Consider the following 473,048-nt stretch of genomic DNA (forward strand, 5'->3'; position numbering starts at 1 on the left):
AGGTAGAAGTTAGTAAGCTGAGCCTCTGGTGGGCACAGCTATCCTGTGCTCCTGGCGTCCATGGTTTCTGAGACCCAGACAGGGTCTGATACAGACAACAACCTTTTCCAGCCCCCCCCTTCCTCTGACCCTAAGCAGAAGGCAGACTAGGGCCCCACTGTGCTGGATATTGGCATAAATGTTCCTGTTTTTTTCCTGAGTCTGCTGAGAGTCACCAAAATCACCACATGAATGAGTGGTGGATAGCAGTTGGCTGGGGGGAAAATCCACGAGGGCCAGTCTCCTGGGTAGACACTCCCACCCTGGGGCTGCCCTGACTCAGGGGAAGTAGAAAATCCTCTGGGGCCAGAGAAAGCTGAGCAGGCACCCGGTTCTGCCAACACCAGTGGCTTCTGTGGGATCAGGAAGGTTCTGAGCAGCAAGCAAAAAATTTTGATGCAGAAAATAACATCAGACCCCCTGGGTGGGGACCTGAAAAAGACCACCTGCAGAAGCAGGTTGAACCCTAACAGCCCTGCTGGCCTGATGTGAAGGACAGAAGGGAGTGCCTGTGACATTTTCCATGTGGCCAGGAGCAATGACAATGGGGACTATTCCTGTTTTCTGGGAATTTCCCCCAGCTACGGCACCCGGAACCTAGAAAGCAAGAGAGGCAGCAACTGAGGAGGCACAAGGAGCAGAGGACTCAGAAAGGGAACAGGCTTTCTTAGCTTCACCAGGAACAGCTTCCAATCAGATGTCAATAGTGGGCTGAGTCTCCAGCCTGGGAGACCTTGTGGGAACAGAGATGAGGCAGAGAGTCCAGGCCTGAGAATTCACCAGCAGGAAGAAGTGGCGGCAGCAGCAACAGCAGCCACTGAGCTGAGGATGGAGACCCCAAGCATCTCTGTGGATGTAGGAATGGAGAGGGTGGCACCTGGACCTAAATGGGAACACTCAGGCCCCACACCAGTGTCCCCTTCTAGAAGGTGGTCTACTAACCAGCAGGACTTCTGGTTCCCATGAGCACCCTTCTTTCTGGGAAGACTCTCAGGCTGGGAGTTCTGTGGAAGGTGAGTCTGTTCCCTGGTGGGTCTCCCTGGGTTCGTCTGGCTGGATAGGGTTGGACTAGGTGCTCCTCCAACCTCAAACACTCAGGGAGAGCAGTCTGTGGTGTGTGGACTGTGTGTATTTGTGTTTTCGTGGGTTTGTGCAGTTGATTGTAGCAACCTGAGGCCTTGTGGATAAGTCCAACGCTAGGGTCCAGGTTTAGGGTTTGTATTTGGCACACATCTAAGCCAGGTCCCCTGATCCACCTTTTATCAGGAAGAAATTGGTATGTTGATCTTCATCTCTCTCATCTTTTTGCCTGTCAGTTGGTTTGGAACTTATGTTTGGTGACTCGGGAAGAGTTTATAAACATAATTTGCTGTTTCTCTATGTTGTTCTTTTTTTCTGAAATTACCCTCTTCCTCCCAAGAATCTCTGGCTGCCTGTTTTTGATGACCATGAGGAAAGTGGACTTCCTACCAAACTGTTGACCACCACACAAGCCTGTGGCTGCTCTCAGAGCCCAGTGATAGTAAACTGGGAACATCAAGTGTGGGCTGCATGTGAGAATTGACTTCTCTACAGAATTGTCTTGTCTTTGTTCAGTTTTCCAAAGTCTTAAGTGTTGTTCCCTGATTATGTTTTTAAAAAGATTTCATTTGTTTATAGAGAGAGGGGAAGAGAGGGAGAAAGAGGGAGAGAAACATCACTGTGTGGTTGCTTCTCATGTACCCCTGACTGGGGAACTGGCCCAAAATCCTGGCACATGCCCTGACTGGGAATTGAACAGATGACTCTTTGGTTCACAGGCTGACACTCTATCCACTGAGCTACACAGGCCAGGGGTGTTCTCCAATTATTGCCTAGAGTTTCTAGCTGTTTCCTTCAATTGGATGGCTCGGTAGGAACTCACTCCTATAGATCAGAAGCAGAATTCCCATCCCCCCTCAGAAGCAGCAGACCACCCTGCACACTCGCAGACCCAGCCCTGTTCTGAGTTCTAGAGAATCCCAGTGGGTCCAGTGCCTCTGAGCCCCTGCCCACCAAGGAAGAAAGTGTGGAGAACATCAGAGGCACATATTTGTTAGGAGACACACAAGCCAGGGTAGATACACTTTGTAGTTCTAGATACATGAGAGCAGAAACACATGCCTAGAGTCGGCTCCTTTATCAGTAAAATAACAGCACACAATACGGCAAGGGAAAAAACAGGATTCATTCTAAAATTTCAGTTGGAGGTAATACTTTACAAGCCATGTAGAATGATGAGAAATATAAGCTTAGTCCAAGAAGACTAAGACTATTTGTTTTTTGTTAAAGAGATTGAATGATGGAATTAAATTTGTTTTTTATTAATGGTTTATTATTTTTCTTTCTTTCTTTTTTAAAATTTATTTATTTATTATTCAAGTACAGTTTTCTGTTTTTTACTCCCATCCCAGCTCACCCCCCCAGTACTCCCCACCTCCGTCCCATATCCACCCCCCCCTTAGTTGTTGTCCATGTGTCCTTTATACTAGTTCCTGTAAATCCTTCCCCTTTTCCTTCTGAAATTTCCTCCCCTTTTCTCTCTGGTCACTGTCCCCCAGATCTCTATTTCAGTGTCTTTGTTTTTATTTTGCTTGCTTGTTTGTTTTGTTATTTAGCTTCCTGTTAAAGGTGAGATCACATGGTATTTGTCTTTCAACACCTGGCTTATTTCACTCAGCATAACACTTTCCAGTTTCATCCATGCTGTTGCAAAGGGTAGGAGCTCCTTCTTTCTTTCTGCTACATAAAATTCCATTGTGTATATGTACCATAATTTTTTGATCCATTCATTTACTGACAGGCACTCAGGTTGCTTCCAGCTCTTGGCTGTTGTAAATTGTGCTGCTATGAACATTGGGGTGCATAGGTTCTTTTGGATTGGTGTTTTAGGGTTCTTAGGATATAATCCCAGCAGTGGAATTGCTGAGTCAAAAGGCAGGTCCATTTTCAGTTTTTTTAGAAAATTCCATACTGTTTTTCACAGTGGTTGTACCAGTCTGCATCCCACCAACAATAAATGAGTGTCCCCTCTTCTCTACATCCTCTCCAACAGTTGTTGTTTGTTGCTTTGTTTATGATGGCCATCCTGACCAGTGTAAAGTGTTATCTCACTGTGGTTTTGATTTGCATCTCTCTGATAGCTAGTGATATTGAGCATCTTTTCATGTGTTTCTGGATCTTCTGTATGTCCTCCTTGGAGAGATGTCTGTTCAAGTCCTTTTCCCATTTTTTAACTGGGGTGGTTGTCTTCTTAGAGTGGAGTCGTGTAAGTTCTTTGTATATTTTGGAAATTAAACCCTTGTCTGAGGTGTCATTGGCAAATACGTTTTCCCATAAAGTTGGTTGTCTTTTTATTTTAGTACTGTTTTCTTTAGCCATGGAAAAGCTTTTAATTTTGATGAGATCTCATTTGTTTATTCTTTCCGTTATGTCCCTATCTCTGGGGGACATATCAGTAAAAAAGTTGCTGCATGAAATATCTGAGATTTTGCTGCCAGTGTTCTCCTCTAGGACTTTAACGGTGTGTCATGGATTACATTTAAGTCTTTTATCCATCTTGAATTTATTTTGGTGTATGGTGTAAGTCAGTGCTCAAGTTTCATTATTTTGCACGTAGCTGTCCAGTTCTCCCAACACCATTTGTTGAAGAGGCTATTATTAATGCATTTTATGTTGCTGCCCCCTTTGTTGAATATTAATTGGCCATAGAGATTTGGGTTTATTTCTGGGCTATCTATTCTGTTCCATTGGTCTGTGTGACTGTTTTTATGCCAGTACCAGGCTGTCTTGATTACAGTGGCCTTTTAATACAGTTTGGTATCGGGTATTGTGATCCATCCTACTTTGTTCTTCTTTCTTAAAATTGCAGCTGCTATTTGGGGTTGTTGATGGTTCCATATAAATTTTTGAAGTGTTTGTTCTATGTCTGTGAAGTATGTCATTTATACTTTAATAGGTATTGCATTGAATCTGTAATTGCTCTGGGTAGTATGGACATTTCACTGATGTTAATTCTTTCAATCCATGAACATGGTATATGTTTCCATTTGTTTGTGTCTTCCTTAATTTCTTTCTTCAGTTTTGTGTAGTTTTCTGAATACAGGTCTTTTACCTCCTTGGTTAGGTTTATTCCCAGATATTTTATTTTTGTTTTTGCTATATCAAATGGGATTTTTTTCTTGATTTCTGGTTCTGCTGTTTTATTGTTGGTATACAAAAATGCCTTTGATTTCTGGATATTGACTTTGTAACCCGCTGTTTTGCCAAATTCATATATTAGGTTGAGCAGTTTTGGGGTAGAGTCTATAGGATTTTCCATGTACACTATCATGTCATCTGCAAACAGTGGCTGTTTTGTTTTCTCCTTTACCAATGCCTTTTATTTCCTTTTCTTGTCTGATTGCTCTGGCCAAAACTTCCAATACTATATTGAATAGAAGTGGTGAAAGTGGACATCTTTGTCTTGTTCCTGATCTTAGTGGAAAAGATTTTAATTTTGCCCATTGAGTATGATGTTGGTTGTAGGTGTCTCACATATGGCCTTTATTATGTTGAGGAATGCTCCCTCTATTCCCACTTTGCTGAGTGTTTTTATCATAAATGAGTGTTGTACCTTATCAAAAGCTTTTTCTGCATCTATTGATATGATCATGTGGTTTTTGTCTTTGCTTTTGTTTATATGATGTTTCACATTCACTGATTTGCAAATATTTAACCATCCTTGCATTCCTGGGATAAATCTCACTTGGTTGTGGTGAATGATCTTTTTAATGTATTGTTGGATGCAGTTTGCCAATATTTTGCTGAGGATTTTAGCATTTATGTTCATCAGCAATATTGGCCTGAAGTTTTCTTTCTTTAATGTGTCTCTATCTGGTTTTGGAATTAGGATGATGCTGGCTTCATAAAAAGAGTTTGGGAGTCTTCCATCATTTTGGATTTTTTGGAATAGTCTGTGGAGAATAGGGCTTAGCTCTTCCTTAAATGCTTTGTAGAATTCTCCTGTGAAACCATCTGGTCCAGGCCTTTTGTGTGATGGGAGTTTTTTGATTACTGCTTCAATTTCATTTGCCGTTATTGGTCTGTTCAGGTTTTCTGCTTCTTTTTCATTGAGTTTTGGAAGGTTATATTTTTCTAGAAATTTGTCCATTTCACCTAGGTTTTCAAATTTCTTGGCATACAGTTCTTCATAATATTTTCTTACAATCCTTTGTATTTCTAGGGGTCATTTGTAATCTCTCCTCTTTCATTTCTGATTGTGTTTATTTGGGTTCTCTCTCTGCTTTTCTTGATGAGTCTCTTTAAAGGCTTGTCTATTTTTTTAATCTTTTCAAAAAACCAGCTCGAGGATTCACTGATTTTAAGAATTGTACTTTTAGTCTTTATGTCATTTAACTTTGCTCTGAACTTGGTTATTTCCTTCCTTCTACTTGCTCTGGGCTGTCTTTGTTGTTGTTCCTTGAGTTCTTGCAGGCGTCGGGTTGGGTTGTTTGTTTGAGATGTTTGTATCTTCTTTAGGTAGGCCTGTATTGCTATAAACCTCCCTCTCAGGACTGCCTTCACTGTGTCCCATAAATTTTGGGTTGTTGTGAGTTTGTTTTCATTTGTTTCCAGAAACGTTTTGATTTCTTCCCTAATTTCATTCTTGACCCATTCGTTGTTTAATAGCATACCATTTACTCTCCATGATTTTGGATGTTTTGGGTTTTTTCCTTGGGGTTGGTTTCCAATTTCAGTCCCTTGTGGTCAGAGAAGATGCTTGGTATGATTTCAATTTTCTTGAATTTGTTGAGGCTCATTTTGTGTCCTATCATGTGGTCTATCTTTGAGAATGTTCCATGCACATTTGAAAAGAATGTGTATTTAGCTTCTTTGGGATGAAGGGCTCTATATATATCAGTTAAGTCCATTTCATCTAGGGTGTTGTTTAATGCCACAATATCTTTGTTGATATTTTGTTTGGAAGATCTGTCTATTTTTGATAGTGGGGTGTTAAAATCCCCTACTATAATTGTGTTGCTGTCAATATCTTTCTTGAAATCCTCTAAGATTTTCTTTACATATTTGGGTGCTCCTGTGTTGGGTGCATATATATTTAAAATGTAATGTCCTCTTGGTGGATTCTTCCCTTGAGTATTATGAAGTGACATTCTGGGTCTCTCTTTATGGCCCTTTTTTTGAAGTCTATTTTGTCTGATATGAGAATTGCTACCCCAGCTTTTTTTTCTTCTCTGTTTGCTTAGAAAATTTGTTTTCAGCTTTTCACTTTTGGTCTGTGATGATCTTTTATCCTGAGGTGGGTCTCTTGTAGGCAGCATATGTGAGGGTCATGCTTTCTTAACCATTCAGCTATTGTGTGTCTTTTGATTGGAGCATTTAATCCATTTACATTTAAGGTTATTATTGATAGGTACTTATGCATTGCCATTTTTGTACCTGTGTTCCTCTCTGTCTCTTCCTTTTCCTTCCTTTCCTTAAAGCAGTCCTTTTAGTATTTCTTGTAGGGCTGGTTTGGTGGAGGCACATTCTTTTATACTTCTTTTGTCTTGAAAGCTCTTTATTTGGCCTTCTATCTTGATTGAGAGCCTTGCTGGTAGAGTAGCCTTGGTTGCAGGCCTCTGGTTCTCATTTCTTGGAATATTTCTTGCCATTCTTTTCTTGCTTGAAGTGTTTCCATTGAGAAGTCAGTAGCTAACCTTATTGGGGCTCCTTTGTATGTTACTTCTTTTTTCTCCCTTGCTGCCTTTAAGATTCTTTCTTTGTCTTGAATTTTGCCATTTTAATGATGGTGTATCTTGAAGTGGGCCTCTTTGGGTTCCTCTTGATTGGGACTCTCTGTGATTCCTGGATTTGTCTGACTTTTTGTCTCATCAAATTAGGGAAATTTTCTGTCATTACTCTTTCAAATACATTTTCTGTCTCTTGTTCTTCTTCTCCTTCTGGTATTCCTATTATTTGGATAATATTACATTTCATATTGTCTTGCACTTCTCTTAATCCCTCTTTATTCTTTCTGAGCCCCTTTTCCTTTTCCTCCTCTTTCTGTGAGATGTTTTCTACTTTGTCCTCCAACTCGCTAATCTGATCTTTTGTCTCATCAACTCTACTTTTAATACTTTCTACTGTGTTCTTCAATTCAGAAATTGTATTCTTCATTTCCTCTTGTCTGTTGCTGATAATTTCTATTTCCTTTTTCATGTTGATATAGTTTGCAGTGAGAGTGTTATAGCTCCCCTGTAGTTTCTGGTAGCTCATTGTGAGCTCTTTGAACTTCATAATAACCAGTGCTTCGAATTCAATATCTAATAGCTGATTTGCCTGTATTTCATCTAACATTCTTTCTGAAGTTTCTGCTTTTTCTTTCATTTGGGGATTGTTTCTTTATCTTCCCATTGTTTGCGACTCTTCTTGTTTGTCTCAGCTTCTAAAATTGATCTGTTCTGACTCCCTGGGTTTATAGTGTGAAGTTCTGTGGTATAATACCGGTGAATTTCAGTGGTGCAGAATCCTTCAGGTATCTTGATGTTCTCCGCTTCCACCTACTCCTTTTTTCGTGTGTGTGTGTAATCAGTTGGAGGTGGAGGGAAAATGGTTTATGACAGCACAAGAGTATTTTATGATATTTACAGTCACAGCCAGTAGAGAAGAGATAGACTATCTTTAGGTTATATATAGTGTTAACCGTAATCTTCAACCCAACTTGCCACTTTTATGAAAGGATGGACAAAAGATAATCCTCTTGTGGTGGAGGGAAGGCTTGTGAGTTGGAACTAGAAAGCAGTGAGGTTGCAGACGGTCAGATTTTGAGGTAAGGTGAGAGTAAGGAATAATAAATAGGTGTAGTGTGTGAGCAGATAGAGTTAATTACTCCAGTAATAGAATTCAGGAACTTGTAAAATGGGCTAAGCTGTGGGGGATTTGTTGAGACATATTTAGAATTATATAGAACAGCTATCATTTACAATAGTTTTAGAGCGACAATCATATGACTGACTCTATGAGATCCGTCTGAATAGGGGTTGTAGAGCTTTAGGTAGTGCGCTAAAGGAAAACAAGAGGCGTGAGGTATAGAAATTCGAAATACATTGTGGAGGAAAAAATAGAGGAAACCCGTCAAATAACACAATATAACCAATCAAGACTAAGAAGCCTATACAGAAGGAGGAGGAATACAAAGATACTATTAGAATAAAAAAGAGGTGAGAATGATGAAAAAATAATACAAGTATGCAGCAACTTGTGGCTTCTCTGCTACAGCAAAGTGAACTTTGTCTCTCTGTCTCTATTGTTGAGATGTCGCCTCTTTGGGTCCCACTCTGGTCTTTTCACAGTTCCCAGTTGTTCGTGTCTTTGGTGGGTACAAGAAAACAAAGTAACAAACAAAAAAAAAGAAAACAGCACAAAAAAAAGGCAGGAGAAGGGAGGAAAAAGCGATAAGTTTGGGAAGAAGGGAAGGAGGACTAAAACAGGAAAAAAAGAAAGGAGAGGATCAAAGTATTGAAAGATAAAGCAATAATAAAATTTAAAATATATAAGATTAAAAAAAAAACAGAAAGCCACAAAACAAAACAAAAAACCTTCCCATGTTGGTTTCAAAGTGTCCAAACCAGTTTTTCTGGTTGCAGCAGGACCTCTCTGTGGGCTGGGTTGCCAGCATGTGCCAGCCAGGCTACCAGACTGGGATGTGGGCGCCTGCTCACAGGCCAGGCTGCCTGGGTCCCTTGGTCTCTGGCACAGTACTTCCTCGCGGCCGGGCTAGGTGGGAAGCAAGCCAAGCCATCGCAGGAGAGCACCTCAGTACACTTTCAAAAAAAAACAACAAACAAAAACACCTCTCCAGACAGCCTGCTTCTCAGCCCAGCCCAATCACCAGCCAGACTGGTGGCAGCAATGCGCCTCTGAATTCTCCGGGGCTGGCAACCATAGAGTCACAGAGTCCGCAGATGAACACGGCCCCCAGCTCGCTGCGCCACTCTCTGCTCTCTGTGTAAACTCAGTCAGACAGGCCTCTGCCTGGCGCTGCCCAGACAGGGAGGGAGCAGGCTGCTGACTGGCGCTGGTCGACTGCCGAGGCCGCTGGGTGTCCTGGCTTCCAAGGAGGAAGCCTCAGGCCCTGGTCCCAGACCAATGTCTCTGAACCTGGACTGTCACGACGCAGAGTTAATTACTCCAGTAATAGAATGAACTCGGCCCTTTGTTCTTGCCACTCTCCACTCTCTGTGTAAACTCAATCAGACAGGCCTCTGCCCGGCGCTGCCCAGACTGGGAGGGAGGAAGCTGCTGACCCGGGCTGGTCACCTACCAAGCAAGGCTGCCTTGTACCCCGGCTCCGGAGGAGGATGCCTCCCGCTGGGGTCCCAGACTCGCCGCAATGGCGGTAGCACTGGGGCTGCCTGGCCTCGGGTGCCTGCCCCGCTGTTGATCCTTTCTCCACTCAACTCCCCATACACCACTGACCTGCCACTGACCAGGATCTCAGCACTCAGCGTCGGTCACAGTCGCTGCTCTCCCAACTTCATAAATACTGTGGATCTATTAGTTGATTGCGCTGTTTTTCAGTAGCTCAGCCAGGATTTTCACGCACCTGTACAGGAGCTGGAATACGCTCTGTCCTACTCCGTCACCATCTTCCTATTTTGCATTTTACGGATTCCTTTGACTATTCAGGATCTTTTGTGGTTCCATAGAATTTTAGAATTTACTTTTTAAAAAATTTTTGGAAACCTTACCATTAGAATCATAATAAGGATTGCATTTAAATTTATTTATAAATTTTCCAGCTTCTTGTTACTTCTAGTTTCATAACATTATAATTGGAAAAGACATGGTTTTAATTTCTAGAGTATGTTGAGACTTATTACCTAAGTTATGGTTTATCCTAGAAAATCTGACTTCCATCCAAGATGGAGGCTTGGATAGATACAATATGCCTCCTCTCACAACCAAAAGAAGGACAACAATAAATTTAGAAACAATAAACAGTGAGAACGGACAAACAGAAAATTGAACTGTATGGAAGTCTGACAACCAAAGAGGTAAAGAAGAAGCATTCACCAGACTGATAGGAGAGACAGAGATGGGTAGTTAGGGCTGAGAGGACTCACAGTAAGGCAGTGGCTGGCTGACCAGGCAAGGTGGTGGCTGGCAGAGCAGGTGGTCCCACATTCACATGTGGATAAACTGGGAGGAACAGACCGAGCTACCCAGGGTTCCAGTGTGGGGAACTAAAGCCTCAAAACCTCTGACTGAAAAAACCTGTTAGGGCTGAGGCATTGAGAGAAACTCCCAGTGTCACAGAAGAGTTTATTGGAGAGACACATAGGGTATTAGAATGCACACAAACCCACCCATCCAGGAATCAGTACCAGTAGGGCCCAATTTGCTTGTGGGTAGAGGAGCAGGTTAATGAAAGCTGGTGGAGAGGTGAACAAGTGGTACTGTTCCTTCTCGGAGCCCTCTCCTAAATACAGCAACATGGGTTGCCCTGCCCTGGTGAATACTTAAGGCTCTGCTCCTTACTATGTAACAAGGCATGCCCAGAAAAAAAATGGCTCAAATGAAAGAGCAGATTAAAGCTACAGAAAAAGTACAACTAAGCAATGAGGAGATAGCCAACCTATCGGATGCACAGTTCAGAAAACTGGTAATCAGGATGTCTGCAGAATTGGTTTAGTATAGTCACAAAATAGAGGAAAATGTGAAGGCTATGAAAAGTAAAATAAAGGAAAATGTACAGGGAACCAAGACTGGTGGGAAGGAAACCGGGACTCAGATCAATGCTTTGGAACAGACAGAAGAAATAAACATTCAACCAGAACAGAATGAAGAAAAAGAATTCAAAAAAATGAGGAAAGGCTTAGCAACCTCTGGGACAACTTTAAATATTCCAACCTCTGAATCATAGGGGTGCCAGAAGGAGAAGAGGAAGTGCAAAAAATTGAAAACTTATTTGAACAAATAATGAAGGAGAACTTCCCTAATCTGGGCAAGGAAATAGACTTCCAGGAAATCCAGAAGCTCAGAGAGTCCCAAAGAAATTGGACCCAAGGAAGCACAAACCAAGGCACATCATAATTACATTGCCCAAGGTTAAAATTAAGGAAAGAATCTTAAAAGCAACAAGAGAAAAGGAGACAGTTACTTACAAAGGAGTTCCCATCAGAGTACCAGTTGATTTCTCTAAAGAAATCTTAGAGGCAAGAAGGGGCTGGAAAGAAGTCATCCAAGTCATGAAAGGCAAGGACCTATATCCAAGATTACTTTATCCAGCAAAGCTATCATTTAGAATGGAAGGACAGATAAAGGGTTTCCCAAATACGGTAAAGTTCAAGGAGTTCATCATCACCAAGCCCTTAGCCTATGAAATGTTAAAGGGACTTATCTAAGAAAAAGAAGATAAAAAATATGAACAGGAAAATGACAACAAACTCACAACTATCAACAATTGAACCTAAAAACACAAACAAAAATGAACTAAGCAAACAACTAGAGTAGGAACAGAATCACATAAATGGAGATCACGTGGAGGGTTATTAGCGTGGAAGGGGAGGGGGCCATGGAGGAAAAGGTACAGTATAAATGATAGGTACAAAATAGACAGGGGGAGGTTAAGAGTAGTATAGAAAATGTAGTATAGAAAGAGTATAGAAAGAGTAGTATAGAAGCCAAGGCACTTATATGTATAACCAATGGACATGAACTAAGGGGGTGGGGAATTCAAGTGGGAGTCAGTATTCAGGGTGGAGCATGATAAAGGGGGGAGATGGGACAATGGTAATAGCATAATCAGTAAAATATATTGAAAAAAATTTGGTGTGCTTGAGGAAAATATGTATTATGTTACTGTTGGATAAAACATGCATATTTTTGCCAGGTTCATTTGCAATATAGTGTTTTTCATATCTGTCAGTTTCTTATTAATTATCTAAATGCTATAATATTGTTGAGAGTACAGCATTATAGTTCTCCACTCTTATTAATTCTTTCTTATTGTTTCATATATTTTTTCCTTTCCTTCTCTTTCTCTTACAGTCTTCCTTTGTGATTTGATGGCTTGTGGTTGTTTATTTTGACTCCTTTGTCACAATCTTTTGTGTATGTACTATAGGTTTTTTTCTTCGTGGTTAGCATGAGGCTTACATAAAATATCTTATACCCATCATTTTTATTTTAAGTTGATAAAAACTCAAATTTGATAATGTGAAGAAATTTTATTTACTTGTCCTCACACTATATAGAGGTACCAATGTAACAATTTACATCTTTATAATATTGTGTATCCAAAAATAAATCATCGTAGTTATGGATATTTTGAATATCTTTGCTTTAATTTTCTTTGCTTGTTTTGTTTGTTAGGTTTTACTTGTAGGGGAGATCATATTTGTTAATCATGGATATTTGTTTAGTTATGGATATTTTAATGTATTTTTAACATTTAAAGTGTAGTTATGAAACATTTAACAGCATTACAATATTGGAGGATCTCAATTCAATTGCATAAAATCACAAGGAGTTTTACTCATTTACATGTTTTTTTAATGATGTTGATTAACATAATTTTATTTTAGTTTGAAGAAGGCCCTTTAATGTTTCCTATAAGGCAGATCTACTGGTGATGAACTGCCTCAGCTTAGTTGTTTGGGGAAAGACTATTTCTCCTTCATTTCTGAAAAACAGCTTTGCTGGGTGTTATTCTTGGTTGACAGATTTTTTCTTCGATACCTTGAATATATCATTTCTCTTTCTCCTGCCTGAAAAGTTTCTGGTAAGAAATGCACTGATACACTTATGGAGGCTTTTTACATATAATAAGTCACTTTTCTCTTGCTACTTTTAAAATTGTCTCTTTGTCTTTGAATTTTGGGCAATTTAACTATAAAGTGAATCACTGTAGCCTTTTTTAGTTTCTACCTACTGGGTCCATTGGGCTTCATGAAGCTGAAAGTATATTTTGGTCCCAGAACATGGGAAGTTTTCAACCATTATTTTTTTTTTAATGTACAAAATAATTTATTTGTACTGATCTGTGTTGCATATACCTGAATAGTATATGTTATTTGTTTTTTAAATATATTTTATTGATTATGCCATTACAGTTGTTCTATTTCCCCCCTTCATTCCCCCCCACCCTGCACACCCCCCTCCCCGACATTCCCCCCTTTAGTTTATGACCACATGTCTCAAGTTCTTTAGATTCTATATTTCCCATACTATTCTTGCCCTCCCCCCTGTCTATTTTCTACCTACTGTCTATGCTACTTATTCTCTGTACCTTCTCCCCCCTTCTCTTCCTCCCACTCCCCTGTTGCTAACCCTCCATGTGATCTTCATTTCTATAGTTCTGCTCCTGATCTAGCTGTCCTCTTACTTTGCTTTTGTTTTAGGTGTGGTTGTTAATAACTGTGAGTTTGCTGTCCTTTCACTGTTCATATTTTTATCTTCTTTTTCTTGGATAAGTCCCTTTAACATTTCATATAATAAGGGCTTGGTGATGATGAACTCCTTGAATTTGATCTTATCTGAGAAGCACTTTATCTGTCCTTCCATTCTAAATAAAAGCTTTGCTGGATAGATCAATCTTGGATGTAGGTCTTTGGTTTTCATGACTTGGAATACCTTTTTCCAGCCCCTTCTTGCCTGTAAGGTCTCTTTTGAGAAATCCACTAACAATCTGATGGGAACTCCTTTGTAGGTGACTGTCCCCTTATCTCTTGCTGCTTCTAGGATTCTCTCCTTCATTTGAATCTTGGCTAATGTAATGATGATGTGCCTTGGTGTGTTCCTTCTTGGTTCCAACTTCTTTGGGACTCTCTGAGCTTCCTGGATTTCCTGGAAGTCTATTTCCTTTGCCAGAATGGGGAAGTTCTTTTTTATTATTTGTTCAAATAAGGTTTCCACTTGTGACTGTTCCTCCTCCCCTTCTGGTACCCCTATAATTTGGATGTTGGAACGTTTAAAGATGTCCGGAAGGTTTCTAAGCCTCTTCTCATTTTTTTGAATTCTTGTTCCTTCATCCTTTTCTGTTTGGTCATTTTTTTCTTCTTTCTGGTCCACTCCTTTGATTTGAGTCCCAGTTTCCTTTCCATTACTATTGGTTTCCTGTGCATTTTCATTCATTTCAATTAGTTTAGCCATCATATGTTTCTCTAATTTGTGACTAAAATCAACCAGTTCTGTGAGCATCCTGATCACCAGTGTTTTGAACTGTGCATCTGAAAGTTTGGCTATTTCTTCATCGCTTAGATTTGTTGGCTTTGGGGCTCTAAGTTGTTCTTGAGCCATGTTTTGATCTGTTTGTGCCTGTTACATATGAGGAGCAGAACCTTAGGTATTCACTATGGTGGGGCCACCCAGGTCGCTGGTTTATGATGCTATATGTGGGGGCGGGGTCAGAGAGGGACAATGGTGGTCTCCTCTGCTGCTTCTTGCCACTGGGGCCTGCACAGTCTGTCTCACCACTCCCTCTTTCACTGGTTTATCTATGCGTGAATATTTGACCATTTTACCATGGTCAGCCCTCAGTGAATCCACCGCCTTGCGCCCTCAGTGAGTTTGCCCGCTATTCCATACCTGGGATTCGCCCACGTCTGCCTGCATGCCTGGGTCAGGCGCCTGGGTCGGTCAGGTGGATCTTTCCTGCCTGACCCCGCTCTGCTGCTGGCTCTACCCCTCTTACCAGTTTGGCTGAATGGGTCATTGTTGTCGGGCTTCTGTATAGTTCAATTTTCTGTGGTTTGGCTGCGTTTTTGTTGCTAAAACTTTGTTGTTTTTAAACTTGGTTGTGGGAGAAGGTGTAGTGCTTCCACCTACGCCTCCATCTTGGCGGAAGTCTCCAACCATTATTGTTTTAAATAGACTTTCCAAATCTTTTGTTTTTTTCCTTTTGGCATTCCCATAATGCTCTTATGTGTTACTTGATAGTATCTCATGAATCCTGTAGGCATTCTTCACTTGTTTACATCCTCTATTTATCCTCTGACTGCATAATTTTAAATAACCTATCTTCTAATCCCCTGATTCTCTCTTCTGCTTGACTGAGTCTGCTATTAAAGTTCCCTATTAAATTCATTAGTGTATTTATTATGTTCTTCAGCTCTATGATTTTAGTTTAGCTTTTTTTATAGTTTCCTTTTTGTTGAACTTCTTTAAGGGGATTATTCTAAAGTCTTTGTCAGACAATTTATAGATCACCATTTGTAGGTGTAGTTTTTAAAGCATATTAGTTTTTTTTGTAGTGTCATGTTTATCCAAGTCTTCATGATCTTTGATTCCTTGTGTTGGGATCAGTGCATATAAGTAAGCAGTGTTTATTCCAGACTTTAAAGGCTCATTTTATCATGGAAATGTTTTTAACAGTCAGCTCAGTTTGGAACAGAAGACAGACAGAAGACTAGGTAGCATTCATGGGGGTTTGGGAGCACATTATCAGGGTCTATGTTGGAAAAGTTAACGCCTGTGTTCTGAGTTTGGTGGTTGGATGCTGGCTGAGTTGTGTGATTTTCTGGGTCCACTAATTGGGCTTTCTGATCAGGCCAGGCTCCTGACTGTTCTCTGGGGCTTGATGGGTCCACTTGCTGATCTTTGCCATCACCTCCTGTTGGGTGATGTTTCAGGCTGTATTTTGGAGTATGGAGGTTCCACTGGTTGGATTCTGCAATGTGTCAGGGTTACAGGCTATGTTGGGCAATGGGTCCTGTGTAGGGAATGTTTCAGGATGTAGTCCCTATCCTGATGTTGCCTCTGGATAGGCTTCCTGTTCAGCTGGGTCAACACGAAGGGCTTCACAGTCATACTGGGACTTAGAATGTGATCTGAGATCTTATGAGGCCAAATGTTGTTTCCTGAAGTTGGCAGGGTTACAGGCTTGGCTTCACAATAAATAAAATCGTTGGCTGTGCTCTGCTGTTGGACATGGTAACTGGCCAGATTTTCTGACTTGGGAGGGCCTCCAACTGCATGATGTAGTTGGATGGGGATAGGGACTTTTCCACATTGGGTGGTGTCACTTTCCTTGCTCCCTCACTGGGCGGGTTATAAGCTATACTCTATGATTGAGTGAGTTTACTGGGTAGATTCCCTGAATGGATGAGGCCACAGGCTGTGTTAGTCAATAGGACAGCATTGTAAGGTGGGCTCTCTCACTAGATGGAGTTATAAATGTGGTCCCATATATCACCTGAACCATAGGCTTGTTGGTATAGCTGCTGGGGTTGTCTGGTTAAGCATTTTAAATGGCAAGGACTGATGCAACACTCAGCAGTTGAATGGGTCTGGCACATTTGTTTTTCCAGTTAGCCAGAGTACTAGAATGGACTTCATAGTTGGTATGGTGTGACTAGGAACCCAAATCAGGTAAAACTGCCAACTGAGCTCTCTGTCCAGATAGTATGAGGGGCTATAGTCTGTGGAAGAGAAGAACCACTAGTGGGGCTTTCTCTTTAGGGACTGGTATATGCAGAATGCAGTCCACCAAGGTCTGAGTGCTGGGCACCATTAGCCCCACTTTTGCTTGAGTTTCTATTAGTCATCTAGTAGCCAGAAACCACCTAGCCTAATGCCTAACTAAACCATACTACTGAATGACATGGAGATGTAGAAAAGATTACAACCCTTGAATCCTGAAATCTTTGCAGTGGCACCAACCTATGTCATTCCCACCTTTTCCAGAGACACGACATTGCTTTCAACTTACTATTTTCAGTAAAGAAGACTTCAGTTGCAAAGCCTTCCATCTGGCCTTTTCTAGGAGGATCATTGTTATTTCCTAGGTTAAGAAATGATAGGATAAAAAACCAGGTTGGCCAACTGCTATGAGTGTCCTGACTATACCTCTGGGAGCTTGGGAAATGACTGCTGAATGGCTGCATGGATTGAATGAACTCAGTGTTAGGTGGACATTACCTTACTTCCATAAGTGTATTGTAACAGGGGCCATTATGCTGTTTGGGGTCCTCAGATATCAATTTAGATACTCTATTAATAACACTTAAAATTTCTGTGTATTTTCTTTGTCTTGAACTTGGTTACTTGAATAATTGGCCATAGGTATCCTTGTTGGAGAACTCAGAAAATTATTACTGTGTACATTTGCATGATCCTTTCTTATAAGAACTCCTCTCATTTCCATCCTACGGGGCAAGTATTTACTGAGGTGTGGAAAGTGTGCAAGGAATGTTACCTTTTCATTGAGGTAGCACTTGAGCCATCTGATCATCTATTTTTAGTCTCTTTTGATGATAGATATGAAACAATGTTCTCTTGGCTGCTCTGTCTTGTGTGTAAGAACATCATCTTCTATTAGCTATTTCCTTAGACATCTATAGGCAGGGATCCCTGGTTGTTGTTTAAGTTGTTGCCATTACAGAGATTTCTCATCTTTCTCTGACAGTTTATTGCTGCCTTGCATCTTCAATTATTCTGGAATGTTATCATTTCATTCGCTACTAGGGAATCCAGCTTTTACATGATTCCTACATTATTCCAACCTACAGAGGACAATCCCACCTGAGCACCTCAGGGATGTAGGTGTCCCGTCAACAGTGCATTCATTATGACTTTTTAAGGTGGTGTTTCTGAGACCTCATGAGGGCACAGTAATCTGATGGATGGGTTTTCCAGCTGTAGAATTAGAGCTGTGTCATCTTCCTAAGGCTTTATCTCCCTGTTTTTTGTCATCTCTGTCAGGTCTGGCATTTGTTCCTTCCACTTTACCTAGTGTGCACTGTGCTTTGCAGCAAGCCCCTAAGAACTACCCAGAAACATAGTAGAGTCATAGACTTTGAACCTTGTCAAGCTAATTAAACTCTGTGGCCAGGAGAGTGTAGCTGCATCAGTAGCTCCCCTCCTAACCAGTGTTACATTCTAAGATTGTTTTTCTGGGATCCACTCCCACACACAATCTCTTAGCACCTGTTGGTACATGTGGACACTTCTGCAGCTGTACTGGAGTAAACCATGTCTGCAACGGGCAGGCTCATCTAGCATATTCCTAGTTTGATTATGATGAGAAAACTCTGCTTATTCTTAGTTTGGACAGAATGGAGGTAGGAAAGGGATCTGCCTACCAACAGAGACAGGGGGACCTTTTGCTGGCCTATGAGTTCAGCGCATCTACCTGGGATACCTCATTCTGAGCTTCAGGGTTTCATGCTTTCTTTATCAGGGCCTCGACTTTGACTTAACAGGCCACCCTGAGCTTGGATTTCAGTCTTCTCTGAAGTTCTGTCATTCTTAAAATTAGGACCTGTGGCAGGCTTTCTTTACTGTCTGCTTTCCAGCTGCAGGTGATAATGAATATATTTAAGCCTGTCATGTACTTCTTTTAATACATTAGTGAGCTTAAAAATAGCCACCAAACTATACAGTTATTATTATTACCATTTCTTCCTTTGTTAATGCTAGACAATTGTAACAGGTAGTATACCTGTTCCCCTATATCTCATTTGGGTGAATATTTTTGCATCCACACTGCTTGAGCACCCCAGATATTGTCAATATTCTCCATGTACTCTTCTGGCTAGACAGTGATCCAACTCAGAATTCCATGCTTATAGCTGGCTGGCTAAGACCATTACGTGCCAAGTTTCCTAAAAACAAAGCTGGTATAAAGTCTTTTATGTAAGTGATTTATTGTGAGAATTCTCTCAGGAGGAGGGTAAGGGAAGCAGGATACTAAGGAGGGGAAAGCTAAGCAAGGATGTGGCTATAGTTGGACAACAGCTCTAGTCTGATTCTCTGGGGAGTACAGAAACATGAATTACTGCACATAGTTGGTTCAAACTTGGAGTGAGAACCAGTCCCCAGGCAAAAATGATGTAATGTTCAGGTGAACCTGGATCCATTTGGCCCAAAGCAATACTCCGGGGAGAGGGGGCATTGGCAGCCAATCCTCATAGCAGCAGGGGGATAAGAAATTTGCCAGAAAGTGGGACTTTTCAGGGTACAAACAGTATCCACCACACCAGTGAACTGTTCTAATTTGTCTCCTGAATAGCGAAGATTTGTTTGAAATTCTTCTTAAAATCATCCAGAGTTAATTTTGCATCATTGCACTGGAAAAAAAAAAGATAATGACACTCTTTATCAGTTTCATTAGACACTTTGCAACTGACAATGATCAGGACTCTTAACCAGGTTAAGTCTAAAACCACATGCAGCTAAGAGTAACTTGTTTCTCAAGAGTGTGATTACTTCTTGATGACGAGACAGAAATGGGAAATCATTACTACTCTTAAGGACTCTTACTCCTTATATTTGGGTTGTCTCTTTAAGTGAGAGTTAGAAAAATAATCTAAGATCTTAGTAAAAATCCAATATCACAGAGGTCTATGTACAACCAGTAACTTTCCTTTCACCTTGTCACTTCTATGCCCCTCTTGTGTCCCCTGTTAAGTATATAGTTCACTCACATGCAAAGGACTCTGCAGTTGAGATTTATGAGAGGTCCAATTGTGTATATTTGGGGAGAGACAACAAGAACAACAACATGACTTTAGGACACAATCTTCTTAGGTTTGGAGTGTGGAGGGAGCAACTGTTCTCAATGGGCACCTGACACCTTTTCAGAGGAGAATGAGCCCTCAGGGGCATGGGGTACTGGTTATAGAAACACCTTCTGACTCACTGTTACTCTCCCCAGTGAGCTTAAATCCTGAATTTAAAAACTTACTCACTTCTTGAACCCTTGCTTATATAGGCTTGTCCTAAGAGAAGGGAAACTCTAAAATTTCCCAGCACCAGGAAATGAAGGCAGAGTGACTTAATTGGAAGGAAAATGAAGTGGAAGCAGGGGAGCCACTTACACTGGGGATAGGAAATAATTTGTACATGGCCTGCACAAAACTTTCCACAGAGCGGTAGTTTTCCTTGAGTAGACTCTCCTTGATTTTGTCCAACTTTCTAAGTTTCTCTAGGCATTGAGAAGCCTCTTTAGCCTGGTGAGAAATATATCAATAAGAGAGTTACTGTCAAAGTGCAATGGCTGCCTTCTGTGGATTCCCATCAAATCCAGCAGAAATCCAAGGTGAAGATAAAAGCAGCTCATGCTCTCCCTCCCAGGGGCTTCAGATCACAAATCCCACAAGTGCCCATGTCAAGGTCAGATAACATCATGGTGGCCCATATTCATGGTTTGTTATTGTTACTCACATAATTTTCACATGGAATATTTGGGAAAACGTTGCCCTCTAAATGGTCATAGACCTGTAAGAGGAGGAACTGACATTTCTGCAGAAAAAAAGGAGGCAGTGAATGACAAACAGCTAGGAAAGAAAGAGCCCACAGGCATGCCCAGACACACGCATTCCCACACCACTCTTCTGGAAGTTTCCCCAAACTGGTATTGCTCTAGGACACTAACATGTAATGGCCAAGTTTTTTTTTCCCTGCAGAAAAGTTCTGGGGAGTTTTCAGCGTGGTTCAAGTGTGGTCAGAGGATGGGGCAACTGTTGACACCCTTTCTCTCATCCTGTGACTATTTGACTTCTCACATGAGAGCGGAAAGGAAAAGACTTGGGGTTTGAATCCAACTCACCAACATCTTCTGCTCATGCCCTATCGCCTTCTCCAGGACCGTAGATTCTGTATAACGCTGCTCATTTCTTGGTAGATCATTTACTTTGCAGAAGGTACACCGCCAATTGACCCTGAGATGTCAGATAGAAGTGAGAAAGCACAAAGCCTAGAACAGGTACAGTCCCTATGTCTCCCACTGCTCTCCTTTCAGGAATGGCCAGTAGGCACAGCAGGAGGATGAAGGAAGGGGACACCACCCAGGGTCTCCACGATTCTCATGTGATGATCCTCCTCCCATAGAGGGTGAACCCAGGGGAGAGCGGCTGGACAGTAGCACATCTGACTGTGTTAGGGTGGGTTGTGGGTTTTCCTTTCCCCATCTGAGCTTCTGGGAGTACAAGGAGCCCTGTCCACCAGGCCTGAGTGCTGGAGACTGGACCTCAACCTGTGGGGAATGGTCCTCCATTAGCCTGTTGAGAACATGGGAAATGAGGAACCAGTCCAGGATCCTGCCTTTTCCAAATAAGCACAGAATACAAACAGTCGGCATCGCTACTCCTGAGAACAGGAGTCTGTGTTAGGAAAGTTCTGGAAAGGACAGTAGCAGTGTGAAGGCAAAGGATGCACCCACCAGCTTCAGCCTCCCAGAGGAGAGAGTAGAACATTCCCCTCCTGCTACCAGCATCTTTCAAAAGCCTCTGGGATCATACTGCTGGATCCTATATCTCCAGCCCCACTCTGCCCCCATCAGGAAACAAAAATTAACACCGAAGGGGGAGTGTACATGGCAGGAGGATTTGTCTATAAAAGGAGACAGGGGGCTGCATCTCACAAACCTCTTCCTGAGCACAGGTGGGAGATGACAGTCCCCATGAAAGAAGCTCTGACAAGTTTCACAGTGGAAGAGCTTTCCTCCATCCCGGCAGATCTTGCATTTGTCTGAGTCTTTGCCCTAGAAGGTAAACAATGACATATCCATGGGCCCCTGATGACCACCAGTGCTGTGGGAATCTAGGACTCACGGCCTTTGTGCAAACCTGCAGGGACTCATGTGTTTCACTGAGCTGAGCTGTGAAGGAAGAACACTGAATGGGGGTTTCAGAAGAAGGATTCTTTCTCTGCCATGAAGTTTGAGAGGAGTGGTTGTGTATCAGACCAGGGAAGTTTTGCCTATAAAACCAGAGATTCTAACACAAAGGCAGGCAACAAAACAAGGAGATGATTTAATGGGGAACTGAATCTTTTATTGCCTTGCAGAAAAAACAAGTTTCTGAAATTAAGTATTAAATCCATTTGTCTACACCACAATGCCTGGAATGAGTCATGGAAAGGTAGAATATTGAGAAATTAATAAGATGGAAAAAACTTCTAAGAAAGTGCTGATCCCCCCTTATTGGCTCTAGGCTCCCTGTGAGTTGAAGTTGAAGGGTTTTGTAGGGGTCCTGGACTGTGGATTCTCGGCCTGGAGGGCTCCTAGCCCTGTGACAGTTACTTTGGGTTGGAAAGACCATGACAGAGATGACCAGGTTGTGCCTGGGAGGATGGAGGTCTTTGGCTCTGGAAGCCTGAGGAAAACGCCCCATGACTCAAGGCACGTAAGGTACGGAGGCTTTGTCTCTGTGTGGCCAGGGAGTGTGGCAAGTGCTTTGTTCTAAACACACAATGGGGGTTCCCTGCCCAATCAGCTGCAACTGGATTGCTTACCAGTCTGAGTATTTGCCCAATAACCAGATTTTATTTCATTTGGAAAAGAGAAAATTGGACAGTATTTGAATCCCACTTCTGTGGCATAATTCCTACTCATTAAAACCAAATAAATGTATAGAGCAGATACGAAGATACACTGTGTTATATACAGGTACATGTATTCATGACAAAAACCTGTCCTGTGATTGAGCTTTTTGCTAATGAAGAAAACACAGTGTAGGGACTTATATTAAAGCTTAATGTTAGGTACTGCTATGGCATCTGGTAACAGTGAGATGGTCTTGGATGGCCTATCTGCATGTTCCTCTCCCCACCATGCTACCCTGGATAAGGTTCCACAGCTTAAAATGCTCCTTGTCAAGGGACCAAGTGTCACCCTGCCCATCCTGGAATATCAGTTCCCTCTCAGCCATGGCATCTTTCAAACAAGCCAGACACAACTTCCCAGGGAAACCAGGGGGCCACTTCATCCTTCCCAGCCCCTGGTGGTTCACTTGAGTCCTGAGGACCACCTTGGTGACACCTGTGTGCCTGGTACTCTCCTTGTTTCTTAGTCTGGGAGTATATATGAATAATAACACCTGTCAATCCATCCATTTACCCACCGGCAAATGCCATTATTTTCCATCCCCCAAAGTACCAGTGTATATTCTTCCCTTATCAAGGGGATGAAGAGGAGGTGATTACAACAGAAAACCACTTTTTAAAAAAACATAAAAATCAGCATTTACATGTGAATGAGGAACCTTCAGGAACTATACCTGCCCTGGTTGCTTTCCTGGTTCTGCCTTCTGAGAGAATTCAGACAGTTTGAGAACCATTTGGGGGTTGTTCTCTCCCAGACAGAAACATTCTGTCTATCCCATGGTCTGTTGAAGAAATTCTTCCCTCCCTGTGACTGTCTAAGGTGACACAAACGAGGTTGGCTTGGGGACTGGCCCCCCACCATATATGAGTCCTGGTGGGAGGGAAGTAGGCTGTTGAACAATAGGAGGAGGCAGGGGTGACAGCATCCATTTTTCTCTACTGTGACCCCGTCTGCTTTCTCTAACAATGTGTAGTGTACGTCATCTCTCTCCTGGGGTTACTCCCACAGCCTCACTGCTTTATCACTTTCCTTCCCATCCTTCTCCTTGTACAACATTTAAAGAGAGTCCTCAGGTTTCTATCTTTGGCCATTCAGGTGGCCGCAGATGGTCAAAGCACTTTCAAAGATGCAGTTACATCAGTCTAGCTTCCAGCTGTCCAGCCTATCTCTTTCCTTTGTGCACATACTGTGCTCACCCAGCATCTCCTCATGAGCCCTTGAATCACACCCCAAACTCATGCAGTCAAAACTTAATTTGTTCTTCTGTCCCCACATGTACTTCATGTTCTTTTTTTTTCATGTTTTTTCTTGATGTTTCCATTTCATAAAATATATGGTTTCCTTCACAAATCTGAGAATCTATCCCTGGTCTATACTCTTACTCATATCCCAAACCCAATCTATCCCTCCTTCTTCTCACAGTAATTTTTAAGCTCCCTTTGTTAGTTCCTTTGTACCAGTAGGATCCACTGCATACGAGTATCTGAGACCCTAATGAATGGTTCCACCTTAACACATAAAGAAAATTTTTCTAACAATCTATATTATATCTTTTTTTAAGTTGAGATTATTCTTTTTTATTTTTATTGATTATGCTGTTACAGTTTTCCCAATTTTTTCTTCTTTGTATATCCTCTGACCTGCACCCCCCAACCCTCCAGCATTCCCCACTGCCTAGTTCATGCTCATGGGTTGTACATATAAGTTCTTTGACTTCTCTATTTCCTATACCATTCTTAACCTCTCCCTATTTTATGCCTACCAATTATGCTTCTTATTCCCTGTGCCTTCCCTCCCTCTATTTTCCCCCTCCCATTCCCTACTGAAAACCCTCTGTGATGGCCATTTCTCTGATTATGTTCCTGTTATAGTTGTTTGCTTAGTATTTGTTTTTGTTGTTTTGTTTTTAAGTTCAGCCGTTGATAGTTGTAAATTTGTTGTGATTTTAATGTTCATAGTTTTTGATCTTCTTCAATTTCTTATATAAGTCCCTTTAACATTTTATATAATAAGGGCTTGGTGATGATGAACTCATTGAATTTTACCTTATCTGGGAAGCACTTTATCTGCCCTTCCATTCTAAATGAAAGCTTTGCTGGATAGAGCAATCTTGGATGTAGGTCCTTGTCTTTCATGACTTGGAATACTTCTTTACAGCTCTTTCTTGCATGTAAGGTCTTTTTTGGGAAATCATTTGATAGTCTTATGGGAACTCCTTTGTAGGTAACTGTGTCCTTTTCTCTTGTTGTTTTTAAGATTCTTGCTTTACCTTATATCTTCGGTAACTTAATAATGATATGCCTTTGTGTGCTCCTCTTTGGGTTCAACTTCTTTGGGACTCTCTGGGCTTCCTGGAAGTCTATTTCCTTGGCCAGGTTGGGGAAATTTTCCTTCATTATTTGTTCAAATGCGTTTTTAACTTCTTGCTTTTGTTTTTCTCCTTCTAGCACCCCTATAATTTGGATACTGGAATGTTTAAAGTTGTCCCAAAGGTTCCTAAGCTTCTCTTCATTTTCTTGAATTCTTTCATCTTTTTTTGTTCTGATTGCATGTGCATTTCTTTCTTTTGTTCTGAATTGTTGATTTGAGTCCTTGTTTTCTTCCTGTCATTGTTAGTTCCCTGAATATTTGGGTATCCTTCATTTGTTTTTTCATTTTGTGGCCAAGCTCAATCAGTTCTGTGAGCATCTTGATTACCAGTTTTTTGAACTATGCATCAGATAGGTTGACTATCTCCTTATTGCTTGGCTCTTTTTCTATTTTAGTTTTGTTCTGTTCTTTCATTTGAGCCATATTTCTTTGTCTCGGTGCACCTGTTAAGTTGCAAGGGGGCAGGGTCTTAGGTATTCACCAGGGCAGGACAACCCTCTTTGCCATGTTGTGTCACCGTCTGTGGGGGAGAGGTCAGAGAGGGAACAATGCAGCTCACTTGCTGGGCTCTGGCCCCACTTTCCAACAAACTTTCAGTTGAGACTTGGAGTTTCTCCCACCATGGCAATCCTCGCCATAGTCCACAGTCAGCTCTGAGTCTTGGTTTCCCATTCAGCCAGCCCTGCCTGCTTGGTCCACTGACTTACCCTGAGTTCTCTCAGCCAGCCCCCATCTCACCAAGCAGTTCAATCAGCTGTCTTGCTGTGGGTCCCTTCAGTCAGCCTCACCTGTGTGGTCTGTCACCTTGCCATGGGTTCTCTCCATCCAGCTGTCTGCCCCATCTCCCTCCTACCAGTCTGGTTGGTTTGGTTGACTGTTTCTTTAATTCCTTGGTTGCTGGAGTTCCATGCAGTTTGATTTTTCTGGCACTTCTGGTTGTTTATTGCTTTTAGATTGATTGTTATCCTCCTTTTGGTTGTGCAAGAAAGTGAAGGATTTCTACCTATGCCTCCATCTTGGCCAGAACTCCTCTGTATTGTATCTTGATTAATAACACACAAAGATCAGAAATGCCCTTCTTGACACCAATGGGCATGATAATTTGGAACACATCTATTTTATTTCTCTTAATGTAGAAAGTAATAAAAGATGAAAAGTCACTAAGAATTATTTTAATAATTTTGCTGGAATTTTGGATGAATATTCTTACCTTGGGGGAATCAGGATTCTGGTTATTTCTTTTGATTTAGAAATATCTATATATGAGAAAATGCAAGCCCCAAGGAAAGTCTTGCCATAGCTGCCATTTAGGGAGAATGGAAGAATAACATGGGAGAATCCTGAATGACATGAACAGCGGGAACTGAGACTGTTCAAATGTCTTTAGGTGATTTCAGTACAGCATAAATTGATATTGAGCCTGAGCAAATGTGGTTATTAATGAATGAGGATCTTAGAAGTCATTGTTGAATTGGTCTGTAATGTTTGCTGAAGAAAATTTCATGAACAGGTGTGAGAACATTCTTGCTGGAACACTTGCCTTCTTCTCCCCATGAAATGTGGCCATTGGTAGTATGATAGGACCCTCTGGGTCTCCATCTATTTTTAGGGTCCTGGGAAACATGCATGTATCCCAGGGAAGATATCCACCACTTCCTACAGCTGTTTCAGGGCCTCACAACAAAGATAAAATAAATCCAAGGTCATTGGTACTGTTGTTCTTCTTCTAGAAGGCCACCCTCATTTCCCTTTCTTCCAAATCTCAAGATGGCATCTGTCTGCCTTTCCACAAGAAACTGACTGCTGCATACTACACTTGCATTTCTCTTGTATGTTCTTTAAGTAGAATGATTTGACCTCCTTCTCTTTAGGTAGCCTCAGTTTTCATCTTCACCCAGGGCAGAGAGGTCATGGACAAATGTGATCCACTGGAAAGTGACCTGAGAAATGGTCATGTTGCTGCCTGCCTCTTGGGTATCCCAGGATCCCCTGCTCCTAGTAGTTATTCTTCCATGGTAGACAATAAAGGTGAAACAATCCTTGAGGCTAGGGATGTTATTTCAATATTCTTTAATGGATATTAAGCATTTTATGCACTTAATAACTATATCGAATGATTAAATGAGTATTGTTTCACTTAGAGAAAGAGATTATCACTATTTTTTAAAACATATATTGGCATACAATAAATGATTATTGTGGCTGAATATAATAGATTTTTGTCTTAGACAACACAACAGTTGTCACTTAAAGTATAAGTGGCCCTTATTAGCACAAGAAGCTGTGGAGTGGTGCCAAGAATGACACTGAAGTTTCCAGAAACCTGGGGCTCCATTAAAACAGAAGTTTTGGACTGAGATAGTAGTGGATCCTAAGACCTGCCACTTTGGGAAGCTTCTGTCCTTGATCAAGGAAACACAAAATATATAAACAATTGAGTCTTTCTGCCAACATTTGTGCCCATAGATAAGGATGGAACCTCTGGGCTGGAAGTTGCTAGCTCCTTTAGGTAATCCAGATTAAGTAACCCTTGACAAATGGAGAATGGTAGAGGCACTACTCTTTAAAGTAATCATTGACTAGGTCCAACAGTAATTTCTCTTTACTAAACACAGTGGATGAAATGTCCCAACATCTGGTTATTTAAAAAATCCAGAACATCAGATAATGCAAAGGCCCGATCTCACATTCCCAGTGCTAGATGAAGTCCCAGTGACCAGCTCTGTGTAAGCTAATGTAGAATTCTGTGGATGTTCTGGGCTGCCATTTCTACCTGAAGTGTGTGAGAATGGCACCTTGCACCTTCTTCTCCTTCTCAAGTTCTCATTCATACCCAATGTTGTAAAAACTACCACTTTGTCCTGAATCTATACTGCATATTATGTTTTTTTTTTTTTGTTGCCTTTACGGTCATCTTCCACAGAGGGAGAAACTACTTTCGCAAATAGAAAGGAGTCCTGCTTAGCCTCTGAGGTGGAGCTAAAGGAGGGCATCAAAGTAAACAATTTTCCAGGTCAGCCCTTCACACAGGCTACATTCATCTCCCAAGAGTTCTCTCCCCAACAGCACCATCCTCATGAAAAATTTGCCAATAATTTCTGCTTGAGAAAGAATTCTGTATGTCTGTTCATATATTTTATTGAAGGATGAAAGAGTATGTAAGTAATCAGAGAAGAAATATACTCTTAGTTTCCTCTTTCATAAAGTAGTATATGGTTCATATATGTCCCAAGATAGATTGTCTATTATGTGGGTTCATCTGGATGATAGGGAGCAAACTTTACTCCATCACATTTCATTAAAGTTAGAAAATAGTAACCTTTAATAAAAAATATGAGATTGAGTTGAAAATAACCTTGTGACATTATTAAAAATATTTTTGTGTATTCCATAATTATGTTTGCTTAGTAGGTTTGACACCCTTACATCTGTGTAACTAAAACACTTCTTTGAGGCTATTTTGATGGAACCTTATCATCCCAGCCTCAAATGGTCTACAGTTCACAGATAACCTTGCATACAACCTAATGTTCAATGGAGTAACTCTGAAGGCATGCAAAATAAATAAAATGGAATAAAGACAGGGAAGACAATGTTAATTATGCCACTATGAAATCATAAAAAACATGCTGTACATGTAAAATGAGTTATGTAATAAGAACTTATATAAAGTAATAATCACCTCTTTATTTGTACAGTCTTTTTCTGGAGGCGTAGGTAGAGTTCCATCCTGAAAGATAAAAATATATAAGTGTATGGAAAGTCTGTATTTAAGTTTTGTGGGTCTTGCATTCCAAACTCCTCATAAATATTTCTGTGTGTAAATGAGAAGCCTCTTCTCTCTCCTCACCTGTTCTTCTCAAAGTAAAAAATGGTCCCTAGAAAATAATCTTCAAAACGTTTTCCTTGCTCATGTGCTATTTTCCTAAGTTTTTCTTCACAATCTCTTTGACACTTCTCACTATTCCTTTCCATTCCCACCAGTGTCACTCACACTTGCATCCTCACACCAGGGCTTTTCAACTGACACACGTGTCCCACACCTGCAGAGTGTCACATACTCTGGACAATGCTGAGTACCTAACCATGGACAAACCTCCGGGGGGTCAAGAGAGACAAAGGGAATGCATGGAAGGATAAGAATAAAACAGTGTAGTGAGGGCCTAAGTAGTGAGTTCAGGGGGCCCAGGGAAGCGGTGACCAGGGCAGCTCAGTCAGGGAACAGTCAGACAGGAGTTACCTGGGAGCTGAGCATTGCCGGTTGACTATACGTTTCTTGGGCTGAAAAACAGTGAAGTCAGTTCCCGTCCCCATGTTGTCTGAAATATGTCACTTCACAGCTCAGGAGACTCTCTGGTTCTGCATTGTCTATGTTATGATTTTAAACTCCTTATCTCGGCGTTAACTCCCTACACAAACAACTGCAATTGAGGGATTATGCTGTGTCGCACACAATCCCTCTACCTCGAGTCACAGAGTCATGGTAATTTTGCTCTTGGTTTTTACACCACTCTTTTCTGGAGTGTCTTCTGGCCACTTGTTTGACTGCAGACTATCTTCTTTCTTTCTGTGCCTAATGTTGTCTATAAGCACCTGGGACAGAACAACCTTTCCATCCTCAGTACCCCTCCATCCACCCAGACAGAGCCCCTTTAAGAAATCAGTGCGCTCCCTTGTACTGAGGTATGAACTTGGGGGGCCTCTTCCTGGGGAAAGGATAAAGTCCGGGACCTCAGGCTCCAGCCACAACTCAACGTGTATTTGATGAGCAAATAGTGACCTCATCTTTGACCAAAACAAGAAACCACACCTACTGCCCCTGTCACTGGAATACCTTCATCAGGTCTTCCAGGGTCCTCCCACCACAGTGCAGACTCTTTCTCCAGTCATCTGATGCTTCGTAGCCTCCTTTGACTTCAAATTCACTGAGGGTGAAGGAACACATTTCTTTCTTTGTTATGCACTTCGTGGTAGTTCCTGAAAGATATGGGTAAGTTGTTCCTGAAACCTTTGATCTCACAGCTCAGATGTTGACCTCCCCCAGCACTGGATCTGAAGCCAACATATTTGGATACAAGATCTGATAGCGGAGAGCCTGGCCTCCTCTTTCATACTTCCAAACCCCCAATCCTGCAAGACCCCTTTAAATACTTTTCTTGTTTTGGAGGAAAGTCTTAAGTGAGGGCTCTGCTGCTCACAATGGCTTTATGGCAACATCTGTGTCTTGTGTTACAACAATGTTCTTCCAGTTTAATGGTATTATTGAGAAGAAATTTTTCCATACTTGAAATCATGGGTAGCTGACAGTAAAATAATTGTGAAATATTATTAAATGGACAGTTTAACTTTTATATAAAAGATAGTTATATATTGTACTTAACAACATTTTCCTAAAGAAAAGGAAATCAAAGCAACAATGAGATAGTACACCACACCCAATAGGATGGCCATAATAAAAGAAGAGAATCACGATTGTTGATGAAAATGTAGAAAACTTGGAGCCCCGAGATTTTGCTGTTGGAAATATAAAGTAGTACATAACTGTGCAATATAGCTTGGTTTTTACCCAATAAGCTACACGTAAAATTACCATTTAATTCTGTTATGCCACTATGGAGTATGTACCAAAGAAAGTTTAAAATATGTTCACAAAAATCTTTACACAAGTAAAAACATCTGTGCTATTTAAAAAGTGAGAAAACCCAAACTGATAGATAAGTGCAAAATTGTATATCCATACAATGGACTAATGTATTATAAAACAGTAAAAAGAACTATAATACAAGGTACCATACATATAAACCTTGAAAACATCATGCTGAGTGAAAGAACCAGTGACAAAAGGCACAGTTTTTATGACTCAATTGATATGAAATGCTTAGAATAGATCAATCTGTTGGTCAGAATGTAATTAATGATGGCTCACAATGGGTGATGGGGTGGGGTAGAAATTGGCATTGACTGCTGAGACACATGGGGTTTCCTTTAGTGGGGGGAAAATAACCCTCTAAAATTTGATCATAATGATGATTTTACAATCTTGTGAATGAACAAGACAAATAGTTAACAGTGAATTCCATACTTAAAATGGTGAAATGTATGTGTGACTTATATCTCAATGAAGCTGCTTAAAAGATAGCTATGATGCAAGCACTTAATTATATTAATTGTTCACATAGCCATATTAAGAATAATTTGATAAGAAGTTCAAAATAATTATTTAAAAGATTTATAGTTTCAAAAGCACAAAATATTTTACATTCATCATGTAAATTAATTCTCAATGTCACACCAGGAGGCAGATTTGTAATGATTACCCATTTCTTAGATGAGAAGTTTCAGGCTCAGGAAGGTTCCAGTCTTCACAACGTCACTCTCAGTAGAGCTGAGGCTGGGATCAGGTTTTCTGATTCTAAACTCTGTGGTCTCCTCACTGCATCTAACACCCTGTCTTGGTGGTGATTACCCAGATGGGACACAGGATGTGAACATGGAGGCTGAGGGCCTCTACCCTGTTATATCTGATTCAAAGTGAAAAATGCAGTATTTTCTACCCATAGACTGATGATCCTGCATTTTTCTTTGATTCTTTGGGCATCCTCATGGACACATACACGTGGGGGTGAGCACTTAATATGAACCACTGCTTATAGTGTAAAAATATCACCCTGGCTGTTGTAGCTCAATGGATTGAGTGCCAGCCAACAAACCAAAGGGTTGCCGGTTTGATTCCTAGTCAAGGCACGTGCCTGGGTTGGATGCCAGGTCCCCAATGGGGAGCACATGAGAAGTAACAACACAGTGATGTTTCTCTTCCTCTGTTTCTCCTTCCCTCCCCCCTCTCTTAAAATAAATAAATAAAAATTTAAAAAGTTAACAATCTTTAAAAATGTAAGAATATTATTTTAGGGATCCCTCCTTCTTCTTTCAAGTCACAGTGGGCCTGTATTCCTTTAACAACAGGAAGTACACATGGGTAATTTCATTATATCATGTGATTCCTTCTTGTGGCAGCTGCAAATTAAAGTAAGCCATGAAACCAACCTCGTTCCATTTTCCTCTTAATTAACAGCCCCATCGTCCCGTTACAAGTCACAGGAAGTAATTCATCTTGAAAATTCACAGGCACATCTGGCTGCTGTCCTGTCCCTGAAAAAGAAGATTCTTCATTCTGTCTCATATTTCAATTGCACATGGAAAACTTTCTACCATTTTGAGGTCCTTTTGGTGAAGTCATGGAAGTATTTAGGGAACTTTATTCCACAAATCTCCAGAGTTTCAGAGTCTTTCTTTAACTGGCATTTTTGATACATAATCACAGAATGTCTACCTTCATTGTGTCTCTCAATCTCCACCCCCCAACAATCAGAATGCTTTAGCTGGGACAACTAGCATCGATACAACTGTCTTAGTTCCCCATGCAGTCAGCCCCCCCGCTAATTCTTGCGTGACAGTGATGCATACAGCTGCTGTCTTGGGAGAAGTGAGCTCTGCAGCTGGGCTATTTCCCTGCACTTAGGTCGTTGGAGACAAAGTTTGAGACTGTACCTGCCTCATCCTTTGTGAGCTCTGACTCAGGAGCAGAGAGGGCAAAGATGGGGTGACCTAATGGAGATGGTATCTACTTTCTATTTGTGTTCACTGCTTCACCTAATTTCTTCCCCATAACAGCCTTCTCTAAAAAGGGGAAGCTCAGGAAAGGGGAAGCTCAGGAAAGGGGAGCTCAGGAAGCTTTAAAGCAACCTGCAAATTTCATGGCTGGCTGGATTATTTGCAGTCTGAGGAATGGTGTGTGCTTTATCAAAAACTACACTCAATGCTCTGATCATATAATTTTAAGACTTAGTCTCCTCCTATGCACATAATTCTCTGTTATGGCTCTTTGGTAATGTAAGTCAGCTGTCCCCAAGGAAGGCAGAAACGGATTAGCTTCTTCCTGCATTGTGAACAGGACCAAAGGTGGGGTAGGGTGGGGTGGCAATAATGGTGTTATCGAGGCCAATTCTGAAAATTCTGGATTCTGTTCTGACCCTTGCTGGAAATGATGCCTCATTCTTTCCCCAACCAGCCTGGAAGGCAGAATCATCAGAATGCCCAGACTATTGGATTTAATTGTTGTTATGATTTTTTTAAAAGGCCTTTGCACTTTCTATGTCTGACTTTTCTGGATGAAAAGTCTGAGTGACAGTAGGAGATTATGGAAAGAAAGATAAAGTTGGACCCAGTAGAAAGACACACATTGGTTTCATGTCAGTGAAGGAAGAGCAAAGATCCAGGCACCTGGAGGAAACAGCTGGAAGCTATGGGAGGTGGAGAGGCATTATGACATCTGTCATTCAGAACAGCCCTGAATCCTCTCCACAAGGAAACCAGCTGGTCCAGGTCTCCCACTACATAGATGCTGAGTCTGCCACTCAGCATCAGACACAAGGAAATAGGGGCTGGTGCCAGCATCTGCACATCTCACGTGGAGTGTCTTTGGACAATGTCCCCACACTGATTCTCAGTCATTCAGTGGTGAGTTATAGTGGTGACAAATGCCATCTGGACATTATGAACAAAGGTCAGATAGGAGAGACTGTCCTGTTCCCACCTCTTTACAAACCCCATCAATGATGAACAGAACTGAGAACTATAAGGAGTACAGGTGTTCAGGGGCCCACCTTATCCCTGGCTGCTATATCCCCCTTAAGAGCCTCAACAACTGTAAATGCCTCTCTTTCATGGCCACTGTGCATGCCTTGGGATTGTACCTCTTGTGTGAAAGCCAGATCTCCACTTACCTCCCATGCAAACACAGTGACTTGCACTGGAAGGGATGATTATGGGGGACTTAAAACAATTGTAGTTTAGGAAGTTTGTTAAATACTGAAGGAGACCAATTGAATAAATTTGTCCTAGCTTCCAGCAGTCCCAGTAATCATCATGGCTGGTGGAGTGGTGTCCTCAGGGGGAGACTGCCAGGATCTGCTGTGCCTGATCAGTTTGTTGGGAGGCAATTCTCCATGGCTTGCCATGTGCCCCAGAGTATCTTTTCAAGGATGTGTGAATAACAAACAGTTCTGGAAGCCAGAGCTAATGTAGCCCTCCAGGTCAGAAGGCAAATTTGTTTCCTGACCTGTATAAAACAGAGAATGTCTCCCTCTTTAGAAATATCTCAGGATAATAAAGTCTTCCTCCTCTTCTCAGAAGAGGTTTTCTTTAGTACCAGGGTGATGGTCATGTTCTGCCTCTTTATAAAAATTTAGATTTTTCCAGAGGATAATTTAATCAGAACTGATAGAATAATATACTTAATACTTGTACATCTCATTATAAATTTTATCTCAGAAGAAAAAGAAAAGAAATACAAACATTGAAGCCTAGTTAATAATGCACACACTAAAGTGTTTGGAGGGAAGTGTACTATTGTTTGCAACTTAAAAATGTTTCAAATTTAGGATGGTTAGTGAATAAATAGGGAAATGGATAGATGGAGAGAAATGTGATAGAGCAAGAATAGTACAAGTTCATTGTGAATCTATGTTTACTGTAAATTTTCCCATGTTATTGGTAGCTTAAGATTTTTCAAAATTAAATGGTTGGAAATAGATTTTGGTGAGAAAGAAGCTTACTAAGAAAGAAATGACAGTTAAAATACAAGGAAAACATCCATCAGCCTTATAATAGGTTCTAAAAGACAATGCAATAGTCATATCAGTATATTAAGGAGAAATAAGTATTCACCTAGAATTTTTAATCTTGAAACAATTATTTCAAAATAAAGGCTAATTTTCCAGCAGAGTGTATGCATTATCAACCTAATACACACAAACAAACTAAAAGAGGAAGCCAAAATGGGAAGACAATGAAACAGTCACCAAGAAAGAACAAGAGAATTCTCCAGAAGAAGAGCTAGATGAAATGGAGGCAAGAAATTTATCAGGTATATATTTTAAACTAATGATTATAAGGATGTTCCACAGTGTGAAAAAAGATATGAAAACCATAAAAAAGAACAAGTCAGAAATCAGGAAAGCAATATCTGAAATAAATAATAAGTTGGAAGGAATAAACAGTAGGTTAGATGAAGCAGAAGAATGAATCAGTAAATTGGAAGACAAAGTAGAAGAAAACACCAAGGCAGAGCAGCAAAAAGAAAAATAAAATAAAATAAATTAGATGAGCTTAAGAAATATTTTGGATAATATGAAGTATAACAACATCCACATCATGAAGATACCAGAAGGAGAAGAGAGTGTGCAAGAGATTGGGGTCCTATTTGAAGAAATAATTACTGAAAACCTCCCTAACCAAGTGAAGAAAAAAGACAGTACCAGGAAGAGTAGAGGGTCCAAAACAAGATGGATCCAAAGAGGCCCACACCAAAACACACCATAATTAAGTTGGGAAAGCTTAAAGACAAGAAGAGGCTGTTAAAACCACAAGAGAGAAGCACTTAGTTACCTGCAAGGGAGCTCCCATTAGACTGTCATCTTATTTCTCATCAAAACATTTCAAGCCAGAAGGGAGCAGAGTGAAATATTGAAGGTGATGAAAAGCCAGGACCTAAAACCAACACTACTTTACCCAGCTAGATTCTCATTTAATTAAAGGAGAAATAAAGAACTTCCCAGACAGGAAAAGGCTAAAGGAGTTGTGTACACAAAACCAGTACTACAACAAACATTAAAGGACTTGCTTTTAAAAAAAGAAAGAAGAAAAAAAGAGGAAACTAGTCAAAAATAACATGGCAATATATACATATCTATTAATAATCACTTTAAATGTAAATGGCTTAAATGCTCCAGTCAAAAGGAGATATGGGGGAACTGAACGGACAAGAAAACAAGATCCAGGTATATACTCCCTAAAAGAGACTAAAAATAAAGGGAGGAAAAAATATTTATGCAAATGAAAAAAAACCTAGGGGAGCAATGCTTATATTTAAAAAATAAGCTTTAAAACCAGGGCTATAGTAAAAGATAAAGAAGGACACTACATAATGACAAAAGGAAAGGTCCAATTAAAAATATCATACACCACAATCAAGTGAGATTCATTCTGGGAATGCAAGATTGGTACAATATTTGCAAATCATTAAACATGATACACCACATAAACAAAAGGAAGGATAAAAACCTTCCTTTTGATTCATGTCATGACATGACATGAACATATTGATAAATGCAGAAAAAGTGTTTGAGAAAACCCAACACCCAATTGTAATAAAACCTCTCAGCAAAGTGGGAATAGAGGGACTTACATAAACATAACAAAGGCTGTATATGACGAATCTACTGCCAGCATCATATTTACCAAGCAAAAATTCACATGCTCCATAAAGATGGGGAACAAGACAGGGGTCAATTCAACATAGTACTGGAAGTCCTAGCCACAGCAATGAGTCAGGAAGAAGACATAAAAGGCATCCAAATTGGAAAGGAAGAAGGAATACTGTCATTATTGGCAGATGACATGATACTGTACATAGAGCACACTAAAGATTCCACCAAGAAACTACTAGAAATGATAAATAAATTCAGAAAAGAAATAGGGCACACAATATCCAGAGATCAGTTTCATTTTTATTTGCCAATAATGAACTAACAAAAATGGAAATTAAGAAATCCCATGATTATTTTCTAGAAGAAAACAAGACAGTAAAACTTTGGACAGTGCTAATAGCGGTTTTTTTAATCTGACATATCTCCTGAGTCAAAGGAAACAAAAGAAAAAATAAACAAATGGGGCTTTGTCAAACTAAAAGTGTTTGCACTGCAAAAGAAGCCATCAACAAAACAAAAAGACAATTCACAGAATGGGAGAACATGATCACCAATCATGTGATAAGCAGCTAGTACCCAAAATTTATAAAGAACTTGCAAAACTCAACACCGAAAAAAAACAATCCAGTTAAAAAAATGGGCAAAGGGCCTGAAAAGAGAATTCTCCAAAGAAGACAAACACATGGTCAATGGATATATGAAAAGATGTTCAAAATCACTAATCATTAGAGAAATGCAAATTGAAACCACAATGTGATCTCACTTCTCACCTGTCAGAATGGATATCAATAAATCAACAAACAGTGCATGGTGTCAAGGATGTGGGGAAAATGGGAGTCTCGTGCATTGTTGATGGGAACAAAGATTGGTACAACCACTGTGGAAAGCAGTACAGAGATACCTCAAAAATTAAAACTAAGTTTGTCTTCTGACTCAGTGTTCACACTTCTGGGAGTATATCTGAGGAAACCCAAAATGCGAAAGAAGATAAGCATCCCTATGTTCATTGCAGCATTATTTATAATTGCCAAGATATGGCAGCAGCCCAAGTGTCTCTCAGTAGATAAGTGGATAAAACAACGATGGTATATTTACACAATGGAATACTATCCAACCATAAAGAGAAGAAAATTTTACCCTATTTGACAGCATGGATGAATGTGGAGAACATTATGCTGAGTGAAATAAGCCAGTCAGAGATAGACAAATACCACATGATTTTGCTCATATGTGGAATCTAATGAACAAACTGAACTAACGAGCAAAATAGAGATAGACTCATAGAAAGACAGCAGGCTGGTGGCTCTGGGTGGGGGGGATTAAGGGGTGAAGGGATCAAGCAAAAATGAGTCTCGTGTCCTGAGACTCAGGGACATGAAGGACAGTATGGTGATTTTGGGGGCAGGGGAAAGGGTATATAAGGCATATAAATAGTAATGAAAAAATACAGTTTAAATTTTTAAAAAAATATTCATATCCTATTAGTGGAAACTAATCAATGAATCAAACAAGCAAGCAAAATATAACCAGAGACATTGACATAAAGAATAAAGTGAGAGTAACCAGAGGGAGGTGGGGAAGAGGGTAAGGGTGGAAAGAAGGGGAAAATCCTCAAGGAACATTTATAAAGGACCCATGGACAAAGCCAAAAACAGGAATGATTGAGATGGGAGGTGGGAAAGGGTGAGAGAGGGAAAGTGGAGACAACTGTTTGGACAACTATAAAACATATATTTATATATTCATATCCTGTGCATATTAGCATTGTGAGCACTCGATTCTAAGGAGTCGAGGATATTAATCACTGCGCAAGAGTAACATGTTTTATTTGTCACAGTGAGCAACCAAAAAAACCTTCTCAGAGGAAATTCACTAATGAGAAAACAGGAAAATCTTGAACAACCATGCAAATCATGACTTGCCACCAGGGCACTGGGTGCTCTTCTAAGTCAAGTGTCTTGGGGATTAGTGATGCTCCATTTCCTGTCCCCAGAGCAGAGACTATTCACCGCTCTGTTTGAACCTGACCTCTCTACACTTCTCCCTCTTCCTCTTCTCACTCCATCTATTGCCATTTCACACTTTCTTCATCTGCTGTTTCTTTGCGAGAGGAAGTTGGCAATCTTGTGTTGAAGATAAAGACACTCCTCCCGCCCCCCAACCACCTGTGACCCTTGAGCTGTTTGCAAGGCTGGGAAACAATCTCTTATGTCTGAGCCATAGACTGACTTTAAAATCACCCTTTAGAGCAGTTTGCCTACACTGAGACACAAGTTATAAAGTACACTCCCTAAAAACTGAAGTAACCTTACATTTTACATGGATAGACATAGTGAGGTATTACAGGAAGTTTATTATTGACAAAATTGTACTTAGGTAACATAAAGACCAGGTAACACTTTTATTAGTTTGGAGGTATTCTCCTAGTGTTTTCCTGAACAGGAATGTTTCCAATATCCTGAGTAGGAAGGTTGGTTTCCCTTCCTACTTTCTCAATAGGAGAAGTTTCTGTGCCATAAATAAGTAGGAGAAGTCTGTGCCCTAAAGAACTGCAGATCTTTTTACCACTCATGCTGTCCATAGGATTAGGGAAATACCATTTTGATACCCATTTCAAGTTCCACTTTAACCAAAAAAATGCCAAATCCAGGAAGCTAGTCTTATACTTCTTTTTATCTCTATAAGGCTTTGTAAAACACCTCAAAACATTTATGTAACTGTGTTTTCTTATCTAGAAAGAGGGGTGACCACATCCATCCTGTTTACCCACCACAGTTGCTATAAAGAAAAAAGTAAGATACTATTTGCAAAGGTCCTTGAAAGTCACTATACTTGTATGTCATGACTAGCTGAAGAATTCTGTCAAACACAACAATTTGGATTTTAAAACATTTTGTCTATTTCTGTTAATACTACATGAATGAGTTGTCTTTTGACACTATTCAATGTTTGTTATTAGATGACAATGATCTTCCAATGAAGAAATACTTGTTTTTCTCTTCTCTTTGGAGATAATTGTATAAATCCAATACTAAATAGTCATGCCAGTTAGTTAATTTTAAGGCAAACTTATTACTTTACTAGCCTATTTCTACTATAGAATCAATATATGGGTTCATATACAATATTAATAGGAACCATCAATAAGTAACATCTTCTTCAAAAATACAAATACAGTGATTTCTTATTGCCTTACGCATCCCAAAATGGTTAAGTAAAATACAAAAATTAGGACCCAGGATAAACTGGATCAGTGGTGCAACATGAACTCACAATAGATGTCCCAAGAAACAGTAGTTCTTAATTGAGATTTCTGTAGCCCAAGCCTTGAGCTCCCACCTCCTTACCAGTTTTCCTCTTCACTGCTGGGGTGGAAGCTTTTGGAGGTTCTTCTCCACCTTCACGTCTTGCAGAGTCATCACTGATGGTCACTGCACAGAGGACAAAAACCTATTAATGTTTCATGTTGGCCCAAGAGACAGAAAAGCCACCTTCACTCTACCTCTGATCCCCATCCCCATTCTGCCTCTTCTTTCATTCTCATTTTAATTCTTCACTTTCCTATTGGCTCAAACAATTTCCACTAATTATGCCTGGTGATGGCATGTTTTTACAACTCACCTTGTTTTTAAGTGTTCCTTTTTCTCTCATCTAATGAATATTTTGGCTCTTTGATCTTTCTTTTCTTTAACTCCTATATCCATCACTTTCCTCTCTTGCACAGAAATAGTCTGATATCAATACTTAAACTTAATGGGGAACTCAAGAGTTGGAAAATTTTAGTTTGAGGTAAATAGTTAATAAGCTTAGTAGGTAATGCATATGTTGATGCTATTGTTTCAGGAACTGCAGGTACAGCCCACCCTGGCTCCTGGAAGAGATAGATAGATGACTTCCTAGGGCACAGCTAAAGACCACCACCTGGGGCACAGCTAGAGCTATCTCAGCCATTATGTTCCAGGGAGAGACAGATGCTTACTTTGGGACAGCTAACAGCCCAGGTGAGAACGCAGATGGTTTTTTTTTTTAATCTAATTTTCTCTGAATTTCAAAACTCTTCACCTGTACTGTTCTTTGTTATAAAAAGGCTCGCATGAAAGGAAATATAAAATGTAGTCTGGTAGGACACAAACCCACAGTCTTCACAGATCACCAACCATCTGAATAAAGCACCCATAAAAATTCAATCCCTGTCTCTGCTTATTGGGTCTGATAGGTGACAGGCAGCACAAAGGCATGCTTTTCCAGTTTCAAACTGACTATTTCTTTTTTTTTTTTCCAATTACTTGGGGACACTTTTCTGCTGAACTTGCTGCATAAGGTGCTCATTCTCTCCCTTTCTTACCTCTAACCAAGGCTACCAGGCCACACACACACACAGCAAGCAGCACATTCATAACTGTAGTGCCAACCTGGAGAGCTCAGATAAGGTCTCAGACTCCTAAATCCATCATGTCACCACACCCAGGTTTGTCAGAGACACCTGAAGGCTGCAGCCATGACTTTGAGATACATTTTGCTTTTTGGGGAAGTTATATGTGTGGAAAACCAGACAGTGACTTAGTACCTCAGTGTGGGTACCACATAGAAACTTCTTAAGGAACTGAAGTGTGACAAGGACCCCACACATAGTAGCTCCACCAGCAAAGAGACCAGATTGAAACTGCAGTTACACGGTGCCCTCCCTTTTGAACTCTGGGGCTGTGAAAATGCAGCAATGGAGAGGAAAGAGGAGGCTATGGGGTCTCTGGTGGTGGGATGCAGTGAGAGTCCACCACACCTGTGAAAATCAGAGATCACAACTCAGTGTGGGATGCTTTCATGGTTTGCGCAGCAGGCTGAAGAGTTCACTATAAAAACTCAGACTAAGAAACCATGATGATGCAACAGGGTTTCTGAGAGTGACAGACAGCAAATGCACAAAGGCAATTGCTGACTGCAGGGAAGGAGCAGGGATGATCAAAACAGAAATATTGCTGACTGGATTAGGAAAGAGAATCAGTTTTCCCATTCTCAAGTCTGTGGGGTGCCCCACCTGCATTGTGAGCTAAGAGAGATCAGAAATTTGCACAATGAGGGGTTTTCTGAGCAGAGAGATCAGAAATTTGCACAATGAGGGGTTTTCTGGGCCCCGCACAGGTCAGTTTGCAAGCAAGTTGGGACCTATGTGGAATAGAGAGCCCTAGACTATTATCTCCTGAAAAGCCTCTAGGCTAGGAGTGAAATAGGCAAGAGTTGAGTGCCTGGGATACTTTGCAGCAATACAAAACCCCTCACAGTCTAAAATTCCAGGGAAGGAAAGAGAGTGCCCATATCCCTCCTGCAGTGTTGCAGGCACCACATCCAATAGGAAAACTCTGCAGAACAGCCTTGCCAGGTCCAAGATTATTCCACTGGGTATATTTCCACAAAGGGAAGAAAGAGAAACTCCAAACAAGGACTTTCAGTCTAAGAATTTTGGACGATATTGCCTGGGAGCAGGACAGAGAGCTTAGCCTCTGACTGAGGGCTTGGAATGAGGATGGTCTAGCTCCCACCTGCAGTAGAGTCTTGTCTCAACCCCAAAGGAAGGCCCCTTTCAGTCTATTCCCTCAAGGCCAGAGCTGATGAGTTCTGGCTTGTAAAGGGGAAAGTTGAATGTGTCCATTCTGAACCAGCAGTGAGCCCCCCTGAAGAAATAAGTGCTGGAGTCTCTGACAAAGACTAAAGGGGTTGGCTTTGAGTAGGGGTTACTATCCCCTCACTGAATGACCTACAGTCTCTGCTAGCCTTATCTCAACAAACCTGATTGTTGAGTAAGCTATCTCAGCTTACAGACCTGTCAAATGCTCTGGAGAATAACCAGGCAACCTAAGGAAAGGGCAGAAAGTTTAAGAGCAGGACGTTGACCTCAGAGAGCTTTGGCTCCTATACAGAGCTGCTACCAGCTCCAAGTAAGAAAGAGCTGACTCTTTTAAATGGACTATCCCCTTACATGCATAAGCAGGTCCAGTACACATAGACACAAGTGATGAATGGCCCGGTAGCTATATAGGAAAAACCTAGGGCTGGTTTCATGCAATATCTTAAAAGTGATCTATTTTTGAACCCCACCCAACTAGAATCAACAAAACCAGTGATGGATGCAAGCCCACACTGAAGCTTATACCAACTAGCAACACAATCAGTATATCCAAAGGGAGATTGCCAGTGGCTCCAGATGCTTCCGGGAACAAAGCCACATCAAGGGGCAGCAACTGCATAGCATCCTACACATGGAGATTAATGGTTACTTTTATAGTTTCCCAGCCTTAGAAGATAACTCTACCCACAAAGAAGCCATCAGCATTTAAAACAACTACAACTAGAGGGTCACAGAATTCTCAAGAGACACTCCTGAACCATGGAATTCAGGTGATCTGAAGGATTGAACAACTAACCCCAGAAAGACACCAATATCATAAAACAATCAAAGTATATTCAAGAGACATAGCACATCTACCTAACACACAGAGATCAAATGGAGTGACAAAGAAAAATGTCCCAAGAAATCCCGACAAAAGGAATGAAAAGGAAGCAACACAAATATCATATGCAGAGTTTAAGATAATAGTTATAAGGATGTTCAAACACCTTAAGGGAAGAATAGATGATCTCAGTGTGAACTAAAACCAGTCAGAAATGAAGATTATAATATCTGAAATGAAGAATTCACCAGAAGGCATCAACAATAGGTTATATGAAGCAGAGAATCAACTCAGTGAATTAGAGGACAAGATGACAGTATCTACCCAAAGAGAAAGTGAAAGATAAAAGAGACTTAAGAGAAATGAGGAAAGTCTAAGGGACCTTTGGGATAACATCAAGCATAACAATGTCTGCATCATTAGAGTGCTAGAAGGAAATGAGTGTAAGAGTGTAGAGAATTTATTTGGAGAACTAATGGCAGAAAACTTTCTTAACCTGGTGAACGAAAAGGGCACACAAAGCCAGGAAGGTCAGAGAGTCCCAATAAAGATGAACTCAAAGAAACTTACAGCAAGACACATCATAATTAAAATGGCAAAGCTTGAAGACAAAGAGAGAATTTAAAAGGGAGCAAAAGAGAGATAGTCAGTTACATACAAGGAGCACCCATTAGAATCTCAGCCAATTTCTCAATGGAAACACAATAGGTCAGAAGAGACAGGCAGGAAATATTCAGAGTAATGAAAGCTAAGAACATGCAGCCTAGATTGTGTTACCCAGCAAGGCTATCACTTAAAATTGAACACCAAATAAGAACTTCTCAGACAAAGTAAAGTTAAAAGAGTTAATTATCACCAAACCAGCATTTCAAGAAATGTTAAAGGACCTTTTATAAGAAGAGCAAGGAATAGAGTTCTACAGGCTAAGAGTAAGTGTTGGAGGAAAATATTCCATGCAAATGGAAACAAACAAACAAAAAAGGAATGTAGCAATCTTTATATCTGACAAAATAGATTTCAAAATGAAGGCCTTAAAAAGAGACAGAGAGGCCCTGGCTGGTGTAGCTCAGTGGATTGAGCGCGGGCCTGCGAACCAGACAATCGCGGTTCAAATCCCAGTCAGGGCACATACCAGGGTTGCAGGCAGGTTCCCTGCAGGCCAGATCCCAGCAGGGGACGCACAAAAGGCAACCGTACATTGATGTTTCTCTCCCTCTCTTCTTCCCTTCCCCTCTAAAGATAAATAAATAAAATTAAAAAAATCCCTTAAAAAAAAAAAAGAGACAGAGAGGAGCACTGCATAATTCTTAAGGATTCAATCCAATAAGAGGACATAACCCTCGTAAACATATATGCCTCCAATACAGGAGCACCTAAATATATAAAATAAATCTTAGGGGACTTAAAGAAAGATATCAACAACAATACTATCATAATAAGGGATTTTGTTGTCCCACTGTGGATAGATCTTCCAGGCAAAAAACCATCAAGGATATAATGGCACTAAATGACACACTAGATCAAATGGACTTAATGTATATTTAGAGAACATTTCATCCCAAAGTTGAAATATATACATTATTCTCAAGTGCACATGAATCACTCTCAAAAATAGACTACATGCTAGGCCACAAAACAAGCCTTAACAAATTCAAGAAACTTTATATCATATCAAGCATTTTCTTGGATCAGAATGGCATGAAATTAGAAATTAACCTCAATAAATAGACTCAAAACAGTCAAATACTTGGAGGCTAAATAGGAAGTTATTAAATAATGAATGGGTACTCAATGAGATCAAGGATGAGATTTAAAAAAAGTTTCCTGGAAACAAATGAAAATGAACACACATCAACCCAAAATCTATGGGACAAAGAATAGTGGTCCTGAGAGGACCTATCTCAAGAAGCAAGAAAAATTTCATATATAAAAAAAATCTAACACTACACCTAAAAGAATTAGAAAGACAACAGCAAACAAAGCCCAGAGCAAGCATAAGGAGGGAAATCAAGATCAGAAGGGAAATCAATGACATAGAAACAAAAAACAATAACAAAACCAAAAAAATACAGAATATTAATAAAACTGGGAGCTTGTTCTTTGAAAAGATAAACAAGATTGACCAACCTTTAAACAAATTCATCAAAAAAAAGAGGAAAGGACCCAAATGAATAAAATCAGATATTAAAGAGGCAAAATAACAACTGATATCAGAAATACAAGCTATTGTAAGAAATTACTATTGTCAACTATATGCTAAGAATTTCATCAACCTGGGTGAAATGAACAAATTTCTAGAAACATACAATCTTCCTAAATTGTATCATGAAGAAGCAGAAAACCTGAATAGATCAATAACAATGAACAAAATGAAAGCAGTAATTAAAAATCTCCTGGCACACAAAAACTTTGAACCAGAGGGTTTAACAGGCAAATTTTACCAAACATTCTGAGAACTATTATCAATCCTTCTTAAACTATTTCAAAAAATTCGAGAGGAAGTAATACTTCCAAGATCTTTCTATGAGGCCAGTATTATCCTAATTACAAAACAAGGTAAAGATATAACAAAGAAAAAGAAACTATAGGCCAATATCCCTAATTAACATGGATGCTAAAGTCCTCAATAAATATTAGCAAACTTAATCCAGCATACATCAAAAAGATCATACACCACAATCAAGTGGGATCTATCCAAGGGATGCAAGGTTGGTGCAATATTCCCAAATCAATAAATGTAATCCATCACATGAGCAAAATGAATCACAAAAATCACATGATCATATCAATAGATGCAGAAAAACATTGATAAAATACAGCACTCATTTATGATAAAAGCCCTTAGTGGAGTGGGAATACAGGGATCATACTTGAACATAATAAAGGCTATATATGAAAAATCTACAGTTAACATCATTCTCAATAGGCAAAAACAAAAAGCACTCCCTTTAAGATCAGGAGCAAGACAGGGATGTCTGTTTTCACCACTCTTATTCAACATAGTTCTGGAAGTCCCAGCCTCAGTGATCATACAAGAAAAAGAAATAGAAGGCATCCAAATTGGAAAGGAGAAAGGAAAGCTGTCATTATTTGCAGATGACATGATATTGTACATAAAAAATCCCAGACTCCAAAAACCTATTAGACCTATTAAATGAATTCAGTAAAGCAGCAGGTTACAAAGTTAATACCCAGAAACTGATGGTATTTTTATATATCAGTAATGAACTGTCAGAAAGAGAAACTAAGAAAACAATGATATTTACTATTGCAACTAAAAATAAGGTACCTAGGATTAAATTTAACCAAGAAAGTAAAAGACCTATAGAAAACTATAGGCCAAAGAAGAAAAAAGTTGAGGAAGGTACAAATAAGTGGAAGAAAGACTTCCAGCCAAGATGGAGGTGTAGGTAGACACACTGTGCCTCCTTGCACAACCAAAAGAAGGAGAACAACAATTTAAAAACAAAAAACAACCAGAACTGAAATAAAATCAAACTGTATGGAAGCCTGACAACCAAGGAGTTAAAGAAGACACATCCATCCAGACCAGTAGGAGGGGTGGAGACAGGCAGCCTGGCAGGGAGAACTCGCAGCAAGGTGGTGGCAGGAGGGCCAGGGATGGGCAAGATGGCACTGGCAGACCCAGTGAAGTGGCAGATCATGGAGTGGGGTGCTCAAGGCAGAAGTAGGCAGACCCAGCAAGGTGGCAGATTGCAGACTGCAAAGTCTCACATTTAGGTGCAGTTAAACTGGGAGAAACAACTGGGGAGCGGGCAGACTATGCAACCCAGGGCCCCAGCGCAGGGAAACAAAGCCTCAAACCATTGATTGAAATCACCTGTGGGTGTTCAGGTGGCGAGAGAAACTTCCAAACTCAGGAGGGTTTGTTGGAGACACCCAGAGGGCCATAGAATGTTCACAAACCCACCCGCTCGGGAATCAGCACCAGAAAGACCCAATTTGCTTGTGGGAAGTGGGAAAAGTGACTAAAATCCCATAGAGAGTGAAGCAAGTGCCGTTGTTCTCTCTCAGACCCCTTCCCTATATACAGTGTAACCACCCAGTGATACGGGTTGCCCTGCCCTGGTGAATACATAATACTCCACCCCTCACTACATAAAAGGTGTGCTAAAAAATGGCCCAAACAAAAGAACAGATCAAAGCTCCAGAAAAAATACAACTAGGTGATGAAGAGGTAGCCAACCAATCAGATGCACAATTCAAAACACTGCTAATCAGGATGCTCACAGAATTGGTTGAATTTGATTGCAAATTAGATGAAAAAAGAAAGGTTATGCTAAGTGAAATAAAGAAAATGTATAGGGAACCAATAGTGATGGGAAGAAAACTGGGACTCAAAAGAATGGTGTGGACCAGAAGGGAGAAAGAAACATCCAACCAGAAAAGAATGAAGAAACAAGATAATTCCAAAAAATGAGGAAAGGCTTAGGAATTTTCAGGACATCTTTAAATGTGCCAACATCCGAATTATAGGGGTACCAGAAGGGGAAGAGGAAGAGCAATAAGTGGAAAAGTTATTTCAACAAATAATAAAGGAGATCTTCCCCAATCTGGCAAAGGACATAGACTTCCAGGAAGTCCAGGAAGATCAGAGAGTCCCAAAGAAGTTGGTCCCAAAAAGAAACATACCAAGGCACATCATAATCACATTACCCAAAATTAAAATGAAGGAGAGAATTCTAGAAGCAGCAAGAGAAAAGGAGAGAGTTACCTACAAAGGAGTTTCCATAAGGCTGTCAGCTGATTTCTCAGAAGAGACCTTACAGGAAAGAAGGGGCTGGAAAGAAGTATTCCAAGTCATGAACAGCAAGGATCTACATCCAAGATTGCTCTATCCAGCAAAGCTTTCATTTAGAATGGAAGGGCAGAAAAAGTGCTTCCCATATAAGGTCAAATTCTAGGAGTTCATCATCACCAAGCCCTTATTATATGAAATGTTAAAGGGATTTATCTAAGAAAACAAAGATAAAAATATGAACAGTAAAATGACAGCAAACTCACAGTTATTAACAACCACACCTAAAACAAAAACAAAAGCAAACTAAGCAAACAATAGAACAGGAACAGAAACACAGAAATGGAGATCACATGGAGGGTTAGCAACAAGGGATTGCTTTGGGGGAGACAGGGTGAAATGGTACAGAGAATAAGTAGCATACATGGTAGGTAGAAAATAGAAAGGAGGAGGGTAAGAATAGTATAGGAAATAGTATATAAAATAGTAGAAGCCAAAGAACTTATATGTATGACCCATGGACATGAACTAAAGAGGAAGAATGTGGGTGGGAGGGGGTATGCAGGGAAGAGGGGAGTGAAGGGGGAAAATAAGACAAATAAAATAATCAATAAAATATATTAACAATTAAAATAAATAAGAGGAAGCATATACAATGATCATGGACTGGAAGAATTAACATAATTAAAATTATCATTGTAAGCAATGTATATATTCAACACAATACCTATTAAATATTAATGACATATTTCACAGAACTAGAACAAATACTATATATATATATATATATATATATATATATATATATATATATATATAAAAGACTTTGAGTGTACTTAGCAATCTTGCAAAAGAAGAACAAAGCTGGAGGTATCACAACTTCTGATATCAAACTGTAGTGTAAGGCCACTGTAGTAAAAACAGCCAAGTACTAGCACAAGAACAGACACATAGATCAATGGAATAGAAAAGAGAGCTCAGGAATAAAGCCATGCCTGTATAAGCAATTAATATTTGACAAAGGTGGCAGAGCATACAATGGAGCAAAGAAACTCTCTTTAATAAATGGTGTTAGTAAAACTGGACTTGTACATGACAAAAAATGAAACTAGAGCACCAGTTTAGACCATACACACACACACACACACACACACACACACACCCCTCAAAATGGAAAAAGACATAAATGTTAAGTTGTAAAACCATAAAAATCTTAGAAGAAACATAGGGAGTAAAATCTCAGATAATCAACCTAGAAATATTTTTGATAATATATATCCTAAGGCATTGGAAACAAAGCAGAAAACAAACAAATGGGATAATATCAAATTTAAAAGCTTTTGTACAGCTAAGGAAACCATCAACAGGATGAATAGGGAACCTATTGATGGGAGGACATTTTTGCCAATGATACATCTGAGAGGGTTTTATCTCCAAAATTACAAAGAGCTAATACAGTTCAATGCCAGGAAGACAACCAACCCAATTAAGAAATAGATGAAATACCTGAATAGACACTTCTCCAAAAAGGACTTACAGAGAGGGCCTGTAGACACATGAAAAAATGCTCAACATCACTAACCAGCAGAGAAATGCAAACTAAAACCTCAATGAGATATCACCTCACACTGGTCAGAATTTCTGTCAATAAATCAACAGACAACAAGCATTGGAGAGGATTTGAAGAACAGGAATCCCTAATGCACTGTTGGTGGGATTGTAGATTGGTGCAGCCACTATGTAAAGCAATATGGAGTACCCTTAAAAATTAAAGATGGAACTCCCTTTTGACCCAGAGATTCCATTTCTGGAAATATACCCGAAAGATCTCAAAACACTAATACAAAAATATATGCACCTTATATTCATAGCAGCCATATTTACTATACCTAAGATTTGGAAACAGCCTAAGCACCCATCTGTGGATGAGTTGATAAAAAAGTTGTGGTACATTTAAACAATGGAATACTATGTACCAGTAAAAAATGGAAAACTCTTACATTTTGCAACAGCATGGAGGGACCTGGAGAAAATTATGTGAAGTGAATTAAGCCAGTCAGTGAAAGAAAAATATCACATGATCTCACTTACATGTGGTATCTGATGAACACAATAAACTAAAAAACAAGATAGTAAGAGAAGCTTAGATATATAGAACAGATTGACAGGTGCCGAAAAAAGTGGGGGTGGGGTAAAAGGTGAAGGAATTAACCAAAGAACATTTATGCACAACCCAAACCATGGACATGGCCAACAATGGGGGATTGGCTTGGAGTGGGAAGAAGGTGGAGCTAGGCGACAGAGGGGAAGGGGAGAAAAGTGGAAAGAGCTGTTAACAGGCTAAACAATTTTAAAAAACCTCAAACATAAAAAAAGTAACAACCCTCAGTGCCTTCTTCATCATGACCTAAATCAGACAATCCTCTCTCTGCCTAGTCCACTCTGTACCAGTTCTTCATTCACTGTTCTTTACTCATTCTTGACAAAGCTCTTTGAGTCTCCCCTCCAATTTTCTATTTATTGATATTTGTTTCCCTCTGTATATTTCTGTATTTATATGTATTTCTCTACATATTTATCATAGTACACAAGACCCAGCAGGGTCTATGTTGAAGCAAAACAGGTGCCCAGGACACAAGAAGGTGCTGAGAGCTTCTTTCATGCATCCCAGGGTCTCCCTGCTTCTCTCTAGACCTGACCCTGCTTCTCTACCTGATTTTTTGTTATATATTCTTTGTACTGTTTCCTGCTTTATCTTATTCCATTTTTGTTTCTAGTGCATCATTGTTGTTACTGTGCCGATTTACTTTGCATTTATCTCTTCTGTTTCAGACTTGCTCTGGGAGTTCTTTATCATGTAGGCCTGTACCTAGACCTTGTTCTTATTCATAAGTATTTTATTTGCTCCCTGCATCAATCAAAGTCCAACAGGAAAATGCAAAGCCTTCTAAGCTTTCAGAGCAGAGGGAATTTAATCCAGGGAATTAGTTGCACAACTAATGGAAGAGCTGAGAAGTCCAAGTGCAATACACCAACCCAAGGAAGGGTCAACAGAAAGCTATAGAAGGGACCAAAGGTGAGCTCACATGCCAAGGTCACCATGTAGGTAGAAGCTGGACCATGGCTACTGTGCTTGGTGGGAGGCAGAGCCATGGGAGATGCAGCTACTGCCAGAATAACTCCCCAAGAGAGTGATGGGGCAATACCAGGCTTCTTCCTTGTTCCCACTCTGCAGTCTCTTGCTAATGTCTCCCAGGTTAGGGATCCAACAGTAAATAGTAGCAAGAGACTGGCAAGCAAGTCTGCGGGCGTCAGTGGCCAGAGTTAGAGGACAGAGAAGAGCAGTAAATAATAAGGAGTTAATCCCTGACTAAACCACCCAGGACCTGCTCACCCTCTTCCCCATGGTGAACCCTCTCTGCTCATGAATGATTCCATCAAAATAATCCCACTTTGTTCCAACCAAGCTCAATAGTTTATAAATGGATAAACATTATTTTCAGTTCAGCTTGATTTTTTTATTTACTGCTCTTTTTCTAAGCAAAGTAATTTATGTAAAAGTGATTTGATAATTAATTCCCACAATTTTAACATAGAACCTGTGCCATGCTACATGTTTTGCATCACATCCACAGTTCCTTGGAGCCTCCTCTTCTGGTGGAGGGAAGGTAGCATGAGATGCAGAGTTTTCCATTCCTGTGCATGTCACAGTCAACTGTCCCTGCTGGGTCAGACTCTTGGGCACATTTATTGGCGGTTTGCTGGGCATCATATAAGTTATAATGTCATTGCTTCCTCTACCCCCCAACCCATACACACACATTGAATCCCTTCTCTGCTCATTACTACTCACAGTTCCTTCCTCTTGCCCCTCCTGTTCCAACCAGTGGCACTAGTGGATAAACTGTTAAGAATATGGGTTGGTATATGTTGAGTATACTATATTCTTAAATGTTAACTATTTTTATCTTCATCCAAGTATATGCTTAGTGATTTTGAGAGAGAAAGGGAGAGAGAAAGATATGGACTGAGAGAGAAAGAGATGAAGACAGAAAAGAGAGAGAGAGAGAGATCACTCAGTTGACTCCTGTAAGTGCCCCAAGTCAGGATTAAAACCACAGCCTAGGTTTGTGCCCTGACTGAAGATGGATTGAGCATACAACTTTTTGCTGCCCAGGAAAATGCTCTAAATCAACTGATCCACTTTGCCAGAGCTTAAATATTAGTTTTTTGACCAAATGTAATTAGCTAAAAGTATAATAGTGTTTTCAAAATCATTTTGAAAGGTTTTCCTTTAATAAAAATGCATTATTAATTTAGAACATCTTTTCTTCAATAACACATCCCAGTGGAAGCCATGTAATAATGCCTTCCAGGGTGTTTAGAGCAGCTCCAGAGGGTTTGCATAGGAGGTACATGGTGTTCATGGTCCTGTGTGAGGAACCCAACAGGTGAGAGACCCTGGCCCAAGAGGAACACAATCATCACCCCTATCTCATTCTTCTCACTGCAGTACTGGCCACCACTGGATGTGATATCAAAGCAAGGCTGCAGCCAGGGTCAAGAGAGACAGAGGCAGAGACTGTGGAACCAGGTGCATGGGCAATAGGTCCAGGTCCAGGTTGGCAAGAGGTGGTAGCATGTACATCTAAGGAGTATGGAAGGAGAGACCCTCCCAGCAACCAGCAGAATGAAGGCTCTGTTATCTAAATCCTCAGAGAAACTGAGGATGCAAAGAATGACTATTATGGGCAATCAGTACTAAAAAGAAACTGCCTTCACACACCACAGCACATGCCAGCATCGAGCACAAAGAGCAATTGATCACAAAACAGTTACTAGGACCACTCCATTGTAATCTGAGGGATGTGGGCTGTTCCAGGGCAGGCTGTGATACAAATAGTCAGCAGTTCTTCAGGGAAGAAATTAGAAACTTATTTAAGAAAATGAAGTATAGGCTGTGCTGTTCTCCCCTAGTCCCACTTAAATCTTTACAAAGCAGGATTTAAAGATCCCCTCCCTCAGGTATCACAGAGCCCATTTGGACCAGGAGGATCATACCTGACTCTTGCCATCAGCTGCACCCCTGGCCTCAGTCAGACCATCTTACTGAGATCATTCATGAGCCACTCAGTACCTGCAGATGGCTTTTCATGTCACTCATTGCCATAATGAAACTATTTTTATCCCCAAAGATGCCCCTCACTGGTAGCCTTACCTTACTTCTTACAAAGTCTTGTCTCATTCCTAGGTCCCTTAAAAAAAACCCTGCCTCTGCATGTCTGTTTCTCTATCCTGTTGGCTTTTCCATGAGGTGTAGTATCTGAGTCTCCTGCACATCCTCCACCTCCTGGTGGTCTTCTTTCTCTGTGTTTCTCTCTACATATATTTCCCTATTTATATCTCAGGTTTCTGTCTTTGCATGAGACTGTGGTGTGCACGGGGTTTGAAACACAGGCTCTGGGTTCATCTGGCCTATTTGACCCCAATCCAACTGTATACATGACCTCTCTAGATTTCAGTCTCCTTTTTGCAAATGGGCTAATAGTAATAATACTTCCCAAGGGCATCTGTGAACACTATGTTCAATAAGTGAGGTATTAATTTTATGGTTGTTTTATTGTGTCCTTTAACCTTTTCTCCTGCCTTTCATTTTCCTTCCTTTTCTCTCTCAAAATACTCTCATCCCCTCCTCCACATCTTACCACTTCCTCTCTTCTCTTTATATATGATTGCCCATCTCCTTGAATATGCTTGGTCTTGAACAACATCTATAATAGTTCCTTAATCAGCCATCATTAAGTGTTTGCTATTTAATGTTGACTTTGGCTCCATAGTTTCTTATGCTTCAAAGCTTCACACTGATATTCTCCTACAGGGTCTTTCTAAATCAAAATGACTTCCAGGTCATCATTCTCATTAAATCTGGTTTCCTCGCTCATTGAGTTCCTGTTCCTTTGTATTGGTTATTGAGTCAATGGTCTCTTATCACAGCTACTCCTCTGGAATCAGCCCCTGGTCAGACTCTCACATGAACACCCCTCCCTAACTTCTCCATCCTCCTTAACAGTTCTCCCCTGATTCCCCAAATCCACTCTGGCCTCAAGGCCCAACTCCCTTTCTCCTTTCATCTTAGCAGATGGGAATTGATTTTCATCTGGTTTCAATCACCTTGTTCAAAGCTTGATTGGATATCATGCATCTCATTTTCTTCTGCTTTGCTTTTTGGAAAAATCTTTTTGTCTGGTATCTCTGAAGAGAGGGCAAGAGAAGAAGACAATTAGAGATGGCCATCAAAAATAGTCACATCACCTCAATTACACATTAAAGGATTTCCAGCCCTTGGGTCACTCAGTGCTCAGTGGGTCCTGATCTTGATGGTAAAGTTCCCCCTTCCTCCCTGGGACAGAAAAGAGAACCCCCAACAAAGAATCATTTGTGCTCCCCACACAGAAAGGAGTCACTTGAATGTCAGAACAAAGAAATTGTGGAGCCCTGGCTAGGGCGGCTCAGTTGGTTGTGGGTTGGCCCATAAACCAAAAGGTAGCAGGTTCGATTTCTGACCAGGGTGCATATTGAAGGCAACCAATGGATTTTCTCTGTCACATGGATGTTCTCTCTCTTTCTCCCTCCTTTCCACTCTCTCTAAAAATCAAAAATTAAAAAAAAAAGCTGTTGTGGAAATGTCACTTTTTGCTCATGTAAAAGGATTCCATTGGCTGAGAAAGCATATATAAACATAAATAATGCTGTTCATTTTTAAATGTGTTTGCTGAGCTGTTTAAATTGTAAGAAAGAAACAGAAGAATTTCCATGAGACAGGATAAAGATTCTATAGCAGTTCACGTGTACAGAAATGGAAAAAACCCAAAAACTTAAAAAATTTGGCTGGATAAGAGTAGGTTTTGAGGCTGGTGTGGCTCAGTGGACTGAGTGCAGGCCTGTGAACCAATGAGTAGGTTTCGGCTTGGTTAAGTCAAGGAGAATGAGTGCTTCCCAAAGAGACAAATAAGAGGATGTGAGAGCAACTAGATGCATGCCCAAGGGGGTCCCAGATCCCAGAACAAAAAAAGGACCCTCTGAAGCTGTGAGCAGAGAGTGAGTATTACACTGGAGGATGTCCCAAGAGGCCTCATCAGGGACCTGAATGCTGACAAAGAGGGGAGAACATGGCAACAGCCCATGGCCCCTGCATGGAAGTCACCCAGTAAACATTGGAGGAAGAAAATAACCCAAAACTCCCTGGGGTAGGTTTCTGCAGGGAGGCCAGAGTGGACCCCAAAGGAGCAGTGAGCCCATGTGCCTCAGAGCTGATGGCAGGGGCACCTCCTGGAGCAGTAAACCTGTGCTTATAAACCTTATAAATGTGTACTTCTTCTTACTGGGTAGCAAATAGCATGAAATTCTTTAGGTTTAGAAGCCAGACTTTCCTAAATCTCTTTTCAAACTTGTCTCTCTTGAATCAGCTCCTACAGTCTGCCTCTCACTCTGACATGATCTGATCTGTGCTTGTTCTGCAGACACGGGACCTTTCCCATTCTGCCTGTTCCTGCACCAGCTGCACTCATCAGTGCACACAGTCCTCTTCCTGCAGTTCTCCATGGTGACTTGGGGATCTTTGTGAGACAAAAACCCTTTTAGGATAAAAAATGTTCTAGGCAAGTCAATCAAAAAATTTTGAAGAACCTTTTGTTTACTGAGGACCAATAAAAAAAATACAAAAATTATGCCTACTGGGGAAAGAAGGAGAGAATCAAACCAGTAGTTTTTGTCTAATATCAAAATAACCCCACCTGTGGAAGAGTAATTGCTTTTGTGATTATTTGACTGTTGATCACATGTGTTGTAGGGAATGTGTTAATAAAACCATTTCTTTTTCTTTCAGAGCAAATCGAAGTTAATTTTCTTGCTCATTACTCTGGCAACCTGGTGAAGGTGGCCTCTCTTCTGTGTTACTAGGCCAACACTGAGTTTAGAGTTAAAAATGAGCAGTGACACTAGGTAGGTAAATTGGGTGTGTACTAGCAGGGACTAAATGCAAACTCTAAGCCATTTTTGGTCTTTCTCCAATGTGGTGGCCCTTGCAAGTTGGCTCTTTACTCATGGGGTTGTGGAAGGTTATGACTACAGAGTTGTCACACAAGATATTCACTGGCATGGACATGGTGTGGCTAAATCAGGGTGTATCCTGCACCCACAGCTAAGCTGTCACCCAAGGCAGGTAGTAGTCAACCTGGTGGACTGCTGTGTGGACCGCTGCAAAGGGTCTCACAGGAGAGTAGCAACAGATGCTGTCTATTGGGATGTTGTGTCTCTTGTCAATTGTCCTTCTCAGTAAATGTTATGACAATGTGGCTCTGGTTGTCCTGTGAGTCTAAATGCTTCCTTAAGCAGAACCAAGATGGGCATTATACTATATCCATTATATTAGAAGCTTTGAGAAGCTCACAGTACGTTTGTTTTCCTGACTGTTATATCCCCGCTGCCCAGCACTGTGTGTGGCACATGGTAGAGGCTCAATATATACCTGTGGGAAGAAATTGGCCCTGGACATCAAAAAGTAGGTAATAAACCTAATTACCTTCTTTGAAGATTTCATAAATATGATTTAAATCAGGGTTTCTTTTCAAGGTGAACTCGTCGAACAGTATTTTCAGAAGGGATGGTTTAAATTTCTCCTGTGCTTCAGTGAGAACTTTGTGTACAACTTCTTCAATGTGATGACCTTTTTCAAAAGTTTCTTTAGACACCTTAAAAAACAGTGAATGGGAAAAATATAAATACAGACTTCCAAGTTACAAATGAGCCCTAGGAAGCGAATTTGTTGTAATGTGTTACAACTTTCCTGCATTGGTATCTTCTCATGCACAGTTTTAGAATTTGTATTTACTTGAATGGCAATGCTGTGGAACAACTAAATCCTTCCTCCTTGAAAACCCATTTCCTAATCCTAATTTACATTAGATGGAAGAAGGAGAAATTTAAAGAACAAAATGGGTTCACAGTTAAATGAGGTGTAGCCTTTGGAGAGCCTGGCCAAAATTTTAGGAATCAACTTAGCAGGTGTTCTATTGACTGGACAACCCTGTCTCTTTCACAGGAGTGACTGAGGCTGAAAGGGCTCAGGGAAGCCAAGTGGTGATTTTCCCTTCCTGTGAACTTTTCCATAAAGTATGCCTATTCATAGAAAAAGAGTAAACTTGTATTTCCACTTACATATTTTGTTGGAATGAACCTAAATTCCAAGACTCCAGAAGTACCAATAGAAAGTTAAAAAATAGCAAAGGAAACTGAAAACTTTTGGAGGAACAATAGCAAGCATTTACTTTCAAATTTGTCCTCACAAGACATTAAATCTCTGGAGATTTTAATGTTCTCACATCAAAGTATTTAAATTGAAAATAGTTGTTTATTGAAAGAACTGTTGTGTCAACTATGATTTCATTAAGTGAAACCATTAAACTTACTCATCTATTCATTAAAATTGCTTTTAATTCCTACTTTATACTATATTATGTATACAAACCCTACAAGGCATTATTCATCTGTGGACCTAGCCTATCTCCACAGCTATTCACCCAACTGTAGGGGGCACAATGGAGCACTGTTACTTCAGTCCGGAGCAAGGCTGTCAATAACGATGCATGCTTCTCTTCTCCCTTCTGACCCTGTAGACCACTTACAGCAGTACATGAGAAGGCCCCCACTCACAAGAGACTCCTCAGGTGTCTCGTTGTGCTCTGATGTTTAATTCCAAACTATCAAAGCAAAGCTTAGTTTATGGTTAGTTAACTACAATGTGAAAAAGTAAACCTCACTTACATCATACATTTCTCTGGTGATGAAGTCATGGTCATGCAGAAGTTGAAGAAAAGGATATGATTCTCTGATTGCATGTGAAATTGCTACCTTATGCATTTTGAAGAGCCTCAGTGCCACTCCCTCTATGATGTTGTCTATGTTCTGGGCTTCTGCAGACATCCTAGTGAGAAAGGATATCATGATAAAGTGGTCATCAAAATATTGATATGCTGCAACAATTTATATATGAAAGATAGGCTGTGAAGAACCATCCTATATAAAATAAATGGTCCTGAGTAGAGATTAGAACACATAAAATTGAAGCAATAAACAAAGCTATAATAAAGTGAAGCATGGTGGATTAGAAAGATGTTCATAATTAAAAATTTCCAATAGCTCTGTCATAACCAGAGCTATTGTAAATTTATTGTCCTAAACATATCAGATTTTTTTTGGAAAATATTTTGATGTGTACAAAATTGAGATGGAGTAAACAGGTCATCCATAGAGGAATAAGACAATAGAATAACAATAGAATTTAAGCTTAAAAATATATCTTAATTAACAACTAAAAAATAAATCTCAAAAAGTTAAAAACCAGGTACTCCCTGTCTGACTTACAGAGTTAAGAGAAATGCCATCCTGAATTATAAAACTAGTTCATAAATGATAAGATGTGGCTTAATAATGATATGATAAGGCATACATTAAAATTTCACAAGAATATCAATCATTTCTTCCAGGACTTATGTTTGAGTTAATATAAACCTGTCTGTGCTATTGGTGTATATGTCATGAATATGTTTAGTCATCTGAACTTCAGAAATTGCTACTGTTTGTTTTGTGAAAGTAGTTGTAAACCTGAGTATGTAATTCTGTTTCTTAGTTGATCATTTTAACGCTCTGAGACTAATGTTTTACTAGACATTTTGTATTCCTAAAAGTCATTAAGACTCATAATTTTTCTTTTTCTCACCAGAAGAAAATTATTGCATCTTCCCAGTACCCAACCTGCATTAGGAAATAATATTGTCACATTATTTTATCAAATTCTGTAGAAAAAAACCAAGATTATGGTTCAAGATGTCAAATAGGGGATAAGCTTTTGTCTTTCCTCTTATTAAAAATGCATGAATAGAATTGGAGAACATTATGGTAAGTGATATAAGCCAGATGGTGAAAGACAAATACCATATGATCTCACCTATAAGTGGTACCTAATCAACAAAACAAAAAAGTGAGCAAAATAGAACCAGAGACATGAAAATAAAGAACAAACTGAGAGTGACCAGAAGGGAGGGGAGCAGAGGATAATTGGGGAAAAAAGGGGAAGGGTCAAGTCAAGGAATATGTATAAAGAACCCATGGACAAAGACAATGGGGGGACAGATTGAAAATGGAAGGGTGTGGGTAGGTCAGGGTAAAGTAATGAGGAAAAATGGGGACAACTGTAATTGAACAACAATAAGAAATTTTAAATAAAGAATGCAGGAGGTTATTTCATGCTGGTCAAATGTGCACTTTACCAGTCTATATGGCAGAAGTAATGATCTATAAAAATCTTTCAGGATATTTCTTTTATGATTAATAACTTCAGCATACTATCCAAGAAATCTTTGCCTACCCCAATTTTATAGAATATTCAAAAGCCAACATGCCCATATCTAGATTTTCTGTACTGTAACATTGATCTATTTGTCTATTCTTATGTGAATATCACATTTGTTTGATAACTGTAGCTTATGAAACTATTGAATTCAATTGGAAAAAGATTGTCTTGAGTTTTCTAGCTCTTCTGATTTTCATATAACTTTAGAATCAATTTGTCAATTTTTGCAAAGAGCATCTTTTGTGCATTTATTGGGCTTGCATTTAATATATAGGTAAGTTTACTGAAAATTAATATCTTAACAACATTGAGTTTCAATTTAACACATTAACACTCTTTATTTTTGAAGTTTTCCTTAATTTTAGTTGGCAATATTTATAAATTTCTGTATGGATATAAAGTACATATTTCCTTAAAGTCATTCTTTTTTTTTGAAATTCAACTTCTCTTTTTAAAGATTTTATTTATTTATTTTTTAGAGAAGGGAAGGAAGAGAGTGAGAGAAACATCAATATGTGGTTGCCTCTTGTATGCCCCTTACTGGAGACCTGGCCCACAACCCCACATGTGCCCTAGACTGAGAATCAAACCAGTGACCCTTTCATTCACAGGCCAGCATGCAACCACTGAGCCAAACCAGCCAGGGCTCCTTAAACTTATTTTTTTATGTTACTTTAAATAGTATTGATTTTAATCTGTTGTTACTATTGTATAGAAATTTTACTGGTTTAAAAATATTAACCATGTATCCATAACTTTTCTAATTCACCTGTGAGTCTTCCTGAAGTATTACTGATTTCCTTTGAAGTTTATAGAAAACAGTCTTGTCATTAACACAAACAATAAAAACCTTTGACATTTTGCTTTCCAATAATTTATTTTTCTTGTCTTATTACTGTGGTTAGGACTTTTACTTCAATCTTGAAGAGAAGTGATGAGATCAGACTTCCTTGCTCTTTTGTCCATTCTTACAAAAAAACTCAAAATAATTTATTATCATTATTAAGTATAAGATTTGTTGTACATTTTGTATGTGTATATAAAATGAGTCTGAGAAAGTTTCCGGCTATGGCTAGTTTATGAAAGTTTTACCAGAAACAGATGTTGAATTTTATCCAATTTATCCACTGAGATGTTCATACGGTTTTCCTTCTATATTTTTAACAATGAATCTCATTGATGGACTTTTGAAGTCTTTTCATAAGTGGAACATATAACCATAAGTCTACAAACATTGAGAAAATTCTTCAATATAATAATGAAACACTAATATTTTTTAAAAAGTTATCTTATGAGAAACATAGATAATGTAAGAAACAGAAAAATATTTTCCCCAAAGTACAATTTTTATAGAGACATCAGATTTATATTGCACACTTTAATGCTAAGGAAATATAACTGCCATAGAAAGAGATAGTGGTTTTATATATTTTAATGATTTAGAAGTGAAAAAGTATGTAAATGGTTGTACAATAAGACTGAGGAAATATTACACAAAATTAGGGAGAGATTAAAATGGGAAGATAAAAGTCACCTTGAGAGAAAATATAAGAGACTAAGGCTTAACACACACAATTTAATAGCCATGTAATTGGAGTTGAGACAGCTAAACAGAGGAAATAGAGATGAGAAGCACATCAAGGGAATCATTTAAGGAGATACCACAGAGTACAAGAATTTTTTGAAAGAACAAAATTGGTTATTTCACACAAATGAATTTTAAAAGAACTTGAAAAACAAAGAGAAAGACGTAATGCTTCCAAGAAGAACTTAGAAACAGGAGCCCTGTGGAGGAGTGATGGAGCATAGCTGAGATGGCTCTTCCACAGCAGTGGCTGTAGAGCCAGGCTTTCAGATCTCAGAGTGGATCAGGTCAACCTCACACATTGGGGCTCAGACACTTTATGAAAAACCATTCTGGATATTTTCCCTAATTTTCATTATTTACTTTATATACATAAACATTTATAGTTTTTAAAATAAAAATTTACAAATTCTCTTAAAATTTTCTGCAACCCCTATTTTACTTTTTGGCTTGTTTCCTACCTAGCATGTTTTTCCTTTCTTTCCATTCACATTAGTGTCCCCACCTCTGCTACCTAACTCATTCAAATTAGTTTGCATGGATTCTTCCCTAGGTCCTCCAAAAGCACATGATTTAATCTCCCTATATCTATATCCTAACAGCATCTTCCATAATGTTTTTTCATATTATATTATGTTATTATATGATTTTTCTTTTTCTACATCATACTTTTTTTCTGCAGTGCACAGAGGTGGGCAAAGTAGGGGAAAATGGGACATCTCTGATAGTGTCAACAATAAATATAAAGTTAAGAACAACAGCAGTTACTAAAGTGATTGAAAAAAATTTAAAAACTTACACTGTCAATAAAATAAACCTTTAAATATAAAGACTCATGTTAAAAATGGAGAAAGAGATACCATGCTAACACTAGATTGAATGTGGGAGGTAGGGGTGAGTAGGGCAGAGGAGAATAATGGGGGGAAATGGGGACAACTGTAATTGTACAGTAATAAAAAAATTAAAAAAGGGTAAATGGAGTAGCTATATTATTTCCATACATATAAAAATTCAGAACAAGAGGAATTATGAAGGAGCAAGAGGGCATTCCATATGAAACAGGGGTCTGTTTTCCAAGGAAACTTAACAACCCTTAACATGCACTTACCTAACACACACCATCAAATTATATAAAGTAAAAATCAAAAGAACTACAAGTAGAAACAAATAAGTCTACTACTAGAGTGATGATTTTAACACCCTCTTTTAGTAATTTGAAGATCTACCAGGCAGAGAATTAATAGAAGTATATTTGATCTGAGCATTTCTGTTTATCAAGTAGATCTATTTGACATTTATGGAATATTCCATTTCACAACACTAAATACACATACTCATCATCATCACAGGAAATAGATCTCACTGTTAGAAGCTATTGTGAAAAAAGAAGAAAGAGGGAAATAGTCAAATGAGATTGAGTAAAGATGGTTAAATATTAGAAAATCTCCTTGTGTAATTTTATTGCAACAAGAACAAAAGCATAAAAAGTGTTAGTTATATTCATAAATTACTTAAGAAGGAAATTTGGAAACATCTAGCAGCTATTTTTAAAAAAACGTATGGAGTAGAAGAAGCTACCACAATATACAGTCTCTAAAATCATCAAATACTGCAATAAAATGATGAGACCATTCAAATAAAATAACACAAGCAAATCATTACTACAATTTACATATATGAGGAAGAAAGCTCCCAAAATTGAATTTATTGATAAAAATAGTGATTTGTTCTTACATGTTGATATTCAGTCACTTTCCAAGTAATCTTCATTTGATGCAATACACATATCAAGATTTTTTTGCACTGCTCAAAAACAGTTTTTGAACTCATCAATTTTTATGTCTTTAAGTGCTTCTGCTATTTTTTGTTTCACCACTTCCACACTGGCAAAATGTTTTCCTCTGAGGACTTTTTTCATCAGGGGACACCAGGGGTGAGTAGGGAGGGTGGGACATGTGGATCATGTCAGTTTTGGTCTAAACTCCTGAACACTCAGCGCAGTGTGGGCAGGTGTACTTATAAATCACCCATTAAGAAATGGACAGATGGGTTGAAAAAGTCTTCAAAAAAAGCTCATTGAAGCCCAACACAGCCTCTCACACCACCAACTGGTACACTGATGCAGATGGGTTCCTAGAACACTCACCTGTGGGAGAAGCCTGTACTATAACGGGTATCCACCCTCCAGAAGATAATCCCAGATTATTTTGGGTCCCCCCTCATTAATGTTTTAGCTAATGCAATAAGATAAAAAAGTGAAGTCATTGATATAAATGCTAAAATAAGATATATTATATGACATATAATTATATGTGAAGAAATTATAGAAACCTAAATTGAGTCACAAAGAACTAGAAAAAGATTTTTCCAAGCAGCATAAATTTTAAAAGGTACAGAAACAAACATTTTAACTGTTACAACATATACTGAAAAGAAATGAAATAATACTTCAAACTCAAAAGTAAATACATATGCATATGTGTACAAACATTTAGAAGTTATGAACCTATATGAAAGAAGCTATGATGTGTTATTGAAAGAAATTTAAAAATATTTAAGCAAATGGGGATGTAGAAGGTGCCTCCAATTAGGAAAACATAGCAACTTTAAAATGTCAATCCTTCTGAAATTATTATGAAAATGCGATGCACTTGCAATTTGTAATCCCATTTATCTGGATAAAGAAATTACAAATATATATGACAAAAAATACCTGAGCCAAGCAAAATATAAAAAGAAATTAGTAGAGAAGACTTAATATGTATAAATGTTAAAAATTTGGTAAGATAGTAAAAGAATATAGAAAAACATTCTCAACACATAGACCTAAGGGTTACTATATCTAATGCACAAAGACTACAGCCCATTGAAAAAAATGTGACATATAATGCCAAAGAAAATGGACCTGAACAGTCACTTAGAGAAAATAAAATTTAAATGTCCAATAAATATATGAATGCATATAAACTAAAACATCAATGGGAAAGTGTTTGTCACCCAGTAGGTTAGAAATACAATTTCATAAGTGACAATGCAGCATGGGAGAAGATTCAGAGAAGTGGACAGGAATTGATGGTGTGAGCATGAATTGTAGTAGCCAGTGCTGCATAAAAGTGAAAATGAGATCGCTTTTTAAAAAACATCCAGGAGAAAATATTTGTGACTTTGGGTTATAGACAGAAAGGTAGCTGTCACACCAAAAGCTTGATCCATAAAAGAAAAAAGCTGATAAACTAATAAAAATATTTAATCCTTTGTGCTTCAAAACACCACTGAAAGATGGGGAAAAAACACCAAAAACAACTAGTGCCAGAGCAGAGAATGAGAATCTGGGCTTGGCCACTGACAAGGAGTTCTGCTGGGAGCAAGAAGGAAGGAGAACTTGTAAAGGGTCAGGCAGGGCTGGAGTGAGGGGTCCCAACACATAGTCAGATTCCCCCTCAGGATACACGGTAAAGTTTCAGGCCAAGAAGCTAAAGAAACCATGTCAAACATCTCTGAAAAGTAGAGCAGAATTGCCTGAATGCTCACCATTTGGAGCTGGCCATGGCAGTTATGATAAGGCCCAGAGAACACAGAGGGAGCAGAAAGCTGGGCAGTCACTTTGTCTCAGGAAAACATACCTCAACTCTGGCCACAGCTGGGGACTGATTTCCTAGACTTTACACAAACAGAGGGCTATGGTTGGGAGATGAAGAAACTCATGGACTCAGCATTTCAAAAAATTAGTAGTAACAAAAAACCACAAGAGCTACTAAAAATTAAGTAGTTGGTATAGAAGAAAATTTGAGACAACCATTGTAAACAAAAAGTAAAAAGCTAAAGAGATGATTTATTAGGGAACAAATAAAGCTGTGAAGGCTAAAGTTGTGCCCATGGAAGGAGAGTTTTACCCCCAAATTTAAAAAATACATTTTGTAGATATTAGAGAAGAAACTTTTCCTGATACAAAGGTAGAATGGACTCTGTCCCCTCACTAAACAAGAACTCTGGTTAAAGACAGTGTATGTGGAATTCACCAGTAACTTTCAGCATAGCTTTTATTTATTTGTGATAACGAGTATGTACCTATCTTATAAAATCAATATTATAAGTTTTTACTCTAATTTGAAAACTTTAACAAAATAGAAGTTGCCATAAAAATTAAAAGACAAGAAAGCGCATATATATAAAGTCCAAAGTATGTAGCAAACTCTCCCTTATCATTAAAGTAAGGACAATCACCTCAACTGATTACACTGGCCAAAAAGAAACCAGCAGTTCATAGAAGAGGCAATTTAAAAGGCCAAAACACATGAAAACCTGTTTAACCTCCCGTGCAATCAGAGAATACAAATTAACAGGCTGCATCCCTTTATCCAGCTCCTTTGTGAAGTCTGGGTATGGAGAGATGGCTGTAGTAGGAGAATATAGTGGTTCATACACTAGGAAGGCAATTTGAAGGTTCTACAAATACTTAAATTTAGGACCCTTCCCCTCAACAATTATAACTTTTAGTTCCTGACACAAGACAAATACCTATAAGCAAAGCATGAAAAATAAATAATGGCTATTAATGCAGTTTTTTGGTAACAGCAAACAACTGAAAACAATATAAATGGTTTAAATGGAATATAATTTAAAAACAATGGACTATTGACTCTGTGGAATAGTTTGCAGCTTTAATAAGAATGAGATAGATCCATTATTAAAAAAAACTAACTAAGCAAACTAGAATAGAAGCAGAATCACAGAAATCGAGATCACATGGAGGGTTATCAGCACAGGGTGTGGGGAGAATTGGAGAAAAAGTACAGGGAATAAGAAGCATAAATGGCCCTGGCTGGTGTAGCTCAGTGGATTGAGCGCGGGCCTGCAAACCACACGATCATGGCTCGATTCCCAGTCAGGGCACATATCTGGGTTGCAGGCCAGTTCCCAGCAGAGGACACACGAAAGGCAACCATGCATTGTTTCTCTCCCTCTCTCCTTACCTTCCCCTCGAAAGATAAATAAATAAAATCTTTTAAAAAATACTAGAAGCATAAATGGTAAGTACAAAATAGACAAGGGGAAGTTAAAACTAATATAGGAAATGGAGAAGCCAAAGAACTTACATCCATGATCCATGAACATGAACTAAGTGGGGGAATGATGGTAAGAGAGGGGTTTCAGAGCAGATTGGAATAAAAGGGAGAAAATGGGATAATTATAATAATATAACCCATAAAATATATTTTTAAAAAGAATGAGGTAGATCCATGTTTATTAATGTAAAAAACCTCTAATAATTTCAATATTAATAATAAAAATGTAAAATTCAGAACAGTGTATACAATATAATCTCATTCATTTAAAAAATGCAAGACAGAGATTACGCATTTAGGAAAACAAGTCATGTGTAAACACATAAAAGAGACATAAAAGGCTGTATCCACAACACTCAGCAGGCCCAGGGGGAAGTTACAGGGGGTGGGCGGTGAATGGGACTTATTCCCTCTATATACATCCATGTCATTTGACATTTTTATGACCAACAATGTATAATGTACTTTTTGTATTAAAAAAATTGAACGATTAAACATATTAAGTAATGTTATTTCTGACCCATTAGTAAAGAAAGATAGAATTTCTAGCTTTTTTCTTATCAGAAGTAGAATCCATCCAGAGCAGAAAATGAAGGTACAAATGAAACACTCAGCTTGCACTGGTCTTTGGCATTTTGGTTCTTCCTCTTCCTTTGACTACCTTAGATCAAGATTCCTGGAGGAAGAACCAGACTCCCAGTCAGAGGTGAAAATAGGCCTGGTGCTGACCTATCCCCAGGTCAGGTAAGAGACCAAGGTACCCAAAGTCAGATGTTTAACCAGAATTGTATATTTTCTAAAGTACCTAGGTGAAGGTGGAAGGGTCAGAAGGAAATGAGAGGTCTCAGAGGTCATGAGAAAATAACAAATAGCTGCCTCAAAGTCAAAATGGACAGCTGAGTATGGATGGGCAGTCAGTGGAGCAGTAGGTATAAGACAAGAGTCCTGGGGGCTGTGGCAGCTACACTCACACCAGTGGCTGTCCCTCTGCAGTTTAAAGATCCAATGTCCTCATCATGTGCTTCTGCACATGAGTGTACTTATAAAGTTGGAGGAAGGTCCAGGTTTAGACGAATGAGAAGCACTAAAGCAGTAGCACAGCCAGAGAGAAAGTTAAAGAAAGGAAGATAAAGACTGACCTGCTGCTGAGGTCTCTGCCCCCACTGGCCATGGCAATTCTCCGGGCTCTGCCAAGACCTCCAGTGTCCCCAGCCTGGTTTCAGTGTGGCTGTCCAACCCTGAGCAGGAAGTGTGTGAATTGACTCAGCCAAGAAAGCTCCACCCAAATGGGGAAAAGAGGAGTGAAAGTAACATTCTAAGTGTTGTGAAACACTGCCTGCTCCCTTCTATAGCCCTACTGTGGTTCTCTGCCATCAGGACATGTGTCCGCAGGAACAGAGGCCAAGAAGGGTCAGTCAGAACCTGGAGGCCAGGGGAGGGGGACCTCCAAGGAGAAGAGAACCAAGTCCTCAGGAGTTCCCTTGTTTGTGCAAAGACACCAAAAACATCTGTGAATTGCCCTGTCCTCAGCTGCTGCAACTTTCTAAGAGGGTACAGAGGAACAGAGTTAAGTCTCCATGTTCAGACACAGGGCTGGAGAAGCACCATTCTTAGGGTGATGGTTTCCACGTTTGTTCTGGGAGTCCAGCTTCCTCCGGCTGGGACTAGGGATTCTTGCCCAATTAAATTTAAGATACAAAAGACTTCCGCCAAGATGGAGGCGTAGGTGGAAACACTTTGCTTCCTCACACAACCAAATCTAAAAACAACAAAGTTTTAACAACAATAAAACACACCAAATCACAGAAAATTGAACGATACAAAGTCCGAAAACAACAAACCGCTCAGCTAAACTGGTGAGAGGGGTGAAGCCAGCAGTGGACTGGGTTGGGCAAAAACCATCCCCCGCAACCCGGGTGGCCCACAGATCCCAGGTGTGGGGTAGCTATGGGAAGGTGAGGCGAGGCTGTCTGTCTGAGGTAGCGCATTTGCACACAAATAAACCAGTGAAGAGACGTGCTTTGAGACAGACTGTGCAGGCCTCGGAGCAGGGCAGCGGGTTCGCACATTTGCGCTCAGATAAACAGGCAGGAGCAAGAAGTGAGGCAGACCTGGCCAGCGGAGAGGACTGCCAGTGCTCCCTCTCTGACCCTACCCCCACATAGAGCTTCACAAACCAGCCACCTGGGTGCCCCCGCCCTGGTAAACAACTAAGGCGCCTCTCCTCATATGTAACAGGCACAAACAGATCAAAACATGGCTCAAGAACAACTCAGAGCCCCAGAGCCAATAAATCTAAGCGATGAAGAAATAGCCAAACTTTCAGATGCACAGTTCAAAACACTGGTGATCAGGATGCTCACAGAACTGGTTGATTTTAGTCACAAATTAGAGGAACATATGAAGGCTACACTAATTGAAATGAATGGAAATGCACAGGAAACCAATAGTAATGGAAAGGAAACTGGGACTCAAATCAAGGGAGTAGACCAGAAAGAAGGAAAATACGACCAAACAGAAAAATATGAAGAAACAAGAATTCAAAAAAATGAGGAGAGACTTAGGAACCTCGAGGACATCTTTAAATGCTCCAACATCCAAATTATAGGGGTACCAGAAGGGGAAGAGGAACAGTCACAAGTGGAAACCTTATTTGAACAAATAATAAAAAAGAACTTCTCCATTCTGGCAGAGGAAATAGACTTCCAGGAAATTCAGGAAGCTCAGAGAGTCCCAAAGAAGTTGGACCCAAGAAGGAACACACCAAGGCACATCATCATTACATTAGCCAAGATTAAAATGAAGGAGAGAATCCTAGAAGCAGCAAGAGCTAAGGGGACAGTCACCTACAAAGGAGTTCCCATCAGACTGTCAGCTGATTTCTCAAAAGAGACCTTACAGGCAAGAAGGGGCTGGAAAGAGGTATTCCAAGTCATGAAAACCAAAGATTTACAACCAAGATTGCTCTATCCAGCAAAGCCTTCATTTAGAATGGAAGGACAGATAAAGTGCTTCTCAGATAAGATCAAATTCAAGGAGTTCATCATCACTAAGCCCTTATTATATGAAATGTTAAAGGGACTTACCTAAGAAAAAGAAGATAAAAAAGATGAACAGTGAAAGGACAGCAAACTCACAGTTATCAACAACCACACCTAAAAAAAAAGCAAATTGAGAGGACAGCTATATCAGGAGTGAACCATAGAAATGAAGATCACGTGGAGGGTTAGCAACAGGGGAGTGGGAGGAGGAGAAGGGGGGAGAAGGTACAGAAAATAAGTAGCATAGACAGTAGATAGAAAATAGATAGGGGGAGGGTAAGAATAGTAGGGGAAATATAGAATCTAAATAACTTGAGACATGTGTTCATGAACTAAAGGGGGGGAATGGTGAAGGGGGGTGTGCATGGTGGAGGGGAATGAAGGGGTGAAATAGAACAAATGTAATGGCATAATCAATAAATTTTTTAAAAAATCCAAAAAAATATTTTAAGATACAGGGGAAAGTTCTACCCTCTCTTCATCTCTGTTTTTCCTTTTTCCAAAGGGGCAAAAATCAATCTGGACAGATTCCATACACTGGTGAGGACATATTTTTCCCAGAGTGCAGGGTCTCAGTGTGTCTCAAATGCTGCACACACACAGCAGGGCAAAGGGGACAGTCTCTCTCCCTCCATACGTCCCTACCTCACTGGTCATTGTAAGTAGAAAAATCCGTAAGCTCAGCCTCTGCTGGGCACGGTTGTCCTCTGCTCCTGGCCTCCATGGTTCATGGGCCCCAGACAGGGTCTGATACAGACAACACCAGCCTTTTCCAGTGGTCTCCACCTCTCTCCTCTGTCCCTCAGCAGCAGGTAGACTGGGCCCCCATTAAGCTGGGTGTTGGCATAAATGTTCCTGTGTTTATCTGAGTCAGCTTAGAGTCACCAAGATCACCATGTGAGTAAGAGGCAGATAGCAATCAGCAGGCTGGGAAATCCACAGCTGCCAGCATTCTTGGCAGCACTCTCACCCTGGGGCTTGCCTGGACAAAGGGAAGGAGAACATCCTGTGGGGCCAGAAAAAGCCGAGCACATACCCCACTCAGTGAACAGCAGTGGTTTCTGTGGGATCAGGAGGCTTCTGTGCAGAAAGCAAAGCTTTTTGATCCTGAAAAAACATCAGACCCACCTATGCCAAGAACCAGATGACATCAGGAAGAAAGCTGGTGTTTGGAGCTTCGCCTTTCCCGCCTTTAGCTTGCCAGTGTGTTTGGAGCTCAAACACAGGTTGGGAGACGTGGGGAGAGTTTATACACAAAACTTAAGGTTTCTTTGTGATGTTCTTTTTTTCTGAGATTATCCTCCTTCACCACAGAAAGCCTGGTTGCCTGACTTTGCTGACCAGGAAAAAAGTGGACTTTCTACCACAGTGCTGACCACTCCACAAGCAATCAGAGAACTCCATCAAGAATAGGACATCATTTCAAATCACATGTGTAAGAATTTCCAGCCCTTGGGTCACTCAGTGCTCAGTGGGTTCAAATGCTGGTGGTAAAAGTTTCTTTTCATCCTTGGGACAGAAAAAAGGACCCCACACAGAAAGGAGACAGTTGAATGTCAAGACAAAGAAATTGCAGATCCCTGGCCAGTGTGGCTCAATTGGTTGTGTACCTTGGCACAAAAAAAAAAGTTGCTGATTCTATTCTGGACCAGGGCACCTACTGAAGGCAGCCAATCAATGTTTCTCTTCCTCTCTTCCCCTCTCCCTAAAAATCAAAAATGAAAATTAAATTTTAAAAAAGCTGAAGAAATATTATGAAGTTGTTGCTCATGTGAAAAATAATTCGGCCAACCAGGAGAGCATATATTAACATACAGTGTTATTTACTTTGAAATGTGTTTGTTGAACTACTCAAACTGTAAAGAAGTAACAGAGGAATTTCCCTGGGAGAAAAATAAGATTCTATAGCAGTTCGCATGTACAGAAATAGAAAAAACCCAAAAGCTTAAAAAATATGGCTGGATAAGAGTAAGTTTTGAGGCTGGTGTGGCTCAGTGGACTGAGTGCAGGCCTGTGAACCAATGAGTAGGTTTCAGCTTGGTTAAGTCAAGGAGAATGAGTGCTTCCCAAAGAGACAAATAAGAGGATGTGAGAGCAACTAGATGCATGCCCAAGGGGGTCCCAGATCCCAGAACAAAGAAAGGACCCTCTAAAGCTGTGAGCAGAGAGTGAGTATTACACTGGAGGATGTCCCAAGAGGCCTCATCAGGGACCTGAATGCTGACAAAGAGGGGAGAACATGGCAACAGCCCATGGCCCCTGCATGGAAGTCACCCAGTAAACATTGGAGGAAGAAAATAACCCAAAACTCCCTGGGGTAGGTTTCTGCAGGGAGGCCAGAGTGGACCCCAAAGGAGCAGTGAGCCCATGTGCCTCAGAGCTGATGGCAGGGGCACCTCCTGGAGCAGTAACCTGTGCTTATAAACCTTATAAATGTGTACTTCTTCTTACTGGGTAGCAAATAACATGAAATTCTTTAGGTTTAGAAGCCAGACCTTCCTAAATCTCTTTTCAAACTTGTCTCTCTTGAATCAGCTCCCACAGTCTGCCCCTCACTCTGACATGATCTGATCTGTGCTTGTTCTGCAGACACAGGGGACCTTTCCCATTCTGCCTGTTCCTGCACCAGCTGCACTCGTCAGTGCACACAGTCCTCTTCCTGCAGTTCTCCATTGTTATTTGGGGATCTTTGTGAGACAAAAACTCTTTTAGGATAAAAAATGTTCTAGGCAAGTCAATCAAAAAATTTTGGAGAACCTTTTGTTTACTGAGGACCAATAAAAAAATACAAAAATCATGCCTACTGGGGAAAGAAGGAGAGAATCAAGCCAGTAGTTTTTGTCTAATATCAAAATAACCCCACCTGTGGAAGAGTAATTGCTTTTGTGATTATTTGATTGTTAATCACTTGTGTTGTAGGGAATGTGTTAATAAAACCATTTCTTCTTCTTTAAGAGCAAATTGAAGTTAATTTTCTTGCTCATTACTCTGGCAACCTGGTGAAGGTGGCCTCTCTTCGGTGTTACTAGGCCAACACTGAGCTTGAAGTTAAAAATGAGCAGTGACATGGGATTATATCCTAAGAACCCTGAAACACCAATCCAAAAGAACCTATGCACCGCAATATTCACAGCAGCACAATTTACAATAGCCAAGTGCTGGAAGCAACCTAAGTGCTCATCAGTAAATGAATGGATCAGAAAACTGTGGTACACTTATGCAATGGCATACAATACATCAGAAAGAAAGAAGGAGCTCCTGAAGGAGCTCCGGCCCTTTGTGACAGCATGTATAGAACTGAAGAGCATTATGCTAAGTGAAATAAGCCAGGTGGTGAGGGAGAAATTCCACATGATCTTACCTTTAAGTGGAACCTAATCAACAAAACAAACAAACAAGCAAAATATAACCAGAGACATTGAAATTAAGAACAATCTGACAGTAACCAGAAGGGAGGCGGGAGGGGATAATGGAGGTGAAGTGGGGAGGGTTTTCAGGAACAAGTATAAAGGACATATGGACAAAACTGAGGAGGGGTAGAATCAAGGGAGGGAGGTGGAGGTGGGAGGTGGAAGTGGTTTAGGGAAGTGATGGGGTGTAAATGCAGAGAACTGTACTTGAACAACAGTAAAATAATTATTAAATAAATAAATAAATAGATAAATAAAAGTATATATTTTCACACACAAAAAAACGAGCAGTGATGGTAGGTAGGTAAATTATATGTGTACTAGGAGGAACTGGATGTGAACTCTAAGCCATTGATCTTGGCATATAATTGTTCATAGTAATTTTTGCAATCCATTGTATTTCTGTGGTATAAGTTATAATCTCTCCTTTTTCATTTTGTTTATTGGGTTTTCTCCCTTTTTTGCTTGATGAGTCTAGTTAAAGGTTTGTCAATTTTGTTTATCTTTTCAAGGAACCAGCTCCTGGATTTAATTATCCTTAGAATTGTTCTTTTATTCTCTATGTCATTTAATTCTGCTTTGATCTTGGTTATTTCCTTTCTTCTACTTGCTCTGGACTGTCTTTGTTGTTGTTCCTCCAATTCTTGTAGTCATTGGGTTAGATTGTTTATATTAAAATGTTTCTATCTTTTTTAGGTAGACCTGTATTACTATGAACTTGCCTCTCAGGACTGCCTTCACTGTGTCCCATAAGTTCTAGACTGTTGTGAGTTCATTTTCATTTGTTTCCAGAAACTTTTTGATTTCTTCCCCAATCCCATTCTTGACTCATTTCTTGTTTAATAGCATGATATTCAGTCTCCATGAGTTTGAGTGTTTTGGTTTTTTTCTCCTTGAAATTGGTTTCTAGTTTTAGTCCCTTGTGGTTAGAGAAATTTCTTGATATCCTTTCAATTTTCTTGAATTTTTTGAGGTTTGTTTTTGTGTCTTATCATGTGTCTATCTTTGAAATGTTCATGTGCACTTGAAAAGAATGTGTATTTTGCCTCTTTGGGATGAAAAACTCTCTATATATTTCAGTTAAGTCCATTTGTTCCAGGACATTGTTCAGTATTGCAGTATCTTTGTTGATATTTTGTTTGGAAGATCTACCCATTTTTGACAGTGGGGTATTAAAATCCCCTACAGTAATTGTGTTGCTGTCAATATCTTTCTTAAAGTTTTTAAAGATTTTCTTTATGTATTTGGGTACTCCTATGTTGGGTGCATATATATTTACAATGTTTATGTCTTCTTGATGTATTCTTCCCTTGAATATTATGAAGTGATCTTCTGGGTCTCTTTTTATGGCCCCTTTTTTGAAGTGTATTTTGTCTGATACAAGTATTGCTACCCTGGCTTCTTTTCCTGTCCATTTCCTTGGAATATTTTTTCCCACCCCTTCACTTTCAGTCTGTGTAGGTCTTTTGTTCTGAGGTGGGTGTGTCATAGGCAGCATATGTCTGGGTCACAATTTCTTATCCATTCAGCTATTCTATGTGTTTTGATTGGGGCATTTAGTGTATTAACATTTAAGGTTATCACTGATTGGTACTTATTCATTGCCATTTTTTCATGCCTGTGTTCCTCTCTCTCTCACTCTTTTTCTTCCTGTTCTTAAAGCATACCTTTTAGTATCTCTTGATAAGCTGTTTTGGAGAAGGTAAATTCTTTGAGGCTTCTTTTGTCTGGAAATCTCCTTAGTTGGCCTTTCATTTTAATTGAGAGGCTTGATGGATAAAATAGTCTTGGTTGCAGGCCTCTGGTTCTCATTACTTGGAATATTTCTTGTCATTCTCTTCTCTCTTGAAGCGTTTCCATTGAGAAGTTGCTAACCTTATTGGGGCTCCCTTGTATGTTATTTCCTTTTTCTCTTTTGCTGCCTTCAAGATTCTTTCTTTGTCTTGGAATTTTGCCATTTTAATTATGATGTGTCTTGAAGTGGGCCTCTTTGAGTTCCTCTTGATTGGGACTCTGTGATTCCTGGATTTGTGTGACTTTTTTCTCATCAAATTAGGGAAGTTTTTCATCATTACTTTTTTCAAATAGGTTTTCTACCCCTTGTTCTTCTTCTCTTTCTGGTACCCTTAATATATGGATATTTTTGTGTTTCATGTTGTCCTGCAGTTCCCTTAACTCTTTTTTATTCTTTCTGAGCCTCTTCTCCTTTTCTTGCTCTTTCTGGGTATTTTTTTCTTCCTTGTCCTCCAGCTCACTGATTCGATCCTGTGTTTCATCTAGCCTGCCTTTGATTCCTTCTACTGTGTTCTTCAGTTCAGAAATTGTATTCTTCATTTCCTCTTGGCCCTTGTGGTTGTTCCTATTTCCTTTTTTATGTTGATATAATTTGCAGTGAGTTCATTGTAGTTTCCCTGTAGTTTTTGGTAATTCTCACTGAGATCATTGAGCTTCCTGATAACCATTGCTTTGAACTCATTATCTGATAGTTGACTTGCCTCTTTTTCATTTAGCATTCTTTCTGAGGCTTCCTCCTTTTGTTTCATTTGGGTATTGTTTCTTCATCTTCCCATTGTTTGTGAGACTCTTCTTATCAGCCGCTTCTTCTTAAGTGGATCTGTTCTGACTCCCTGGGTTTATGATGTGAACTTCTACGGTAGAAGACCTGTGAGATTCGGTGGTGCAATCTCCTTAATCCCCTGAGTTCGCTGATCTTGGGCTGTCATTTATGTTGTCTCTCTGTGTGTCTTTGGGTTTGGGTCTTTCTTTGGTGGGTCCTTCCCTCCAATTGGTTAACTGAGGGTCACTGTCCACCACATCTTGTATTTTGATGTGCAGGTGTGGACAGGTTGTACTGAAGCTGGTTCTTCTGTCTGTACATGGTTTTGAGGTTTATCTCTTGCTCTTTTCAGTTTTTTTCTGGGTAATTTCTCCACCATTTAGTTGTATTTCCAGATTAGTCCTGGGTTGAGGTTATTGTGGCTTCCACTCCCTCCTTCATCTTCTTCCATTGTTATCTGTTGGTGGTTCCTTTGTTGGTGGATTTCCTCTCCCAGTGGGTATACTGGTATTTACTGCTCCCACCTACTCTTTCATGTGATCAGTTGGAGGGGGAAAGCAAAATGGTTTAAGACAGTGAGAGTGTATTCTATGGTATTTAAAGTACCAACCTGTAGAGAAGAGATAAAAATTCTTGGAATATGTATAATGTTAACAGTGATATTTCACCTGCCTAGCCACTATTTACAAAGGGTGGAAAAAGTTAAAACTCTTGTTAGTTGAGGGGAAGAATTGTGAGTTGGATCTCAAAAGCAGAGAGCTCATGGGAGGTCAGATTATGAGGTAAAGTGAGAGTAAAGGATAGAAAATAGGTGTAGTGCATGAGAGAATAGAGTTAACCACCACAGTAATAAAGTTCAGGAAACAGTGAAATGAGCTAAGATCCAAGAGAGGTACTGTGTAGTATTTACAATTGTATGGAACAGCAATTATTTACAATAGTAATGGAACAATGATCACATGACACATCTTATTCAGATCTGTGATCTGAATAACAAGAATAGGATGTACAGAACCTAGAGTAGTGTGCTATTGGAACACAAGTGAATTGAAAGATGGAAAATTAAAAATACACTATGAAAGAGAGAACAAGGGAAACCAGTCAAACAATGCAATTTAACATATGAAGCAAAGAAGACTAAACAGAAAGAAGAGAAATAAAAAATACTAATAAAATAGAAGATGTAAGAATAATGAAAAATAATAATAATACAATATACAATAACTTGCAAGTTCTCTGGAACAGCAAAGTGAAATTTGTCTTATTGTCTCATTTATGGGGATTACCCCTCTTTGGGTCTGACTCTGGTCCTTTCACAGCTCCAGGTTTTACAGTCTCACTTGTGGAAATATAAAAAAAATAATTAAAGGAAGAAGAAATGAAAGAAAGAAAGAAGAAAGGAAGGAAGGAAGAAAGGAAGGAAGGAAGGAGGGAAGGAGGGAGGGAAGGAGGGAGGGAGGGAGAGAAGGAAGGAAGAAAGAAAGAAAGAAAGAAAGGAAGGAAGGAAGGAAGGAAGGAAGGAAGAAAGAAGAAAGAAAGAAGAAAGAAAGAAAGAAAGAAAGAAAGAAAGAAAGAAAGAAAGAAAGAAAGAAAGAAAGAAAGAAAGAAAGAAAGAAAGAAAGAAAGAAAGAAAGAAAGAAAGAAAGAAAGAAAGAAAGAAAAATTTTTTTAAAAAGACCTTCTGCTGGCTTTAAACAAGCAGGCCAGTTCTGCTGGTCTTCCTGGCTGCAGCAGGCTGAGCAGATTTTGATTTTGCTTTTCTCCCATTTTGATCTGCACTCTTCGCAGTTGCCCAGCCTTCAGCCCAGTTCCTCAGTTCACTGCCTGGCCCCCAATGCCCTTCTGCGCCCATCCTATGCCTTCAGTCCATTGGTTGCACTGTCCTTGAGGTGTACCAATTAGGGGCAACTCACACACCACTTTCTCACTCTTCACTGTCCTAGGTGCCAGTGACTCTCAGAGTCTTTTCAGGGTAGTTCAGCCCCACACTGAGTTAAGTTTTTCTGGGGATTGCTAATCCCTGAGCCCTGCAGCTGTCCTCTGCCAGGGGTGTCTTCACCTTTTTATTAGAGTCAGTTGGCCCTGTAAAGTTGGGTTGCCACCGTGGCTGCTACAGCTACCATGGTGGATGTGGGCACACACCTCCTCTCTTGTTGCACCCTGGGCACTAGTGTTGGGCACAAGGTGCCTCCGGGCACTGGGGTCAGGTGCACTCTGTCCCCGGGGATGTGGGCATGAGCACTCAGCCTCTGCTGCCGTGGGAGCACAGGGGCTGTGGCTGGGAGGGTATAGGCCCTGGAGGCAGAGCAGCTGCTGCAGGAGAATTCCCCCAAAGGCCACTGAGTTCCTCTTTTTTTCCTTTTCTTTTTGAAAAATTCCTCCTATTCAAGCCTATTGCTCCAAACAAGTGCCTGGCCTCTCACACAGCTCGACTCTCCAACCAGATGGGACTGACGGGGTCAGGGTCCACTGTGGCCCAACTTCTCCCAGCCAGTGTCCACAGTCTCAGGGGGTTCACACTGCCCCTGTGTGTTTGCCACTTCATCCTTATTCCCTCCCTGAGACTTCAAGCATCCAGGTCCTTCCTGGTGCTTCTCAAACCTTGTTTGGCAGGGGCTGGGGGGAGCTGTTGACCTAGCTCTCTCCCAGAAATCCTGCAGCAGACCTGGAGGGTGCTGGGCCTGGGGCTGCAGTGGCCCTGGTCCCTGCACTGGACCCAGGGACCTTATTGTCCTGAAGTGCTCTCCTTACCATCTGATTTTTCAATGTCCTCTATTCTTTTTGGCCTCTGATCTTCATATATGTTGGGATACTGTTTGCTGTTCACTATGTTCCTCAGAAGATCGGCGAGGTGTTTCACCCATGCACAGGGGGAAGTGGACTCTGCTCCCACCTATCTCACCTCCATCTTCCCCTAAGTCTCTATTTTAGTTTTATTTAAAATCTCGTATTTTAGTCTTCCCTTCTCTTACTCCATTTTGCCTTTTTCCTTCCCTTTCTTATTTTCATTTTATTTACTTTTAGTAGTCATTTCCCTAATTTATTTCACATAAGTTTGGATTTTTGCATTTCATATTTAGTGTATAACAGCTTTATTGAGATATTATTCACATACCATATGATTCAACCATTTATTTTCTAATTTAATTTTTTATTGTTGTTGAAGTACACTTATTTCCATTTCCCCCCACCACAGCAAACACCAATTCCACCTGTAATCCTTCCTCCCTTTGACATTGCCCATGGGTCCTTACACATGTTCCTTGATGACCCTTCTCCTTGTCCTGCGTTATCTCCCTCCCCCTTTCATCTGGTTACTGTTAGTTTGTTCTTTATTTCAATGTATCTTGTTATATATTGCTTGCTTCTTTGTTTTGTCAATCAGATTCCACTTATATGTGAGATCATATGGTATTTGTCTTTCATTACCTGGCTTATTTCAAACAAGCACAGACTAATAAAGGTAGAAAAGGATAAGGATATTATTAAAAAGGGGAAAAGAATGTGAGATGACTAATGAAAAGTAAAATGGTTTTGAGAGGATATGTGGAGGATAAATAGTAAGAGTGAAGAGCAGTAACAAGTATTATGCTTACTTGCAATTTAAATTTTAATTTTCCCCTTTATTCCTTCTTACTATTCCTAAACAGCAGTCACTGGGCCAGAGGATGAAGACCTGAGGCACCTCTGTGGATGCAGGAATGGAGAGGAAAGGGCACCTGGACCTAAATGGGACCACTCAGGCCCCACACCAATGTCTCCTTCTAGGTGGCCCATCAACCAACAAGACTCCTGGTCCCCCTGTCCTCTCTTCTTTCTAGGGAGACTCTCAAGATGGGAGTTTTTTGAAGGGTGATCTGCTCTCTGTTGGGTCTCCCTTGGCTCATCCCACTGGAGAGGCCAGGGCTGTGTGCTCCTCTGAGCTCAAGTGCACAGGGACAGGGGTCTATGGAGTTTGTGTGCCTGTGTGGTTGGAGCAGTCTGAGCCCATGTGTAAATATAATTCTAGGGTTCAGATTTAGGGATTCTTTTTTGGCACACATCTAAGCCATGTGCCTTGATCCAGTATTTAGCAACAAGAAAGATGGTATTTTGATGTTCATCTGTCTAACTTTCTGTTAGTTGTTTTAAAACTATGTCAGGATACCTGGGGAGAGTTTACAAACAGAATTTGAGGTTTTTCTCTGTGACTTTCTTCCTTCTGGGATCCCCCCCCCGCCATAGTTGCCCTGGTTTCTTCCCTGGCTCTGCTGGTCAGAAAAAGAAGGCCTTTCTACCAAAGTTTAGGTCACTCACACAAGCCTGTGGCTGCTCTGAGTCAGGTGATAGTACACAAGAAATATCTTGTGCTACCTGCATGTCAGGTTCAATTTACCTCCAGTCACCCATGTTTGTTCACTTTCTGGGGTCTCAGACAGTTGTGCTCTGTATATTGTCCAGAGCTTCTAGATGTTTTTTGCAAACAACAGGTTTGGTAGGAGATCACATATATTAATCAGAAGCAGAACTCTCACCCATACTTGTAAGCAAAAAAGAACTGTCCACTCCCAGGTCCAACCCTGTTCTGGCTCCTGGAGATGCCAGTGGGTCCAGTACCCTGAGTCCCCTGCCCACCAAGCAGGAGAGATGTTGCTGTGCAGAGCATCAGAGGCACACCTATGTTTGGAGATACACAAACCAGGCTAGATACACTTTGTGCTTCTGTGCTCATGGGAGAACAAACATGCCTCCTTAGAGTGGGCTTATTTATAAACAATATTACAGAGTAAATAACATGCTTGCAGAAAAAAAGAAATTTATTCTAGAATTTCAGTTACAGTTCATATTAAAACCATCTATACATATGAGACATATAAGTTGTAGCTGAAAGCTTGAGATCGTTCGTTCTTTATCTATATTAAAGAAGCAGGTTGAGTTATGTTTGTTGAATCTGGTTTTTGTTTCAAGAGATTATGCAGCCAAATCTTTCAGAGGGATTTGGGTCACAGCCTTCTCTCTACCCCTTTCCTGCTTTAAATTCCCTGTGCATGTAATAAAGGAAGAAAGAGCAGCCAACTGGGTATAGTGGACAGTTCAGGTCATTTTTTTAAAAAATGCACAGTATTAATTACGTTCTTTTTATTTTAGCCCGAGGAAAGCCCATTAGCATTTCTTCTTCTCTTAAATATAATCTTCCTTTCTTTGTTTTTTTTTATTTATTGAATTTAGAGAGTGAGAGAAGAAAGGAGCAAGAAAGAGGGTAATTGATGTTCCACTTATGTATGTAAGCATTGGTTGATACTGATATGTGCCCTGACTGGAGCAATCAAACCTGCAATGATGGTGTATTGGGATGATGTTCAATCAGATTGAGCTAGTAGGCCGTTCTACTGGTGATGAATGCCCTCAACTCCTCAACTGGCATTTGCTTGGATAGATCTATTTCTCCTATAATTCTATAGGACAGCTTTGCTTCACTAACAGTTCTTTGCTTTCAATATTTTCCAATATCATTCACTCTCTCTTGACTTGCAAAGTATCCATTGTATTTGATAAATCACTTTTCTGTTGCTGCTTTCCAAACTGTCTTTAAATTTTGACAATTTAGCTCTAAGTGGTGTTAGGGCATCCCTTTTCAAGTTGAACCTATTAAGCTTTTGGGCTGAAAGAATATGGCTTTCTGTATCTCTCCCCAAATTTAGAAATTTTCAATCATTATTGCTTTAAATAGACTTTTTGTTCCTTTCTTTTTCTTATATGTTCCCTTGATCATGTCTCCTAAGTCCTGTGGGCAGTCTTTACTCTTTATCTTTCTCCTTTGCTCCTCTGACTAGATAATTTCAAATAACCTATCTTCGAGCTTACTGAATCTTTCTGAAGCTTAACTGAGTTTGTTTTTGAAGCTCTCTATTAAATTCTTAAGTGCAGTCATTGTCTTCTTTTTTAAAATATGTATGTATTTATGTATGTATATATGTATTTATTTATTTATTTATAGAGAGGGGGAAGGGAAGGAGAAGTAGGGGTAGAGAAACATCAATGTGTGGTTGTGTGTCCCCCACTGGGACCTGGCCTGCAACCCAGATATGTGCCCTGACTGGGAATCAAACCGGCAATCCTTTGCTTCACAGGGCTGTGCTCAATCCACTAAGCTACACCAGCCAGGGCTCATTGTCTTCTTTAGCTCTAAGATGTCTGTTTGTCCTTTGAATGGTTTTCTTTTTGTTGCCGAACTCCTAATTTTGCGTATGTACTCTTTTCTTTTTTAATTTTGTTGTCTGTGTGTTCTTGTTTTACTTCCTGAATAGCAAACACTTCTGTAAAATTCTTCTCAAATTTCTTCTCCAGGGTAATTCCCAGTAAAAACAAATCTTTGCACTGAAAACAACAAAAAAGATAATGACACTTATTATCATTGTCATTAGACATTTTGTGATTTGGAATGATTGCAACACTTGCCTAAAACACTTAAATTACGTTAACCAGGTTAAGATTAAAAACTCATGTGGCTAAGAGTAATTTTTGTGTCCTAAGTACACAATTATTTACTCTTAACTAGGCAGACATGGAAAATCATTACCATACTTGGAGATGCTTACTCATTTGGTATGGATTCTTTATCACTAAAGTAAAGTAAAGACTTGACAAATCTCGAGTCTTTGTAACAATAAAATATTACAGATGTCTGAGTACAATCAGTGATACTTCTTTCAAATTGTCACTTGTATTTCTCTCTGGTGACTTCTGTTAACTATACGGTTCATTTGCATACCAAGAAACCTGGAGTCTGAACTTTCTGAGAAGTTGGATTAATAATATTTGGGAGATGATAAGAAGCACAATATGACTTTAATAAGCACAAATAAGTACAATATGACCTTAGGACACAATGTTCTTCTCATTTTATTTGGAGTAGAGAGGACTCACTGTTTTCAGTGGGCACCTCTTACATTTGAAGAGAGGAATGAGCTCTCAGGGGTCTGAAATTTTGGTTGTAGGGAAACCTATGGGCTCACTGCTATGCTTTATCTTGAGTTTTAAAAGTCACTCACTTTTAGAAAACTTGCTTGTATAGGCTTGTTATAGGGTGAGATAAACTGTAAAATTTCCATACACCAAAAAATGAGGGCAGAGTGACTAAAATGAGGAAGAAATGAAATGGAAGCAGGAGAGACACTTACTTTATTAAATGCCTTGTGATTCTGAAAGATGAGGCGCATGTCCTTCATAAAGCTCTCCACTTTGGGGTAACATTGCTCGCGTAGCTTCCTTCCAATTTCTTTCAACATCTGAAGATTTTTCATGCATTCAAAAATCTCTGGTGTCTGTGAAAAAAACTATTATTGAGAGAGTTTCTGAGACAGTGCAATGTCTGCCTTCTGTGCATTCCTGCAAAATCCAGCCAAAATGCAAGGCAGTGATAACAGTAGCTCATGCTCTCACTCCCATGGGTTTCAGACCACAAATCCAACGAGCACACATGCCAAGGTCAGGTCATATCATAGTGACCTGTAATCATGATCATGATTTGCTATTATTACTCACATAATTATCTTGTGGCATCTTCTCAGAACAGTCATTGTCTGAATGGCAGTAGATCTCCAAGAGGAGGAACTCACATTTCTGCAATAGGAGGATTTGAATGAAAAGTAACTTTGAGTGAATGATCACGTCTGTATGTCCAGGCAGAGGCATGGCCACACTAGTTTTCTGGCAGTTTCCTCAAATAGATTGGGCTCTGAGAAACAGACATGTATTGGTGGAGCAATTTTTTCTGCAAACCCGTCCTAGCGAGACTTCAATGTCATTGAGACCTGGTAAGCAGCTTTTGGTGCTCCCTCTCACCTTTTGACTTCTCACATGTAAGTGGAAAAAAGAAGCTTTGAGGTTCAAATTCAACTCACCAGCTGCTCTTCAGGACCCATCTGCCTTGCCAGGACCTCAGATTCCTTGTGACACTGAAGATTTCCTGAAGACTCCTTTATCCTGCAGAAGGTGCAACTCCACGGCCTCCTGAGAGGTCTGGAATAAGTGAGTAAAGCAAAGTCTCAGAAACAGCCACCATTCCTATGGCTGCCACTGATCTCCTATTAGGAAAGGCTGATGGACATGGACTGAGAATGAAGGAGACACTCCCCAGACTCCCCAGAGTCCCTCCCATGTAGGGCCTGAGATAATGACCTTCCTTTCATCAAGGGTACCAACTGGGGGACAGTAGGTGCAGGGTGGTATCAAGGTAGTGGTGGGCTCTCCTTTCCCCACTTAAACTTCTGGGAGCACAAGGAATCTTGCCTACTGGGCCTGAGTGCTGGAGACTGGACCTTAACACCTAGGGGCCTAGGATCTCAATCAACCAACTGAAAACATGGCAAAAAGTTCATGTTGTTTGCCTTTTCTAAATAAGCACAGAACACAGACAGCTGGCTTTCCCACTTCCATAAACAGGGAGTCAATACTAGGAAAGTTCTAGAATGGAGAGTAGTAGTCTGTGGGCAAAAGACTCAGCCACCAGCCTCAGCCTCCCAGGTGAGAAAAAAGAGCATTCACTCCTGCCACCAGTCTTTCAACAGCTCCCAGGATCATATTGCTGGGCTTGTACATCTGGCCCATTCTGTCCCCCTCAGGACACAAGGAAACCCACCCCCCCACGGAGAGTGTACATGGCAGGAGGAGGGGCCCCTAAAGGTGAGGGGGACCTGCAGCTCACAAACCTCTCAGTCTGCACAGGTGGGAGGTGACAGTCCCCATGAAAGGATCTTGAACAAGTATCACAGCGGAGGAGGTTTTCTCCATCCCGGCAGATCACACATACACCTGGCTTTTCAAGCTAGAAGGTAAAACAATGTACCCATTCTGAATGCACAGGCTCTTGCAAACCTGGGAGAACAATTATGTGCTTCTGAGTGGAGATTTCAGAGGAAGAATTCTTTGTCTGCAGTGAAGGAGGGGCCTGTGTACCAGATCACACATGTTGTCCCTAAAACACAAGAGATTCTAACACAGAGAGACTCACAACTAAACAAGATGATTATTTTTATAAAAATATGAATTATTTATTAACTTACAGATAAACCAAATCCTGAAATAAGGTGTTAAATCCATTTGCCTACAACACAATGACTAAAACAATTCATAGAAAGGCGGTATATTGAGAAATTAATAAGATGGAGCAAACTTCTAAGAAAGCTTGTCATCCTGTTTTCTTGTTTGTCAACTCTCCATGAGTTGAAGGGCCTGGCAGGAATTTCTGGACTATGGTTTGTGGGCCTGGAGGGCCCCTGGACCTGTGACCGTGCCTCAGATTTGAAAAGACCCTGGCAAAGATGACCGGGTGATGTCATGAAGGGTGGAGCTCTTTGGCTCTAGAAGCCACAAAGAGATGCCCCATGACTCAGCTTGGTATGTAAATGTGGAGGCTCCCTCTCTGAACACCCAAGGAGTATGGCAACTGCCTTGTTTTGTAAACAGACTGGTGAGCCCCCCCATCCCACAATCAGTGAAACTGGATTTCTTACCAGTTCAATCTGTGGCCTTTAACCATTTATAATTTAATTTACAGAAGAGGATATTTGACAGTATTTACATTCAAGTCTTGTAGCATAACTCCTACTTATTAAACCCAGATAAATTTATAGAGAAAATATGAATATATACTGTGTTATATGTAAACACATGTATTCATAACAAGGAAATGGACTGTGACTGAGACCTTCGTTAGTGAAAAAAAAAACGTGGTGTAAGGACTAACATTAAAATCCAATGTCAAGTGTTGCTGTGACATCTGGTAACTCTGAGATGGCCTCAGACAACCTACCTGCATGTACCCCTCTTCACTCTGCTCTCCCAGACAAGGTCCCACAGATAAACAATGCTCCTAGTCCAGGGACCACCAGTAACCCTGCCTATCCTGGAATATCAGGTTTCAGTTCCCTGTCAGCCCTGGAATCTTTCACACAAGCCAGACACAACCTCCCATGGAAACCAGGGGACCACTCCTCACTGCCCAGCACCTGGTTGTCCACTTGGTTCCAGAGGGCAGCCTTGGTGAGGCCTGCAGGGGGGGCACTGCCTTCCTTCCTTGGTCTGGAAGTAGATGTGACTGATAAACACCTGTCCATCCATCTGTCCAGTGACAGATGCCATTACTTGCCATCCCCCAAACTGTCCATTCAACATCCCTCCATTATCAATGGGATAAAAAGGAGGCGATTAAAATAGGAAGCCAGTCATTGAAGGCACAGTAAGCCATGAATAGGGAACTCCAACTGTGAACACTGTGTGAAGCACTCTCTAACACCACCGAAACACAGGCCAGTTCAAAATAATGGGTGATCCTCAAAATTTCAGGTATGGAAATATTCAAGTACCTCAGAAAAAGAAAGAAGAGGGGTAAAAGAAAAATTTTAAGATAAATAAATCAAACATGAAGTCACATTTTATAAAAGGATATTCAGCATTTACATATGAGTCAGGGACTATTAAGAAGTATACCTGCCCTGGTTGCTTTCCTTGGTCTGCCTTGTGTTGAAATCCACACAGTTTGAGAGGCACATGGGGATAGTTCTATCCCAGACACAAATATCCTAACTCGTGGTATTGGAGAAACTCCTACCCTCTTGTGACTATCCGAGGTGACATAAATGAGAACGGCGGGCCACAGCCATTGATCGGTGCTGGGTGGGAGGGAAGTGGGTCATTGAGGAGCAGGAGGAAACAGGGATGACAGTGTCCAACCTTTTCTTCTATGAATATTTTTGATTACTCTAAACACAAGTGGTGTGCCATTGTTACTGTAAAACAGTCAGTAGGTATGCCAGGGAGCCTCCCACGTTGGCCAAGATGGTGTGAGTGGGAGGTTCTTACACTGAGCTTGGAAAAATTAGCTAGATAATTGGATAGAAAAAAGCCCTCTTCAGTCTCACCTATAACTGAAACCTAATCAGCAAAACAAACAAGCAAGCAAAATATAACCAGAGACAGTGAAATTAAAAACAGACTGACAATAACCAGAGGGGAAACGGGAGGGGATAATGAGGGGAAAACAGGGAAGAATTTTCAGGAACATGTATAAAGGACACATGGACAAAACCAAAAGGGGGTAGGATCAAGGGTGGGAAATAGGGATGGCTGTAGTAAGGGGGAGTCAGGGGGTGGGGGAGGAAGACAACTGTACTTGAAAAACAATAAAAAATGTGGAAAAGAAATAAAAGTTATTAAATAAAGTGCACAATAATACAAATAAAGAAAGCCCTTCACCCTGCACTTACCCCTAATCTTGTGCTATATTGAGAGTAGGACCAGGCAAAGGCAGACCCATGTGTCACAGAAGTTTAAATGGTGCAGCAGAAGGTGCTAGACCAAAGAGACAAGTCAGTCTCATCTGGGAAAAGATGATTTGGAATGAACCCACTCAAGGTGCATGAAAGTTTGGGGATTTGATTGGTCATTTTGAGAAAGCACCTGGTTGTCCCACACCGTAGCTAATGTAATCCCAGGGGACAAGTTCTCTCTCTCTTGCTCTTGATGTGCACTCACAGGTTGGACTTTCCTGTTCTCTCTGGCCTTAGCCACATTTCCTATGGCCTCCATGAAGGAGTCAGTCTCCCCCTTATTCTCTCTCCCTCTCTCTCTCTTTCTCTTTCTCTTCCCCACCTGGTGGTACACTCACCAGTGTGTTCGCACACTCTCCCCTAGAACTGCCTTACCAAGCAGCCCTAGTAGCCACACAACCCATGGCCATGTGGGCTCTACTCACAGGCTACAGATGGGAGAAGCTGGGAACATGCTAAACTGCTTGGATGGGGACTAAGACCACTGAGCAGCCACCTGAGGGTTCCAATGGAATGTACTTGAAAACAGAGCAGGTATTCTGGACACTGGCTTTTCTCTTGGCCTTGCTGATGACAGTTGGACTTTTTTTCAGGGAAGAAAGAGATGGTTGGTGAGAAAGGAGCCCGCCATTCTCCAAGGTCATGTAGCACCTGAAGAAATTCTGTGCCTTTATAAGTCAATGCTGAATTGGCCTGAAATCTGCCTCACGAATTTGGCCTTTGTAGCAACAGGTAGCTGAACCTCCATTTTTGTTCAGTTACTCCATCATTCTCCTGGGTTTACTTCATCAGCCTCAGTCCTCTATCTCTTTCCTTTCCAGTTCTTCTTTTCCTCCAACATTTTGAGAGAATCCTCCAAGTTTCCATCTTTGGCTATTTGGTCGGCCCTAGGTGATCAAATCTCACTGAAATCCACAGTTACATTGCTATGTTTGCAGCTCCCGAATGTCCAGCCTGTGTCCTGCCTTCCTGCATATCCCTGTGCTAACCCAGCATCTCCTCCCAGACCCTTAAACCACACCTTAAAATCATGCAGCCGAAACTTGTCCTAATACTCACTACATGTTCTTTCTTGGTGCTTCCATTTCATAAAACGTACAACATTGACCACAAGTCTGAGCATCCATCCTGGGTCTATTGTCCTACTTGTGTTCCAAATTCTATCTGTCTCTATGCCACGCAGTACTTTGTGAGCTTCTTTTGATTGTTCCACCACCCATGTAAGGTCCACTGCATGCAGAGATGCTGAGACCCTAGTGAGAATTTGTACCTTAATACATAAAGAAAAGTGGTTTGTTTTTCAAAGTCTATACTATATCTTGGTTGAGTACACAAAGATCAGAATATGCCTCTTGAAACAAATTGGCAGAGGAATTTGGATCATAGCTATGTCATCTCTCTCAGCGCAGAAAGGAATAAAAGATGAAAAGCCTCTAATAATTATTTTGAATCTTGTTCTTCACTTTTCAGTGAAAATTCTTGTGTTGGGCAAATTTAGATTCAAGTCATTGCTTCCGCTTTTAAAAATATTTATGCATGACAAAAATCAAGACCCAAGGACTATCTTGCCATAGCTCCTGTTCAATTTTCTGGGTGAATCTTGAATCACAATCACAAAGGGGGCTGAGACTGCTCCAGCATGGAGGCCTGGAGACAGACAGTTTCCTTCTCACTGTAGGGACTCACAGATTACCATCATTGTTCTCCAGGTCATGGTAACCCTCTTCCCAGAAGAACAAGGAAATAAAAACTGTAACCAATGCATAATAATGTTGCATCCTTAATCCTTAATCAACTTAAGGCCCATTTCTCTTTGGCTCTTTGTTTCTTATGCCAGCTGCACATATTAATTGCCTGAGGATAGTATATAAAATGCTAGCATTCTGGTTCCAATGTAAGAGATTCTGATCAACTAGTCTGGGTTGAGGCACAGGCATTGGTGTTCTTATTAACTTGTAGAATAAATAACTTGTGCAACAGAATCATCTAGAAATTTTAAACAATCATACTGTCCAAGTAATAGTTCAGACTGACTAAATAATATTTCACAGATCATAGGATTCAGACAATTTTTTTCAAAGTCTTCAGGGGATTCTAGTAGAGCCTAAGTGGAGTTTTGGAATGAACCAGTGAGATTAGTAATGCTTGAGGATATTATAAGTCAATGTTGAATTGGCCTGTAATATGTATCCCAGGAAAGATTATTGTTAACAGGAGTGAGGGTGCTCTTGCTGGAACAGTTGCCTTCTTCTCCCCGTGAACTCTTGTCCACTGGTAGTATGACTTGGGGTCCTGGGAACCAGGGAAGTGTCCTAGAGAAGATATCTATAACCTCTTGAAGCTCTTCTGGAACATCACACCAACAAAACATGAATCCAAGGTCTTTGGTACTATAATTTATCTTCCAGGAAGTCACCCTCCTCCCCATTCAACCAAATCCCAGGATGAAACCTGGCTGACTTCACAGGAAACTGCCTACTGTGCCCTACACTTGCATTGCTTGTGAACATTCAGTAGAATGACTTGGCCTTCTTCCATTGAGGCAGCCTCAGCTTTATCTCCAATGAGGGAAAAAAGGTCATAGACAAGTGTGATCCACTGAAAAGTGACCTGAGAAATGGTCATGTTGCTTCCTGCCTTTCTGGTATCCTAGAAACCCCTGTTTTCAATAGTTACTCTTCTATGGTTGACAAGGAAGTTGAAACAATCCTCGAGGTCAGGGATGTTATTTCAACCTTCTTTATGGACGTTGGGCATTTCCATCCACTCAGTAACTATATGTTGAATGAATAAATAAATGAGTACTGATTCACTTGGGGAAAGACATTACATGCTAGTTCTAAGTAAATATTGGTATATAATAAATTGTTGTTTCAGCTGAGTATACCAGATTATTTGACAACACAGCAGTTGTCACCAGAAGGTATAAGTGGTCTTCACTAGGAGATAGAAACCTCTCATGTGGTGTTGAGTGCCACACTGAAATTTACAGAAACTGGGGGTTCTATCAGCAAGAGAATTTAAGGGTGGCAAGAAGACCCACCAAGGTAGTAATACTTGTTCAGACTGGCCATTTTGACTCACTTCATGGGAAACTGTTTCTTGTTGCTGCAAAGTGTTGGACCCATGGATAAGAATAGAATATGTTGGTTGGAAGTTGCCAGCTCTGTTAGGTAATCCAGATAAATTAACTCTAGACACATGGAGAATGGTAGAGACAACGCTTTTCAAAGTAGCCATGGAATAAAGTATATTAAATATATGTTATCTTCTGTAAACCCATTGGAAGAAAAGTCCCAAAGGCTGATATCTAGTTCCAAACTTGCAGATCATCAGATAATGTAAAGGCCTGGATTTCAAATTCCAAATGTCAGATGAAATCCCAGTGGCCAGCTCTGTGTAAGCTAACATAGAATTCTGTGAACATCCTGGGTTGCCATTTCTACCTGAAGTGTGGGAGAATGGCACCTCTCACCTTCCCCTTCTTCTAATGTTCTCATTCATACCCAATCTTGAAAACACTACCACTTTGTCCTGAATCTATACTGCACATTATGTATTCATTCGTTGCCTCCACAGCCTTCTTCCACAGAGGGAGAAACCACTTTCACAAAGGTGAAGCCAACAGGGGACATCAAAGGGAACAATTTTCTATGTCAGCCCCACACCTAAGCTACATCCACCTCCCAAGAACTCCTTCCCCAACAGCACCATTCTTATAAATGACAAGCAGTTGCCAACTGATGAAGAGTTCTGTGTGAATGTTTTATTGAGTAATGGTGGAGAGTGTAAAAAAGTAAGAATGAATTCTGGTATTGAGTTGAAGATGACCCTGTGACCTTATTAAGAATTGTTTTTATGTATTCAATATTTTGACACCCATACAATATTTTTAACTACAACTCTTCTATGAGTTTATTTTGATGGGTCCTTATTATTTGAACATCAAATGGTTTAGCATTCACAGGTAACCTTACATACACTAATGTTCAGTGGAGCAGCTATGAAGAGTGCAAAATAAATAAATGAAATGAAATAAAGTTAATGGAGATAAAATGAAACAAGGATAATCACACAATTGAGAAACCATAAAAAATATGCAGCACATATAAAATTGGTTATGCAATAAGAACTAGTATAAAAGGATAATCACCTTTTTTTTCCTGCCATATTTTCTTGGTGGTATAGGTAGCTTTTCTTCCTGAAAGATAAGAAGATCCAAGTATATGCTTAGCCTGTGTTAATGTTTGTGAATATGATATTAACCTCCTTGTAAATATTTCTTTTAGACATCACATTATCAGCTCAAAGGGAAACAATCTCTCTCTCTTCACCTGTATTTATTCTTGAAGTCATCCATGGAACCCAGAAACTCATACACAGAACCTGTTTCCTTGCTTTGTGCTTTTTTCACTAAGTTTTCAGAGATTTTCCCTCACAGTCTCTCTGACACGTCTCCCCTCCTTTCCATTCCCACCAATGATACTGAGACCTGCCTCCTCACCCCAGGGCTAGTCAACCAACACTCATGTGTCCCCACCCACAGAGCGTCAGACACTCTGGATAATGCTGGGCACATAAAGAAGGACAAACCCCAGAAGGGTCTAGGGAGACAAAAGAAATGCATGGAAGGATAAGAATAAGACAGTGTGAGAAGGGCCTCAGTAGTGAGTCCAGGAGGCCCATGAAAGGGATGACCAGGACGGCTCAGTCAGGGAACACTCATACAGGAGCTCATACAGGAGACATTGGAGCTGAAACTTGTAGGTCAGTGAAGTTGGTTCACATCCCCACATTGTCTAAGATACTCTTTTAAATATGTCATGTCACACCTCAGGAGACTCCCTGGTTTTGCACTGTCCATGTTATGAGTTTAAAATCCTTATCCTGGCATTATGTCCCTCAGCAAAAAAAAAAAAAACCCGCAAAACAATTTATAGATTATGCTGTATTACACACAATTCATCTACCTCATCCCATGGGCCTAGTTAATAGTGGTTCTGGTTTCTATTCCATTCTTTCTCTGGAGTGACTTCTGCAGATGATCGTCTCTCTTCCAGTGCCTAAAATTGTCTGCAAGCACCAGGATCAGAACAACCTATCCCTCCTCAAGCTCCTAAACCTACCTGGAAGGAGCCCCTTTGACAAACTGATATGCTGCCTTGTACTGAGGTGTGAGGGTCAGGCAACTGTCTCTTAGGAAAGCATGAAGTCAGAGGCCCTGGGGCTCTAGAGATAACTCAACATATATTGGGTAATCAATCAGTGACCTTATGTTCAACCACAGCAAGGAATGTCACACCTCCCGCCCCTCACTGAAATACCTCCATCAGCCGTTTTAGGGTTTTCCCTCCACAGCGCACAGTGTTCTTCCAATTACTTGAACTTTTATAGCCCCCTGCAGCTTCAAATTCCTGGAGGGTGAACCAACGTCCATCCTCTGTCTTTATGCACTTCACCGTGGATCCTGTAAGACCAGGACAAGTTGATTCCTGGCACCTCTTTGTCCTCAGAGCTCAGACACTGGCCTCCCACCACCCTGGATCAGAAGTTACCCAATTTGGGCTCAGGATCAATATTAGGAGAGTCTGACCTTCCCTTTCATACATCAGAATTCCCAAAACCCATCTACATATCCCCTTCAAGATTTCCTGTTTTGTGTACACATATCTTTGACCTTTATGAGACAACAAAAACAAAAAGTGATTATTAGCATCTGCTCAACATTATATAAGTATTACAAAATCACCTACAAGGAAAAAAAATATGGCTTTGCACAACAAGACAATTTCAACTTGCTATTGAATTCTGGAGGCAGAAAACAGGCCAGACTCTCTGATGGCCCTCGGACAGTGTGGAGGCAGAACCTCACCATGGGCTGAGACCTCAGGTGGGCTGCTCAGAATGGCACCAGGGCAACATCTGTGCCCTCCATTACAGCAGCTTCCATCTAAGTTTAATGGCATTACTGAGCAGTGATTTTCCATCCCTGAAATCATAGGTAGCTAGCATTAAATAACTGGGAAATAGTATTCAGTGGAAAATTTAAGTTATACATAATAGACAGTCATAGTAACATTAATCATTAGAAAAAGGAAAGTCAAATCCACACTGAGATACTACATTATAAGCACTGGGATGGTCATAATGAGAAAGACAGACAATAGTAAGTATTGGTGAGAATGTAGAGGAATTGGAGCCCCAAGACTTTGCCAGTGGGAACATAACCTGGTGCAATACTGTGCACCAGTTTAGTTTTTCCCCAATAAGTTCAACACTAAGTATATATCCAAAATTTTTTTAAAATATGCTCTCACAATCACTTTACATGAATGTTCAAAACAGCACTTTTCATATAGCCAAAGAGTGAAATCTCCAACAAATGGATAAATAAACAAAATATGGCACATCCAGACCATGCAATGTTATGTTATTTGGCATCAAGAAGGAAGAAATATAATGCATGTTACTACATGGGTGAACGATGAAAACATTATGCTGTGTGAAAGAACCAGTTACAGAAAGGCACATGTCATATGAGCTAATTGATAAGAAATGTTTAGATAAGCCAGTTTATAGGCCAGAAAATAGATGATCGGTTGCTTAGGTTTGGGCAGTGGGGTGAGGTAGAAGTTGCCATTAACTACAGAGAAGCATGAGTTTTGCTTTAGTTTTGCTGGGGGACAAAATGTTCTAAAATCAGATTGTGATGGTGGTTGCATAATATTTTCAACATACAGAAGATAGAAGCAAACAAAAACCCAACCATGAATTCTACACCCTAAGTGGGGAACTGCACTATATGTGAGTTATATCTCACTAAAGCTGTTTAAAGAACTAGTTATGATACAATTGTATTAGTTGGTTTTCACTATCCAGTTTAAGAGAAACCCGATATGAAGCTCATCATAGTAGACAATTATTGAAAAGCTTTATAATATTAAAATCACAAAGCACTTTATATTCATTATATAAACTAACTCTCAAAAGTCACAGCAGGAGGCAGGTTTGTAATGATTACCCATTTCTTAGATGGGAAGTTTCAGGCTCAGGAGGGTCCCAGTCTTCACATTGTCACTCTCAGCAGAGCTGAGGCTGGGATCAGGTTTTCTGATTCTAAACTCTGTGGTCTCCTCACTGCATCTAACACCCTGTCCTGGTGGTGATTACCCAGATGGGACACAGGATGTGAACATGGAGGCTGAGGGCCTCTACCCTGTTATATCTGATTCAAAGTGAAAAATGCAGTATTTTCTACCCATAGACTGATGATCCTGCATTTTTCTTTGATTCTTTGGGCATCCTCATGGACACATACACGTGGGGGTGAGCACTTAATATGCGCCACTGCTTATGGTGTAAAACTATCATCTGAGGGATCCCTTCCTTCTTTCAAGCCACAGTGAGGCCTTCAATTTGACTGGAAATTCACATGGGTAATTCCATTAATTCTTGTGATTCCTTTATAAAAGTATTACAAATTAAAGTACACCATTAAACACACCTTCTTCCAACTTATTCTTATATAGCATGCCTTTCATCTCTCCACAGGTCATGGGAAGTATTTCAGAGTGAAAATCTACATATTCTTCTTGGTGCTTTTTTGACCCTGAAAGAGAAGTTTTTCATTCTGTTTCATTTCACAATTGGACATGTACAACTTTCTCCCATGTCGAGGTCATTTCTATAAAGTCATAAGAGTACTTAGAAAACTTTATTCCATAAATTTCCAGTTTCAGAGTCTTTCAGTCGTATTTTTGATACATAACCACAGAATATCTACCTTCATTACACCTCTCAAACCCCCCCACCCCCGCCAAATCAGAACGCTTTAGCAGAGACACCAGGCATTAGTATAACTGTCTTAGCTCCCCATGTAGTCAGACCCCTTGCTCTTAAGTAATGGTGACACATACAGCTGCTGCCCTGGCAGAGATGTTTCACTCTCAGTAGGCTGCTCTGCATTCTCTTTCTTCCTTGACATGTAGCTTTATGGATTTGTGATTGGATCTGTTATTGTAGTAAATATTAGCTGTACTTCTTTCCCAAGGTGGTCTTATAAATCTGGCATTGAGAAGGCAGCTGTGTCACTTGGCTGCTTCCCAGAATGACTTCATGAAATAGAGCCCTCCTCTCCCCTTTAAACTGTATTGTGTTCCAGTCATTGACTTCTTTGGGTTCATTTGTCAGAGCCATTAGCCTAATTAACACAAAAGTAGAATACAAACTATCTTAAATTATTGCAAATTTGAATTTTACTATAAAGGATAGAGCAAAAAAAGTAGAAGTGATCTTTTGTAGAAAAACTGTTCATTTTGTAATCTTAAACATTTCTTTTTTTTTGTAAAAAAACATTTGTTTTTTTTATTGTTGTTCAAGTACAATTATTTCCATTTTCCCTTCAAGACTACATCCTACCCCTCATGTATCCATGTATCCTTTATATATGTTCTTGAAAACCTCACCTCCTTCCCCCCTCTACTATCCCTCTCACCTCTCCTCTGGTTATTGTCAGTTTGTTCTTCATTTCAGTCTCCGGTTTTATTTTGCTTGCTTGTTTGTTATGTTGATTAGGTTCCACTTATACGTGAGATCATATGGTATTTGTCTTTCACAGCCTGGCTAAGTGAAATAAACCATGAACATTTCTCATTTGCTCTTACCTCTTTTGCAATGTATGTTTCCAGATGTAGGTGGCTTTTTAAAGTTCATAGACTCTACCAAGTAAAAGGGAGAAAACAGTTATTTGTTTGCATCAGTCTTACAAACTCTATGACAACTCACACAACAGATAGGGTTTGTGATCATCTCAATGCAGAAATGAGCATTTTCCTCTTTGCTACAACTGAACCCAGTTCTGGTGCTCAGGGTCAAACTGCTGGGATCCTGCCCTGCTCTCCTGTTTGCTCTCCATGTGAGTTTGTAAATGACCTTCAATCATTACTCTCTCCAGGGTCCTCATCTATAATGCTGGGATAACCTAGGCACCCTATTTCCCTGTTAAGGTTTTTGTGAAAACAAAATGAGCCTTTATTTACAAAAGCCCTGTGAAAATCAAAATGAAAACCAATAGTTGAAATATCATTTGGATTTAAGATGTTGGTCTGAGCCAATTTTTTCATTAATAATTCAATATCAGCACCAATTATTCTTTGAAAATATTTTAAGTTTGGTACTAATGGTAATATTGTACACAAATACAGAAATACTGTGCTCCTATTCTCTGTGAAACACAAAGCATGTTTGTAGAGACTAAGTATATTATCAGCATTAATGGGTCTTTAGCATTAATAGATATGAATGACGGTGTATAGTAAGACTGCCATTTACTAGTGTAGTGTATTATTACTACATTTTTAATATATCAATTGATTGGGCTCATCTAATTAAATCACAGTTTATAATGCCTCTTGCTTAGCCCTATTTTCCAATAGAGTCAAGGAAGTTCCATGCTCGAAATGGTGTCCCACAAGTAATCAATCAATGTATATGGAGAATGTCAGAGTAAGATTCATCAGGAATACAGAGCTCTGGATTTAGACTCTGGATTTCTATTGCCCGGAAATAGAATCTTAGTCTTCCCATCTGGTGCAATTCAGAATCCTGAACTAGTGGGTTCTTGGATCTCTCTTCCTTTCAAGGTTATCCCTGCACAAGAGAATGGGACATTTCAGGTGTCTCAGTGTATGACCAAAGCACCAATTAAGCATGAAATTCCCTAATAAAACTTGGAAACATCTTGCTTGAAAATCCATGTATATCATGGCCTGCACATAGTCCACCTGGTCTGCACGCTAAATCACCTGCCTTTTAGGTTAGTGATGCTCCATTTACTGTCCCTATATGAACCTTCAGTATATCCATTCTCTGTAATGTCAGAGACCAGTCACTGACAAGGGGCTTCCCTGCTCTATTTGAGTCTTACCTTCCTACACTTGTCTCTCTTCTACCTCTTACCCCTTGTATTGTCATTTCAATATGTCAACAGCTCTTAACTCTGTAGCTCTCAGTTCAGGTTCCTACAGCCTACATCTTGATCTCCAACTTCCTTAGCAGGTTTTATTTTCAGTGCTGAGGTGGAGGCCTGGCGGGGGGGGGGGGGCTTGTCTCCATCCTCAAATTCTGTGGCGGCCTCACTGATGACCACCACACAGAGGAGCAAACTCCCTAGAATTTCAGGGTGGCATCAAGGAGCCCACAGATAGGAAACACCCTTAAAGACAGCACTAGGAGGACCTAAAAGCTGACTGAGATTACTATGGTCTGGGCCTAAATGTGTGTGGCCTACAGGTTGCTCCAGGTCCTACACAGAAGGTACGAGATTTGAACACAGAGGGCAGCTGTGCCCATCCTGCAGCTTTTCTTACCCCACAGTCACCGTGTCTCCCACCTTTATTCTCACTCTACCTCTCATCCCCACCCCCATTCTACTTCTTTCCTTTACTCACTTTCTATTACTTCCGACTTCATTCTACCTTTCATTTTTTATTATTTGAACAAAACTAAATATCTATTAAAAAGAAATATACACAAAGCCTAATTTTAAATATGGAATCAAATTATATATTTTTAATATTATTTGTTATTTTTATTGAATTTATTAGGGTGATGTTGTTTCACAAATCTGTACCTGTTTCAAGTCTACACATCAATAAAACATCATCTGAACACTGCATTGTGCACCATGACCCCAAGCAAAGTCTCTTTCTTCACTTTCCTTTTGGTTCGGCCCAATTTTGCTAATTGTGCCTGTTTCAGGTGAAGGAGAAAGTATCTCTTTATATCTCTCCTTGTCTTCATGTTTAGTTTTTTTCTATTCTTTTTCATGACTATCTTGACTCTCTGAATTATTTCCCTTTTTTTAACTCTTATCCCAATACCTTCCTCTCTCTAAAATCAGAAATATACTCTCTGATATCAACACATAACATTACCTCTTCTGTTTTAGATATTTTTCCAATTACTGGGGATAATTTTCTGCTAAAATTGCTGCATAAGGCTCTGGTGTCCTCCCCTTCCTACCTGTAAACCAGGCCAGCAGGACTGGCTCCGCGGGCCCTATGACATGTCCCAGATACCTGTCTGGTACTGACATGAACATCACACATTTTTTCAGTTAGCCTTGCCTATTATGTCAAATGCCTGGTTACAGTCAGTCCATGCTTGGGTTTCCCATTTGCCTCCTGAATTAAAAAATGACTTTTCCTTCATTATAACCATGGGATTTACACAGCAAGAATTGATTCGATTTCCATGGTGGGGTAGCTCTGTTCTGGACCAAATTATAATTAATGAAGAATTTCATTTGTTTCCCCAAAGGGAGTGAGGATCTTTACTACAATTAAGCCCTTCTCCCAGGAATCCCACTGCAGGGAAAGCTCCCTAACCCTTGTCTTCCCTGTTGCTCAGCTGTGTTCTTCTTTTAACTCTGGGTTTTTTATTTTTACTTTTGTCTCTACTTTTCAGAGGATAAGCCTATTTTAATCTGAGAGGGCTTCTGGTCCATTTTCATCACTGTGGACAATTACCTTTCAATGGCATTAAGAATAGCCCTTTGTGCCTTCTATGTGGTGACTGTCTCCTCCAATCAGACAATACTTGGTCCTCTCTCTTTCTACCTGGTCCACTCTCTACCATTTTTTCACTCATTGTCCTTGACATATTCTTGACAAAGTTCTCTTGGTGTTTCCCCATTTTTCTACTTATTGATATTTATTTCTGTGTGTCTTTTTCTATTCATACTTATTTCTCTACACTTATTATATCACTGTGCACCAGGGCCCAGCAGTGTCCAGGGTGAAGCAAAGTAGTTGTCTACAGCACAGGAGGTGCTGACAGTGAGATCCTCTTCACAGGCCTTTGGGTTCCTGCCTCACCCTAGACCTGACCTTGCTGTACCCTATGTGAACCTTCAGCTTATCTATTCTCTATAATGTTTCCTACTTGCTCCTATTTCATTTCTTAATTGTTTTTGTGACCTGTGAATGCCCCTTCTATATCATTTTTGTCTTTATATTTTCTCGATCTTAAATATACTCATCATTACTGGAGTTATACTCTTGTGACTGTGTCCACCACACTGAGTCTCTCCACTTGCCCATTCCCCTCCACACTCATCCAACCCAGACACTCAGTCTTTCCTGCTGGGTCAGACTGTTGGGCACATTGTTCATTTGCTTGTTGACTTTCTAGTGCATCATTATTGTCAGTGGTTGTATCAACTATAGCATTTATCTCTTCTGTTTCAGAGACTTGCTCTGAGAGTCTATTATCAGATGTGGCTGTACCTAAACCTCATTTGATTCCTAGATATTTAATTTGCTTCCTGCATCAATCAGGGTCCAGCAGGAAGATACCATAAGAAGCTGTCTAAACCTTAAAGCAGAGGGAATTTAGTCCAGATGATTAGTTATACAGCTGATGGGAGAGCTGAGAAGCCCAAATGGAAGAATGTGGCTGCTCTCAAAATGGTCAAGAGGAAGGTATGTGAAGGAATAAGGGTGAGGTCTGTGCCAAGGTCATATCTTAAGGCCACTGGGTAGGGACAGGCTGGATTGTGGTTGGTCTGCTTGGTGGGAAGTGGTGTCATGGGGGACATGTAGCTACTGCCAGGGTTGAGGCGCAAGAAAGTGACAGCATGATTTCCTGGTGCTCCCTTGCTTCCACTCTCTAGCCTCTAGCTGGTATCTACTAGGTTAGGAACTCAGCAGGATGCAGTGCATGGGCGCTGGCAAGCAAGTTAGCAAGGGTCTGTGGCCAGAGTTATAGGGAAGAGCAGAGAAGAAAAAGATAAGGAATGAATCTCTGAGTAAACCACCTAGGACCTGCACACCCTTATCTCCACATTGAAGCTTCTCTGCTTGATATCAATATTGTCAACCCATCCCACTCTGTTCCCACCAACCCCAATAGTATATGAATGCATAAACATGCTTTTCATGCAGCTTGACTTTTTTCACTTAGTGCTATTTTTCTAAGCAAAGTAATTTATGTAAAGTAGAATTTACAAAATTAACTCCCACAACTTTAATATAGATCTTGGGCCCTGGTGAATTCTTATGCGCTATCCATAATTCCTTGGAGCCGCCTCGTGGAAAGAGGAGCACGAAACACAGCATCTTCCACTCCTGTGCTTGCCACAGTCAATCATCCTGGATGAGTCAGACTCTTGGACACGTTTATTGGTGGTTTGTTTGCAATATTTGGGTTATAATGTCATTGCTTCCTCCCCACCACAGCCCCCTACACACACACACACACACACACACACACACACACACACACACACACACGGTGAAACCTTTTTCTGCCCATTACCCATCACTGTTCCTTCCTCTCACCCCTCTGTGCCCACCAGCTCACTGGTAGATGAAGTACTAAGAATATGATTGATGCATGTTGGATGTTTTATATTCTTAAATATTAACTTTTTGAGTAAATGCGATTTGCAAAAAGTTTCATGGGGCTCTCAAAAATCATTCTGAAAAGATTTTTAAGTAAATATGTATTACTAATTTAGAACATGCTTTCTTCAATAACACATCCCTGTGGAGGCTACATAATATGCCTTCCAGGGTGTTTTAGAGCAGTGCCAGACCTGTGGCCCCAGAGATGATGGGAGAGGGTCTGCATAGGAGGGACATGGTCTTAATGGTCCTGTGTGAGGAACCCAACAGGTGAGAGTCCCTGGTCCAGGAGGAGGAAAATCATCACCCCTATCCCATTCCTCTCACTGCAGTGCTGGCCACCACCGGATATGATGTTGAAGCAGGGCTACAGCCAGTGTTAAGACACTGAGACAGAGGCAGATGACTGTGAAACCAAGCGCATGTTCAGTAAGTCAGGCTCAGGATGGCAGGAGGTGGCACCACATACATTTAAGGAATGTGATAGGTCCGAGCTTTCCAGCAACCAGGATAGTGAAGACTCTTTTATCTAAATCTTTGGGGAAACTGCAGAAGCAAAGAATGACTATTCTGCACAATCAGCACTGAAAAGAATCAGCCCTCCACCCCTGCTCCCAACAGCACATTCCAGAATAAGGCAAGAGCAAATGATCATAAAACAGTTACTAGAAACACACCATTGTGATTCCAGGGCAGACTTAGATATGAGTTTTCACCAGGTCCTGGGGAAAGAAAATAGAAATTTATTTCAGAAATTGAGTTACAGGCTGTGCTGCTCTCCTTAGTCCCATGTAAATCTTTACAAGGTTTGATGACCCCCTCCTCCAAATATCAATATAGATCCCACCTGAACCTGGGGGTTCCCCTATGACATCTGCTACACTGCTGGCCTCAGCCAGGCCATCTTACTGAGATTGCTCACAGGCCACTCAGTAAGTGCAGATGGCCTTTCATTTCACTCAAAGCCACACTGAACTTTTTTTTTAGAGCAGCCTTTGACTGGTGGCCTTACCTTACTTCCTACAAAACTCGTCTCATTCCCATGTCCATTCACACCACACCCCCTTCCCTCTGCATGTCTGTTTCTCTGCCTTGTTGGCCTTTGCATGAAATTCAGTATCTGATTCTCCTGCACTTACACCAGTTCCTGGTAGGTTTCTTTCTGTATGCTTCTGTCTCCATATATTTCCCTATTTTTGTCTCAGGATTCTGTTTTTTCCATGAGACTATCTGGTGTGCACAGGGTTAGGAACACAGGCCCTAGGTTCAGAATATCTGGGTTCATTTTGCATGTCTGATCCCAAGCCAACTACATATATGGACGATCTAAATTTCAGTCTCCCTTTCTGTGAATGGGCAAATAGTGATATTTCCACCCCAGGGCAGATGCAAGCACTAAGCACACAACTGCCTGAGGAAATATTCAGTAAGTGAGCTCTTAGTAATACGGTTGTTTTTATTGTGTCATTAACCCATCTCGTATTTCATTTCCCTTCCTTCTCTCTCTCAAAGTACAACCATCCCTCCTCCAAATCTTACCACTTCTCCTCTCCTCTCCCCATGTTGCCTATCTCCCTGAATATTCCTGCTCTTGAACTGCATCCCCTATATTTAAATAAGTCCTGCCTTCTGTCATCACCAAAAATCTCCTATTTGATGTTGACTCTGTGCCCACAGTCTTAGCCCTTTACAGCTTCATATTGATCTTCTCCTACAAGGTCTTTCTAAATCACAATTACTTCCAGGTCAGCATTCTCATTAAATATGGTTTTCTGACTCACTGGGTTCCTGTTCCTTTGTCTTGGTTATGGAGCTCATGGTCTCTTATCATAGCTACTTATCCAGGATTGACCTCTGGGCTAATGCTCATATATATACCCCCCACTGCCTTCTTCAGGCTCCTTAGCACTTCTCTCCCAACTCCCAAACTTTACTCTGGCCTCAGTGCCCACCTCTTGACATGGATCCTGGCCTGCAGGATCCATGTATGTTGAGGCTGCTTGTGAATAAAGACAGACTACAGAAATCCTGTGGGAAAAAAGGGACAGCACGGCTGTTCTCTAAGTGAGAGAGAGGGTCTTGACCCCTCCTGGACAGGCTTTTATTGTTTTCCTGAATACATTACATGGAGGGTAGTCCTTGTTTACTATGCACAGGTTCGCATTAGGTGGTTACCTTTTACAGACAACAAAGGAGAAGATGTTTCTAATGCATCAAAGAAGAAGGGTATTTGCAAATGTGAAAAGGAAGGTGGTTGGACTAGTAACACTCCATACTTGGGAGGTTTAGCTTAGATTTTCGGAAGTTGCAGTAAGCCTTTCTGCCTCAATTCAGGATGAGGGAGTTTTTGCAAAAGCAAGCCTCAAAGCAGCCTAGGTACAATGCAGGCTGATTCCCCACAGGAAAACCTCTCCACAGGCATGTTCCTGTGTGCCAACTTGCTCCCCACTGGTTTGCCACGTGGGTGCTGAGCTACATTTCCATGCCATGCAAAACTGTTCCCTACAACCTCTCTTTCTCCTTTCCTCTTAGCAGATGAGAATCCGTTTTTATCTGGTTGCAATCACCTTGTCCGAGGCTTAGTTGGATATCGGATCTCCCCTCATTTTCTTCTACATCACTTTCCAGGAAATTTTTTATGTTTGGTATCTCTGAGAGAAGGCAACAGAAGACAATTAGAGATCTCCATCCAGAATAGTGACATCACCTCAAATTACACGTTTAACAATTTCCACATGTGTTGTGGAGAATGTGCTAATAAAACCTTTTCTCCTTCTTTAAAAGGAAATTTGTCTTTGGGTTAATTTTCTTGCTCATTACTCTGGAAGCCTGATGAAGGTGGCTTCCCTCTGTGTTACTAGGCAACACTGGGTTTAGGGTGAAAAATGAGCAGTGACAGTATGTAGGTAAATTCCATGTGACCTGGGAGGGACTAGGGACTAGATATGAACTCTAAGCCATATTTGGTCTTTCTCCAATGTGGTGACTCTTGTAAGTTGGCTTTTTCCTTAAGGGGTCTCTGAAAGTTATGATCATAGAGTTGTTTCACAAGATCTTTTCTCCCATGGGCATGGTGTGGCTAGAACATGGTGGATCCCACACTCATAGCTAAGCTGTCACTTGAAGCAGGTAGTACTTGACTTGGTGGACCTCTATTAGGGGTCCCACAGAAGAGCAGCAACTGAAGCCACACTTTAGGGATGTTATACTTATTGTCATTTGTTATTCTAAATAAATCTGATGCCATCGTGTCTCCACATGTCCTGTGAGTCTAAATGCCTAGTTAAGCAGACCTCCTGGTGGGTGTTATACTGTAGCCATTACATCATAAGCTATGGGAGACTCATGACATGTCTGTTTTCTGAACTGCTGTAGCCCCACTGCCCAGCATGGTGTTTGGCACATGGTAGGAACTCAATATATACTTGTGGGAAAATATTGGCCCTGAACATTAAAAAGTCAGTAATAAACCTAATTACCTTTTTGGAAGATTTTGTAAATGTAATTTAAACCAGGATATTTCTTCACAATGAACTTGCTGAACAAAGTATCCAGAAGGGGCAAGTCAAATATCTTCTCCAGGTCACTGAGAATATTGTATATGACTTCTTGTATGGAAATCTCTTTCTCAAAATTTTCTCGATACTCCTTAAAAAATAGTGAAAGGGGAAAATATAAATACAGAAGATCCCTAGAAAGCAATTTAATTTTTAATGCATTGCAGTTTCTCTGGATAGTATATCCTGATGTAAAATTTTAGAATTTGTTTATATTTGTATCGATACTAAGTAGAACAACTAAATCTCTCCTCCTTGAATATACCCATTTCTGAATTTGATCTCCTCACCCTCATTTACAGTAGATGAAAGAAGGAACAATTTTGAAGAACAAAATTAGGTTCAGGTTAAGTGATATGTAACACTTGCAGAGCCTGGCCAAATGATTTAGGAATCGACAGAGCAGGTGAAGAGTGGCTGTTCCACTGACTGGAAAACCCTCATCCCTACTGCAGAATGACTTGGCCTGGTAGGGCTCAAGGAAGCCAGGTGGTGCTTTTCCCCTTGCTGTGAACTTTGTCATAGCATAAGCCTTTTCACAGGGAGAGAAAGGACTTGGATCTTTGTATCTCCACCTACATCTTTTAGTAAAATTAACCCAAATTCCAAGACTCCAGAAATACTAACAGAGAAGAAAAAAATGGGAAAAGGAACTGAAAATTCTGGAGAAACAATAACAAGCATTTACTTTCAAATTTGTCCTAACAAGACATTTATTCTCTGGGGACTTTAATGTTCTCAGATCTAAATATTTAAATTGGTAGTCATTGAAATTAAATGTTGTGACAATTATTATTTTATTAAATGAAATCACTAAATTTATTCATCCATTCATTAAAATGACTGTTTTTCTAATTTGTGCTATATGGTATATGTAAATCCTACAAGGCATTATTCATCTGTAGGTCCAGCCTTTCTCCAGGGCTATTCACAAAACTCTGGGCACCATGGGGCACTTTTCCTTCAGTCAGAAGCAGCACTGTTTCCATTAATGCCTGTTTCTCTTCTCCCTTCTGACCTTGTAGGAATACTTACAGCAGTACGTGTGAAGGACCCCATTTACAGAAGACTCATCAGTTGTCTCATGATGTCTGACTCCAAAATATAAAAGCAAAACTTAGTTTAGCACTGTGTAGAAGATACTGACAAAGTAAACCTCACTTACTTTATATTTTTCACTGGTGATGTATCCACGGTCGTGAAGAATTTCAAGAAAAGGAAATGATGTCTTTATTGCATTTGAAATTTCCACCTTATACTTTTTGAAGAGCATGGCTGCATTGTTCTTAACACTATTCTGGGCTTCTGCAGACATCCTAGAGAGAAATGATACCATTTCATGATAAAATGGTCAGCAAGATTTTGATATGCTATAACATTTCATATATGAAAGAGAGGCTGGGAAGAACCAATCTATATGAAATAAGTGGTCATGAGTACAAATTAGGACAAATAGAATTGAGGCAATAGACAAAACTATAGTAAAGTGAAGCATGGTGGATTAAAAAGACATGGTACATTTACATGATGGGATACTACACAGCAGAAAGAAAGAAGGAGCTCCTATCCTTCACAACAGCATGGATGGATCTGGAGAGCATTATGTTCAGTGACATAAGCGAGGGGGTGAAAGAAAAATACCATATGATCTCACCTATAAGTGTAACCAAATCAACAAAATGAACAAGAAAGCAAATTATGACCAGAAACATTGAAATCAAGAACAAACTGACAGTAAATAGAAGGGGAGAAAGAGGGATAATGAGGGAAAACAGGGGAAGGATCGTCAAGGAACATGTATAAAAGACACATGGACAAAGCCAAAGCAGGTAGGATTGAAGGTGGGAGACAGGGATGGGTGGGGTGGGGTGAGTGGAGGAGGAAAAATGGAAATAACTGTACTTGAACAACAATTAAAGAGAGAGAGTGAGAGAAGAAAGACATACATTGTATTGAGAAGTTCCAGTCTATCATAAACAAAGTTATCGTAAAGTTATTTTGTTTGCATTCCTTTCTTTGTTTTCAAACAATAGTTTATTGGTTATGCTATTAAAATTGTCCTAATTTCCCCCTATTTCCCCCTTCTATCTAGCACCCCCCAATCCCTCAGGCAATTCCCCCACCATTGTTCATTTCAGTGGGTCATGCCTATAAGTTCTTTGGCTCCTAAGTTTTACCCATAAGTAAGTTTTTCAAATACAATTAAGGATACAGCCAAAATCAACCAGCAAAATAATCTCTGGGAACAAGTGTTGAGAGGAAAACATAACGAGTTTACAAAAGAAGACTGGCAATCACCACCTTAACCAAGGGACCAAGGTGTTCAGGGTGTTCTGGTCCAACATCCCTGGTGATAGGTCAGGCTGACATCTCCCCTGACAGAAGTGATGAGAAGACCACTGCTCCTCAGGGAATTCTTTCATGAAACACAAAATGCCAGTCTAAAAAGAATCAAGACCAGCAAAAATTGAGCCACGTTTTACAAAATGCCTGACTAGTACTTTTCAAACTCTCAGGGTCATGAAAAACAAGGAGAAACTGAGGAACAGTCACAGACCATAGAACTGGTGACAGGATGACTGAAGGCAACATGGTATCCTGGAGTCAATCCTGGAACTCAGCAAGGACTTTATCGGAAGAACCGTTAAAATTTTAAAAGTCTGCAGTTTCAGTAACACGGATGTAGCAATGTAGGTTTTTTTGTTTTGATCAATGTACCACAGCAGTGTAAGAGCATAACATCACAGGATGTGAAACTAGGTGTGAAGTGCACAGAAATTTCTAGAGTATCTTTGCAACTGCTCTATAAATGTAACATTATTTCCCCTAAAAGTTTATTTGGTTTGCAGGCTGGCACTCAGTCCACTGAGCCAGACCAGCCAGGGCCCCCTAAAAGTTTATTTAAATAATCTTTGGGAGTGAGAACAGCAGAAAATGTAGAAAACAGGGCCAGAAACACCTCGGACACTGAGAATATTAGATACACTTTTTAAAAATATGTGTGAGTTTCTATATTAAGAAAGAAAACATACAGCTAATATCAAGCATAACGGCCCAATGAGAAAAGCTTTCTCTTTGGACCTGGGCTCAAGATGCAGATGATTATTAGCATTACTTGTGCTCACCATAATCCTGGAAGTCCTGGCCAACACAATAAGCAAAGAAAATTAAATAAGTGTAAAGATTATAAAGAAACAAAATTGTCACTATGTGTACATTATGTAAATTTTTATATATTGCCGTATAAGTTAGTAAAATTAGAAAGTGGCAAAGATTTTTATTTTTTTAAGATTTTATTTATTTGTCTTTAGAGGGGAAGGGAAGGAGAAATGGAGAGAAATATCAATGTATGGTTGCCTCTCGTGTATCCCCCACTGGGAACTGGCCTGCAACCAAGGCATGTGCCCTGACTGGGAATCGAACCTTGATACTCTGGTTCACAGGCCCGCACTCAATCCACTGAGCTACACCAGCCAGGGCAGATTAATTTATTTTTCTATCTTAGAAGCAGGCAGCTAGAAAGTTGATTTTAAATTATGCAAATTTAAGGGCAAAAAGTATCTATGAATAAATGTACAGAATGAGTATGAAACGTCTAGAGACACTATTACAGTTGGACCATTTTCTTCCCTCTTAATTCCCCTCCACAGTGCACCCCCTTTCCACCTGCATTACCCACCCTATTTCCTTCATGCCCATGGGTCATACATATAAGTTCTTTGTCTTTTCCATTTTTTATACTATTCTTAATCCCCCCTTGCCTATTTTGTGCCTACCATTTATGCTTCTTATTCCCTGTACCTTTTCTCACATTCTTTCTCCCTGGTCATAACCCTCCATGTTATCTCCATTTCTGTAATTCTGTTCTTGTTCTACTTGTTTCCTTAGTTTGTTTTTGTTTTTTTAGGTTCCATTGTTGATAGCTGTGAATACGCTGTCATTTTACTGCTCATAGTTTTTGATCTTCTTCTTTTCCTCAGATAATTCCCTTCTACATTTCATATAGGGCTTGGTGATTATGAACTCCTTGAACTTGACCTTATCTGGGAAGCACTTTATCTACTCTTCCACTCTAAACAGTAACTTTGATAGAAAGAGTAATCTTGGATGTAGGTTCTTGCTTTTCATTACTTTGAATACTTCTTTCTAGCCCCTTCTTGCCTGTAAGGTTTCTTTTGAGAAATCAGCTGATAGTCTTATGGGCACACCTTTGCAAGTAACTCTTTCCTTTTCTCTTGCTGCTTTTAAGATTCTCTCCATCTCCTTCTCTTTAATCTGGGGTAATGTAATTATGATGTGCCTTGGTTTGTGCTTACTTGGCTCAGATTTCTTTGGGACTCTTTGAGCTTCCTGGATTTCCTGGGAGTCTATTTCCTTTGGTAATAGACTGTGGAAATTCTACTTCATTATTTGTTCAAATAAGTTTTTTATTTCTTGCTCTTCCTGTTTTTCTTCTGGCACCCCTATGATTCAGATGTTGGAATGTTTAAAGTTGTCCCATAGGTTTCTAAGCCTCTCCTCATTTTTTGAATTCTTGTTTCTTCATTCTGTTCTGGTCAAATGTTTATTTCTTCCTTCTGGTTCAAACTGCTGCTTTGAGTCCCAGTTTCCACCCCATCACTGTTAGTTCCCTGGGCATTTTCCTTTAATTCAATTTTCATAGCCTTCACTCCTTTCTCTATTTTGTGACAATATTCAACCATTTCTGTGAGCACCTTGATTACCAGTGTTTTGACTGTGCATATGACATATTGGCTATCACTTCATCATGTACTTATATTTTTTCTAGAGCTTTGATCTGTTCTTTTATTTGGGACATTTCTTTACATTTGCATGCCTGTTACTTAGTAAGGGGTGGAGCCTTAGTTATTCACCAGGGCAGGGCAACCCACATTTCTGCATTTTAGTGCAATATGGGGGTGGGGTCTGAAAAAGAACAATGTGACTTGCTGGGCTCTTAAATGGCTTTTAGTCATTTGTTCCACTACCCACAAGCAAATTAGACCCTTCTGGTGCTGATTCCCAGGTGGGTAAATTTGTGTATGTTCTAAGACCCTGTGGATCTCTCCAACAAACTTTCCTGTGATGTGGGAGCTTCCCATGCTGCCACAAACCCCACAGCTTTTTTCTTTCAGTGGTTTTGATGCTTCATTTCTCCACAATGGAACCCTGAGTTGCCTGATCTGTCTCACTCCTTCATTGTTCCTCCCAGTTTATTTGCACAGAAATGTGGGACCACCTGCTCTGCCAGCCACCACCTCACCTGGTCCACAAGATGCCACCTTATTCTTCATGGTCCTCTAGCCACTGACTTGCCACAAGTACTCTCTGCCCCAGCTGCCCATCTCCTCCCCTCCTACCAGTGTGGTTGAATGCATCCTCTTTAACTCCTTGGTCGTCTAAATTCTGTACAGTTCAATTTACTGGCAGTTCTGCATGTTTTTCTTTTTAAATTTTTTTTTGTGCTTCTTTTGGTTGTGGGAGGAGACACAGTGTTATCTACCTACACTTCCATCTTGGCTGGAAGTCTCTATAGGATATTTTTTCAAACTATGCATATACCATACTAATAAGATAGAAAACTCCATATCATAACAATGCCAATTCTCGTCCACTTGATTCACTAATTCATTATAATCCTAATATAAATCCCAACAAGATTTTGACAAGCTGGTTTGGACATGCAAAAGGACAGGGTACTTTGTAAAGGGAAAGAGAATGGGAAGATGCACTCTGCCAGATGTCAAAGTTCATATGAAGCTGCTGTCACTATGACAGTCATTGTGGCACTAAGAGAGGCTCTTATAGGCCAATGGCAGGGGAGAGAGAGCGCAGAGCAGACCCGGCACATGTGGCCCCTGGGTAATGAAAAGGGCAGCAGAGCAGAGGGCAACAGGATGGATAACCAAATATGGCACCTCAGAAAAACTGACAAGAAAAACGATAAGTCCTTCAAACTGTATATTAGATGCTAAGAAATTCAGTCTCAGATAAGGCAGAAAATATTTTAAAAGATTAATCCAGATGAGGATGGTAGAAATGTCAAGAATGAGTGAGGAAGGCTGCACAACCATGGCAGGCAGGAGAGAAAGAAAGTGAAGGAACATAGACACCAACCTGCAGACAGAGTTCACTTTCAGGAAAATCCCAGGAGCCGAGGAAGAAATCCAAAAACACTTAATGTCACACAAACACCTACATAAATAAAGCAACAGTGTGCAGATGGCCTGATTTATAGTAACAAAACGTGGTTTAAAGTTGAGTTTGCAGAGCTATGGAAGAAAATTAAGACCACACTCAAAAATGAACAGAATTAATTATTTCAAATTAGAAATGACAAGAAACCAAAAAAAGAGCTAATATGAAAATAATTGTCACAGAGGTAACATTTGGGAGAACCATTCTGAACACAAAGTAAAATACTAAAGGAATAAAAGTTTTGGGGCCATAAACAAAGTTAAAGACAAGAAAAGTATATGTATAAAATTCAAACTAAGCAGCAAACTCTTCCTTGTCATTAAAGGAAGGACAATCACCTCAACTAATAGCAGTGGCCCAAAATAAACCAACAATTCAGAGAAAAACCAATTTAAATGGACAACAGACAGGAAAATCCATTCAACCTCCCATGTAATCAGATAATACAAATTAACAGGCTGTGTTCCTTTATCCAGCTCCTTTGTGAAGTCTGGGTGTGGACAGATGGCTCATCAGCCAATGGTAGGAGAATAGAGATTCAGCCTTTGGGGGAAAAAAGGCTACTTAGCAAGATCCTCAGGATAAACAAGTGAGTGTTATTACCCTCAACAATTTCACATTTCTGTTTTTGAAAGTAGACAAATACTTGGGTACACACAGAAACATAAAGAAATATAAAACTGTATTTCAGAATTTGTTGGTATAAGAATTATGGTATGTGGATTCCATGCAGTAGTTTGTGGCCATTAGGAAGAATGAAAAGGATCCTCCTGATGATTGACAGGAAAGGATTTCTAGCTTTTTTCTTGCCAAATGTGTAAACCTCTCCAGGGCAGGAAATGAAAGTACAAATGGAACACTCAGCCTGCACTGGTCTTTGGTATTTTAGTTTTTTCTCTTCTTTTGACTCCCTTATCAAGATCCCTGGAGAAAGAACCAGACCCCCAGCCTGAGACCAGAATAGGCCCAGAGCTGACCAAACACAGGTCAGGTGGGAGACCAAGGCACCCAGACTTAAAAGTTGGATGTTTGGCCTGAATTTACATTTTCTAAAGTACCTTCTTTGAAATGACCTAGGTGAAAGTAGAGGAGGCCTGAGGGAAAAGAGAGGGCACAGAGGTCATGAGAAAATAACAAATCACTGCCTCAAAACCTCAGGAAGCACAACCCAGTCAAATGGCTCCACAGCAGAGCAGTAGGTGTAAGACAAGAGTCCTGTGGGCTGTGGCAGCTGCTCTCACACAGCAGCTGTCCCTCTGTAGTTTAAAGACCTGCTTCTCTCACTACATATTCCTGCATTTCCCTACACTGCACATGAGGCTTCTTGTAAACAGAGGTAAGATCAAGGTTTAGAGGACTGTCTCTAATAAATAGCAGGCAGTGAAGCAGCAGCGCTGCCAGAAAGTTAAACTGACCTGGTGTTGAAGTGGCTGCCCTCAGTGGCCATTGTCCTGCCCTTGGCCCTTGCAGAACCTCTCACGCCTCTGGTGTCCTCTGCCTGGTTTCAGTGAGACTGCTCAGCTCTGAGCAGAAAATGTGTAACAGACTCACCCTGAGTGCTCTCCACCCAAATGGGGAAAAGAGAAGTGAAACTAACTACTGTGTGCTGCCCTTTCTGCCTTTCCCTTCTATACCCCATAGAGGTCCTCAGCCATCAAAATATGTGGCAGCAGGAATGCAGGACAAGGAGGGACAGCCAGGCTGTGGAAGGTCAAAGTGATGGTCTGCCACAGGGTGCAGAACCAGTCCTCTGTAGTCCCCTTGTGTGTGCAAAGACACAAAAAACATCCTGCGAACTCACTGTCCCCAACTGCACCAAACTGCTAAGAGGGTGCAGGGCTTCCATGTGCTGGGAATGAACCTGTGTTGCCCCTCATCCATGTGGAGACGGCTGTCCAGAGAGAGGGAAAGACAGAAACTTCAGATCTTCACTCAGGCCCTTGGAGAGGCTGGAGCCAAGTGAGCTGGCCCCAGTGTTTGGACAGAGGGCTGGAGAAGCACCATCCTGAGAGCAATGGTTTCCACATTTGGTCCCTGAGTCTGACTTCCTCTGGATGAAACTCTAGGTTCTGGCCCAGTTGAATTTAAGATACAGGAAAGGTTCTACCCTCTCTCCATGAACATTATTTCTTCCCCACTAAGGAGTGAATATGGATCACATTGGGACAAATTCCAGGACACTGAGGAGGATTTCTGAACCAGTGGGCAGGGTCTCAGGTGCTGCACACACAGGAACCCCCCCACCTTCCAGACTGGTAAGCAGAGCCTCTGGAGGACACAGCTGCCCTGTGCTCCCAACATGCATGGGACTCGTGGCCCAGACACAGTCTGACAGAGATGACTCCTGCCTTTCCAGTGTCCCTCCTCTCTCTCTCCTCTGTCCCCAGGCAGCAGGAAGACTAGGCCAGCACCACACTGGGTGTTGGCATAAATGTGCCAGCTTTTCCCTGAGTCTGCTTAGAGTCACCAAATCACCACGTGAATGAGAGGCAGATAGCAGTTGGTTGGGTGGGAAATAGTCATGAGTGTCTTTTTGGCGATATAGTCTTTCCTGTAAGGCAGCCAGGCAACTGCTCGGTTAGCTGCCTGCTGAGCAGCCTGGCACCAAGGAGTAGACAAGAGCCACGCACAGTAACTACGCTATGCATTCAACTTTTATTGAGTGCAGGTTCACTCAAAGTAGACCCTCAGCATACGTTAGTATCCTACTCAGATGCTAACAGTCTAAGAGGAATATAACACACACACATGGCAATCAATGGGAGATAATAAACTCGAGTCCCAGAGTCTCAGTCTGCAGGTAGGAGAGACAGCACAGTAGGCCAGGGGGTTGCCATTGTCTAGAAAGGAAGGATCTCAGGAGTCAGGTGGGCAGCAGGGCCAGCTAAGTCCTCAGTCCATCAGGGCAGAGCCTTTGGTGGCTGTTGCTGAGAGAGAACAGCGTGGTGGGGAGCTGCACTCTGGTGTGTGGAAATCGGCTATCTCAGCTGTGGTCTGGAGCCTGCCTCAGTTCCACCTTGAGAGTGGTGCACTCCACCCTTCTGGGTACTTTCCATAAATGTCTTGGCACCCCTAATGCCAAATGTGGAATCTCCCCTGGATCCTGGCTATGGGTAGTCCCATTCCACTGACACAGCTCCTCTGACTATGTGTGCAGATGTCATAAGTGTGTCCTTGCCACACATTTCTGCTCTGACCACAAGGGCAGACCTGTCTCCTTGCCATAAGCATTTCCTCTGACTTAGGAAATTTTCCTCTGGAACCAAAGTGTGGTGACTGACTGATAGCCATTTTAGTTGACATAAGTGACTCCATTTTGTTTTATATACTTTCTGCTTTCTATATTCTCTGTGCTTTGTTATACTTTATATACTTTGCTGTATATGCTTTATGGTCCTAACTGCACCAATGCCATTTTACTCGTCCTGCTCTCCACAGAAATCCACAGCTGCCTGCCTCCTGGGTGGCCACTCTAACACTGGGGCTGCCCTGGCTCAAAGAAAGGAGTCCCTTTCCTGGCACCAGAGAAAGTGGGGCACACACCCCACTCAGTGAACAGCAGTGTATTCTATAGGATCAGGAGTCCCCTGTGGAGAAGCAAACATTTTTGATCCAGGAAACAAGGTCACAGCCACCCGGGTTAGGAACTGAAAAAGACCATCTTCAGAACCAAGTTGGACTCGCTAACAGTCCTGCTTGGCTGACTTGAAGGAGAGAAGGAAGTGGCTGGGGCATTTTCCATGGTGGCAAAGAGCAATGACACATGGACAATTCCGGTTTCCAAGGAAGTTGCCTAAGCTATGTGGCCTGGAAACCTGGAAAGCAGGAGAGGCAGCAAAGGAGGGCCACGGGACAGAGAATGTAGTGATGGGATGGGCTTCTCTTGTTCACCAGGGGCAGCATCTAAACAGACATCAAAAATGGGCTGAGTCTCCAGCCTGGGAGACCCTGTGGAGACAGGGGCTTGTCCCTGAGATGTGGCAGGGAGTCCAGAACTGAGGATTAACAGGCAGGAGGAAGAAAGCAGCAGCAACAGCAGTCACTGGGCTGACGATGGAGACCAAAGGCACCTCTGTGGATGCAGGAAAATACAGAGTGGCACCTTGACCTCAGAAGGAACACTGAGGCCTCACACCAGTGTCCTCTTCTAGGAGGTGGCCTATCAACCAGCAGGACTGCTGAGCCCCCTGCCCTCCCTTCTTCCTGGGGAGACTCTCAGGCTGGGAGTTCTGTGAAAGGTAGGTCTCCTTGAGCTCATCCTGCTGGAGAGGCCTGGGTTTCCTGTTCCTCCAAGCTCAAGTGCACAAGGACAGTGGTCTGTGGGTTGTGTGAGGGGTGGAGAGTGGTAGATTGGAGCAGCTGGGCCTGTGAATAAATCCAATGCTAGGGTACAGGTTTAGGGATTCTTTTTGGCACACATCTAAGCCATGTCCCTGGATCCAGCTTTTATCAGGAAGAATGCTGGTATTTTTACTTCCATCTGTGTCACCTTCTGCCTGTCAGTTGTCTCAGAACTCATGTCAGGATACTTGGGGAGAGTTTATTCACAAAATTTGAGTTTTTTCTGTGACTTTCTTTCTTCAGGGTTTCCCACCTTTACCCCAGAGTATGATTGCTATGGTTTCTTCCTGGCTCTGCTGAACACACACAGATTGTGGCTTCTCTCAGAGTCAGCTGTCAGTAAACAGGAAACATCTCATGCTGCCTGCTTCCTTGGTGCTCTTTGCCTCCAGACTCACCCCACTTTTGTTCACTTTGCAGAAGTCTCAGACAGTCGTTCTCTGAACATCATCCAGAATTTCTAGATGTTTTCTGTAAGCAACAGGCTGGGTAGTAACTCACTTCTATGGATCAGAAGTAAAACTCTCCATCCCTGCTCATAAACTGTGGACCAGCACTGTCCACTCCAAGGCCCAGCCTTGTTCTGGTTTCTGCAGACCCAGTGGGTCCAGTGCCCCTGAACTCCCTGCCCATGAAGGAAGAGAGATGCTGCTGTGCAGAGAATCAGAGGCACGTATTTATTAGTAGAAGAAACACAGCCAGGCTAGATACACTTTGTATTTCCGTGCTCACTGATGCAAAAAAACACACGCATACTTAGAGGGGTGGCCTTGTTTCACAAGCAAAAGAACACAGCAAATAATATGCCTGGAGGAAAACCATGGCTTATCCTAGAATTTCAGTTGGAGGTAATCCTTACAAACCAGCTATACAGAAGAGGATATAAGTTGTTGCTGAAAAGCTTAAGAATTTTTTCCATCTTAACGAAGGAGGTTGAATTATAGTTGTTGAATCTGGTTTTTGCTTCAAGGACCTATTCACACACCATCTCTTTCCAAGGGATTTGAGTCACAGCCTCTCTCTCCCCCTTTTCTGCTCTAAATCCCCTGTGTGTGTAACAAAGGAAGAAAGACCAGCCAACTATGTGTAGTGGAGAGTTCAAGTCCTGTTTTTTTTTAAATTTTACACTGTTAATTACATTCCTGTTATTTTAGCCTAAAGAATGCCCTTTAGCATTTATTTCTTAATATAATATTTATTTTACTTAAACTTTTGATTTACTAAATTGAGAAAGAGAGCATGAAAGACAGAAATTTGTATATTGTCCTATCTATCTATCTATCTATCTATCTATCTATCTATCTATCTATGCATTGGTTGGTTCTCCTATGTGCCCTGACTGGGGGGTTGAACCTGCAATGCTGATGTGTTGGGACGATGCTAAAATGAATTGATCTGCTATGCAGTTCTACTGCATGGTAGCTCAATTCAAGCTCAATTCAGTTCTAGAAGTTAAATACCCTCAGCTTCCATTTGCTTAGATAAGTCTGTTTCTCTTTTAATTCTATAGAAGAGCTTTGCTGAGTACTAATCTTCAGTAGCAGTTCTCTGATTTCAATATTTTCAATATGTCAATCACTTTCTAATGACTTGCAAAGTATCTGTTCAAAAATTGCTTGTAATCTTATGTTTTATGTGAGGGTTCTGTTTTATGTGGCAAGTCATTATTCTCTTGCTACTTTCAAAACTCTCTTTTTGTCTTTGAATTTGACGATTTAGTTATAAAGTTTGTCAGTATAGTCTTTTAAAGGGTAGGGCAGGGGAGGGTAATGAAGAAAATGGGAGCAACTGTAATTGAACAACAATTTTTAAAATTTCAACATTTGAAAAAAATAAAGTTCAACCTATGTGGGCTTTTGACTATAGAAATATAAATGACCATTTCTCTCCCCAAATTAGAAAGCTATTAATCATTAGTGCTTTAAATAGACTTTTTGTTCCTTTCTTTTTCATTTTGCCTTCTAGGAGTACCATGATGCATATATATTTCCCTTGAAAATGTTTCCTAAGTCCTGTGGGTGTTCTTCACTCTTTTTCATTCTCCTTTGCTCCCCTGACTGGATTATTTCAAATAACCTATCTTCTAGCTCATGGATTCTTTCTTCTGCTTAACTGAGTTGATGTTGATGCCTTCTATTCCATTCTTCAGTGTAGTCATTGTCTGCTCTGGAACTAAGGTGTCTCTTTATCTTTTTGATAGTTTATTTTTCTTTGTTTAACTTCTATTTTTTTTCATGCATTGTCTTTTAATTTAAATTTGTTGTCTATGTGTTCTTGTTTTGTTTCCTGAATATCAAACACTTTCTTACAATTCTGCTCAAATTCTGCCTCCAGGTTAATTACCATTAACTAGAAAGCATGATTCTGAAAATAAAGACACTTATTATCATTGTCATTAGACACCTCACAATTTGAAATGATCTCAACTCTTGCCTAAAACCCTTAAATTACATTAACCATGTTAAGATTAAAAACTCACGTGGCTAAGAGTATTTTCTGTTTCCTAAGTGCAAATTATTTACTATTAATGAGGTAAAATTGGAAAATCTTTACCGTGCTTAGGTACTCTTATTCATTTGGTTTGGGTTCTTTACCTTAGTGATAATCTAAAAAGTAATCTAAAGTCTTTGTAACCATAAAATATTACAGATGTCTAAGTACAGTTAGTGATATGTTCTCAAGTTGTCACTTGTATTTCTCTGGTGACTCCTGTTAAGTATATGGTTCATTTACATACAAAGCAACCTGGAGTCTGAAATTATTCAGCAGTTTAGATTATTAATATTTTGGGAACAATAAGAAAGGTAATATGACTTCAGGACATATTACCAAATATATTACTATATATTTGGTAATTTAGGACAAAATATCAACAAATATATTACAACATTGAACAATGTCCTAGATCAAGAGGACTTAACTTATATATAGGGAGAGAGCCTTTCATCTCAAATAAGTAAAATACACATTCTCTTCTAATGCACATGCAACATTTTCAAACATAGACCCCATAATAAAACACAAAACAAACATCAACAAATTCAAGAAAATTGAAATTATACCAAGCATTTTCTCTGACCACAAGAAACTGAAACTAAAACCCAACCTCAACAAAAAAACTCAAAAACACTCAAACTCATTAAGATTGAATAGCACACTATTAAACAATGAATGGGTTAAGAAGGAGATCAAGGAAGAAATCAAAATGTTTCTGGAAACAAATGAAAATGAACTCACAACAATCCAGAACTTATAGGACACAGCAAAAGCAGTCCTGGGAGGAAAGTTCATAGGAATACAGGGATACCTAAAAATAATAGAAACATTTCAAATAAACAACCTAACCCTAACCTACAACAACTTGAGGAACAACAACAAAGACAGCCCAGAGCAAGTAGAAGAAAAGAAATAACCAAGATCAAATCAGAATTAAATGACATGGAGATTAAAAGCACAATTCTAAGAATCAATAAGTCCAGGAGCTGGTTCCTTAAAAAGATAAACAAAATCAGCAAGCCTTTAAGGAGAAAAAGAGAGAGGGGCCCAAATGAACAAAATCAGAAATGAAAGAGGTGAGATTACAACTGATACCACAGAACTACAAAGGATTCTAAGAAATTACTATGAAGAACTATATGCCAAGAGATTCGAAAATGTAGGTGATATAAACAAATCTAGAAATATATAATCTTCCAAAACTGGGTGAAGAAGCATAAAGCCTGAACAGACCAATAAGAGCTGATGAAATTGAAGCAGTAATCAAAACACTCTCTACATACAAAAGCCCTGGACCGGATTGTTTCAGAGAAGAATTTTACAAAGCATTTAAAGAGAGCTAACCCCTATCCTTCATAGACTATCTCAAAGAATTCCAGAAGATGGGAGACTCCAGGTAAAGAAATAAAAAATCAAAAGAACTCCAGGCCAATATCACTGATAAACTTAGATGCTAAAATCCTCGATAAAATATTGGCAAACCCCATCCATCAATACGTTAAAACGATCATACACCATGATCAAGTGAGAATCATCCCAGGGATGCAAGGATGGTACAATATTCACAAATCAATAAACTTAATACAGTACGTAAACAGAATGAAACACACAAATCACATGATGATATCAATAAATGAGGAAAAAATATTTGCTAAGGTACAGGATCCAATTATGATAAAAATGCTCAGTGTGAGAATAGAGGGAGTGTTCCTCAACATAATAAAGGTCACATGCGAGAGACCTACAGACAACATCATACTCGATGGCCCAAAACTTCAAGTTTTCTCACTAAGATCAGGAACAAGACAGAAATGTCTGCTTTCACCACTTCTATTCAACATAGTACTGGAAGTCCTAGCCACAGCAAAAAGACAAGAAAAAAAATAATAAAAGGCATCCAAATTGGAAAGGAGGAAGCAAAACTGTCATTGTTTGCAGATGATATGATAGTGTACATAGAAAACCCTATAGACCCCACCAAAAATCTACTCAATCTAATAAGTGAATTTAGCAAAACAATGGGATACAAGGCCAATATTCAGAAATCAAAGTCATTTTTGTATATCCACAACGCAATATCAGAAACGAAAATCAGGAAAAAAATCTTATTTGATATAGCAACTAAAAAAACAAAATATTTAGGAATAAACTTAACCAGGGAGGTAAAAGGTCTGTACTCAAAAAACTATACAACACTAGAGAAAGAAATCAAGAAAGACACAAACAAATGGAAGCATATACTGTGTTCATGGATTAGAAAAATTAACATCATAAAAATGTTCATACTACCCAAATCAATTTGTAGATTTAATGAAACAGTTATTAAAGTACCAATGGCACATTTCACAGATATAGAACAAAGACTTCAAAAGTTTATATGGAACTATAAACAACCCCAAATAGCTGCAGAAATTTTGAGGAAAAACAACAAAGTATGAGGGATCAGAATACCTGGTATCAAACTGTATTACAAGTCCACTGTGATCAAAAGAGCCTGGTAGTGGCATAAAAACTGACACAAAACCAAAGGAACAGAATACAGAGCCCAGAAATAAACCCAAGATTCTGTGTTAAATTAATATTTGACAAAGGGGGCAGAAGCATAAATGGAGTAAAGATAGCCTCTTTAACAAATGGAGTTGGGAGATCTGGACAGCTACATGACAGAAAATGAAACTGGATCACCAATTTACACCACAAACAAAAATATATTCAAGGTGGATTTAAAAAACTTAAATATAAGTTTTGACACCATGAAAGTCGTAGAGGAAAACATTGGCAAAAAATCTCAGACATTCCATGAGGCAATATTCTCACTGATTTATCCCCTAAGCAAGGGACATGAAGACAAGAACAAACAATGGGACCTCATTTAATTAAAAAAGCTTCTTCATGGCTAAAGAAAACAGCATTAAAATGAAAAGAGAACCACTATATAGAAAAACATATTTGTCAATGATACCTCAGACAAGGGTTTGATTTCCAGAATACATAAAGAGGTCATAAGACTCCAGCCCAGGAAGACAAACAACCCAATTAAAAAAAAAATAGGCAAAAAAGTTGAACAGACACTTATCCAAGGAGGACATACAGAGGGCCCAGAGACATATGAAAAGATGCTCAACATCACTAGCCATCAGAGAGACGCAAATTAAAACACAATTGGATACCACTCCACACAAGTCAGAATGACCATCATAAACAAAGTAACAAACAACTAGTGTTGGAGAGGATGTGGAGAAAATGGAACCCTAGTGCACTGTAGGTGGGAGTGCAGACCAGTGCAACCACTGTGGAAAACAGTATGGAATTTCCTCAGAAAACTAAAAATAGAACTGTCTTTTGACCCTGACATTCCACTGCTGGAGTTATATTCTAAGAACTAGGGAATACCAATCCAAAAGAACCTATGCACCCCAATGTTCATAGCAGCACAATTTACACTAGCCAAGTGCTGGAAGCAACCTAGGTGTCCATCAGTAAATGAATGGATCAAAAGCCCATGGTACATTTACACAATGGAATACTACACAGCAGAAAGAAAGAAGGAGCCTCCACCCTTCGAAAACAGCATGAATGGAACTGGAGAGCATTATGCTAAGTGAAGTAGGACAAGTGGTGAGGGACAAATACCATATGATCTTACCTTTAACTAAAACTTAATCAACAAAACAAACAAGCAAGCAAAATATAACCAGAGACATTGAAATTAAGAACAATCTGACAATAACTGGAGGGGCAATGGGAGGGAATAATTGGGGAAAGGAGGAAGGGTTTATAGGAACAAGTATAAAGGACACATGGACAAAACCATGGGAGTCCTGGAAGCAAGGGAGGAAAGTGGGGATGTCTGGGGTGTGGGGAGTAGAAGGACGGTGTAAATGCAACAATTGTAATTGAACAACAATAAAATAATTTTAAAAAGTAAATAAATAAAATCCATAAGCAGGTCCTTGCATAAGGATGATAAAAAGAGAAAAAGAAAAATTAGTAAGCTGAGCTTCTGCTGGGTACTCTTGTTCTCTGCTCCTGGCCTCCATGCTTTATGGGACCCAACAAGCTCTGACACAGGTGGCAGCAGCCTTTACCTTGTCCTCTCACACTCTTTCTCCTGTGCCCAGGCAGCCAGCAGACTAGGGCACCACCATGCTTGGTGTTGGCATAAATGTGCCAGCTTATCCCTGAGTTTGCTTAGAGTCACCAAATCACCACATAAATCAGAGGTGAATAGCAGTCATCTGCGTGGGAAATCCACAGTGGCCAGTCTCTTGGGTGACAGCCATATACTGGGGCTGCCCTAGCCAAAGGGCATGGGACACTTTTGTGGGGAGAGAGGAAGCTGGCACAAACCTGAATCCTGGAACAGCAGTGGTTTCTGTGGGATTGAGAGGGCTCTGTTCATAATGAAAAGGTTTTAGATACAGAAAACAATGTCATATGAGGCCAAGTTAGGACCCAGAGAAGACCATCTTCAGAAGCAGGTGGATCCCCCCAACAGTCTTGCTGGGGACTGATATGAACAGAGGAAGTGTTTGGGGTATTTTCCCAGGTGGCAAGGAGCACTGACAACAGGGACCATTCCTGTTTTCAGGGAAGTTCCCTGAACTGAGGCCTGGAAACCTGGAAAGGAAGAGAGGAGTTACTGAGGAGGAGCACAGAGTAGAGGACTTGGGGAGGGGACAGGCTTCCTTAGCTTCCCCAGGAGGAGCTTCCAATCAGACATCAGTAGTGGGCTGAGTCTCCAGCCTATGACATCCTGTGGGGACAGAGGTTGGTCCCTGAGATGGTGCAGGGAGTCTGGACCTGGATTTCAAGGGGAGAAATAAGTGCAGGGGCAGCAACAGCAACAACTGGGCCACAGGATGAAGACCTGCTGCACCCCTGTGGATGCAGGAATGCAGAGGGAGGGGCATTTGGACTTAGTGAAAACACTCAGGCCCTGCCTCAACGTCCCCTTCTAGGAGGTGGCCCATCAATCAGCAGGGCTCCTGGTTTCCCTGACTCTCTTCTTAGGGACATTCTCAGGCTGAAAGTTCTGTGAAAGGTGAGTTTGCACCCTGGCAGGTTTCCCTGGGCTCACCATGCTGGAAAGGCCAGGACTCTGTGCTCCTCTGAGCTCAAGTGCACAGGGACAGCAGCAGCCTCTGGGATAGTGTGTGTGCAGGCTGTAGATTGGAGCAGTCAGAGGCCATGTGGATAAATCCACTTCTGGGGTTCAGATTTAGGGGTTATTTTTTGGCACACATCTAGGTCATGTCTCTTCGTCCAGATTTTACCAGAAAGAATGCTAGTATTTTCAGGTTTCTTTATGACCTTCTCCTTACTGGGATTACCCTCTTGACTCACAGAAAGACTGGTTGCCTGACTTTGCTGACCAGGAAGAAATGTGGACTTTCTACCAAAGTGCTGACCACCTCTCAAGGCTGTGGCTGCTCTCAGAGTCCGGTGATAGTACACTAGCAACATCACATGTTTGCTACCTGTGAGATTTGACTTCCTGCAGAATTGTCTTGTTATTGTTCACTTTCTTGAGTTTCAAGCTCTGTTCTCCAAATATTACTCAGGGTTTCCAGCTATTTTCTGCAAGAAGATGGCTCATTAGGAAGGAACTCACTGCTACAAATCAGAAGCAGAAAGCTTTGTACTTGCAAGTAAGCAGCAGAACAGCTGTGCCCATTCCCATGCTCAGCCCTGTTCTGGCTTCTGGAGATCCCAGTGGGTCCAGGCCCCTGAGCCCCTGTCCACCAAGCAGGAGAGATGCTTCTGTGCAGAGCATCACAGGCACATATTTGTTAGGAGAGACACAAGCCAGGCTAGATGCACTTTGTACTTCTGTGCTCCCTGGAGCAGGAACACACAACTATTTAGAAGGGTCTCCTTTATAAACAAAATAAGACAGCAAACAATAAGTCTGGTGAAAAAAACATGGTTTATTCTAGAATCTCAGTTGGAGTGAATACTTTACAAACCACCCATAATGATGAGACAGATAAGTTGTTGCTGAGAAGCCTAAGAATATGTGTTCTTTGCTAAAGGCAGAGATTAAATAACGGTTATCAAATTTGGTTTTACAAGCAAACAGAATAAAAACAAAGACACTGAAATAGAGAACAAGTGGGCAGCGACCAGAGGGGAGAGGGAAGGGAACTTAAGGGGAAAAAGGGGGAGGGATTTTGAGGAACAAGTATGAAAGACACAGAGATGAGGACTGGGGGGGGGGGATGGGAGAGAGGGGGGAGACCGGGTGGGGGGGCGGGTGGGATGGGAGAAATAGATTTAAAAAAATGTACTTGAAAAGTAACTAAATAAAATTTAATATTAAAAAAATTTTGGTTTTAGTCTGAAGGATTTATTTATAAAGCTGTCTCTTTCCAGGGCTTTCAGGCCACAGCCCTCTCTCTACCTCCTTCTGTTCTCACTCCCTGTGCATGTAACCAGAGAAGAAAAGACCCAGGTGTATGTGTAAAGGACACTTTGGCCTATTAGGAAACACAGACACAGAGTTCAGTCCCTGCACTCTGACATGGGCCTTTGTCAAGACTTGCAGAGACATTTCCCCACTCAGTTTACACAGAGACAATCAGAGAATACCAGGTCCCCTCCTCTCACACAGAAGGTGCTTCTCTCCAGCAACGCAGAGCAGCATGTGAGCTGACACCCAGAGGAGCCCTCTGGGGGGTTTGGGTAATGGGTCATTACGAAGAGCCCCAGGACCTCAGGAGCTCCAGGTCCTGCAGCCACACACACCCCCAGGTAAGACCAGAGCTGAGCTCCCCAGCATCTCAGCAAACAGCCCACATCTGAGACTAGGTAAATGGAACAGACAAGTATGACAACTTAGTGACCTTTCTTGTTCTTGGCTGTCCAGTGGGGTGGGGTGGAAAATCTCTTTTCTAGCATGATGACCACTTAGCCTTTATCTCCACAGCACAGGGCAATGGGACCACAGTCAACCTGCTCCATTGAAAAAGCTCCAGGATCTATAGCTCCTCCGACTGGCCTGAGACTGTTCCATTCCTCCTGTTAGACAGCAGGGACCACCTGTGGGGTCCTCTGGGTGGGTGTCACCAGTTGGTCATGTTTTCTCTGGCCATCTAGCCTCCTATCCCCAGTTTCTTTGGGTGGACAACTTACACTCTCTGTGTGAGGTGTGAAGGGGCCATTTATGTAGACCCTGGCCCCTCAGCAAGCCTGGCCAGCCAGGTTGTTTTGGGACATTGGGCTCTGAAGTGAACTTTGTTAAGAGGTTAAAACACGGTTGGAAAACACTTGATCAGTGTCACATTGGTGCGCAAGTATTATCTCCCTTTTTATAGATTGTCTTTTCACTTTGTTAATTAGTTTTTGTTGTTGCTGTTCAGAAGTTTTTTAGTTTGATGTCATCCCAACTGATTATTTCTGCTTCTGTTGCTCGTGCTTTTGGTGTCACTTATGTAAAATCACTGTAGGGACCAACATCAAAAACCTCTCCCCAAATTTTCTTCTAGGAGTTTTATGGCTTCAGGTCTTACATTTACATCTTTAATCCATTTTGAGTTAATTTACCTTAGTAGTGTAAGATGGAGTCCAATTCTATTCTTTTTCATATGACTACCTACTTTCCCTCACATCATTTATTGAAGAGGCTGTCCTATCCCCATTGAATATTCTTGCTCCTTGTCCAATATTAGTTAACTGCACATACATGAATTAATTTCTGGGCTCTCAATTCATTTGCATTTGTCTATGTGTTGTTTTAATGCTAGTACCATACGATTTTGATTACTATAACTTTGTAATGTAGTTTTAACCAGGAAATGTAATGTCTATAGCTTTGCTTGGGATTCTCAAAATCATTTTGACTATTCAAGATCTTTTGTGCCTCATAAGAATTTTAAGATCTTTTTTATTACTGTAAAATTATCCATTGGAATCATGATAGGGATTACATGTCAATGTATTTGTGAATTTCCCAGCTTTCCACTTCTTACTGTTTTCTAGTTTTATAATATCATGGTTGGAAAAGACACAGTATATTTTTTATCTTCTTCAGTGTGTTGAGACTTACTTGTTACCTAACATATAATTTATCCCAGAAAATGTTTGTGTCTCCTTGAGGAAAATGTGTATTTTGTTACTGTTGGATGAAATCTTCTGTATCTATCCCTTAGGTTCATCTGGGTTATAGTGTTGTTCATAGCGGCTGTTTTCTTATTAATTCTCAGTGATCTAGCCACTGTTGACAGTGGGGTATTAAACTTCTCCACTATTATTCATCCTTTCCTATTGTTTTTGTATAGATGTTGTTCCTGTCTTTCTTTCTTACTGTCTTCTTCTGTGATTTGCTCATTTGTGGCAGTATACTTTGTTTCACATATCATAATCTTTTGAGTGTGTACTATAGGTTTTTACTTTGTGGTTAACATGATGCTTAATAAAATATCATATATTTGTAATTTGTATTTTAAGTTGATAATTTGAATTCAATAACATAAAGAAACTTTATAGTTTTACTTCTCCCCACTCATATTAAAATTATAGAGGTCAGAATTTACATTTTTTATCCTGAAGTCAGGATATGCCAATTGACACAAGGAGGGACAGGGAAAGAGAGAAAGAGAGAGATGTGGGATAGAAACAATGATGTGAGAGAGAAAAATCAATCTGTAGCCTCTTGTATGCATCCTGACTGGAACCAAACCTGCAACATAGGCAGCTGCCCAGGCGAAGGACCAAACCTTCAACTTTTTCAGTTCATGGCATGATGTTCCAGCCAATTGAGTCACACAAATCAAGGATACATCTTTTTAATATTGTGTATCCAGTAATGAATTATTATAATTATGGATATTTTTAATGCAGTTGCTTAACTTTTAAAGTATAGTTGTAGTGGATTATGTAACACCATTACAATATCAGAGAATCTAATTTCAACTGTATATTCACAATCACAGGGAATTTTATTCACTAATAGGTTTTTATTATGTCAGTTAACATCCTTTTCTTTTAGCTTGAAGGAAGCCCCTTAACTTTTCTTATAAGACAGGTCTACTGGTGATGAATGCCTTCAGCTGCAGTTTGTTTGGGAAAGTCTATTTTTCCTCTATTTGCTAAAGACAACTTTGCTGGGTACTCTATTTAGTTGATACACTACCTTTCAGTATATTGAGTATATCATTCCTCTCTCTCCTGCCTGAAAAGTTTCTGTTGAGAAATCCACTACTGTTCTTATGCGGGTTTTTCATATGTGATAAGTCTGTTTTGTCTTGCCACTTTTACAATTCTCTCTTTATCTTTGACTTTGGACAATTCCGAAAGTCCATTTTGCTCTGTGCATGGTAAATTTTCACCATTATTGTTTTAAATAAACTTTATATTTATTTTACTCTTCTCCTTATGGGGTTCCCATAATGTTCTTATAGTTTTTTTATTAATACCTCATAAGTCCTATAGGCGTTTTTCACTGTTTTACCACTTTGGCTTATTCCTCTGACTGCATAATTTTGAATTACCTTTCTTCTAGTTCCCTGAATCTTTCTCCTGCTTGACTGAGTCTGCTGTTAAAGCTTACTATTAAGTACTTCAGTGCATTTAATGTATGCTTCAATCTAGGATTTTTGGTGGTGTTTTTGTAATTTTTTTCATTGTTATACTCGTTTTTTTTTTTTTTTTAATTTAGTTAGCTGTCTGTGGGATCTTGTACTTCACTGAACTACTTTAAGAGGATTATTCTAAATTCTTTGTCAGGCAGTTTATAGACTTCCATATTTTAGGGTAGTTATTACAGTTTATTAATTTTCTTTTGTAGTGCCATGTTTGCCCAAATATTCATGATCCTTGATTCTTGTGTTGGTATCAGTGTATATAAGTAAGCAGTCTCCTCTTCCAAAATTTACAGACTTCCTTCCTCGGGAAAATGGTTTCATTAGTCAGCCCGGTTTGAAACACAGGACAGTGAAGATGATAATATCCATAGGAAGATGAATGTTATCAGGGTCTTTGTTGGGAAGGCCATTGCCTGTGCTCTGAGGGTGATGGCTGGAAGCTGCCTGAGCTGGGTTTTGGTGGGTCTGCTGATTGGGCTCCCTGATCAAGTCAGGCTGCTAGCTGTACTCTGAGGCTACATGGGCTTAGCAAGCACCTATAGTTGAGTGATGTGTCAGGCTCTGTTTCATGGTGGTGCCTTGACTCTGAAAATGGTCAGGATTACAAGCTGGGCTTTACAATAGATCCTGTGTGGGTGGAGTTTCAGACTGTGTTCCCCAGCTTGATGGTGTCTTTGGCAGGATTTCATGTTTGGTTGAGGCAACAAGAAGAGCTTCATAGTCATAGTGGGCATTTGGAATGTGATCTGAAATCTGGTTAGGACAATGGTTGTTTCCTGAAGTTGGCCAGGTTAGAGGATGGGCTACAAAATAAGTTACCATATTGCTAGCTTTGCTCTGCTGTTGGGTGTGGTTATTGGCAAGATTCTCTAGTTGAGAGGGACCTCTAGCTGAGTCCTGCAGTTGGGTGGGAATAGAGACTATTGCACAGTTGGGCAGCATCACTCTCCTGACCCCCTCATTGGATGCTCACACAAACTATGCTCTATGATTGTGTGGGCTCATTGACTAGCTCCATGAATGGGTGAGGCAACAGTCTGTGTTAGTCAATTGGACAGGGTCATAGCCTGGGCTGTCTTGCTAGATAGAATTATAGACCTGGCTCCATATATCAGCTGAACCATAGGCTTGTTGTCAGGACTGCCAGAGATCTCTACAAAGCCTTGAAAATGGCCAGGGATAAAACTATACTCAACAGTTGAGTGGGCCTGCAAATTTGCTTCTCTGGTTGGCCAGGGTAGTAGAATGGTCTCTAGGGTTGGTATGGTGTGACTATGGACCCAATTCAGGTAAAACTGCCAACTGAGCTCTCTGGTCAGATGGCATGAGTAGCTCTGATCTTCAGAAGAGCAGACCACTAGTTGGGCTTTCTCTTTAGGGACTGCTACAAGCAGGATGCAGTCCACCCAGGCCTGAGTTCTGGGTGCTAAAGGGCTCTCCTTTGCTAACATTTCTACTAGGTATGTAGTAGCCAGAAATTACCTAGCTTTTTGCTTAAGCCAGACTGCTGAATCACATGGAGATGTAATGGGGATTACAACTCTGGCATCCTCAAATTTTTGCAGGTGGCACCAACCTATGCCATTCCCTCTTTCTCCAGGAGTATGATATTGCCTTCAACTTATTCTTTTCACCAAATAAAACTTAAGTTTCAGAGCCTTCCATCTTCCCTTCCCTAGGACAGTTGTTATTTCCTAGGTTAAGAAATGATAGGGTAAAAAACCAGGTTGGCCAACTATGTGTGTCCTTATTACACATTTAAAATCTTGGGAGATGACTACTGGGTGGTTCCATGGATTGAGTGGACTCACTGTTTGATGGACATTACCTTATTTTTATAAATGTCCTCTAACAGGGGCTATTATGATGTTTTGGGTTTCTATATACCAACTGAGATGTTGTATGAAAAACTCTTAATATTTCTGTGCATATTCTTTGTCATGCATTTGGTTATTTAAATAATTGGCCATGGGTCTCCTTGGTGGAGAACTCAGGGAATTATTACTGGCTACAATCTGCACACTCCTTTCTTATAAGAACTGCCCTCATTTCCATCCACAGATTATGGGGCAAGTATTGGCTGAGGTCTGGAAAGGGGGCTAGGAATGCTAACTTTTCATTGAGGTAGCACTTCAGCCATCTAATCATTTACTTTTAGTCTCTTTTGATGATTTATATGAAGCAATGTTCTGTTGGATGCTACTCTTGCCTGTAAGAACACTATCTTCTATTAGCTATTTCCTTAGACATCTATGGGCTTGGATCCCTTGCTGTCATTCTAAACTTGCTGCTCATTACAGAGATTATTTATCTTTCTCTGAAAGTTAAATGCTGCCACGTACTTTCATTTATTCTAGAATCTTATCATTTTCCTTTGCTACTAGGGAATCCAACTCTACATCATTCTTACACTATTCCAAACTACAGAGGACAGTCCCACCTGAGCATTGCAAGGATGCAGGTGCCCTCTCAACAGTGCATTTCTTACACCTATTAAGGTGGGGTCTGTGAGGCCTCCTGAGGGCACAGTTATCTGATGGATGGGTTCTCCAGCTGTAGAATTAGAGCCGTGTCATCTTCCTAAGGCTTTATTACCCTATATTTTTGTCATCTCTGTCAGGTCTGGCATTTGTTCCTTCCACTTTACCTAGTGTGCACTGTGCTTTGCAGCAAGCCCCTAAGAACTACCCAGGAACATATTAGAATCGTAGACTTTGGACCTTTTCAAGCTCATTAAACTCTGTGGCCAGTAGAGTGTATCTGTATCAGTAGCTCCCCTCCCAACTAGTGTTACATTCTAAGATTGTTTTTCTGGGATCCACTCCCACACACAATCTCTTAGCACCTGTTGGTACATGTGGACACTTCTGCAGCTGTACTGGAGTAAACCATGTTGGCAACGAGCAGGCTCATCTAGCATATTCCTAGTTTGATTATAATGAGAGAACGCTGCTTATTCTTAGTTTGGACAAGATGGGGGTAGGAATGGGGTCTGCCTACCAACAGAGACTGGAGATCCATTTGCAGGCCTGTGGGCTCAGAAGGAACTAGAGTTCAGAGTTCTCAGGTGCATCTACCTGGAAAGCCCCATTCTGAGTTTCAGGGCTTAACGCTTCCTTTATCAAGGTCTTGACTTTGACTCAACAGTCTTCTCTGAAGTTCTGTCATTCTTAAAATTAGGGACTGTGGCAGGCCTTCCTTACTGTCTGCCTTCCAGCTGTAGGTGATAAATAATATATTTAAGCAGGCCATATACTCTTTTTAATACATTAGTGAACTTAAAAATAGCCACCAAACTATACAGTTCTTATTATTGCTATTTCTTCCTTTGTGAATGCTAGACAATTGTAACAGGTAGTGTACCTGTTCCCTGTATCTCATTAAGGCAAATATTTTTGCAACTGCACTGCTCGAGCACTCCAGGTACTATCAATATTCTGCCTTTAATCATCTGGCTAGACAGTGATCCAGCTCAGAACTCCATGCCTAGGGCTGGCTTGCTAAAACCATTATGTTAAGGTGGGTTCCCTAAAAGCAAAGCCTGAAATAAACTCTCTTGAATATGTGATTTATTGTAAGAATTCTCTCAGAAGGAGGAGGGTAAGGGAAGCAAGATACCATGGAGGGGAAAGCTAAGTAAGGATGTGCTCACAGCTGGACAATAGCTCTAGCCTGAGTCCCTGTGGGGGCAGCGACACAATCACTGAACATAGTTGGATCAACCTTGGGGATGGGAATCAATCCCCAGGCCAAAGACATGTAACTTTCAGGTGATTATGGATTTATTTGCCCAAAGAAATACCCTGGGAATAGGTGGCATCGAAGCCAACCTGCATAGCAGCAGGGGGATAAGAAATCTGCCTGACATGAAAGACAAATACCATATGAACTCACCTTTCACCAGAACCTAATCAACAAAATGAACAAGCAAGTAAAATATAACCCAAGACACTGAAATTGAAAGCAGGCTGCAGTGACCAGAGGGGAGAGGGGAGGCAATAATGGAGGAAAGGGGTGAAGGGTTTACAGGAAGGACTCTTAAGGACACATGGACAATAACAAGGCGGGGTGGACAAGGGGGAAGGAAGTGGGGGGGGGGCTAGGGTGGTGGGAAGGGTTGGGGAGGAAGAAAACTGTAGTTGAATAACAATTAAAAAATAAGAAATCTGCCTGAAACCAGGACTTTTAAGAGCATGAACAGTATCAACTACATCAGTGCAGTTCTAATTTGTTTCCTGAATAGCAAATTGTTCTTTGAAATTCTTCTTAAAATCATCCTGAGTTAATTCTGCGTCACTGCACTGGAAAAAAAAACAAAGATAATAACACTCATTACCAGTATCCTTAGATACCTTGCAACTGACAATGATCAGGACTCTTAACCAGGTTAAGTCTAAAAACATGTGCAGCTGAGAGTAACTTGTTTCCTAAGAGCGTGATTACTTTTTGATGACTAGACAGAAATGGGAAATCATTGCTACTCTTGAGGGCTCTTACTCCTTAGGTTTGGGTTGTCTCTTTCAGTGAGAATTAGAAAAGTAACTTAAGATTTTAGAAGCAATCAAATATCACAGTTGTCTAAGTACAACCAGTAACATTCCTTTCACCTTGTCACGTCTATGCCCCTCTTGTGTCCCCTGTTAAGTACATAGTCCACTCACATGCAAAGGATTCTGCAGTTTGGGATCTCCGTGAGTTCTGATTGAGTATATTTGGGGAGAGGCAAGAACAGCAACATGACTTTAGGACAAAATCTTCTCATCAGGTTTGGAGCAGGGAAGAAGTGACTATTCTCTGTGGGCACCTGACACCTTTTCAGAGAGATGGGCCCTCAGGGGATGGGGTTCTGGCAGCAGGGAAACCTTCTGACTCACTGTTACTCTCCCTTGTGAGCTTAAATCCTAAATTTAAAAACTTATTTCCTGAACCCTTGTTTATACTGCCCTTCATGAGAGAAACTCTAAAATTTCCCAGCACCAGGAAATGAAGGCAGAGTGACTTAATTGGAAGGAAAATGAAGTAGAAGCAGGGGAGCCACTTACACTGGGGATAGTAAAGAATTCGTCCATGGCCCGCACAAAACTTTCCACAGAGTGGTAGTTTTCCTTGAGTAGACTCTCCTTGATTTTGTCCAACTTTCTAAGTTTCTCTAGGCATTGAGAAGCCTCTTTAGCCTGGTGAGAAATATATCAATAAGAGAGTTACTGTCAAAGTGCAATGGCTGCCTTCTGTGGATTCCCATCAAATCCAGCAGAAATCCAAGGTGAAGATAAAAGCAGCTCGTGCTCTCCCTCCCCAGGGCTTCAGATCACCAATCCCACAAGTGCCCGTGTCAATCAAGGTCAGGTAACATCACACATTGATGGTTTGTTATCGTTACTCACATAATTTTCATGTGGAATATTTGGGAAAACTTTGCCCTCTAAAGAGGCATAGACAATTAAGAGGAGGAATGCACATTTCTGCAAGAGAAAGAGGCAGTGAATTAAAAACAACTTGGAGAGAAAGAGCCCATAGGCATGCCCAGACACACACATGCCTACACCTGTCTTCTGGATGTTTCTCCAAACTGGTATTGCTCTTGGACACTAACAGGTAACAGGTAAGTATTTTCCTGCAAACAAGTCTGGTGAGTTTGCAGAGTGGTTGGGAGACATCAGGAAACCAGGCACCGTTTGGCATCCACCCCCTCATCCTGTGACTGATTGACTTCTTACACATGAGGAGAAAGGAGAATGCTTAGGGTTCGAGTCCAACTTACCAACAGCTCTTCAGGCTCCATAAGCTTCACCAGGACCTCAGATTCCCTGTAATGTTGGTGACTTGGAGGATTTCTTGTTAAGCAGAATGTACACTTCCAACCACTCCTGAGATGTCAAATATAAATGAGCAAGGAAAAGACCAGAGACAGCCACTGTCACTATGGCTACCACTGTTCTCCTTTCATGAATGATCAGGAGGCAGACCAGGAGATAAAGGGGAAACCTCCCAGGGTATCCACAATCTTTATGTGATGACCCTCCTCCCATAGAGAGTAGCCATAGGGGGTGAGTGGGTGGAGGGCTATGTCAGAGTGAGTGGTGGTCTCTCCTTTCCCCATCTGAGCTGCTGTGAGAACCAGGAGCCCTACCCACCAGGCCAGAGTGTTTGAGACTGTGCCCTAACTCCTGGAGGCCTGAGGTCTCCATTAGCCTTTTGAGAACATGGCAAAATGAGGAAACCAGACCATGTATCCTTCCTTTTCTAAATAAACACAAAACACAAAGACCTGGCATTTCCACTTCTATAAACAGGAGTCTGTGCTGGGAAAGTTCTGGAAAGGACAGTAACATTATGAAGACAAAGAACCCAGCCATTGGCCTCAGCCTCCCAGAGGAGAAAGAACATTTCCCTCCTGCTGCCAGCATCTTTCAACAGCTCCCAGGATCATACTGCTGACCCCTGTACCTCCAGCCCCACTCTGTCCTGGTCACAACACAAGGAACAATCCTGCAGGGGAGTGAGAATTGCAGGAAGAAGGGTCTATAAAATGAGAGAGGGGGTCTGCATCTCACAAACCTTGCAATCTCCACAGGTGGGATGTGACAGCCCTCATGAAAGACTTTGTGACAAGTAGCACAGCCAAAGAGCTTTCCTCCATCCTGGCAGATTACACATTTGTCTGAGTTTTCCACCTACAAGATAAAACAATGACCACATCCCCATTAGCTTCTGACAACCAGCACTGTGGGAATCTAGGACTCATGGCCTTTGTGTGAGCCTTCAGGGACTCCTCTGTGTTTCACTGAGGTGTGGAGGGAGAGCATGGAATGGGGGGTTCAGAAGAAGGATTCTTGATCTGCCATGAACTTCAAGAGGGGCCTTTGTGACCAGACTGGAGAAGTTTTTTCCTGTTAAACCAGAGACCCTAATACAGAACCACAGGCAATGAAACAAGAGGATGATTTCATAGAAATCTGAAACATCTTATTAACTTGCAGATAGAACAAGGTTCTGAAATAAAGTGTTAAATCCATTCACTTACACCACAGTGACTAACATTACTGTTAGAAATGTGGTATGTTGAGAAACTAATAAGATGGAATAAACTTTTGAGAAATCACTGCATCCTATGTTCTTGGCTGTAGGCTTCCCATCAGTTGAATGGCCTGTTAGGGCTTCCTGGACTGTAGATCCAGTATCCAGAGGGACCAGGGCCTGTGACACTGCCTTAGGGTTGGAAAGACCATGACACAGATGGCCAGGTAGTGCCTGGAAGGATAGAGGTCTTTGACTCTGGAAGTCTGAGGAAGATGCCCCGTGACTCAGCTTGGCATGTATGGTTTGGAGGCTCCATCTCTGCATGGCCAGGGAGTAGCAATTGCTTTGCTGTATGAACAGTGTGGAGGTCCCCTTCCCCCACCAATGCACTCAACTGAAACTGTACTACTACCTGTCTCAATATGTGACCTTAAACTACATTTAATTTTATTTGCAGAAGATAAAATTTGACAGTATTTGCATCCAAGTCTTATAGCACAACTCCTACTCATTAAACCCAAATAAATGTATAGAGCAGATATGAAGATACACTGTGTTATATACAAACACGTGTATTTATAACAAAAAACTAGCCTGTGACTGAGCCCTTTGTTAATGAAGGAAATCAGTGTAAGGACTAATATTAAAGCTCAGTGTGCCATGACATCTGGTAACATTGAAATGGTCTTAGAGGGCCTGTCTGCATGTGCCTCTACCCACCCTCCTCCCCTGGACAAGGTCCCACAGCTAAATAATGCTCCTTGTCAAGGGACTACCACTGACCTGCCCATCTTGGAATATCAGGTTTCAGTTCTCTGTCAGCTGTGGAGTTTTTCACACAGACCAGCCACAGCCTCCTATGGAAAAACAGGATCCCCCTCACCCTCCCAGCCCCTGGTTGTCTACTCAGTTACCTAGGGCAACCTCAGTGAGGACTGTGGGTCTGCCTCTGCCCTTCTTCCTCAGTCTGGGAGTAGATGTGACTAGTATCACCTGTCAATCCATCTGTGCAATGATAGATGCCATTCCTTCCCAACCCTCAGATGTCTGGTAGACATCCCACCCTCATCAATAGGGTGAACAGGAGGGGATTACAACAAAACAAAAGCCACTTTCTGTATGTTTTTAAAATGAAAGTCAGTATTTACATATGAATGAGGAACAATCAGGAACTATATCAGCCCCTTTTGCTTTCCTGGTTCTGCCTTCTGAGAAAAGCCAGGCAGTTTGAGAACCACTTGAGAGTTGTTCTGTCCCAGATAGAAACATCCTGTCTATCCCATGGTCTATTGGAGAAATTCCTCCCCTCCTGCAACCATCTGAGGTGACACAAATGAGATTGGCTTGGGGACTGGCCCCTCCATTGATGAGTGCTGAGTGGGAGGGAAGTGGGCTGTTGAGGAGCAAGAGGAGGCAGAAATGACAGCGTCCACCTTTCTCTACTGTGACCCCTTCTGCTTTCTCCAAAAACGTGTGGTCTGTGCCATCTGTCCTGGAATTATGCCCTCAGCTGCACAACTGTGTCATTTTCCCTTCCTGTACTTTTCATCTTCCAACATTTAGACAGAATCCCTCAAGTTTCCGCCTTTGACCATTAAACAGGTCCCACATAGTCAAATTGCTCTCAAAGCTACAGTTCCATTGCTATGTCCCCAGCTCCCAGTTGTCTAGCCTGTCTCCTGCCTTCATGCACATCCCTGTTCTCACCCAGTGTCTCCTCCTGGGCCCTTGAATCATACCCCCAAACTCATGCATTCAAAACTTAATCTGTTCTCCTATCCCCACACCCACTACATGTTCTTTCTTGATGCTTCCATTTCATAAAACTATACCTTCCACAGCAAACCTGAGAATCCAGCCTGGATCTATACACTTTTTCTTACTGCAAATTAAAACTATCCCCACTCCTTCTCACAGTAATTTTTCAGCTTCCAGTGTTGGTTCCATTGTCTCTGTAGGGTCCATGGCAAACAGGGATGCTGAGACCCTAATGAACTGAGCCACCCTGATAAGTAAAGAAAAGTGGTCTGTTTTTCAAAGTCTGTGTTATATTTCAGTTAACAATACACAAAGAACAGAAAGGTCTTTCTTGAAGCCAGTGGGCAGAGTAAGAGTAATTTGGTACACAGCTATGCTGTTTCTCTTAATGTAGGAAGTAATAAAGATAAAAAGCCACTAAGATTTATTTGGAATCTTATTCAGGAATTTTGGGTAAATAGTCTTAACTTGGGGGAATCAAGATTCTGGTGATTTCTTTTAATTTAAAAAAATCCATATATGAGAAAGTGCAAGTACAAAGAATGTTGGGCACCACCCTGCCTGGTTTCAGAAGCTGTAACCCCCGCACCCCCACACCCCATGCCCATGGCTAAGGCTAAGTGAGGGACTTTGGGCCACAAGCCACTAAGGAGACAAAGCTTATCTCCCTGGCAGGAGCTCTGCTTCTGCTCCTTTTTCTTTACCCTGCCTGGCCCCTAGTGCTTGATTGGTTAGCCAATTATGGGTAAGATTACCCAAGAGAGGAATGACCTAAAACAGGCACAATTATGGGGAAGGCCCAGGGAAGGACTTGGGGGCTATAGCAAAAAGGGGTGATGGACCCTTGCCCCACATCTTTGACATAGCCTGAGTCGTCATTCTGTATGTGAGAAATCTCCTAATCTCTGGGCTGCCTTACTTCCCTTGCCTGACTTAACCCTGAAACAATGACTGAGGATGGTGCAGCCCTGCGCTGGAAAGGACAGGTTCCCCAGGCCTAAGAAAGAATGTATAAAATCTTATGATACCCGCTTTGCTAAGAATGCTCTCAATTAAATGTTAAGGGTCCAAGCAAGAAATGTGTTTGTTTCCCAAAGTTTTGTAGCCCTTTAGCTAACAGACCCTGACTTAGAATGAGCCATCATTGTTCTTTGTATTCTACTTATTGTTTAATCCTTACTGCCTGACAATGATTAAAAAACTTTACCTACCATATTTCTGTGCACACTGAGTCCAATAAAAACTTGTCAAAGCGAGGGTTGGCACACTTTTCTCTGGAAAGAGTAGCTGAGCCATCCCTTTCCCGCCACAGGACTCAGTAGTCTGTGTGAATTTGTCTCATATCTCATCCATAAGGCCAGGGACCCTTCGGGTTGGTCCACGTGTCACCAAAAGAGATCTTGTCAAGAGCTGCCATTCAGTGTTCTGGGAGAATCCTGAATCACATGTGCAGTGGGTGCTGAGACTGCTCCAGAATGGAAGCCTGGGCATAGTTGTTCCCTTCTCCTCACTGTAGGTTCTCACAGTCCCTCTCACTCTACAGAAAGTGGTGGCCCTCTTCCCAGAAGGACAAGGAAATAACAAACATAACAGGTGCATAAAAATCTTGCATCTCCAATCTTTTAATCAAGACCAGACTCTTATCCCTTTGGCTCTTTGTTTTCTAGCCCATCTGCACATTTGAATTGTCAGAGGAGAGCATATAAAGTAATGTCCTGGTTACAGTGTCTGAGATTCTGATCAATTGATTAGGGTAGACCTTAGGTATTGGCATTCTCCTTGAATCATAAAATGAGTAGCTTATGTATGAAAATCATCTGGAAACAGTTTAACAATTCTAATGTTCAAGTCATAATTCAGAATGGTTAAACCAACATTTTGTCTAGAGTTGGATTCAGGCAATGTCATTTTCCAAATGTCTTCAGGTGATTGCAGTACAGTCTAAGTTGAGATTAGGACTGAGCCAGTGTGGTTACTAATGCATGACGATCTTATAAGTCATTGTTGAATTGGCCTGTAATATCTATCCTAGGAAACATTATTATTAACAGGAGTGAGGGTACTCTTTTTGGAGCAGTTGCTTTTTCCTAACCACAGACTGTTGATTACTGGCAGTATGACAGGATCCTCTGGGTCACCATCTCTTATTCAGGGTCCTGGAAACCATGCACATGTCCCAGAGAAGAATCCACCACCACCCACAGCTCTTTTAAGCCACCACCCAAATGATAAAATGAAAGTAAGGTCCTCCATACTACAATTCTTCTTCCAGAGGGTCACACCCCTCTCCATCCATCCAAATCCCAAGATGACTTCTCGCTGACTTTTCACAGGAAACTGACCTCTGCACACTACACTTGCAGTGCTTTTGTACCATCAGTAGAATGACTTTGCCTCCTTCCCTTCAGGCAGCCTCAGCTTTTATCTCACCCAGGACAGAGAGGACATAGACTAATGTGCCCCACCGGAAACTGACCTGAGAAATGGTCATGTCACAGCCTGTCTCTTTGGTAATCTAGAGTCCCTGCTCCCCAGTAGTTATTGTTACATAATAGGTAATTGAAGTTGAAACAATCCTGGAGCTCAGGGAATTATTTCAATCTTCTTCATGGACATCGGGCATTTCTATGCACTCAGCAACTATGCTAAATGAATAAATAAATGGGTATTGTTTCACTTAGGAAAAGAGAACGTTTGTTATCTTTTTAGTAAACATTAGCATATAATAAATGGTTGTTCTGTCTGAGTATTTGAGATTACATGACGATACACAGCAGCTGTCACCAGAAAGTTTAAGTAGCCCTCACCTGATGACAAGAAGCTGTCATGTGGTGCCAAAATTGACAATGAAGTCTCCAGGAACCAGGGGCTCCATCATCAAGAGAAAATATGGGGAATACAGAGGACCCACCCATGTAGTAATGTATCCTGAGATCTGCCAGTGTGAGTCACTTTGGTTCTTGATCAAAAGACAGACGGTATATGAAAAAATTAAACCTGGTGCTACAAAGTGTTGCACCCAGTCATAAAGACAGAACCTGTGTGTTGAAAGTTGCTATTTCCTTCAGGTAATTCAGATAAAGGAACTCTATATCCATGGAGAATGATAGAGACTTTAAATTAGTCACTGACTACATACAACAGTAATTTTTCTTTACTAAACCCAGTGGATGAAATGTCCCAAGGGCTGGATGTTCAAAAGACCCAGAACATCAGATAATGTAAAGTCCTGATCCTCACTTTCCCAGTATTAGATGAAGTCCCAGTGGCCAGCTCTGTATAAGCTAATGTAGAATTCTGCGAATGTACTGGTGGCCATTTCTACCTAAAGAGTACAAGAAGGCACCCTGTACCTTCCCCTTCTTGTGAAGTTCTCATTAATGCCAGATGTTGTGAAAATTACCACTTTGTCCTCAATCTACAGTGCATATTACATATTTTTTGTTGCCTCCATGGTCTTCTTCCACGGAGAGACAAACCACCTTGACAGATAGAAAGGAAGCTCAGCCCCTAAGGTAGAGCCAAAGGTGGCATCAGAATAACAATTTCCAGGTCAGCCCTTCACACAGGCTACATCCACTTCCCAAGAATTCCCTTCCCAACAGCAACATCTTCATGAAAGATTTGCCAGTGATTTCTGCTTGAGAAAGAATTCTCTATGTATTTGTTCATTTTATTGGAGGATGAAAGAATATATAAGTAATCAGAGAAGAAATATGCTCTTAGTTTCCTATCTCATAAAGTAGTATATGGTTTTATATTTGTCCCAAGATAGATGATCTACTAGACGGGTTCATCTGGATGATGGGGAGCAAACTTTTTCTTCATTAGATTTCATTAAAGTTAGGAAATAGTAACTTTTATCTAAAAGTCTAGGATGGACTTGAAGATGACCCTATGACCTTGTTAAGAAAGGATTTTATGTATTCCATAATCATGTTTGCTTTGACAACTTTGACAACTTTCAACATTTACATGTACAGCTAAAACTCAGCTATATGAGATCTATTTTGATGGCTCCTTATCATCCCCATCTGAAATGGTTTACAATCCAAGATAACCTTGCATACAACCTAATGTTCAATGGAGCAACTCTGAAGGCATGCAAAATACATGCAAACATACCTATGTATGTACATACATAAACAAATAAAGGCATAAGAGAGAAGAAAAAGAAACAATGTTAACTATGCAACTGAGAAACCATAAAAATGATGCAGAACTTAGTTATGTAATGAGAACTTATATAAAGCAACACTTACCTTTTTTGTAGTGGGAGGTGGATGGATATATTTAAGCTGAAAGATAAAAAGATCCAAGTTGATGCTTAGTCTGTGTTTAAGTTTTGTGAGTCTGGCATTCCAACCTCCTTATAAACATTTGTACACAAATGTCCAACTGTCATCTCAAAGCCCAGCTCTCTAACTGAGGAACCAACTCCCTCTCCTCACCCGTTTTTCTAGATCCACCCACAGAACCCAGAAACACATCTTTAGAATACTTTTCCTGCTCATGTGCTTTTTCACAACTTTTCAGAGGTTTTCCTTCACAATCTCCTTGGCACCTCTCACCCCCTCTGCATTCCCACCAGTGCCACTGAGACCTGCCTCCTCACACCTGTGCTATATAACTGACATGCACAGGTCCCACACCTACAGGGTGTCCCTCCCTCTGGACAATGTTGGGCACATAAAGGACAAACCCTAGGGGGGTCTATAGAGACAAAGGGAATGCATGAAAGGATAAGAATAAGACAGTGTGAGAAGGGCCTTACTCCAGAGTTTAGGGAACCCAGGAAAAAGGTGACCAGGGCAGGTCAGTCAGGGAACATTCAGACAGGAGTGACATGGGAGTTAAGCCTTGCAGGATGACTATACATTTCTTGGGCTGAAAGACACTGAAGTCAGTTCAAGTCCCCACGTTGTCTGAAATACTGTTTTAAATATGTCATATCAAACCTCAGGAGAATCCCTGGTCTGCAGTGTCTGTGTTTTGAGTTTCAACTTAACATTAAATCTCTCTGCCAACAATACCAATTGATGGATTATGCTGTATCTCACATAATCTGTCTATCTCAACTCAGATCATGTCATTTGTGGTTCTGCTGTTTACACCACTCTTTCTCTGGAGTGTGTTCTGCCCACTTATTTGACTGTAGACTCTTCTTTCTTTCAGTGCCTAAAGTTGTCTGCAAGCACCTGGGTCAGAATGGCCTTTCCCTGTTCCAAGCCCCTTCATATATACCAACAGAGCCCCTTTGACAGATGGGTGGGTTCCCTTGTACTGAATGTGGGGCACCTCTTCCTCTGAAAAGGATAAAGTCTGGGGCCTCAAGGCTCAAGCCACAACTCAGCACATATTGGGTGAGCAAATAATGACCTCATCTTTGACCACAATAAAGAAAGTCACACCTGCCCCTATCACTGAAATACCTCTATCAGAAGTTTTAGGGTTTTTCCACCACAGGTCAGGCTGTTCCTCCAGTTATTTGCTTTTTCATAGCCTGCTCTGACTTCAAATTCCCTGGGAGTGAACCAGTTTCCATCTTCAGTTCTTATGCACTTCCTTGTGGCTCCTGTAAGATGAGGTGCGTTAATCCTGACACCTCTTTGTCCTCAGAACTCAGAGGTTGGCTTCCCACCACTTTGGATCTGACATCACCCATTTGGGTTCAAGATCAGTAGCAGGAGCTTCTGAATTCCCCTTTCATGTTTCAGGACCCCTTAACCCAGCTTGTAAATTCCCTCCAAGAAGATTTGCTGCTTTAAGTTAAAATCTCAGTAGAGGCCCTGCAGCTCACAATGGCACTAACGCAACATTCATGTCCTGTGTTACAACAATTTCTTTGACTTTCCCATCACTATTGAGCAGATATTTTTCTATCCTTGAAATCATGGGTAGCTGATACTAAAATAATTGTGAAATATTAATCAGTAGAATATCTAACTGATATGTAAGAGACACTGATATATAAAAGACACTTAACAACATTATCATTAGATAACAGGAAATTAAACCACAATTAAATTCTACAGTCTAAGCACTAGGGTGGCCACTACAAAAAGACTGACAATAACAAGTGTTGGTGAGAATGCAGAGAAATTGGATCCCTCAGGTTTTGCTGGTGAGAACTGAACTCATGCAATACTTTGAAAAACAGTTTGTTTTTCTCTCAATAAGATACACATAGAAGTACCATATAATTCTACAATTCCACTCCAGGGTATATACTAAAAAGAATTTGAAAAATATCTTCACAAAAACCTTTGCATGAAATGGTATTATTCATGATAGGTAAAGAATGAGAAAACCCTAACTGAAGGATAAATGCAATATTGTATATTCATAATAGGCTCACATATAAAATAAAAAGAATGAAATATGATGCATGGCACTGTATGTATGAACCTTGAGAACTTCATGCTAAGTGAAGGAACCAGTGACAGAAAGGCAGATGTTATGTGAGTCAATTGAGATAAAATGCATAAATAGGCTGATTTATACATCAGAACATAGATTAATCGTTGCTTAGTGTGGGCGATGAGCTGGGGTGGGAATGGGCACTGGCAGCTGAGAGGCATTGGGTTTCCTTTAGTGGGGACAAAATGTTCTAAAATTAGAATGTGATGATGGGTTTATAATCTTGTGAATGGCCAAAATAAAAAAAAAACATAACAGTGAATTCTACACTCTTAATGGTGATTTATACATATGTGAGTTGTATCTCAGGGAAGTTGTTTAAAAATAGTTATGATACAAACATTTATTTATATTAGTGTTCTCATAATCATATTAAAAATAATCTCATAGAAGTTCATCATATATACAATAAGTGAAAAGTTTTATAGTGTTAAAATCACAAAACACTTTATATTCATATGCAAACAAAATCTCAAAGTCACAGCAGGAGGCAGGTTTGTAACTATTACCCATGTCTTAGATGGGAAGTTTCAGGCTCAGGAAGGTCCCAGTCTTCACATTGTCACTCTCAGCAGAGCTGAGGCTGGGATCAGACAGAGCTGAGGCAGACAGAGCTGAGGCTGGGATCAGGTTTTCTAAACACTGTGGTCTCCTCACTGCATCTAACATCCTGTCCTAGTGGTGATTACCCAGATGGGTACAGGATGTGAACGTGGAGACTGAGGGCCTCTTCCCTGTTATATCTGATTCAACGTAAAATGTGCAACATTTCCACCCAGAGACTGACATTGCTGCACTTGTTTTTGGGCATCCTCAGAGGCACGTCCACATGGGGGTGAACATTTAATATGCACCACTGCTTACAGTGCAAAAACATCATCTTAGGGATCCCTTCCTAATTCTTTCGAGCCACAGTGGAGCTTCAATTCCTTGAATGACAGGAAATTCACATGGGTAATTCCATTACTTCATGTGATTCCTTCACAGAGGGGTTGCAAATTAAAGTAAACCTTGAAACCTACCTCGTTCCAGTTTCCTCTTAATTAACAGCCCCGTCTTCTTTTTACAAGTCACAGGGAGTATTTCAGCTTCAAAATTTACAGGCACATCTGGCTGCTGTCCTGTTTCTGAAAGAGAAGATACTTAATTCTGTCTCCTTTAACAACTGCACATGGAAAACTTCCTGTCATGTAATTGTTGTTTCTATAAAGTCATAGAGATACTTGGGGAACTTTATTCCACAAATCTGCAGTTTCAGCCTTTCTTTCAGTGACATTTCTTTCACGGACATTATGGTTTCAGATACACAACCACAGAATGTCTACCTTGATTTCACCTCTCAAACCCCCACAATCAGAATGTTTTAGCAGAGATACCAGGAGTCAGTACAACTGTCTTTGCTCCCCATGCAGTCAGCCCCCGATACTTATGTGACAGTGACACATGAAGCTGCTGTCCTGGCAGAAGGAGCTCTGCAGCTGGGCTATTTCCCTGCAGGTAGGTTGCTGGAAGCAAAGTCAGGGGCTGTATATGCCTTTTTCTATTTGAGCTCTGACTCAGGAGCAGAGAGGATAATGATGGGGTGACCTACTGGAGATTGTGTCATTTCTGTTTGTGTTCACTATTTTGCATCATTTCTCCCCCACATCAGCCTTCTCCAAAGCTAAAAGAGGAGCCCAGGAAATTCTAGACAATCTGCAAATTGCATGGCTGGCTGGACCATTTGCAGTCTGACAATGGTGTGCCCTTTATCAGAAGCCACACCCAATTCTCTGATCATCTAACTTTGTGACCTTGTCTCCTCCTGTCCACACCCTTCTCTGTTAGGGCTCTTTGGGCACTGAAGGCAGCTGTCCCCAAGGAAGGCAGAAATGGGGGACCAGCCCCTGCCTGCATTGTGACCAAGTCAAAGGTGGTGGGGGATCATTGTTCTTATAAAGACCAACTCTGACAATTCTGGATTCTGTTCTGACCCTTGCTGGGAATGATGCCTCATACTTTGCCCAACCAGCCTAGAGGGTGCAGTTTTCAGAGTACCCAGGTGATTCAGATTTAATTTTGATTTTATTTTGTTGGAAATGCTTTTACCAGGATTGTATATGATTCTTGTTGAAGAAAAGTCTGAGTGATAATAGAAGATTATTAGCAAGAAAGAGGAAAGCGCAGCCATTAAAATAGTACACACAGGTTTCATAACAGTGAAGGAAGAGCAAAGATCCAGGCACCTGAGAAGGAAACACCTAGGAGCTATGGGAGGTGGAGAGGTATTAATGATATCTGTCTTCCAGAGCTGCCCTGAGTCTTCTTTCTAAAGGAACCCACCTTGTCCAGGTCTTCTACCACTTGGATGCTGAGTCTGCCACTCAACATCAAATACAAAGAATCAGGGGCTGGTGCCAGTATCTGCACAACCCATGCAGAACATTGTCTCTGGACAATGTTCACACACTGATTCTCAGTCATTCAATGGTGAGGTGTGGTGGTGACAAATGCCATCTGAACATCATGGCCAAAGAGGTCAGAATGAAGAGACTGTCCTGTCCCCACTTTTTTCCAAACCCCATCAGCGATGAACAGAACTGAGAACTGTAAGGTGGGCCCTAGGCTGCTATATTCCTCTTAGGAACCTCAACAACTGTAAATGCCTCTTTTTCAGGGCCACCATGGGTGTCCTTGGGATTGTACCTCTTGTGTGAAAACCAGGCCTTCATTTTCCTCTCATGTGCACACAATGACTTGCACTGTAAGGGAGAATTATGGGAGGGTTAAAATAATTACAGTTTAGGAAACTTGTTAAATACTGAAGGAGACCAATTGAATAAATTTGGTCCTAGCTTCCAGCAGTCCCAGTAATCATCATGGCTGGTGGAGTGGTGTCTTCATGGGGAGACTGCCAGGATCTGCTGTGCCTGGTCAGTTGGTTGGGAGGCAATTCTCCATGGCTTGCCACGTGCCCCAGAGTATCTTTTCAAGGATGTGTGAATAGCAAACAGTTCTGGAAGCCAGAGCTAATGTAGCCCTCCATGTCAGAAGGCAAATTTGTTTCCTGATCTTTATAAAACAGAGAATATCTCCCTCCTTTGAAATATCCCAGGATAATAAAGTTTCTCTCCTCTCCTCAGAGGAGGTTTCTTTAGGTTCCAGGTTGATGGTCACATTCTGTCTCTTGATAAAGATTTGCATTTTACAGGTAAGTAACTTAAACAGAATTGATAAAATGATGTACTTAATACTTGCACATCTCATTATAAATTTTATCAGAAGAAAAGAAAATTCAAATATTGAAGTCTAGTTAATATAATATACATGCTAAAGTGTTTGGAAGGAAGTGTACTGTTGTTTGCTACTAATAAATTTTTCAATTTTGAGAATGGTTTTTTAATAAATAGAGAAATGGATAAATGGACAGAAATGTGATAGAACAAGAACAGTACATGTTAATTGTGAATCTATGTTTATTGTTAATTTCCCTAACTTTTTGGAAATTTTAAACTTTTCATAATTCAATAGTTGGATAGAGAGGTTTTGGCAAGGAAAAAAGCTTATTAACCAAAAAGTGACAGTTAAAATACAAAAGAATATTTGCCAGCTACACAATAGATTTTAGAAGATAATGCAGTAATCATATCAGTATATTAAGGAGACAGAAATGTTCAGCTAGAATCTTTAATCTTGATAAAAAATTATTTCAAAATAAAGGTCAATTTGCACCTACCACCCTCGGCAGTGTTACCACCGAGACACCCTGACCAAAAGAATGAACAATTTTTTCAGGTAGAAAAGGTGACACTGAACAAAGAAACAATGATGAGTACACAAAATGATGAAAGATTCATGGAAGTAAATAGTGACTACAAAATGATAATAGTTTCAAAATTTATAATTAAAAAGATGAGTAACCAAATGTAAAACTACAGTAGCTTAATGATAAAGACGGGATGTTTGATTAGAAGAAATCCGTGCTAACTCCTTGACATCTTTTGAGATTAAGGCATGTTTAAAAAGATTACAGAAATTTTTCTCCAATTTCCACACCAAAAGAGAAAAAAATGGAATGTAGAATTTTATCTTAATCAACAGATAACATACAAGAGACACAAAAATACACAAAAGGTGTGATTAACAAGAATATAGATATATTAGTCCACATACGTCAGGGATCATAATTAAAGCAACAAATAAAAAATATCTATTAAAAGATTAGAATTATCAGAGAATATTATAAAAATCTGTTTCATTACCAGAGGCATAAAACAAAGTTGCATAACAAGGTTTAATGAAGAGGTAGAAGAATAGAAAACATAAGTTAATGTAACAAAGTTAGCCATCTGAAAAAAGAAATTTGAAGGCAAAAAGCAAATGAAGAAGAGCACTCTGTAACTATAAAAGAAGACATCTAGTAAGTGATTATAACCATAAATAGTGTCAAAGTATTTAAAGTAAAACAACAGTACAAGAAAGAATTGGCAAATATTCAATCATTTGGAAAATTTAACATATCACTATATACAAGCCTGATGGACCAAGGACGACTTATTATGGTGGATCCCATAGATTTAAACAGTGGGTTTTAGAAAAAATATGTATACAGGGAGATGTCACTGCCAACATATAGTTCAAATGTATATTATTTTAAAGGGACTTAAAACATTTATAAATATCAATCACACATTAGGTTCCAAAAGAACTCTCAACAAATTTTAAAGAGTTAATGAAGTCAGCTCTTCATATGGTATTCCAGATACCTACTTTTAATTCTTAATTTACTAATATCAACATTGCTGGAGATGTCATAGTCCAGATAAAATACCACAGTTCATAACTTCCCTAATAGCTGGCAGGACCACCAGTTTAAGATTTGATGAATAAGAATCCCAGATGATGGCAGAGGAGGTGGAATTTACAATAACCTCCTTCTAGGAACAAACTGGAATGCCAACTAAATTGTAGAAAAATATCATGAATAACCAACTGAACAATAACTGAAGAAAAGCCTTATAACCCAGGAGTTATTAAAGAAACCACATAACCACAAATAAGAATGGTAGGAAGTCTAGCAGTGTGAGACACCTGGCTGGGCTTTCACAGGCGGCAGCTCGAGTTCCAAAGGAATATTTCAGTGGTGAGAGGGTGTCCCCAAGGTCAGCACACCAGTATATAGCACCAGACCTGGAAAAGGCCCCAAATAACATCTGCGTACATGAAAAGTAGCATGGTTTCTGTGTGCCAGGGAGAAATGGCTAGAAACATAGAGAGCCTCTTAGTGGGCCAATGCAAAAAAAATTTGTTTGCAGCCACTTACTCTGGGCCCTGACAGAGGGAGGACAAAGTAAACTAAAGCCTCATGAGGAGAGTCTGGGTTTGGTGGCTCTGGGGAAAGACCTGAAGGGTCAGCCTCCAGCAACCCTGTGCTGCATCATTCCCCACAATGCAGAAGTCACCTTTCTCAGGCAGTGCACTCCCTTCCACATGACATCAGCCTGAGGGAAGTGATAGCCACACCTGCAGGAATCCCTCTTGCCCCACCCTGTGAGGCTTAAGCTGGGCTGCTAAGGAGTACAGATCAAGGCACTTTCAGTGATTAAGCTTAACAGAAAGCCTGCAAGAAGAGACAGATGGTTGGGAAATCTGAGACTTTAGTAGACCCTCCCACAGGTCCCATGATGGTAAAAGCTGGCTTTGAGGTCACCCTGGGTGTTTTGGCACACACCCAGGTCAAGCAGAAAAAGCCATGATGTGTAAATTACTGATAATTTCAAACATTTTGCCTAGGGCCAGTCACAGTCAGCATGTGACAGTGTGACATAGGTCTACACCAGAGTCTGTAAAATTTCTCAAATACATAGAAACAAACACAAAAAGTCAGCCAGAAAAAGAATAAAATAAACAAGCTCCAATGGAAAGAACAAAAGAATTCTCCATAAGAGCAAAATGAAATGAAGGCAAGCAAGTTATCACACGTAAAGTTTAAAGCAGTAATTATAGAATGCTCAGTAACATAAAAAAGACATGGAAACTATAGAAAAGGACAGTCAGAAATAAAGAATGCTATATCTGAAATAAATAATACACTGAAAGGAATAAACAGTAGGTTAGATGAAGCAGAATGTTGAATCAGTGATTTGGAAGACAAGACAGAAAGAACACCCAAGGAGAGCAGCAAAAGAAAAATAAATAATGAATGAATTAATGAATGAATGAAACTGAAAAGAAAGAAAGAAAGAAAGAAAGAAAGAAAGAAAGAAAGAAAGAAAGAAAGAAAGAAAGAAAGGGAGAAAGACAAAACTAAAATATTTTCCTCTAAGATGAGAAACAAGACAAGGTTGTCCACTTTCACCACCTCTATTCAACATAGTATTGGAAGTTTTAGCCACAGCAATCAGAAAAGAAAAGGAAATAAAAGGCATTGAAATCAGAAAGGAGGAAACAAAACTGTCACTGTTTGCAGATGACATGATAGTGTACATGGAAAATCCTATAGACTCTACCCAAAAACTGCTCAACCTAATAAATGAACTTGGCAAAACAGCAGGACACAAAGTCAATATCCAGAAATCAAAGGCATTTTTGTATACCAACAATGAAACAGTACAAGCGGAAAATCTTTAAAAATCACATTCAGTATAGCAAAAAGAAAGGTGTCAAATACCTAGGAATAAACCTAACCAAGGAGGTAAAAGACCTGTATGCAGAAAACTACACAACACTGAAGAAAGAAATCAAGGAAGACACAAACAAATGGAAACATATACTGTGTTCATGGATTGGAAGAATTAGCATCATCAAAATGTCTATACTACTCAAAGCAATTTACAGATCCAATGCAATACCTATTAAAGTACCAATGTCATATTTCACAGACATAGAACAAACACTTCAAAAATTTATATGGAACCATAAACAAGCCCAAATAGCAGCTGCAATTTTGAGAAAGAAGAACAAAGTAGGAGAAATCACAATACCTGATATCAAACTGTATTACAAGGCCACTGTAATCAAAACAGCCTGGTAGTGGCATAAAAACAGGCACATAGACCAATGGAACAGAACAGAGAGCCCAGAAATAGACCCAACTCTCCACAGTCAACTAGTATTCAACAAAGGGGGCAGTAACATAAAATGGAGTAAAGATAGCCTCTCCAACAGATAGTGTTGGGGGAACTGGACAGCTATGTGCAAAAAAAATTAAACTTGAGTACGGACTTACACCATACACCAAAATAAATTCAAGGTGGATAAAAGACTTAAATATAAGCCAGGAAAACATTAAAGTCCTAGAGGAGAACATTGGCAGGAAAATCTCAGATATTTCACGCAAAAACATTTTTACTGATATGTCCCCTAGAGCAAGGAATATAAAGGAAAGAATAAATAAATGGGATCTCATCAAAATAAAAAGCTTCTGCGTGGCTAAAGAAAACAATATTAAATTAAAAAGACAACCAACTGTATGGGAAAATATATTTGCCAATGATACCTCAGACAATGGTTTAATCTCCAAAATATACAATGAACTTATATGACCCCACTCTAAGAAGACAACTAACCCAATTTAAAAAATGGGAAAAGGACTTGAACAAACACTTCTCCAAGGAGGACATACAGAAGATCCAGAGACATATGAAAAGATGCTCAATATCACTAGCCATCAGAGAGATGCAAATTAAAACCACAATGAGATACAACTTTACATCCGTCAGAATGGCTATCATAAACAAAGCAACAAACAACAAATTTTGGAGAGGTTGTGGGGAAAAGGGGACCCTAGTGCACTGTAGGTGGGATTGCAGACTGGTACAACCATTATGGAAAACAGTATGGAATTTTCTCAGAAAAATAAAAATCGACCTGCCTTTTGCCCCAGCAATTCCACTGCTAGGATTGTAACCTAAGAATCCTAAAACATCAATATCAAAGAACCTATGCACCACAATGTTCATAGCAGCACAATTTACAATAGCCAAGAGTTGGAAGCAGCCTAGGTGCCCAGCAGTAAATGAATGGATCAAAAAATTATGATACATTTACACAGTGGAATTCTATGCAGCAGAGAGAAAGAAGGAGCTACTACCCTTTGCAACAACAAGGATGGAACTGGAAAGCATTATGCTGAGTGAAGTAAGCCAGGTGTTGAAAGACAAACACCATATGATCTCACCTTTAACAGAAAGCTAAACAACAAAGCTAACAAGCAAGCAAAATAAAAACAAAGACACTGAAATAGAGGCCAGGGGTCAGTGACCAGAGGGGAGGGAATTTATGGGGGGAAAGGGGAGGGAATTAGAGGAACAAGTATAAAGGACACAGGGACAATAACTAAAGGGGGTGGAAATGGAAGGGAGGTGGGGAGCATGGGGCAGGGTGGGCTGGGATGGTAGAAATAAACAGAAAACTGAAAACAGAAGAGGAAAAAAAAGAAAATGTTTTATAGCCATAACCCACTGTTAAGGATGAGTCTGTTTATTTCCACATTGCTGCCATAACAATTTACTACAAATAGTGGTTTAAAAGAACATAAATTTAGTCTACGGCCATACCACCCTGAACGCGCCCAATCTCGTCTAAAAGAACATAAATTTATTATTTTACTATAATGTCAATAAGAATTCTGGCACTGCCTTACAGGGCTAAAATCAAGTTCTTTTGCAGACTTTAATTCCTTTCTGGAGGCTTGGGGGACGATTTGATTCCTTGATTTTCCCTGCTTCTTATGGCCACTCACAGTCCATCATCCCTTCTCCATCTGCAGAACCAGTAATATTGCACTTCTCTGACCATTCCTCTGTAGTCACTTCTTCTTCTCTCCACAGCCAAGAAAGGCTCCCCACTTTTTAAGGCCTATGGGAGTGTATTTGGGCCATCCAGGTGATCCAGGATAATCTCCCCCATCTTAAGGTCCATGGTTTAATTATATCTGCAAAGCCCACTTGCCATGTGAGATAACACATTACAGGTTCCAGGGATACAACATGGACATCTTGAGGAGCCATCATTCTACCAACCACAGTATTGTGAATAATAATAATGATGATAAAATAGGATTATAAAACTTATTTCCCATATCCGAAGCAAGTAAAATTTTATTCTTACTTTTTTTCTTCTTTTTAATTCCTGGAGTAGAGTTGTTTTCAGGATTCACAGTACCTACAAAGTAACAGGTGGTAGTGAGAAAACAGAAAAGAAGAGATGAAAGTTGCACATATTAGCATGATTAATATTGCAGGAGGGTTGAGTTTTAAAGGGTGTGTGATTTATTGTTTTTCTCTTTCTTTAAAAGGAACTGAAAACCCACTACACTGAGAAGTATGACTTCACAATTGGCCCTGGGTCTTCCTTCATTTTTCAATATCGCTTTAAAAAATTCTCTTAAATCCCATTACACTCAGCAGTAAGAACAGGCATCATATCCTGTTTAGATGGTAGTATTTTTATGAGGGAATCTGTGCAAAAGTTCATATAAAATTTCCCATCTAAACCTGAGACACACTGGAGGACAGGCATCCATAAAAAATGTGTGCTGGGGGTGGTAGCTTTCAAGATGGATGCCTAGTAGGTGGAAGCTACACTAAACTGCTCCTAGCTAGCTCTGAATTTACAGATAATTATAGAGAAATTAATGAGAACAACCAACTGAAGTCTAGCTTCAGGTGATCTGGAAGATTGTGCCACTGAGCACAAGACATCTCCATTATGAAGCCATAATTCCCAGTTTGGGAGTCATAGCAGATCTATCTAATACACAGAGACAAAATGGGAAGATAAAGAACTATGCCCCAAGTTAATGAAGTAAAGAAAATCCCCAGGAAAATAATCAAATGAAATGGAAGTAACCAAAATACCAGATGCAGAGTTTAAAACAATGGTTATAGGATGCTCAAGGACCTTAGGTGAAGAATGGATGATCTCCAAACTTCAATAAAGAGAGAGTAAGCATTAAAAAGGACATAGAAACCATAAATAATAACCAACCAGAAATGTAGAATACAATACCTGAAATGAAGAATATATTATAAGGAATAAATAGCAAATTAGATGAAGCAGAGGATCAAATCATTGATTTAGAAGACAAGATAATAGTAAACACCTAAGCAGAGCATCAAAATGAGAAAAAAATTTTAAAGTTTTTATTGTTGTTCAATTACAATAAATAGTCCCAATTTTTACAATAGGCCCAATTTTTCTCCCATTACTCTCCCCTGACCTACCTACTCACCATCTCCCACATTCAGTCCTCCCCGCTCCTTATCTTTGTTACTGGGTTCCTTATACATGTTCCTTAACTGGACCCTTTCCCTTCTTTTGCTTATTATCCCACTTCCCTTCTTCTCTGGTTATTGTCTGTTTGTCCTTTTTAAAAAATTTTATTGTTGTTCAAGTACAGTTGTTTACATTTTCCCCCCACAACTTCCACCAACCCCAGACATCCCCACCCTCCCCTAAATCCACCCCTCCTTTTGGTTTTGTCTATGTGTTCTTTACTATTGCCCCTGAAAACCCTTCCCCCTTCCCTCATTGTCCCCTCATATCTCTCTTCTGGTTATTGTCAGATTGTTCTTAATTTAATGTCTCTGATTATATTTTGCTTGCTTGTTTCTTTTGTTAATTAGGTTCCACTTAAAGGTGAGATCATATGCTATTTGTATTTCACTGACTGGCTTATTTCACTTAGCATAATGCTCCCCAATTCTATCCATGCTGTTGCAAAGAGTGGGCATTCCTTCTTTCTTTCTGTTGTGTAATATTCCCTTGTGTAAATGTACCAACTTTCTTGATCCACTCATTTACTGAGGGGCACTTAGGATGTTTCCAAATCTTGGCTATTGTACATAGCACAGCTGTGAACATAGGAGTGCATGAGTTCTTTTGAATTGGTGTTTCAGGATTCTTAGGGTGTATTTCCAGTAGTGGAATTGCTAGGTCAAAAGGCAGTTCCATTTTTAATTTTTTGAAGAAATTCCATACTGTTTTCCACAGTGGCTGCACCAGTCTGCATTCCTGCCAACAGTGCACTAAGGTTCCCTTTTCTCCACATCCTCCCAAGTAGTTATTGTTTGTTGACTTATTAATGAGAGCCATTGTGACAGGTGTGAGATGATAACACATCACGGTTTTCATTTGCATCTTTAGGATGGCTAGTTATGAGCATTTTTTCTTATGTCTATGGGCCACCTGTATGTCCCCCTTGGAGAGGTGTGTATTCAGGTCTCTTGTCTATTTCTTAATTGGTAAAAGGTGAAAGATTTATACAATCTGAATTGGATTGCTTGTCCTCCTTAAATTGTATGAGTTCTGTATATATCTTGGAGATTAAACCCTTGTTCAATGTATCATTGGCAAATAAATCTTCCCATCCAGTTGGTTCATTTTTCATTTTGTTGGTGTTTTCTTTAGCCGTGCAGAAGCTTTTTAATTTGTTGAGGTCCCATTTGTTTATTCTTTACTTTATGTCCCTTGCTAGGGGGGGCATATTGGTGAAAATATTGCTTCATGAAATATCTTAAATTGCCCCACCTATGTTCTCTTCTATGACTTTTATGGTGTCATGACTTATATTTAAGTCTTATCCATCTTGAGTTTATTTTTAAGTATGGTGTAAGTTGGTGATCGAGCTTCATATTTTTGCATGTACCTGTCCATATCTCCCAACACCATTTGTTAGAGAGGCTATTTTTATTTTATTTTATGCTCCTGCACACAGGGGAGGAATCTTGTGGTCCAATGTGGCTGATAGCCTTTGCATCCCTGTTCCTGGGCACCAGATGTAGCAGACCCTGGCCAGCAGAGTCTGCCTGTTGTGGATGATGACGAGAATGAATGCACAGATGACAACAATCCTGTGGGGGAAAAGGAAATGGCACAACTACTCTCTCAAGGGGAGAGTGCCTATGGATGCCTCAGCCACTCCCTCAAGAGGGGAGCCCCTAGACCCTTGCCTAGACAGGCTTTTATATTGTTCCCTCAGGTCTTACATCAGAGAAAGATTTATTACCTATTACATAGAATATTATTGTCTATATTTTATGTATAATCAAGGAGATGAAAATAACACGCAGAGGGGGATGGCGGTGAGCTGATTAGCTCTGTCCTTGGGAAAATTCATAGAGGCTTTGGATATAACCTGGAAGATAAACTATATATATTTGTTGTTTTAAACCAGGGTGAGGGAGTTTTAGCAAGAGCAAGCCATAACAATCTGTATGCACTTTTAGGCCTGATTCCCACAGGAAAACTCAGTTTGACAATCTGGCTCTTGCCCACCACGTTGCTTCTGTAGGTTTTCCATACAGAGCTGAGTCACATTTGCCAGACTAAAACAAACTGGTCCCCTGCAGTCCAGTAAGACCACAGAGACATGAGTTTATTTCTGGGTTCTCTATTCTGTTCCATTGATCTATGTGTCTGCTTTTATGCAAGTACCAGACTGTACTGATAGCAGTGGCCTTGTAATATACTTTGATATTAGGTGTTGTGATCTCTCCTACTTTGTTCTTCTTTCTCAAAATGGCTGAAGCTACTCGATGTCATTTATGAATCCATATGAATTTTTGAATGTTTGTTCTATATCTGTGAAGTATGTCATTGGTACTTTAACACAGGTTGCATTGATCTATAAATTGCTTTGGGCATTTTGATGATGTTAATTCTTCCAATTTATGAACATTGTTTTTGCTTCCATTTATTTAGTCTTCCTTAATTTCTCTCTTCAGTGTTGTGTAGTTTTCTGATTATGGGTCTCTTACCTCATTGTTAGGTATATTTCTAGGTGCTCTATTTTTCTTATTGCTGTAGAAAATGGGTATTTTTTCCTGGTTTATGTTCCTGATCTTTCATTGTTGGTGTGCAAGTATGCCTTCAATTTCTGAATATTGACTTTCCATCGCACTGTTTTGCAAAATTCACTTCTTAGATTGAGTAGTTTTTTCATGGAGTTTATGAGGTTTTCTCTGCACACTATCTTGTCATCTGCAAACTATGACAGTTTTACTTACTCCTTTCCAATTTGGATGCCTTTTATTTCTTTTTCTTGTCTGATCGCTGTGGCCAAAACTTCTAATATTATGTGATTGTGTTTGTTCATCTAGAAACAAGAGTAACACTGTCCATCCTGCTTACCTTTCAGAGTTGCTGTAAAGAAAAAAGTAAGACACTCTTTGCAAAGGTCCTTTGAAAAGTCACCACATGTTCATGACTTGCTGAAGAACCCTGTAGAAAAAATACTCTGGGTTTCAAAATACCTTACGCATTTCAGCTAACACTAGATATCTGGAGGAGTTGACTCTTGACACTATTCAAAGTTTGTGATCAGATAACAATGTGACCTTCCAGTAGAGAAATATTTGTTTTTCTCTTCTCTTTAGAAATAATTGTATAAACCCAATACTTTATAGTTGTATCAGTTAATTTTAAAACAAGCACATTACTTTGCTAGCCTATTTCTACTATATGATCAACTTACACATGCATATATTAATAGGACCCATCAATATATAGCCTCATCTTCAAATATATAAATAAAACTATTTCTTGTCTTGCACATCCCATAGTAGTCAAGTAAAATGCAGAAAATGGGATTCCAGAATAAACTGGATCCTTAGTGTAGAATCAACTCCAAACAGATGCCTCATGAAACAATATCTGTTAATTCAGCTTCCTGCAGCCCAAGCCTTGAGCTTCCACCTCCTTACCAGGTTTCCTTTTCACTCCTGAGGTGGAAACTTCTGGGGCCTCTTCTCTGTTTCTCCTTTCCACGGAGTCCTCATTGCTGATCTCTGTACAAAGAAAAAAAAAAACCTTAGTAGCCCAAGGAGCCCATGGACAGGAAAACCCATGACAAGAGCACTAGGAAGACTGAGGAGCTAGTTAAGTCCCGCAGGTCCCCCTGGTCTGTGCCCTAAGATGTGGGCCTGGCAGGTTGTTCCAGGTCCTACACAGAAGGTACTGAGATTCAGGCACAGAGGGCAGTGGTGCCCATCCTGCAGCAATTCTTACCACACAGTCACCCTGTCTCCCACTTCCACCCACATTCTACCTCTTCTTTCTTTCTCATTTTAATTCTTCATCTTCCTGTTGGCTCAAACAATTTCCACTAATTATGCCTGTTGATGGCATGTCTTTATAACTCTCCTTGTCTTCATGTGTTCCGCTTTCTCTCCTGTAACGAGCATCCTGGTTCTTTCATTTTCCTCAACTCCTACATCCCTCACTTTCTTCTATTGCATAGAAACAGTGAGATGTCAATGCTTAAGTCAACCATTTCTGTTTTGATATTTTTCCAATTACTGTGGACACTTCTCTGCTGAACTCACTGCATAAGGCACTGGTTCCCTCCCTACCTTCCTCTAACCCAGGTCACCAGGACAGCCTCCCTGGATGCTCTGACATGTCCCCAGACCCTTTCCCAGTACTCTGATTTACATCACACACTTTCAGTCAGCCTTGCCTATTATGGCAGATGCCTGGTTACAGCCAGTCCTTCCTTGGGCTTCCCAATCAACTCCTGAGTTAAAAAATGGCTTTTCCTTCTTTATGTTTGCTGGATCTGTAGGGCCGGAATTCACTGGGATTCCAGGGATCAGTAGCTCTGCTCCTGGACCAAATTGCAAAAATGCAGAATTTCACTTGTCTCTTCAGAGAGAGTGAGCCTCCTCACTACAATTAAGCTCTTCTCTCCGTGATTCCACTGCAGGGAGAGCTCTCCCACCCTCTCCTTTCCTGCTGGTCTACTGTCCTTCCTTTGTGCCTCTTTTAACTTTTTTTAAATTAATTTTTACTTTTCGGAGGAGAGGCCTATTTTTATCTGAGAAGGTTCTCCGGCTATTTTCTTTACTGTGGACACCTTACCTTCTCAGTGGAATTAGGATAAACCCCTTCTGCCTTCTTTGTGGCGACTGTCTCTTCCAATCGACAATGCTTGGTCCTCTCTCCACCAGTTCTTCATTCATTGTCCTTACTCATTCTCAACATAGTGCTCTTGGTGTCTTCCCATTTTTACTATTTATCGATATTTGTTTCCCTCTATATCTTCTTCTATTACTACTTATTTCCCTACACTTATGATAACATTATGCACCAGGGCCCAGCAGGGTCCAGGGTGAAGCAAAGTAGCTGTCTACAGCACAGGAGGTGCTGACAGTGAGATCCTCTTCACAGGTCTTTGGGTGCCTGCCTCACCCTGAATCTGACCCTGCTGTGCCCTATGTGAACCTTCAGTTTATCCATTCTCTGTAATGTTTCCTACTTTCCCCTATTGTATTTCTTAATTATTTTTGTGACCTGTGAATGCCTCTTCTATATCAATTTTGTCTTTATGTTCTCTCCATCTAAGCATTCCCATCATTACCAAGGTTATACTTCTGTGACTGTGTTCATCACATTGAGTCCCTCCACCTGCCCATTCCCCTCCACACTCATCCAACCCAGACACTCAGTCTTACCTGCTGGCTCAGACTGTTGGGCACATTGTTCACTTGCTTGTTGACTTTCTAGTGCAGCATTGCTGCCAGTGGTTGTATCAGCACCCATTTCTGCAGAGGCTTGCTGTGTGAGTCTATTATCAGATGTGGCAGGATCTAGACCACATTTTGATTGATAGATATTTTATTTGACCCCTGCATCACTCAGGGTCCAAAAGAAAAATAAAATTCAAAGCTCTCTAAGCTTTAGAGAGAAAATTTAGTCCAGATGATTAGTTATACAGCTGATGGAAGAGCTGAGAAGCCCAAATGGAGAATGTGGTAGCGGGCAAAATGGTCAAGGGGAAGGTATGTGACGAGCTAAGGGTGAGGTCATGTCCCAAGGTCACCAGGTAGAGAGAAGCTGAACTATGGCTGGCCTACATGGTGGGAAGTGGTATCATGGGGAAGATGCAGCCACCGTCAGAGTTGAGGCCCAAGAAAGTGAGAGCAATATTTACCAGCTTCTCCCTTACTCCAACCCTCTAATGTCTTGCTACTGTCTACCAGGTTAGGAACCCAGCTGGATACAGTGCAATGGAGCTGGCAAGCAAGTCTGCAGGGGTCTGTGGCCAGAGTTACAGGGCAGAGCAGAGCAGGAAACAAGCAAGGAATGAATCTCTGAGTAAACCTCCCAGGTTTACTCAAACCCAGGTTTACTGCATACACTCTTCCCCACAGAGAGCCTCCTCTATTCATTATTGATCCCACTGACCCATCCCACTCTGTTCCCACCAACTCCAATACTTTCATTGCAGCTTGACCTTTTTTATTCAGAGCTATTTTTCTAAGTAAAGTAATTTATTAAAAATGTGATTTACAAAATTAATTTTCACAATTTTAACATAGAACTTGGGCTCTGGTGCATTCTCATGCAATATCCATAGTTCCTAGGAGCCACCTCTTGGAAAAAGGACATGAGACACAGCCTTTTCTGCCTCTGTGCATGTCACGGTTAACCATCCTAGATGGGTCAGACTCTTGGACACATTTATTGGTGGTTTGTTTTCAATATTTGGGTCATTGCTTCCTCCCCACCACACCCCCTATACACACATACACACAGTGAAACCCTTTTATGCCCATTACTTATCACTGTTCTTTCCTCTTACCCCTCCTGTTCGCACCAGCTCACTTGTTGATGAAGTAGTAAGAGTATGGATTGATGCATGTTGGATGTTTTACACTCTTAAATATTAATTTTTTGAGTAAGCATGACTCGTGAAAAGTATAAAGGTGCTCTCAAAAATCATTCTGAAAGGTTTTATTTAAATCAAAAGGTATTACTAATTTAAAACATTCTTTCTCAAATAACACATCCCTGTGGAGGCTACATAATATGCCTTCCAGGGTGTTTGAGAGCAGTGCCAGGCCTCCAGCCCTGGAACTGAAGGGAAAAGGTTTGCCCAAGATTCACATGGTGTCTGTGGTCCTGTGTGAAAGATCCAACACATGAGAGACCCTGGCCGAGGGGGAACACTCATTATTTCTACCCCACTCTTCTCAGTGCAGTACTGGCCACTGCTGGGTATGACTTCAAAGCAAGGCTGACCCAGTGTCAAGCAATACAGAGGCAGAAGACTGAAAGCAAGTGCACGGGCAATAGGTCCAGGCCAAGGATGGCAGAAGCTGGCAGCACATGCAGGAGGTAGGGAAGGGCCAGCCCTCCCAGCAACCTGGAAAATGAAGACTCTGTTATGTAAATATTTGGGGAAACTGCAGATGCAAAGAATGACTATTCCAGACAATCAGCCCTCATCCTCCGCCCCCCACAGCACATGCTAGAATAAGATAAGAACAGCAGTTACTAGAAACACACCAGTGTTATTCATGGAAAATGGGCTGCTCCAAAGCAGGTTTAGACATGAGTTTTTACCAGATCCTGGGGGAAGAAATAAGAAATTTATTTTAGAAACTGAAGTACGAGCTGTGCTGTTCTGCCCTAGTCCCATGTAAACCTTTACAAGGTAAGACTTGATAATCCCCTCCCCCAGGTATTAATACAGATCTCATCTGGACCTCAGGTTCCCATGTGACTATGGCCATCCACTACACTGCTGGCCTCAGCCAGACCATCTTACTGAGACTGTTCAGAAGCCACTCAGTAACTGCAGATGGCTTTTTGTGTTACCCAAAGTCACCATGAACTATTTTTTTAGAGCTGCCTTTGACTGGTAACCTTACTTTCTACAAAATTTTGTTCTCTCTTCCCCACTTCCCTTCATACCACATCATGACTCTGCATGTCTGTTTTTCTGTATTGTTGGACTTTTCATGAGATTCATTGTCTGATTTCCTGCACTTCCTCCAGCTCCTGGTATTCTTCTTTTTCTGTGTTTCTCTCTCTCATGTTCCCTATTTTTGTCTCAGGCTTCTGTCTTTTCTATGAAACTATCTGGTGTGCACAGGGTTGGGAACAAAGACTCTGGGTTCAGAATATCTAGGTTTATCTTGCCTATTTGACCCCAAGCCAACTGCCTACACAAGTCTCTCTAGATTTCAGTCTCCTTTTTTGCACATGGGCAGATAGTGAGACTACTCCCCAAGGGCAGCTGTGAGCACCAAGCCCACAACTGCATGAGTAAATGTTCAATAAGTAAGCTCCTAATAATATGGTTGTTTTATTGTGTCTTTCACTTTCTTCTCCTGTCTTTCTCTTCCTTCTCTCTCTCTCAGATTATAACCATCCTCTCCTCCACATCTTACTACTTCCCCTCTTCTCTCCTCATATGACTGCCTCTTTCCTTGAACATTCCTGCTCTTGAACAGCATCCCCTATATTTAAATCAGTCCTATTTTCTCTCATCATCAAGGATCACCTATGTGATGTTGACTGTGTGTCCACAGTTCCTAGTCCTTCATATCTTCACACTGATCTTCTCTCACAGAGTTTTTCTAAATCACAATTACTTCCAGGTCAGCATTATTATTAAATCTGGTTTCCTGACACTCTGGGTTCCTGTTCCTTTGTCTTGGTTATGGGGCTCATGGTCTCCCATCACAGCTACTCCTCCAGGATTGGCCTCTGGGCCCATGCTCACACAAATCCTCCCCACTACATTCTCCTCCACAGTTCTCCCCAGATTCCCAAACCTTGCTCTGGCCTCAGAGCCCACCTCCCTTTCTCCCTTCCTCTTAGCAAATGAGAATTTGTTTTTATCTGGTTGCAATCACCTTGGTCAAGGCTTGGTTGGGCATCAGATTGCCCCTTGTTTTCTGCATCAGTCTCCAGGAAATCTTTTATGTCTGGCATTTCTAAAAGAAGGCAAGAGAAGAAGACAATTAGAGATTGCCATCAGAATAGTGACATTACCTCAAATTACAAGTTTAAGAATTTCTACATGTGTTGTAGAGAATGTGTTAATAAAACCTTTCCCCCTTCTTCAAAAGCAAATTTGAGTTTGGGTTAATTTTTTTTCTCATTACTCTGGAAACCTATGAAAGTGGCCTCCCTCTGTGTTACTAGACAACACTGGGTTTAGGGTGAAAAATGAGCAGTGACAGTTTGGAGGGAGGTTGCATGTGGCCTGGGAGGGACAAAATATAAACTCTAAGCCATTTTTTGTTTTCTTCCAATGTGGTGACTCTTGTAAGTTGGCTCCTTTCTTGTGGGATTGTGGTAAGTTATGATTATAGAGTTGTTACATGAGACACTGACTCCCATGGGCATGGTGTGGCTAGAACATGGTGGATCCCACACTCATAGCTAAGCTGTCACTTGAGGCAGGTAGTACATGACTGGATGGACTGCTGTGTGGACCTCTATTAGGGGTCCCACAGAAGAGCAGCAACTGATGCCACACTTTAGGGATGTTTATACTTATTGTCATTTGTTATTCTAAATAAATCTGATGCCATTGTGTCTCCACATCTCCTGTGAGTCTAAATGCCTAGTTAAGCAGACCTCCTGGTGGGTGTTATACTGTAGCCATTACATCATAAGCTATGGGAGACTCATGACATGTCTGTTTTCTGAACTGCTGTAGCCCCACTGCCCAGCATGGTGTTTGGCACATGGTAGGAACTCAGTATATACTTGTGGGGAAAAATTGGCCCTGGACATCAAAAAGTCAGTCATAAACCTAATTACCTTTTTTGAAGATTCTGTAACTGTCTTTTAAATCAGGATAGTTCTCCATGATGGCCTTGCTGAACAAAGCACCCAGAAGGGTCAGGTCAAATGTCTTCTCCAGTTCGCTAAGAATATCATATACAGCTTCTTGTACAGAAATCCGTTTTATAAGACTTTCTCGAGACTCCTTAAAAAATAATGAATGGGAAAAATATAAGTACAGAAGAGCCCCAAGAAAGTGCTTTTATTGTTAATGTATGACAGTTTCCAGAGATAGTATCTTCTGATGTAAAAGTTTAGAATTTGTATGTTCATATGACTACTAAGTGGAACAACTAAATCTGTCTTCCTTGAAAATATCTGTGAATTTGATCTCCTTATCCTCGTTTACAGTAGATGGAAGGAGGAACAATTTTGTAGGACAAAAATAGGTTCAGGTTAAGTGATGTGTAACACTTGCAGAGCCTGGCCAAATGTTTTAGGAATCGACAGAGTAGGTGATGAGCTGCTGTTCCATTGACTGGAAAACGCTTGTCCCTTCCCCAGGACAGACTCAGCCTAGAAGGGCTCAGGGAAGCCAAGTGATGCTTTTTCCCTTCCTGTGAACTTTGCCATAAAGTAAGCATATTCATAGGGAAAGAGAAAACTTGTACTCTGCATTTCCACTTAAGTTTTTTGCTAAAATTAACAGAATTCCAATACTCCAGAAATACCAAAAGAAAAGAAAAAATAGGAAAGGAGGTGAACATTGTGGTCTTCCCACAATGTTGAGTTTCTCCACAACTGAACACTGTGAAAAAACAACAGCAAGCATTTACTTTCAAATTTGTCATAACAGGACACTTATTCTCTGGAAACTTTAATGTTCTCAGATCTAAATATTTAAATTGATAGTCATTGAAATGAAATGTTGTGACAATTATTATTTTATTAAATGAAATCATTAAGCTTATTCATCCATTCATTAAAATTACTGGGGTTTTTTCCTATTTTGTGCTATATTGTATATGTAAATTCTACAAGGCATTATTCATCTGTGGGTCCAACCTATGGTGAGTAGTCTCCAGGGCTATTCACCAAACTCTGGGGGCACCATGGGGCACTGTTCCCTCAGTCAGGAGCAGCACTGTTTCTAAGAATGCCTGTTTCTCTTCTCCCTTCTGACCTTGTAGGAACACTTACAGCAGTACATGAGAAGGTTCCCACTCACAGGAGACTCCTCAGTTGTCTAGTTGTTCTCTGACGTTTGACTCCAAATACTTCAGAAAAAAACATAGTTTAGTACTGTGTGCCAGATTGTGACAAAGTAAACCTCACTTACTTTATATTTTTCATTGGTGATGAATCCACGGTCCCGGAGAATTTCAAATAGAGGAAATGCTTTATTTATTGCATTTGAAATTTCCACCTTATACTTTTTGAAGAGTTCGCCTGCAGTCTTTTTAAGACTGTTATATTTCTCCTCGTATTGTGCAGACATTCTAGAAAGAAAGGATATCATGATGAAATGGTAGATCAATCTTTGGCTGTAGGTCCCCACTTTTCACAACTTTGAATATTTCTTGCTAATCCCTTCTAGCCTCAAAAGTTTCTTTTGAGAAATCAGCTGATGGTTTTATGGGAACTCTTCTGGATGTAACTAATTTTATAGGCTTAATATTTTACACACGAAGGACAGGCTGAGAAGAACTAACCTATACAAAATAAGTGGCCATGAGTAACAGATTAGAACAAATAGAATTGAAACAATAGACAAAGCTACAATAAAGTGAAGCATGGTGGTTTAGAAAGATGTACATACTATTGGAAAATTCCAGTTCGTCGTAATCAAAGGTATTGTAAAGTTAGTGTTATTTTTGTCTTTTAAATTATATTTTATTGATTATGCTATTACCTTTGCCACATTTTCCCCCCTTTGCTTCCCTCCGCCCAGCACCCCCTAATCCTTCAGGCAATCCCCCCACCATTATTCATTTCAATGGGTCATGTGTAAAAATTCTTTAGCTACACCATTTCTTATACTGTACTTTACATGCCCATATCTATTTTGTAACTACCTATTTGTACTTCTAAATCCCTTCATCAATTCACCCATTTCCCCGTGCCCCCCTCCCTTCTGGCAACCATCAAAACATTCTCCAGATCCAAAGGTTCTATCTCTGTTCTTGTTTGTTTAATTTGGTTTAAGATTCCATTGTTGATAGATATACATTTATTGCCATTTTTATATATTTTAATGATTATGCCATTACAGTTGTTCTATTTCCTCCCTTCATTCCCCTCCACCCTGCACATCCCCTCTCCCATTCCCCCCCATTAGTTTATGTCCATGTGTCACAAGTTCTTTAGATTCTATATTTCCCATACTATTCTTGCCCTCCCCTGTGTCTATTTTCTACCTACCATCTATGCTACTTATTTTCTGTACCTTCTCCCCCCTTCTCCTCCTCCCACTCCCCTGTTGCTAACCCTCCATGTGATCTCCATTTCTATGGCTCCACTCCTGATCTAGCTATTCTCTTAGTTTGCTATTGTTTTAGGTGTGGCTGTTAAATAACTGTGAGTTTGCTGTCCTTCCACTGTTCATATTTTTTACCCTCTTTTTCTTAGATAAGACCCTTTAACATTTCATATAATAAGGGCTTGGTGATGATGAACTCCTTGAATTTGACCTTATCTGAGAAGAACTTTATTTGCCCTTCCATTCTAAATGAAAACTTTGCTGGATAGAGCAATCTTGGTTGTAGGTCTTTAGATTTCATGACTTGGAATACTTCTTTCCAGCCCCTTCTTGTCTGCAAGGTTTCTTTGGAGAAATCAGCTCAGCTAACCGTCTGATGGGAACTCCTTTGTAGGTGACAGTCCCCTTATCTCTTGCTGCTTCTAGGATTCTCTCCTTCATTTTCATCTTGGCTAATGTAATGATGATATGCCTTGGTATGTTCTTTCTTGGGTCCAACTTCTTTGGGACTCTCTGAGCTTCCTGGATTTCCTGAAAGTCTATTTCCATTGCCAGATTGGGGAAGTTCTCCTTTATTATTTGTTCAAATAAGTTTTCTACTTGTTGCTGTTCCTCTTCCCTTTCTGGTACTCCTATGATTCAGACGTTGTAATGTTTAAAAATATCCTGGAGGTTCCCAAGCCTCTCCTCATTGTTTTGAATTCTTGTTTTTTCATTCATTTCTGTTTGGTCATTTTTTTTTCTCCCTTCTGGTCCACTCCCTTGATTTGAGTCCCAGTTTCCTTTCCATCACTATTGGTTTCCTGTGCATTTCCCTTCATTTCAATTAGTTTAGCCTTCATTTGTTCCTCTAATTTATAAGTAAAATCAACCAGTTCTGTGAGCATCCTGATCACCAGTGTTTTGAACTGTGTATCTGATAGGCTGGCTGTCTCTTTGTCACTTAGGAGCTCTGGGGCTTTGAGCTGTTCTACCTGAGCCATAATGTTTTGGTCTGTTCGCACCTGTTACATATGAGGGGTGGAGCCTTAGGTTTTCACCAGGGTGGGGCAACCCAATCACTGGGTTGTGATGCTGTTTGTGGGGGCAGGTTCAGAGAGGGGCAATGGCATCTGTTCTGCTCTCTCTCGAGTTTTGGTCCCCTCTGCTGTTCCCACAAGCAAACTGGGCACTGTTGGTGCTGGTTCCCAGGTGTGTGGGCTTGTGCACCCTCCAGGATCCTGTGGGTCTCTCCAACAAACTGTGAGCCTGGGAGCCTCTCCCGGGCTCTTGATCCTGAAAGTTTTTCCAATCAGTGCTTTTAGGCTTTAACTCTCATCACTGGGGCCCTAGTTTGCGCAGTCTGCCCCACTGCTTGCTCCTTCGCCTGGTTTATTTGAGTGTAAATGTGTGACCATGGTCAGCCAGTCACCTTGCACCCTCACTGGGTCCACCTGTTGCCACCCCACACCTGGGATCTGCCAACCACTGCCTGCGCACCTGGGTTGGTTCAGCTGCTTTTGCCTGTACCACCCCTCTCCCCCAGCCACCAACTCCGCCCCTCTTACTGGTCTGGCTGAATGGTTCGTTGTTGTCAAACTTCCATACAGTTCAATTATCTGTGTTTTGGTTGCATTTTTGATACTGAAATTTTGTTTTCTTTAAATTTGGTTGTGTGAGGAGGCACAGCATTTCCACCTACGCCTTTATCTTGGCCAGAAGTCCAGAATCATTAATGCCTTTTTATTGTTCATAGTTCTGATCTTTTTTAACATAAGTCTCTTTAACATTGCATATAATAACAGTTTGATAATGATGAACTCCTAGAGTGTTTTCTTTTCTGGGAAGCTCTTTGTCTGCACTTTGATTCTAAATGATTACTTTGCTGGGAAAGCAGTCTTTGGCAGTAGGTCCCTGCATTTCACAACTTTATATATTACTTGCCAATCCCTTCTAGCCTGAGAAGTTTCTTTCGAGAAATCAGTTGACAGTTTTATGGAAATTCCCCGGGAGGTAACTAACTTCTTTTCTCTTGCTGCTGTTAAGACTCTTTTTTTAAAAAGATTTTATTTATTTATGGACTTCCGCCAAGATGGAGACGTAGGTGGAGGAACCACCTTGCCTCTGTGCACAACCAAATCTAAGAACAACTATTTTTCACAACAATCACAACCAAGCCACACGGAAAATCGACAATACGGAGTCCAAAGACAACTAAATACTCAGCTAAACCGGTAAGAGAAGCGAAACCAGCAGCGGAGCAGGTTGGCAAGAAAAAATCCCCAAACAGGTGGTGCGCGGCGCTGATCGCAAGCTGGCTACCAGAACGCACAGGGAAGAGGCGCGGGGGCGGGGGGGGGGGGGCTGTCTCAGTCGGTGGCGCGCATCTGCGTGAGGAGAAACCAGTGAGAAGGGAAGCCTGTGCGGGGCAGCAGGCTCGTACAATTCCGATCGGATAAACAAGCCCAGGGCGAGTGGTGTGACTGGACGGGCTGGGCTAGCGGAGAGGACCGCCATTGCTCCCTCTCTGACCACACCCCCACACACAGCGTCACAAACCAGCAACCTGGGTCGCCCCGTCCTGGTAAACAACTAAGGCTTCGCTCCTCTTACTAAACGGCACGAATAGACCAAAAACGGCTCTAGGACAACTCAGAGCCCCAGAACCCATAGATCTAAGTGATGAAGAAATAGCCAGTCTTTCAGATGCACAGTTCAAAACACTGGTTATCAGGATCCTTACAGAACTGGTTGATTTTAGTCACAAATTAGAGAAACATATGGAAGCTAAACTAATTGAAATGAATGGTAATACAAAGGAAACCAATAGTAATGGAAAGAAAATTGGGACTCAAACCAAGGGAATGGACCAGAAGGAAGAAAAAAATGATCAAGCAGAAAAGAATGAAGAAATAAGAATTCAGAAAAATGAGGAGAAGCTTAGGAACCTCCAGGACATCTTTAAACGCTCCAACATCCGAATTATAGGGGTACCAGAAGGGGAAAGGCACAGCCACCAGTGGAAAACTTATTTGAACAAATAATAAAGGAGAATTTCCCCAATCTGGCAATGGAAATAGACTTCCAGGAAATCCAGGAAGCTCAGAGAGTCCCAAAGAAGTTGGACCCAAGAAGGAACACACCAAGGCACATCATCATTACATTAGCCAAGATTAAAATGAAGGAGAGAATCCTAGAAGCAGCAAGAGCTAAGGGGACAGTTACCTACAAAGGAGTTCCCATCAGACTGTCAGTGGATTTCTCAAAAAAGACCTTACAGGCAAGAAGGGGCTGGAAAGAGGTATTCCAAGTCATGAAAACCAAAGACCTACAACCAAGATTGCTCTATCCAGCAAACTTTTCATTTAGAATGGAAGGACAGATAAAGTGCTTCTCAGATAAGACCAAATTCAAGGAGTTCATCATCACCAAGCCCTTATTATATGAAATGTTAAAGGGACTTACCTAAGAAAAAGAAGATAAAAAAAGATGAACAGTGAAAGGACAGCAAACTCACAGTTACTAACAACCACACCTAAAACAAAAGCAAACTAAGAGGACAGCTAGATCAGGAGCAGAACCATAGAAATGAAGATCTCATGGAGGGTTAGCAACAGGGGAGTGGGAGGAGGAGAAGGGGGGAGAAGGTACAGAAAATAAGTAGCATAGACAGTAGATAGAAAATAGATAGGGGGGAGGGTAAGATTAGTAGGGGAAATACAGAATCTAAGGAATTTGAGACACATGTTCATGGACTAAAGGGGGAAATGGTGGGGGAGGGGCATGCAGGGTGGAGGAGAATGGAGGGGGGAAATAGAGCAAATGTAATGGCATAATCAATAAAAAAAAAGATTTTATTTATTTATGTTTAGAGGGGAAGGGAAGGAGAGAGGGAGAGAAACATCAATGTATGGTTGCCTTTCATGCATCCCCTGCTGGGAACTGGCCTGCAGGGAACCGGCCCACAACCCCAGTATGTGCCCTGACTGGGAATCGAACCGCAATTGTCTGGTTCACAGGCCTGTGCCCAATCCACTGAGCTACACCAGCCAGGGCAAGACTCATTTTTTTATCTTTAACCTTTGACATTTTAATTATGATGTTACTTGGGGAAAGGGGGTCTCTTTGCATCCATCCTGTCTGGGACTCTCTGTGCTTCCTGGACTTGCATATCTATTTCTTAAACCAAATTGAAGAAGTTTTCTTTATTTTTTCAAATAGATTTCTAATTTCTTGCTCTTTCTCTTCTCCTTCTGGCAACTCTGTGATGTGAACTTTGGACCTCTTGTATTGTCCCAGAGGTTGATAACACTATTGTCATTTTTTGGATTCTTTTTTCTTCTTATTTTTTTAATCATTTTTTGCTCCCTTATGTTCCAAATCATTGATTTGCTTCTCAACTTTATTTATTTATTTTTATTTTTTTTACTGTCGTTCAATTATAGTTGTTTGCATTCCCCCCTCCACCATTCCCTCCACCCCAGCCAAATCCCCCTCTCTCCCTTGTTTCCATTCTCCCACTTCTTTTTGACCTTATGACCTGTATAGTAATTCCTGAAAAACTTTGCCCCCATTATCTCCTCGAACCTGTCCTCTGGTTACTGTCAGATTGTTCTTACTTTTATTGTCTCTAATTATATTTTGCTTGCTTTTTTCTTTTCTTGATTATGTTCCAGTTAAAGGTGATATCATATGATATTAGTCCCTTACCACCTAACTTATTTCACTTAATGTAATGCTCTCCAATTCTATCCATGCCGTTCGCAAAAGGTAGAAGCTTATTCTTTCTCTCTGCTGAGTAGAATTCCGTTGTTTAAAAGGACCATAGTTTTTGATCCACTCATTTACTGATGGGCACTTAGGTTGCTTCCAGCACTTGGCTGTTGTAAATTGTACTGCTGTGGACACTGGGGTGCAGAGGTTCTTTTGGATTGGTGTTTCAGGGTTCTTAGGTATAGTCCCAGCAGTGGAATTGCTGGCTCAAAAGGCATTTCCATTTTTAGTTTTCTGAGGAATTTCCATATTGTTTTCCACAGTGGCTGAACCAGTCTGCATTCTACCAACAGTGCAGGAGGGTGATTCTCAGCTTTTTTTAATCTAAGCTCAAACCCACACAATTGCTATTTCCCTGTAAATTGTTCTTTATTTCAGTTAGTGTATCCTTTGTTTCTGCCTGGATCTTTTTTCTGTTGTTGAGGTCCTCACTACATTCCTTGAGCATCCTTGTAACCAATGTTTTGAACTCTGCATCTGATAAATGCCTTATCTTCATTTCACTTAGCTCTTTTTCTGTTGTTTTGATTTGCTTTCATTTGGGACATGTTCTTTGTCTCCTCGTTATGGCTGCCTCCTTGTGTGTGTTTCTATGTATTAGGTAGAGCTGCTATGACTGCCCTTCTTGGTAGTGTGGCCTAATGTAATAGGTTTCCTCTAGGGCCCAGTAGCATAGCCTTCCCTATAATCCAAGCTGGGTACTTGAGGTGCAACCTTTGTGTGGGCTGAGTACACCCCCCACTTGTAGTTGAGCCTTGGTTGCTGTAGGCAAGTCAACAGGAAAGATTTACCCAGGCCAGTCAGCTGCAAGGATTGGCTGTGACCACTTAGCAACACCCTCCACCTTCCATGGAGGATCAGCTGTGCAGAGACAGAGAGGTGGTGCTCCAAGTGGTCTGTAGCTGTCCACTGGGTGTGCTGGCCCTAGGGTTTCCTGGGTGGTACAGGCCAAGGTCAGGGCCCACCTGGGCCCACGTCAGGGTGTAAGTTTGTCTGGGACCATCTTTTGAGCTACAAAGCAATCTAAGCTGGCTGCTGCTAGCGCTGGGCTTGGAAATTCCCAGGTGAAACCAAATTGTGAATCCAAGCTGGCTGCTGTTAATACTGAGCCTGGGGCTCACTGAGGCCAACTATAGCTTGTTTTGTTTCATTTTGTTTTGTTTTGTTTTGTTTTGGGAGGCTGTCTTTTTATGTTTTTTATTTTTAATGATTTTCTATTGTTTTAATTTTATTGTTGTTCAAGTACATTTCTCTGCCTTTTCCTCCCATCTCTCCCCTCAACCCCAGCCATTCCCACCTCCCTCCCCTGATTCCAGCCCCCCCTTGGTTTTGTTCACATGTCCTTTATAGTTGTTCTGGAAAACCCCTTCACCTTTCCCCCTCCCTTTATCCATCTCCTCTGCTTGTTTGAGAGTATTTAGGAAGTTGCAAATCATGAGCCAAGACAAGTCATTCATATGATAATCAGCTTGGGTGAGCCCATAAATTGGGTGGGGTATGGTCTCTGTGGATCTCCAAGGTGGGTCAAACAATGTTAGCCAGGTTGATGGAGCCTCAGATATGGCATCAGCTTGCTGGTTCTGTGTGCAGAGGGTTTAGAAAGAGGACAATGGTCTCTGTTCACCTTGATGCCAGACATTTCAGTCTCTACTTGTATACCACTGGTGCCTTTCAGGCTGCTATTCCAGTCCTGGAGCGCAGGGAGGGTGAGTCTGAGTAGGTGAATCCATGTGTGGGTTCTTTAAGAGGAACTGCTCTGGGCTCCAGACGTTTCTTTAACTAACTTAATCCTGCTGGTTTGGGCAACTGGAAAGCAGGGGACTTATCTTCCTGGCACTGGAACCCTGGACTGGGAGGCCTGGTGTGGGGCTAGAACTCTTCACTCCTGATGTATCCCTCCTGAATTTTTACCCACCATACATGGGTGAGGTACCAAACTGTTCCGTGTCTGTATCTGTCCTACCAGTCTGGATGAATGGGGTTTCTTTAATTCCGTAGTTGTCAGACTTCCATTCAACTTGATTTCTGACCTTTCCGAGTTATGGTTTTCCTATATTTTCATTGTAATTTTAATGTGGTTTTGTGAAGAGGTAAGCCATGTCTGTCTACACATAGATCTTGACAAGAAGTCTCAACTTAATTTGCCTTTAAATATACCTGGACTTTTTTTTGGTGAAAAGGAATTATTTATTCAAGTTATACAGACTTCAGAGTAATGACTTAATGTCTTCATCAAAATCCCAAAGTCCCTTAAAACACCCACAAACACACACTGTCCTTCCTTCCCCCCTTTGCCCAGTTTGAGGTACTGTATCTCAGGAAAAGAAATAGAAGTCCGTGGCTCAGGCAGTTCCCAGTTCTTCCCAGTAATATGACCTCGGCTGGTAGGCCTCCCTTCGTTCCCAGCACGATCAGCTATGTCATCCGGATCTCCAGTTCTTATTCCAAAACCCCATGGCACAATCTCATGGCCCACCAGCAAGAGTTCTTTCACCCTTTTCCTTCCTCCAGTGTCCATCCTGCATTCTTCGGAACTGCTAAGAGAGAGCTCTGAATCACTGCTAAATTTTGCTTTCCAGCTTCCTAACCCATGTGGCAAAGGGAGAACCAAAGCTGCATGATTCTCCTCTACCAAAGCTGAGTGGCAGTTCTCTGCTAAAGCTGAATGGTGATTCTTCCTCACATGGCTGCGGAGGTCCCCACCCTGCCAAAAGTGCATGGTTCTCTCCTCAGTGGCTGCCATGTCTGGGTTTAAATCTCCACACAAATCTTCCATACCTGGACATTTTAAAAAACATTTGAACTTGTACAAATTGAGATGAACTAAACAATCATCCACAGAGGAATAAGAAACAATGGGATAACAATAGAATCTAAACTTTAAAATGAGTATTAATTGAGAACTAAGAAAAAATGAATATCAAAAAGATAAAAAGAAAGTGCACCCTCTTTCACTTACAGAGTTAAGAGGAATACCAACCTGAATTATAAAACTAGTTTATAAACAGTAAGATGTGGTTTAATAGTGATATGCTAAGGCATAAACTGATATTTCACAAGAATATCAATAATTTTTTCCTGGGACTTCTGCTTTGCACCAATATATAACTGTCTGTGCTATTGTTGTATTTAATGAATTGTTTTAGGCACCTGAATTTCAGAAATGGTGGCTGTTTTCTGTGAAATTAGTTGTCAACCTGAGTCTGTAATTCTGCTTTTTCTGGGTCAATTTATTTTTCTGATCCTAATGGTTTTTTATTTTATTTAGATATTTTTCAAGTACAGTTTTCTATTTCTCCCATCCCAGCCCACCCTGCCCCATGCTCCCCACCTCCCTCCCATTTCCACCCCCCTTAGTTATTGTCCCTGTGTCTTTTATACTTGTTCCTCCAAATCCCCCCCCTTTTCCCCCCTTAAATTCCTTCCCCTCTCCCCTCTGGCCACTGTCCCCTTGTTCTCTATTTCAGTGTCTTTGTTTTTTTTTTCTGCTTGCTTGTTTGTTTTGTTGTTTAGGTTCCTGTTAAAGGTGAGATCATATGGTATTTGTCTTTCAACACCTGGCTTATTTCACTCAGCATAATGCTTTCCAGTTCCATCCTTGTTGTTGCAAAGGGTAGGAGCTCCTTCTTTCTCTCTGCTGCATAGAATTCCATTGTGTAAATGTACCACAATTTTTTTGATCCATTCATTAACTGACGGGCACCTAGGTTGCCTCCAACTCTTGGCTATTGTAAATTGTGCTACAATGAACATTGTGGTGCATAGGTTCTTTGAAATTGATGTTTTAGGGTTCTTAGGATGTTTTAATAGACATTTTGTATTCTTAGAAGTCATGAAGACTCATAAGCTTCCTTTTTCAAACCAGAAGAAAATTATTCTCTCTTCCCAGTATCTGACATGCATCAGGGAATAATATGTTACACTATTATGTCAAATTCTGTAAAAAGAAGTTTCTGGTGAAAGATTAAAGATTGGAGAAAAATATTTGTTTCCTTTATTATTAAAATGCCACTGTTGGCCAGGTGGCTAAGTTGGTTAGATCACCCACACACCAAAAGGTTGCAGGTTCAGTTACAGGTTCACTTCCAGATCAGGGTACATGCAGGTTTGGCCCCAGTCAGCCACATACCAGAGGCAACAAATCAATGTTTCTCTCTCACATCCATGTTTCTCTCCCTCTTGTTCTTCCTCCCTTCCCTTCTCTCTAAAATAAATCAAATCTTTTAAAAAAGAAAAATGTATACAGGTTCTGAAGAAATTACCAAGAAACATATTATTTAATCATGTGTCCTAAAAACAGAAAACACATTTTCTTTACAATTTTCTTGAAATGCATATCAATACACACTATAATCCTGGTTGCAAAAAAAGTCTCAAAAAGTTATAATTAGTAGAAGCTAAACAGACTGTATGTGGGGGAAATAAAAACACCCAGAGGTTTTATAAAACAAAACAAAAAGCATTCTGTTAGGTAAAATAAAAATGAAACTTGTAGTTAGAGACTATTTTGAAAAAGAAGAAAAAAAGGAATTAATAGACTGAGATTGAGTACAGATGGTTGATTATTGGCAACCTCTTTATATAGTTTATTATGATAATATATAAAAGTAGAACAGTACATAATTTTAATTGTAAATAACTGTAAAAGGGAATTTGAAAACACCTAGCAGCTAGTTTTAGAAACACTATGTGAAATACAGAAAAGTTGACACAATATAAAGTCTCCAAAAATAACAAATACCGCACTAAACATTGAAATGATAGTCATTCAATTACAAAAGGTGTATTGATATGTATACACACACACATATATATATATATAGTGACAGGCAAAAGTAGCTTTACAGTTGTTCATATGAAAAATAATGCAATAATTAATAGATATATAATAAATATAATAATAAATAAATATGTAATACAATAATATATGATACATGATAATAATACAAGAAGAAAATCTGTTTTGTGTACTCACAACTTCAAACCTATTCTTGCTTTCTATATATAAACTAATGAAATAGGATAAGAAAATGCAGTCATTGGTATAAATACTGAATAAAATACATTATATGTTGTGTAATTATATACAGAGAAACCATAGAGGCCTAATCAAAATCCCTAATAACTAGAGAAAGAATTTGCCAAGGAACATGAATTAAAAAAACAGGTATATAAAACTAACAGATTTTATTTACAACTACATATTGAAAACAATAAATAATATTTGAGCACAATAGTAAATACAATGCATATATTCACAAGTGACAGAAAATTAAGAACCTATATGAAAGAAACTATAATGTCTTATTGAGGAAAATTTAAAAACATTTAAATAATGGAGATATAGAAGGTGTCTTCAATTAAGTAAACATAGCAATTTTTAAATGTCGATCCTTCTAATATTGTGGTGCACTTGCAATTTGTAATCCTACTAAAATTAAATGAAGTAACTTAAAAATGTATATGTGAGAACAAATACCTGAGTGAAGCAAAGTATAAAAAGATTTAATAGGTTTAAGTGCTAAAAGTACAGTAAAATACTAAAAGAAAGTAAAAAAAATATTTTTGGCACATGACTAAGGTTAATGTGTCTGATATGCCAAGGCTCCAACTTATTGATGAAATACAACTTCTTAAAATTGAATTTATTGGGGTGACGGTGTTTAACAAAATTATACTGATTTCAGGTGCACATTCTGCAACACATCATCTGTACACTGTATTGTGTGTTAACCACTCAAGTCAAGCTTCTGTGAATGACCATTCATCCCTGCTATAACCCACCTCCCTTCCCCAGGCATGAAGTCTTCCTCTTTATTTTCTTTTTTGCTCAATCCCTTCATCCAGCCACATCGACCCAAGAACTGTCAACCTCTTTATTTTGCTTGTTAGTTCATAAAGTATGACTTATGATGCCAAAAAAATGGACCTGAACAGGAAACTTAGGGAAAACTAAAATGTCCAATAAACATATGCATTCATAAAAGATAAGCATCCCTTTTTGCCTACTAGACTGGAAAACCTAACTTCATAAGTGACAAAGCAACATTGGAAAAGATTCAGAGAAGCAGACATTCATTGCTGGTATGAGCAGAAATTGCTAAAGACTGTTCAGAAAAGATATGCAATAAATTCAAAGATATAGTCCATAATGGTCCAGCAGTCACCCCACTTTGGGAAACTAGCCTATGGAAAGAAAAACACCAGTTTGCAACTTATAGAAACTAGAGCTCCAGAACTTTCAGTGGTGCCTTATTTCCCCCTCAGAAGAAAAACAAGTTTTTACAGAACTCAAGGGGCCCAAAATAGTCCAGCTCTTCTCCCCTCTCCCCTAGCTCACTTCCTCTGGCCAAACCTACCTCTCTGCTCTTCCTTGACTACACCAGGCACATGTGAGCTCTAGAAACTTAGTGTTGTCTCCCCTGCATAGTGTGTTCTTTATTCAGATAACCATGTAGTGAACTAACTGCCTCATCTCCTTAAGGTCCTTGTTCCATGTCACCTTCTCAATGAGACCTGCTTCAACCAATTTATTTGAAATTAAAACTTCAGCCCCTTCACCCTGACCTTATACTCCCAATCCCTAATTTAGCTCTCTCTCTTCTTTTTTCTCTACCATGTCTTATCCTTCCCTAACATACTAAGTTAATTACTTCTGTATTTTATTTAGAATTTATTTTCTTATTGTCACTCTTCCCCCTAAATATATATAATGCCATTAAAACAGAAATTTTCATCTGTATTATCTATTAATTTTCTTGGGTACTAGACATACATGGCACAAGTAAATTATATACCCATAGGTACAAAATTATTTATTGAGGACTTCCGCCAAGATGGAGGTGTAGGTGGAAACACCTTGCATCCGCGCACAACCAAATTTAAGAATAATAAATTTTTAACAACAATAAACACAACCAAACCACACAGAAAATCAACAATACAGAGTCCGAAAACAACGAAATGCTCAGCTAAACTGGTAAGAGGGGCAAAGCCAGCAGCGAAGCGGGTTGACCAAAAAGATTCCTGACCAAGTGCTGCACAAGCAGCTGAAGGCGCAAATCACAGGTGTGGGCTAGCAAAAGGACAGACACAGGGAAGAGGCGCGGCTGGCTGTCTGTGGCAGATAAACCAGTGAAAAGGCGAGCATTGAGACCGCACAGGGCAGGGCAGCAGGCTCGCACAGTTCCTCTCGGATAAACAGGCTGGGGCGAGTGGCGGAATGGACTGGGCTAGCATAGAGGCCACCATTGCTCCCTCTCTGACCCCACCCCCACATACAGTGTCACAATCCAGCAACCTGGGTGGCCCCGCCCTGGTAAACAACTAAGGCTCTGCTCTTCATACTTAAAGGCACAAACAGACCAAAAATGGCTCAAGAACAACTCAGAGCCCCAGAGCCAATAAATCTAAGCAATGAAGAAATAGCCAAACTTTCAGATGCACAGTTCAAAACACTGGTGATCAGGATGCTCACAGAACTGGTTGATTTTAGTCACAAATTATAGGAACATATGAAGGCTAAACTAATTGAAATGAATGGAAATGCACAGGAAACCAATAGTAATGGAAAGGAGACTGGGACTCAAATCAAAGGAGTAGACCAGAAGGAAGGAAAAAATGACCAAACAGAAAAGGATGAAGAAACAAGAATTCAAAACAATGAGGAGAGGCTTGGGAACCTCCAGGATATTTTTAAACATTACAACGTCTGAATCATAGGAGTACCAGAAAGGGAAGAGGAACAGCAACAAGTAGAAAATTTATTTGAACAAATAATAAAAAAGAACTTCCCCATTCTGGCAAAGGAAATAGACTTCCAGGAAATCCAGGAAGCTCAGAGAGTCCCAAAGAAGTTGGAACCATGAAGGAACACACCAAGGCACATCATCATTATATTAGCCAAGATTAAAATGAAGGAGAGAATCCTAGAAGCAGCAAGAGATAAGGGGACTGTCACCTACAAAGGAGTTCCCATCAGACTGTCAGTGGATTTCTCAAAAGAGACCTTACAGGCAAGAAGGGGCTGGAAAGAAGTATTCCAAGTCATGAAAGGCAAGGACCTACACCCAAGATTGCTCTATCCAGCAAACTTTTCATTTAAAATGGAAGGACAGATAAAGTGCTTCTCAGATAAGACCAAATTCAAGGAGTTCACCATCACCAAGCCCTTATTATATGAAATGTTAAAAGGACTTACCTAAGAAAAAGAAGATAAAAAGTTGAACAGTGAAAGGACAGCAAACTCACAGTTATCAACAACCACACCTAAAATAAAAGCAAACTAAGAGGACAGCTAGATCAGGAGTGAACCATAGAAATGAAGATCACGTGGAGGGTTAGCAACAGGGGAGTGGGAGAAGGAGAAGGGGGGAGAAGGTACAGAAAATAAGTAGCATAGACAGTAGATAGAAAATAGATAGGGGGGAGGGTAAGAATAGTAGGGGAAATACAGAATCTAAAGAACTTAAGACACGTGTTCATGAACTAAAGGGGGGAATGGTGGGGGAGGGGTGTGCAGGGTGGAGGGGAACGGGGGGAATAGAACAAATGTAATGGCATAATCAATAAAAAAGTTTAAAAAATTATTTATTGAAGCATTGTTTCAGTAGCAAAAACCAACAATAAAAACTTAATATGACCACCAAACCTGAAAACAATCTGATTCTACATTTGAATAAGTGGTTTAATATATTATAGTAAATCTATACTAGTGGAATATTACATACCTATTTATTTGCACTAATTTAGATGGAAGATCATAGTTTTTTTTACAAAATTCATTACAAGAGTAAACATTTATTTAGAATAATAAATCACAACTGATTATAAATTCTTAAAAATCAGGCAAATACTATAAACATAACATCTAAAAGTAACATAGATTTGTACAAATTAGCTGCCTGAAACAACTCTCAAATAGTTTAGTCTTACATTTTTGAGTTCTTCTTTTTTAATTTTATTGTTGTTCAACTACAATTGTCTGTGTTTTCCCCTCACCCTTCCCTCCCACACCAGGCAGCCCCACCTTCCTCCCCTGATTCCACTCACCCTTGGTTTTGTCCATGTGTTCCTCACCTTCAGGAACAACTGTTCCTGAAGTCACCTTCCCCCTTCCTTCCATCATCCCTTCCCACCTCCCCTCTGATTACAGTAAGACTGCTCTTAATTTCAATGTCTCTTGTTATATTTCTCTTGTTTGTTTGTTTTTGTTGATTAGGTTCCACTGAAAGGTGAGATCATATGGAAGATCATAGTTTTATAGGTTAACAAAAACATCAAGTTCAGATTAATATATTATGGCCTCATTTTTATATAAATCAAAGTAATAACATACTGTGTGTAAACTTTGAAACAAATGTTAGAAAATGTGTAGAATGCTACACCTGCGGCTGTTAACACTGGCTTAGTGACAAATGTTGGGTTCCACCCAGGACCCTCCAGATCCTTCTTTCAACTTCTTTTTGGTAACATCAATGGAAATAGAAATAATAGATCCAACAGAGCAAAACTTTAAGTATATTTAATACCTCGCACCTTACAAAATAATATTGTTTTTATAAAACAGCAAGGAAACTTAAAATATTAAAAACTGAATTTTCAAATTAAAAATAAAGCAAAGGAAAATAATTAAATTCTCATAATCAAACCAATGGAATGCAAGACTGCCACTGAAAACTATAAAACATTGTACAGAAAAATTAAAGGTCTAAATAAATAGAAACATTAAATATTTTAGATTGGAAAACTCAAAATTTTTTAAATTTGTATTTATTTAATTCAGGAGGGGAGAAGGGAAAGAGAAACAGAGGCAGAGAAACATCAATGTTTGGTTGCCTCCTGATTGGCATTACTGGGGACCTGGTCTGCAACCCAGGCATGTGCCCTGACTAGGAACTCAACTGGTGATTCTTTGTTTCACAGGCCTGTGCTCAATTCACTGAAATACACCAACCAGTGCCCCCACAGGTTTCTTCAGTCAGAGGTTTCCATATTCAGAGCCACAACACAGTGATGTAGGTTGCCCTGCCCTGACAAATAACAGAGGCTTCACCCATTATTAAGTAACAGGTGTGCAGAGAAAAAAAATATGGCCCAAATGAAAGGACAAATCAAAGCTCCAGAAAAAATACAACTAAGTGAACAAGAGGTAGACAACCTATCAGATGCAGAGTTCAAAACACTGGTAATCAAGATGCTCACATAATTGTTGAGTATGGTCACATACTAGAGGAAAAAGTGAAGGCTATGAAAATTGAATTAGAGGCAAATGTACAGAGAACCAACAGTGAGGGAAAGGAAAGGGGAACTCAAATCAATGGTTCTGACCAGAAGGAAGTAATAAACATTCAACAAGCACAGAGTGAAGAAAGAAGAATTCAAAAATATGAGAGGCTTAGAAACCTATGGGACAACATTAAGTGCTCCAACATCTGAATCAGAGGGCCGCCAGAAAGAGAAAAAAAAAAGCAAGAAATTGAAAACTTATTTGCAAATATAAGGAAGGAGAACTTCCCTAATCTGGCAAAGGAAATAGACCTCCAGGAAGTCCGGGAAGCCCAGAGAGTCCCAAACAAGTTGGACCCAAGGAGGAACACACCAAGGTACATCATAATTACATTAGCCGAGATTAAAGAGAAGGAGAGGATCTTCAAAGCAGCAAGAGAAAAGGAGACAGTTACCTACAAAAGAGTGCCCATAAGACTGTCAGCTGATTTCTCAAAAGAAACCTTACAAGCACAAAGGGTCTAGAAAGAAGTATTCAAAGTTAGGAAAGGCAAGGACCTACCACCTAGCTTACTCTATACAGCAAAGCTATCATTTAGAATGGAAGGGCAAATAGAGTGTTTCCTAGATAAGATCAAGTTAAAGAGTTCATCATCACCAACCCCTTATTACATGAAATACTTCTTGTCTAAGAAAAAGAAGATGATCAAAACTATAAAGAGTAAAATGAGAGCAAATTTACAACTATTAACAACTTAGCCTAAAAACCAAACCAAAAACTAAACTAACAACTAGAACAGAAAGTGAATCACAGAAATGGAGATCACATGGAGGATTATCAGGGGGGAGGGGGAGATAGTGCAGGGGGGAAAAGGTACAAGGAATAAGAGGCATAAATGGTAGGCACAAAATAAACAGGGGAAGATTAAGAATAGTATAGGAAATGGAGAAGCCAAAGAAATTATATATACAACCCATGGACCTGAACTAAGAAGGGGTGGGTATCTAAATGGAGGTGGGGTACAGGTTGGAGGCAAATAAAGGGAAAGAAAAAAATGAGACCACTGATTAACATAATCAATAAAATATACTTAAAAAATAAAGCCATAATCTGAGAAATGAGAGCAAATGAATAATCCCATCAATCAATGACCATAGGTGTCTAGTGTGGTGGGGAGAGTTTTTAAAAATCTGAATACCCTCAACTTGCATGTGCTATATCACTTTCTGTTGATAAAACATGAAAGTTGGGAAAAGCATTTAAATATTATTAATCATTTAGGGAGTGAAAATAATGTAAGAATTTATTATGCAAAGTAAAGCTGAAGGAGAAACCAGGGAGTTATTTAACACAGAAGCTACGTTTGACTTCAAGGTGCTTTTTATCCCAGAGAACCAGATCCTTGGGGTTGACCACTTTAATATGCGAGGGATAGAACAAAGTCTAGTCCACACAGGATAGATAGTCTGATGGGAATCCAGGCGAGATGAAGGGAGGGCTTATGCCCTCAGGTACCTTGCTGTAGCAAAAGAAATCCTGTCCAAAGTCTCATGCCTTCACTGCAGGGCTAAATTTTACCCATGTGTAAGTTTTTCAAATACAATTGAGGATACAGCCAAAGTCAGCCAGCAAAATAAGCAATATAATCTCTGGGAACAAGTGTGGAGAGGAAAACATAACAAGTTTGCAAAAGAAGACTGGCAATCACCACCTTAACCAAGTGACCAAGGTGAACATCCCTGGTGATAGGTCAGGCTGACATCTGCCCTGACAGAAGTGGTGAGAAGGCCACTGCTCCTCAGGGAATTCTTTCATGAAACCCATAATGCCAGTCTAAAAGAAATCAAGACAAGCCAAAATTGAGCCACATTTTACAAAATGCCTGACTGGTACTTTTCAAACTCTCAGGGCCATGAAAAACAAGGAGAAACTGAGGAACAGTCACAGACCATAGAACTGGTGACAGGATGACTGAAGGCAACGTGGAATCCTGGAGTCAATCCTGGAACTCAGCAAGGACTTTATTGGAAGAACCGTTAAAATTTTAAAAGTCTGCAGTTTCAGTAACACGGATGTAGCAATGCAGGTTTTTCTGTTTTGATAAATGTACCACAGCAGTGTAAGAGCATAACATCACAGGATGTGAAACTAGGTGTGAAGTACACAGAAATTTCTAGAGTATCTTTGCAACTTCTCTATAAATGTAACATTATTTCCCCTAAAAGTTTATTTGGTTTGCAGGCTGGCACTCAGTCCACTGAGCCAGACCAGCCAGGGCCTCCTAAAAGTTTATTTAAATAATCTTTGGGAGTGAGAACAGCAGAAAATGTAGAAAACAGGGCCAGAAACACCTCGGACACTGAGAATATTAGATACACTTTTTAAAAATCTGTGAAAGTTTCTATATTAAGAAAAAAACCTACGGCTATCATCAACTATAATGGCACAATGAGAAAAGCTTTCTCTTTGGACCTGGGCTCAAGATGCAGGGGATTACTGGCATTACTTGTGCTCACCATAATCCTGGAAGTCCTGGCCAACACAATAAGCAAAGAAAATGAAATAAGTGAAAAGATTATTAAAAAAACAAAATTTTGCTTTTTATTAAAAAACTCTCTCACCTGGATTTGTGGCAAACATTTACTGCAAAGTAACTTCCTAAAATCCATGCTAAACCTTCCAAAGAGGAGGGTAAGGGGTTCAACCACTTTTGCCCTTTTCATTTGCAAATATCCTTCTTCTGTGATGTGATTAGCTGCATTGGCTCTTTTGTTTTCTGTAAAAGGTAACCACCTAAAGCGAATTTGTGCATAGTAAATGAGCATCAATCATCATGTAATGTGCTGAGAAACCCAATAAAGGCCTGTCATGGGAAAGGCCATAGTTTTCGCCCCCCTTGAGAGAAAAAGCCATGCTGTCCCTTTTCCTCCACTGGAATCGGTAGTCTCTGTGAATGTCTCATTTTATCCATAACGACATAAACACTGTGGGCCTGTGTCTGAATCACCCACGTTTCTGCATTTTTGTGCAATATGTGGGTGGGGTCTGAGAAGGAACACTGGCTTGCTGATCTCTTGGCTGCCTTTCAGTCACTTCTTCCACTACCCACAAGCAAATTGGACCCTTCTGGTGCTAATTCCCAGGTAAGTGGGTCTGTGTATGTTCTAGGACCCTGTGGGTCTCTCCAACAAACTCTCCTGTAAGGTGGGAGCTTTCCATACTGCCACAAAACCCACAGCTTTTTTCAGTCAGAGGTTTTCATGCTTTATTTCCCCACACTGGAACCCTGGGTTGCTCCATCCATCTCACCTCCCCATTGTTCCTCCTGGTTTATCTGCACAGAAATGTGGGACCATCTGCTCCTACCAGCTACCACCTCACCTGGTCCTCTAGCTACCACCTTTCCTGGAGTCCTCTCTGCCACAGCTGCCCACCTCTCCCCTACTACCAGTCTGGATGAATGTTTATTCTTTAACTCCTTGGTTCTCTAACTTCCATATACTTCAATTTTATGGCAGTTCTGCATATTTTTGGTTTTTTTAATATTTTCCTGTCTTTCTTTCAGTTGTGGAAGGAAGCACAGTGTTACCTACCTACAATTTCATCTTGGCTGGAACCCTCTAAAGAATGTCTTTTATGCCCTAGCAGGTGTAGCTCAGTGGATTCAGTGCAGGCCTGTGACCCAGAGTATTGCAGTTCGATTCCCAGTCAGGGCACATGCCTGGGTTGCAGGCCAGTTCCCAGCAGGGGACACATAAAAGGCAACCATACATTGATATTTCTCTCCCTCTCTCCTTTCCTTCCCCTATAAAGATAAATAAATAAAATATTTGAAAGAAAAAAATTTTTAAAGAATATCTTTTAATTAATAGTATGCATATACCATATTAATGAAATAGAAAACTCAATATTATCATGATGTCATTTCTCCTGTGGTTGATCCCCAATTTATTACAATCCTAATATAAATCCCAACAAGATTTTGACAAGCTGGTTTGGACATGCAAAAGGACAGGGTACTTTGTAAAGGGAAAGAGAATGGGAAGATGCACTCTGCCAGATGTCAAAGTTCATATGAAGCTGCTGTCACTATGACAGTCATTGTGGCACTAGAAGAGGCTCTTATAGGCCAATGGCAGGGGAGAGAGAGCACAGAGCAGACCCGGCACATGTGGCCACTGGGTAATGAAAAGGGCAGCAGAGCAGGGGGCAACAGGATGGATAACCAAATATGGCACCTCAGAAAAACTGACAAGAAAAATGGTAAGTCCTTCAAACTGTATATTAGATGCTAAGAAATTCAGTCTCAAATAAGGCAGAAAATATTTTTTAAAAATTCACCCAAATGAGGATGATACAAAAGTCAAACATAAGTGAAGTAAGCTATACAACCACAACAGGCAGGAGAAAAAGTGAAGGAACACAAATACCAACCTGCAGACAGGGTTCACTTTCAGGAAAAGCCCAGGGGATAAGAAAGACGATCAAAAACAATGTCACATACACACCAACATAAATAAAGCAACAGTGTGCAGATGGCCTGATTTATAGTAACAAAACGTGGTTTAAAGTTGAGCTTGCAGAGCTATGGAAGGAAATTAAGACCACTCTCAAAAACAAACAGAATTAATTCTTTCAAATTAGAAATTATAAGAAACCAAAAAGAAAAAAAAAGAGCTAAACTTAAAATAATTGCCAAAGAGAAAAAATTTGAGAGAACACAATAAACTAAAGGAATAAAAGTTTAGGAGGCATATAAAGCTGTGAGAGCTCAAGTTACATCTATGAAAAAATAATTTTCCCCAAAATTTGAAAAATAAAAAGTTTTACAACATATTGGAGAAGGAAGTATGTCTGAAATAGAGATGAAATTGAATCTGCCACCTTAAAGATCACAAGAACTGTGTTTAACTAGAGCTGCATAGAATTCACCAGTAACTTTTGGTATCGCTTTTATTTATTTATAATAACCAAGGTGTATCCATCTTATTAAATTAACACTATAAGTCTATACTCTAAATTTCAAGCTTTAATATGATAGAAGCTACCATAAACAAAGTTAAAGACAAGAAAAGTATATTTATAAAGTTCAAACTAAGCAGCAAACTCTTCCTTGTCATTAAAGGAAGGACAATCTCCTCAACTAATAGCAGTGGCCCAAAATAAACCAACAATTCAGAGAAAAACCGATTTAAATAGACAACAGACAGGAAAACCCATTCAACCTCCCATGTAATCAGAGAATACAAATTAACAGGCTGTGTTCCTTTATCCAGCTCCTTTGTGAAGTCTGGGTGTGGACAGATGGCTCATCAGCCAATGGTAGGAGAATAGAGATTCAGCCTTTGGGGGAAAAAAAGGCTACTTAGCAAGATCCTCAGTATAAACAAGTGAGTGTTATTACCCTCAACAATTTCACATTTCTGTTTTTGAAAGTAGACAAATACTTGGGTCCACACAGAAACATAAAGAAATATAAAACTGTATTTCAGAACTTGTTGGTATAAGAATTATAGTATGTAGATTCCATGCAGTAGTTTGTGGCCATTAGGAAGAATGAAATGGATCCTCCTGATGATTGACAGGAAAGGATTTCTAGCTTTTTTCTTGCCAAATGTGTAAACCTCTCCAGGGCAGGAAATGAAAGTACAAATGGAACACTCAGCCTGCACTAGTCTTTGGTATCTTAGTTTTTTCTCTTCTTTTGACTCCCTTATCAAGATCCCTGGAGAAAGAACCAGACCCCCAGCCTGAGACCAGAATAGGCCCAGAGCTGACCAAACACAGGTCAGGTGGGAGACCAAGGCACCCAGACTTAAAAGTCGGACGTTTAGCCTGAATTTACATTTTCTAAAGTACCATCTTTGAAACGACCTAGGTGAAAGTAGAGGAGGCCTGAGGGAAAAGAGAGGGCACAGAGGTCATGAGAAAATAACAAATCACTGCCTCAAAACCTCAGGAAGCACAACCCAATCGAAATGGCTCCACAGCAGAGCAGTAGGTGTAAGACAAGAGTCCTGTGGGCTGTGGCAGCTGCTCTCACACCAGCAGCTGTCCCTCTGTAGTTTAAAGACCTGCTTCTCTCACTACATATTCCTGCATTTCCCTACACTGCACATGAGGCTTCTTGTAAACAGAGGTAAGATCAAGGTTTAGAGGACTGTCTCTAATAAATAGCAGGCAGTGAAGCAGCAGCGCTGCCAGAAAGTTAAACTGACCTGGTGTTGCAGTGGCTGCCCTCGGTGGCCATTGTCCTGCCCTTGGCCCTGCCAGAACCTCTCACGCTTCTGGTGTCCTCTGCCTGGTTTCAGTGAGACTGCTCATCTCTGAGCAGGAAACGTGTAACAGACTCACCCTGAGTGCACTTCACCCAAATGGGGAAAAGAGAAGTGAAACTAACTACTGTGTGCTGCCCTTGCTGCCTTTCCCTTCTATACCCCATAGAGGTCCTCAGCCATCAAAATATGTGGCAGCAGGAATGCAGGACAAGGAGGGACAGCCAGGCTGTGGAAGGTCAAAGTGATGGTCTGCCAGAGGGTGCAGAACCAGTCCTCTGTAGTCCCCTTGTGTGTGCAAAGACACCAAACACATCCTGCGAACCCACTGTCCCCAACTGTACCAACCTGCTAAGAGGGTGCAGGGCTTCCATGTGCTGGGAATGAACCTGTGTTGCCTTTTGTCCATGTGGAGACAACCGTCCGGAGAGGGGAAAAAGAAAGAAACTTCAGATCTTCACTCAGGCCCTTGGAGAGGCTGGAGCCAAGTGAGCTGGCCCCAGTGTGTGGACAGAGGGCTGGAGAAGCACCATCCTGAGAGCAATGGTTTCCACATTTGGTCCCTGAGTCTGACTTCCTCTGGATGAAACTCTAGGTTCTGGCCCAGTTGAATTTAAGATACAGGAAAGGTTCTACCCTCTCTCCATGAACATTATTTCTTCCCCACTAAGGAGTGAATATGGATCACATTGGGACAAATTCCAGGACACTGAGGAGGATTTCTGAACCAGTGGGCAGGGTCTCAGTGTGTCCCAGGTGCTGCACACACAGGAATCCCCCCACCTTCCAGACTGGTAAGCAGAGCCTCTGGAGGACACAGCTGCCCTGTGCTCCCAACATGCATGGGACTCGTGGCCCAGACACAGTCTGACAGAGATGACTCCTGCCTTTCCAGTGTCCCTCCTCTCTCTCTCCTCTGTCCCCAGGCAGCAGGAAGACTAGGCCAGCACCACACTGGGTGTTGGCATAAATGTGCCAGCTTTTCCCTGAGTCTGCTTAGAGTCACCAAATCACCACGTGAATGAGAGGCAGATAGCAGTTGGCTGGGTGGGAAATAGTCATGAGTGTCTTTTTGGCGATATAGTCTTTCCTGTAAGGCAGCCAGGCAACTGCTTGGTTAGCTGCCTGCTGAGCAGCCTGGCACCAAGGAGTAGACAAGAGCCACGCACAGTAACTACGCTATGCATTCAACTTTTATTGAGTGCAGGTTCACTCAAAGTAGACCCTCAGCATACGTTAGTATCCTACTCAGATGCTAACAGTCTAAGAGGAATATAACACACACACGTGGCAATCAATGGGAGATAATAAACTCGAGTCCCAGAGTCTCAGTCTGCAGGTAGGAGAGACAGCACAGTAGGCCAGGGGGTTGCCATTGTCTAGAAAGGAAGGATCTCAGGAGTCAGGTGGGCAGCAGGGCCAGCTAAGTCCTCAGTCCATCAGGGCAGAGCCTTTGGTGGCTGTTGCTGAGAGAGAACAGCGTGGCGGGGAGCTGCACTCTGGTGTGTGGAAATCGGCTATCTCAGCTATGGTCTGGAGCCTGCCTCAGTTCCACCTTGAGAGTGGTGCACTCCACCCTTCTGGGTACTTTCCATAAATGTCTTGGCACCCCTAATGCCAAATGTGGAATCTCCCCTGGATGCTGGCTATGGGTAGTCCCATTCCACTGACACAGCTCCTCTGACCATGTGTGCAGATGTCATAAGTGTGTCTTTGCCACACATTTCTGCTCTGACCACAAGGGCAGACCTGTCTCCTTGCCATAAGCATTTCCTCTGACTTAGGAAATTTTCCTCTGGAACCAAAGTGTGGTGACTGACTGATAGCCATTTTAGTTGACATAAGTGACTCCATTTTGTTTTATATACTTTCTGCTTTCTATATTCTCTGTGCTTTGTTATACTTTATATACTTTGTTGTATATGCTTTATGGTCCTAACTGCACCAATGCCATTTTACTCGTCCTGCTCTCCACAGAAATCCACAGCTGCCTGCCTCCTGGGTGGCCACTCTAACACTGGGGCTGCCCTGGCTCAAAGAAAGGAGTCCCTTTCCTGGCACCAGAGAAAGTGGGGCACACACCCCACTCAGTGAACAGCAGTGTATTCTATAGGATCAGGAGTCCCCTGTGGAGAAGCAAACGTTTTTGACCCAGGAAACAAGGTCACAGCCACCCGGGTTAGGAACTGAAAAAGACCATCTTCAGAACCAAGTTGGACTCGCTAACAGTCCTGCTTGGCTGACTTGAAGGAGAGAAGGAAGTGGCTGGGGCATTTTCCATGGTGGCAAAGAGCAATGACACATGGACAATTCCAGTTTTCAAGGAAGTTGCCTAAGCTATGTGGCCTGGAAACCTGGAAACCAGGAGAGGCAGCAAAGGAGGGCCACAGGACAGAGAATGTAGTGATGGGATGGGCTTCTCTTGTTCACCAGGGGCAGCATCCAAACAGACATCAAAAATGGGCTGAGTCTCCAGCCTGGGAGACCCTGTGGAGACAGGGGCTTGTCCCTGAGATGTGGCAGGGAGTCCAGAACTGAGGATTAACAGGCAGGAGGAAGAAAGCAGCAGCAACAGCAGTCACTGGGCTGACGATGGAGACCAACGGCACCTCTGTGGATGCAAGAAAACACAGAGTGGCACCTTGACCTCAGAAGGAACACTGAGGCCTCACACCAGTGTCCTCTTCTAGGAGGTGGCCTATCAACCAGCAGGACTGCTGAGCCCCCTGCCCTCCCTTCTTCCTGGGGAGACTCTCAGGCTGGGAGTTCTGTGAAAGGTAGGTCTCCTTGAGCTCATCCTGCTGGAGAGGCCTGGGCTTTGGGTTTCACCAAGCTCAAGTGCATAAGGACAGTGGTCTGTGGGTTGTGTGAGGGGTGGAAAGTGGTAGATTAGAGCAGCTGGGCCTGTGAATAAATCCAATGCTAGGGTACAGGTTTAGGGATTCTTTTTGGCACACATCTAAGCCATGTCCCTGGATCCAGCTTTTATCAGGAAGAATGCTGGTATTTTACTTCCATCCGTGTCACCTTCTGCCTGTCAGTTGTCTCAGAACTCATGTCAGGATACTTGGGGAGAGTTTATTCACAAAATTTGAGTTTTTTCTCTGTGACTTTCTTTCTTCGGGGTTTCCCACCTTTACCCCAGAGTATGATTGCTATGGTTTCTTCCTGACTCTGCTGAACACACACAGATTGTGGCTACTCTCAGAGTCAGCTATCAGTAAACAGGAAACATCTCATGCTGCCTGCTTCCTTGGTGCTCTTTGCCTCCAGACTCACCCCACTTTTGTTCACTTTGCAGAAGTCTCAGACAGTTGTTCTCTGAACATCATCCAGAATTTCTAGATGTTTTCTGTAAGCAACAGGCTGGGTAGTAACTCACTTCTATGGATCAGAAGTAAAACTCTCCATCCCTGCTCATAAACTGTGGACCAGCACTGTCCACTCCAAGGCCCAGCCTTGTTCTGGTTTCTGCAGACCCAGTGGGTCCAGTGCCCCTGAACTCCTTGCCCATGAAGGAAGAGAGATGCTGCTGTGCAGAGAATCAGAGGCACATATTTATTAGTAAAAGAAACACAGCCAGGCTAGATACACTTTGTATTTCCATGCTCACTGATGCAAAAAAACACACGCATACTTAGAGTGGTGGCCTTGTTTCACAAGCAAAAGAACACAGCAAATAATATGCCTGGAGGAAAACCATGGCTTATCCTAGAATTTCAGTTGGAGGTAATCCTTACAAACCAGCTATACAGAAGAGGATATAAGTTGTTGCTGAACAGCTTAAGAATTTTTTCCATCTTAACGAAGGAGGTTGAATTATAGTTGTTGAATCTGGTTTTTGTCTCAAGGACCTATTCACACAGCCATCTCTTTCCAAGGGATTTGAGTCACAGCCTCTCTCTCTCCCTTTTCTGCTCTAAATCCCATATGTGTGTAACAAAGGAAGAAAGACCAGCCAACTGTGTGTAGTGGAGAGCTCGTCATGTTTTTTTTTTTAATTTTACACTGTTAATTACATTCCTGTTATTTTAGCCTGAAGAATGCCCTTTAGCATTTCTTTTCTTAATACAATATTTATTTTATTTAAACTTTTTATTTATTCAATTGAGAGAAAGAGAGAGAGAAAGGGAGCAAGAAAGAAATCTGTATATTGTTCCATTTATTTCTTTACTTACTTACTTACTTACTTACTTACTTACTTACTTACTTACTTATTTATGCATTGGTTGATTCTTGTATGTGCCCTGACTGGGGGTTGAACCTGCAATGTTGGTGTGTTGGGATGAGGCTAAAACGAAATGAGATACCATGCAGTTCTAGTGGTGAGGAATACCCTCAGCTTCCATTTGCTTGGATACGTCTATTTCTCTTTTAATTCTATAGAACAGCTTTGCTGAGTACTAATCTTCAATAGCAGTTCTTTGCTTTCAATATTTTCAATATGTCATTCACTTTCTAATGACTTGCAAAATGTCTGTTCAAAAATTGCTTGTAATCTTCTGGGGGCTCTGTTGTATGTGGCAAGTCACTATTCTCTGCTTCTTTCAAAACTCTCTCTTTGTCTTTGAATTTGACAATTTAATTATAAATTTTGTCAGTATAGCTTCTTTAAAGGGTAGCGCTCGGAGGGTAATGGAGAAAAATGGAAGCAACTGTAATTGAACAACAATTTTAAAAATGTAAACATTTGAAAAGAATAAAATTCAACCTATGTGGGTTTTCAGACTATAGGAATACAAACGACCATTTCCCTCCCCAAATTAGAAAGCTTTTAATCATTACTGCTTTAAATTGACTTTTTGTTTTTTCCTTTTTCATTTGCCTTCTAGGAGTACCATGATGCACATATGTTTTCCTTGAAAATGTCTCCTAAGTCCTGTGGGTGTTCTTCACTCTTTTCCATTTTCCTTTGCTCCCCTGACTGGATGATTTCAAATAACCTATCTTCTAGCTCACGGATTCTTTCTTCTGCTTTACTTAGTTTAATGTTGAAGCTTCCTATTCAATTTTTCAGTATAGTCATTGTCTGCTTTGGATCTAGGGTATCTCTTTATGTTTTTGATAGTTTCTTTATCTTTGTTGAACTTCTAATTTTGTTCATGCATTGTCTTCTCAATTACTTGTGTTTTCTATGTGTTCTCGTTTTATTTCCTGAATAGAAAACACTTTCTTAAAATTCTGCTCGAATTCTGCCTCCAGGTTAATTCCCAGTAAGTACAAGCCATGGTCCTAAAAAAAAAATGACAAAAATAATGACTTTATTATCACTGTCATTTGACACTGTGTGACTTGGAATGATTGCAGCTCTTGCCTAAAACACTTAAATTACATTAACCAGGTTAAGATTAAAAACTCATGTGGCTAAGAGTATTTTCTGTTCCCTAAGTGCACAATTATTTACTATTAATGAGGCAAAAATGGAAAATCACTACCGTGCTTGGCTACTCATTCATTTGGTTTGGATTGTTTACTTTAGTGATAATCTAAAAAGTAATCTAACGTCTTTGTGACCATAAAATATTACAGATGTCTAAGTACAATCAGTGATATTTCTTATAGATTGTCACTTGTATTTCTCTCTGGTGACTCCTGTTATCTATATGGTTCATTTACATACCAAGCAATCTAGAGTCTGAAATTTCTGAGAAGGTGGATTCATAATATTTGGGGGATGATAAGAAGGTTAATATGACTTTAGGACACAATTCTCTTCTCACTTTGTTCAGAGCAGGGAAGACACACTGTTCTCAGTGGGCACCTCTTGCCTTTGAAGAGAAGAATGAACTCTCAGGGGTCTGACATTTTGGTTGCAGAGATACCTAGGGACTCACTGCTATGTTCTATCTTGAATTTTAAAACTCACTCACTTTTAGATATCTTGCTTGTATAGGCTTGTTATAGGGTGAGATAAACTATAAAATTTGCATACACCAAAAAATGAAGGCAGAGCAACTTAATGGAGAAAAAAAGGAAATGGAAGCAGGAGCGACACTTACTTTATTAAATGCCCTGTGATTCTGAAAGATGAGGCGCATGTCCTTCATAAAGCTCTCCACTTTGGGGTAATGCTGCTCACTTAGATTCTTTTTTATTTTATTCAGCATCATAAAATTACTCATGCATTGATAAGTCTCTGCACTCTAGTGAAAAATAAATAATGAGAGAATTTCTGATACAATGCAATGTCTGCGTTCTGTGCATTCCTGCAAAACCCAGCCAAAATGCAAGGTAATGATAACAGCATCTTGTGCTCTCACTCTCATGAATTTCAGATCAAAAATCCCACAAGAGTACATGCCAAGACCACATAACACCTTGGCAACCTATAATCATGGTTTGTTATTATTACTTACACACTTATCTCGTTGCATTGGTTCCAGAGAGATATTGTCTGAATGGCAGTAAATCTCCAAGAGGAGGAACTCACATTTCTGCAAGAGAAGGAGGATTTAAATAAAAAGTAACTTAGAGTGAATGATCACATCTGTATGTCCAGGCAGAGGCATGGCCACACTAGTTTTCTGGCAGTTTCCTCAAACAGGTAGAATTCTGGGAATCAGACATGTAATTCCAAAGCTATTTTTTCTGCAAGTGCTAGTGAGATTTGAACGTGGTTGAGACCTTGGAAGAAATGCAGACAGTTTTTGGTGCTCTTCCCCTACCCTTTGACTGTTTGACTTCTCACATGTGGGTGGGAAAAAGAAGTTTTGGGGTCAAATTCAACTCACCAGTTGCTCCTCAGGCCCCATACACCTTGACAGAACCTCAGATTCCCTATGACATTGCTGACTTCCTGAAGACTCCTTTATCCTGCAGAAAGTACAACTCCACGGTCTCCTCAGAGGTCTGGAATAAGTGAGTAAGGCAAAGTTTCAGAAACAGCCACTGTTTTTATGGCTGCCACTGTTCTCCTTTCAGGAATGCTGGATGGACAAATACTAAGAATGAAGGGGTCACTCCCCAGAGTCTCCAGGTCCCCCATGTAGGGCCTGAGACAATGACCTTCCTTTCATCAAGGGTACCAACTGGGGGACAGTAGGTGCAGGGTGGTATCAAGGTAGTGGTGGGCTCTCCTTTCCCCACTTAAACTTCTGGGAACACAAGGAATCTTGCCTACTGGGCCTGAGTGCTGGAGACTGGACCTTAACACCTAGGGGCCTAGGATCTCAATCAACCAACTGAAAACATGGCAAAAAGTTCATGTTGTTTGCCTTTTCTAAATAAGCACAGAACACAGACAGCTGGCTTTCCCACTTCCATAAACAGGAGTCAATACTAGGAAAGTTCTAGAATGGAGAGTAGTAGTCTGTGGGCAAAAGACTCAGCCACCAGCCTCAGCCTCCCAGGTGAGAAAAAAGAGCATTCACTCCTGCCACCAGTCTTTCAACAGCTCCCAGGATCATATTGCTGGGCTTGTACATCTGGCCCATTCTGTCCCCCTCAGGACACAAGGAACCCCCCCCATGGAGAGTGTACATGGCAGGAGGAGGGGCCCCTAAAGGTGAGGGGGACCTGCAGCTCACAAACCTCTCAGTCTGCACAGGTGGGAGGTGACAGTCCCCATGAAAGGATCTTGAACAAGTATCACAGCGGAGGAGGTTTTCTCCATCCCGGCAGATCACACATACACCTGGCTTTTCAAGCTAGAAGGTAAAACAATGTACCCATTCTGAATGCACAGGCTCTTGCAAACCTGGGAGAACAATTATGTGCTTCTGAGTGGAGATTTCAGAGGAAGAATTCTTTGTCTGCAGTGAAGGAGGGGCCTGTGTACCAGATCACACATGTTGTCCCTAAAACACAAGAGATTCTAACACAGCGAGACTCACAACTAAACAAGATGATTATTTTTATAAAAATATGAATTATTTATTAACTTACAGATAAACCAAATCCTAAAATAAGGTGTTAAATCCATTTGCCTACAACACAATGACTAAAACAATTCATAGAAAGGCGGTATATTGAGAAATTAATAAGATGGAGCAAACTTCTAAGAAAGCTCATCATCCTGTTTTCTTGTTTGTCAACTCCCCATGAGTTGAAGGGCCTGGCAGGAATTTCTGGACTATGGTTTGTGGGCCTGGAGGGCCCCTGGACCTGTGACAGTGCCTCAGATTTGAAAAGACCCTGGCAAAGATGACCAGGTGATGTCATGAAGGGTGGAGCTCTTTGGCTCTAGAAGCCACAGAGAGATGCTCCATGACTCAGCTTGGTATGTAAATGTGGAGGCTCCCTCTCTGAACACCCAAGGAGTATGGCAATTGCCTTATTTTGTAAACAGACTGGTGAGCCCCCCCATCCCACAATCAGTGAAACTGGATTTCTTACCAGTTCAATCTGTGGCCTTTAACCATTTATAATTTAATTTACAGAAGAGGATATTTGACAGTATTTACATTCAAGTCTTGTAGCATAACTCCTACTTATTAAACCCAGATAAATTTATAGAGAAAATATGAATATATACTGTGTTATATGTAAACACATGTATTCATAACAAGGAACTGGACTGTGACTGAGACCTTCGTTAGTGAAAAAAAAAACGTGGTGTAAGGACTAACATTAAAATCCAATGTCAAGTGCTGCTGTGACATCTGGTAACTCTGAGATGGCCTCAGACAACCTATCTGCATGTGCCCCTCTTCACTCTGCTCTCCCAGATAAGGTCCCACAGATAAACAATGCTCCTAGTCCAGGGACCACCAGTAACCCTGCCCATCCTGGAATATCAGGTTTCAGTTCCCTGTCAGCCATGGAATCTTTCACACAAGCCAGACACAACCTCCCATGGAAACCAGGGGACCGCCCCTCACTGCCCAGCACCTGGTTGTCCACTTGGTTCCAGAGGGCAGCCTTGGTGAGGCCTGCAGGGGGAGGCACTGCCTTCCTTCCTTGGTCTGGAAGTAGATGTGACTAATAAACACCTGTCCATCCATCTGTCCAGTGACAGACGCCATTACTTGCTGTCCTCTAAACTGTCCATTCAATATCCCTCCATTATCAATGGGATGAAAAGAAGGTGATTAAAATAGGAAGCCAGTCATTGAAGGCACAGTAAGCCATAGAATAGGGAACTCCAACTGTGAACACTGTGTGAAGCACTCTCTAACACCACCAAAACACAGGTCAGTTCAAAATAATGGGTGATCCTCAAAATTTCAGGTATGGAAATATTAAAGGACCTCAGAAAAAAGGAAGAATAACCATGAAAAATAAAAATTTTTAAAAATAAATAAAACACAATGTTACATTTTTTAAAAGATAATCAGTATTTATATAAATTAGGAATTTTAGAAAGCATATCTGCCCCTGGTTGCTTTCCTGGGTCAGCCTTGTGTGAGAATCCAGTTTGAGAACCACTTGGGGGTAGTTATATTCCAGATACAAACACCCTGACAACCCCTGGGATTGGAGAAACTCCTACCCTCTTGTGACCATCTGAGGTAACAGAAATAAGAATGGCTTGGGGACTGGCACACCCATTGATGGGTGCTGAATGGGAGGAAAGTGGGTCACTGAGGAGCAGGAGGAAACAGGGATGACAGTGTCCAACCTTTTCTTCTATGAATATTTTTGATTACTCTAAACACAAGTGGTGTGCCATTGTTACTGTAAAACAGTCAGTAGGTATGCCAGGGAGCTTCCCACATTGGCCAAGATGGTGGGAGTGGGAGGTTCTTACACTGAGTGTGCAAAAAGCTCACCAGATAATTGGACAGAGAAAAGCCCTCTCCCCTGCACTTACCTCTAATCTTGTGCTAGATTGGGGGTGGGGCCAGGCAAAGGCAGACCCATGTGTTGTAAAAGTTTAAATGGTACAGCAGAAGGTGCTAGACCAAAGAGACAAGTCAGTCTAATCTGGGAAAAGATTATTTGGAATGAACCCACTCAAGGTGCATGAAAGTTTGGGGATTTGATTGGTCATTTTGAGAAAGCACCTGGTTGTCCCACACCGTAGCTAATGTAATCCCAGGGGACAAGTTCTCTCTCTCTTGCTCTTGATGTGCACTCACAGGTTGGACTTGCCTGTTCTCTCTGGCCTTAGCAACCACATTTCCCACGGCCTCCATGAAGGAGTCAGTCTCCCCCTTATTCTCTCTCCCTCTCTCTTTCTCTCTCTCTTTCTCTTTTCCCTACCTGGTGGTACACTCACCAGTGTGTTCGCACACTCTCCTCTAGAGCTGCCTGCTGCCTGACCAAGCAGCCCTAGTAGCCACACAACCCATGGCCATGTGGGCTCTACTCACAGGCTACAGATGGGAGAAGCTGGGAACATGCTAAACTGCTTGGATGGGGACTAAGACCACTGAGCAGCCACCTGAGGGTTCCAATGGAATGTACTTGAAAACAGAGCAGGTATTCTGGACACTGGCTTTTCTCTTGACCTTGCTGAGGACAGTTGGACTTTTTGCAGGGAAGAAAGAGATGGTTGGTGAGAAAGGAGCTCGCCATTATCCAAAGTCATGTAGCACCTGAAGAAATCCTGTGCCTTTATAAGTCAATGTTGAATTGGCCTGAAATCTGCCTCACGAATTTGGCCTTTGTAGCAACAGGTAGTTGAACCTCCATTTTTGTTCAGTTACTCCATCATTCTCCTGGGTTTACTTCATCAGCTTCACTGTTCTATCTCTTTCCTTTCCAGTCATTCTTTTCCTCCAACATTTTGAGAGAATCCTCCAAGTTTCCACCTTTGGCTATTTGGTTGGCCCTAGGTGATCAAATCACTCTGAAATCCACAGTTACATTGCTGTGGCCATAGCTCTCAAATGTCCAGCCTGTCTCCTGCCTTCCTGCATATCTCTGTGTTCACTCAGCATCTCCTCCCAGACCCTTAAACCACACCCCAAACTCATGCAGCTGAAACTTGTCCTAACACTCACTACATGTTCTTTCTTGGTGCTTCCATTTCACAAAATGTACAACATTGACCACAGGCCTGAGCATCCATCCTGGGTATATTGTCCTACTTGTGTTCCAAATCCTATCTGTCCCTATGCCACACAGTAATTTTTAAGCTGTTTTTGATTGTTCCATCACTCATGTAGGGTCCACTGCATGCAGAGATGCTGAGACCCTAGTGAGAATTTGTACCTTAATACATAAAGAAAAGTGGTTTATTTTTCAAAGTCTATACTATATCTTGGTTGAGTACACAAAAATCAGAAATATGCCTCTTGAAGCAAATGGGCAGAGGAATTTGGATCATAGCTATGTCATCTCCCTCAGTGCAGAAAGGAATAAAAGATGAAAAGTGACTAACTAATAATCATTTTGAATCTTGTTCTTCACTTTTCAGTGAAAATTCTTGTGTTGGGAAAATTTAGATTCAGGTCATCGCTTTTGCTTTTAAAAATATTTATGCATAGACTTCCACCAAGATGGAGGCATAAGTGGAAACACTTTGCTTCCTCGCACAACCAAATCTAAAAACAATAAAGTTTTAACAACAATAAATGCAACCAAACCACAGAAAATAGAACAATACAGAGTCCGAAAACAACATACCGCTCAGCTAAACCGGTGAGATGGGTGAAGCCAACAGTGGAGTGGGTCGGGCATAAAAGATCCCCTGCCTGGGCAGCACACAGGCAGACGACCAGGTGTGGGGTAGCTACAGGCGGACCCAGGGAAGGCATGGCACAGCATGGCATGGCTGGCTGCCTGTGGTTGCGCATTTGTGTGCAGATAAACCAGTGAAGAGACTAGCATTGAGACAGACCTCGCAGGCCCTGGCGCAGGGTGGTGGCCTGCACATTTGCACTCAGATAAACAGGTCGGGGCAAGCAGTGAGGTGGACCAGGCCAGCATAGAGGACCCCCACATACAGCGTCACAAATCAGCAACCTGGGTGGCTCCGCCCTGGTGAACATCTAAGGCACCTCTCCTCATATGTAACAGGCACAAACAGATCAAAACATGGCTCAAGAACAACTCAGAGCCCCAGAGCCCATAAATCTAAGCAATGAAGAAATAGCCAAACTTTCAGATGCACAGTTCAAAACACTGGTGATCAGGATGCTCACAGAACTGGTTGATTTTAGTCAAAAATTAGAGGAACATATGAAGGCTAAACTAATTGAAATGAATGGAAATGCACAGGAAACCAATAGTAATGGAAAGGAGACTGGGACTCAAATCAAGGGAGCAGACCAGAAGGAAGGAAAAAATGACCAAACAGAAAAATATGAAGAAACAAGAATTTTAAAAAATGAGGAGAGGCTTAGGAATCTCCAGGACATCTTTAAACGCTCCAACATCCAAATTGTAGGAGTGCCAGAAGGGGAAGAGGAACAGTCATGAGTGGAAACCTTATTTGAACAAATAATAAAAGAGAATTTTCCCATTCTGGCAGAGGAAATAGACTTCCAGGAAACTCAGAAAGTACCAAAGAAGTTGGACCCAAAAAGGAACACACCAAGGCACATCATAATTACATTAGCCAAGATTAAAATGAAGGAGAGAATTCTAGAAGCAGTAAGGGATAAGGGGACAGTCACCTACAAAGGACTTCCCATCAGACTGTCAGCTGATTTCTCAAAAGAGACCTTACAGGCAAGAAGGGGCTGGAAAGAAGTATTCCAAGTCATGAAAGGCAAGGACCTACAACCAAGATTGCTCTATCTAGCAAAACTTTCATTTAGAATGGAAGGGCAGATAAAGTGCTTCTCAGATAAGATCAAATTCAAGAAGTTCATCATCACCAAGCCCTTATGATATGAAATGTTAAAAGGACTTACCTAAGAAAAAGAAGATAAAAAGATGAACAGTGAAAGAACAGCAAACTCACAGTTATCCACAACCACACCTAAAACAAAAGCAAACTAAGAGGACAGCTAGACCAGGAGTGAACCATAGAAATGAAGATCACATGGAGGGTTAGCAACAGGGGAGTGGGAGAAGGAGAAGGGGGGGAGAAGGTACAGAAAATAAGTAGCATAGACAGTAGATAGAAAATAGATAGGGGGAGGGTAAGAATAGTAGGGGAAATATAGAATCTAAAGAACTTGAGACACGTGTTCATGAACTAAAGGGGGGAATGGTGGGGGAGGGGTGTACAGGGTGAAGGGGAATGAAGGGGGGAAATAGAACAAATGTAATGGCATAATCAATAAAATAAAAATATATTAAAAATATTTGTGCATAACAAAAATCAAGACCCAAGGACCATCTTGCCATAGTCCCCGTTCAATTTTCTCTTTGAATCCTGAATCACATTCCCAAATGGGACTGAAACTGCTCCAGCTTGGAGGCCTGGGGACAGTTTCTTTCTTCTCACTGTAGGGACTCACAGATTACCATCATTGTTCTCCAGGTCATGGTAACCCTCTTCCCAGAAGAACAAGGAAATAAAAACTGTAACCAATGCATAATAATGTTGCATCCTTAATCCTTAATCAACTTAAGGTTCCTTTCTGTTTGACTCTTTGTTTCTTAAACCAGCTGCACATATGAATTGCCTGAGGATAGTATATAAAATGCTACAGTTCTGTTCCCAATGTAAGAGATTCTGATCAATCGGTCTGCACTGAGGCACAGACATTGGCGCTCTTGTTAAGTCACAGACTGAGTAAGTTGTGTAACAGAATTATCTATAAAGTTTTAAACTGGCTGTCAGGTATGGTGGCCAAGGGGTAAGGGGCTAGTCATACAAAGTTTTAAACAATCACAATGTGCAAGTAATAGTTTAGACTGATTAAATTACAATTTCATAGAGGGAAGAATCTAGGCAATGCTATTTTACAAAGGTCTTCAGATGATTCTAGTGCAGCCTAAATGGAGATTAGGTTTGAGCCAGTGTGGTTAGTAATGCATGCAAATATTATAAGGCAATGTTGATATGCCTGTAACATCTATCCCAGGAAAGATTATTATTAACATGAATGAAGGTACTGTTGTTGGAACAGTTTCCTTCTCCTCCCTAGGGACTCTTGGCTACTGGCAGTATGACAGGACCTCTGGGTCTCCATCTATCATTCAGGGTCCTGGGAACCAGGCAAGTGTCCCAGAGAAAATATCTACCACCTCCTGAAGCTCTTCTAGGGCATTGCCCTAAAAATAAAATCAACCAAAGATATTTAGTACTGTAATTTTTCTACCAGAAGGTCACCCTTATCTTGCTTCCATCCAAATCCCAAGAAGGCACCTGGCAGACTATTTACAGGAAACTGACCACTGTGCACTACACTTGCATTGCTTGTGCATGTTCAGTAAAATGACTTGGCCTCCTTCCCTTGAGGCAGCGTCAGCTTATATCTCCAGCCAAGTCACATATGTCATACACAGATGTAATCTGCTGTAAAGTGACCTGAGAAAGGATCATGTCACTGCCTACCACTTGAGCTCCCTAGAATCCCTGCTTCCAGTAACACTTCCATGGTAGATAATGAAGGTGAAACAATCCTTGAGGTCAGAGATATTTCAATCTTCCTTATGGGCATCTAGCATTTTTATGCACTCAACTGTATGTTGAATGAGTAAATAAATGAGTATCGTGTCCCTTGGGAAAAGTGATCACATGCTATTCTTAAGCAAATCTTAGCATATAATAAATTATCATTTTGGCTGAATAGATAAGATTATTTGACAACACAGCTGCTGTCACCAGAAAGCATCAGTGGCCCTCATCAAAAGATAAAAAACTGTCATGTGGTACCAAGTGTCACTCCAAAATTTAGAAAAACTGGGGGTTCCATCAGCAAGAGAATTTCAGGGAAGCAAGAGGAACCGCCAGGTAGTAATGTGTGTTAAGATTTAACACTTTGAGTCTCTTCATAGAAAAGTGTTCCCTGTTGCTACAAAATGTTGGGACCATGCAAAAGGATAGACCCATTGTTGGAAGTTGCCAGCTATGTTAGGTAATCCAGATAAGGTAACTCTAGACATATGGAAAATGGTAGAGATATTGCTTTCAAAGTAGTCACTGAATAAAGTATGTTAAATATATTTCATCTTCAGTAAACTCAGTGGATGAAAAGTCCCAAAGACTGATAATTAGTTCCAAATTTGCAGATTGTCACATAATGTAAAGGCCTGGAGCTCACATTCCCAGTGTTAGATGAAGTCTCAGTGGCCAGCTTTGTATAAGATAATGTAGAATTCTGTGAATGTCCTGAGTGGCCATTTCAACCTCAAGTGTGTAAGAATGGCACCTCGCACCTTCCCTTCCTTCTCAAGTTCTCATTCATCTCATTCATCCCCGAACTTGAAAACACTATCACTTTGTTCTGAATCTACACTGCATATTATGTGTTTGTTGCCTCCACAGCCTTCTTCCACAGACGGAGGAACCACTTTCGGAGATAGAAAGGAGGCCTGCTCAGCCCCTGAGGTAGAGCCAAAAGGATGACATCAAAGTAAATAATTTTCTAGGTCAGCCCCCCACCTAAACTATATCCATCTCTCAAGAGTTCCCTCCCCAACAGCAACATCTTCATGAAAGATTTGCCAATAATTTCTGCCTGAGAAAGAATTCTGTAGGTCTCTGTGTATATCTTATTGAAAGATGAAAGAGTATGTAGGTAATCAGAGAAAAAAATATGCTCTTAGTATTGTATCTCACGAAGTAGTATATGGTTTCATATATGTCCCAAGATACACCATTTACTAGACAGGTTCATCTGAAAGATGGGGAGCAAACTTTATCAGACTTCATTAAAGTTGAGAAATAGTAACCTTTATCAAAGAAATCTGGGATTGAGTTGAAGATGACCCTGTGACCTGATTAAGTGTTTTTGTGTATTCCATAATCATGTTGGCATTACATTTGACACCCTAACAATATCTTTAACTACAAGAGTCTTTTTTGGTGGTTCCATGTTTGAACATCTAGTGGTTTAGCATCCACAGATAACCTTGCATACAAACTAATGTTCAATGGAGCAACTCTGAAAATGCAAAATAATGAGGTGAAATAAAGGTAGGAGAGACAAAAAGAGGAAACAATGATAATCACTAATTGAGAAACCATAAAAAATGTGCAGTACATATCAAATCAGGTAGGTAATAAGAACTAGTATAAAAGGATAATTACCTTTTTTTTCTTGCTATATTTTCTTGGTGGTGTAGGTAGCTTTTCCTCCTGAAAAATAAAAAGATCCAAGTATATGTTTAGCCTGTGATAATGTTCTGTGAGTCTTGTATTAACCTCCTTGTAAAAATTTTTTCTGGACATCATACTATCAGCTCAATGGGAAAAATTCTCTCTCTCTTCACTTGTACTTATTGTAGAATTTATCCATGGAACCCAGAAAATCATTTTTAGAACATGTTTCCTTGCTCGTGTGCTTTTCCCCTAAGTTTTCAGAGATTTTTCTTCACAATCCCTTTGAAACCTTTCCCCTCCTTTCCATTCTCACCAGTGCCACTCACCTGCCTCTTCACACCAGGGCTATTCAACTGACACACAGATGCCCCAAACCTACATGGTGTCAGACACATGGATAGTTTTGGGCAGACAAAGAAGGACAAACCCTTAGGAATGCCCGAAGAGACAAAGGGAATGCATGGAAGGATAAGAATAAGACAGTGTGAGAAGGGCCTTACTCCAGAGTTCAGGGGGACCAGGGAAGGGGTGACCAGGTCAGTCAGGGAACATTCAGACAGGAGTGACATGGGAGCTGAGCCTTGCAGGTTGACTATTGGTTTCTTGGGCTGAAAGACAGTGAAGTCATTTCAAGTCCCCACATTGTCTGAGATACTGTTTTAAATATGTCATTTCAGACCTCAAGAGACATCCCTGGTTCTGCATTATGTTATGATTTTAAACTTTCTAGCCTGACATTAAATTCCAGTGCATACAATCCCAGTTAATGGATTTGGTCAAACAATCCATCTACCTCAACCCACAGAGCTAAATTGATCATGGTTTTAGTTTCCATGCCATTCTTTCCCCAAAGTGCCTTCTGCCCACTTGATTGAATGCAGACAGTCCTCTTTGTTTCAGTGCCTAAAATTGTCTGCAAGCACTTAAGTATGATCTTCCCCTCCTCAAACTCCTGAACCTACCTGGAAAGAGCCCCTTTGACAAACTGATATGCTGCCTTGTACTGAGGTGTGAGGGTCAGGCAACTGTCTCTTAGGAAAGCATGAAGTCAGAGGCCCTGGGGCTCTAGAGATAACTCAACATATATTGGGTAATCAATCAGTGACCTTATGTTCAACCACAGCAAGGAATGTCACACCTCCTGCCCCTCACTGAAATACCTCCATCAGCCGTTTTAGGGTTTTCCCACCACAGCGCACAGTGTTCTTCCAATTACTTGAACTTTTATAGCCCCCTGCAGCTTCAAATTCCTGGGGGGTGAACCAACGTCCATCCTCTGTCTCTATGCACTTCACCGTGGATCCTGTAAGACCAGGACAAGTTGATTCCTGGCACCTCTTTGTCCTCAGAGCTCAGACACTGGCCTCCCACCACCCTGAATCAGAAGTTACCCAATTTGGGCTCAGGATCAATATTAGAAGAGTCTGACCTTCCCTTTCATACATCAGAATTCCCAAAACCCATCTACATATCCCCTTCAAGATTTCCTGATTTGTGAACACATATCTTTGAGCTTTATGCAACAACAACAACAAAAAGTGATCATTAGCATCTACTCAACATTATACAAGTATTCTACAGTCACCTACAAATAAAGAATGTGAGTTTGCATAACAAGATGATTTCAATTTGCTATTGAATTCTGGAGACAGAGAAAAGGCTAGACTCTCTGATGGCCCTGACACAGTGTAGAGGCAGAACCTCACCATGGGCTGAGAACTCAGGTGGGGGCCCTGCTGCTCAAAATGGCACCAGGGAAACATCTGTGCCCTCCATTACAGCAGCTTCCATCTAAGTTTAACGGCATTACTGAGCAGTGATTTTCCATCCCTGAAATCATAGGTAGCTAGCATTAAATAACTGGGAAATAGTATTCAGTGGAAAATTTAAGTTATACATAATAGACAGTCATAATAACATTAATCATTACAAAAAGGCAGGTCAAATCCACAATGAAATCCTACATTCTAAGCACTAGGATGGCCATAATAAGAGATGGACAATAATAAGTACTGGTGAGAATGTAGAGAATTTGGACCCCCAAGACTTTGCCAGTGGGAACATAAACTGGTGCAGTGCTATAGAAGGTAGTTTATTTTTCTCAATAAGTTCAATAGAGAAGTACCATATAACTCAGAAATTCCACTCCTGAGTATATACCCAAAAGAATTTTTGAAAATACATCACACAAATATGTTATGAGAATGTTCAAAATGGCACCTTTCATAATAGCCAAAGAGTGGGAAAACTCCAACAAATAGATAGATAAGCAAAATACCATTCCATGGCATATGCATACCAGGGTATAATAATATGTTATTTGGCATCAAGAAGAAGGAAATACATAATACATGTTACTGCATGGGTGAACCATGAAAACATTATGCTGTGTGAAAGAACCAGTCACATAAAGGCACATGCTATATGAGTAATTGATATGAAATGGCTAGATAGATCAGTTCATAGGCCAGAAAATAGATTGGTGGTTGTTTCGGTTTGGGCAGTGGGGTGGGGTGGCAGTTGGCATTGACTATACTGAGAGGCGCGAGTTGTCCCTTAGTGGGGGACAAAAATGTTCTAAAACTAGACTGTGATGATGGTTGCACAATCTTATGAACTTAGAAAAGAAACAAACAAACAAAAACCCAACAATGAATTCTATACTCTAAGTCACAGGTGACAAACACAAGGCCTGCGGGCTGAATCTGGCCCTCCACCTTGTTTTATCCAGCCTGGCACCTTGTTTCTACTGGGCCACAGCGCTGAGCTCTTGCTTAACTGTTAAGGAGCAGTTTCATTTATACAGTCCTAATATTACATTCGGCCCTTTGAAGGCAACCACAAGGCTGGTGTGGCCCCTGGTGAAAATGAGTTTGACACCCCTGCTCTAAGTGGTGAATTGTATGAGTTATATCTCCGTTAAGCTGTTTAAAAACATAGTTTTGATGCAGACAATTATATTAATTGGTTTTCACTATCCATTTAAAGTGAAATCTCCTATTAAGTTCATCACAATAGACAATTATTGACAAGCTTTCTAATGTTAAAATCACCAAACATGTTATATTCATTATGTAAACTAACTCTCAAAGTCACAGCAGGAGGCCGGTTTGTAATTATTACCCATGTCTTAGATGGGAAGTTTCAGGCTCAGGAAGGTCCCAGTCTTCATACTGTCACTCTCAGCAGAGCTGAGGCTGGGATCAGGTTTTCTGATTCTAAACTCTGTGGTCTCCTCACTGCATCTAACACTCTGTCCTGGTGGTGATTACCCAGATGGGATACAGGAGATGAACTTGCAGGCTGAGGGCCTCTTCCCTGTTATATCTGATTCAAAGTGGAAAACGCAGTATTTTCCACCCGTAGACGGACGATCCTGCACTTCTCTTTGATTTTTTGGGCAACCTCACAAGTGCTGCCACATGGGGGTGAGCACTTAATATCCACCACTTCTTAACCTGTAAAAATATTATCTTAAGGATCCCTTCCTTCTTCTTTCAAGCCACAGTGGGCCCTCAATTTCTTGAATAATGGTTAATTCACATGGATAATTCCATCAATTCTTGTGATCCCTTTGAATAAATATTACAAATTAAAGTACACCATTAAACTCACCTTCTTCCAACTTCTTCTTATGTAACATGCCTTTCATCTCTCCACAGGTCACAGGAAGTATTTCAGAGTGAAAATCCACAAATTCTTCATGCTTTTTTGAGCCTGAAAGAGATTTTTTCATTCTGTCTCATTTCACAATTGGACATGTACAACTTTCTCCTATGTTGAGGTCATTTCTATAAAGTCATAGGGGTACTTAGAAAACTTTATTCCACAAATCTCCACAGTTTCAGAGTCTTTCAGTGGTATTTTTGATACATAACCACAGAATGTCTACCTTGATTTCACCTCTCAAACTCCCCACAATCAGAACGCTTTAGCAGAGACACCAGGCATCAGTATAACTGTCTTAGCTCCCCATGTAGTCAGACCCCTGATTCTTAAGTGATGGTGACACATACAGCTGCTGCCCTGGCAAAGAAATTTCACTCTCAGTAGGCTGCTCTGCATTCTCTTGGCTCTCCACATTCTTCACTGCATTCTCTTTCTTCCTTTACATGTAGCTTTGCACATTTGTGCCATTCTGATGATTTATGTATTCTCTGAGACAACACAGGTTTTCTCTCCCATAATCTTCCCTTCTCCTGAGTCCTCTCTAGGTTTTCAGCATCCACATTTTTACTCCCAAGCAGCTCAAGGCAACCTAGGCTTTTTCTATCATCCTCCTTAAAATACTCCAGTGGCTCTGGCCACTGTCCAAAGGCACTGACACATTTTTAGGGATGTTTTATAGCCACAAGGCACTTATAAGAACCAAAGTCTCTATTATTTCCATATGTTGCCCTATTTATTACAAATAATGGCTTAAAACAATGTGTATTTGTTATCTAATCAATTTCATTTAGAATTCTAGCACTGCCTCAGGGTGCTAAAATCAAGTTTTTAGCAGACTCGCATTCCTTTCTGGAGGCTGTAGGGGACAATCTGTTTTCTTTATTTTTCCTGCTTCTTAAGGTCCCCCATATTACCTAGTCCTTTCTCCATTTGCAGAGCCAGTGATATAGTGCCTCTCTGACTGTTCCTCCAGAGTCACTTCGTCCTCTCTCCACAGCCAAGAAAGGCTCCCCACTTTTTAAGGCCTGTGGGAGTGTATTGGGGCCATCCAGGTGATCCAAGATAATCTCCCCCATCTCAAGGTCCCTGGTTTAATCAGATCTGCAAAGTTCATTTGTCATGTGAGATAACAGATTACAGGTCCCAGGGATTATAACATGGACGTCTTTGAGGAGACTTGGTTCCACCTACTACAATGTTATAAATAATAATAATGATGAAACTCTGGTATTTAAAACTCATTTCTCACATTAAAACCAAGTAAAATCTTATTCATTCTTACATCTTTTTTTCTTGGCCTTTTGTGAAGTAAGGGATTTTCCAAGATCCACAGGACCTAAAAAATAACAAGTGGTAGTGAGAAAACAGAAATGAATAAGTAAAAGTTACACATTTAGGATAATTAATAAATGATGCAGGTGCTTAAGTTTATTGGATATCTGATTTCGTATTTCTCCCTTTCTTCTAAAGAAAACTAAAAACCTACTTATTTGAGAAGTAGGAGTCCAGAACTTTAAAAAACATCTTAAATACCTCTGTACTACAGTTTATGCAGGAATAGTAACAGGTTTTCCATCCTGTCCAGGTCTTAAGATTTTCATGAGATGTCAGCTGGGTCCCCTAAGAGGAGAGCGACTACATTAATTGTTCTCAATGTCCTCAGGGTTTGGAAGCAAAGGAAAATGCAGCCAGTACTCTATAACCAAACAATCTGTAAAACTTATAACTCCTCACATTGTTGAAGGATTTAGAACATAAAGATGTGGTGATGATTATTTCTTTCTCTTCTCATCCGAAGGAAAGAGATCATTATGAAATGAAGCAAAGACCCACAGTCCTCTAGCTCTTATACAGAATGTTAAAAGTTTTGAAAACAAACATTATTTTCATAGGTTTTGAGCTAACTAACTTGGAAGTGAATTTGCACTTAGCTGCCATTAATCCATCTAAAATTTTTATAGATCACACCTCATGTGAGTTCACATATTTTATAAAAACATTAATGTATTTGAGAATGAGATTCTGCCCTAAATGTTATTGGGGTCTTTTGTAACAAATAGGACATAAACCACAGCATCTCTCTAAAACAATAAAACAATACTTCTGGCTAAGATGGATGCATAGGTAGACACACTGTGCCTCTGCACACAACCAAATAAGGACAACAAAACTTTAGAAACAAAATAACAACCAGAACTGACAGAAAATTGAACTGTATGGGCATCAGACAGCCAAGGAGCTGAAATAGACACATTCATCTAGACTGGTAGGCAGGGCGGAGTCGGGCAGCCTAGCAGAGAGGGTCACAGCACAAGAAGCGGTGACATGGGGCGCACAAGGCACCCTGGGTGTGCAAGATGGTGGTGGGCAGAACCTAGACACCCAGGCAGCAGTTGGAAGAACCCAGGCATGGGGGTGGAAAGAGGCAGACCCAGCAAGGGAGCAAGTGTGAAGGTGGCTGGCTGACTGGGTGGTCCCACATTCCCATGCAGATAACTGGGGAGGGAGACAGACCTCAGAACCCAGGGTCCCAGTGCCAGGAAATAAAGCCTCAAAACACTGATTGAAAACACCTGTGGGAATTGATGTGCAGGGAGAGACTCCCAGCCTCACAGGAGAGATCTTTGTGAGACCCACAGAGTCCTAGGACATACACAAGCCCACCCACCTGGGAGCCAGCATCAGAAGGGCCCAGTTTGCTTGGGGGAAGCAGCGGAAGGGTGTGACAGAGAGCCAAGTAAACACCATTATTCCAAGCCCCCACATACAGCATCACAACCCAGCAATCTGGGTTGCCCTGCCTTGGTGAACACCTAAGGCTCTGCCCCTCACTATTTAACAGGTGTGACAAGACAAAAAAAAATGTTAGAAACAGAAGAACAGATCAAAGCTCCAGAAATAATACAACTAAAGCAACCAAAAGATAGCCAACCTATCAAATACACAGTTTAAAGCACTGGTGATCAGGATGCTCACAGAATTGGTCAAATTTGGTCACAAATTAGATGAAAAAATGAAGGCTATGCTAAGTGAAATGAAGGAAAATGTACAAGGAACCAATAGTGATGGGAAGAAAGCTGGGACTCAGATCAATGGAGTGGACCAGAAGGAAGAAAGAAACAACCAAACAAAAGAGAATGAAGAAACAAGAATTCAAAAAAATGATTAGAGGCTTAGGAACCTCCAGGACATCCTTAAATATCCAAATTATATGGGTACCAGAAGGGGAAGAGGAAGAGCAAAAAGTGGAAAATTTATTTGAACAAATAATAAAGGAGAACTTCCCCAATCTGGCAAAGCAAATAGACTTCCAGGAAGTCCAGGAAGCTCAGAGAGTCCTGAAAGGTGGGCCCAAGGAGGAACACACCAAGGCACATCATAATTACATCACCTGAGATTAAAATGAAGGAGAGAATTCTAGAAGCAACAAGAGAAAAAGAGACGGTTACTTACAAAGGACTTTCAATCAGACTGTCAGCTGACTTCTCAAAAGAGACCTTACAGGCAAGAAGGGGCTGGAAAGAAGTATTCCAAGTCATGAAATCCAAAGACCTACATCCGAGATTGGTCTATCCAGCAAAGCTTTCATTTAGAATGGAAGAACAGATAAAGCGCTTCTCAGATAAGGTCAAGTTAAAGGAGTTCATCATCACCAAGCCCTTATTTTATGAAATGTTAAAGGGACTTATCTAAGAAAAAGAAGATAAAAAACATGTACAGTAAAATGACAGCAAACTCACAATTATTAACAGCCACACCTAAAACAAAAACAAACTAAGCAAACAACTAGAACAGGAACAGAACCACAGAAATGGAGACCACATGGAGGATTAGCAACAGGGGAGTGGGAGGAGAAGAGAGGGGGAAAAGGTACAAAGAATAAGTAGCATAGATGGTAGGTATAGAATAGACAGGGAGAGGGCAAGAATAGTATGGGAAATATAAACTCTAAAGAACTTAAGACACATGGGCATGAAGTAAAGGGGGGAATGTGGGTGGGAGAGAGTGTGCAGGGTGGAGGGGAATGAAGGGGGGAAATAGGAGAACTGTAACAGCATAATCAACACAATACATTTTTAAAAATTTAAAAACAATAAAACATTATTTGAATGTGGTTTCAGAGGTTTTGAATAAAGGATTTTGGATGTTTTCTAGGAGTCCAGACTGTTATTTCTGCTTCTTTTGGTAAATTTACATGTGATGTATAAAGATCCTTAAAAACTCATAGATACAGAGAGCAAACTGATGGTTACCCACCAGTTATCTGGCCTAACTTTTAGGTTCTTTTAAATATAACTAGGTGGGAAGATGGCGACGGAGTAAGATGGAGCGGATACTAGCTCCTGTACTCATGGGTGAAAATCCTGGCAGATCTATGGAAAAACAGCACAATAAACCATCGGTTACCCAGCATTTATGAAATTAAAAGACCAGAGATTGTGACCGACGCTGAAACACCAGACGGCAGCAGAGTCAGCTACTGGAGCTGGGTCTCACGCGGCCCCTGTACTGCCGCCAGAGCAACAGGCCTGGGAGCCGGGGCCTCAGGTACGGAAGCCGGACACTCCAAGCCCCTGTGACGGTCCTGGGAGACAGAGGAGTCAGGAACCAGAGCGGGGACACCCTTGTGCCGATGCCATAGCTACTAGCCTGGGCAACGGAAGGGTCAGTTGCAGGAGCTGGGACACCAAAGGCCCCTGTGACGCCGCCATAGAGACAGGCCTGGACCCTGAGGAGCCAGCTACGGGAGCCGGGAAGCTCTCAAATCCTGTGTCGCTGCCATAGCGACGAGACTGGACGCCGGGGAGCCAGGTACGGAAGCCCGGACACTCCAAACCCCTGTGATGCAGCTGAGGAGCCAGCTAGGGAGCCAGGAAGCTCTCAAATCCTGTGCCGCTGCCATAGCCACGGGACTGGACGCCGGGGAGTCAGGTACGGAAGCCAGGACTCTCCAAACCCCTGTGACGCAGCTGAGGAGACAGCTACGGGAGCCGGGAAGCTCTCAAATCCTGTGCCGCTGCCATAGCGACGGGGCTGGACGTCGGGGAGTCAGGTACGGAAGCCTGGACACTCCAAACCCCTGAGACAGCCCGGGGTGGCAGAGGATCCCTCTACGGGAACTGGGAGGGTCACAACCCCTGTGCTGCTGCCATAGCAAGGGGATTGGACACTGGGGAATCAGGTACGGGAGTTGGGACTTTCTAAGCCTCTGTGCCACTGCCATAGAGACAGGACTAGACGCCGGGGAGTCAGGTACGGAAACTGGGACACTCCAAGCCCCTGTGACGGCCCTGGGCGGCAGAGAGAGCCAGATACGGGAGCCAGGACATTCCCAGCCTCTGTGCCACTGCCCTAGTAACGGGCCTGGGTGCTTGAGGAGGCGGCTACTAGAGCCGGGACATTCAGCAGTGGTAGGCGACCAACGCAGAGACCAGTGTGAGGACCAGCGTGAGTGTAGGTGGAGACGAAGAACATCAAGAAACTTCAAGGAGTCTGTACCACTGAACTTCACAAGGAACATACCACAGAAGTTTACACCATAAAACCAGTGTTTCAGAACAGATCAATTTTGGAAGCAGAGACTAACAAGAAGAGTCTAAAACAATGGGAAGACAAAGAAACAATCCCCAAATGAAAGAAAAAGCAGAAACTTCAGAAAGAATGTTAGATGAAATAGACGCTGATCAACTATCAGACAGTGAATTCAAAGCACTGGTTATTACGAAGTTCAAAGAGCTCAAAGAGCTCACAGTGAGCTACCAGAAACTACAGGGAAATTATAATGATCTCTCTGCAAACTACAGCAACATCAAAAAGGAAATGGAAACCATCAGCAAGAGACAAGAGGAAATGAAGAATACAATTTCCGAATTGAAGTACACAGTAGAAAGTTTCCAAAGTAGGATAGATGAAGCGGAGGATAGGATTAGTGAGTTGGAGGACAGGGTAGAAAGCATCTCACAGAAAGAGCAAGAAAATGAAAAGAGGCTCAGAAAGAATGAAGAGGGATTAAGAGAAATGCAAGACAATATGAAACGTAATAATATACGAATAATAGGAATACCAGAAGGAGAAGAAGAAGAACAAGGAATAGAAAACGTATTTGAACGAGTAATGAGAGAAAATTTTCCTAATTTGATAAGAGAAAAAGTCTCACAAATCCAGGAATCACAGAGAGTCCCAATCAAGAGGAACCCAAGGAGGCCCACCTCAAGACACATCATCATCAAAATGGCAAAATTCCAAGACAAAGAGAGAATCTTAAAGGCAGCAAGGGAGAAAAAAGAAATAACATACAAGGGAGCCCCAATAAGGTTAGCTACCGACTTCTCAATGGAAACACTTCAAGCAAGAAGAGAATGGCAAGAAATATTTCAAGTAATGAGAACCAGAGGCCTACAACCAAGGCTACTTTACCCAGCAAGGCTCTCAATCAAGATAGAAGGCCAAATAAAGAGCTTCCAAGACAAAAGAAGTCTAAAAGAATATGCCTCCACCAAACCAGCTCTACAAGAAATACTAAAAGGACTGCTTTAAGGGAAGGAAGGATAAGAGGGAGACAGAGAGGAACACAGGTACAAAAATGGCAATGAATAAGTACCTATCAATAATAACCTTAAACGTAAATGGATTAAATTCTCCAATCAAAAGACACAGAATAGCTCAATGGATAAGAAAGCATGACCCACACATATGCTGCCTACAAGAGACTCACCTCAGGACAAAAGACCATCACAGACTAAAAGTGAAAGGCTGGAAACAAGTTTTCCAAGCAAACGGACAAGAAAAAAAAAGCTGGGGTAGCAATTCTCATATCAGACAAAATAGACTTCAAAAAAAAGGCTGTAAAGAGAGACCCAGAAGGTCATTTCATTATACTCAAGGGAAGAATCCACCAAGAAGACATTAACATTGTAAACATATATGCACCAAACATAGGAGCACCCAAATATATCAAGAAAATCTTAGAGGACTTCAAGAAAGATATTGACAGCAACACAATTATAGTAGGGGATTTGAACACCCCACTATCAAAAATGGACAGATCTTCCAAACAAATTATCAAAAAAGATATTGTGGCATTAAACAACACCCTAGATGAAATGGACTTAACTGATATATATAGAGCCCTTCATCCCAAAGAAGCTAAATACACATTCTTTTCAAATGTACATGGAACATTCTCAAAGATAGACCACATGATAGGACACAAAAGGAGCCTCAACAAATTCAAGAAAATTGAAATCATACCAAGCATCTTCTCTGACCACAAGGCACTGAAACTAGAAACCAACCCCAAAGAAAAAACCCAAAGCACCCCAAAACATGGAGACTGAATGGTATGCTATTAAACAATGAATGGGTCAAGAATGAAATTAGGGAAGAAATCAAAACATTTCTGGAAACAAATGAAAATGATCGCACAACAACCCAAAACTTATGGGACACAGTGAAGGCAGTCCTGAGAGGGAAGTTTATAGCAATACAGGCCTACCTAAAGAATATAGAAACATTTCAAACAAACAACCTAACCATACGCCTGCAAGAACTTGAGGAACAACAACAAAGACAGCCCAGAGCAAGCAGAAGGAAGGAAATAACCAAGATTAGAGCAGAATTAAATGACATAGAAACTAAAAGCACAATTTTAAGGATCAATGAATCCAGGAGTTGGTTCTTTGAGAAGATAAACAAAATAGACAAGTCTTTAAGTAGGCTCATCAAGAAAAGAAGAGAGAGGACACAAATAAACACAATCAGAAATGAAAAAGGAGAGATTACAACTGATACCACAGAAATAGAAGAGATTGTAAGAAATTACTATGAAGAACTGTATGCCAAGAAATTTGAAAACCTGGGGGAAATGGACACATTTCTAGAAAAATACAATCTTCCAAAACTCAGTGAAAAAGAAGCAGAAAATCTAAATTCACCAATAACAGCAAAAGAAATTGAAGCAGTAATCAAAAAAACTCCCATCACACAAAAGCCCCGGACCAGATGGTTTCACAGGAGAATTCTACAAAGCATTTAAGGAAGAGCTAACCCCTATTCTCCACAGACTATTTCAAAAAATTCAGAAGAATGGAAAACTCCCAAATTCTTTTTATGAAGCCAGCATCATCTTAATTCCAAAACCAGATAGAGACACAACAAAGAAAGAAAACTTCAGGCCAATATCGCTGATGAACATAGATGCTAAAATCCTCAACAAAATATTGGCAAATCGCATCCAACAACATATCAAAAAGATCATACACCATGATCAAGTAGGATTCATCCCAGGAATGCAAGGATGGTTCAATATTCGCAAATCAGTAAATGTAATACATCATATAAACAAAAGCAAAGACAAAAATCACATGATCATATCAATAGATGCAGAAAAAGCTTTCGATAAGGTACAACACCCATTTATGATAAAAACACTCAGCAAAGTGGGAATACAAGGAGCATTTCTCAAAATAATAAAGGCCATATATGAGAGACCTACAGCCAATATCATACTCAACGGGAAAAAACTAAAAGCTTTCCCACTAAGATCAGGAACAAGACAAGGTTGTCCACTTTCACCACTTCTATTCAATATAGTATTGGAAGTTTTAGCCACAGCGATCAGGCAAGAAAAGGAAATAAAAGGCATCCAAATAGGAAAGGAGGAAACAAAATTGTCACTGTTTGCAGATGACATGATAGTGTACATGGAAAATCCTATAGACTCTACCCAAAAACTCCTCAAACTAATTGATGAGTTTGGCAAAACAGCTGGTTATAAAGTCAATATCCAGAAATCAAAGGCATTTTTGTATACCAACAGTGAATCAGCAGAAGCAGAAATAAAGAGAAAAATCCCATTTGATATAGCAAAAAGAAAAATAAAATATCTGGGAATAAACCTAACCAAGGAGGTAAAAAACCTGTATGCAGAAAACTACACAGCCCTGAAGAACGAAATCAAGGAAGGCACAAACAAATGGAAACATATACCTTGTTCATGGATTGGAAGAATTAACATTATCAAAATGTCCATACTACCCAAAGCAATATACAGATTCAATGCAATACCTATTAAAGTACCAATGGCATATTTCACAGACATAGAACAAACACTTCGAAAATTTATATGGAACCATAAACGAGCTCAAATAGCAGCTGCTCTTTTGAGAAAGAAGAACAAAGTAGGGGGGATCACAATACCTGATATCAAACTGTATTACAAGGCCACTGTAATCAAAACAGCCTGGTACTGGCATAAAAACAGGCACATAGACCAATGGAACAGAACAGAGAGCCCAGAAATCAACCCAACTCTCTACAGTCAATTAATATTCGACAAAGGGGGCAGTAACATAAAATGGAGTAAAGATAGCCTCTTCAACAAATGGTGCTGGGAGAACTGGACAGCTACATGCAAAAAAATGAAACTTGAGCACAGACTTACACCATACACCAAAATAAATTCAAGGTGGATAAAAGACTTAAATGTAAGTCATAACACCATTAAAGTCCTAGAGGAGAACATTGGCAAGAAAATCTCAGATATTTCACGCAGCAACTTCTTTACTGATATGTCCCCTAGAGCAAGGAATGTAAAGGAAAGAATAAACAAATGGGATCTCATCAAAATAAAAAGCTTCTGCGTGGCTAAAGAAAACAGTATTAAATTAGCAAGACAACCAACTGTATGGGAAAACATATTTGCCAATGATACCTCAGACAAAGGTTTAATCTCTAAAATATACAAAGAACTTACACGACTCCACTCTAAGAAGACACCCAACCCAATTAGAAAATGGGAAAAGGACTTGAACAAACACTTCTCCAAGGAGGACATACAGAACATTCAGAGACACATGAAGAGATGCTCAATATCATTAGCTATCAGAGAGATGCAAATTAAAACCACAATGAGATATCACTTTACACCAGTCAGGATGGCTATCATAAACAAAGCAACAAACAACAAATGTTGGAGGGGTTGTGGGGAAACGGGGTCCTTAGTTCACTGTTGGTGGGAGTGCAGACTGGTACAACCATTATGGAAAACAGTATGGATTTTTCTCAGAAAAATAAAAATCGACCTGCCTTTTGACCCAGCAATTCCACTGCTAGGATTATATCCTAAGAATCCTAAAACATCAATATCAAAGAACCTATGCACCACAATGTTCATAGCAGCACAATTTACAATAGCCAAGAGTTGGAAGCAACCTAGGTGCCCATCAGTAAATGAATGGATCAAAAAATTGTGGTACATATACACAATGGAATTCTATGCTGCAGAGAGAAAGAAGGAGCTACTACCCTTTGCAACAACATGGATGGAACTGGAAAGCATTATGCTGAGTGAAATAGGCCAGGTGCTGAAAGACAAATACCATATGATCTCACCTTTAACAGGAAGCTAAACAACAAAACAAACAAGTAAGCAGAAAAAAAAAAACCCAAAAAACAAAGACACTGAAATAGAGAACAAGGGGATAGTGACCAGAGGGGAGAAGGAAGGGAAGTTAAGGGGAAAAGGGGGGAGGGATTTGGAGGAACAAATAGGAAGGACACAGGGACGAGAACTAAGGGGGGGAGGAAATGGGAGGGAGGTGGGGAGCAAGGGGCAGGGGAGGCTGGGATGGGAAAAATAGACAAAAAACTGTACTTGAAAAATAACTAAATAAAATTTTTAAAAAAAGATAAAAAAATAAATAAATAAATATAACTAGGTATATATATATTTGTTGTTGTTGTTGTTGTTATTGTTTTGCAAAGCCATGTTCAAATATCACTGTATTGGCCAATGTTATGTTGACAGTCATCTGTCAAAAGCTATAAATAGAATGTGATAGTCATAACCAACAGCTTTTCCTTGTGTTAATAACAAAAAATAATTAGACTCTGTTGAATTTTGAACAGTTTTGTGACAACTGACCAATAGATGACTGTCCAACTTTCTCTGTTCTGTACAGAACAGGTGCTGAGTACGTGACCATTACTAGGTGATCCAGTACTTGGGGGGATGATATGCCTCCAAGCATGAAGTAAGTAAGGGCACCCTGCTGTCCTGCCAGAGCCATCTTGTTAAGCCTGAATGTAAGTGATTTCTTTCTTTGCAGTTTTATTTACTTTTATTTTTTTAATTTTTGTTAAATTTATGGGCGTAACACTTTTTGATAAAATTGTAGAGGTTTCAAGTGTGCAATTCTATAATACATTGCCTGCCTACTGATACTGTATTATGTGTTCACAACCCCAAGATAAGTCTTCCATCACTATTTATCTCCCCTTTACCTTCTTTTACCTCTCCAGCCTATCTTTCCTCATACTGTTGTCTGTGTGTACATATGAGCTTTTTATAAATTACTCCCTTTACCCAGCCAACTTCCCCCCTCCTTTCTGACACCTGTCATTTTTTTCTCTATATCTATGAGTCTGTTTCTATTTTGTTTGTTAGTTAATTTTGTTCTTTGCAGTCTTCACAGTGGCCACATGAGAACAAGGCAGGACTGGGCTCCCACAGGTGAGCTGTGCTCAGAGGAACAGGAGCCCTGACCTCAGGCTCCTGCTGTCCTGGAGCCCAGCAATGGTGGTCCTTACCCTCCTGGTCAGCACCACTTCTCACTGCAGAGCTTCCGCCTTCTGGGCACTTGTCCTCTTCACTGAACCCTGAAGACCCTTCAGGACTTCTCACTGCAGAAGGAACAAATGTCCTTTGAAGGCCTCGGTGTGTGACAAGGAACTCAAAGGAAAAAGTTGGGAAGCTCTGAAAACCCAGGGATAGTTTGTCCCTCCCTCAAACCCCCATTATCTGCCTTTTGTATTCACAGGACCTGTAGGTCAATACTTTATCATCACTGTCCCCTGAGCCTGGGGTGGAGATACTTCTCTCTCATTGGGCTCCTCTGCATTCTCTTGGCCCTCTGCATTCTGCATTGCATTCTCTTCCTTCCTTTACATGTAACTTCATGGATTTGTGTTTGTGTCTGTAACTGTGTTAATTATTAGCTCTGCTTCTTTCCCAAGGTGGTCTTACAAATCTTTACTCTTCTATTAAAGAAAGCAGATCTGTCATTTGGCAGCCTCCCAAAATGACTTTGTAAAATAGAGCCCTGCCCTTCCCCTTCTAAATTCTATTGTGTTCAACTCATTGACCTCTTTGGGGTTTATTTGACACAGGTATTAGCCTAATTAACAAAAAAGTTAAAATGTGAACTATCTTAAATTAAAGCAAATTTGGATTTTACTATAAAGGATACAGTAAAGAATTAGGGGGATCTTTTGTAGAAAACACTGTTCATCTGTAACCATGAAAAGTTCTTATTTGCTCTTACCTCTTTTGTAATGTATGCTTCCAGGTGTATGTGACTTTATTACGTCCATATGCTCTATAAAGTAAAAGGGAGAAAACAGTTATTTGTTGCATCAGTCTTACAAATTCTATAACAACTCACACAGCAGATCGGGTTTGTGATAATCTCAATGTTGAGATGAGCATTTTCCTCTTTCCTGCAACTCAACCTAGTTCTGATACCCAGGGTCCTAATGCTGGAATCCTGCCCAGCTCTCCCCTGTACTTTTATATGTGAATTTGTAAATGACCTTCAAACATTACTATCTCCAGTGTCCCCATCTGTAATGATGGGATAACCTAGGTACCCTACCACCCTGCTAAGGTTTTTGTGAAAACAAAATGAACCTTTATTTACAAAAGCCCTTTGAAAAATCAAAATTTAAGCCAATAGTTTAAGTATCATTTGGATTTGGGAGTGTTGGTCTGAGCCAATTTTTCCATTAATAATTAAATATCAGCACAACTTATTCTTTGAAGATATTTTAAGTTTAGTACTAATGACATGTTGTCAACAAATACAGAAATTCTGTGCTCACTCTGCTCTACAGAATATGAAGCATGTTTGTAGAAACTAAGTATATTATTTCAACCCTTTAGCATTAATAGATATGAGAATGTGTACTAAGACTCATTTACTAGTGTAGTGTATTATCGCTACATTTTTAATGTATCAATTGATTGGGCTCATCTAATTAAATCACAGTTTATAATGCCTCTTGCTTACTCCTATTTTCCAATAGAGTCAAAGAAGTTAGATGCTCAAAATGCCATAGAAGTAATCAAATCAATGTACACAAAGATTGTCAGAGTAAGATTCATCAGGGATACAGAGCTCTGAATTTAGACTCTGGATTTTTGTTGCCCAGAAATACAATCTTAGTATTCTCATCTGGTGCAGTTCAGAATCATAAGCATGTGGCTTCTTGGGTCTCTTCTCTTTTACTTGATTGGAAGGAGTCAAGGTTATCGATCATTGCACAAAGACAGGATTCTTCAGGTGTCTCAGTGTGTGACCAAGGAACCAATTCAGCAGGAAATTCCCTAATAAAACTTGGAAACATCTTTCTTGAAAACCCAAGTGTATCATAACCTGTACATAGGCCACCTGGTCTGCCCTCTAAGTCACCTGCTTGGTAGGTTAGTGGTCCTTTCCCTGTCCTGAGAGCAAAGACCAGTCACCAGCAAGGGGTCCCTCTGCTCTGTTTGAGCCTTACCTTCCTCCACTTGTCTCTCTTCCCCTCTTCTACCTCTTACCCCTTATAGTGCCATCAATATGTCAACAGGTCTTAATTCAGTAGCAAAATTAATTTCATACTCCTGCAGCCCAAGGCTTGAGCCCCAACCACCTTACCAGGTTCCCTTGTCAGTGCTGAGGTGGAGGCTTGGGGGAGAGCAGGCATGTCTCCATCGTTAAATCTTGTGGAGGCCTCACTGCTGATCACTACACAGAGGAGCAAACCTTTTAGTGTTTCAGGATGGCACCAAGGAGCCCACAGACAGAAAACCCCCTTAAAGACATCACTGGGAAGACCTAGAAGCTACTGAGATTCCTGGGGTCTGTGCCCTAAGGTGTGTGACCTGCAGGTTGCTCCAAGTCCTACACAGAAGGTTGTGAGAGGGCAGCTGTGCCCATGCTGCAGCTCTTCTCAACCCCACAAGTCACTCTGCTCCCCACCTCCACCCTCACTCTACCTCTTATCCCCTCCCTCATTCTTCTCTTCTTCACTCTCCTATTACCTCCTACCTCATTTTACCTCTTTCATTTTTTATCATTCCAACATATCTAAATATCTATTAATCTAGAAAGATAGATCTGAAAGAAGTACACGTAAAGCCTAATTTTAAAAATGGAATCAAACTATATATTTTTTAATATTATTTATTATTTTTAAATGGATTGATCGGGCTGATGTTGTGTCACAAAACTATACAAGTTTCAAGTGTGCAGCTCAATAAAACATCATCTGAACACTGCATTGTGAACCCACCACCCCAAGCAAAGTCTCTTTCTTCACTTTCCTCTTGGTTCAGCCCAATTTTGCTAGTTGTGCCTGTTTCACGTGAAGGTGAAATTTTCTCTTTATATCTCTCCTTGTCTTCATGTTTAGCTTTTTTTTCATCCCCTTTCACGAATATCTTGGATCTCTGAATTATTTCCCTTTTCTTTAACTCTTACCCTAATACCTTCCTCTCTCTGAATACAGAAATATACTCTCTGTCCCCAGTATGTAAATTTACCTGTTCTGTTTTAGATATTTGTGAACTGCTCATTCCCTCCCCTTTCTATTTGTCACCAAGGCCAGTAGAACTGCCTCTATGGGTCCTATGATGTGTCGCAGACCCTTGTCTGTACCAAGATTCACACACTCTTTCAGTCAGCCTTATCTATTATGTCAGATGCCTGGTTATATTCAGTCTTTGCTTGGGCTTCCCATTCATGTCCTGAATTTTAAAAATGTCATTAAAAATATAATAAAGGCTTGTCCTTCATTATATCCACTGGATCTACAGAGCAAAAATTGATTTGGTTTCCACAGTGGGGTAGCTCTGCTCCTGGAGCAAATTACAATTAATGAAGAATTACATTTGTCTCCCCAAATGGAGAGACACCCTCACTGTAATGAAGCCCTTCTCCCTGGAATCCCACTGCAGAGAGAGCTCCCTAACCCTCGCCTTTCCTGCTGCTCAGCTCTGTCCTTCCTTGGAGCCTCTTTAACCCCAGGTTTTTGTGTTTATTTTGGTTCTACTATTCAGAAGACAGGCCTATTTCCCTGGGACATGTGGTGTTGTGGACACCTTACCTTCTCAATGATATTAGAATCATCCTTTTGTGCCCTCTTTGTGGAAACTGTGTCCTCCAATCAGACAATGCTTGGTCCTCTCTCTACCAGTGCTTCATTCATTGTTCTTTACTCATTCTTGATATAGTTCTCTTCATGTCTCCCTATTTTTTCTATTTATTGATATTTATTTCCCTCAGTATCTTGCTGCATTTGTACTTACTTCTCTTCATATTTATCAGTTTCCCAGGCTCAGCAGGGTCTAGTGTGAAACAGAGGAGGTACCCAGGAGTCAAGGAGGTACTGAGACAGAGCTCCTCCTGATGTGTGTCCCAGGGTCTCCCTGCCTCATCCTAGACCTGGCCCTGGTGGCCCACTTGATTTTTCACTGTTTTCATTCTTTATTATGTTTCTTATTTTATCATATCCTATTTCTGTTTCTTAATCATTTTTGTTACCCATGTATGCCTCTTCTATATCAATTTTGTCATTTTTATATTTTCTTCATTTATGACACTCTAGTCATCACAGTCTCCCCTGTGCCTTTACTCACAATGTGGGGTCCCTCCACTTGCCAGTTCCCCTCCACACTCATCAGAGTCAGCCACTCTGTCTACCTGCTGGCTCAGACTCTTGGGTACATTGTTCATTTGCTTGTTGGCTTTCTAGTGCATTGCTGTTGTCACAGACTATATGTTTTCTCTTCATATTTATCTGTTATGTTTCAGAGAGGTGCTCTGAGAGTCCATTTTCAAGTGTGGCTGTGGCTAAACCACAATTTGATTCATAGATATTTTATTTGCTCTCTGTATCAATCAGAGTCCCACAGGAAAATACAAAGCTTTATAAGCTTTTAGAGCAGAGGGAACTTAATCCAAGGAATTAGTAATACAGTTCATGGAAGAGCTAAGAAGTCTAAATGGAAGAATGCAGCAACTCAAAATGGTCAACAGGAAGCTAAGGGAGGGGCATTAGCCATAGCCTTTTCCACTCCTGTGCATGTCACAGTCAACTGTCCCTGAAGTGTGAGACTCTTGGACACATTCATTTGGTGGTTTGTTATGCATTATTTGGGTTATAATGTCATTGCCTCCTACCTACCACCGCACCCCACACACACTCATTGAATCCCTTCTCTGCTCACTACTAGTCACAGTTCCTTCCTCTCAATCTTCCCGGTTCCCACCAGCAACACTACTGACGAACTGCTAAGAGTATAGATTGGCACGTGTTTAGATGCATGTTAAATGTTACTTTTCTGTCTAACGCAACTTGCTAAAAGTGTGGTGATACTTTTAAAAATCACTTTGCAAGATATTCTTCTTTTATAAAAATGTGATACTTTAGAACATTGTATATTAAATACCACACCCCACAGAAGACACAGATTATGCCTTCCATGGTGCAAGAAGTTCCCGGCATCTCCGCCATGTCACTCATTTGCAAAGTAGAGTCAGTGAATAAAGACATAAAATTTATTATACACTAGTGTGAATAAGGTGAAGAACCTGTGTCCCTCAATTTATTTTCCTGGGCCTGAGGTTGGTATGGCTTTAATCACTGCTCCACAGCCTAGGGGATAATTAAATTCACCAGGGACATGAGTGAGAAGGAAAAATTTCAGTTTACTGCAGTGGTTAATAGCTTAGACTCTGGCCCAGATACAAATGATAATTATCTTTAAACATAGTAATATTTTAAAATGTGTGTAACACTGACGAAGTACCAGGCATGGTTGTGAATGTGTTATGATATAACTTGTTTAAAATCCATCATCCATCACACTATGAGGGAGGTACTATTATCTCCTCCATTTTATGAATGAAGACACTGAGGGACAAAGAGAGGAAGTTACTTCCCCAAGGTCTCAGAGCAGAACTGGCAGCCAGCTGTGGGTCACCAGTCCTCCTGCTATGACACTGTCCCATGGCAGAATTCAATTCCCAGTTTCAGTGGCTGACTTGCACAATTAGCTCAAGTCCTCAAGCTGATTCTTTGTTCTCTGAAAAATCCAGATGACATACCATCATTTTAAGTGTTTGAGAAGGTTAAATAAAATATTGTCTGTATTACTATAAGTGATAGGGTGACTGACCAGAAAACTAACTTTTCATGATTCATGTCTTAAATTTATCATATTTTAAATGGTTTAATAACTTTAGTAAGTGTGTTATAGACTGAGGAAATGTTCAGTTATGAACAGTGGTTATTGGTTGTTAAAGTATCAAATGTGTGTTCAGAGGCCCATCTGGTATTTTTGACCAGCATCTGGCCTGCTGTGCTGGGAATAATGGGAGATGGTTTGCACAGGATGTACATGGTGCTGTGTAAAGGATTCAACAAATGAGGGACTCTTCCCCCAAGGAACACAGTCATCACCGCTGACCTCTCTCCTGCAATGCTGGTCACCACTGGATGTAACGTCGAATAGCTGAGGCCACAGCCTATTTCAAGCAAGAGATGCAGAGGTCAAGAAGCCAGGTACATGGATATTAGGTCCCAGAGCTGTCAACAGTTGGCAGCAAGCACATGTGAGAATGAGAAGACCAATCCTCCCAGGCAACTCAGTGTATGAAGACTGCTCTGTAAATCTTTGGAGACATAGCACATGCCAAGATGGACAATTCTGAGCACTCCATACTAAAGAGAAGCAGCCCTCCCACCACAGCCTATTGCAGAAAGGGACAAGAAGAGCAAAGGACCACAAAAAAAGCCAGAAGGAACAGACCTGTGTAATTGGACTGATCCAGGAAGAGCCAGGAAGGGCTTGGATATAAGTTTTCACCAGTTCCTGAAGGAAGAAATTAGAACTTTATTTCAGAATTGAAGTGTGGTCTGTGCAATTCTCCTCCAGTCCCAATGTTAATCTTTACAATGTAGGACTTGACAACCCCTTCCCCCAGGAATCAACCCAGAGTTGCACTTCTGGCCTCAGTCAGATCATCTCACTATGTCATCAATGAGCCACTTGGTAACTAGTGATGGCTTGTCTTGTCAGCCACAGCCACAAGGAACCTGTTTTAGTCCCTAGTACTACCCCAGACTGGTGGTCTTACCAGACTCCCCACCCCCTTTCACACATACTCTGCTTCTGCAGGTCTGTTCACTCTGCTTTGTGGGCCTTTTCATGATTTTCCTTCACTTCCTCCAGCTCTTGGTATTCTTTCTGTATCTTTCTTTTGGCATGTATTTCCCTGTTTGTCTCAAGTGTCTGTCATTTCCATGAGATTACCTGGGCATGTACAGGGTTTAGAGCATGAGCTCTGGGTTCAGAAGGTCTGGGTTCATCCTGCTCATTTGACCCTAAGCCAACTATATACATGGTCTCTAGATTTCAATCTTCTTTTCTGCAAATGATCAGATAATGACACCACTCACCAATGGCATCCGTGAGCACTAAGCCCACAACTTCCAGAGAAAATGTTCAATGAGTGAGCTCTTAATAATATGTTTTTTTAATCCTTTACGCCTTCCTCCTGTCTTTCTTTTCTTTTCTTTCTCTCTCTCAAAATACCCCCATCCCCTCCTTCACATCTCATCATTTCCTCTTTTCTCTTTCTCTATAATTGCCTGTCTCTTTCAATGTTCTTGCTCTTGAACAATGTCTCTGATAGTTAATCAGTTCCTTATTCTGCCATCATTAAGGGTCTGCTCTTTGATGTTGACCTTGGACCCATAATTCTTAGCCCTACTCAGCTTCACACTGATCTTCTCCTGTATGGGTCTTTCTAAATCACAATTACTTCCAGGTCAGCATGGTCTTTAACTCTAGTTTACTCATACTCTGAGTTCCTGTCCCATTTTATTGGTTATTGGGTCAAAGGTCTCTTGTCACAGCTAATTCAGATTCATCCCTGGTCAGATTATCATATAAGAACCCCTCCCTGACGTCTCCTGGATCCTCAGCAGTTCTTCACTGATTCTCGAAATCCACTCAGGACTCAGGGCCCACTCACTTCTCTTTCTCTTTTAATCTTAAGAAAATCAGTTTTTGCTTGGTCACAATCACCTTGTTCAAGACTCAGCTGGATATTATGGTTTTTTGCACTCTTTCCTCCTTCATTTGCTTGGTAACGAATTTCCTTTAGGATCACTGAAGAGAGAGAGAAGATATTAGAAATCCCCATCATATCCCAGGACATCATTTCAAGTGTGCATGTTTAGGAATTTTCAGTCTTCTGGTCACTCAGAACTCAGTGAGTGCCAGTCCTCATGGTCAAGTTCAGCATTATCCCTGGGACAGAAAGGAGATTCCTCCAACAAGGGAGCCCTTACATTTCCCACATAGAAAGAAGCCATTTGAATGTGAGGATAAAGGAGTCATGGAAACATTATTTATGTAAAAAAAATTTACAGATGTCTGGAAAAGCATGTATCAAATAAGTAATGGAAATGAAATGTATTTTTCTGATGTGCTCAAATTGGAAGAAAAAAAAAACAGGAATATCCTTGGGAGAAGAACCAAGATCCTGTAGAGATCCATGTGTATAAAAAGAGAAAGCGCAAGAACTTTTAAGTGAATGGAAGCACTTTTAAATGAATGCGGGTCAAGATAAGGGTGGAGTTTTTTGGGTAGGAGAATGAGCACTTCTCAAAGACACAGCAGAGGACACAGGAAGAGCTAGAAAGACTTCCAAGTGACCCAGATCCCTGGACAAAGGAAGGACACTCTCTGAAAATACCAGCAGGGAGTGAATATTGTGGCACTGGAGGACATCCCAAGAAGCCTGGACCATGGCCCAGGAAGCTTCCAAAAAGCAATGCCTAGTTTACCAGCCAAGGGCCCCTGCATGTAGGTGACTCAGAAAAATAACAGGAAGGAAACAAACCAAGAAATTCAAGGTTGGTATCTGTAGGGCATCGAGGCAGGAGGAGTCTAGGAAAGATGTGGGTCCATTCTTCCCAGCTCTGATGGCAAGTCAGTCTCCTGGAGCAATAAGCTTGTACTTATAAACTTGTAAGGCTATAGTATCTCTTTAATGTGCAACAAGTAAACTGAAAATTCCTTAGCTCAAATGTCTAACCTTCCAAAATCTTTTTCAAATTTATCCCTTTTGAATCAACTCCCATGATCTGCTTCTCACTTTCCAATTGAGAGAAATATAATTTCTCCTTGTTTTGCAGATACTAGGGATGCTTTCACACTCTATACCATGTCCCAGAACATCTACTCTCCTAAGTTCATATAATTCTTTCTCCTATGAATTCTCCATTGGTATTTAGAGATCCTGGTTGATACCAGACAGTGGTAATATTTTTCCAGCAAGACAAAAACCAAAAGTATTGAAGGAACTAAATATAACCAGGGACAACTGCCCCCAAATTATTGGAGGTACAGTTTCAACCACAAATTCAGACTACAATGAAAAATTGTAAATTGTGAGTCTCAGGAAAACAGTGGTGAATCAATCATTTGGTGAAGTATCAATCATAGTTTCTGGCAGAGCAATTGACTTTGAAATTCTTTGATTAATGTTTGTCTCACCCTGAGTGGAGAAAGAGCTAACATAACCATTATCCTTGCTTAAGGACAAATTTGACCTGGGTTAATTTTCTTGCTCATTACTCCAGACACCTGATGAAGGTTGTCTCTCTTTTCTGTATTACCAGATTAACGCTGGGTTTTGACCCATGACTGGACTCATAAGGACTCTATGTAAACTATAAGCTATAGCAGGTCTTCCTTCAATGTGGTGACTCTTGTAACTCAGTTGTCTCTCATGGGGTACCTGAAAGTAATGACTATATAGGTGTTACATGAGACATTGGGTCCCCTGGTCATGGTGCTATTGAAGCCAGGCAGATCCTGCACCCACAACTAAGCTGTCACTCAAGATGGGTAGTGGTCAACTTGATGGACTGCTGTGTGGCACATGCAAAAAGGGCAGCAACTAATGGTGCCTCACTCAGATGTAGTGGTTCTTGTCATTTGTTCTTCCAAGTAAATCTGATGCAACTGGGAATCTGTTCTGGGAGTTTAAATCAATGCCTAGTTAAGCAGACCTTCAAGTGCATGTTTTGCTGGACTCATTATACCAAAAATTCTGAGAAGTCTCATGATATGTCTGTTTTCTTAAATGCTGTATTGTCACTGACAAGCATCACGTGTGACACATGGTAGATGCTCAGTATATATTTGCCAAAAATAAATTGGACATTGAAAGGTAGACTATAAATCTAATTACCATTGCTGAAGCCTTTGCGAATGTCATTTAAATCTGGGTAGTTCTTCATAATGACCTTGCTGAACAAGATTTCCAGAAGTGACATGTAATATTCCTCTTCCACTTCACTGAGAACATCATACACCACTTTCAGTACAGGTTTCAGGTCTTCAGAAGATTTTCTAGACTCCTTGAAAACCATGGGGAATAATGGGGAAAATATAAATAAAGAATTCCAAATTACAGAAGAGCCTTGGAAGTAATTTTATTTTTAATGTGTTGCATTTTCCCTACATAGATATTTTCTCATGTTCAGTTTTAGAATTTCCCTATGTTTGATGGCTATTAAGTGAAATAAGTAAACTTTTCTTCCTAGAAATACCCATTTGTGAATCTCATGCCCTCACTCTCATTTACATTACATGGAAGGAAGAACAATTTTGAAGACCAAAAATGGGTTCAAAGTTAAATAATGGGTAGCCCTTTCAGAACCTGGCCCAATCTTTTAACAATCAACTTAGCAGATGGGCTGATGTTCCATTGACTTGACAGCCCTGTCCCTTCTGCAGGAATGAATTAGTCTGCAAGGGATCTGGTAAGCTAGGTGGTGGTTTTCCCTTTCCTGTGAGCTTTGCCATGAATTAAGCCTATTCATAGGGAGAGAGAAGACTTGTATCTCTATATCTTCCCCTACATCTTTTGCTAAAATTAACCTAAATTCCAAGATTCCAGCAATACCGAAAGAAAACTTAAAACTGTTGAAAACAAAATAACACGCATCTACTTTCAAATTTGTGCTGACAAGACATTAATTCCCTGTGGATTTTAATGTTCTCAAATCTAAGTATTTAAATTGATGTTCATTGAAATAAAATGCTGTGTAAATTAGCCTATTAAATTAATTCATTAAATTTATTTATCCATTCAATAAAATTACTTTGAATTACTAATTTATGCTAGATTGTATATATAACTCCTTCAAGATATTATATTGTATATTTGTGGAGCCCACAGGCTTCAAATCCAGCAGAGCTCCAGTGTTATTCACTTCAACACTAGGGGGACCATGGATCACTGTTCCCCCATTCAGAAGGAAGACTGTCTCCAATGATACTGGCTTCTTTTCTCCCTTTTTACATTACAGAAACACTTAGAGCAGTAGTGTTTCCACTCAGAGCAGACCCCTCATTTCCCTAGTGGAGCCCTGAAATTTGATTCTGAATCAAAACATATCTAATTTGGGGCTGCTTTTCCAGATTGTGACATAATAAACTCACTTACTTGGTACTTTTCTTCAGTGATCAATCCACAGTCACGAAGATTCTCAAGGAAAGGAAATGTTCTTTGTATTGCATGTGAAATCTCGACTTTACGTTCCTTGAAGAGTTTGACTGCAATCTCACGCATAAGTCTGTGGGCTTCTGCAGACATCCTAGGGAGAAAGGATACCATGATGAAATGGTCATCAAGATTTGAGATGATTGTGGTGGGTTTAACATTTTATATATGAAGGATAGAATGTGAAGAACCAACATGTATAGAAACAGTGGCCTTGACTAGAGGTGAGGATAAATGGAATTGATGCAGTCAACAAATACATAATATAGGAAGCCTGGAGGATCAGCAAGACATAGAGATTATTGAAAATGTCCAGACTATTCAAATCAAAGACATTGTAAACATATCTTCTCCTAAATGTATCTGTAATATTTTTTATTAAAAAATTCTATTCAACATAGTATTGGAAGTTCTAGCCACAGCAATGAGAAACATCAGAGAAATAAAAGACATATAATGGCAAAGAAAGAATGAAAACTTTTGTTATTGGCACATGACAAGCATTACATTAGAAAATTCTAAAAACACGACCAAAAAACTATTAGAAATAATAAGTCATGTCAATGCAGTTGAAGGACATGAAATCTATACACAGAAATCTGGTTTGTTTCTATAAAAAATGATCATAAGAAGAGATTAAAAACAACCCCTTTACAACTACATCAAAAAAATAAAATAGCAGCCATGTGCCAGTTGGGAATGTAAAATGACAGAGTAGCTAAGCGCAGCGATTGGTACTGAGTCTCTGGGCTGACTTTGGCTGGGGTGTCTGCAGCAGCAGTTATTGCTGATCAAAGAGTGCCTAGAGTAGTTGGACAAGATGCTAAATATCAAAATCTTGAGCGACAGCTCCCATCAGGACTTGTCCCAAAAAATTGCTGATTGCCTGGGCCTAGAGCTGGGCAAGGTGGTGACTAAGAAATTCAGCAACCAGGAGACATGCATTGAAATTGGTGAAAGTGTACATGAAGAGGATGTCTACATTGTTCAGAGTGGCTGTGGTGAAATTAACAACAATCTAATGGAGCTTTTGATCATGGTTAATGTCTATAAGATTGTTTCAGCTAGCTGGGTTACTGCAGCCATCCAGTGCTTTACTTATGCCTGGCAGGATAAGAGAGATAAGAGCCAGGCTCCAGTCTCAGCCAAGCTTGTTGCAAATATGCTCTCTAAAGCAGGTGCAGGATCATATTATCTCCATGGACCTTCATGCTTCTCAAATTCAGGGTTTTTTTGATATCCCTGTGGACAATGTGTATGCAGAGCCAGCTGTCCTGAAGTGGATAGAGAACATATCTGAGTAAGAACTACATTATTGTCTCAGCTGATGCTGGGAGAGCTAAGAGAATTACCTCTATTGCAGACCAGTTGAATGTTGACTTCACCTTGATTCACAAAGCACAGAAGAAAGCCAGTGAAGTGGACCACATGGTGCTGGTGAAAGAGGTGAAGGATCAGGTGGCCATTCTAGTGGATGATATGGCTGACACTTGTGGCACAATCTGCCATGCAACCGACAAACTTCTTTCAGCTGGAGCCACCAGCATTTATGCTATCTTGATTCATGGAATCTTTTCTGGCCTGGTCATCTCTCACATTAACAATGCATGCTTTGAAGCAGTAGTGGTCACCAATACCATACCTCAGGAGGATAAGATGAAGCATTGCTCTAAAATACAGGAGATCGACATCTCCATGATCCTTGCAAAAGCCATCAGGAGCACTCACAATGGGGAATCTGTTTCCTACCTGTTTAGCCATGTCCCTTTTAAATAGGATAACTTCTGAGGCTTGTTTTTTAAAAATGAATAAAATACATGGGGATAAATTTAACCAAAGAAGTGAAATAATTTTTTTCTGAAAATTGTAAGACATGATGAAAGATGCTGATGATACAAATAAATGAAAAAATATACCATACTCGTGAATTGGAAAGATTAATATTGTTAAAATGTTTTTTACTACCTGAAGTAATATACAGATTCAGTGCAATCTCTATTAAAATACATTCTTCTAAGAATTAAAACTAATCCAAAAATTTATATCAGTCCAAAGACCCCAAAAAGCCAAAAAAAAATCTCAAGAAGGGACAAAGTAAGAAGTATCACAGGCCCTGATATCAAACTATACTACAAAGCTATAATAATCAAAACAGTATAGACTGGCAATGAACAAGTACAAGAATGAATGGAATAGCGTAGAGAGCCCAGAAATAAATCCCCACTTACATGGCTAATTAATCTAAGCCAAAGAAGGCAAAGATATACAATGGGGTAAAGAGAGTCTCCTTAATAAGTGGTGTTGGCAAAATTGGACAGATACATGTATAAAAATTAAAAATTTATAATTCTCTTACACTATATACAAAATAAAATAGATTGAAGACTTAGCTATCATACTAGAAACCAAAAACTTGTAGAAGAAATTATAGACAGTAAACCTTTTAACGTCACTCTTAGCAACATCTTTTTGCATATATCTCTTCAAACAAGGGAAATAAAGAAATGGGACTACATCAAACTAAACAGTCCTTTTCACAGACAAGGAAACCATTAACAAAATGAAAAGACAACCTCCTGAATGAAAGAAGACATTTGCAAATGATACATCTGATAAAGAACTAATATTTAAAATACATCGAGAACTCATACAAGTTAATAACACCAAAGAAACAAACAATCCAATTTATAAATGAGGAAAGAATCTTTTAAAAGCTATTTTCCTAAAGAGTACACACATATGGGGAACAGACAAGAAAAGGGTCTCAACAACATCAACCATAATAGAAATGTAAATTCAAACCACAGGGAGCTATCACCTCGCACTTGCTATAATGGCTATCATCAATAAGTCAACATGTATGCAAGTCCTAGCCAGGGTACAGAGGAAATGAAACTCTTGCAATCTGTTAGTGGAATTGTAAAATAGTGCAATGATTATGAGAAGCAATATGGAGACTCCTAAAAAAATTAAAAATAAAGCTGCCATATGATTCAGCAATTCCCCTTCTTAGCATTTATCTAAAGAAAATAACACTCATTGAAAAGATGTATGTTATTCCTATGTTCATTGCAGCATTACTAGTAACAGCTATGAAAGCAATCTAGATGTCCTTCAATAGATAAGTGGGTAAAGAAGTTGTGACATATGTGCATATAATGATACATATATATACAATGGAGTATTATTCACCAATAAAAACGAATAAAATCTTGCCTTTGTGAAAACATGGATGGATGTAGAGTGTATTATACTAAGTGAATTAAGTCAGACAGAGAAAAACAGATACTGTATGATATCATTCATAGGTGAAATACATTAAACAAAATAAATGAATAAACAAACAAAACAGGGTCCTCGAATGTACACAAGCCCACTGACCCAAGAATCAGCACCAGAAGGACCCAATTTGCTTGTGGATAGTGGAGGAAGTGACTGAAAGTCAGCTCAGAGCTGAGCAACAGCTGATTTTCTGGGACTCCTTCCACACAGACAGTGCTACAATGCAGCAATGTGGGATGCAGCAATGTGGGTTGCACCACCCCAGTGAATACCTAAGGCTCCACCCCTTACTACATAATAGGCATGCCTACACCAAAAAAAAAATGGCCCAAATTAAAGAACAGATCATAGCTCCAGAAAAAAATACAACTAAGCAAAGAAGAGATAGCCAACCTATCAGATGCACAATTCAAAACATTGGTAATCAGGATGCTCACAGAATTGGTTGAGTATGGTTTCAAAATAGAGGAAAAAGTGAAGGCTATAAAAAGTGAATTAAAGGAAAATGTACAGGGAACCAACAGTGACAGGAAGGAAAGCAGGACTCAAACCAATGATGTGGACAAGAAGAAAGAAATAAATAGTCAATCAGAACAGAATGAAGGAACAAGAATTCAAAAAAATTAGGAGAGGCTTAGGAACTCCCAGGACAACTTTAGATGTTCCAACATACGACATTTAACATGCGATGTCTCCTTCTGACAACATAGGGGTGCCAGAAGGAGAAGAGGAAGAGCAAGTAATCAAAACTTATTTGAAAAAAATAATGAAGGACAACTTCCCTAATCTGGCAAAGGAAATAGACTTTCAGGAAGTCCAGGAAGCCCTCAGAGTCCCAAACAAGTTGGACTCAAAGAAGCACACACCAAGGCACATAATAATTACATTACCCAAGTTTAAAGATAATGAGAGAATCTTAAAAGCAGCAAAAGAAAAGGAGACAGTTACCTATAAAGGAGTTCCCATAAGACTATCAGCTGATTTATCAAAAGAAACATTGCAAGCACGAAGGGTTTGGAAGTATTCAAAGTCATGAAAGGCAAGGACCTACACCCAAGCTTACTTTATCTAGCAAAGCTCTCCTTTAGAATGGAAGGTCAGATAAAGTGCTTCCCAGATAAGGTCAAGTTCAAGGAGTTCATCATTACCAAGTCCTTATTATATGAAATGTTAAATGTTATATGACTTATCTAAAAAAATGAAGATGATCAAAACTATGAACAGTAAAATGACAACAAATTTGCAACTATCAACAACCAAACCTAGAAAAACAAAAACAAACTAAGCAAACAACTAGAACAGGAAGAGAATCACAGAAATGGAAATTACATGAAGGTTTAGGAGGGAGGAAGGGGAGGCAGGAAATGGGGGGAAAGTTACAGAGAATAAGAAGCATGAATGGTAGGTAGAAAATAGACAGAAAGAGGATAAGAATAGTATAGAGAATGTAGAAACCGAAGAACTTATATGTACAACTCATAGACACAAACTAAGGGGTGGGGGAAATACGGGTGGGAGGGGGTTTGCAGGGTAGAGAGGAATAAAGGGGGGGGAAATGAGACAACTGTAATAGCATAATCAATAAAATATATTTTAATATATAAATAAATAAATAAAAAACAGTGATACCATTATCACTATATATATACACACGCTATATATACACACATACACATACATATGTATATATTAGCTAATGCATTAGGACAAGAAAAAGCATTCAATGGTAAAACACTAAAATAAGATAAAACATTATATGATATAAGAGTATAGATGGAGAAACAATACAGACCTAACTAAATTTCCTGACTGGAAAAAGAATTTTCCAAGAAGCATGAATTTTTAAAAGGTACAGAAAATTAACAAATTTTATTTGCAGCAACGTACACTGAAAAGAAATAAAATAATGCTCAAACACACTCATATATTTATAAACATCTAAAAGTTCTGAACCTGTATGAAAGAAGCTATAATGTTTTACTGAAGAAAATTAAACAAGATCTAAATAAATGGAGATTAGAAGGTGCCTCCAACTAGAAAAACAAAAATTTTACATCTCACTCTTTCTGAAATTATTGTAAAAGGGTGGTGCACTTGCAATTTGTAATCCAATTGAAACTGAATAATGAAATTTAAACACTTATATGACAAAAGAAATACCTGAATCAAGCAAAGAGAAGCATAAAAAAGAAATTATGTAGGGGAAGACAATGGGTTTAAATGTTAGAAATACAGTAAGATATTAAAAGAATATAAAAAATATTTTCAGCACGTAGGTCTAAGGGTTAATGCATCTGATATGCAAAGATTCCAGCCTATTGACAAAAAAAATGACATATAATCCCAAAGAAAATGGACCTGAACAGTCACTTACAGAAAAGAAAATACAGTGGTTCTGCCACTAAGAAGGCAATTTGGTAGAATCTATAAACAATTAAATATTAGGACCACTTGCCTCAACAAATATAACTTCTGGCTTTTAACTCAAGACAAATACTTATATATATGCAAAAACATAAAGAAATATATGATATTTTGTTATGTAAATATATTATATCAATGATACATATATCATTATTATTGCAATTTGTTGGTAGCACTAAGCAATTAAAAATTATTTAAATTGAACAAATTTTTAAATTATGGTATATTGATTCCATGGATTAGTATGCAGCTTTAATAAGAATGAGGTGGACCCATAGGTTTATTAATGTGAAAAGGCGCCTCTAAAAATTTTAATATTAAAAATTCCAAAATGTAAAATCCAGAATATTATGTACAACATAATCTCATTTATTTAAAATTAGATAGAAATTATGCATTTAGGAAAACAAGTTATATGTGTAAATGCATAGAAGAGACATAAAAGGCTGTGCCCACAATACTCAGCAGGACCAGGACTGGTAACTGCAGGGGGTAGGTGATGAATAGGACTGCTTCCCTCTGTATACATCCCTGTCATTTGGAATTTTATGACCAAAAATGTATAATGTATTTTTGTATTAAAAAAATCAAACAGTAAAGCATATTAAGTAATGTTATTTCTGGCCCATTAGTAAAGGTAGGATTTCTAGCCTTTTCCTTGTCAGAGGTAGAATCCACCCAGAGCAGAAAATCAAAGTACAAATGAAACACTCAGCCTACACTGGTCTTTGGCATTTTGGTACTTCCTCTTCCTCTGACTTCCTTAGATCAAGATCCCTGGAGGAAGAACCAGACCTCCAGCCTGAGACCAGAGTAGGCCTTGTGCTGACCCATCCCTAGGTCAAGTAGGAGACCAGGGCACCCAGATATGAAAAGTCGGGGGCTTACCCTGGATTTTATATTTTCTAAAGTACTTTCTCTGAAATGACCTAGATGAAGGTAGAAGGGGCCTAGAGGAAGTAGAAGACACTGAGGTCATGAGTGAATAACGAATCGCCCTCTCAAAACCTCAGGAAGCACAACCCACTCAAGACGGCTCCACGGCGAAGCAGTAGGTGTAAGACAAGAGTCCGGGGGGCTGTGGCAGCTGTGCTCACATCAGTGGCTGTCCTTCTGAAGTTTAAAGATGCGATTTTCTCACTACATATTCCTGCATTCCACTACACTGCGCATGAGTGTACATGTGAAGCAGGACTAAGTTCAAGGTTTAGCCAAGAGTCTAATGACAGGCACTAAAGCAGCAGCACAGCCAGAGAGGAAGGGAAGGTAGACAAAGACTGACCTGGTGCTGAGATCACTGCTCCCGCTGGCCATCGTCCTGCCCTGGGCCCTGACAGGTCCTCGGATCCTTTCTGAGTCCCCAGCCTGGTTTTAGTGTGGCTGTCCAACCCTAAGCAAGAATTTTGTGAATTCACTCAGCCAGGGAGAGCTCCACCCAAATGGGGGAAATAAAAGTGAAAGTAAATTTTCGAGTGTTATCTCCTTCCTCTGGCAGCCCCACGATAGTTTTTAGCAGTTAGGACCTGAGGCAACAGAAATGGAGTTCAAAGAGACCCTCAGGACCTGGAGGCCAGGAGGGGACCTCCAGGAGGACTCCAGTCCTCAGGAGACCCCTTGTTTGTGCAAAAACAACACAAAATTCTGTGAATTTTTTCCCTGTCCATAGCTGCTCCAGCTTTCTGAGAGGGTGCAGGAGAACAGAGTTAGGTCTTTGTGTTCAGACACAGGGCTAGAGAAACAGCATTCTTTTTTTCTTTTATCAGCATTCTTTTCTTTTATTTTAATCATTGTTCAAGTACAGTTTTCTGTCTTTTATTCCCATCCCAACCCACCCACTCAGCCCTCCCCACCTCCCTCCCATTTCCACACCCCCTAGTTTTTTTCCATGTGTCCCTTCTACATGTTCCTGTAAACCTTTCCCCCTTTCCCTTGAAAATTCCCCTGAAATTCTTTCCCCTTTCCCCCCTGGTCACTGACAGATTGTTCTTAATTTCAATGTCTCTGGTTATATTTTGCTTGCTTGTTTGTTTTGTTGTTTAGTTTCCTGTTAAAGTTGAGATCATATGGTATTTGTCTTTCACTGCCTGGCTTATTTCACTCAGCATAATGCTTTCCAATTCCATCCATGCTTTTGCAAAGGGTAGGAGCTCCTTCTTTCTACTGTGTAGAATTCCACTGTGTAAATGTACCATAGTTTTTGGATCCATTCATTTATTGATGGGCACCTAGGTTGCTTCCAGCACTTGGCTATTGTAAATTGTGCTGCTATGAGCATTGGGGTGCATAGGTTCTTTTAGATTGGTGTTTCAGGGTTCTTAGGATATAATCCTAGTAGTGGAATTGCTGGGTCAAAAGGCATTTCCATTTTTAGTTTTCTGAGGAAATTCCACACTGTTTTCCATAGTGGTTGTACCAGTCTGCAATCCCACCAACAGTGAACTAGGGTCCCTTTTTCTCCACAACCTCTCCAACACTTGTTGTTTGTTGCTTTGTTTATGATGGCCATTCTGACTGGAGAAACACCATTCTTACAGCGATGGTTTCCACATTTGTTCCCTGAGTCTGACTTCCTCTAGCTGCACCTAAGGGTTCTCACCCAATTACATTTAAGATACAGGGGAAGGGTCTACCTACTCTCCACCGTTGTTCTTTCTTTTCTCCCAAAGGATACTGGAAACATCTCATTTTGGCTGCTTGTGAGATTTCAATTCCCTGCAGAGTTATCCTGCCTTTGTTCACTATCCTAAAGACTAAAGCATTGTTCTCTAAATATTGCCCAGAGTCTTCAAAAGTATGGCTTGTTGGGGACTCACATCTGCAGATCAGAAGCCGAACTCTGTCCTAGCCTGTAAGCAGCAGACCAGCCCTGCCACTCCCAGGCCCAGCCCTCTTCTGGCTTCTGGAGACTGTGGTGGGTCCAGTGCCTTCAAACCCACTGCCCATCAAGAAGGAGAGATGCTGCTGTGCTGAACATCGAGGCACATATTTGTTAGAAGACACACAAGCCAACTCAGATACACTTTGTACTTCTGTGTTTACAGGAGCACAAACACACACCTGTTTAGAGTGGTCTTCTTTCATAAGCAAAATAATAAACAAATGATATGCCTGGAGAAAAAAACATGGATTACCACAGAATTTCTGCTGGAATTAATACTTACAAACCATCTATACATATGAGACATATAAGTTGTTGCCAAAAAGCTTAAGAATATATAATATATGCAAGGTCTGTCCAGATAAAATCCAGCCAGCGTTGGATTTTTATCCAACTAAAACAAGAACAGTTTGCGTGACATCAATGCAACCTGGCAGCCAAAGAGAGTGGACTGGAATGCACATGTGTGAACAATGATGACTTTACTGTACTAGTCAGTGGGGACAGTAGATATCATTGAGTGAGCATGTGTACTGTGTGGCTGTCACATTCAAAATGACTGAGAAAGTACAGCAATGAATCTGCATCAAATTTTGTGTTAAGCTTGAAAATTCCTCCATGGAAACTATTCAGATGATTCAGGAGGCCACAGTTATGTACACTGGTGATTGGCAGCTTCATCACAGCAATGCTCCAGCTCATGCATCATCTCTTGTGCAGAATATTTTCGAGAAACATCAAATCACCCAGGTGATTCAGTCCCCCTACAGCCCAAATGTGGTGCACTGTGACTTCTGTTTTTCCCAACACTAAAATCACCTTTGAAAGAGAAGAGATTTCTGACCATCAGTCAGATTGAGGAAATATGACAGAGCCCCTGATGGTGGTTGGATGAACCTTGTGAGGTCCCAAGGTGCCTACTTTGAAGGGGACTGAGGCATTGTCCTCTGTATAATGTTTCTTGTATGCTATATCTTCAATAAATGTCTCTACTTTTCATATTACATGGCTGGATAGTTTCTAGACAGACATCGTAGGTGTACTGTTGTTATTGTTAAAGGAGAAGACTGAGTTATGGTTGTTGAATCTGCATTTTGTTTCAGAACTTATATGCAACCATCTTTCCAAGAGATTTGGGCTCAGTCTTCCCTCTGCCTCCTTCCTGCTCTAAATTCCTTGTGCAATAGGAGAAAGAGCACCCAACTGTATGTAGTTGAGAGTTAAGGTTATGCTTTTACAATGTTAATTATATGCCTCTTATTTTAGCTTGAAGAACATCCTTTAGCATTTTTTAAAAGGCAGTTCTAGTGTGATGAACTCCCTCTGCTTTTGTTTATTTGGGAAAGTCTATTTTTTCTTTATTTCTGAAGGACTGCTTTGCTGGCTACTAATCTTGGTTAACAGGTTTTTTTTAATTTCAATATTTTGAATATATCACCCCACTTTTTCATTACCTGCAAACTATGTGTTCAGCAATTTTTTGGTAGTCTAATGGGGGGCTCCACTTTATGTGACAAGTCACTTTTCTCTTGCTGCTTTCAAAATTCTCTTTGTATTTGTATTTTGACAATTTGCTTATAAAGTATGTCAGTGTAGCCCTATTCAGATTTAACCTATTGGGTCCCTTCAGCTTTAAAAATATGAATGTTCATTTCTCTCCCCAAATTTGGAAGTTTTCAATCATCATTGCTTGAGATAGACTTTCTGCCCTTTTCTTTTTCTTTTCACCTTCTAGGAGTACCGTGATGCTTATATATTTTCCTTGATGTCTCCTAAGTCCTGTGGGCATTCTTCACTCATTTCATTCTTTCTTCACTTTTCTGTCTAGATAATTTCAAATACTTGTACTTTAGTTCACTGATTTTTTTTTCTTCTACTTGATGGACTCTACTGTTGAAGCTCTCTATTGAGAATTCCTTACCACAGCTTTTGTCTTCTTTAGTTCTGGATTGTCTGTTTGACTTTTTCATAGCTTCTTTTTCTTTGTTGAACTCTATTTTTGTTCATGTATGGTTACCTTATTTAATTTAGTCATCTGTGTGTTCTTGTAGTTCACTTAAACTCTCTGAGAGGATAATCCTGAACTTTTTTGTTAGACAGTTTATAGATCTTCATTTTTATAGTGACAATTATTAGAACTTATTAGTTTCCTTAGGTGGTTTCATGTCTGCCTGATTCTTCATAATTTTTTAAAGATTTTATTTATTTTTTTTAAAGAGGGGAAGGGAAGGAGAAAGAGGGAGAGAAACATCAATGTGTGGTTGCCTCTCACATGCCCCATACTGGAGACCTGGCCCACAACCCAGTCATGTGCCCTGGCTGGGAATCAAACCCACAACCCTTTTGTTCACAGTCCAGCACTCAATCCACTGAGTGCTGGAATTATGAAGAACTCAATCCACTGGTTCTTCATAATTCTTGGTTCCATGTGTTGGTATCAGCACATTTGAGTAAGCACTCTTTTCTTCCACAATTTATAGCTTCACTTCATCAGGGAAAGACCTTCATCAGTCAGCTCAGGTACTAGATGGAAGAGCTGGTAGTGTTTATATGCAGGTGAGGCATATTAGAAGCATCTCCATTGTCCAAGGACACTTCCATACTCTGAGGTTGAGGGGTAGATGCTGGTTGAACTTTGAGGTTGGTTGGGCTCCCTGACTGAGTAGCACTACTAGGTGTGCACTGCATTCAGAGTGGCTCACTTGCCTGGCTCTGAAATCACCTCTTGTCTGGTGAGGCTACCATGATGGAGCCACTGGTTAGACTCTATGATTGAGCAATGCTACAGGGTGGACCCTGCAATAGTTCCTGTTTTGATGAAGTTTCAAGCTATGCTCCTTGGCCTAATTTTAACGTAGGCTGTGCTCCATGTTTAGGAGGGGCCACACACAGGACTTCACTGCCAGATCTGACCTCATACTGTGGTCTGTTATAAGGCACAGCAGAAACCTGTTCCCTGAATTAAGAAGGACCATGGGTTGGTAACACAGCTAGGCTGCTTGCTGTGTTCTGCTGTTCAGCATGGTTTGGCCACACTGAGTTTGGGGTGGATCTCCAGCTATATCCTGCAGTTGGTAGGGCTAGTGACTCCATTGTAGGGCAAGATTAACCAGGCTCCCTCATTGGGTGGGGCTTAAGCTAGGCTTTATAAGTGAGTGAACTCACTGGCAAGGCTGCTGTATCAGTGAGGCCATGGGTTGTTTTGGCAATTGGGCAGGGCCATATGCTGGGCTCTGTTGTTGGGCAGAGCTATAGACTGGGCTCCATGGCTCATCAGCATAATAGTCTTGTCCCTTTAGCTTCTGAGTTCCCTGGCCAAACTCACTGAATGGCCAGGCCTGGGAGCTACTTTCAATAGATGAGCAGAGTTGGAAAATGGCTGTACCACTTGGGTGGGGTAGTGGAATGAGCTTCATAGATGCTATTACCTGACTGGGGATACAAATCAGGTAGAACTGCTAACCAAGTTTCCTGGCCATATGGGACCCACTGTCTCAGCTCTGCAGAAGAGCAGAGCCACTAGCTGGGATATCTGCTCAGGCACCACTACAAGCAGGAATGTGGCCCACCAAGGTCTAGTACTGGTTGCCGTAAGCCCCACACCTGCTTAAGTTTCTATTAGTCATCCTATAGACACGAATCATCTTGCTTTTCCAGAAGCCAATCTACTGAATCAATGAAGATGTAATGGGGATTATTGCTCATGCATATTTAAATATTTGCACGTGGCTCTACTCTCTGTCATTCCATCCTTCTCCAGGAACATGATATTGCTTTCAAATTATTATTTTTACCATAGAAAACATTATTTTCAGGGTCTTCTTCTTGACCTTTCCTGAAATAGCCATTGCTGTTCTGTAGGTTAATGAATGATAGGATAAAGAACCAGTTTGGTTAACAACTATGTGAGCCCTGGTTATACATATGGGATCTTAGGAAATGACAGCTGAGTGGCTCCATGGATTGAGTGGACTCACTGTAGATGAATATTACCTAACTCCATACACTCCACTCTAACTGGGGTCATGATGGTGCTTTGGGTCTGTAGGTATTAGGTTCAGTTCAGATACTATATCAACAAAACTTAATAATTGGTTATATATTTTTTCTCTTCTTTTCATTTTTTGGGAGGTCTGGTACATGGTTACTTGAATAAATGGCCATCAGTGAAGCACTCAGTGAAGAACTCAGGGAAGCACTACTATGAACATTTGCTCATTTCTGTCATCAGGTTCTCAGTCCAAAAATTGCTCAGGCCTGGAAACTGAGCATAACATTTTGACTTTCTATTGGTATAGCTGACATCAGCCACCTACTTAATATTGATTATATATATTCTTGTGACTGTACTTCTATCTTGTCTTAACAAAACCATGTCCTATTAGCTATCTCCACAGATATCCATGGGCCACCACCCCTGGTCTTATTCTCACCTTGCAGCTTACAACAGAAATTGCTTCATTTAGCTCTGCAAGTTAAATTCTGCCACATGATTCTATTATTCTTAAATATAATTGTTTTATTTACTACCAGGGAATCCAATTGTGTGAAACACTCCTGCATTATTTTAACCTACAGATGAGAACCTGCTGAGCATCACAAGGATGCTGGTGCCCCCTCAGCAGTGTGTTTCTTGTTACCTTGTTCCTTTAGTGTCTCTGAGGCCTCCTGAGGACACACTCACATGACGGGTGGGTTTTCCCAGTTGTGGAGTGTAGAGCCATGCCATCTTCCCTATGACTTTGGATCGCCCTTTTCCATAGTCAGCCCTGGAAAGTCAGGTATCTCTTCTTCTACTTCGTCTAGTATGCACCTTGCCTTAGTGTAAGCAGGCCTCTAAGATACAAGGGGAAAACACAAAGGCCCTCCACCTTGTTCTATCCAGCTCAGCACCTTGTTTCTACCTGGTGGCAGTGCCAAACTCTTGCTTAACTGTTAAGGAGTACTTACATTTATACAGTCCTCACATTACATTCGGCCCTTTGAAGGCACCTGTGAGGTTGATGTGGCCCCTGGTGAAAATGAGTTTGACACCCCTGCTCTAAGAGCTCCCTAGGAGCATAATAGAATCATCACTTTGGTCTTTTACAGGTCAGTTATACTCTGACACAGGGGAGTGCACCTGTATCAACAATATTTCCTTTTCAATTTCATATTCCCCTTTTTTCCAGAAATCCACTCCCAGAATCCACTCCCAGACTCAATCCCCTGGTGCCTGCAGGTATATGTTGGTCAGCCTGGAGTTCCATTGAATAGAAACCCTCTCCTCACCTAGTCACCCCACCAACGACTCACCCACTGAGTCATGCTGGAAGGACTCTGCATATTTTTTATTCAAGTAAGGAGGGAGGCTGGGTAGGGGGGGGTCTGTCTTCTAACAAGGGGCAGGAGATTCTTCTGCAGACCAGTGGATGTAGGGGACCTGGAGTTCGGAGTTCTCATGTAAAACTACCTAGAAATCCCCATTCTGAACTTTAGGGCTCACTCCTATATAAGAGTCTTGATTTTGGCACAAGAGGCCAAACTGAGCCTAGAATTCAACCCTCTCTAAAGTTTTGCACTCTTAAAATTAGAACCTGTCTCAGGCCTTTCCTACGGTCTGCCTTTCAGCTGCAGGCATGAGCATCTCTTTGCTTTAGGTGGTTACTGTAGATTTAAGCCTGTCATGTACTCTTTTCAAGACACTTGTCACACTCACCAATAGCCACCAAAATCCACAGTTCTCATTGCTACTATTTCTCCCTTTGTAAATGCCAGAGAATTGTACCAGCTAGGCCCTCTTCCCCTCGGCTCATCCAGTTTCCTACTGGTGAACTTTAGTGAGTGAAACTGTTGTAACACCCAAGGACTATCAGTATTCTGCCTGTCACTTCCTGGCTAGACAGTGATCCAAACCACAAACCCCATCCTTAGGACCTGCTTGCTAGGACTATTATCTTGTGATCCCTTGAAAAAGAGCCTGAGATGAAGTCCTTTCAGTAAATGATTTATTTTCAGAATTCTCTCAGGAGAAGGAGCAGTAAGGGAAGCAGGATAGCATGGTAGAAAGCTAAGCAAGAAGCTGGCCACAGCTGGGACTAGGTGCATCCTGAGCCCAGTGGGGAGCATGAATCATGCCACTCAGAGGAGCACTGGCAGCCAACCCCCACAGCAGCCATGAAATGAGAAGTGGGCCCCCAAAGAGGATTTTCCGAACTACCAGCAGCATCCACTATAGCGCCGAACTGCTCTCATTTGTTTCCTGAATAGCAAACACTTCCTTGAAAATCTTCTCAAATTCCGCCTCCAGTCTAAGGCCCATTAGGCCAAAGTCATTGTACTGGGGGGAAAAAAAAGATAAATACAACAAAAGTAATGGCACTCATCCTAGTGTTTGGAAACACCACATTCAAGAATCATTGCTGTAAACACCGAAGTTACATTAACCAGGTTAAGGAAAAAACTCACGTGGTTAAGAGTAACTTCTGTGTCCAAGTGCACAATTAATTCATGTTAACTAGGCAAAAGTGGGAAATGATGACCACACATGGGGACTCATTTTTTTATTATTGTTTCATAAGCTTCCAGAGCTGTTTGTTTATTTTTTATTCTTCTTTAACCTATTATCTTCCTTATTGGCTCAGGTTGTTTATTTTAGTAACAGAAGACTAATAATACATGTTCTTTGCAACAATCCAATATTAAATACAACCAGGGACCTTCATTATACATTGTCATGTTGTTCCCCGCTGATGACCACTGTTAACTATATGGACATTCACTGCAAAGGACTCTGCAGGTTGGGATCTCTGAGAGGTCTGACTGAGTACATTTGAGGAGAGATGAGGACAACAACATGATTTTAAGGCACAATCTTTTCCTGAGATTTGGAGCAGGGAAGACATGACTGTTCCCAATGGGCACCTGTCACCTTTTCCTAGAAGAATGAGCTCTCAGGGGCCTGGAGTTCTGGTAGCAGAGACACCTTCTGACTCACTGTTACTCTCCCTCGTGAGCTTAAATCTTGAATTTAAAAACGTACTCGCTTCCTGAATGAACCCTTGCTTATATAGCTTTTCATGAGATGAGAGAAACTCTAAAATTTCCCAGCACCAGGAAATGAGGGCAGAGTAAGTCTATGGAAAGAAAATTAAACTGAAGCAGGACAGACACTTACCTTGTATGATGCCCTGTGGTTCTGAAAGATGAGGCGCATGTCCTGCACAAACCCCTCCACTTTGGAGTAACACTTCTTACTTAGCCTCTTCTTGATTTTGTCCAACCACATAGGTTCCTTGAGGTTTTGAGAAACTTCTTTAATCTAGTGGAGGAAAATATCATTGAGAGAATTACCGGCATAGTTCACTGTCTGCCTTCTGTGAATTCCCATCACACCAAACAGAAATCCAAGGTGAACATAAAGACAGCTTGTGTCTCCCTCCCAGGGGCTTCAGATCACAAAGCCCACAACAGCCTGTGTCAAGGTCAGGTAACAACATAGCAGCCTGTATTCATGGTTTGTTATTGTTACTCACATAGTAATAATATGGGATCTTCGCAAAAAATGAGCTCTCTGAGTGGCAATATACTTTCAACAGCAGGAACTCACATTTCTACAAAAGAAGGAAGATATGAATGAAAAGCAACTTGGAGAAAATGAGCCCATATATACCAGTCTTCTGGAAATTTCCCCAAACAGCTTTCATTCTAGGAAACAGTCATGTAATGGCTGAATGGTTTTTTCCTGCAAACAGTTTCTGGGGAGTTTTCAGAGTGGGTGAGGTGTGGTCAGAGGAATGGCTGTGCTTTTATACCCTTCCTCTCATCCTGCAACTGTTTGACTTCTCACATTGAGCATAAAGGAGAAGGCTTGGCTTTTGGATTTGACTCACCAGCTGCTCCTCAGGCCCCATTGGCCTTGCCAGGACCTCAGATTCCCTGACGCACTGCTGACTTCCTGAAGACTCCTTCATCCTGCAGAAGATGCAACTCCACGGGCTCCTAGAAGGTCAAGAAAAGTGAGCAAGACCAAGTCTCAGAAACAGGCACCATTCTTATGGCTGCCATGGTTCTCCTTTCAGGAACGGTTGATGGGCACAGCAGGGAGATGAAGGGAACACCTCCCAGAGACTGTAAGACCCCCATGAGCAGCGGTCTGAGCTGATGACCTTGTATCCATCAAGAATAAAAGATGGGGTTGAGTGTGGGGGGCGCTGTGTCTGGGTGAGTGGTGAGATTGACTCCCCCCAACTGAGCTACTGGAAGCACAAGAAGCCCTGAACCCAAGGCCTGAGTGTTAGAGACAGGACCTTAACTTAACCCACGTGGGGACCTTAGGCCTTCATCAGCCAGTTGGGAAGGTGGTAAATTGGGGAAACAAGGCCATGTTTTCTGCCTTTTCTGGATAAGCACAAAACAGAAGCAACTGGCACTTCCACTCCTGTAAACAGTAGTCTGTGCTGGGAAAGTTCTGGAAAGGACAGTAGCATTATGAAGGCTAAGGATGCAGCCACTGGTCTCAGCCTCCCAGGGGAGAGAGGGAACATTACCCTCCTGCTGCCAGCATCTTTCAACAGCTCCCAGATCATACTGCTGGACTTGCACATCCAGCATATTCTGTCCCCATCAAGTCACAAGGAGGAGCCCAGCAGGGTGAGTGTGCGTGGCAGAAGGAAGGGTCTATAAAAGGAGACAGGGGGCTGCATCTCACAAACCTCTCAGTCTCCACAGGAGGGAAGTGACAGTGCTCATGAAAGGATCTGGAACAAGTATCACAGCAGAAGAGCGTTCCTCCATCAAGGCAGATCTCGCATATGTCTGAGTTTCCCACCTGGAAGGTAAAACATATCCACATCCCCAAGGGCCCCTGACCACCAGTGCTGTGGGAATTTAGAACACATGGCCTTTGTGAGAACCTGCAGGGATGCTTATGTGTTTCTCTGAGCTGTGAAGAGACAGAATAGAGTGGATTTTTAGAAGAATTTTTGGTCTGCAGTGAATTTCAGGAGGAGTGGCTGTACGCCAGACCAGAGAAGTTTTGCGTATAAAACCAGAGATCCTAACACAGAAAAGCAGGCAGAAAAGGATGATGATCTAATGGGAATCTGAATAATGTGATTACCATGCAGATAAAATCAGCTCCTGAAATACTGTTAAATCTATTTGTCTACACCACAATAGCATAATTTATTGGGTAGGCAGTGGAAATAGGAGATGTACTGAGAATTTGATAAGAAAGAAAAGACTTCTTAATGTAGAAAGTAATAAAAGATGAAAAGATAATAATTTACAATTAATTTGAGTCTTTTTGTGGGGTTTTTTAGATTTTATTTTTATTTATTTATTTATCTTTAGAGGGGAGGGGAAGGAGAGAGGGAAAGAAACATCAATGTATGGTTGCCTTTCATGGGTCCCCTGCTGGGAACTGGCCTTCAGGGAACCAGCCTGCAACCCCTACATGTGCCCTGACTGGGAATCGAACTGCAATTGTCTGGTTCACAGGCCCATGCTCAATCCACTGAGCTACACCAGCCAGGGCTTTTTTGTGGGTTTTTTATTGAAAATAGTTGGGTTGGCTGAATTGGGATTCTGGCCATTTCTTTTGTTATCAAAAATGGTCATGTATGAGGGAATGTAGCCCCAAAAATATCCTGCAAAGAGCTCCCATTCAGTGTCCTGGAGGTCCTGACACACATCCCCAGTGGGCTCTGAGATGCTCTATCAGCCAGACTTGGCCAATATTTCTTCCTGCAAGTACAGACATTCACAGACTACCAGCATCATTCTCCAAAACTGATGACCCTTCTCTCCAAAAAACAACAAAAGAGAAAAAATGACAAACATGACCAGTGTTTAAGAATCTACCTACAGAATAATCTTTACAGGTGTGTGTCTCTGTGGATCTTTGCCCAGCTACACTATAGAATCTTTCAAGGAGAGTGTATAAGCTATTAGTGTCCTAGTCTTGATACCAGAGATTCTGAATCACCTGGTCTGGGTGGGGTACAGGCATTGATATTCTTCATGGAGTCATAAAAGGGGTAATTTTGTATATTAGAATCATCCAGGGACTTTTAAATAATCCTAATGTACAAGTCATACCACAGGTTGATTAAAACAGATTTCCTGTAAAGGATAATCTAGGCCTCCAGATGACTCCACTGTGCAACTAAGTGGAGACTTAGACTGAGCAGAGTCTGGTAAGGCAGGGGGCTATTCTAAGTCGATGTTGAATTGGCCTGTAATGTCGATTCCAGGAAAGAGACTGACAGGAATTCAGGTCGGTCTCTTGCCATCTCCTCCTTCTTCGGCCCTGGGCAGTGGGACCTAGTCCTCTAATGTCTACACCCACCCAAAATAAGCCTCACAAACACTGGACCCCAGGGCTGTTGAGATAATTGAAGATTCCCTAGGTTTGCTGAAGGTCAGAATCCATGGGGATAATATCAACATCCTATCAGGGGATTATTTGGAGGTAAAATTTATGAAGAACTATTTGACTGTCCCTCCTTCACTATGGATGTATTCTATCACTATTATGGCATCACATCCTATGGAGTGCTGTCCCCTGGAGTTGTGCAAAGGTGATTCTGTTTAAAATGTGCATAATCTTGTCACAATGAAAGAAATCAATGTATGATTTTGTTTAGACAATGGAATCTTCCTTGGATTTGGCAGACCCCAAAGCAGGCAGCCATATGGTATCAGTGTGAGTAAAGATGCCCAGATTTGCTAAGTGGTGGTGGTTTTATTCCTAACCTCCAGCTCAGCACCTTGATGGTTCCCTTGAGGGTGGATACCAGGCCCCAGTAAAGGACACAGCTACCCTGTATGCATGTCTCAGTGGGACTCATCACTGCAAGTGCATCTTGAACTTGGCTGCGTGGTCTGGCCAGTTACTTCTGCCTGATGCATGAAACCATCTTAGCTCTGCCTGCAAAGAGTGGTGAATACTTGGCATTTTCCTTTCTTCCCTTCTGCTTTCTTAAAAATGCTGCTAACCTATCAAATTTGCACCTTACCTCTAATCTGCAAGCCTGCCTTGTCTATTTCTACTTCAAGTCCTGTCTCTAAGGAATGCAGTGGACTAGAGTTCTGCCTCCCATACTAACAGGGAATCAAGAAGGTTTCCACCAAACAAATGCAAAGGATGCTTTAATGCTGAGACACCCAACTCCAGAACCATCTACCTGACATTGGTGATGCGTTTCCTATTGTCTGCTCAAAATACACAACGACATATTCCAACTGAGTGTGAACACACTGCAGAGAAAGGTGACCATGAGACAGGTAAAATACCAAGGGAAAAGGCCTAGATTAATTGGGGGCTATACATGGGATTTAGTACTTACACACGGGTCATCTAAGATACTGCTGTGAGACTTTGATATTCCCCGCTGAAAAAGGAGAAAGATTGAGTGACAATAATGAATGGGATGTTTGCATCCATCATTTATTTAAACAGTCATTTTTTGAGGGATTCAGTTCACAATCTATCCATTATTTCATACTTACTTTTGTGGACCTATATATATATGAAGAGAATTAAAAGTGCCAAAGTAGCACTGTTTGGCCCAATCTAGTTATGTGCCCTGGTTCTCAGACCCAAGATGGGCCTTTGTGAAGTCATGCAGGGAGAGTGGCCCAGCTTTCACAGATGTAACTGGAGGAATTCTTCTGGTTCTCCCACTTTGAAGGGCCCTCAAGCTTTCTTCTCTATATCCCACCACAGTAGCTGCAATGAGAGTATCAAGCTGAGGACTCATCATCCACAGCCTCCAGCAACCACAGAGCCCAGATTCCTGCAATCCTAGCCTGTGTCCCAAGAAAGAATTCCGTCACCCTCTGAAGCTCTTCTAGGGTATAGCTTCAAAGACAAAATGTGTTCAAGGACTGTAGTGTTGCCTTCTTCCAGAATGTCACCCACTTCTCCTCTCCTTTCAAACCCCAAGATGTCAGCTGAGTGGCATTTTAGAGGTAACTGACTGCCACCCACTAGTGCACATTCAGTAGAATGGTTTCCCCTCTAGATCCAGACAGACTCTGCCTTCCTCTCCAGTGCAGGGCACAGTGGTCATAGACAAGTGTGATCCACTGAACAATCGCCTGAGAGGTGACCATGTCACTGCCCACCTCCTTGTGTGGCCTAGATTCCCCCAGACCTACCCATTAGTCATTCTTCCATATTTGACAATAAAGTTGAAAAATCCTTGAGGTCAAGGATATTGTTTGAATCTTCTTTAATGGATATTGGGCATTTAGTATTTCTTGAGCAAACATTAACATACAATAAATGATTGTTCTTGAGGAATATATTATTTCACAAAACATAAGCTGTCACCAGAAGGTGTGAGAGGTGCTTGTGAGGGGCCAGGAAGTTGTCACATAGGGACATCAGGCAATGTATAGACCTGGACCTCACAATCTCAGTGGAAGATGAAGTCCCATTGGCTAGCTCTATGGGGCCTATCTTAGAATGATTCTGAGAATGTCTTGGATGGCCATTTCTACCTGAAGTATATAGGAAGGGTATTTCTTTCCTCTCTCACTACCTTAAGTTCTCATTCATACCCAGTCTTAGAAAAGCCATCACTTTGTCCTCTACCTGAACTTACATGATATATTTGTTTGTTGCCTTTATACCCTTCTTCCATAGAGGAAGAAACCACTTTCACAGATTGAAAGAAGGCCTGACCAGGTCTTCTGCTGGAGCCAAAGGGGCGGCATCAAAGTAAACAATTTTCCAGGCCAGGCCAGGCACTCCCATGTACATGGATCTCCCAAAAGCTTACTCCCATAGGCAGTATCCTCATGAATGGCAAATAGTTTCTCCCCAGAAAAGAATTCTGCATGTCTCTGCGCACATTTTACTGGAAGGTGTAAGAGGATGTAAATTATCAGAAGAGAAACCTGTATTTTTGCTGCCTATCTCATGAAATGCGTATGGTTTCACCCGTGCCCCAAGATAGACAAGCTACTACACAGGGTCCATTTCAGTGATGGTGAACAAACTTTACTCCATCAGATTTCAATACAGTTAGAAAATAATAACCTTGATTTTAAAAATACCTAGGTTTGTGTTGAAGATGACCCTGTGACTTATTATGAAATTTCTCTATGTATTCCATAGTTATGTTTGCTTTTACAAATTTGACACCCTTACAACATCTGCATCTATAGCTAAAACTCATCTCTGAGATCTATTTTGATACCTCCTTATCATCTCTGTCTCACATGGTTTGCTCTTCAAAGAAGACTGCATACAATGTAATGTTCAAGGCAGTAACTCTGAAGGCAGTTGCAAAAAAGGATAATTATAATTATCCAACTGAGAAACCACAAAATATCATACTTTATATGTAAAACCAGTTATGTGTAAGAACTTGTAGAAAGTTATGTAATTATTACCTTTTTTCTCCCTCCATATGTTCTTGGAGGATTCCATAGAAATCCTTTCTGAAAAATAAAAATATCCAAGGATATGGTCAGCCTTGTTTCTTTGTGTGGGAATCTGGCATTTCTTACCTCCTCCCAAATATTTCTAACTTATGTCCCACTGTCTTCTCAAAACCCAGGTGTTAAATGAGACAGCATCTCCCTCTCCTCACATGTTCTTCTTCTAAAATTCATCCATGGAACCCAGAAAATCCTCTTTAGAACCATTTTCCTTGCTCTTGTGCTTTTTCTTAAGTTATCAGAGATTTTTCTTCACAATCTCTGTCTCACCTCTCACACTCTCTCCATTTCCATCAGTGCCACTCACACCTCCCTCCTCACACCAGGGCTATTCATTCAACTGATACACATGGGTCCCATACATACAGGGTGTCACACACTCTGGACAATGTTGGGCACATAATTATGGACAAACCTTATAGAGGTCTAGAGAGACTAAAGGAATGCACGGAAGGTTAAGAATCAAACTGTGAGAGGGGCCTCAATAGTGAGTTCAGGGGGCCCAGGGAAGGGGTGACCAGGGAAGGTCAGTCAGGGAACATTCAGACAGGAGTGACATGGGAGCTGAGCCTTGCAGGTTGACTATTGGTTTCTTGGGCTGAAAGACACTGAAGTCATTTCAAGGCCCCACATTGGCTGAGATACTATTTTAATATGTCATTTCACACCTCAGGAGACTCCTTGGTACTGCACTATGTTATGAGTTTAAACTCCTTATCCTGGCATAAATCTATCTGCAAACAACCCCAGTTGATGGATTATGCCATATCACACACAATCCTTCTACCTAAAACCACAGAGTCACATTCATTGTGGTTCTGGTTCTTACTCCACTCTTTGAAGGGCTTTCTGCCCACTTGTTTGACTGTAGACTCTTCTTTCTTTCCATACCTAAAGTTGTCTGCAAGCACCTGGGTCAGCATGACCTTTCCCTCCCTCAGGCCCCTGCATCCACCCAGACGAAGTCCCTTTGACAAGTGGATGTGCTGCTTTGTGCTGAGGTATGAGTGTGGGGTACGTCTTTGCAAAAGATAAACTCATGGGTTTGGGGCTTTAGCCATACCTCAGCATATATTTGGTGAGTAAATATTGACCTCAGGAAAATCACATCAAAGCCTCCTGTCACTAGAATACCTCCATTAGCCATCGTAGGGGTCTCCTGCCACAGTACAAACTCCTCTTCCAGTCCTTCCATCTTGCACGGCCTCCTTTGATTTCAAACTCTCTGGGGGTGAACCAATTGCCATCCTCACTCTGTATGCACTTCCTCATGACTCCTGTAAGACAAAGGTAAGTTGACCTTGGGCCTTCTGTCCTCACAGCTCAGATGCCAGCCTCTCAACACAATGAATTTGGAGTTGCCCTTGTTGGGGCTCAAGACCACTAGAGCAGGAGTGCCTGGCCTCCCCTCTCAGATATCAGAATCCTCAAACACAGCTGGTAAGTCCCCTCCAAAAAGATTACCAGTTTTGTACACACATTTCTTTGACTTTTTGCAAAAAAGAGAAATAATCATTACCAACAAAATCAATGTTATAAAAGTATTCCAAAGTCACCTAAAAGGAATCCTCCAAGAATCCTCTCTTTCTGAACAATGAGAAGATTTAAATTTGCTAGTGAGTTCTGGAGGCAAAGAACAGGCCAGACTGTCTGGGGCCCAGGGGCAGTGAGCAGGCAGAGCTTCAAGTTCGACTGAGGTGTCAGGTGGGGACCCTGTAGCTCATAATGGCACCATGGCCACATTGGTGCCCTCCCTTACAGCATGTTCCATCCAGTTTAATGGCATTACTGAGCAGTGATTTTTTTCTTCATTCCTGATTTCATGGATAGTCAGTAGTAAAAATAATTGTGAAATGTAGCCAGTGGAAAATTTAACTTATATATAAAAGATAGTCATATGCTAACCATTATTAGTCATTAAAGAAATGCAAATCACAACCATAATGAGGTCACTTCACAACTACTAGCATGGCCATCATTTAAAATATCAGACAATTACAAGTGTTGACCAGAAGAGAGAGAAATTGAAGCCCTCATACATTCATTATTGGTGGGAATATAAAATAGTGTGCCCACTGTGAAAAACATTTTGGTGTTTTATCAAATGTTAACCACAAACTTACCATATGAACAAGCAATTTCTCTCCTGGGTATACACCGAAGAGAATTAAAAAACATCTGTCAACTCAAATACTTTCACACAAATGCTCAAAAGAGCATTATTTGTAATCCCAAGAGTGCAAATAACCCACACTGATGAAGGGATAAACAAAATGAAGTGTATGCACACCATAGAATAGTATATTATTTGATAATGAAAAGGAATGAAGTACTAATACATGCTATTACATGGATGAACCTTGAAAACATCATGCTAAGGGAAAGAACAGTCACAAAACAGCTCACACTGTATGATTCCATTTATGTTAAATACCTAGAATAGGCTCGGCTGCTTCAGCCTGGGCAGTGGGGTGAGGTGGTAGTTGGCACTGACTACTGAGAGACCTGGGGTTTCCTTTAGTGGGGAACAAGGGATGTTCTAAAATTAGATCGTAAATTCACAATCCCGTGAACACACAAACAAAACCCAACAATGAATCATGCACTCTAAGTGGTGACTTGTATGATTTGTGAGTTATATCTCAGGAAAGCTGTTTAAATACTATACATCAATTATATAAATTAATTCTTTACCGATATACCATGAGGCATATGTTAATCATCATCTCTTTTTTTTATGAGGAATTTCAGAGTCAAGAGAAGTACCCTTTTTTACTCAGATGAATCAGTCACTCTTTGCGCAGCTGAGGCTAGGACTCAGGATTTCTAATTCTAAATTCTAAATTCTGTGATCTTCTCACTACTTCTAACACCCAGTTCTAGTAATAATGATCCAGAAAGGAGGAGATAGGAAGGCAGAGGCTGAGGGCCTCTTCCCATTTATTTCTGATTCACTTCTCGATTTGGTTCTTTGGGTATTTCCATGGTTACTTCCATGTGGTAGTGAGCACCTAATATGTATGGTGTGTTGAAGTATGAAAATATCATCTCAAGGTTCCCTTGCTCCCTCTCCCAAGTGAAAATACAACCTCAAGTCCTTGAATGTTGTGTAATTTATGTGAGTAATTCTGGACTTCTTGTCATTCCTTCACATAAGAGTTGCAAGTTAGATTATGAAACTCACCTTCTTTCAATCTCTTCCTATGCAACATCCCTTTCACATATCCACAGGTCACAGGAAGTATTTGAGAGCGAAAATCCACAGTGTTATCTCTGTGCTTTCTTGACCCTGAAACAGAAGCTTTCTTCAATCTGTATCATTTTGCAATTGCAAAATGTACCCCTCTCCTCATGTTGAATTTGTTCCTATAAAGTCATAGGGGTGCTTAAGAAACTTTATTCCACAAATCTCCAGAGTTTCAGGGTCCTTGTTTCAGTGACATTTTTGATAAATAACCACAGAATGTCTACCTTCATTTCACCTCTCATATCCCCCACAACCATCATGCTTTAGCAGAGACACCAGGTATTAGTACAACTGTCTTTGCTCCCCATGTAGTCAGCCTTCTGATTCTTATGTGACAGTGACACATGAAGCTGCCGCCCTGGTAGAAGGGAGCTCTTCAGCTGGGCTATTTCCCTGCACTTAGGTCACTGGAGACAAAGTCTGAGACTTTACTTGCCTCTTCCTGTGTGAGCTCTGATTTAGGAGCAGAGAGGACAGTGATGGGGTGACCTAATGGAGATGGTGTCTGCCTGCTCTTTGTGTTCACTGCTTTGCCTCAGTTCCCCTCAACATCAGTTTTCTCCAAAGTTGAAAGGGGTGCTCAGAAAGCTCCAGAACATCTGTAAATTGCATTTTTTGGTGGGTGGAGCTAGCTACCTGATTCCACTAAAGAGTGAAACACCTTCAAAATTAACTAACTCAAGAATGATGTGTACCTGATGCTGCCCTCTTAGTCATGTTATAGAGTCAGGGTGGGAGGAGAGGGCTGTCAGTACCAGGACAGACCAAGAAGGATGGTTGGCCTAATTCACTCTCCTTCTTTATAGGTGAGGAAACTGAGGCAAAAGTGGTTAAATGACTGACACAAGCCCAGAGAGCCAAGAGAAGGAAAGTCTTCTGACCAGTACTCTGGGTCACAGAAGAGTCAGCTAAATCATTTGTGGGCTTCTGTCCCATATATACCTTTTATATGGCAACAGTCTAGGCCCAACATGAAAGTTATCAGTTTGATGGAGACAGCAGCACCATAGTTCACCCTGAATCCCTGGGGTCTGGTTTAGATTTGTCACCAAGTAAATGATTTGTCAGATTATCTTCCTTCTGCCCCTGACACATTTTGAAAACAGACTAAGTCGTATGCTTTTCTTAACAGTCAATAAAGCTGCATGAAGCAATTAGGAAAAAGGATTTATTACTAAAAACACAGACTAGAGCACAAGAAATTAGATGAATAATTATTGAAAATATAATCCCTTACCTTTATTGCTTCTTGACAGGACTCTCTTCCTTAGGGCTCTGTTAGTACTATTTAAGTGGATTCTACATCTGCCTCTCTTTTTCCCTGACAAAAATGAGAAAAAATAATCACAGTTGTAGTCATGCCTTTTTTTAAAACAGATATTAGTGTTTTTCTAAACTTCCATTCAAATGTAACTTCCTCAAAGCCCGACTAAAGCATGAAGAACAATATATAATCCCTAGTCTTTAAACTACCAAGAATTAATCTTAGGCTCATCATTTATTTTATTTTTTCATAACCCTGCAACATTAAACAAACAAACAATTGAAATCAGCAGTTTACTTATATCCCAAGCAGCCATGTGATCTATGTTTAACAGATGCCAATCATATATCTACTAATGTCTTTATTGATAGTCTTTCAAAAAATACATGAGGTCAAGATGATAATTACTCCCATTGCAGAAACTAAAGTATTCTGAGAAAATTGAGGCAAAAACTACCAAAAAAGTAAAGACATTTAAGGATTCTTTTTGGTGAAGAGATAGGAAAAGAATAGAAATTTTGTGCACTAAGAAAAACCCTGTAGTGGGCTTGCAGGTGAGAAGCACATTATACACATTACCTTGAATAAATATATTTGTACATTTGTATAGAAAGTGATGTGAAAGTGAAGTAAATATGACCAAGGGCTTTGTCCACCTTGCTTTGAACAGATATTATAATCAGAGAATCTACCAGAAGATGACTAATCAAGAGAAATGGGTATGATTGAGTCTTACAAAACCTTAGTTTCAAGCAGTAACTAAGGACTGGCTTGATAGACGTTACAGAAGAGAATGTTCCTCTATTTCTAAGTTAATCGGCTATGACTACGCATCTCAATGCTTGCTATCACTGAAATGTGTCATTTTTTAATGAAAAATAGAGACATTTATTGAAGATACAAGATACAAGGAACATTGTACATAGGACAGTAACACCTCAGTCCCCTTCGAAGTAGGGACCTTGAAACCTCACATAGTTCTCTCAATCACCATCAGCTGCCCCATCATATTTTTCTGAATCTCAATGATGGTCTGAAATCTCTTCCAATTCAAAGATGATTTTAGTTTTGAGTAAAGTTAGAATTCACAGGGCACCAAATTTGGGCTATAAAAGGGCTGGGTCACCTGGGCGACTTGATGTTTCACCAAGAAACTGACCAAGATGTGATGCATCAGCAGGCATGTTGTCATCATGAAGCTGCCAACCACGACTTGCCTATAGCTGCAGCTTTCTGAATCATCTGAATAGTTTCCATGGAGGAATATTCAAGCTTAATGCAAAATTTGATGCATATTTCTACTAGCTCACTCATTTGGAATACGACAGCCACACAGTGCACATGCTCACTCAGTAGTGTCTACCGCCCCCACTGACTAGCACAGTGAAGTGTTCATTGTTCTTGTGCATTCCAGTCCACTCTCCATGGCTGCCAGGTTACACTAATGTCATGAAAACCATTCTTGTTATAGTAACAACAGCTAGACTTTTTCTGGACAGACTAATATATATATATTTGATAAGACACTCAAGTTCTATCACCTTGTTAGCAATAGAGCATCTATAGTACATGATAATATTTTATTTGTTTGTTTTTGTAGCATTACTCAGGATCAAAATACTGCATAACTCCATAGGTCACCAATCACATTATAGTTTATAAGTTTAAGTGATCAATACACAGCTATCTTTAGAGTCAACAGTCACAGGTAAAAGATTTTACCAAAAAAAAAAGTCCAGAAGGACTCCCAGTTACAAATGGGCTTTTTTTTAATCCCATACCCATGGGGATCACACTGCAGAAACAAATTTACTAAACTACTGAGGTGTCACATGTAGTCATTGTTGAATCTCTCCTAACTGGGACTGCAATAATGCTACCTGCTGTCGGGTAAGGGCCTTGTCACAGGTCTTGTAAGTCAGTCTATAACAGAGACTGGCCTGTTCAGTCTGAGGATGCTGAAAATGGCTAAGAAATTGTATGGATATGATAGTGACCTGGGCCACTGCTCAGGCCACGGTGTGAAACTCTAGTTCATTAAACCCTTTCTTCTCATCTAACCAAAAACTAATAATATCATGCACACTGCTTAGAGGATATAGGGAATAGCTTTTAAAGGGTTCTATTACTCCAGGGACAATATTCTTCAGGAAACATTTATTAAAGGTCTACAACATCCTCCAGTCAGAGATGCCCCAGAGAAGCATGACTAAGAGGTCCAAATTTTTAGACACAAACACAAATACTGGTCCTCATGTACAATGCTTGGAACAGATGTGGTAACAGACCCAATAATCAGATCCTTGGCACAATCCAAGCCAAAATTGTGAGACTTCACATTAATCATATAATCTTTCCCATTTGGTTGAAAAATGAATTCTACTGGACTTCTCAGTTTATAGTCCTCTGGCAATGTCTGAGTTGGAAGGCTATCTAGAATGCCCTTCAGGAGGTCCAGTAGTGACTGAAGACAGCCATCCTTCAGATTTTAATTAAACCCAAGGATAAATAGTCTCGTGAAATGCTGGCATTGTGAAAGGTGAGATTTTAGCACTTCTGAAAGACAGGTCCACCCTCATTGTTTCAGAAAAAAAGAATTCTTTAAACCACTACTAAAATTACAAAATGTCAGCAATCTGACTACATATATATACCCATGACTAACTTGATAATATATATCCTCCTAGGCCTTTCTCTTTGCATATGTTAGTATTCAAATAATATTTTTATTACAAAAGTTTAATGTGTTTACTATTTTTAATATACACACATATACCTACAAAGCACAAATAAAAATATAAATATCACCAATGACCAAATACAACTACTGCATATATTTTTATGGATGAACTGCCATTAATTTTTCTACATATCTATGTCTATACCACTGTATACAGAGAGATAGGCAAATATGTGTAAGCTAACATTTACTTATATAAAAACATATTTGCACAAATATATATGTTTATGTGTATATATTTTTACCACATGTACACATGCAGTCTGCTTTCCTCATGTGCCTTCTTTGGAACATCTTTCTAAATTAATTAATAAGTATTCTTGACTCAGTAAAGAAGCCATGTACTGAGGATGGTAGTGTCTCCCTATTAGCCTGGATCATTTAGCTCTGGGTGATTATGTGTGTAAGACATAAACAATTTTGTCAAAGCCACTCCATTTTCAGGCCTCTCAGTTACAGCATCTTAGCCTATATTCTACCTGACACAGGAGCAGGGAAACTGTCAGGGCCCACAAGTGACTGCAGGCCACAAGGGCACAAGAAGCACTGCCGTCCTAAACTCCAAAGGTGTGACTGCTTCACTTTGCCTGCTTACCTCTTTCATGTATGTTTCTCTGTTGCTTCCGTTTATATCTTGTCCAGAAATGCCCTTTCTTTTTTCCTTCAGAAAAGAAGAGAATAAATTAATTTTTCAATGTATAAAGGACCCATGGACAAAGTCAAAGTGGGGAAGGACTGAGGGTGGGAGATATGGGTGGGTGGTATGGGGGAAAAGTGGTTGAGGGAAAATGGAGACAACAGTACTTGAACAACAATAAAAATAAACAAATGAAGTTAATTATTCAGAGCAATAATTCTCAAAGCCCAATAGGTCAGTAGAGTTCAAGTATTTTTTTCAGAGCCTGATCCACAAAACCTGGCAAAATTCTTAACCACCAGTGTAGCAGTGAGGTTGATTATACAGTCATATTTTGCTGTGTACACACTTGGAAGACTATAGGAAATGACATTTCTTTGAAATTTTTTAAAAAACACATGTAAGAATGTGTTTATTTCTGGAACCTCTATGCTGTTTCATTGATCTTTGTGCTCGTTTTGGTGCTAGTACCATATTGTTTTGATTACGATAGCTTTGTAATACAGTTTGAAACCAGGGTACATTATACCTCCAACTTTGTTTTCTGCTTTCTCAAGATTGGTTGGCTATTCAAGGTCTTTTTGGTTTCATAAATTTTAGTATTATTCATTCTAGTTGTATGAGATACGCTATGGGTATTTTGATAAGAATTGCACTGAATCTGTAGATTGCTTGGGTAGAAACAGACACAAAATTTCATGGTCAATCAAATTATGACAATGGAGGCAAAAATATACAATTGGACAACTTCCGGCCAAGATGGAGGTATAGGTAGACACACTGTGCCTCCTCGAACAACCAAAATAAGGACAACCACAATTTAGAAACAAAATAACAACCAGAACTGACAGAAAATTTAACTGTATAAAAGTTGGACAACCAAGGAGATAAAGTAGACACATTCATCCAGACTGATAGGTGGGGCAAAGGTGGGCAGCCTGGCGGAGAGGGGTCATGGCACAAAAAGCAGTGGCACCAGGTGCGCAAGATGGCAGCAGGTGGACTGGGGTGCAGGCAGCAGATGGCAGACCCCGGGCATGGGGTGGCAACAGACAGACCCAGTGAGGCGGCAATTGTGAAGCTGGGCACTGCACGCAAGGCAGCTGGCTGAGCAGGCAGTCCCTGCATTCACATGCAGATAAACCAGGCAAAATTGGGGAGCAAGACAGACCACACAACCCATGGTCTCAGTGCAGGGAAATAGAGCCTCCAAACACTGATTGAAAACACCTGTGAGAGTTGAGGCACAGGAGGAGACTCCCAGCTTCACAGAATAGTTCATTGGAGAGACCCACGGGGTCCTAGAACATACACAAACCACTCACACAGTAATCAGGACCAGAAGGGCCCAGTTTGCTTGGGGGAAGCAGAAGAGTGGAGCAAGCGCCATTGTTCCCTCTCAGACCCTGCCCCCACAGACAGCGTCACAACCCAGCAAAGTGCATTGCCCCATCCTGGTGAACACCTAAGGTTCCACCCCTTACTATGTAACAAATGCATCAAGACAAAAAAAATGGCTGAAACAGAACAGATCAAAGCTACACAGCACATACTAGCCAATGAAGAGATAGCCAACCTATCAGATGCACAGTTCAAAGCACTGGTGATCAGGATGCTCACAGAATTGGTTGAATTTGGTCACAAATTAGATGAACAAATGAAAGCTAAACTAAGTGAAATGAAGAGAAGTGCACAGGGAACCAATAGTGATGGGAAGGAAACTGGGACTCAAATCAATGGAGTGGACCAGAGGGAAGAAAGAAACAAGGCAGACCAAATAGAAAAGAAGGAAGAAACAAGAATTTAAAAAATGAGGATAGCCTTAGAAACCTCCAGGACATCTTTAAACATTCCAACATCCAAATTATAGGGGTACCAGAAGGGGAAGAGAAAGAGCAACAAGTGGAAAAGTTACTTGAACAAATAATAAAGGAGAACTTCCCCAATCTGGTAAAGGAAATAGACTTCCAGGAAGTCCAGGAAGCTCAGAGAGTGCCAAAGAAGTGGGACCGAAGGAGGAACACACCAAAGCACATCATAATTACATCACCCAAGATTAAAATGAAAGAGAGAATTCTAGAAGCAGCAAGAGATAAGGAGACAGTCATCTACAAAGGAGTTCCCATCAGACTGTCAGCTGATTTCTCAAAAGAGACCTTACAGGCAAGAAGGGGCTGGAAAGAAGTATTCCAAGTCATGAAAACCAAAGACCTACAACCAAGATTGCTCTATCCAGCAAAACCTTCATTTAGAATGGAAGAACAGATAAAGTGCTTCTCAGATAAGGTCAAGTTAAAGGAGTTCATCATCACCAAGCCTTTATTATATGAAATGTTAAAGGGACTTATCTAAGAAAGAGAAGATAAATATAAACAGTGAAAGGACAGCAAACTCACAGTTATTAACAACCACACCTAAAACAAAAGCAAACTAAGCAAACAACTAGAACAGGAACAGAACCACAGAAATGGAGATCATATGGAAGGTTAGCAACAGGGGAGTGGAAAGAGGAGAGAGGGGGAAAAGGTACAGAAAATAAGTAGCATAGATGGTAGGTAGGAAATAGACAGGGGAGGGCAAGAATAGTATGGGAAATGTAGAAGCTAAAGAACTTATGACACATGGACATGAACTAAAGAGGGGGAATGTGGGTGGGAGAGGGTGTGCAGGGTGAAGGGGAATGAAGGGGGGAAATGGGACAACTATAGTAGCATAATCAATAAAATATATTTTAAAAAGAAAACTGAAGCAGATAGAAATAAAAAGATTTTATTTGTAGAAACTAACACCTTTAAAGAGAAGAACATATATATTTTTTTCTTTTTGTTCACTTCTGTGTAAACAGTAGTTGGATAAACAAGAAACAGAAACAAATACTATAGGGGTTCAGGGTAGAATGAAGGAGCAAAGTAGGCTCTGGAAGAAATGGGAGTTCAAGTTTTCAATGTCTATTTTTTATATAATCCAATTTTGGAACCATGTGATTATCAGTTTAAAAAGAAAATTTAAAAAAAAACCTGTCTACCAATAAACATACATCACTCTTTTATGTATGTTCAGCCAATGCTGAGATATTTTTGGATGTTTAGAAATGATAATTTCATAAATCTTAATATAGAGATGACTGCACAATGAAGAGAACGAAGAGCATGCAAAAGTATATATGTACAATTGGAAAAAACAGTACCCTCAATAAAAGGTGACAGAAAAACTGTATAGATACACGCAGAGGCAATTCTCTGTGACATTTCCACATATCTCAGAGTATCTTTTCAAAGCTATTTCAAGGCCTTTATTTCTTCCTGGAGACTGGGGGAGAAGCTATTTCCATGACTTTTCCAAATTCTACAATTAAACCATATATTCATTCATTTTCTCTATCTTCAAAGCCACCAATTTTGCGTTTTCTGCATTTCCCAAAGCCACTTCCCCATCTCTCCACAGCCAGAAACTGTTCTCCAGTTTTTAATGCCAATTGATTATATCAGTGGCATACAGACATCTAAAATAAACTCTCCTTTCCAGATCCCTATATCTGGATCTGGATATGTTATATGTTATATAATATGTTATATAACATAATATGTTATATAATAAACATATTTATTATATCTGTAAAATCCCTTTTGCCACAGAAGAAAATGCAGTACAGATCCCAGTGATTAAGATATGGACATTTTTGTGGGACCATCATATTATTTTCACTTATTATTATAATAATGAAACTCAGCATTAATAACTTTATTTTAACATCAAAAACAAGTAAAATCTTTTGCACTCTTACTTCTTTTCCTCCTGAGTTTTCCCAAAGTAGAGTTCTTTCCAATATTCACAGTATCTAGGAAAAGAGGTAGATATGAGGAAACAGAAGTTAATAGCTAAAAGTTACCAATCCTAGGATGATTCATACTATAGAAGGAGTGAGTTTAATTGTTTGTTTATCATTATTCTCTTTTCTTCTGAAGGAACTAAAAATCTCCTGAATTAAGAACTAGGAATCCAGAATGAGCCCTGGGTATTCCTTTTTTTGTTGGTTTGTTTGTTTGTTTGTTTGTTTCACTCAATGGAACTTTAAAAAATTCCTAAATACCTACTCATTTCAAGTTACTCACAGATAGGAATAGGTGCCCAATCCTGTTTAGATCTTAAAATTTTTGTGAGAATTAAATAACATCTTATGGCAAAAAAAATGATAATAAAATGCTACATAAATTAGACACACGCAGAGGATATCCATCAAAAATTTGTGCTGGGTTAAGAGTAATAGATTGGAAGTCTCCCCTACTGACAAGTAGCATGATCAGTTGTCTTTAAAGTCTTTGTAAGGTTGTGAAAAAATAATACTATTGTCTTACTAGGAGAAGTACCAGTACATCTTGTTTTCTTGGGTTCCATAGGTTTTCAGGTACGACAGCAATAGAAATAACTGCATAAATTAAGATGTCATTTCTAAGATAGTAATGCAGCAAACTAGATGTTGCCATTTTAAGTTGTATTTCTACAACATCTATATATAATCACAGCGCTCATCCTGTTGAACATGACTTTATAATTATCTCTTAACTCTCTGCTCTTCCTAAAGGGTCAGGTCAAGAAAAAGCAGAGAACAGCATAGTTAGATGGACTGGCCCTCCTGTCACACTCCACCTGGGGTCCTGGGTAACTATGGACCCGCCCTCATGCCACGACCTTCATGAAGCATCTTACCTTGACTCCTTTCAGTCCTTGGCTCCAGACCTCCTGGCACATCTTTTGAGAAGCACATAACGCAGGAACACTTCTCATTTCTATGTGCTGGTGGCTCTGATTCTGGGACAAAATCATAATTTATGAAAAGTCTTATCATATGCCCCAGTGACCCTATTTTTGGTATACTTGTGGATTTTGTTTTGCTACTTCTTCCTCTGAAATATAATATTAACCCTCTCTATATATGAGTCTTCCTTCAATTGTCCTTTTTTCTTCTCTTGTCTTTTTATCTTAACTCAGTTTCTTTAAAACATGTTTATCTCGTTCATCACAGGGTAGTAGGCTACAGGTAAGCTCTTCAGATTCTCCTTCTCTACTCATTTGGGGAGCTTCTAGTTCACAAGAAACTAAAGAGAAACAAGAAACTTACTGTCCACAAATCCTGAGACAGTGACTGGGGAAGAATTCCCGGTGCTCCTGTGTGGCACACTGATATTCTGAACTAAGGTGAACTGCATCCTGGGAAAAAGTATACCTGCTCCAATAATCCCACCTGGGCTCTGACAGAGGCATGTTATACTCATTGTTTGCACCCAATTCTACTTCCTCTACTTTTTTTTTCTATTTGTAGCCATGAGGATAAAATTTAAAAATTGTGTTTTTCCAGAAGAGAAACTAACTGTTCCTTGAAAATTATAAAAGTAGCCCTGGCTGGTATGGCTCAGTGAATTGAGCTCTGACCTGTGAACCAAAGGGTCACTAGTTCAATTCCCAGTCAGGACACATGCCTGGGTTGCAGGCTAGTTCCACAGTAGGGAACACATGAAAGGCAACCAGTGCTGTTTCTCTCTCTCTTGTTCTCCCTCCCTTCGCCTCTTTCTAAAAATAAATAAATAAAATATTTTATAAACAAAAAGAAAATTATAATATTAAATACCAAACCACTTTTAAATTCATCCCAATTGGTCAATGACTACTTATAACACCAACCACATTTAAAGTCAGCTAATCAGTTGCAGCCACTTCTCAAAATCAGCCAATCAGCAACAACCACATTTCAGAAAGCCTGCATCTATGGCTAAATTTAACCTGTTCAGAATCATTCCTGTCTCTGAAAGTCTGCAGTCCCTGAAACACATACTTCCCAATACTCTTTATAAAGTCATCAGTTTATGGGGTTTTTTTTACTGTGTTCAGTAATTACACTGTCTCCTCCCACCATGCACCTTGCTTAGTGAGCAATGGATCCTGCTTCTAGCTTCAGATATTGCATACCGGCTATCCCTTTAAAATGGAGTTCCCACCGAGATCATCTTGAAGACTTGCTGGAGTGTCCTGTGGGACCGTTGGACCAACAGGGATAATTCTCCAGCCTCTTGTGCCCACTTCAGATTATCTCCCTGATCCACTGCCAAGTGAACTATCTTAACAGCTGCTTGAGCTTTGGCGTGTTTCAAAAGTTGTTGTTCCTGAATTTTCTTATTAATTAAACATGTGTGTGCAGTCAGGTACAAAATAAACATATACTTGGGAAGTACACCATTTAGCAAATATTCCATGAATGTGCTTGTTCTTTTACTACTTCACTTAATCTCCCTCTGTTGTCTATTATAAAATGTCCTATATCTCACATGTTTGTTCCCCATTTTCCTGTGCTCCTTGAATGTTAGAAGAAAGTGTTCCAAAGCAAATGGATGGAGACATAGACTGGATATGACCCCTATATAAGCCAGCTGCAAAGACTAACTAATGGATTAGACAACAGCCAATTTTTGCAAAGGTATTTGGTCACAGTTAGTCATGAATTCCTCACCAAAATTTTTATGAAGGCACTTGGCATCTTTTCAATTTGTGAAAGAAAACCGTTTTGTTTAGCACATGACCTGAGGTCAAATATTACTATGTAATTGATCATTTGTTCCCTTTTTTGTCTCTGCTTGATGGATGAATTCCATGTTCCACTCACATGCAGGGGACCATTCACACTTATGACTGAATGCTGTGGCCTCTGCTGTTTGTCATGAGCCTGTCTTTGGCAAAGCTACAGTTCCCCGCCGCCCCCCCACCCCCCGCCCTGCAGAACTCCACTTCCTCTCTTTGCTCTCACTGCGATCCTAACTGTTATACATATCTTAATAAATGACAAAGCTTCACGGGTGATGGCTTTGGGTTTCAATGGGGAACTTGCGACACATCAAAAGTACAAAATTCACATCATAATATTTCCGTGAGAGAGTAAAATATCTACAAGTCCCCATTTCCCAATCACTAAACGTTACTTTCAGGCCATTATCTAAAAAAAAACACCTTTTCAGAGTTCAGAAGATGGCAGTGAAGTAGGTGGGACCTTAGCCCACTTATTCATGCACCCAACTGGGACACCTAGCCAATCTTAAAAAAAAACACTGTGAACAGACAACAGAATCTTATCTGATAAGAAGTTTGGAAGCCAAAGTGTGCAGAGGACTTCACAGCTGGTGGTAGAGAGGTTTTATAGGCTGATGAGGGGAGGCCCTCTGCCCCCCAACCTCCCACCCCCCAGGCCTGTTGCTGCCTTCAGAACATTGGAAGAGAGGCAAATGAGTGATAGCAGTCTAGTGGCTTCCTCCCCTCCCAGGGCAGGGAAAACCCAGACCCTCACCAGGAGACATCTGAAGGCATTAAGTGACTGGGTGGAGCAGGGGAGGCAGCAAGCACACACAGCTGGCTCTGCATCCAAGCTGGGGTGACAGTCACCAGCCTGGACGATGCCAGAGAATTTGGGGGGCCCTGGTGGCACTGGAGTTGGGAGAGGAGGTAGGCTTTGACTGGCTGTCACCCAAATACACTCTGACTTGCTGAAAAGTTGGAGTGTATGGGAGCCAGGCAGAGGCTCAGAGCCACAGCAGCACTGGCCAAAGAAACTTTTTCAAAAGGGCGCACCATGCAGAGACCTCTTGTGCCTTCACTGGCAAGCAGCCTGGCCAACAAAGAAGGAAGAGTGTGGCACAATTTGCTCCCACTCAGTGCATCTCATGAATTGATCAAAGGGGTGCAAAGCAAGGTGGCTTATCTGCTCCAGCCTGGTGCAACTGTGCAGAGTGGTGAGTGCAGGCCACACAGTGCTCTGGGGGTGTAGGCTGGAAACTGGGCACCTGTGATTATTGTAGCCCAGACTGAACGCTCATCCTTGCTGACCCACTGGAAAGGAAAAATAAAGCTGAGCCCTGCCTCTGCCAGCAGGAACCAGGATGATATGCAAAACTGGCTTGACAAGCTTTTTTTAAAAAAAATGTAAGACAGTAAGACCTGGAGCTGAGAGAAAACCAGAGACAGATCCAGAAAAAAGTCAGAAGGCAGACCGCAACAGCTGAGACAAATTTTACTTTGGTCTTCATCAGAACTCGTATTTTTTATTTCTCTTCCTTCTTTTCATTTTTAGTTTTATTTGTTTGTTTTTATTGTTTGTTTTGCTTTTTATTCTCCCTTTCATATTGCATTTTAATTTTTCTTCTTTCACTTCCCTCATATTCCAGATAACTCACTATTCTTGGTCTCTTACTTTTTATTCTTTTTATTCAGATTATATATTTCTAATCATGCCATTGTTATTCCAAATCCCACCTATTGCCCTTCCCTGGTGTTAATCCATTTTGCCATCTTCCTGAGCTTTATTATGGTCGGTATATACACTTTAATTTCTCTCATACTATGCCAAGTTTCTATCTCTTACTCTCATTATTTCTCCTCCATCTAACCTCACATAAGAGCTCTTCTTTCTTAAGTCAGTTCACATTCTTTTTCCCTCTTATGAGTCTTATTTCTTTTCTACCTTTTATCAACAGTGGCTAGTTGAGTGAGATATCATGGTTATTTCTGTACTTCTCCAAAGGAACTTCTATTTGTACATTATTTAAATCCCATAGAATACTTCCTGCTATCCTACTCCATTTTGCCTTCCCCCTGTCCTGATCAGTTGAGTGAAGAATTTTATTTCATTGCTCTCTCTCTCACTCTCGCGCTCTCTCTCTTTCCTTTTTTTTCTTTCACTCTCTCTCAACCTGGGTGTTACTCCTTACTCTTATTAGTTTTCTTCCACCATCCTTCCAAAATCATTTTTCTTTACTCTAGATATCTTAGTCACTTTTCACTTTGCTAAAATATTCTTATACCCATTTTACCTTTATTAAACTTCATTCAGCTGTCATTGCTATTGACCCCGCTGTGTTTTTCCACAATTCTGCTCCTGGTCATCCAGTGCTTTTTCAATTTTACTTCAAACCTCATAGTATACTTTCCCCTTTTCTTACCCCATTCTTTTCATCACCCTTTCATGTTTTATTTACATTTAAAATTGTTTTCTCTCCCTTTCTTCACCACAGCTCTATCCCAACTCATCAATTCTCCTTCCTCTTATCAATCAGTATGTTCCTCTCTTTTAGTCATCTCATATTCCCTTTGTCATATTTTATAATATCTGCAATCTCTCTTCACCTTTAATAATTTTCACTCAATTGTGGTTGAGATTGATGATGTGGAAGGTTTTGGGGTTTTTTTCATTTTTGTTTGTTTTGCTGGCATAGGTTTCATTGTCTGGTAATACAACTGTGTTAACCAACACCTGTACAAAGCATACAAGACAAGGTAGGAGATGTCACTACCAAAAAGCCCACTGTGGGGAGAACCCACCAACAAAGAAGCCACCAAAGTAAAGCCCTAGCACAACAACAGAGTCTGCACAAATGGAAGAAAGGGCAACCCTAGAGCATCCAGACAAGGAGATCAGAGAGAACATACCACTGAGCCCCACAGAACCCCTACCACAGAAATTCCTTCCCTGAAGACAGCTGGCAAAGCAGAGCACCCAGAAATGCAGAAACAAACAAAAATAGTCAACTAAAATGGGGAAAAAAGAAAGAATCCACAAGGGTTCTTGAAAGGAATGAAAGGGTTTGTGAAAGGAATGGAAGAATCCCCAGTAAAAGAGCTAAATGAAATGGAGAGAAGCAAACTATCAGATGTAGAACTCAAAATAATGGTTATAAAGATGTTCAAGGAACTCACAGACAACTACAAAGAACTGAGTGGGAACTATAACGGCATAAAAAAGAAAATAGAAACTATACACAAGAACTAGGAAGAAATGAATAATACAATACCTGAAATTTAAAAAAAAACTAGAAGGAATCATAAGCAGGCTGGATGAAGCTGAGAACCAAGATAGTGAGATGAAAAACAAGGTAGAAAAAAAATAACTAGGTAGAGCACCAGTATGAAAAAGACTAAAAAAATATGAGGATATCTTAAGGGAACTTGAGGACAACATGAACTGCAACAACATTCAAATCATAGGAATACCAGAGGGAGAAAAAAAGGAGCAAAGATAAAAACTGGTTTGAAAAAATAATGACAAAAAAAACTTCCTTAACCTGGAGAGGAAAAAAGCCATGAAAATTCAGGAAGCACAGAGGGTCCCAATCAAGATGAACTCAAAGAGGCCCACTCCAAGACTCATCAAAATTAAAATGGCAAAAACTCAAAGACAAGAGAGAATCTTAAAGGCAACAAGGGAGAAACAGAAAGTAACATACCAGGGAGCCCTGATAAGGCTAGCAGCTGACTTCTCAATGAAAATGCTCCAAGCCAGAAGGGAATGGCAAGAAATATTCCAAGTAATGAAAACCAGAGGTCTGCAACTAATTACTTTATCCAGCAAGGCTCTCAATTAAAATGAAAGGCAAAATAAGGAGTTTCCCAGACAAAAGTAAGCTAAAAGAATATACCTCCACCAAATCAGTACTGCAAGATGTGCTAAAGAGACTGCTTTAAGAAGATGAAGAAAGAGTGAAAGAGAGGGGAATGCAGGTACAAAGGAGGAAAAAATAAATAAGTACATATCAATAATAACTGTAAATTTAAATAGGTTAAGTGCTCCAATCAAAAGACCTAGGGTAACTAAATGGGTAAGAAAACATGACCCACACATATGCTGCCTACAGGAGATCCACTTCAGAAAGAAGACCTACACTGACTGAAAGTGAAGGACTAGGAAAAAATATTCCACAAAGGAACAGGGAAAAAAAGCTGGAGTAGCAATACATATATCAAACGAAATAGACTTCAAAACAAAAGCCATAAAAAGAGACACCGAAGGATACTTCATAATAGTCAAGGAAAGAATCCATCGAGAAGACATAAACATTGTAAACATATGAACTCAACATAGAGGCACCCAAGTCTATAAGGAAAACCTCAGAGGACTTCAAGAAGGAGATAGACTACAACACAATTATACTAGGGGATTTTAACACCCAATTGTCAAAAATGGATAGATCTTACAAACAAAATATCAACAAGGATATTGTGGCATTGAACAATGCCCTAGATCAACTGGACTTAACTGATACATATATAGAGCCTTTCATCCCAAAGAAGCAAAGTATACATTTTTTTTCAAATGCACATGGAACATTTTCAAAGATAGACCCCATAATGGGAAACAAAACCATAATGGGACTCAACAAATTCAAGAAAACTGAAATCACATTGAGCATTTTCTCAGGCCACAAGGGGCTGAAACTAGAACCCAACCTGAAGGAAAAAACTCAAAAACACTCAAACTCATGGAGATTGAATAGCATGCTATTAAATAATGAATAGGTTAATTATAAGATCAAAGAAGAAATAAAAAAGTTTCTGGAAACAAATGAAAATCAACCCACAACAGCCCAAAAGCAATGGCACAGAGCAAAAGCAGTTTTGAAAAGGAAGTTCATGGGGATACAGGCCTATCTAAAAAAGATAGAAACATTTCAAATAATAAACCTAACACTATAACTACATGAACTGGAGGAACAACAAAAAACAAAGCCCAGAGGGACTAGAAGGAAAGAAATAACCAAGATCAGAGAAGAATTAAATGGCATGGAGACTAAAAGCACAATTGTAAGGATCAATAAATCCAGGATCTGGTTCTTTGAAAAGATAAACAAAATCAACAAACCTTTAAGTAGACTCATCCAGAAAAAAAAAAAAAGAGGGGACCCAAATAAACAAAATAAGAAATGAAAGAAGAGATTACAAATGATACCACAGAGATACAAAGGATTATAGCAAATTACTATAAACAGGACTTCCAGGTAAATGGAGGCATAGGTAGATACACTGTGCCTCCTTGCATGACCAAAAGAAGGACAACAATAAATTTAAAAACAAAAAAACAACCAGAACTGACAGAAAATCAGACTGTATGGAAGTCCGACAACCAAGGAGTTAAAGAAGAAATATTCTTCACAACTGGGAGGAGGAGCTGACACAGGCATCCGGGTGGAGAGGACTCAGGGAAAGGCAGGGAGTGGAGGATGAGGGTGGGCAAGGCACAGCAGGCAGACCAGGTGAGGTGGCGGCTGGCAGAGCAGGCAGTCCCACATCTGCAGATAAACTGGGAGGAACAACTGGGAAGCAAGACAGACTGAGCAACCCAGGGTTCCAGTGCAGGGAAATAAAGCCTCAAAACCTCTGAAAAACTTATGAGGATTGAGGTGGCAGGAGAAACTCCCAGCCTCACAGGAGAGTTCATTGGAGAGACCCACAGGATATTAAAACATGCACAAACCCACCCACTTGGGAACCATCACCAGAAGAGCCCAATTTGCTTATGGGTAGCAGGTGAAGTGACTGAAAGCCAGCAGAGAGCTGAACAAGTGGCATTGTTCCCTCTTGGGCCCCCTCCCCCCACATACAATGGCAGGAACACAATGCTGCAACCTGGGCAGCCCCACCCTAGGGAATGACTAAGGCTCTACCCCTTGCTATGTAACAGGTGTGCTCAGGCCAAAAAAAAAAAAAAAAAGATCCAAATGAAAGAACAGATCAAAGCTCCAGAAAAAAAATACAACTAAGCAAAGAATAGATAGCCAGCCTATCAGCCACATAGTTCAAAACACTGTTGATCAGAATGCTCACAGAAATGGTTGAGTATGATCACAAAATAGAGAAAAAAGTGAAGGCTATGAAAAGTGAAATAAAGAAAAATGTACAGAGACCTAATAGTGACAGGAAGGAAACCAGGACTCAAATCAATGATTTGGAGCAGAAGGAAGAAATAAACAGTCAACCAGAACAGAATAAGAAACAAGAATTCAAAAAAATGAGGAGAGGCTTAGAAACCTCTGGGCCAACTTTAAACGTTCCAACATCTGAATCATAGAGGTGCCAGAAGGAGAAGAGGAAGAGCAAGAAATTGAAAATTTATTTGAAAATATAAGGAAAAAGAACTTCCCCAATCTAACAAAGGAAATAGACTTCCAGGAAGTCCAGGAAGCTCAAAGAGTCCCAAGCAAGTTGAACCCAAGGAAGCACACACCAAGGCACATCATAATTACATTACCCAAGATTAAAGAGAAGGAGAAAGAGAGAATCTTAAAAGCAGCAAGAAAATAGGAGAGAGTCACTTATAAAGAGGTTCCCATTAGACTGTCATCAGCTGATTTCTCAAAAGAAACCTCGCAGGCAAGAAAGGGCTGGAAAGAAATATTCAAAGTCATTAAAAGCAAGGACATACACCCAAGATTACTCTATCCAGCAAAGCTCTCATTTAGGATGAAAGGGCAGATAAAGTGCTTCCCAGGTAAGGTCAAGTTCAAGAAGTTCATCATCACCAAGCCCTTATTACATGAAATCTTAAAGGGACTTATCTAAGAAAAAGATTATTAAAACTATAAACAGTATAATGACAACAAACTCGCAACTATCAACAACTGAACCTAAAAAAAAACCACAAACAAACTGAACAAACAACTAAAACAGGAACAGAATCACAGAAATAGAGATCACAATGAGGGTTAGCAGCAGGGGAGGTGGAGGTGGAGTTACAGGTAAAAAGTTATAGGGAATAAGTAGCATAAATGGCAGGTAGAAAATAGACAGGAGGAGGTTAAGAATAGTATAGGATGTAGAAGCCAAAGAACTTATATGTATGACCCATGGACAGGAACTATAGGCAGGGGGGAATGTGGGTGGGAGGAGTATACAGGGTTGAGGGGAATAAAATGCAGAAAATGGGACCACTGTACCCTTTAACACAATTAATGAAATATATATAGAAGTTTTTAAAAAGAAAAGTAAAAAAAAAGTAACTGTATTTTGACCCAGCAATTCCAGTGCTGTGATTATACACTGAAAATCCTGAAACACCAGTTCAAAAGAACCTATGTACTCCTATGTTTATGGCAGTGCAAATTACAATTGCCAAGTACTGGGAAGAACATAAGTGCCCACTAGTAAATAAGTGTATCAAAAAACTATGGTACATTTACACAGTTGACAGCATGGATGCAACTGGAGAGCATTATGCTAAGTGAAATAAGCCAGGCAGTGAAAGACAAACACCACGAGATCTCACCTATAAGTAACGAGAAAACAAACAAACAAGCAAGCAAAATAGAACCAGAGACATGGAAATAAAGAACAAACCAACAGTGACCAGAGGGAGAAGGAAAGGGGAAAACAGAGGAAAGAAGGGTTGGTTCATCAAGGAACATGTATAAAGGACCCATAGACAAAGACAATGGGGGTGGAGGATTGAATGTGGAATATGGGGGTAAGTAGGGGAAGGGAGAGTAATGGGAGGGAAATGGGGACAACTATAATTGAAAAACAATGAAAAAAACCAGATTGCAAATGAAATGAACAGAATTAACATTCTAAAGAAGAAATAACTTTAGAATTCCTGGAAAAATTCCTTTATACATGATTAATTTATAGTTAATCTAAATATTAGTATAATTTCAGTATGCATAAATCAATATCTTTGCTAATAAACACAATAGGGATACCTTACTTCTCTTTAGTGCCTAACTCAATTGCTGTATTTTCTTATATAAACAAATCATTAGTACATATAGATCAGCTTTGTTTGATGTCCCAGCTTATAACTGACAGTGTAGAAGTGTGAGGTTGATTATAGTTATATTTTACTGTGTGTGGATGTGGGAGACTATAGGAAATTACCTTTTTTGAATTTTTTTTAAACATGTATGTTTATTCCTGGAATCTCTATGCTGTTCCATTAATCTATGTGTCAGTTTTGGTGCTAGTACCATGCTGGTTTGATTACTATATCTTTGTAGTACAGTTTTAAATCAGCTTTTATACCGCTATAGAAGGCACATTATACTTCCAACTTTGTTTCTTTCTCAAGAGTCTCAAGTTTCTATCTGCACTAAAACGAAGGTTTATGTAGGCCTTTATTCCTTCCTGGAGACTGTAGAGGAGAAGCTATTTTCGTAACTTTTCCAAATTCTACAGTTCACCCATATCTTTGTTCATTTTCTCCATCTTCAAAGCCACCAATTTTGTATTTCTATGTATCTCCCACAGTCACTTCTCCCTCTCTCCACAGCCAGAAACTGTTCTCCAGTTTTTAATGCCAATTGGTTATACTGGTGGCACACAGATGTCTAAAATAAACCCCCTCCTTTCAAATCCCTAGCTTTATTATATCTGTGAAATCCCTTTTGCCCTGGAAAAAATGCATTATATGTTCCAGTGATTAGAATATGGATATTTTTTGTGGGACCATCATATTATTTCACTTATTATTATAATAAAACACAGGCATTAGTAACCTCATTTTAACATCAAAAAACAAGTAAAATTTATATACTCTTACTTCTTTTTCTCTTGAGTTTTCCCAAAGTAGAGTTGTTTCCAAGACCTGCATTATCTAGAAAAAGAGGTAGATGTAAAGAAACAGAAATTAATAGCTAAAAGTTACCAGTCCTAGGATGATTCATACTATAGGAGTGAGTTTATAAAGTTGTTTTGTTATCAATTTTCTCTTCCTTTTGAAGTAACTAAAAATCTCCTGAATTGAGAAGTCCAGGATGAAGCCTGGGTCTTCATTTTTTTGTTTTTAACTCAATGAAGGTTTAAAAAGAAGCTCAATACCTACATAATTCAATTCACTTACGATAGGAACAAGCGCCCTACCATGTCTAGGTTTTAAATTTTTTGTGAGAATTAAATAACATCATATGGCAAAAAGTCTGTAGGAAAATACTACATAAATCTGTGACATGTGGAGGACATCCACCAAATGTATACATTCTGGGTTAAGAGCAGTTGATGGAAGTCTCCCCTCCTGACAATTAAGTGGCAGGATCAGTTGTCTGTAAGGTCTTGGTAAGGATGTGAAAAAATGACACATTTACTAGCAGAAGTACACCTTGTTTTCTTGGGTTCCATAGATTATTGGGTGTGACACCCATGGAAATGACTGCATAAGTTCAAGGTGTGCTATTACTAATACAGCAATGTAGCAAACTAGATATTGCCATTTAAGAGTGTATTTCCACTATACCATCCATGTATAATTAACAGGGCCCGTCCTGCTAAACATGACTTTAAATATGATGATCTCTTAACACCTTGCTCCTCCCAAAAAGGCCACATCAAGAAAAAGGCAGAGAACAGCATAGTGGAATGGCTAGACTGCCGGTCACACTCCACCTGGGGTCCTGGGTAACTATGGACCCGCCCTCATGCCATGACCCTCATGCAGCATCTTACCTCGACTCTTTTCAGTCCTTGGCTCCAGACCTGGCACATCTTTTGAGAAGCACATAACGCAGGAACACTTCTCACTTCCATGTGCATGTGCTGGTGGCTCTGATTCTGGGCAAAATCATAATTTATGAAAAGTCTTATTATATGCCCAGTGACCCTATTTTTGGTACCCTTGTGATTTTGTTTTGCTACTTCTTCCTCTGAAATATAATATTAACCCTCTCTATATATGAGTCTTCCTTCAATTGTCCTTTTTTCTGCTTTTGTCTTTTCTCTTTATCTTAATTCTGTTTCTTTAAGACATGCTTAACTTGTTCATCACAGGATAATAGGCTACAGGTAAGCTCTTCAGATTCTCCTTCTCTACCCATTTGGGGAGCTTCTAGTTCACAAGAAACTAAAGAAAAACAAGAAACTTACTGTCCATGAATCCTGAGACAGTGACTGGGGAAGAATTCCCGGTGCTCCTGTGTGGCACACTGATATTCTGAGCTAAGGTGAACTGCATCCTGGGAAAAAGTATACCTGCTCCAATAATCCCGCCTGGGCTCTGACAGAGGCATGTAATACTCATTGTTTGCACCCAATTCTACTTCCTCTACTTTTTTTTCCTATTTGTAGCCATGAGGATAAAATTTAAAAATTGTGTTTTTCCAGAAGAGAAACTAACTGTTCCTTGAAAATTATAAAAGTAAGTATGAGATCACGTTTAAACTCATCCCAGTTGGCTAATGCCTATTTACATCTCCAACCACATTTAAAGCCAGCTAATCAGTTGCAGCTGTACATTTCTGAAAACCAGCCAATCAGCAACCACCACATTCTAGAAAGCCTGCATCTATGACTAAATTTAACCTGTTCAGAATCATTCCTGTCTCTGAAAGTCTGCAGTCCCTGAAACACATACTTCCCAAAACTCTTTACAAAGTCAGAAGTTTATGGGTTTTTTTCTAAATTGTGCCCAGTAATTACACTGTCTCCTCCCACCATGCACCTTGCTTAGTGAGCAATGGATCCTGCTTCTAGCTTCAGGTATTGCATACCGGCTATCCCTTTAAAATGGAGTTCCCACCGAGATCATCTTGAAGACTTGCTGGAGTGTCCTGTGGGACCGTTGGACCAACAGGGATAATTTTCCAGCCTCTTGTACCCACTTCAGGTTATCTTCCTGATCCACTGCCAAGTGAACTGTCTTAACAACTACTTGAGCTTTGGCATGTTTCATGAGTTCTTATTCTTGAATTTATCTTATCATTTAAATATATGTTTGGAGTTAGGTATAAAATAGTTAGACATTGTCTTAGGAGGTGCAGCATCTAGCAAATATTCTGTGAATGTGCTTATTTTACTACCTCAATTACTCTCACTCTCTTATCTATCATAAAACATCCCAGCTCATGTGTGCTTCTTCCTGATTTTCCTGTGTTTCTTGAATGTTAGAAGAAAGTGATCCAAAGCAAATGGAAGGAGGTAAGTCCCATATCCAAACTAGTCCAAAAGATTATAATGAATTTACGTCCATCAGACAATAGCCCATTTGTGCAAAGATATTTGATCACACTTAGTCTTGAATTCCACTCCAAAAACTTCATGGAGACACTTGATATCTTGTCAATTTGAGAAAGAAAGGCATTTTTTAGTATATAACCTGGGGTCAGTTATTACCATGTAATTGATCACATTTCCCCTTTTTAGTTTCTGCTTGGCATATGAACTCCATGCTCCATTCACATGCAGGACACCATTCACACTTATGACTAAATGTTGTGGCCTCTTCACTTTTTGTCATGAACCTGCCTTTGCCAAAGCTGCGGTCTCCCACTGGCAGAACTCCACTTCCTCTTTGTGCTCTCACTGCAATCCTAACTATAGCACATATCTTAATATATCACGAAGCTTCACAGATGATGACTCTGGGATTCAATGGGGACCTTGTGACACATCAAAGTAAACCATACATTTGATAATATTTCTATAAAAGAAGAGAGTAAAACATCTAAAAGTTTCTGTGTCCCAATCACTTGAAATGTTACTTTCAGACCATTATCTAAAAAACAACTTCTTTCTTTCATTTCCTTTCCTTCGCTTTGCTTGCTTTTAAACCCCCTTATGTATTAAATCAATAGAGATCTATTATGCAAATGAAGTGAACAGATTCAATGTTCTCAGAAAAAATAATTTAGAATTCCTGGAAAATTGTTTTACACATGATCAACTTACAGTTATTTTGAACATTAGTATACCTACAATACGCATAAGTCAAGATCTATAAGATAATAAACAAAACAGGAATCCCTCACTTTCTTGTAGTACCTAACCCATTTAGTACATATGTATAACCAAATCTTTAGTACATTTATGCTCAGTTGATAAGGATAGCCTATATTATTTTTTGGGAAAAGTCAATAGCTCATTAGAACAGTTATTTTCTAGGAATTTACTTAAACCTCATTGTGGTAGGCAGAATTCTGAAATGACCCTCTCAGATTTCCTTTCTGACCACCAGGGACTGTAAATATCATGAAATATCCCCCGATTTTTAGGTTATGTTCTAATGCAGAAGTGATGTTAAGATAAAGAGGTTATCAAAACAAGGGATAAACAATGCTGGTGAGGATATGGATAAAAGGGAACCATTGAGGACTGTATGTGGGATTGTAAGTTGGTGGAGCCACTGTAGAATACAGTAAAGCAGTTCCTCGAAAAATTAAAAATAGAACCACCATGTGATACATTTTTCCAAAGGAAACAAAATAGCTATGTCGAGGAGATGAAGCACGCCCTTGTTCAGCAAAGCATTGTTTACAACAGCCAACAAATAGAAAAAACTTATGTGTCCATCAACAAATATATGTTTAAAGAAAATGTGATACTCACACACATATATGTACCCACACACTGAAATGCATTTCAGACAGAGAGAAAAATAAAAATCATGCCATTTTGAGAGCAGGATGAACCTTAAAGGCATTAAACTAAGTGAAATAAGTCAGAGAAAGACAAGTACTGTACGACCTCACTTAAATGTGGAGTCTCAAAAAAACAAAACTGCCAAAAGGTAAAACTCATAGGAAAAGAGGTCAGATTTTTTGTTACCAGAAGTGGTGAATGTGGGGTAGCAGGTAAGAATTGAAAGAAGGCCGTGAAAAGGTAAAAACTTCCAGTTATAAGATAAATAAGTGCTAGAAATGCAATATAAAACATGATGACTGTAGTTAACACTGCTGTACAATATGTTTGCTAAGAGAGTGAATCCAAAACATCTCATCACAAGAAAAAAACTTTTCCTTTTTTTTTCAGTGTCTATATGAGATGATGGATGTTAACTCAATTTATTGTAGATATCACTCTATAATATATGTAAGTTTAGCCATTGTGCTACACACCTTAGAATTACACAGTGTTATGTCTCGGTTATATCTCAATAAAACTGAAAGGACTAAAAGAGAATGTAATAAGCATCAAAAAATAAAATATAATTAAACTAAATTAAATTTTTTATTCTTAGGCCAGGACTCAGTCCACTCGGCCACACGAGCCAGGGCTAAATTAAATTTTTAAAGAAATATTATCTTGGTGAGCCTAATCTAATTATATAAGCCCTTTAAAAGTAGAGAGTTTTCTCTACCTCGTGTCCTAATTGAATGCCAGAGATTCAAAGATTAAGAAGAATTGAGAAAAACTCTACGGGATATCACTGGATTGAATGTGTGGGGAGCCATATACCCAGGAGAATGAGTGGCCTCTAGAAGCTAAGAATAATCTCTGGCCAACAATCAGCACCAAAATTGGGACCTCAGTCCTACAGCCTCAAGGATCTGGATTCTGTCAACAATTTGGATAAATCCTCCACAATCTCCAAATAGAGTAGAGGCTGGTGGACAGGTTGATTTTAGCTTTGTGAGACTAAGCAAGAGCTGTATTGCACCTGTCCAGGATTGCAACCCAAAGAACTGGGAGACAATAAACTGGTTTTGTGTCCATTCACTAAGTTTTTGGGAATTTGTTATGTAGTTTTGATAAAGACAAACATTCTCTGCCAAGGCTTAAATGAGACCTAAAGAACATAAAGTTCATTTGTGCATCTTCTCTAATTCAATATACAGATCACCCTCTCTTACATCTGGAGATCTAGATAACTCTTAACCTACTCATTGAGCTATCCAAATAAAAAAGTCTAACCATACGAAACTGCTAAGTAAAATCTCCAAGTTTGTAAAACAACAGGCTATTGTCTCTGTCATAATCTATTGGTTAAAGAAAAACATTATGTAAAGAAGTGTATCCCCATTTGGACACAGAGTATCCAAAATTACCCAAAACCAATTACTAAAAGACAAGAGGATATATATAATTAACTGAGTATTAAAGATAATGGGTGTCAAAATTTTCTGCACTTGCCTTCCTACGTTTGGCTACATTAAATATCTCAGAGCCGTCCTCATGGAATGGAGAAATTGCAGAGGTATTCATGATATGAAAGTACTCCCTCAACAGCCATCTACCATACTATCATAATCATTTTATTTTATACATACATAAGAAAAAATAGGCCATGCTCTACAGGTATTAGTTAAATACATGACCAACATCAACAGTCCATTACTAGTAGACACAGATTATCCTGGTTTCCTCAAAGCGATTGCAAATGGCCATTAGTTTAAGCTTCTTGAGAGTTTGGGCTTGGATCACATTTACACATGATGGATTACATACTGTATAGCTCTGTTGTTAATTGAAAGCATTCAACAGGTTTCTGCCATTCAATGAACTATTTATGAATTATCACAGATATCAAAGTATGGGCTGTGCCATTCTCCTCTAATCCCATTTTAATCTCTACAAAGTAGGACTTGAAGATCCCCTCACCCCAGGTATTAATACATAGGCCATCTGGACCTGAAGGATCCCACCTGACTTTGGCCATCAGCTGCATCCTCGACGTCAGGACATCTTACTGAAATGAGCCATTCGACACTGGAGATGGCTTTTCAGTTCAACCCTGGCTATACTGAACCTATTTTTGTCCTTAGAGATGCCTTTGAATGGTGGCCTTACCTTACTTCCCACTAAATCATGTCTCCTATCCCCACCCCAATTCATACCACACCCTCCCTCTTCACTGGTGTTTACTGTCTTGTCAGCCTTTCCGTGAGGATTAAGTGTACAGGTTAAGAACACAGGACCTGGGTTCAGAGAGCCTGGGTTCATCCTGCTCATTTGACCCTGAGCCACCTGCATACATGGTCTCTCTAGGTCTCAGTCCCCTTTTCTGCAAATGAGCAGAGAGTGATACCATGGCCCAAAGGGAAGCTGTGAGCACCAAGCCCACAACTGCCAGGGTAAATGTTCAATAAGTGAGCTCTAAATATGGTTGTTTCATTGTGTTCTTTACCCCTTTCTCTTGTCTTTCATTTCCCTTCCTTCTCTCTCTCAAAATACAACCATCCTCTCCTGCACATCTATCATTTCCCTTCTCCCCTCGTTATGTGACTGCCCATCTCCTTCCGTGTTTCTACTCTTGAACAGCATCTGCCACATTTAAACCAGTTCCTTCTTCTGTCATTATCAAGGATTTCCTCTCATATTTGACCTTGTGCCCACAGTTCTTAGCCCATCACAGCTTCCCACTGATCTTCTCCTACTGAGTCCTTGTAATTTACAATCACTTCCAGGTCACAATTCTTTTTAAATTTAGTTTCCTGACACACTGGTTTCTGTTCCTTCGTCCTGGTTATTGAGCCTTTGGTCTCAGCACAGCTACTACTCCAGGGTCATTTTCTGGTCAGACTCTCATAGGAACACCCCTCCCTGCCTTCTCTAGGCTCCTCAGCATTTATCCCCCTGATTCCTCAAAACATCTCAGGACTCAGGGCCCACCTCCCTTTCTCCTTTCCTCTTAGCAGATGATAACCAGTCTTTGTTTGCAATCACCTTGTTCAAGGCTTAGTTGGATGTTGGGGTTCTCTGCAAGCTTTTCCCCATCACTTGCTTGGTGATAAATTTTCTGCTGGATCTCTAAAGAGAGAGAGAAGAGAAATTAAAGATCTCCATCACAGTATCATCTTAAATTTGCACATTTAGGAATTTTCAGCCTTCCAATTACTCAAAATTCAGGGTCCCCACCCTGATAGTAAAATTCCCACATCATTCCTGGGACAGAAAGGAGAACACTCAACAAGGGAGCCCTTATGTATCCCAAACAAAGCAGCCACTCAAATGTTAGGATAAAGGAGTCATGGAAACATCGTGAGCCAGTTATTTATGTAAAAAACATTTACAGATGGCTTAGAAAGTATATAACACTTTCAAAGTGTAAGGAAAAATCAGGAATTTCCTCAGGATAGAACTAAGATCCTATAAGTGGCCACCTATATAAAAGAGAAAGTTCAAGAGCTTTAAAATTTTGGCTGGGCAAGAGAAAGGTATGATTAATTGGGTCATGTGGATGCACTTCCCAAAGATGCACCAGAGTTCACAAAGTTTTTTTCAGAGGAATCAGATAGAATAAAACATCCTGGGGCATGGGACAGATCTCAGGAATAAAGGTAGGACCCCCCCTGAAGCTACAAACAAGGAATGCACATTGCAGTGCTGAAGGATGTCCCCAAGATGCCTGGACCAGGGATTAGGGAGGCTGCCGAGGAGAAGAGGCCAGGATGCCAGCCAAGGGGCTCTGTAAGTAGGTGACCCAGCAAGTATAGGGAGGAACAAAATAAATGAAAAAGCCCTGTGGTAGGTGTATTAGAAGAAAGAGACTAGGTTACTGGTGGCTCCCTCATTGCCCAGAGATGGACAGGGTTACCTACTGGGGCAATACACCTGTACTTATAAAGCTATAAATCTGTAGCATCTCTTTCTTTTTTAAAACATTTTTTATTGTTGTTCCAGTACACTTGTCTCCATTTTCCCTCCACCCCTCCCCCCAACCCCAGCCATCCCCACTTCCCACCATTTATCTTATCCCTGTTTGGTTTTGTCCATGTGTCCTTTATGGACGTTACTGAAAACCCTTCCCCTTTTTACCCTATTATCCTCTCCCACCTCCCCTCTGGTTACTCTCAGTTTACTCTTAATTTCAATGTCTCTGGCTGTATTTTGCTTGCTTGTTTGTTTTGTTGACTAGGTTCCAGTTATAGGTGAGATCATATGATATATGTCTTTCACTGCCTGGCTTATTTCACTTAGCATATGCTCTCCAGTTCCATCCATGCTGTTGCAAAGGGTAGGAGCTCCTTCTTCCTTTCTGCTGCATAGAATTCCATTGTGTAAATGTACCATGGTCTTTTAATCTATTCATTTACTGATGGACACTTAGGTTGCTTCCTGCACTTGGCTATTGTAAATTGTACTGCTGTGAACATTGGGGTGTATAGGTTATTTTGGATTGGTGTTTCAGGGGTCTTAGGGTATAATCCCAACAGTGGAATTGTCAGGTCAAAAGGCAGTTCCATTTTTAGTTTTCTGAGGAAATTCCATACTGTTTTCCACAGTGGCTACAGCAGTCTGTCTGCATTCCCACCAACAATGCACTAGGGTTCCCTTTTCTCCACATCCTCTCCAACACTTGTAGTTTGTTGATTTGTTTATGATGGCCATCTGCACTGGTGTGAAGTGGTATCTTATTGTGGTTTTAATTTGCATCTCTCTGATGGCTAGTGATCCTGAGCATCTTTTCAGATGTCCCTGGGCCCTCTGTATGTTTTCCTCCGAGAAGTGTCAAGTCCTTTACCAATATTTTAATTGAGTTGTTTGTCTTGAACTGTTGTGAGTTCTTTATATATTTTGGAGATCAAACCTTGTCTAAAGTATTACTGGCAAATATGTTTTCCCATATGGTTGGTTCTCATCTCATTTTAATGCTGTTTTCTTTTGCCATGCAAAAGCTTTTTATTTTGATGAGATCCATTTGTTTATTCTTTCCTTTATGTCACTTGCCCTAGGGGGCCTATTGGTGAAAATATTGTTTCATGGAATATCTGAGATTTTCCTGCCTATGTACTCTTCTAGGACCTTTATGGTGTCATGTTGCTTGAGTTTCTTTCTTTTTTCTTTTTCTTTTCTTTTTCTTTTTTTTTTTTTTGCATGTAGTTCTCCCAACACCATTTGCTGAAGAGGCTACTTTTACTCCATTTTATTCTTCTGTCTCCTTGGTCAAATATTAATTGACCATAGAGACTTGCTTTATTTCTGGGCCTTTGAATCTGTTCCAATAGTCTATGTGTCTGTTCTTATGCCAGTACCAGGCTGTTTTGATTACAGTTGCCTTGTAATACAGTTTGATATCAGGTATTGTGAGCCCTTCTACTTTGCTCTTCTTTGTCAAAATTGCAGTGGCTATTTGGGATTGTTTATGGTTCTATATAAATTTTTGAAATGTTTGTTCTAATTCTGTGAAATATGTCATTGGTACTTAAATAGAGATTGCATTGAATCTATAAATTTCTTTGGTTAGTATGGACATTTTGATGATGTTGATTCTTCCAATCCATGAACATGGTACATGCTTCCATTTTTTGTGTCTTCCTTAATTTCTTTCCTGGATGTTGTGTAGTTTTCTGAGTACAGGTCTTTTACCTCCTTGGTTAGGTTTATTCCTAGGTTCTTTATTTTTCTTGTTGGTATAGAAAATGGGATTTTTTCCTGATTTCTCTTTCTGATATTTCATTGCTGGCATACAACAGTGCCTTTGATTTCTGAATATTGACTTTGTATCCACCCTACTGTTTTGCCAAATTCACTTATTAGGTTGAGTATGTTTTTGGTGGCATCTATAGGATTTTCTATGTAGACGATCATGTCATCTGCAAACAATAGCACTTTTGATTCCCCTTTCCAATTTGGATGCCATTTACTTCTACTTCTTGTCTGATTTCTATAGCTAGGACTTCCAATACTGCGTTGAATAGAAGTGTTGAAAGCGAATGTCATGTTCCTGATCTTAGTGGGAAAACTTTTATTTTTTTGCCTATTGAGTATGATGCTGGCTGAAGGTCTCTCATATATGGCCTTTATTATGTTGAGAAATATTCCCTCAACTCCCACTGTATTTAGTGTTTTTATCATAAATGGGTGCTGTACCTTGTCAAATGCTTATTCTGCATCTATTGATACAATCATGTGACTTTTGTCTTTTGTTTTGTTTATGTGGTGTATTACATTTATTGATTTATAAATATTGTACCATCCTTGCATCCCTGGGATGAATCCCAACTGATCATGGTGTATGATTTTTTATTCCTTTTAATGTATTGCTGGATGCAGTTTGCCAATATTTTGTTGAGGATTTTAGCATCTATGTTTATCAGAAATTTTGGCCTGTAGTTTTCTTTCTTTGTTGTGTCTTTATCAGGTTTTGGGATTATGATGATGCTGGCTTCATAAAAAGAATTTGGGTGTCTTCTGTCTTTTAGGATTTTTTTGAATAGTCTGTGAAGGATAGGGGTGAGCTCTTCCTTAAATGCTTCATAAAATTCTCTTGTGAAGCCACCTGGTCCAGGGCTTTTGTGTGCTGGGAGTGTTTTGAATACTGCTCTGATTTCATCACCTGTTGTTGTTCTGTTCAGGCTTTCTGCTTTTTCTTCATTGAGTTTTGGAAGATTATATTTTTCTAGAAATTTGTCCATTTCCCCTAGATTTTCAAATTTCTTGGCATATAGTTTTTCATAATAATTTCTTACTATTTCTTTGTATTTCTGTGGCATCAGTTGTAATCTCTCCTGATTTGTTTCTGATTTTGTTTATTTGGGTCCACTCTCTGTTTTCCTGATGAGTCTGCTTAAAGGCATGTCGATATTATTTATCTTTTCAAAGAACCAGCTGCTTTATTTATTGATCCTTAGAATTGTTCTTTTAGTATCTATGTCATTTAATTCTGCTCTGATGTTGGTTATTTCCTTCCTTCTACTTGTTCTGGTCTGTCTTTGTTGTTGTTCCTCCAGTTCTTATGGATGTGGGGTTAGGTTGTTTAGTTGAAATGTTTCTATCTTTTTTAGGTAGGCCTGTATTGCTATGAACTACCTTCTCATGATTGCCTTTACTGTGCCCTATAAGTTTTGGATTGTTGTGAGTTCATTTCTTTCCAGAAACTTTTTTATTTCTGCCTTAATCTAATTTTTTACCCATTCATTGTTTAATAGCATTCTATTCACTCTCCATGAATTTGAGTGTTTTTGAGTTTTTTCCTTCAGGTTGGGTTCTAGTTTCAGTCCTTCCTGGTCTTAGAAAATTCTTGATGTGCTTTCAGTTTTCTTGAATTTGTTGAGACTTGTTTTGTGTCCTATCATGTATAGGACACAAAGATATAGTATATCTTTGAAAATATTCCATGTGCATTTGAAAAGAATGTGTATTTTGCTTTCTGAGATGAAAGGTTCTATATACATTTCAGTTAAGTTCATTTGATCTAGACATTGTTCAGTGTTGCAATATCTTCGTTGATATTTTGTTTGGAAGATCTACCCATTTTTGACAGTGGGGTATTAAAATCCCCTAGTATAGGTGTGTTTCTGTCAATACCTTTCTTGAAGTCCTCCAATATTTTCCTTATATTTTTGGGTACTCCTATGTTTGGTGCATACATGTTTATAATGTTTATGACTTCTTCATGTATTCTTCCCTTGAGTATTATGAAGTGTCCTTCTGTGTTTCTTTTTATGGCCCTTGCTTTGAAGTCTATTTTGTCTGATATAGGTATTGCTACCCCAGCTTTTTTTTATGTCCATTTGCTTGGATATTTTTTCCCAGCCCTTCACTTTCAGTATGTGTAGGTCTCTTGTTCTGAGTTGGGTCTCCTGTAGGCAGCATATGTGTGAGTCATGATTTTCTTATTCATTCAACTACTCTAAGTCTTTTGATGGGAGCATTTAATCCATTTACGTTTAAGGTTATTATTGATAGGTACTTATTCATTGCCATTTTACTTCCTTCGTACCTGTGTTCCTCTCTCTCTCTGACTCTTTTTTTCCCCCTTTTCTTAAAGCAGATCCTTTAGCATCCCTTGAAGAGCTGGTGCATTCTTTCAGCCTTCTTTTGTCTGGAAAACTCCTTATTTCACCTTCCATTTTAATTGGGAGCCTTGCTGGATAAAGTAGTCTTGTTTGCAGGCCTTTGGTTTTCATCACTTAGAATATTTCTTGCCATTCCCTTCTGGCTTGTGTGTTTCCTTTGAGAAGTCAGCTGCTAGCCTTATCGAGGCTCCCTGGTATGGGAAGTTTTCTACCTTACTTCCTGTTTTTCCCTTGCTGCCTTGAAGATTCTCTCTTGGTCTTGGAATGTTGCCATTTTAATTATTATTGTCTTAGAGTGAGCCTCTTTGGGTTCCTCTTGATTGGGACTCTCTGTGTTTCCTGGATTTGTGTGACTTTTTCTCACATCAAATTAGGGAAGTTTTCCACCATTACTTTTTCAGGTGGGTTTTCTATCCCTTGCTCTTCTTCCTCTCCTTCTGGTATCCCTATTATATGGATATTATTACATTTCATGTTGTCCTGCAGTTCCCTTAACACCTCTTTGGTCTTTCTCAATCTTTTTTACTTTTCTTGCTCTTTCTGGAACTTTTTTCTACTTTGTCCTCTAGCTCACTGATTTGATTCTCTGCTTCAGATAGCATCCTTTTGATTCCTTCTACTGTGTTCTTCAGTTCAGAAATTATATTCTTCATTTCCTCTTGGCTCTTGTTGATAGTTTCTCTTTCCTGTTTCATGTTGATATAATTTGCAGTAAGTTCATTGTAGTTTCTGGTAATTCTCTGTGAGCTCATTGAGCTTCCCGATAACCATTGCTTTGAACTTAATATCTGATAGTTGACTTGCCTCTATTTCATTTAGCATTTTTTTCTCAGGCTTCCTCCTTTTCTGTCAGTTGGGTTTGTTTCTTTGTCTTCCCATTGTTTGTGAGACTCTTCTTGTTAGCCTCTGCTTCTAAATTGATCTGTTCTGACTCCCTGAGTTTGTGGTTTGAACTTCTATGGTAGGAGACCTGTGAGGTTCAGTAGTGCAGTCTCCTTGATCTCCTGAACTTTCTGCTCTTGGGATGCCACTTATGTTAGCTTTCTGGATGTATCTGGGTTTTGACTATTGTTGGGTCACTCTTTGGTAGGTCCTTCCCACCAAAGAGGATCACTCCACCCACCACATCTTGTATGCTGCTGTGCAGGTGCAGATGGGTTGTGCTGAAGCTAGTTCTTCTGTTTGTCTGAAGTTATAATGCTTCTCTCTCCTTATTGTTCAGTCATTCGTTCTGAGTAATTTCTTCACAATTTAGTTGTATTTCCAGATTGGTCCCGGGAGCAGGTTAGTGTGACTTCTACTTACTCCACCATCTGGCCAAACCTTGTAGCATGTTTTTAATGTCCAGTAAATGAACTTCAAATATCTTGGCCTTAGATGCCATACCTTCCAAAATCTTTTTCAAATTTATCTCCTTTGAATCAACTCCCACAATCTACTACCCACTCCATGAGAAATCGTACTGTCCTTGTGTTACTAGCACATGGGGGGCCCTTTCATACTCTAAGACTTTTCCTGTAGCATCTGCCTTCCTCTGCTCATACAATCATTTTTGGTGTGAATTCTCCATTGTTATTTGGAGATCTTAGTTGATACCTAACTGTGTTACAATAAAAGTTAAAACAAAAATTATTGGAGGACATTTCCTTTCCTGACTACCAATTATAAAATATAAACTATAAGTCTCAGGAAAAAGTGGCAACTCAGTCACTTTTGTATAGTGTTAAAAACAGTTTCTGGTAGAGCAATTGGTTTGGGGATTTTTTTGATAAATGTTTGTTTCACCCCTTGTGGAGAGAAAGTTAATACAACCATGTCCTTCTTTAAAAGCAAGTTTTCCCTTGAGTTAACTTTCTTACTCATTATTCTGGAAATGTGATGAAGGTAGCCTCTCTTGCATGTTGCTAGGCCAACACTTGCTTAGGGTGAAAATGACTTGTGACTCTACATAGGTAGTTTCATGTGGCCTGGGAGAGACTCTACATGAACTGTAAGACATATTTGTTCTTCCTTCAACATGGTGAATCTTGTATCTTGATTTTTCCTCATGGGCTCCCTGAAAGTTATGACTACAGAGTCGTTACATGAAACACTGACTCCCTTGAGCATGGTGCTGCTGAGCCAACATGGATTCTGCACCCACTGCTAAACTTTCACTTTAGGCAGGTAGTAGTCAACCTGGTGGACTGCTGTGTGGACCACTGCAAGGGGTGCCACAGAGGAGTAGCAACTAATGCTGCCTATTGGGATGCTATGTTTCCTGTCATTTGTCCTCCTAACTAAATCTGATGTCACTGTGACTCTGGTTGTCCTGTGAGTCTAGATGCCTGGTTAAGAAGACCATCATATGTCTGTTTTTTTAACTGCTATAGCCTCACTGCCCAGCACTGTATGTGACACATGGTAGGAGCCCAATATGTACATGTTAAAAAATTGGCAATGAATATCAAAAGGTAGATAATAAGCCTAATTACCATTTTCAAAGCGTGTACACATGAGAGTTAAATCAGGGTATTCCTTCATGTTGACCTCGCTGAACAATGCTTCCAGTAGTGACATGTCAAATGTCTTCTCCAGTTCACTAAGAACATTGTACACCACTTTCCATAAAGGGACCAGATTTCTATGAGATTCTTGACAATCCTTAAAGAACATCAAAGGGAGAAAAATATAAATACAACCTTCTAAGTTACAGAAGAGGCATAGAAAGTGATTTTGTACATAATGTGTTACAATTTCCCCTACATAGGTACTTTCTCATGTAGGGTTTTAAATTTCTATATATTTGTATGGTTACTAAGTGAATCAAGTAAATCCTTCCTCCTTGAAAATATCCATCTGTGAATCCAACCTGATCTCATCACCCTCATTTACATTAGATGGAGGGAGAAGTTATTTTGAAGAATAAAGGTGGCTCCAAAGTTAAATGATGTGTAGCCATTAAAGAATCTGGACTAATGTTTTAGGAGCAGACAGCAGGTGATGAGCTGCTGTTCCATAGAGCAGAGAACCCTGTCCCCTCCCCAGGGCTCACTTGTCCTGCAAGGGCTCAAGGAAGCCAGAGACAGTTCTTTTTTGTGTGTGTGAACTTGGCCATTGAGAAAGCCTAGTCATAGGGAAAGGGATTTGTATCTCTGTACCACCACTTATGTATTTTGCTAAAATTAACCTAAATTCTAAGTCTCTAGAAATACCAAAAAAAAAGGGGGAAAAAAACCAAAAACTTTGGAGAAAAAGGAAGCATCTACTTACAAATTTATCTGACATGACTTTAGTTGGATAAATTCTCTGTGGGTTTCAATCTCCTCAGATTTAATTATTTACATTATGTTCATTGAAATGAAATGTGTTGATTATTATTTCATTAAAGGAAATCATTAAACTTGTTCATCCATTCATTAAAATCCCTTTTAATTCCTAGTTTATGCTATATTGGATATATAACTCCTACAAGCCATTATACTTCTATGGAGCCCACCAGCTTCAGATTATCCTATTTTCAGGGCTACTCAATGACTCCAGGGTGCACCATGGAGCAGTTTCTTCAGTTAGGAGCTGAACAGTCTCTGGTGATACTCTGCTTCTCTTCTTCCTTTTTACCTTATAGGAACACTTAACAGCAGTGAGAAGGGCCCCACTTATAAGAGACTCCTCACATGGCTAGTGGTTCCGTGACATTTGATTCCAGGATATCAAAGTACAACTTGTTGGTGCCCATTTACCAAGTTATGACCTAATAAGCCTCACTTACTTCATACAGTTTATTGGTGATGAATCCACGGTCACGAAGGAGTTCAAGGAAAGGAAATGACTTATTTATTGCTTTTGAAATCTCAAGCTTATGTATTTTGAAGTGACGGAGTGCAGTTTTATAGATAGGACTGTTTTTTACATTCTGGTCTTCTGCAGATATCCTAGGAGAAAAGATACCACGATAAAATGGTCATCAAGATTCTGAGATGCTTTTGGAGGCTGTCACGCCTTATATATAAAGGATCGGCTGTGAACAAGTAACGTATGTAAAATAAGTGGTCCCGAGTAGAAAACTGAATAAATGGAATTGAAGCAATAGACACAAATATCGATCATTTCTCCTGGGACTTTTATTTTGTGTTAATATAAATGTATCTATGCTACTGTTGCATATAGTAAATATTTACACGCACTTGAGTTTCAGAAATTGCTGCTGTTTCCTGTGAAAGTAATTTAGAATGTGACTCTGTACTCTATTTCTAAATAGGTCACTTTAATGCTCTCATATTAATAGTTATTCAACTATTTGCATTTCTAAACATTATAGAAATTAATAAGATCTATTTTCTCATACCAGAAGAGAATTGGCACTTCCTACTACCCAACATGCATCAGAAAATAATTTTGTAAAATTGTGTTCAACTCTGTATTCTTACTTTTTAAGTATAATTATTGATTATGCTATTACAGTTGTATAATTTTTTTCTCCCTTTTATTCCCCTCCACTTTAAACACCCACTTCCACCTACATTCTGCCCAACTTAGTTCACATCCATGAGTCATACATATAAGTTCTTCGACTTCTCCATTTCTCATACTATTCTTAACTTCCTTGTCTAATTTGTACCTACCATTTATGCTTCTTATTCCCTGTACCTTTTCCCCCATTCACCTCCCTACCCCCCCAGTGATAACCCTCCATGTGATCTCTATTTCTGTGAATCTGTTTCTGTCCTAGTTGTTTGCTTATTTTGTTTCTTTTCTTTTATTTTAGGTTCAGTTGTTGATAGTTGTGAGTTCATTGTGGTTTTACTGTTAATAGTTTTTATTATATTTTTTTCTCAGATAAGCCCTTTAACATTTCATATAAACTTCCAGCCAAGATGGAGGCATAGGTAGACACATTGTGCCTCCTCACACAACCCAAATAAGGACAACAAAAATTTAGAAACAAAAAAACAACTAGTACTGACAGAAAATTTAACTGTATGAAAGTCTGACAACCAAGAGTTAAAGAAGAAACATTCATCCAGAACAGTAGGAGAGGTGAAGTCAGGTGGCTGGGTGGAGAGGACTTGCAGCAAAGCAGCAACTGTCAGACCCCAGGCACGCAAGGCAGTGGCTGGTGGACCAAAAGAGGCAGTGGATTGTGGAGGAGCTTGGCACACAGGTGGCTGGCAGACCAGGTGGTCCCACATTCATGTGCAGATCAACCAAGCGAAAATGGAGAGCAAGACAGACTGCGCCACCCAGGGTTCCAGCTAGGGAAAATAAAACCTCAAAACACTGATTGAAAATACCTGTGCGGGTTGAGGTGCCAGGAGAGACTCCCAGCCTCACAAGAGCATTCATTGGAGAAACCCACAGGGTCCTAGAATGCACACAAACCCACCCACATGGGAATCAGAACCAGAAGGGCCCAGTTTGCTTGGGGGAAGTGGGGGAAGAGACTGAAATCTGGCAGAGAGTAAAGCAAGCACCATTGTTCCCTCTCAGACTCCCTCCCTCACATACTAAGCAACTGAGATGTCCACCCTGGTGAACATCTAAGGTTCCACCCCTTACTACATAACAAATGTGTCAAGACAAAAAAAATGGCCCAAGTGAAAGAACAGATCAAAGCTCCAGAAATAATACAACTAAGTAACAAAGAGATAGCCAACCTATTAGATGCACAGTTCAAAGCACTGGTAATCAGGATGCTCACAGAATTGGTTGAATTTGGTCACAAATTAGATGAAAAAATGAAGGCTATGCTAAGTGAAATAAAGGAAAATTTACAGGGAACCAATAATGATGGTAAGGAAACTGGGACTCAAATCAATGGAGTAGACCAGAAGAAAGAAAGAAAGAAACAACCAAACAGAACAGAAGAAAGAAACAAGAATTCAAAAAAAAAAAAAAAATGAAGCCCTGGCTGGTGTAGCTCAGTGGATTGAGCACAGGCCTACAAACCAGAGGATTGGGGTTCGATTGCCAGTCAGGACACATGCCTGGTTTGCAGACCAGTTCCCTGCAGGCCAGTTCCCAGCAGGGGACACACTAGAGGCAACTGTACATTGATGTTTCTCTCCCTCTTTCCTTCCCCTCTAAAGATAAATAAAATCTTTAAATAAAGAGAGAAAAGGCTTGGGAACCTCCAGGATATCTTTAAATATTACAACATCCAAATTATAAGGGTGCCAGAAGGGGAAGAGGAAGAGAAAAGGGTGGCAAGTTCATCTGAACAAATAATAGAGAAGAACTTCCCCATTCTGGCAAAGAAAATAGACTTCTAGGAAGTCCAGGAAGCTCAGAGAGTCCCAGAAAAGGTGGATCCAAGGAGGAACACACCAAGGCACATCATAATTACATTAGCCAAGATTGAAGAGGACAGAACCTTAAAAGCAGCAAAATAAAAGGAGATAGCTACCTACAAAGGAGTTCCCATAAGAATATCAGCTGATTTCTCAAAAGAAACCTTACAGGCAAGAAGGGGCTGGAAAGAAGTATTCCAAGTCAGGAAAGGCAAGGACCTACCTCTAAGATTGCTCTATCCAGTAAAGCTTTCATTTAAAATGGAAAGACAAATAAAGTGCTTCTCAGATAAGGACAAGTTAAAGAAATTCACTATCACTAAGCCCTTATTATATGAAATCTTAAAGGAACTTATCTAAGAAAAAGAAGATAAAAAACATGTACAGTAAAATGACAGCAAACTCACAATTATTAACAACCACACCTGAAACAAAAACAAAAACAACCTAAGAAAACAACTAGAACAGGAACAGAACCACAGAAATGGAGATCATATGGAGGGTTAGCAACAGGGGAGTGGAAGGAGGAGAGAGGGGGAAAAGGTACAGAGAATAAGTAGCATAGATGGTAGGTAGTAAATAGACCAGGGGAGGGTAAGAGTAGTATGGGAAATGTAGAAGCTAAAGAACTTATAAGTATGACACATGGACATGAACTAAAGAAGTGAAATGTGGGTGGGAGAGGGTGTGCAGGGTGGAGGGGAATGAAGGGGGGAATGGAACAACTGTAATAGCATAATCAATAAACTATATTCTAAAAGTTTATCACAATAAAAAAGCCTACTGATATCTCTAAAAAAACATTTCCTATAACAAGGACTTGGTGATGATGAATTCGTTGAACTTGACCTTATCTGAGAAGCACTTTATCTGTCCTTCCATTCTAAATGAGAGCTTTGCTGCATAGAAAAATCTTGGCGGTAGGTCCTTGCCTTTCATGACTTGGAATACTTCTTTCCAGCCCCTTCTTGCCTGTAAGGTCTCTTTGGAGAAATCAGCTGACAGTCTGATGGGAACTCCTTTGTAGGTGACTGTCCCCTTATCTCTTGCTGCTTCTAGGATTCTGTCCTTCATTTTAATCTTGGCTAATATAATTATGATGTGCCTTGGTGTGTTCCTTCTTGGGTCCAACTTCTTTGGGACTCTCTGAGCTTCCTGAATTTCCTGGAAATCTATTTTCTTTGCCAGAATGGGGACGTTCTCCTTTATTATTTGTTCAAACAAGCTTTCCACTTGTGACTGTTCCTCTTCCCCTTCTGGTACCCCTATAATTTGGATGTTGGAGTGTTTAAAGATGTCCTGGAGGTTCCTAAGCCTCTGCATTTTTTTGAATTCTTGTTTCTTCATATTTTTCTGTTTGGTCATTTTTTCCTTCCTTCTGGTCTGCTCCCTTGATTTGAGTCCCAGTTTTTTTTTCCATCACTATTGGTTTCCTGTGCATTTCCATTCATTTCAATTAGTTTAGCCTTCATATGTTCCTCTAATTTATGACTAAAATCAACCAGTTCTGTGAGCATCCTGATCACCAGTGTTTTGAACTGTGCATCTGAAAGTTTGGCTATTTCTTCATTGCTTAGATTTATGGGCTCTGGGGCTCTGAGTTGTTCTTGAGCCATGTTTTGATCTGTTTGTACCTGTTACGTAGGAGGAGAGACTCCTAAGGTGTTCACCAAGGCAGGGCCGCCCAGGTCGCTGTTTTGTGACCCTGCATGTGGGGGCAGGGTCAGAGAGGGAGCAATGGTGGTCCTCTCTGCTCACCCTGTCCACCTCACCCCTCGCTCCCGCCTGTTTATCTGAGCGCAAATGTGCAAGCCCACCGCCCTGCGCCAGGGCCTGCGCAGTCTGTCTCAATACTGTGTCTTCACTGGTTTATCTGCATGCAAATGGGCGACCGCAGACAGCCAGCCACACCGTTCCTTCCCTAAGACTGCCCATAGCTACCCCACACCTGGGATCCATGCCCTCAGCTGCCTGCGTGCTGCCTAAGTTGGGGGATCTTTTTTTTTTATATTTAGAATCTTGTTTTATTTTTGTGCGTGTGTTTTATTTTATTTTATTTAGTTATTTTTCAAGTACAGTTTTTTGTCTATTTCTCCCATCCCAGCCTCCCCTGCCCCGTGCTCCCCACCTCCCTCCCATTTCCACCCCCCTTAGTTCTTGTCCCTGTGTCCTTCCTATTTGTTCCTCCAAATCCCTTCCCCTTTTTCCCCTTAAATTCCCTTCCCTCTCCCCTCTGGTCATTGTCCCCTTGTTCTCTATTTCAGTCTCTTTGTTTTTTTGTCTGCTTGCTTGTTTGTTTTGTTGTTTAGCTTCCTGTTAAAGGTGAGATCATATGGTATTTGTCTGGCCTATTTCACTCAGCATAATGCTTTCCAGTTCCATCCATGTTGTTGCAAAGGGTAGTAGTTCCTTCTTTTTCTCTGCTGCATAGAAGTCCATTGTGTATATGTACCACAATTTTTTGATCCATTCATTTACTGATGGGCTTCCAACTCTTGGCTATTGTAAATTGTGCTGCTATGAACATTGTGGTGCATAGGTTCTTTGAAATTGATGTTTTAGGATTCTTAGGATATAATCCTAGCAGTGGAATTGCTGGGTCAAAAGGCAGGTCAATTTTTATTTTTCTGAGAAAATTCCATACTGTTTTCCATAATGGTTGTACCAGTCTTGTTGCCCAACTCGCTCCACTGCTGGCTTTGCCCCTCTCACCAGTTTAGCTGAGCGGTTCATTGTTTCTGGACTCTGTATTGTTCGATTTTCTATAGTTTGATTGCGTTCATTGTTGTTAAAACTTTGTTGTTTTTAGATTTGGTTGTGCGAGGAAGCAAAGTGTTTCCACCTATGTCTCCATCTTATCCACAGTCCAGAAGCAGCCTTTCTAATTAATCCATGCTAGTCCATGTGATTTAATATTAATTTGTATTTTTAATGACTAATTACATTTGTGCATTTTCATATGATTGGAAATTCACTGGCAATATATTTTTTTGAAGTTCCCATTCAACCATTGCCTATATATAATATTGGGTTATCGTTTATTTACTGATGTGTAGGAGTTTGTTATATATTATAAATATAAGTGTTTTCACTGATGTATATACTGTTAACATTTTCTTCCAACCTGTGGCTTGCATTTAATTTTGTTGTCCATATCTTTTAATAAGGAGAAAATGTTAATTTTCATGAAGTATAATCCATCAGGTATTATCTTTTGTGGTTAATGAATATAGTATACTATCCTAAGAAATCTTTGCCTACCCAATTTATGAAAATATTTAGAAAACAATTTACAATATAAACATTAATATATTTGTCAATTTTATATTCTATATCATTGATCTCTGTTTATTCTTATGCTGATAGCATATTGGCTTGAATACTAACACTTATAAAGATACTTAAAAACAATTAAGGACACAGTCTGTGGGGGATGGGTCAGAAAGGAAACTGCCACTTGCTCAGCTCTCGGCTGCTTTCGGTCACTACCTCTGCTCTGCATGAGCAAACTGGGCCCTTCTGGTGCTGATTCCCAGGGGGTGGCCTTGTGTGTGTTCTAGGGTCTCTCCAACAAACTCTCTTGTGAGGCTGGGTATTTCTCCTTCAGCCTCAACACCACAGGTTTTTTAAAGATTTTAGTTTATTTATTTTAGACAGAAGGGAAGGGAGGGAGAAAGACAGAGAAAGAAACATCGATGTGTGGTTGCCTCTCATGCATTCCCTACCGGGGACCTGGCCTACTGTCCAGGCATGTGTCCTGACTGGAAATCAAACCAGTGACCCTTTGGTTCACAGTCCCATACTCAAACCACTGAGCTACACCAGCCAGGGCCCCCACAGGTATTTTCAGTCAAAGATTTCCATATACAGTTGTACAATGCAGCAATGTGGGTTGTTGCCCTGCCCTGGCAAATACCTAAAGCTCCACCCCTTACTAAGTAACAGGTATGCTGAGACAAAAATATATTACACGAATGAAAGAACAAATCAAAGCTTAAAAAAATACAACTAAGCGAAGAGATAGCCAACCTATCAGACACACAGTTCAAACACTGGAAATCAGGATGTTCACAGAAATGGTTGAGTATGGTCACATAATAGGGGGAAAAGCGAAGGCTATGAAAAGTGAAACAAAGGAAATTGTACAGGGAACCAACAGTGAAGGGTGGGAAACTGGGACACAAAGCAATAGTTTGGACCAGAAGGAAGTAATATACATGCACCCAGAGCAGAATGGAAAAAAAAAAAGAATTCAAAATAATGAGGAGAGTCTTAGAAACCTCTGGAGTGACTTTAAATGTTTGAACATCTGAATCATAGGGGTGCCAGAAGAAGAAGAGGAAGAGCAAGAAATTGAAAACTTATTTGAAAACATAAGGAAGGAGAAATTCCCCAGTCTAGTAAAGGAAATAGACTTTCAGGAAGTCCAGGAAGCTCAGAAAGTCCCAAAGAAGTGGGACCGAAGGAGGAACACACCAAAGCACATCATAATTACATTAGCCAAGATTAAAGAGGAGAAAACTTTAAAAGCAGCAAGAGAAAAGGAGATAGTTACCTACAAAGGAGTTTCCATTAGACTATTTGCTTATTTCTCAAAAGAAATGTTACAGGCAAGAAGGGGCTGGAAAGAAGTATTCCAAGTCATGAAAGTCAAGGACCATGAAAGGCAAGATTTTTCTATCCAGCAAAGCTCTCATTTAGAATGGAAGGGCAGATGAAATGCTTCCCAGAAAAAGTAAATTTCAAGAAGTTCATTATTACCAAGCCCTTATCACATGAAACGTTAAAGGGACTTATCTAAGAAAAAGGAAGATGATAAAAAATATGAACAGTAAAGTGACAACAAACATAACTATCAACAACCAAATCTAAAAAAACAAAAACTAAGCAAACAACTAGTACAGACACAGATTCACAGAAATAGAGATCACATGGAGGGTTATCAATGGGGAGGTAGATGGGAGAGAATGGGGAACAGGCACAGGGAATAAGAAGCATAAATGCTAGGTGCAAAATAGACAGGGGGAGGTTAAGAATAGTATGGAAAATGGAGAAGCCAAAGAACTTACATGTATGACCTGAACCAAGGTGGCGGAATGATGGTGGGAGGGGGGTACAGCGTGGACTGGAATAAAATGAAGGAAAAAATGGGACGATGGTAATAGAATAATCAATAAAATATATTTCAAAAAATTAGAGAAATATTCTCTTGGGTTTTCTAGGTCCTAGGCTTCCCACGTATCTTTTATAATCCATTTGTCAATTTCTAAGTTTTGGGAATGTTTATTGGGTATACATTTAGCTGATGAGAACTGATATGTTAGTAGTACTGATGTACTGACTTTCCAATCCTTTAACATTGTACAGTTCTCCATTTACTCAGTTTTCTTTCATTTTACCTATCAGTGTTTATAGTTTTCAGTATAGAAGTCATGCACATTGTTATGAAAACTGCCACTAGTTATGTTTTTCCTGCTTAAAATGGTATTGTTTTTTAAATTGCTTGTTCTATCATTTGTAATTAGAATTGGTTTTGAAAAGCATTAACCGTGTATACAAAACTTTCCTAAATTATCTTACTAGTTCTAATAAAATATCATAGATTCTTTTTGGATTTCATAGAAAATATTCACGTCTTTGCCAGATAAAACTCTTTCTTACTCCTTTCCAGCAATTATTTCTTTTTCTTCTCATACAGTGGTTAGGAGTTTAAATATAATGTTGAGGAGAAGTAGTAAGAGTAACCTTGCTTGTCTTGTTTTCAATCTCAGAGAAAAAGCATTCAGTATCACTATTAAGTATGACATATGCTGTACATTTTTGTACATATATACATATGACAAGAAGTTTCTGTTTCTCCCTAGTTTGCTGAGAGTTTTATTATTAAATATTATCAAATGCATCTACTGAGCTATTTACATGGTTTTTCATCTTTATTCTCTTTAATATTCAATTCATATTGATTGATTTTTAGACCCTCTCTTAAGTTGGTACTTAACTAGAGTTTAACTGGAGATGAACACTAATTTGAGGAAATTCTGCAATAAATTAAAGAAAGCATAACATTAAAAAGAGAAAGAAGTTACCCCAGGAGAAACAATGATATTGTTGTAAGCAAGAGAAAGATTTTTAAAACTCTAATATTTTTAGAGTTTTGAGAATACATGTTGTGCTACAGGATGCAGGGATGGGGGACATAACTGAGAAGAAGGTAGTGGTTAGGTATTTTTTAATCAATTTTTAAGTATTTCCTTAAATGTACTAAAATGGTTGTAAAACAGCCAAGATTTCCTAGAGTATAAATATACTAGTTAAAAGGGGGGGGAGTAAATTTGAGGAAAAGTATGAGAGGATTAGGATTCATGTAGGTGGTATAAGAGCTACCTACTCTGACTCAAGAAACCTGTGTGAGAAAACTGCAGAGGAGCACATCAAGGGAATTATTTAAGGAGATACCAGAGTAGAACGGCATGATTTTTTTAAAGGGCACAGTGGATGTTCAGAAAGAAAAATTTTAAGAACTAAGCCAAAGCACATCATTTCTGAAATGACAACACCTGAAGAACAAAGAGAGCCCTGGCTGGTGTAGCTCAGTGGATTGAGCACAGGCCTGTGAACCAAAGGATCATGGGTCGATTCCCAGTCAGGGCACATGCCTGGGTTGCAGGCCAGTTCCCAGCAAGGGACACACAAGAGGCAACCATACATTGATGTTTCTCTCCCTCTCTCCTTCCCTTCCCCTCTAAAGATAAATAAATAAAATCCTTTTTTTAAAAAAAGGGTCAAAGAGAAATATTTGAGAAGTTTCAAAAAAATTAGAAACTGGTCTCCTATGGGATAATGATGGCAAAAACAGCTAGAGAGATCTGTTTGGAAACAGAGTTTGTAGAGCCAGCCTTTGAATCCTCAGAGTGAATCATGACATGTGGGACTGAGAAATTTTATTTTGCAAACCTACATTTTGGGTATTTTTTTCTGAACATTTTAAAATTTTCTTTATATGCATGCTAATACACATACACAAATTTTTGAAATGCAATTTTATATGTGTTCTTAATGTTTATGCAGTTGCTATTTTTATTTTTATGTTTTTGCTTATTTTCAACCACATCTCTTCTTCTTTCTCATGTGTTTTGCTGTCCTCAGGTCTCTGACATAATCCATTTTAATAACCTTGTGTGTGTGCTTCCCTAAATGCTCTCTAAGCACATAATTTCCTCTATTGAAAACTATAACCTACCCATATGTTACAAGGATTTTTAAAATCATATATTATATTATGATTTTCTTTCTCTGCATCATACATTATTATGTTGCATCAAATTTGTTTTATACATGAATACCTTGCAAAAAATTCTCTACAAGTATGACTCTTGCTTATATATTTATTTAATGTGGAATGTGTGCGACACACTCTTGTTTTTAGAAAAATACAATAGGTGGATTACAGAAACACAGAAAAGTAACCCAGTAGTGGGAAAGATGTGAAAGTCAGAAGGCAATGACTCCAATCCTGGAGACATTAAAGAGAAAGTCGAGAAGGCAGAGCAGTAGCAGACAGAAAACCCAGACATCTCAGACAGACACTGGTGGTAATGATAGCATATAGGTAAGTGCAAGAAACAACAGCAATGTCATAAGGAATGGAAGCAAGAATTTGGTAATATTCTGTTTGTTATAAGGTACCCGCACTATAGGTGAAGTGGCATAAATTGTGTGGTGTGAACTCCAGACAGCTACTAAAAACATTTTAAAAGAAGTGCACCTCACACAGGCAAGAAATAACAAGTCTAGATGAGTATGTGGAGAAAACAGAATTGTGGTGTTGTCAGAGGAAATGTAAATTGGTGCAGAGACTATGAAAAATAATATAAAGCTTCCTCCAAAAATTAAAAATAGAACTACCATGTGATCTAGAAATTCCACTTCTGGGTATTTTTTGAAGAAAATGGAAATATTACCTTGAAAAGATATGTGCACCCCTATGTTCACTGTAGCATTATTTTAAACAGCCAAGATATGGAAACAAATCAAGTGTTCATTCATGGGTGCATAGACAAAGAAAATGTGGTATATGTATACCATAAAATATTATTCAGCTGTAAAAAATAATAACTACTTGGTCATTCGCAACAACATGAAAAAACTTCAAGAACATTATGGTAAGTGAAATTATGGTAAGTCAGACAGAAGAGAAAAATGCATGTGGTCTCACTATGTGTGCAATCCAAAACAAAAAGTAACAAACAAAAATGAAGCACATAGATACAGAGAGCAGATTTGTGGTTGCCAGAAGTACAGGGTTGGGAGTGGAAAAAAATTGGTAAGGTTGGGGAAAAAGGTGCACACTTCCAGTTATAAAAGATGTAAGTCATGGTAATGACATGACAGCATAGAAACTATAGATAATGATACTGAACTGCCTATTTGAAAGTTGTGAAGAGAATAAATCTTATAGGTTCTGCCCACAAAAAAAAAATTGTGTAACTGTGTGGTGATGGATATTGACTTACTGTGTTGATCATTTTGCAATATAAACAGATATTGAATTATTATGTTTTGTAACACCCAAAATTAGCATAATGTTATGTGTCAATTACACTTCAATAAGAAAAGAAAAAATTAAGGATCTTATTAAGGGGAAATTAATAATTGTGAATGATCTAAGTGAGCCCCGTGTAATTACAGGCACTTCATAAGTTGAAGAGGGAGGCAGAAAAGTCAAAGTCAGGAATAGATTTCAAGACGCTATGTTGCTGGCTTTGAAGGTAGAGGAAGGGTCCATGAGCCATGAATGCTGGTGGCTTCTAAAAACTAGAAAAGGCAACAGAAAAGAGTCTCCCCTATAAGCCTCCTGAAAGAATTCAACCCAGACAATTCCTCAGTTTAGCCCTGTGGGATTCACTTGGTAGATCAGACCTCAAAAACTGTCAAATGATAATCTTGTGTTGAGAAAATGTTTTTGATAAATTAAATTCAAGAGTAGAATTAACATGCTAACAAAACCATCCTAATAAAATGTTATTAAAACCAGAGAGGGCAGAAGAAGAAAAAAAAAAAGAAGAAATACAATGAATAAGGAATCCTTACAAACATAGTAGATATTACTTCAACGTCAACTGAATAACATTGGCAACAAATGAGCAAGCATTTCATTTTAATGGCCAATACACAGGAAAAACATTCAACCCCCATGTAATCAGGAAAGTGCGACTTAAAACAAGATGTGACTTTTTACCCACCACCTCTGCAGGGTTTGGGTGTGGGGAGATGGCACATCTCACTTGTTCTGTGTGAGGATGTATTGGTTCAGCGACACTGACAGGCAAATTGGCAGGATCTATAAAAAGTAAATGTTACACCCCTAGTTTCAAACACTCCAACTTTTGGTGTTTGGCACAAGCCAGAGGCATATATATATGCAAATTATAGATATAGTTGCTGTTTACACAGCTTCTTGATAAAAGAGAACAACTGAAAAACAACTAAATGTCAGTCAATGGAGGGGGAAATTGCTTAGAAAATATGGCACAGCGCACCCTTGGAACAGTGTCTATCTGATCAGAACAATAAGGAGGATTTATAGGTTTATGAGAGTTAAAAGATCTCTAAGATATTTAATATTAAAATAAGTGAAAATGTAAAATACGGAATGGCATATGCAACGCTATACCATTTATTAAAAAGCAAGACAAAATTATGTATTTAGGAAAGTAAATTATATGTGTACATGTCCAGAAAAAGTTATGGAAGGCTGTGTCCACAACCCTAACGGGACCAGGATTGGGAGCTGCAGGGGGTGGGCAGTGAAGAGAACATTTTCCCTTTACATACATCCATGTCATTTGAAATTTATAATGCATATCTTTTCTATTAAAAGCTTTTAATTAAATGTATTAAGAAGTGTTGTTTCTGAACCTATTACTAGAGGAAAAAAAATGGGTTTTTAGCCTTTTCCTTCTAGAGGCCCATTCACGTGTCAGGTACGTGATCGCACTTACCAGTGGTGATTGAAGATAAGTCCAGTGGATACCCTGAATTTTATAATTTTTAAGCTATCTTATTTAGAATAACCACGAGGAGGCCTGAGGAAAATGAGGTCATGAGAAAATAACAAATCCCTTTCTCAAAGCACCAGGAAGCAAAGCCGAGTCCCGATGGCTCCACAGCAAAGCGGTAGGTGTAACACAAGAGTCCCGTGGGCTGTGGCAGCTGCTCTCACACCAGCGGCCGTCCCTCTGCAGTTTAAAGATCCGATTTCCTTACCACATATTCCTGCATTTCCCTACACTGCATGCGAGTGTATGTGTAAAGCAGGACTAAGGTCAAGGTTTCGCTGAGTGTCTAATGACAGGCACTAAAGCAGCAGCACAGCCAGAGAGGAAGTTCAAGGAAGGGAGAGACTGACCTGGTGCTGAGGTTGCTGCCCACACTGGTCATTGTCCTGCCCCAGGTCCTGCCTGGGCCTCATCCGTCTGGAATCCCCAGTCTGATCGCAGTGTGGCTGTCCAGACCTGCCCCGGAAAAGTGTGAATTCACCCAGAGAGAGCTCCACCCAAAATAGAAAAACAAAAGTGAAAGTAACTTTCTCAGTGTCGTCCAACGTCTCCCTCCTCCTGCGCCTCCCTGTGGCTCACAGCCATCAGGACATGTGAGGAAAAGGAGGGGCAGTCAGGACTTGGCAGGTCAGAGGAGAAGGACCTCCAGGGGAGGAGGATCAGCTCCCAGGGGTCCACTCGTTTGTCAAAGACACCAAAAACAACCTGTGGACCCACTGTCCCCAGCTGCCCCAACCTCCTAAAGGGTACAGAGCTTACATGGGGAGGGAATGAACCCATGCTGCCCCCTGTCCATGTGGAGAGGGCTCTAGGGAGAGAGGGAAAGGCAGAAACTTCAGATCTTTACTCAGGCCAGTAGAGAGCTTGGTGCCAACTGAGCTGGTCCCACCATTTGGACACAGGGCTGGAGAAGCACCATCCTCAGAGCAATGGGTTCCACATTTGATTCCTGAGTCTGACTTCCCCCAGATGGGACTAAGGGTTTTGGCCTAATTATATGTAAGATACAAGGGAAGTTCCACCCTCTCTCCATGTATATTCTTTCTTCCCCACAAAGGAGTGAATATTGATTACATTGGGACAGATTCCAGGACACAGAGGAGGACCTCTACCAGCAGGCAGGGTCTCAGTGTGTCCCAGGTGCTACACAAACAGGCATCTCCCTCACCCTCCAGACTGGTAAGCTGAGCCTCTAAAGGACATGGCTATCCTGTGCTCCCACCTCCAAGGGACTCATGGCCCAGACACAGTCTGACACAGATGACTCCTGCCTTTCCAGTGTTCCCCCTCCCCTCAGTCCCCCTGAGCAGTAGGCAGACTAAGCCCCTACTGTGCTGGGTATTGGCATAAATATGCCAGCTTTTCCCTGAGTCTGCTTAGAGTCACCAAATCACCACGTGAATGAGAGGCAGATATCAGTCGACTGGGTGGGAAACCCACAGCAGCCCACCTCCTAGGTGGGCACTCCCACACAGGGGCTGCCCCAACTGAAGGGAAGAAGAGTGTTTCCTGGAGCCAGAGAAAGCTGAGCAGGCACCCCACTCAGTGAACAGCAGTGGTTTCTGTGGGATCAGGAGAGCTCTGTGCAGAAACCAGATCTGTGATCCAGAAAACAAGATCAGATGCACCTGGATTAGGACCCAGATAGGACCATGTTCAGAAGGTAGACCCCCTAACACTCCTGCTGGACTGATGTGAAGGGAAGAAGGCAGTGCCTGGGCATTTTCCCTGGTGGCAAGGAGTATTGACAACAGGGACCATTCCTGTTTTCAGGGAATTTACCTGAGCTACACAGCCTGGAAACCTGCAGAGGAGAGACAATGATTGAGGAGGGACATGGGGCTGAGGACACAGAGAAGGGATGGGCTTCCTTAGCTTCACCAGGAGCAGATATCAGTTATGGGATTAGTCTCCAGCCTGGGAGACCCTGTGGGGACAGAGGTTTGTCCCTGAGATGAGGAAAGGAATCCAGACCTGAGAATTCACAGGCAGGAGGAAGAAAGCAGCAGCAACAGCAGCCACTGAGCTGAGGATGGAGACCAAAGGCACCTCTGTGGATGCAGGCATGGAGAGGGAGGGGCACCTGGGCCTAAGTGGGAACACTCAGCCCTGCCTCAATGTCCCATTCTAGGAGGTGGCCCATCAAATTAGCAGTACTCCTGGTCCCCCTGCCCTCCCTTCTTTCTTGGGACACTCTCAGGCTGGGAGTTCTGTGAAAGGTGAGTCTGCTCCCCTAGTGGGTATCCCTGGGCTCATCCTGTGGAGAGGCCTGGGCTTTGTGCTCCTCCAAGCTCAAGTGCACAGGAACAGTGGCCTCAGAGGGATTCTGTGTGTGCATGGTTGATTTGAGTCTTTGGAAGCTGTGTGAATAAATCCAATTCCGATTTAGGGATCCTTCTTTGGCATCATGCCATGTCCCTGATCCAGCTTTTACCAGGAAGAAAACTGGTATTTTTAAGCCCCTCCCTACAACACATTTTCCCTGTCAGTTGCTTTGGAACTCAGGTTGAAGAGACTTGGGGAAAGTTTATACACAGAATCTGAGGTTCTTCCTGTGATTTTCTTCTTGGAATTTCCCTTCTCTCCCCAGAAAGCCTGGGTGTCCTGGGTTTCTTCCCTGGCTCAGCTGACTAAAGAAGAAAGTGGACTTTCTTACCAAAATTTAACCACCTCATGCAAGCTTGTGGCTGCTCTCCAAGCCAGGTGATAATAAACTGGAAATATCTGATGCTACCTGCTTGTGAGATTTGACTTCCCTTCAAATTGGGCTGCCCTTGTTCACCTTCCATAATCCTCAGCCAGCTGTTCTCTCAATATTATGTTCACAGAGACGTCTTCCCACCCAGTTTACACAGAAAAAATGGGAGAATCCCTGTCCCCTCCACTCCTCTCAGAGAGAGGCTCTTCTCTCTAGCAAAGCAGAGCAAGGTATGAGGTGATGCCCAGAGGAGCCTCTCTGGGAGGTTCGGGTGATGGGTGGTTACCAAGAGACCAGAACCTCAGGAGCTCCAGGTCCTCCTGCAGCCACACTGCCCCGCTCCACCCTCCACCCCCCACCCCGCCCAGGTAAGACCACAGCTGAGCTCCCAGCATCATAGGAAACAGCTAGTATCTGAGTCCAGGTAAACAGCACTTAAGGAATGACAGGTTTAGTGGCCTTCCTTGTTCTTGACTATCCAGTGTTTTGGGGCGGACACTCTCCCTTCTAGCAGGATGACCACTTCAGCCTTTATCTCCACAGCACAGGGCAATGGGACCACAGTCAACCTGCTCCATTAAAAAAGGCCCAGGCTCTGTGGCCCAGCTGACTGACCAGGATTGTCCCATTCCTCCTGCAAGATAGTAGGACCCACTTCTTTGGTCCTCTGGGTGGGTTCTGTCAGTTAGTCATGTTTTCCTTGGTCACCCAGCCTCCTCCCCTTCCCTATCAGCACCTGGTTTTCATTCAGGGGACAACTTTTTATCATTGTGTACACAACTAGAGGGACTATTGCTAAAGATGTTGGAAAAATAACTAAATAAAAAATGAGAAAAAAAATAAATAAAAAATTTTTTAAATTTTAAAAAAAGATGGCACTCAGCCAGCCTGGGCAGTTGGACTCTCTATGGGGAGATAGACTCTGAGAGCAATTCATTACAGAATTGAAAGGATAGACAGAAAACATAATTCTGCAGCAGTCTTTAACAAGATGGCTCAGATGTGTCTGGTGCTCAAATTCCAGGGGCTGCTCTCGTTCTCGCCCTCATTCTTGGGCAGCTGTAGGCTCAGCACCCAACCTTCTTGTCCTTTCTGTGAGCCATGGCACATTTCATCAGTGAGGTCCCCTTTTGTCTCACCCAGACAACATTGGTGTTGCTGGCAAATGCCCTAACCAATACTTGGTGTTTCTATTCTGTCTTAGTTTCTTCACTCATTGCTCTCAGGGTCAGGCACTTTCTCAGTGCATGGCAAACATTAACTCATTTATCCTCCCAATGACCCACTGAGCTATGCACTAATAGTATCTACATTGGAAGGTCCCACAGGTGCATGGGAGGGTAAGTAACTTGCCCAGGGACACACCATCAGCATACAGAGGAGCCACCAACATGCCTGCCTCTGCTGCCTCTTCATCCAGATTAGCATTGGTCACAACACCAAACACCACCAACAAGAGCCAACTGCAATCGAGGCTTAAGGAAAACTAAAAGCAGTGATGAAGATATATATATATCACTACATTTGTTGACAGATAATTATGCCATGTGAGAAAAACATTGATGAGAACATACTTTATTATGATTATTAACATAAAAACCCCAACACACACAATCCAAAGCCTAAAATAATTGTCAGAAAAAAACTGTTGATCATGGTTATTCCTTTTACCTGGTGAGGCCTACCAAGCATTGTACTTCTTAGTGGTAGGATATGCAAGATACAACAGGTTGGAGCTTGGAGGGGATATCCTGATATGCTCCAGAATATGGAACCACTAAAAACATACATATGACATACCTCTGAATCTTGGGTAGCTTATCTCTCAGAATCTGGTACTTGTGTGACTTGACAAGAAACACTTTCTGCTCATCAGGCCCAATTAACACACTGTGATTATGATGGTTAGCTTTATGTGTCCTCTTGATGGAATCATGAAGTGGCTGGATTAAACATTATTTCTGGATTTCAGGACGTTTTTGACCAGGAAGGCCCATTCTGAGCTTCAGGGCTCACTCCTTCTATATCAGGGCCTTGACTTTGGAATAAGAGGGCCAACTGAGCTTAGAATTCTGCCTTCCTTGAAATTCTACCTTTCTTAAAATTAGGGCCTATTCCAAGACTTTCTTACTGTCTGCCTTCCAGCTGCAGGCATGAGCATCTCTTTGCTTTAGGTGGTGACTATAGATTTAAACCTGTCATGTACTCTTTATGGCACATTTGTCATGCTTAGTAAGTACCACCAAAATGCGCAGTTCTTATAGCTACTATTTCTCCCTTTGTAAATGCCAGAGAATTGTACCAGCTAAAACCTCTTCCCCTTTGCTCATCCAGTTTCCTACTGGTGAACTTTATCAATAACACTGTTACAGCATCCGGGAATTATCAATATTCTGCCTGTCACTGCCTGGCTAGGCAGTGATCCAAACATGTTCACCAATCTTAGGCCAGTTTGCTAGGACTATTATCTTGTGTTCCCTAGAAGAAGAGTCTGAGACAAAGTCCTTTCAGTAAATGATTTATTTTCAGAATTCTCTCAGGAGCAGAAAATGCTGGGAAGATGGTGACAGAGTAGAACGGAGCAGATTCTAGTTCCTGTACTCGTGGGTGAAAATCCTGGCAGATCTATAGAGAAACAGCACAATAAACCATCGGTTACCCAGCACTTATGATATTAAAAGACCAGAGATTGTGACCGACACTGAAACAACAGACAGCACCAGAGTCAGCTACAGGAGCTGGGACACATGCAGCCCCTGTGCCGCTGCCATAACAACAGGCCTGGAAGCCAGGGAGTCAGGTACAGGAGCCAGACACTCCAAGCCCCTGTGACAGTCCTGGGGATCAGAGGAGTCAGCTAAGGGATCTGGGACATTCTCGGCCCCTGTGCCGCTGCCATAGTGATGGGCCTGGGCGCTGGAGGAGTCAGCTACCGGAGCCGGGACACTCAGCAGTGGTAGGTGACCAGCTCGGGGACCAATGCAAGGACCAGTGTGAGAGTAAATAGAGATGGAGAACATCAAGATACTCGAAGGAATCTGCACCACTGAACTTCACAGGTATCATACCACAGAAGTTCACACCATAAACCCAGGGTATCACAACAGATCAATTTTAGAAGCTAAGACTAACAAGAAGAGTCTCAAACAACGGGAAGACAAAGAAACAATCCCCAAATGAGAGAAAGAGCAGAAACTTCAGAAAGAATGTTACATGAAATAGAGGTTAATCAACTATCAGATAGTGAATTCAAAGCACTAGTTATTACGAAGTTCAAAAAGCTCACAGTCAGCTATCAGAAACTACAGGGGAACTATAATGATCTCTCTGCAAACTACATCAACATGAAACAGGAAATAGAAAATATCAGCAAGGGACAAGAGGAAATGAAGAATACAATTTCCGAATTGAAGAACACAGTAGAAAGTTTCAAAAGTAGGATAGATGAGGCGGAGGATAGGATTAGTGAGTTGGAGGACAAAGTAGAAAGCATCTCACAGAAGGAGCAAGAAAATAAAAAGAGGCTCAGAAAAAATGAAGAGGGATTAAGAGAAATGCAAGACAATATGAAACGTAATAATATCCAAATAATAGGAATACCAGAAGGAGAAGAAGAAGAACAAAAAGGGATAGAAAACGTATTTGAACAAGTAATGAGAGAAAATTTCCCTAATTTGATGAGAGAAAAAGTCACACAAATCCAGGAATCACAGAGAGTCCCATTCAAGAGGAACCCAAGGAGGCCCACTTCAAGACACATCATCATCAAAATGGCAAAATTCCAAGACAAAGAGAGAATCTTAAAGGCAGCAAGGGAGAAAAAAGAAGTAACATACAAGGGAGCCCCAATAAAGTTAGCTACTGACTTCTCAATGGAAACACTCCAAGCTAGAAGAGAATGGCAAGAAATACTCCAAGAAATGAGAACCAGAGGCCTACAACCAAGGCTACTTTACCCACCAAAGCTCTCAATCAAGATAGAAGGCCAAATAAAGAGCTTCCAAGACAAAAGAAGTCTAAAAGAATACGCCTCCACCAAACCAGCTCTATAAGAAATACCAAAAGGACTGCTTTAAGGAAAGAAAGGAAAAGAGGGAGACAGAGATGAACACAGGTACAAAAATAGCAATGAATAAGTACCTATCAATAATAACCTTAAATGTAAATGGATTAAATGCTCCAATCAAAAGACACAGAATAGCTGAATGGATAAGAAAGCATGACCCACACATATGCTGCCTACAAGAGACCCACCTCAGGACAAAAGACCATCACAGACTAAAAGTGAAAGGCTAGAAACAAGTTTTCCAAGCAAACGAACAAGAAAAGAACGCTGGGGTAGCAATTCTCATATCAGACAAAACAGACTCCAAAAAAAGGGCCATAAAGAGAGACCCAGAAGGTCACTTCATTATACTCATGGGAAGAATCCAGCAAGAAGACATTAATGTCATAAACATATATGCACAAAACATAGGGGCACCCAAATATATCAAGAAAATCTTAGAGGACTTCAAGAAAGATATTGACAACAACACAATTATAGTAGGGGATTTTAACACCCCACTATCAAAAATGGACAGATCTTCCAAACAAAATATCAACATATTGTGGCATTAAACAACACCCTAGATGAAAAGAACTTAACTGATATATATAGAGCCCTTCATCCCAAAGAAGCTAAATACACATTCTTTTCAAATGCACATGGAACATTCTCAAAGATAGATCACATGATAGGACACAAAACGAGACTCAAAAAATTCAAGAAAACTGAAATCATACCAAGCATCTTCTCTGACCACAAGGGACTGAAATTGGAAACCAACCCCAAAGGAAAAAACCCAAAGCACCCAAAATCATGGAGAGTAAATGGTATGCTATTAAACAACGAATGTGTCAAGAATGAAATTAGGGAAGAAATCAGAACATTTCTGGAAACAAATGAAAACAAACTCACAACAACCCAAAACTTATGGGACACAGTGAAGGCAGTCCTGAGAGGGAAGTTTATAGCAATACAGGCCTACCTAAAGAAGATAGAAACATTTCAAACAAACAACCTAACCCTACACCTGCAAGTACTCGAGGAACAACAACAAAGACAGCCCAGAGCAAGCAGAAGGAAGGAAATAACCAAGATTAGAGCAGAATTAAAGACATAGAAACTAAAAGCACAATTCTAAGGATCAGTGAATCCAGGAGTTGGTTCTTTGAGAAGATAAACAAAATAGACAAGCCTTTAAGTAGGCTCATCAAGAAAAGAAGAGAGAGGACACAAATAAACACAATCAGAAATGAAAGAGGAGAGATTACAACTGATACCACAGAAATAGAAGGGATTGTAAGAAATTACTATGAAGAACTGTATGCCAAGAAAGTTGAAAACCTAGGGGAAATTGACACATTACTAGAAAAATACAATCTTCCAAAACTCAGTGAAAAAGAAGCAGAAAATCTAAACACACCAAAAACAGCAAAAGAAATTGCAGCAGTAATCAAAAAACTCCCATCACACAAAAGCCCTGGACCAGATGGTTGCACAGGAGAATTCTACAAAGCATTTAAGGAAGAGCTGACCTCTATTCTCCAAAGACTATTCCAAAAAATCCAGAAGGATGGAAAACTCCCAAATTCTTTTTGTGAAGCCAGCATCATCCTAATTCCAAAACCAGATAGAGACACAACAAAGAAAGAAAACTTCAGGTCAATATCACTGATGAACATAGATGCTAAAATCCTCAACAAAATATTGGCAAATCTCATCCAACAATATATCAAAAAGATCATACACCATGACCAAGTGGGATTCAGCCCAGGGATCCAAGGATGGTTCAGTATTTGAAAATCAATAAATGTAATACATCACATAAACAAAAGCAAAGACAAAAACAACATGATCATATCAATAGACGCAGAACAAGCTTTTGATGAGGTACAACACCCATTTATGATAAAAAACACTCAGCAAAGTGGGAATAGAGAAAGCATTCTTCAATATAATAAAGGCCATATATGAGAGACCTACAACCAACATCATACTCAATGGGCAAAAACTAAAAGCTTTTCCACTAAGATCAGGAACAAGACAAAGGTGTCCACTTTCACCACTTCTATTCAATATAGTAATGGAAGTTTTAGCCACAGTGATCAGGCAAGAAAAGGAAATAAAAGGCATCCAAATAGGAAGGAGGAAACAAAACTGTCACTGTTTGCAGATGACATGATAGTGTACCTGAAAAATCCTATAGACTCTACCCAAAAACTGCTTGAACTAATTGATGAATTTGGCAAAACAGCGGGTTACAAAGTCAATATCCAGAAATCAAAGGCATTTTTATATACCAACAATGAATCAGCAGAACCAGAAATCAAGGAAAAATTCCATTTGATATAGCAAAAAGAAAAATAAAATATCTGGGAATAAACCTAACTAAGGAGGTAAAAAACCTGTATGCAGAAAACTACACAGCCCTGAAGAAAGAAATCAAGGAAGACACAAACAAATAGAAATATATACCTTGTTCATGGATTGGAAGAATTAACATCATCAAAATGTCCATACTACCCAAAAGCAATACATAGATTCAATGCAATACCTATTAAAGTACCAATGGCATATTTCACAGATGTAGAACAAATACTTCAAAAATTTATATGGAACCATAAATGACCCTGAATAGCAGCTGCTATTTTGAGAAAGAAGAACAAAGTAGGAGGGATCACAATACCTGATATCAAACTGTATTACAAGGCCACTGTAATCAAAACAGCCTGGTACTGGCATAAAAACAGGCATATAGACCAATGGAACAGAACAGAGAGCCCAGAAATAAACCCAACTCTCTACAGTCAATTAATATTTGACAAAGGGGGCAGTGACATAAAATAGAGTAAAGATAGCCTCTTCAACAAATGGTGTTGGGAGAACTGGACAGCTATGTGCAAAAAAATGAAACTTGAGCACCAACTTACACCATATACCAAAATGAATTCAAGGTGGATAAAAGACTTAAATATAAGCTGTGACACCATTAAAGTCCTAGAGGAGAACATAGGCAGGAAAATCTCAGATATTTCACGCAGCAACTTTTTTACTGATATGTCCCCTAGAGCAAGGAATGTAAAGGAAAGAATAAACAAATGGGATCTCATCAAAATAAAAAGCTTCTGCATGGCTAAAGAAAACAGTATTAAATTAAAAAGACAACCAACTGTATGGGAAAACATATTTGCCAATGATACCTCAGACAAAAGTTTAATCTCCAAAATATACAAAGAACTTAGATGACTCCACTCTAAGAAGACAACCAACCCAATTAAAAAATGGGAAAAGGACTTGAACAGACACTTCTCCAAGGAGGACATACAGAAGATTCAAAGACAAATGAAGAGATGCTCAATATCGTTAGCTATCAGAGAGATGCAAATTAAAACCACAATGAGATACAACTTTACATCAGTCAGAATGGCTATCATAAACAAAGCAACAAACAACAAATGTTGGAGAGGCTGTGGGGAAAAGGGGTCCTTAGTTCACTGTTGGTGGGATTGCAGACTGGTACAACCATTATGGAAAACAGTATGAAATTTTCTCAGAAAAATAAAAATCAACCTGCATTTTGACCCAGCAATTCCACTGCTAGGATTATATCCTAAGAATCCTAAAACATCAATTTCAAAGAACCTATGCACCACAATGTTCATAGCAGCACAATTTACAATAGCCAAGAGTTGGAAGCAACCTAGGTGCCCGTCAGTAAATGAATGGATCAAAAAATTGTGGTACATATACACAATGGAATTCTATGCAGCAGAGAGAAAGAAGGAGCTACTACCCTTTGCAACAACATGGATGGAACTGGAAAGCATTATGCTGAGTGAAATAAGCCAGTTGTTGAAAGACAAATACCATATGATCTCACCTTTAACAGGAAGCTAAACAACAAAACAAACAAGCAAGCAGAAAAAAACAAAGAGACTGAAATAGAGAACAAGGGGACAGTGACCAGAGGGGAGAGGGAAGGGAATTTAAGGGGAAAAAAAGGGGAGGGATTTGGAGGAACAAATAGGAAGGACACAGGGACGAGAACTAAGGGGGGTGGAAATGGGAGGGAGGTGGGGAGCATGGGCCGGGGAAGGCTGGGATGGGAAAAATAGACAAAAAACTGCACTTGAAAAATAACTAAATAAAATAAAAAATAAAAAATAATTCTCTCAGGAGAAGGAGCAGTAAGGGAAGCAGGATAGCATGGTAGAAAGCTAAGCAAGAAGCTGGCCACAGCTGGGACTAGGTGCATCCTGAGCCCAGTGGGGAGCATGAATCATGCCACTCAGAGGAGCACTGGCAGCCAACCCCCACAGCAGCCATGAAATGAGAAGTAGGCCCCCAAAGAGGATTTTCCGAACTACCAGCAGCATCCACTATAGCGCCGAACTGCTCTCATTTGTTTCCTGAATAGCAAACACTTCCTTGAAAATCTTCTCAAATTCCGCCTCCAGTCTAAGGCCCATTAGGCCAAAGTCATGGAACTGGGGGAAAAAAAAGATAAATACAACAAAAGTAATGGCACTCATCCTAGTGTTTGGAAACACCACATTCAAGAATCATTGCTTTAAACACTGAAGTTACGTTAACCAGGTTAAGGTAAAAAACTCACATGGTTAAGAGTAACTTCTGTGTCCAAGTGCACAATTAATTCATGTTAACTAGGCAAAAGTGGGAAATGATGACCACACGTGGGGACTCATTTTTTTTTCATTGCTTTGTGAAGCTTCTGGGGCTGTTTATTTATTTTTTATTCTTCTTTAGCCTTTTATCTTCCTTATTGGCTCAGGTTGTTTATTTTAGTAACAGAAGAGCAGTAATACATATTATTTGCAAATATCCAATATTAAATACAACCAGTGACCTTCCCTGCACATTGTCATGTTGTTCCTCTCTGGTGACCACTGTTAACTATATGGACATTCACTGCAAAGGACTCTGCAGGTTGGGATCTCTGAGTGGTCTGACTGAGTACATTTGAGGAGAGATGAGGACAACAACATGATTTTAAGGCACAATCTTTTCCTGAGGTTTGGAGCAGGGAAGACATGATTGTTCCCAATGGGCACCTGTCACCTTTTCCGAGGAGATTGAGCTCTCATGGGGCTAGCATTCTGGCTTAGCTTCTGAGTTTTAAAAGTCACTCAATTCCTGAACTTCTGCTGGTACAGGCTCATTATAAAGGATGAGGGAAACTAAAATTTCCCAGCACCAGGAAATGAGGGCAGAGTGAGTCTATTGAAAGGAAATTAAACTGAAACAGGACAGACACTTACTTTGTATGATGCCCTGTGGTTCTGAAAGATGAGGCGCATGTCCTGCACAAACGCCTCTATTTGGGGGTAACCCTGCTCTAGCAGTCTCTTCTTGATTTTGTCCAACCACATGGGTTCCTTGAGGTTTTGAGAAATTTCTTTAATCTGGTGGAGGAAAATATCATTGAGAGAATTACTGGCATAGTTCACTGTCTGCCTTCTGTGAATTCCCATCACACCAAACAGAAATCCAAGGTGAACATAAAGACAGCTTGTGTCTGCCTCCCAGGGGCTTCAGATCACAAAGCCCACAACAGCCTGTGTCAAGGTCAGGTAACAACATAGCAGCCTGTATTCATGGTTTGTTATTGTTACTCACATAGTAATAATATGGGATCTTCGCAAAAAATGAGCTCTCTGAATGGCAATATACTTTCAACAGCAGGAACTCACATTTCTACAAAAGAAGGAAGATATGAATGAAAGGCAACTTGGAGAAAATGAGCCCATATATACCAGTCTTCTGGAAATTTCCCCAAACAGCTTTCATTCTAGGAAACAGTCATGTAATGGCTGAATGGTTTTTTCCTGCAAACAGTTTCTGGGGAGTTTTCAGAGTGGGTGAGGTGTGGTCAGAGGAATGGCTGTGCTTTTATACCCTTCCTCTCACCCTGCAACTGTTTGACTTCTCACATCGAGCATAAAGGAGAAGGCTTGGCTTTTGGATTTGACTCACCAGCTGCTCCTCAGGCCCCATTGGCCTTGCCAGGACCTCAGATTCCCTGACGCACTGCTGACTTCCTGAAGACTCCTTCACCCTGCAGAAGATGCAACTCCACAGGCTCCTAGAAGGTCAAGAAAAGTGAGCAAGACCAAGTCTCAGAAACAGGCACCATTTCTTTGGCTGCCTCAGTTCTTCTTTTAGGAATGGTTGATGGGCACAGCAGGGACATGCAGGGGATACCTCCCAGAGGCTGTAAGACCCCCATGGGCAGTCTGAGCTGATGACCCTCTGACCATAAAGGGTAAAAGTAGAGGTTGAGTGTATGGAGGGCTTTGTCAGTGACAGTGGTGAGCTCTCCTTTCCCCATCTGCACTGCTGGGAGCACAGGGAGCCCTGTCCCCCAGGATGGAGTGTCTGAGATGGGACCTTAACCCATGGGGACCTTAGGCCTTCATCAGCCAGTTGGGAAGGTGGTAAATTGAGGAAACAAGGCCATGTTTTCTGCATTTTCTGAATACGCACAGAATACAAGCAACTGGCACTTCCAATCCTGTAAACAGTAGTCTGTGCTGGGAAAGTTCTGGAAAGGACAGTAGCATTATGAAGGCTAAGGATGCAGCCACTGGTCTCAGCCTCCCAGAGGAGAGAGGGAACATTACCCTCCTGCTGCCAGCATCTTTCAACGGCTCCCAGATTATACTGCTGGACTTGCACATCCAGCATATTCTGTCCCCATCAAGTCACAAGCAGTTACCCAGCAAGGGAAGTGTGCATGGCAGAAGAAAGCGTCCCTAAAAGGGAGGGGGCTGCACCTCACAAACCTCTCAGTCTCCACAGGTGGAAGGTGACAGTACCCATGAAAGGATCTGGAACAAGTATCACAGCAAAAGAGCGTTCCTCCATCGAGGCAGATCTCACATACGTCTGAGTTTTTCAGCTAGGAAGTGAAACAATGACCACATCCCCATGAGCTCCTGGTGACAAACACTGTGGGAATCTAGGACTCATAGACTTTGTGTGAACCTGCAGGGACTCTTATGTGTTTCTCTGAGCTGTGAGGGGACAGCATGGAGTGGGGGGATTCAGAAGAAGAATTCTTGGAATACCGTGAAGTTCAGGAGGTGGGTGTGTATAATCAGACCAGAGAAGTTTTGCCTGTAAAACCAGTGATTTTAACACAGAAAGACAGGCAACAAAACAAGAGGATGATTTCATGGGAATCTGAGTAGTGTTATTACCATGCAGATAAAATCAGCTCCTGAAATAGTGTTAAACCTGTTTGTATACAACACAATGGCATAATTTATTGGGTGGATAGTGAAAATGGGTAATGTATTGAGAATTTGACAACATGGAAAACATTTCTTAGTATACAAAGTAATAAAAGATGAAAAGGCATTAATTCATAATTATTTTGAGTCTTTTTCTGGGTTTTTCAGTGAAAATAGTTGGGTTGAAAAATTGAAATTCTGGGCATTTCTTTTGTTATTAAAAATGGTCATATATGAGAGAGTATAGCCCCAAAAATGTCCTGCCAAGAGCTCCCATTCAGTGTCCTGGGGGGTCCTGACACACATCCCCATTGGTGTCTGAGATGCTCTATCAGCCAGGCTTGGCCAATATTTCTTCCTGCAAGTACAGACACTCACAGACTACCAGCATCATTCTCCAAAACTGATGACCCTTCTCTCCAAAAAACAACAAAAGAAAAAAAATGACAAACATAACCAATGTTTAAGAATCTACCTACAGAATAATCTTTACAGGTGTGTGTCTCTGTGGATCTTTGCCCAGCTACACTATAGAATCTTTCAAGGAGAGTGTATAAGATATTAGGACACCAGAGATTCTGAATCACTTGGTCTGGGTGGGGTGCAGGCATTGGTATTCTTCAGGGAGTCATAAAAGGGGCAATTTTGTGTATTGGAATCATCCAGGGACTTTTAAATAATCCTAATGTACAAGTCATACCACAGGTTGATTAAAACAGATTTCCTGTAGGGGATAATCTAGGCCTTCAGATGACTCCACTGTGCAACTAAGTGGAGACTTAGACTGAGCAGAGTCTGGTGAGTAAGGCAGGGGGCTATTCTAAGTCGATGTTGAATTGGCCTGTAATGTCGATTCCAGGAAAGAGACTGACAGGAATTCAGGTCGGTCTCTTGCCATCTCCTCCTTCTTCGGCCCTGGGCAGTGGGACCTAGTCCTCTATGTCTACACCCACCCAAAATAAGCCTCACAAACACTGGACCCCAGGGCTGTTGAGATAAGTGAAGATTCCCTAGGTTTGCTGAAGATCAAAATCCGTTGGGATCACATCAACATCCTTTCAGGGGATTGTTTGGAGGTAAAATTTATGAAGAACTATTTGACTGTCCCTCCTCCACTATGGATGTATTCTATCACTATTATGGCATCACATCCTATGGAGTGCTGTCCCCTGGAGTTATGCAGAGGTGACTCTACTTAAAATGCACATCATCTTGTCACAATGAAAGAAATCAATGAATGATTTAGTTTAGACAGTGGAATCTTCCTTGGGTTTGACAGATCCCAAAGCAGGCAGCCATATGGTATTAGTGCAAGTAAAGATGCCCAAATTTGCTAAGTGGTGGTGGTTTTATTCCTAACCTCCAGCTCAGCACCTTGCTGGTTCCTTTGAGGGTGGATACCAGGCCCCAGTAAAGGACACAGCTGCCCTGCATGCATATGCGTTTCCTATTGTCTGCTCAAAATACACAACGACATATTCCAACTGAGTGTGAACACACTGCAGAGAAAGGTGACCATGAGACAGGTAAAATACCAAGGGAAAAGGCCTAGATTACTTGGGGGCTATACATGGGATTTAGTACTTACACACAGGTCATCTAAGATACTGCTGTAAGACTCTGATACTTCCTGCTGAAAAAGAAGAAAGATTGAGTGACAATAATGAATGGGATGTTTGCATCCATCACTTATTTAAACAGCCCTTTTTTGAAGGATTCAATTCACAATCTATCCATTATTTCATACTTACTTTTGTGGATATATATATATATATATATATAGAGAGAGAGAGAGAGAGAGAGAGAGAATTAAAAATGCCAAAGTAGCACTGTTTGGCCCAATCTAGTTATGTGCCCTGGCTCTCAGACCCAAGATGGGCCTTTGTGAAGTCATGCAGGGAGAGTGGCCCAGCTTTCACAGATGTAACTGGAGGAATTCTTCTGGTTCTCCCACTTTGAAGGGCCCTCAAGCTTTCTTCTCTATATCCCACCACAGTAGCTGCAATGAGAGTATCAAGCTGAGGACTCATCATCCACAGCCTCCAGCACCCACAGAGCCCAGATTCCTGCAATCCTAGCCTGTGTCCCAAGAAAGAATTCCATCACCCTCTGAAGCTCTTCTAGGGTGTAGCTTCAAAGACAAAATGTGTTCAAGGCCTGCAGTGTTGCCCTTATTCTTCCAGAATATCACCCACTTCTCCTCTCCTTTCAAACCCCAAGATGTCAGCTGAGTGGCATTTTAGAGGTAACTGACTGCCACCCACTAGTGCACATTCAGTAGAATGGTTTCCCCTCTAGATCCAGACAGCCTCTGCCTTCCTCTCCAGTGCAGGGCACAGTGGTCATACACAGGTGTGACCCACTAGACAATCGCCTGAGAGGTGACCATGTCACTGCCCACCTCCTTGTGTGGCCTAGATTCCCCCAGCCCTACCCATTAGTCATTCTTCCATATTTGACAATAAAGTTGAAAAATCCTTGAGGTCAAGGATATTGTTTGAATCTCCTTTAATGGATATTGGGCATTTAGTATTTCTTGAACAAACATTAACATACAATAAATGATTGTTCTTGAGGAATATATTATTTCACAAAACATAAGCTGTCACCAGAAGGTATGAGAGGCGCTTGTGAGGGGCCAGGAAGTTGTCACATAGGGACATCAGGCAGTGTATAGACCTGGACCTCAGAATCTCAGTGGAAGGTGAAGTCCCATTGGCCAGCTCTATGGGGCCTATCTTAGAATGATTCTGAGAATGTATTGGATGGCCATTTCTACCTGAAGTATATAGGAAGGGTATTTCTTTCCTCCCCCACTACCTTAAGTTCTCATTCATACCCAGTCTTGGAAAAGCCATCACTTTGTTCTCTACCTGAACTTACATTATGTATTTGTTTGTTGCCTCTATACCCTTCTTCCATAGAGGAAGAAACCACTTTCACAGATAGAAAGAAGGCCTGACCAGGTCTTCTGCTGGAGCCAAAGGGGCGGCATCAAAGTAAACAACTTTCCAGGCCAGGCCAGGCACTCCCATGTACATGGATCTCCCAAAAGCTTCCTCCCCATAGGCAGCATCCTCATGAAGGGCAAATAGTTTCCCCCCAGAAAAGAATTCTGCATGTCTCTGTACACATTTTACTGGAAGGTGTAAGAGGATGTAAATTATCAGAGGAGAAACCTGTATTTTTGGTGCCTATCTCATGAAATGTATATGGTTTCACCTGTGCCCCAAGATAGATAAACTACTACACAGGGTTCATCTCAGTGATGGTGAGCAAACTTTACTCCATCAGATTTCAATACAGTTAGAAAATAATAACCTTGACTTAAAAAATACCTAGGTTTGTGTTGAAGATGACCCTGTGACTTATTATGAAATTTCTCTATGTATTCCATAGTTATGTTTGCTTTTACAAATTTGACACCCTACAACATCTTCATCTATAGCTAAAACTCATCTCTGAGATCTATTTTGATACCTCCTTATCATCTCTGTCTCACATGGTTTGCTCTTCAAAGAAGACTGCATACAATGTAATGTTCAAGGTAGTAACTCTGAAGGCAGTTGCAAAAAAGGATAATTATAATTATCCAACTGAGAAACCACAAAATAAAATACTTTATATGTAAAACCAGCTATGTGTAAGAACTTGTAGAAAGTTATGTAATTATTACCTTTTTTCTCCCTCCATATGTTCTTGGAGGATTCCATAGAAATCCTTTCTGAAAAATAAAAATATCCAAGGATATGGTCAGCCTTGTTCCTTTGTGTGGGAATCTGGCATTTCTTACCTCCTCCCAAATATTTCTAACTTATGTCCCACTGTCTTCTCAAAACCCAGGTGTTAAATGAGACAGCATCTCCCTCTCCTCACATGTTCTTCTCCTAAAATTCATCCATGGAACCCAGAAAATCCTCTTTAGAACCATTTTCCTTGCTCTTGTGCTTTTTCTTAAGTTATCAGAGATTTTTCTTCACAATCTCTGTGACACCTCTCACACTCTCTCCATTTCCACCAGTGCCACTCACACCTGCCTCCTCACACCAGGGCTATTCATTCAACTGATACACATGGGTCCCATACCTACAGGGTGTCACACACTCTGGACAATGTTGGGCACATAACTATGGACAAACCTTATAGAGGTCTAGAGAGACTAAAGGAATGCATGGAAGGTTAAGAATCAAACTGTGAAAGGGGCCTCAATAGTGAGTTCAGGGGGCCCAGGGAAGGGGTGACCAGAGCAGGTCAGTCAGGGAACATTCAGACAGGAGTGACATGGGAGCTGAGCCTTGCAGGTTGACTATTGGTTTCTTGGGCTGAAAGACACTGAAGTCATTTCAAGGCCCCACATTGGCTGAGATACTATTTTAATATGTCATTTCACACCTCAGGAGACTCTTTGGTACTGCACTGTCTATGTTATGAGTTTAAACTCCTTATCCTGGCATAAATCTATCTGCAAACAACCCCAGTTGATGGATTATGCCATATCACACACAATCCTTCTACCTAAAACCACAGAGTCACATTCATTGTGGTTCTGGTTCTTACTCCACTCTCTCTGAAGGGCTTTCTGCCCACTTGTTTGACTGTAGACTCTTCTTTCTTTCTATACCTAAAGTTGTCTGCAAGCACCTGGGTCAGCATGACCTTTCCCTCCCTCAGGCCCCTGCATCCACCCAGATGAAGCCCCTTTGACAAATGGATGTGCTGCTTTGTACTGAGGTATGAGTGTGGGGTACGTCTTTGCAGGAAAAAGATAAACTCATGGGTTTGGGGCTTTAGCCATACCTCAGCATATATTTGGTGAGTAAATATTGACCTCAGGAAAATCACATCAAAGCCTCCTGTAACTAAAATACCTCCATTAGCCATTCTAGGGCTCTCCCTCCACAGTACAAACTCCTCTTCCAGTCCTTCCATCTTGCACGGCCTCCTTTGATTTCAAACTCTCTGGGGGTGAACCAATTGCCATCCTCACTCTGTATGCACTTCCTCATGACTCCTGCAAGACAAAGGTAAGTTGACCTTGGGCCTTCTGTCCTCACAGCTCAGATGCCAGCCTCTCAACACAATGAATTTGGAGTTGCCCTGTTGGGGCTCAAGACCACTAGAGCAGGAGTGCCTGGCCTCCCCTCTCAGATATCAGAATCCTCAAACACAGCTGGTAAGTCCCCTCCAAAGAGATTACCAGTTTTGTACACACATTTCTTTGACTTTTTGCAAAAAAAAATAATAAATAAATAATCATTACCATCAAAATCAATGTTATAAAAGTATTCCAAAATCACCTAAAAGGAATCCTCCAAGAATCCTCTCTTTCTGAACAATGAGAAGATTTAAATTTGCTAGTGAGTTCTGGAGGCAAAGAACAGGCCAGACTGTCTGGGGCCCAGGGGCAGTGAGCAGGCAGAGCTTCAAGTTCGACTGAGGTGTCAGGTGGGGACCCTGCAGCTCATAATGGCACCATGGCCACATTGGTGCCCTCCCTTACAGCATGTTCCATCCAGTTTAATGACATTACTGAGCAGTGATTTTTTTCTTTATTCCTGATTTCATGGATAGTCAGTAGTAAAAATAATTGTGAAATGTAGCCAGTTGAAAATTTAACTTATATATAAAAGATAGTCATATGGTAAACATTATTAGTCATTAAAGAAATGCAAATCACAACCACAATGAGATCACTTCACAACTACTAGCATGGCCATCATTTAAAATATCAGACAATTACAAATGTTGGCCAGAAGAGAGAGAAGCTGGAGCCCTCAATACATTGTTGGTGGGAATATAAAATAGTGCATCCAGGGTTTCCGGCCAAGATGGAGGTATAGGTGGAAACACTGTACCTCCTCGCACAACCAAGTCTAAAGAAAAGAAAGTTTTAGTAATAACAAAATGCAACCAAAACATAGAAAATTGAACTGTATGGAAGTCCAACAACAATGAACCATTCAGCCAGACTGGTAAGAGGGGCAGAGCCAGTGGCTGGCGGAGCGGGGTCTCACAGGAAAAATCGGACAGACTGACCCAGAACTGCAGGCAGCAGTTGGCAGATCCCAGGCCTGGGGTGGCAATAGGCAGACCCAGTGAGGGTGCAAGGTGGCTGGCTGACCGTGGTCACACATTTGCATGCAGATAAACCAGGCATAGGAGCTAGCAGTGAGACAAACCACGCAGGCCCCAGAGGCTTTCAGGAAACAGCAGAGGGGACCGCTATTGCCCCACTCTGACCCCTCCCCCACATACGGCGTCACAAACAAGCGACCTGGGTCACCCCGCACTGGTGAACACCGAAGGCTCTGCCCCTCATATGGAACTGGTTTGAACAGACCAAAACATTATGGCTCAAGAATAACAGCTCAAAACCCCAGAGCCAATACTTCTAAGTGACCAAGAGATAGCCAATCTATCAAATGCACGGTTCAAAACACTGGTGATCAGGATGCTCACAGAACTGGTTGATTTTAGTCACAAATTAGAGGAACAAATGAAGACTAAACTAATTGAAATGCAGGGAAATTCACAGGAAACCAATAGTGATGGAAAAAAAACTGGGACTCGAATCAAGGGAGTGGACCAGATGGAAGAAGAAAATGACCAAACAGAAAACAATGAAGAAACAAGAATTTAAACAAATGCAGAGAGGCTTAGGAACCTCCAGGACATCTTTAAATGTTCCAACATCCGAATTATAGGGGTACCAGAGGGGAAGAGGAAGAGTGACAAGTGGAAAACTTATCTGAACAAATAATAAAGGAGAACTTTCCCAATATGGCAAAGGCAATAGACTTCCAGGAAGCTCAGGAAGCTCAGAGTCCCAAAGAAGTTGGACCCAAGAAGGAACACGCCAAGGCACATCATAATTATATTAGCCAAGGTTAAAATGAGGGACAGAATTCTAGAAGCAACAAGAGATAAGAGGACAGTCACCTACAAAGGAGTTCCCATCAGACTGTCAGCAGATTTCTCAAAAGAGACCTTATAGGCAAGAAGGGGCTGGAAAGAAGTATTCCAAGTCATGAAACCAAAGACCTACATCCAAGATCGATCTATCCAGCAAAGCTTTCGTTTAGAATGGAAGAACAGATAAAGTGCTTCTCAGATAAGATCAAATTCAAGGAGTTCATCATCACCAAGCCCTTATTATATGAAATGTTAAAGAGACCTATCTAAGAAAAAGAAGATAAAAAATATGAACAGTGAAAGCACAGCAAACTCACAGTTATTAACAACCACACCTAAAACAAAAGCAAATTAAGAGGACAGCTAGATCAGGAGTGAACCATAGAAATGAAGATCACGTGGAGGGTTAACAACAGGGGAGTGGGAGGAGGAGAAGGGGGGAGAAGGTACAGAAAATAAGTAGCATAGACAGTAGATAGAAAATAGAAGGGGGGCAAGAATAGAATGGGAAATATAGAATCTAAAGAACTTGTGACACATAAACATAAAGAAAAGGGGGGAATGGTGCGGGGTGGAGGGGAATGAAGGGGGGAAATAGAACAACTGTAATGGCATAATCAATAAAATATTTTTTAATGAATAAATAAATAATATGCACTTTTGTTATTAAAAATGTTCAAGGGACTTAATCTATGAAAAAGAAGATGATCAAAATTATGAACAGTGAAATGACAACAAACTCACAACTTTTAACAACTGAACCTGTAAATACAAAACCAAAAGCCAAAATGAGGAAACAACCAGAACAGGAACACAATAATCCAAATGGAGATCATATGGAGGGTGATGAACTGGGTGAGGTGAATGGGAGAATCAGGGCAAAGGTACAGGGAATAAGAAGCATAAATGATGGGTATAACATAGACATGGGGTAATTTAAAATAGTATAGGATATGGAAAAGTCATAGAACTCTTTCAAATGATCTATGGACATGAACCTAGTGGGGGAGTTATGGAGGGAGGTGGGTTTCAGGGCAAAAGGGGGTAAAGGGGAGAAAAAAATGGGATAATTATAAGAGTATAATCAATAAAACATACTTAAACAAGTGAAAAAATAAAATAGTGAATCCACTGTAAAAAATATTTTGGTGTTTTATCAGAAGTTAACCACAAACTTACCATATGAACAAGTAATTTCTCTCCTGAATATACACCCAAGAGAATTAAAAAACATCTGTTAACTCAAATACTTTCACACAAATGCTCAAAAGAGCATTATTTGTAATCCCAAGAGTGCAAATAACCCACACTGATGAAGGGATAAACAAAATGAAGTGTATTCACACCATAGAATATTATATTATTTGATCATGAAAAGGAATGAAGTACTAATACATGCTATTACATGGATGAACCTTGAAAACATCATGCTAAGGGAAAGAACAGTCACAAAACGGCTCACACTGTATGATTCCATTTATGTTAAATACCTAGAATAGGCTCGGCTGCTTCAGCCTGGGCAGTGGGGTGAGGTGGTAGTTGGCACTGACTACTGAGAGACCTGGGGTTTCCTTTAGTGGGGAACAAGGGATGTTCTAAATTTAGATCGTAAATTCACAATCCCATGAACACACAAACAAAACCCAACAATGAATCATGCACTCTAAGTGGTGACTTGTATGATTTGTGAGTTATATCTCAGGAAAGCTGTTTAAATACTATACATCAATTATATAAATTAATTCTCTACAGATATACTATGAGGCATATGTTAATCATCACCTCTTTTTTTGATGAGGAATTTCAGAGTCAAGAGAAGTACCCTTTTTTATTCAGATGAATCAGTCACTCTTGGCACAGCTGAGGCTGGGATGCAGGATTTCTAATTCTAAATTCTGTGATCTTCTCACTACTTCTAACACCCCGTTCTAGTAATAATGATCCAGAAAGGAGGAGATAGGAAGGCAGAGGCTGAGGGCCTCTTCCCATTTATTTCTGATTCACTTCTCGATTTGGTTCTTTGGGTATTTCCATGGTTACTTCCATGTGGTAGCTTACTACCTAATATGTAATATGAATGGTGTGTTAAAGTATGAAAATATCATCTCAAGGTTCCCTTGCTCCCTCTCCCAAGTGAAAATACAACCTCAAGTCCTTGAATGATGTGTAATTCACATGAGTAATTCTGGACTTCTTGTCATTCCTTTGCATAAGAGTTGCAAATTAGACCATGAAACCCACCTTGTTTCAATTTCTTCTTATGCAACATCCCTTTTGCCTGTCTACAGGTCACAGGAAGTATTTGAGAGCGAAAATCCACAGTGTTATCTCTGTGCTTTCTTGACCCTGAAACAGAAGCTTTCTTCAATCTGTATCATTTTGCAATTGCACATGTACCCCTCGCCCCATCTTGAGTTTGTTCCTAGAAAGACACGGGTACTTAGGGAACTTTATTCCACAAATCTCCAGAGTTTCAGAGTCTTTCAGTGGCATTTTTGATACATAACCACAGAATATCTACCTTCCCAAGAATGTCAAACTCGTTTTCACCAGAGGCCACATCAGCCTCATGGTTGCCTTCAAAGGGCTAGGTGTAACTTTAGGACTGTACAAATGTAACTACCCTTAACTAGGGGCAAGGAGTTTGGGGCTGCTGCTGAGTGAAACCAAGGTGCCGGGCCAGATAAAACACAGTGGAAGCCCTGGCTGGTATAGCTCAGTGGCTTGAGCACGGGCCTGCGAACCAGACAATCGAGGTTCGATTCCCAGTCAGGGCACATGCCAGGGTTGCAGGCAGGTTCCCTGCAGGCCAGTTCCCAGCAGGGGACGCACGAAAGGCAACCATACATTGATGTTTGTCTCCCTCTCTCCTTCCCTTCCCCTCTAAAGATAAATAAATAAAATCTTAAAAAAAAAAAAACACAGGAGAGGCGGACTGGGCCCTAGGGGCCTTGTGTTTGCCACCTGTGATTTCACCTCTCAAACCCCCCACAACCAGCATGCTTTAGCAGAGACACCACATGTCAGTATGACTGTCTTAGCTCCCCATGCAGTCAGCCCCCTGATTCTTACGTGACAGTGACACATGCAGCTGCTGTCCTGGTAGAAGGGAGCTCTGCAGCTGGGCTATTCCTCTGTACTTAGGTCATTGGAGGCAAAGTACCAGACTGTACCTGCCTCTTCCTGTGTGAGCCCTGACTCCTGAGCAGAGAGGACAGTGATGGGGTGACCTAATGGAGATGGTGTCTGCCTCCTGTTTGTGTTCACTGCTTTGCCTCATTTCTCCCCTACATCAGCCTTATCCAAAGCTGAAAGGGAAACCCAGGAAGCTCTAGAGAAATCTATAAATTGCATTTGGGGGCAGGGGAATGAAGCTAGCTGCCTGATTCCACTAAAGAGTGAAATGCCTTCAAAATGAACTGACTCAAGAATGATATGTACCTGATCCTGCCCTCTCAGCCACGGTATAGAGTTAGGGTGGGAGGAGAGGGCTGTCCATATTCCAGCTTTGAGATAGACGGACTGTCTGTACTTGGAGGGGCTGAGAAGGGTGGGCAGCCTAATTCACTCTCCTGCTTCCCAGGTGAGGAAACTGAGGCAAAAGTAGTTAAGTGACTGACACAAGTCCAGAGACTCAAGAGAAGGAGTCTTCTGACCAGCACTTGGGGTCACCAGTGGCGTGCAACCTGTGACTCTCTGTGCAACAGAAGAGTCAGCAAAATGATTCATGGGTTATACATAACTTTTATATGACAACAGTCATGTTGAGGCCCAACATGAAAGTTATCAGTTCGGCAGAAACAGCAGCACCACAGTGCACCCTGGGTCCCTGGGGTCTGGTTTAGATTTGACACCAAGTAAATGGTTTGTCAGATTATCTTCCTTCTGCCCCTGACACATTTTGAAAAAGCATAAGTCGTATGCTTTTCTTAACAGTCAATAAAGCTACACGAACCAATTAGGAAAAAGGATTTATTACTAAAAACACAGAGTAGAGCAGAGGAAATAGATGTATGTATAGTCACTGAAAGTACATCCCCCTGTAAAAAGAAGTATATTCCCCCCCTTCATTGCCTCTTTACTCAGTTCTCCTCTTTAAGGCTCTGTTACTATGACGTAATGGACTCTACATCTGCCTCTCTTTTTCTCTGACAAAAATGAAAAAAAATACAATCATAGTTGCAGATACCTTTTTTAATACCTTTAAAAAAGATACCTTCTGAAGTACCTTTTTTTCAGATATTAGTGTTTTTCAAAATGTAAATGGAACTTCCTCAAAGCCTGACTAAAACATAAAGAACAATATATATTCCTTAGTCTTTAAACTACCAGGAATTAATCTTAGGCTCATCATCTATTTTATTTTTCATAACCTCACATCAGTTAAACAAAAAAAAAACAATTGAAATCAGCATTTTACTCATATCTCAAGCAGCCATGTGATTTGTGTTGAACAGATTCCAATCGTACATCTACTAATTTATTTAGTCTTTCCAACAAATATGTGAGATCAAGATGATGATTATTCCCATTACAAAAACTAACATATTCTGAGAAAATTGATGGGAAAACTGCAAAATTGAGTTAATACATATTGGGACTCTTTCAGTGGAAAGACAGAAAAAATAGAAATTCTGTGCATTAAGAATAACCCTGTGGTGAGCTTACAGGTGAGAAGCACATTATACACATTACCTTGTACAAAGTTATTTGTACAGAAAGTGATGTGTAAGTGAAGTAAATGTGACCAAGGGCTTTGTCCACCTTGGTTTGAAAAAGATATAATCTAAGAAACTACCAGAAGAAGGCTAACCAAGAGAAATGGGTAGAATTGAGTCTTATAAAACCTTAGTCCAAACAGTAACTGAGGACTGGCTTGATAGACGGTTGCAGAAGAGAATGTTCCTCTATTCGTAAGTTGATTGGCTATGACTATGCATCTCAATGTTTGCTATTATTGACATGTGTCATACTTTTTAAGGCAGAAAGACAAATTCATTTCCTTCTCTCTTTGTTCTATGCCCTCCACCCAACCACTACCATCTGTCGATGCCAGGTAGAGTTTTATAGACTCCAAGAAGAAATATTTTCTGGACTACCCAGTCCAAAGTGCAGGAAACTCTAAGCACATTAGGAGCATATGAGACCAGCAACGTAAGAGGGATATTCCCTTCTATCAAACCCACAATGGATCTACTGCTTGGCAAAATAAACCCACTTTCTGATTTTTAGACTTAACAGTTACTGAGAGGATATTTATTTCTTCAAGATCAAAATGGCCCCATGGGACAAATATTAATCATTAGACCTTATCACAAAATCATACAAATTTCAGACTGGCAAACTGTCTCCTTATTTTTACATAACCAAAATAACAGCCGCTCAAACAAGATGGTTATGGAGATGGATAAACTTGTGTAAGAAAGTGGAACACTTGGATATTAACAGCCATAGGCAAAGGAGATCTACTAAAGAGGTGAAAATGTGGTTTTTGAAGAGGCAGATTCGTATTTTTTTTGCTCCCTCTTGTTTCTTCCCCTTGGAAGGTGGGTCACCAGGCAATAAATAGCTCATCCACCCAGGTGAATGCTCTCTGAAAGGTCCTCCTCAACTCCTCTTTCACCAAGAGGCCAAAGTAATGAGGGACTCTGGAAGGCCAGGATACGTCTGGCTCTCCCTCATTCCTCCCTCCTCTCCTGAAAGCCCGTGCTCAGAGCCCAGGGAGAAGAGATCCAGACAGCTTATTTTCACCTCCCCTATATGCAGCCAGGCTTGGCAGCAAGCTCTTTTTGCAACCTTGGACAGTGCAGCAAATACAGAAGACTGTCTCAGTCTCTCCTGAAACTAGTGAATATGTTGGATTTAGCTTTCATCAAACTTGTTAGGCCTAATATTTTCAGGGTAAAAAAGGAAATACATTAAAGTTCACCTAGCCTATGGAGCATTTGGTATGAGGAGACTTGGAGTTTGGAGTTTAAAACCAGCTAATTCATAAGAGCACTATTATGTTTTACTTTCACAATGTATTGGCTGAGCAAGGCAAGATTTAACTATTTTTCATGTCCCCAGGTTGTAATATCCATTTAATAACACTGAAATCTCAACACAACCCTAATAGAGAGGAAAATAATTGTAGGTCTCAGGCTGATAAGAGCTATGATACAAGTGCCAACAACTGACAACAGAATGGTTTTCTAGATTTCGTAGCTCTCAAATTGACTAGTGAACTTGACTAGTAAAAAGTTAAGGAGAATCGATGTTCCTCAGAATGTTAGCAAACTTGTACTGACTCACACCTAATACGAAGGGGAAGTAGCAGAATGCTTATCTCCTGCCTATTGTTGGCAGGATCCTGCAGATTCATTTTAACCTTCCTTCTACTCGAGACCAACTGGCCAACAGTTTTGCTGTGGTTTCAGTGTAGGCGGGGGAAATCCAGTTGTGCAAAACTGCGACTGCCATGTGAAGTCACCTTCACTCTCCACTCAGACAGGAAAGCAAGTTAACGGTAAGGCATCTCAAGCAGGTGTCCAGAATATTCTCTACTTTCAGGAAGGACAACTTTAAATTACATACAAAATCTCACTGTATTCTGAAAAGAAATCATTTAGAACATATCTATATACATGCAGACATAAATGTACATGCTACCATAGCTAAACTCTAGTATCTGATATTTTGAAAATAACCACTCTTAAAATGGACGCACCCACTTTCTTTTTTCCCAAAGTGGTACAAATCCACTAACCAGGAAGCCATGTAAAATGGCAAAAACATAAGATATGCAAATTGGTGAAAATTGGGGATTTTTAATTGGACTCTGAAATCCTATGACAGATCGACTGATTCAGAATTTTCAATGATATGAAAAATGAGGTCTCACCCTCATTTTTTTTCAGAAAAAGAGTACCTTACATCACTACTAAAATAAACAAAATGTCAGGAGACTGATTAACTTGACCAAAAATATCCTTGTAGAGATTTCTCTTTGCATATGTTACTATTTAAATAATACTTTTATTACAAAAGTTGCATGTGTTTGCTATTTTTTAATGTGTACACATACATCTACCAAACTCAAATAAAAGTATAAATATAACTTATATTTCAATGACCAAATGTAATAACTACATATATTTTATGGATGAACTGTCATTGATTTTTCTTTATATTTATAACTATGTTTCTCTATACAGAGTTTGATAAATATGTATAAATAAACATTTATACATATAAAAATATTTGCACAAATACTTATATTTACATATGTGTTTTTTCCACACTCATACACATATGGTCTACTTTGTTGATGTGCCTTCTTTGGAACATCTTCCTTAATTAATCAATAAGAATTCTTGACCCAGTGAAGAAGCCATGCACTGAGGATGGCAGTGTCTCCCTATTAGCCTGGATCATTTAGCTCTGAATGATTATGTGTGTAAGACATAAACAATTTTGTCGAAGCCACTCCATTTTCAGGCCTCTCAGTTACAGCATCTTAGCCTATATTCTACCTGACACAGTAGCAGGGAAACTGTCAGGGCCCACAGGTGACTGCAGGCCACAAGGGCACAAGAAGCAGTGCCGTCCTAAACTCACCTTCCAAAGTGAAGGTGTGACTGCTTCACTTTGCCTGCTTACCTCTTTGATGTATGTTTCCCTGCTGCTTTCTTCTATATCTTGTCCAGGCATTCCCTTTCTTTTTTCCTTCAGAAAAGAAGAGAATAAGTTAATTTTTCAGAGCTGTCAATATATCTCAAAGCCTCATTGGTCAGTGGTGCTCGAGTACTTTTTTCAGACTTTGATCCACAAGAATGGGGCAAAATCCTTAACTACCAGTGTAGCAGCATCAGATTATAATTCAATGTGTGTGGATGTGAAAGACAATAGGAAATAACCTTTCTTTGAAAATTTTTAAAAAAATCACATGTAAGTGTGGATTGATTTCTGGACTATCTATGCTATTCCATTGATCTATGAGTTTGTTTTGGTGCTAGTGCCATATTGTTTTGAACACCATAGCTTTGTAGTATAGTTTGATATCCAAGCACATTGTACGTCCAATTTGCTTTCTTTTTTTCTCAAGATTGCTTTAGCTATTCAGGGCCTTTTGTGATTTCATAAATTTCAGGATTATTTGTTCTAGTTCTGTGAAATATGCCATTCATATTTTGATAAGGATTGCACTGAATCTGTAGATTGCTTGGGCAGAAATAAACCCAAACTTACATGGTGAATTAAATTGTGATAAAGGAGGCAAGGATTACAGTGGGGAGAAGACAGTCTTCTCAATAAGTTATCTGAGAGAAACTGAAGAGATACATACAAAGTATTCTTCATGACAATTCTGCATGCCTCAGATTATCTTTCCAAGGATGTTTCAACAGCAAGCTGCCTTGGAAATGGGAGCTCATGTAACCCTCCAGGGGAGAGAGAAGACTTGTTTACTGACTAGTATGAAACCAGAGGATATCTTCCTCCTCTCCTCAGAGGATATTTGCTTAGGTTTCAGATAGTAAAATAATGTCTCCTTCAGGAGTAAGGTTAGAGCAGGCTTACTAACAGGTTTATTAAACCCTTTCTAAGACCAGGGGTTTCTGACAGATAGAAACAGTTTCTAAGCTTGTATTCCTCACTTTGGCATAGCCTCTGTGTGCAGCATCACCGTGACATGGGTTTGCAAGAAAAAAAGAACTAATGCATCTATCCCACAGCCTAGCGATTTCATTTCTAGGGATTTATACAAGAGATATGAAGGCATAGAAAGAGAGAAATACTTCAACAAAAATGTTCATTGCAGCATTTTTATGCCAGCCAGAAACTGGCGCACTTATGGTGTCCATCATAGGAGAATGTATACACAAAATTTGGTGTGTTCATAAAATATGCTCTACTTCACATTAAAAAAGAAAATACTACTGATACATCCAACAACGTGAATAGAAGACAAAATGATTATGCTGAGTGGAAAAAATTTCAGTAAAATAGTTTTTAAAAACTATTTTTTAAAAATAAAATAGTTGCTTTAAATAGTATTTCAAATTACTATTAAGACGTTTTTAAATTGTCACCATTAAAAAAGGAACAGTAATTGCCTCTGCTGAGTGAGAAATAAGGATATAAGAGATGAGAATCAGATTTTTTCCAGAATGACGGTCATATTCTATATCTTGGTATCATTTGAACTATACAGGAGAATGCATTTCTCAGAACTCATTAAATAACATACTTAATATTTGTATAATTTGTTGTTTTATCTCAGAAGAAAACATTTTACAGTTAAATTGGCATATAATAAATGTTTATAATGTCTTGTGCATCACACACTGGTTTAAAGGAAGGGAAATGTAACAGTGCTGTAGTGAGAAACAAGCTCCCCTGGGCTGGACCAAGGTGTGCACTGGGCTTTGCTCCTTTCTGGAGGCTGTAGGGAATAACCCATAACTTCGTCTTTTCTAGTTTGAAGTTGCCCACATTTCTTGGCTCATTGTGTCTTGTCTGCCAGACTTACTGATCTCTCTGATTATCTCATGGTACATAAACGTCTCTCTACAGCTGGAGATGTTTTCTGATTTTAAGGATACCTGTGATTTGGGGGGGGGGGGCACTGAAATAATCCAGGATCACCTCCCCATCTCAAGATCCCTAGTCACATCCTCAGACTCTCACCACGTAAAGAAACAGCTTACAGGTTCCAGGGACTGGACATTGGCAGTTCTGTTTTGGTTGCTATAAAATTCTCAAGAATCTTATGGATCCCCCATTATGTCATGCAGATTTACTCCTTTAAAGAGTCTCCTCCGCAGATCTTTCATATATAATTATATATTTGTATTGTACGTCTGCTGAGATGGCTTGAGGGGATCTGTGACTCACACACTTAAACTCTCCAGAGAACCTTTTATGTGACTGGACACTGATCTTTTGCTCCTTCTGAAGCATCAGCAAAAAGTCACTAGGCCAGATTCTTATTCTACAGAACAATGTCCTGACAGTGGATTTCCTAATTTTAGCATCTTTGCAATCTGCATAGGCTAAGAATTTTCCAAATCATCAAGTCCTGACTTCATTTGTTGAGCAGTTCTTCCCTTAATATAACTTTTTCCTCTCCCATTTTGCTCTCAGCAATAAAATAAAACCAGCTTCACCTTCCTCATTTTGTTTAGAAATCTCCTCATATATACCCAGAAAGGTCTGATTCCCAGATGTCTACAAAAATGAACTTTGCCAAGCTTTCTGTCAGTATTTCTGTCTTTAGCATCCACATTTCTTCTAATGAACCATTCTAGGCCATGTAGACAATTCCTATCATTCTACTTAAAATTTTTCCCAATGCCCAAGTCCTAAGCCACTGCCTCCTTTATAGGAAGGTGTTACAGCCCCACTCCACATCCAACAACCAAAATCTGTATTACTCTTCTGTAGCTGCCATAACAAATGAACACAAATGTACTGGCTAAAAGCAATCCGAACTTACTATCTTACAGATACATTGGTTAGAAATCGGACAAGTTTCTCTCTGGGCTAAAATGAATGTTTCAGTAGGTCTTTATTTCTTTTTGAAGGCTGTGGAGAAGCTATTATTTTTATGACTTTTCAAGTTTTTTACAAGTCACCCATATCTTTGTTCATTTTCTCCATCTTCAAAGCTAGCAATATTACAGTTCTCTGTATTTCCCAGTCATTTCTCCCTCTCTCCATGGTCAGAAACTATTCTCCAGTTTTTGAGGCCAATTGATTATATTGGTGGCATGAAGATATCTCAAATAAATTCCCCTTTCAAGGCCCCTAGGTTTATTATATCTGCAGAATCCCTTTTTCCACAGGAGAAAATGCAGTACAGGTTCCAGAGGTTAGGATATGAACACTTTTTGTGGGACCATCATATTATGTTCACTTGTCATAGTAATATTGAAACTTGGGCATTAATAACCTCATTTCAACATCAAAACCAAGTAACATCTTATGTATTCTTACCTCCTTTTGTCTTGAGTGTTCTTGAAGTAGAGCTGTTTGCAAGATCCACAGGATCTAGGAAGAAGTTGAATGTAAGGTAACAGAAATTAATAGCTAAATGTTTACCAATGCTAGGATGATTCATACTACCAGGGTTTGAGTTTATAAACTTGTTTGGATGACCTTTTTTTTCTTCCTTATAAAGGAATGAAAAATGTCCTAAATTGAGAACTATGAATCTAGGATGAGCCCTGGGTCTTCTTTTTGTGTGTGTGCTCAATGGGACTTAAAAAAAAAGCAACTCTTAAATACCTACATACTTCAATTCACTCATGAATAGGAATAAGCATACTATCCTGTCTAGGTCTTAAGGTATTTGTGAGAATTAAAGAACATCTTATGGCAAAAAGTTTATAGGAAAATACTGTCTAAATTAGTGACATGTGCAGGACATTCATCAAATACACATGCTGGGTTAAGAGCAGTTAATGGAAGTCTCTCCTCCTGACAATTAAGTGGCAGGATCAGTTGTCTCTAAGGTCTTGGTAAGGTTTTGAAAAAATGACACATTTACTAGCAGAAGTACACCTTGTTTTCTTGGGTTCCATTGAGTGTTCCATGTGACAACAATGGAAATAATTACATAAATTAAGGTGTTACTACTAATAGAGCAATGCAGGAAACTAGATACTGCCATTTTAAGAGCACATTTCTACTACATTATTCACATATAATTGACAGGGCCCCTCCTATTAAACATGACTTTATAATGATCTCTTGCCTCCCTGCTCTTCCCAAAAGGGTCACATCGAGCAAATGCAGAGAACAGCATAGTAAGATGGACTGAACTGCCTGTCACATTCTACCTGGGTTTCCGGGTAACTATGAACCCGCCCTCATGCCATGACCCTTGTGCAGCATCTTACCTTGACTCCCACTGCTTGGATCTAGATCTCCTGGAACATCTTTTGAAAAACACATAACGCAGGAACACTTCTCATTTCCATCTGCTGGTAGTTCTGATTCTGGGCAAAATCATAATTTATTAAGACTGTTTTCAAATGCCTTAATGATGCTATTTTTGATACCCTTGTGGATTTTGTTTATTGCTTCTTCCTCTGAAATATAATATTAATCCTCTCTATAGCCAAGTCTTCCTTTTTTTCTCTTGTCTTTCTCTCTTTATCATAACTGTTTCTTTAAGTCAAGTTCACCTAGTCTTTCAGGGTAGTAGGCTACAGGTAAGCTATCCAGATTCTCCTTCTCCACCCACTTGGGGAGCTTCTAGTTCACCAGCTACTAAACAGAAACAAGAAAGTTAGTGTCCACAGATCCTGAGATAGGGAAGAGCTCCTGGTGCTCTTGTGCGGTACACTGATATTCTGAGTTAAGATGAACTGCATCCTTGGAAAAAAATACATAACTCCTCCAACAATCACACTTGAGAGCCTACAGAGCCACACTTTCCCAATCCTTTGCATTTCATTCTGCTTTCTCTACTTTTATTTTTCTACCATAGCCCTAAGAATAAAATAAAAAGATTGTATTCTTCCAGGAAAAAGAATAACCATTCTTTGAAAATGGTAAAATTAAGTATCAGACCACATTTTTTTTAATTGTTAAAGTACAGTTGTCTCCATTTTCACTCCACCATGTCACCTTCACCTCATCCTTCCCCGCCTCCCCCCTCAAAACTAGCCCCCTTGGCTTTGTCCATGTGTCCTTTATATATGTTCCTTGATGGCCCTTCCCCTATTATCTCCTATTATCCACCTCCAGACCACTCTTAAACTCATCCCAATTGGCCAATGACTACGTATGTCACCAACCGCATTTAAAGTCACTAATCAGTTGAAACCATACACTTCTGAAAAGCAATCAGCAACAACCACACTCTAGAAAACCTACATCTATGGCTAAATGTAACTTGTTCATAATCACTCCTGTTTATGAAAGTCCTCAGTCACTGAAACACATACTTCCCAAAACTCTTTACAAAGTCATCAGTTTATGGGGTTTTTTTCTAAATTGTGCCCAGTAATTACACTGTCTCCTCCCACCATGCACTTTGCTTAGTGAGCAATGGATCCTGCTTCTAGCTTCAGATATTGCATACGGGCTATCCCTTTAAAATGGAGTTCCCACCGAGATCATCTTGAAGACTTGCTGGAGTGTCCTGTGGGACCATTGGACCAACAGGGATAATTCTCCAGCCTCTTGTGCCCACTTCAGGTTATCTTCCTGATCCACTGCCAAGTGAACAGTCTTAATAGCTGCTTGAGCTTTGGCATGTGTCATGAGCTCTTATTCCTGAAGTATTCTTATTGTTTAAATGTTTTATGCAGTTAGGCACAAAATAATTAGACATTTACTTTGGAGATGCAGCATTTAGCATATATTCTGTGAAGGTTCTTATTCTTTCACTACTTCATTTACTTTCACTCTCGTCTATTATAAAATGTCTCATCTAGCACATGCTTGTTTCTGATTTTCCTGTGCTTCTTGAATGTTAGAAGTGATCCAAAGCAAATGGAAGGAGGCATAGACCTGGCATGTGCCCTATCCAACCTAGTCCCAAAGACTAATTAATGGGTGTGGATCCAGTAGGCAGTGGCCAAAATGTACAAAGATATTTGGTCACACTTAGTCTAAATCCCATTCCAAAAACTTTATGAAGCCACTTAACATCTTTCAATTTGTGAAAAAAAAATTGTTTAGCACATAATCTGAGGTCAACTGTTACCATGTAATTGATTATATGTCCCCTTTTTTGTCTCTGCTTGGTGGATGAACTCCATGCTTTACTCACATGCAGGAGACCATTCACACTTATGACTAAATGTTGTGGCATCTGCTGTATGTCATGAGCCTGTCTTTGGCAAAGCTACAGTCCCCCCCAGCAGAACTCCTCTTCCTCTTCACGCTCTCATCATGCAATTCTAACTGCTGCACGTATCATAATAAATGACAAAGCTTCACTACATCATCTACTGATGATGACTTTGGGTTTCCATGGGAACTTGTGACACATCATAAGTAAACAGTGCATATCATAATATTTCCAAAGAACAGTAAACTATCTAAAAGTTCCTGTGTCCCACCATAATCTATTGGCTGAAGAATAACACTGTATAAAGAAATGTTACAGAGTATCCAAAATTACCCAAAACCAATTACGTAAAGACAAATAACAGGATGTACAGAATTAAATGAAAATGAAAGACAACGCATGTCAAACTTGTCTTTACTAGCCTTCCTACATTTGACTGCATCATGCATCTTAGAGACACCCTCAGGGAACGCAAAACCATAGCCAATAGTGTATTGACCCGCACATAGTGCAAAGTGGAAGTGGCACAGAGTTTATCTCCTGCCTAACCTGGTCAGGATCCTGCAGATTCACTTTCACCTCCTTTCTACTCAAGACCAACTGGCCAACAGCACTGCTGCTGTTTAGGGATAGGCATGGAAAAGACAGAGTTGGGCGAATAGCAGCTGACATGAGGCTTCAAAAGCATGTTCAGGAACAGTGGATTCAATTCTGGACACCTTCACGTCACACTGAGCCAAGAAAGCAAATTAATGGTAAGGGTCAGCCTCAGATTTCCAGAATATTAGAGATGACTAATATTTTTTACCACATATTTTTTACCACATATACACACATATATTTATGGCTTGATTTTTTTAAAGATTTTTTTAAAGATTTTATTTATTTATTTATTTATTTTTAGAGAGAAGGGAAGGGGAGGAGAAAGAGAAGGACAGAAATATCAGTGTGTGGTTGCCTCTCACATACCCGCTACTGAGGACTTAGCCCACAACCCAGGCATGTGCCCTGACTGGGAATCGAACCAGTGATCCTGTGGTTTACAGCCCAGTCTCAATTCACTGAGCTATACCAGCCAGGGCTATTTACTTATTTTTAGAGAGAAGGGAAGGGATAGAAAGAGGGAGGAGCAGAAACATCAATGTGTAGTTGCTTCTTGTGCACACCCTACTGAAGACCTGGCCTGCAACCCAGGCATGTGCTTTGACTGTGAATCAAACCAGCAACCCTTTGGTTCACAGGCCAGTGCTCAATCCACTCAGCCAGGGCTTAAAGATTTTGCTTATTTATTCTTAGAGAAAAGGAAAGACATGGAGAGAGAGAAAAAGAGACAATGATGTCAGGGAGAAGCATCAATTGGTTACACATGCCCTGACCCTGGACCAGGACACAACCCAGGCGTGTGCCCTGACCCAGAATTGAACCAACAAAGTTTTGTTCTGCTGGATGATGCCCAATCAACTGGGACACACTGGTGAGGCCTACACTCTGCTTTGTTCACGTGCCTTCTTTGGAACATCTTTCTAAATTAATTAACAAGTATTCTTGACTCAGTAAAGAAGCCATGTACTAAGGATGGTAGTGTCTCCGTATTAGCCTGGATCATTTAGCTCTGAATGATTTTGTGTATGAAACATAAACCATTTTGTTGAAGCCACTGCATTTTCAGGCCTCTCAGTTACAGCATCTTAGCCTATATTCTACCTGACACAGTAGTGGGGAAACTGTCAGGGCCCACAGGTGACTGCAGGCCACAAGGGCAGAAGAAGCAGTGCCGTCCTAAACTCACCTTCCAAAGTGAAGGTGTGACTGCTTCACTTTGCCTGCTTACCTCTTTGATGGATGTTTCTCTGCCGCTTCCTTCTATATCTTGTCCAGGCATGCCCTTTCTTTTTTCCTTCAGAAAAGAAGAGAATAAGTTAACTTTTAGAGCTATCAATATAATTCTCAAAGCTTCATTGGCCAGTAGTGTTCAAGTACTTTTTTTCAGACTTCAATCCACAAAAACTAGACAAAATTCTTAACTGCCAGTGTAGCTGCATGATGTTGATTGTAGAGTTATAGTTTATACTTCAAGGACTTGGGAGGCAATAAGAGATGACTCTTACTTGAATTTTTTAAGTTAGAAAATAAACTGCTGGTACCTTAGACTGAATAATAAATGTGGTTATGTAGTAACACATTCCCTTTTCACGTGTTGGTTCAAATGTGCAACAAGAAAGCATACTTCTTCTTATTATATTCCTGCATAATCTTGTGGATAACATACTGGGCTAGAAGTCAAGGAAACAGTCTCAACTTCAATGTGGAGTGTTTTCACGAAATAATAGCTGAGCTCTTGCAAGTATGAAACAGATCCTCTCACTCATATTTAATCTAGTGCCTGAAGCTCCTACAAAACTCAAAGACCGACAGTGGGTTTGTGTGTGGTTACGTTTTTGCTTTCTTGTGAATGGTATGGGAACATACGACTGTGAGAAAACCGTCAGTGCCAGGTGAATAGAAATTGTATCTTGTTATTATTATTATTATGAATATCATAACAGCCAACTATTACATTTTTACTGCTGAAAGCCTCAACCATGGAGGGAGGCCTGTGATTCTCCTGGGATTCCCATGTTGAGGTGGGTCAACTCAGCTCCAGGACTTACAAGGCAGGAAGAACCTGAAAGCCTTGCTCTTCAAGTGGAAATGGGATAGTCAGGAATGCAAGAGTGTTACCCCTGGGGCACCTGGGCTTTCCATTCTTCTGCCCAGCCTGCAGCAGATATTGGCCTGGTAGGGTCCTCAATTCAGCAAGATTCCCATGGGGCATAGGCCTGGTCCCCTAATGCTTGGTGAGCTGAGAGCTGCTGTCCACTAAGCTGCCGTGACTGCTTGGCATCAGAGCCAATTTTGCAGAACCAAAAGCAAATTTGGTCACTCCTCTGGCTGGCAGAACTCAAGACAACTGGGCTTCTATACATGGCCTAGCTGCATTGTCAGTCAAGGAGAAAAGTATACGCTGGCAAAGTTAACACACTTATTTCATGGGCCATGACTGCAGAAATAAACTCATGCTACTGACTGACCAGTTTGACCCCCTCATGGAAATGCGCAAGTACCTGGCTGGTCTCTGCTGACAGAGGCTGACACCATGATTCTGATGCAAGGATGAAGGCCAGGTTCATGACTCCTGCCAAAGCTGAACCATCCATCCCATGATCAGGGAGCCACATCACAAGGGCTGTGCTCTGCCTGCTCCTGACACACTGATCAGACTTCAAACCCCTCTTGGGGCTGTGGATGGTATATCAATACAGTCTGCACTTCAACTTACAGACCAACTGATTCTGGCCACACCATTGTGACCCCAGGAACTCACAGGTGCCGTGAGCCTGCCTGGCTGGATTATCTAACCTGACAATGCTGTGCCCTTTATCAGAAGCTGCTCCCAATGTGCTGATTGTCTGACTCAACCTCCCTCATTTCCTCCTGTCCATACACCTCAGTAAGGGTCTTTATTTCCAGAAGAAGATCAACTCCTTCCTGCATCAAGATCAGAACAAAAGCAGTAAGGGATGAAGAGTGTTACATGAACCAATGTTAAAAATTTAGGATCCTGTTCTGACTATTCCTGGGGGCATCTCCAACTAGCATTGGAATGCCTGGGGGGATCACATTTAATTCTGGTTACATTTAATAAAAATGCCTTTTCCTGCTCATATCTGATTCTTCTGGACAAGAGATCTGAGTGACAAAGAAAGATGATTGGGAAAGAAAGATAAAATTACAGCCATTGGAATGGTACACACGTATTTTGTGGCAGTGAAGGGAGAGCATAGATCCACGCATCTGAGGACAGAGTGCCACACTCCTTAAGACATACAAGGGAGAAAGAGGCACTAACAATATCTGTCTTTCAGAAGTGTCCTGAATGCTTCTTCCAGGACCATGTGCACACTCCAACTCTCCCACCATGGAGGTGCTGAGTCTGCCACTCAGATGTGAGAAAACGGGGTCTGGCCTCTGCGTCTGCACACCTGTGCAGAGACCCCTAAATATCAAAGAGTAGGCACCTTGAATGGAACAGGGAGCTATAAAGCTTGCAGCCAGGGCCCACACTGGGGGCACTGTCCATCTTCTCCCTGGGTGGTGTACGTCCCACTAGGGGACCTCAGTAATAGTAAATGCACTCCTCCCAGGGTCACCGTGCATGCCCCGGAGAAGATATTTTTTAAGTGAAAGCCAGGCACTCACTTGCCTCTCTCATGCAAACATGGCAAACTGCAGACTAGGGGTGGTCATTAGAGACCGACAGTATTTAGGGTTTATGAAATACATTAAATGATACAAGAAACAAATCAAATGGATTTGGTCCATCCCCACTGTCCAGAATCACTGAAGTGGCTAGTCGATTGGTGTCTCCATGTGGAAATTCACCAGGCTCCTGGGTGAAGTGGATTTGTTCAGAGATGATTCTTTGTGGCATTTCCACGCGCCTCAGAGTATCTAGAGTTAATACAGCTGTCCAGATGTGGCAGATGTGTTCCCTAACCAGTGTAAAATGAAGAACATCTCCCTCCTTAGAAATATCCCAAGAGAGTAAAGTCTCCCTCCTCTCCTCAGAGATGGGCTTATAAATAATGCCTCCCTCAGGGGTAAGGTCTCAGCAGGTCTACTGACAGGTTTACTAAACCCTTCCTACAACTGGGGGTTTCTGACAGGTAGGAGCAGTTTCTGAAGCTTGTATCCCTCAGCTAGGCACTGTTTCTGGGTGCCGCATCACCCCTATGTTGGTCTGGGGAGGCAAAGGAGATGTACCTATGCACTATCCCAGAAAATTCATTTCTGGGAATTTACACAAAAGACATGAAGGCATGGAGCCACACAGAAAGACCTCCACAAGAATGTTCATTGCAGCTTGTTCATATTTACCAAAAACCAGCACACTTGTGGGGTCCATCAATAGGAGAATATATACACAAAGTTTGGTGTGTTCATACAATGCACTAACTGCAGTCAGAAGCTACGGATACATTCAGCAGCATGGGCAAAACTCAAAAAACATTCTGCTGAGGGAAGCACTGCACCAAAAGAAAATATGCTCTAAAACCTTATGTATCTAAAGTTTGAAAACAAGGCCAATTAAGTTATCATGAAAAAATAAGAATAGTTACTGCATTTGATGAGTGAAAGGTTAAGAATATACCAGAAGGGCATAAGGGCCCTTTCCAGGATGACAGGCACGTTCAGTATCTGGATAGGGTTTGAATTATACAGGACAATGTATCTATCAGAATGTATCAAATGATATCCTCAACTTTGTTACATTTCATTGTAAATTTTACCTCAAAAGGAATTTTTTAAAGCTAAGTTGGCAATATGTTAAATGTTTGTGATATCTTGTACTTGGTATACTAATTAAAGTAAAAGAAATGTAACATTATGAATAGACTGCTTAGATACATAATTCTAAATATATCAATAAATGCACAGAAAAAATCTAAAAAATATAGGCATTAAATTTGCAAAGTTCATATATTTTAAAATTAAAAACATAAAAATATGAGCATTTAAAACTATAAATTGCTATTTTAAAAGATGTAATCTAACCATATAAAGGTGAAATATTCAGTTTTTTATTTTATGAAAGGCATTAGTTGTCATGGCTGCTGTAGTAAACTATCATAAACTTTGTGGCTTAGAGCAACACAAAGTTATTATTTTTCATATTTGAAGGCCATAAATATGATGAAGGTATCACTAGGCGAAAATCTAGTCATCTACAGGGTTCTGTTCCATTTTGGAGTCAGTAGAGGATAATCCATTCTTTAAAGTCTTATCCAGCTTCCAAATTCTTGGCTCATTGTTCCCTGCCTGCATCTTCAAAGTCAGCCTCATGTGTCTCTCAGATTATTATTCCACGAGCACATATTCCTGTCTGCACAACGGGAAAGGTTTTCTGGTTTTAAGGACCCACGTAATTTGATTCAGGCCACCCAGATTATCCAAAATGATCTCCCCATCTCAAGATCCCCAATCACATCCTCAGACTCTCTCTTTCTCCATGAAAAGAAACAAGATTACAGATCCCAGGGATTAGGCATCGGCAGCTCTGTTTCTGTTGGTATAAAATTCTCAAGAATCTTATGGGTCTCTCATGAATGTCATGGGATTTGTACCATTAAAAAGAGTCTCCTCCACAGACCTTTCGTGTACGATTACATATCTGTGTTTTACTTCTGCTGAGCTGGTTTGAGGGGATCTGTGAGTCACACAAGTAATCTCTTCACAGAACCTTGTATGTGACTGGATTCTTTGATCTTGTGTTACTTCTGAGGCACCAGGAAGAAGTTTATTAAGCCACATTCTTGGTCACTTCTACAGAGCACACATTCCTGAAAGTGAGTCAACTAATTTTAGCATCTTCTGTAACCTGGATAGACTGAGAATTTTCCAGATCATCAAGCCCTATTTTTTGTTGTTGTGTTGAGTGGTTCTTCCCTTGATTTTATCTTTCTTTTCACATTTTACTCTAAGAGAAAAAAAAACTGAGTCTTCCTCACTTGCTCAGAAATCTCTTTAAATACATACCCAGAAAGTTCTGCTTTCCACGTCTTCAGAAAAAAAATTCACTACGCTTTCTGCCTTGATTTAATAAGGATCTTCTTTTTCCAGTTTCCAAAAACATGTTCCTTATTTCTTCCTTATCCATCACCAGTCACACCTTTGACTAACATATTTCTACTAACATCTGTGTGGTATGATTTATGTATTCTCTAAGGCAATACAGGTTTTCTCTTCCGTGTTCTTCACCTCCACCTGAGTCCTCCCTAGTAGTCTTTGCACATTTCTACTAACAAACTGCTCCAGGCCATGTAGACATTTTCTACCCTTCTATTGACAATTCTTCTCATTGCCCAATTTCCCTCTGTCCATTGCCCAATTCCTAAGTCACTTCCACCTTTTTAGGAACATGTTATAGTCGCACAATAGCCAAAATCTGCATTGCTCTTCTGTAGCTGCCATAACAAATGACCACAAATTTAGTGGCTTAAAACAATGCAAATTTATTATCTTACAGATATGTTGGTTAGAAATCTGACAAGGGCTAAAATAAGGGTTTCTGTAGGCCTTCATTCCTTTCTGGAGGCTGTGGAGAAGAAGCTATTTCCATAACTCTTCCAACTTCTCTACACGTAACCCACTATTCTTTGCTGTTCTTCTTCATCTTTGCAGCCAGCAATATTGCATCTCTGTCACTGTCTTCCGAAGTCAATTCCTCTCTCCACATCTGAAAACAGTTCTTCACTCTAAAGTCCATTGACTATCCGTAGTGGCACCCGAATATCCAGGATAATCTCCCCTTTCAAGGTCCCTAGCTTTATTATATCTGTAAAATCTCTCTTGCCATGGAAGAAAATTCATTATACATTCCAGAAATTAGGATATGGACATATTTGAGGGAATATCACATTATTATCACTTATTTTTTATTATCACTTATTATTGTAAATAATAAAATAAAACTCTGGCATTAAAAAACTCATTATGACATCAAAATGAAGTAAAATCTTATGCACTCTTACTTCTTTTCCTCTTGAGTGTTCCCAAAGTAGGATTGTTTCCAAGATCCACAGTATCTAGAAAATGAGGTTGATGTAAGGAAACAAATTAATAACTAAAAGTTGCCAACTCTAGGGTGAATCACACCACAGAAGACTTGAGTTTTCAAAGATGCCTGGGTTACCATTTTTCTCTTCCTTCTAAAGGAACTAAATATCTTCTGAATCGGGAAGTAGGAGTCCCAGAGGGGTAGTGGGTCTTCCTTTATTTCTCAACAGGACTTTGAAAAACACTTTTAAATACGTATGTACTTCAACTTACTCAGGGATCGAAACAATTATCCTATTCTGTCTACGTCTTAAGTTTTTTGTGAGACTTAACATCTTATGTGCAAAATTTGCATGAAAACACTATATAAATTAGTGACATGTGCAGGACATCCATCAAAAATACATGCTGGGTAAAAAGCAGTTGATGGAAGTCTCCCCTTCTGACAATTAAGTGGCAGGATCAGTTGCCTTTGAGGTCTTTCTAAGGTTCTGACAAGTGACAATGTTATCTATTAGCAGAAGTACACCCTCCCTTTTTGGGGGGCTCCATAAATTTTCAGGTGGGGCAGGGATGGAAATCATTGCATGAATATAGACTTTACTACTAATATACTAATGTAGTAAACTAGACACTCATTTTAAGAGTGTGTGTCTGTATTTCTACTATATCAAACATGTATAATCAACAGGGCTCATCCTATTAAACATGACTTTATGATGATCTCTTCTCTTCCTGTTGTTCCCAAAAGAATCAGGTTGAGAAAAGGCAGAGAACAGGATATTGGGATGTATTGAACCACCTGTCTGTCAAACTCTGCCTGGGGCCTGTGGTACCTGTGCAGCCACCCTCATGCTATGACCTTTGGACAGAATTACCTTCTGTGTCATGTGCTTGGCTGCTGTCAGACCTTGCTTCTGGACTTCCTGACACATCTTCTGAGAAGTACATAATGCAGGAACACTTCTCATGTCCACATGCTGGTAGCTCTGCTCCTGGAAAAAAATTGTGATTTACAAAGACCTTTCCTTTTCCCCAGGGATCCTCTGTTCTGTAAATTCGTTGATCTCCGTTTTCTTCTTTCTCCAAAATCTTCCATTGATTCACTCTATATCTGACTCTTCTTTTCAGCCTCCAATTTTTCCTCCCATGCTTTCTTCCCTTTATTAGAACTCTCTTTCTGTTTTTATTATTCTTTAAGTCACAATTACCTTGTTCATCACAGGGTAGTAGGCTACAGGTAAGCTCTTCAGATTCTCTTTCGCCACCCACTTGGGGAGCTTCTAGTTCACCAGCTACTAAAGAGAGACAATAAAGTTAGTGTCCATGGATCCTAAGACAGTGATTAGGGAAGAGTTCCTGGTGCTCCCATTTGGCACACTGATATTATGAGTTCAAATGAACTGCTTCCTATATATATATATACACACACATATGTATATATATTCCAGTAATCACAACTGAGATCCTACAGAGCCACGCATTTCCCATTTTTACACCTCATTCTGCTTCTTCTACTTTTATTTTTCTACTTGTAGCCCTATGAATAAAATAAAAAGAGTGTGTTATCCCAGGGAAAAAAAAATAACTGTTCTTTGAAAATGGTAAAAGTACCAGAGCACGTACAAACTCATCCCAATTAGCCAATGACTGCTTACAGCACCACTTACATTTAAAGGCATCCAATCAGTTGCAGCATACACTTCTGAAAACCAGCCAATCAGCAACAAACACACTCCAGAAAGCCTTAATCTGTGGCTAACCAGTTATAATCACGCCTGTTTCTGAAAGTCTGCAGTCCCTGAAACACGTGCTTGACAAAACTCCATATAAAATTAATAGTTTCCATTTTAAAAGAAACAGTACCCAATAAGTACACTGCTTCCTCCTACCATGTGACTTGTTATGCAAGAAATAAATCTCTTTTAGTTTCAGATATTGTGTGATAGATGACCCCCCCAAAATGGAGTCCCCACCAAGATCATCTTGAAGATGTCTTAGAAGAATCCTGTGGGACCCTTGGACCAACAGGTATAAATCCTGTGTCAGCAACTACCATATTGTGCCATGTATAATATGCACTTTATTGCCCAAATTTTTGAGGGAAAAATACAGATGTGCATTATGCAAGAGTAGTATCTGAAATACCTTGTATCTGTTCTTGCATTTTGTAATTATGTGTTGTATAAAATTCTTATACAAAAACATGTTCAAAAATAAATGCTAAAATTCTCTTATAATACAAAAAACAAGCATCTCAATATGAATAAATAAAAATTGAATTAAAAATTAAAGCAAAAGATTTTTTTCCTGAAAGTTTGGGCTCAAAAAGTGGGTGGGCATTATACATGGCAAAAGACTGTACTTGGACTCTGACTTGTTTCATGAGCTCTTATTCCTGAAAGTGTCTCATTATTTAATGATGTGTATGCAGTTAGGTGCAAAGTAGTTAGACATTCAGTTTGGAGATGCAGCATTTAGCACATAGTGTGTTAAGATGTTTATTCTTTCACTACTTCATTTGCTCTCATGCTCTTGTCTATTATAGAAAGTCTTATCTCATGGGTGCTTGTGCCTGATTTTCCTGTGATTCTTGAATGTTAGAAGAAAGGGATCAAAAGCAAGTGGATGGAGGCATAGACTTGGCATGTCCCCTGTCTAAGCTAGCTCCAAAGACTAATTAATGGGTGTGGGCCCATTGCACAGTAGCCAATTTGTGCAAAGATATTCAGTCACACTTAGTCTTGAATCCCACTCCAAAAACTCCATGAAGACACTTGACATTCTGTCAAATTGTAAAGACAATAATTTTGTTTAGCACATAGTCTGAGGTCAACTGTTACCATGTAATTGATCATATGTCCCCTTTTTTGTCTCTACTTGGTGGATGAACTCCATGCTCCACTCACATGCAGGAGACCATTCACACTTATGACTGAATGCTGTGGCCTCTGCTGTTTGTCAGGAGTCTGTCTTTGGCAAAGCTGCAGTGCCCCCCCTGGCAGAACTCCACTTCCTCTTCATGCTTTCACTGCGACTCTAACTGCTGCACATATCTTAATAAATGACAAAGCTTCACAAACGATGACTTTGAGTTTCAATGGGAACTTGTGACACATCAAAAGTAAATAATGCATGTCAAATGACCAAAATTTCCCATGTCCCAACCATTAAATATTACTTTCAGAAAATTATCTAATTTCACCTCCTTTTTTTGTTTCCTTTAAAAAAACCTACATATTTAATTAGTAGGGATCTATTCCACAAGTGCAACTAATAGATTAAATATCTTATAGAATAATTAATTTTAGAATTTCTGGAAAATTATTTTACACATGATTGATTTATAGTTAATGGGCACATTGTTATACCTTCATTATGCATGATTCAAGAACAATGGACATTACAAAGCAGGCAGGAAAGTCCACCTTCCAGGAAGTTTAAGGTGGCTCAGGTATCTCCTACTGGGAATGTCCTGGCCCTCAGACCCCCCTGCTTTTGAGTTTACCTGACCAGGAGGTTAGCATAGCTTTTGTCATTATCACCAGAGGCAGAGAACACTCCACCCAACTCACTCCCTTCCCTTATATGTAATGTTCTCAATACTCTTGATCCTTTCCCCTTAGCTCTACACATTTGTTCTGTTTGGGTATGTGAAGGGGAGCAGGATAGGAGGGGAGAAGAAAAGGGAGAGTTTCTTCCCTGTAGACAGAAAACAAAGATCCGTTTTGTTAAATGGGATTTGAGATCACCATTACCTTCTTCATTACATAGTAGATGGCTGGACACCTCTTCTGGTTTCTCTTTGGCCATTTGGGGAGCTTCAGGTTCATAGGACACTGAAGAGAAACATGAAAATGAGCTAAGCCAGGCTGTCCAGAGCACAGGTGAGCAGCACTTTAGGAAATGGGACATCTTCTCCAAGGACCTCACCTGAGATCCAACCAAACCCTGTTTGCCTCTGTTTCTATCCCTTTCACTTCACTCTCCTACTCTTTGCTCCGAAGTCACCTACAGACCTACCCTCCCAATATTTCTCCATCTACACCAAGAGAATATTTCTCTTTGATTTTTGTGGGCTCTGCTCCCATGGCTTCTCCTATCTTGATACTCTTCTATCTTTTTTTTTTCTCAGTGGTGATCTTGATCTCTTCTTCTCTGCTTATTCTGTCTAGCTCTGTTCCCCCAGGTCTCTCCAATCCCTACACCAGGATCTGGTCCTTCTCTCACCATTTCTCTGGATTTCTTCTCTCCCTACTGACATGCTTTATTTGTGAAGTGGGAGCATGTCTGCACTGGCCTTTGCTCTCTTCTCCCTGGGAGCCCACAAGCCCCACTTCGGATTCTGACTGTGTCACCATGTTGACCTCCACTAATCTCTCACAGCCATCACCTGCAGTGAGATACCTGAGACATCTTGGGGGGGAAACAAGCATCCCTTTTCTGCGCTTCCATTTCCTTATCTCCAAGGAGGGACAATAACAGTTTTCCTGGCTAAATCCTAAAGTTTTGTGAGGAAATCTCACTTGCCAATGTACTTTGAAAGAAAGAAGTGCTAATATAATCCAATCACTTAATGAAGAATATGTGGTGAAAAAAACCTGTAATTTGGACTTAAGAGTCATTGTTCCTTTTTTAACAAGTAGATCTCAGAACAGTGTTTCTTTTAAAGCCTATCCAAGGTTATGATGGTATGATAATGATAATATTATTAATCACTAAATAAATACTAAGTTTCTATACTTTATATAGGAAATAAAGGTAGGCAAGGTTTAAATCACAATATTGAGTCTGTAGTATAAATAAGTGTAAAGAATATGAAAGGCTCCATCTTTCCTTGGTGTTTATCTACTACAAAATGAAGAGAGAACACACCTAATATTAGATTTTCTGCTGTTCAGCTCTGGATTCAGCCTCCTGACACCTTGCAGCCAGGTGCTAGCAATCCCCCCCTTCCTTACCTGGCTCTTCTCTTGGTGGGGAGCTCAAGGTTTCCTGGAGCTCTTCCCCATCACTGAGATCCCAATAGACATTGCTCTCCTCTGCAGAGAGAAATTGAAATCCCTCAGAGGTCTCAGTAAACAACCATGGGGAATGATGGCATGAAAACTCATAGTGAAGACTTGGGCAGTTCAAGTATCCCGAGGTGGGACTGTCCCTGACGCAGACAATCCCGGTCTTCCCTTCGCATTCACCTGGCCTGAAGGTTGACTTCTATCTTTGTCATGAGTGTCTGTGAACCATCCACCATATTCTTCCTTCCCATACACCTAATTCTCTCTATTTCTTTCCTGGCCCCACAGCCTCTGCATGTTGTTTCTGTCTCTGCCCTGTTTCCTGCCGTCAGTGTTTGCAGGTGTTTCTCATTTTGATGTGTTTGCTTCCTCCACTCCTGACTCTTTCTCTTGAGCTCCTGACACTGCTTTTTATTGACTTTCCCTGTCTCACTTAACTGGTTCCAGCTCCCTTCTAGGAAAGGTAACCCGGAAAGCCCAGGATGTAACCTGATCAGGGAATGAGATAAGGAACAGAGCAGGCTGTAGGCAACACTGCCAAACACAGGAGTTGTTCAAAGACCCACCTATGAAAGAAAGACCAGAGCACTGCAATCTCTGAAAATTTCTGTAGTCTCATCAGAAATGAGGCAGAAAAAGTAGGTTGGAGCCCCATGGTGAATGGAAAGCAAAAAATCCCCAGGAAGAAGGATAACTGATATAATCCAAGGGCAACAAAGGTCACCAGGTTTAAATGGGGAAATAATGTGATCTCATTTACATCTTGCTGAAGTGAAAAAAATGGGAGGGATAGGAGCAAGAGAAAAGGGGACATCCATGTCTCCTGGAGCAGGAGTTTTTGTTTCACAAAAGAAAATGTTGGTTTCAGTCTTGGAAGTGTCAGTTCCTGAAAGATATGCAAATGGACAAGGTCTTGGGATAAAAGTCATCATTTCGTAGATGAATGACCTTGGGAGACAGGTCTGCCTAGCAGACATACACCTCAGATTCATTCTGTTCGTTTACCCAAGAGTAGCTGAGGGTGCCAGGGAGAAGAGCATTATTCTGAGTGTGTTGTGGGCACCACTCTGTCCCTGGGGAAACCTGAAAACTCACTACTGACATGCCCCTTTTCGCTGGGAGAAGCTTCTGTCCAGTGACTTGTACTTGAGCCTTAGAGGATCCCAACTTCTCTCCTCTCCTCCTTACATAGCAGTTTTTATTCTTAAGTGATTTTAAAACTATCTCTCTGTGTAGTTTCTTTTGTGCTTCCCTCGCCTGTTTGTTTTTTGTTTTGTTTTTGCTATTTGTCTCTCTATATGATTTCTCTAATTTTTTTTCTATTTCTCCCATCCCAGCCCACCCTACCCCGTGCTCCCCACCTCCCTCCCATTTCCACCCCTCTTAGTTCTTATCCTTGTGTCCTTCATACTTTTTCCTGCAAATCCCTCCCCTTTTTTCCCCTTAAATTCCCTCCCCTCTCCCCTCTGGTCACTGTCCCCTTGTTCTTTATTTCCGTGTCTTTGTTTTTACTCTGCTTGCTTGTTTGTTTTGTTGTTTAGCTTCCTGTTAAAGATGAGATCATGTGGTATTCGTCTTTCAACACCTGGCTTATTTCACGCAGCATAATGCTTTCCAGTTCCATCCATGTTGTTGCAAAGGGTAGGAGCTCCTTCTTTCTCTCTGCTGCATAGAATTCCATTGTGTATATGTACCACAATTTTTTGACCCATTCATTTACTGACGGGACCTACGTTGCTTCCAACTCTTGGCTATTGTAAATTGTGCTGCTATGAAATGAAACTTGAGCACCGACTTACACCATACACCAAAATAAACCCAAGGTGGATAAAAGACTTAAATATAAGCCATGACACCATTAAAGTTCTAGAGGAGAACATAGGCAGGAAAATCTCAGATATTTCACGCAGCAACATATTTACTGATATGTCCCCTAGAGCAAGGAATATAAAGGAAAGAATAAATAAATGGGATCTCATCAAAATAAAAAGCTTCTGCATGGCTAAAGAAAACAGTATTAAATTAAAAAGACAACCAACTGTATGGGAAAACATATTTGCCAATGATACCTCAGACAAAGGTTTAATCTCCAAAATATACAAAGGGTTTCTCTAATTTGTATCTCTGTATCTCATTGCTTATTGAAGTTATACCCTTTCTACTTTGTCTCTCCCTTTCTTCTATTTTTTTTATTATTTTATTGTTGTTCAATTACAGTTGTCTGCATTTACCCCCCAACCCCTGCCATCCCCACCTCCCTCCCTTGCTTCTACCCCTCCTTAGTTTTGTCCATGTGTCCTTTATACATGTTCCTGAAAACCCTTCTCCCCTTCCCCCCATTATCCCCTTCCACCTCCCCTCTGGTTACCGTCAGATTGTTCTTAATGTCAATGTCTCTAATTATATTTTGCTTGCTTTTTTTTTTTTTTTTTGCTGATTTGGTTCCAGTTAAGGAGGAGATCATATGGTATTTGTCCCACACTGCCTGGTGTATTTCACTTAGCATAACATTTTTCTTTTCCATCTCTGTTTCTGAGTATTCACCTGCTGGATGCCTGTAAGATTTTCTATTACTTTACATATTTTTCTTATTCTCACAGATCCCTTCTTCCAAATTGACAAAAATTCTGCCATTTCACATAGACCACAGTGCCAGAGAGTTTTACCAATCATTCACAAAACTCAGTTCCATGTTCCTGGTACTTCTGGAAGTGGGCTGAAAAGGATATCCTTGCCTGCTTTGCCATAATCTGCTGATATCTGGATTTTGGGTACATTTAATAATATCACATGGCACATCTGCCTTGGTGCCTCAGCCTGCCTCTGGCATATTTTGTCTCCCTCTGTTCTCCATGCGGGGATCCTCTCTCTTCCCAGCAGCCAAGCTCACCTTCATTCCTTGTCTCTCACAGTTTTGGAAAAACAAAGCAATCTCAACTGTGTGCATGTAAATATGAGGAAGAGAATGGGAGGATGGGGAACCAGGGAGACTGTTGTTCCCTGCTGACCAGAAATAAACATGGATTGAGGAAGTTGGGAACTAAATCATAATTACCTTCTCCCTCAGCAGGTAGCAAGCTGGGCACCTTGTCTGCTTCTAGGTTAGTAATTTCTGAAACTTCAAGATCACAGGTCACTGCAGAGAAACAAGATAATGGTGGACCATGGAGGGCAATCAGAAATGGACCTCAGCCCCTCTGTCTGCCCCAAGCACTCCCGAGAGCCCCACCGCCTTGTTCAGCTTTTTGACCATCTTAGGGTACCTCCTTCTCCTTCTTTCTGCTTCTCAGTGTTCTTCCTATAGTTCTGCATCCACACATTTGTGTTGCCTTGCTTCAATTATCAGGTTTTTCTCCCTGTCTCTTCTTTTCAGGTCTAGCTTTTGGCTTTTTTTTTCTTTCAGGGATAATGTCTCATTTCTCCAGTGATGCTCTCTATCTTTCTGGTTCTAGATCTTTCCTATCCCAGGTGGTTGGTACATTCTTATGCTCTCTCTCTCTCAGTGGTTTCTCTTCCCTCCCCATCAACATTATTTTTTTCCTTAATTAAGGTCTTACATCAGAAGCTAGTGTACTTCATGGGAACCTGAAGAATTCCTTGACTTTCTGTTTCTCTCCTGACCACATGATTCCGCCCTAACTGCCTGCTTGCTTCCCTAAACTGCCACCCTCAGTGACACACCCAGGACTTTTGTACCACTCTTCTTTTTCTACTTTGCCCTTGAAAACTGACTAACATGCCTTTCTGTGCTTTTTTTTATCCATAAAATAGAGTTACAACAGTTGATGTTTGTGGCTTAGGTTTTGTGAAGGGAAAAGGTCTTGCACAATCTAATAATCTGATGACAACTGTCAAAAACCTTGCATCCTTATCTTCCACACCTTGTTCTTTCTCATTTTCACTCTTTCCACCTGTCTCTGCTTCCTCTATTTCACTTCCTTATCTTGCTGATGGAATCTCTTGGTACTTCTCTTTGTCCCAATTCATTTGTTTTCCCATGTCTGCTCCCACCTCCCTCTTTTCCATCCTGTTTCTCCAGTGCTATGCATTATGTCTTTTCCCCATCGTTCATTCTATTGCTTTCCTGAGCCAGTGGTTGCTCAGAAATGGCATCTCTGAGATAGAAGGTAATTTCCACATAAATTCACCAAATTAGTGAGCAGAATGGGTTATTAGTGAGCAAATGGAGAGCAGAGTGGGCAAAGAAAACTGTTCCAGGCACAGAGCTAATCATGTGCAAAGACTCAGAAGGGAACGAATAGTCAAAAAAATTAAAATTTCTGCAGTTTTATACAAAGTTTTGAAGTGATTGCAGGAGAGGCAGGTAAGAGACTGAAGCCATGGGAAGAAAAACATATCTAATTCTTATGACAACAAGAAGTCATTGAGTTAAGGTAGGAAAGTAACATAAGCCAACTCACATTTTCAAACAGTCATCTCATTGAGCTGGAGAGTGGAGGTGCTGGGAGTGTGAGTGGAGGAAGAGGTGAGACTAGAGGCTTCTGCTATAGTTCCAGAGAGAAGACAGATCTGACTAAGGTTTCAGAGTTGAATGTGGAAAGAAATGCACAAATGGCCATGCCAAAGGTATAGTTGACTAAACTGGATGATTGATGGGGTGCATAAGTTGACTAGATGTTGGTAACCCCCCAGGTTCCTGCTTGAAGAAGAGAACAAGCGTGTTCTACGCCGAGATAGGGAACACCAGAAAAGGAGGCAGATCTGGCATCAAGAAAGATGGTAGGCACAATTATGGAAGTATCTTGCACTGAAGTTCCTGGAAAAAATTCCAAATGAAGATGTCTCTCAGACTCCTGAAAAAACATATTCAGGCACTTAATGAATGAGTTTAGAGGATAAGTCTAGGCCAGAGATAAAAATTGGGGGATTATCAAGTTATGATGGGAGTAGTCAAGAATGGCTAGGGGAGGCCCATTGCCTCTGAGGATCTAACGGGCAACTTCAATAACTAGGCACACTGTAATCTGAAAACTCATTGCAAATATGTCACTCCTAGAGCCAGAAGTTGTGTCTGTGCAGTTCATCTCTCAGTTTCTGCAATGTCCCCAACCATCTTCTCTATCCCTTGTACACAATGTTCCTGCTCTCCTGACTTTTCACTCATTCTTTTCTATGTTCCTCTCTTTGTATAACTGTGTGCCTCTCCCCCACTCCTTCCATTTCTGAGCACTTTCCTCTCAGAACCTGAGTGTTTAAATATCATGTTCTCTACCTTTTTATTCTGCATGTCTATTGATTATTAAGCTAGCCTCGTTTATTCTGTGATGATCAATTCCTTGTTTCTATCTGTTCTCTCTAGTTTTTAACAATCTGTTACCAATGTTTGAAACTAAAACTTAAATTTCAACCTTCCTGCCTATTTTGCTCTCCTTACATATTTCTCTCCCATGTCAGCAAAGTTCTCTTGTTTTGCCATTGACAATTGAACAGGGATCCTTCCGCTTGCAACATCCATTTTGAAAGTTTTTCACAAGCATGTTCTATTTTGCAGTTACACTCATTATGCCCATGTTCCAAGCTTAAAAACTACCTCCCTACCTGATAACACATCTAACATGATAATAGTTGTATTCCAATTTTATTTAGGTAAAATTGGCAATGATCCAATCTCTATTCATACAATGACTCCATCATTCTCCCTGTCTTTGCCTGTGTCCCCAACCTTTCAGAGCTCATACTCTCTTCACTGCTTGAGCCTCTAGAGGAAAGCAACTAGAAGATGAGCATAGTCTATGTGCATATGTGAGTGTGGATGGATGAGTGGACAGATAAACGGAAGGATACATGGGTGGATAAGTAGCTGGGTGGGTGGATGAAGGAATAGGAAGGAAGATAAAAGATACGGTCTTTTTTAATGTTGACAGGAAAGCAAAGCTTTAATTAGATAATAGGTCATTTAAATCCTAATTACCTTCTTCATCATAAGGCAGTAAGTTGGGCATTTCTTCTGATTCTCCTGTTCCATCCATTTGTAGATCTACAAGTCGCAAGAACATTGAAAAGAGAAACAAGACCATGATGAACAACTGAAAATGACCTGAATTCTACCTGGCTGGGGTCGTGTTCAAGAGTATATCAGAGCTTTGATATTTAGAGTATAGGAAGAACTGCCCCTTGCGAATAAAAGTATGTTGCACCAAACAAGCTTCTCTACCATTGAGCACCTTGTTAAGCCCCCTCCCCCTTCCTCCTTTCTTCTTCTCTTTTTTATCCCTCTGACCCAATTTCTACACATTGCTGCATCTGCATCATGAAGTTGTTGGTAGATCTCTTTGACCATGACTTTCTTGCCATACTTCTACCACTCTGTGTTTCTTTTTCTTCCTCCATGATGTTCTTTACCTTTCTGCCCCATTTTCTTTCTACTTACTCTTTTAACTCAATTTCTCTGTGTTTTTCCTATACACAGTACTTCATTGTTCCCATGCAATCCCTGGTAATTTTAGAATGATCTCTTCTTCCCATACTCCAAACTGGTAGTATTTAGATTGCATATACATTTAGATAAAATTGGACCATTAAAACAGCTCCATTTGGTGACCCCAATCTAAATTTTCATCATTTTGTACCCTTAAGTTCTTCTCTAAGGAGACCCTTCATTAAGGTACTTAGCCTTCCTTTCCCACTTGCCTCTACATACGTGGAGAAAGCAACCAGAAAGAAAAGGAAAAAGTGTGAATATATGCTAGAGGGAAGGAAGGCAAGCTTCCTTTACATACAGACAGACAATTTAGTGAGGTATGTCATCATTTAAATCATTATTACCTCCCCTATCAACTGGTAGCAGTTTGGGTATCTCTTCGGAATCACCACCACTAGTCCTTTGGAGGTCTTCGTCATTTAAATCGTGATTACCTCCCTCATCAACTGGTAGCAGTTTGGGTATCTCTTCGGAATCACCACCACTAGTCCTTTGGAGGTCTTCGTCATTTAAATCGTGATTACCTCCCTCATCAGCTGGTAGCAGTTTGGTTATCTCTTCAGAATCACCACTACTAGTTCTTTGGAGGTCTTCCTGCTCACAGGAAACTGAAGAGAAACATGGAAATGACCAACTAGACATGGTGACAAGAAAGCAGACTCAGGGATTTCATGCCAAATTCTATGTCCAGTGCTCAGCTGAGCTTCTCCTTGGGAAAAAGTACTGTTGCTCCAAAGACCTCACCTAAGATCTCCCAAGCCTTGCTCTGCTTCTTTTCCTTTGTTTTTCCTCAGTCACTTCATTTTCTGTCACCATGCACTTTGCTTCTGCACCATGAAGGCTCATTCATGTGCTTGACTTTCTGGATTCCCTCTCAGTCCTTTGCTTATTTGTTGCTTTTTATCATTTTTCCTATTGTGGTTCTCTTTTTCTTTCTAGCTCTATCTAGATCTCTTGCATCCCATAGGACAAGTCCTGCCCTAACACCTCTTTCTGCTTTTCCCTGCTCTCACCAATGAAATATATTTCTTGAATGAAAGTCTCCTTGTACCCAGCCCTCTTCCACTTCCCTGGTACCTGCAGACCTTCTGGGCTCTCCTGAGTGAACTTAGTCCAGGTGACCCTGGTTGCCCTGACCCTTTGTCAGTCTCACATGACCATCACCTCACTGAGTCATCAAGGATTATAGTATGTCCACTTGCTTGACTAATTTGAACAGGTGAAACACCCTTATATGCTTCAGATTAAATGCCACCTTGTTTGCCAAAATTCTTTGAAGAATCACATAACATAATGCAAAATATTTGGCAAACATTATAATTTAGATTTTGAGAGCATTAGATCTAAAGGACCATGTTTCTTTTGAGGGTTTTCCAAAGTTGGGCACACAATAATAACATTATAAACAAAGAGAATACTATTTCATTTTTATTCTGTAAGGAAGAGAAAGGCTAGGTATGTATAAATTCAAGTCTTTAGTATTAGTAGATATAAAACTCATCCCCTTTCTTTATATATCTGTACAAGAATATGCACTTAGAAACATCTATGTGACTCCAGAGATTTTAGGACACACAGAATCTTTTGACAGTGGAGAGTGTTCACAATTTCATGAGTTAGGAAACATCAGGCAGTCCTGCATTCGGCCACCTGACATCCTGAAGCGTAGGACTGACGATCTCCCCTTTCTTACCTGGCTCATATGTCGGTGGGGAGCTCAAGGCTTCCTGAGGCTCTTCTCCATCACAAGTCATACAGCAGGCCTTGCTGTTCTCTTCAGAAAAAAGTGAAATCCCATGGACATCTGAATTTATGGCTAAAAAGGAATCACCACAAAAAAATCAATAGGAAAACCAAGAAAGCCTGAGAAGCTGGAATACCGCACTCTGCAAAACAGCCTGACCCAAAGGTTAACTTTGCTTCAGTAGGTTGCCTTACAGACTGAGAAGGATTCAGCTGTCATGGGAAATTTTCCTATTCTTACTCCTCATTCTCTTTCTACACCTTCCTTTCTCATTTCATTCCACACATTTTATCAATCTCTGCTTCTCCTGCTGGTATCTCTTGGAGTTTCTCCTTCTCTTGTGTTTCTCTCTTCTCTATCCCTACAAGTTTGTCTCTTGCTTTCTGTAATACTGCTCTTCCTCACCTACACTTTGTCTCTCAAGTGTTCGCTAACTTTCTAAAAAAAAAAAAAAAGCTTCTCTGAGACAGTCTATTTTAAACAGGATTTAACCAGAGTGGAGAGGGTAATTGGACAGTAGTGGAACATGAAAACTGTTCTGAAAGGGCATGTGAGGAGGCTCAGAAATGAAAGAAAAAATTAACAATTAAAATCATTGGGAAAGAAGGTTTATTCTATCTTGACTAGTGTAGGAGGCAGGTGATGAGGCTGGGGAAATAAGCAGGTGGCTCACGAAGGATGACCTTGGATGTCACTGAAAGAAATGTTTATTTAATCCCATCTATTAATAAGTGGGAAAATAATACAATCTGATTTTTATTTTCAAGTGTCTCATGTAGTTGAAATGTGAATAACTCATATTATAGGAGCAAGATTAGAAAGAGGAGATGAGCAGGTAGCTGGTGCTCTGAGAACCATGACCAAGGTCTGGGTTAGAGACGCAGGCTGGGAGGTGTGACAGAAGGACCGGTGGGAGATACTCTGAAAGACAAATGACTGTGTTAAGTGGCACATGAGCATGCATCTGAGGGCAAGAGCCACCATGGATGACTCCTAGGCTTCCAACTTGAAAAACCACAGGACAATAGTGACTTAGAGTGCTGAGCAGGAATTAGGTCCAGTATGAGTAATAAAGATGCTGCTTTCAAGTCTGGAATTGCCTCGTGTAAGGCTCTCCAAAAAATTCAAGTGTAGATCTCTGTCTACAGACCCCTTCTCCTCAGATCTGAGATAACCTGGGTGGAGATTCGGTCTTGGGAAACTTTCGTATATTTAGGGAGAGCCTGTTGCAATCTGAATATTTTGCAAGGGCAAAATATGTTGCAAGGGCCACTTTGATAATTAAGGACAGTTCCATCTGAAACTTCGAAGCTAATGTTGTCAACCCTTGTACCCAAAAATGCTTATACCCGGCTCTTATCTCACACCTACTGTGTCCCAATCTATGCCTCTCTGCCCTTTATTCACTTTCACTCAACCTATTTTCCATTCATTTGCCTTTAATTCTTTCTCTACATGGTTGCCTTGGTACCTCTCCCCAACTTCCCCCATTTCTTAGTATTTATTTTCCTCTCCATCTTTCCATTTCTAGGTAGTTTTCTCTCAATTTTTATCTCTGATCATTGAAATATTTTCTTAGCTTATCTGTTCTTATGATGTGTCTTATACCTTCTCCCTTTCCATCTATGTATCTCCAGCTGTGTCTTGACCTTCTGTCTGCCAACATTACTTTATCTTTGTTTCTCCATGTGATTTCATCTTCCAGGTTCCCCTCTCTCATCCTCTCCAAAACTCTCCTCTTGGACTTTGACTGTAGGGCCCACTGGCTGGCTGCACAGTGAGGATTTCCCACATGAAACTGATATGTCCCATTATTTCAAAGGTATCCTAAATTGTTCTGGGAAATTAATAGAAAATTATTCCCATCCCAACCTGGAATGGTAGGATTGTATGTTCTCTTTTTAAAAAACTGGATCCATTCATGTAATTTTTTGTATATTACCTTCTGTCTACCTTTTTCAATTTCTTTTTTTTTTTTTGTATTTTTCATCAGTAGATGCTCTGTCTACTCACAAGCTCAGATTCCTTTTCTCATGGCCTCTCTCACAGCTGTGGGCAGGTAAGGGCATGTATGGGAAGCAGAGTTAGCACAGGCCTAGGACAGAAGATACAATGTCCCTTTTGCTTCCACAGGTCAAGAAAACAAAGATTTAACACAGACTTGATAAGTTAAATGATAGTTACCCTGTCCATCGTGTGGCAATAAGCTGGGTCTATCTTCTGTTCCTCTTACATTATTCATGTGGACAGGTAAGTATTCACAATACACTGAAGAAGGTGACAAGAAAATGACAGAAATTGGTGACCAGAGAAGAGACCTCTGTTTACTCAAAGACTCCACCAGAGGCCAGACACTTGTTCCCCTTTTTCACTGAGATGCATCTCACGTCATTGAAAACAGTTGTGTAACCAACATCACAGTCGATATTTGGAACATTTCAAAGGGTAAGGAGGGTAGAAGAAGGTAAATGGAGGAGGGGTAAATGGTGATGGAAGGAGAGCTGGCTTGGGGTGGTGAACACACAATATAATAATCAGATGATGTGTTATAGAATTGGGCATCTGAACCTACATAATTTTTATTAACCAGTGTCGCCCCAATAAATTCAATTTTTAAAAAGGAAATAAATGAAAAAAAAGAAAAAAGGAGAAAGGACCCTATGTAATAGTAAAGAACTTGGCTTTGTCAAAAGAGTGGTCTGGTATTGTCCTGGTTCTTGGAGGTAACTTCTAAACATTTGACCATTCCCAAGTAATAGGAGTGCCTTTGTTTTTCATAGTGAGCTCCCTGGGCCACAGCTAATAGTTTATGTTAATGAGATGATGCAGGTTGGAGCCAGCCACACTAGATAAGTTTTCTGTGTGGGCTGCCCACACTGGAAAGACTAACCAGATGATGGGAGGTACAGACTAGAGATTCAATTCAACCACAATTCGATCAGTCATACCAATAAAAACTCTGACAACCAAAGCTTGGGTGAGCTTCCTGAAGTGATAATATGCATGGAATATTGTTGACAATACTCTTCACGCATTGCTACACATCAGTGTCAGGAAGGTAATGCATCATGCAATAAGGAAAGCTTTGAGGCTAGAACCCTTCAGAGGCTTCCCAGAGTATATGCCCTGTGCATCTTCAATTAATTTTAATGTATCTTTTTCCTATAAGAAATGTAACTGTATTTTAAAAAAGATTTGAAACATTTCCACCATGCCAAAAAGTTCCCTTGTCCTTTGTGTTCCAGTCAGTTCCTACTGTAAGCAACCACTGTTTAAATTTCTATCACCATAATTAAGCTCTTCCTTTCTGATTCAGTACTTGTCTGTCCTGGGGCTCATACATACAGGATTGCTCAGCATGTACTCTTGCAACTGGCTTCTTTTGTTCAATGTAATGTTTGGGGAATTTGTCCGTGTTACTACATATACCAGTAGTTCATTCCCTTTTATTGGTGATTGCTATTCTAAGTATATTATAGTTGATTCATTTACTCTCCTGTTGATAAACATTGGTTCCAGATTTTAGCTATTAAGAAAAAAGCTACTCTAACCATTTTTGTACAAATCTTTGTGTGCACAGACAATTTCATTTCTCACACTTAGGAGTGGGTTGGCTGAGCTATAAATTAGATTAAGTTTATGACTCTCATCAACAGTTTTCTAAAGTGGTTATATCACTTTACATTCCTACCAACAAAATATATGAAAAAAGTTTTAATTGCTGCATATTCTCACCAACATATGGTGTTTTCAGTCTGTTTTATTTTACAGTTCTAGTGAGTGAATGGTAGTCCATTGTGGTTTTAAATTTGCATTTCCCTGATGATTAATGGCATTGTATACTTTATGTGCTTGATGATTTCTATCTTCTGCAAGAAGTGTCCATTCAAGTCTTTTGTCTATTTTTTTAATTTGTGGTGTGATTTTTTAGTATTTGCTCATAGGAGTTCTTTACATATTCTGGGTAAAGCCTTTTATCAGATCTATGTATTATACATATTTGCTCCCAGTCTCTCAACTTGCTTGTCTTTTTCTCAATGATATCTTTGGATAACAGAAGTTCTTAGTTTTGATGACGTCCGATTTATCAAGTCTTTATTTTATGACTCATGTTTTTCTGTGTCCTGTGTAACAAATTTTTGCCTGCCTAAGTTGCAAAGATAGTCTTCTGTGCTTTCTTCTAGAAGCTTCATAGTTTCAGCCTTGACTTTTAGTTTTGTGACCCAACACCAATTATCTTCTATGAATGATGTGAAAGAGGAAGTGAAACACACACTTCATTAGGTAGGAAGCTTAATTAAATTAAGTCATTTAATTTATGCAGAGGAAGTGAAGAAGGAAGAGGAGCGAAGCTTAATTTTTACACGTTTGCTCTACCTCTTTTCAGCCTTTTTACAGCTCATTTTACTTCTTTCCATTACTCACAGTTCCAATGCTCGTCCGGCCCCCACAGCTGCCTCTGCCTGAGGAACTATTTGTGGCCCCTTCATTCTGAGGGCTTCTCTGTCCTTGGCCACTCCACTTTGTGTTTTTGCCTCTACCTTCCCCAGGGAGGCTTCCAACTCCTTCCCCCTTGTCTCTAGTCTTTCCCTTCCAGTTCTCTGTTATTTGAGCATCCTATCCTCTCTGTCTCTTTGTGGGTTTTCCCCCTTTCTCTTTTGCCATAAAAACTAGGGACCCTTTCTTGGTAAATATATGTCTTCTTACCTCAGGCCCTGGTCTACTCTTCTGCCCTATTTTAGGCTTCTTGGGACTTCATTTATGAATTATGACCATGTGACACAGCCCTTAACCCCTTCCCGTAAGTGCTAGAGTCACTCTGAGTCATCAGGCAATTTTTAGACTAAGTCAACTGTACCTGCTTGTTGAGATTCTTGGGCAGATTCATTTGTCATTTTCTGGGTTTGTATTGAAATATTTGGGTCAAAAGATGGTTCTTCTTTCTTTGTACTCATCTGCTGTCCATTAGTAAGATACTGTTGAATTCCAGCTCCAAGTAGGGTGGCACCTGAATCACATTAGGAATATTGAAGAATTTTTCTCCTTTCTTACGATACACCTCTTTCACTGTTTACTAATGTCTACTACTAACCCTCCACTATCCTATTCTCATTTCCCCTACCCTCATAGTAAATGAATCTCTAAGCATATTTTTATATATGCTTTTAATGTATACTTTATACTTTTATCAATTTGTCTTTGTTCAAAAGAATAAGTAGATTATTAAAAGAGAAACAAACTTTATAAAAATGTATGACTACAGCCCTAGCTGGTGTAGCTCAGTGGATTGAGCGCGGGCCTGTGAACCAGACAATCGCCGTTCGATTCCCAGTCAGGGCACATGCCTGAGTTGCAGGCCGGTTCCCTGCAGGTCAGTTCCCAGCAGGGGACATGCAAAAGGCAACCTTACATTGATGTTTCTCTCCCTCTCTCCTTTCCTTCCCCTCTAAAGATAAATAAATAAAATCTTTTTTAAAAATGTATGACTACAGTTAAAAATGTAAAAGTGCATAATACCTGAGATATATATCCAAGTTAAAGGATATATATTCATGGCATTCTACAAGGCTGGTTATATTCTTATGTTTTTTCTTACATTGGCTATTTTGAAGAAAAAAGTCAACATTTAACAAATAAATACATTTGTTTTAGACAATTTGGCCTACGATGATGGCCTTTTCTTGGGTTTGGAGGCTGTTTCATTCACTGCTACTCTAATCTGAAAACTAACTTTTTGTTCAGTGAGTGTTTGAGGGAAAACTAAATGTTCAATTGTTGCAGTCAGATATACATTACTGGGCCACTTTATGCTGCAAATTTAGTTCTCTGCATAAATTAAGGCATTTAATTCTTAAACCAACATTATTTTAGATGTAGATAGAGATACAGGTTCATGGATGAGAATACTTGAACACAGAAATATTTGAACACAGAACACCCAAGTAAGTAAATGGTAGAGCCAAGACTTGAAGCCCAGCTGTGAAGCCTCAGAGTCTTAGCTCTCAGCTGGTGTGGAGGAGAAGGTGTGAGTCCTAGATAGGCCAGTGCCCAGTGGTGAGACCTGCATGCATCACTAACTATCCTCGCTCACACCTCAGTTTCTTCTCCTGAAAAACAGGAAAAACAAATCCCCAGTGGCAGCACCTTTAAGAAGATCAAGTGAGATGTTACTCATAAAGGGATATGACTAATATGAAGGGGTACAGTAATTTTACAAGAGTTCACAATATTCAGTATTAATGTCTAATATGTGCTATAATTTAATGATTAATTGTAACTAATAAATGAAAGGATGATTGAAAAGTTAGAATTGGTGGTTATTGGTCACAACCTTACATAGCTCATATGTGAGCATTAGGGTTGATCTATGTGAAGTGCTGATCTTATGCCTAGTGGGGCATAAAAGTAGGTGTTGTTACTATCGTCACTGTTAAAGTTATTACTGCCCTTTATTCTCTTCCCTTTTCCCTTTTACTATTCTATTCCCTTTTACTCCTTTTTCCCCTCTCTTCTTTTCTGCACAGCACCTTCTATATTCTCTTCTACACACAACTACTACTTACTTGCTTCCTCTCTTTTCTTATATTATGAGTAATATTTACAACATTTCTTTCTTTAGATATACCAAAGTCTTTCTTTTTGGACTTGTTACAAAGGGCCGAACTCTTACTCCTTCACAGATTCAGTGAATTCCTAACTCATACATACTACGGTCAGTTCTCTCCTTAGTTCTTTCTGCCTTATGATCTCAGCAAGATCTTCTCTCTTGGGCGTATGTCCCCACTTCGCAGGTGTTACATCTGCCTGAAGATATTCTTGGGTTCCATATCTGGTTGGTTGATCAGGAACCCATGCAACTCACCACTGCTCTGGTTTCCCATCTCCTCCTGCATCTCTTCCCCAGAGTACACTCTCCACTCAGGAGGCTTGGTCCCCTGATCTGTGATCACTTTTTGCCTTAGTAGATGAGAAAACAAGTTTCTATCAAGTCCTAATTACCTTGTCCACAGATGTGTTGGGAGTTGAGCATCTCCTTTGTGTCTTCCTCATCAATAGCTTGGTAATTGAAGTACTCGAGAATCACTGAGAAGAGGAAGGAAAAGACAATTAGAGGTTTCAGGCAGTGACCAGGAGCTGCATCTTACAATTACATATCCAGGTATATTCTGGACTCTAACAATTCAGAGGGAAAACTTCCAGCACTCAGGAAATCCTAGGTTTGGGGGGGTCTTGCATGACCTGTGACTTGATGTTGCTCCTGGAACCCTATAACTGTTCCACACAGAGATGAACATCTCGAGGTTTAAAAATGATGGACAAGTGGACAACTTGCAAATCATGGTTAAATCCCTTCAAAATGATCAGGGAACAGTGAAAGCCCATTTAAAATAAATAATATATGTGGAATGTGTTTTGTAAACTCTACACACAACAGGAATAGGGAAGAAGCACAGAGGTTTGATTTCTTCAGCAGAAAGATCATGTTTATAGAGAAATAGATCAAGATACAATCAAGATACCGCTTTCACAAACCAACACATCCCATTCTTTACACTGACTCCTTTTACTTGTTCTCTGTTTAAAAATCTTTAATGATGCTTTATCTCCCAAGTTATAAACTTTAAATTCCTTGGCAAAGAGGGTTCAGAATTAGCTTCTTAGCACTCTCATCCATACTGTCTTTTTTAGCCACAGAATGCTTACATCCCCTTCCCCTCGTTTGGCCTTCTGCAGCTTTGCTGGCTGCTCCTCCCTCATGTTGGGTATGTGCTTACAGTCTCTTCTGACTCTTCATTGTGCGTTTGGAGAAGTAAGCTGGCACAGAACTTCACTTAATGATAACTTTTCTAATACAAGGGAAATCTTTTCATTTTTGAACATTTCTGCAAATATGAGAGAGGGCTTTCTTCTTTGCCACAAAAGAGCATAATTCAAATCTTCCTCCCCACCCCCCAAAAAGTGGAAACTGAAATATTATGGTTCTTAGCACCAAATTCAGGTCCTGCTTGAAGAATCACTTGTGGGCTTTGTTAACCTCAGGTCATGCACACCGTCTTATCTCATGCGTACCATGTAGCAGTCACCCAAAATAACCATCAAATATTAATGAAGAATGAATGAATGAATCAGTGAATGAAATTAACTTGAATCCCCAAATGTCATGGAATGCTATAATTACCATTTTGGAAGCTGCTGAAAACCTCAAGTAAAGCAGGATAGGCCTCCAGGTTAACCTTGCTGAACAATACCTCCAGAACTGTCTTGTCAAATCTCTTCTCCAGTTCACTGAGAACGTTATACGCCACGGCCTCCACGGGGACCAGATTTCTACAAGCTTCTTGAAAATGCTTAAAAAGATTGAAAGGACAACTTTGTAGGCATGCATGTATGAGTCATAGAATATTCAGATTGTAAATAAACTATTTGTTCTCTTTAAAATGTTACAGTGTTACATATATTTAGATGACCACTTAAATCTTCTCCACCAGAAAAATAGACTTATTTTGTGAACCTTACTCTTTGACATTGATGTACACTTCAGAGAGCTACTTTGAAGAATAAAAGTGGGTTCAAAGTTGCATATCATGTGGGGCTCTAAAGGTCTGACCAAGAGGCTTCGGGAGTCGTTTGATTGGTAAAAGGTGGCCACTTCAGTGACTAGACAATACCCTGCTGCCCTCTACCCAGGACTGATCTGCCCTGAAGTCCCAGGAAACCAGACAACCACTCTCCCCTGCTGTGTACATGGCCAAAGGGCAATGAAACAACAAAACAAACAAGCAAGCAGAAAAAAAAACAAAGACACTGAAATAGAGAACAAGGGGATAGTGACCAGAGGGGAGAAGGAAGGGAAGTTAAGGGGAAAAAGGGGGAGGGATTTGGAGGAACAAATAGGAAGGACACAGGGACGAGAACTAAAGGGGGGTGGAAATGGGAGGGAGGTGGGGAGCAAGGGGCAGGGGAGGCTGGGATGGGAAAAATAGACAAAAAACTGTACTTGAAAAATAACTAAATAAAAATATATATATATATATAAAAAAAAAGAAAGTTCATAAATAAAGAGAAAACTTGTCCTCAATATCCTTAGGAAGACCCACTGCTAAGCTTCAGCTACACTATCGGGCTCCAGAGTTGTCTAAAGAACAAGAAATGATTTGGAGAGAAGGCAGTAAGCATGTTTTCAAATTTATCCTAATGCGACACAACTTCCCTGTGAGTTTCAATAATCTCAGATTCAAGTGTGTAAAATAAGAGGGCTTCGTAGTGAACTGTTACCAAACTCACTTGTTTGCATTAATTATAGTTATCTGTGTCGCATTGTATGGCTACACCTAACATGGTCTCTACCTACGGAGCGTTCCCACTTCCAGTCCTGCCACATCCTCATCCCCATGTCCCTCCACCAACATTTACTGCAGAAAGAGGAATGTTTTCTGTGGCTCTGCTTCTCCTGTCACCTTCTCAGGTACAAGGCAGTGGAGGTCCACACTCTGCACCCTGAAATTTGCAGGAGTACAAGAAGGGCCTCTTTACCAAGAGGGGCGTCTCCTCACTTACTTCAAACATTTGTTCAGGGAGAAAGCCTCGGTCCCGTAGACCCATGAAAAGGGGAAATGGCTTTGTTATTGCACTTGCAATCTCCACCTTATTTTCTTTGAAGAACTTGAAAATGAACTCATAGAGAAACTGCTCCTCCACATTCTGCTCCCCTGGGTTTGGGTCCCCAGGGAACATCCTGAAAAATAAAGACATGATGTGAATGTAGACACTGGGTTTCTAAGAGGCTTGTGGGAACTGGAAGACATTAGGCATGAAAGATAGTCCGCGGAGGACTGACACACATAAAATACTGTTCTTGTGGAGAGACCACAAGAAATGGAATTCATTTACTTAGAGAATAATCAAGGGTGTGAGAGAAGAAAAACACTGAGCTTAAGACTTGTACAATGAAGTGAAAGAGTTCACCCTGCACTACTCAAAACTATTGTAAAAAGACTTTGGCCTGAACCCTCTAGGAAATACATTGAATTTTTAAATGTTACAGTCTTTATAGGAATTGATATGATATTGTGATGGTTCATATCACAATATCATATGAATCATGATATTATTCATATCAATGTTCATATCATATTCAATATGATATGTTTAGGGACAAGAGGGTGTTTAGAGACAAGACTAACATTTAACTTGGTAAACTTTGAATAAGCAGTTTGCCCTCCATAATGAGGGTGGGCTTCATCCAATCAGATGAAAGCATGAATAAAACCAAAAGACCAGCCTCCTGGAATAAGAAGAAATCTTCCGCCAAACTGTTTTCAGACTGAATACAATATCAGCTATTTGGTCTCCAGCCTACTGACCCACACTACAGATTACTTCTTCATCAAAGTACATGAAAATAAAATTGATAAACTAAAAGGAAAACTAGATAAACTGACTACTGTTGTTGAAGAATTTGCAGAAGGAGTAAAGACAAGGTATATATAAAAACGAGCCATTTTAACAAAGCTACTAAAAGTACTGACATGAAAGTTGAGACATGAGAAAAGACTCCATTCTTGTTTTAAGAAGTCTGGGAACGTAAATGTTTTTGAATTTTCCAGTCCCTGTCAAAGCCAAGGTATACATCTAGACCTCCATATAAACCTCTGGTTATCCTCACAAGGGCTCACACACACACACACACACACACACACACACACACACACCTGACGTTCATTATGTAGGCGACTAGGGGTACCAGATTCCTGGTGCCCATCTTCTGGACATCCTGACATCCATCATCCATCCTAGCAACTGACTGATAACAGCTCAGAGTCCAGACTTGAACCAACCCAAGAACTAAGAATGCAGGACTGATAATTCTCAAGAACATACTTTTTACTGTAAGAACTTTAAACTTTTCTTCTCTGGAACACCTCTGGATTTTTCCCTATATTTTCAGTTTGCAAACTCTAAGATCCCTGAATAAATTTTTATATTTATTTATAGCCAAACCCTCCAGATTTTTTGATATTGTTTAACAACTTCATTACCACTCTTTTAGTAGTTGATAGATCAAGCAATCAGAAGGTCAGTAAGAACATAGTTGACCTGAACAGCACCATCAATCAAAATTTGATCTAATTGACATTTATAGTATTCTCCTTTCAACATGAACAAAGTACACATACCCCTTGAGCTTACGTGGTATATTGCCAAAATAGGCCATATTCTACACTATTAAACAGATCCTAACAAATTTAAAAGGAGAGAAATCATCCTGGCTTGGCCCAAAAGTCCATTACGTTTTTTTCTGTATGATGGTTCTAGTAGTGCTTAGTTGTCTTTAACTTCATTCAAAACAATTTTGTTAGATTATATTGTGACAGCTGTCATATCAGTGTGAATTTGAAAAAAATCAAAATTGGTGAATTTTTGTGCAGCCATTTTAATATTGGAGATGGAAGAAAACATGCATTATTTTCAGAGTATTATGTTTTATTACTTCAAGGAAGTAATATCTGCAATTGAAACACAAAAAGATTTGTACAGTGGAGGAGGAGGAGGAGCTGGTTGAACACGTCAAAAGTGGTTTGTAAAGTTTCTTGGTACTATTGACATTTTCACCAAATAATTCTTCACTGTGGGGCTGTCTTATGCATTGCAAGATGTTTCACATCACACCTGGCCTCTACCCACTAGAAGCCAATTGCAGGAGATAGACAACACACTCAAAATATCCAAATGTCTAAAGTTATCGGTGAAAATAAAAAATGTGTCTTTTATTTTATGGGAAAAACAGAACGGAGTTTTGGCCAACCCAATAAAAAATATGCTCTCATATGATAATAAAGTAGAAATAACAGAAAATAGCTGTAAAATCTCACTCTTAGTGAGACACACTTGGAAAATTAAACAACACACTTCTAAGATCAAAGAAAGAATTCTCAAGAGAAACTTAGAAATACACTTAACTAAAAAATGAAAACACAGCTTATCAAACTTATGGGATGCAGCAAAAGATGTGCTTAAGAGGAAAATGTATAGCATTAAAATGCATCTATTAGAAAAGAAGCAAGATCTAAATCAAGAAATTACCGCCTAAGAGAACTAGAGAAAAAAGAGAAACCAGCTTAGGGCAAGCAGTAGAAAAGAAATCATATGAGTTAGAGCAGAACTTGGTGAAATTTAAAATAGGAAAACATTAGAAAAAAAATCAATGAAGCCAAAGGTGATTTTTTGAAAAAAATCAATAAAGTTGACAAACTTTTCACCAGGCTAACAAAGAAAAAAGGGACAAGACAAATTACAAACATCAGAGACAAAAAAAATCACTATTCATCCCATGGACATTGAAAGAATAATAAAGAAACAATACTACGGACAACACTATGCCTACGAATCTGATTTTTAAAAAATTAAATGGACACATTTCTTAAATCACACAAACTACCAAAACTCAACAAGGAAAAATAGATCCTCTGAATAGGCCTATATCTGTTAAAGGAATTGAATCAATAATTATTAGCCCCTCCCTAAAAGAAAGCACCAGGCCCAGACGGTATCACTAGTTAATTCTACTAAAGCATTCCAGCTAAGGTCTCTTCCAGAAAACGGAAGCAGGGGCATCACCTTGTAACTCATTCTATGAGGGCAGCATTACCCCCACCCTCACAATGGCCTTCTTGGTACCCAGCTAGTGCCAGGATTAGCCCCAGCTCAGAGTCCAGGATTGCACACTGTTTTAATTTTTACCAACATGAATATATGGGTGCATTTATCTTGCATTTTTTCCATTATATTTTATTTCTTTTATCTTGCATTTTCAAAGACAATTTACATCTTTCTCTAACCAGATGGGTATCACATCCCAGAGAAAGGAAAGCAATGCTCACTCCGCACACTGTCACACAACCTTTGTTGGGCCCCACCTATTTTCACTTCCTCCTATCCAGTGTCAGAAGCACTGAATTGACTCTCAGACTTTGAATAAAACTGGTTCCCAGCCTACCGGGAAACTAGAAAAAGCTTGACAAAAGTCAGGCATTTGATTTGGATGTTAGTTTTTCTGAAAAGACCTTTTCTAGGGAGAGTTGTCTTTGGGTGGGGACAGAGGAGGCATGTGGGGGAATGGGAGGGTTCAAGATTGTGAGGAATCACTGAGCTCTGAGAGGCTCAGCTGCACGGCTATTGTATAGAGACAGAGTGACGTGGCTCCTGTGGCCTTAATTCCCCCATTTTAATTTTAAAAGCCTGACACGCTCCTTATTTACTTATTTGCAATCTCAGTCTCTTGCACACCTGGGGAGTGAGGCTGGGTAGACAGAAAGAACAAGGTAGATGCCGACCTTACCAGAGATGAAGGACAGTAGAGAAAGCCAGGACTGACCTGTGGTTGAGATCATTGCCTCCACCTGCCATCTTCTACTGCTGGCCCCCTGTGGCCATGGAACTGGACTAGAACCTCGCTTGGTCAGGCGGACCAACACTGTCTCTCTGCCTTCTTCCTTCCCAGAGCTCTAATGAGGACGAGGATGGCTACCCATTGAAGGATCCGTCAGGCGCGGCACCCACAGGGTGAATGAAAAGTGAAATGGCTGATCACTGTGACGTGTCTGTCCCTCCTCCAATCCTCAGGGCTGTTCTCAGCCCCAGGAGGAGGAGCAAGGCCAGATGGAGGCGGGAGATGGGGCCATTTGTTCAGACAAAGGAAATTTGGCGGGCAAGTCTAATTAACTCAAAGGAATGAAAGTTGTTTTAAGATGAGGCAGTACCGTTGTATTGGGCATTAAGTGAATTTCACTTTTGTCCTTCCCCTTGCTGAGGTGGGGTGAGAAGGGACATGAAATATTTCAGATCCTCTCTCAGGCCCAGGGTGCTGGCCAGGCACCGTGGCAAGCTTCAGACTGGACAGGGTTGGCCCAGTGCGCAGAGCTGGGCCTGAGGACAGTCCAAACGTTCAGCATTATGAAGCGGGGAGGATGCTCTTCAAAGCTCTGGAAGGCAGCCAGAGTCAAGAGAGAACTCTCCCAACTCCTGCAAGCAGAGGGGAGCGCCAGGTTTGGGCACAGAAGCTTGGTGTGAAATTCTAAGACTTCTTGAATATGTGAGCACTTTCCAAATGCAGCCAGAGTTACTAGGAAAAAACTGAGCTTCAGCTAGTCACTGAAATCTTGAGGAGAGCTACAGCCTTCTCATCGGATGGGAGAAGGTTTAGAACTGAGATTACCTTGGCCTTAAACGTCAAGGTGATGCTAGTTAATTAACCAGTGTGTCGCATTTATGTTTGTACATAATGTTTTCACTTATACCCAGCCCTCATTCTGTAAAGGATTTGAAGCAATGTATAACTTTATGTTGATACATAAAGTTAAAAAATTCTCTGGAGAGAATACCTTTGCCAAATCAATGGCCACATACCATGAACCTGAGGCTGTGGGATGACCTGGGCTGGGGAATCTTACTGCCCCAACAGCCTATTTTCTTATCTCTTTAGAGAATTTGGCAAAGGTATTCTCTCCAGAGAATTTTTGGCAAAGGTATTCTCTCCAGAGAATTTTTTAACTTTATGTATCAACATAAAGTTAAAAAATAAAGAAATGGGAACAATGTGCAAATAAAATAAATACCAAGAAACCACAGGATAAAAATGCAGGCAGGACAATGGGTCACGGACAGAAGTGAAGAGGAACCAGGTTATCTGTAGAATCCAGGGCCTCGGTCACAGCAGAGACCGAGAAGCAAAGCAATCCCACTTCTTCTGGCTCACTATAATGTGTTCAAGATTTTGCCTATATATGTTTGCAAAATATAGAAGGCAGGGATTCCTACCCCTCTGCCAACTTTTGCTCTTTCTTTTCCACCAAAAGATTCTAGGACAGCAGGCAAGGTCTATGTGCCCAGCTGCTGCACAAACATGTCTTCCTCTCTCTCTCTCTCTCTCTCTCTCTCTCTCTCTCCCTCCTTCCCTCCCTCCCACATGTCCCCCCATCTCTCCCTCCTTCTCTCCCTATCTTCTGACCTTGTAGGGCAGAGGAGCTGGTAAGCTGAGCCTCTGTTAGGCACCACCATCCTTGGTTCTCAGCCTCTATGGGCCATGGTGGTCCAGACTACATCAGCCAGTCTGGTGTCCTTTTTCCTCTCTCTCTCTGCCCTAGGCAGCAGGCCACCACTGAGCTGGGCAAGCACAAAGTCTTTGGTGCTCCTCAGTTGACTAGTGGTGAGACTGGGCTGGAAGGGGTGTTCCTGTCAAGTTTATCAGTAAGCCTACTTTGCAGTAACATGCATTAGCCCAGATGACAAGGAGCTGGAATTTTAGGTTCTGTTTTCCACTCTCTTGTTTTTCTCTACATTCACTAGAGAGTCATCTTTTCCTTGCATAGGACCCATAGGGTAAAAAACACTGGCCTGCCTCCTTCCTCTGTCCCCCTCCCAGATTTAGGCCAACTGGGTGATAATCCTGAAGGCAAGCTGATGTTATCTTTCTACCTGAAGGATTTCTCTCCATTGTGTTTATGTGCCAATATCTGACACTTGGAATCAGGGAATGAATTGCAGAGTCCTGATCACAATCTGGTGTTACAAGTTATTTTGCTAGCTTGCCCTTGCTTACTAAAGTCTAGCAAATCCCCATCTTAGAATGTTCATGGGATGCTCGTGACTATTATGTCCAATTAGGTCAGACAACCAGTCCCAGATTGGCTGCATTTCTGTGAAGATCTGTTACCTAGAATTCCTCTCTGGTACCAATTTTTTAATCAGTTGAGGTTTTGAGGTACAAGTAACTTAATGGACTCTGGCTAACTCAGCAGAACATCAATTTCTTGGCAGTGTATTCACTAGCTCACAGAATTTATGAGAAAGCTGGAGAACCGAGATAAGAAAATAGGCTGTTGGGGCAGTAAGATCCCCAGCCCAGGTCATACCATCTCAGGTCATGGTATGTGGCCATTGACTTGTCAAAGGTATTCTCTCCAGTCTGATTAGAAAGGAGAATCAGAAACAGTTTTCATTCTCACACAACAGATCAGCGTACTCATTTACAGTTTTGCTTAGGAGTGACGTTAACTCACCTGCCCCTTCTCATAATATAGTTCAAAGACACCTGGATCACTCGGCCATCCCACAGACCACCAGTCTGATTGATTCCATTGACAACGCCGTGGTGCTCAGACCGAATGGGCAGGAGGTGGCCAGCACACCTGCCAAAGAGTGATACATTACTGACTTGCAGCAACTGAAATAAATCTCAAAAGTATTGTACTAAGCAAAGGAAGCCATAGATGAAAAAGCACACTCTGTATGTTTCCACTGACATAAAACTTGAACACAGACAGACTCCATAGTGACAGAAAGCGGAGCAGGGCTGCCTGATGCTGGGGCTGCAGGGGAGACACCTGCAAAGGGCAACTTTCTCCAGGGGTGGTGGAATGGTCTCTGCCTTCACTCTGGCTCCGCACTCGCCCCCTGCCCACCTGCCGGCCTAGCTCCCTGCCACCTTCCAGCCCAGAGGGCTGCCTACCTCTGCGTAACTTCAGTTTATGTTCAGGTTCCCTTTATTTCAATTTTCTTAGGTAATGATTTTATCCTGACAAATGATAGGCATTTCTGAGCCACCTCGCTTCCCCTTGAGTTGTGTGTTAGTTTTTTAAACTCTGGCAGTTTCTAGTAAATGTACTCAGTTGCGTAGCCAGCACCAGCACCACAATGCAGGGGTAGAACATGCTCCTCACCCCAAAAAGGGCAGAACGACATCATGGGAAACAGAGGTAGGCGAGGAAGCAGACCCCTGGCGGCTTCTCAGTTCCCCTGGACCCTGGGACTGGACCCTTACACCTCTTCCCCTCTGTGACCCCTCCTGGGCCGGTCCATCACTGTCCACTAGGTAATCTCCCAAGTTTCCGCGCAGGGGCGGGGGGTGGAGCAAGGCTGCCGGCACAGCCTTCGGCTTCCTGCACTATCTGCTCAAAATAGTTTCACTTTTCTTTCCTCTGAAGCCAGGCCTTTGCTGCTGCGTGTGCCGAACACAGACTTCCTGCCTCACCCACGGTTTCTCCCCACCTGCCTGCCTTTTTCCCAGGCCTTCAGGAGCGCCCCGGGCTGGCCTCCGCACCCAGGAAGGGGAAGGAGCAGGTGGGAAACTCAGCATCCAGGTAGGTTTTCGACTTGGCTGTTTTGTTCATTTTGGGCGATTGGACTTTTGTTAATCATTTCCTGGCAGCAGCGGCAGGGTGGAACCCAACTGTTTAAACAGTGAGGCCCACTCCTTTGTAACATTGTGTTTTCCAAAGAGATAGAGGGCGTGCGGGATTTAATAGGAGTCTGCGAAACTGGGAGAGAACTGGGCAGGAAGCGCACACACAGCTCAGCTCTTTTTTCCCTGGATTCTCGCCTGTCGGTGTGTACGGGACAGGATTTGCTCTCCAACCTTCCTCATTGACGCTCTGTGATCTTGCCCTCCCCAAACAAGCAGCTCATTCATTATCCGCTGTGCAAGGGACCAGCGATAGTTGGGAAGCTGGTGGAAAAGAGAAAATAAGGGGAGGACACTTAATCCCCTCGGGAGTTTATTGTAAAGTGTTTATGTTTTTTTTTCCTTTAAGCATTTCCATAATTATTTCCCTGAAATAAATTCCTGGAAGTGGAACTTGGGACTTAAGGGAAGACATATTTGAGGACATTTAACCGTGACCACCGAGTTAGCCTCCAGAAAGTTTAGAATGTTTAGAATATTTGCGTGTCCACCAGGAGAGTCTGTGACTATTGCTATTTTTTTCTCTCGTGGTTGATTTGATAGGCAGACATGTTATTAAGTGGTTGTCATTTGCAGTTTTGACTACTAGTGAGTTGCCATGTTTTTTTATTTTATTTATTGCACATTTGTCCTAATTGCTTGCTTATGTCTTTTGCTTTTTTCCTACATGAATGTGTGACTTTTACCTAATCATTTTTAAGACTCCTTTATGTCATAAAAATATGAACACTGGTATATGAGACGTGGTATCAGGTGTTAGTGGGAAACTGGGCTTTGATCAGATGGGCTCTCCTTTGTCACCGAATACCTTGGGCAGGTTACTTAACCTCCCTGTGCTTCATGCCTGGGAATCATGACAGACAAGGAGTGAGGAACATGTATCCATCAGGGAGACCACTTTGTAAGTTATGTAAATGTCTAACCACTATGCTGGAACCACAAACTAATATAATACTGAATGTCAAGTATAACAGAAAAATTTTTTTAAATTTGTGTAAAAAAAATAAGGAATCAGACAGGTGTTCTGTTCCGAATGTTGTTGTATAATTTTTCATCCTAAATGTAACCCCAGGGCCTCTTTCTCTTCTTAGCACATATTCCTTCTGCCTTTATCTGGCTCTGTGCTCTTTGCAATAACTTTCCCTTGTGCATGTCATGGATGGTAGATTTCTCTCCCACCTGTTCTCCATTTTTCAGTATTTATTCAGAATTATAGACCCCTGATGGCCTTTTTTTCTTGTTTTCCAGTCCTGTTCTGGATTTTTCTTTTTTATAATACATGGTGGTTTTTTTTTTTTTGCCTGTCAAACTTAAAGGATTTGAGACTGAGGAAAGAGAGAAATGGGGTACTCAATCTGTCACTGGGATTAAGCCCCTGGAAATAGTCATCAATTACAGCTCCATTTTCTCTTTCACACAAAATAAAGTTAGAAAAATGGGATCTGTGTTTGGTTTTTTTAAATATCTCTAAGTGAATGAATATTTTGTTAATGCCTCCCTTTTCTGGACAATTTGTCAAGAATGTCATCTGTAAATTTTCTGCCTACTAAACTTAATATTTTCTCATGACCTATAAATAGTGAATTTTATAAAGTGGCATACGCATAGGTAAAGGCATGTGTCTGTTCTGAGATATGAAATCCACACATTAATCAGTTAATTATGTCTTTTATATTCTTTGTGTTTTTATATATGTTTAGCCTATTTATTTTGAAGATTGTGGGTGGTTTATTTATGGATTGATATTTTTAGAGAGAGAGAAATACTAATTTGTTGTTTCACTTGTTTATGCATTCCTTGGTATGTGGCCTGACTGGGGATTGAACCTGCAACCTTGGTGTATCAGGACAGAGCTCTAACTAACTGAGCTACCAAGCCAGGGCCTGTGGGTGGTTATTAAATTGGCTAAGCAGTGTCAAGTTGCCATCTTTCTGCTTGTTTGGGAGCAGTCCTTTTTACAGTGGCATTGTCTGTGTGTACCTGAAGTTGCATGCAGTCCAGGAAACCTTAACTCAGCTCAGTGTTGCCACAGACCTCAGAACTTACAACTGTGAGCCAGAAACCAGAAAGTCGGGATTTATTCACCTGTTCCATGTCCAGGCTGCACAACTTAGGGCAAGTTATTAAACCTCTCCATGATTCAGTGTCCTCAATGATAAAAAGGGATGAAAAGCATAGTAGCCATCTTACCAGGGTTTTGTGAAGATCAATAAGTCACTGCATGTGAAACTCTTAAAACAAAATCTGGCACAACAGGAACACTCAATAAATATTAGCTATTTTTAATACCTGCCTGATGTTTAACCAGCAGCCCCTTTGGGTTTAGGATCACATCTGTTACTTTTAGCCCCCATTGTTGCTGGGTGTTGTCATTGCTTCCAATACCCATGAGCCTTTGGGGCAGATGTTGCTTTGCAGACTGCTCAGGGAGGCCTTTGGGACCAGACTGCCCACTAAATACATGACGTCTTTGCTCCTCTTTTTCTCTCGGGCCCCTTCCGTAGGATGTTCACCATGACCCGAGAATTAAAAAATGCTCTTCGTGAGCACTTCATACATCAGAAGTTGGAGATCTCCTACGCCATATTCAAGCCTTTTCCCTTCTTCGAAGGCCTTCGAGACAAGTCCTTCATCACCGACAAAATGTACATGGTGAGTCATGTGGACCGCCTTCTGTGGCAGCCCAGTCTTCACCAACAATGCCTGATTATTGAGGTCTCCAACCACAAACCCCCAAGGCTTCTAGAGTTTAAAAGGCCTCAAACCAGGTAACTTTAAAAAAAAGGATTCTCTCACAGTTCTAGAGGCCAGAAGTCCAAAACTAAGGTGTTAACAGCATTGATTTCTTGTAGAGATTCTGGGAGAATCTGTTCCCTGACGTTCTTCTGGTGGTACCAGCAGCCTTTGATACTCTTGACCTACAGAAACATCTTTCTAATCCCTGCTTCTGTCTCTACATCACTGTATTTGTGTGTCTTCTCTCTTTCTCTCTCTTCTAAGGACACTTGTCATTGTGATTTAGGGCCCACCCTAATCCAAAAAGATCTCATTTCAAGATACTTATATCAGCAACAACCTTTTTTCCAAAGATCACATTCACAGGTTTCCAGTGGACATATCTTTGGAGGGGAAGGGACACCATTTAACCCACTCGTGACACCATTCTAATTCCTAAGAGCATGTCGTCCATAGTCCATTCTGATGTGGAGAAAGGCAGGCAACAGGAAATACGACTGTGTGTACAAAAATGACACTCTTTGCATGTAATTTGGGTTTTGTAAAGTATTTCTTGAGCCTAGAGAAGTGTTAGGGGTAGCAGAACCATCTCCTTACCGTCTTGGCCTGGTTGGCTGCAAGCCCTCCGCAGGTTACAGCCTGGATGTCACCCCCAGAGAGGCCTCCTTGACCCACTCCCCTAAGACCCCCCCTCATTATTCTCTCTCATAGAAATCTATTATTTCCCTTAATAAAACTTCTATTGACAATAATTGGGTACTTATTTCATTTGTGTTTATTATTTAATGCCTACCTCCTTTGCCCAGCAGTGCCCCCTCCTCAATAAGGGTAGCAGCATGTTCTTCTCCATTGCTTGATACCCAAGGCCTAGCCTAGAAGGTGCTCCATAAGCATTTTGCAGTCAATTCTCTCCTGCCATGCTTCTCATGTTGGCCATCTTCTCATCAAGAAAGGTCCCCTGGGTGGTTTCCTTATGGCTGGAACCCCTTCAGCAGAACTGCCAGTGGTGACCGACCAGTACATTATACTTCAGAGCCTTAGAGAATCCATTACACCATCCCAGCATTTGACTCCACTTTCCTTTCTTAAAATTTCCCTCTTCCTTCAAATGCACCTAAAATAAGGTTCACAAAACAGACTTATTTTAAAGAAGGCTAAATGATTTATTCCTATGATGAGCTATCAAAATACATGTAAAGTTTCCAAAGTAAAGATGCGGAACTGTAATTTCTCTACATTAGACAACTTGACTGTACCTTTTGCATTAAATTCCTTCTTAAAAGAGCAAAATAGCTTTCTTACAACTTAGAAAACCACAAATGCATAATCAGCCTCCATTTGATTTTATAGTCAATTACAATAGAATGTGATTCCACTTCTTTAGGAGTCTCTGGAAGCCTGTAGAAATATGGTCCCTGTGTCCAAAGTGGTGCACAACATCCTCACCAAACTGGAGGATGCCTTTCAGCCGGCGCTTCTGGAGATGCTGTTCAGCCAGATCAACCTGCGTGAATACCCCAACCTGAAGGCAGTTCTCAACAGCTTCAGAAGTGGTACGAGGCTTCTCGAATCCCTTTGGGGCTATAGAGACATGAGGGGAGCTGCTGTGCTGAAAGTTTGGGCTGTTTCCCAGCCCCCTGGAAGATGCGCTTGAATTGCCCGCTTTCTCCTTGGGGAGGTGTGGGCCATACTCTGTCACAGGCCGGGCAGGCAAGACTAGCCTCTGGCCCTGGCTCTCTCAGATGACTTTCTAGAGGACACAACTCTCTCTGTCTTACCTATTCTGTGAATTTGGGGGAAATTGTACAGTGTACCCTACGGGGCAGTCTCTAGGGAATGCATAATGTGACAGAAATGCAAAGTTACAGAGACCCCTTGTGACAGAAGGACAATGAGAGCCCGAGAGGAAGAGTAATGGACATGGGATGGATAATAGAATCTTTTTTGTTGGGGTTTTTTTTTGAGTGCTTGGTATGTGCCAGGCATTATCCCAGACACTTTATATAATTATCTAATACAGTATTTAAAACAATCCTCATTATCCCCCACGTGACACATAAGGAAATTAAAGCTCAGAATGAATTTCCTAAGTTATTTGTCTGTTAAGAGCAGAGCCAGAAGTCCTACTTGGATCTCCTAAGTCCAGGGCCTGAGATTTTAATCACTGCTCTAAAGAGGGTAGCTGGAGGCGGAGCGTGATGAGGAAGGAAGGGGAACTGCAGACAGGGAGGGTGGGAGAAGGCAGTGGGGCAGGAAGCACACTTAGAGGGAGAAAGAACTGAATAAATGAAGGAGTAGAAGGAACAGCAACAGTAGAGCTGGGGGGAAGGAAGTGAGAGGAGCAGATGGTAAAACCATTTTAGATCTGAGGGGAGACATGGTTCCCTTCTCCGAGGATGGCAGGGAAAAGGCCAGCAGACACCCCTGTCGACAGCTCTCAGCTGCTCTCAGACTCTCGACCATCAAGAGGCTCCATCCCAAAGGGAGAAGCGATTCCTTGAGCTAATGGGGCAGGAAAAGACAAAAGTCACCCCCCAGGCAGGCACCACTGCACGTGGGCTCCTGCTCCCAGCAGCAAGGGGCAGTGCAGGGAGAAACGTGCTTTCAGAAGCCACGCTAAACAAGTCTGGTGGCCCATGCACTGATGCACTGCCCCGACTCCAACCTGGCTGAGCTCAAACATCTCGATCACAGCTCTGATTTTTTTCTCTGGGACCCTTCCCAAAACTCACCTTACTCTCCTTTTTCTATTCACTGGCTGGGACAACTTTACTTCTGGAATAAATGGTGGAGAAGAATCATAGGAGAAACCCACCCTTGGCTGTGCAGGTGGAAGGCATAGGAAAAGCCAAGAGCCTGGGTGTTAGGGAAGGGAAGGAAGTGTGGCCAGATCATAGGGTGCAAGGTGAGCAGAAACATAGGCTGAGTCTGCAGAAACCAGAGGCACTATGAAAAGAAATTTGTATTTTATCATATTTGCTACAGGGAAGTGTGATGCGTTTATTTATTAAAACAAGGACATCCATTTCAATTAAAACATTACTCATAATCATCTATATTCTGAAACTAAAATTGAGGAAAAGGAAAAAAATTAAATCCCTGGGCAGAAAGTGAAACTCAACTTTATGTGTGAAACTACTTTGGAATTAGATCAGAGGCTAGATATAGTTTTATAGCACAGAATGTCCAAAATCAAATTTACAAATTGACAATGATAATGATTAATCAATTCTATGCACCTGGGAGTGAATGAATAACTCCATGCCCCCAACCTGTTGAAAATTATGTGTAAAAAAAAAATCCTTTCCCCCATGTCCTGGCTGGGTGGCCCAGTTGGTTGGAGTGTCGTGCCGTATATCAGAATGTTGCAAGTTCAATTCCCAGTCAGGGCACATACATAGGTTGCGGTTGAATCCCTGGTCAGGGTGCATATAGGAAGCAGCCCGTCAATATTTCTCTCTCTCTCTCCCTTCCCCTCTCTCTAAATCAGTAAACATCCTTGGGTGAGGAAGGAAAGGAGGAGGAGAGGGAGGAAGGGAAGGAAAAACCTGTTCCCCAGATATTTCTGAGTTTCTACGGTGCTCATATGCACTCTTTTTCAACCCCAGTTTTCATTCCCTATGGAGGATCGTCCACACCAAGCCCTTTTGAAGCTCCGGCCAACCCGGCAATTAGAAGCCCCCACCAGACCCTGCTACCACTGCCTGCACCACTGAGGCACCCAACCCCTGTGCCCAAAGTCAGCGAGCCCAGAACAGTCCCTCCGCCCCAGGCTAAGGTTCTGGGCAAGCAGTCCAGCCCTGCTGGTCCTGCTGCACCTTCTGGTCCTGCCGGTCCTGCCAGTACTGCTGGTCCTGCTGGTCCTGCCAGCCCTGCCAAAGATGTTCCCAGAGTCATCCAGAAAGAAAGGATCATTCCAGGTGAGAAACAGACCCTGTCCAACACCTGTGCACCGCCAGCCTAGGGTGCCTGTGGCCGCATCTGGAACCCCAGGGTCCCATCTTTGTGTCAGTCGGCCCCTTCCATGCACCCACCTCCCATACAAAGTCCTTCCCCAGAAGGGTGCAGACACTGTGAGGGGCCCAGGTGGGGGTAGTGCCCCAGCACCTGCTTCCACCCCTGGAACAGCCCAGTCCTCTGCCCTTGGAGCTTGATGCACCATCTGCCCTGGGCATTTTTACCCTTCACTTTCCTTTGCCACACCCTGTGCTTACAACCTGTCATGATTTTTGCTCCCTCTCTCCGATGACCAACATAGCATCCCACATAAATGATGGAGAAAACTCACAACAGATGTCCAGCACACGCCCTGCCGCTGTGCAAGGTAATGTCCTTGGGCCTAACTTCGTTCAGGTCAAGGTGGCTGTGAAGGGAGAACACACTCCTGCTGACCTGGTGGCAGGAGCCCTGAGAGAAACAACAGGGCACGACAAAGAAAAAGACAGAGGAGAACCAAGGCGTCCACTTGGCACAGGATCACTTTTCAGGGACACTGCCACAGCCAGTCTGATGCTGGGATGTCCAACAGTCCTGTCCAACCAACACTCAAAACACACTGTTCTGATTGACAGGTAACTTAGGCAACACACATCTATCACCCTCACCCTCTGATTGTTATAGGCCTAATACAGTTTCAACCGTATTAATTTTCAGGGGTCCTCTGGTCCCAATGCGGTTTTCTCCACATCTCTAATACATACATCCAAATAAGGTTAACATAATTGCAAAGCAAATAACAATGTAAGATTCCACCTTCTAGATTTCCCTAAGAACAAAATAGATACCATCATTAAATTAATAAGGAGCCCATTGGAAGGAAGGATGGTTCTCGTTCCCATTCTGTCTCACACGCACCAGGCTGTGGTGTTCAGTCCAGCCCCATCATTTTTACCAGCTAAAATAGAACGTTCTTGTCCTCCTTCTGTGGTCCCTGCTCTCTGGTCCTGGAACCTGAAATCCCTTTTTTTCTTCTGCTCAGTGTCCAGTGACAACCTGACCCCACAAACAAAAAAGAAAGAAGATGCTCGAGAGACTCCTCATGTTCGCCCTGCCCACACACCAGGTAATTTTGATTTAAATGACTTCAGTGCACCTTAGTTTTTGTGTCTGCCAGAAGGAGAAGCCATATGAATCTTCTAGAGACAGGGCTCTCCTCTCTACTCCTGACCACCAACACATGCAGCTCCTGGGCGCTCAACCATCCATGAGGCTTGGACAGACAGGAGCTCCGAGCCCCTGGAAGGAGCCAGAGTCCCTGGGGAGGGCAAGATGGACTGCGAGGGGGCACCAATGACAAGGGATGGGAGCCCCACTAATACTTCTTGGGCCTGAACTCCCAACACCACTAAGGGGTCTGCAAACCCCAGAAGGGGTTGTGGTGGGAGCACAGGGGAGGAGCACAAAGGGTTGAGCCAGGGCAGAGCTGTTTGACATAGCCACTCTCTGAGGCCACTTCAATAAGGTAAAACTCAAAACTGCTCCATCAAAATGCAAAGCAAACAAAATCACTGTGTGGCCCGAAAGCTCAATTGCTGCACCGGACACAAATGGTCCTCCTTCCTGGTCCCCACCCTGACTGTGGAGAACTTTCACTTTCAACCCTCAAAATTTCTGTATGTTTGGATTTTTTTAAATTGATACTATTAAATTTTTTTGAAATGCAACAGATCGCTTAAAGGCTCTAGCAACTGCTTGCCACCTGCCCCAGCTACCTGTTCCTAAATAGGCCAGAATTTGAGATGGATGTCATAGCCTCATGAAAACAAAAAGCACACAGCCTTTCCTGAGACGAGCCTTTATTTGTTGTGGCTTCGTGCCCTTCTGTCTTTCTTAGTGTAGTAGAAGCTAAGAACTGAGTATTTATTTCCTGTTAACAAGTGCTAGCAAGTACCAGCTGGCTCCTGCTCTCTTCGACTGAAATATATAAGGCACTCAGCCTCCTTCACTGTTGCACGAGGTGAAATGATCACAGATAGAGCTGGTGAAAAATATCCATTCATAGACATCTGAACAATGACATGTGCTTTTCATATGGCAGACATTCACCTTGGTTGTGACCTTCAGAATTCAAGGTTACCACTTACACTGCTCTTGACCTCACTCCCGAAGTGAGGACTCCCAAAAGCCCCTGTGGTTGTCTCCATTGAGTGAGGGGAACCCATCCAAATGGGGCAAACCACGGCCTCCTCGGCAGGCAGTCATTCCCTGGGTCTGTGGTTGTCATGCAGGTCACAATAACCACAAGTGGATCGAATCAAGGCAGATCTAGGGAACCCTGTGGACGGGCAGGTCCCTAGCCCTGGGCCATGCATGTCCTCTGCCCTCTTGTTCTAGTGTTGAGTCTCCTCAGCACTTTCTGTTGAGCCCATTTTACCTCTGAAATGAATTCTGTTTCCTTTGTCAGTGATAAATGACTCTCCTAAACCAAAAGACCCAAAAGAAGCCCAGGAGGCCTCCAGCACACCTCCAGTCAAGAAAGGTAAGGACTGCCTTTCTCCTGTAGATGTCAGGAGGGGGAGTTTGGTCCTGTGCTGTTTTTCTGATCATGTCTTGTCACGTGCACTCACTGTGGGATTGTATTCATAATGCTCTATAATTTGTTTTTCAATTCCCTTCATCATCTCTTTCTTTAAGGCCTTCATGAAATTGTAGGAAAAGCGGAACACATTTAGGGCCATTGGAATTGCCTGTTCTAAAATCGCCAAGCTCTCCTATAGCCACAGCTTCATGGAGGGTTAGTCGCATCCCCTTCTTTAACTATAAGTGGTTTCCCAAGAGCACTCTGCTTTCTCTTAAGACATAGCTGCCTATTCTCTGCTATCACTCACCTCAAGGAGAAAAGCAGGTTGGATGTTCACACCTTGCTCCCTGCTGTCCCTAGCCAGGCCCCTGCTCCACCGTCCCCTTGTCTGAGGCTTAACCATTCAAGTGAAATATTCACTACTTCATCAGCGTCATCCCTTGATTTCCCCTCCACTGCCCAGCAGAGCTCAAGGCTAACTTGCAGTATTTCTATTTCAAGTCCTGCCACCATCCTGGACACCTTGAAGGTACATGTGAATAACAGGCCCCTCCAGTACACTGATCCCTCCGATCCTCCATCTGCTAGTTTCCAATGGCCTTTTCTTCCTGCAGTTCTTGGCCTCCTGCACCCAAAGACAATCCACAACCCTCTTTTATCACTCAACCTGGATCAGCTTCCCAGTAATTAAAGAATTCCTTTTTGACAAATCCTTGAAGTGTGCTCTTTCTACAGCAATTGTTCAACCTCTAATCTCCCTTCCTTGGCAGTCTTTAAAATGAATTTAAAAATATCCTTCCCTGATTTCTCCCTGTAGTGTTTTCCCACTGTAGCATCAACCTCATTTCAGTGACCAGTCCACTGCCCTTTCCTTTTTCCAGTCCATCATCTGCCTTCCTTCGTGCCTGTCTATACCAGCTTGGAGTCCAGAATCCATCATGTCAGGAACATATTGCTGATACTTAACATGCTTTGACTCTGTCATTTCCTAGAAGTCCCTGGAAGGTCTTGGAGGAGACTACAGTTGCTTTCCGCACAATACACCTAAAAGCAGGCACTGCTGGGGAGAGGCACACAGCAGGGCAGATGGCACCTGCCAGGCCGTCATAATTTCAGCTAAAGGATCCCTCTACCCCATGTGACGGTGCCACTTCCTGTGATGATCTTTTCAAACCCTGAATTCTTCTTTTTCTCTGACCACCTTCCACCCCCAATGCCTCCTTTTATTCTCAAGAGATTAATTTTCCTCCCACTTGGTAGAAAGGCATCAGATGGGAATCCTCTCACTTCCGGCCTCCAAGGTCCCCTCCTCCCTGCATCCCTCCTTCTCTCCAAGGCAGTCCTTCCACCGCACCTGACAGCATCCATGATCCCCTCTGTCCTGAGAATTCAGCATTGGCCTCTCACAAGGATCAGCATCCAGTCAATGGCCAAGCCTATAAAGGAACTTTCTCTTGACCCCCATCTCCATAGCTTAACCTGCCTCCATAGCTCTCCCCTCCATATCACAACAGAGCTTCCAGGATATGCATTACCCAGACTCAGTGTTTCCTTTTCTTCATGCCTCTGCCTCCTTGGCCACTTTGGGATTTCTTCTCCCCGATTACTCCATGAAGCAGCTTCACCTGAGGCCACCAATGATCTCCTAGCCACTGAGATGTGAACATCCAACATAAAAGCTGAAAGTTGTTGACCTAGAAGCTTGGCAGATCTGTGTGTGTAGCTATAAAAGATAGTCTGTATTTTTTTTTTAGCAAAGAAAAGGAAAAGAGTTGCCTGGTCAGCTACAAAAAGGAAACACCTGAGTAAAAGCCTGAGAGGTAAGATGACAGTAGACAAGGAAACCGGAGGCAGCTCATGCTTGTCGGTCAAAGTTACGGAAGGTGAATTGTATTGTAAACGCAGGGGGGAGCCATTGAAGAGATCTGATCAGTGAATGATGCTCTCCAATTTTAAACTTGATAAGACTGATTTTGGTGCTTTATAAAGAATAAATTGGGAAGAGAAAAGGATGGAGCCTGGGCAACCATTGGTTGAGCAGATGCCATAAAAGCTGGTAGTAGCCTGGATTCAGATCAAGCAGTGGAGATGGAGAGAAGAGGGCCAGTTTAAGACCAGTTTGGTGGTCAGGTTAGCAGGACTTGATCAACGGGAAGCTGGAGATTAAAAAGACAGCGATCTCAAGGCTTGCTCTTCAGTTTCTGTCTTAAATGGCTGGGTGCCCATTGCTGAGAAAGGATGCGACATGTTTGAGGGGATTGTCTGTTTCAAGATTTGTGCTGGCCACCTATGCAGTTGTGTCCAGTACTTGCTTCGTCAGGAGCTGTGAAGGGGTGAGCCCTGAGAGAAAACATCAGTAAATCAAGAGACTTGATTACACAGGGATTAAAATAAACTCAAATAAGTGGACCTTGGGTCTGGCCACAAGGTACCACTGGAGAACTCCAGGACAGTTGTAGTGGTAATGGAAGCGGAAGCCAGCTGCGGTGGGTGGAGGAATGAATAGGAGGCGAGGGCACGTGTAGACAATTATTGCTGTACGTGGGACTCAGAGCAGCAGGTTAAAGCTCCTTTCCCCTGACTGAAGTTACCCTTGGCATGTTTCCAGTGTCCAAAATCGCAGGGTTGGCACCCTTTTAAGATATTTGATAGAAGTAGGTTAGCTCTGTGCCTTTTCCCCAAAGCTAAGTGATCTTCCTGGGCAGGGAGAAAGGACAAGCCGCTCTCCCCCTCTCCCCCTGTTGAGTGTGCTCCCTATGGGCCTTCTCGGTTTGGTGGGAACTGCTCAGGTTATCCAACTCACACTCCCTTGAGCCCTGTTAGCCACTCACACAACTTCAGGGACGACCCAGCTCTATGTCTCCAACTCTGGTTTGTCTGCAAAACACCTAAAACCAACTGCTCAACAGTCATTCCTGTTTGCAAGTCTCCCACAGACACTCCAGTCTGAATGTGTCTGACATGCACCTAAACCCTAGCGGTCTAGGTAGCACTCAGACCTTGGTCCCACAAACATGCAGTGAGAACTAATTCTGTGTATACCTATTCGGAGAGCTGAAGGTAGAGTTTTTTTAAAAGCAAGAAATCAAGCTAAAAGGAAGAAAGAAGTTCCTGGAGCTTACCGCCTAGCTGTGGGGAGAGAAGGAATGTAAGCCAGAAAGCACAAGAACAAGACCATTTCAGACAGTGGCAACAGGGGAAAGAAAATGAAGGGCAGGGTTACAATAGGGATTTGCAGCTTTGGGTGGAAATTGCTTTCGTCTGCACAGTGACACTCGCAAGTGTGACGGAGCAGGGCTGAGGGGAAAGGTCAGTGCTGTTGGACAATGATGAAGAAAGGAAAAGGTGGTGTGAGGTGAGCAGGTAGAGAGGGGCCAGGTCACGTGGCCCCCACAGAACTTTGGGAAGAATTTGGGGTTCACTTAACTTGAAATCAGTTGCCAAGCCAAAACCCAAGTCATCCTTGACTACCTGACAATCTACGTTGTTAGTATATTGACTGGTTTTGTGGGTTCTATCTCCTCTTTCCTACACTAAAACTGGATGGATTCATTCCTATGCTTAACGCTCATCCATGACCTCCTATTGCTCTTCACATAATGCTCATAGGTCTTCATGTGGTTGTCAAAGCTCTCTCCAATTCAACCCTTCCTCCCCTCCAACTCCACCTCTTTCCACTCAGAACTCCAGCCAACCACTCTGAACTTCCATCCCTCTCATTTTCTTTCTCTGCTCTTTGGTCCTTGGCACATGCTCCTCTCTTTGAATGCTACGTTCTGACCCTACACTACTTCCCATAAATGCTTGGCTACCTCCTGTTCCTCATTGGCGTTGGCCTCAATGTCCACTTTAAGAAAGTGTCCTCTGGCCCTAAATTAGCTGAGTTGGTCCCATTGCCTGTTCCTAAAGCCCCCAGCACTGGCCTTTCAGGAAGATTCCACATACTCCATTGTAATTACTTAGTTAATGTGTCTTTTCCCAGCTGGATAGTAACCTCCAGGTACAAATGAGGCATTAGTTACTTCCTGAATAAAAAAATGAAAGCCACCGTATATTTTACATCCCATAATTTGGAGAATGATCTGACAAAGGATCACTATGAATTCCCTATTGTGCTAGGCAGAGTCACAGATACCAAGAGTGGCACATGAGGCTGGTAGAAACTAAGAGTAACTGGAGGGAAATCTCCCAGCAGAGAAGCAGAGCCCTCACAATCCTCCAAAGCCTTGTGACCCTGAGTTTAGAGCAGGCACGAATGGCCTGCATGCCCTCCGGCCAGCGTCCCAGCACTGAGGCATCCATTCCCACAGTTCTCACATGCAAAGGTTTATAGGGCCAGGCCCAGAAACACCTAAGTGACTGTGTGATGGTGCATGCTCCCCAGTGGGTCGAAAGTGGCCTCGTTAGCAAGGGGGAGCCCCTGGGGGTGGTGTTAGCCCGTTCTGTTCGGGTAACTCTGACCAGCTGCGGCTTCCCTCTGCTAAGCTACCTACCAAAAGGAGCAAGAGATACCAGGCCCTTCAAGCTTTGTCTTTCTTCTTATGGCATTTAAATGAAACATTTTACCAATATGTTTCTGAGAGTCACATTATTTTACATTTAATTACTCACTTTTATTAAAAATACTAAAAACACCTGAAAAGAGATACAAGATTTGGAGAAATAAAGAACAGAGATAATCATACTGAAAATAGATATACCACACTCTCATATGCAAGAAAAAAGAGTGGTATTCCGTATTTTCTGTAATGGTTCTCATTTCTCTGAAACGCCCAGTTTGTGACAGAGGGAACATATGAAACTCACCAGTTAAAGGCAACTTCCTTAGGCTGTTTTTAGGTTGCCCCAGTTTTTTTTGGAAAATGCTCAGTAACTTCCATTTGAACTCCCTGTATGTCTGGTTACCTCCTTTCCAACTTTTAGCCACCCCTGCTTCCTCCATTAAGTGGCACTTGGGTGCTAAAAAAAAAAAAAAAAGTTTGTGCGTTCACTTGCCAGGAGGAAGCGTGGCTGAGCCATGTGTATGTTCCCCCTGGTCTCCATAGAGATATCCTTGCTCCATCATGGTCATCCCATGGGGACCAGTTTCCACAGCCAGTGCAAATTGTGATCTCGTCTTTAAACAAGGAAGCAGACTCACCCTGCACAAAGACACCCCTTCCCCCACCTCCCATCATTCCTGGACCACACATGGGCCCTGGGGAGCCTGAGCAAGTAACTCCAGAAGGCCCCTTCTCTGCTGAAACAAACCACCAGGCCGTTTATACCCAGAAGTGGCAGCTGTAACTCAGACACAGGAACCAGGAACTAAGCTCCACTGCTCTGGGATTCCCCCAAAATTCTTTGGTTGATTTCAATAGATTGTCCAAAGAGTGATGCCAGATGGTGAACTTAGAGAAAAAAAGTACAGTGCACCCAAAATATATATGCATAATTAAAGAGAAATAGCAGGAGAAAAGTGAGGCACGGGGGTACAGAGATCTCCCATTTTGGGGGCTAGAGGCATGAGAAGGAAGGTCACTAAGAGGAGGGAGAGGAGGAGGCCCACTGGGGACCCCAGTGGGAACTACTCACAAGTCACTCTTTGGCCCAGGTACTGCCTCAGCTGGGCACAGAATCCAAAAGAAGCGCCAAGTGGTGGAAGAGGCCACTGAAATGAAGGACGACTCAACCAGGACCTCAGAGGTGGTGACAAGTGCCAAAAAGACAAGGACTGAATGTGCCCAAACATCTGGACCTGAGAGTAAGGCTGGTGACCAAATCTGCCATTTGAAGGCTCAGTGTGGGAGGGTCCAGCGCAGCAGGCACAGGGCTAGAGGGACGTGAGAAGTTAGTATTAGAAGGAGGGAGCGGTGCAGGGAAAGATGACGAGGTCTGACAAGAGAGGAAACAAACACCTGTCACCTCTGAGGAGTTTCTGTTAAAGAAACACCTGTGATCAAGGGTACAGCTGACCTCAGCTGGGGCCTAGGACGATAGCTCTCAAACATTTTGGTCTCAAGACTCCCTTACACTCTGGAAAATCATGGAGGACCCCACATATGTACCTTATCAGAAATCAGAACTGATCCTTTTGAAGGATTTATGTATTAATTCCTTTAAAAGTAACTAGAGCCCTGGCTGGTGTGGCTCAGCGGATTGAGCCCAGCCTGTGAACCAAAGGGTCACTGGTTAGATTCCCAGTCAGGGCTCATGCCTGGGTTGCAGACTGGGTCCCCAGTAGGGGAGGAACAAGAGGCAACCACACATTGATGTTTCATTCCATCTCTTTCTCCCTCCTTTCCCCTCTGGCTAAAGTAAATAAATAAAATCTTTTTTAAGAAATGTAACAACAAAAAACCAATTACTTGTGAGCATAAATATCATATTTTCATGGAAAATAAATGTATTTCCAAATGAAATTAGTGAAAACAATGGTATCATTTCACATATTTACAAATCTCTTTAATATCTAGCTTATTCAAAAACAGCTGGATTCTTTGATTGCCTTCTGTGTTCAATCCATTGCAATATGTTGCCTTGATTGAAATATAGGGAGAAAACGCAATCTCACACAGATGTGTAGTTGAAAAGGTTGGTGTATTTTAACAGTCTCTAGAGATATCTGTGGCTGTTCATCTTTGGCACTGTGTGAAAATCAGCAAGGAATAGTTTCTTAAAGGTTAGTTATAAAGTGGAATCTGAACCATGTCAATGAATTTCCATACTCTGTTGCAGTAAAATACATAATGCTCTCTTGCATTTTTAACTGATGTTTTCATGCATGATTTATTAATGTTATGGACATTTGAAAAATACTAGTCACTGAATTTTACAGTGAGTTACATCTCAAACAACTACACAAGTATTTTTCTTCAGATAGTCCTGGAAATTCAAGGTGTTGCAAATGGTTTTACATGTACTCTACAATTTCTCACAAAGACTATTAAAAGAATGTGTTCTCAAGGGTAGACATTTAATAAAATTAATTCTTACTGGTTCATCAAGAACACTCTTAATAAAACTGGTTTGCTTGTTTATGGCAAGTGGTGATGGAGAATGCAATCACTACTCCTAAGGTTTGGGGATACTGCTCTGATTGATACTAAGGCACTAGCAGGGTTACCTGCCATGGTTCTTGCTGTATCTGTATAAAGATCTACATGGTGAAAAAGGCAAAAAACACCTTATTATGAAAACAGTTTTGACCTCCAAGATCTCCAGAAAGGGTTTCCGGGACCCCTCCCAAGGGTACATAACCTCACTTTTAGCCTCTGGTCCTGGGGTTCAGATGACTCCTCTCCCACTGGACATCTCTATCAGTAGCGGAGCCACACTGACCAGCCTTGCTCTGCTACCCGCTAAGTCGGGGAGACCCAGTGGTACCACAGGAAGGCACCATGGAGGCTCTAGCAAAACCTGCAACCTCCAGCCTTCAGCTCCAGGGTGCGCAAGGTCCTTCCCGGATCTCTGGGAGATTCTTCATGAAACTTTCCATGGTCCATTGACTGAGATCTCAGGGGAATGTCTTCTCTTTTCCAGAGAGCAGTGGTGACACTTCAGAAATGGATGAAGCAGAGAGTCCCCAGGACCCATCTAGCACACCACCACAAATCATGCAAGGTATGGTTGCGGGACCGCAGGCCTTAGAGGGCATCACCAGGAGCCCAGATTCAGAACTCTTTGGCTCTGAGCCAGGGTGTCTCAACCCTTTTTTTGTTATCACTGCCTTAGGGAGCCCAGTTAGAGGGTTTTTTCCCTCATTCAGCATACCCCCCATGATATTTTAATATCACAAAGATATTACATATGGATCTATGGACCATGTATGTTTGCTTGTGCCATATACATAAAAAGAGTAAAATTTTCCCCCAGGACTCAATTTTGAGGCAACATCCCACTGCTGAGAATTCATGCCCTGAGCATGTTCTTGGTTCTTTATGGGTAGTTCCTAAGCCACGGATCAATTTTTTCCTGGGTGCCCAGTCTCCATGTTTCTCACATGACTTTTCTGGGAAAATTGGGAAGAGAACATCTCATCGTAAACACACATGTAATAGTCTCACTGGGCACAAGTAAGTGATGCTGTTCGTGCACACCGGTGAAAAATGCATGCAATTCAGTCTCAGCATTGCTGCCTGGGGCTCCTGGTTACCACCACCCTTGGAGCAGGAAGATGCTGCCCAGTGCTCAGTCTGTTGGTGATTCAGTCACTGGGTCACCACTTCACAGATCTCCCACAGTGACTCTCAAACAATAAATACCTGATCATTGTCAGAAAGCATGTGTTAGATTTGGCTGCCTTTGAAGTGGAGGGTGATTTTAACAGTTTCTCCTTCATTGCACTGACGTCTCTTTCAAATTGCCTCGTGGAGAACTTCTGTTTACTTTCACAGCCGCCCTTGGTTGTGAAGGTCAAGCAGTTTATTCAATGTTAGAGGAGGACATTGACACGTGTGAAAGATTGATGGGTTTTAGAAGCTGCGTACATAGACGTGAGCTGGCATCTTGGAGCCATGGTTCTCCATCAGAAAGGAAGGGACAGGAATGATACAGTCAAGGCGTTGTCAACTCAACATTATCTGAAATGAATGTAGTCAATGAATGTGAAGCTTGCTTCTTTAAAACTTTGTCATTTCTTTCTAGATCCCCTGGACAATGGAAGCAAACTCTCCTTGGGGAAATCTGGAGAAAAGAGTAAGTGTAAAGAACCTGTGTCTTTTCTGTTGGGGTGGATTCCATGCTACTCTCTCATTGACTGTTATACCCTCAGGCTATGAAAGACACCCAGGCCAGAAAGACATGTGCTCTTTTATAACTGTGATTTAATTTTTTTTCAGCATAAAAAATGTTCTACACTTTGCAGCAGCCATTAGGATTTGCTTGCTGTGTGTGCCAACAAACCGCCCCCTACCCTTGCCAAAAAAGAAAAAAATAGTGCTAAAATAAGAGAGCTTATTACCCACACCTGTGTGGAGGTAGGTGGTCAGGAGCTGGCTTCAAACACCCTCAAATCCCAGGCTCACTCTTGGCTGTTGCTTCCCCATCCTCAGCGTGTGACATTTCCTTCCTGGAGGCCCAGCCAGTGAAAGAGGCGAGGTCAAGGACAGGCACACCTCCTCCACTGAAGGGCTCTCTCTGCAATTTGCATTTAGTCATTCTGTTACCAGTTCATCGCTACACTTGGCTACATAAAAGGCTGGGAAATGTTGTATTCTAGAAGGACAAGTATCTAGCTCAACAAAATCAAGGGCTTGACTAGTAAGAAAGAAAGGAGACCAGAGAAAGAGGAACAACCAGCAGTACCCACCCTGCAAACTACATTGTGTGGTGGGTTCTCCACTATTTCTCAGTTTCTTTCCCAGTCCCAGAAACCTGCCTTCCCCAGCCTCTTGCAGGAGACAAGACAGTGATACTGGTTCTGACCAATGAGTTTGTGGGATGGGTTTTACTTCTGAATCAAAACACATAAGATACACTACACAGCTCTCCACACTGTCTTCCCCTGACTGTGGGGGTGTATGGAAGCGGGAGGTGCCAAAGGCCCCAGCAGCGAGGCCTCAACAGCATCACACAGAGGACAGGTGCCCTGGAGACGCCATGTCCTGCAGAGCACTCTATGTGACCTAGAACTACACCGTTCCATCAAGCCACTAAGACTTGGTTTTGTTTGTACTGCAGCATGGTCTGTCCTGTCCTGGGTGATAAGATGTCCCTACTAAATTCTGCAAACAGCACAGAAAGTTATTAATCAGGAAGTTAAGTTGATTTAATCTACTTCCCCCACCTCATTTGCATACTCCACAGATGTGCGTACATTCATCATATATTATATAATGTTCTCGTGTACACTGATACAATATAGTGTATTCTGTAAATACTTTTTCATTGCTAATCTAATATACGTATCTTCATGTCAGTGTTGCCTATTTTCCTTTCTTTTAGCTGCATTACACATTACCATATGATTAACAATTGAAGCAATCACTTATTGATGGACAGTTAGGCTACTTCCAATTTTTATATGAAAATAGAAATCATGTTCACATGTGTTTCTGTGTTTGCACTGTTGCCAGTAATTTTCTTGAAATTAATTTCTAAATGTGCAATTACTTGGTTTGACTCTTCATACCTTAAAGTTCATATGCATCACCAAATTGCTCTGCAGAATATGTAATGGCTTACATCCTCTTTAATAAGGCATGAGTGCCCATTCACTAGACCCTCGTCAACATGGGCAAGAGGAAACCTCTTAAAAGATGGGGGTGTCCTGAAAACCAAGCAATATATTTTTCATCAGTAGTAGTCTAAAGATGATTTTTCAATAAATTTATTATTTGTATTTCTGCTTTAAAATTTTTTAATTTATGTGAAGTGGTATCTTATTGTGGTTTTTATTTGCATCTTTCTGATGGCTAATGATACTGGGCATCTTTTCATGTGTCTCTGGATCCTCTGTATGTCCTCCTTGGAGAAGTGACTGTTCAAGTCCTTTGCCCATTTTTTAATTCGGTTGCTTGTCTTCTTAGAGTGGAGTTGTGGGAGTTCCTTATATACTTTGGAGATCAAACCCTTGTCTGAGGTATCATTGACAAATATGTTTTCCCATACAGTTGGATCTCACCATTAACAGGAACCTAATCAACAAAATCAACAAGCAAGCAATGTATAGCCAAAGACATTGAAATTGAGAACAGGCTGACAGTGATCAGAAGGGAGAGGGGAGGGGATAATGCGGGAAAAGGGTGAAGGGTTTACAGGAACAATTATAAAGGACTTATGAACAACAATAGCGGGGACTGGGGGAGGGAGGCGGGAGGGCTGGAGTGGTGGGGGAAAAGGTAAAATAAAATAAGTAATAGTAAAAAATAAAATAAAAAGTCAAAATAAAAAAATTTAATTTGTGTTCTTGGCTTATTTTTCTTGTGTAGTATTATTCATCTTTTGTATTATTTAGTATGGTTATTAACCCTCTATAATTTACTATATTGAAATTTTTTCTGTTTTTTGTTTTAATGTTGTAGGATTTTTTTGAAGTGTGGACATTTTTAATTTTCTAAATGGTCAGATCTGTCTTTTACCTTTATGATTTCTGGCCTCGAGTTTTAGCTAAGAAATTTTTTTCTATATCTATAGCTTACAATAATCTCTCTATATATTTTCTTCAAGTCTTAAAAAACCTGGTTATAAATTTGAAAAAAGGGCCTAATTTAAATGTTAATAATTTAGTATATCTTTGTTACTTCCTGATTCAACCTTTTTTATTTCCAAGTGAAAAGGAATACTTTTTTTACACAGATCTCTTGGTTCTCTGCTTCCCCAAAGTGATGAAAAGACAGAAATAAATTGGTTTTTAAAATATTGACATCTCAAATTTATAGATCAATATTCATAGCTATAAAAAATTAATTTTTTTCCTGTTTCAGAAAAAAAGAAAAAAGCAGGTAGCCGGTCGAGTTCAAAAACAAGACAGAAGAAAAGTCTCCCAAAAAGTAAGTGAGAAGAGTGAAGTCGCCTCTCCCTTGCTCTTCATCGGGGTCCTCACTGAGATGACAAGCAAGGCCTCCTTTCCAGCCACCTGGGTATTACTGGCACAGGGCCAGTGCTCTCTGTCCCCTAGGCCACCCTATCAAATGACTCCTCCTCACAAAGGGAGAACCCAGGCACCCTATAGTGTGTCACAAAGGGTTCTTCTCACCATTGGGAAGGAATGGGGCAGAGGTGGACAAGAGACCTGAGACGATTTTGAGATGAGGACCGTGTCCGGTGCATGTTTCAGAGCAAGAACAGACAAGCGAACCCACATGAGCAGGCAGGATTCGGACCCCCAGTGTCAGACTGGAGTTGGATTTGTAGTCCCTGAGCCTTCAGAACCTCCTGAAGGGATTCATACCTACTTATCATGCATCTACCATGAAACTTGTCTTATTTTTGTACGGGCAGTAAAAATTCATGAAACTGCATTTTTCTGGCTTTTCTGTCCTCTCTATTATCTTCATCACTCTGTTCTTCTCTCCTCATTCTTTCCCTCCCCACTCTCCACTCTTTCTCCTTTCCTTTTTCAGGGTATGCTAGTGTGGGAGGAGTTTCTTGGGTTCCCTGCCATATGGGCGCCTGGGGTGCTCTGTGAGGGAACCTCATCTCAGCCCCCAAAATATGCAGCATCTCATGAACTTCACTGCTTTGAACATAACCCACTTTTTTGGCTCGGTTTCAGCACCGCTCAGCCTTGAGGGTGAGGGGACTCAGATGTCCTTGCCTGTCCTTCTCCACCCCGGTCTCATCTGACTCCCAACCCCTGTGCCTCCCTCAGCTGGAGGAAACTTATGATCTGTCAAATGCTGGGTTCTCTGTTACCAGTGAATTCTAGGAAAACTTCTCATGCAGAAAACCTCCAAGCTTTTCTTATTGGTACATGAAGATAATTTTTGGAACTTAGAAATCCCTTTCACTCCCAACAAATTCTGTGTTTCAGGGTGTATATTATCTCCATAAAGGTCTCAACCGAGTCATGACTTCTCAGTTCTAGCCAGCATCAGCCCTTTCCCTGAGACTTACTGATTTAGTAGTTAGGGAACCCTGGAGCATTGAGATTTAGGAAGATGCAAAATACATAATTCTAATATTTTCAAAAATATTCTGCCCTTGTCTAGTCTTTCAACACAGGTGAATTGAGTTGAGGTGGGTGCCAGGCACATGTCTTAGGTCCTGGGAACTCAGGGAGCACAACAGATGTGGAGTCTGCTTTCTCAATGTTATAATGTAATTAATAGACAAAAAGGACCTGAAGGGGGACAGAGAATGGGAAGGTGTATTGTGGGAAAAAAAGAAGAGTATTTGTAGAGAAACAGTAAGATAAAAGCGAGATACAGGGATACAGGATTTCGTGACAATGTGGGGACAGGGAGCATGAGAAGGAAGGTGACTAAGGGGGAGAAGGAGGCTCACTGGAGACCCCAATGGAAACTACTCACAAATCATTCTTTGGCCCAGGTACTGCCTTACCTGGGCACAGAATCCAAAAGAAGTGCCAAGCAGTGCATCAGGAGTCCCAGAGAAAGGACGACTCAACTAGCACCTTGAAGATAATGACCAGGGCCCGAACAAAAAAGATTGAATGTGCTCAGACATCTGGACCTGAGGGTAAGGCTGGTGACCAAATCTGCCATTTGAAGGCTCAGCGTGGGAGGGTCCAGTGCAGCAGGCGCAGGGCTAGAGGGACGTGAGAAGTTAGTATTAGGTGGAGGGAGCAGCATAGACAAGAAGGGCATGAAGACAGAGCAAGGGTCTGTCGGTCTGCGAGTGGTGTTGTGGCACCGAGTGTCTGTTTGCAATATAGTCTTTCCTCTAAGTCAGCTGGGCAACTGCTCGGCTGGCCTCCTGCTGAGCAGCCTGGGACCAAAGAGCAGACAAGAGTCACACACAGTAACTATGCTATTCTCTCAGCGTTTTGGGAATGCAAGTTCACTCAAAGTAGACCATCAACGTACCTTAATATCCTACTTGCACTCTATCAATGTAAGAGGAATATAACACACACATACAGCAATCAGTTGGGAGATAATGAACCTGAGTCCCAGAGTCTCAGTCTGCAGGTCCAGCAGTCAGCATGGTGGGCAAGGGTGTTGTCAGTGTCTTGCAAGGAAGGCTCTCTGGAGCCAGGTAGGCAACAGAGTATTTGTAGGCAAATTACTCAGTCCAGCAGGCAGAACCTCTGGTGGCTAATGCCAAGGGAGATGGGCGTGGCAGGGAGCTGCACTCTGGTGTGTGGAGCCCAGCTGTCTCAGCCCTGGTCTGGAGCCTGCCGCAGTTCCACCTTGAGAGTGGTGCACTCCACCCTTCCGGGTCCTTTCCGTAAATGTCTTGGCACCCATGATGCCAAGTGTGGGACTTGCTCAGGAGCTTATGGGTGGTACACGCCTGTTCTGCTTGAAACCCCCACTGGCCAGTGTGGAGCCTCCCCAGGAGCCCAGCTGTGGGTGGTCCCGCTGACACAGCTCCTCTGACCACGTGTGCCGATATCGTAGGTGTGTCTCCTTGCCACACATTTCTGCTCTGACCACGTGGGCAGACCTGTCTCCCTACCACAAGAGTTTACTCTGACTTAGGGAATTTTCTTCTTGAACCAAAGTGTCATGGCTGACAGACAGCCATTTCAGTTATCATAAATGACTCCACTTTGTTTTATATACTGTATGCTGTCTTAATCCGACCAGCACCATTTTATTGGTCCTGCTGTCCACATACTGGAAGAAGTAAATGTGTCCCCAGGGTGCAGTTGACCTCCACTGGGCACTGTGGACTCACATGACCATTTCCCAGGTCCCACTGTTTACCTTTCTGCTCCTGAGTCTGAGCTCTCCTCTGATTCCACCTAACCCAGTGGGGAGTAGCACCAATCCTCATTCTCAATAGTATTTGTTAATGGTTAATTTCCAGAAGTGAAGTCAATTGGTCGATTAATCTGCATATTTAAAATTGGCACATAGTAATGATCAACTTGTTGCCACTTTAGGCACCCATTAACATCAGGAAGACACTCTTTTTCCTACCCCTTCACCAACACTTGAAGTAATGAGACTTTTCTGTTTTTGACAAATTAAAAGCAAAGAATGGCCCTGGCTGGTGTGTCTCAGTGGATTGAGGGCCAGCCTGTGAACCAAAGGGATGCTGGTTTGATTCCCAGTCTGGGTAGCAGGCCAGGTCTCCAGTAGGGAGCACATGAGAGACAAACACACATTGATGTTTCCCTCTCTCCCTCCTTTCCCCTCTGTCTATAAATATATAATTTTTTAAAGTAAAGAATGGTATTTTGCCAACATTTCCCTTTGAATTTCTGTGCACAGTGCATTCGATTAAACATGCTGGGACAGGTTGAGTCACTGCTGACCAGCATTTCAGAAGGTTAATGTCCCTGCCCTATGGACTCAGGAGCAGCCATGTGACCTGACATGAACAAAGAAGTGTGGGCAGACGTGAGAGGGTCACTTTCAAACCAAAGCTTTAAGAACCCTTGTGTTGTCATTCTCTCTGCCACAGAACCAGCGACATTCTAGACAGAGGCTTCTCTGTCCCAGGGTCCATGAGTGTCATTGACACACGACCTCATCTAATGTGCAATCAACAAACGGCACCAGCAAGAAGTAAACCTGTGTTGTTCTAAACCAGCATTTGGCAAACTTTTTCCAAGAAGAGACAGATAATAAATAATTTAGGCTCTGCTGGACTTACAGTCTCTGTTGTAGCAAGTCAACACTACCATTGTGGCACAAAGAAAGAAATGCATAAACAAATGGGCCCGCTGTTCAATAAAACGTTATTTACAAGAACAGGCATTGGGCCAGTTTGGCCCTCAGGCTGCAGTTTGCTGACCCTATAAATGAACCACTGAGTTTTGGGAAGATCCTAAATTACCAGAGCCTGTTGTTCAATAAATGTTTTATTTGAATATTTTCCTTTGGGGGATCACCTGATCATGTTCGCCCATTTTTATGTAAGAGTATTTATTTTTTTGGTTTAATCAAAATTAACTCCTTGTAATCTTATTGCAATTTTTCTTATTTTGTTTTTGTCATGTAACAAGAAATTTTTGGTTGTGGAAATGTTTTTTAAAATTTGAGTTAGATCAATCAGTTTATCTTTTCCAGTATGGTTTATGCTAGAGTTTTACAAAGTTGGCATTACTGGCACATTGGGCCGGATAATTCTTTGTCGTGGGGGCTGCACTGTGCATCACAGGCTGCTTAGCAACACCCCTGGCCTCTACCAATCAGAGGGCAGTAGCACCTGCCTCCCAGTCACAAAAAAAAAAGATTCCAACATTGCCAAATATCCCCTGGATTGCAGTCACCCAGCACCGAGAGTCACTGCTTTTTGCCCCATACTTCTGCTTTCAAAAGCCCTTGCTGTATGATATTTATAAGAGTAATCATTTATTAACTTCTAGTACTTGTATTAAATATATATAAACACGTTACACATGTTACTATGCATAACAATTTGAGGTGTTGACTTCTGTAATATTTTAGCCTCCTTATCTATTAACACGAGTTTGCTATTTTTACTTAGTCGATGCTATGATTTTCCTTTCTTAAGAATTCATATCTCTCTTTCTCCAAACTGGAAAAAAATGGGAAAAATTATTTCAAAGTAGTTCACATATAAAGCATGTACATGTATGTTTCCAATTACAGCTGACTTCTTAAAATTTTTTAGAAAAGAAAAGGAAAACAGATGTCTGTAAAAGTTCAACAAAGACTCAGCAGAAAAATATTCCCCAAAAGGGTAAGTAAAAGAGAGGCAGACCTGCCCTCAGGTGCCCCACCAGCTGCTGAAACCTCCATTCTCCGTCCCCTTCTCCGCCTTCCCTCCTGTCCCTGTCCCCCTCCTAGGTCTCCTTTCCACTCACATGTGACACACCCCCAATGAATGACAGCTGCCCACCCCATCCACCCATGTCTGCCCAGGGAAGCATTGTTCAACACAGAACATAAAGACCCCAAAGTGGTTAAGGGAGAATGACCGAACCTGTATGTCAAGTTCTAATATAACTCCCACTTTCTTCATTCTAGGAATTGGTAAAAGCCCTAATCCTAACCAAAAAAAAAGGGTTCCCACTTCCTGTGTTAGTCAGGGCTGAAGGCCTGGTTTCTGTGGGTCGGACCCTGGGCTTGCTTCTGCCCCCTGGACTCTTGTGCATGTTGGGGCCACTGTCCTCCCCTGCTCCTCCTCCTCCTCCTCCTCCTCCACTTTTCTTCTGCTTTCATAACTCACTTCCTCAGCATTCTCTCTTGTCCCCCTCTCTTTTTTGGCACAAGCCATCTTGGCCTTTTTGCCCCATTAATTTATTATTAAAGTATAGCAGGTGCTAATCAAGGTAGGGGTCTCCAGACTGGGGTCACCTGCAAGCCTGTTTGTTACAGGTCTGGACAATGACAGAGCGTGTACCTCAACTGTGACCCAGAACACACTGCTTTCGGGGCCAGACCTCCCCAGTCAAGAGAGCAGTGCTCTGGCTTCTGTCCTGATCAAGCCCCTGTCTCGTCAGAAGCACTGGTGCTGAGTAGCACTGGTGTGAGGTGCTCACAGACAAAATGAGGAATTAACACAAATCCAGAGCCCGCATGGACCCAACCCCCCCCCCGGGGGGGTCAAGAAACAGAACATAATCTACTTTCGTAATCCAATCCCTACCCACACCCCTCGGGTCACTGCCAGCCTGATTTCTCAATGCATAAGTCACTGAAACCACATGCTTCTCCCTCCTCCCTGCTGGACTTCCCAACACACACACACACACACACACACGGGTGTGCACACACACACCCCACATCCTCATCCCTCCCTTTGCTACACATCCTCAGGCCGCACCGTGAACACAGCGTTCTCTGCCCCAAGGCAGCGGTAAGGACTCCTGCTGTGCCTTCTTAGAGCCTGGCGTTTTTTCTCCGCCCTTTATCGCCTCGGTTCTGCTCACTGTGAAAATCAGACGGAGTCAGGAAGGCTTCCTCCATGCCTCGCACATTTTATGCTAAAGTAACTGTCAGGTCATCAATACTGTAGTCTTTCCTCTTCATCAAGGTAAACACCAACATCAGGGCCTCTATTTACCTCTATGGTGCACCTGTGTGAACTAGGAAAAGGTGCTCCTTACTCAATCACTTTCCCCACATGGCCAAAGCTGATTTCTGAAACCACGGTCTCTTCTGCCCTCTGCTGGCAGATTGTTGTAGGACGTACATAGATGGATTATATCTCAGGGGAACCGAAGCCCCCTCCAAGGCTGAATCCTGGCTCTGTGCACAACCCACCCAACCATCCACAGAGGCCCTGGTCTCAATATAAGTGTGTACATCACTTTACAATTGTCAAAGCACCTTACTATTCAATCCCCAAACAAGTACGAATTCAGCGCATTTTACGGAGACATTTAGAACAGAAAGGACTTGCATGAGCTAAAATCAACCTAGATGTTCCCATGTCAAGTTCTTTTCTCTTTACACTGAGAAAAAAAAATACCCCTGATCTTTTTTAAAAAACGCTAAAAAACGCAGGCAAAATTCAGGCAGACGCTGACAGTTACCCACCAGCATCAGCTTCCCTGCCTCCTTAACATTTCTGTCCTCTCTGTGACGTCTGATTTCACGCAGTGTCTCCCTGCTGTCCTCGGTTATGTGACAGGGACTGGTGTTGAGGCCCTTCTGATGCCACGGCTTGAGCACTAGACTTAGATGGTGCTTCTGGATTCCAGCGCCTGCCGCCCCTCAGGACAGCAGGAATGCTCTCCAGATCTAAGCCTGCACCCCCCATCTATAAAGTGGGGATCATCGTTGCCTCTCCGTTTTAGGCTGCTGTGAAGATAAACAGTACAGTGTGTGCGCTGATCGTAAAGCTCCCAGACCTTGGCCCAGGTTGCGTCTGTCCTTGTCATTCTCACCTGGTGCCCTTTGCCTGTGTTCTGTAAGAGTTCCGGGAGTTAGTCTTCCTGATCTGCGAGTTAGGTTTTTTTTCCATTCTGTTCTTCTTTGTCTCTTTTGGGCTTTTCATTTCCTCCATGGTGCTTTCTGTTACCATGAACGCTCTTTGTTCTTTAGTTGCTCACGTTTCATTGCAGGCTCCTCCCGCGGGCTCACACTTACTAATGGTGACCCAATCCGTTCTGTAGAGCTCCAGGCAGGCCTCGCCCAGGACCCCATCCTTACAGGACTGCTCACTCAGATGAGTGGGGAGGGCTGGGCCAACGGATTTAGGGGAACACACCAGGAAGTTCTCTCCCCACTTAGGGACAGCATGGTCGCTCTGGAAGTAATTGGGACACAAGGTCCCTCATGACTCAGTGAGCTACCTGCACTGGGTAAAGGAGAGCATGCTGCTTGTGCCCATGACCCTGCCCTTTGGCTTGCTGACCAGAGCTCCCAAAGTCACCCACTGCTCCTGCATCTGCTTATAAACAAAACACAGGGAGACCTGTGTTCATAGAGCTCATACTTACTGTAGGAGTTAGGGAAGACGGTTCCCTGAGACAGAGAACTGTGGAAGGTCCCTTTGCCACACTAACCCCCCTTGGGATTTGCAGTAATGGTCCAAAGTGACATGTCACTTAGGCAGATCTCCCACTCAGCGCTGGCAACAGTCACACACCTTCATGTGACCTTCCTGGTGAATTGCAAAGCCGGAATTACAAGCCCTCCCGGTCTGGCTCCCAAGGCTGTGCTCTCCTCCACCGGGCTGTGATTAGCAGGCAGAGTCTGGAGGCAAGTGGTGGAGTGGCCACTTCATGCAGCGGTGCTGGCCAGCCGCTGGAACAAAATTCCTCCCCCCATCATTCCTACTCAGCCTTGCAGCGGCCCCTGCTCCTCCAGGCTGGGCATCCCCTGGGGCTCTGTTGGGGGAATCATCCACTCACTTCTTGAGGATCTCTCCTTTGTCATCTGATTCTTTCTGGTTTGTATCTTTCCCGAGTAACTCATGGTTTCTTCGCCATTGATGCTGTTCTGTTCTTTTTTCAATGATATCCTTGTTTTTCCATGCATTTCCCTTTGGCTCTCTCAGTAAGTGCTGAGACAAGGGAGAGAGTTGCACTAGTGGTTCTCCCAGCCTCACTCCAGGTGTAACTGTGCAACTCAACACAGACCATGGACAGCCCCTTCTCCTTGCCTCCGAGGAACAGCTGGCAGTCTGCCTTTAATGAAGTCACCCGCAGTGAGGCTAGGGGTAGGGGGAGCAGAAATTGCTGCTATCCCTCTTAAATCCTTTAAACTGCTTCTCAAGATCCCTGCTCAGGGTCCTGAGCAGCCAAATCTCTCCATGTGCAATTGGCAGATTAGTCCAGAGCTCTCCAGGGTTTTCTGTTACTCACAGAGAAAGGAACAGGGAAGCAATGAAATGGGGGTAAAAAAAAGCAAACAATGAAGCCTCTCAGAATTCCCTCAGTGCTAACTGCCTCACTTACCCCCCCCCCCGCCCTCACTAGAATCCGCCAATAATTTCGTAGACAAAGACCTTTTCTCCAGCTGCATGAACACAGAGAAACATTCCAAGCGGGCAGCTTCCATCAGCACAGTGGGAAAAGCAGGAGGTGTGACAGAAGAATCTGAGAAGAACTAGCTGTCCTGGTGGGATGGTGCGTGTTAGGGGATGGCCCATTAGCTTGTGAATTAAAACACAGTCACCTAACGTGGTTGACAAGAATGTTTTATTCGATGCAGCATTGGCAGGAGTGGTTTTGTGTATCTAATCTCCCACTCAAAATAAATCATCCCTGCCTATTAACCAGAGAGCGTTCCCCGATGCCCTTCATGTCGCTAAGACTGTTGTTGGAATTTGGGGAAAGGTGAACTCATGAGGGAGATAGCATGAAGAATGAGTGACGGACTGTGTTCTTCTGCTTTCAGAAAAACCCAAAGATGAAACTGTGGATTTGCAGTCTCCTAACTTCCCTGTGACCTGTGGCACGGCGAAGGGGGTTTTTTATCTAGAGAAAATGAAAAATGGTGCGTTCCTTGGTACTCTAGGCTTTGGGTCCCCTTGATGAAGGGATCGCTAGATGGGAGGAAAGTACCCCTGTGTGCAGGAAGTGGAGCCTGCAAACTAGGCTTCAGAAGAAGGGGGGAAAGGTTTTTCAAGGAGGGATTTTCAAACTTTTCCATGTCGTGGTACACCTGGTGGCAAGGCCACTGCACTGCCACATGGGAGTCATCCACCCATGGATGCCGTGACAGTGATCATGATGTCCTTGCCACATATAGGTGGCACAAAAAAATACAAACATTCTCCCCCTCCCTCACCACTCTGCCAGGTTTTAGGGCTTCCTTCAGTCTGAGAGCGTAGAGTTTTGGGGTGAATTTGGGGTCTCAGTGGGTTATGAGATGGGCTGTCTTTGCCTCACAGGATCCTCCGGGAAGTGCATTCAGGATGAGGAGGGATTGTGGTGGACGCCACTTGAATTTGAAATTCAAGGAAAAGGGAAAAAATCAAAGAACTGGAAGCGGAATATGCGTTGTGGACAAAAGACCTTACAACAGCTAACAGAGGTATTAAAATGATGAGGGGCAGATAGATAGTGGGTTTAATTCTTGAAGCAGGAGTGACGTGTTAGTAACAGAACTGTGAAGAGATTCCCATTAGGATTCCACAGCACAACTGAGAAAGAGCTGCACCTTCCTGGAAAAAAAAGATGTGGGCGGTAATGTTAAAAACGCAAATTAGTGCTGGTGGTGGAGACCTCTGAGTGCAGGCAAAGGGTGTTGAGGTCAGGAGAGATGTAAGAAGCTTTGCCTGGTGTTGGGTAGGCTGGGCTGGAAGGAAACAGGATGAAGACATACACGTGAGCCATAGCTTCTCAATATGTCCTCCAACCACTGAGCGCCTCCTCCAGGCCCCATTCCAGACGGACCACTGGGTGGAGTGTCCCCAGGCCATCTTGTCCATGGTCAGTCTCTCCTCTGTACTTCCCAGCACACCCACTGTTCCATCTGTGAGCAACAAATGAGGGTGCTAGTGATCCCAACACAAAGGCTCTCAATTACACCCAAAAATGATCTCTGCGATGAAACCACAGGATTTTATCTGGAGAGGAGGAAATGCAAATTAAAAGGAGTGGGTGGAGAGAGGACTGAGAAAAAAGAACAGGCAGGTCTTGGATTTGTGTAATCAAGAAAGAAAAATGATTTTATCGAGTCCAGAAGAAGAATCGATTGGAGGAAGGAGCTCATTTTTCCTTTAGACACCTGGGGTTTGAGACCCAGTAGGATGTCTAGGTATAAAAATTCTTTAGGAAGTAGGAACTTTGATCGTCACAAAAGAAAAGCCTCCAGAATAACCTAATTCTTTGACCTCTTCTCTCTTTCAGGAAGGACTCATGGTCTGTCCTCCAAGAATAAGTCTCGAGAGAGAGGTAAATAGCAAGTGAATTTCTACCACATTCTCAGTCTCCAGGTGGTGGACTTTTCAAGTCCGAAGGCTCACCTTCCAGTCCTCGAGTAGCCCAGCCCCAGTGAGCTTCACATGTAGGCACTCTCTCCAGGTCGACCCCTTTAGCTCCGTGCATGTGCTGCCAGTGTTTTCATAGCTGATTTGAGATAGGGAAGGAAATAACTCTTTAAAATATTTATCAGGACAAAAGCTGATGATGTACATGTGTTGCAGACAAAGATCTGGATATACGGGTGATTACAAACCCAGGGTGTCAGAAATCGAGTGCTCTTGTTTGAAAAGTAAACATGATATTGAAACAGAAAAGAACAGAAAGGGCAAGACGATCACCCTTGATTGAACACCAGTCATCCCAATTCCACACACTCTGTATCAACAGCACCAGAATGGGAGTCTGTGCTTCAACTAAGCTTTGTCTCTGCAGAGCCTCCCTCCAGCTGAAAATGACAGTCCACTGGCTGTACCATGAGCTTTTTCTCAGCCTTCTTTGCTTGCTTAGATGCACCTTCCAAACTCAAGTCCCATTCATGGGCTTCCCATTGGATATGAACCCCCAGCAGATGCAATAATAGCTCCTGTCCCATCTTGCCCTGTAGGCTCACCTGACCCTCGGTTGGATCCATTCAAAGTTTGTCAGGCAATGGTCCCCCCCCATGCCACTTCTTGTATAAACTATCTTTTCCATGATTTGAAACACCTTGATACAAGAGATGTTTATAATAGCAAAAAATCAGAAACTACAAATGTCCATCAGTATTTTAAAACAACCTAAGACATCTACAGAATGGTATTTTTCTTAACGAATGGGTTCATGGGTAAAGATTCATCCGCAGTCAATGGGAAACCACACGGGCGTTGAGGTCAGGAAAGCTTTTGGAAGCTCAAACTGCTGATAATATGTGTGGAACAAGCCCATTTTTATTTATGTGACTGTGTAAGTCTATGACTTTTTAAAAATCTGAAAGAATTGGCTATGCTGGGATGGGGTTACAAGGGAAATTGCCTTTCAAATTATACATTTACATACATGTGGAATTTTTATGATGACCATCTACTACGTTTGTAACCAGAAAAAAAACAATAAAGATATTTAAAATCAGATCATTCATGAATGGCCCCAACATAATAGTTTCTTCTTACTCGTAATGCCACGTGTCAGCACATGATAGCCTGGGGCACACATGACCCAACCTGGCGGTCCCCCTGTCAGGGACCCCATCTGGGTAATGAGAATCAAGTCTAGTTCTGACTACAAACGGACTAACTCGGGCCCTTCCCTGAGCCTCATCATCCCCTGTGTCACTGCTGTACTGCACTATACCCAGTCCCCACTGGCGTGTACCTCTGTACATGGGTACCATCAAGACGTCAGATGCTGACACCATAAACGTGTTTTGTGGCTTCCCTGCAGGGTGTGGGTCCCAAGACCCAAGGCAAATGGGTGACTGGTGCAGAGTCCCGGCCTCAGGGCTTGTGAGAACCTCCATTTCCAAGGGGCCAGCATGCAGGCACTACTTCCTGTCTATGGGAGTATAGTGTGGGGCTGTCAAAGACAGTTATAAATAGGGTGAGGATTCTCTTGCTGGGCCAGTGCCTGTCTGGCTTGAACTTTCTACTAGAGCTGAGGGAAGAAATCCATAGCTTTTTTATCAACTGGCCCAGATGTGGCAAGTGGGGAAGAGGAGGTGGTGGGGTTTGAAGCTGTCAGCAGTATTTCTAAAAACCAGAGTCACGCCCTTTATTACAGAACATGATTGTGGAGCTGTATGTCCTGTCTCTGTCATTTCTCTGTCATATCATGTGTGCTGGAAACAGTTTCACTCCAGAGCATAGGGTTGCTGGTGCCTGGGGTTGGGCTCAGGACTCTAGACTCAACTAGAGTCTCAACTAGGGAGAGCGGGTAGGTCTGGGCTCCTTGGAGAACTGGCATCTGCACCCTGGGGTAAGGCAGGGTGGCTGTCCAGTCAGAGGACAAGAAAGGCCATAGAATATCAACCCCAAAGACAAAAGAAAGAAGAATGGAGAGTTCAAGGTGGGAAGGCCAGACAGATCCACCAAACTTCATGGTGGAGGGATCTCTCTTTTAGGAAGTCCTAGGGCCCAGGAAATGGAGAGAGCTGCTAAGAGGTCTCCCCAGTTAAGAGAAAGATGAACACCATCCCCAAATCAAAGAGAATTGTTGGATTTCCAGCCAAGATGGAAGCATAGGTAAATAACTTCGCCTCCTCACAAAGAAGGACAACAATAAATTTAAAAACAAAAAATAACCAGAACTACCAGAAAATTTAATTGTATGGAAGTCTCACCAAGGAGTTAAAGAAGAAACATTCATTCAGCCTGGTAGGAGGGGCAGAGATGGGTAGCAGGGGCAGAGAAGATGCACAGAAAGGCAGCAGCTGGTGGACCTGGCAGTCCCACATTTGCATGCGTATAAACAAGAGGAAAAACTGGGGAGCAAGACAGACTGCACAACCCAGGGTTCCGGTGTGGAAAAATAAAGCCTTAAAACCTCTAACTAGAAAAACTTAATGGAGGTTGAGATTGCCGGAGAAACTCCCAGCCTCACAGGAGAGTTCGTCGGAGAAACCCACAGGGTCCTAGAATGTACACAAACCTACCCACCCAAGAATCAGCACCAGAAGAGCCCAATTTGCTTGGGGGTAGTGGAGGAAGCGACTGACAGTTGATCAAGAGCCAGGCAAGTGCCACTGTTCCCTCTCTGACCCCTCCCCCACATACAGCTCTACAACCAGCAGTATGGGTTGCCCTGCCCTGGCGAATACCTAAGGCTCTTCCCCTTACAATGTAACAGCTGTTCCAAGAGAAAGAAGTATGGCCCAAATGAAAACAGGTCAAAACTCTAAATATAGAACTAAGTGATGAAGAGATAGCCAAACTATCATTTGCAGGGTTCAAAACACTAGTAATCAGGATGTTCACAGAAATGGTTGAGTATGGCCACAAAATAGAGGAAAAAGTGAAGGCTATGCAAAGTGAAATAAAGAAAAATCTACAGGGAACCAACAGTGATGGAAAGGAAACCAGGACTCAAATCAATGATTTGGAGCAGAAGGAAGAAATAAACATTCAGCCAGAACAGAATTTTTTGTTTCTTTTTGGTTTTTTTTAATTTTTATTTAGTTATTTTTCAAGTACAATTTTCTGTTTATTTCTCCCATCCCAGACCACCCATCCCCCATGCACCCCACCTCCCTCCCATTTCCACCCCCCTTAGTTCTTGTCCCTGTGTCCTTTATACTTGCTCCTCTAAATCCCTCCCATTTTTTCCCCTTAAATTCCCTCCCCTCTCCCCCCTGGTTGCTGTCCCCTTGTTCTCTATTTCAGTGTATTTGTTTTTATTTTGCTTGCTTGTCTGTTTTGTCGTTTAGCTTCCTGTTAAAGGTGACATCATATGGTATTTGTCTTTCAACCCCTGGCTTATTTCACTCAGCTTAATGCTTTCCAGTTCCATCCATGTTGTTGCAAAGGATAGTAGTTCCTTTTTTCTCTCTGCTGCATAGAATTCCATTGTGTATATGTACCACAATTTTTTGATCCATTCATTTACTGACAGGCACCTAGGTTGCTTCCAGCTCTTGGCTATTTAAATTGTGCTGCTATGAACATTGTGCTGCATAGGTTCTTTGAAATTGATGTTTTGGAGTTCTTAGGATATAATCCTAGCAGTGGAATTGCTGGATCAAAAGGGAGGTCGATTTTTATTTTTCTGAGAAAATTCCATACTGTTTTCCATAATGGTTGTACCAGTCTGCAATCCCACCAACAGTGAACTAAGGTCCCCTTTTCCCCACAACCTCTCCAACATTTGTTGTTGGTTGCTTTGTTTATGATAGCCATTCTGACTGGTGTAAAGTGGTATCTCATTGTGGTTTTAATTTGCATCTCTCTGATAGCTAGCAATATTGAGCATTTCTTCATGTGTCTCTGGATCTTCTGTATGTCCTCCTTGGGGAAGTGTTTGTTCAAGTCCTTTTCCCATTTTTTAATTGGGTTGGTTGTCTTCTTAGAGTGGAGTCATCTAAGTTCTTTGTATATTTTGGAGATTAAACTTTTGTCTGAGGTATCATTGGCAAATATGTTTTCCCATACAGTTGGTTGTCTTTTTAATTTAATACTGTTTTCTTTAGCCATGTAGAAGCTTTTTATTTTGATGAGATCCCATTTGTTTATTCTTTCCTTTATATTCCTTTCTCTAGGGGACATATCAGTAAAAATGTTGCTGTGTGAAATATCTGAGATTTTCCTGCCAATGTTCTCCTCTAGGACTTTAATGGTTTCAAGGCTTATATTTAAGTCTTTTATCCACCTTGAATTTATTTTGGTGTATGGTGTAAGTTGGTGCTCAAGTTTCATTTTTTGGCACGTAGCTGTCCAGTTCTCCCAATACCATTTGTTGAAGAGGCTATCTTTACTCCATTTTATGTTACTGCCCCCTTTGTTGAATATTAATTGACTGTGGAGAGTTGGGTTTATTTCTGGGCTCTCCATTCTGTTCCATTGGTCTATGTGCCTGTTTTTATGCCAGTACCAGGCTGTTTTGATTACAGTGGCCTTGTAATACAATTTGATATCAGGTATTGTGATTCCTCCTACTTTGTTCTTCTTTCTCAAACTAGAAGCTGCTATTCAGGCTCGTTTATGGTTCCATATAAATTTTTGAAGTGTTCATTCTATGTCTGTGAAATATGCCATTGGTACTTTAATAGGTATTGCATTGAATCTGTAAATTGCTTTGGGTAGTATGAACATTTTGATGATGTTAATTCTTCCAATCCATGAACAAGGTATATGTTTCCATTTGTTTGTGTCTTCCTTGATTTCTTTCTTCAGGGCTGTGTAGTTTTCTGCATATAGGTCTTTTACCTCCTTCAAAATAATTAGGAGAGGCTTAGGAACCTCTGGGACAAATAAACATTCCAATATCTGAATCATAGAGGTGTGAGAAGTAGAAGAGGAAGGGCAAGAAATTGAAAACTTATTTGAAAACATAAGGAAGGAGAGCTTCCCTAATCTGGCTAAAGAAATAGACTTCTAGGACTTCCACCAAGATGGAGGCATAGGTGGAGACGTCATGCTTTCTCCCACAACCAAGTTTAGAGACAACAAAATGTTAGCAACAGAAAACACAGCCAGAACACAGAAAATTGAACTTTTCGGAAGTCTGACAACAACAAATTCTTCAGCCTGACCAGTAAGAGGGGCGAAGCCAGCAGTTGGCGGAGTGAGGTTGCACAGGAAAACTCGGTCAGATGGACTCAGGTACACGGATACCAGGCGTGGGGTTGCAATGGGCGGACCCAGTGAGTGACCCAGTGAGCGACCAGCGTACCCAGCGAGGGTGCAGGGTGGCGGGTTGACTGTGGTCCCACATTTGTGCGCAGATAGACCAGCCAGAGGGTGGGCAGTGAGACAGGACCGAGCAGGCCCCAGCGGCGAGAGGCAGCAGAGGGGGCCGCCATTTCCCCGCTCTGACCCCGCCCCCACATACAGCGTCACAACCCAGTGACCTGGGTGGCCCTGCCCTGGTGAACACCTAAGGCTCTGTTCATCATAATTAACAGGCACGAACAGACCAAAAATGGCTCAAGAAAGATCTCAAAGCCCCAGAGCCCATAAATCTAAGCGGCGAAGAAATAGCCAAACTTTCAGATGCACAGTTCAAAACACTGGTGATCAGGATGCTCAGAGAACTGGTTGATTTTAGTCACAAATTAGAGGAACATATGAAAGCTAAATTAATTGAAATTAAGGGAATTGCACCGGAAACCAATAGTGATGAAGAGGAAACTGGGACTCAAATCAAGGGAGTGAACCAGAAGGAAGAAAATAATGGCCAAACAGGAAAATATGAAGAAACAAGAATTCAAAAAAATGAGAAGAGACTTGGGAACCTCCAGGACATCTTTAAACGCTCCAACATCCAAATTATAGGGGTACCAGAAGGGGGAAAGGAACAGCCACCAGTGGAAAACTTATTTGAACAAATAATAAAGGAGAATTTCCCCAGTCCGGCAAAGGCAATAGACTTCCAGGAAATCCAGGAAGCTCAGAGAGTCCCAAAGAAGTTGGACCCAAGAAGAAACACACCAAGGCACATCATAATTACATTAGCCAAGATTAAAATGAAGGAGAGAATCCTAGAAGCATCAAGAGATAAGGGGACAGTCACCTACAAAAAAGTTCCCTTCAGACTGTCAGCGGATTTCTCAAAAGAGACCTTGCAGGCAAGAAGGGGCTGGAAAGAGGTATTCCAAGTCATGAAATCCAAAGACCTACAACCAAGATTACTCTATCCAGCAAAACTTTCATTTAGAATGGAAGGACAGATAAAGTGCTTCTCAGATAAGATCAAATTCAAGGAGTTCATCATCACTCGGCTCTTATTATATGAAATGTTAAAGGGACTTATCTAAGAAAAAGAAGATAAAAAATATAAACAGTAAAAGGACAGCAAACTCAGTTATTAACAAACACACCTAAAACAAAAGCAAACTAAAAGGACAGCTAGATCAGGAGCAGAAACATAGAAATGAAGATCTCATGGAGGGTTAGCAATAGGGGAGTTGGAGGAGGAGAAGGGGGGAGAAGACACAGAAAATAAGTAGCATAGATGGTAGGTAGAAAATAGATAGGGGGAGGGCAAGAATAATATGGGAAATATAGAATCTAAAGAACTTGAGACACATGGTCATAAACTAAAGGGGGGAATCGTGGGGTGAGGGGGTGCAGGGTGGGGGAATGAAGGGGGGAATAGAACAACTGTAATGGCATAATCAATAAAAATTTTTTTTAAAGATACAAAAAAAAAAAAAGAAATAGACTTCTAGGAAGTCCAGGAAGCTCACAGAGTCCCAAAGAAGTTGGACCCAAGGAAGCACACACCAATGCAAATCATAATTACATTACCCAAGATTAAAGAAGAGAGAATCTTAAAAGCAGCAGAAGAAAAGGACAGTTACCTATTCAGGAGTTCCCATTTTGAGTCAGCTGATTTCTCAAAAGAAGCCTTGCAAGCAAGAAGGGGCTGGAAAGAAGTATTCAAAGTCATGAAAGACAAGGACCTACCTCCAAGATTGCTCTACCCAGTAAAGCTTTCATTTAGAATGGAAGGACAGATAAAGTGCTTCCCAGATAACGTAAAGTTGAAGGAGTTCACCCTCACCAAGCCCTTACTATATGCAATGTTAAAGGGACTTATCTAAAAAAATGAAGGTGATCAAAACTATGAACAGTCAAATGACAACAAAATCACAACTATCAACAACTAAGCCTTAAAAAGAAAACAACTAGAACAGGAATGTGCAAAATAAACAGGGGAAGGTTAAGAACAGTGTAGGAAATGGAAAAGCCAAAGAACTTATATGTACAACCCATGGACACAAACTAAGGGTGAGGGGATGCTGGTGGGAGGGAGGGTATAGGGCAGAGGGGAATAAAAGGGAGAAAAAATGGGACAACCAAAATAGCATAATCAATAAAATATACTTTTTTTTAAAAGGGAATTTTTGCTCTTGCTGAGTGGCCAGTGTTGGGGATGGAAAAACATTTCCCTCTCTGAGCCTTTGGCCAGATCCTCATGCCTGGGTTATGGACAGTTGAGGGTAATGGAGGGGTTGGCCTGTCCCAGCCCCTCAGATCCTTTGCTCCAGCTCCTAATGATCTATTTCCTGCCTTTTCACCCGCCATGGTCTGTCGGGGGGTGGGGGGAGAGTGCCGCACACAAGCACAGAGAAAGAACACCTCCTCCTGACTCCTACCTTGAGCATAGAGAAATTGATCTCTTCTCCAGGTTGAGCCCACACTGTCTGGCCTTGGGGGCTGGGAGCACAGCCAGTACCTCACCCAGCAGTAGAGATGTTGTTTCTCAGGCGAAACACTGACAGAATTTACTGGATCACATAAATAAGGCCACAAATGCCCCATTTCACAGCAGCTCTGTCTTGGTGTTTGTGTCCTGTTGGTCAACCATAGCATTAGGGGGCGTTCTCTGAGTTGCCCATACACTTGTCCAAGCTGGCACTCAGCCAGCTCCGACCCAGGGACAGCCTGGGTCAGGTACTAAGATACTCTGACTCTGCAGAAAAACACATTTCGTCTTTCCAGGTTGTCACATGAGGAAGTTGCCTACAGCCATGTTTTCTCGAATTGCAGACAGACTGCCTGGGATCCTGTTAGAATGCAGATTTTGTTTCAGTCTAACCATCTCCCTGACGACACTGAAGCCACCAGTCATTGGACTGTGTGAGTGGAATGGGCTTACATGACCATCTAGTCCAGCCCCTTCTGGCTCTGACAGTCTGTGGTTCGGGTGGCAATAGGACTGCTTTTGACACTTGGCTCTTCCGGGACTGAAAGGCCAGACTGGTGCTCCGTCACCATTCGGCCCAAACACCCTGGTCAGTGGAGTTGAGAGCATCCACTCTGGGACAGGCAAGGGCAGGGTGTCCCAGAGCCCCACAGTGGCCGTGCTCAGTGGGCCCTGCTGATCCCAGCGGTGCCCACGTTATCTCCTCTTCCAGCGGCAAAAAGTGGAGGAATGTGAGGTGTGCTGCAAAGGGGGACAGCTGCTCTGCTGTGACACTTGTCCACGAGCCTTTCATGAGGACTGCCACATCCCGCCTGTGGAGGCTGAGAGGTTAGTGAGACACAGCCACCTCGTGCAGCCCACACCCCAGCTCGGCCTCTGGCCTCTCAGCCCCAGCAGGAAGAGCAGGACCTGTGAGCATGGTGGGCGTAGCTGTGCTCAGAGCAGCCTGGTGGGGCGTAGCCTAAGTTCCCTCTGGGGTCAGTGACAGCCTTGTGTCTGTGAGTCTGCAGCTGGGCCACCTTGGCCCCAGCCTGCCACTGTACCATGGAGATGTCCTGTCTTAGGTCTGCAGCATTGATTCCTGTCCAAGGGGAAAGGGGACAGGAAATGCCAGCTGTCTGTGTTCTGTGCTTATTCAGAAAAGGCCTGGCCCCCCTGCTTTGCTGCATTTTCAACGGGCTGATGGGGACCAAGGGCCTCACAGGTTAAGGTCCAGTGTGACACTCAGGCCTGGTAGGCAGGTAAAGGTAGTTTGAGTTCCTTGTGCCCCCAGCAGCTCAAACAGGGAGAGGAGGCCCCCGCACTCACCCTGACACGGCCCCCCACCCACTGACCTCCAGCTGCTACCCTCAGTGGGAGGAGAGTCCTACCGTCAGACCCTCCAGGGGATCTTGGAGACTCTGGGAAGTGTCCCCTTCATGCCATTGCTGTGTCCATCAGTCATTCCTGGAAGAAGAACAGTGGCAGCCGTAGGAACGGTGCCTGTTTCTGGGCTCTGCCTCACTCACTTTGCCCGACCTCTCAGGAGCCCGTGGAGTTGCACCTTCTGCAGGGTAAAGGAGTCTTCAGGAAGTCAGCAGTGTCCCGGGGAATCTGAGGTCCGGGCAAGGCCAATGGGGCCTGAGGAGCAGCTGGTGAGTCAGATTCAAACCCCAGGCCTCCTTGTTCCTCTTCACACGTGACAAGTCAGTCACAGGCTCAGGGAAAGGGCACCTAAGTGTGGCTTGCTTCCGAAGATGGTCATTCGGCGCACCAAAATGGAGTCTGAATAGAATTCAACTCTGTTCAGGGCCCTTAGACAAAGGCAGACAGAGGGCCAGTGTATCTGGCCGCTCCCACGTGCAGGTCTGGACACGAGCCGGGCTGCACGGCCCAGGGGCTGCATTTCCCTTTCAAACCCTCTTGACATCTTACAGAAATGCGAGTTCATCCTCTTGAAGACCTACTGTCATCCACAAAGCGCCTTTTTTGCGAAGACCCCACATAATGTAAGTCACATTCAATGCCTCTCACCCTCCAGTCACCTCTCTGGTGTCAAACTCACCCTAGAAACTTGGAGGACAAGTCCTGCAGACGCTACTGTCTGCAGGTGCCAGCTTCGCCTGCCTTGGGTGCTGGTCTCACCCTCTCTGTGGGGGAAATGTCTTTCTCAAGGATAGCTTATGGATTAGGAGCTCAAACTCAGAGCCAAACTGTGGTGGGTTCAAGTCCCAGCTCTACCACTTTGTTGCTGAGACATCTCAGGTGGGTTACTTACCCTCTCCATCCCTCGGTTTCCTCATCCGAAATGGGTGTAATTTTAGTGTCTATGTCACAGGGTCATTGTGGAGATTATGTGTCATTGTAATGGCAGTGTTTAGAAAAAAGCCTGGCATTTAGGTGTCAGATGGTATTATTATTATTATCCTAAAAATACAGACTCAGATTTAAGTTGGATCCATCCAATCCTGATGACTGGGGCTGACATCATGCCTTTGGTGGCTTTGTCCCTAGATTCTAGACTACGGTGAGCCCTTTAAGGAACCCATGTGGCTGGACCTGGTGAAGGAAAGGCTGACTGCGAAAGTATACACAGTGGCATGGTTCATACGGGACATGCGCCTGATCTTCCACAACCATAAAACATTTCACAAGGTAAAGGACATGTCCTACTTCCTTCTCATGGCCTTTCCACTTTCCCCTAACTTCTGGATGACAGAACTGTGCAAGAACTGTACCCATTCTCTATCTGGAGATGGCTAAAAAGACAAAGATTTTAGGAAAAACAAAAACAAAAACAAAACAGAATGTCCGCATTCCAGGGGTGGATGTCAAAAAGAGCCACAAGCAGGACACGGTGCCTGAAAAAATCTACCCTGAGTCTCCAGGTTGGTGGGCTGCTCCAACTGAGACAGTCCATTTCACCCAACCTCCTCGTTCAAACTGAGAAGGGCCATTTATGCTTCCATTGTTCTTCATGCCCCAGAAATATAGAAATGAATGAGTTAATTAAACAAAATGAAATAAACTTCCAGGATGCTCCTGCTTGGTCTTCGTAACCTAAGGTTCCCAGTGGATTCAGGCACCATCTGAAACTGTCCGCAGATCTTGTCTTCCACTTTCCTTGAAAGGGAGAGACAATTAGTTGAGCCACTTTGCAATCCAAGGCATTCTTAACTTTAGTGTCTTGAGTTTCTCCTGATATTTACTCTCACTTGTCCTGACTTTTTCGGGGAGGTAGCTAAGGAAGATGCTCATCTGCACCCAGCCTCCCTCCCTCCTCCATGCCACAAGGCGGCATGTTCACAAGCCACAAATTTTGTCCACGTGTGGAGCTGGAGGTGGTGGGATCTACCCAGGGAGCCCCTCCACACCTGACTCAGTCTTAGCCTTGGAGAACAGGAGGGTCATCCTTGCTTCAAAAAGTGGGCTCTCAAGAAGTGATTTCACATTACCCATTTCACAGCAGTTTCAGGCTTTGCAGTGATCAGAATCAGCTCTTCAGGGCAGACCACCTGTCAGGTCGAAGCTAACAACCGGACAGAGCCTCATCGACGTCAGGGAAGCAGCAGCATCTCCCACCATGCTGTCTGAGTGCTGGAAGAGGGAGGGCGGGGCTCCTAAAATAGACACGTGACTCAATGGTCCTAATCCTTGGTCCTTAGACATCTGTGTGTTTGCTTTTTTCTCTTTTAGGCTTCTGCCTTTGGTCAAGTAGGACTGGATTTAGAGACAGAATTTGAAAAGGCTCTCAAAGAGATGTTTATTTTTCATGAAGCCAAGGAGAAGAGGTCCCAGGCTCCTCCTTGACCCCATTCTGGAAGGACTGAGGCTCCCCAACTTCAGGATCCAGACGATGTGACCCTAGTCATCCTCAGATTGCCCGTGGGTCTAGAAATGTGACCAGATGTCCTCTTCACTCCAGTCCAGGCCCTTCACAGCATCATCACACCCTCCGGCTTTGTGCAGCTAAAAAAGTCTTACCTCACACCTACAAAATTGAGGACTTCCTTAATAGCATTCAATACCCATCATAGTTCACCTCCTTCTCATTTCTTATAAATCTTTTTACAGTTGGTTGTTTTTGGTTTATCTGTCTCTTAAGTCCCTTTTATGCTATAAGTTTGCCAACTTTTTTCCTTGCCATCTATTCATTGGAGAATCTGGGGCCCCTGTCCCATAAAATTCTTCATATTCTGGACTTTCCTACACCCATACCACTATGAAATATTCATTAAGTTGATCTAATTTGTGTGGGGCTTATTTGTTCCTGTTGCGTACTTAATATATCATTGCAGATAGGGTATTTTTAGGATTTTGCATTTGTATTTATAAATGAGATTGGTCCATAAATTTTTGTATAATGCCATAGTCAAGTACAGGATTGTCTCCACTTGGGAAAATAACATAAAATTTTCTACCATTGCATACATTCTGGAATAGTTTATAGTGCTTTAAATTCATAAAATTATATAGCCAAGAGTTCTTTAGGTAGGTAGTACTGACTGTTTTCTCTGCTTTTTCATGGTAATTAGACTATTCAGATACCTATTGCTTTTTTTTTAATATTTTATTATTTATTTATCTTTAGAGCGGAAGTGGGGGAAGGAGAGAGGGAGAGAAACATCAATGTATGGTTGCCTTTTGTGTGTCCCCTGCTGGGAACTGGCCTGCAGGGAACCGGCCTGCAACCCAGGCATGTGCCCTGACTGGGAATCGAACCGCGATTGTGTGGTTCGCAGGCCCGCACTCAATCCACTGAGCTACACCAGCCAGGGCACCTATTGCTTTTTTAATGAGTTCCACTTTTATGTTTTTCTAAGAAGTAATCCATTGCACTTGTTTTTTTATAGTTGGCCTGATTTCCATCTTATTTCATCCTTTCCCTTTTGAATACTTTTGTATTATTTTTGTCTATGTTTCTTTGTTTTTCTTCTATTCTGCAGGCGCAATAACAGTTTTTAATTCTTCTAATACTTACCTGAAAGTTTTATAATTTCACTTTAACTTATTTTTTCAAATATCAGAGACAAAAATGAAATGTCTTTACTGTGCCACATGTTTAAGCCAAACTGTCCATTTTGTAGCCCTCAGCTCCCTGATTCCAGTCTATCTGCTGTTTTATAATGTCGATATTCACTATTATTATTAAAATTTTATCTTCTACTCTAATTACTTTAATTTTACCTCATTACGTAAGTCATTATTTTGTTATTTTTACATCAAGTATTTGTTCAGTCAATTATCATGTTACACAACTGAAAAACGAAAACTAAAATTTTGTGTTATATGGTAATCCACAGTCTTGAAAATGACGTTGCTATATTGCTGTTCTTACTGTTTGGGTTTCCCCACTGGCCTTTGCTTGCATGACTTCTTCATATCTTGTTTCTGCCCTATCTCTTAGTCAACTGGAGTCGAAGTAATTTTAGGAGTAGATGGGTGCTATGCTTTGAGTCTTTGCATTTCTCAGAGCATCCTCCATTCTTTTCATAAATTAACCGCAAACTGTGCTACAACATCTGTCTTAACAGAACTTCTCACCTTCACGATCAACTAAACTTTGTTCCACTGGGGGGCATTTTGTCTGTACCCTGAAGTCTGAGTTCAGCCAAAATTCTGTTTCTGTGTTGGTGTGAGGACACAGATGAAATTTCCACCTTTACCTGTGGAGCTGTGTATTTAGTGGTTTTTAACAGGATAGGATTTGACATAATGTTCTTATCATTGATCTTGCCTGCCACCCTGAGCCCTTTCAATGTACATACTGGGTTTGTTTTGTTTTTGTTTTTTGTTTTTTTTTCAGCTCCATTAAGTCTTTCTGATCCATTTATTCTGGGCTCACTTTCAAGAACATCTATTATCTATATGCTGATTCTCTGTTCTCCATCTCCCTACTTATCATTAAAAAAATGAAGAAGAAAGTTCCAGAAAGCATTCCTCCTCTTAGGTCATTAGTATGAGACTGATATATATTAACTTAAAACAATTGTAATTTTATGGCCAATATTTCTAAACTGAATGATTGTTTAGCATTTTATTAATGCAGATTGCTGTCTATTGACGAAGCCTCAAAGGATATAAATTTTTATCACAGTACTTTCCTCAACACAAAAATAGAAAAAGTCATTGCAACTTACAAAGTTTTCCTGATCTGCCTCTGATTTTTCATTTTCTTTACCGTCAGTGGAGGGTCGTTATGAACTGAATTGCCCCCAACCCCCGCACCTGTGTCCGTTCATAGGTTGGAGACCTAACTACCCCAATATGACTGTATTTGGAGAGGGGGCCTCTAAGGAGACAGTTAAAGGTTAAATGAGGTCAAAACAGTAAGGCTTTCATCAGATCGAAGTAGTGCCCTTATACGAGGAGGAAGAGACAGCAGAGATCACTCTCCACACGGACACGGACACGGGAAAGGCCACGTGAGGACATGGCAAGAGGGTGGCCATCTGCAGGGTGGGAGAGCGCTCACCCGGCACCGAATCAGCGGGCGCTTGTGCTGTTCAAGCCACCGGGGTCTGCGGGGTTCCTCAGGGCAGCCCGAGTTGACTAACACAGAGTGAGTGGCCCCATCGGAGCCCTGTCCTCTGCCCCAGGGCAAGGCCGAAACCCTCCAACAGGACCTCCCGGGTCCTCAGTGCGGCACCGCGACAAGAGTGTGTTGCAGTTTCCGCGGAGGTACCTAGTGCCGCACACCGACAAACAGAACTGTAGAACTCTCCTTACTTTCTAGCTCCCAGTGTTTCCACGGTAATGTGAACTATGGAATGGACCGGCTTCACCCACGATCCAGAAAAAGGCGGAGGCAGTTGGAACACTTAAGAAAAGCATGGAATGAAATAGAATTTCTTTTACTGTATGGCAAAATGACAAGTATGGCCCTAAAGACTGCCACTCCTGATGCCATTCCGGGAGGGAACAGTGGGTCCCAGAGAGGAAAAATCTTATTGGTACAGTGTTTGGATTTCCAGATCCTTCTAAGGCGACCACTAAACCTTTCTCTTCCTAGCATAATCTTAACACATTATGATAAAAGATTCGCCTCCCCACTGGTTGCCAGTGGGCAGAATTGCAGTGATTTAAATAATCTTGCATCCATTTGTGACCCTTTTTTTCATTCTGGCATGGGTAAGCTGAATGAAGTCTCTCTCTTCCCCACCCCAACATCAGTCTTGGTTGCTCTATTACTTACACACACACACACACACACACACACACACACACACACAAATAAACAAACAAAAACACATTAAGGAGTCATTTATTTCTTTTGAAAAGTTTCAACCACTAGCAGTCTGGTTGCCATGACGATTAAGACCCCATCTCTGGGACTGTATCTTCCACTGGCCCCCTTTTGTCGCTGGACCGCTCTCCTGGTTCTCACACTCTCCCCACCCACAGGAGCAGGGTTTGGTTTATTCTGCTTAGCTCAGCTGGCTTTCCCCATCCCTATGAGCTGCAGGCTCCGGCCATCCTGGTGTCCTGCTGCCCGAGCCCGCCCAGTTTTGGCACACAGCTCCTCAGACATTAAAGGCTCCTAATGAAACCAGTGCCGGTGACCACCCTGCCTGTGACAGCGCCAGTTGCCTCTCCCCAGGAATCCCTTTGAGCCCTGTCCCAAGGACTCTTTCTCTCTTCTTGGTCCAGCCCAGTTTCATTGCTTCCCTCCTGCACTGGCCAGGGCTGCCAAGAACCCAGGTCAACTCAGGACTGCTTCTACCCAAGCTGTGATACAGGCGGTTATAAAAGACTCTAAAAGGGTTCCCTAAAGCTTGGCAACGCTGACGCTGCAAAAATGAGACAAAAGCTTTGCCGAAGAGTGACTGGAGGAATCCAGTGGAAAAATGTCTTCCCCCCTCCAGCTGACACCAGAATTCAAGCTTGGAAAACTCATTTTTAAGAGCTGGAAAGCCATGGTCTCCTGATCAAGTACATCTGCCCTCGGGATGTACTTGATCTTCATTGGCAATCAGCATCTGGGAGGCATATTACCTTCCTCAGGGGCTTCCTGAGCTCCCACCTGCTGGACTTCCACAGGCAGCTGTATTGAATACAATGCTGTTCCACCACCAGAGGGCAAAGCAGACCCTCTCCAGAGATGGAAAGAAAATGAGGTAGTAAAACTCCTGGGGGAACTAGAAACTGGGACTCTTAAGGGGGCAAAGATGCTCTCAATGTTTCTGTGATTGAACATCTGGTAACAGGAGCACTAGCCAAGAACATCAGCCAGATCTTCTCCAGATTAGGCTGGCTAAGAATAACCAGTGGACAGGTGTGGTTAGGCGTATGTGTATGCCCGGAGAAAATTTAAATGAGGATTTTCTTACTGTGACAGAGGTCAGAGGTCCCTTCTCGACCACAAACTTGAAACCTCCCAGCAAGCGTAATGCAGCAGCTGAGGTGCACTAGACAATGTGAACGGGACAGAAGGCAGTGTGGTCCAGTTTTTCATTGAACAGGTTGTGGTCTCGTGGTAGGCCAGCCAGGAGATGGCCAACAGCTCCCTCAGACCGGGGTTGTAGCATCTCCCCTTGACTCAGACCTGGATAGCTGGTCCTCCCATTTGCAAGAACATGACCTGTTCTCTAAGACGCGGCAGGCCAAGGATCAGGTCCTCACAACCAGAGCGGTCTTTGGTCCTGATGAAGTAAATCCGACCAAGTGGTGTTGAGAGAGAGGTCCTCTGAGAGGGTTGTACATCCGTCTGCTTCCCACTGAGCTCGCTGAGGAGGAAAAATTTCTCCTCTACCTTTCCAGATTCTTCTGGCTAGAAGAATTAAATTAACACAAGAGGAAAACCAAATTTAATTTTGTCCATATGGGAGCTTCATCGCAATATGGGGGCCCACGGGTGGTCAGGTGATTGGGCCCTATATGCCATTCTGAACTAAGGAGAAAATGGCAAAAGTCTGGGACTTCAAAGGAGAGGAAGGCAATTCACAGGAAGGTGGGGAGAGAAAATGTCTGGTAAGTGAATGTTTGCCGTACTCTGCAGATGCCACGGGACACAGGAAGGAATTCGATCCCCAGGCCCTGCCAGGTGACCCCCGAGCCCACCACACCGGGCCCACATTCTTCGTAGTTATTTCTGGTGACAGCGCTCTTCCTGGAACAGGCCCTCCGTCTAAGGTTGTTTTAGGCGGTTATGGAGATAAAAAGTATGCTTCTTAAAAATAATCAGCCTAAATAATCCTCATGACAAAGAGACATGTTTTGGGGTGGAAAAATCCTGCTTTCCTACTATATGGTCACTCACTTCCAAATCACCAAGGAGCTTGTAAAAATGCAGATTCTGGGGTTCCTGACTCTGGCCGAGAATCTGTGTTTGATGCCTGGGAAGTGGTGTCTTTAACAAGTTTGCCAAGTTTGCCAGGTAGCCCTTTTTTGGCACAGTTAGGTTTGACATCCATTGCGCTAAGACAAGATTGGTCTTTCGTCTGAATTAAACTTTCGGCAAAAGAACAAATCTAACTAAGGGGTCATTGAGCTTCTGCAAGCCCTGCCCTGTGGGGTAAGACAGCCCCATGGATGAGGTTTGATTGATTTTTGTGGTTGTGTTATTTGGATGTTTAATGGTTTATAGTCTATTTAAGTAGAACCAGTTTGAGAAACAATAATAAGAAAAGAATGAAACCATTTGCAGGAGAAAAAAAACCAAGAAGAAAAAGGAGTTGCGTTAAGGAGAGAGAGAGGACTAATAGAAAAAGCAGCAGAGTGGACCACACTTGTGGGGAGGGGAGAGATCATATGAGAAAAGAAGAAAGACTATTACTGAGCAGCTGTCAACAGGACTTCACAGATGGGTGAAGGACCCTTCGAGATGCTATGCTGTGGATCAGTCTTGATAGACATGAGCTGTGTCCTTGAGATACGTTCTGAAGCTTTTTTGGATGGTGGGCTGGTATTATACATGAATGTGAACTTGCCCTGAGCTGGCTGCCAGGAACCCCCATGATATTGGGGCTACAGGCAGTTGTAAGCAGATTATTGACAGATCCAGATTGAAATGCTTTCCTGCAGTGGCCACATGGAGAAACAAAAAGTGAAGACGGGGGACCCAGAGATGAGGACCAGAGGCTGCAAGTGGCAGTGATGCAGTGACACCTTGAGAGAAAATTGGGGACACCCACCTTCTAGGGACCCGGTGAGGAAGAAAGACTAGAGATAATATGGGAAAGGGACACTCCTAGTCTAACAACGCCCTTCCCTCTGAGTGCTTCAAAGGATCAGTTCTCACTGTCCGGCTTTCCGGGGGGATAGAGTGGGGGTGGGGGAGAAGGGCCGGTTTACCCATGGGAGGGGGGAGAGGATGTATAGGGGTGGGCTCCACCTTCTGTCCTGAAATACCTAAAGACCAAAGCACACCTTACCTGCCCTGTCCGGTGTGACTCAGCTGGTTTGAGCTTTATCCTGTAACCAAAATGGTTCAGGTCCAATTCCTAGTCAGGGCACAGACCTAGGTTGCCCATGCGATCCCTGTTGGGGCCCGTGGGAGGCAACCGATGGATGTGTCTCTCTCACATCAGTGCTTCTTTCTCTCCCTTCCTCTCTCTAAAAAGCAATGAAAAAATGTCCTCAGGGTGAGGATTAAAAAAAACGTACACCTTACCCTGAAGAATTCATTTCCTTCTGACTCCTGCTCCTGATCTCCAGGGAAGATTCATAGTTCTATTTAGCCAGTAGAGTCCTGCTGCCAAACTTTCTTCTATTTAATTATTTAACATGGTCTATTTTATAAAAGTCATTTCATGAGAACTACTAAGCCTGGCTTGGGCTGTCTTCTGCTAAAAGAACACCTGCCTTCCTCCCTGGAGTACGTAAAGTTTTCTTTCACTGACAGATAATGGAGGGTTCCCAGCCCAAAACTAATTATCCTAATTTCTCAGAAGAGATGTCATGTCATCTAACCACATATGCAAAGTGCCTGTCACACAGCTCAACAAAGCCGAGCTAAGGCGCCATTGCCTGAGATAAGTGATAGTCCCCTGCCCTTGACCTGAGTTGTCCCAGGTCCTTCCTTATCCAGGTCCTGCCCATCTGTGCCCTTGGAATTGAGGTCCCATAATTCTATATGCTTCAGCCCAGGTACAGAACAGGTGACTACCTTCTAACAGGCTGATGAGAGTCAATGACCCAGGCTAAGGTCAAGCAAGGGGACCCAACCTAGCTCAGGGGAGACTTATCTGCTCAGGGAGTGAAATGACTGGGGACTGAGGGAATCTGTGAGGGCGGAATTTCTGAAACTAACCACCTTCTGTTCTACAGTTTTCTGAACATAGTTTTAACTGTGGGAAACCTTTTTTAAAAAGTGGGGGGTGAGGTTTCTCAAAGACATTCACAGAAAGGTGTCATCTCTGCCTCAATTCCCACCCCACCCCTCCCCCAGCTCCCAGGGTGAAAATTCCTGACCTATCCCAAGGACCAGCACCAGTGACAACTTAGAAAAGAAGCAAGAAATTGTAAACAGCCAAAGAGCTGGCCCATGATTTGCTGGCTCTGTCTTTAAGTAGCATAAGCATAGACTTGGCCACCAAGCTACGGGTTCCGTGGCCATATGGAGTGCCGGGTGTGTGTGGAAGGTGGGGAGCGAAACAGAATCTCATGGGCTCCACTCCTAAAAATTCCCAGAGAAAAATATGCTTTGGGAATGCCAAAAATATGGTAGGAACTTCCATGAAATCAGCAATAACCATTATGAAACATGAGCTATGGTTCTGTTTGTTCTAAAACTGTAAAAATCACAGTTTCTCACCATAATAGAAATTAAACACCTAACTTGTTCAACAAGTCATTCCAGGAAAACTGGATATCCGGATGCAAAAAGTTCCCGAAGATGTCTACCCCATAACCCCTAGGACCTGTGACCATGTTACGTGATATGGCAAAAGGGACTTTGCAGATGTAATCAAGAGTATAGAGTTTGAAATACGAAGAGCATCCCAGATTATTGAAGTGGGCCTAATCTAACCCTAAGGCCCCTTAAAAACAGAGAACTTTCTCCATCTGTGGCAGAGGCAAACTTAGAGCTTCCAAGCATGAGAAGGATTTCATATGCTTTTACTAGCTGTGAGAGTTAGGGACCCATATTCAGTTATCAGAGAGAGGCCCCCAGGAGCCTTGGACAGCCCCAGCTGACATAGCAAGGAAATGGGGACCACAGTCCTGCAACCTCAAGGAACAGGATACTGACAACCTGAATGAACTTGGAAGTGGATTCTACTTGAAATTCTCAGTTACAACCCAGCCAGCTAACACTTTGTTTTGGCCCTTGTCAGAAACCAGAGCAAAGAAACCCAGACTTCTGACCTTCAGAACTGTTAGATAAACTTATGTTGTCTCATGCCACTGAACTGGTGCTAATTTGCTATGGGAGTAACAAAAAAACTCATAAGGAGACCTTGGGTTAGGCAAAGATGTCTAAGATAGGACATAAAAAACATGAGCCACAAGGGAAAAATTTGGATAAATTGAACTTCATTAAAATCAAAACCATCTGTCCTTTGAAGATACTTTTAAGAAAATAAAAACTTTAAAAACCAAGCCAAGACCAGAAGAAAATATCTACAAAACACATACCTGAATAAAGACTTGAATCCAGAATATATATATTTTTAAATCTTACAACTCAAATAGTAGGAAGACAAAACACTCAATTTTTTTTAATTGGTGAGAAAGAAGATTTGAACAGATACTTCATCAAAAAAAGATATCCAGATGGCAAATTAAGCACATAAAAAGGTGTTTAATATCACTAGTCATCAGGGAAATACAAAGTAAAGCCCCAATGAGATAGCATTAAATACCTACTGCCATGGCTAAAATTTAAAAGATTGACAATATTAAGGGTAACCAAGGATACTGAGCAACTAGATATCTTATGCATGCCTAATGGAAATGCAAATGGTATAGCCATATTGAAAAATAGCTTGGTAGTGTTTATAAAAATAAACATATGCTTATCAACTGATCCAGCAACCCCCTCCTGGGTATTGGAATGAACAACATAGGACCACACAAAGACCTGCATGGGGTGGTCATAGTTGCTTTATTTGTAATGGCTAAAAACTGAAAATAGCCCACATGTGCATCAACAGGTGAGTAAGTAAACGAACTACAGTACATTCATGCAATGGAATACTACTCAGCAATAAAGAACAAACTACTGATGAAGGCAACAACATGGAGGAGTCCCAAGAACATAGTACCAACTGAAAAGAGTGAGACTCAGAAAACTGGTGTATTGGTCTGCCGGGTTGTCGTAACAAAATACCACAGACTGGGTGGCTTCAACAACAGAAATTTATACTTCACAGTGCTGGAGGCTAAAAGCCCAAGTTCAAGGTATCAGCAGAGTTGGTTTCTGTTAAGAACATTCTTTTCCTGGCTTGCTGATGCCACCTTCTGGCTGTATCATCACATGCTGTATGTGCACCCTTGATGCCTCTTCCTCTTCAGCCCAATGGGACACCTGTCATATTGGATTGGGTCCCCACCCATATTAACTATCTCATTTAACCATATTTATTTTGTTAAGGCCCTCTCTCCAAATATAATCACATTCAAAGGTGCTGGGGTTAGGACTTCAATATATGAATTTGAGGGGACACAATTCAGTCCCCTGATGGTGGACTGAATATGCTGATGGTGAATATTATTTCATTTACATGATGCTAATTATTTGACATTTTAGAGACAGGAAAACCATGGAGACAAAGCACAGATAGGTGGTTGCCAGTGGCTGGATGAGGGTGGTGAACTGACTGCCAAAGGGCTCACGGGAGCTTTCTGGGGAGGTAGAACAGTTCTGTCTCAATCGTTGGTGTCACATGGCTCTATACATCTGTCAAAACTCATGAGCCTATGTTTAAAGGGAGTGAATGTTATTGTATACAAAGTATACCTTAATAAACCTGACTTCAAAAAGGCTACATGATCTGTTGAAAGTCAACTGTAATTGAAAAATAAGAATTAAAGTTAAAAAAAAAAACAAGACTACATGATTGGTCCAACCCCCACCCTCACCCAGAATCAGACCCCACATTTTGGTCCCACCTGGCCCACATGGTCTCCTAAAATGATAATTCTTGTGTTTTGCACTCTCCAATGTGTCTCGTAGAAGTTTTCTGCAAGTACCTTTGTAGGGAAGGGCCCATTTAAAAGAACAAGAAGTCCATGGATAAGCCCTTCCCCCTTTAACCAAGTAGAATGATTTAGAATAAATTGCCTACTTTCCTGCCTCCTATCCAGACTAATATTTCATTGTCAAAGTAAGGATTGCAAAAAAAAAAAGCGCAGCTTATCTCATCTTAGAGCACTTGTTTTCCTTCCTTTTACTGAAAAGTGATGATTGAATTCTCTAAAGTGAGGGCACCACCGGCTGCTACCCTCAGAAATGCTGACAATGGAGACGGCAGAAAACAAACTAACTCATCACAGACTCCGTTGGCACCACTTACCATGCTTGGTGCAAAGATGATCACTTTTCAGCAAGAGAAACAACACCTGCCTGGGGCATTCCCACTTCCATTTACCGTCCAGGTCCCCTGTGTGGCCGAATGAAATCCAGGGAAGACCCTAATGGAAGACTCTGCCATCCTGATGTCTCAGGCAGGTGTTGTTTCTGTAAGAAGTCACAGCCCACCGGGTTGTATATGCTGCCAGCTGCCACAGGCAGAGTCTATGCAAGAGAGCACAGCTGATTCAGAAACCTGCTAGTTGTAACTAGCCTTTCACAGGCTCTTCGAGAGAGTTGTGTCTTTTTGCTTTTTGTCTTTTATGAGGTCTGTCCAGAAAAAGTCCAGCCATTGTTAATATAACAAGAATGGTTTGCTCAACATCGATGTAACCTGGCAGCCAGTGAAAGTGGACTGGAATGCACATGTGTGAACAATGACAACTTCATTGTACTAGTCAGTGGGGGCGGTAAACACTCTTGAATGAGCATGTGTACTGTGTGGCTGTCACATTCAAAATGACTGAGTAGACCAATGAATCTGCATCAAATTTTTCATTAATCTTGAACATCTACTCAGATGAGTCAGAAGGCTACAGCTATGGGCAACTGGTGATTGGCAGCTTCATCACAACAATGTGCCCACTTATGCATAATGTCTTTGGCACAGTTTTTTTGACAAAACATCAAATCGCTCGGGAGACTCAGCTCCACTACAGCCCAGATTTGGCGCCCTGTGACTTCTGGTTTTTCTCCAAACTAAAGTCACCTTTGAAAGGGAAGAGATTTCAGACTGTTGATGAGATTCAGGAAACTATAACAGGGCAGCTGATGGTGATTGGGAGAACTGTGTGAGGTCCCATGACACCTACTTTGAAGGTGTGTGAGGCATCATTGTCCTCTGTACACTTGAAGGGGACTAAGATGTCATTGTCCATTGTACAATGTTTCTTGTATCTTGTATCTTCTTCAATACATGTCTCTATTTTTCATATTATATAGCTGGATACTTTCTGGACAGACCTCATATACTACCATATTTTATTCAGTCTAAGAGACCATAGACTCTGAAGAAGGAGAAAACCTACAAATGTAACTACACCACAATGCTTTCTTACTTCCTAGGAGTTGCACTGTGTACTTATTCAAAGAGCTTTTAAACTTATTTAGACAGATTTTTTAATCCTATATCACCCATAAAAATATAAATGTACAGAAAAATTAATCAGTTAGCATGTTCCTTAAATTTATTCAGTCTTGTTTTCTGAAACACATTTTAAATCAGTCGTCAAATTTCATGTTTTGTGATACAACTGTCTTGTAGGCCAGGATTGGCAAATGTTTTTTTAATGCATTAGCATCTTTTTAAGTTGAATGTATTAGGTGACATTGGTTAATAAAATTACACAATTATTTAATACATTACCTGTATATTGCATTAAGGCAAATTTTTCTGCCAAGGGCCAGATAGTAAATAATTTAGGCTTTGCGGGGCGTGCACCCACTCAACTCTTCTGTGATGCAGAAGCAGCCATGTGGACAATACTGAAATGAATGGGCATGGGTGCATTCAAAAAAATCTTTATGGACCCAGAAATCTGAAATCCTTCAAGAGCTGGTGTGCAATTTTTCACATTCTTGTCCTTTGCCAATATTGAGGGGGCCATGTGTCCATATAGAGGAGAAAAGGTGAGTCACTGCACAAGGGCAGCTGCCCTGGGGAGCAGCCCTGACCTTCAGGGGACCTTGCCTGAGTGAGAAATAAACCTCTGTTGTTTTAAGCCACCTAGATTTTTTCCTTTTTTGCACCACTCTTGGAGGTACTGCAGTGCAGGATTGGTGAGCAGAGTGGATGGAGCAAGCTCCTATTCCTTCCTCCTGATCGAAAAATCCATTTAATATATTGTCCTCAGGCAGGAGACAAATCAGATACGAAACTGATAGGAACTGACACTCCACTTGATCTAAGCCAAAAAACTGAGAAGGGACGCCGCTGAGATTTGGTTACTGTGGCGTAACCCTGTCTTATCCTGATGAATATTCCCGGCATCTACATTTGTGAAATGTGCTGCTCAAAGACAATGGCAAAGACCAGGGTTGGGCAAACTGTGGCTCACAGACCGAGTCTGGCCCACTGCCTGTTTTTCTACAGCCTTCAAATGTGAAAATAAAAACTGCCACTGTAACACTCAATTAATGTTATGAGTAGAAGTTACTTTTGATGTCAGAAAATAGAGCTTTAAAATTTTTAAGGATAAATTAAATTGTGTATATTAGATTTAGGACTTATAACTAAGTTAAACTTGGTAGTTTTTTTTGAGATTTTTCTTCCACTCTCTTTTCTCAGATTGCTTAAAATTTCAACAAAAACAAAGACAGTTTGAGTTTTTGTTGGGGAGGGAGTTTGTAGAAAGGCATGTCTTACTGATTAATGAGTCCTTTCCAACTTTTCTCAAGTGCCTGGCATCTGCCAGGTATTGTGTTGGGTACCAGAAGACAAAGGTTAAGGAGCCCTGGTGTCCATCCTGGAGTGAGATTTGCGAATTTGAAAAGAGAAGGTGGTGCTTTGAATTCTCAGAGTTGGGGTTGAAGGAAGAGGGAAGCCTTAGACAGAACATCTAGGGAGGAGATAAGCAGGACTTGAAGCCAAAATAGAAGCCAGGCATGACACAGAAGCCAGTAGAAACTAAAAACAATAGGAGCCTTGCCCACCTATGTTCATTGCAGCACTATTTACAATAGCCAAGATATGGAAACAACACAAGTGACCACCAGTAGATGAATGGATAAAAAAGCTATGGTACATTTACACAATGGAATACTATTCAGTCGTGAAAAAAAAAGAAGGAAACCTTACCTTTTGCAACAACATGGATGGACCTGGAGAGTATTATGTTAAGTGAAATAAACCAGTCAGAGAAAGACAAACACCATTTGATTTCACGTATATGTGGACTCTAATGAACAAAATAAACTAACAAACAAAACAGGAACAGACTCATAGATACAGAGAACAGACTGACAGCTGTCAGAGGAGAGCTGGGTTGAGAGGCTGGTAAAAAAGATGAAGGGACAAAGAAAAAAAATCCCCCAAACTCACAGACATAGACAACGGTATGGAGATTACCAGAAGGAAAAGGGGTGAGGGGAGGTTGAAGAGGATATAGAGAGGATAAATGGTGATGGAGGGAGACTTGACTTTGGGTGATGAACAATTAATGTAATATACAGATGATGTATTGTAGAATCGTACACTTGAAACATATAATTTTATTAACCAATGTCACCCCAATAAATTTAATTAAAAACATAACTTTTTTTACCAAATAAATAAATAAAAAGCAATGGAGGCCTAAGGTTGGGAGAGTATAGTCAAGGCAAAGGATAGGAAAAGGCTCTTTTCTGCAAGCCAGGTGTCCACACCCAAAGCAAAGTGAAGAACCAAGGCCCAGATTTCCCAAGCCATTGGTCCAGCTCTCAGTAATGATGAGTAGGTCACCTCGGGCCAAGCTGTGCATTTGGCAAATCTTAAAGGGAAAGTCCTGACCTCCTAAGCTCCTGCAAGGCCTTTCTAAGCCTCAGCTTCTCCCATATATAAATCAGGAATAGTAGTACCTGCATTGGATCTCATGGATTGGTTCATTCAACCCCCTTGTCACACTGCTTTTGGGGTAACTTCCTGTACTGCCAAGTCTTTAAAACTAAGAACTGCATTTCCCAGACCACTTGGTTCTCAGGGTCTGAGTGCCAACTGTGTCCCCTCAGGTAGAGCCAATCACGTAAAACTGGGGGATAGACCATCTTCCTATTGCTGTTTCCAGGGGGTCCCTGGTGGAAGCAGCTGCTTCACGTCCCATCACAGCTGCTTGACCTCCAAGCAATCACAGCTGCAGTGGCTCACTCCCAACATCAAGTAGTGGTGGCCCTGATTTCCACTCTTCCAGCCCTGCCCATGACTTTGTAAGCATCTAATTCCTGTATGGACTCCTTCCTGTTTAAAATATCTAGAGCAGGAATTCCTGTCTTTAGAAATGAATCCTGACTGATTCACAAACGGATGGCTCATGTAAGGACATCTCACATACAAACTTCTGCAAAAGAACGTATTTCATACTGTTGCCCCAAACTTCCTCAGATTTAAATAACGAGCTAATTCTCATGTTTAAACCAGTTTGGAGTTCTCCTTATTGATGCCGCTCTCTCTGAGCACTGTTGACATGACACAGTTAAGGTTTTCTGGGATCCTGAATAGTAAATGCTGTATTTGTGTATTATGTTGAAATGCAGAATATATTTCTATGTGACAATCATAATACATCCATTGTATTTCTTCATACTTTATTTTATTGAGAAAATGACCCGAGATAATATTGCCCCCTTCTTTTCTTCTTAGCGTTAAAAGCCCTAATTTTTAACTGGGGAAACTACTACTGAACTAAAATTTATTCTCACTTTCCCTTAAAGCCAAGCAGAGCCATTTGAGTAAATTTTGGCCAGTTAGATGTAAGAAAAAGTGTTTTTGTGTAACTTCTAGCAAGTGTCTACAGAAGCAGAGTACAGACCCTTCTTTGCCTGTTGCTCCTTCCTGTTGGTTGGACTGTGAATGTGATGACAGGAGCACTAACAGCCATCTTGGGTCATGAGGTAGTGCACAAATTATGGCAAAGGAAAAGAGAATGAGCCTCTTGCCTACAGAGCTGCCACATCCATTTGGGTTGAGTACCTCCTGATTTCTTTCACATAAAATAAATCAATCTCTAACCTTTTAAAGTCACTGCTATTTTATTTCTACTATGTTATGATATATACCTAAACCTACCCTTAATTAACATAAGGGAAACAGCCAAACTTCTTCCTTTCACACCAACCAGGGACTGTTTCTCAGTTTCTAAAAATAGGAGTATTCTCAAAAGCTGACCAACTGTTGAAACACAGTAAGGCATACTGCCAAAAATATTGATCTAGGTTTAGAATTAAAGACATAAAATAATTTCACTGAGGACATATAAGTATACGCAGCAGCAAAGTATGTAACCCAGATAAATAACTTTGACTTGCTAATATTGTTTTAAAAATCAAATTGGTATACCAAATTTAGGTTGAGTAAAAGTCAAGTTCTTAACCCTAGCCAATGGTCCATTAGGACTAGACTTATTGATTCAAAATGGCTGAGTTTTGCCCTGACTGGGTGGCTCAGTTGGTTGGAGCATTGCCCTATATCCCAAAAGGCTGTGGGCTCAATTCCCAGTCAGGGTACATACCTAGGTTGCAGGTTCAATCCCTGGTTGGGGCCCATGTAGGAGGCAATCAATCAATGTTTCTCTTACATCGATGTTTCTCTCTCTCTCTCTTTCTCCCATTCTCTCCTTCCCCTTTAAAATCAATAAACATATTCTGAGAACTAAAAATGAAAAAAAAGGGCTGAGTTTTTGTTTAAACTGGCCCTCTGCCATTCACTGTATGATTACACCAAAATTGACAGTGCATCCAATAATATAATCTGCTTCTCAGCTCTCTATTCCACAGCCCATAGATCAGAGGGTTAAAACACTGGGCAAATGCAAAGACTCCAAAAAGCACCAGATTTAAAGCAAAGAAAAACTCCCCGCACATCTTTCCCAAACCTATGAATATCAAGGTTGGTATTACATGTAAGCTTATCTGCAGTAAATGAATAAGGACGGTTTTTCTTGCTTTGATATTCGACCTATTAAAATGGCCAGCACGTTTGCCTTCTTTATATATTAGATAGTAACTTATAAGGATAATAGATAGAAGAAGGAGAAGGAAAACCATGCCAATGGCTCTGGAAGGAGTACTGTTCAAAGTCACAGGGCAGAGGGGTTCAGATCTTAAAACAGCAACCAAAGTGGACTTGGTGCCCTCTATGATGAATAAGCAAACATTCTTGAATACAATGATTATCCAAGTCCCAGCCAGAATCTTATATTTAACTGACTCTGCAAAAAACAGAGATTTCAATGGCCAGCAAATGGCCAGGTAAGTGTTGACAGCCATCAAGGCCAGAGTGAAGAGGATACCTTCTCCAAAACTTAGCTGGGCCCCAAACACCACCCAGCACAGCACCACTGGACTGTTGGCCAGCAGGGCCCGCATCCCTTGGAAGACCACCCCCAGGCCACAGTAGGAGGAGATGCACATCAGATGATGGCAAAGGAGGATGTATCGGACCTCTTTCCTCAGTTTGGAATTCTGCGACACTATTGCAATGATGACAATTGTGATGAATGTGACAAAAGAGAAAGTGACCATGTACACAGAGGCCTTCACTGTTGCTTCAAGCCTCAGCCAATCTGAGATGTTGCAGTGCTCAGAAGACAAGTTCATGATCTTCAGGGCAACTTGGTTCCTGCAGGAGAGAAGAACAAGAATGAATCTGACTCAAGGTTTCTCATGTGGTTTTCCAGCTCTCTGATTTGTCCACAGTCTCAAGGAATAGACTGCATGTTTGTCAGCATAGAGGATGATGATTTTAGATCATATTGACACAGATCAAAGAAACTGGAGGTCATCTGATGTCTTCTCTTTATTTCATGGGAAAGACACACACTTAAATCACCTAAAATGAGGATGTAAAAGACATACTTTCCATATGCATCAAATTGCACAAAATCAGGTCAAGATTGTACCCCTTGTGCACCCTCTTCCATCTTTGATTGTGAGAACATTTTAAATGCAGAGCACAAAGCACAACATTGTAAAACTCAACTGGTTAACCAGCAAGCCCTTGTTAACACTTAGTGCTTGCAAAGGTCTGGGGAAGAAGTTAGGGCCAGAGCTGTCAGGAAGGCGGAGATGTCATTGGTGTGGAGACTTGAATTCATGTGGGTTCATAAGACATGAAAGGGAAATTAACAAAAATGATGACAATCATGGGAGATACTTACTGAGTACTTTCTAGGGATCAAAACTGTTCTTAGGGCATATTCCTCACTAACCCCTGAGGATTTCTTTTCCACCACGTAGTTTTATTATGTACTTTTTGCAAACAGGGAAAGGGAGACTTGGAGAGGCTAAGTAACTTGCTCCAGGCTAGGTGAGTATTGCCTAGTGGGACCAGGATTTGAATTTGGAGAGCAACTCCAGAGCCTATCTCTCAACCACTATATGAGGAAGTTTATGTCAAATACAAGGCCAAATGAATGGATTCTCTGAGGCCTTCTTTGGCCAATTTCATTTGACTGGCCAACCCCATTTGTAGGAATATCGTTTCTTGTGTTAAGAAGCTGTAAGATTGAATGTCCAGGAAGGCTTTGCTATCTCAGGATTGCTGAGGGACTGCAACCACTAAAATAGTAAGATGTGTGTGTAGCCTCAAAAATCTTCTCAGCCATGCACAGCAATAAAGGGTACACGGTGTGGCAGTCTAGGGAACCCCTGAATCACAGTCTCTTTGTTGTCTGTCTGGAAGTCTATTATAGATAAACCAACTGTTGTCTCTCCACCTGCACTCCATCCAAAGTCAGGAGCCCACCATAGCCTTGCTGCCTGCTTCTGCATGACCTATATAATATCACCTCTTCCTCCATCCAAGTTGATTGGACCTGGGGTAGAGATCTGACTTATGCAAAAATCATTCTGTAGTCTGTTCTGAGTTAATGTCTGTCTCTTAAAAATTCAACCCAAGGATTTTCACGTAGAGTGTAGTCCACATGTGATGATATATAAGTGGCCTGCTAGTCATTTTGGAGTGTAGATGAGTAGAAGAAAGAGATAAAGAGAAGTAGGAGAGAAGCAGAGATAAGGGTGATCATGCAGCTCCTGAGAGGGCACAAAAGCCCTTGCAAGACAAAGAGAACAGCCTTGGCTCCTGAGCTTCTGGTTCCACCGATAAGCTCTGCATTTTCTGTCTTCATATTCTAAAAACATAACATAGCCGTCTATTATTTGAGCTAGCTCAAGTGGGTTTCTATTCCTTTATTCTCACCCCTAGAGTTCAAAGTATATAAAATAGACCCTGAAGAGGTACAATAAATTTTATTGATTTCCTAAAGGTCATATCACAATGGAGACACAACTATTGCAACTTCCTGAGAATCTAAAATGTCACGGCTTCTTACAAAATCCCTTTCTGAAGGCATATTTTTTTCTGCATGTTGTGTTGTCACCTCTGTGGAGAATTTTTCCTGTCCTGATGAATTTTTTTTTTCATTATCATGCTGTTGAACTCCAGGCACCTATTTTTTCTAGCTTTCAGCTCTCCAGAGAGGGATAGAAATTGTAACTGTCATTGCCATACTTACTCTCAAGCTTCTTTTAGCTGTGGATTTTTCAATCAAAATCTTACATAAGAATACCTCAACAATAAACAGAAAAATGCACATCTGTCCACAATGAATGCCCCTCTTTAATTGTTCCCTCTCAGAGCACACCCCTATACCTATCCTCAGGGTACCACCCCAGAAACGGGGGCTCCCACAAAGACTATGAAAACCCTGGTAAGTTGGCACAAGCAATCTACCCTTGGACCTGGGGCATCACAGGAACTGGCTCTAAGCTTAGATCTACTGCTCACAAGGAATATGAATGGACATTGAAATAGTCACATTTCTCTGGCCCTTGGTTTCTCGCATCACAGATGTTCAACATCACCAACCTCCACATCCTTTGTATCTACGGAGTCCTCCTCACTTACATCCTCAGAGGCCAACACTTACCTCGGGCCTGGAGAACAACAGCCTCTGCCTCTGCCCCAGAAGCTTTATCTTATTCCCCATGCTGGAGCCATAAATAGAACAGTGGGCTCTCTAGGACAGGGCTTGTCTTACCCTGCCAGGGACCCTGTAAGGACCTGAAACCCAGCCTCTGAGCCCCAGGCTCAGGGTAGCCACTGCTGGCAGGTTCCACAATGGTGGAGGGCTCCCTGTCTGCCTGGGCCTCTCAACAACTCCCACTTCTAAGCTCAGTGTTGCTGGTTTTGGCCCAACCTATGGGTTATACTCACCATTATTAAGTCTTGCTCCCCACCCACTATTCTGCCCAGAATCCCAGTCATCAACTGTAGCTTCCCAGCTGGGTTCCCGCTCAGCATGACTTCTCTGCACCAGGATGAGGCCAATCTGCCCCCTCACACACACACACACCTGTCCAGTTTATCTGACTGCATCTTCCCAATAGCAGTGGGCTGGTCTTGGCCCATCGTCTTCTAAGACTTGAAACCCTGCACTGAGCATGAGTGTCACTGTGCTTCCTTTAGAATACAATTCTAAAAGCTGTCCTTTTCCCCTTGAATTACTGCAGCTGCAGCTCTAACAAAGGCAAAACCACCAACCTCCCCCCACCTTTAAATTGGAAGTGCTTTCAAGGAACTATTTATTGAGACTGAGCAAGGGCTACTTTCTTTGGATTTCCAGTATGTTTAACACATGAATCAGCGGGGCACCTTGTTCATCATTTTACTCAACCAATCTTCATCAAGCATTGACACTTACAATGCAATCCTCAACAGTGAGGTTAAAGGTGGTAAAATACCATCACTGCCATACGGAAGCTTCCCGTCTAGTGGAAGATGCAGAATACAATGTAATTAGAGAATAACAACACAAAACATCATGTCTAGGTTTACTCATGTACCAAACGTATAAGAAAGTTGGGTGTGCTCTTGGAGGGTTGTTTAGAAATGGAGGGATCACCGAGGTAGTGGGAGAAAGCTCCTTGTAGGAGCTGAGACCTCAACTGACTTTTCAAGGATGAAAACTAAAGCAAAGTAGGGTCAAGGGTGAGGGGGGAGAGAAGAGGAGAGGTGCAGATTCCAGGCAACAGGAAACCACAGGAGCCAAGGTGGGACCATACCTGGTATGCTCAGGGGGCAATGAACAGATCAGTTTGGGCGGAGAGATGGCTTGTGTAGAGGACTAAGGGCAGACTGAGGCTGTAATCAGATTTGGAGGGTCTTGATACCACTCCAAGGGTTAAAACTTATTTTGTAGGCCCTGCATGGTTAAAATTAGGCACAGCACATGCCATAGGTTAAGAGCCAACAGGAGTCCACCCTTGCTTTCCTAGCAGACTTTGATAGGCGGTCTGCAGAGCAGGCAGCTGGGCCAAGGAGACATTTGCACAATGAAGACATTGCCACCATTGGGGGTGGTTCGGGATACTTCTTGAACACATGAAACCTCCGGGAGGGCTGCAAATCTGTGAAATCAATGAGGGCTACCATCATTGCCTTTCCTTTATTTATGACACCTCAGAAAGATCAGTAATTTATTCAGGATTGTGCAGCCAGAAAGAATCTCCCAATCTCCAAATTTAAATCCCTTTTCAGAGGTATATTTTTATGTCAAGAGTTAATGGCAGCCAAACCCATATAATAATTCTTCCTCTATTCAATCTTATTTCCACTTAAGGACAATTCCTTGAGCCTTCTTCTTCTTCTCAAATCAGAAAATGGGGAACACCCATTTCCTTCTAGCCCAAAATGTTCCTTTGGCCTCAGCTTTGAAATAACCCCCTGGTGCTAAGGGACTCCAGGAAAGAATGCATCATATCCACAACTGCCCTGAAAAGTCAGAACCAGCCACCACCGCTCCCTGCAAAAAAAACCCCAAAGAAAGCAGATGTGTGGGGAGGGCTGGACTGGCTCTCTTCCCTATTTTTTGTATCTTTACCTGAGGACATTTTTTTCATTCCTTCTTTTAGAGAGAAAGGAAAGGGAGAGAGAAAGAGAGAAAAATCAGTGTGAGAGAGAAACATCAACTGGTTGCTCTGTCCACACCCCGACTGGGAATCAAACCCACAACCTCAGTACGTACCCTCACCTGGGATTGAACCTGCAATCTTTTGCTGCATGGGACAACACTCTAACCAACTGAGCCACACTGGCCAGGGCACATCCCTAATTTTTGTCCCTGCTTCCAACTTAGGACCAATGAGAGAAAGCCCAATATGTACCTCTAAACAGTCACATAGGCTACCCACTTCCAGTTGGCCGCCTAGAACTCCCCCAGGGCCATAACCACCCCTCAGCGCAAACCTGGACCTTCCCCTTTCCCCACCAGAAAGCTTTCCCACTCCTCTTTCTGACTTGGGGTTTCCACCCACACCTCAGGGATGACGGCTGCCTCCCTTGCTACATAGCAAGCTCTGAACAAGCAGCCCCTGCTTCTCTCCTTTGGTTGGTCTTGGTCTGTCCCCATGCCCATATACAAAGATGGTGTTAGTGGCTCCACAACAGGACATTTGTTTTGCTGAGGCACCTGTAGGAGCCCCTCTTCCTCTCCACCCTGTGCCCCTCCTGGTAAGGCAGTTTGGGCCGAGTGAGGCAGATCCCTGTTGGGGGACTAGCAACCGCTACCTTGGCCTCATCGTGGGATCTGGTCACTGAGCTGGGGAATCCCCCTCTTCTCTCACTGCAGAGGGTTCACAAAGCAACCATTCTGAACCAACAGCCCACTTCAGAAGAAGAGCAAGTGAGTATTGGCTGTGTGCTATGTGAGTGGAAGGCCTGCGAGGGAACATATGACGAGACGGTGACACAGACAAAATATAATAGTAGATAGCATGTATCAATTTTTCGCTGAGAGGGCTCTGGTGGGGGCTGACTTCTTTAATCTGCACCACCAGCCTATAAAGTAGGCACTATCATTATTCCCATTCTTCAGAAGAGAACACTGATGGATAGAGGAAGGAAGTAATTTGACCAGAGTTAATTAGCTTGTGGCAGCGATACTGGAATTTGGACCAGGCAGGCCAACCCCAGGGGCCTGCTCTCTCCACCCTGGGCCAGGTGACCCCATGTCAGTGAAGGTCAATATTTAAAGGCTGTGACAAGCTCCCCACACTTCTGCTTAGGGAGTTGCTGGGTCATGGTGAAGTCCAGCTTCAAACCAGCCCTTCTGATTTCTGAGATGATGTTCTATTATTGTTTTCTCTTAAGTTTTTTCTTAACAGGGCCATATCGAACTGTGTGGGTTAAATTCTTTTAAAAAGAGAAAGAAAAAGGCTGAGCAGGTGTTCTGGTCTGAATTATGTCCCTGCCAAACTCACATGTTGAAGCCCTAGTCCCCAGGATCTCCAGACATGACTGGATTTGGGGACAGGGCCTTGAAAGAGGTGATGAAGGTAAAATGAGGCCATGGGGGGCCCTCATCCAATCTGATCAGTGCCCTTGTGTTCTTGTAAGAAAAGGACATGAGGACATGTAGAGGGAGACAAAAGAGTTGTGTGTGCACGGAATAAAAGACCACATAGAGAGGTAGCAAGAGGAAGGTCACATACAAGCAAGCCAAGGAGAGAGGCCTCGGAGGAATCCAGTCCTGCCCGCACCCTGACCTTGCACTTCCAGCCTCCAGTTTCTCTTGTTTAAGCCACCCAGTCTGGTAGTTTGCTGTGGCAGCCCTAGCAGACTGATACAGCAGGGAAAAGCAGTGGCCAACTATCCCCTTATTTCAGGTATCTGAGAATGGTTTCATGTAGGTCTAGCTAGACTACCCCCCGTGCTTACACCAGGAATTTCTGAAGAAGGAAAGACCTATGATCTCTGAGATGAAGGAGAATGTTTCCTTTCTCACGGGCAGGCAGGCAGGCAGGCAGGCAGTGACTATACCGTGAGAGTCAGCGTGTGACTTGTCCCCAGAGGGAAGAACTCATCAGCAGAGAATAAACTCCAGAAATGATTTCAAGGGCTCAGGGTCTGCTGCCAGAGGGCACTGAGGAGAGTGGACTCTTCCAGAGTGGTTCTTAAAAAGCTTCTCTGAATGACCAGACCTCCTCCACAATAAACATGCCCCTTCTCTTTAAAGGCATCCTTTGCTCTAATTGTGGCCATACTTCTTTGGTATTTTAAAAATCACCCCCACCTGTGATGCTTAGAGGATCTCCTCTGTTATTCTCTTCAAAAGGGGAAGGAAGGAAGGGAGGGAACTGGTGTTTACTGAGCACCAAGCACTTGACATCAAGAATGAGCACTTACTAAGTATTAGCTGTGATTGTTAACCAACTAGAAACAGCACTCAGAAGCGGTGCAGAGAACTGGGTGAAAATACAAAGCTTCTGCAGGTATATCCTGTGACTTCTGACGACAGGAAAATTACGTATTTTCTAATGAATGCTTTTCTAGGCAGTTAGCTTTTTAAAAGGAGTATTAACCCTTTTTTAATATAAAAAGGGAAGTTCTCCAGCTTTATCTTCCATTTTTATCTGGACAAAATTCTGATCAACAGACATTCTTCTAAGTACTCATAAGATTCATGAATCTACAGACCAGTTATTTTGCTTTAATAAAACCTTGTCCTTTTCTAAATTACTTAATTCTTAATAACACATCTTTAAAAAGCAATGTACACATGCCTCTTTACTGAGCACCTTAAGATTTTAAAACACCAGGCTGCCCATGGACATGGGCAGGGTGAAATAAATTCACAAACCTGGAATATGCATAAATATTTAAAAAGGAAGAGCTGGAAGGAAGTTAGCTCATAAGAATAGTGATGAAGCTCCTTTCATTTTATAAGTTAGATAACAATAAGTGTGTATGATTCAAGTTATTGCAGTAACAATGAAATCTGTGTGAACAAAGAGGGCATGAGTTCCCAGCACATTTCACTGTCCTGTCTCCAGATACAAATAAGGCATAGGGGTCATTCCAGGATTTCAGAAAAAGACTGTTCCATACAAACTGTGATGGTGACATCTTTCATGAATCTTAGAAACTTAAATAATGAATTTGTATGAAATTATGGTACACTGATTAAAACAAAACAGTCATTCAATTCTACTGGGGTGGAGCTCTCTGCATGGGCATGGGACTAACCAAGAAACAAAAGGGGCAGAGATGGACATGTGGTAAATTCCAACTACCTATGTGTTCCCAGCGTAAACCTAAGTGCTGGAAATGGACAGTAACCAAGAAACACCGAGTCTTTGACGTCATGGAGCTTACACGGCCCTGAATCTTCTGACAATTACCTAGCAGGCAGTAAGCAAACGGCCTTTTCCTTTTCCTCCTTTCTCTCCAAATGCCAAAGGTTAATATGATGTCTATAAACCACAAAGAACAATCAGCCCCCATTCTGCTGCTGAGAAAATGATTCATTGCCAATCCTATTCCTCTGCATCTAAGAGATTTTTTCCTTTGGTTTACTGGTTTTTGTCTAACAAGAGTTCATCCTAGCCTTGGTTGGTGTGGCTCAATGGATTGAATGCCAGCCTGCAAGCTGAAAGGTTGCTGGTTCAATTCCTGGTCAGGGCACATGCCTGGGTTGGGGGCCAGATCCCCACTAGGGGAATGGGAGAGGCAACCAATTGTTTCTCTCACACACCAGTGTTTCTCTCACTCTTTCCTTCTCTCTTTCTAAAAATAAATAAATAAAATCTTTAAAAAGCAAAAGAGTTCATCCTACAGCATTTTCTTTTGAAATACACTGAAGCTATTTTATTTTATTTTTTAAAGATTTTATTTATTGTAAGAGAGGGGAGTAGAGAGAGAAAGAGAGGGAGAGAAACATCAATATGTGGTTGCCTCTCATGTGGCCCCTACTGGGGGCCTGGCCCACTCCCCAGGCATGTGCCCCGACTGGGAATCGAGCCAGCAACCCTTTGATTAGCAAGCAGGCGCTCAATCCACTGAGCCGCACCAGCCAGGGCTCAGTGAAGCTATTTTAACGTTGCATGACAGCAACTACTAAGTTAGTGAAAAGTTATTTTAGGCCCTGGCTGGTGTAGCTCAGTGGATTGAGCACTGGCCTGCGAACCACACGATCGTGGTTTGATTCCCAGTCAGGGCACATGCCTGGGTTGCAGGCTACTTCCCTGCAGGCCAGTCAGTTCCCAGCAGGGGACGCACGAAAGGCAACCATACATTGATGTTTCTCTCCCTCTCTCCTTCCCTTCCCCTCTAAAAAAATAAATAAAAAATTTTTTAAAAAAAGTTATTTTACCTGTGTATGACTTTAACATTATTAAAGCTTACAAAATAATACATAGCAGAGGAATATATATGTATCTCAACAGATGCAAAGGGAAAGCATATTGAGACACCAGTTTATATCAACTGTATATAGTGTATATAACACCAAGAAAGTGTTAAGTGTTAATAAGAATCTGGAGCAATGGGACATTCCTCTTTTTGGAAGGAATGTACATGTTAAAAATCACTTTGGAAAGTGGTCATTTCTTATCAAATTAAACATATCTTGCTATACAATTGAACAAGTGGTCATTTAGGTATTCATCTAAATTTACACAAGAGAAAAGGAAACATGCCCACACAAAATCTGTATAGAAATACTATTTACAATAGTTTCCAACTGGAAACACCTAAAGGCCCATTAAATGTGAATTTACAGGAACTGTTGGAAATTCACATTACAGAATACTACTCAGCAATACAATGTAATGAATTATCCATCTATGTAACAACACAAATTTCAAAAAATTAGTTGAACAAAAGAAATCAGACTCAAAAAAGTACATATTGTATGAGTTCATTTACGTAATATTTTAGAACTGGTAAAATTAATTCATAAGTGTATAGAAAGCCCATCTGGGGCATGGAAAAAGTTGGGGAATGACATGTCCAAAAATAATTTTTTTTAATAATAATAATACATAGCAGCCAAATGGTGGGTTTCGTGTTTTGCTAGTAGGCCATCCTCTGCTCATAGTTCATGGTTTCCTTTCATTGCACGGTTAAGAGAGTTGCCCCATCCTAAACAGTAAGACGTACCTTTCTGTCTCAGAAGACCACGCCTGGCTTTAGCCATAAACCAAATGCTTCATCATCAGTACAGTCTTGGCAAGGTAGAAATAAGCAGATTCCAAGAAGTGCTTTGGCTTTTTTCTCTCTGACTCAGCACTGAGGATTATTGTAAACTTCTGTCAGATTCAATTCTACAGTATTTCTCCAAATTAAGGTGCAATTTACTTCTAGCTTTTCTTACCAACCTTTTTTATATGCTGTAATTTGTTTCCGTAATGAAAAAGAACTCCTTTAGATTTGAAATCTACACACAACATACACTGCATGGTTAAATACCCCATCTAAGAATTCTTAGGTATCTTTGCACCATTCATAGTAGACACGTCCTGCAAAGTCAACTTCCTGGACCTAAATACTATGATTTTAAATAAATCTGATAATTGAAAGTGAAAATTCATGGAATGCCTTAATGTTTTGCCTGAGTCTAAGAACTTTTACTTAACACATAATTCATTATTAACTTGAACTTTTACTTAATTATGTCATTGATTTCTCCCAGTTGTCAGAAATTACAGATTTATAAAGTTTCTTTTGCTGTGATAGAAGCCCACCAACACAGCAAATTCTCTATTCCCATTGGGATGGACTTGCATGTTTTCATGACAAAGTCCACTATGCCATGTCATTAAAGCTCTTCGTTAATTTCAGTATAATTTATATTTGCTTTTTAGAAGAGGCATAGATTTTTGAATCCATTTATTGAAAAAATGGCTATTTCAATATTTACCCTTGTGATTATCATTAAATACAACCATTATATTTACCTTTTTATTTGATGGACTTATTCCCAAATAGAAAAATTTTATAGTCACTAATACTACTTTTACAAACATTATTGTAACTGTATTTTGTATTTTTTTAAAAGACCTCACATTCTAAGTATTGGTGACAAAGAAAATTATTGACTTTGAAAGCTCTAGATATATTATCAATAAACTACTTTTGAATTGTTCAAAATTTTTTATCAGATTTTGAAGATTTTTGCCCATATTCTACTTTCTTTATTTATACATTCACTCATTCATTCCTTCAATAAACATATACTGTGCAGCTAAGCACATGTGTCAACTGCTGGGCCTGCAGAGATGAATGAGATATGGCACCTGTCCCCAAGATTTGCTTTATTGATGTAGAAGTGGGAGGGTAATAAACACAGGTATAGTTTGTGAGCAAGGTGGCAAAAACATAGATCAACTTCACATATTCAGAATGGGAGAAAATGTATGAAGACCACAAACCTTTGGTTAGAAAAATGTGAGTTCCTTTCTCCTTTTTTCAGGAAGAGGATCTGAGGAAGGTATTGCTCCTTCTCTTGCATAGAAAACTAGAGCAGGTGATGTTGAGATGATTCCCAGCTGGTGCAGACATGGGGCTGGCAGGAACTTCCTGGGAAAAGCAAGGACACAAAAAAGTTCAGTAAGGCTGTTTGAGAAACACAGTGGAAGGTAAGGAAGCCCTCTAGAAAATCACAGCTGTGAAGAAAAAAAAAGCTGACCCTATGGGTAGAAAAGGAGGGCAAATCTGTTAAAGTAAACTTGTAGGTAACACCTGAAGAAGAAAAACAGACAAGAAATTATCTAACTTGAGGAAACCCACATTTGAAGAAGACAGCTAGATCAATACCCTGGCCAATATGGGGATTTGACCCAAAAACTAATGGGTTTTCAGTGCTGTTGGGATGCAGACATATGGAGAAACTACTCCATCAAAGAACAGACGAACAGTCATCACAGGTACTCTCAGTGTATGACCCAACTGGATGAATCTAGATGACAGCACAAGTACAGGTTGCCAGGCCTCCTGGGAGACGACAGAGGGACTTAGATAAGGCTGAGACATATAAACCCTGGTGGTATGTATCCAACAAATGCATGGCAGTGTCACTCTGGTCCAGTGAGACTGGCTTCAGCACCCAAAGAACCTTCCAATAGAACTTCTTTTTCACCACCTCCTTGGCCACTCCAACCACCCACACCCATTGGGTCAGGCCACACAAAAATAACCAAAAATTTGGAATTCTCCACTACAGCAAACTCTGCTGAAGAAAGAGGCTCATATCGCTTATTCCCTGGTTCTTGCCAATTTTACATAACTTGTATATTTACCTTGATTCAGATTCCCAGCCTGCCCTGATTTTAAATGTGTGTTTGCCATTTAGCCTACATCTTGACTTCCTAAATTCCTGGTCTTAAAACATTGAATATTATTTCTGGATGATCCAGGGCTTGGGATCACATAATACCAGTAGCTTTTTCAGAGTTATATACAGTGGTGCCACATAAATCAGCAGTGGTGCCACAGCAACATGACCTGCTCATAAGGCAAGTACACCTATTGGAAAAAAAGTGCAGGTGTTAAGAGAGGTAAGCCAGAGGACTACAGGTGTTAAGAGAGGTGAACCAGAGTCAGTGCAGACCAGGCTGGAGACTTCAGTTTTTGTGACCAGAGCTGTAAGAAACCACCTAACTCAAGAGGGATGTGCTATGTCAGGGTGGCCCTCCCAGAAATAATGCATCCTACCCTAAGACTTGGAGATGATTTGCTGATGAGATTAAGTACGGTGCCTCACTGTATAACATCAGGAGGTGACTAATTTGGTCCTGGAAATGTAATCCGTGGAAACCATTCAGTGTATTTGTAGGTTCAACAGAGAGATAATGAAATGAAAGCTGAAAATAAAAGGATGTTTGTTCTCTTGGAAGCAATAAAAAGCAAAGAATAAGAAGTTAATAATATATGACCAACACTGAAGAAGGAAGTGGGTCCTGATTAATGTAATATCCGGATCCACTGAACAAGAAGATCCCATTAGCTCAGAGATAATCATGAGGTTGCCGTAGCATTATTATTTTACTCAATGAATATCTACTATGTGCCAGAGTACTGTGAAGTGTTTCTAGCTAGTTAAGTGGGAAAATAAGGCAGAATCCTTACATTTGTGGAGCTTACACTATTTTAGGGAAGACAGATATGTAAGCAAATAGTTTCAATACTGAGTTAAGTGCTTTGATTCAAAGTACCATGGAAATCCAGAAGAGGGAGTCTAATATTCCTAGAAGGGTCAGGGAAAACTTCTCAGAGGACAGTGACTCTAGAAAATAACAATTCATCTACCCAGCTAGCCAATCTTCCATCCATCCATTCCTCACATATGTACTGAGCACCTCTGACTATTCTGGATGCTAAGGATACAGCATTGAACAAGGCCAACAAAACTGTACTTCAGTGAAATTTACATTCTGGTAGGATATGGGTAGAATTACCAGTAGATATGCAGATGGGCTCCTTAAAACCATGCAACATTCACCTTCTGGCCTCATTCCTCTCCCACATATATTTTCCTACTGGGACAGGGTGTCCTGGCTGCTCAAACTGGAGCATTTTGATCTTTGTGTTAAGTATAGCTCTCACCATGAAACTGTTGTTGGAGAAACTCCCAGAACTTCAGTTCCTCTTGCTGACATAGTAAATAATTACAGATCAGAAAGCCCATTAATGTGCAAACAGAGTGTGTTAGCACTAAGTTCTAATGGGAGAGCAAAAGCAAGGGTGGCAAGAGCAGAATGACCAGACGCTGCATAACCAAAAAGGGGGTAGACAGAGGACCCCCAAGCCAGAGGCCAGCTGGACAGGATTCTGCCCAACCCCCCACAGTGTAGCAAAAGAACCAACAGAGCCCTTTGTTCTAAGAACTTACATAGTTTGTGGGATGGGGGTGAGGGAGTTACATATTGATTGACACTAAAGGCAATGCCAGCTTTCCTGGGAAGACTTGACTACCCAAACGTAGGTATTTCTGGGGGCCTGTTAGCCTGAATCCTTATCTTGCTCCAGACTCCATTTGTTCATTTTGCACACATGACAGGAGGCAGGCAATTAACCACAGTGGTTTTACGGGCTTTTCTTCAGTCACTGTGAACCTCCCCTTCCCACCCCTCTTCTCTTCTAGGGCTTAGAATGAATACACAGTCTCACGGTTTTCCTTTTCCCAGCTAGTGGAGATGATACACACAGTTTCAAGGGTTACCCACTTCCTGTACTATCATAGTTTTGCTTGTTATTTGGAATGCCTGGCTGCCTGATTGAACCAGGCTCAGGACTGCTGGGTCAATGAATGAGACACATCTTCCTTTGTTTCTAGTCTCCTTTATTCAGTTCTTTTTTAGAATGTCCTGGTCTTTATTTCCCTGTGGCCACTCATTCCTAGCTGCTATGTAGCCAAACTAAGATGCCAACTGATTGCTTACCATCCCAATGGAATAAATCCAAAAGGGAATGATCAGATAAAATCAAGTTTCTGAAACTGCAGCCCTGAGAATCAATTTCATAGAGAAATAAACGTGAGAAATGAGATGTCTAGACTGACATGAAAAATCCTTACCTTACTTTCCCAATGGAGATCTTTCCTGCCAATGGAAAAAAATGAGTTACCTTCCCCAGTAAAAGGTTGGTGGAAAAATCATCAAGAGTTTCTGTATGAATCCCAGAAAGAACTCCGATGCCCAGCAGCTAACAGAAGTGGTTCAAGGGACATACCCCATTTCTCGGTCTCCCAGGACAATGGGGTCCCTTCAGTCATGCCTGCAGGAAATGTCACACTGATTCACAGTGTAGAGCCAGACCTCAGACAGCCAGAAACTCTGCCGTACCCACTTCCTGAAAGAACACTCAATGCCTTCTCTCCGAGAAGGAAGTGAGAGACCCCAGGGCTCTGCACCTCCCCTTCTGCACACGGCAGTCCCTCTGCAAAGAGACACATGACCTCTACATCCTTCTAGGACTGGGACCCACTTCATGGCATTTCCCTTGAAGGTGACAAGGGAAAAGTTTTCTAGAGAAAGCAAACAAGCTCCCCACCGCCCCACACACCACCACCATAAGGGAAAAAAATTCAAGCCACAGTGGTTATAAGCCAGAATAGCCTTCAAAGATCTCAGGCTACTCCTATAGAAATGACCACAATTTCCCAACAGAAACAAGAGGAAGGAAGTTAGAAGCTTCTGTGAGGACAGTTGGTATCATTTTGAAAACTCATAGTTCCTGTTTTAAATCCCTCAACCTACTAATTTTAAGTGTTATATACCAGCTTTTCCTCATCTTTATATACTTCATTTCTTTTTTTAAATTTTATTTATTTATCTTTGGAGAGAATGGAAGAAAGGGGAAGAAACATCAATGTGTGAGAGATACATCGATTGGTTGCCACCTAGCCCGCAACCCAGGCATGTGACCTGACTGGGAATCACACCAACAACCCTAGGGTTCCCAGGCCTGTGACTCAATCCACTGAGCCTCACCAGCCAGGGCAATATCCTTCATTTCTCTTTATATTTATATATATATTTTTAAATATATTTATATATTTTAATATATTTTTATTTTATTGATTATGCCATTACATTTGTTCTATTCCCCCCTCCATTCCCCTCCACACTGCACACCCCTCCCCCACTATTCCCCCCCTTTAGTTCATGAACACGTGTCTCAAGTTCTTTAGTTTCTATATTTCCCATACTGTTCTTACCCTCCCCCCTATCTATTTTCTATCTTCTGTCTATGCTACTTATTTTCTGTACCTTCTCCCCCCTTATCCTTCTCCCACTCCCCTGTTGTTAACCCTCCACGTGATCTTCATTTCTATGGTTCACTCCTGATCTAGCTGTCCTCTTAATATGCTTTTGTTTTAGGTGTGGTTATTGATAACTGTGAGTTTGCTGTCCTTTCACTGTTCATATTTTTGATCTTCTTTTTCTTAGGTAAGTCCCTTTAACATTTCATATAATAAGGGCTTGGTGATGATGAACTCCTTGAATTTGATCTTATCTGAGAAGCACTTTATCTGCCCTTCCATTCTAAATGAAAACTTTGCTGGATAGAGCAATCTTGGTTGTAGGTTTTTGGTTTTCATGACTTGGAACACTTCTTTCCAGCCTCTTCTTGCCTGGAAGGTCTCTTTTGAGAAATCCACTGACAGTCTGATGGGAACTCCTTTGTAGGTGACTGTCCCTTTATCTCTTGCTGCTTCTAGGATTCTCTCCTTCATTTTAATCTTGGCTAATGTAATTATAATGTGCCTTGGTGTGTTCCTTCTTGGGTCCAACTTCTTTGGGACTCTCTGAGCTTCCTGGATTTCATGGAAGTCCTATTGCCCTTGATTGGGGAAATTCTCCTTTATTATTAGTTCAGATAAGTTTTCCACTTGTGGCTGTTCCTCTTCCCCTTCTGATACCCCTATAATTCAGATGTTGGAGCGTTTAAAGATGTCCTGGAGGTTCCTAAGCCACCTCTCTGCATTTTTTTGAATTCTTGTTTCTTCATTCTTTTCTGTTTGGTCATTTTTTTTCTTCCTTCTGGTCCACCCCCTTGATTTGAGTCCCAGTTTCCTTTCCATCACTACTGTTTTCCTGTGCATTTCCCTTCATTTCAATTAGTTTAGCTTCCATATGTTCCTCTAATTTGTGACTAAAATCAACCAGATCTGTGAGCATCCTGATCACCAGTGTTTTGAACTGTGCATCTGAAAGTTTGGCTATTTCTTCATCGCTTAGATTTATTGGCTCTGGGGCTCTGAGTTGTTCTTGAGCCATGTTTTGATCTGTTCGTGCCTGTTACGTATGAGGAGAGGTGCCTTAGATGTTCACCAGGGCGCGGGGCCACCCAGGTCACTGGTTTGTGATGCTGTATGTGGGGGCAGGGTCAGAGAGGGAGCAATGGCGGTCCTCACCGCTCGCCCCTGCCTATTTATCTGAGCACAAATGCCTATTTATCTGAGCCCACCGCCCTGCACCACATGGTCTCAATACTGTCTCTTCACTGGTTTATCTGCCCTGGTTTATCTGTGCACAAATGCGCTACTGACCGCAGACAGCCAGCCACACCGCGCCTTCCCTGTATCTGCCCATAGCTAGCCCGCACCTGGGATCCACGCCCTCGGCTGCCTGCGCACCGCCCGGGTTGGGGTATCTTTTTTGCCTGACCCGCTCCACTGCTGGCTTCACCCCTCTCACCGGTTTAGCTGAGCTGTTCATTATTTTCAGACTCTGTATTGTTAATTTCCTGTGTGGTTTGATTGCGTTTATTGTTAAAACTTTGTTGTGGACTTCTGCCAAGATGGAAGCATAGGTGGAGACACTGTGCTTTCTCACACAACCAAGTTTAGAGACAACAAAATATTAGCAACAGAAAACATAGTCAGAAGACAGAAAATTGAACTTGCAGGCAAGAAGAGGCTGGAAAGAGGTATTCCAAGTCATGAAATCCAAACACCTACAACCCAGATTACTCTATCCAGCAAAACTTTCATTTAGAATGGAAGGACAGATAAAGTGCTTCTCAGATAAGATCAAATTCAAGGAGTTCATCATCACCAAGCCCTTATTATATGAAATGTTAAAGGGACTTATCTAAGAAAAAGAAGATCAAAAATATGAACAGTGAAAGGACAGCAAACTCACAGATATTAACAACCACACCTAAAACAAAAGCAAACTAAAAGGACAGCTAGATCAGGAGCGGAAACATAGAAATGAAGATCACTTGGAGGGTTAGCAATAGGGGAGTGGGAGGAGGAGAAGGAGGGATAAGGTACAGAAAATAAGTAGCATAGATGGTAGGTAGAAAATTAGATAGGGGGAGGGCAAGAATAGTATGGGAAATATAGAATCTAAAGAACTTGAGACACATGGCCATAAACTAAAGGGGGGAATGGTGGGGGTAGGGGGCGCAGGGTGGAGGGGAATGAAGGGAGGACTAGAACAACTGTAATGGCATAATCAATAAAATAAAAATTTAAAAATAAATTTTAAAAAACTTTGTTGTTTTTAGATTTGGTTGTGCGAGGATGCAAAGTGTTTCCACCTATGCCTCCATCTTGGCGGAAGTCCTCTCCTTCATTTCTTTTTGAAGTTATTCAAGTAAGACATGTTTGTTGTCAAAGTGTAACACACAGATAAGCATCAAAAAGATAATTAAAAATTCCCTATAATTCCAATGCCAGAAGAAACCACTGCTGGCACCGTGGTGACCATCCTTCCAGCCCTTTTTCTGTGGTGAGGTAGGTCTTAGGATGAGCTCTCAACATCTGTTCCACCCCACACCACTGTGGGACATTTGTGCAACTTGAAGAACATTAACATGATCCCTAGCTCTGACATAGATCCTGATTTGGCAAAAACAAAATTACCATAATCTATGACCTTGACACAGTGCTTTCTTACCTTAAGGAAAGGCCTTGCTTTGCTTTGCTTTGTATTGCTTACCAAAGCATTTCTTACCTTAAAGTCCCAGACCAAGCAATGCAAAGCATTCAGCTCACTGCCAAAAAGAGGCACATGATCAAGATGGACCAATCAGAGGGAAGCCTAGGATTCCTACCAAAGGTTGGAGGAGAGATACCCCTTTCTGGGTTTGAACCAATTGGTCCTGGAAGTTGTTGGCAGCCATCAATTTGTTGCTGCAACAAGACGAACTGCTTTCAGGTGAACACAGATGGTTCCAAGGGCAAAAAAAAGTATTAAAAAATCAGTTGTTAAAGAACTTTCTGAGCTGCTAAATTAAATTAACACCAGAACCTGTCTGGCTTCTGGAGTCGCTAGTTATATGAACCAAAAAATTTGCTTGTTGAAGTCAGTATAAATTGAGTTTTTTATTACTTGTAACTAAATGGTTCCTAAATGACTTGTGTAGTTACTTTTATTTTAAAATGTACATATTATTCATAATTTCCTATTTGAAAATACATCATCTTCATCTCTCCTTTTCAAGATGTACTTAGACAAAATCATTAATTTCTTCAAAGTAGTCCACTATATGGACAGACTTTAAATTACTTATCCAATCCCCTATTGTGAGGCATTTCATTATTTCTGGGCTTTTCTATATTATATAAATAACTCTGTATCAAGTCTCCTAAATATTAGGGAACATACTTATTTCCTTAGGATACATTTCTGATGTAAAATTTCTGATTATGTCAGATTATGTTCTATTTAAAAGGTTTTTTATTCATATTGCCAAAACCCCTCCCAGAAGATTGTTTTGACAATATTCCTATCAACAGAGCACAAGAATGCCCCCCAAAAACTTCCTCCCTCCTCCTCCCACCCAAGAACCCTCAACACATATGAAGTTTCAACACAAAATCTCTGATAAATGGTTCCCATCACTGTTTAATTCATATTTTTAAAAAACCATATAGAGTGCTTATAGTGTTTAATTTTTCACATATTTATTCACTTACTATGTTGTTCCTTTTCTGGATTTCCAGACACTTTTCCCATTTTAAATTGAAGCACTTGCTTATTTTTCTATTTTCAAAGTAAAATACAGACTTAATTATCTTTTAATTAAAGAAAAATGTTTCTTAAAAAGAGTTACTATATGACCTAGCCATTTCATTCTAAGATATACGCCCAAGAGAAGTGAAAACATACATCCACACAAAAACTTGTACAGAAATGTCCACAGCAGTATGATGCATAATAGTCAAAAAGTGAAAACAACCCAAGTGTTCATGAACTGATGATGAACAAACAAAATGGGGTATATTCATACAACAGAGCATTATTCAGCCATAAAAAGGAATGATACCTCCTACAACATGTCTGAGTCTTGGAAACACTATGCTGAATGAGAGAAGTCAGAAACAAAAGTGACATATTATATGATTCCATTTACATGAAGTGTCCAGATCAGTGGTAAATCAATAGTGGCTGCCAGGATCTAGAGGAGAAGAGAATGAGGAGTGGCTGTGAAACTGTTATGAGGGTTCTCTTTTGAGTGACGAAAATGTTCTGGAATTGGATGTTGGTGGTAGTTGCAAATGTGGGCATATACTAAAAACAATTGAATTGTACACCTTAAAAAGGTAAATTTGTGATATGTGAATTGTATCTCTATTTTACTTTAAAGAAGCTGATTAGGAAAAGAAAAAAAATCCTGGAAACAACTGCACTTGAACAACAATTTTTTAAAAATTAAAAGAGAAAACTTCTGCTCTTTAATGACATTAAGGAAATGGAAAGATAAGCCAGAGACTGGGACAAAACAGATCTGATCAAAGAAAGGTAGCCAGAATATCAAAGAACTCTCAAAACACAATAAGAAAACAAACCATCCAACATAAAAAAAATTCATAGGAGATTCGAAAACTTTACCAAAAAAGAGAGAAGAAAGGACAGTACACACAGGAAAAAGATGCTCAATACCATTAGTCGTTAGGAAAACAAGCATTAAACTACAATGAGCAACCTCGTGCACCTGTCAGAATGTCTGAAACAGCAGGGGGAACAGCGACACCAGGTGCTAGCAAATATTTACCCAAGTCACCTGGACCTGCATGTGCACTGCTGGTAGCAATGTGATATGGTATCATCAGTTTGGAACACCAGCTTGGCATTTTCTTTGAAAGTTTATACAGTTACCATGTGACCCGGCCATTTCACCTTCGGGTATTTACCCAAGAGCAATGAAAATATATGTTCACACAAGAGCCTGTATGCAAATGATCATCGCAGCATTATGCACAATAGCCAAAAAGTGGAAACCATCGCAATACTTGGTGAATGGAGAAACAAATCTTGGTACATTCATACCAAGAGTACTATTCAGCAATAAAAAGGAACAGGTAACACAATAGTAATACTGACTGATATGCACAATATGGGTAAATCTCAAAAGCATTATGCCAAGTGAAGGAAACCAGGCACAAAAAGATACCAAATGAGTAATTCCACTTATATGACATTCTGGAAAAGCCAAAATTATAGAGACAGAAGTCAGGTTGGTAGGGGAAAGAAAGACACCAAGGGGGGGAAGGGAACTTCTTTATTTTGATGAAATTGTTCTATATCTTGGTTGTGGTGGTGATTATACAACTATAAACATTTGTTAAAACTCAGAACTATATGATTCAAAGGGTAATTTTTTACAGGATGTAAATTATGTCTCAACAAATCCAACATTTTAAAAAATCAACCACTTTATTTACTTATTGAATTTATTGCGGTGACGTTGGTTAATGCAATTATATAGGTTTCAGGTACACAATTCTACAACACATCATCTGTATACTGTGCATTCACCGCCCCAAGTCAAGTCTCCTTCCATTGCCTTTTATTACCTTTTTCTACCATCCCTCAGCCCCCTTCCCTCTGGCAATTACCACTCTAAAAATCAACTAGATTATTATTGAAACTTATTTTTGTAATTTTGGAAGATTCCCCAAAGCAGAAAGAAAGCCAGGAACATGTACTTCCTCAAAACTTACATTCACCATTTCCTAAAACACAATTAAATACCTATGAACGTTCACACATCATCAGCTTGGTAAAAATTTTTAGCAACAGACTCTTCCCTTTTTGAGAAAGAAATTGGCTTTGCTAAGGTCGCTTCTTCCTGTGCCTGCAGCCAAGTCACATTTGGGTTAATGCTGGCATCCTGGCTGTGAGGGTAGAAAGGATGTTTTAGGTGCTTCACTTCTCAGAGGAAGTTGCCGTGAGCAGTAGTGGAGAAAACCAGGAGAGATCAAATCAGAGCTAATCTGCTCCCCTAAGAGGTGTGGGTGGAATCTATGCTCTGCCCACACTTTTTCTGATCTGTTTCCACTTCTCCCACTTGCGTGCCTTGCTCCCAGCAGGCAGCATCTGCTTCTCTTTGTTGGAAGACCACCCTCAGGCTGCCAAACTTGTACTTGGTAAACCAGGATGACCCTGGGAAGATTTCACTTCCCTGGGGGACAGTCCCTAACTGGTGACTGGCAGATGAAGGACAGCTCCTTTGCACCTGTTGAAGGCAACACCAACGTCTATTTTACACCAGTGCTTTTCACACTTGTACGCACATAGGAATTGGCTGAAGATTGAGTTCAAACGCAGATTTGCTGCTGGAAGTCTCAGAGTCTCCAGCTGTAATAATAAGCTTCCACGTGTGGCCAAGGCTGCCATTCATATACCCCACCTTAAGCAGCAGAGGTCTCTTTTCAAAGCTCCTCGCGGGCTCCAAGCCAAAGATGACAACAAGAAGGCATCTACACTGTGTGGTATAGTAGGGAAAAGTCAATGCCCCAGGGACCAAATGTGGCTAGGATAAAAAGGAGAAGACGGGGTCCCATAGGCAGGCTGTACAAGTTCCAGAAGCACCCCAGATTTAGCAATGATTCAGGTGAAGACATATTTGTGGGCTGAAAAGCCTAAGAAACCCCTGCCCCACCACTATGGAGAGGCAATGATCTGAAACCTGTCTTTGAGCTGTGGGGAAGGGGCAGTGAGAGGGAAGCTGGGGGCCCTGAGCACACAGTGAGGTTGTGAAGGATGCTCTGAGCCTTGCAGCAGGAGAACCAAGGTGGGTTTTACACCATTTCAAAAATAGAGAAAGAATTCAGGTGGCAACTGACAGCGGATGATTGTGGGCAGGAAGACCAGTGTGTCTTCAGGCTCTGTCAGGAGACTGTTTTGTCAGACCACATCACAGAGCCCACAGGGCCATCCATCAGTCCAGTCCACATGACAGCTCCACGGAGCAGTCACCTGATAAAGTGTACAGATTATGGAAATGGAAAGTGCCCTCTCGCCTGTGCTTCCATGATGCTCTTTAAACTACTGCTCAACACTTACTCCTGCCCTTCATTGTCATTCACCAAACAGTCACGGAGCACCAATATGTGCCAGGCAATATTTTAGGCACTAGGGGTCCAAAAATAACCACATAGAAAAGTTTTCACAGAATTTACAAGTGGGAAAGATCAATGATAAATACACCGACAAAGACATAAGAAATATATCAAATAACTGTTATGGTAGAGAACTGAAAGAGGGTGGAGTCATAACAAGGGACTAGGTAACAGAATGAACAGTGAAGGAGCATGCCTTAGTCCTGCAATAAAAACATACTAGGTGGCTTACAAACATTGAAAATTTACCTGGCTGGTGCAGCTCAGTGGATTGAGCATGGACTGCAAACCAAAGGGTTGCCAGTTTGATTCCCAGGCAAGACACATCCCTGAGTTGCAGGCCAGGTCCCTAGTGGGGGCCACATGAGAGGCAACCACACAGTGATGTTTCTCTCCCTGCCTTTCTCCCTTCCTTCCCCTCTATAAATAAAAATTATTTCTCATGGACTGGAGGCTGGGAAGTTCAGAATCAAGGCTCTGGCAGACTTAGTATCTAGTAAGGACTTCCCGGGTCATAAATGGTCATCTCTTTGTAATCTGATGAAGGACATGGCAGGAGGGAACAAGGGAGCTCTGCAGGAGGGAACAAGGGAGTTCTGCAGTCTCCTTTATAAGATACTAATACCATTAGTGAGGACTCTGCCCTCAGCACCTCAATACCAGCACACGAGAATCACCTTTAGCACATGAATCTGGGGCAGGGAAGGAGTGAGGAAGAGGTAGGAAAGGGAGGACACAAACCTTCAGCCTGTAACACAGGACCTCTCTGAGGGGACATTTAAGCTGAAAATTTACTAACTTCCACAATGGGAGGAGGAGGAGGAGGAAGAGCATATCTGATTGAGACAAGTAGTGTAAAAGCCCGAAGGCATCAAAACACTTGGCTACTTGAAGGAACTGAAAGGCCAGTATGGTTGTAGCAGAGTGGGCAAGGAAAATTGTTTGAAAAAGGAGGAACCAGATCATGTAGGACTTTATAAGCAAGAGGAAGGAGTTTAGTTATAATTTAATTTGGTTTGATTTTTTTCCCAATATGGTAACCAGCATTTAACACGAGTCCTAAAAATCCTTACTTCCTGGTGTTCACACCCATGTATCAGCCCCTCCCGCACTGATCTGGGGCTGGCTTGCATGAACATGCAGAAGTAGTGGTTGGTGCATTACTTTTGAGAGTAGTTTATAAAGACATTGCAGTCTTTGTCTTTGCAATTGCTTTGGGGAAGATGGCCACATATTGTAAGGACACTCAAGCAGTCTCATGGAGAGGTCCATGGGGAGAGAAACAAACTTGACATCAGAAACTCACCAGCCATGGGAGTGGTCTTCTAGCCTTAGGAAAGCCTTCAGGAAGACTGCAGCCCCAGGCGACATCTGACTGACAGGCTGCGCTAGACCTATCCAACCAGGCTCCTCTAAAAATATATAATTGTTCATGAGCTGCTTAAAAGTAAGTTGTAGGACACTTTATCCCTAAATACTTCAGCTTGCTTCTCCCAAGACTACATAACCACAATACCATTACTGCTTCTAAAAAAAATTAATGATAATTCTATAATATCATCTAATAGCCAGTCCATATTCATATTTCCCAGTTGTCCAACAATTAGCTCTCTGAGACTTTGGATTTATGTCCATCATGATAATAACTCATGAATAGGGTGTAAGCAAGAAACTGGGATGGTCTGATTTTCAACATTAAAAATTCACTCTGACTTCTGTATGAAGAGTGGATTAAGAGGTTTAGTTTCCTGGACTGCTGTAACAAATTATCACAAACACAGTGGCTTAGAACAACAGGAATTGACTCTCTCATGGTTCTGGGGCATGGAAGAAGGAAAGCAGCATCACTGGGCCAAAATTCAGGTGCTGCCTCTCACAGTTCCTGGAGGCTGCAGGCATTCCTTGGCTTGGGGCTACATCACTGCAACCTCAGCCTCTGTCATCCCATTGCCTTCTCTTCTCTGTGAGTCAAAGTTTCCCCTGCCTCTCTCTTATGAAGACACTTGTGATTGCATTCAGGGCCCACCCTGATATTTCAAGATAATCTCTCCTCTCCAGATCCTTAATTACAACTGCAAATAAGGTAATATTTACAGGCTCCAAAGAAAAGGACTTGATATCTTTGGGGGACAGTATTCAGCTCATTCCATGGGTCTGGAGTGGAACGGACTCCATTGGTAGCCACTGTCTATGTTCAGGTGAGAGATGTCTATGTCTTGGACCAGGATGGTGGTAGTGAAGAAAGGGAGCAGTGGACAGTTGCAGGGTAAATTTTTGAGCTCCAGTTGGTAACAGATTTGATGGAGGAGGTAGGATGTGTAAAAGGAATGAAAAAAATCAAGAATCCCCTAGGGCCTGTCTGATACCTGGCTAATCTGTACTAGCTGGACATCACCTCCTTGAAATCCCCAAGCTTTTCACTCTCATCTCTGAAACCCAGCTCAGGGCTTTTCTTATATTAGGTCTACTCAATTGTTTAACTGAATTTTAAAAAGATATGGTACCCAAAGCATCAATTACTGTATTTTGCCATGTCTAATGGGTACTTTGTTGCCCAAATTTTTGAGGGAAAAATAAGGATGTGCATTTATACATGGGTAGTGCCTGAATTACCTTATATCTATTCTTGTGTTTTGTAATTATTTGTTACATAAAATTTCTTATATTATGTTCCAAAAAACAAGTATCTAAATAAATAAAAAAATTGAATTAAAGCCCTAGTTGATGTGGCTCAGTGAATTGAGTGCTGGCCTGAGAACCAGAGAGTCACTGGTTCAATTCCCAGTCAGGACACATACCTGGGTTGAGGGCCAGATCCCCCCCAGTAGGGGGCATGTGAGAGGCAACCATACATTGATGTTTCCCTCCCTCTCTTTCTCCTTCCCTTTCCCTTTAAAAATAAATCAATTAATTAGTTAATAAATTTAAGTTGAATTAAAAAATTAAAACAAAAGATTTTTTTCCCGAAAGGGAAAAAATGTGGGCCAAAAACATGGGTGTGCATTATACATGGCAAAATACGGTGGACTCTTTGCCAAAGTGTTGTGATGTACAGAGATGTCAGGAAAGCTTTGCGTTGTTCTGTTGAGCACCAGTAACTCACTCTGAACCTTGTAACAGAAAGTCGTTCTCAAATCAGAGTTCCAGACTTGCCTTCCTGACCTAAGAGAGTACCATAGGGAATCCAGAGAAGTCTCTGAAGAGGTATTTTACTGACAAGCAAGAGAAATTTGTTTTTTTTTTCTTTTAAATGATTTGCAGTACTGTTATCATGGTTAGATTCATCTGGTCTTATTAATTATTTTAAGAACAGCAGCTAAAAGGCTATGAAAAGCATTGATAACGCATCAGTTCCTGATGACTTTATCTTTAGTATAAATGTCACTAAGGGCCCTCATCCATTTGTGTACTTTAAACAAATAAGTCTAAGACAAAAAAAAAAAAAAGAATCTTCTTTGAAGCCAGTTAAACAGTGTTCAGCCATGGCTACATGCTGTGCAGGTACAAACATCAAACACATTTGCTCACTTCATCTTTAAAGACTGATATTTATTAGAAGTGTATCTTGGTCCAACTGGCATTGTTTGCTTTCCTTGGCTCTTATTAAAATAATCCTGAAGGAAGAAACGAGTGTCTAGTTCTACTTATTTACTCATTTTGAGTTTGGATACCAAAGAGATATGCTACATTCAGAACAAATCCCTCTCTCCCAAGTTCTCCTCCCTAGCTGGGAAATCTGATTGTCTGTCACTCATTACCAGAACCAATTAAGTAGAGACAAGGTTTGAATTTATGGGCACTTCATTCAGATGGCTGGTGATCTAAGAAGATGGTGGATTATGTACCTTCACAACCACCTTAACATCTCATTTCAAGCCAACCTTTTTATAAGGAGAAGAAAGGGTAGGTAAGGGGTTTGGAAAACAGGTTAATTACATAAAAGTTGCAGTCCAGTTGCAAATTTCCTAATACTTCTTTATCTGTTGATCGATAGTCCTTTATTTGCATCCTGGGCTGTGTTCCCTCCCTGGAACTCGGTGGCTCAGATACCATCTCCCTGCCTCTCAGGCCCCCTGGGACACAAAGGTAGCTCCTGGAGTAGTCATGCATTCCAGTTCCTAGAATAACAGCTTTCCACAGGCATTAATTGCTTAAGCTTGTCAACTGCAACAAAGGCTAAAATCTTTAACTCTTGAGTTCTCCTATCACTCTTACGAATGTCAGCTGGAATAGGTGGAACACTTGGCAAAGTGCAGTTGTTAAAAAAAACAACCCGGTCCCCACCTCAGGCCTACTAAACCAGAGTCTTCCAGGATGGGGCCCAGAAGGCTCTTTCAACAAATACCTGCAGTATCTTAGTGCAAATAAAGTTTGGGTGCATTTGTAACACAAGAAAATGCCTTTTCAACCCTAGGATGAAAATAATAGATACTGGGCCTAACAGACACCTGGTGACATCTTCCACCTGCCGCCCAGATCATGTGAACTCCTGCAAGGACTAGCACAGGGCTGCAGGGGAAGGTGCACCCCTGGAGCAAAACCAAATAAACAGCAGACTAGCTGACACAGCAAGTTCATGGTCGCTTGCCAACCCACGGGGAGTTCCCAACAGGGCAGGGATGAAAACTATGCCTAGGCCATGTGACCACTCATGGCATGGGTATACATACATTATATATACCTGTACATATAAATTTGCCTATTACCTTCCTGAAGTGCTGCAAATTTTATTTCTCTGTGGCAAATTCTCCCTTTAATTTTGATACAGACTTGACTTATATTAACTTGCAAAGCAGCTTAGTCATATGCAAAGGGTGGATGAGATACTTATCAGTAAATAGTCCCCTTTTTATTACACGGGCTCTTACCTGTCTCTCCTAAACAGCTTGCCAAGCACACAGACTGCTGGTACTGGTTAGGGTGACTGAAATGTGATTCTTGTGTTTATGTATTTCACACGATGGTTGTTTTTATTGTTCCCAAAACAACTACTCAAAAACTCTGAGGACCAAGAGAAGGCTTGTTAGACCAAGGAAAGGGGAGAGAGGGGAGGAAAGGCAGGCATGCCACTCAGAGCTCTGCATTGGAAGCTAAGCGAAGATTGCATGGGGCATGCAATCCAGCATTCCCAGAGCCAGAAGGCCTTCTTGGAGCAGGTAACACAATTTCCTGCAGAAGCCTAGTGAGGGAGAGAGATGAAAAATAAATCCTCTCACCTTCCTGGAAATTTTCTTAAAGATCTTTGAGATACTCTCTAACCTCAGCCAACCCTGGTAGAACATCAGAAAAACAAAGCTGGTGAGCATCGTGCAATAGAGAAAATGATTGTGCAAAGCCATGAATTCAGCACCAAAACACAGTAGAACCAAATGGCACCGCCATAAATGTCCAAAACCAAATCAAGCCTGGGTGCACCAGGTAGTTCATTTGTACCATCGTCATGCATGGAGGGCCAGGAAGCAAAAGAGAGGGCTAAGGAATAGGAAGGAAATGGAGAAACCCTCCTTTTAAAGCTCCTCCCTCACAGGTCCTATTTGGGATGTGGCATCATTCCTGAAGAAGCAGGGAATAGAACTCCAGGACAATACCTGTGGTCGGCTGCATTTTCCAGAGATGGCCGCAACGATATCTCCCACCCCACCTGCTCTTCTACAGCGTCATTTTGCCACTCCTGCCATTAAAAGGTAGACTGCAAGTCCCCCTAAACCCTAGTGGGCTTGTGGCTGCTTCAATCAATAGAGGACACTTCCATGGTGTTCCGGAGCACTTGAACTTGGGACTCTGAGCTGCCAGCTAGTCCAATTAAGCTGAGTCTGCTATGTGCAGAGGCCATATGGAGGTGCCAGCTGAAAGTCCAGCTGCCGGGCAGCATCAGTGGCCGGCCAGGAGGCTGACGTCTGACTGTGTGCAGGTGAGGAGCCTCAAACCAGAACTGCCCAGCTGAGCCCTTCCTGAGTTCCTGACCCATGAAATCATGAGCAAAATTAAATGATTGTGTTAAGCCATTAAGTTTGGGGGTGAGTTGTTACACAGCAATAGCAAAAGGAACAGTATGCAAACAGAACCCTAAAATTATGAAATCTCAGTCACTTTTCTTCCCTTGCATAATTATTTCTATTTTATTATTTCTGCATTCTCCATGCATGTGGGTGACAGCTATACTGTGGCCATCTTCAAAGGGCTGAACAGGGAATGTTGGTCTGTGGTTGCCTGCACCCCCAAAGGCTGATTTGACTCAGTCTACAGCAAGACTGAATCCCCATGTCTTTGAGGGCGGACTTTTCAAGCCGGTAGAAAAAAGGCAAATACCTGTGTCATGTGGTTTGAAAAGTAATTACTTCTAAAGCTCCTTTCATTCTCACCGACTATCTCTTCTATGAAAGTGTTTATAATTCTACCATTAGAAATCAGCTCTTTCACACCGGCTGGTGTGGCTCAGTGGATCAAGTGCAGGACCGTGAACCAAAGGGTTGCTGGTTTGATACCCAGTCAGGGCACATGCCTGGCTTTTGGGCCAGGTCCCCAGTAGGGGGCCCGAGAGAGGGAAACATACATTGATGTTTCTCTCCCTCCCTTTCTCCTTCCCTTCCCCTCTCTCTAAAAATAAATAAAATTTTAAAAAGAAAAAAAAAGAAATCGGCTCTTTGAAATTACCTGACTTTTTAGTTTTCTAAGAGAGTAGTAAAAAAAAGAAAAGAAAGAAAGGTGATGCAGCTTAACATAAGAAGGAACCTTCTTGAGTTAAAGAACTGGCGAGTCTTAGGAAGTAGCTCTCTGCCACAGCAAGTGTTCTAAACTGGCCACCTGTAGCGGAGGTGAACAGGGTTAGTTTGGATTAGGTATTGGCAAACTTTGTGTGTAAAGGAGAAAATAGTAAGTATGTTTGGCTTTGGGGGCCACATGGTCTTGGCGCAACTGCTCAACTCTCCCACTGTTGCTACTTTATAGCACAAAAATATTTATAAGTAAACAGACGTGGTATTTCAACAAAATTTGAATTCCCCAAAATGGGAATCAAGCCGGATTTGGCCCAATTTGCTGACCCCTGGCTTAGATAATCTCCAACATCTTTTTCAAACCTCAGATTCACTGATAGATTAACCTCCAAAATGCTAACACTCCCCCATAGTAGTTCCTTAAAGCTACTATGTGAACTTGAACCTGGAATTAGTTCTACACTCCATGTGGCCGAAATTGTCTCTGCACATGAGAATGGCCCTGGGTAGGCCCAGGGATGGTCAGGGAGAGGTTAATGTGCAGAGGAGGGTCAAGGCTGCCGAAAACTCTGGTCCTTCAGAGTGCCAGTGACCTAAACTCAGGGGGGATCTCTGCACGGCCACTTTCTGTTGGAGCTCATCTCCCCACTGCCCCACCCCCCACCAGCAGATAGAGAGCAGGAGCCAGAAGAGTGCTACTTGCTTCAACCTCCATGTGTCGAAATGAATGACATTAAAACATGTTCATAGCGAGAGCAGAGGAAAGGCCCATGTCATCACCCCCTAGAGAGGCGAGTTGAGAGCTGCTGCCTGCCAGTCCCTGGAGTAAGGGCCTCTCTCTACAAGGGGCACCTGCTCTCTAAGAGGCCTGGAGTCGGGGGAGTAAAACAAGCCTTCGGGGGGTTAATGACAAGGGAAAAACTAAAATAACTTCGGTGTTTCTTTTCTCCTTTGCTTTTTTTATTCTTTCCATTTTTGCCTTCATTTTATGCCACTCTGAACTGAATACATTTCACAGAACTCATCCAAGGACAGCTGGACACTTTAGGAAAAACAGAGAGTTAGGAGAGGGAGGCATAACTGCAAGAACAGTGTGTACTTGGCTGTTCCCGAGTCCTGCTGGCCCATTTCTGCTGCCTCTTCAGGTGTCCCCATCCTGTGGACTGCCACGCAGCCACCTGCCCTTCCCCTACACACACACACAAAGCCTCAGTCAGCACTCAGACGCTGAGAAGTCAGTCCCAGGGGCCTCTCCTGCCAGTTAATTCCTTTGGTGGGTTTAGTCTTCCACTGCAGCAGCCTCACTGTTCCACACAGAAGCTCTGGACCAGACCTCCAGAGGGGAGAACTTCGCAGCACCTGCTCCTCAGGGGCCTGCTATGTGTCTCTGCAGGACGAGAGTCCTGTAAGGTCCCCTGAGAGTAGAGGATAGAAGAGAACTTGTCTGGGCTTGGCTGTCACGGTGTCCACCCTTTGTCTCCCCTCTTCCTGTTTCTCCTGACTGTGGGAAAACGAGAGACTGGCGCATGCAAGCGCCTGTGCTTTGGGGGGACAACGTGTGTCTCTGTGGGGGCGCCTCCCCCGTGTCTGTCTAGCCCAGCATGCAGGCCTCATCAGAATGTTTACACATAGCAGACACTCAGAAAGTATGAATTGGTAGCAAGTGTTGTAACTCAGTACTTTTAACTGTCTAAATGCGTGGTATAGAATAATAGCTAACTTGCGCAGCATTCTTAGGTATCCCAGGAGTGATATTCAGAATGTGTCATATCTGGTAAGGCAGTTGCTCACCAGTCAGAACAGACCCAGCCCTGGCAGGGGCTGGGACCGGTGGTCGGGGCCAGGAAGCAACTGTTTTCTTGTTTACCAACCATGATGGAAATGTGTCAACATGTTAACACTCTGGATGGTCATCCTGGGAATTCCAGCTGAACATCAGCCTTGCTGTCCTCAAAGTGGACTGGGAGACAGTATGGGACAGAGGAGGTTAATTATTAAACAGTGTTCCCCCAATGCATGAAGAACAACTCCAGAAGGGTACCAAGTTGTTTTCCATCTCAGTACCTCACGCAAAACAGAGCTTCCGATGACAGGAACCTGAGGCCAGCCTCAGGCCAGACACCATGTGGACGAAGTTGTCTCTGCAACTCCTTATCTCAGCCCCCTCCCTGCACACTCACCCTCTCCTGACCTAGGCCTCCATCACCCCTGGGTGCTCTGTCTAGGCGTCACCCACTGAGAGCCTCCACTGCACCAAGAGGCAGCTCATGCTCTTGACACTTTCCTCCAGTAACAAAATACCTCCCCTTAACAAAACCCAGCGAGGAAAGCTTTAAACTGTGCTGGGGAGAGCACAGTAGGGGGTAGTTCTAGCTTTTGTGCGTAAAGTTGACTCATTCCCAGAAACTCACGCCCACTGGGCTCTATGGGGTTGAATTGGGTAAGAGGAGGACTTCTCTGGCCAGGCCGTCTTCCCTGGGCCACAAAGCAGCTAGCTCACGCCACCTGGCCACTGAGTCAGTCAGCTGGGACTGTGAGACTAGGCCAGATCTAAGTGTCTGAGCCTGAGGACCACCTCATCAGAACTCAGAGCTGACCTGAGATTAAGAAAAGCCCACAGCACATGAAACAAGGGGAGGGGTTGGGGGGCCGCAGGCAGAGAAGAGGTCCTGTCCCAAAACATCCTTCTCCCACCTACCTTCTGTCAGATACCTAAAACCCGCTGAATCCTAAGATCTTCTTAAGACCACAGAATCAATGAAAATAAACAGTCCTTGGAAAAACATCATAACTTGTTGTTCATTCATCTATTTATCTTTGCCAGCTGTTTTTGAGCCTTGAGGATAGGCAAGACATCTGTAATTTTTACCTCTTAAGAGTGATCAAAATACATCTCCAAGCCACCAACTCCCTCTCTCACATCGTCTTGTGTTTGGCCTTCATCACTATCTGAATGCAGACTACCTGTTTGTTTGTATGATCTAGTTGTCTCCTTTCTCCCCTCCCCAACACGAACCTGACAAGGGCAATTCCCGTCACCGTAATCCCACCGCCTGCAACAGTGTCTGTCACATAGGAGCATTACGGGAATATTTTGTTGAACAAATGAGATTAAGATGATGATGATTATGATGATGACAACGACAGCCAACACTATGAGTAACTACTCTGTACTAGGCCCTATTCTGATCTTAGATTTATTATTTTATTTGATCCTCACAGTCATCCAGTGAGGTACATGGTATGATTCCCATTTTCTCAGAAAACTGAAACCAGAAAGATTCAGTAAAATGCCCAAGGTCACACAGCTGGAGAATGGCAGAGCCAGACTTCAAACCCAGAGCCCGTGATCACAAGCACTTCACCACACTACTCTGCAAAGATGAGTAAGACACACCTGGTCCTTTAAGGAAAAGGCTAGTGGAGAATGTGAAACATGAGGTGATGGGCTCTGCCACAAACTGGAATGGGACAGAAGCGAGGCTTAGATTGGGTGATGGGGCAGTGGACAGAAAGGATCCCACGGCAAGGAACCTCTCAGGGGGCTGTAATCATTAATCTGGTAGGTCACTGTGCAGACTCACGCTGTGGTCACACTTCTCTTTTCCTTTTTTTGCATGTAAGTCCTTTAATAAAAGGTTTGTCTTTGCCTGAACAATGGACAAGCCCTGTCCATTGTTTCTGTGCCCTTAGGTTAACACACCTTTGAAAGACCTCTTTTCAGATCCCTCAAGCTTCACCACCCTCAGCAGAGCCCATAATCTTGTCAATGACCCTATAATCCCAACTTCATCTCGCTTTCTCCCACCTTCATGTAATCGTCCTTAATTCCTGATGCTTCAAAGAAGCTGCAAAACTACTATCCTCCAAAGCATTTGAGAACTTACTCTCTAGCAGTTGCCTTCAGTTTGGTTGGAATAATTTCTTATAAAAATTCTCTATGGATTTGGATGTTCTTCTGTCAGCAGGTTAGTTCAAGGGGTATCAAGAGCATCTCCGCAAAGTGACAGCACAGGGTCAAGGTGTCTTTGAAGTATATAAATGACCAACAGGAAGAAATGGGGGAGAAAGACATTTCAGGAAAAGAGATCACGTGACAAAAGGCACACAGGTAGAAAATGTAAACCATATGCAGAGACTGGAGTGAGTAAGGGAAGGAGGATTTAGTCTGGCTGGAGCCCAGGTCATGCAGAGGCCCAAGGACCAAGTGCTGGGGGCTGAGGTTGGGAGAAGCAGGCAGATCGCGGGTGCTGAGAGTAGAAGGCTTGATTCCATGGAGGTGTGACATGATCTGAGACTTACTTTTGAAATAAATTATGGTAATTAAGACACTGGGGACTCAGGAGGTGGCAGTTGGGCCAGAGCATGAGGAGTATTAATTTCCAATAGTCTAGGGTAAATGGGGTGAGAGAACCAGCTGGACACAATTAAAGGACAAGCTGACCTCTGTGACTTAATGAGCAAGAAGCCACCTGGAGAGGAAGGGAAAAGGGGGACCACAGAATTGGGAATGAGTTGTGCTCCAAAGACTCTTAATTTGCTTGATAACTTTGCTCTGGACTCTCCCTGTTCATAGATATCATTTGAATTCTGAACCTTAGGCAGTCATAGACTTTGTCTTTCTCCTCCCCTGTTTAAGAAATGTCTCCCTGCAAATCTCAGCCTCTGTGTGCTTCTCAGTTTTGCTGATTTAAATGCCCTGAGACAAACTTCAAGCCAGAGCACACCCCTTTTAGTCCCCAAGGTAGAACTTATCTGAAAAAAAGAGCAGATAAGCCATGATTCTGCATTGAACAAGGGAAAAGATGTTTTCCCATGGCAGCTGCTTTGCTGATGGTGATAAGAGAAAGTCTGATTTCCAGAGACAGAGGAAGAGAGGACAAGATCAGCACACTAGAAGATGCTTCCCAAGGTACCTGGGAACAGTGTGAGACCCTCTGACAAACCCAACAGCAAGGAGTACGACTCATCTAAGCATGCCCTGTGCATTCCTGAAGGCTTCTCTGGGCCTGGGGCCACCCAGAATCAACCACACATGAGAGCCTTGGATACCACTGTAATGCAAGGTACCCAGGCCACATGTGATTCAGGATCCTCACACTTACAAAGGATGAACCTGAACTCAAACTGGCTCAAGAGTATACATTGTCTCATGTAATAGAAAAGCACAGAAGATTCCAGAAATTGTGGCTGGGCCCACCTGCTCAAATGTTGGCTTTCTCCAACTGTTGGCTCTCTTCTGTTTGTGCGCCCCCCTGTGCTCCATGAGATAGCAAGAGATGCCCCTGGCAGTTTCAGGCGTGGGTCCTACCAGCTTCACAAGTCTGGCAAAAGAGAAGTGATTGGCGTGGTTTGGGCCATGAGTCCATTTCTGCGGTCAGAAAGCAAGAACGCCCCATCGCACGGGCATGGATCATTTCTCACCAGAGATAGCTTGGTGCCAGGCTCACTGTCAGCACAACGATGCTTCTTAGCCAGCAGACACCAATGGCCGGGCCAGGTGAGTGGTATCGCCCACAGCTACTACTGCTGTGTGACCTCCTTAACTCATGATTGGACCATCTTCAATTCCACTGCTGTAACCAACTCCTTAGAACTCAATTAACTTAGTGTGCCTAGATTTGGACTTCCTCCCTGTAGTCCTTTGTTGGAAAGCTGATTAGAAGCTCTGTGTTCATGGGCAGGGAAGAGTGTGCCAAAGGGTGAGTGGTGCTGGTTATGACTGGGTAGAAAGGCAGCTTTTTCATTGAGCACTCTGAAAACATCATCATTTGCAAGTCATTCTTCTTGGGCCCAGTCACTTTCTCTAGGGAAGAATCTTGCAGTCTTCCTGTTTGGGAAATGCAAGTCAGACTGATGGTGTCTGGGTAGCAAGACTGGTGTCAAGTGCTGGGGGCTCACCACCCAATGAGCAGATCTCACCCCTTCCCCAAGCTCGCTGTCTGATCCACAGCCCCACCTCCTGGCCTGCCTGATATCTGAGCCAGAAGGCTCTGTCGTTCATTCTCCAGTTCATTCTCCATAAAATAAATCCCGGGAGGGGGTGAGGGATGGGCGGTTGCTTGCCATATTGTTCGGATTCAGTTGGTCTGGAGTGTGGTTTGACCATCTGGAATTTTTAAAAACTCCCCAGGTGATCCTAATGTTCAGCCAAGGCTCGGAACTATAGCCTAGAATGAACGTATGCCAAATGTCAGGTATTTACATACCATCTTGCTGAACGATTATTTACTGATGATTTTCTTACATGAACTCAGCTTTTAACTTAACTTATTATAAAAGGAAGTGAAAATGAAAAGCAACTCTAGCACTCGTCAAGACCAACCTAAATGCACAAAAGAAGAGAGCAACTCTCCCCTTGCTCCCCTCAGCCTCCTGGGTTTCACTGTGTACATAACACTTGTCACCACCTGAAATGTTGCATATTTGATGGTCCCCTGAATGTTTGTTCCATGAGCGCAGCGGCTCCTGTCAGCCCTGTCCAGAGTAGCATTCTACGTCACCTGAAACTCACCTGGCACAGGGGAGCTCTGGGTCACTGTCATTAAGTAAATAAATAAAGCCATAAATAAGCAAATGAAAACAAAGAAGGCTATTCAATTCCGGCTTGAAAGGGCCCCTTGCTGATGCCTCCTCTAAGCCGACTCTTTCAGATCCTGAGACTTTCTCACTGACTATTCAAAGGATTAAAATAGAATTGGACATTCACGTGTCTATCACTGATTTGAATTTTGAGATACTGCCGCAAATCATCCTGACAGACACTCCTGCCGCCCAAGAAGCACACCCAGCTTTTTTCGCAGCCAACACGACCTGTGGGAATAATGCCTCTCTCATTCCTCACAGGTTACACAAACTGAGAAGAGCCAAATTTTTTTTCATCCTTCCCATTAGCAAATCTCTCTCCACAGAGGTTTAAAGCCAAGGGAATGGGATGGGGGTAAAGGACAGAAAACTGTATTTGAACAATTAAAATTTAAAAAATTAAAATAAAAAAAGCCAAGGGAAGCACGTTGGATTGTGTGTGTGACCTTGTATTACACATGTATCCTAAGACCCCTCTGGGGTTCCACTGGGTAGGACCCAGGCTAGTACATCCATATAAAATGCTAGCCTCGGCTACAGCGAAGCCTGAGAGCTTCCAAGCAACCAAGGTAACCCCAGTCACTCAGTGCACACACCCCAAGGTAAAAGGCATTGAGATCTGGGTTTGGGATTTAGCCATCCATACATGACAATGGTTTTGAAAGCTCTTGTTTTTGTCTGGCTGTCTTATTTCCTATGGAGCTATTCACCAAAAAACTGGGGACCTGCAATCGTTTGAAAAGGGATTTTTATTTTACCACCCTCCCCCCATATTCCAACTGATTATCTCATCCCACAAGGGGAAAAGGGACCATAGCAAACTATTTAAAGTATACCCCCGGGGGATACTCCTCTTGGCAAAGCTTCCATTCCTCTAGAACAACCCAGCAGAGCAACCCAGCTGTCTTCTCAGTGCCCAGCAGCTGGGTTGCTCTGCTCAGGAAGGTGAGTTCAATCCACCCCATCCTGCTCCAGGGACCACAAGTAGGCTCACCTTCCATGATCCAAATGCACTAAACTTAGGCCCATAAAGGAGGCATGTAGAGAGGTAGAGAGAGCAGGAAGAACCAAGAGGAACGAAGAGATATTAAGTCCAAGTGAAGGGAAGTCCTCTATATTTTCTGGGAATGCCTAAGATTCCCAAACTCAAGGCTGGGAAGCAGGAAAAGAAAAAGCATGGCGCTTCACCACAGTTTCCTACAACACTTGCTCTCGAAGGCCACAACAGCGCAGTTTAATGCTAAATGGAATGCCACACCAAAAAAAATTTCAATTAGAAAATCACAGTGAACCCTCTTGCCATGCCACGGGCCAGGCATTGTTCTAAGGACTTGCCATGTTTTTCAAATTCTTCTTTACTTCTCAATATTGAATACTTCAGTGAGCCTTTCCCCAAAGCAAGGGCATCCGCTTACATCCACACAGTAACAATTTTCAAAATCATTCCCTAATCTCCACACCTGAATCGGATTTAGCCCATGACCGCCTACCACCCACAAGAGCAACCCAGGACCACACATTGCATTTAATTGTCCTGCCTTTCCTATCTCCTCTAACTTGCTCCGCTCCAGAGTCTTCCTGGGTCTTCCTGGATCTTTCCTTATCTCTGACAAGGCAGACCTTCTTGAAGAGTGCAGCCATTATTTTCTAGAATATCCATATAATTCAGGTTGGGCTGATGTTTCCTCCTAGGTAGACTTAGGTTACATATCTATACATTTTTTTTTTGTCAAGAATATCACAGAAGGGATGCCGCGTCCTTCCCAGTGGATTGTGTTGGGAGGCACATAGCAACGATGTACTCTAATCATTTAAAGCTCGCAGCAACCTAAGAGACAGATGATCTTCCTCCTCCTCTTCCTCTCCTCCTCTTTCTTCCCATTTCACAAAAGAGGACACTGAGATATAGAGATGCTGAGCAAGCTCATTAAGAGGTGAAATAAGTGGTGAGGGTTGGGGTTTGAATCCAAGCCATGAAGTCTGGGGCCCATGCTCTCAACCACTAATTTATGCTCTTTCAAAAGGCAACTTTTGCTCCCAAGTGGAATAGGTTTAGATAACATCACTATCACTACTTCAGAAACAAGTCCCTCGTTATGTGCCAAGCACTATGTTTCCCATACATTATCTTTTGTTTAAGATTTATTTATTTATTTTTAGAGAGAAGGGAAGGGAGGGAGAAGGAGAGGGAGAGAGACATCGATGTGTGGTTGCCTGTCCCGCACCCCTCCCTGGGGATCTGGCTGGCAGCCCAGGTGTGCGCCCCGGCTGGGAACGGAACCAGCAACTATTTGGTTTGCAGGCCGGAACTCAATCCACTGAGCCGCACCAGCCAGGGCTCCCTACATTATCTTAGTTCGTCCTCACAATAAACCTTCCTGGTAGCACTGTCATCAAGCTCACACTGGGGCTCACGCCCAGGCCACACAGCTGCAGAGGCAGGGAGCCCCGCTTCCAGCTCAGGTCCGACTGACCTCACGGCCTGAACATCTCAGCCTCTGTCACACAGATTCTGCCACGTCACCGCCAGAAAGAGCCCAGCTCCTCGATTTTCATAATCACTGGTTACACAGTCCTACGCATTTCCCAATGCTGGCCTCCAGCCTTCACAATACATTGAAATCAGCTAGCTGATTCTCTCTCGTCAAGGAGCCAGGGGTAATAGGCCCAGCTGGGGAACTGGCCTGGTAAGCAAAGTTCCAGGAACCACCTGGGGCTGGAAGACCCACTGTCATCAAGATAAAGAGAAAAACTAGGGACCTAACACACAAGGCCACATCAACAGGAATCAGGTAGAAAACAGAAAGGAAAAAGCCCAAGGTCACAGGCAGGACAGAGCAGAGGTTCAAGAACATTGCTACAACAAGTTCCCTAGGTTTGTTTGTCCACCTTAAAGGTAAAAAGTAGAAGTGTAAGATATCCACCCAAAATAATCATAGAACAGAGAAACATCTTCGTCCGAGGTAAAGTACGAGAACCTGTCTACTGATATTAAACTATCCGTGGTCCTGCAAGAGCTTGTATTACTTTTACCAGATAAAACCTGTCCCACAAGAGAATGGCTTGTGTGCTCCCAACCCAGCTCCTCCCGTCTTAGATTCGCAGCATCCATTTCTCTTCAACTGGCTGCATCAGACACATTTGCACCTGCACAGAAAGCCATATCGTGGTCACACCTGACAAGAGGAAGTGCTAGTCCTTGCTCATGTGTGTTCGTGGAGTCCCAAACTTAGTCCTATTTATTGATGACATTCTCAAAGCTTAGGATGCGCACTTGACTTGTGAGTACTGAGCACAGATGTTTAACACCAACGATCTGTTCTTGGACACTCAAAACACATTTAAAATATAAGTTTTTAAGTGTGCTCTGCTTTAAGGGAAATAATAAGATTTAAATCCAAACCTATAGAACATATATTGGGTATATAAATATATCAGTATATGAAGGTTTTTCTGGCCTCAGAAGGATTCACTGGGCATTGCCATTAGTGAATAGTCACCTGAGAACATTTAAAATAATGTTTGATCCACATGCAACTTTTCAGGAAAATGAGTCTTCAGTAAAAGAAGGAAAACCTGTAGATAGAGGGAAACGTCTTAATGATTTGCTAGTAACATTCCTGATTTCATAAAAGTTAAAGGAATAATGTATAATATTAACCAACAGTCCCCACGAACTAACCCTTACTGCTTGAAGACACATATGTGAGAAAGTGTTGAATTTCCAAGTTAGTGACAGAACTGGCATTTTTAGAGCTCCTGCTGTTATGAAATCATATGCTACTACATGACAATACTGGTTATTTTTATCAGCAAGGAAAATGTGAAAAACCTTGGAAGACTAATATAAAGATAGAAACATGTCCCTGAGTTTCCTATGTATCTATTCACGTGGACCTGTTCTAGGAATTTGAATTCATGGTAAATGTAGGCCGGAAACTATCTGGGGCAGTGGAAGTTTTGTTCTCGCTTTGAGATAAAGTCTGGGGAGGTCTGAAACCAGGAAGAAAATTCATACCTAAACTGCCTGGGATTTCTCTCATGTCCTTGCTCGGAATACCCCTAAGGAAAAGCCAATGACCTCATGCGATCTCAGGCCCAGGATATGCAGGAAAACACGAGGGCTCTGTTACAGCCTGCCTGTCAGACAGGCAGGTACAGGCAGCAAGACGAAGGGAAGGTTGCAGGGACCTCAAAGCAGGAAATAGACTGATAAACTTTAAAATAGGTAGGCTCTCCCATTCATGTGCATTGGACAAAGGTAGAACTGGACCATTCTAACCACAGCTGCCTGGATGCTATTGCTTAAGATGCGGCTAAGGAAGATAGTCACTGCATCCTGCCCATCAGGTACACGGAAGTGGATTTGGCTTTATGCTTAAATCATAACTCATCCTCCACCCTGGTTTATACATGGTTAATGCTAGTTGTTTGGGGGAAGATTTTAAATTTGGTTTTGGTTTTGGTTTAGCTTATTTTTTTTGCAATTCACTTGCGTTTAGGATATGCACAAACTCGCAGAATTCATCACCAAAATCACTTTTAGAGCATTTTCATCACTCGGACGAGCCCTGACTCATTAGCAGCCCCCCTCTGTTTTCTGCCCAACGTCTGCAGCCCTAGGCAACCACTAATCTACTTCTGTCTCTATACATGTGCATGATGCGGACATTTCCCATAAATGAAATCATGCACGTGTGGTCTTTTGTGACTGAACTCTTTTACTTATCATTATATTTCCAAGACTCATCTGTGTTGCTGCACAGATGAGACAAATGATTTACCAGAACAGCTTTCAATGGGAGACGAAAATCAGGATCTCGAAGACACACCCGCCCCCCCATGTTCATTGCAGCGTTATTTACAAAGCCGAGATATGGATGCAACTAAATGTTTGTTTGTCCATAGATCGATGGCTAAAGAAAATGTAGTGCATACTATACAATGAAATATTATTCAGCCACAAAAAAAAAGAAAGAAAATTCCGTCTTTTGTGACAATGTGGATGAACTTTTAGGACATTAAGTGAAATGAGTCAGAGAGAGAAAGACAAATACTGTATATGACCTCACTCATATGCAGAATCTAAAAATAAAAGTCAAACTAACAGAAACAGAGAGTGGAATGGTGGTTGCCAGGAGCTGAAGGATGGGGGAAATGGGAAGATATAGGTCAAAGGGCACAACTTTTTGTTATAAGTTGTGGGGATCTAATGTACAGCATGGTGACTATAGTTAACAATACCATATTTTTACTTGAAATTTGCTAAGACAGTAGGTCTTAAGCAATCTCAGTACAAAAAAAAAGGTAACTGTTAATGGATGTATTAATTTGATTACAGTAGTCATTTCACAATGTACGTGTGTGTCAAATCACCACATTGTATACTTCAAATATATACAATTGCGTTGTCAGTTGTAGCTCGGTAAAGCTGGGGTTGGCAGGGAGCCTTCTATGGGCACCTTAGATGTAAAGTATGGGTCGTCCAGAGCAGAAGCTTTGCAGACAGCAGATGCGAGGTTGCCTAGGGGTGTGGACATGGAGCGAGGCCTAGATTACAAAGGGCGCAAGGAAAATTTTGAGTTGGTGAAAGTGACAGTTCCACAGACTCATGCTAAAATTCACCAAAATGTGCATTTAAATAAGTGCAGTTCATACTGTAGCAATCACGCCGAAAAGCCTTACAGATCTCTTTTCAAACAAAATGAATCATCTGAACATGGGTGTTTGCCAGGAGCCCCAGTCTCGACTTGCTGTCTGAAGCCTGGCTGAA

The 473,048-nt window shown here is 41.2% G+C and overlaps 9 protein-coding genes and 1 non-coding gene across 28 annotated transcripts; 2 read left to right on the forward strand and 8 right to left on the reverse strand.

Moving 5' to 3' along the window:
• Positions 1-18,662: 18,662 nt before the first annotated feature.
• LOC119041959 (nuclear body protein SP140-like protein) lies at positions 18,663-66,526 on the reverse strand. Its single transcript, XM_037135465.2, has 13 exons — positions 66,409-66,526; positions 57,031-57,190; positions 55,790-55,958; positions 53,380-53,460; positions 39,351-39,434; positions 31,781-31,885; positions 29,571-29,713; positions 28,419-28,466; positions 21,408-21,523; positions 20,591-20,702; positions 20,206-20,283; positions 19,860-19,991; positions 18,663-19,109 (listed from the first exon to the last, which is right to left on the reverse strand). Exons 1-13 carry the CDS (start codon positions 66,438-66,440, stop codon positions 19,032-19,034), a joined length of 1,338 nt encoding a protein of 445 aa, XP_036991360.2. The 5' UTR covers positions 66,441-66,526; the 3' UTR covers positions 18,663-19,031.
• Positions 66,527-79,052: 12,526 nt separating this feature from the next.
• Positions 79,053-110,325, reverse strand: LOC119041957 (nuclear body protein SP140-like protein). Of its 3 annotated transcripts, none has more exons than XM_053663319.1 (14): positions 110,163-110,325; positions 103,715-103,865; positions 102,472-102,640; positions 101,560-101,643; positions 99,670-99,714; positions 94,250-94,303; positions 93,091-93,195; positions 90,911-91,053; positions 89,740-89,787; positions 82,968-83,083; positions 82,161-82,278; positions 81,802-81,879; positions 81,438-81,581; positions 79,053-80,634 (listed from the first exon to the last, which is right to left on the reverse strand). In XM_053663319.1, exons 1-14 carry the CDS (start codon positions 110,192-110,194, stop codon positions 80,443-80,445), a joined length of 1,479 nt encoding a protein of 492 aa, XP_053519294.1. In that variant the 5' UTR covers positions 110,195-110,325; the 3' UTR covers positions 79,053-80,442. The 3 variants fall into 3 exon arrangements, with proteins under 3 accessions (XP_053519294.1, XP_053519260.1, XP_053519325.1); XM_053663285.1 differs by having other exon boundaries at positions 81,438-81,593; XM_053663350.1 differs by lacking the exon at positions 93,091-93,195 and having other exon boundaries at positions 81,438-81,593.
• An 11,169-nt stretch (positions 110,326-121,494) lies between these two features.
• Positions 121,495-183,708, reverse strand: LOC119041976 (nuclear body protein SP140-like protein). Of its 6 annotated transcripts, none has more exons than XM_053663114.1 (17): positions 183,550-183,708; positions 161,212-161,371; positions 159,909-160,077; positions 158,993-159,073; positions 157,638-157,700; positions 155,801-155,935; positions 154,807-154,953; positions 154,052-154,135; positions 149,457-149,510; positions 141,389-141,487; positions 139,379-139,521; positions 138,209-138,244; positions 131,727-131,842; positions 130,930-131,035; positions 130,553-130,630; positions 130,211-130,342; positions 121,495-129,469 (listed from the first exon to the last, which is right to left on the reverse strand). In XM_053663114.1, exons 1-17 carry the CDS (start codon positions 183,579-183,581, stop codon positions 129,392-129,394), a joined length of 1,713 nt encoding a protein of 570 aa, XP_053519089.1. In that variant the 5' UTR covers positions 183,582-183,708; the 3' UTR covers positions 121,495-129,391. The 6 variants fall into 6 exon arrangements, with proteins under 6 accessions (XP_053519089.1, XP_053519051.1, XP_053519203.1 ...); XM_053663076.1 differs by having other exon boundaries at positions 141,389-141,493; XM_053663228.1 differs by lacking the exon at positions 161,212-161,371 and having other exon boundaries at positions 141,389-141,493.
• A 3,442-nt stretch (positions 183,709-187,150) lies between these two features.
• Positions 187,151-233,106, reverse strand: LOC119041968 (nuclear body protein SP140-like protein). 2 transcript variants are annotated; one of them, XM_037135499.2, is made up of 17 exons: positions 232,937-233,106; positions 225,892-226,042; positions 224,632-224,800; positions 222,456-222,539; positions 221,175-221,237; positions 217,018-217,107; positions 215,647-215,700; positions 214,913-215,005; positions 204,606-204,659; positions 203,270-203,371; positions 200,815-200,957; positions 199,643-199,690; positions 191,137-191,252; positions 190,338-190,455; positions 189,963-190,040; positions 189,606-189,749; positions 187,151-188,838 (listed from the first exon to the last, which is right to left on the reverse strand). In XM_037135499.2, exons 1-17 carry the CDS (start codon positions 232,966-232,968, stop codon positions 188,722-188,724), a joined length of 1,656 nt encoding a protein of 551 aa, XP_036991394.2. In that variant the 5' UTR covers positions 232,969-233,106; the 3' UTR covers positions 187,151-188,721. The 2 variants fall into 2 exon arrangements, with proteins under 2 accessions (XP_036991394.2, XP_036991395.2); XM_037135500.2 differs by lacking the exon at positions 232,937-233,106 and adding an exon at positions 227,301-227,382.
• On the forward strand, positions 226,769-227,724 carry LOC119041970 (ribose-phosphate pyrophosphokinase 1-like). The gene is given in 3 exon segments (XM_053661523.1): positions 226,769-227,131; positions 227,133-227,248; positions 227,250-227,724. Coding segments are annotated over 3 exon segments (954 nt in total).
• Positions 233,107-240,502: 7,396 nt separating the features above from the next.
• SP140 (SP140 nuclear body protein) lies at positions 240,503-371,852 on the reverse strand. 2 transcript variants are annotated; one of them, XM_053663411.1, is made up of 29 exons: positions 371,636-371,852; positions 370,976-371,104; positions 364,476-364,653; positions 363,097-363,265; positions 361,917-362,000; positions 359,776-359,925; positions 357,102-357,185; positions 354,867-354,989; positions 353,518-353,781; positions 352,664-352,729; positions 349,787-349,867; positions 346,678-346,758; positions 345,475-345,555; positions 342,928-343,014; positions 342,595-342,711; positions 341,692-341,745; positions 335,952-336,017; positions 332,217-332,315; positions 331,312-331,365; positions 327,976-328,041; positions 322,576-322,680; positions 318,291-318,433; positions 317,099-317,146; positions 315,011-315,055; positions 312,973-313,088; positions 242,404-242,512; positions 242,047-242,124; positions 241,689-241,832; positions 240,503-240,851 (listed from the first exon to the last, which is right to left on the reverse strand). In XM_053663411.1, exons 2-29 carry the CDS (start codon positions 370,987-370,989, stop codon positions 240,744-240,746), a joined length of 2,814 nt encoding a protein of 937 aa, XP_053519386.1. In that variant the 5' UTR covers positions 370,990-371,104; positions 371,636-371,852; the 3' UTR covers positions 240,503-240,743. The 2 variants fall into 2 exon arrangements, with proteins under 2 accessions (XP_053519386.1, XP_053519369.1); XM_053663394.1 differs by lacking the exons at positions 370,976-371,104; positions 371,636-371,852 and adding an exon at positions 368,293-368,507.
• Positions 243,249-299,918, reverse strand: SP140L (SP140 nuclear body protein like). Its single transcript, XM_053663707.1, has 15 exons — positions 299,777-299,918; positions 286,851-287,013; positions 285,574-285,742; positions 278,025-278,108; positions 272,094-272,198; positions 271,195-271,248; positions 260,562-260,663; positions 259,639-259,692; positions 255,813-255,878; positions 252,451-252,534; positions 251,151-251,255; positions 249,101-249,243; positions 247,920-247,966; positions 245,863-245,909; positions 243,249-243,341 (listed from the first exon to the last, which is right to left on the reverse strand). Exons 1-14 carry the CDS (start codon positions 299,806-299,808, stop codon positions 245,870-245,872), a joined length of 1,248 nt encoding a protein of 415 aa, XP_053519682.1. The 5' UTR covers positions 299,809-299,918; the 3' UTR covers positions 243,249-243,341; positions 245,863-245,869.
• A 47-nt stretch (positions 371,853-371,899) lies between the features above and the next one.
• Positions 371,900-416,303, forward strand: SP110 (SP110 nuclear body protein). 6 transcript variants are annotated; one of them, XM_053663461.1, is made up of 22 exons: positions 371,900-372,055; positions 374,661-374,808; positions 376,277-376,445; positions 378,501-378,812; positions 379,151-379,216; positions 379,871-379,954; positions 381,296-381,370; positions 383,167-383,232; positions 387,006-387,155; positions 388,934-389,014; positions 390,038-390,088; positions 392,818-392,883; positions 394,385-394,534; positions 397,607-397,675; positions 401,785-401,883; positions 402,281-402,423; positions 403,242-403,286; positions 411,865-411,980; positions 412,678-412,786; positions 413,069-413,140; positions 413,646-413,786; positions 414,828-416,303. In XM_053663461.1, the coding sequence occupies exons 2-22, from the start codon at positions 374,662-374,664 to the stop codon at positions 414,939-414,941; spliced, it is 2,325 nt and encodes a 774-aa protein (XP_053519436.1). In that variant the 5' UTR covers positions 371,900-372,055; position 374,661; the 3' UTR covers positions 414,942-416,303. The 6 variants fall into 6 exon arrangements, 5 of the variants coding, with proteins under 5 accessions (XP_053519436.1, XP_053519518.1, XP_053519499.1 ...); XM_053663543.1 differs by lacking the exon at positions 401,785-401,883; XM_053663524.1 differs by lacking the exon at positions 383,167-383,232.
• Positions 416,304-424,180: 7,877 nt separating this feature from the next.
• On the reverse strand, positions 424,181-459,656 carry LOC119041977 (uncharacterized). Of its 5 annotated transcripts, XM_037135510.2 has the most exons (4): positions 458,843-458,895; positions 445,689-445,713; positions 442,546-442,693; positions 424,181-431,956 (listed from the first exon to the last, which is right to left on the reverse strand). In XM_037135510.2, the coding sequence occupies exons 3-4, from the start codon at positions 442,623-442,625 to the stop codon at positions 431,020-431,022; spliced, it is 1,017 nt and encodes a 338-aa protein (XP_036991405.2). In that variant the 5' UTR covers positions 442,626-442,693; positions 445,689-445,713; positions 458,843-458,895; the 3' UTR covers positions 424,181-431,019. The 5 variants fall into 5 exon arrangements, with proteins under 5 accessions (XP_036991405.2, XP_053520499.1, XP_036991404.2 ...); XM_053664524.1 differs by lacking the exons at positions 445,689-445,713; positions 458,843-458,895 and adding an exon at positions 459,563-459,656; XM_037135509.2 differs by lacking the exons at positions 445,689-445,713; positions 458,843-458,895 and adding an exon at positions 445,844-445,925.
• On the reverse strand, positions 427,385-427,575 carry LOC119041979 (U2 spliceosomal RNA). Its single transcript, XR_005081137.2, has one exon. It is a non-coding gene; the product is annotated as a U2 spliceosomal RNA (small nuclear RNA).
• Positions 459,657-473,048: the final 13,392 nt, after the last annotated feature.

The sequence above is a fragment of the Artibeus jamaicensis genome, unplaced genomic scaffold (genome assembly GCF_021234435.1).
Source record: "Artibeus jamaicensis isolate MK-2021 breed Jamaican fruit bat unplaced genomic scaffold, CSHL_Jam_final contig_1015, whole genome shotgun sequence".
Lineage (NCBI taxonomy): Eukaryota > Metazoa > Chordata > Mammalia > Chiroptera > Phyllostomidae > Artibeus > Artibeus jamaicensis.

Coding starts and splice junctions, on each gene's coding strand:
- LOC119041959 (XM_037135465.2), bottom strand. CDS start 66,440: ATGGCCAGTGGGGGCAGAGACCTCAGCAGCAG. Junction 57,191..66,408: donor GGCAGAGACCTCAGCAGCAG/GTCAGTCTTTAT, acceptor CTTTCTCACTAG/GATGTCTGCAGAAGCCCAGA. Junction 20,703..21,407: donor CCACCTGTGCTCAGGAAGAG/GTTTGTGAGATG, acceptor CTGACATCTCAG/GGTCAATTGGCGGTGTACCT.
- LOC119041957 (XM_053663285.1), bottom strand. CDS start 110,194: ATGGCCACTGAGGGCAGCCACTTCAACACCAG. Junction 103,866..110,162: donor GGCAGCCACTTCAACACCAG/GTCAGTTTAACT, acceptor ATTTCTCTCTAG/GATGTCTGCAGAAGCCCAGA. Junction 83,084..89,739: donor AATATGGCAGGAAAAAAAAG/GTGATTATCCTT, acceptor TTTACCTTCTAG/CTTGAAAAGCCAGGTGTATG.
- LOC119041976 (XM_053663076.1), bottom strand. CDS start 183,581: ATGGCCACCGAGGGCAGCCACTGCAACACCAG. Junction 149,511..154,051: donor AGGAGTGAAAAGGAAACCTG/GTAAGGAGGTGG, acceptor GTTACTTTGTAG/GTACTGTGAATCCTGAAAAC. Junction 130,343..130,552: donor ATATTCCACATGAAAATTAT/GTGAGTAACGAT, acceptor ATTTCTCACCAG/GCTAAAGAGGCTTCTCAATG.
- LOC119041968 (XM_037135499.2), bottom strand. CDS start 232,968: ATGGCCAGCGGGAGCAGTGATCTCAGCACCAG. Junction 222,540..224,631: donor TCGCAAAGGCTTCAGCAATG/GTAATTAGATTT, acceptor CTCTCTCTTCAG/TGATCCTAAAGGAAATTCGT. Junction 203,372..204,605: donor AAAGGCCAAGAAAAAAAGAT/GTAAGAATGAAT, acceptor AATCTCTTTCAG/GCTCAAAAAAGCATGAAGAA.
- SP140L (XM_053663707.1), bottom strand. CDS start 299,808: ATGACCAGTGTGGGCAGCAACCTCAGCACCAG. Junction 287,014..299,776: donor GGCAGCAACCTCAGCACCAG/GTCAGTCTCTCC, acceptor CTTTTCTCCTAG/GATATCTGCAGAAGACCAGA. Junction 247,967..249,100: donor CCCTACGATGGCTAATGGAG/GTATTCTAGTGA, acceptor TTTATTTTTCAG/AAAGGATTTCTATGGAATCC.
- SP140 (XM_053663394.1), bottom strand. CDS start 368,324: ATGGCAGGTGGAGGCAATGATCTCAACCACAG. Junction 343,015..345,474: donor TCTACTATGTAATGAAGAAG/GTAATGGTGATC, acceptor GTCTCTCTTTAG/TAGCTGGTGAACTAGAAGCT. Junction 332,316..335,951: donor GAGAAACATCCATCAAAGAG/GTAAGCAGGCAA, acceptor GATTTTGCCCAG/AATCAGAACTACCAGCAGAT.
- SP110 (XM_053663461.1), top strand. CDS start 374,662: ATGTTCACCATGACCCGAGAATTAAAAAATGCTCTTCGTGAGCACTTC. Junction 394,535..397,606: donor TCAGACATCTGGACCTGAGG/GTAAGGCTGGTG, acceptor AAAATTTTTTAG/AAAAGAAAAGGAAAACAGAT. Junction 413,787..414,827: donor ACCATAAAACATTTCACAAG/GTAAAGGACATG, acceptor TTTCTCTTTTAG/GCTTCTGCCTTTGGTCAAGT.
- LOC119041977 (XM_053664524.1), bottom strand. CDS start 442,625: ATGCAAGAGAAGGAGCAATACCTTCCTCAGATCCTCTTCCTGAAAAAA. Junction 431,957..442,545: donor TCACATTTTTCTAACCAAAG/GTTTGTGGTCTT, acceptor TCTCTCCTGCAG/GAACCAAGTTGCCCTGAAGA.